A 576,716-nucleotide genomic window follows, 5' to 3' on the forward strand; every position below is an offset into this window, starting at 1 on the left:
GGAAATTTCAGCACCAGGACAGCGCCTGGCTCCGGAGTGCGCATGTTTCCCCGGCGCTCGGCGGGGCGGGGCGGGGCGGGGGCCGCCGAGAGGGGCGCGCCCGTCGTTCCCGCCGGGCGCCCGGGCGCTCCGCAGGGGCTGCGGGGGGGCGGGGGCCGCGCCCCGGGACCGCGAGGCTGCCGGCGGGTGGGCGGGACGGGAGCTCGAAGCGGAAAGAGGGGAACCAGGTGTAGGCGTGGGAAACCGAAACGGGGGGCGGGAAACGGGCCGGGGTGCTGAGATGGCCCCGGGGCGGCGGGCAGTCCACTCCGTGTCGGAGGACGCTGGACACGAAGGGGGTCCTGTGCTGGAGGCGAGGGGACAGTCCGCGGGCAGGGAAGCCCGCGTGCGGGAGAGCCGTGGGGACTGAAGAATGGGGGAGCCCCCCGGGCCCCCTCGCCCCTGGGCGTTTCGTCTGACTCCAGCCGCCTGCCCCCAAAGGGCCCCTGCCTCTGCTAGGGAGCCCCTTCCGCCGAGTTTCTCCGGGGGCTCCAAGCCCTGGGCCTCCCGCGGCCGCTTTGCAGCGGGAGGGCGCGGCGGCCGCAAGGGGGCGGCAGCGAGCTGCTCCGGCCCGGCGCGGGTCGGCGGGCCGGGGACGGCGGGCGAGCGGGCGGGCTCCCCTCCGCCGCCCGCGCTAACCCCGGGGCCCTGCACAGGGGCAGTCCCGCACCCGCCGCCAGACAGGAGACAGCACGGCGGGCAGCCTCGCTGTTTCGAGTTAAATTTATTCATATTGTTAATAATAAAAGGGGAGAGGTAAATAGTTCAGTGCAAGTAAGTAGCAGCTCCTCCTAAGGGGACATGCAAAATGCTCACTGAGCCGTGAGCAGGGTGAGTGAGCTCCTCTTTACCTGCAAAGTCTATCTTGTTAGTCACCTTCGCACTCCACGGCAGGTCTTAATTGTAAAATAAAATGTGATTAATTAAGTCCCTAAATGACGAATCTTCCTTTGATCAGTTTAAATGTCATAGCAGAGTAACAAAGAATTCTATGTTTTTAAAAAGTAGAAAAAAATTTCTGAGAAAAACAGTTGCGAGTTCTTTTCACCTTTTAATGTCAATATAAATCACTTGAGAATCTTGTTGAACTGCAGTTTCTGATCAGTGGGGTTGAGGTGGTTCTTGAGATTCTGCATTTCTAACAAGTCCCTAGCTGAGGTTGATGCTAGTGGCCCACTGATCACACTCTTAGTAACAATGACCTATACATACACCCTCTTATTGGATTTCTATCCCACCAAGCCGGTGAGACTATAGGAACTTCTCCTTAATGAAAAGCAGCAGTGCCCAGGCATTCTGCTTACATACAAAATCAATTCTTTGGATGTATTCTCTTAACTCTCAAAGCCCAGAAAAAGTGATTCCATTTAAACGGAAGACAGTGTAGTGTAGTGTGACACACACCTGGATTGTAGCTTCAAATCTGTTCACTTCTAAATTCACCCACATGGAAACTCTAGACCTGATTTTATCCCTGCAGTCCTGAACCCCAAAATAAAATCAGTTCCTACAAATATATTTCTTCAATTGGTGCTATGGGAAAATTATGCAAGATTTTTTTTTTTTTCCTCACAATTCTTTCCAAAAGAAAAAAATATATGTATGTGTACAAGTGGAAGAAAATTAGTTGTCCCAAATTTATTCGAGGTTGTAATGTTGCTCAAAGTAGTATAGTCTTTGCAAATAATTTCTTTCAACAGCAATCTTGTTATTAACCAGGAGTAGGGTGGGTAGGGAAACCTGTGACAAAGGGATACTCCGGCTACCAGCATGAAGTTTATTGTTTCGGAGCTGGAAGGACTTTAGAGAGGGTCTAGACTGGCCTCCTCATTTCACTGCTCAGCTCTCCTCCGTTTGGATTCCAGCTCTGTCAATGCACAGAAAGAGCTCTCGCTAAGTCTGCCACTGAATTCCATGTCACTAAAACTAAAGGATATTTTTTTGTTGTCATCTTACTTGACAGTTCCATGACACTGAACACCTCGGTCTTTTTTCCCTTTTTAAAAAAAGGTTTTATTTTCATTTTATTGTGGTAAGAACGCTTAACTTGAGGTCTACTTTCTCAACGGATTTTTAAATGTACAAAGTCACAATATTGTGACTATGGGCACAATATCATGCAGTGGGTCTCCAGAGCTTATTCATCTTGCACCACTGAAATTTTATACATTGATTAATAGCTCCCCATGGCACCCTCTGCTCTGTGCCTAGCAACCACCATTCTGCTCTCAAAGCACTTTCCTCCATCACCTGTGACACGGTGCACTCCCAGCTTGCCTCCGTTCTGTCTCAGTGGCCGGCATATCATCCTCTGCCCGGCTTATGAAAGTTGAGTTTCCTGAAGGCTGTATTCTAGGCCCTCTCTTCTTACACTGCACCCACTTAAACAATTTCATGCCTATCCGTAACTCCCAATATCCTTTTATGCAGATGACACACAATTATGTATTTCTCTCCAGACCTGTACATCTAACTGCTTCCTAAATAATTCCAGTTGAATGTTTCAAAGGCTCCTCAAACTCCACATTTCAAAACCAAACCTTTAATTCTTCCTCCAAATGCTGTTTCTCTTCTACTGTGCCTGTTTCATTGTCGCCAACCAAAAGCCAAGGTGTCATCTCTGAGACTCCTTTCCACTGCCCACCATATTCAGTTCTTCACCAAGCCCCATTGATTTTATCTCTCAACTATTTCCCAGATCTGTCCGCTCTCTCCATCTCCACCTCCATGACCACAGCTGAGCTATGTTTATTTCTTGCATATATTGCAGCGATAGTTACCTTACTGACCTACCTGGGCCAACAGCAGATCGTCCTGTGCCTCATTCTCTACACAGAATGACTTCAAAAATCCAAACCTGATATGTCACACCCCCTGATTACCACCATGACTCTCCAGTGATCTTTGGATAGAACAAGAAAACTTCTTAGCATGACCCAAAAGTTCCACAAGATCTTGCCTGTGCGTCCATCGTCTTTCATCTCATCCCCTACTCATCTGACTTCTTCCCCTCTGGCCATGTTGGTCTCTTTTCAGTCCCTCATTCTTGCCATGTTGCTTAATCCCATGGAATGCTCATGCCTCCCAGTTTGTCTTGTTAACTTTAGCTTATTTTTCAAACCTCTGCTCAAGTGTTATTTCTTCGAGAAGGCTTTACATCACGTGCATGACTCTATTAACTCTCCCCATGACATGCTTCCTTAGTACACAGCAACTGTGATTCCAAGAGCTTGTCATTGCATGTGTACACATGCGTGATTAATTGCTTAGTAATGAGTTTTGTAATGGACAGGGACAGCTTTCATTTTGGTCCACCGTCGTATCCTCATACATTCAATGAGAATGACAATAATCATAATGGTATTGATGCTGATTAGGATATGGTATTTAAAACGCACCCAGAAGTACTACTTAAACAAAACAATATACTTAAATATGTGTTCGGTTAAAAATTTCTTGTTATGAAATTTAAGAACTAGGATTATTTGAAAGGAAATCAAAGTCAGTGACTCAGGAGTCTGTAGCATGAGATGAAAATACAAGTAGGAGACTATGAATCTGATGTCATTGATTAAGATTCCACCTTTAACACCAATCAATTATGTGATATTAGGCAAGTCATTTAATCCTACCAAGTCTCATTTTTGCAATATGTAAAATGCAGGTGGTAATATTGTTACATAAAATGCTTCTATATGGAATACTCTTGAAAGTCATATTAAATCAAAGCTGGGGATGTGTTTTAGGTTCTTAATCTTAGTTCTTAACATCTATTGACTACTAAAATTCATGTTTTGATTTTGTCCCTTGGACGATTATACTTGCAAGTACAGTAAGCCTCAGAGCTTGGAAAGGTCTTATTTGCAATGCAATAGAATCCTGAAGTTGAATCCACTTATGCTTCTAATTCACCAAATTACAATTCACCAAATTATAACCCTTGTTTTTGTACTCTTATTAGAGAAATGAGAATATTCTGACCCATCCTATAATGTCATAAGGATCAATACACAATATTTAGTCTATACCATGCTAATACTTAAAAATTCTAAATAAATAGAAACAAATACAGACATTTTCTATGTTCAAAAGTATCATTTGAAATCAGTATTATTTACTGACAGTGATAAACCTCTAATATATACATAATGCTTTACGGTTTTCAAAATACTCACACTATGTGGTAGGCAGGACAATGATTAATTGCCAATGAGGAATTCATTATTTTCCCAATGAGGAATCTCAAATTCTTGTAAGTTGATCAATTTCCCCAAGTCCTCATGTTTATTAACTGACTGAGTCATACTTTTTATATTTATTACCCACGTGAATAAACTTATTCCTCGTCATATGTATGATCGATACTATTTTTCAAGTCACTGAAAACCTAGTATATGCTCACTATTTTTTAATAGCTATGTTTATGATTCCTTTGCAGCAAGTGGCCCTTTCTTGATGGCATTTTGGGCTCCATCCTGTTGAGTCCCACATACACACGAATGACAAGCGGAAAGCCCATTACTAAGAGGCTCAGTCAGTTTCCTCAGGGAAAGAGCTGAAAGGTGCCCAATATATCAACATACTGCATCAGGCCTCCTCGCGAGCTGCTACGGGCCTTCCTGCAGACATGGTCATCCTAACACATGGGCAGGATTTCAGCACTTGCACATATAAAGTAGAGATTAAGAAGGGACTTATTAATGTATAAGTGACACCAGCCAAGAAGCAGTGTTTTGAGGCAAATCGGAGAGGGCAAGAAACTGTTTTACCAAATATTTGGTTGCTTGAGGATGCTTCCTCACAGGGAACAGTAGAGCCAATTTCATCTTGATAAAATGCACCTTCTGAATTTTAGGACAAAGTCTCCTGTCTCAAGGAGATGCTATTCTCACTGTTGGGCCCAAGGTTAGAATAGATTTCTGGTTGATAAAACCCTCTGATATGAGGGTATGTGGTCATTATATTTGTTAAAACATGTGGCCTGTGAGATTAATAATTAGTGATTACCATTTTTAGGCTATATATAATATCTCAGGGATCAGGTAGAGAGTCTATCTCTTAAATCTGAGATCTCTAAGCTACCACTAGAGTCAACAAATGGCTTTCAACTTTCATGGCCACCCACTGATCCATATCTCCTTTACCTCCTTGCAATGGCTGTACTGGAAATGAAAGACACACTATAGAGCACACTCTGTTGCATTAAATAAGTTGCCAGGATGATAGGAATTTAAAAAGAAAGAATGAAAATGAAGCATAGTTCCTGCATGTTGATTTGTGCGGGCTGCTACAAGTGCTACTAGTAATGAATTTAAAGCTGTTTTCAATGTCCAGCATTGTCCACAGAGCAAGCATGCCTAAAGAGCTGATGTCACCCGCATTTATTGGCTTTCCTTTTCTGAAATCCAGTTTGCTCCTCTCCTCTTTAGCTTGTGGGATGAATAAAGATGCTCAGCATGCAGAGCAGCAAGCTTCAAAGCTATGAGGTCTAAATTGTGAAATCATTACTCCTCCAGGTCCATGCGGACAATTGGATGTCTGTCCAAAGCATTTCCGTATGAAATTACTGAGAAGCCAGAAAACTCATTTTAGGATTGGAACTCTTCTGCTTATTAGTGTTCAGTGTTCACAGACCACATATGTGTCCAGTACTTGAAGAAATTTCTATTTCCAGTGATGATTCATACAAGTGATTGCTTCTCTATTGACTAAGTGAGAAATGCAGCATTTCTTTTCATAAACATCAAGTGCTAAACATTAATTTGGAGGGTAAAGCAAATGTAATACCACTTGAAAGTATTAGAAAGCTTCCTCTGCTACAGTTCTAAAAATGAAAATAATGAATAACAATGTGATTGATTGTTGTGTATCACTCTTCTTAGAATCTCCTAGGTTTGGTTCTGCAACTGACATGAAAACTGCCTTCATTATCATATCTTGCTGCAAATTTCTTCTGGAGAGTTCTTAGAGATTAAAGTTGATTTATTTATTTAAATAATGTTTATTGTCCTTTCCCATAAAATGCCTCTTCTTGGTTCACAGAAGGCTGAAAAGAAGCTGATTTTGAAAAAAAAGGAGTTAGTTTAACTTGAACAATAGCAATAATTGTGAGTGCCCTTCGGGACCCTCTGTACTTCATCACCTGCCCAGCCGAGTGTCATCCTGCCCTAACCCCATCTTTAATCAAGTCTGTCTTCATCACAAAACTAATCTCAGAGCTGCCTTCAAAGAGGAGGATGGCCTGAGGTTGGCAAATAAAGATATTTGGCATTTTCCTCTGAGCCTAGTGAATCAGGTTCCATTTGCACTAATTAATAGGTTGAAGCAGTCCTTATTGGGAATTACAAGCTGGAAATTTTAGTCACAGGAAAAAAAACTATTTCATAAGCTCCTTACTTTCATGAGCAAACCAAAAAATTACATGCAAGCATACACTAGCACTTGGTACTTGAACTGGAGTTCCATTCTTTATATTTAATGACAATGTTTTTATTACTGTTCTAAAGCATAGTATAGATGCTAACAGAGTAGTGTATATGTAATCAACAGTCCTGCCAATCAACCAGTCAACAAACATTAATTGAGCATTCACTATATACTCAAATATTAATTGAGCATTTACTATGTGTGTTTCTCTGAAGATTAGGCAAAGTAATACAACATTATTTCTTACCTCTAATGACTTATGGTCTACATATTATAATAAGAAAAATAAATAAAGAAGTGTGGCTCTAAGTTAGGGTATCATCTGGGGAGATCAGCTTACCGACACCCAGGAGCTTCAAAATGTGGCATTTGCCTATATATTCTATGTATTCACAGTCTAAACTCTGGTTCTTAGCTTGGCAGGCTCACAAAATTAATCTTGTCAGTGTCCCAACTATGTTGCTAATCAGGGGTATGACATACTAACTATAATACCTAAGAGCCTGACATATAAACCAGAATGAAAATATAGCTACCCGGCTGCCAAGTAACCCATGTAGGCCAAGCATCATATAAGTGTATTGGGTACATGCTGCCTAGAAAGGTTTCATAATAAATATGGAATTAGAATAATCGATTTTTTTTAAGTTTTTATTATGATTTACAAGTCCTTGAAGATAAGACCAAATTGTATTGCAAAAAGAAATCAGTTTTTAAAGTAAATATATTAGACAAATGTAGTTGTACTGGCTTCCATCACATAATTAGAAAATAAGCTTTTAAAATTTATTGATAGGGTGGCATAAAGAAAGGATAAATCCAATTCTCAATGTCATGTATACAAAGTCACATTGATACAGATAAGAAGGAAAACGAAATATGAATAATGGATGATGAATCATTTTCTTTGGTCTCCGGAATCCACTTAAAATTAAGATGAAAGGGTGCCATGATTAATCTCTCGTTACATAAGGACCTTGAAAACACTCCTCCTGTGGCCACTAGACCCCTGGACTCCGTTCTGTGGAATAGCCCCGTTTTCCTCGGGGCCACCCTTTCGCCTGCGCGCCCTGGCCACTCTCCAGGTCGGCCTGCCGTCCGCCCCCTCCCTGCCGCCTTCTCATCCGGCCCGCGGGCCGTGGGCACTCGGCTTTCCAGTCCCCGCAGGTTCGTCCCGCTCTGTGCCCCGGGGCTGAGGGCAGGCTGACTGACACCGCTTGGGCCTGGAGATGCGGTCAGCCAGCGGGCACCAGCAGGAGAGCCGGGCTGGGAAGCGCAGAGAAGCTGGAGTATTCATTCCATCAGCTCCCTCCTGGTTAAGCAGAAATTTGGTAGAGGCTTTGTTGTTCTGTTGAAAGGCAAATTCAAAGACAGAAAATAGATTGATGGTTTCCAGCGACTTGCAGAGAGAAGGAAATAGGGAGTGATTGTTAATGGGTATGGGGTTTGGTGGGTGATAAAAGTGTCCTTGAATTAGACAGTGGTGATGGTTGCAAAGCTTTGTGAAAACACTAAGGCCATTTATTTGTACATATTAAATGGGTGAATTTTATGATGTGTGAATAATATCTCAATTAAAAATGGATGGGGTATATACGATGGAATACTATTCAACCATAAAAAAGAAATATTACCAGTTGTGACAACACGGATGGACTTTGAGGGCATTATGCTAAGTTAAATCAATCAGACAGAGAAGGAAAAATACCATATGATTTCACTTATATGTGGAATTAAAGAAAAAAAGCAAGCTCATAGATACAGAGAACAGATTGGTAGCTGCCAGAGACAAGAGGTGGGGGCGAATGAAATGGGTGAAGGGAGTCAAAAGGCACAAACTTCCAGATATAAAACAAGTCCCGGGGATATAATGTACAGCGTGGTGACTGCCGTCAGTGCATATGCACCTATGTGTGGGATCTAAGGAACAAAGTCAGCCGACGAACAAATAGAAACAGAGGCGTGGATATATGGAACAGACCCACGGCTGCCGGGGGGCTGCATGAAAGGCATGTGATCATTCAGTTAAGAGTAAGACATAATTTTACCTAAAGAAGGCACAGAAATCCATTCTTCGTACTTCTCAGAGCTTTCAGCCCACGGAGAGGCGCTGGGTAGGAGCTGGGTTTGAAGTTGTAATTCATTATTGCTTGCTTTGTTTCTCTTTCTAATCTTTTGTATTTTCTTTCCATATTAGCCCATGCCTTCATCCCTATTTTTTTCCTGGACCCAATTCTTATAACCCTATCATTCCCGAGCCCCCCTTATAAAGCCACTAAATTAGATTATTGACGACAAATCAAAGGACTCTGAGCTTGTGAATCTGAAAGTCCTTTGCTCTCTCAGTATAGCAAAGTCTGAATTTTCCAGCCTTCAGGGCACACTACAGAGCTCATCTTAAATTTTTTTGTTGGCTGATCAGAGAAAGGAGGTCAATTTCCTTGGAAAGCGCTATCATATTTACTTAAACTAAACACTGTTGTTAGTTCTTTTAGTGTATTAAAAAATCAAGTGAAGGATGCGGAAGGGTTATGTAGTGTGCTGTGGCGAGGCCGCGGGACCGGGCAGGGTAAGTAAACGTGAGGCTGGAGTGGGCTTCTAGAGCCAGCGACCACCTGGGCTTCCATCCATTACGGTCTCCTCTTGTACCCAAGGCCAGCTTGGGCTCTTCGGGACATGGCCCGAGCACATTCCATAGACGATGACGGAGAGAGGGAGGACTTCTTTGCCCCAAGTAGAAGAGTCCATTTTTATTTTCCTGATAATCTACCTAAGGTACCACTATGAACCCCTGTCCCTTTTGAGAGAGGGGAAAGATGAGTGAGGGTAACTCAGCCCCATGGAGTCTGGGGAGGTTTGGCCCAGATCAGCCATTCTGGGGCCTCCCCAGTTATGGGGGGCATGGTGTTTGCTTCTGGTGTCATCTCTGAAGCATGCTGTTGGAGAATGAGCATTGAACTCTGAAGTTGTGCGGGTCTGTGTTTGAATCCCGGTCTGTCGTTTACTGGGACCAGAGCATACTGGACTGAAGCAGTGATGGAACGTGGTTTCTAGAGGGATTCTAGCTTTGGTGACCTTGAAATCATTTATTCAGCCAACAGATCTTTTATTGGGTGCCTGCTATGTTCCAGGCCCTATTCTGAGCGTGGGGGATATTAAAAATGGAAGTAATATGAAGTCCCTAACCTCACAGAATTTAGCATGACTTATCAGACTGGCCTTCTCTCCAGCCATCACTTAATCCTAAAAGTGCTAGATGGCACATTGCCCCTTCTGTGTCCATAGGCAGTCAAGCAAATGCACTAATTAAATGTCTCCATAATGACTGTGCTTCAGGAATGGCCTGGCACCAAGGCCTTGAAAAGACTGTGCTGCAAATGCCGCTCTCATCCTGAAACAGTGGATGAAGTGACCACAGCTTATACCCACAGTTGACTGTTTCCTTTAGATTTAATCAAGCACTCCCCTCCCCCCAAATGTTAATGCTTTCTTGCCACTACAGCCACTATACCTTAGCATGAAAAGAATTAAATTTTCCCCTCTGACTTTTAATTATCCCCTGACAGCTTTGGAAAATGGCACGGGGAACACAAACCAGAAATGCCAGTTGGCTTTGGAATGCATCCTGCGTGCTTTTGAAACAGATTTTCAGAGTTATGTTTTGAATAAATGTTAACATTAATTTGTGTTTCTTAACAGACTCCAGCAGATGAACAGAACAGGGAAAGAGGCCCTTCCTGACTGCTGTGGTGTGACTGGGCGACCTTCAAGGATTGACAACACCGGGAAGGTAATTGGCCAGCAGGAAAGGGAGAGGTCGTGGAATGTTTGTTTTTCTTTTTCAATTAAATGTATTGGGGTAACATTGGTTAATAACATTATATAAATTTCAGGTGTGCAAGTTCATAATACAGCATCTGTATACTCTATTTTGTGTTCACCCCCCAAAGTCTATTGTCCTTCTGTCACCATGTATTTGACCCCCTTTTCCCTCTTCATTCGCCCTCCAGCCCCTTCCCCTCTGGTAACCATTTGGAATATTTGTTAAGAATGTCTTTCCAAGTGATATATGCTAAGCTGTACCCCACACATTTCCTCAGTTGAGGTCCCATTTATATCAGTGCTTCTCTAAGTATGTTTGGGAAAGGACTAGTTTTTTAAAGAAAATTTCCAGTCTAAATGTTTCTAGGTGCAAACTCTCAACTTCTGTACTTATTTTTTTCATCATAGACTAGTAAGGAACAACTAGCACTGGTCCATGAACTGCACTTTGAGCAGCCTTGGTTTATATCAATAAAAGTCATCACCTTTTGAGGGACAGATATTATGCCAAATATTTTATAAATATCATACTTTAGTCTTTACAACAATCCTGTGAGGCAGCTCTTCTCTTCTGTTTTATACATGAAAAATGAGATTTAGAGTTTAGATAATACGTTGAAAGTCACAAAATCAATCAGTGGTGGAAAATGTTTTTCTTCTTGACGCAAATCTATCCACCACCATCTTTTCTTATGGATCAGAAAGTAGCAAGGTGGAATAGTTTGTGATGAGCAGGGTTATTGATAGAAAATGAAATCAGGTAGAATCAGATGTGGTAGCCCAAGGTCATAAATTAATGCTAGAAGCTAAACAGCAGGAGAACCAGGTCAGACATGAGTCAGGTACTAGGTGACTGAAGATATGAGTGGTTGAAGCTGGGTTTGATGCTCGACTGTGGAGTGTTCCTTGTAAGCAACTACTCCAGTGGGAAAAAAATGGAATAAAGGATTTTGCTTTTCTTAATCAACCTTTTTCCTAAAGCAACCAAAGACCTCATTCTTCTGTCACTTCCCAGTGCACTGTCTGGGTCTCACTAGAACTCAGTTGTCTTGATCCTTTCAAGGAGATAGGATCATCAATGTCTGTCCATAAAGCTTCACTTTTACATGGCAAAGGGAGGGACATGGCCTTCGGCCCTGTTTGAGGCTCAGTTGGAGGGTCTTTATCCTCAGAGACCAAGTGGTTTATCATCCAGGGTTATCAAATTCAAGGACTTGTCTCCTCTTTATCACAACATCATCTTCACAGGGAAGCCCATCCCTTGGGGCCAACAGACGGGAGAAGATCACCCCCTAAGTCTGGGAGGTGGGTGCGGGGTGACTACAGCTATTTGCAGGGACATTAGAGGACTTCACCAGGGAATTAGCTCCGAGGCAGACCCACTGGAGACAAAGGGTGGTGTCTTAGGGCTAGATCAGTCTCTTGGGAGCATGTGACATTAAAACTAATATTAGAAACTCACGTGGAAAGCTAAAGTAGAAGGAAGAAATACAAGGTGGAAAATGAAAAATGAAAAAAAAGGGCATTGCAGGTATGCAATGGTGAAAGGGTGGAGCCGAGAAAAAAGAGCCAGAGCAGAGGAGGTGGCAGGTCAGGTGTCGCAGAGGAGGCCATGTCTAAGCCCCAGGGTTTGGCACAGGATCAAATAAATATGTCATCCACATTGTAGAAAATATAGAAAAGCACTAATAGACACACACACTACAGGAAAATCAGTCACCTATATTCCCACGACCCAGAAGTGATCATGTCAGTGTTTTCTTTACATTCTTTGGCTCTGAGAGGAAGCAAAGCCCAGCCAAGCTGACTCCCTGACTGCACTCTGAGCAGTGTGTGTGTTGGACAGAGGGCCAGATATTGAGGCCAGCGCTCTGAAAACAGGGGCAGCTAATCCATTTCTGAAAAATAGTGATAATGTTGCAGATGGCTGAAGTATTGTGGGATTTCTGACCCAGAGACAGCTTGAAGGTTATCCAGTTGGTAATTTTAAAAATCTCTTTCTCAGAGCTGTGGAGGTCTGGCACAGATACCGCAGGGGCTGCCTGGGAATGGCTGAGTGCAGCAAAGTGGTCAAGGCTATATGGGCCCCCAACCTGGCTCAGCACGGCGGCTCTACTGTATCTCATGTATATATTCCTTTCTGAGCAAGATTTCTTTCTCCCCTCTTCATTTCTTTATAGGTTCATTAATATTTCTGTGGCTTCAGGAGAAAGTTTCCAAGTGCCTTCTTTTATAACAAGTTGGTTTGTTTTTTTTATTGTTCACAATATTACCGGTGTCCCTTTTTCCCTCATTGACCCCCTCCACCCCACACCCATTCCCCTCCCCAGGCCTTCACCACACCGTTGTCTGTGGCCATGGGTTATGCATATAGATTCCAGATTTCATTTGAAGGAAGGATTCTGCTGCTTTGATTTTTATTTTATTTTTTAAATATGTTTTTATTGATTTCAGAGAGAGGAAAGGAGAGGGAGAGAGTGAGAGATCAATGATGAGAGAGTCATTGCTCGGCTGCCTCCTGCGCGCCCCCTACTGGGGATCGAGCCCGCAACCCGGGCAGGTGCCCCGACTGGGAATCGAACTGTGATCTCCTGGCTCATGCGTCGATGCTCAACCGCTGAGCCACACCGGCTGGGGGAGGATTCTGCCGCTTTTAAAAGAGGAAAATAAAAATGATTAGAAGTCATGTTCTAGTACCAGTTAAGGAAATTGAATTCCCAGGGGATGAAAGGACATTTAGAAGATCCCGTGGCTGTATATGATGGCTATAAGGAGCTTTTTCCCCCACACAAAATGGAGTAAAACTTGACTCTTCTAAATTTCACACATAAATTAGATGCTGAGAAAGCCCTTGTCACCTCTGACAGAGAAGCAGAGCAGCTGTTTCATGAATGACAGCACAATTAAAACTAAAATAATATAAAATAATTTTTAAAAATCCCTTTTACTGTACGTGCTTGAATAAAGCAGGAAAGATAAACAAGTTTCTTTTCTGCTAGCCAGAAAATGTGTTTCTATTCATTTGGGCTTTGAAGTTCAGTGTACCCCCACTGTGTGCATACACGTGTGGTTATATGCGTATCATCTCTGCGGTGTAGTAGCACCTAAACTTTTCAGCTAGTTTGTCTAATCATTAAGCTACTTAACCAATTAGAATACTATTATAAGGAGCATTCTTGGTTCCCTAGCCCATCTCTGACATCTCCCCTCAAATCAGCTGTATCCTTTCATGATCTTCTTCTCAGTCGGCCCCCCCTTCCTCAGAAAATGTTTGCTGTTGGCTGAGGATTCCACAGCAGCAGGGTAACCTACTGACCCTGCGTCCCCAGGTCTGCGAGGTCGCCCTGGGCTCAGGACTCTGAGTGCAAAGACGGAGAAAGTCCCAGGATGGCTGGTCACCCTATCAGGAAACCCCTCATTCCAAGATCATTTTGTTGTTGTTGTTATTTGTTGTTTTTTTCTTTTTTATTGAATTTATTGTGGTGACACTGCTTCACAGAACTACATAGGTTTCAGGTGTGCAATTCTATAACCCATCATCTGTGCGCTGTGTTGCGTGTTCACCGTCACACTGTTTTGCTGATGAAAGCCTGAGTGCATTTCTGCCTTACCTTAGAGCCTCACAGCCCTTCAAGCTCTCGGGCCAACCTTTAGGCTCGGCTTCCTCATTTCTGCTCCCCGACCCCACACTTTCTGATTCACAGCGGTGTGGACGCGTTCTGCCCGCTTGCTTCTCTCCGTCATGGACAACACCCTCTACCAGCCTTGATATTTTTCCCCTCTAGGACCTGACTGCATGTAGTCATTGAAGAAGATGTCACTGACTGTCACTTGCTGTCCATGTGATTTGCAGTAACCGCTGCTTTCTTAATCGGTCCTGCCAAATTTCTGGGACATTCTGGAGGCTCCTAGACACCAGTTCAGACGTCTGCACAGCTTCTTTCCATCACCTTTTTACTTCACTGCTGACAGTTTGGGAAGACATTATGTCTTGGCTGGTGGAGGCCAACTATATATTTTATTCCTCTGTGTCGTCCCTGAACTGAGTGCCTAGGCCTACCAGGTTAGCAGGGGATACTGTTTGTTATTCCATTTAGAAGGAGTCTCTTTGGACCACTGCTGATTGGTGTATCTAAATTATTCTCACCATTTAGTTTTGCTGAAGAAGACTGGCTACATATCATCCAAGGAGGGTTTTTGCGAAGTAACTCAAGTGTGGAATTTTAGTGTCTCTTGATGAGAATCCTGCCAAGTGTGACTGTTGCTTCACTCAGCATTTGGCCTGTGGGGAGAGCCTTGTGGCCTCTGCTCTGTTCATCTGCCCACTCACATCTATTCTAGGCTTATCTCATCGATTCTGATCTGAACTATTTTTCAGAGTCTGAAACATGTTCTTTTTCCAAAACAAAAAAATACTTTGGCTCAGCTCTGTATCTCTCCTGCTCCCTCCAGGTCCAGTGATGGCACTCAGGCCTAAGTGCTCAAGGGATGCCATTAGAGACATGAAATGGCATCAACATTCATGCTATAGAGCATTCAAGTTCAGCTAACATGTGAACGATCATGGTGCTTTTCTTTCCATTCATATTTTTGCTATTTTCGTGTTTTGCAGAAAAAAAATCACTTTACTTCCTTCCAAGTTATAAATAAGGAGACAGACATAAATTATGTTGTAAACATGCTGCAGGGAAGAAAATCTATTAATTAACGTATTTCCTATAGAAGCTACATCAGTGGAAGAAAGACTGGAGGGGGAAGTGCCCTGGTAGGTTTGAAACAGAATTTACGATTTTAGCTCATAGCACATTGTCTTGGGACTCATCAGGGACCAGCATCATTTTCTAGATGAGTAAAGTGAGACTGAAGGAGATCAAAAAGGGGGTTCTCCACTCTGGATGCACATGAAATCTATCTGGGAGCTTTAGCAACTACAGATGCCCGGGCCCCTTGCAGAACCAATATGGCTGGTGAGCGATGTAGCCTGGCACTGACGGTTTGTAAAAAGCCACCGTCCCAGGTGGTTCTCACACGGCCACAGCCCAGAACCCGTGCTCGAACGCTCAGTGGCGGAGCTGGGAGCAGACGATGCCATTGAGTCCCAGACCAGAGACGTGCCCACTGCCCCGTGCTGCCACCTTTCAGAATGCTGGCTGTGGCCATTGCAGAGAGCACTGAAAGATGAGCCCTGGCCACACTGGAAAGGAAAAGTGTCGCAGCCAGAGACGATTTGAGTAAGAGGAATGCAAGTCCCATGAAATTCAGGTACAAGCATTTCCCAGGAGACACGGAACACTCGCGGTCATGCTGACATACTCCGTGCCTCAGCTGGGACTTTAGTTTGGCCTTTCCCCAACCATGGTACCCTCTGAAAGAGATAGGGTTCATTCAGCATACAGAGCGATGCTGGAGTGCCCTTGGGAGGCAGATGCTTAGAATGACCTTCCTTCCTAGAAGGATTCAATTAATCAGAGCAGTCCTGCCAAGTCCACATCAGCAGGTCACTCATTAGCCCCACTTTTGCCACCCTACCACCCTGTCCCCTGGTAGACAGAAACCGCCTTTCCCACAGTGTGCTCCGGAGCCTAGTACAGTACCTGACTTCCAGTCAGTTCCTTTTATTCGCTGGATCCATATTTGTAAATTCATCGACTCACTAAAATTTATTTGTAACCCCCAAATCGTTACTTGCCAGACTTTCAAAGTCATCTGTGTGCATTTGCAGGACAACAAAAATGCAACGTTCTAAAACGCATGCACGCGCCCAGCTGGGGCTGAGCAAGGCAGAGCTCTGCCTGCTTATTTCAGCTCTCATGCTGGAAAAGTATCTTTTTCTGCTCACTTCAGTGCCATGTTTGGAAAAATTTTGTGCTTTTTGTTGGTGACTTCACTGTTGAAAATGACTCCCAAGTACAATGCTAAGGTGCTGTCTAGTGTTGTCAAACACAAGAATTCTGTGGTGGGCCTTACGGAGAAAAGACATGTGCTACACAAGCTTCGTTCAGGCCTGAGTTAGAATGATGTTGGCCGTGAGGTCAATGTTAATGAACCACCAACGTGTATTAAATACGGTACCTTAAACATAAGCATACATAAAGCAAGGTTATGTATTGATCGCTTGATGAAAATGTTGTCACCAGAGACTCTCTGGACACTAATCCTGTATTTCCCCCAGGAGCAGTGGTTCAATACTCACTAATTCAGTGTTCATGGTGACTTTATGGAACATAACTGCTGCAAATAATGAGAATCGCCTGGATATGTGCTCGATAAATACTTGTTAGGCAAATGAGAAGCTAAATAAAAATCTCATATTTGCATAATTTTATGTATATAAAGATTTTTATGTGTATTTGTATTGGATTCAGTATTGGTGCTGGAACCTCAAAGATACCAAAAATAGCTAACCTTTATTGAGTGCTGACTATGAATCAGGCAAGATAGATGATACATGGATAAATTAGATAGATGATAGATAGATAGATAGATAGATAGATAGATAGATAGATAGATAGATAGATAGATGATAGATATAATTTAATCCTTACAATAGTCTTAGGAGGCAAACACTTATCTTCTTTATTCTACAGAGAGGATTACTACTGAGGCCCAAAGAAATGAAGAAACTTGCTCAAAGTCTCTCAGCTAGAAAGAGGTTAATATATATTTTAACTTAGGTAGTTTGACCACTGTTATGAGCTGAATTGTGTCCCTTCCAAAATTCATATGTTGAAGTCCTACCCACCCCCATCCACCCCCAGTACTTCAAAATTTGACTGTTTAGACATAGGGTCTTTAAAGAGGCAATTGGGTTAAATAAGATCATTGGGGTTGGATATAGTCTAATATGACTGGTATCCTTATAAAAAGAGATTAGCATACTAACATGCACAGGGGAAAGGCCATGTGAAGACACAGGGAGAAGATGACTATTTATAAGCCAAGGAGAGAGGCCCTCAGAAAGCAATTCTGCCAACACCTTGATCTTGGACTTGTGGCTTTTAGAACTGTGAGGAAATAAATTTCTGTTGTGTGAGCTGCTTAGATTGTGGTACTTTGTTGTGGAAGCCCTAGCAAACGAATACAACTGGAGTATTAATGCCTGCCTGATAAATAAGATGTGGCCCAAGACTCCAAACCACTCAGGGTCTGGCCACTTGTCATAACCTTCTGGAGGCAGCTTTCTTCGGGGAGGGAGCAGTGTAATCGTGAGCGGGGCTATGTGTAATCTGGAATTCTGGAGCTGCCTGCAAGGATGGAGCGAGGGAGGAAATGTGCTGGCTGTTGGGCCAAAGCCAAGTGGAGCATAAAGGTGGCCAAGCCAGAACAAAGCACCAGGAGGGGTGCCAAGCAGCAGAATTACAAGCAAAACAGGGAGGAGTTGGACTGGGTGAGATATAAGCCAAATGATCCAGGCAAGAAGGCCCAGGCCGCCAAGGCCAAGGTTTAGAAAGCAAAGCCTGAAGGGAAAGTGATCGTGAAGGATGCTTTCTGAATCCATAGCCCAGCTGAGACCCAAGTGGCAGTGAGGTTCAGTTTTAAGAAGCTTAAACCCACTTTCCTTTCATACTCTTCTATCTGGATAAAAACTACAGCATTGGAATCAAATTCTGACAACCCCATGGAAATATGGTTGAGTGACAAACTGATTGATCATGACTGTGTCACATTGAGTTCCCCAGAAACAGGTGTTGAGAGGAAGGTTTTGGAATACAGTCGTGTGTGTGTTTTTTTATTTTAATAACAAACCTCTCCTTATTTTCTACCTTTTCAAAAACATTCTTCGCTATTCTGCATACTTTGTTTTCTTCTATATATTCTTAAATCATTCTTTTCAATTTAAAAAGAAAGCCTGTTGTGTTTCTAATTGAAATTACTTGAAATTTATATACTTATTTGGAAAAGATGAAAATTTTTATTATATTAAGACTTTAAATTCAGGAGCATGTTATGTCTCTACATTTATTATGGTCTTGTTTTGTGTCCCTCAAAATTTATAGCTCTGTCGCCCTGGCCACTGTGGCTCAGTTGGCTGGAGCATCATCGCTGCTCAGGACTCGCAGGAGGCAACCAATCAGCGTTTCTCTCTCTCCCTCTCCCTCTCCCTCTCCCTCTCCCTCTCCCTCTCCCTCTCCCTCTCCCTCTCCCTCTCCCTCTCCCTCTCCCTCTCCCTCTCCCTCTCCCTCTCCCTCTCCCTCTCCCTCTCCCTCTCCCTCTCCCTCTCCCTCTCCCTCTCCCTCTCCCTCTCCCTCTCCCTCTCCCTCTCCCTCTCCCTCTCCCTCTCCCTCTCCCTCTCCCTCTCCCTCTCCCTCTCCCTCTCCCTCTCCCTCTCCCTCTCCCTCTCCCTCTCCCTCTCCCTCTCCCTCTCCCTCTCCCTCTCCCTCTCCCTCTCCCTCTCCCTCTCCCTCCCTCTCTCTCTCTCTCTCCCTCCCCTTTAATTGTTGATGCTGTTACAGATTTTCCCTCCCTTCTGCCCCCCTCCACCCAACCCCTGCCCTACCCGAATGTACGTTTAATCGTGCCTGTTAAGTTTTCTAGGAAACCATCATATCATTTGCAAATCAGGATAATGTGACTGTGTTCCAATATTGACATGTGTCTTACATTTCAAGGCTTATTGCATTAGCTAGGACCCTGAAGAATGAGAATGGTACACCTTGAGAGAGTGCATGCTGTTGGCTAGTGTTTATGTTACATTTGTAGTTGGGACGGGGTACTTTACACGTGATCTCTCCTACTCTCTGACTTATTTAGGATAATATTGCTGGATCAGAGTGACTCCCTGAGCAGAACCACATGCAATCAGAGGGGTGTTTTTTTTAAAAAAAATTAATTAAATTTATTAGGGTGACAATAATTAATAAGAATATATAAGATCTTGAGAATATCATGCTAAGTGAAATAAGTCAAACAGGAAAAGTTAAAAGCCATATGATTTCACTCATATGTGGGATATAAAACTGAAAGCAACAAATGAACAAATAAAAAAAATCAGAGGGATTTTAAGAGACATGTTTTGACAGAGTTGTTCTTTCTTGCTGCGAGGTTGATGGGGGGCAGGGGAAGGGAGCACACAGGGCAGGGTGCCAAGTACTTCTGGGGTTAATTGCCCAACACAAATTTTTAGTAATTATAGTGATATTTTTAAAAACTAAGATAAATTGATTTTTTTACTTTTTAGGTCTGATCAAAATGCCCCCTCATTAAACAAAGTGAAGTGAAATGTTCCCCACAACATATCCTGTGCCCAGTGGGAAGTTGGAGGCTTTGCCGCTCCCTCCCTGTGCCCAGGGAGAGGGCTGCAGGTTTGTGGCTCTGCTGTTGTTTGCAAAGCCCGGGTCCACATCCCACAGCCTTCTCTGTCCCCAGTGACAAAACCCACTGGGCGTAACCAGCGCACGTGCAGTCACTCTGAAGGTTATAAATGACTGCATATGGCTTGCTCCCCTCTCACCCCTCGGAGGCTGCCTTTATGTGCCGTGGAGACGAGTCGCCGGGGAGTTCGCTCCCTCTGCCTCCACCGCCTTGCTTTCCTGCTTCGCAGGGACCGCCAGCTCAGCGGAGCAAAGCGCAGGTCACCCTGCGTATCACGTGGGCTCTCCCTTCTCTCTTGACCCCACGTCACCCCAGCACCCCCTTTGACTCATCCCTCCAGGTGGCGCAAGTATTTGTCCAGGGGCCTTGGGCTCTGAGCTCCGCAGAGCAAGCAGCTGTACTTTACTTTCCCTCTTCTGTACTCTGAGGCACCTGTAATAATTGTCAGCCTAAAATTAAACCGAAACAAACCCATGAGATGCACAGTGTTAGGTCACCCTTGAAAGCTTTTTTTTTTTCTTTTTCTTTTTCAATATGACTATGTATTTATTTTCAAATTGATCTTTATTGTTGAAAGCATTACAGATGTCCCCCATTTTCCCCATCGACCCCCTCTTGTTTTTCCTGGCTGGAATGGCGCTGTGCTAGACTAAATTTAACGTGCGTACAATGGGGAGATTTGCCTCATTTTTCTAGGACTTGGATGCTCTGATATTTTGAACCGGCCTGGCTGTGGCAGCTCAAGTTGCCTAGTAACCAAAGGAAGACCAGCACAGAGGGGAGCCTAGAGGAGCTACGTTCTTTACTAAACAGAGCAACAGCCAGGAGCCAGTAGGTCTAGGGTTGTGGTTGGGCTGAACCTTCACTCCTCTGAGGATGTGACCAATATGTCTTTTGTTAAGCTGCTTATATCCATCTGTAAAATGGGCCTGAAATTTGACAGTGGGTCCCGCTGGCCCATACTGTGAGGATTAATGAACCTAGAAAACAGTTTGCATCCTTTAGAACAAATGCACTTGGGAAATATGTTACATTTATAATAATTTGGTTCTAGCACGAAGATAACGTTGAAAAGTGGGATCAGTTAAATCTCCAATTTCCAAAATCCTAAGGCAAATACAGTGATATTGGACTGTCTACTTGCGTTATAGATGAGTGAGTTGTGTTTATATAATTATCTCAAGGACATAAAGTAGTGATAAATGCAGTGAAAACTAAGGAAAACCATATCGAGGTATTGAAAAACAATCTGAGTTCTATCTGAGGCCAATCCAACATTTGTGATTGACTCAGACTAATGTGGCTAATCTTTCTTAGAGAAACCTGCCACCTCAAGGAGTAGAAACTGAAGATACAACATATATAGTGCCATGAACAGAATATGAAAATGGCTTTATTTGGGTTTCTGTCACCTCTCTTGATGCCAGGGTGGAAATCTGGGTCACCTGAGCCAACAGGCCGTATCCGGGGTCCAAGCCCCTCTCCAGCCCCAGCCATCCGAGCTTCCTTTTTGCTCCCTCGCCGTCACCCTGCGCGCCCCGCATTGCCCTCAGGCTGGTTGATCTCTTCTTTCCCAAACACGCTGAACTCCTCACGCCTGCAGACATGAAGGCTCACGAACACCTGCCTTACATTTGTTTACATAGTTCTCTTGAATGATCTAAAACAAAATTATCCTGAAAACTTCCCGCTCAGGTCCTTCTTTGTAAAATGGGCTGTTTTATTTCCCAGGCCCACAGTGATCATAAAGCCTCTGAGGTATCACCAGGCATAAAGAAGGCTGACATTTTTTCTCTGCTGCTTTCTGTGTATACTTAAGCAAATTATTTCATCTCTCTTGATCTTAGATTCTCGTCTATAGAACAGATAATTTTACACTCAAAGGCTGTTGAGAGGATTAAATATATATGTGTGTGATAGATATATGTGTATATATGTATAAGGATAGATAGATACCTCTCTCCAGAAATTTCATTAAGTGCTTAGTGCTCAATAAGCTTGTTATTGGTAGTGTTGTGCTCTCTCTCCCCCCCACCCCCCTTCTAGCTCTCATCCCAATCATGACAGCTTTTTGAGAGGCTACAGTAGGACCCTATATCACCTAACAAAGTAGAGGTGTGGCTGGGTTCCTTTGGAGGACACTGAAAACCAGATTAAAAGTCAAGCACATTGTCCACTAGCCTGCATTATAATTTTCTGCAACATTTAGATAATCCAGCCACTTTGTTTCTCCACTCCTTGCTGAGATCATTTGCTAATTATAAGTGCAAACAGCATGATTATTAAATAAGGCAAAGAGTCATTCTTTTTTTTAAAAAAATTATGCTTTGGTCCTTTCTTAAGGAGAAAAGTTTTAATTGTTTTATATTGAATATTTTAAGTGATGTTCACGTATTATAAGAGAAAAAAACATGAAAGCCACAATCCTAGAGCGAGAAACCACCTTACAGCGAAAACTCAAGGGTTGCTGGGCCATGTGTGTCTTCTTTCTGGGCATTCGGGCCCTACTGGGTAGAGACCTGATTGTGCCGCCAAATCTGTCCAGCAGCAAGGACTCCGAAAGACATTCGTTTCATCACTTTCTTGAAAGTGCTGCTGAAAGTGCGTTCAGTGGAAGTGATGTAGGAAACCAAGTCCCTGCACTTAGCATGGGAGGTGAAAGACATTTCTTTTTTCACTTTAAGGCTTCTATAAACACTCATGTACAGGTTTGCGTGTGAATGTAAGTTTTCCTTTCTCTAGGATAATCACTTGAGGGTGTTGGTGCATTTGGTGTTTTGTTTACCTTTATGAGAAACTGTAAAATTGTTTTCTAGAATGTCCCATTTCAAGTTCCCATCAGCAATGTGTGACAGCTCTGGTTGCTCTGTGTCCTCACTTGGTAATGTCATATTATTTTATAAACCATTCTGATAGTTGGGTAGTGATATCTCATTGTGGTTTTAATTTACATTTCCTAATGACTAATGATGGTGAATGTACTTTCATGTGCTTATTTCCCATCCTCAGATAGCTGCTTTATGTATTCTACCCGGGGTTTTCAGTTGTAATTCATGGGAGGATAAGGTAAGTGTGCTTATTTCATCTTGGCCAAGTCCAGAAGTCTTCAATACCTTTGTAATCAAATTTTAGTATGTTCCTCAGAGACTATGGTTTAGATGGCACAGCAAACAAGTGGAACATTAACAGCATGACGACTCCAGATGAGATGAATGCATCTCAGTGACACTCAAGGACACCTCTTCTGCTTTGAATCATGTCTCCCAGTTTGTCAAGAGCCTGCTATTCTGTATGATAGGCTCCTAGAAAATTCAAGTGGGCAAAAGAACTTGCGTGAGTTCATTGAAAATGTACTCCACGCTTGTTTTCTGACTGTCAACCCATTTTGCTTTCTAAAGATACAAGTTCACCCGTTCCTCGTGGGTTACAGTGTTTTAAACTGCTGTCGTAGAAAGTCACTGGATCTGCTATGGTGCTTTTCTCCCCTTCGCACAGTCCTGCTGGAGTGATTTGACTCAGTAGCTCTAGGGTAAGGAAACAGGCTTTCCCCTAGAGTACACACACTCTCACTTAGGCTCCCTTAACAACAGGCCATGATGATCAGCTGTGACAATACACTTGTCAAACTGGAGCTGGTCTCAAAACATACTATCTCTGGTATAGCAAGAGCTTAAGTCTTAAGATGTCCAAGTACTGACATCTATCCTCACTTATTAGGAAGGATTACTTGAACCCACACGTAATCCCCAGGATGTCAAGTATTTTGAATGACTCCATTAACTTCTCCAGGCCATTAGAATAGGCTACTGAAAATGTGGCCTGAAGACCAGCAGCATCCGCATCACTGGGGAGCCTGCTAGAAATCCCAGTGCTCAGGCAACTCTGAATCAGACTCTAGTGATGGGCCCAGGAATCTGTATCTTGCCAAGCTTCACAAGGCCTTCTCATGTGTTCTGAAGCTTAAGAGCCACCCACTGTATTCCCTCTGCTGTAATTTACGTCTCTGTGACTGTACCCTAACTACCAATGTGTAGTTCTCAGTCCCTTCACCTTTTCACCCAGTCCCCGAGCCTTCTCCCCTCTGGCCACCACCAGTCTGTTCTCTGTATTTGTGAGTCTGTTTCTTTTGTTAGTTTATTTTGTTCTTTAGATCCCACATGTAAGTGAAACCATATGGTATCACTGGCTTATTTCACTCAGCATAATACTCTCCAGGTCCCTCCATGCTGTCTCAAAGGGTAAGGGATCCCTCTCCTTTACAGCTGCGTAGTATTCCATGGTGTGAATGTCCCACAGCTTTTCTATCCACTCATCTACTGATGGGCACTTGGGCTGCTTTCATATCCTGGCTATTTTAAATAATGCTGCAATGAACATGGGGGTACATATATTCTTTTGAATTAATGTTTTGGGTTTCTTCAGATATATTCCCATAAGTAAAATCAGTGGATCATAAGGCAGCTCCATTTTTTAATTTTTTGAGGAGCCTTGATACTGCTTTCCACAGTGGCTGCCCCAGTCTGCATTCCCTCAGCAGTGCACCAGGGCTCCCCTTTCCCCGCACCCTCCTCAATACTTGTCGTTTGTTGATTTGCTGATGGAGCCATTCTGACAGGTGTGAGATAGTATCTCATCGTGGCTCTAATTTGCATCCCTCTGATGATTAGCGACATTGAGCATTTTCTCATGTGTCTCTTGGCATCTGTATGTTCCCTTTGGAGAAGTGTCTATTCAGGTCTTCTGCCCATTTTTTAATTGCGTTGTTTGTTCTTGTGGTGTTGAGCTGTCCGAGTTCTTTATAAATTTCGGATTAAAAAAAGAACCACTGACTAGTAACTTATACTTATCATGAAGCTGAATTTAAAGGTTGGGAAGAGGAAATGAGATGCCTTTCTCAATATTTGAAAATTTCTACTGAGTGTTATCTCTTAATTACTCTTTTAGGAACAGACTTCCCTAAAGCTAAATCTAAACCTCAACCAGAAAGGACTAGCATGGCTTCAGTAATAGCAGTGAACAAAACTGCCAGCTTCCAGGAGAGTATGCGTCCCTCCTTTCACAATTGTAGGTGATAAAATAGTATTGTGAAGTGTAGGTAAAAGACACAACTCTATTTTGAACTATTTTGAAAGAAACACATACAATAAAGTCATTTTTAAATGAAGACAATTTCTTATTTTCCTTATAATTAATGTTTTAAAAAATAATATTCAGGAAACATGAGGAAAAGGCAAGCGCAGAATTATTTGTGGTGCATTGCCCTCAGGAAAGATACTGTTTTCCGAGCATACTACTAAGGTAAAGTAAGCTTTAATAGTTATTCTGACTATAATCTCAGTCTCAAGCTAGTTAAAGGAATTCTGAGAGCTGAAATCAAAGTAAACTGGCAAACTGGCCAAAAAGACAGAAGGCGTCTTCTAAACTGGCCTCGAATGGGTCAGACGCTGTTAATAAACATTTATTGGGCGCTGATCGTGTGCAGAGTGTGCCGCATGCTGACGCTGCCCATCGCGGCGCCCGCCTGAAGCGGGATGAGCCAGCTTTGGAAAATGTGCACGAAGCCCGTGGGCAGTAGGAGGCGATGACGTTTTCTGCTTTCCCTCCGCACTCTCCTCGCACTTCTCCACAGTCCCCCCAACACTCGTCACGGTGGGTGTTCTTCCGCAGGCAGCTAAAACTAATGATCTAGCGTCAGGGGCACGAAACCTCCACTGTTTCCGTTTGGGCCAGCTGTAAAGAGCCTCCCGCTCCCAGTCAGTACCAAGAACATGCACGTGGCAAGCTGCGGAGCTGAAATCTGAGGTGCGAAGTGTGGGCATGGAGCTGAGCCGGGAGATGACTGTACAGAGGAACGGAGTTTTTGGAAAGTCGCCTGTCCCTGCTGTTCAAACTTTAAGCGAGAGATACATATCACGTAATACTTTTAACTGTCTTTCCAATTAATTTCTCTATGAAAAATTCATCAGAAGTGAGTTAGCTGTTGAATCTTATCTTGATCCTGGGACTGGGGGGCAGGTGCACTGCCAGTTTTAGTACCCGCGCGCCCCCGCCCCCCCCCCGACTTAAATGGGGGAACAGCTAGCGCTGGCCCTGTAGCAGGGGCTGCGGCGCACTCGGCGCCCTGCCGCTTGGCCCTCAGCGTGGGCCTCGGGCGGCTTAGTCGCCTCAGGAGAGACGCATCTTGTCTGAAAGGGGGGCGCTGACTAAGGATCGCTGGGCACGGCCTCCGCCCACGAACACCCGGGGACCTCAAAAGCAAGGCCGGGGGAGGCCTGGGTGAAAGACTGGGTGGCTGCATGCCTAGGGTCCCTGACTTCTCATGCTTCCTCTGTTCATTCCCGTTTGTTTGGAAAGAAATCGTGGTGTTACAGGATTTTTCAGAAAGAGAAAGGGAAAAATCACCTGCAATAAGCAAAGGGTTTTTTTCCTCGCTTGTGGGAGAGCTTCGTTCGTTTTCCTTCGTTAGCATCCCAAGTGTCTTTCCCAGGCTCAGCTCCAGCAGTATTCGTATTCTTATGTGGTCACTGATCAGCAGTGGCTCCTGTCGCCCAAGGATTTGGAAAGTCCATTTGCTGACATTAATTCACAATGGGAGAGGACCCAACTCTGCAGGCCTTAGACCAGAATTTTCTAACCCTTATGAGTTTGAGGATCCATTTATAACATCAGAAAAATCTCCTTGGGGTGTTGAACACACAATACAACATTCAGATGATGTATTATAGAATTGTACACCTGAAACCTATAGAATTTTATTGACCAATGTCACCCCAATAAATTCAATAAAAAAAGGGAAACTCTCCAAATCACCATATAACTATATTTGATTCTAGTATTAGTTCATTGAGAAAATATTTGTACTAGAACAAAAAATGACTAGATTTTAAGAACAATTTTAAATGATTTTGCATTTGATTGATCATAACACCTGCAGACACTGGGGAAAGAGGTCCATATATAGAAAGACTTGTTTCTATTCATTGTGCAGCCATTACTAGGTGAACAGAGGGATTAAAGGGCCCTTTTGCATAGTGCTTAGAGTTCCTGAGTGTCTACAATGCACAGGTTTGAAACCAGTGACTTAGACAATGAATGCTATCAAATAAACAAATGGGCGAATAAATAAAAAATAAATAAGTGGGGGGAAAAACAACCTGGACTTATTAGTCAGAGAGAAGAAAGTAGAACTCTGCTGAGTCTGGAATTACAATAACTTTCGTTGATAAATGTGAAAATATTTTGTGATAATTCATGTTACTGCTATGAACAGCTGTGATGCATTTAGGAACACTTGTTGCTTTTGTCTCAAAAAAACTGTGTCAGTAAAGCAATCAGATGAAATAAGTCTTCTTAGAGGTAATTTTTAGCTATGATGTTTTTCTCTTAGGGATTCAGGACTGCAGACCATGCAAAGATTCATGGCTTTGAGGTATAACTTTGCCAGGACGGATAGACATGCCCATGTGCCCTGGAGAGGGTGGCGGGAACTAGATGCCCCTAACCATGCTCCTCTCGTGTTAATGGGATGGTCACAACCCACAGCAGAGGGCAACACCTGTCCAGAGAGGGCTGCGAGCTCCCAGCAGAGCCGCGCTGCTCCTCTAGCTGACCATTCCACCCTGACTCACCAATCCCCACCTAGGCGCTCTGGGGGCGATGCTGCGACTTCAAGCGCAATTACATGAAATTCTGAGCAAGGGACAAGGCATCAACTGAACCTTACCCTGATGCAGCCCTTCTCTTCTCCTGGAAGCTTCGAGTCGCTGTGCCCACAGTGGCCAATGGCAGGGAAGGGAACCGTCATTTCTCTTCAGTGGGCCTATGCCCGAAACTGCAACGTAGAGCTTTCTAGGCAACTGGACAAGAATCCGTGCCTCAGACTCATGCGAGGAGGGAGAGTTCATCCCTCCCCTCAACCCAAACCCCACCTTCAGCATTTTAACAACTTTATGGGAAATGTATTAGGAATATGAGGCCAGCCTTTAGAGCATCCAAGTGTATGTGAAATAGGGAAAAAAAGGAAGGAAGCCAGGGCCCATGGCCAGATTCTACTCCATGGAGGCATGGGAAAATAGGACTAAACCCATGTACTTGGCCCTCTGACACAGGGTCACACACCAAAATACTAGAATCCGAGCGCTCAGACTAGCAACGCCTGCTATGGAGAGGGCCTAGAAAGCAGGTGGGAAGGAGGCAGAGCTCTCCTTTCTCTGTTGAGCCTATAGATCTCTTTCTGGAAGTCCACTTCTGAATTCTACCTTGGGATATTATTAACTTTGGAAATCACACAATGAAATTTTTTGGCAGATGAAATTCTGCTCACAATCTTGTTGGCACAAGAAGCTGCATGGAAACAGTCTTCAACTCACTGAAGCAAGAGAGTAATCAGGCTCATGCTGGCATTTGATGAGTTAAGTGAACTGAAATATGAAGCCTGACAAATTTGTTAATGGAATTTCCTTTAACCATGAGGATCAACAAAATCCATAGGAAGCAAATCTTTGCTTCATCTCCCACTGCTGTTATTGACAGAATTCTGGAGGCATGTTTTTTGTTTGTTTTGTTTTGCAGAAATCCAATGAATTTCTTGATTTTATAAAAAGTGGATAAAAACAGTATCTATCTCTAAGGAGTAAGAATGTTCTAAAACAGTGCTACCCAATAGTCTGCACTGTCCAGTGTGGTAGCCAGAAGACATGTGTGATTATTGAGCATTTGTAATGTGGTAGAATAACTGAAGAATTGAATGTTTAATCTTGTACGATTTTAAGTAATTTTATTTTAAATAGCCACATGTGTCTAGGGACTACCATACTGGAAAGCAGAGTTCTAGAAGAACTGTTCCCCTCATGGGTGCTATAATTTTATTAAATATGCCATAGGCACAAAAGAGTATACAAGATATACACTTTAAATAATAAAATAATCAACATACACTTCAACCCTTCTTAAGAAAAAGAATATTACCTAAACCTCTGAAGTTCCCCAAGTGCCCCTGCCTGATCCCTTTGTATCCTACCCCACCCCAGAGGTAACTACTATCCTGAATTTTGTGCTTACCATTCTCTTATTTTGCTGTGTGTTTTTAACAAAATTTTTACTCATTACTAAACAAAATTTTATTTTACTTCACATGTTTTTGGACATTTGAAAAACAGAATTGTACTGTGTCCATTCTTTGGCAACTTGCTTTTTTACTCAGTATTATAACAGTAACCCATTATTGATGGATATAGCTGTACTTCATTTTCACTGATCTTAATACAGTGACATACCTTATTTAAACGGAAGCACAGATTAGGTATTCTCCTGTGCTGTCTTTTCTATATCCATTCTCCAGTCAATTATAACAGTGTTGTTTCTATTTTCTTGCTATTACAAATACTCAAAAAATTTTTCACATGTTTCTAGGGTCAGATAAGAAAGATTCTCTCTAGGGTACATGTCTGGGAGTGAAACTGCTAGTATTAAGAGTACACATATTTTTACTTTACGAGGTAATGCCAAGTTGTTTTCCAAAGCTGTTGCACCAATTTATATACCCACCAATAGCTCAAGAGATGTTTGCTTCTCCACATTCTGGCAATAATAATCTTTGTCAGAAATTTTAATTTTTGTTTATCTAGTAGGCATAAAGTGCCATCTCACTGTAGCCTTAATTAGCATCCCCAGGTTATTAATGGGCTCAGGGATATTTTTAATTAAATGTATTGGGGTGACAGTGGTCAATATGAACATATAGGTTTCAGGTGTGGGTTTCTATGTTACAAGATCTGTATATTGTTCTGTGTGCGCACCACCCAAAGTCATACCTTCTCCCATCGCCATATATTAAGACCCCCGGACCCCCCCAACCCCTTCCCTCTGGCAGCCACCACACTGCTGTTTGTGTCCACAAGTTTCAGTTTTATACCCCACACATGAGTGAAATCATATGGTTCTTCACTTTTTCTGGCTGGCTTATTTCACTTAGCATTACTATTACTCTCGAGGAGCGTGCGTGCTCTTGGGGGACAGCATCTCGCCCTTCCTCGTGGCCGAGTAGTGTCCGCCGCGTGCATGTCCCACATCTCCTCTGTGCAGGCCTCTGTCGCGGGACACTTGGGCTGTCTCCATGGCTTGGCCACAGTGAATAATGTTGCCATGAACATAGGGGTGCATAATCTTTGCGAATACGTGTTTTCGAGTTTTTCGGGTACATACCCAGGGGAGGGATTGCTGGGTCATATGGAAGCTCTATTCATAATTTTAGGAGGACTCGCCAGGCTGCTCTCCATAGCGGCCGCACCAGTCGACATTCCCACCCGCAGCGAATGAGGGCTCCCTTTTCTCCACAACCTCTCTAACACTTGTTGTTGCTTGACTTGTTGATATTAGCCGGTATTTTTATTTGCATATTTTCTTTTGAAATGCCTGCTTGTTTTATTTTTCATTGATTTGTGGGAGTTTAAAAAATATTCTGGATATTAATCCTTTGCCAGTCATATGTACTGCGAATATCTTCCTCCTATTTGTGGCTTGTCTTTTACTTTTTGTGCTCAATTTATTGAACACGAATTGTTAATTTTAATATATTTCAATTTGGCATGTATTTCCTTTGCTTGTGCATTTGTTATCTTTTTAAAGAAATCCTCCCCACCCAGAGGCTGTAGCACTATGCCTCTATATTTCTTTTAGTTTTAGTTTTTCATTTTCCTTTAAGTCATTTATCCATCCGTAATTAACTTTTATTTATGATATAAAATAGGGATACAAGTCCACTCTTTTCATAGAGATAACTATTTATTCCAGCTCTAATTATTGAATAGATAAGTTATTTACTCACTGAGCTCCCATGCCCACTCTCGTATGTGGGGGCCAATTCTGGGCCCTCTGCTCTCACGTACATTTCATCTCTTTTCATCTTTTCATGTATCTTTTCATCTCTCTCATGTATATGTGGGCATGATTCCAGACCTTCCCTTTTGTTCCATTCCTCTGTTTATCTACCCCTGAGATGATACCGCAGTCTCTTAATTACTATAATGTTGAAAGGAGCCAGACACAAAAGAATAACTAATCTATGCTTCCATTTACATAAAACTCAAAGCAGAATGTTCCACGTTCTCTCCAATGAGGCTTGGAGAAGAGCAAGAGATGGTGTCAGAGAGGTACTAGCTGGTACAGATCATGGAGTGAGAGGGCAGAGAACCCACATGACTGGGCTTGTGTCTTCAAAGGATCACTCTGGAGCCTAATTGAAAATAGACCTTTGTGAGGCAAGAGAGGAAGCAGGGATACCAGTTATGAGGCCAGTGCAATAATCCAGGTGAGAGAAGATGACTGACGGGGCCAGAGTGGTGGCAGAAGAGATAGTGACATGTGGTCAGATTGCAGGTATATTATGAAGTTCAAGATAATCATATTTGCTAATAATCCATTGTGAGGTATAAGAGAAGAGAGGCATCGAAAGAAAAGGAGAGGGATCAAGAATGACACATGAAGTGTTTTGCTGGGCAGCCGTAAGGATGGATTTTGTAGTGTACAGTACGTATATAATATATATAACACAGGTAGAATATATGTAAAGCACACATGCACACATAGTGCCTAGCAGTACAGGTTTGGAATACGGTATGTATATATGTTTAATAAACAGTCCTTTTTTCTCCGTCCTGGGGCATGGATATCAAGGACAACCTAGTTCAGGCTTTAATATCCTATATGGTTCCTTCAAGCTGGAGACACCCTCCCACTCAAGTGGCGACCCTTGCCTGATAATGAAGTGGAGCTGAAAGAGTCATGTCTGAAAACCTCGATTCTTAGGCAACTAACAGGCACTAACAACACTGGCTGGGAAATAATCAGAGTAAACAAGAGCAGCTGTAATGATGTCGCTTCCATGAGAACAATTCTTTTTCAGACCAAGTGCTATTTTAACAGGCGCCTAAGGGCGAATGCTTACAGTAGAGAGCTTTGGGATTTCTGTGTTGTCTGGGTATGAATAGAACACTTGAGCCCCTTGGAAGAAAGTTTAGTCATTTATCAAGATGACCATCACTTTCTGCTGCTCCTGACCGGTGAAATGCTTTCCACATGCTCTTCTAATTGCTTCAGCCCTTTATGATGGATGGATTGATATGACCTTATTGACTTTGTGGCTTTCAGAGATGACAGACCCCGTCATCGACATGACACAGTGTCTCCCTGTATATCTCAGTGTGCAAAGCCAGTACCAGGCACCTGGCTTTCAGATTAACACTACCAACACCAAATTAGTCTGCGTGGCCGCTACAGAAGCCGTGCTTTTCCTTCCTTGGGTTTATAACAGATGTCTAACCAGAAGACTTTGCCAAGAACCGCATCCCTCTGTGCCACGCTCATGGCTTCTGTCCCCAACATCACTCATAGCCCTAAGGACTCATAGTTATGCCACATCCTACCATCCATCCAGTTGGGCTTATTGCTAATACAAGGCCAGCAACGTTACATGTTCCTCACTTGGTATTCTTTTTTAAGTTAACAAAGAAAACATAGGACACTAACCAGCAGTGAACATTGACTAGGTGAAGCAAAACCCTTTCTCCAAGGTAATGCAAAGCATGTAAGAGATGCTTTAATGTGACTTGAAGGTCCTTTCCCATTTGCGTCATTAGTCAAGTACAGCAGCTATTTTTACATTGTCATGGCTTCAGCTTTCCAAATCTGTAAAACTAGGGTCAAGATAGGCCAGGGTACGAGATCAAAGGTCTTCTTTGTCACCCACACTTTTATAATGGAGTAAGATGCTATGGGGTTCTTACATGGGAAAAAGCAATTGTCCTAAGCACCAGACAGTGTAAAGAGATAACCAATGGCCCCATCACGAAGGGTTCATTGTCATGGGGAGACAGAGTCAGGAGCTAATGGTTTTATTTATTTATTTATTGTAATATCTCTTTATTGATTTCAGAGAGAGGAAAGGAGAGAGAGAGAGAGAGAAATATCAATGATGAGAGTCATTGATCGGCAGCCTCCTGCACGCCCCCTGCTGGCGATGAGCCCGCAACCCGGGCCTGTGCCCTGACCGGGAATCGAACCCCGATCGCCTGGATCTCAGGTCAACGCTCAACCGCTGAGCCACGCCGGCAGGGCTATTCTATGTTTTATGTGTATGAATATAATATATAGAATTAGAAACATTTCTTTATCAGTGAGTTTTTCTGTGGCTCATTACTGACTTTTACATGCTCCCTCTTTGCCATCTCTCTGATGCCTTGTGAGAGCATTTGAAAGAAACATTTTACCAATGGCCTTATAGCCAGAGCTCACTTGAATAAAATTTGGTGAGGACTTTTGCTTACATAAAACTTCCTCCTCCCCTGCCTCCCTACATTGCTCAAGCATTAGGATTTGCAGAACATGATTCTGAGCAATCTCGTTAACAGATTAGAGCGTTCCCGGAGATGAAAGAAATAGTGCAATAATGTTGCCTGTAAATGGAATATCTCACCTAATTCATTATACATGCTATATATACATCTGTTTCCAATGGAGTCCCCTGCAACCAGGCACACTGAATTTTAATAAATAATTCCTTGGGCCTTCTAAATTAATTTATAATTGTGTTCACTAAGCCTATGAGTTCTTTGTGATCAATGATGAGACATCAAGGAAGGCTTCTTTGGATTCTGCAATTCCTTCCATTTACTATCACCGGAAGTTTACTCTCTGATTTTAGAATACCGATTGGAAGTTAAAGTACATCTTAAAAGATCAGGAATGTATAATTAAGCCAATGGTTAGTCCTACTTGCTATTGTGTGTATATATAAGCATTTTAATTGTATTCAATTCTATAAAATAGAAGCGTTTCAGTGATTTTATCGTTTGGCTTTCTAAAGCAATATTTAGAGTGCATTCTTAGATGTGAGAGTGGGCTAAAACACAGGCTTATAAATAGGACCAAATTTCATTGGACTGGAAAAAGATTTCACCACTAAGAGCATGTGTATATGTGTATGTATGGTTTTAATACCCATACATTGTAATCGCACTTCAGACTCTGAAGTGATATGGGTATTTTTGTGAATCTCATGGAATTCATTTAATCACACAGCAAAGGAAAATCTCTCCAGATCAACATATTAGAATATTTAGTAAAGAGAAGTAACAAAGCTCTAATTTCAGTAATGAAGACTGGGTGATTTTTTATCTTCCAGTCTTTCCTTCTGCACGCACATCACTTCCCCTGCCGGTAAACATCCATTGTTAAAATGCGAAAGAGCTCAAGGGGCAGGCAACTGGGTTTTCACTGTAAACTGCTGGCTTGCCGATGTCGGGCGCTCATACCCATCTCACGACTCACCACTCACCTTAGTGAGAGAGCCCATTGGGTGCGGGCCTGATGCAGACTTATCCCTGGCTGTGGGGTGTGCGGTGAATGCCAAGGGCTTAGTGAAGGCTGGGATAGGCCACCCGGGTATTAATTAGGCCAGGAGGTGAAAAGTGGAATCCAGCAACATAGATTAGAAGTAAAGCCAGAAGGCCCATTGAAAACTAGTCTGGAAACAAAAAGAAAAAAACACCCTGGGTCAGCAATATGGAATCTGATTCAGTTACAGGAGGTTTTAATGATGACCCCTCAGTGACGGTGTAAGAACTGAGAGCAAACTTTTTCTCTGATGTTCAGCACCCAGCACACTTTCTTCTAAGCACCCAATAAGGCTCTGGAGAATAAAAGAAAGACTGTGTGAATGATGAAAGCCCAGTTTAGTGGTGCATTCTTCACTTTGCTTCTCTGCATGCCTACTTGTATCTTCTCTCACTCTTGTGTTCCCTCCCTCCCTCCCTCCCTGCCTCCCTCCCTCCCCTCCTCTCCCTCTCTCTCTCTCCCTCCCTCCCTCCCTCTCTCTCTCTCTCTCTCTCTCTCTCTCTCTCTCTCTCTCTCTCTCTCTCTCTCTCTCTCTCTCTCCTGGTATTCCTTCCTCCCTCATCCATGTGACAGAAAACATGCTCATATCATGACTCAACTCCTGAGTTAATATCATCTTCATTCCAAGGATCAACCCAAATGAAACCGAATTTCATTAGCATGAATTCCAAATAATTTGTGCCTACTTTCTCACGAAAGTATTGGAGTCAACCTAAAATAAAAATGTGTAGACATGTGAACCAAGGCTAGTCAAAATGAATTTAAATTGTGGTCAGGAATCTTATAAAGAAAGTGAGACTGTAAGTGTAACAGGAATAAAATAATGAAATGAAATAGTCACCATAGCAGGCATGTAAGTTTAGCTGGGAGCTTGCTGGCAGGCAAGACAATTAGGGAAACATTATAGATCATAAAACTGTCACCCACCTAATAGAAGAAATTCATTGTTTTAAAACCAGGTCTTATCATAATGCTTGACACATAGTAGGTTCTCAGTAAACATTTGTCAAATGGCTACAAGAAGGTAAACATTTTCATAGAGAAAATGTAACATATGCACACAGAAACACACTAACACAAATAAGATATAAATCTCTAGAAGTATTTTTTACCCAACTAACAATGCAAAAGGGGCTACTTCAACCACATCTCTATATAAAACACAGATGTTTTTTTCTGTAAGGATTCTAATACAAACTGAGAGATAACAGGAGTTAGAAGGAATAAGTCCCTATTAAAACTCCTTTAGTTGCATGTAACAGACATAGACTCAAGTAGACCCAAACTAGTGTAAGCAAAAAAGCCACCATTTATTATTAAGATGTAATAACATGGACTCTAAAGGCCTTGGCAATAGGTTAGAAGGAGGGCTTACCACAAAGTCTGCACTCTCCATTTCTCATCTCTGCATCACCCTACAAGTCTTCCTTTCTTTCTCCTTTCTATAAGTTTCTGTCTCTCCTCCTGGGCTTCTCTGATCTCCAGTCCACATGGTGAAAGACAGGATCCCACTTCCACTCATGGGCTGGTAGTGCCTCCTTTTAACTAAGCGGTCCTGATGGAAAATAGAATTTCGATCCCAATTCCAAATTTTCAGCGAAGGTCCTCTATTTTGTCTAGCCTGGGTCACACACTCAAGTCTGGACCAATCATCTGTGCACAGAAAGCCAAGGCCCTATCCCAGAGCATGATTGCTGGGAGACTGCTCTCACCTTTGGGTGCGAGAGGCGTGATGTCCTGAAGGATTCGAGTGCAACCAAGATAATACTGAATGCATCGCTTTCAGAGGACCTAGCACTTAATACAAGGCTAGAAGTAAGAGATCCTAGAATCACTGCTGTGTAACCCAGATGATCTCTTGCATATAAAGCCCTTCCCAACCATGATATTGGCCAAAACCACATGTCAGTTGAAAAACAAGCTTTCCAGTGAGAATCTGGCATGTATGTTTTGTGTTGTTGAATGAAATGAAACCCATATGCTTTTACTTTCAGATGACTGTGTGCCGAGGTTAAATAAACATCCTTATTGAAAATTTAAAAATCTGACTTATATTTTCACTTAGGTAAAAGGCAATCCTACATTTAAATGAAATAAGGCATCAGATGGACCTGGGCAGAGAATCCTAATTTTTCTCAGAAAAGAACTTAGAGTCTGCTCAAAATCCTGCATGAGAACTCAGGGATCCCACTCCACTCCCTAGATAAAGGGATCATAGGATGGAGGAGAGATCATTTTGATCTTGGAAATTTTACAGGGAGATTTTAGGGTCAACTGCCGTGAGCACCATAACACCATCCTGGCCGTTAGGATTGTTTGGGTCACAAGTGAAAGAGAGAAAACACATGTTGACATCAAATTCCAAAATAGTTTTCCTGAAGGCATTCATGACATAGGCATTAATCAGCTTATCATGACCAAGAGGAATGTGGGGCCAGGTGCAGGGCTCTCAGGACAGGACTGAGTCCCCTGTCCCCTGTAGGAAAATATTCAAAGCTGTTCTAACAATGGGTAATCCCGAATTTCTAGGGAGGTCTAGACTTACCTGTGTCCCCCTTCCTCTTTCTTCACAACCCAAAAAAACTGGATAGAATGACTGGAACAAAAGTCACATTTATGCATTAGGAGAAGAGAAGGCAATGTAATAGCTTGCTACTTTGTCCAATTCCCAGCAAACATATAAAATTTCCAAAAATGTTTCACTCTGCTTTTTGTGTTGAATTTCCAACAGCATGCAGCACAATAGTAACCACAGGCCAGTAGACTCAGGCTGAGACCCAGCAGAGCCTTGGAGGAAGAAATGATTGATGGTATCAGAATGCCATGCTTGAGGGACTGATCGGCTATCTCTGAGATGGCAGTAATCTAACTTCACAGGACAAACAGCCCCGCTAGACTGAGACTTGAGCCACCTTAGTGCATTCTGAAGAAATGGAGAAACTAAAAGAACAGCTTTGGAGTCACAGGAAACATGCCAGTGAGACAATGGTTAGAATGCACTTGGCAGGCGTTAGGAAAATGCCAGCTGAATCCAGCATGTTCATTCCACAGCGCAAAGCTAAGTGTGAGTGAGTGGAAGCCCACTTGAAGCAAATGGAGTTGGAAAGCAATAATAAAAATACAATCAGGAAATGGTACAGATGTGGTTAGAAAAGAGTAATAAAAAGCAGTCTGGAAACAGGAATTTCTTAGGGTGTGTGGACTGAATAAGAGAGACTGGAATATAGATGGCAGTGGTTCTCAAAATTGGTCAGTAGAGGAGCAGCATCAATGTGGGAATTTGTTAGAAATGCAGATTTGCAGCCTTGCCACAGTCTCACTGAATCAGAAAGTCTGTGGGTGGCTCCGAAAGTTGTGATTTAACAGGTATTGATGCAGACCAAAATGTGCGAACCACCAGCACTGGGGAATGAATATTAAGAGGCATTTATTAATTATAGGGGGAGAAGCATTATATATTTGTCATGTATATATGGGAGAAGAAAAACTATGTTTAAATAAACGTACTATGAGCATATTCCCTAGAGCTATTTTTTCCCCAAAAGCCAGGTCATGACACATTATTGGGTCATGAAATACATCTGAGTCATTGATCAGCATTTAGAAAACTAAATAGATTAGAAAATATTTATTGCTCTTAGGGTATTTGCTCCTCAAAATCTTTTATTCAGTCATTTGTCTTTGTGTGTGTGTGTGTATGTGTGTGTGTGTGTCTGATTGGGATCTAAAAATTATTTATTACCTTGGATAGAGTTCAAAATGTTGCAAAAACCACTTCTCTAAGACATTGATTCTTAAACTTTAACGTACACAAGAAGTACCCAAGTGAGTTAAAGATAGATTTTTAGACCCAAAGCAGAGTTTTTGGTACACTAGACCTGAAGAGGGACCCAGGAATCTTCATTTTAACAAGCACTCCAGGTGATTCTGCAGAACTGCTGGTCCACAGATCCACTTTTAACAACATGTTTCCAGCATAGAGATTGTAACTAATATTCATATAAAAAAATTAATTCAGATTAAATATTTTCAAGCCCAAATTAATGCTAGGCTAAAGACTGTGGGGTTTACAAAGTTGAATGAAAAATGGATCCTTCCCTCAATGACATAAAAATTTAGAGTAGCAGTTTCTATTACTGGGACTGCCTAATTTGGAATGTCTGCAAAACAGAAAGGTAACATATCCCCGGGGATATTATTGGCCACTTACAATCTAGTTAGGAAGACAAAACATATATTGGGGCAATCAGAGTCTCTGCTAGCACATATAGTGAGTAGTAAAAACAATTACGCACTCTGGGAAAATGAATTAGGAAAACACACAACTAATGGCTGGACCATCTAGAAAAGTTACCCCTTCGTCCACACTAATGTAGGCTCGGGCTAGGGCCGTGGCTTTGTGTCATAGACTACAAGGGCCACAAAGTATTCTCTCTCATCCGTGCTCTTTGGCATTGCCATCCCACACTAATTCTAGACCATCATTAAGACTTGATTTCACCCATGGAACGTTAGCAAACATGATGTACAGACTTGAAAAAGCCTTACGCATTGGGGTTTGCCCTCTTGCTGTTCTTAGTAACCTTTCTTACCATGCGAACAAGCCGAGGGTGGCCAGATGGACAATGAGAGTCTATAAGGGGAGAGATGTCAGTCATCCAAGCCATCCCAGCTGAGGCCACCCGCCAGCTGACTACAGGTAAGAAAGCAAGCCGGCCAAGATCAGCCAGGCCTAGAAGAACCACCCAGCTGAGCCCTGCCCAGATTGCCAACCTATAACACTCAGGATTAAAAAAAAAAAAAGTTAATTGTTTTAAGCCACTAAAGTTTGAGGTATTTGGGTATTTAGTGAAGGCGAGTGAGACACTTACCCAGTAAGCTCTGATTGGAGTTTAGTCTTTACTCAAGCCCCCTAAGCCCAACAGTTTGTGACAGGCACAAGCTGCACCGTTACACAAGGCAGCCTGAGGTGCGAAGCGTCTCAGGCCACACTAAGCTCTATAGGCTTCAGGGTAGCCACCGATAAGTCTCTGCCTGGTAGAGTGGTTCAGTTTTGCTTCTCTGGTCATACACGAGAGGCTGGAGTGACCTGAGAGGAGCCTGGTGAGCTGGGAAATTGGGTGGTGTAATGATAAGATCAGACTCATTCAATGCGTGGTGGATTGCACAGCACCAGAGAAATTCCAGACCGACTGCTGTAATTAAGGGAGTCATTTACACACGCAGTCTCCTAGGCCTAAGGATTGATTTCAGCCATTTTTATTAGAAAATCATACATGTCGAGAAGATATAAAGACTTCAGTATTTCATTATCAATCTGGATTGTGTGCAAAGCCGTCCTTGAAATGTGTTCCTATGTGTCAGAGCAGCGGGAAACAGCCGGATAAGCCCCAGTGAGAATTTACCCCTGTTCTTTACTAATTATCACGCCATCAAATGTGAAGGGATGAAATTGGAGCCCATCTCCCATATTTTCTTCAATCTTGGAAGTTTTTCTTTTCCTTGTAAAATCTGAAACAGTTTCTTTTCATGATATCAACAAGTACCTGCACTGATCACAGGACAGTCGCGCCGCTGCAGCCCGTGAGCAGAAACAGTCCGAGCGGGCGGGCTCACCCTGAAGTGGGAGCAGACGGCGGCCGAGTGGGAGATGATCGCGGTGCAGAGAAGGGGACGAGACAGGCGCCCACAGCCCGAGCGCAGCGCCTCGCGCACCATCGAACACGCCTTATGGGGAGCTGTTGTTCAATTGTTTCTCTTTTTAAACCAAAACCTGGTTGTCCTTTACACAGATGTACTTTGCACTGCGTATGTAATGTGAATCTTTTCTTTCCCTTGTATAATGAAATTAGGTGTGTGTATACCCAAGAAAAAAATATCTTCCAATTGTTACTTTGGAATCTCTTGGCCAAAATAGGGTAAAGCAAGGAAGGGTAATTCTCTTCCCCAATTTCCCCCATAGTTTCCCTACAGCTTTCTTTTTATTTCTTCTTTGGTCCTTTCACCTATTTGAACATTTTTTTCTTACGCCAGGACATACTGGATGCTCTTTGCCTCTTTCCATGATCCAAAGGAATTGTTCTGGATCCTGAGCATCCTTTGTGATTCCCTGGTTCACTTTTCCAGCCAGAGCTCTGCTCTCTGTCTTCTTACTCATGAGTATTTAGCAGAGCTGAGATGCACAGTATATTAGCCTTTTCCTCACATCCCCTAATACGCAAATGATGCACCAGAGTGAAGGTTCTCACTCAGAGGACTGGGCTACCTCTCTTTGCAGCTGTGCAACTTGGACTGGTGCTTACCGTCTATATGCATCAGTTTTTTCCTTATAAAATGAAGATAGTAATGATCACTAAGTGCATTGTTGAAGTTGAATAACACAATCTTTTATTATTTTAATTTCTATTGAATTTATTGGGGTGACATTAGTTAATAAATATATAGGTTTCAGGTATATAACCTATAACACATCATCTGTATATTGTCTTGTGGGTTCATCACCCCAAGCCAAGTCTCCCTCCATCCCCATTTATCCCCCCTTCACACTCTTCCACCTCCCCACCCCCCTTCCCTCTGGTGGTCACCAGCCTGTTGTCTGTGTCTAGGAGGTGTTTTTTGTGTGTGTGTTTCTCACCCAGCCCCTCTCCCCCTCCCCTCTGACAGCTGTCAGCCTCTTCTCTGCATCCGTGGGCCTATTGCTAAAGGCAATCCTTGAAAACACATAGCAGAGTATCTGGAACATAGTTAAGTATTCAATAAATACTGGCTGTTAGTATGAGAAATAGCATACCCCAGCATTGGTTTATGTTTCCCACACACTGTTTACATCTCCTGGGCCAGGAGCACAGAACCCCTGAGTCCAAGAGAACAAAGAGGACTGTAATCACACTGTGATCTGTAGTTGTCATGGCTCCTTCTTAAATGACAATGGACTTCATGCATTTCGCTCTCAGCCTTCTGTTTGTTCAAGATAGCAGGTCATTTGAAGGTGCCCCTGTGAGCCCACTCAGCACTGCTGTGGCTTTCCATCACTATAAATCAGGGCAACACATGTTAATTAAGTGCTTTACCGTTTTGGCACATGATTTATTAGGTCTCTTTTCATTAATGTGTTTGATCAAAAAAAAAAAAAAAGTAATTAAGTGGGGAACAGTGGCGGCAACACATACTTTGTGTCAAGTATTAAAAACAAAAGTTCTTCGGATGAGAGCCTGACCATTCATCCTTAAGGCATCTGGGGGTCTCAGCTGACGGCAAACCCTCTGAACTATTACTACCTCTAATTCTCAGATTCACTGTTATTTTTCTAAGAGTACTAAAGAGAAATATATTTTGATATTTACAATCAAAATGCCAGCAGCTGGCAAAGGAAGACTAGCATTGCATAATCTTCTCTTTATCCCTTAATCATAGAAAGTCAATAAAACTCCTCTCCAGTCAAAGCCTGTGATTTGTCCCTTAAATATCAGTAATATGACTTTGTAAGATAGGCTTCTTGGAAAATGACTGCACAATTTTAAGGGGGGAAAACACATTTTAACAGAAAACAATTCCCATTATTTCTTCCTTGAATAACTTATTTTTCTAATGGAGGGATTCATAACAACTTGGAAGGCAACCTCAGAGGTCATTTTTTGTATCCTTCATTTTTCTAGGCAGGGTTATAAACAAAGTCTCCTAGAATTTGTTCTAGCCTTTTCAATAAAGGCACCCAATATAAAGATTATTAGTCAGGTATTATGATGAATCCTGCTATTCTGATGAACCTATAAAATGAAGGTCATCATCTCCTACTCTTGGAGATATTTAAGAGGATATGAGCTCTCAATATCTTAAGCCACTGAGTTTTAATTCTTGGAGTCAATTCAAAGATACTTAGACAGTCATCGTAAATTTTGTTTGCAACAAGATAGGTTATAAATATGCCACCGCCAGGAAATATTCAGATATAACATGAATTGAGCCTTAGAATAGTATAATGAGAATAGTGTATCTGATAATGAAGCTAATTTTCTACTTTGCAATTTATTACTATCTTTAATTCTGAGGATATATATACATGTATATATATTAGTTTCGTTCTTTATTGAGGCTAAATACACCTTTTTAAAAAATTTATCTTTATTGTTGAAAGTATTACAGGTGTCCCATTTTTCCCCCCCATTGACCCTCTCCACTTCGCTCCCACCCCCTCCCCAGGCCTTCACCCCGTTATTGTCTGTGCCCATGGGTTATGCATATATGCACATAACCTCTTTGGTTAATCTCTTCCCACCCTCCACCCCCTTCCTTCTGAAATATGATCATCTGTTACATGCGTCAGTGTCTCTGGATCTATTTAATTCGTCAGATTCTTTTGTTCATCAGCTTCTTCTTAAAGAAGACCCTTCAACATTTCCTGTAGGGCTGGTCTGGTGGTGATGAACTCCTTCAGCTTTTCCTTGTCTGAGAAGCTCTGTATCTGACCTTCAGTTCTAAATGATAGCTTTGCTGGGTAGAGCAGTCTTGGTTGTAGTTCCATGTTTTTCAACACTTTGACTATTTCTTGCCACTCCCTTCTGGCCTGCAAGGTTTCTCTTGAGAAATCAGCTGACAGTCGCATGGGTGCTCCCTTGTATGTAGTTAACTGCTTTTCTCTTGCTGCTTTTAAGATTCCCTCTTTGTCTTTCACCTTTGGCATTTTAATGATGATGTGTCTTGCTGTGGGCCTCTTTGGGCTCCTCTTGTTTGGGACCCTCTGTGCTTCCTGGACTTCTAAGTCTTTTTCTTTCCCCAGGTAGGGGAAGTTTTCTGTCATTATTTTTTCAAATAGGTTTTCAATTTCTTGGTCTCTTTCTTCCCCTTCTGGCACCACAATAATATGCATGTTGGGCCTCTTGAAGTTGTCCCAGAGGCTCCTTATGCTATCTTCATATTTCTGGATTCTTTTTTCTTTTTGCTCTTCTGGTTGTGTGTTTTTTCTTTCCTCATGTTCCAAATTGCTGATTTCATTCTCAGTGTCCTCTACTCTACTGTTGATTCCCTGTAAATTATTCTTCATTTCAGTTTGTGTAGCCTTCATTTCAAATTGGTCTTTTATTATTTCATCGATTTTCTCAGTTATTTTCGTCATACTCTTACTAATATCCTTGAGCATCCTTATAACCATTATTCTGAACTCTGTATCTGTTAGCTTGCTTGGATCTATTTCATTTAGTTCCTTTCCTAGAGATTTCTTCTGTTCTTTCCTCTGTGACATGTTTCTTTGCCTCCCCATTTTGGCTGCTTCCTGGTGTTTGTTTCTATGTATTAGGTAGAGCTGCTGTCTCCTGGAATTTGTAGAGTGGCTTTGTGTAGTAGGTGTCCTGTAGGGTGCAGTGGCTCAGCCTCCCCAGTCCCCTGAGCTGGGCCTTCCAGGGGCTCCCCTGTGTGGGCTGTGTGCACTGTCCTGTTGTAGTTGAGCCTTGGTTGCTGTTGGCGTCACTGGGAGGAACTGACCCCCTGGCCAATAGGCTGTGAGGACCAGCTGCAGCTACAGCCAGAGAGCTGCTGTGCCGGAGACACCCCCATGGAGCAGGATTTACTTCAGTGGGGCTTTGGTGTTCACCAAGGGCGCCCCTTGAGTGTCACTCGTGGATATGGCAGGGTTGTAACCCAGCGTGGTCGAGTCTGACCCCCAGGTGCTCTGTCTCTGGGGCCTCCCGGGAGGTGCACAGTCAGCCTGTGCCAGTGCCTTGCCCAGGGCCCCCCAGCATGAGCTACTCAGCAAACCGTAGTTGGCTGCTCCTTGTGCTGGGCCTGGAGGTGCCCAGGAGAGGCCCAGCTATGAGCCAGTGCAGCTGCCGCTAGTGCCAGGCCTGGGGCCGCTTATCAAGCCGCATGGGGCAGCTGCTGCTTGTCTGAGAGATTGTAGGAAAGTCCTAAGCATGGGGCTCGAGAGGCCACGTGCACAGAAAAGCCCCTGGAAATGGCCCGGATGAGCTGCAGGCGGGGAGGGGCGGGGCCTCCGGGAATCACGGGGCGGGGCCAAGGGTGAGTCAGGTGCTGGCGATTCAAACATGGCGCCTGCCCGGGGCTGTGCGGGGAGGACTCGCCACAGGAGCCATGGCCTCCGCCAGCCCTTCTGCCTGGGAGGAAGCCGCCCTCCGCCTGTCGCCCGGATCTCAGGCAGGTCAGTCCCTCCCCGAGTGTCCCGGGTCCTTTCAGGCCGCTGCCCGGCGCTGGGCTCAGAGGGAGCGTCCGAGTGAGTCCGCGCCGGGCCCTTGAGAGGAGCTGCTGGGGCTCCCGCGGCCTCTGCGACCCTCAGGGACAGTCCCCGCTGGTTTCACGGCCTGGAGTGTGGGGGTGTCTCTTCCCGGCCTGGAGCCCTGGGCTGGGGCCTGGTGTGGGGCTGGGACCCCTCCCTCCTCCAGGAAACCCCCGCCGCCGAGATTCCCTCCCGGGTTTCCCCGCGGCCCCGGGTGTGGGCCCGGCCGCGTCTCCGGGATCCAGCCCCGCCCCGCCCGCGTCTCCCCCTCCTCCCGTCTCGGTGCTGCCTCAGCTCCCTGGTTGCGGGGCTTCTGTGCAGCCGGATCTCAGGAGGCTCTGAGTGCTGGTGGTTCTGGGTTTTAGTTGTGATTGTGATGTGGTTGCGGGAGGCGGCGGGGGCAGCTGTGACCTGCGACGCCATCTTGTTTCTTCTCCCTCCTGGGGATATTTTTAAACTTCAGTATTCCGCCTTGTTTCAGAAAAATTGTGTATATTAAGGTACTTTATTTTTAAAAAAGGGTCAGCCATGGCGGAGTTTGTCGGTGGTTACAGCATCAGTCCTCACACCACAGGGTCACGGGTGCGGTTCCTGGACAAACGCACGCACCTGGGTTGTGGGTTCGCTCCCCACCCTGGACAGAGCGAGTGCCGGAGGCAGCCTGTAGATGTGTCTCTCTCGCATCGATGTCTCTCTCTCTCTCTCTTTCTCTCTCTCTTCTTCCCTCCCTCCCTCTCTGAAAAGCAACTGAAAAATACCCTCCCATGAGGATTAAAACCAAACGGGTCAAATGGGAAAGTGGCCTGACCTGCTAATTGAGAGAGAAAATTCTTGAGTTAAGGATGAAAACAATAAAGTTAATTTAAGAAATACTTTGAATTTTGGAAGGATCTCTGTGAAAATATAAATGGTTGTGACTAAATAATTATTAATTTTTGTGCACTTCTCTATTTTTCAAATCAAATTTTACATTAAAAGTACATTGCCTTTAAAATCAGATCAAAAGATTATTTTTAAAAACACATTTTATTAAGGTAAAACAGCAACTAATTAAAAATAGTATTAACGTCATTGTTTTTTAAGTTTTTCATGTAGGTAGATTTCTGAATATTCCTGATTTAACTTTGGTAGTGGGAAGTATCCTTACAAAAAACATTTCCAACAATATCTTGTGAGATGTTCCTTGTAGAAAGGATTCCACAATCAAATCAGTTTGGGAAATACTGCTCTCCACATTCAGAGGCTCCACATAAAGAATTCAAGAAGCTTGTGCTAATGAAACCTGTTTAAGTGTATTTAACCCAATATCTGTCTGCCTCATTTGAACACAGACAGCATTTTCCACATGACTACAGTTAGCATGCTGTCCCACTTTCGGGAGTGCTAATTTAGATGAATCCTCTCAAGAAAGAAATTTATTCAGAAAGTTGTTGCTCAAGATCCAATAGGTAGTTAACAGTGGCCATGGTGCTGGAATTGGGATATTCTGACTCTCTGCCTAGAGCTCATTTTTATTATACCTAAGTGCTCAGCACCTTTACTCAAAGATGAAGAGGTGCCAATTTCTCCTTCCATATCCATCCAACAGAGGAAACAGAGCGGGGAAGATCCCTTCTGACATTTCCTCCCAAGATTCAAGTCAACCTAACACTATGATACCCCCTCATTGCCTGAGAATGTTTGGATGATTATAAACAGACTTGAATAGTTCATTAACTGACCCACTTAAGAAGGAAAATTCTGCCTCATCACTTGCTGTTCCCATTTCTGCTCATTTGAAATGCTCCTTCCCCCCACCCCGCAGTAGCCTTGAAGTAAAAGATTTTATTTTTGTGTGTCTTTGAACACTAATGCCTCTTGAAGGCCATTTATGTCACACTTCAGGAGTTTTTTCTCATTACCTGAGGAATCATGAGAGACTGAAACTCTGTGCATCTGGGGACTGAAGTGGAATACATGTTCGGAACAGTTGCTGCTTACCTCTGCTAGCTCTGTTTTCCGCTTTTGCAGAGCTTAAGTGATTAGGCATATGCAGGCCCATCACATCACACCTGCAATTTGGAGTGTTTTGCCCAGTGGTAGTAAATTACTTGTTGTTCCCTTACTGTCTGAAAATCCAGACCTTTGCATACTTTCTTTCTGACCAGGTTACTTTCTCTTCCTCATTTCTTTTCTTTCTATTTTAATATTCTAAGACATTTAAAGAATTGTTAATACCACTTTAGGACAGTATAGCTCCACTCCTCATACTGTGGTCTGTAGACTAGCAGTTTGGCCATTATTTTGGGAGTTGTTTAGAAATGCAGAATCTCAGGCCCTGCCAAGACCTACTGAGTCAGACTCTGCATTTTAACATGATCCTCATGGAAATATGTGCACTTTAAATCAGGACATATTGGTCTAGACTGTGTTACAAAGTGAGGATTTAATTTGTGAGGGAGAAGGTGGAAAGGATTATATTTACTTGCCAACTCCTTCTGAATTCAAGCATTCTTTTTTGTTCTGAAAATACAAGCCAAAGCTAAAAATTGGGTGTGTGAACTTTTAATTTTGTGAAATAGAAAGAAACAAATGTAGAATCTTTCTGAAACATTTGAAAAGGAGTATCAAGTATGGCTTATGTAACTAATTTAGTCCATTTGACTTTGATATAAAGTAAGCTAATAGGCAGCCTTCTTTCCTCTAGGAACTGACAACTGAAGCTGGGCATAACAGCTCGGCATGAACTAGAACTATAGAGGGGCGTGGATGTAATAAATGGAGCCCCCTCACTTCTCCCTGTGGAACTGTCTGGGGGAGCCATTGAAATGCACAGCAGAGATGCAATCAGCCCCTGGCTTTATTCGATCTGGGCATTTCCAGTCCAATTTCCCTACAGCTATCTTCTTGGGACTAATGGCAAAAGGGAATAGAGTCTTTAACACTTCCTTGATTTAAACAAAGCCCCCCAAAAATGTGACTTTCCTCGGGGATACTAAGATGTAGTGTGTGTGACTGTGCACTACTTTCATTTGATAAGGCTGTGATTGATTTCTTTTTTATGTGTTTTGAACTGCTGTATCTTAGCAGTAGCTTTCTCTAAGGAGCTGTACTCGAGCAGCTCATTACACTGCAAAAAAAATCCCCATGAAGTAAAGGGATCAATATTTATTATGCTCAGTCTTAGAGCAGATGGAGACAATGCATGGAGAGAGCTAAACACGGTGAGCTCAATTCCAAACTACTAGCTCTTAGCTAAGTACCCTATGTACTGGTGTCCTCAGACTCTGTTTTTTAGAGTTAAGGAAAAGTAAACTTCTTAGTTTCATTAGGTTTACTATTAGGTAGTCCTAACCATCCTCTGAGTTTATAATAAGGTGGTAAATGAATGCCAAGAAGCCATGAAGATACATCTTAGTCAATATAAATCTCAAGGGTAATGAATAAGTTTCCCAGCCATTGGTTCTATGCATGCTGATGGCCCTGTATTTGGTTAATTACTTCATTGTTAATTAACTTTTCACCAGCTCATCTGTGGTCAGCGGGCATGCATGCACCCTCAAGTATGCATCTAGTGTGTGGATTCTGAATTTTCCTGTTGAAGGATTATGACTATGACTTAGTTAACCAAAGATCACAACCCAGGGTTAAACATCCAAAAGCAAGCACGTAAGCAAATCTGAGGCAAAAATTAGATTTAGATTGCCTGGCATGGAATAAAATCTAGAATACAAAGTCTGGAACAAAGCAATAAGCATTGCTATATTTCTCAACGGCAAGCATTATCTTTCAATTTGAAAACCATCAGTGTACATGCCACCAGGATGTCCAGGGGGCCATTAAGGCTGAACAAAATCGTGATAAGGTGCCCTGGATGGTTTTCTCAGTGGTTAGAGTGCCAGTCTGCAGACGGAAGGGTCCCAGCTTGGTTCTCGCCAAGGTTAGGTACCTCTTACCTCCATTGCAGGCTCAGTCCCCAGCCCTGGTCAGGCACTTGAGCGAGGCAACCAGTTGATTCCCCCCCCCCCCCCGACTCTCTCTGAAAAGCAGTGGAAAAAATGTCCTCGGTGAGGATTAGAAACAACAACAGAAGTTGTGATAAGGTAAAATGGAGCATATTTTTACTTAACGTGGGGTCTCCAAAGTCTTAATATAGAGAAATAACTCTTTGGTGCAATTCCTCCTTATTTTGATCAAGAAATAGTAAAGAATTTGCAGCAAAAGTCTTTTGGTTCTCTTCGATACATTTCATCCAGGTGACTGCCAATTCTGACTGCGTTTAGTGCAGGGCTTACTGAAAGCACAGGACACTTAAGAAATGAGGCCTCGCCCAGCCGGCGGGGGGGCGGGGGGGGTGCTCAGCGACTGAGCAGCGGCCTGGGATCCAGGCGATCAGGGTTCAATTCCCATCACAGCACGTGCTCGGGTTGCGGGCTCCATCCCCAATGACTCTCTCATCATTGATGTTTCTCTCTCCCCCTCTCCCTTCCTCTCTCTGAAATCAATAAAGACATATTTTTAAAAAAAGAAATGAGACCTAGTGTTTCCCCACAAATAGGTCAGGATATGTCTCCCTAAATCAAGATTTTTTTATATATATAGCTGGTGGTATAAAGAAGTAAGTATTTTCAAATCATGCTTTGCCCAAATTATTCAAAAGTATGCAAGAGAATTCCATAATTTTGAAAATATACATGATTGGAACATTTTTCAAAGGAAAACAATTATTAAATCTAACCCAAGTAGAGTTAAAATGACTGAATAGACCATAAAAGATTTTTTTTTAATTGTCAAAATATTTCCTTCCCCCACAAGAACCCTGTAATCACATAGTTCTATGGAACAGGACTATCATATCTTTAAGGAAAATGTAATATGTATTCTATTTAAACTATTTTAAAGCTAAGAAAAAGATAAAAGTCCAAATGTATTTCTAAGAGACAAAGCAATTTTAACACACTAATTAGATTAGGGTACCCCGTTCCCCAAAAGAAAACTATCGTCCAATCTCAATTATGAATATCCTGAAAACATTAGCAAATTGAATATTAAAGTGGATTTTAAAAGAATAATATACCACACAGAAGAAATACAAGAATAATTTGACATCAGGAAAAAATTTATGCAATTAAAGAGGAAAAAGCAATATGATCATCTAAAAGATTTATGTGCTAAGATTAAACAGAAGTTAATGATTAAAAATTATTATTAACTGATGAATATAAAAGTATCTTTAACTTGAGCAAGCATATTTATCAAAGACCAAGGACAAACTTCTTACTAAATAGTAGAAGCATTTCCATTAAAAATGAGATAAAGACATCCCTATCATAATACAATTTTTTAGCATCTTCCTGGTCAATAAGAAACACTCATTCAGTTATCAAAATCATTGTAGAAAACAACACTTTTAGTCAAGCAAGTAAATTATAGAGCCTTAATTAGCCCAATTTTATCCTCAAAATTTTTTGCCAGATAATTTTTTAAAGTACCATATTGCTCACCTTTCACAGGCATACAATATCATTGTCCTATGTGTGATTTTCCAGATGTTCCTCTGAAATTATGCTGACATTCTGATTCTATCTTGTCGTGACGTATAGACTATGATTATCTTCTATTTGTCAAATAAATCAAACAGAGGAGTTGAAAGACCTAACCTCACTCTCTCCTATTGCTTTCTACCTTCCATAGTTTCAGAAATAGCAGTATCCCTCATTTTACAAAGCAGGTTTTATATCTTTGATCCATCACTCTGAATTCTCATTAGTACTAGAAATATGATAGTGGCTCTGAGTTAGAAGCAAAGCTACTAGCACCACTGTGACAGGGAGCTGGTTTGGTAAATCACTGTTCATCCTGAACAGAAGAAATAAAGATATATTCTTAGCAGTAAGAAATTAACAAAAGAACAAATAAATATACTAGACTCAACGTTTACATGGGCAATGTCTATGGAATTCTAATTAGAAATATATTAATTAAGAATGTTGAGTAAATAAAGCTTGGAATGAAAGAGCTATTTTGAAAACTTCATTTTTTGAAAATAATGTCACTCATATTTATAATATCTGATGAGATTATGTTTTACATTATTCTCCTTTAGTTTTATGAATCATTATATATTGGAAATAAGTTAGAGTCTGATAAAGGCTGGCCTTATTTCTAGTGCTGTACTTGTAATGATGGCAACAGGCTATGTTTTCTCAGACTAGTGAAGCATGTGTAGTTAGGAGTGACAGTAGCATTTGCAAACAAAAATGATAAGGTGGAAGAAAAGTTATATTCTACTGAAATGTTGAGCAAATCAAACCACTAATGTTTTCAAGTATGTGGATCTGAATAGTTTTTTAACTTATTTTGAGATAATTATAGATTCACTTGCGGTTGTAAGAAATAATACAGATATCCTATGTAGCTTTTATTCAGTATTACTCAATATAACATATGACAAAACCATAGTACAATATCACAACCAGGATGTTGATATTGATACAATTCACTGAACTTGTTCAGATTTCCCTAGTTTTAATGGTACTTGTGTGTGTGTTTGTGTTTAGTTCCATTCAAATTTATCACATGGGTATGTTTGTCTACCCAGCCCTACAGCCAAGATCCTGAACAGTTCCATCACCACAAGAATCCTTTATATTGCCCTTTTAAAAGCACCCCTACCTTCCATCTTCTCTCCCTCTACCCTGTCCTTAACTCATGGCAACCACTAATCTGTTCTCCATTTCTGTAGTTTTTCATGTCAAAAGTAAAAATTATATAAATGGAATCATATAGTATGCTACCTTTTGGGATTTGCTTTTTTCACTTAGCATAATTCTCAGGAGAATTGTTGTTGTATGTATCAAAAGTCTATTCTTTTTACTGCTAAGAAATATTACAGTATGGATGAAGCATAGTTTGCTTTACCATTCATCTATTGAAGGGCATCTGTGCTGTTTCTAGTTTAGGGCTATTATGATTAGAGCTGCTTTGAATATTTGTGCACAGGTCTCTGTAGGAAAATACATTTCCATTTCTCTTGATTAAATGCCCAAGAGTGCAATTGCTGGGTCCTTTGGTTGCAGGTTTAGTTTTATTAGAAATGCCAAACTGTTTTCCTGAGTGGCTATACCATTTTACATTCCCACTTGCAATGCATAAGTGAGTCTATCCTTGCCAGTGCTTGGTGTGTCACTACATTTTATCTCAACAAATCTGATAGGTGTTTCACTACTGATATTTTGGATTGCATAATTCTTTGTTGTTGAGGGAAGGGCTGTCCTATACATTGTAAGATATTTAGCCACATCCCTGACTTCTATCTACTAAATGACAGTAGCACCCCCACTCCATATTGACAACCAAAAAACATCTTAAGATATTACTTAATGTTCCCTTGTGCGGCAAAATCTTCCCCTCTTGAGAATCATGGTAATTTATCATAACATTCTAAATCTAAGAAAACAAGATCAGTAATGCTCATTTATCTCCCCTGATAATAAAAGATTTTTTTTAAAACTCTCCCCCCACCACATTTGGAAATTAAAAACTTTTCTTTACCACCGACTCACGTCCTCTTTTCCAACTGAACCCTTCAGTTTATCTCCTATATCCATAAGATTATAAACCAGCTATGATTACTTACTGGTCTAAGACCAAAGTGAAATGGCTTTCAAATAATATTAACTATTAAGGGTTGCCTAGGCTATGAACTCTCAAATTGTCTTCATTAGCTACAGATGCATCTGCTCCAACTTTTTATAAGATGCTGATCCATAAAGGAGAAAATTCAGAATATTTACAAGATGAGAAAGGAGAGAAAAATCTAGACAATATGTTTTCATAAAGGGGACTGAGGAAGATCAGAACAAATGCAGGTTAAAATAGATAATACTACAAGTTGTGAAAAGCTATAATTCTAGTGGCACTACCAGCAGAGTTTTACCTCTAAGCATACTGCTCTACACATCACTTCAAGTACATGTCAAAACGCTAATTCCCCCCACTTCTCAGTCTATTAAAATGCTTCTCATTCTCCAAAGCTCAGATCAAGTGCTATCTCTTCTATAAGACCTTCTCCAATCCTCCTAGCTGGAACACAATAATCCTTCTCCTGGATTCTGTCAGCATTTATCTCCACATTAATCATTACTAGGACTTACATCAGTCTGACCATGTTTTGATTATGTGTGCATCTGTCCTCATAGTAAGATGGCTAGCTTCTTGAATTTTATTTAGCAGTGACTTAAAGGCCAGAGCAAGAGTAGCTATACAAGGGTTCAGTAGGGTACATAGAAAACATAAGGGGAGAAGATGGAGAAGCATCAGGCAGCTGAAAGAACGGAAGGAAGGGTTATTTCCAAGTCAAATTTTAGGTGGTCTGGAGCTGAGCCCACCTAGGGACTTGGTGTCTAACTAGTGGAATCTTGATAGAGATGCATAATTAGGTAGGTAGGTAGATGGATGGATGGATGGATGGATAGATGATGATGATAGATAGATAGATGATTGATAGATGATAGATAGATAGATAGATAGATAGATAGATAGATAGATAGATAGATGATAGAGATAGATAGATGATAGATAGATGATAGATAGATAGATAGATAGATAGATAGATAGATAGATAGATAGATGATAGATAGATAGATAGATAGATAGATGATATAGATAGATGATAGATAGATGATAGATAGATAGATGATAGAGATAGATGATAGATAGATAGATAGATAGATGATAGATAGATAGATAGATAGATAGATAGATGATAGATAGATAGATAGATAGATAGATAGATAGATAGATAGATAGATAGATGACAGATAGATGATAGATGATAGATAGATATAGATGGATAGACAAATGGGTAGATATAGCGATATGACCACTCCCCCTCATGGATTCTGTGGCAGGCAAACTTCTAAGATGGCCCCAAGAATACCTACCTACTGGTATTCATGCCCATATCTAATTTACTACCTTTGAGTGTGGCCTGGATCATTTTTAGCAACTTGTTCTAAAACTTGAATACAGCAAAAGTGATGAGTTGTTACTTCCAATAGAGGAAGTTGCAAAACTTCCAAATCACTATGGCCATCTTATGTCCCTCCTCCCCTTGTGCGTGCCTTTTCATGTGCTCACTCTAATAAAGTCAGATGTGATATTGAAAGATGCTTATGGAGAGCTACATGGCAAAGAACTGGGGGAAACCTCCGACTAACACAGTGAAGAACTGAGGCCATCAGCCCAACATGGTTCCAACAAACTCTTCAGTCAGCTAGGAAGCAAATCCTTCTAAGTTAAGCCTTGAAATAACAGAAATACTTGTTAGAGACCCTGAGACAGTGGACTCAGTTAAGCCATATGTGGGTTCCTGACCCACAGAAACTGCGAGATAATAATGTATACTGTTTTAAGCCACTAAATTTTGAGGTAATTTGCTATGCAGCAATAGATAATGAATACAGATTCTTTTCTAATGCCAAATAATTCTTCACAGTGTCAAAGAAGTAGTGTGCCTGAGAAAGAGACAGAAAGGGAAGGAGGGAGGAAAAGGAAAGAAGGGAGGAAAAGAGAGAGAGGGAGGGAGAGATCAGGCAAGATTCCAAAGAGATTTTTGATCCACCCCTAATGGGCATAGTCTTATTTCCTGTATTTCCTGTTACACAAGACTTGTTGCTAATCTGATGCCCTAAAAAATTAAATACCGTAAATTTAAGGATTAATTAGTATTAACATTATTATTCAAACTTTCCAGTCCTAATCAAGCCACCTCATTTACCTTATTTACAACTAACTGTCACAACTATGGTGTTTGAAATAATAATTAGTCTTACGCACTCTAACTCACATTTCTAGCTCCACACATATCTTACTGCAGACTTAAGTGAGACTCAAGAAGAATGTGGTTATGCCTCAGCTATGCCTAGGGTCTAAAGTACTACAACCATACATAAACTCTTTTACACATCAAGAATAATAGACAACATTCATTTACTTACCCATTCAATCTTGAACCAATGTTTACTGATTACCCATTGTTAGCAATGTGCTGTGCTAGGAAGATAAATGGGAAGATGGCCATGACTGTCATATATTCACACTCCCTTTCAAATTTACAGTAACCTTTATATGCCCACCCCCACAGCAACTTCTCTTTAGCAGTATCTATGTAGAAAGTATGGTGAGAATATTACCATTTGTGAAATACACTCAGTGAAAAGCTGATTCTCAGGAATAAATAAGAAATCTGCAATTGGCATGTTCTTTGACCAGCCTTTAAAAATAAAACACCAGCAGTTGGCCCTTTTGGCTATTTCTCACATGGCACCTGATGTAAAATTTGAAACTGTGGCTGACTATTTCCCAAGGGACCACTATGATGGATTAAAGGGTGGTTTTAGGGGCTTCTCTATAAAGATGAACCCTAGCAAGGCAGACACCAGTGTGTGTCTGATGTGGATCCAGCTCTGCCAGCACAGTCAGCAGGTAGCACAAGCACAGCTCATAATATCCCATGTCCCTCAAGGTTCCCAGAGATCATAGGAAGTGAACAAAAGACAGAATAAGCTTATAACTAAAAAGCATGCTGCTTATAACTGAAAAGCAATATATAAGTATTAAAATAAATCCAGAAAAGGCAATTTAGCAATGCATGTGAAAAGACTTAATTTGTATTTTGCATATCCTTTGATCTAGCAAATCTACTGCTAGGAATTTATCCTAAGGGAGGAAAAATCATAGGGCTTTGAAAAATCTATGGCTACATGGGTATTTGCTAAAATTATGTACATGAGGGAAGAAATTGGAAACAGTCTAAATATGCACCAAGTGGGGACTGAGTAAATTAATTATATAACACAATAGAATATAATCCAGCCATTAGAGTAATATTGTGGAAAAATAATTAAGAATTGGGAAAGTGTTAATGTTCATTATATAGTATAAAGTGAAAAATAGGTTAAAAACAACATGTACAATATTTTTGTTTAAAAATGTGTGCTTACATATGTGTATTATATATACAAACATACACACATATAGATATCTATAGATAGATACATATGCACAGAGAGGGAAAGAAAGATTTTCATAGTGGTTCTGTGTAGATGTTGAGCTTATGGATACTTTAAATGTTATTATTTTTATTTTACTATATGTTCTGTATTTTCCAAAATGAGTATATATTGTTGAAATTAGGGATCATTTAAATTTTATTTTTTTATTTTGTCTATATTTCCTACAATGACCATACATTATTCAGAAACATTAAATTATTATGAGAAAAGCCCGGCTGGCATGGCTTAGAGGTTGAACATTGACCTATGATCCAGGAGATTGGGGTTCGATTCCCGGTCAGGGCACATGCCTGGGTTGCAGGCTTGATCCCCAGTCAGGCGCATGCAGGAGGCAGCTCATCATTGACTTTCTCCCATCATTGATGTTTTTCTCTCTCTCTCCCTCTCCCTTCCTCTCTCTGAGATCAATAAAAAACATCATAAAAAATTATTATGAGAAAAAGGAATCGATTAGCTGAAAATGTATATTAAAAAAATTCTTAAACCAAATCTTGAGGTTTCAGGTACATTAAAAGGGAATATATGTAACTAAGCAGCTTTAATTTTGCATTCTACCCAGCAACTTAACTATCACTCCAATACAATAGAAAGTTAAGTAGTTTCAAATGTCACTAACTGAGAGGTTACAATTATAGGTCCTGTTGTCTTCTGGAACTGGGCCTTTCCTTTTGCCAGTGAATCGATGAATCAGAAGGAACTTGTCTTTGGGCTGTGGAAGAAGAAGGAGCTGGCCTTTCAAAGAAGAAGGAGGAAAGGCAGACCCTCACAGAAGGACAAACAACTGCCAGCTGTGGAAAGGCACATCTGTGTGACTGCTAGAGAGGCAGGTCCTCAAAGGAAGTTCAAACATAAACATTTTCCGTTCAGGGGCAATGGGAGTTTTTCCATTTTTTTTTATTAGTCTCAATAGGCATATTCAAAGAAACCAAAGTTGCAGAAGATGTAAATATAATACGTGTAGAAATACTTGGTCTCTTCCTGAGATCAAGCAAAACCTGAGATTTTTATCAGGGAACTGATTTTTTTATTTAAATAAAAATAACACTTCACATTTAAGTAATTTTCCCCTCTGAAAAGTTTTCCACTTTTTATCTGAATAAAAAGGAGAGTATCCAACGAGAGTTCAGTTGCAGCATGCATAAAATATCTAAATAGACCAAAAACATGTAATTTAACATGCTCTGACTCAATTATGTTGCTTCTTTCTAGGATACACAAAACACATCCCAAGAAGACATACACTCACTGAATGTGCACAGAAGTCGTTCATTCACTTACTCATTTAACATGAATTTACATTTTGCCCACTGTTAATTACCTAGGATAAAGAGATAAAGACCAAACCTGCCCCTGTGCAAGCCACAGTAAGCGAATAGATGGGACAATTGAGAGAGAACACATGTTAAAGTAAGGCAGACAAACAAATCCCTATTTGAATGCAATGTATTAAGTGCTTTAATAGATTAATGCACAGTATGAATGCAATGGGAGACCAGGAACAGACATTTAAAAAACACACAACAGGAGGGAGGCATTAGGGAGGCTTACAGAGGAGGAAAGACCTGCTGAATCTTGAAAGGATCGGAAGTTAACCTAGTAGATGAGTAGGGCACACATGTAAGGGCACAGAGATGTGGCAATGCAAGGATCACCGACTAGGTTGGGAAGTGGTACATGATATGGCAGTAAAGATAGGCCGAAATCAATGATACTGGGATGTAGGCTTAGCTGCTTTAACAATAACACCAAAATATCAGTGCTTTAAACAAGATAGGCATTCATTTTCCCTCAGGTAATACTTCAACCATAAATCATCCAGGGCCATAAGACAGGTCTACAGTGTGGGATACCCAGGCCCTTTTCATCTTGTTGTTCTATAATTTCCAACCCTCTCAACCTTGCTCCCACCCCTCCCCAGGCCTTTTCCAAACTACTGTCCATGGGTTATGCATATATGCTTATAAATTCTTTGGTTAATCTCTTCCCACCCCTTTTCCCTCCTTGCCTCTGAGATTCCTCAGTATGTTCCATGTTTCCATGTCTCTGGATCTATTTTATCAGTTTATTTTGTTCATTAGAGTCAACATATGAGTGAGATCATGGTTGCTCACATCCTTTTGGCCAGTACCTAATAATATGATTGCAAGAGAGGCTAGAAAATGCAGTCAGTCATATGTACAGCAAAAACTCAAGGATACTATTACTAGAGGTCAAAGGGAAGAATGGATAATGGATAACAATGGCAATTAGCAGTTTCAGGCACAAGTATCCAGTTGGTAAGTGGTTGGATGGTAGGATCTAGCCAGAAAGCAAGTGAAATAGCATTATGAGATTTATATTTTTAAAAAATCACTTAGGTTAAGCCATGGAACTTGTATTAGAGGGAATCAAGTCAAGAAGCATGGAGACCAGTTAGGAAGCTGGTGCAGTAGAATAGATAAAAAATGAGGGTGGTCTGGACTACAAAAAGAAGTGGTCTGATTTGAGAGAATTTTAGGAAAAATAATACATAGCACTTAGGAGTTGGTTGACTATAAGGAGTGAGTAAAAGAAGGAAATAATCAAGAATGTTTCCCAGACTTCTGCTTCAAGATTTGGATGGACCATTCTCAGAGATTAGGAAGAACGTAGAGGGAGCCAGTTTGGACAGGATAGGATTAATAGAATGGATTTTGGAGTCATAGTTTATAAGAGATCATGTCATTGGTGAAATGTGGACTGTGGATACATATGAAAAAAAGGAATTCTTGGGACAGCATAAACATACCTATTAGTTTCTGTTATTTCATTGAAACAGAATTTGTTTATACATTGGCAGTTAACAAGCTCACATGGCTTAAGTACTTGTAAAATTTCCCAGCTATGGTATATATTAATAGTGATTCACCCCTCTCCCATTTTTGTGGGTGGAATATACTTGCCTGTCCCTTGATTCTGAGTTTGCCCATTTACTTGCATTAGACAGTTGGATGTCAGGATACCTGAATCTCAAAAACACTTAAATGGTTGGGCTTTGTCAGTTGTACCGCTGCTATCACCATGATAATAACTTGCTCTGGCTATCCACCTGTTTCTGGGAGGAAATGAAAGACACAGAGAGCGGAGCTTCACCATCCCAGCCTTCCTAGATTAGCCATTCCCCAGCCAATCTTCAAATGTGTGAGCTTATTGCTGTCTGCCTCTCAGATTCTGTGGCTGTTTGTTAGGCAGCAGTATTGTGATTAAAGTTACTACAACTCATCACAATTCTGCGTTGTGTTACTGGGTGATCCATGAGATTTGATTGCAGAGAAGTGATGTGAAGTTCGTTTGAGATGAATTCCCAGACACCCAAAATAATTCATGAAGTTCCTGGGCTTTTGGTTGTAGAAAAGGGAGAGGAGAAGACAGAAAGAATGGAGAACAAGACTGAAGCTAATATTCACTTTCCTTACATTTTTTTTTCAGAATCTGTCTGGCACTCAACTAAATGTCTGGGGGGAAGCAGAATTTATTCCAGATCTTTTTAAGCTTTAATTCTGCTTCTCCAGATATACTATAGTCATAGATCGGAAGACTCAATATTGTAAAAATACCATTTCTGTCCAAATTGATGCATAGATTTGAGGCAATTTCAATCACTGTGAAAATGCACAAACTGACTATAAAATTTATATGGGAATGCAAAGGCCAGTAACATCCATGACAATCTTGAAGAAGCACATAGCTGAAGGACATCGCCAGATATCAGGACTTATTATAAAGCTAAAGCAATTACATGTGGTATTGGTGCAGGGAGAAACAAATAGACCATTGGGACAAAATAGAGAGTCAAGAGACAGACTCACCCATATTCAGTCATATGTTTTATGACAAAGTTGACTCTGCAGTGCAATGGGCAAAAGGACCTTTTCAACATATGGTCCTGGATTATTTAAATGTCCAAATGGAAAAAATAATCTTGACCACTACCCCACACCATACAGAAAAATAAATTTCAGATATGATGTGGATATAAATAAAGAGCAATGAAGAAAACAAAGGATTCTATTTTCATGGCTTATGAGTAGGCAAAAATTCTTAAACAGGATTGTAAAGAAAATAAATGACAATTTGGACTATAATTCTAATCATCCAGTTTTGAAGTGATATTACCAGTACCATTTCAAGGGTGTAATGTGAATTTTTCCTTTTACAGAATAGATACTTAAATTTATTATTCCCATGTCAAGCCTCACTTGGTAAGATCCCCAATCTCTGAAAAATTAAAAATTTCCTCACTAGCAATATGGATGGTGGGTATAGAATGAGTGAGTTTCCTTTCTAATATCAGATATTATTCAATGGTATCAGACTCAATGTTAGGAAACAATTCTAAAGAAGTCATTTGCTTTCAATATAATTGTCTCCAATATTAGTTTGCTCACCACAGAGAGGCATCACAGAGTGAAGAAATCATGCTTCCTTGACGCACACCCTCTAACCCTTGCAGTGCTGCATAAAAAGCCCCTGTAAATAGTAAGCTTCCGTAGTGCATTGTGATGTTCTACAGATTATTGACTATTTGACTGATTGGCAGTGCCAAATCTCAACTGTTAGATCACTCTGAAATGAAAATAAAACATCTCACATGATGATCTGAGTACAGGGGATAGAAGTTTAACCCTATGTAAGCAATTCTTCTTTTTACATATTTATAATATTTTAATTCTTTTCAATTACAGTTTACATTCAATACTATTTTGTATTCATTTCAGGTGTACAGCACAGTGATTAGACAATCATATACTTTTCAAAGTGTTCCCCCTGATATTTCCAATTCTCAATAACATCTATCACATAAAATAAGGTAAACATATTCAATTTCAAGCATTTCAAGAGCTAAGAGGTTATATGGAAAGGGGGATGCAAAAAGATTAACTTCCAAAGAAGCATGGAAATGAACCGAGCAAAGGGCAGCCTGAGCCATAGTCCTGTGTTCTCTCTCTGCTCTGTGATGTTCAGAAACACGCAGGTGGCAGACCTCACCTGAAGTGGCCCAGAGGCTGCCAAAAAAGAATGTGCCTGCGTGAATGAAACTGTGAGCTATTTTTTTCCCTGCAGATGTGTGTCAGCATGGGTTTGTAGTCCCAAAGGGAGCACTCAGAGCACCAGCACTGAAGTCATTGTATAGCCAGACGTCAACACACCCCACAGAGAACCTTCCCTCCCTAAAAGGCACACTCTCTGTCACAGAGCTGACCTCGATGCTTCCACGTGGGGCCTGGCAGAATCTGACAGTTCTGATTGCAAACGATATATATGTGCGCGAATGTGCGCATGTTATTCTGCCGCTTAACGGGATGAGGAATGGCTTCCAGCCTATTGCGTGGGGGGGCTCAGACTTAATAGTATAGAGTACATAACAAAAAGCTGCCTACGAGGACTCCAGTTTTGTTTCTTGGAGAAAAGAAGGCATGATGCCTGCCAGGAGCATAAAAACAATGTTTATTATTAATATTAAAGATATATTGTCAGGAGGTAATTTTTTAAAAAATAATCCCCCCCAAAAAATTAAGCTGCTACAGTGACAGATACCAAAAAACAGTAGCTTCTGAACTGTCCATCTGGATTACTTTACCTGAAAAATTAAAATGTGAAGTATTTGTTAACTGCCTGCCTCATGGTCTCCAGAAAATAAACAATCTATGAACATTTTTAACTTGGCCAATTACTTTCTGTTCTGCCAGCTCACTGTATTATGCAATAGCATGCTAATACCCAAATGTACTTAACCTTGGTAAAGACCAATTTATCAACTTTAAAATGACTTCAACTATTACTTTAAAAGTGTACAAGTACAAAAATATTTATGGCCTTTACTGAGAGAGCTTTGATGATTTATTTCTGTGTAGCAGAACCAAAAGAATTTTCATTAAAAAAGGAACTTAATCAAAAAGGAACTTTAAAAAGTTGCTTAATCAGAAAATGATGTTTCCCTTTAACAAAAAATCAGCCATTCATAGGAGATTCATACATAACTGGTTATGTGTTAAAAACACTAAATAGGCTTAGCGGATTAATAACGTATTTAGAGATCTTAGCACATTAGAAGCACCTATCACCCCCTCTTTCCCTCCCTTTCCCTCCCTTTCCCTCCCTTTCCCTCCCTTTCCCTTTAAGCATCTCCCACAACTCAACTCCCAAATGGACTCAAAGAGGGAGGAAGACAATTTGTCAGTTCTGAAATATTTTGCAATAAAGATAATCTTGAGAAGCAAAGACTATATGACACTAACATGTCAATCGTCTGGAAGACAACGCTTTGCAATGGATTTAGCAAAACACATTAAGATTCTGGCAATCCTAGTTGTAAGAAGACATGAGCGGAAAATGGCTCTTTTGTTTTTTCCCATCAGCATAAATTGCAGTGGTCATCACGCTCCCAATCTCCCTCCCAGTTTCCCTCCCTGTTTCTTCCCTTGATTAAATGAAGTTAGCTACACTGTGATGGGCCCTGGAGATTAATTCTGGATATGTGCAGAATCCGCCTGGCAAACCTGATAAAGACAGCTTCCAAGAGTAGAAGCAGAACAAAGGCATGAATAATAAGGTAGGGGGTTTACAAAGGACAAAAATATGGGCAGCCATTTGAAAGTGACAGTAATTACTTAAGTAAATGTCAAAATGCTTGAAAGAAACCAGAGGAAGACAGGTCATGAATATTTAAAGTTGCAACATGCCATTCTATTGATGTGCTGTTTGAAAAGAGATCCTTCTCCTGTTAGCTCAGGTTTTGTGTTTTGGAAGTGGCACAGCCTATCTATCTTTAGGATGGGCAAACTGACTTGCGATTGATCAAAAATCCACACACATTGTATCCAGTACCTTAGTGCCTCGCTACTCAAAGGGCTGTGTAGCAGCCTTGGCCTCAGCTGGGAACTTGCTAGAAATGCAGAATCCCAGACCCTGTGTCAGACCTGCTGAATCAGAACCTGCATTTTAACAAGATCCCCAGGTGGTCTATGTTTGTAAAAGTCTGAAGTACCCAGTCTCAGAACATTTTTAAATGGCATCTTTTCAGTGATGCGTTGTTCCAATCTTCTGCTTTTAGAACACTTTACTGGCTAGTAAAAGAGTTGCAGTTGCCTCAGGGAGTACAACTATAAATAATTTGCTAACCTACCTGGTCTGTTCATGAATCAACATGTAGGTTCCTAGCTGTCCAATCATGGTAATTTATAAGAGAAACCCTGGAGAATATCTAATCCCATATTGGTTCATAGCTTCAACAAGAAAAGGCTCCAAATTATTAGTGTATCAAAATATGAAATTCCTGCTAGTAAGAACAGTCCTCAATCTCCTTGTTTCCTTAAAACATTTGTGTAGCATTTTCTTAAAAGAATTTTAGGTTATCAAAATATTTATGACCTCAAACAGGAGACTGAATCAAGTCGGTACCAAGAAAAGTGCAATGTGCTCAGAATTGTCAACTATTAAGACCTGGCAATAGCTTTAGAAATAAACTAGCACATCACCACCCTGCTTTTACCACACAGAAAACAAATCCCCACATGGTGAAATGACATGTTCAAGACTTCACAGATAATTGATGATGGAGCCAGAAACGCAGGCCCAGTCTTATGAATCAAATCAGTGTGGCCCTGCTCCACATGCCTGGATGTGATCTGCATGATGACTGAGGCCTGCAAACGCACGGAGCCCGCAGCTTTTCCTGTCTCCAAATGCGTCATCCAGCGCATTCCACAGCGCCTGTACCTGCTTCTTGAGAAACAGTTCTTTTCAAATGAATTTCAAAAGCAGTGTCCCAAAATAAAAAGGGGGTGTAGCACTTAAAAATAGAACTGTTTCAAAAGGAGCCAGGTGCCTGGGTGAGTGGTTAATGGATAATCTCAAGCATCTGATTGAAGTTAGTGTTTGTAACAATTATGCCTGCCAAAGGAAGTATCTTTAGAGAAAAGAAGAGGTGGTTTGAGTAAATTACTGTCTCACCTTGAGACCTGGAATGTCACAATGCGGCTTGCTGTTTTCCCGCTTGTCTGCCAGCTGGAGAAGATGCAAGGAAGTTAGAAAGGCAAGCACTCCCTCTCCCCCGAGCAGGGCAGCATAAGCACCAGGCACTGTAGGCAGTGAGACGAGAAAGCCAAGGTGCTGCTCCAAAACCTCAGGGCCCGGGGGGCCCCAGCGCCACTAAGCAGAAGGCTCATGGTGAATTTCTTCATTCAATTTTGGAAGACAAACTGGAGTTAAATTAAGCAAGATCATAGTTAAATTTGGTATTGTTTTTCCCCAATTACCAATGAGTATTTCACTAGTATGTTTTATTCCTTAAAATATTTAATGTACCTGAAGTGTATACATTAAATAATGTACTAATGTCAGCCATTTTTAACAAGAGTAAGCCCTAACCGCATCAGCAAGGAACTGTTTTTCTTTGACTGGTGGTACTTACCTAATAAATACAGTCCGGAGGAATAAGTAACTTCCTAAGGATTCAATGTTTAAATTTCTTGTAACAGGATGTTAAAATGAAACTCAGTTTTTGTTTAGAGACTGGAGAACAAAACAATCACTGGCAACAATCCCCACATTCTGGAGTGAGGAGCTGCACAACTTGTGCGGGACTTGAAAAGAATCTGAAAACCTCAATGAGTTTCCTTTTCTTCTGTCTCGTGCCCCTCAGAAACTGGTGTTCTACTTTTCATTTGATCCCCCAAAAGCTAATCCATCATTACTGGAAATGGAATTTGTAACCCAGTCGGCCTTACCCAAGTGTAAACAGTGGAATCAACTGTAGAGTGATTTGATTCAATTGCTCTGCGCAGGGAACGAGGCATCTATCTGTCCTTTGAAAAAATGCCACTGCCTTAATTCAATGAAATGGAACTGAATATTTCCCTGATAATATAACAAAGGGAATTTTTTTTAGAGAGAATGTGTTCCTAGCATTCCTCAAATCACACAGTGTTGCCCACACTTTTATCAAATGGACACAGAGCTGTTGTAGATTGTTAGGTAGGTAATGGCTCCCAGTGAATCACACCTCCCGGACGTCTTGCCCTGTGTAATTCTCTCCCGCATGGACTATGGACTTGGCTGTGTCCCATGCTTTGGCTAATAGAACACCAAAAAATGTGATTCAAGCAGAGGCTCGATACATGCTGCATTGGGGTTTCCCCTCCGGAAACCCTGAAACCATGGTGGAGAAGTTAACATGAATGATCATCTGAAGAGAGAGGCCCAGCCATCCAAGCAGAACCACCAGTTGAGTGCAATGAGCTCTACTGAGAGCAGAACTGGCCAGTCAACCCAAGGAATTGTGATGAGTAATGAATAAGACATCGTTGCTGTTCCAAGCCACTGTATTTTGGGATAGCTTGTTATGCAGCAATAGATCTTTGAAACACAATGTAGGGAACTTGTACACTATGTCCATTTTAAAAAGCAGCTAATCAGAAAATAAATGAAGATCTAAGATTTAAAGTTCATCTTAGAAAAGAAAAGTAAGCTATTCAAACTTTGAATAAATTTATATCTTTGTGTAATGGATTCCCAATGAATTAGTAGTAAACCAACATGCTCACCCCTCTCATTTGAGATTTTTCTGTTTCACCTCTTATATACAAGTCTCTGACTTCCAGTTCTTTATAAGATTATACAAAATTTTCATACTGAATATTTTTAGTATAAAAGGGCCCCAAATCTCATTTACTCTGTGTGTGTGTGTGTGTGTGTGTGTGTGTGTGTGTGTGTGCGCCCGCGCGCGTGCACTAAGGGTCCACAGCCAGAAAGGTCGAGTTATTTACTAAAGCCACTTAAAACTGTTTAGTAGCAGAACTGTTTAAATCTCAAGTCTGATAATTTTTAGTCAAACCATTCTGCTCTCTATGCTTCTTCAGCTGCTATGTGTGTCTTCTCGAAGATGTCAGACAGATGGGAAACCACAGGGAAATCCTGGTGAATTTTTTTGGCATGTTAATTTTACTTGATGGAATTTCATTTGATACTATTTTTTAAATTAAGCAAATATAAATATATGTGCAAATGTAGTATTCACAAAAGGCTTAGTTCAAAAAGATAATAAGCCTGTTAGTTCCCTAACAGAGAGTAGATTTTTTTTAATTTTTACTTTTTGCCATGATGGGCTCTTTGGGATAATCTGTGTGTAACATCATGTATAGATTATCACAAGTCACAAGTCACTGCTTATTAAATATCCAAATTCATACCAAATACCTAAGAGAGATCAGTGGTTTTCACACCCAGAGATTCTGATGTAATTGAACTTGAGTGGGACATAGGCATCAGAATTTTTTAAAGACCCCTAGGCTTTTTTCTTACCATAGGGCAATGTTTTTATGATTATACCAGATACTGAAAATAAGAGATCTTAAATGTGTTTATCATCTTAACTAGGGATAGAAGTATTTTCCAGATCTATTTCATAATTCTTCAAGTCTTGAGAATACACAGGGTGAAAGGAGAGGAGCGATGGAGTTCACAGCTATGGACATAGTCTCTTTTCTATCGAGAGTGTTTTTGTGCTAATACTGGCTGAGTCCTGAAAATCAAGAAGTTTGCTTTTTCATGACCCATCTTAAAATACTAGCCATTTCTTGAAGCTGCCCAGATGGCCTCCATCTTAATTTTGTTTCCTACATTGCCTTCAATGTTACCTTCTGAAAAAACACACACTGTACTATGATTGCCCTCTTCACAAATGAGTAATGTTTGTACATTTACTAAGAAGGTGCCATTTTTTTTTAGTCCCATATTCAAAACTCTTATTGAGGACCAAACTATTTGTCAAGCCAGATTCCAGCAGCCCAACACACCAATCTCTTCTGTTTACTCCTGGACTATTTACTACACTTCTACTGTCCATGCCTTTGCCCCAAATTTTCTTCTTTCCTCTCTATCTGTTTTCATGCTTCAAAGCCCCTAGACAAATGCTGCCACATCCATTAAAATATCTCTAACCCTAATAAGAAGGAATAGTTCTTCTACCTTCCTAGTGTTGCTTTGTACCACAATTAGCATGTGTCACACTATGATTTTTGTTATAGGTGTTTATGTTTCTGCCTTCCCCCACTAGGAGATGATAACAATAGAAAGAAAAAGACAATGAAAAGGAGTATTTATTGACCACTTACTTTTTACCAGCTTCTGAGCTAAGTGCCTTCCATATCGCATACTTTAATTCAGATAACAACTCTATCATTAACTCCACTTTACAGATGTAGAAAGTGAAGCTTAGAGAGTTTAAATAGCTCACTTCAGGGTTAAATAAGCAAGTAAAGCTGTTGCTCTCAGATTCATGTCAGATCAGGGTCTAAACTTTTAGCCACTGTGCTATCCTGCTTGTAGTCAGGAACAGTATATAATCATTTGTTTAACCTTTGCCATCTCCCAAGATCCAGGATAGTTCCTTAGTCATAGAGACTCCAAAAGGTTTATTAGAATGTACATTTTGAAAGATAAAAATTTACTCCATTGGCAATATAAACAACTACAACTTTTTCCCACAGACAAACTTATCATGTGTGTCTTGTGCTTCAAAATACAGTCTGAATTCTGTTCTCTGGCATGGGATTGGCAGATGGGTAGATTTTCAGTAAAGGCATATAGTGGACACAAAGAAATCTGGCGGGGGAGGGGGAGTGAGAGAGACTATTTGATGGTTTTATATAAACTCCTTTTCCCCGCAGGACATATTTAGATAGGAGCTTAGTTAAATAGACTAAGAGACCATGTGTATTTGTGAAGGGTAAACAGTGAGGTCATCCACTGTTTGGGAAACTCAATTACCTATGTTTAATGTTACTCCCTGGAGTGTAACAAGCTGACCCTAATTGGAATTGCTAGAATTTCCACATTGACATTCAAAACATGTTGGGTGTGTATAACACCTACCATCACTTTGAGGGACGCAAACTAGGAAGGGAAAATGTACTAGATACCAGACAGATTGTGGTACCTTCTGCATGTAGAGTTTGAATAATCCATCTGTCATTTATAGTCATGACAATGAACCATGCCACCTATCAGTGCCAAGTATGCTCATTTAGGATTTGAGGTGTAATTACTACTGAATACTGCTCTAAGGAGGAAAGGGGGACTAGAATAAGTTTTGAGAGGACAAAACTATCTCAAATTGAGCTGTTTAATCTCTTTGTGTAATATGTGTATGTGATTATAAACAATTCACTTCAAAATGGGGGCAAACATTTACTTTTATGGCTTCTTAGTACCCTTCACCTGAATTTCCCTAAAACTGCAGAAATAACCCTTTAATACAGTAGCCACTTGCCACATGCCATTGCTCAGTATTTGAAATGTGATTAGTCTGAATGGAGGTATGCTACAAGGATAAAACACCAGATTTCTATGACCTTGGATGAAAAATAATGTAAAATAACTCATGAATAATGTTTATATTGGCTACAGGCTGAAATAATATTTTGGTGATATTGGGTTAAATGAAAATATTAATTTCACCTCTTTTTAATATTTTTTTAATGTGGCTACCAAATTTAAATTTGTTTAGGTGCTTCACATTATATTTCTATTGGAAGCTATGGTCTATAAAAGGACCTGACTCCACACCATATTGCCTGAGTTTCAGTCTTGGCTTCACCACATACTAGCTGCATGTCCTTGGGTAAATTGCTGGCCTTCTCAGTGCCTCAAGTTTTCTCATCTGGAGATGGTAATAATAATAATAATAATAATAATAATAATAATAGTAACAGCAGTAATAATACCTCATAAGGTTTCTGGGAGGGTGAAATAAGATCATGCCCACAAAGGGCTTCACTCTGCTTAGCCCATGATGAAAGCTCAGTAAAGGTTGGGAGTATTTTAAGCTTTTAGGAATAGGTTAGACACTGATCATCTTCCTGCCAAGAACCCTTAGGTGGTGTCCCCTTGCCCACAGGACTCTAAAGACCTCAACATGGCTAAATGGAAGAACCTACAGAGAAGGCCCTGGCCCAGCTCTCCAGCCTCCTGCTCTACTGTGCCTCACCTTGAAATTAATCTTCTGCATTCCACTTTAGCTTTTTCAACACACTATATTCTCAGTTGCTTTTGACATTGTTATCTTTCTCACAGGTTTTTCCTCTTTTTTCTGCCTGGAAAACTCCTTCAACATCTGTGTAGGGGTCACTTCCTTTGTAAAGCTCTCCCTAATTCTACCCTCACATTGCAGTCTTGAAGAGTTACATATATACAAATTAAATGTTACTTGTATATATGTCTATTATTCTAAATGTCATACTACATTATAGGTAGGGTTTTACCTGTCAACCTCCCTAAACTCAACTGTGATGTTCTTGAGGACAACAACCACATTTTCCTCTTTTGTGTGCCCAGCATCTAGCACAATTCTTGGCTTACAATAGAATCACAGTATAGGTCTGCTGAACTCTTGATACAAACTTGAACTGGTCTTTTAGTGGAGTACATACATAAATCTCCGCTAGTATGATTTGTCCATTCCTGAAATTCCCTCTGTCCCAAGCATATCTCATTTCGCTCTCTACATTTCCTAGTTGTCATGCTTCTCTGTGACTAATCCTAACCAAGACAGCTTGTGTAAAGGTGTGTCACATCCAGTTCCAGGATATTAAGAGCAGGCTATGTCTTCCATTCTCTCTCACTCTTAGGTTCATACAGCTAGAAGCAAACTATCTAAGATGTCAGAACTGCAAAATAAAAGTCACTTGTCCCTGAGTCAACATTTGAAAGAACAGCTGGCAGGAGAAGCCCCCAACACACGTGAATCTGTGCTCTAAATGAAGTACCTGCCTTTATAGTGTCAATCCACTGAAATTTGGAGTTTTGTTACTACAGTAGAGCTTTGCCTATCCTAACTAATAAAACCGGTATGGTAAATATAATTAGAAAAAGTTCATCTCCATGATATTCTTTTAATTTTAAATGCTCATGGAAAGAGGAGTATCATATGAAACAAATCCACCCTGAAAATTACGGAATTTCCTTTTTCCCAGAAAAATTCAAGAAACAATGATGTCTTAGAATTTTAGGAGATTGAAAAAGGGGTCTCTGAGGGGACAGGGTTGGCAAGAAAGCATGGGAAGTGGTAGCTTGGGGTTTCAGGACACCAGAGACAGTCCTCATCTACTTCAATGGTTAAAAATTATACCAAAGGAAAATAAATCATAAGCCTAAAGGAATTACTATGCACATACCCAGCTCACTCAGATATATGGCACTTCTTCCTTCTAATTTATTTTATGCTAGATAAAGCTGAGCAGTTGTATAAATAGAAATAACTGGAGCCTTTATGTTTAATAGCAGAACTCATTTTTATTTATTTTTTGGCCTCGATAAAGCTAAAGGATAAAGTCTTTTACAAAGCTTTTATTTTGGATCTCTTAGGCTGTTCTACTCTAAAATGTCATCAATATTCTTTAAGGTATCAAAACTAATTTTAGCAAAAAGCCCCAGGAGTTGACTGTTGCTGGTCTGATAATGGATATCAATTTTTTAAACTGAAAACAACTAAGAGCTCCTTTAAAAAACCATAAACCAAGCAGACTTTTCTCCTCAAACAATAGGCTATATGCTTTTATCACTTCTCACAGTTGTACCTCTTCTTATAAGCCATAAGGGCTATATCTGAACCATGGCAATGATATAATCCCCTTTATCTAGGACTTCTCACATTTCCCAGTTCTTGTCTCTTCTAGGCAGAGGAGAATATAACAACAAAACCAAATCAAGTTTCAAATTTTGGTTCCAACAAGCCATATTGACATATGCATTTACCAGCTGTCTTCACTTTCTACATCTTTCTATGCTGTGAAAGCTCTTTTCCTGACATGATTGTATAGTAAAGAACTTGGCCTTGCCCAAAGAGAAGGTCTGGTCTTTGCATTCTTTCTGGAAGGTACTGTCTGGCCTCTTGTAATGGTATGCCTGCTAGGAGTATCTTTGTTTACCTGAGTGCCGTGAGTTGTACTGGACAGTCTAACAAAGCAATTTAGGGCCACACTCACATAGTCATAAAGTGGGGGGCTGGCCATGCCAGAAAGACCAACACTGTGACTCAGGCTATGGGCTTTGGGTCATGTGGTATCAGTCAGCCTGGAGACTGAGATCAACCAGGTGGTCAATCAGTTAATCAAACATGCTTACATAATGGAGCCTAATGAAAACTCTGAATATTGAGGCTTGAGCGAGCCTCCCTAGTTGTCAGTAGTCCATGTGTATTGTCACATACTGACACCTGGAAAGTAACATGTCCTGGCTTCATGGGGAAAAGACAATGGGTGTCATAAAAATGTTTGGAACCCTCCTGGACTCTGCCCTATGTACTTCTTCCCTTGACTGGTTTTAATCTGTACCCTTTCCCTATAATAAGCCATACCATGAGTATAATAGCTAAGGACATATATAAATGAGGGTACTGTTAGGAACCCCCCCAAACTCGCAGTTGGTGTCAGAAGTGAAGGCCGTCTTGGAGACTGTGCCCTCTAAATTCATATTGTGCCCTAACTCATTGCAATGATATAATTTAATTGACAAGCAATTTAGGGGCAGGAAATCCAGATTCAAGGGCAAGCGCTGTGACTAGATGTGTGAACTTCGGCAGAAGTCCTCATCTGTGAAATGAAAATAATGCCATTTATATGCAAAAGATTACTGCAAAAATTAAATAAGATAATGCATATGCAATGTTTAAAATGTAAAGTTTTACATTAATGTTAATTATAACAACGTTTCCTCATTCTTTGAAATCACTCCATGTGAAACCATGATCCTTAGATTCTTCATTTGGTACTAAATCATTTTTTTCCAAACACAAACTGATTTTAAGTTATGAGTATTATTAGAGATATCCATAATCTAAAGTCTTATTTCAAAGTTATAATGTACTTAGAATGAAATAACACTAATCATTTTCTTCAAAGTCTGAGTATTCTGGTGTCTTTTTTTACCTTTCTCTGATATGAGAGCTTATTAATCCATTTTACTTATTCCTTCCAGTAACTGCTGGTGTACTATGCCACGCCATATTTTGTCACTACAAGCAATGCTCTTGATTTCTCCTGTTGCTTCAAATTTATAAGTCTTCTTTCTTTCTTTCTTTCTTTCTTTCTTTCTTTCTTTCTTTCTTTCTTTCTTTCTTTCTTTCTTTCTTTCTTTCTTTCTTTCTTTCTTTCTCTCTCTCTCTCTCTCTCTCTCCCTCCCTCCCTCCCTCCCTCCCTCCCTCCCTCCCTCCCTCCCTCCCTCCCTCCTTTCTTTCTTTCTTTCTTTCTTTCTTTCTTTCTTTCTTTCTTTCTTTCTTTCTTTCTTTCTTTCTTTCTTTCTTTCTTTCTTTCTTTCTTTCTTTCTTTCTTTCTTCTTTCTTTCTTTCTTTTTTTCCTCTTTTGCTCAAGCATCGGGAATTTGGCACCGAAGTATGAACATCTAGATTGGGGTCAGCAAACCAAAGCCCATCACCCCAATCTGGCCCATTGCTTGATTTTTAAAGTACAATTTGGAATGCAGCCATGCCCATTTGTTTACATGCTGTCTATGGCTACTTTTGCACTGTAAGGGTAAAGCAGAGTAGTTGTCATAGAGACTGTCTAGCCCACAAAACCTGAAATGTTTACTATCTGCTATCTCTTAGTCTGAATGATTTCCCTTGTCTGTACTGTTAATAACCAATTGTGTCAAAAGCAAAAGAAATCCAACACCCTTCTAAGAGAACCCTAAAGAATACAGAGACCCAAGCTGCCCAATAGTTCAGCTAGATTCCATAAAATAAATTTACCAGCAAAAGCAAGGAATAGGTCAATATAGATAATTATAAACCTTTAAGGTTTTTCCCAAAGCTCTTTAACTTTTTATTGTTATGAGTCATAGTGTCATAATTTATTTATCATGGGGACCTTAATATTGAACTGCAACTTTTTAAAGGCCTTTCTGTTTATATGTATTTAATAGATTGATTGTATCAATAGTCCCAGTTTTTCACCCACACTCTCCCTCTTGTGTCTATACCCTTTACCATTAACTTTGAAGTTTCTCTCACTAAAGAAGCAGAATGTGTTTCCCATCTTTTTTATGAATTGGCCTTGTGACATGCTTTAGCCAGCAGAATGTGGTGAAGGTGATGGCATGTCAGTTCTGAGCCTAGTTCTCAAGAGTCCTTGTATCTTTCTGCTCTCTCACTTGCATCTGTGACCCAACTGTGAAAACATACCCAAGAAGATGAAAGATATGTGTAACATATCTGAGTTACCCCACTTACTGAAACCATAGCCCACCAAGATCAAGCAGTATAACCACAAACAATAGCCACACGTGATTGAGCCTAGCCAAGAATGGCAGAACCATCTTAACCAACCACTCCAGATGTGTAAACATAAACACTTACTGTTTTATGCTACTGAGGTCTTCTGCTTGTCATGTGGCATTATTGTGGCAATAGGTAACTGCTACAAAATATATTAAAATTACTTATCTCACTGTTATATTAGTCCATCTTTTCAAAAACCAATTAAGAGTTAGAAAATACAACCAAAATTTAATCCTAAGCGTTCAAGTAAAATAATTTCTGTGAATTATCTAAATTCTACAAGAGCTAATTCAGAAAACACTACCACATTTGGATTACGGCACATTTCATTTGCAATTCTATAACCACATTACATTTTAATATTCCCAAGCATCTCTGTACAGGAAATCCTCCCAACATTTTTGGACCTATCCCCACATAAAATAAATATGAGAATTTAGCAAGTTGTAGCTATAGAATATTTTGATGAAATTATCCAACATTTTGCAGGGATTTTAGCCCCTTTAATTCTTTGTAAAACTACTACAGACAAGGAAGAGTCAGTCACTTTCTTCTAGCGACCTTGGTGAATAGGGCATAATAAGATCTTCAAATGTGAGATATTGCTTTGCCCAAATCTAAACAGACCTATTGTATATTGGGATTTCCACTTGAATCTAGTAGAAGCCAGGAGCAGTTAATTTATTTTTTATAGTTTGGTAGTCTATGTGATTCATACTATATGATCTCCAGTAATTGAACCGATTTGGGGTGTGGTGAGGTACTCTCATCCTACATGTTTAATTAGCATCTGGATTCAGATAAGGGCAACACCAATACCTGACAGCCATGTTATTTTTACTTATAGATTGCCTGTGGTATTTTTTTTTTTTAACATGCACTTCATTTTATTTTTTATTTTTTAATTGAATTTATTGGAGTGGCATTGGTTCGCAAAACCATACACGTTTTAAGTGTGCAACTCAATAAAACATCATCTGCACACTGTATTGTGCCCCCATCGCCCCAAGCAGTTTCTTTCTTTTCATCCCCATTTCCCCCCCCTTTGGCCCACCTCCACCTAATCTCCATCCCCCTTGCCCTCTGGCTATCTTACACTTGTGTCTGTGTCTATGTGTTATGTATATATGTTTTTTTTACTAGTCCCTTCACCTTCTTTCACCCAGTGGTGACAGGGGGGATCGTCTCCATCTTTGACCGATGTTGCAGAAAGGCTTAATCTGCCTTCACTTTGGAGGATCCAGTGTTCTTAAAAATTTCTTATTTGGGCTGTATTTCCTCCCTGTTTGCTTTCCCTTCTTTCAGGATCCTTTTTAATTTGCCTAAGAAAGCTAAAAAACTTCTTTTCTTTCTGACTATTTTAAAATCAAATTTCATTTAGCCAAACATGTATTGAGAAACTTCCCCAATTTTGAATTACCTTTCATTGAAAAGGTGGGGGTGGGGTGGGAAGCCCTTACCCCCACTCCCACTCCACATCCCTACAGGAACCTTTTTACAGTTTCAAGTCAAAATTCTAAATGTTTCAGACAGGGAAAAAAAATAGTTGGTCTTTTTCCAAGAATTGAGAAGATCTAGGCTTTGTGCCAGTGTCTCCTTCTTTATCTCAGTTGGTTCTGTCCCAAGAAGGACATATTTTCTTAAACAAAATGTTGCCTTCAAGTATCAGTTATTTAACACTGGTTGCATTTCTTGAGAAAGTTTCAAATCAGTATCCTTAGGAACCATGTCTCACCCTGAACATAATTATGAATATAGTTTACAACTTCTCAGACATTCTTAATACTGTATTTTACTGGGTTATATGCACATCTCTTGAGCAGAATTTTCAAAAAGAGATTAGTTTTTATTAATTTTTATCATTGGTAGTTCATGTCTTAATTAAATGTTTTTGATTTTTCATTTGGAATGTGTCTAGTTCACATTGAAAATTATTTCATTTTTTATTGAATTTATTGGGGTGACATTGGTTAATAAAATTATATAGGTTTCTGGAGTACAGTTCTATAATACATCATATGTATATTGTTGGAAATTATTTCTGAAAACCAAATTTCTATATGCCATTAAAAAATGAGCTCCATTCCAGCTGGGCGTGGCTCAGCAGTTGAGCATCAGCCTAGGATCCAGGAGATCGTGGTTCAATTCCTGGTCAGGGCACATGTCCAGGTTGCAGGCTCGATCCCCAGTTGGGGGCATGCAAGAGGCAGCTGATCAATGACTCTCTCATCATTGATGTATCTCTCTCTCTCTCCCTTCCTCTCTCTGAAATCAATAAAGATATATTTTTTAAAAATGAGCTCCCAGTTCATAATGCCTTTTCAGAAGAGGATTTTTTTTAATTAAAAGTGAAAAATAATAATAAATAAATAATACAGATTCATTTCTACACATAATTTCATCATAGCTCATAATAACCACAAGATTTTCAATGTTACTTTTTCCTTTTGAGATCTGCCTCATTGGGTTAGTGTCAGTTCCTTTCTTCCCCTCTCACATTTAAACCCAATTTTGCCTAATAAACAGCTCATCATTTGTCTGTAGGAGGATTCGCTGGGAGGTATTTCCCCCATCCCAGATGTTAGCGTTCCTGATGGGGTTATTCTGGGTTCAGTGTCATGATTTCAGTGTCAGCTGTCCTTAACAACCAGACCCTGCAGTACTGATCCATGCTACATTTCCCCATTTCCTCCCAGCACCTCAGCACTAGGTAATCACTAATCTTTCAGTATCCATGAATTTTCCTGTTGTGGACATTTCATATAAATGGATTAATACAATATGTGATCTTTTGTGACTGGATCCTTTCCCTCACAGAATGTTTTTAAGGTTCATACAAGTTGTAGCATGTATCAATACTGCATTCCTTTTTGGCTAAGTAATATTCCATTGTATAGACATACCGCATTTGTTTACCCATTTTTAAATTGGTAATAGGCATTTGGGTTGTTTCCACTTTGGGCTATTATGAATAATGAATACTGCTATGAACATTAATATACAAGTTTTTGTGTAGATATATGTTTTCATTTCTCTTGGATATGTCCCTAGAGTAGAACTACTGAATCATGTGGTAACTCTATATTTAGCATTTTAAGGCACTTCCAAACTTTTTCAAAGCGTCCTTTTATGTTCTCACCAGCAATGTATGAGGATTCCAGTTTCTCTTCATCTTCGCCAACACTTAACTATTTTCTATCCTTTTGATTATAGCTGCACCTAGTGTGTATGAAAGTGGTATATCATTGTGGTTTTGATTCTGCAATACAATTTTAATGTTCTTATCAGTTAAAATCTAGAATGCAGGATGCTGAAATGGATGCAGAAATATAATAATTAGAACCTCTTTAACTTTGTGTGGTCATTAATGCAGATCACTTTGGGCTCTTCTGCTTTCCGCGTCCTAAATCAGATTTCATTGGGCCAAGTGACTTGCTCTGGCCAATGAGTTGTGAATGAAAGCAGTGCCTGTCACTTCCATGCCAAAGCACTTAATTGCTGATACAAGACCATCGAGCTCTTTCCCTCTATCTTTACGACCAGTAACGTTCAAGATAGTAGCAGTTTGATAGCCTGGGTCATGGGGTAAGGGGGCATTCAACAGAACTGACCTATGATGTACATGCTGTATGAGTGAGAAAGAAACATTTATTATTAAGAGATAATAACAAAAGTGTTGTTTGTTACTGCAGCATAACAGGGCATATCTGAGTGACCATCTTTATTATGATTTGTGTGATGCTTAATTGTTAAGATATTAGAGTTGAACAGATCTGGCAAATAATTTAGCATGCCTAAGCCTTAGCCTCCTCTCTATATATGGGTGTCATAAGATGACCTCACAATGTATTGGTCGATAGTGCTTAGCACAGTACATGATACACAGCAGGTTCTTAAGAAATGATTGTTATTACTAGGAGGTCAGTGAGTTGGGACTATAATATTGGCATGACTTTATGCAGACGATGGTGAGTTAGACTTTGAAGGACCGACCCATAGAAGCACGGAGGCAGAGAGGAGGGTAATAGCTTTCCTTTGGGTAGTTAGTGCGAGCCTCTCGGCAAGCCTGCCTAGCAAACATTCTTGTTAATGTGTGGGTGCATGCCATTATTGCAGGGTGGGACGAAGTATGGGGGTCTTGATTTTTCTTCCCAGAAGAAAAGAAATGGCCACAGTATTTTAACTCATTTCATGGAACAAGGAATACGTAATTTGGAATGTAATTACATTTAAAGTATTCTTGGAAGTGATTTCATGAATTCAAAATTATCAATCAGTCTTTAGAATGACAGGCAGAGGGGGAAATGCCAAAACAAATTTCCTTGAGAACATTTAATGTCAATAAGAAATATATATTTTTCCTTTATGTGTATACCTTCCTTGAGACTTAATGAGGTCGGAACCTGGTTCAGCCTGGGAAGAGACAATCAGCAAGATTTAGTTAATACAGTGCAGAGGTTTCCGTACAGGGTAAGGAGAAAGAGAGCTTAATGTACCAGGACAGTCGTTTTCATACACTGGACACCAGCCACCATGAATTTCCTCTTTCTTGGCTCCGTCTCCCCTCTCTTTGTTTCTTAGATGCTTGATTATTCCTCCTCGTTCCTTAGCTGACTTGCTGCCCCGCGCTTCCTGCACTTTAATATTGGTTTCCAGGGGTCAAGCATCAGACTTATTACCTCCTCGTCTTACATAGCCTCCCTTGAAGTTTTCATTTTCTGCCATCGCTTCACCTGCCACCATGGATTGATAACTTCATCTCAGACCTTGTTTCTGAGTGCATGTTTCTATCTGCTATTGGAAACCGATGTCCTACAATATTTAACATGTCTTGTTCCTTCTATCAGAAACATTATTTTATCTTCACCAACCTAACTTCTTCAGATCTTTTCTTAAACTTTACTTCAAGGTTTTGTTTCTTGAGACTGAGGTCTACCTGAGTGTGCTCTACAAACACTCCATTATTTTCCCTTAAACAGTTCAGAGATAATTGTTTCAAATGACACATTTGTGGGCTTATTCCATTTTCTCTCTTTCATGCTAGACTTTTTACTCTCTGGAGGCTAGCATAGTATCTGCTTTGATATCTATCAGATTCCCAGTTCCTGGAATATAGTGGACACTCAGTAAAAAAAAAAAAAAAAAAAAGAATTGAATAAATGTGATCAGTGATATAAATGAACCCATAGTGCTCTCTACATCTTCTGTTCCTATTCACCTATTCCTGGGCATAATGAATGTGCCACCAGATCATTCCATTATTTCAAGCAGAATCCAGGAGCCACCCTACATACCGCCACCTCCGTCACCTGTAACATTTTAGAGCTCCTTCTACCACTCCTCTTCAATATCTTGAGAATTCATCCCTCCTTTCTATTCCTGCTATCACTGCTTTGTTTAGGGTCTTGTCATTTTTTTCAGAACTCACTATCTTCAAATCGTTCACCATCACTGCAAGACATTTTCTTAAAATGCATATCTGACCATTTTACTCGGATGCTTAAAACCATTCATCAAACTCCCTATTGCTTTGAAGAAAAACCCAGGTTCTTAAGCCTGATTTACAAAGCCCCCACAATATGACAGCACTGCATAGGCTCGGGCTTCCTCACCTAGCCTCTCACCCTCCCAGCCCTTCTGCTCATCCAGAACTCGTGATCGCCAAACCCACCTCCCGCCTCTCACAGGATCTCCTTGCCTAGCATGTTCATTTGCACACGCTCACCACCTACCCAACCCTTCTCACTTCAAAACAAAGCTTTAGGTTCCCATCCTCTGGGAAATCTTTCCAAGCTCTCCCAGGTGAAATTGATTGTGTTCTCCTCTACACTCCCATGGCACTCTGCAAGAGTCTCAGTTGTATCCCCAAAGTCTTCACTGATTATTTTTTACTGCCCTGACCCCTTCACTGAACCGTGAGCTCCTATAATCACCTTTGAATCCACTCAAATGCTAGCTCCATATTTGGAAACCATTTTTCTGATAAAAGAGTTGTACCCAGAACATATAAAGAACTCTCGAACTCAATAAAAAGTAAACAAAAGTTCTAATATAAAATAGGCAAGAGATTGAACAGATACTTAATCAAAGAAGACATATAGATGACAAATAAGCAATAAAAATATGCTCAAATACCATTAATCATTAGGGAAATGAAAATTATAACCACAATGAGATACTTCCACACATATTCAAATGTCTAAAATAACAAAGACTAATCATATCAGGTGTTGGCAAGGATGTGGAGGAACACAAATTTTCATACCCTGCTCGTGGGAATATAAAATGGTACAGACACCTTGGAGAAAAGTTTGTGAGAATTTGTTAAAAAGTTAAACACCCACCATATGATTTAACTATTCTACTCCTAAGTACTTATCCAATTTTTAAAAAGCATATGCCCATACAAAGACTATCATAGAAGCTTTATTTGTAATATCCAAAAATTAGAATCATTCCAACTATCTTTCAACAGGTTCATAGATAAACAAACTATGATATACTCATAAAATTGAATATCATTCAGCAATAAAAAATGAACAACAACCTGGATGAATGTCAAAATAATTATGTTGAGTGAAAAAAGTCAATCATAAAAGTACATATTGTTCGACTGTATAAAATGCAAGTTAATCTATAGTGACAGAAAGCAAATCAGTTATTTCCTGGAGATGAGTGATGTGACAGGAAGGGCAGGAGGAAGGACTACAGAGGGCCACAGGGAAGCTTGGGGGTGATGGATATGTTCATTATTTTGATAGTGATAATGGTTTTACTGGTGTACACGCATGCCAAAACTTAAATTATACTCCTTAAATATATGGTATATATTATATGCCAATTTTCTCTCCATAATCTGTTTTTAAAATACCCCTTAATTTTTAAACCATGTGGTAAACTTTTTAAATTACAAAAGGCTCTTTTAAAACAGTTTTTAATTTATTTTACAGACTCACTAAAGCCTACCTTCACTTTGCACATGAGACACCCACTTGTCTATCCACTTGGGCGAAGGAACACTGAGCCAACTTTTCTTACCCCCCCCCCCCCACTTTCCCACTTTCATATTCTCTTCTTCATCCTGCTAGAGGAGAATATGGCTTGTCCTTTTGAGTGCTCTCATTGTCTTCTCCGCAATATCTTGTGCATGACTAGTGCCTGACATGGTGCTTCACCAGTGTTTATCAGCAATGTGTGCATAGACTCAGGGAGGTAATATTGCCCTGGGTGGAATGGTTATGCTTTCCCAACTGATTAAAATGAACCAACTCTAGGTCGAGAGGCTGGCATTAATTCCATGTATAGAAATGATGTTTTTCAGCTACAGGATAATTGAGCCAGTAAATGAGAGAATGTGAGTGATGTGGCTGAAATTGATAACAGAATAAGTTTCTCAAGAATGTAAATTTGACGGCCTTTAGCAGGAAGAAAATGAGGAAGACTAGAGTGAAAGGGTAAAGTGTAGGGGAGAAACAATTCTGAGAAGAGAAAGTAGCACAACTATGAAGTAAACCTTTAGAAATCTAGCTCACTCATATTTACAGAAGTGTAATAAAATGTGAGAATACTAAACTAAGAGATTCCTTTCCTTAAAATAAACATCAATCATGTTTACAACCAAATGAAAAGGGAGCAAATGAACAGCAACCAACAGCACTAGAACCAGGCAGCCTCCATCAGGAAACACAGCAGCCATTGCTTGGTGCTCGGAGGAGGAAAACTCACAGCACGATTTGATCTCTCCTGAAGCAGCCATGGCCAGGAGATTCCCCGAGAAGCTCCTTTCAAGGTGAAAAATACAGTTTTCAGCCTTTCTGCTTAAGCAGTAGCTCCCTCCCAAACCCTGATGGCAATTTTTCTTCTCTTCGTATCTCCAGCCTCAACTCAACTTATTTTTTTTGTAACTGGTAGCAAGTCAAGGGCAAGAAATGATCTCTTCCCACCAAACTGTCTGGGAAGAAAACCCACTTTATCCTTAATTACATTATCTAACAGCCTCTTGCTACTCAAAATGTGGTCCTTGGATCAGCAGCATTGACACCATCTGATAGCTCATCGGAAATGCAGAACCTCGGGCCCCATTCCAGATCTCCTGAATCAGAGCCTGTATTTTAACAAAATGCCCAAGTGGTTTGTGTGCACATTCAATGCGGGAAGTGCTTGTCTAACCTTAAAAACATCGTGTATAAGGTAAGGATTAGCATTCTCATTATGCATTTGAGAAAATGAAAACAGGGAGGTAAAATTACTCCACAAGGATCAGTAACTAAAAAGTGCCAGACTTGAGATTTTAGGTTAGTTCTAAACGCCAGACACTTCTCCCTTTCACCTTGTTTTTCTCCGTACAAAATGAGTTCAGTATTTCTGGTCATAACCACCCCACTCTCAACCTCACCTGCTGATTGACTGCTGACACCCAAACTCCTACTCTCAGACATGCATGATTTAAACACTGTCCATCCCTTGAAATATTTTAAACACCAATATATGTGGGAAGAGAGACTTAATAGGTCCCAACTTAATTAATTAATTAATACTTAATTAGCATCTAGGAGTTTGAGCAGACCACTTCCTTCGCCTTTGATGGTCAGAGCAAAGCACCTTGAGGTCCATGTGGCCGCTCAGGGCAAAGGAGGAGGGAAAGGAGTGAAGGGGGAGGAAGGAAAGCTGAAGACAGAGAGGCCCTGGTTTATCTTTCGGAATAGACCAGCCCTTCCAAGGTCCTTGTCTGTCCTGGAAGTTTGCTGGAGCTACTAGCCTGAGCTTGTTCCATTGCTTCCGTTGTGGGCTTCTGAATGTTCTGAATTAGGCCTGTGTCCTTCCCTGACGTTATTTCCAGGGAGGTGAGTAGAAACCCCTGCAGATATTTATCACTGCCGCTCAGGGTCACAGTGAAACATCTGTGCTTGCCAGTGTTCAGGGCAGCATCATGATACAAAAGTATTCCAAGATTCTATGGGTATAATAGTTATTATTTTTGAGGCTCTACTATATGCCAGACACTGTACTAGATACTTAACAAATATTCCCCATAATAGTCTCAAAAGTATGTATTATTTAGTAAATGCAGCTGATGAGAGGCATAGCCTGGCTTCTAACCCCAGCCTGCTTGAGGCAAGAGTGAGTGTCTTTGTATCATAATGCACTGCAGTAGCTTGCTTCAGTTAACCTCCTACTCAGCCTTCAGTACCTAACTTAAACGACCCCTCACTAGGCAGCTCTCTTCCAGTGGCCTTGGCGGTGTCTTCTGTCTGCAGCCCAAATTTGGCACTTTCCGTATGACTGCTTGAAGGCTTGCTTCCCCTTTATTCACATTCCTCCTATCCCGAGTTGCAGCTACGTGTATGCTGCATCCCATTCCCCCATCCAAAACCTTGAGCCTTTAAATGTTCTTTAGGTCACCAGTGCCAACATCACAGCAGGAGTCCAGTATCATCAGTTGGCCTATAAACCGAGTTAGGCACAAAGTCCACGCTCTGGGAAGCTCTGGACACCAAACATTTGCTGTTGCTTGAGCCACAGCACATAGTTTCCATGTAGCTCCCAAAAGGTGAGAGCCCCTCTCCTTGTAGCAATGGCTTAACCTCGGGAATTTCGTACCCATTGAGTTGCTCTTGCACTCATTTGGTGCTGCTTCTGTTTTCCCTCATTCTACCCCAAGAGGAGAACATGGCTTGGGTTGTCTCTACACTTCACTCCTCCTCCCTGTCTGGTATTCTTCACACTTTGGATTTAGAACAATAAAGGAAAAAACAGAACTTCTTGTGACTCTCCTCCTCTTGTGTGTACTTACCCTGGCTTATTCTCTCTTTAATATTTGAGATTTCACTATATCTCAGACATTGTGCTAAACCTTTTACATATATCATTTAACTCTCATACAAACAACCCTATGAAATATGGACTTTTATTATCCCCGTTTCGTTCAGAAGGACCCTCCATTATAGAGAGGTGAGGTAGGTTGTCCATGGGTGCTCCTTTAGTAGCTTCTAGATCTAGGGCTGCCTTAAGGTTTCTCTTCAACTTGAAATGATCTCAGGTTCTAGGTTTGTGGATTTCTTTCTGCCATCTTCTGAAGCCAATGCATTGGCTATGCCCAGAGAGAGGCAGGTGACATCTTTGAGGCCCTGCAGTCTTTAATCGTTCCCCTTCCTATCTCTTGACTATACCTTACCTGGCAACTCTAAGGCATTTATATAGCCTATTTCCAAAAGGAGATATGGCTCTCTATCCAGATATTTTTAAGCTTAGCCTCCGTTTAATTGAGCTCCCTGGTGCATTTGACAGACTATGCATTGAAACCTGGGATATTTACTATCTTATGTCTACCAATAATGATCATGTCAGTAGACATGCAGGGAAGGCTTGGTTTCATTTATTAATTTTCCTATAGTAGATACCTGAATCACACTGTGCATAATGTACATTTTTCAGGGTCTTGTTGTAGCTTAGGTTTCCTCCAAGTAGAGTCTGAAGCAAGGATTTTGGTGTGGGTAGTTGATTTTGGAAATGATACCAGGAAGCAAGAATAAGGAAAGGGGAGTGAGACAGGGAAATAAGAAAACTGATTGAAGAATGAGTTGGCCAAGATATTGCTGTAGGCAATGAAGCTTGATTTCAACATGATATTTTTTGTTTGTTTGTTTGTTTATTTTTCCATCACCATTTATTCCCTCTATGCACTCTTCCACCTCACCCCAACCTCCCACAGTCGCCACTCTGTTGTCCATGTCCATGAGTTCTCTCTGTTCTTTTTTTCTTTTTTCCTTTTTTCCTCAATCCCTCCACTGGTCCCCTTCCCCAACACCACCCTCTACCCATCCAGCAGAGCTGTCTGCCTGCTCTCTATCTATGAGTCTGTCTCTATTTTGTTTGGTAGTTCAGTTTGTTCATTAATCCATCTGGATCTTCTGAAAAACATATAAATGTCTCCAAGAATTGTTTGGAAGGTTGCCCCCTGGGGTGTTGATTCTCTTGCACTAATGGTTTACATTGGCAACCATAGGATCAGAGAAGATTCTAGAAAAAATCAGGAATATCTGTAATGTGTACTCCTGGGTGAGACACTATCAGTGCAATGTGACTGAGCTTGTAAAGAACTGTCTACCTGATTCATCAGGGACTGAAATCAGAGATGGATTAAGAGGATATGATGTCTGCTACAGAGCCCTAACCTAAAACTGTTTAAGAAACAAGGCCATCCAGAGAACCTGGCCACAAAGGCCACAAAGAGCATAGAGCTTAGCTGGGCCTGTTAGACAAGGAAAAGCATAATGGTTCTCTGAACCTTTGATTTTGGGTAAAAGTCTTTTGCCATCATTAAAAGAGGATTCAATAAGGCATTGTCTTGGATGTCCATGCTCTGAATATTTCCATTTGAGGAGGGGATACAAACAAAACCTCTACAGTGGAGAGAGACTAAAAAATATTTTTTTCTGATGAAATAGTATTCATCATGTACAGTAATGATGTCCCAAATGATGAAAGATGGAGGTAGACTAGAGTCTATGCTTTTGCTCTTCTATTACCAATAGTCATTTCTCTCTCCCCTCCACCCTCACTCCCTCCCCTCCTCCCTTTCCCCTAAATTTGTCATTAGTATTTTATTAATGATTTTTTTTTACTCTTTTCAGATGACTAGGTGAATAGGGTCTCACCCTACCCATGGTACTTGCAAGATGAAAAAAAGGTAGTGCCTGTTATTAAGAGGACAAGTAGAGTCTTCATCAGGAAGAAAAGTCAACAAATCTAATCATCATTTGAATAAAGGTAAAGAGTGTCCAGGTTTAGGTCTGTTAATAAATAGCGGGGGCAGGTAGAATTTTCTGGAGTATCAGAAAAACAGTTCCAGAGTGGAGCAGGCATTACATTTATGGAAGTCCAAAGGCTGCCCAAGCCTACCAGAGGAAGGTAATAACCAATCCATCACCAGACTTTACCATATTTGGCTCACAGAAAAGACTGTCTTCTCCAGCACTTCACTTCCTGATGAGTCACCTTCTTACCAAAAGGGACAGCTTCCGACTGAGCCTCAGACACAACAGCAGTGGACCCACTCTTCCCTCCAAAAATAACTCACTATCTAATTTGTGTGAGTGTAATTCCTGACTCTGTAAATAAAGAAATGGCCTTCCCATACAATGCAAAGATGTGCTAAAAATTTACATATATGCCTTTGTGGTTTTCTTTCTTGAGAAGTAATGGATGAAATCAACTTACATTCTATTGGCTGTTTTCATTAAAATTCTAAACAGCACTACTCTCTCATCCAACTCCTACCTTTCCCTCTGGGATTCTCCCTTTGATATCTAGCTTTTCACTAACGAAATACATTCACTAGTATGGCATTCTCAGGGCCATTTATAAAGCTCAAGGATACAAGTGAAAACTTGCAATCACCAGTTTTGTCTGTGGTATATCATAAAGTAGGTGTTAGTAGAAGGCTTTAACTAGTACTCTAACCAGTATGACTCGTTGCTCTTTATTTCAGGATAAAGATCTGCCTAGCATGCCTTTCTTGAGATAGACCCTGTCTGGATGGAGTTAACCGCCAGCTTTACTCATTATGTCAACCTAAAAGGCAAGTATTGACAATGAACAAGAAATAATTCTACCCCCCACCTGCCAACCTAAAGTGCATTTCCACTGAAAATTAGAATCAAAGCCTCCAGGAGTGAAAAGAAACAAAAACTTGACTCTAAATGAATCTAACCTAGTTGTTTATGTAAACTAAGTGGGCTGAATCTAGGAATTTATATGTGAGTAAGAAAAAATGCAACATCAGTTGTAAACAACTAGGGAATTCTACAATGGCAAATCTTAATGATCCTGAGCGAAAAGAATGAGTTATTTTAGTTCCCTAAAAAATATTTCCCTGAAAAGAAAAAAGAAAAAAAACAATGCGAAGAACTTAACTTCCTGCTATAGAAACTGCTCCTGTAGATCCATGACATGGTGAGGCCAGTGGGTTTTGTCTTTTCAGCTATTTCTCCTCCCTTGGAGGGGCAAAAGGGACATGAGATGTAATATACTGTTCAAGGAGTAGAACTGCCTCCTCGCCCTTCTTTCATCTCCTACCTAGGGTTAATCAGTCCATATGCATGAGTAAGAGGGGCATGTGATTGATGGTTTAGCTCCTGGAACTAAGTGGAGAATACAACATTTGCTTGATTGGTTAAAGTGTAGTGTTAGGGGAATAAATGGATGGATAGAAAACTGACAGATTTATTGATGGTAAAAGTAGTGACTACAATAATAACATGTTATTAGCATAAACATTGGGAGCTATATTAAATGACTCCATGCTTCTGAAGTTTTGCAGTTTGTTTCTGGATAATGTGTTACTGTTCTGTTCCTTGAAGTTGATCGTTACTTATTATAGCTGTTAAAGTGCCTACTTTCAGTATTTTTCAAAGTGTAATATACAAGCCTTTTGTGCATGAATTTTTTGATCTCAGCTACTAATGAATGTGCAAGTAAGTATGTGTGTGTCCATGCATATGTGTGTGTGTGTCCATTTGTGTCTGAATATATGCATTTTTCTACTTCCTGAAATTCAGTTTTATTTCTATTAGTTAAGGTTAGCAACTAATTGAGCTCTGGGAACTGCAACTCTGTTGTCATCTTGATGATATTCATTTGAGAGAATCTTGGCTTTGGTGTGTGGTAATCAATGTTTCATATTGTTTTATAATTTTTAAATTTATTTTGAAATATTTCAGTCATAGAAAAAGTTATTAAAATAATATTACAGATACATATGTACATCTCACCCAACTTATGACTTATTACCAAAATAAATGATATATTACCAGAAGAATTGGTAACTCCCTGTTAATGCGTCTTTGATCAAAATTCACACTCTTCCATAGATCATCACAGCCTAGGATGTGGTAGATTTCTTTGAAGTTTTATTATGTATGTATATTTACTTGAATAATATTTAATATTTTAAACTTTATATAAGAGATAGTCTTTGTATCCTTCTGAAAGTTGCTTTCCTCATTCACTATTAAACTTAGATTTTCATCCATGTGGATACATGTAGCTCTGGGCCAGTGGGCTTTTCATTGCTGTATAGAATATGAGATAGATAAGCGGTAATTGAAACATTCTCTTAATTATTGATATTTGGGTTCTTCCAGTTTTTGCTGTCATAAAATTGCTTCTAATAGTAGTTAATGTTGTATTTGTGTCTGTGTGTGCATGTATGAATTCATCCAGCATATAGACCTCGGAGTAGAATTTCAGGGTTATAGGATAGACATAACATTGATAGGTATTGCCAAGTTAATCTCTAAATTTTTGCACAAATTTATACTCCTAGTATCAGTGTATTTTACTATAAGTAATATGAGCAAGTTTTAATATGTGTATCCTTGATTACTAGTGAATTCAAGTAAACTTTATACATTTACATACATATGCTTGAAGGCTTGCAAGTTTTGCCTAAGTTTGAGGATAGAACCAACTGCATGAGCACAAGGTGGTGGTGGGCTGCTACTGTGAGATAGGCGGGAAACCTGCCCCAGTCCTGGACCCTTCCCTAATGAGAGGCTAAAGTCATCTGCCATGGGAATGGCAGGGTGGCACAGGAGGGGAGGGACAGTGGTCAGGTTATATATGTCCTCTCAGCTGCAGTCATGAGAGCACATTTCCCAAGATGATCCCCTTGATGCTATTGGAACTATAGATATATCCTTCAAATATAATGTGACCTATAATAAGAATTCAATAAATATGATATCCCTACTCAACCACTTAGTTCTATGAGACTGGTGGGAAGGAAATGGGAGACAATGCATACAGATAGTAATTCCTAACTCATCGAACTGAGTGAGATATAATTAATATATAAAGTGCTCAGCCCTAAAGGTGGAAGAGTATTCACTCAAAAAAGGTAAGCTTCAAAATATTTTTTTAAAGGAAAATAAGGATAACTTACCTTAAGAGTAACATGTCACACACACAAAATATATATATATATAAAAAATAATAAAATAAAATAAAATGTAACATGTCACAATGTTCCATAAGGTTACACAAGGACCTCTTCCCATAGCACCCCTTAATTCACTGCCTCCAGGCTATTCTGGACTTAGAGACCAGATAACCCAGCTTACTAGAAGTATTTGTAAAGTAAGAGGAAATAAGTGTTGAGGTTAGTCTGAGTAGATTTCCTATGAGTAAAGAGCAGAAGATATTGGTACTTTGGCCAGTCAGAGACATTTTTACAACTTACTTTTTAATCTTGGCTATGTTCCAGACAGGTGGCAACTTGAGAACTGATAAAATGAGGAATTTTTTCTCTTTTCCTTATAAATGTTAGTAGACTATAACAGCTTATTCTCCAAAAATAAGTACTAGTCTGGAAAAGTACTAGAGAGGTTTTGTTCTCCCCAACAAGCCAAGGAGTGGATATATTGAAATTATTTTTTTACAAACTCAAAGTAAGCATAGCTAATAATTAGGCATTTAAGTTTTTACTCTATATGGCCACAAAATTTGTGTTCTAAAGTGATGTAATATAATGCATATAACAACTTAGGAACAATCTGTAATATCAAAAGTATGATTATACATCAAGGTTTGAATCTCAGGATATCTTTCCAATTTCAGAATATCTTTTTCCACCCATAAAATATATTAAATGACAGCTAAGTCATGCAGGTAGTTCTGAAAGACTGTATGAACCATGATTTACCCAGACCCTAATATTAATAGTATGTGCCTGGCTGCTGGATTAGTTCAGGTGTTAGGGAAAAGAAGAAAATGCCCTTTAATGCTTTCCCATCTCTCTTTACGAGTTTTATATTGCCTTTTTTGCACCTCTCTCTTTTAAAATATGTTTTTATTTTAGAGAGAGAGGAAGGGAGAGGGAGAGAAAGAGAGAAACATTGATCAGCTGCCTCCTGCACACACCCTCCTGGGGATAGAGCCCACAGCCCAGGCATGTGCCCTGACTGAGAATCGAATCAGCTACCTTTTGGTTCACAGGCCCATGCTCAACCAACTAAGCCACACTGTCCATGGCTTTTGCCCCTGTCTTAAGGATTATCCTTAAGATACAGTTATTGTATCTTCATGCTATATCTCAAGTCCTCCATCCCTTGCCCATCAAAGCTCTGAATGCCTGAGTCATTCCGTGAAACTGAGATAATGTTAAAGCAGCCTGATTGACTACTTCACGCTAACATGAAAATTATTTCCTGAACCTTCCAAAGGAATTTGAATTCTTAAAAGATAACTTTGATAAGCTAATTGAATCTCCAGTATCAGAATTTCAAGCATATTAAGTAAATAGAAAATTCAATCAATATTTGGTGAAATATTTGAAGTAATGATTTAGACATCATCATTGCCTTCAGAATGTCTTTTCATAATCTATTCTCTCCCACTAATAGAGACTTTTAAAATTCTCTAACATCTACTTCCTATAATAATAATTGTATCTACAGAGAGCTTTTTAACCAAAGATTGGTATGTCAGAACTTCTTTCGGAAGATAAAAATACAGTGGTACCTCAGTTTTCGAACGTCTCCGTGGATGAACATTTCGGGTTACTAACGCTGTAAACCCGAAGGCAATGCTTCGGTTTTCGAACCCGCCTCGGAAGTCGAACATGCCCTGCGGCTCCCGCTGAGGGCAGGATCCTGAGGCCCAGCTGTCAGCTGTGGATCCCTGGGTTTTCCAACGTTTCAGAGCTCGAATGGTCTCCCGGAACGGATCCCATTCGAAAACCAAGGCACCACTGTAATCACTTTGGAAAGTTTGTATTTTGATTGTTTTTATCTTATGAAATTGGTCTTTTGAGATTTTTTATCTTCCTGATCGAATTGATGGCAAAGGATAGATAGTAAACTTCGAAAAGGAAACGACTCAATTAATGTTTCCTTTCATTCTGCCTCTGCCGATTGGAGGATTAAAGAAAGGAAACAAAGAAGTAATTATTCGTCCTGGATGTGACATAGAAGGAAAGCTTTAAAAAGAGGCTTACCTCTGTGTCCTGCAGTAAAGATGAATATTAGCATGAAAGGATGTTAGCTGCAAAAGCAGTGAAATACTAAACTTAAAGTTAAAAGAAAATAGAATCAAGCTCCATGTGGTCATAAAAATGTATTGGCTACAATTACAAATTCTGATCTTCTAGCCAATGAATACCCGGTTCTTGAAATAAATGGTTTTGGAGATAGCAGTGTAAGGAGTACCGTGACACGATGGTTATGAAATCTAAATTGTGTTATTGATTACATAGTCCCGTGATTCCGTGCTTACTCTGCACTTGATGAGAAGAAGGCCTGCTGTTTTACAACAAGGCGACATGTGTCCTAAGCCTTTCCTAAGTCCTGCGGGAGGTCGCTGATCCAGAAGAAATAGAAAATTATTCTTGCTCACCTTTTAAAGATTCCTTTGTCTCACCCAAGCGTTCTCATTGATTGAACCTTATTACTATGCCTGTGCTGAAGTCTTATAAACCATGCCTGTCTTTCTCCCTTCTGGCCTGTTCAGCTCAGAGCCTTCTTTGCACTAAACTAAATTGAAAGAGGAATTTGGGTTTCTTCTTCACTTTAGTCTTCACTTCTCAAGGATCAGAGTTCTCCCAACACACCATTTCTTTTTTTAAAGAGAGACTTCCTTACAGAGCTGTTCTGTGCTTAAAACTGATGGCAGCAATCTGGTGGTAAGCAAAGCTTCAGTAAGGGAACTCCGCTCACAAATGGAGGGCTTAATCTGTTCATTTGTTTGTTCACAAAGATTTAGTAAGCCCTAGGTTAATTGCTAGACTGAAAGCAGTGAACAGGATAGACAGCCTCACTTCTAAAGAAGCTTTACACCAAGACAGACAGATCTTGGACAATAATTACAAGATTGAAGATGTTATAAAGTGGGAAGTGCACTTGCCATCAGGGTACATAATATAGGCCTTTTGGAAGAAGTGGCATTTAAGCAGAAACAAAAAGGATCAGTAAAATTTGAAATGCTAAAGTGGGGAGGGGTTATGCAGGGAAAAAAAGCTTATGTGAATGCTCTGAGGTGGAAGAGAACATGACCCATTAGCAAAAAAACCGTTCGTTCTTTACCTCCAATACATGGGAACTGAGGTGAGGAGTGCTAAGGGTGAGATTTTATAGGTAAGTGTGATGATTCATAGCGTGGGTAACATTTTAGTTATGCCAAGGAGTTGATCTTTTTCCTCAGGGCCATGAAAGAAGTTTAAGTTGGGGAATAACATTTGCATTTCAAAAATATCTCTCTGGCTGTAATTATAAAAGTGTATCTGAGAATTGTGAGATTGGATGTATGGAATCTAGTTGTGAAGTTATTACAAATCTCTGATTCCAACAACATGGTAGCCAAAGATAGCCAAAAAAAAAATCCTAAAAATCTAGACAATCTGAAAAAAAAAAAAAAGATTTAAGTGATTTAAGCAAGTATGTGTGATCATAAGAAATACAGATGACAGAACTGAAGGAGCTAAGATGCCAGAAAAGCCAGCAAGTAAGCCTGCCTGGGGGAGTTAATGTGACTCAGCCATTTGCAGGCTTGGGGTTTAATGCCTCGTTAGAGACAAAGGTGTTATACTGAGCATGAACGAGGTGTGAAGTTGGAACTAAGATCTTCAAGCCAAAATGAAAGGGTGAAACAGATCAAAATCCATCAATCAGCAGAGGGACACAAGAAGCATCTTTGAGTCCTTGTCTTTCTTGAGAGGGAGGAAATGAGAGAATCATTGTAGTCCTTCTGTTATAATTGAGGCAATTGATGCAGAAACAACAGGGGTTTGTCCAAAGTCACATGGCCAGTTAGAAGCAAATTTGTGACTAACCTGGTATAGTGCTCCTTATATAAAATAAAGCAAGGGGTGTGGGTTTAATAAATGGGAGAGATCTGTGAATAGAAAGTATTTGGGACCAAATGCATTGTCAGTAAAATTGTGCTCGTTATGGTTTCAGACTGTACAAGTTAAGTTGTGGGAAGCAGACATCTAAAACTGATTGATGCCAAATTTAACAAATTAAGAGTGAAAATACGCTCTTGCCCATAAATACCTACCGGATGATTTACTTCCCCATATGTGAATAATGTTCTGGTTGTAATCAGCAACATATTGCATAGTGAATGCTTTCCTGTGACCTGGTCCATTAAAATTAATTGATAAACATAGCTGTCTTTTTAGAACATAATTGCAACATTTATTAATGAAAGCATGAAATGGCCTTTCACAGTTTCATGTCCTCCAATGAAGATTTTATAGGAGCATTGAATAATATTATTACAGGGTCCAGGATTGAGCCCTGACATTACATTTTAAATTATATTCTTTTCATAGTTCCTTGAATGGAGATCAGGGACGATATGTGTTGGAAAAAGTCATTGTAAATATGCACCAAGAAAAAAATATATATATGTGTGTGCATGTGTGTGTGTGTGCATACACACATATATTTTATGTATATAATATATATGTATAATATGTAATATATAAATACATATAAAATATATATGTATGCATATATTCTGCAGATTGAATTATCCTTTGCTTGAATAGTCACTAAAAATATTAACAGCAATAATAATTTGTTGTATTAAGCCTTTCAAATGCATCAACTCATAAAGTACAAGGAGTGACTGATTTGCAAATAATTAGCTTATAGAGGAATCCTCATTCCCTGTGCACAGGACCCCACACAAAGCCACTGGATTGCCACTTACTGTAGAAGGAAAGCCACTGGGGGAAAATGGTAAATTTGCTCCAAGTTCAGACTTAGAAGAATAAAAAAATGTAGGTGGGAGAGTTTAGGCCTGATTAGGAAGAGACTCATAGGCTACGGTGCCCCCTGTGATGTCTCTTGCCGTACCTACAGCTCCTGCAGTCACACACACCACCTCTCCATATAAATCTCCGCACCCTCTAAAGTTGCCAAAATTTTTCACTTAGCTGTTTATTCTCTAAAGATTTGCCATTAGGAAATTTTCTTGTAATAACAAGGGTCCTCTTTAAAAATGCTTCTTTCCCAGTCTAGGATGTTAGAGTATTAATCAAATAAAAATTACTGTGGATTCATTCAAGGGAAAGTATTCTTCCTACTTGGTGGAAGAATGTTTGTTAGAAGGGAAGAGTTCTATGACATCAAGGAGGGCAGGAAAAGGGTATAGTAAGTGAGTACTGGGTGAGGGTTATGGGGAAGTAAGACTTGCTCTTTCGAATAGGCTAGTCAAGAAAGACATGACCAAGATGATATTTTAAGTTGGTAGAGAGTAAGGCTTGTGAATACTGGGCAGAATGTTCCAGGCAGAGGGAACAAGACAGGAGCTAGCCTGGTGTGCTGGGGGAACAGCCATGATCCAGGGTCAGGATGGAGTCGTGTGGATGATGAGATCCTGGGGAAGAGAGTAAGAGAACAGGTCAGTTGGAAATGGTAGGAGTAGATCATGTGGTCTTGTAAGGTATTGTAAGGATTTTCATTCTTTCCCTGTGTGAGATGGTAACACTTTGGAGAATTTGGAGCAGTACAGTGATATGAACTTGCTTACATTTTTCAGGATCACTGTGGTGGTTCAATTGGGAAATGACTCTACAGAGGCAAGGGTAGGGATAAGTTAGACTACTGTAAGCAATTGCAAGGGTCTGGTAGGAGATGCTGGTGGTGCTACCAAAGTAGCACTTCATAGGCTGAAGTGGTTAGATTTGCCTAAGGGTCAGATGAGGGCTGTAAGAAAACAAAGAATCTACAGTAACACCAAGATTGCTGGCCTGAGAAACTGGAACCATTAACTTACTACTATCTGAGATGAGGTAGGAGAAGGTATTGTGGGAAAGATCAGGAGTCCAGTTTTGTACATGTAGAGATTAAGATGTCAGTAGATATCCAAGTGGAAATTGTGAGAAGAGAGTTGAAAATGAGAGCAACAGTAACTAAAATTATGTGCAATCTTGGAGGTTTGCAAGATTGCCAGAAACCCCCGGGCAAAGATGTTTTCCTTATATACTATCAAATCGGTAGGAAATGGAGCACTTAGGGACAGGGTATGAGAATCTTGAGTAGGTTGCTGAAGATGGGCTGAAAGTTTCACTAGGACACAAGGGCCTAGAGAGAAAGGCAAGGAAGCAACGATAGAAGAGCATCGAAGATAAGCTTCAACCATGTTAAATATTTCTCTGAAAGAAAACTTTTAAAATCCCTCTTACGCCTCCCCTCTGCATACCACAGACTCTTTCTGCCCTACCCAGCTTTCCAGAATTCACACTAATACCATTAGTTCAGCTTCTGGGGCTCCTTGGTCTCCCAAGAAATAAAGTGATTTATAATATTGTTTCTATGGATACTTCACAACAATGCCCAACTCACTTGAAAATACAGCACTACCTGGATTTTAAGCTACATTATCCCTAATTAGGCAGTTCAGTTCAAATCTCAAATTATCCGGCCCCTTCAGAATCAGTTGCTGTTTTTTCCTCATATAGCTGCCACTCATCCTTAGAGAAGAGGCATTCACTACAAACAGGACGGTCATGGGGCTTCACCATGGGGCTTTAGATGTAAGGCTTTGTCATTCCCAGCAACTCCCAGCCTTCTGGGAATAGAACAGTTTGCCATTGCTAGATTCTGTGACAACTCAAAGTCACACACACACACACACACACACACACACACAATGTCTTCAACTTTTCTGTTTTTCATTAATGAATTAATTAGGATTTTATTTGGGGAAAATGTTGTGACACCTCTTGAGATAATTGGAGACGTCCTGGGGAGTTGAGCCAGAGTCAGGAATCACTTCTCTGAGGTATTTTCATCTGAAAACTGAGAAAATTAAGAAAAATAAATGACTTATGAACTTTTAGGTGACTGAAAATTAGAAGGTTTGTATTGAGAAGCTGAATGAAAACACAGATGATTAATGATACAGAATTTCACCCCAGTTCTGATAATTAACTGAACAAATTAAGATGGAGGTTCAGGTCTCAGAGTGGTATAAGAGCTGACCTTGTTCCAGAAAGAACACATAGAGACAGGATCTAAGAGGTATTAAGCAGTTACCTTGCCCTGAATATATAAGTGCCAGAGAGACACAGTAGGGAAGGCTCCCCAATTTTCCAGCAGAAATGATGGAAGGATGATCATTATCAACCCAGTGCTGCTTCACTTCTCCTTAAATGTAAATATGGATCTCCATTATTCATGGCAGTCTATTAGGGCTTATATTTCACTCCCCATGCCTCCACTATGGCACTAGCCAGAACCCCATGCAGAATGAGTAATTGCTAAACTGGAACGTGATTTGTGAAGCTATAGACTTTTATTTTGTGACTTCTGGCAAATGTCAAAAATTTTAACAATTTAAATTGTTTTGAGGATTTCCTTTTGCTCTGACTTCAGCCTTGTTCTTGGTTCACCAGATTTTCAGTCTAGGCCAAAAGTCAAATAACATAAGTCAGGCAATAAAGCTAATTTTGATGCTAAGGGAGAAAAGAAAGGATGCCATAATTCAAACCCATGGTTAGCCCAACCCCAATAGTTATTCATTAGATATAAAATCCAGGAGAAAACATAATCAGGTGCTCAGCTCACTGCTAATGCACGGCCAGCCTTCCATTTCCTGCCCTCCCCTGCTCCTACAGGGCTTGCTATTCCTGCTTTCAGCCTTGGAGTAGATTCGATGAACAAAGAGAGTGATTTGTACTTTATAAAATTATATCTAAGGGGAGATGAGAACCCATAAAATGAAAATTTTGCAGTAGAAAAATTTCTTAATGTCAGCCAGTCCAACTCCCTCATTTCACAGATGAGAAAGTAAAGCCTGAACAGTTTCATAATAATAAAGATGTGTATGTGTGGAAAATATACAGACTGAGTATTAATACACATGGGAATTTTCTGAGGGCCAAAAAGCTTTATCAATGTGTGCATTTCCATTTCTAAGGAATTGATTGAGTAATAACATTTTTAATGCCTGAAGCAGAGAAAAAAAAGTGTTCCTCAGGTTTTGATTTCAAAGTAGTGATGCTATCTGAAATGCAAGCCATGCATTCTCAGGAAGGCTCCTTTCCTAGTGCGGGGTGAGCTCAGTAAAAAGACCAAATGCAGGCCAGAGAAAACTGGGTTTCCAAGGATGTCTAGGATATGAAATATTGAGGCACATGATCTCAAAATGTTCTGTGACATGGTTGAATGCTGCTACATCAGCAAGGCTACAGTTAAACTTCCAAGCCAGCCTCTGGTCTGAGCATACCCAAACCTGAGATTTTTCTTCAGGAAGCTTAGAAATTTTTAAACAGACAAAACAAGAACAGCAGCAGCAACAAACCCCTTCATTTTTGTGTCTTGTTGCGACTTAACAAATTTTCATTTGTCCAGTAGGTCACAGTGGCTTAGTGTTGGGCTTTGGGTAGAGATAGAAAATAATTTTGCACTCTGGCTCCTGTATTCATATTCATTCTCTCTCTTTCTTCTCCCCTCCTCTGTCTCCCCAAAGCCCCATCTAAATCATAGTTTTTTGCCCCGCCTGTGGGGCTCGGTTGGGCGTCATCCCATGCACCAAGAGGTCACCCTGTTCAGTTCAAGGTCAGGGCACATGCCCGGGTTGCAGGCTCAGTCCCCAGTAGGGGGCGTGCAGGAGGCAGCTGATGGATGTTTTTCCCTTCTCGATGTTTCTATCTCTCTTTCCCTCTCCCTTCCTCTCTCTCTAAAAATCAATAAAACATTTGAAATCATAATTTCTCGCTATTTAACATGGAGATGGCAAAGCCTAATTTGATAGCTATTGTGAAAAGGAAATGAGTTCATATATTTGTGACTCCTAGCATATATAAGATGTTCAAGAAATGGAGTTTATGATTTTTTCCCTCTGCTAGAGAAGGATTTATAAAAAGAATCTTCATTCACCCCTTAGAATCCTAGAAGATAATATAGCAATTGTCCTATGCCCTGCAGTCTTTAGTCTTCATTTTTCTTTTTTTCTCTTCAGGTCAAACATGTTTGGCTCCTTTAATTTTTCTCATCGAATTTACATCCTTGTTAATATTTTGGGGTATACTTACTCCTGATCCTGGCATAGTGGAAGTGAGTAGTTTATAGAAGATTCATCCTGGCTCTCCCACTACATACAGTGTTAACTTTAGATAAGTCTCTTTAACTCTTTAACCTTCTTATCTATTTTTTTTTTAAAGTTGATAATTGTAGAGAGAAATAAAATGTAAAATTATGTAAAAGTTATTTGTTTACAAAAAATGGCTCTATAATTACTATTTGGGATTAATATTATATTAATATCAGTTGATTTAATAGAATGTTTAATTCTAAAAATATATCTATAAAGAAGATAGAGTTCTTTTTTTAAAATCTCTCATTCTTTTTTTAAAATTTATTTTATTGTTGAGAGTATTACAGATGTCCCCCATTAACTCCCCCCCTTTGCCCCCATCCACTGATCTCCCACCCCACCCCAGGCCTTCACCTGTCTATTGTCTTGAAACACTGTTTGCAAAACTTACTTGACTTGTGGTCATCTTTCATAAAAATATATAATAATACTTTAAACCTCCTTAGAACATTTTGTAAATCACTTAGGCATTTTTGCATGGTAAGAGGTAAAGAAATAGTCTTAAAGAAAAATGTGCACGTATGCTTTATTTAAGATCATTATACTATTAAATAATTCAATATAAAGTTTAATTAAAATATAGTAATAATCATAATTCATAAAGGCAATTTTACTTTTTACTGTTTAAGTGTGATATAGCAATTTGATTATTTTAAATTAATTTCTAAAGAAAAATGTATAATGTATTAACATATTAAACTCAAAGTTACATAAATATTTGAGTTGGTGATTGAGTAGACAAACCAGATTAATATTGAACAATGTGTTATGGTATTTCAATTGGGTAAGAATCATTTTGATGGCATAATATTTAGAATTCTTGCATTTTGTATTTTAACACCCACTTGGCTTATTTGTATGTTCTGGAGTTTTGTTGCTAAGTGACAATAAGTAGAGATAGCCACTGCTCTTTGCAATTTCAAGTATGCACACAACACCTGGCAGGTGTGGATGGCCTTCATTTTCAATGGATGAAAAGTCACAGTTATATAATTTCACCACTTAATTTTTCACACTGTCTTTGGGAGTCTTAGAGTAATCTTGATGTGCAAATTGAGAATTTGGACCAAATGGATGCAACTCATGGCTCTGATGGAGGTCATCTTTAGGTTAACTCACAGAGCTATTGTCCTTTCTATGCTCCTCACTAACTAGTGTTCAAAACATCACTGTGTTTTATAAGTCTGCTTCACCCTTCAGTACATTCTTAAATTAAATTGTAATTGGCTCAGAATAGAAACAGTGTGAAACATATTGCTGATAAGCTCCTTAGGAGCTTTATAGATAAGTGATAATTTGAGTCATTATTGAGTGTGCTCTTATTATTTCCATTAATCGCCATACATAACAAATATCAAGTAAAATATCATTGTGAATTAATAATCTGAAACACTTCTCTTTCAAGAGAAAATATTCATGTAATTATTTCATCTTTCAATCATTTCAAGAAAGAAATGGAAACCAATATTCTTTCAGTAAGGCTGGGCTTGGTTATGCTGCAGTAACAAAGAGCCCCAAACTCTCAGCAGCTTAATCACGTAAAAGTTATTTCTCACTTATGATATATGAGCAACACAGGTCAGCAGGGGTTTCTGCTCATGCTGTTCACTCAGCACTTGCTTGGTAACCACTACAGCGGAGGGGTAGGTAGGAATATGGCAAATCACTGGCTTTCAAAGCTAGAAACTGGAAAGGACACATGCATTTTATTGCATGAATCAAGTTACATGGCTGCTTCAAGGAGATAGGAAAATTCAATATTGTCATGTTCCTAAACAATACTGGTAACTACCACAGATACAACAGATAGAATATTCCTAAGTCGAGGCTGGAAATTGCTGCTCTAAAGGACCACTCTTTGCAACCAGACAGCTTTGGGCATTCCTATGCTGGTATTTTGCAATTACCAACTTCTTTTCGTTTTTGCCTTTTTAGTAAGTCCCCAGATTCTCCTTTAACATTTTTAACAGCTAAATATTAGCAAGTCCTCATAACTTTTCCAAGCTTTTCAAGTTGCTTTTTAATGGGTGTGTACTCTCTAATGAGGATTCTAGCTATAAACTTAAACCATTAAGATTGAAAATAGAGCTGTCAACACAGGTATGACCCACTTTTCTCTGGTAATCACTGGGTATCTTTGGCTGTTTAATACTACCTGACCCAAGAGACATTGTTAATGAGGATTTGGCATTTGGAGCTTATTTATAATCTATTATCTTTATTTTCCTGGTATGTTAAAACTAACTGTACATCCATACTTCATAATTCCATTTATATAAAGTTCAAAAGTGAGCAGAACTAATCTACAGTATTAGAATTCAGGATAGTTATTATAATTGGGAAGAAAAGACTGAGACAGAGAATAGGACGCAGGATTCTGGGTTTTTTAAAATAATGTTCTGCTTTTCTTATGTGGATGCTGGTTACACAGGTGTGTTTATCTTATGAGATACATTAAGCTGTACTGTTATTCAGCACTTTTTGGTATGATATTATATTTCGATGCAAATTTCATTTTAAAGGAACTAACTGAACTTCAGTGGCAGTTCTATAACATCTATGACAGGATTTCATTTTGTAGGGAAAGATAGATGGAGAAGAGTCTGTGCCCTTTCCTGAGCTGCCACTGTTCAGTCCCTACATCTGCTCCACAAAGGGCACTTTTTTAGTACTTTCTTAAATCTATTTTGTGTGCACCTGGGGGTGGGGGGTGAGGAAAAACTTGTAGAGGGTTCAGACATGCCCAATTATGCAGTCCCCAAATGCGTCACACTAAACCTCTGCAAATTTGTCGATCTCTTTTTACTGGTGTTTGGTTGGGTCTATCCCAGGTAAAAAAAGTGTGTGCTCTCATCTGTCCCTAAAGGTGCCTGTCTCTCTGTGGATACTGGGTCAGTGGTTACTCTGAAAAGTCGGCTTTTCAATAGTTCAAGAAAGTGGTGCATTCAGTTTTCCCAGCTTTTTGTCATTGTAACAAAATGAGATAAAAGGTGGTAGTAGCATCACTCCAGCTCTCAACATCTTGAGCGTCTTTCTCCTTTTTAATCATGACATTGTTGCAGATACAAGCCAATGATCTTTCAGAACGTCCCTCATAGTGTTTCCTCATGACTAAATTCCAGATTATTCTTTATCAGCAGGAATACCACAGAAGTGGTATAATGGTCTTCTCAGTGTATGATAACAGGAGGCACATGAGGTTGGTTTCCCTCAGTAAAGGTGTTAACTTCTTTTTTAATGGATTTTTAAGTAGAATACTGCATTGACTTATTTTTTAATCACTTTTTGAATCATTTAATCTGTGGCATTTTGCCTGATATATTTTAGTCATGTGATTATTTATCTAGATTTCATTTTATACACACATTTATTTTTAATACTAATATATGTAAATCTATTATATACTATCCTTTTTTCACTGTAGGTACTCTTTCCTTCTTTCTGGCTCTTTGAGGGTTTGAGGTTTTTGCTCTACTCTGAACTAAAGTAAATCAATATACAAATCCTTCCCTGAATAAAGCAAAAGAATTAGCAAGCTCAGATTTACCTTTGCTCTGTCATGCCCCTAATGTGGAGATGTATTATGGAATATGTTTTTGAATTTTATAATTAATGCTTTATTTGACTTAAGAAGAAGTTTCACTAATTTCTTTGCTTAGCATTGCTTCTTGAACCCCACTATCTCCCATATTCATCTTTTCTTCTTACTTGAGTACATTTTTAATTAATTGGTTCAGAACGGATTAGTTGCTGGTAGCACATATGAGGCACAATATCATTTTTGCTATTACACGTGATTGATATTTTAACTTGATGAAAATTTCTAATGTTAAAGTGACTTTTTTGCTCTCCACTTTAAAGATACTACTAAACTATCATCAATCCATAGTTTCTGATGTTTATTCTGATATTATTATAAATTTTATTCTTTCATGTATTTTTATCCACTAAATCTTGTAGAGTTTTCTCTTCACTTCTGATGCCCTAAAAATTAATTATGACATGTCTAAGTGTGTGTGTGTGTGTGTGTGTGTGTGTGTGTGTGCGCGCGCGCTTGCAGGGGTGGAGAGTATTGTTCTATTTCTTTTGCTCAGCAATTGGTTAGGCCATTTAACCTATACACTATTCTTTATTTACCATGGGAAAATCCTCACAATTGAATCATACTTCAATTATCTCTATTGTCTCTTTCCAGAAATATGTAAGGATATTGAAATTTGTAGATCAGTTAGTAGTTGCTATGTTCAGTTTTTTATTTTATAATTACTATTTTTAATATCTAAGACTGCAATTTAGTTCTTTTCAATAGCACTCTGTTTCACTTCGTAAGTACAAATCCATTTTATTCTCTAAGGATATGAATTAAACTTATTTTAGAACCCAGTCCAAATTGCTCTTTTTTTCTGTTCCCTTGGATATAAATTCTTTCACTTGCTGGGTCTGTTGTGTCTCCTTAATAATTGGTTTTCATTAACTGTATAAAAATTTGGGTTTGTATACCCAACTTTGTAATCAACATCTCTTGATAGACAAGAGATGCTACAATGAATTATATTTTCAGTGCATTTTAAGTAATACTAGAGGGTGGACAGGTAACTGCCAGTCACTGAACCTCAGCAGCTTGTCTTCTATTATTGGTTTCCCTGTTCCTCTCTGGGGCATTACTTTATTCTTTGCTTCCAAAGCTCCCTTGCTCATTGCTCACTGAAGAGACTGAAAGACATTCCTCTTTGCTAATGTGTAGCTCACTTTATTCAGGGATATCTCTAGCTATAATGGTCTTGCTGCTGTACCTTAGTAACCAACATGCAGGGGTTAGCCCCTTTCTGCTCCTGGAATCAAGGACATCCAGGAATAAAGGAAACTAGAAATCAACTACAATTAAAAAAACCCTCAAAAACATTCAAATACATGGAGGCTAAATAGCATGTTATTAAACAATGACTGGGTTATTAATCAAATCAAGGAAGAAATAAAAAATTACCTGGAAACAAATGAAAATGAACATACAACTACCCAAAATTTATGGGATACAGTAAAAGCAGTCCTAAGAGGGAAGTTCATACCATTATAGGCCTACCTCAAAAAGCAAGAAAAAGCACAAATAAGCAATCTAACCCTACACCTAAAAGAACTAGAGAAAGAACAACAAGAAAATCCCAGAGTAAGTAGAATGAAGGAAATAATAAAGATCAGAGAGAAATAAATGACATAGTGATTAAAAAACAATATAAATGATCAATGAGATGCTTTCAAAGAGATGCTTCTTTGAAAAGATAAACAAAATTAATGAACCTTTAACCATACTGATCAAGAAACAAAGAGAGAGGACCTAAATAAATAAAATCAGAAATGAAAGAGGAGAAATAACAACTGACCCAACAGAAATACAAAGGATTGTAAGAAAAGACTGTGAACAATATATGTCAACAAGCTGGACAACCTGGATGAAATGGACAAATTCTTAGAAACATACAGTCTTCTAAAACTGAATCAGGAAGAGTCGGAAAAGCTGAAGAGAGTGATGACAACTAATGAAATTGAAGCAGTAATAAAATAAAAAAACACAAAAGCAAACACACACAAAAACTCCAGCAAACTGGACTGGATGGCTTCACAGGGGAGTTTTACCAAACATTCAGAAAACTAATACCTATCCTCCTCAAATTATTCCAGAAAATTCAAAAGAAGAAAAGACTTCTAAACTCTTTTTATAAAGCCAGCATTATCCTAATTCCATAACCAGATAAATACACCACAAAAAAGAAAATTATAGGTCAATGACCCTGATGAACATAGATGCTAAAATCCTCAGCAAAATATTAGCCAATTGAATCCAGCAATACATTTAAAAGATCATACACCATGATCAAGTGGGATTTATTCCAGGGATGCAAGGTTGGTACTATATTCTCAAATCAATAAATGTGATACATCACATGAACAAAATAAAAGATAAAAATCACATGATCATATCAATAGATGCAGAAAAAGCATTCAATAAAATCCAGCACCCATCTATGATAAAACAACAACAACAACAAAAAAAACTCTCAGCAAAATGGGAATAGAGGGATCATACCCCAACATATTAAGGACATATATGACAAACCTACAGCCAAGATCATACTCAATGGGCAAAAACTAAAAGTATTTCCCTTAAGATCAGGAACAAGACAGGGGTGTCCACTTTCACCACTGTTATTTAACATAGTACTGGAAGTCCTAGCCACAGTGATTAGACAAAAAGAAGAAATAAAATGGCATCCAAATTGGAAAGGAAGAAGTAAAACTGTCATCATTCACCGCAAAGAAAACCCTAAAGTCTCCACCAAAAAAAGTACTAGATCTAATAAATGAATTTGGCAAAGTAACGAGATACAAAATTAATATCCTGAAATTGGTGGCATTTTTATATACTATCAGAAAGAGAAATTTAAAAAGCAGTCTCATTTACTACTGCAACAAAAAAATAAGGTACCAAGGAATAAATTTACCAAGGAAGTAAAAGACCTATACTTGGAAAATTATAGGACATTGAAGAAAGAAATTGAGGAAGATACAAATAAGTGGAAGCATATACTGTGTTCATGGAGTAGAAGAATTAACATCCTTAAAATGTCCATACTTCCAAAAGCAATCTATAGATTTAATGCAATTCCCATTAAATTGTCAATGGCATATTTCACAGATCTAGAAAAAATGTTCCAAAAATTTATGTGGAACAAAAAAAGACCTCAGATAGCCTCAGCAATCTTTAGAAAGAAGAATAAAGTTGGAGTATCACAATACCAGATATCAAACTATATTACAAGGCCATAGTAATCAAAACAGCCTGGTACTGGCATAAGAACAGCCATATAGATCAATCAAACAGAACAGAGAGCCCAGAAATCAACCCACACCTTTATGGTCAATTAATATTTCACAGAGGAGGCAAGAGCATACAGTGGAGTAAAGACAGTCTCTTTAATAAATCATGTTGAGAAAATTGGACAGGTACATGCAAAAAAGTGAAATCAGACCACCAACTTACACCATACACATAAATAAACTCAAAATGGATAAAAGGCTTAAATGTAAGTAGCAAAACCATAAAAATCCTGAAAAAAAAACCATAGGCAGTAAAATCTCAGAAATTTGTCTTAGCAATATTTTTGCTGATATATCTCCTAGGACAAGGGAAACAAAGGAAAAAATAAACAAATGGGACTACATCAAACTAAAAACCTTCTGCATAGCAAAAGAAACCAACAAAATGAAAAGAGAACCCACTGTATAGAACATATTTGCCAGTGATACACCTCATAAGGGATTAATTTCCAAAATATATGAAGAACTTATAGAACTCAACACCAGGAAGACAAACAATCCAATTAAAAAATGGGGAAAGAACCTGATTAGGCACTTCTCCAAAAGGACACACACTCGGCCAATGGACATATGAAAAAATGCTCAATGTCACTACTCATCAGAAAGATGCAAATTAACACTACAGTGGGATATTGCCTCACACCTGTCAGAATGGCGATCATCTATATCACAAACAAGTATTGGTGATGGTGTAGAGAAAAGGGAACCCTAATGCACTATTGGTAGAAATGCAGACTGGTGCAGCCACTGTAGAAAACAGCATGGAGTGTCCTCAAAAAAATTAAAAATGGAACTGCCTTTTGACCCAGTGATCCCACTTCTGGGAATATATCCTAAGGATCCAGAAACACCAATCAGAAAGAATATATGCCCATCTATGTCCATAGCAGCATTATTTACAATAGCTAAGATCTGGAAATACCCCAAGTGCCCATCAGTAGATGAGTGGATAAAAAAGATGTGGTACATTTACACAATGGAATACTATGCAGCTGTAAAAAAGAAAGAAGTCTTACCTTTTGTGATAGCATGGATGGACCTGGAGATTATTATGCTAAGTGAAATAAGCCAGTCACAAAATGACAGAGCCTGGCCGGGTGTGGCTCAGCAGTTGAGCATCAACCTAGGATCCAGAAGATCTTGGTTTGATTCTCCATCAGGGCACATGCCCAGGTTGCGGGCTCAATCCCCAGTCGGGGGTGTGCAGGAGGCAGCCGATCAATGATGACTCTCTCATCATTTATGTTTCTATCTTTCTGTCTCCCTCTTCCTTCCTCTCTCTGAAATCAATAAAGACATATATATTTAAAAAAAGAAAACGACAGATACCATATGATCTCACTTTTATGTGGAATCTAATGCACAAAATAAACTGACAAACAAAATAGAACCAGAGGTTTGGATACATGGAACAGACTGACAGATATCAGAGGGGAGGGGGGGAGGGGAATGAGTGAAAGAAGGTGCAGGGGTAGCCAAAGAGCATTCATACGTAGCTCACTGACAGACAGCAGTGTGGTGATGGCCAGAGGGAGGTGGGGTGGGGACTGGGTGCAGGTGGGCAAAGTGGAGGAGGCAGAATGGGGGACATCTGTAATAGTGTCAACAATGAAAATAAAGTTTAAAAAAAGAATTCTTACTGTTGTTCTCTCCTTTTGATATAGAACTCAATTCTAGGCATTTGGGTCTACTGTTTCCTTTTTCAATACAATCTCCTTGGTTTTCCATCTTTCAGAACTCTCTGAGTTTCTAGTTTGCCAAGGTTTCTCTGCTTCTTTTGTGATTGAAAATGCATTCATTAATTTATCTTATATCTTTTCTGTCATTTGTAGAGATTTTATTAGGGACAGGAGGCTATGTGTTTAGTGTAGAATTTTGAAACAGAATTTATCATTACTTTTTTCCCTCCAGGATTAATATTAATTTTACATATAAAATTCAGTATTGTATAATATTAGCTGATATGAAAGTATGAATCGCTTAACAGTAAATGTTAACGAAAGGAGTATTTGTATCTGTCCCTTCAAAAGAGGCATATTAATTATTTTTTTCAAATGCTAATATAGCACAAGAAAGCCATTCCCCTTTCAGGTCACAAGCTAATTTTTTTTGCTAGCAAATTAATGTAATGAGTTAATGCTACCAGTAGAGTAAGAACTACTTAATTGTCATAATTAATTGAAGCTCAACATAATCATTTCATAATTGGGCAAAGTACATTTTGAGATGTTGTTTCATTGATTTTTCATGGTGGTTTCTCTCGCCCTGAATTTAATGATAAAATTGAGCCATTCACATGGTGCCTCTCAGCAATTAGCTTCAATTAGTCAGATTCATATTCTGTCATGAGTCATGCACCTTGTTCCTTTAGTTGTATTCCTCCAGTGTGGTTGCCTGGCCAGTGTTGTTCAGTGGTTGAGCATCCACCTATGAACCAGGAGGTCATGGTTTGATTCCCAGTCAGGGCACACGCCCTGGTTGTGGGCTCGATCCCCAGCAGGGGGCATGCAGGAGGCAACCGATCAATGACTCTCATCATTGACGTTTCTATCTCTCTCTCCCTCTCCCTTCCTCTCTCTGAAATAAAAAAACACATATTTTTTTAAAAAAGAAGATGCACCAGTTAATTAAGAAAATTACATTTAATTGCCAAAATGCACTTCTCAATAATTTTAATTTTGTCATTTATTATAAAATATTTGGCAAATGTAAATCAGTATGTGTACCATGTAAAATATTAATAAAATAAGCTCCTATGCACCAAGCACCAAGCTAAGAAATTTAACATTGCCAAAATTTGAAGCCTTCTATTTGCCATTTCATTACTCCTCCCATATTCCTCCAGGGCAGTCACTATCCAAATTTAGCATTTGTATTATTATATTGTTTCTCTTTAAGATTTTTGTGGCACATGTGGACGGACATTATGCATTCTTAAAATGCAAATGGTTTAAACTCATTTTTCAAATTCTTATAAATGATATTCTTCTGCAATTTGCTTCTTTTTTTTTTTTTTTTTTGCAATTTGCTTTTTTATTAAGTGGTATGTTTCTATGATTAACCCATGTTGAATTTAGTAAGGACTAGATTGTTAGTTTCTACTGCTGTGTAGTGTTTCATTCCATTATTATTCCAGAATTTTCTTAACCATTCTCCTATAACAGGCTTCCACATTGTTGTTGCTGTTCTTGGTTTTTGTTTTGTTTGTGTGTGTTTTTTCTATTACAGAAATGTGGATAAGAACATTTTTGTTTGTTTCCTGTGTGCACATAGCGGAGATTCCCTAGGGTAACAGCAAGTAGAATATCTATCTTGCTTATCGGTTGGACTTTCTTTAAAATTACTGAGTAATGCCAACATTTTACAAAGTACTGATTTATAACTAGGAATCTATAAGATTTCCCCTCACTCATATGCACACTACTGGGTATTGTCAGACTTTGAAATATTGTGCCTATCTAGTTGTCTTAATCAGTTTGGGCTTCCATAACAAAATGCCATTTAAAAAATATCATAGACTGGATGGCTTAAATGGCAAAAAATTATTTTCTCACAATTCTGGAGGCTGAAAGTCCAAGGTAAGCATAGCAGGGTGCTTGGGCTCTAGTGAGAGCTCTCTTTTTGGCTTCTCACTGTGTCCTCACATGGCAGGGAGAGAAAGAGCTCTCCTTGTCTCTTCTTAGGAGGACACTAATCCTATCAGATTAGGGCCCTGCCTTTATTATCTTATGTAACCTTAATCTCTTACTCCAGCTAAGTCATACTGGGTGATTTCAACATATACTTTGGACTGGGGGACACAATTCCGTCCATAGCTCTGGTCAAATGCAAGGACATCTCCTTATAGTTTTCCTTTAATTTCACTGATGTGTGATGAGGCCAAGCATGTTTTATAGCTGCATTGGTTTTGAGGTTTCTCCCTTTAGTGAATGCCTCTTGATCATTTCCCCTTGATTTGCTTCTCTTTATATGGGCATCCATGGATTTTTATGTCTTTATATGGACCTTTATGTGGATTTTTATAATTTCCTAATGTATTTTGGATACTAATTCTTTGTTGGTCATATAAGTTGCAAATATTTTCTCCCAGTTTTTGGCTTACATTTTTAATTCCTTTATAGACTATTTTGATTAACAAAAGTTCCTTTTTAAACAAATGTAGTCACATTTATAAATTATTTGTTTCATTAATAGTTTATACTTTTATACAGGGTGGGGCAAAAGTAGGTTTCCAGTTGTTCATATGGAAAAGAATACAATAATTAATAAATAGTAGTACAGTAATAAACTCTGCATTTCATGTACTCACGACAGTAAACCTACTTTTGCCCCACCCTGTTTGTAGTTTATAAAATTTTTCCTTCCCAAAATTTATGCAGATAGTCTCTTATTTTTCTTCTAGAAATTTTTAAGTTTTTCTTTCCTCACTTAAGTTTTTAAACTACCTAGAACTGATTGTGTGGATGATCCAATTTGTTCTTTTTACAGATTGTCAGACCACTGTTTATTGAGAACCCATCTATTCTCCACTGATTTGAAATGCTGTCTTTGTATCTGTTTCTGGGCTCTCCTGTTTCATTGATCTATTTTTGTCTACCCCTGTATGAATTCTTCACTGTCCTAATTATTATACCTTTGGCTTTATTATATAGTGATATCTCCCATAATAAATAAGTCAACACTATTTTTCTTCATGAATGTATAGGAAAGTTTGACTCTTTTCTCTTCCATATACATTTTTGAATCCTAAAAAATATCTGTTGAGATTTTCATTGAACTTGCACTGACCCTATAGACCAATTTGGAGATAAGTTGTATATTTACATTGTTTTGACTTTCTAACCACAAACATTGATTTGTGTCCTTTAGTGACTTTTAATAAGTTTCTAAAATTTTCCATATACAGGTTTTGCACAACCGTATAACATGCTTCTGATTCTAGATCTGTAATCTACCTCAGGGAGGCCAGAAATTGTACTGCTCAATAATACTATGATTTAAAAATCTGTACCTAGGTGAAATGCTTGAGCACCAATATATAAGATCTTCCCAATCATCTCTGTTGTCCCACCTACTAGAAATATAGTGAAGGAGCTCCAGTCAAAGAGAACTCCATTCCTAGTTTGTAATTAAATCACTATCTTTAGGTTAGTTACTTTACATGTTTGAGCCTCAGTTTACTCATCTGAAAAATGAGAAGCTGAAAGACAATCTCAAAGTGTTTCAGTCTAACATTATATGAATCTTATTAAGGAAAGATTCATATTAAAGAGAACAAACAAGGTCATGAAACTTTCAAGCATTATCTTTTAGCTTTCTTACAGTAACTAATAACCCTTCATTTATAGTGACTTACAGAAACATTTTTTCTCGCTTACAATATAATTTGTGCTTTGGCTTTGGTTGCTATAGCTCTGATCAGCTCTGCATCTTTGGGAACTGTACCCTGGAACTCTGAAATTTTGGCCAAAGCACTACTTCCTAACCTAACAGTTTTTGACATGAATTGTCAAAAAAAATGAATATTGTTTTAGCTACAATGTATTTGTTCTTTTTATAAAGGTAATATATACGTATAAAAGAACATTTGGAATCTACAAAAACTGTAAGAAGATAATACAAGTGACCCATAAATCTAATACCTAGACATAATTAATATTAATTTTTGATATTTTTCTTTTGGTTTTCACCTCTGTGTCAATGCATATATAAAAAATTTCATAAAATGAGGATTATATTGTGCAAGTGATTCTGTAATCTTATAACAAAACCTAACATATATTGTAATAATATATTTCTTTGTCATTTAATGAACTTTGAGAATAGGAATTTAAATAGCTGCATAATATCCCAGAATATACACAGTCCATAATTTAGTTAACCCTTTCTCCATTGTTAGAGTTTCCTTTTTTCTGCTACTATCAATAAGGCTAAAATTGTTATTATAAATAAATCAGAATATTGATCATTTATTACACCCTTAGAAGGATTTCTGGATAGTAATATGAATTCTGGTGTTGGGATGGGCTTATGTCAAACTTATCACATAAGCCTGACACCTCAATGTAATGGGGGATAAATATGCTTGCGGTTTCAGTCACATGGCCATAAGTTACCTGGTCGCTGAACACAAAGCCAAGGACTGGCCATGTGTAATTGCCTAGGGGTGAGGAGTTCGGTTGGAGAAGACAGGTAGTTAAGTAACGGAGGAAGGAGGCCTTGCGTTAGGGAGCCCCATTTTGGGCCTTGGCCTTGGCATTAATATTTATACCATGACACCAGCCAATCACACAGCCACATGCCCTCAATGGACAGACACTTATGACTTCTCTATCTTCCATACACACACACACACACACACACACACACCAATTTTAATTAATTTTACACTTCTAGATATCTGAAATATTCCTTATGACAACCACTGTGGACCATATCAGTTTACCTATAGAGAACTAGTCTATTGCTGTACTTGTTCTTATTAAGTTAGAGTCAAGAGGATATTTAGTTGGCATGCTATTTACATTTTTGAAAGCTTGACAAGAAGGACATGGCAACTTGTACTAATATATGTAGTTCTGTTACCATGGTAACTATCTAGTTAATATTAATAATAGTAAGAGACCAGACATTATAAGCATGGTCATCTGTGCAGCTTCTCTAGGAAGCTGCAGTTTCAACTCCCCAGAGAACCATCTATCCATTCCCCACAAATCACTGGGGGAAGAAATCCAACAAAGGGGGAAATGGATGCATTGCAGTGAAGTTGGGGAGACATAGGGAAGGTACTTGTCTGTCATCTAACCTGGGGAGCAAAGATCATTGGCTAGGGGAGCAGAGCCATTGCAAGCGCGTGAAATCCTGAAGGCTTAATTAGTTAAGCTCTTCGTTGTAATCCTGAGACAAAGAGTTCTCACCCTCTTGCTTGTTTGCTCTCTTGCACTCCTGTTTCTTGCTTGCTCTGTGACCTGCGCTGTCCCTTGCACTAGCCTGCCATGTGGTCTTAAGCAGCTGCATGGCCCAGGGCCATGTGAACCCCATGTGCAATGGGCTACAGCTGGAACACAGCTGTGCTAGCCAGATGCTGGACAGGACTATACTTTAATATGGAGTGGAAACTCTAGGCATTGTCTTTCATCCTGGCTCTGCTGAAGACAAGGCTGGACATTTTCCATGGCAGGTTGGTGGGAAATAGGACCTTGGAAACCCAGGGGTTTAATTCCACAGAAATAAAGCTTTCCATAATACCTCATCCTCCCATGGGGACCTCAGGAAATTCCTTTCCCTGTGGCACCCCAAGAGCTCCACTTCCACTAGTAACAGGTGGGAACACAGAGGGCACCCCACCAATAACAGTACTAGATCTTCAGGAAACAATGAAGCAGTGGCCATTAGTTGGGGCAATGGAGTTGGGAAAGTTTCCTCTCAAAGTCATATCCAAATAATGACATATACATAAATACTTTAAAATAAATAATAATAAAAGTGCTATGTTTTCTTTGCACTTGTAAGTAATAGTGTATTTAAACTTTAGCCCATATTATGGAAGTTGCATCTATGTGAACAGTTTGCACTATTCTCCAAAGCAAAATGAAATGATTTTTCTATTGCTTCATCCTACCCAGCATGTCTCACGAGCTCTCCGTGTTGCCTTTGTGTGGTATTTGACCTGCGATTATCAGCCCATAAGCACTTTGTTCCCTTTCCTCCTTCTTGCTCCTACAACACTTGTGCTTTGTTCAGTAGCCACACACGCACACACACAAGTTAGGCAATCAGGTTTTTCTATTTAAGAAGCTCCTCTCAGTAAATACTTTCCAGAGACAATAGACAGGGTAATTTTCCTCAGTAAATTTTCTCCTAACAGTCTTTCTCCAAGTAGTTTCAAGAGCAACTATGTCCCTGATGGGGGGAAAAAAGTCTAAAGAAAGTCTGCGTATTCTCTAAGGCTCCCAAACTTTCAAAGTTAGGATAATGTATTTCTCAGCTCAAGACCCTCTTATTGCAATTGTATAGGGGTAAAAAAGTGTGTAAAAAGCTGGATAGGCATTTTTGTCCTTTCTTTGAGCCCAAAGGGAGGACCTAGATGGAATCTCAAAGTATGAACCCTAATTGGAAAAATTGCCTGAAATGCGAGCTCCTTAAGAGCATCAGCCCTGCCAGAGTGTGCGAGAGAAACGGGAAAGAGGGAGAAGAGAGGCAGATACTCTTCATCTGAAACAGGCTTCCCCCTCCCACCTCTTATTCCTCTATCAGCCCCTTTTAGTATTGTACACATGCTCTTTTTATGGAGGGGAAGATACATTGAAGATTCTCTCTCTCCCTCTCTCCCCCCCCCCACACACACACGGACACACACACGGACACACACATATGCATGCACTGTTCTAACACTCTCTGTAGCACTGTCTGTCTGCCAGCTGGGGGGGGGGGGGAAGAAACTTTCCTCTACCCTTCTAGGCTCATTTGGCTAGTCTAATAACTAAATCAACCTGAGACAGCTTTGCAAGAAAAAATAATCACATTTAATACATGTGTATGTATGGGAATCCCATATACATGAGAGACTCAGAGACCCCACATACACGAGACTTTAGGGACAGAAAGTTAAAATGGTGTTTTTATGACATCTTGTGCCAGGGAATGAGCTGAGGCACCTGGGGCTCCAGAGGACAGGGGGATCATTTGCAGGACAGTAAGAAGTGCAGATGTTCAGTAATTAGTAGTTTGCCCTGCCCTATAGATAGTTCATAAAATGTTATTTCTAGTGATACGTCTTATTGTGGTCAAGGTCCCTAATTCAAATTCTTCCAGGCAGAAGTTTCTCTTGAGCCCTCAGGGTCTCTCTCAGTTGCCTTCAGCTCAAAATAATCCACATTGCCAAAGTGGCAAATTTTGGGGTGGCCTGTTCTAAACTATACATCAGTCCCTAAAATCATCTTTTTCAGCTTCAGCCACATGCTAAACGCTTACAGGTAAGCAAGAGAATGAATAGTTGTGAACACTAATACAATAAACTACATCTTCTTTATGTGTTTAAAGATTGCAAAGCCAAATCCTGTTATCAGCTACCCTACAGCTAACTATGTTATGGTGTTATCACAATTCATTTTTATTGACTAAGAGAGCTAATTCACACAGGAAAAGTTTCTCTGGGATAAGTATGTGTGCATTGCTTTATCCTTCCATTTTAATTGCAAAGATTTGTGCGTTATCAGCATGCTAATTTGAAAGAACATTAAAGGACTTAAGCATTTTTTTAAAATCCTAGTCACTTTATTGCTTCTGTATTAGCACATCTTACTCTGCACAGGCTCCAGCTAGGAGGGTTCATACCAAAGAGTTTTTAGGATGCATTCAGAGAATCATATACTTTTAAATCCTTTTTTGTTACCTTAGTTACTTTTACTTTCCATTTGCATTACAAATGCTACTTTATTGAAATCCGAATCACATTCAGATTATGTTCCCTGAATAAGAAGGAGATGCTAACCTGTTGTTATCTGAAGCTTCTGTTCTGCTACCTAAAAATGTGAGTGTTCCTTTCGATCCAGACAGAGGACAAGTTGGACGAAAATGCCTATGGCAGGAGGAGCCCAACATTCTAAAGAAGAATATGAAGTGCATAAAGCTCATTTATTTAAGCATTATATCACCAACCCTAGATCAATTTGATGTTAATTTTTAATTCAGAATGTCCATTTTGCTAGGTAAACTGGAAATCCTGCTGTTAACTTTTTGGGCAATTCAGCTTTCTACAATATATATTTCTTTCACTGGTTTCCTTAAAATACTTAACCCCAATCTATCCCACCCACACCACATTTCTTTTTAGTGCATGGATCATTTGTTCCAACGGGACATGTGACAACCTTCTAAAAAAGATTTTTATTTTATTGTTTTCCTGGCTATTTTTTCTCAACTTCAGATCCTCAGTCTCAATGTATAAAAACATTCAGGAATTTCACATGAGCAAAACTGAGTTAAAAGTGGAGTATGGCTTAGATGGTGTAAATGGAACTCTGAGGTTTTATGGTAGGTGGAAATGTCTGGCCAGATAATGGGACAGAATATGACGGGAATCAGGACATGCTACTTCAAAATATGGCATCTTGATGTATTAAATATTTTAAGCTGAAGGAGTTTGAGGAATGGTGAGTGCTGGAAGGACTCTGAGATGTACTCTCCCTATACCTATAGGAAAGGAGCATCCTTACCTCTGCAGATGGAGGATTACTGAGGGGAATTTGAAAAAACAGGCCTTGCTGCATTTCCCCCAGTTTACTACCCTTGGCTCATAACCTTTGTCCTACCACATTTTTCCATGACTTTTCACTCTTCTTCAAACCTAGCATAAAAACACTCAGGTTTAACTGTTTATTCAGGTCTTCACTTCCTTAGGAAAGCTCCCATGTCACATAAAACTTCTATTAAAGGAATTTGAATGCTTTTCTCTTGGTAATGTCTTTTGATACAGACACCCAGCTGAGAACCTAAGATGAGTAGAGGAAAAATATATTCCTCCTTTACAAAGGAAATGTGTCATCTGGTCATGTTCAATCTTTAATAAACAGGAAATTATCACATTTCAACATTGTATTTGATTTATAAGTTAACAGGGGAAATTAGGCATGTACCCTCTATCAGGAAAAATAGTAGCATCCTATGATATACTGCATAATCATTACTCAACTTTCACCAGCAAAGCAGCGGCAGCATAACCTCAGTGATTGTAAGAAATACAGAATCTCAGGACTGTTTTTTGACCTAGTGAATCAGAATCTGAATTTTTACAAGGTCCTCAGGGATTTATAGAACATTAAAGTTTGAGAAGAGCATACCAGAGGATTTGGCACATCGTTTTATCAGATACAGACTATGAATAGATCAAGGCTAGATTGTGAAGACGGAGACTTGCTCTTCGGATACAGATGGTTTCTGGTACCCTACCAAACTCCTTTTCCAGCAATGCCCCTCTCTTTGATTCTATCCCAACCCAACCCCACCTACTCTATACATCAGCATCCAAAACCACCCAGCTGCTTCACCCAGGCAAGGTCTTTCAAAAGCCCTCACCAAGTCCAGGTCTCCAACTAAGCTGTACATTGGAATCACTATTAAAGCTTGAAAAGATTGATACCAGAGTCTCACTTTCAGAGATTCTGATTTAATTTATCTGATGGGAATTCTCATATGCAGTTGAAGTTGAAAAGTACTCCACTTGTCCTATTTAACTTTCTTAGGAGACACCTAGACTGATTTTTCTCTGCTATACTAGTTAACACTAAAGGGTTTATAGATGTTAATGATTTACCTGATAAATCTAAAAAGTATTTGCATTTTAACTGGGGAATAATCTCTAGTGTTTTTGAATTTCATACTCCTTGGCAGAGGAGGGCTACTCCATTCAAACAAAGGTAGCTGGCATCGTCTGTTGAGACTGGGGGATATCTGAGGACATTCATAGGGCAACTTGATATCCTCCCAGTAGGGTAAAGAGTGGCCAGTGCTTTTAAGATGAGGAAGTAGAGTCTGCTCTCTTAGGCTCACAAGAGAGTTCTTTTTCAATTTAATTTTATTTTTTCCATTACCATTTATCCCCCTATACCCTCTTCCACCTCCACCCACTCCCCTCTCCCCTGCAGTCGCCCCACTGTTGTTCGTGTCCATGAGTTCTTTCTCTTTTTTTTTTTCTTTTTTGCTCAATCCCTCCATGCCCCCTGCGGCCCCCAACCCACATGTCAACCTGCTCTCTATCTATGAGTCTGTCTGTCTTTTGCTTGTTCAGTTTGTCCACTAAAGAGGATTTCTTGACTCTTTGGTAAGTTCTGGCTGATTGTGTAGAAAACACTGGTGTTGCTCCCCTCTTCCTAGAATGGTTAAGAAGACAAAAGAAATCCAAAACTTCAGGAATGGCCAGACTTTGGTAATGCTTATCATTTGTCTACATGGCTCATGACTTGGAAAAGAAAGTATTGAAGGGCTTTCTCTTCTTAGGAGAAATACTATTTTATTCTAATACCAAAGAATAATCTAAAGCATCTTCTGCTTTATCTCTACTCTTCAATGCATATTTGTTTATTTCCTAGCCAGCAGCTATTCTATACTTCTCCCTTTCCAACAGGGCCCAGTCATATCCTATTATGGGGCAGCCATACTTTCTGAGTGAAATTATTCTCCCTGCCAGTTCTAATGGTGAGTCTGAATTGGCCTAAACCAAATACAGGCCTCAGTAATTGGTTTAGAGATAAGTTGTAACCTAGATCTAAGCCAATCAGTACAAAAGAATCTCCTGGCCAGTTAGCTAGTGTTATGGGCTAACTGTTTGAGTCCCCCCCACCCAAATTCAGATGCTGAAGCCTTAACCCCCAATGTAATGGTATTTGGAGGTAAGGCCTATGTTAGGTAATTAGGTTAGAGTAGGTCATGAGGGTGATACTATCGTGATGGGATTAGTGGCTTCATAAAAAGAGGAAGAGATATGAGAGCTCTTTCTCTCTCCATATGCACACACTAAAGAAAAGATATGTGAGCACACAGGCAAAAGCCATCTACAACCCAAGAAATGGACTCTTGCCACACACCAAATCTGTTGGCACTCCAGAACTGTGAAACATAAATGTCTGTTGTTTAAGTCACCCAATCTGTGGTATTTTGATATAGTAGCCGAAGCTAAGACAGCTAGAACTGGTAAATATGTGGATGGGGGGCAGTGGCACACACCTAAGTTGATCCAATCAAAGCAAAGGCATGACATTGTTCAATAGTTGAGAAAAAGAAAGCTTTCTGTCTTGGGCTGAACCTGAAGAGAAAGTATATAGCCCCCGGTGCTTCCAGGATGCTCTCCTAGAACCACCAGCAATGACACCTTGCATGGCAGAATGGAGAGACAAAAAATCCTACCATTGAACTTTCCATTTGCATGACACTACAAATGGTTTTATCATGTGAAGTGGTTCTGTTATCAGAGAATTGTGTGGATTGCCTTTCTCCGTTGCTAGTGGGAGTGAGGTTCTTGGGGTACCGTTGGAATAAGCATTTCTGGAGGCCCCCACAGGAGAATGAGATGTGATAGAAAGCTTTATTTGTGTGGAGTTGTGTTCCTTGGTTTGTAAAGTCCCATTCCCCTTAAAGCAGTCCTGAAAGAGGTACAGCTAGGGATTTGGCAGAGCTAAAAAAGCAAAGCCAGTGTTCAGAGTTTCTGTTCCATGTGGAGCTGGGTCCAGCACAGCATCAGACTAGTTGCAGTCCTTTAGTCCATTTTATGTGGAGTCCACATGGCCATGAGCCCTGTGAGCAAATGCAGGAGCATAGGAGCACTACCCCTGCAACAGGAGTCCCAAGAGAGCAAGGGAGAGCTTATGTATCTCACATTTCATGCTCTCGCAGTGCCCTCGCCCATCCTTGCCAATGACGTTCCCCAGGTGTGACTGACAGATAATCATCTTCCCTATGTCACCCAGACCTCACTGGGCATGCCTATAGTATTTGGCCTTCCCTCGATTCCTTTCCAGTTAATTCATAACTGGGTTAAATACAGTGATATCAGTTTGAGTCTAGATTTCTGTTACTTTGAAACTGAAAATATCTTAATTGATATATGTGTTGATCTGGAATAATTGTTCCCAGCTGTTACAATGGTGTGATTACTTGCCTCTTTGTGACTGTGATGAGCAGAATGCTGCTTTATCAATAACAAGGCTTAAAATACTGGCCCAAACTTATCTGAACATTGGAATTGCCCTGGAGTTTTAAAAGATATTGATGCCATACTGGCTGGGTGGCTCATTTGGTTGGAGCATCATCCTGTACACCAAAAGGTAGCAGGTTCGATTCCCAGTCAGGGCACATACCCAAGTTGTAGGTTTGATCCCCAGTTGTGGCATGTTCAGCCAATCAATGTTTCTCCCTCACCTCACCACCTCTCTCTCTCTAATATATGAAAACATATCCTCAGATAAGGATTTGAAAAAAGATATTAAATCTGTGTCTTGTTCCCCAGAGACTGTGATTTAATTGTTTTGGGTATGATTGGGGCTTTTTGTATATGCCTGTCTTCTTTGCTTAATTTTGGTGGTGAGATGGTAGGCTGCAGCTGGAAGGAAGAAGTGGGAGACTTCAACATAACAAGCAAATTTCAAATGTTTAAATTTTAATGTTACCATGTACACAGGATGTTTCTCCTACCTTTGACCCCTAGGACTCTGGGATAAAAGGAAGAAGAAATAATCCCAATTTATAGGATCTTGAAGGGATTTCATTGACCTTGTGATACACAGGGAACCAAATTAGTGAACTATGTAATTTCCTGAGTTAATTTCCAAGAAGCAAATGTTCACAAAGGCTTTATATAGGTCCCAATATGATAATATCTTCTCCAATCTCTTCTCTGTTCTCCATCTTTTCTTCAGTCACCATGATAACCCACATAGGCATTAACCAAGAAACCTAGAATGGGTACTTTTGGTGTTTTACCTCATATCTTTTCTTAGACATTTCATAGAATGATTCATATTCCAGAATTTCCTCTAATAGGTGAATTAGAGATTCTCAAGCTCCAAAATTATACAGGTCAGATTGTGTGGAGGAGCATATCCCTATTAGAAAGCCATTGAAGACATAGCAGAGTTATGCTAAAACAAATATCAGCTGCACTAAAAGGAGGAAAAGGAAAATTGCTCTGCAAACATAGGACCACTTAACTTCAGGGAAGGAATGTCAAAGGCCTTATTCAGATCTCAAAAAAAGGGAGAAAGAACCAAGAGTTTTCTGCCTAAATTCACCATAATTTCCTTTCACACTAAGCTTCTACATGGTTAATATAAAATGCCTTTAGCATTAGACTTTGGCAACCTCAACTTGCTAATATTCTTTAACATTTAGTTATAAGGAAGTGTGTCTAGGCTTGCCCCTAGTAATTTTCTATCCTCAGAAGCTACATGATGCATCTATCAGCTATTGCTGTTAAACGAACAATTCCAAAGCTCATTAACATATGGCAATAAACATATTAACAAATATGCTGAGAAGTGCCTGGGAGGGCTCTGCGGCTCATTTGCAGTGGCTCTGCTCTACATTCCTTTCATTCTTGTGCTATGAGGGGTGTGTCCTTCTAGTGACAATAGTAGAAATACAAGAAGGAAAAGCAAAAACATATGATTTCGATATTGCCAAGGCTTGGAAGAAGTACACTATCACTTTCTCCCATGTTTCATTGACCAATGCAAGTCACATAGCCAAGCCCAACAATAATGAAGCAGAAAAATACACTCCACCCAGTCGTATAAAATTCAAAGTCACATGACAGTATGGATTCAAGGAGAAGTCAAGAATGGGAAGGATAATGTAGTTTGCCGCACATGATAAAGTACAGACTCTAAAGCAGAGATTGACAAACTTTTTTTTTTTTTGTAGAGACAGGTAGTGAATATTTTAGGCTTTGTAAGCCATATGGTCTCTGTCACAACTATTCATCTCCACCATGTGCCATTGTAGTGCCGAAGCAGCCATAGACAATATATAAATAAATAAATGAGAATGGCTGTATTCCAATAAAACTTAATTTATCTGCACTGAAAATTTTTTAAAATATGTTTTTATTGATTTCAGAGAGAGGAAGGGAGAGAGGGAGAGACAGAAACATCAATGATGAGAGTGAATCATTGATCACCTGCCTCCTACACCCCTCCACCGGGGATGGAGCCTGCAACCCAGGCATGTGCCCTGGCTGGGAATCGAACAGTGACCTCAACCACTGAGCTGCACTGGCCCGGCTGAAATTTGAATTTCATATAATTTTCATGTGTCACAAAATATTCTTTTGATTTTTTTCAACTATTTAAAAATGTAAAAACCGTTATTTGTTCACATTAGCAAATTCTAGTCCTCTTACCCCATTGAGTTTTTCACACTTGCAATGCCTTCCCAGAGTCTCTGGGAATAGGGCAATTTATTCTCTATACCCTCGTTGCATTATACACGTGTTAGTCTGGGTAGATTAGCTGTTGTAGCACACAGCACTAAAATTTAAATGGCTTGGCACAGTAAATGTTTATTTCTTACATATTTAATGGGGCCATGTAATCAGTTGAGCATTTGAGCTCTACTCCATTCAATCACTTAAGGATTCAGTCTCTTCTCTTATGGCTCAGTCTTCCAGAAGATCCTACAGATCTTTGTTCTGCAGTCAAATAAAGTAAGAGAGGGTTTTATGGGCCAGGCTTGGAGCACATCCCTTCTGCTCATGTTCCATTGGTGAGAACTCCATCTTTTTAATAGCAAAGGAGACTAGAAATGAAGTTGAGTAAGTGAATGAATGAATTGTAAATATAGAAAAATTTCATTCATAGAATAGTGCACATACTGCTCTTAGTAGATGACTAAAACATTAACATCAATTGAATTTGTTAAACAGCAAACAGGACTGAATTATAATCAGCTAAATTAAATTTCACTTTTCTGTTCCCCTTTGTGCATGAGAGCTGTTGTAGGTCTTTTACAAACCATGTCCTTCTCTATGTCATGTTTTTTTCACCAGTTAAAGACAGAATGATATGACTCAGGCCTGCATTAGCTTTGCCCCTCCTCTGACAGCTTGCTTACTCATATTGAGGACTACAAATGACTTATAGGTGCAGCATTTTTGCTAGGGGGCTTCCTACCCACCCTCTCCCCACCTCCCACCACCACCCGTGACTTTGCTGCCCTGAGTATGGCCTTGCATCTCCAGCCCGTTGGCACTTGTTCTTGGCTGAAATGGAAATTATGACATTTGCTGTTTGCCTGTTTATATCACACAGCTCCAAGATGTATCCCTTTATCCCTTTGTCAGCATGCTGGCTTATACAACAGCTGCTACTTTCAGCCATTCCTACTGAGAGAAAACAACAATGTTTCCTGTGGATATAGCTCCTTTCCTCTGAATCAAAGGGGACATGTTAAGGCTGTGGAGTTCTTTTTAATAATGTCTCTGGGACCATTGGAGTTCTTTTGATCGTACATACCCTTGCTAAGATTAAATCCAGCATGAGTCTTAAGCGTGTATTCTGGGAGGGGTTATAAGCACAAAGGGCAGAAAATAGGAATAACATGATGAGTTATTTTCTGTTTCTGCGATGATTCCATTTCCCAATTTCCAGGCCATCTGACTCACAGACCAGAGAACAGCCAGCAGCTGCGATTTCTGTGCCTTTCTTTACCTGTGAAATGGCATGGAAAATTCCAGAAAGTAGTGCCATCTCCCTTCCTAGCTTTTGCTCATCTCTTTGATAGAAAGGCCCCTCTTTGTCAGTTTGCTCTGGTTCCCTCTCTGCAACTATGTTCCCCTTATAATTCAGAGGTGATGCTACTAGCAGTGCCCCTTGAGGGACTGTCTGTGACCCAAGTGACTAAGCCATAACAACACTCTTCATGTCCCAACATGGAATGCTGATTTGCAGTTATAACATGAAGCTGATGCCTTTTTCAGAGCTCTGTGCCAGGCACCGTGCTAAGTACTCTGCTTGTTTTATATCATTTAGTCTCCACAGTAATTCCCACAAGTTGGCACAATTTCCTCTCATTTTATAAATGAGGATAATGAGACCTGGATGGAACACCTTGGTCAAGGCCACACAGCTGGGAAGGGCAGAGCAGGGACCTGAAGGCAATTCTGTGTGACTTCAGAATCTTTGCTCCAGAATTCTATGCTGCGATCTATCAAACTAGTACAGTGGCAAGGAACCTAAGAGAATTTCTAGAACCTTTATACTAGAGTGTAGTCCACAGGCCGGTAGCATCAGCATCACCTGGGAGCTGATATTAGAAATGCAGAATCTCAGAAAATCCGAACATGTGTTTTAGTGAGATCAGTGTGATTTGTTGGCATATTAAAGTTTGAGACTGTGATCTAGGATGCCTTCTCCTTTTATACAAGAGTGAACGTGTCAAATGATGAGCCTGGGCTCCATCAATTGGTGCAGATGCAGGGCTGAAATCCAGGTTGTCACAGAGATGGGGCAGCATGCATTTCATGGGGTGGGGAGGGGGAGATGAAGCAGGTGGGGTGGTGGCATCTTAAACTGGGTTCAGAGAAGATGGACATTTCAGTACAGGGGGCTGGTAGGGGGTGAACTAGGAAACGACATCTTTAAAGGAGGTGAAGGGAAGCAGGATTGAGCAGAGGGAGAATTTGAACTTCAATATGGCTGCAATAAAGGACTCAGCAGACAACATGGGGAAGCTAGGATTGCCCTTCAGGGTTGTCTCAAATTAAAGAAAAGGAGCCAGACCTTTGTACATCCCACCATTGACCACTCATAAAAGATAATTGCCCCTGGCCGAGAGAGAGTCCTGTAAGCCCTCAGCAGCCAACAGGGGGATGAATGCCCAGATCCTGAAGGGAGAGGCCTGGGCTCTGCACTGCGGTGCTCACTACAAAGGAGAGGCTGCATAAAGGTTTTCAGCTTTATGCCAAGAAGAACAGAAAGTCATTCAGAATGACACCACCAAATTTTCATTTGATAATCTCTCTGGCTTCTGGGTGGCATTGGTGGCATTGGGTCAGAAAGGACAAGAGTCAAAAAAAGGGGAGGACTGTTTGAGAAGGGTGGTAACTCAGACCAAAGAGTAGCCACCTTTAGAAGTGGGAAAATCCAAGAGCTGCTGTGGGTTTACAATGTACAAGATGCGATTAATTTACTGTTAAAACAGAGAGAGGAAGGTATCCAGATGGACCGCAATTTCTGAAATGGCTAACTGGGAGGGTGAAGGTGGATATCTGGAAACAGGCTCACTGAAGAGAAGATTTGCGAAAATAGATTAAAGTCTTCTTTGATAATTTAACACTCAATTTACCACAAAATTTAAACTCTTCTTTGACTCATCTTACGGTTTAGAATCATCATCCTTAGAAACTACAATTCCTCCAGCAAGTATGGCAGATATTTGGTAACTGTTCTCCAAATAAGTCTTCAACAAAATTTGAAGCTTCTGGATTTTGTTTTGTTCTGTTCATTGTTATCTTATTTAAACATAACATGTAAACACTCTTGGTGAAATAGTTCTAAATTATGATTTTGTATAGCATAAAAAATAATTCAAAAGAACAATTATAAGAAAATTAATTTGATATTAGGATGTTTCATCTAAAGGAACACACCTGTAAAGGAAAGACCAAAACCACTTATATGAATATAGGGCCCTAAGAAAAGAATAGGACAAAGCAGAATTTCTGCTTGTGTATGTGAATGAGTTCCTGGGTGTATTTTCTTTACTACACCCTCTCCATTTTTGTAATTGCCCTGGTTGACAGAGCTGGACAGCCTTACTAATCAATCAAAAAATTAATGACATTATGCATTCAACCTCACATACTTTAAATACAGTTGAGCACCTGTGTTGTGGGGTGCTGAAGAGACACAGATGAATGGTACCCATTCCTATTCTTGAGGAGTTCCCAGCATTGGAAACAATAAAAATAAATATTTTTTCTGTTGTAAATTACAATTTAACCTAATAAGTGCTAAAATAAATTAATTATCCTTAATACTAAGTTAGCTTTTTATAGATTTTAAGGTTTCTGAAATCAATATGCATTTTTTAAATTATGTCAGAAGAGAAATAAAATGCTGAGTTGTTATTGCCTCAATATTTGAATTTAGGCTTGTATTAAAGGAACCCACTAATCTGATTGCCACCTCCATTGAGATATTTGCTTTGAAAGTGTTATATGCGGTTGAATTTTAATTTATATTTACATCCTTAATTGTTGTGTTTTCTTGTTAATCCTTGTCTGAGGATATTTTTTCCCTCTTTAGAGAGAATGGAGGGGGAGTGGAGGGCAGGAGGAGAGTTAGAGAGAGAGAGAGAGAGAGAAACATCGATATGAGAGAGAGACATCAATTGGTTGCCTCTCGATTGGTTGCCTCCCGCCTGCCCCGACCAGGCCAGGGATCAAACCTGCAAACCAGGTGCATGCCCTTGACTGGGAATTGAACCTGAGACCCTTGGGCTTTTGGGCTGACACTCTAACTGCTGAGCCACACCAGCCAGGGCAATTGATTTTTTGGTTTTGTTTTTTAATTTTGGAGAGAGAGAGGAAGGGACAGAGAGAAAGAATGAGAGAGAGAGAGAAACATTGATTTGTTATTCCACTTACTTATGCATTCATTGGTCATTGGTTGCTTCTTGTATGTGCCCTGACCAGAGATCGAACCCAAAACCTTGGTGTATCTGGACGATGTTCTAACCAACTAAGCTACCCTGCCAGGACTTACTTACTTGTTTTTTTAAGTAAACGTATTATTTTAGGATAGTTTTTACATTTGCAGAAAAGTTGGAATATAATAGAAAAGTTTTTATATAGCCCAGACCTAGTTTCCCCTATTATTAACATCTTGTATTGGTATGGTACATTTTGCACAATTAATGAACCAGTATTGATACATTATTCCAACAAAAGTCCATATTCAGACTTTCTTTGTTTTTCCCCAATGCCCTTTTTCTTTTCCAGAATCCCATCTAGAATATCACATTTCATTTAGTTTTCATGTCCTCTTAGACTCTTCTTGGTGGTGGCATTTTCTCAGAATTACCTTGGTTTTGATACTCTTGACAGTTTGGAGGAGGACCAGTCAGCTATTTTGTGGAATGTCTGTCTATTGGGATTCATCTGATGTTTGTCTCATGATTAGATTAGGGTTATGAGTTTTAGGAAAGAGGACCACAGAGGTAAAATGCCATTCTCATCACATCATACATGCTACCAAAATGACTTAACATGATAGAGGTTAACTTTGATCACCTGGCTGAGGTAGCATTTGTCGAGTATCTCTTTTTTCTCTCTTTTCATATTGTACTTTTTGGAAGGAAGTCACTGCATATCCCACACTTAAGAAGTGAAGAGTAATGTTCCACTTCCCTGAGTGCAGAGTATCTACATAAATTGAAATTTTTCTGCACAGACCATTTGCTACTTTTTGTTTACTTAGTCACTCAGTCATTTATTTATATCAATATGGACTCATGGATATGTATTCTGTGCTTTGGATTATAATCCTATACTACTTCATTTGACCTGTCATATCGTTCCATCTTTGCCCATTGGGAGCTCTTTCAGTTGACTCTGTGTCCCTTGGCACATCCTCATCATTGTGGGTTTCATTTTTCTGATACTACAAGATGCTCCAGGCTTGTCCTGTATATATTCTACCCATCCTTATAGTCAACTCTTTGTCCAAAGAGCCCTAGTTCCTTTTATCGGAGAATGGCATTACAAATCAAGATTTGGGTAGTAGGGACTTTAATTGTCTTTTAAAATTTAAAGTGTTTTCTTAAAAATATTCTGCGCTTATGCTGCATTAGAAAGAAAAGATAATGTGCTAATATAAGACTTCTTGTGCAGAACAAACTCCAAATGGGTTAAAGATTTAAATGTAACACTTGAAACCATAAAACTCCCAGAAGAAAACATAGGCAATAAAATCTTGGACATTTCTCTTAGCAATATTTTTTTCTGATATATCTCCTCAGACAATGAAAACAAACACCAAAAATAAACAAATGGGACTATATCAAACTAAAAAGTTTTTTCACAGCAAAGGAAACCAGTAACAAAACAAAAAGACAAGCCACTGAGTGGGAGAACATATTTGCCAGTGATACATCTGATAAAGTGTTAATATCCAAAACTTATAAAGAACTCATGGAACTCAATGCCAAGAAAACAAACAATCTGGTTAAAAAAATGGGCAGAGGACCCGAATAGACACTTCTCCAAAGAGGACATATAGATGGCCAATAGACATATGAAAAGATGCTCATTGTCACTAATCATCAGAGAGATGCAAATTGAAGCCACAATGTGATATCACTTCACAGCTGTCAGAATGGCTATTATCAATAAACTCACAAACAAGAAGTGTCTGTAAGGATGTGGAGAAAAGGGGAACCCTCACGCACTGTTGGTGGGAGTACAGACTGGTGCAGCCACTATGGAAAACAGTATAAAGGCTCCTCCAAAAATTAAAAATAGAGCTACCTTATGACCCAGCAATTCCACTTTTGGGAATATATACAAAGAAAACTAAAACACTGATTCAAAGAATATATGTACTCCTATGTTCATTGCAGCGTTATTTACAATAGCCAAGGTATGGAAGCAACCCAAGTGCCCATCAATAGATGAGTGGATAAAAAAGTGATGGTACATATACACAATGGAATATTACTTGACCATAAAAGCAATGAAATCTTAATCTTACCTTTTGCGACAGCATGGATGGACCTAGAGGATATTATGCTAAGTGAAATTAGAAAAGAAGAAGTATCATATGATTTCACTTATATGTAGAATCTAAAGAACAAAATTAATGAACAAACAAAATTGAAAAGACTCATAGACACAGAGACTGGGCTACTGATTGCCGAGGGGAGGGGGTGGGGGGCTGGGTGAAAGTGGTGAAGGGACTGAGAAGCACAGACTGGAAGTTACAGAATAGTCACGGGATGTGAAGCGCAGCACAGGGAACATAGTAATATTGTAATAACTATGCATGGTGCTGGGTGGGTGCTGGAAATATCAGGGAATCACTTTGTAACATATATGATCGTCTAACCACTACACTGTACACCTGAAACTAATACAAAATAATACTGAAAAAAAGACTCACATACACAAGAGACATTTCTTGTGAAATAGTAGGAGATATAATCAAAGGCAGTAGAAATAAAAATTCTCAGACGATAGCACAGCATTCTAAAAGTTACGAGTGGTTGGTGTGCCTCATACACTATTACCCAGGCATCAAAGATCTATTGGTGTAAACTCTAAAGTGTCTGGCTAACTTTGAAAAGAAGCTGAATCTCTTCTAGCAGATATGTAATTTGATTAAAGAAAAGAATAAAACCAGGGTCTAACCAATAAGAATAGTCCTCCAAACATCCTGTCATCCTAAAGATGATCAGAGAGGTCAAGCCTAGCAGCTCAGATTTTGAAAAGCAGCAGCCCATTGGTGTGTGTTGTGCATCACTGCAACCGCCAAAAATGAGTCCCTGTAGTTCTTAGATTCTGCAGTGTAAGGAAGGCTTAGATGCAATCTTGTGATATTGAAAAGAAAGTGGTATATAAGTATATAAATGTGTGTATTCCTGTTTTAGGTACAATAATATAGTTTGTTTTAGCCCTAAAATATCTTTAATTAAATTGATGGTTTTGCAGTCAATAGAGATTTAGAATCAGGAAAATACTTTATTTAAATACATATATAATAGGAAAATATTATTATAAAAGAACTGCATAGATTTTCAACTTCAATTGTGCAAACTTTATGTTTGGAACATCTCTCTCTACTATCCTATTCTACTTTTTTTTTTTTTTTAGATTGAAAAAAGAATTACAGTCATTTGCCATATCTTGGAGCATAGTCTGAGAGTTAAAAACAATCATCTTAAAAGACATAATGGGCACTTCTTCAAGAGAATCAGAAAAATACTTAATTCCTCCAATGCGTTCCTCCCTGAACTGTGCAGAGCTCCAGAAGGCTCAAGGCCTTTCCCTGGCCTCACACTCCACCTAGTGAGATGGAGTTTACCTTAGATCCATTGTGTGAAGTCCTTGTGAAATCGCCTGTTTCTCCCTCTCCACCCCTCATCTTTTTCTCTCTTTAGTCTGTGAAAATCTTTTTGATTGTCAAGTATGCTTGTCAGTACTACACTAGCTTTGTAAAAAGATGAAATGTTCCCCTTTTTCTCTCTTCCCTGGAATAGTCTCAAAAGTTTAGGAATATCTCAACCTAAGACTTGAACAAATGTGCCTGTGAAAACTTTTTTTTTCAATTTCTTCTACACTTATTGATCTATTTAAGTATTTTACTCTTTTGGCTCTTTGTAGAAAAACTAGTTCTAGAAATTTTTTCATTTAACCCAAATTTTTAAAATTATTAGCCTAGAACTATGTCGAGTATTTTGTTCATTTCTATTTCCTCTGTATATATGGTACTTTTATTTTATTCCTAATTTTGTTTGCTGAATTTCATCTTTTTTTCTTAGGCTAGTTAATAGTTCATCTATTTTTTCTCATTTTACAGGGGAAAAATGTCATTTTTTTCTACATTTTCATTTATTACTATTTTTTAATATTTATTAGTGAATTTCTATGCTTTCCTTTGGCTTATACTTCTTATTTGTTTCTTGATTTGACTGATAAACATATTTATTTCATTTTTGCTTGTTTATCAAATGGTTTATAATCTGGAAACAATGTTGGTCATATCCTATATGTCAAATCAACATTATTATTATTTTTAGATGTTCAATACTTGCTGATTTTAGTATTTAGTTATTTTGGTATAGTTTGAAATCTTTAAGTTGTTGAAGTTTTTGTTTATGGTTTTGTTCTTTATTTTTTTGTTTCATTTCATACCCATTATCTTTCAAAGTGTGGAACTAGACCATTTCCCCATTCATAGGATTTCACCTACTAATGCCAAGGACATGGTGTCCATGCCACCATGGACTTTCAGCATAACAGATGTGTGTGTGTGTGGATATTTTATAGATATAAGAAACTGTATTTTAATTTATGCAAAACAAAATACATGTATTTATACAATTATATGCCAGTCAGTATCACAAAGATCATGTATAAGCTGATGCTATTAAGACCCTAGGATTTTCCCAAAGACAAATACAGCAAATAAACTACTTTTCAACCAAAATAGAGCTAACCTGGAAGGAATCTGAAAAATATACAATTCTTCTCCATACCATCAAAGATAGTTTTTTCTGCCATATTTGGGTTGGGACACTGCTTTTACTCTAGTATTTACTAACTACATCTGCAGATAAGGATCACCTAGGAATTTTTTAAACATCCCAAAGCCTAGACTATACCCCAGATCAATTAAATCATAATCTCTGGGTGGGACACAGGCATCAGTGTTTATGAACAACCCCAGGTGATTCCAGTGTGCAAACATAGTAGGACCCACCTCCCTGTTTACATAGTGTAGGACACAAACATCTGAACCTTACTTGCAATTCACCCTCAGTGTTGTAAAGCAGTAGTTCTCAAGCTTGAGCTGCATCAGAATCACTGGAAGAGCTTACTCAAATGCAGATTTCTGGGCCCTACCCCAGAGTGTCTGATTCAGAAAGTCTGGGGTGAAGCCCGGGAATTGACAGTTTCCCTGCAGATACTGACACTGCTAGTCTGCAAACCACACTTTGAGAGCCACTGTTGTATGTGTAGTTACAGAAAGAAAAAAATATTTGAAATTTAGCTGTGGCATGAAGTCTTTCAAGAAGCTGCCATTACTAAAGATTCTAAAAAGAAAGCATACTGAGTATGTTTTTCAAGACCATATAAAGTTACATTTTATAAACCTGCTGTACTCTCATTTAGCAGAAGTCTTTATGAAGTATTTATTAACAAGTACTTTGTAGGCGGCTGAGCTAATTGCCATATTAACAATTCAAGTGTGATGTAGTTGCTTCAATCTGAGAACTCCATTTAGCATTTTAGCATTAATCTCTAATTAACTGCTAATGTTTTCTTATGTTTTTATGAACTCATCTGTGTGTAGATTAATTCTTAATCTGCACTAATTTTTGTAGTAAAAGGACTTCATGTTTCTCTCCTTTCTAAGAATATATGAAACTAATCAGAATAAAAGAAAACCTCTCTGTGGTGACTGAGTGTGAGCATGAGTGTGTCAGCAGGTGTGATCACTAACACAGTGCTGTGGGTCCAGTAATTAAAGACAACAGTCCAGCTGCAAGTTGAAGGTTTTGAATTCTTATACTATACAGGTCACTAAATCTTTTTTTTCCCTTTTATTAAAAAAAGGCATTTAGAGTTTCAGCAGTATTGATTTTTCGAGTGGGTGTTGCATATAATCTTATAATTTGTTGTAATCACTTTTTAACTTTTTTTAAATTTTATTTTTGTTTAAAATATTACAGATGTTCCTTTTTCTCCCCAATGACCCCTTCCACCCTGTCCCACCCCCCTCCCTAGTCCCCCTCCCCACCATTGTCCGTGTCCTTGGGTTGTGCATATGTGCGTATAAATTCTTTGGTTACTCTCTCCCCCTCCACCCACCCACCCTCCTCCATCCCTCTGACATTCGTCAGTCTGTTCCATGCTTCCATGTCACTGAATCTATTCTGTTCATCAGTTTATTAATTTCTTTAGATTCCACGTATAAGCGAGATCATGTGATGTTTGTCTTTCTCTCCCTGGCTTATTTCACTTAGCATAATTTTCTCCAGGTCCATCCATACTGTCCCAAAGGGTACGAGATTCTTCTTCTTTACAGCTGCATAGTATTCCATGGTGTAAATGCACCACAGCTTTTTATCCACTCATCTACTGATGGGCACTTGGGCTGTTTCCAGATCTTAGCTGTTGTAAATAGTGCTGCTATGAACATAGGGGTGCATATATTCTTTCTGATTAGTGTTTCAGGATCAGGTCACTAAATCCTGCATGAGATAGTCATGCCCCCTGGTAGCTTAGACCCTAAGACAAGGGTCAGTGAACTATGGCCATGGGCCAAATCCAGCCCATGTCTGTTTTGTAAATGAAATTTTATTGGAAAACGAACACACTCATTCTTTCATGTATTATCTAGGTCTCATCTTGGGCTACAGTGGCAGACTTGAGTAGTTCATCCTACAAAACCTAAAATAAGTACTACCTGGTCCTTTATAAAAAAGATTTCAGCCCCATTAATCAACTTTCTATGTGTAGGAATGATTAGCCACCCACATAATAATGTAGCCATAGTACAGTCATGTCTATATTCTTCCTTATGGTTCTCAAGACTCCAAGGAAATTTGGCCAAATAGTTTACTGAAGTCCTGGTGTTGAAACTTGTCAAAAAGGTAAGCAGGACTACTCTGGCATGACTTCTGAATACTGAACCTTCTGGAATTGTGAGCTGGGAATAGTGGCTCTCAGTGAGCTGGGAATAGTGGCTCACATAGAGTTTGTTCCATCACTTTGAGAAGCTGAGAGTTATCTTACTGAATTAGAGCCCCAGTTGATGAACTCTAATGTTCTTTGTAGGGAGTTTCTGAGGAATACTTTTTGTATGGGTTGTCCTAATTGCTAATACTCTCTTTTGTGATAAATGGTAGTTAACCTCAGGGCAGTTTGTGAAGAGTCGTGAAAATGTGTGGCGGTGACAATGATGGGAACCATAGAAGTGGGTACATAGTGGGAGAGAATGATATTAACCTCGATTTGCTTAAAGATGCTATTAAAATGAATTATATGGGGATGGGGGATTAGCCTTTCCTGTTTGACAGATGCTTAAAATAATAATTTGCAAGGAAAAAAATATGTAGATGGGAAAGCAAAATAATGTGACTAGAAAATTGTCAGTTCCCATGTACTTGTGTGGGATGAGGTGAGGTGTGGTTGAGGAAGCAGCTACAGCAAGAGGAAAGTAAATTAAAAAGTGAGAGTAGTGATTAAGAAAAGTCAATAACAACTTGGTAATGAATGTGATAAGATGGCAAAAGGGAAGCCAGCGGAGTGAAAGAATTTGGAGTCATTTTGTACCTCACTGCTCTAGAGACTGTGCCATGAATACCAGAATTAGCTCTGTTGTGAGACATTGAGGATTTGCAGAAGATATAAGACTAGTGATGAAAATTACTGAGCCCTGAGAAAAAGTAATTTATAGATAAAGCAGTGCAATACTTCTTATCAGATGGGTGACGAGTAGAGAGCAGTGCAGTGAAAAGGGGGCTTGAAACAAATACTTCTACCCCACTAAGAAAATAAAGTAGATTCATGCCCATTATTCTTGTGTTTATATTGCATTTTTGTGATCACTGCATAAGTAGAATCACACAGTAAAGTTCAAATCCTACTCCCTTCCTTCTACTGAAGAAGAAAAAAAGAAAAGAAAGGGAGAAAGGTGAGTTGCCGGAAATATTTCCTGCTATTTTATCTTTAATCAGAGATTTAAGTAGCAGTGGAAGCACATGTTGATATTGATTGATTTTATTGTGCATTTTACATTTAAATTTACTTATTGAAACCTCTCTTGATTGATTTTTACTGTACATTTTAAATTTAAATTTACCTATAACAGCCCCTGCTGTTACCAGGCATTGTGCCAGGAGATGACCAAATAACACATAGTTTCTGTCCTCAAGGACTCATGTTCTAATTGGAGAATCAGACAAGTAGTCAGGGATTTAATATGTGTGCTATAATGATGAGATCCAGAGGAGAAACATCTAGAGGAATCTGAAAGCTTCCCAAAGGTGATATCTAAGTTGAGACCAGAGAGACAATTATGAGTTATTAAAAAGAAGGGCTGGGGTACAGGTATTCTCTGCAAAAGGAATGTGAAAGATGATGTGAGTAGGTACACTGATTACAAAAATGGCCCAGATTCTCCACCTACTTATGTACACACTCCTTTGCAATGTGGGTTTGTAGCTCCTCCCGTCAAGTGGTGAAGTCCATTTCCAACCCGTTGAATCTGAGATGACCTTGTGACTTGCTTTGGCTGGCAGAATGCAACGGAAATGATCGTATGTCAGTTTCATGCCTAGTGTCAGGAGGCTTTACATGCTTCTGCTCTTTCTTTTTAACTCTGCCACCATCATGAGAATAAACCAGGGCTTCCCTACTGGAGGATGAGAGACCATATGGAGAAGAGCCAGATGAAGCCACGCTATATCATTCTAGACCAGCCAGCCTCTGACTAGCCTAGTGGCCTACTGAGCAAAGAAAAAATGAGCTATTCCAATGGAGATCAGATGAATCTGGCCAAATCTGAAAAGTTACCCAGCTGACCTATAGGTTCATGGGAAGTAATAAATGATTGCGGTTATAAAACACTAAATTGTGAAATGATTTGTTATGCAGTAGTAAATTACTAATACAGAAAATCTGAAGGTATAATAAGAGAGAAGGGCACATTCAATAAAAGGGAAATGGTCTAGGATGGGTGAAGAATGGAATATGGAAGGAGAGGGGTGAAAGGTGAGGATAGAGAGCCAAGCAAGAACTGGGTCCTCTAGAATTTTATAAGCCTTATTGACTGAGGAGAAACTATCTAGGTCTTTGAAGCAGATGTATGATCAGATTTCTATTTTAGACAAATTACTGTTTATTAAGGTTAATACTAGGAGTAACACAAAGCTTGAAGGAATGGAGGCTAGTAAAGTGGCATTTATAGTGATCCAGGCTAGAGCTGATAATATCCTGAACTAGAATAGGGACTATGAGGTTGGGTATAATTGGACAGATTGGAAACATAATTGAGAGACAGAATCAATAGGACTCACTGCTTTATCAAAAGAGAGAGATGAGAGGAAAAAAAGTCCAGAGCCAATGTTCAGTGTCTAATTTTGGCAAGTGAAATGTTGAGGGGAATCATTCTCTTAAAACATTAGAGGAGAATGAGGTTTGGGTGTAGAGGAGGTAGTAAGCATAGTTTGGGATTTGTTAAGTCTGAGATGCCAGTGAAACACCCAATCAGTGATTCCAGTAAAGAGTTGGTTATGTAGATCTGAAGCTCAGGAGAGCAACTTGGGTTGGAGATAGTTTTGGCAATTGTCAGCCTACAGTTGGTATTTGGAACCACTTAAGCATTTACTGAACACCTGATGTGTATCATGTGCTGTACTACAGGCCAGGAGCATGGAGTTCAGCAATACAGAATATGCTATGTAATCTCACAGAGATTCAACTGGTCAAATAATCACACAAATATAAATATACTGTCTTTAGTACTGCAAAAGAAAGATACAGTAAATCATAAGAGTATATAATAAACTTGATCCAGCCTGAAGAATTAAGGAACAATTCCCTGAAAAAAAGTTGTTTAAACTGAGATCACAATTATGATAGGGGTTTCCAAAGTCATAGGGAGAGATGGAGAAGGAAAAGAGAATGTTCCAGGAAAAGGGACAGAAGCAGTGGGCCTAGTTTAAAAGCCTCTAAAGTCAGTATGGCAGGATCACAGGGAGGGGAAGAAAACTCTTGCAATATATGTATAAAGGAGTATTGGTAGGTATGGAGAGAAATGGACAGATTTGGAAGATATTTGAAAAGTAAAACAAGACAACAGGGTGAATTTGGGGGGAGTATTGGTTTGTGTATCTAAATGCGTGATGATGGTATTCATTGAAACAGGAAATGGTGGGGGACTAGATCTAGATTTAGATAAAGAAATGCAAGATATAAGTTTTTGGAAATATTGACTTGGAGAAGCCTTTAAAATATGCAAGTGGTAAGGTTGCGGGAGAATTTTAATATACAGGTTTAGAGTTCAGAAGGGAGATCTGACCAGAAATTTCATAAACTTGTGGATCATCAGGATATAAATAGTAACTGAATTCAAGGGCAAGGGGACTTTGAGGGGGCAGGGAGACTTTGAGGGGGGAATAAAAGGATTCTTAGGATCAAGCCTTGAAAGATCTAATATTTAAGAGAAATATTTTGAGATGATCCCACAGTGGCATGGATGTAGTAGTCAGAGAGGTGGGAGGGAAAGTGTGGTGTCAGAGAATTCAAGGCTATTTAAGAAGCATTCACTCCATAGGCTTTATTTTACTAAGAAGTCAGGGAAAAGATGGCTAAAAATGTCCACTGGGTTTAGCAATATGAGGATTACCAACAACCTTCTTCTCCAGAGCCATCGTGGTAGTCATGAAAGTAGAAGCCAGTGTGTTAGAATGGGCTGAGGAAAAAGTGGAAGGTAAGGAAGTAGAGGGACATTTGTAGACCATTATTAAAAATTTCAACTAAGAAGGAACAGCAAAGTAGGTGGATGGCACAGCAAGATTTGAGAGACGAATTTTGTTTGGTATGGGTGTTTTGTTTTTTTCTTTTTTTAAAAAATATATCTTTATTGATTTTAGAGAGAGGAAAGGAGAGGGAGAGAAAGAGAGAGAAACATCAATGATGAGAGAGTCATTGATCAAGCCCACAACCCGGGCATGTGCCCTGACTGGGAATCAAACCCCAATCGCCTGGATCCTAGGTCGATGCTCAACCGCTGAGCCATGCCTGGCTGGGCTGGCGTGTTTTTATTTTTATTGTTATTTATTTTATTTTTTTGCATTATCATTTTTTTATTTCTCTTTTTTATCTTTATTGTTGAAAGTATCACAGATGTCCCCCTTTTTCCCCCCATTGATCCCCTCTACCTAGCATCCACCCTCGCCCTCCCCCCCGAGGCTTTCTCCACACTGTTGTCTGTGTCCATAGGTTATGCATATTGCATATAAGTTCTTTGAATAATCTCTCTCCCACACTCCCCCACCCCTGCCTTCCCTCTAAAATTTGTCAGACTTCAATAGTTCTTCCCTCTAAAATTTGTCAGACTCTTCAATAGTTCTATGTCTCTGTTTCTGTTTCGTTCATCAGTTTATTTTGTTCATTAGATTCCACATAGATGTTGATAGTGCTGTTCATTTTGTTTGGTTGGTTGGTTGGTTTTGGTGGGAGAGATTTAGGCTTGGGGCTGACAAGGATCAATGGATGAGATCACTTAGAAATATATAAAAGAAGAGAAGATGATCTAGGAAAAATCATTTAACAATTATTGTCATTTAAAGGAGTGTAAAGAACAAATGCACTAAGATCTGGAGAAAGAGCAGAGAGAAGCCATGGAAAGAGTATTTCAAGGAGAAGATCCATGGGGTCAAATGTGCTGAGAGCTTAAAGAAGATAAGGAGTGAGAAATGTTCATTGGCTTGAGTCAGTGCTGTAATGGGCTGGGATAGAGTTGGTTCCCTGTAGCTGTGGGATGGAATCCAGGTTACAGTGTATTGAAGTATGAGCAGCAGTCATTTCACAATGAATTTTCATGAAGAGGAGAGTGAGCCTGGAGATACACAAGAAGTCATATAGAGTTTTGAGGTTTTGCTTTTGTATTTGTAAGTGAGTTGGAAGAGACCACAGGTAATTAAATGTTGATGAGAAGGAAGAAACTGATGGACAGGGAGAGGGGATAAGAAAAGAGTGAGATATCTGGTGATGGGGAAGAGAGAGAGAACAAATAGAAGGAATAGGCTAAGGAGAGGAGAGACATTGCTCTCCTGTAGCAACAAGAAATGGGAGGAAATTATGATGAAAGCAGGGGTGTTTGCATTATTGAAGGCAGAACACTGAGGGACTTAAAATACAGTGGGCTTTTATTTTCTTTGTTAAATAACAAACAAGATTACCTCCTAAAAAAGAATCAGGGATAAATATATAGAAAGCTTAAACTGTCTTTGCAATATTTTATTTCCTGAGTGGGTGGTGGATATGCAAGTGAAGTTCATTCTTTATACTTTTCCATATGTCTGACATATTTTATTTTTAAAAAGAGTAATGGGAAATATGGTAGGGTTAGAAATTGGGGGAACACTAAGATTTGAAATAACTGATATAAGAGAAAGAACTAGCTAGGGCGACATAGGATGCTGGGCAGGCAGCACCCTAATTGATTTTAAAGACCGTAAATTTACAGTGGATTGCCAGTTATTCACCAGTTCACTTCCCTTTCCTCCAGGGTAGCCAGCGAGGCTGCATTTTCCAGCCTATGATACAGTCAAATAATTGTGTCTGAACCAAAAGAATGTGAGATGAAGGGATATAAGCCCCCTTCATGACTCTCCACAATCCTCATATATGTGGCCTTTCCATTTCTTTTTCCATTAGATGGTTGAATAGAAAAGACTCCAAGGACTTAGAAAAGATGGAGCCACAACCGGGCAGGAGCCTGGTTTCCTGAGACAGCAGTTGAAAAGGAGGCTCCCAGGAGAACCATCTGAGTGAGAATACACATGATGCCCTCTTATGTAAGTGAGACATTCATTTTTACTGTATAAATCTGATAAAAATTAAGGGATAGTTTGTCATAACAGTTACTCCATTCTTGTACTAGTCTTCACAAGTGTGTGATTTTTTTTCGAATAATGCTGAACAGCCATGTGCAGATGCCAAGAACTGTTAAATTACATTCTCTGTATTAGATAATTGAGTGGGATGGCCCAAAGGGCAAAAGAATGAAAGGAGTTATGAATAAATGATTGGATTTGTGAACAATTACACTCATTGAATAATGAGTACATAACTAATTAAGACTCCCATTTGGAGGCAAAGGACTTAAGAAACTTCAAGAGCATGGTTGGTATTTCACAAACATAAAACAGATCCCTATTCTCAGGAAGGCAGAAGGGAAAGTGCTCCCTACCCTTCTAAGCTGGAGTTACAAAAGAAAATAACTAGATTCCATACAACCACAATTCGTGATGAGTTAGGACCTGCACAACCATAAAATCTCACTACAGAAAATCTGGAAGAAAAAAACACCTCCTCCAGCTGTGTCTAGGGTACTTTGTCAGGGAGAACCACCCCTCTGTTTGCAGGGGAGAACTTTTGGTCCAAGGTCATGGCATTGAGTTTGCTGGTCCTGGTAGACTCACTGCAGTAGATGGAACACTCTCAGCTATTGACCACCATAAACAGACTGAAGGTGACAGAACAAATGACCTAGAGAACCTAATTTGTAGAGGCAGAAAGCCTGTTGGATCAGTAAGTGCACAGGCCCTTCTCTATCATAATTTGCCCACTTCAGGGAAATCCTCTTTGTAGGCTGTGAGACTCCCAGCCTCTAGGTCCTAAACTCCTAGGACCTAGATAACGGCAGGCCAATGAGGCATATGAGCTTCCCCTATTTCTGTCATCAAGGCTTTCCACTGTGTGCTCACTCTCAGGGCCTGGACAGAGGCATTCAAAGTCGGTGTAAGCAATACAGTCACCTGTGCCTTACCCAGATCCCTGCCCCAGCAGCCTTCTTTTTCCATTCTCCTTATTTCTGCCAACTGGGTCTTCATTTGAGCCACAGAATTCATCTAGTACAGGATAGTTAATATGAAGAAAGAAGCTGAGGTTGGAGAAGACTGAAAACTTTTTAAATAATGGAAATAGCCCAGGCTTTGGACCTCAAAAGACTTGAGTTCTACCACTTATTGGTTGTGTGGTCTTGGGCACGTCACATGATTAATCTAAAATGAAGATAAATATGTCCACTTAGGCAGGATCATTTTAAATATTGTAAATTACTTATGTAAATCTCTGGAACATACAGCTCTTCATAAATGATTTGTTGTTGTTGGGGGCTGTTTCTTGGAATAGTTTCAGGCAGCATACTTAAACTTTCTGAAAGGGAAACAGGAAGAGAGTATGATTCAGGTTGAAGATTTCCCTAAAGGAATGCTCATCTGTGCTGGCCTAGGAGCTCCATCCATTCTCTGTGCTAACCTACTCCCAGTGCCTTTGCACATGCTTTCCTTCTGCATGTCTTCTTCCAAACTAGCTCAAGGCTCATTTTCTCACTTCCTTCAAGTCTTGGCTGTAAAGTTCCATCCTCATAGAGGCCTTCTCTCTTCATCCTGTCTCTCTACAGTAGCATTCCCCAGCTGTCACTCTCTACCCCCTTACCCTGCTTTAATTTGCTGTATGAAAATTGCCACAACTTTAAAATTATATGTTTTTTTAGTTGTTTATTACTCCCCCACTAGTATGTGAGATCCATCAGGGCAGGGACCTTTTATATCTCCACAGCATCCCCGGTGCCTGACACATTTTAGATATACAACAAATATTTTTAAATAAATGAATAAAAAATTTTAAAAACCTTATTAAATGTAGCATTTTTCACCCATTCCAAAACATCTATTAAAATCATCATAAAAGCACCTATTATTCATATAATTTTCTCAAAATAAAGAACTTATGTAAAAAATTGTATATACTTTTTTCTCATAGTAGACCATAATCTAGCCTTTCATTCACACAAAATAAATTGGTTTTCTATAACAGGGGTCCCTGGTTTGGTCAGATTTCAAAGTTTCATGGATAGCACACACACACACACACACACACACACATTTATTTGTATCAATGTATTTTCTTGGGGACTGGGAGGTGAAGTGAGGTATATTTAACCATGACCACAGCTTGAGTTCAGATCTGTATAAATAAGCTCAACACACTTGTGAGGCTCCAAAGAAGGATGGATGACAGGCAGAGCTGACCAGTCCCTTGGGAGTGAATTTATGATGATGGGATGAACTCCAGAGCAAGCATCCAGACGTGAGGGTGAGAGGAGATAGTACATTTAGCTTTTCTGGGAACTCATCACCCTTGGGGTGTGATGTACTCAGGAAGGCAGAAGAGCCATAAGTGTGAGTGGGAACTGTGGGTCTCCTAAACCTTGTGACACTTTAGTTCCCAAGCAGCCTTGAAGTGGGACAGACCCAAATGAGTCTCCTTTTCGCCTTGAAGGGGCCTGTTCGGATGCTGCCATTAAGTGATCCATAGGAATGAGGTTTTGGAAGCAGCAGCTGTATCTCTGCCTCATGGGAGCAGCTGTGACACACCCCTGCAGGGCATTCAGGGCCAGCTGGGTTGTGGAAAGTTCCACAGAGGCAGCGAATCTCCAGCTCAGCAACACTGAGGTGGCAGAGGCAGCTATAACTGGTCTGATGACTCCACTGCACAGCCCTCTAGAAGATTTAGGACCTGTACTTTCAGAGACCCTACTGAGTCTCATAAACAGATGCCTACAAGGCAACCATGAGGGCCCCCAACATTCCTGGAGAGGGGAAATTTGCAAGGCACTGACATTTCTGTATAAGCATATGGAAGCAGGGAGCTAAGGGAAATCTGGTATTGATATTAATAGAGCCATATTTGTAGTAATATTAATAAAACCATATTTGTCCTCACAGCTGGTAGAGATGGAAACACTCGGGTGTATTTACAGCCCCAGACAAGGCTAAACTCTTTTGATTGTTGCACCCTCAGAATGGAGCTCATGATTTCCATCTTCTCCTGCACCCACAGCAGTGATCCAAAAGGTTCAAGTTCATTTGGGAGAGGTTTTATAGCCTATGTACCTCTTGCTGGCTTAAGAAAAAAATTCAGCACATTCTAATAAAAGTCTCAAAGAGAAGGGCGGCTTTGACATTTGAGTCAAATTTAGACATTTAATTCTCTATTAGGTACAGTTCAGCTTTATTAAATTGAAAACAATTTGAAGGAAAACTCAATAAGATTGGAATCTTACTTCAATTAATGAATAATGCTTATTACTTATTGTCAGATATATAGCTCTCAGATGATGAGCTGTTTGTAAGACGAGACATTTAACAAGGCTGTGCAACAGCAAAATTAGAAAGAGTATAAGAGATATTATAATATCATAAATATATTGTTATAAGATTTATTTTATTAAGAAAAAGTATCTGTAGGAAAGAAACCTTGTGCATCTCTAATGCAAAAACATAAAAAAGTAACTGAAGTTCTAAGTTAGGAGTAGGCAAACTTTTCTGTAAGGGGCACATAGTAAATGCTGTAGACTTTGTCCACAGAGTCTCTGTCACAAATACTGCGTTCTACTAATGTAGCACAAAAGCAGCCATAGACAGTATGTAAACAAATTAGTGTGGTTATGTCCTAATAAAACTTTACCTACGTACACTAAAATCTGAATTTCATATAATTTTCATGTGTTACAAATATTAATCTTCCTCTGCTCTTTTAACCACTTAAAAATATAAAAACCATTCTTAGCTTGCAGACCATACAAAAACAGATGTAAAGCAAGATTTAGCCAGTGAGTTGTAGTTTGTTCACCCCTGTTCTAGGGTTTGACTTTTGAAGACCTGTTGCAGATTACCTCTAAGATTTTTCAGGTACCCTTGCAGGACCCACTGTAGGGAGTGCTCTATTTTAACTAGTCTACCTGCTTTCTCTTCATGTTCATCTCAGAGTCTGGTTGAAATGATGATCCCTGTTTCACTTAATAACCTTCCTCTCCTCTGTCTCTCACTTTCTGCCCCAAAGCTCATGGGCTTACTTGACTTACAAACTCTTAACACCTTTATAACCCAGTTACCTCCCAGATGTCTTTATTAATTGATCTACATTGTGCGGTAAGGTACAGTCATTGGTACTGGCTGAGAGAGCCATTGTAAGTGATAGGGAGTGGAATAGATTATAGTTCGCTTTGGAAGATCCAGTCAATTCACAGTGAGCAGGCTTTCTGAATAAGAAAACCATTTCTAGTTTTTTGTTGCTCATTGCTCCCCACTTTGATCATTTGGTGTGCTGGCCAACATGGATTACTAGAGCAACTGGGCATCTTACAATTGCATTATAGAGCAGAGAAAATGACTTTATGTTCATTTTGCCGGAGAAATGTAAATGTGATTTCTCCAAAATGAATTGCCACCACTAAAATATGCCAATGGCCTTGCCTCACAAGGAAAGGAATGTGTGTGTGTATGCGTGTTTCTGTAGGGGTGTGTGTGTGTGTGTGTGTGTGTGTGTGTGTGTGTGTGTGTGTGTGTGTGCATCTGTGTCTGTGTCTGAGAAAGAGAGAGAAAGAGAGAGAGAGAGAGAGATAATTCAGTGACACACACGAAAGCTCTGAACTTCACCTCAGGTGAAGCTCTCGACCTCCCAGATTTCCCAATTACTTGTTTATAATTCCTGGGAATGTATCTTCCTGATTTATTCATCAAGCCAAATTTATTGAATGTCTACTGTGTGCCAGGCACAGTTCTAGGAACTTGGGGTCCATCAGTGAACAAAATAGAGATCCCTTTCCTTGGAATGTTTATATTCTAGTGGGGAAGGATGTATATACAATAGATGATAGTAAAGTCAATTAGATAGTGTGTTAAAAGGTGATAAGTGCTAGTAGAAATAAAACACATATCACCTTTAACCGATGTTGAATTATAATCTTGTACACCTGAAAATTACCTAATGTTATTAGCCGATGTTACCCCCCAGTGCATTTAATAAAAATAAATCAATAAGCAAAGGGGGATCAGAAGTTCTGGGGCTTGGGACTTCTAGTCTTAAATGGGATAGTCAGGTTAGGCCCATTCAGAGGTTGACATTTGAGCACAGATGTCAAGGAGGTAAAGGAGTTTGTCATATTGATACCTTAGTTAAGAATATTCAGGCAGAGAGAGCAGCTAATACAAAGGCCCTGGGGTAGCTATATGTATGGTGTCACCATTTGTGAACTATTTCTGGATTAGAAAAGTTTAACCTTGAGAGCACCTATGAAATTACTAGCACCTCTAGATCCTCTTCCAAATAAAGGAACTCAAGCTGGCTCTTTGGCTTTCCTCTTTTAGCTCACTCTCTAATTGGATAACGCCATAGTAAAGGTTTCTTGTTCCAAGCTTAATTGACTCCCTAGATTCCCCTCTCTTATGCTGGGATGAGAGGTGGCATAAGAAAGAAATTAAGATCTGAAATTGGACAGGTAAAGGTTTAAATCCCAATTCTGCCTATTAAAAGGCATGAGACTGAAAAATCTGCAAGCCTCAGTTCCCTTAACTATAAAATGGAGATAATAATAATAACTAAATCATAGGGATTTTTATAAAAATTAAATAGAATAGTATACATCAAAATAATAATAATAGGAACAGGAGGAAAGTTTGGAAAGTGATGGATATGCTTATGGCCTTGATACTGATGATAGTTTTCTAAGTGTATTCTTATCCCCAAACTCAGCAAGTTGTATACATTAAATATGTATGGTTTTTGACATGTCAATCATATCTCAATTTAAATGCTTTAAAAATATTAATAAAAATTTAATAGTGCATATAAAAAACTTGGCACAGGGTCAGACATAAATATTTACTATTATTATTAGGTATTATTTTAGTGTTTTCTACCTTGAAAAGTAATTTTGATGTTTTATAAGGAACTTAATAGAAGGACTTTCATTGCCCAAGATTTTGATGTTGAATTTGTCCAAAGAAATTCATCTCAAGTAGAATAAAGTATCTGCATAGGGTAAATGCAGATCCTTTACTCCTCTCGTGAACTTACAGGGATAGTGGTACTATTATCCTTAGTTTCTCTGATGCACCTTGTATGTAAAACTATTATTTTCTTGAATGCAAAAGCTTACTATTTATATCAACATACACTCAAGGGGGAAAATGATAATGAAACCGGCTGCTTGGTTTAAAAAAAAAAACTTTATAATAATTTATTCCCTTTGCAGTTTATAGAATTTTAAAATTACATGATCCAAATCTCTTTCAGGGAAAATTGCCCAAGATGAGAATCTTGCCATCTAGAGAGTCCTGTAAATGTTGTACAAATAATTGCCACAAAATTTAATGAAAATCTGTTCCAATACAGTGAAAATCAAAGAACAAGAAATATCTACCCTCCTGGCAGCAGCAGTGAGGGTAGTTTTATAAATAAAAGTGAGGATTTGAACTAAGGGGCATAAGAAAGGGAGGAAATAATTACAGCTCCATGCCTCGGAGAATGTTATTAATTAAGCAAAATGATAACAAACCTCCACTTAGGACATAGTCTCACATTCTTAGCAATTTACACTAAGAGGGAAGGAAGGAGCCAAAGTAATAACTAGACTGAGATAAATTAATGTTTTCATTTCTGGGGGGCTTCCCCACGCACATTAGGGTCACCATCAGTAGACTTGCTTCTCTGTGTGCTCTTAAAAATGGGTAGACTGAACAGGGAAAAACATTTTATTCTCACCTCACATTCAACAGGCTAATTGCATTACAGGAGCAGAAACAAGTACCCTTCCTCCAAAGCCTTTCAGATCTTTCCAAACAAAAGCTTTGTTCCATGATGCGTACAGCAGACACATTTGAAGCGACGTCTCCCCAAATCTGGATCTTTACCACCATTCTGGGGAGGAGTGAGGAAACCAGGTCATTGGAGGCAGACAGGGCAGGCTTCCAGGGCTGGCCACTTGGCAACTGTGATCTGTGGCAGTTTACTTGAAATTCTGGGTCTGTTTTTCCTCATCTGTGAAACAGAGGAAAATTATACTGTCTTCCAAAAGCAACCTCCCAAAGATGGCTTGGGAAGTATACTCTGAGGACCTCCATAATTTCCATTAGCCTCCCATCCCCAAAGCCACCACAGGTAAAGATAAACTAAGTAAAAGTAGTATGAATGCCTTGAAAACAAAGCTTCAAAGTAAGTCCCTGAACTATTCCTTCTCATTTTCTGCATCCAACCCACATGGAACTAGGCCGCTGCTTCTAAGACCCTCCCATTTAACAAGTGTTACTTAAAATATTTTGGTTGTAAATTACATAAGTCCATTCAAACCAGCTAAGCAAAGGTTTATTAGAGAGATACAAGTTTATCTCTTAGAGCTCACAGAAGATCAACATTGGAAACTGGAAAACTATCAGCAACCTGGTGGGTCTCTGAGTTCTTTCTTCTGCCTCTCTCTAAATATGCATTTCTAAATTTGATGTTTTAAAATAGACTCCAAGACACAAACTTTAGAATATAAACATGAAAATTATTTTCCTTGGATTTGAGACTTCTGATCAATTCTAGAAACAATGGCCACAAGTTTTAAGTAAGCAATTCAAGTGTCTCTACAGAGAGTGATGCACTGTTCAGCAGGACTAATGGGATGCTCTCACAAAGCAAGTACATTTTTGTTTCCCATTGCCCTCTTTAAATTCCTCCAGCTGGGGCTAGCTTTTCTCTTGCCCAGGGAGATGCAATGACTTTTCTATTTATTCTTAGACAGTACAAAGTCCATGATCAATTTAAATCTCAGAACACAGTCTCCAATCAGAGAGGTCAGTCTCATATAATAATGAACCCTTCAATCTTCATTTGAAGGATCTTGTTCCGCTCCCCTGGGTCTGGTCTGTTGTACAATAAAATAGAAGACAGGGCCTTGCTGGCTCTATCCTGCCAGTGAAGATTTGCCCCAACACCCTTAACCTCTGGTGGAGGCTGAGAAGCTTAAGAGTTGTTTACTCTTTGCAAGTGTTGCGGGATGGTTGGCCTCACAACCTCATTTGGAATCTAATCCCATAACCTTTGGTATTGGTTGCTGCGAATGCCTCTGCTCACTTCCCTTCTGGAGGATTGCCTTTGGCAATTGGATCAGCCTTGCTAGAGGTGCTTGGGAGTTTCCCTCACCCAAGCTGCCTCAGGACTGTGGTGTGAGGGAGCTAAAGCCCTGATTCCTTGCCTCTGGGCAGGGCCACCTCTGTGGTGCTATTCATGCTCCGGTGCTCCCCAAGGGTTCAAGCCAAGGCTACACTTTACATGGAACCAATTCTTGCTTAATCTCTCCCCTTCCCTATCTTGCTTTCTCCACGCCTTTACAGGCCGTTTCTCTAAGCACTCTCTTAATAAACTATACAAAATCTGTTTCGGGCTCTACTTGTAGGGACTGAAATCTAAGATAGCTGCATGTTGTACCTCAGCTCCTCAGTCAGCACTTTCCATTAATACCTGTTACACCATAAGCTGATTATCCTGTATCACCCTGGTCCTGTTCCATCAGAGCAATATGAAGTCCCCCTGAACACTCTCTAATAGTCTGTAAGGCACTGCTTTGCCTCAGAAAAGCTTGCAATTCTACATCCTTCCTATTTTCTCTTTTGTCTCTGACTTCTTCCTGCCAAAAAGGAGAGAGAGATCAATGTGATTTTGATTTTTTTCTTCTCCCTTTTTAAGTCATACATTCAGCTGTTCAATACCTAACTCTGAATACCAGTATTTTCTAGTAAATCAGAAAGGAGGATTATCTGTCAACTCCAAAAGGAAAATCAAAGCAAGATGCACAAGCACACACACACAAAATCAATTTTCTCCAGGCCACTCACCTACATCATTCCTTCAGAGAGAAACAAAGGAAAGGAGCTGCTTTGTGCTAGCAGACAACTTGGCCCAAAAGGAAACAGAAGGGGAAAGATGAGCTCAGAGTTGTCTGTACCAAAGCAAAGCCTTTCTGCAAGTAAATAATGTGCATCGCTCATAGATACAGAGAGCAGACTGCCAGCTGTCAGAGGGGAGGGGTTTGGGGGGGAAATAGGGGAAGGGATTAAGCACCGACTACAGTGTGGTGATTATCAGACGGAAAGGGGTGGGGGTAGTAATGGGTAGAGGGGGGATAAATGGTGATGGTGGGAGACTGGACTCGGGTGGCGAACACACAATACAGTATACAGATGATATATTATAGAATTGCACACCGGAAACCTATATAGTTTTATTAACCAATGTCACCCCAATACATTCCATAAAAATTTAAAAAGAAAACAAAACAAATAGAATAAAATAAAATGTGTTTTTTAAAAAGGTCACTCTTGATTCTTTTCAGTCAGTTCTGACATAGAAAACTGTTTGCCAAAAAGAGCATTTTGTCTAAGTGTGAATTCTAACCCCTAGAAAGGCAACATTAATCCACAGAGCCTTGAGGGGTGAGAGCAGCCTTAAATGCCTCCCACCTACCACAGGAAATATTTTTGGCTTTGTGGGCCATCTCTGTCCCAACTGCTCAACTCTGCCACTGTAGCTTGAAAGCAACTTTAGGCAATGCTTAAAAGCCTGGGCATGGCTGAGTTTCATTAAAATTGTATTAATAGACAAATTTGAATTTTATATAACTTTAATATACAGTGGTACCTCGGTTTCCGAACGTCTCCATTGACGACCATTTCGGGTTACAAACGCCGTAAACCTGGAAGGCGATGCTTCAGTTTTCGAACTCGCCTCGGAAGTCGAACATGCCCCATGGCTCCCACTGCGGGCAGGATCCTGAGGCCCAGCTGTCGGCTGTGGATCCCTGGGTTTTCCAACGTTTCAGAACCCAAACGGGCTCCTGGAACGGATCACATTCGAAAACCAAGGTACCACTGTATCTCAAAATATTCTTTTTTATTTTAATATTTAATATTAGAGCATTGGCCCACAGACCAAAGGGTCTGAGATTCAATTCCCAGTCAAGGGCACATACCTGGTTGCACGTTGGATCTGCCCCAGTTGGGGCGTGTGGGGGAGGCAGCCAGTCATTGTGTCTCTCTCACATCGATGTTTCTCTCTCCCTTTGTCTGTCTGTTTCTTTCTTTCTCTCTCCCCTCCCTCCCTTCCACTCTCTCTAAAAAGCAATGGCAAATATCCTCAGGTGAGGATTAGCAACAGCAAAAAACTTTAAAAAGTGTAATATGTATTTAAAATTTTAATAAATATTTTTAAATGTAAATAAAAATTTTAATATATTTCAACCATTTAGAAATGAAAAACTATTTTTAGCTCATGGGTCATGTAAAAACTGGGTAGGCAGGATTTGGCCCATGGGCTGAGGTTCGCCAACCTCTGCTCTAAGTCAGAGGGTAGAATTCTTTTCTTGAATTCATTCAGGACTGGAAGCTGGTTGTTAAATTGAAAAGTTAAAGTAAGTAATCATAAAACTAATATTTATTTTAATAAACTACTTTAAATAACAATACAGCTGTATATAAGCACTTACCAATTTTTTCCATATAGGGCCATGAGTTTTTATTTTAGCAGAAATCTGCCAATGAGATTTCAGATGGCCTTCCTTAGTCCTCTCACTAAAGCTGCCAGCCTCAAGTGGAATGAGAATTTAAAGCTGCTTGCAAATTCGTTCAAGGTGCAGAAAGCTTCTAATTTTTACAAGCCTCCTCAGTCTTTTTTTTTTTTTTTTAAATATACTTTTATTGATATCAGAGAGAGGAAGGGAGAGGGAGAGAGAGAAAAACATCAATGATGAGAAAGTCACTGATCAGCTGCCTCCTGCACACCCCCTGCTGGGGATCAAGCCCGAAACCCGGGCATGTGCCCTGACCAGGAATTGAATCTTGGTATCCTGGATCCTAGATCGATGCTCAACAGTTGAGCCATGCCAGCCAGGTGCCTCCCCAATCTTTTATAGTTGTGTCCCCCCACTTTTTGACAGCAATGTTTGAGAAACTTGCCTTTACAAGTGTTTTTTCAAAGCACCCAACTCAGTTTCTTAGAACAGCAATTTTCTTCCTTATTAAATTGCATACTTGCTATGTCAAAGAAAAGTGGCATAAATAAGTGTAAAAACAAATGCAATGGACACTCAATAAGCACAGAATCAATGGGGAGACAGGTCTCTCTCTCTCTCTCTGCGTGTGTGTGTGTGTGTGTGTGTGTGTGTGTGTGTGTGTGTGTGTAATTGAGACCAGTTTGTCATGCACAAACATTCAGTGGGCATCAAATGCTGCCTTCCATAGAAGGAAGGTAGTGTCCCTTGATCCAGCAGTCATTTGAGTGCAGTATCCTGCTTTCTGACCATGCTCTTCCAGTGCTTGAACTGGATGTGGGAGGGAAAATAGTACAAGGATTTTGCATATTTTTATTGAAAGAATTTAGTGGAATTGTGTTTCCCAGTATTTAAAGCAAGAGCATGCCTAGCTCCTTCAAAAATAATGTGCTTGTCATTTTCGTCCTTAACAAAGATAAAAGATCAATTTGAATGCATTTGCCCACGATCTAGGTGGTACATACTGAATCTTCCCAGGAGGTCTCTGTGCTCTGCCACAGTCATGGGTACGCTCTGCTTGGAATAGCAGTGGGTGTGAGTTTTATGGTTGGAAATTAGTACAGCTGTTGAAGGACTGTCAAGCTGATTAGAGCATAATTGTCGTGAAAAGATAGTCAAAATGTAGTGGAATGAGCCAACAGGGAATTAGGAGAGAAGAGAAACAAGGGTAGCCCCAACAAAAGAATGGCCACACTTCCCAAAATAAACGTGCCATCTCTTTAGCAATTAAATTCCAATGCTTTTATCTTCTCCAATGAGCACAGTATTGGTGAAAAACTAATTTATATATGTGAATTATTTGTACAAATCTTCCAAGATCTCTAGTAGAATATGAGCTTCCTCTGTAATTAATCCTTCTTTATTCTCATGAAATAAAAGTGCAGGTGGCTATTGGCCTCCATTTCAGTATGCCAGATATTTCTGCTGAACCGTAACTGCTTTTTGATAGATGCTATGCTCACTCTTACCTGAAACGATCATCCTATTTTACTGTCCTTAGTACTAATGTAACCTGAGATTGTCGCCACGAAAAGGACCAATACTTGAACGCCCAAGCTTCTGACTGGGGCCTCAATTCCAGTTTGATCCTTTGGGAAATTCTTCTGATTTTCAGTTTGAGCTTTGGCCTACTGTTGCTCTTTATATAAATGCACATTATAACACCCATGAGCTATACTAAAACCTATGACTCCTTTAAAATTAGCTGGATGTGAGGAGAGAGAAGAGAAGGGAAGAATGCTCTGTTGATCTTATAACACTTTACTGTTATGCTCTCTGAGCTTGAAAGATGTTTAAAGCCATCTTCTGAGATATGCGAGGCACCCTTCATTGTTCCCCTGCTGGTCTACTCCCCACTGAGTTCCCTTGACTAGAGGATACATCTTATTTCTCCCTTAGGCCTTGGGCATTTCATGGTACACCTTCTCCCTCTTCCTCTCCCTCCCTCTCTCTAATGGTCCACAAGAAACACTCCAACTTGCATGTGTCACATCCACAAACGGAAAATTTAGGCCATCCAAATACAGAAGCCCTCTCTTCACTCTGGAAACAAAGTAGTTTCTCAGGTCTTCCTGAATCCTCTTTTTCATTTCTTGGGCAGGAGTCTGACTTGAAGCTTTCTCAGGCAAGAGTCAGACACCAGTCCCCCTTTCAAACTCTATCAGTGCTTTCCTGCATGATCTCCCAGCTTGGATGGGACTAGACTGGAGCCCCTTCCAGCCTCACCTGCAAAGGGAGCGAGGACCCACAGCTCTGCACCAGTCCTCTTCAGAGAAATTTCTTCAACAATCTCCTTTACAAAGTCTTCTCTCTGATGCCTTTTTATAGCTTTGATATGGTTGATGGGTCCGGGAGCCCTGGGACAAGAACTTGGACTAATTTCCTTTAAAATCACTTATGATGATTTGGCTGACTCATTTTGGATTTTCGTATTTATTGTAATTTCTTGTCTGGCCTGAACTTCAATCTTAACATAGTTACACATGCAAAATTCCATCATTCAGAGACAACCACTGAAAACTGGATATATATTGTCTATTTCTCTCAACAAAAATGAGATTATTTTGTGTCCTGAATTTTTCTCAATTAACAATAACTTCTGAGCATCTTTCCATGTCAATAAATCTCTACATCAACATTTTTAACAGTTAAAAGCTATTGCATTGTATGAAAGCTACCATTATTTAATCAATTTTTTCTTGACATAGATTGAGGCTGTTTCTTCTATTATGATAAATGATCTTGTAGAAAATATCTTAATACACTTCAATCCATTCAATTACTTAAGTAATATTTATTGAGCACATATTATAAAAGAGTACTGTGATATTCTTGAGATAAATTTCTAGAATAGCAGTCAAAATGTATGTATATTTTAAAGTATTTGATATATATTTACAAATTGTCCTGCAAGTATATGTGTATTTTAATATGTGTTTATGTGAGTATGAGAGTGTGTATTTTCTTCAGAGAAGAAAAATATTTCTTTGTGGAAACTTCTTCACTATTTGGGAGAATTAATATAATAATGCAGTCAGCACAAATCATAAATATAGTTATTTAGCTCTCACAAATTATTGGATTTGCCTTCTTTTACTGTAAACTAATTTTAGACCTGCATTAAAGTTACAAAAATGACATAGAGTCCCCTTATATCCCTTGCCCACTTTTTCTAAAGTTTACATCTTACCATAGCACAATTATCAAGAACAGGAAATTAACATTGGAGTATTGTTAGCTAAACTGAAGAACTTATTCAAGTTTCACCAGTTAGTCCCCTAATGTACTTTTTCTATTCCAGGATCTTATCCAAGACCCCCCTTTGTATGCAGTTATTATTTCCTCTTTGTCTCCCCTTGTCTATAACAGTTCCATAGTTTTTCTGTCTTTCATGACCTTGCAACTTGAAAAGTATTGATCGATTATTTTGTAAAGCATCCCTCATTTTGGGTTTGTCTGATGTTTCTAACAATTGGCGTGAAGTTGTGCATTTGGGGCCAAAGGGCATCATGTCAAGGTGCTTCGTGATGTTGATATGTCTTCTGACTGCTGCTGTTTACCTTGATCTCTTGAAAATGACATTTTAACTCTGCAGAAGGGGAGTGCATATAGTATTTATACAGCATCCACTATAGGCACACTGCCTTTATTTGTTCTGTAATCCTCCTAAAGGCTCTGTAAAGTAAGTCTCATTAGTGCCATTTTATTGAGCCTCTTAAAAATTATGTAGCTCACCTAAAGTCATAAAAGTCTGATTCCAAAGCCAGGGATTCCCAACTCAGGATAAGCATTTCTTCAACATGGGAAACCATTAGCAGCAAACGGAGCATGTGTATGTGTAAGCTGCTACTGTTCTAGAATTTGATTCTCAGTTTTGTTTTCCTCGAGGCAGAGGTCTGTAGAGTCACATTTTCTGAAATAGACTTTTGTTCTTGATTAACGAAGTCAAATATTTAGTGATCAAAATTTATGGAAAATTCCTTCGTCTTACATAAAATCAGTGCCTTTGATCTTTCCTCTGCAAGATTTGTGATGTTATTTTCTTTTGGGTTATTGTAATATAGAAGCTGAAAGACAAGTAAGTGCAACATAATTTTCTCTATTGAAAACTATGAGATGTGGTTGTTTCTCACTCAGTCATAGACAATACTTGCATCAAACTGATTGTCTGAAAGTCAGTGACTTATTTCTGTCTTCAGATAGTTTGTTTTCCAGGGAAGGAAAACACACAAAGCATAATACCTACATAGCACTTTCCATTTTCGATAATAAATGCCTGCACCCAGTGAATGTCCCCACAGTTTCATTTCAAGGGTTAATACTTCAATCTGATGTGATTTGATGGCTGAATGTGAAAGGAGAAACAAATTGAGATAATGCACGGGAAGTGTTTAGCATAGTGCCTGGTACACAGCAATCACCCCATAAATTTAGCTCTTCTTGCTGCTGCTGAAGCTGTCATAGATAGAGCTGTTGTTTAACCTGGGGAAGGGAATATGTGGTTGGCTCATCCCCTGCTCCATGAGGCAAAAGATCAGAGTGCTTTAAGTTTAGAAAGGAAGATAGCTGGTCTCTGGCCAGTTTGGCAGCTGTTTGTCCTCTGTAAGTGTTCTTGTGCTATTCCACTGCAATATCATCTAAAAGTACCATTATGAACCCATTCGGGAGCAAGACTTGGAGCTAAATCAAGGCAGTGTGGCAAAGAGTCAGTTAATTCTGTACAGCCACTTTGATAGTTACTTGTTTTGAGGCACCCCATCTGAGAAAGTAGCTTTAGCATATAAGTAATTATAGTGGCCCTGGCTATAGGACACTGTTTTTCAACCTCAGTACTAATGATGTCTGGAGCCTGATATTTTTGTTGTGGCGGTGAGGGAGGCTATACATGTAGGATATTTAGCAGCATCCCTGGCCTCTGCCCACTAGGTGCCAGTAGCAGCCCCACTCCAGTTATGACAACCAAAAATGTTTCCAGATATGTCCAAGTGACCCTGGGGGTGGAGGGGCAAACCCACTTCCCTTGAGAACTATTCCTCAAAGGCGATGAGTAATTCCATACTCAGGACAAGTGATCACAGATTCAACCTGGAAGAATTTGGGGGGTGGGAAATGAGATTTATTGAGCAGCAAGTGTTTTGACAAATATTACCTCATGTATTTCATGTAATTTTCACAACAGGCCCATGAGCTAGTTTTTATTGTCCATTCATACATGGGAAAACAGAGACAGGAATCAGGTGATTTGTCCAATTATCCATATGTGGTGAGATAAAAACTTGACAACCAAGCTGTATGAGAGAATGTTAGAGAGACAGTGAAGGACTGTCATATAGGGCTTTGTATGCCATTATAAGGACTTTGGCTTTTATTGTGAATGTGATAGGAAGTTAGTGGGAAGATTTTAGCAAGGGGATGACATGATTTGACTTATATTTTAACAAGATTACTCTAGCTTCTGTGTTGAGAATAGATTGTGATAGTGCAGTTAGAAGACACTAGTCTGAAGAGAGAATATAGTGAAAGCAGTGGGGAAATCAGTAGTTGGATTCTGTGTCCATCGACAGAGTGCAACTGATTCCACCATAGATGCTTATGAAGGCTCTACTCCATACAGTCAGTCTGGGAGCGTGTGAGATGACAGAGACGCTAAAGATGAACCCCTGAATTTTAGCCTGAGCAACTGAAACAAGAAAGACTGTAGGAAGAATGGGTTGACAGGAGAAATCATGAATTCAGTTTCCCTTGTGTGAAGTTTGGCGTGCTTGTTAGACACCCAAATGGAGATGTCAGGAAGTCAGATGTAAAAATCTGAGGGGAGAATCAAAACTGGAGATGCAAATTTGGGAGTTCCTGGTATATATATAATATTTATAGCCATGAAAATAATTTAGATGATCAAGTGAGTATTTTATGTGGAAAATGAACAGATCTAATGATTGGGGCCTGGGACAGCCAGACCTTCAGAGTTCAAGGAGATGAGAAGGAAAAAAACAGTAAAAGAGACTTAGAATGAGCAGCTGTTGAGATTGGAGGAAAATCAGAACTATGTAGTAGCCTAGAAACCAAGTGAAAAAAAGTTTCAAGGAGAAGGGTGGGATTCATGTTAATATTGTGGTAACTTCCATCTCAGGGCCTCATGACACTATGAATTTATAGAAACATACATGGAGCAGTTAGATCTCTCTTCTGTGTTAATTTGTGATTGTAAGAGTTTGTGATGTGTATGTGTGGCATGAAATAGGTCAATTATTCATTTCCTGTGGAGATATTATAAACATAATAAATTCCTATGGTAATAGGAATATTTCATAGATATGAAATAGTCCTGCTATGGTAAAAGATTTTGGTAATTTGTCTTCAACAAATGGTTCTACATCAAACTTCATATTGTTTTTTCAATTATATCTTGAAGCAAAGTATAAGGAAAACTAGAAATGAGATGTATTAATTGGATGGCTAGGCTATTATATGGTGACCAAAACATAACTGTTTTGGTTACCTTCACCTTAACCAAGATATATTTCTCCCTCATTAAAAATCCAACATAGATGGTTGGAGAGGCTCTTGTCCTCATAGTCAAGGATACATGGTGGTAGAGACTCCACCGTCCGGCCTCTGCATCATCTAGAGCACATGGCCTCCAAGGGTGCAGCAGCAGGAGGAGGGAAGACCGGCAGTCGGGTGGGTGCATTCAAGACTTGGTTTGGGAGTGGCTGAGCTGGCCTCCACCAGCGTTCCCATGGACAGAACCTCTATGTGGTCTCCACTGAAGAAGCCGGGGGAGTGAGTCTCCCTCTCGGCACAGGGAGAGGTAAAGAAAACAGTTTTATAAACAAATAGCATTGTCTCTGCTGCAGGAGTAGACAGTAAGGAAAAGAAAGATATAAATACAATTAATTTCTTTGTAAGATTCTGATGGCTTTGGTTTAGAACTGAACCTTGTATATTTCTTTCAAGTGAATTTCCTTTTTTCTAAAAAACTTGAAGAAAACTTTTACTTCCTTCTCTAACTGCGTAACTTGAAAAAAAGTCAGAAGAATTCGGACATCATTTACACATACCTGAGGTTTTGAATAAAAGTATTTTTCTCTATAAAATATATAGGCTTATATAAATTCTGTGTTGTTTTTTGTATCTTTAGACACAATTAGATTCAGCCCAGGAAACTGCAACATAATGAAACGGACTGAGAAAGGCAGGTGCCTAGAATGAATGAGATCTGTTTTCTGGGGTACCCAAAAGGTGCTGGGAAGGTAGGCAAGAGCTGGGATGCAGACTGTGATAGCCTGTGTGTGGTGATAATAGGAAAAATAATAGATGCCACCCAGCCAAGCATGCAGCACTTGGCGGTCCAGCACAGAGTGCACTTTAATAGGTAAGTCCAGCAAAGACTCCACAAAGAGCCCAAACTCAAATTATAGGCAGATAGAATAAAGGTTAACAAGCAAGTAAACAGCCTCAGCTACAAGAGCACTCAAAGATGGCTTTTTAGTCTTTAGAAAAGGTAAGGTTCTAGTCCTAGAAAGACCTTTGAAATAGGAAGTAAAGCAAAAGGGTTTGAATTAGAAAAATAGGCTACCCAGCACCGATACACAGTATAATCATCTGGGGGGACTTGCCAGAGGACCCCTCTAGACCAATTAAATCATCTGGGGTTGGAACCTAGTCAACAGTGATTTTTTAAGCTCTCCAGGTATTTCCAATCTTAAATCAAAGCTGAGAACAAATGAGTAGCTAGATGATAAGTTGTACATCTTTTGTCTTTCTAACCAAAGTCAGGACTGCCCTAGAGGCTATAGGTCTGGAATTCCCACAGGAAATTTTAAAAAATGTCTGTAAGTACCAGGAGCCCTTACTTAGTTGTGCAATGTACATGTGTGTAAAATATGTAACATTCACAGAAACTGGCATGTGATTTGGCAGCTGTTCTGCGGTCTGATGATACCTATAGAGTCATTGTAATGAGAAAGCTGCCTTAGGAAGTTACAATGATTTCTTTCCACTTTGACTTCAATTTAGAATATCTAAACTGTTCAAAATATTTCAAATCTTGTTATTCAAAAGTGGGACTAAGTAGCTGAGTGTTTTTAAGAGGAGGGGATCTTGTTGGTGATGAAGACATACAGTGGAAGGCAACAGGGAAGCCTTGCACTATAAAGCTGTGGCAGTGCTGCTCTCCCAGTAAGGACATCCAGGTATAACCCCACTGCAGTCACAGCTGCTGCTTCCCATTGTCCCCAAGCCATTGGTCTTGGTGCCTGGAGCGGTCCAATAAAACAATATTACCATCTTAAGTATTTATATCTCCCCCTTCCCCCTTCCCCCTTCTCATAACACTAGGAATACCAGAAACATGATTGCCATGGAAACTATTGCGCCATCCAAAATACTGTTGGGTTTTGAGGACTCTGCATGTGAGACTGTAAATAAAAATAGAATTTTACAAGTGTGGCCTAAGGAAATGAAATGGCCATTAAGTCTTACCCTGACTTTAGGGTGTCATATAACTTGCTTTCCCCCATATCCTGAAAGAAATTAATCTATGTATTGAAGTAAAGGCTATTATATCCATGACAAATTATCAGTGGTGGCCTTAGAGTAATAGTCAGCTAAGCCTTGGCACAATCTCAATTGAATGAAGGTTAAGATTTCTATGGTAATCCCTTCCTTTCTTTCTTTATTCACTTGTTTATTTATTCCTTCAACAGGTATTTTTTGACCATTATTGCATGCCAGACATATACTAGATGCTGAACACACAAAGATGAATAAGACACCACTGTCTTGTCATAGATCATGTTACTCCAAATCAACAAATGCACAAGGGCCTTATTTGTATGTGTACATTTGCTTCTTACTTTTAAAAAATTAATATATGAAAATCAGAACTTATGAAAGATAAATGAGGCAATGATGTTTCTAATTTCCAAAGTATTTTCATGAAATAATTCACCTCTGGGTTCTTTCAAATACTGAATCCCCTCAGGGCATTTAAGAGTTATTGATGATTGATCACTTGATTAAGGGATCACAGGGAGTCCACAATAGTGTTTCTCAACTCTGGTTACACATTTGAATCACTTAGGGAGACTGCAAAACAAACTAATGCCCAGGCCCCATTTCTAACCAATTGAATAACAATTTCTGGAAGTTAGAATTGAACATCAATCTTTTTGTTCTTTATTGTTGAAAGTATTACAGATGTGCCTCTTTTTCCCCCCATTGGACCCCTCCACTAGGCATCCACCCCCACCCCACCCCCAGGTCTTCTCCACATTATTGTCTGTGTCCATAGGTCATGTATATATGCATCTAAGTTCTTTGATTAATCAAACCTTTCCAGGATTAATCTAAATGTGCATCCAGGATTGAAAATCACTGTAATAGAGCAAGAGTGAGTCAAATCTTACTCTTCCCTTGTTTTTGTTAATAAAGTTTTATTGGAACACAGCCATTTCCATGTATATTGTCATGGCTGCTTTCACACAACAAAGGCAGAGTTGAGTAGTGTGATAAAGATCATATGGCCCACAGAGATGAAAATATTTACTATCTGGCCCCTTACAGAAAAGTTTTGCCAACCTCTTGTCTAAAGAAAGGAGGGCCATGGAAAACTTAAAATGTCTAGCAGTCAATTGTCCGTAGCCGCCCCCCCCCCCCCCAGGAATATAGATAAAGCGTATATTGTAGTTATTCCAAGAGCTGGTGAAAATTTTTATTCCATGTAATAAAATTTTATTTACATGCAGCTTTTCAGGAGCACACACTTAAAGTGTGAGCCAGCTGCTGAGCCCTGGGCTCAGCTTCAGATCCACCCTCATGTTCAGCTCTGCGGTGTCCACGCTTCAGCCACCCACTGCCCCCCACAGGCTCCGCCGGCAGGAGGCGCTGGTGGACACTCCCGCCGGGCGGAAAGGAGTTTGCTGCTTTGTTTTTCCTTCCGCCAGCAGCCTAGCGACGCTGCGTTGTCCCAGCAGCGTCCCTCTGTTCCAGTAGCAACAGTTGATTCCACTTGGGAATTTTGCTGACACTCTCAGAACCAGCCTCACTGTGTAGCCTCGGAAATATCAGTCTTCCTAGAGATGTGGGGCCCAGCCCCATGGGCACCTTCCGCAAGCTCGGGGACACCAACACCAGCCCAGCATTGCCACCTCCCCGAGGCCTGAGTCCCACTAACTTTCAATAGTGTCGCCTTCTTATCCTGCTCCTCCTTCTCTTCCTTTTTTACTTTCTCTGAACCATAGAGGTGCTAGTAGTTCCTACAGTTGCTACCTCCCTGATACATGATTCCTTTTTGCCTTTTTAGATTTCTTATGCCTAGGAATATTATTTATATTAAATTCTCTCTCTTAATATTACTGTTATAATTTCTATCTCCTGTGTGTGAGAGAGCTATTATCTACTGAAGGGCTTAGGTATTATAAATTATCATTGTACCTTATATTCCATAAAGATTGATAGAATCAAACTGTCGTGTGGGAAACGGAATGTCAAATTTGAAGATATGCTCTCTCTAATATAATCTACCTACATGTTCATTAATAATATCTTATTTATGTTCCACACAAAAGAATGGGCTTTGTCACTGAGTATAATATGGATCATGACTTCTGAGAAAATGCCTCTTTTACTCTTGTTGGGAATTAATGAACAACAATTCACTGCATGATTACAATAGCGTATGCTTCAAAATATGCAAGCATACACTAGGGAACATCCCACCCTAGGCTGGTTATCCCCAAAAGATGAGGGTCAGACAGAACATGGGGAAATCAGTAACATCTATATATTCCCTGAACCCAAAATGTAACAGCTCGTTTTATCCTTGTAAATAAGCTGAAAACTGGAATTGGATAAGATGGGGGGGAGGGGAGCAAATGAAGTAGATACAATTTCATCTGTGGCTTCTGTTTGGTCTCTAACATTTATCTTCTAAGCTGATTTATATGAGCTAGTTTATTTTCATTTCTTAGTTAAGTTTCCTTTTAGAAAGTGTCTGCTTTACTACCTTGTAATACAAAGAGAAAAGAGGGGCAATTAAACACTAGATATATAGATTAGAGAAGGGGTCAGCAAATGACAGTCCACAAATCTGGCTTGCCACCTGTTTTTGTAAATAAAGTTTTATTAGAATATAGCCATGCCCATTTATTACATATTGTCTATTGCTACTTTCACTAAAATAGCAGAGTTGAGTACTTAGTTGCAACAGAGACTGCATGGCCCACAAAGGCAGAAATATTGACGATCTGGCCTTTTACAGAAGTTTGCTGACTCCTAACAGAGAGGAGGGGCTGGTGTCTGTCATTACAGTGTGGCATAGTGCCAGTCATTAGGGCATCAGCCACAAGGCCCAGGGGAAAATCTGGTACTCAAGCTCTCCATGGCATCTATGTGCTCAAATTAGAATGGCCTGTCAACTCCTCTGCACCTATCAATCCCCTACTCAGCTTCTAATATCCTGTGTACATGTCTCTGTGTCATTCAGATTCCCCTGAGTAACTGTGGTTGGAGTCATGCCTGCCCCCTCTACTATTCACTTGTCTCCACCTGAATCTTAGGCTCCTTTAGAGATTGGGAGGAGTATTATTTGTTCATCTCTTTCAATACACTTGGAAAGGGCCCTGCACGGAGCAACTAATAAGTAATTATGGCCTCATTGATCAACACTATCCAGAGGGATCCATAAGAGCTGTCCCAGGTACCAGCACAAGTGTTTAGTTTTTAAAAAGAGCACTTGAGTTATATCACTGCTATTGTGTGCGCACTGTATGTCAGTATCTGCCTTCAAGTGACCATCACTAAAATAGATCTGGAAGTTATTAGATAAAAACACTGGGCTAAAAAAAATTGAAGAATAAGAAAGGTTATTCACTTTTGTAACCCTCGTATTACTACATAACTCCTGGCTATATTAAGTATAAAGGAATATATGCTGAAAGAAATAAACTGGATAGATAGATGATAGATAAGTAAAGATAGATAGTTTCAGATAGTATTCATGACTTCACATAGTATTTATGCTGTGTGTTAAAAGAAGCAATACAAGAAATTTATTTAGTACAACTTCATCTTCTCAAAGATTAAGATATATAATAGAGCCCTAGCTGGGTTTACTTAGTGGTTAGACCATCAGCCCGTGGACTGAAGGGTCCTGGTTCAATTCTGGCCAAGGGCACGTGCCTCAGTTGCAGACTCAATCTCCAGCCCCAGTTGGCAACCAATCAATGTGTCTGGCTCACATTGATGTTTCTCTCTCTCTTTCTCTGTCTCCCTACCACTCTCTCTGAAAAGCAATGGCAAAAATATCCAAAAGACAAAAAAGAGAAACAATAGAGCAAAGAAGGAAAAAATACAATTTATACAATTTTGTAAGTAGAGAGTCTTGAAATGCCAAGCAATAATCCTACTAAATTATAAACATGAGTGGCTCTTTAAAGTATTAATCCATGGGACTGGAGCTCCACCAGAACAATGGAGCACAACCAGCCCTTAATGTGCATGCCGCTCCACTGAGGCTTCCTTTGTTGTCTCTCATTCTTTCCCTTCTGTAGCCCACTAAGATTTGTTTTCCTCAAAAGCTTATTAACCATCACTTGAGTCAAACTGCCTGCAGTGTGCCAATTGCCAGAGGTTCAATGCCTTAAGGCTCTTGTGAAAACAAATATAGGCAAGGGCCTCTATGGTTCTATTTTTTTTTTTAATTTTTTTTTTTGGCAGGCTCAACTAAATACCAGAGTGATAGAAAAACAAGAGAATGAGAGGTGAAGGTATTGGTAGTAATTTTTAAAATGAGATGTTCTTTGTCTTTAAAGTAATTTTACTATGTCTGTTCAAATAGCACCTGGTTTGAAATAAGTTTTCTGTAAGTATTTCACCTACAAGCACAGTTGTACATGTGCATACAAACAAATATATTTCTATAAATTGCACTCAAGTTGTGTTAAAGAAAGCTATAGGGCCAAGCTTACTGTCAGCAGATTATTTGGTATCCTATGTACAATGGAATAGGGAAATCCAAGATGACTAAAAAATTTCTCCATAAATGCCTGGAATTCTAAGATTGATAATTCAGTCTTAGGTCCATCAGAATGCCACTTCCATGAAGTCAGGGACCGTACAGTACCTTGTTCACCAGTGTATTCACAGTCAATGGCACAGTGCCTGGTATAAAGGGACTCAATTATTTGTTGTATACATGAATGGAAAGCATTATCCTCTACGTGTAAATGCCCTTGGGATGTCAACCCATGATATTCTTAGCCCTTCAGGATGAGTGAGTTCTTTGGATTACCTTTATCCCTAAAAGACCTATCTGCTCATCATTAAAACCCAAAAAAGGAAAGAGGTATATAGTTGCTGAGGACACCTGCACACCTCTCCTCCTCCTTGCTACTAATGAAAGCTGTCATTATCTCCTTCTGGAGATTTTTCAGAATAAGTATAGGTAGACAAGCCCTAAAAAATAAGATGGCCCAAGTGGGGTGAGTGACATTTTTCACTGGTGAGAGTTCCAAAGATAGGAAAAGGCACCAGAGGGCTAAGATCCCCGTGAATGGCAACCAACTCTTGAAATGAGAAGTTCCAAAAGGCTAATTCTAGTGTCCTGTCTCAGTGAGCTAAAAGAAAATGAGACCAGGAAGGAAGAGGGGCATTCCAAAGTTCTGTACAAATGTTTCTCACTGTTAGAAAGCTGTCCTTTTTCACAGTGTTCTTCAAGGGATGGCTTTGTCACACAAATGGTCTTCAATCTTGGGGACTAAGAAAATACTTCTGATAAATTTAATCTAGTTAAAATACAGGCACTATTTATCACAAATAGGATATTAAAGATAAATATAGTCATTTTTACCCTTGGGGGTCTGGCTCCAGCACAGAAAAGTAGCGAGAGTTCTCAGCTTCTAGTCCTCACCATGGGCTGCACATGGGAAACAGCTTGGTGCCACACCCAGAGCTTCTGATGTAGTTGGTACAGAGTGTACGGTGAGCATTGGGATTTTTCAGAGCTCCCCAGATGGCTCCTCTGTGTGGCCAAGCAGGGGACCAACCATCCCAGTTTGTCCAGGACTGAGGGGGTTCCTAGGATGTGAGACTTTCAGTGCTAAAACCAAGAAAGTCCAAGGCAGACTAGAGCAAGTTGGTTACCCTAACCACTGCTCTAAGAGTGTGTGTTTGATGAGGGCATGCCATTTTAGCAATAGCAAGGTTGGCTACACACCCGATTACATACCACAGAATCACAGAAGGTGGCTGAAATAGATTTGTGTCAGATGGCATGTTCCCTCCCACTAACCTGTGGTCTGGGAAAGTGAGCCCTTTCCTTTCCATTGGGTCGATGGTAATTGATAGTTGCCAATATTTCCATCAGAGAGATGCCACCGTATCACTCCTTTACAAGTCTGTGTAATCCAAATTGAAGGGCAATTAACAAATGACAGAGACCCCTCACCTAGATCACTCTTTTTGGAGAAGTGACCAAATAAGGAGTGCATGGTCTCTCCCTGGGAATCTCCTAGGAGAGACTAACAGAAATGGCAGTAAAGAAAATCCAAATCTCATCACAGAAAATACTCCTTTTTAATGTTATAAATAATGATTCTTTCAAAGGACTTAAAAAAGCAAGAGTTTGATCTCAAGTCAACCCCAATATGGCAAAACTATGGGGGCTGTGGAAGGTTGAGGACAGAAGAAAGTATCAGGCCAGGCCAGGCTCTTCTGACCATTTGCCAAGAGGTGAGCTTCCTTGGCGAACAGGGCCGCCGGCAGCCGCCACGTGTGGACACACCCCGAGGAGGCCTCTCCTGCAGGCGCCGGCGCTTCGCCACCGTTCCCGCAGCGCCCCTGCACCTGCGCGGCGGGACGGCAGCCGCCCTCTCGGGCTGCGCTGCTCCCTCCCCAGCTCGGGTCCTCATTGCTAGGGCTCAGTTCGTGGCCTGCTCATCTTGGTGCTGCTCCTGTGAGCCTGCCTTTGGGCTTTTAGGCTCAAAGACTAGACCCAAAATAGCAAAATGAAATAAGACGATTGGCCCTGTCTTTCGTGAGATGAAGCACATCTTCCGGGCTGGAGAGTGCTGAGGCAGCGGCAAGGGCTGGCGGCCATGTTCTCTGAGCTAGGGCTGGTGCTGCAGCTTTCCGCGCGCGCGCACACACGGGAGGGAACAGTTTGTATGGAAATAATACAAGAATTAATACAAGAATAGAAGAATAAACTTCTGCGTACCCGCAGCAGTTAATCTACACTGTTAATCTACTTTTGTCACACCCTGTATTTATAAATATATATATATACACACTATATTTAATCCATGTATCTGAACTTATCTGTGACACATTTGACATATTTGATTTTATATAAAACTGCTATAGTGTGTCTAAAGTTATTTACTGAGCATGCTGAACTGTATTGGTTTCCTGGGCTTCTCACAACACACATCAGAGTCACATCACTTTACATAGAAAACAAAGAAACGGATGGCTTTCCACTATGTACACTGTTTCATTGCCTATAGCATGGCAACGTGACTTTTAAATTGATCTTGCTCATGTGTAAGGTAAAGAAATTTGTTATTTAATTCGAAGTTTTTATATTGCTTTATCTCAGTTCCATATCTTTGGGAAATGATTGACAAGTAATAGGGAAGGTGAGGGAGTTTGAGCTGTGGTTAGCATTTGTGCAGGCTGAATTGTGTCCTACCTCAGCACAGGGAATTTCCTGGATCAGGAATCAGGGCAGGGGGCTGGGGTAAGCTAGGCTCCAGGGAGGAGAAGCAGCATAGGCCTGGAAGCCTGGCAGTGCCACTGAGCGCCACTGCCCGTGTTAACTTGAAAGAGCCCCAGGACAATAGGAGGATGGGACAAATCAAAAGAAAGCAGCACAAATAAGAAATAAACAGGGCAGAGAATCTAATTAAAAGAGAGTAACTAAAGAGATGACTTCCATTGCATTATGGATATTTTTAGAAGCACCATGCTAGCATTTTATCCCTGAAAACGCCACCGCTCTCACCAATATATTAAAAATCTCCAGGTGTCTTCTCAGGATTGGACAATGGCCAATGCTCGCTTGCTCTTGCTTAGAATAGGAACAGGATGTGCTGCGTCTGCTATTTGAAGTCTGGATTTTTTTTCATCCTTTCTGTAGAGCCCAAGTCAAGATTTATGATGTCACAGATGCTGTCTAGGTAGGCTTCCATTTTGTTATGTTTTCCCATTTATTCTTATTTTTATTTCTAGGCCACCAAAAACACAGAATTCAGCTCACTAACATAATGAAAAAATGTATATGTGTGTTGGCTGGGAAGAATCCAAATCTGATTATACATGTTCTTCATGGAGAACACTTTATGAATAAAAGCTGAAATTAAATATTGTTCCAAATTATAGCAATTTAATTAAAAAGACTAAAGTTATTGATTTTTAAAATCTATTAAAAGGTGCTCATGCTGATGGTTCCAGACTGTTGCTGGCAGACCAGTCACTCTCACAGTATAATTTTCCATTTCCTCCAGTACAATGAAACCCTTTATTAAATGCTCTCTCACTGGGGATAGATTGGCTTCTAGTTGAATCAAGCAGGGATTTATAATCCCTTGCTGCTATTTGCTTGCCCTTCAATTCAGATTCTGCCAACACCACATAGATTTATCTCCTTCACTTTGAAAGGATTTTAGACTTGAGGTGATTTTATTTCATAGGCTGAAGTAGGCTCAACACAGGAGATTGTGTCCACCGCGGTTCGATTCCCTGTCCAGGCACATGCGGGGATTGCGAGCTCGATCCCCAGTCCGGGCGTGCGGGAGGTGGCCCGATCAATGACATCTCTCTCATCGTTGATGTTTCTGTCTCTCTCTCCCTCTCCCTTCCTCTCTCTGAAACCAATAAAGATATATTAAAAAGAGAGAGAGCGATTGTGTTCACCAAGTGGAGTTTAGAAGGGCTGAATAGCCTCAGTTTTCTCAGGGTTATACATAAGTCAAGCCAGATGAGAATGGAAGAAATGTGACCACTAGACTGCTTGAGTGTCTTTACAACATGGCGGTTGGCTTTCTCTAGAGTGATCCAAGAGAAAAGTCAAGGAGAAAGCTGCAATGCCATTTATGACCTAGTCTCAGAAAGCATTCACCATCACTTCTGCCACAGGCTCTTTGTAAGAAATAAGTCTCTGGGTCAGCTCATAATCATCAGAAAGGGAAGTAAAGTTTCACCTCTCGAAGAGAAGATATCAAAAAATTTATGGACATATTTTAAAACCACCACACACTTGCTTTTCCTTCTACATGAATTTCTCCTGCTATAAATATTCAAATATCTCATTCCTCCACTTCATTCAAGCCTTGGCTCAAATATGACCACCACTGGAAAGAGTTCTTTCTTAACCCCCTTCCCATCTAAAATAGTATCTAAGTCACTCTCTGCACTATTTTCTTGCTTTACTTTTCTTCAAAGCATTCTATCATCACCTGACATTATAGTCTATATTCATTTATCTCTTTATAGTTGGCCTCCTCCACTAGAAAGGAAGCTCAATTCATCATTTTATCTCCAGTGTCTAGAACACAGTAGTTGTTCAATAAATACTCATTATTGAATACATAAACTCATTCATTTGTCACTTAGAAAATATTTGTTGACAATCCATTATTTGCAAAATACATCAGGCCATAGGGAAAGGGGGAGATAGGATGAAAAGATTATTAAAACAAGTTCTCAAACTTGTAGATGTTCAGATAACATTTTCCAAAATTAGTTGTCTAGAGTATTAATAGGTGTTACTCAATGACAAGTTTCTACAGTTAATGAGAAACATTAGTTTAAACAAAGTTAAACATATTTTTATTACTGCAGAACTTCTCAAAGCTTTTAACATGCTAATGTGGCATGTAAATCCCCAAAAGGAGAAGTATAATATACTGGACTTCAAAAAATTATTTAGTTATGAAATTTTCTTTCATTGAACCCAGATGCAAGAGTTAGCCTTGAGGGGAAGAGATAAGTTCTTGAGACAAAGGAGGCGAGTTAAGTTGACATATCAATTTGAAGCACTGAGAGGATATAAGGACCTGGAGGAGAGGGAATTAGAAAGTTCAGCTGAGTCTTCTAAATATTCCACAGAACATAAGAGATAAGCTCCTCAACTTAGACTGAGGGATACAAGAATAATACTGAGGCCTTGAGAGGTGGAGAAAATGTCTGCAAAAGCAAAAAGGAAACATAAAATAAGAGCAGAGCCACTGCAAGGGCCAAGCAGAAGCTGCAGAGCAAGGATCTGGGGCAGTCTAAGTCAATACATTTTCATGACTTTCTCCAACCCAGTGACCACTGCATGTGAATGGAGAAAGCAAATAAAAATGGAACCCAGGGGCTTGAATTGGCCTGACAGAGTCCACATATGTTCAAGGAGAAAAGAAATTCTAAAGCTAAAGAAGGAAGTGTTGAAAGTGTGCACCCAGAATGAAAGTAAGAGGACAAGCAAGGTCCAAGTCAGTCATGAAAAATAAAAAAAAGCAAGGAGAGAACCAATGCAAGCAGGAAGCTAGGGAAAAGTGAGAGACCGTTGGAGAGATGGTTGATAAAGATAGCAGGTCTAAGGAGGCAAGGTGCAGACGTGAGGTCATGAATATGGGCCGTTCTGATCGATGGTGGCATTCACATTGGGAATGCACTCAGTAATGGCTGTAATGCAAGGACAGGAAGATGCTGAAAGAGCAACTACCGTGTTTCCTTGGTTCGTCATATACCCATCTGTTCTCTTCCAGTGTCCTTCAAGTGCAGGAACTCTTTCTCTTCATCTTTGAATCCTTTGTTCGGAGCTCTGTACCAGGAAAGTGGTGGGACCCTCAGAATATGTGATAGGTGAATGGATGAAAGGCTGTGTGGATAACTGGGTGACAATTCAAGTATTAAAGTTGTCGAGGATGCTAACAGGACAGTGGTAAGGGTGAGCACAGGGTGTGTGGCTGATGAAGCATGTCCACCTGCCTGTGCTATGAAGCCTTCCTTTAGGGAGCCTTGTTGAAAAGCTCAGTCATTTTCATAGCGAAGTATTCTGGACTCTGGTGTCTGGACTAAACTGACTGGATTCCTGATCACAGCTTCTAGTCCGTTGCTCCATAACCTTGCCTGTCTCAATTTCTGTTCTCCTTCCCTTGAAATCTCCATAACTTCTAATGGAACTAGAGCCTTAGGAGCTCCTTTGGTCTCTTTGCTGCCCCAAGACCTGACTTCAGCTAACAGTTCCTCCATCCTGGGAACACTGGACAAACTAAGGAAAGGTTAAATCAGAGAAAAGTTCATGCTTAATAGTGGTAATTTGGAAAACCATGGATTAGGGGAACACACACAGCACATGCCAAGTCTCATATCCCCAATATTTCTAGCTACAAGTGAAACTTCATGCCATTAGAAATCAAACACGCACTTCTCAGACTTTAGTGGAGATAGGAAGTATGTGAATACCCCATGTTCAGATTCCAATTCAGCAGGATTTGGAGGAGCCTGGTCATCTGCATTTTAACAAACACCCTCAGTGATTGTCATGTGGGTAGTTTCAGATTTTGTGAGGAATGTCACCCTAAGCTTTTTGCGAATGGATTTCAATATTGAAGAGAATTAGGGACAGCAGTCTGGCCCAGAAAAAGGGACTTGTCAGAAAGCTCAGTTAGTATAGCAAGAACACTGGGTTTGTTCTGGGACAGTATGGGGTTTTTTTGGAGGAAGTTTGGGGTGATGAAACTGAAGAGGAAGATTCAGAGCCCCAGCCACACTTCTGAGTGTCTCTTCCCTTACCACTGCGCTGCAGTCTGCCCCTCTGATTAGAGTTGATGACGCCTCTGAGGGGCACGTTGGGGGAGGGGCCTCGGGAATTTTCTCCATTGATGACCAAGGGCAGGTGAAGAGAAGCTTTATATTATTCAGGACACAGTCACACTCCAGAAATGCAACTCCTGGCACTTGTAAAGCATATTTAGCATCAGATAAAATGAACCATAAATGCAAAGTAATATTAATTGATAGCACCTTATTCTAAACACCAAGTGAAAATGATCCAGACTGTTATTGACATAAAAATCCAAAATCTCCAGCTCTTTCCCGAAGAATCTGCTTTGCTATTTTCTGGGTTCCAGCAGTGCAGGAGGACAGAAAGTGCCTCTGGGCACATTCACCAGCTCTTAAGAATCCACACCAGGGCCCTGTCCGGCCCTTACGATTCTTTTTTCCCAGAAGCTCATAAAGCACCTTGGCTGACCCTTTTCCATCACCTCCTAAAAAGACAAAAATGCTGTCACCAGCTTAGCCATTAGCAGGGACACAATCAATTCTTTGAGTTTCTTTGGAGCTGGTTTATATATGTCAGGGAGAGGAATTAGCATCCATGTCACGTGTGAACTTCATTCTCTTTCAATCTCTCTCACCATAAGCAAACCCCTCCAGGTCCCTGCATCCATTCACAAAGTCACAGAGTTTCCAGCATCCTTGAAGTTTGCCCCAATTCTCCTGCAACCAAAACCTCAAAGACACTAAGGGGCCTTTTTTGACAGGAGCTATATTTCTGTGTGCACACAGAGCATAAGAAAAGAGGGACGCCCTCCTCCGGGGAGAAAGCTTTAAAGTGTAATCAAATCTGTGCCTGGTCTCAGACACAAAAGCCCAGAACTAGCCACAGCAATCTGCAATGGCCTCCTCTATTGTCTAAGAGGCAGACAGTAATTGACTTGACCCGCTTTATGGGGACAATCTCCCAGGCATGACTGAGTGCTAATTGCTACTAATGAGGCAGTGTTTTAAACTGGCTGTGGTCTTGAGCTCCCTGTCTTCTTCCCTGCAAGCAGGTTCCTGCCAGTGGGCTCCATGGTGAGCGTGCAGCAAGCCCTCATCCACAGCCAGCTCTGCCTCCCCAGTTGCTGAGGGTTGTGTTAAGAAGGGCAAATTCCACTGCCTTCCAAAAGGGCGATCTGGCCGAGTGAGCAGCGGCCAAAGATGCACTGAGGCAACGCGGCTCTTGAGGAAATGAACTCTAAATGTTACAGGAACACTGGAAATTACTTTCATAATGACTTTGACTGGTTCAGCCCATTTCCCAACACACATCTCTCTCACCCAGAGGAAAACCCACCAGCCCCAATCCATAAAAGCCTATTTTATTGCTAAGAGTTACTTCAGGGGCTCTTAAGCTTTACATCAATGCCTTTCTGTCTCAAAATGAGCACGTGGTGTCACTGTTTAAATGATGATCAATTGTAAAATGAATTTTAGCTCCAGAAAAGCAAAAAATACAAGCCCCCTACATCAGCTGTGGAATAGAAGACTCTTAGATAATACAATTAGAGCAGAGTCAGCAAGCCTCTTCTGTAAAGGACCATTTTTGTTTGTGGACCATACGATCTCTGCCACTATTAAACTGCCACTGTAGGTGAAGGCAGTCATAGACAATATGTATGGACATGGCTGTGTGCCACTGAAACTTTATTTCCAAATACAAGTGTCCAGCTGGATTTGGCCCGTAGGCCACCATTTGCTAACTCCTGACCTAGGGCAAGCTTGCCCACAATACATCAAATCTGGGTGTATACGAAGTTATTATAACCACAAAATGGTGCAAAGGGTCTGAATTCCCCTATAATTATTCATTTTAATCATGCTTTATATTTATAAGCCAGATTCATCACTTGTAAAATAAGGGACTGGACTCTACTACTCCTAGATTCTCTTTCAATCTAACATGTATAACTCCCTCCAATTCTATAATCTCAAAGTTCTGACCATGTATCACATTAACCTTACAAGCTATTTCAGTTGACTACACAGATGCTTCCTATTCCTCACGTCTAATTATTTTTTATCAACCACAGAATCCAAGACCACAATGGATAAGTGCAAATGTGTGTGAGACCATGGTTTCTACTCCCATTCCAAACTAGGAATTCATTCCTACATACTCTTTGCCAAAATACACATTCTTGTCTCCTAGCTTCCCTCCTTCATGAATTCCTTCAAGACTAATTCCACATTTGTGCTACATCTTTCAACTGCCCTATCTTCCTCTCTAAGTAATGATTTAGCACATTTGTTGCCTATTTCTATACAACTAGAGTTGTTCTTGAATGTGTTGTTTTTGTATTTTGTGCTTTTGGCAAAATAATTTAAACCCTTCTAAATATCTGTGGATATGGACACACTATATGCACAACTTAGAGACAAAGGAACTGAAGTATAGTTGAAATACAAGTGTGTGATTATTTTATGTTAATGAAGAACAAGAAGAAATAATAGCTTGGAATTGAGTGCATTGGGTAATGTTCCTGTTGAATATAGTAAAAGACACCGTGTGATGTAACTATGATTGTGAGCTTTGGCTTACTTTTAATTTCTGGTTTAATTTTACTGTTTTAGCCGTCTGTAGTGATAAATTCCTGAGATTAGGGTGCAATAAGTTGGTCTGGGGTCTGTAGGCCTCTTACTGTTGTTGCTACCACAGATTACCTGCTAGCATATGCCTGTGTTAGCCAGGGATAAATCCTATTATGGAAGATTGGAAGTATTTTTTAGCACCACTGGTGGTACAGATGGGGAAAAGAGTGTGGTGGGATTTATGAAAAGAAAAGATGTTTATGAAAACATCAACGATTCAAAATCAAAGAAGAGCTCAAGAAACTAGAAAACAAACAATAGAGTAAATCACAGAAAATTAAAGGAAAAACATAACAAAGCACAGAAATTCAGAAAATAGACAATAAACAATAGAAAGATTCAACAAAACAAAAACATAATTTTATAAAAGAAATAAAACAAACAACCCTGTAGTAAAACTAATACATAGAGACTCTGCCAATAAACACTATTATAACCACACAACCGAAGGTATACTAGAGATTTATAAAAATCATAAAAATTCAATGAATAAACTTATGCCAATAAATAAAAAAATGTAGATGCAATGGAAATTTTCTAGAACAATATAAATTACTGTAACAGACTACTAGTACTAATCAATATCTGTGTTCCTTTCTAACCAAGTTCACAGATGCACATAGAATTTTTTTAAAGAATTCTAAATAAAATATTAGTAAATAAAATTCAACAGTGGTTTTTTAAATTCATACATCAAATTCAGTAGTCTGCTTACATTCAGGAATGCAAGATTGATAAAACATCAAAAAATGCATTGATATAATCTATCACATAAATAGCTTACAAGACAAGTCATTTGACGATCTCAATAGAAACAAAAAGAAACACTTGATAAAATTCAAAATCCATTCAAGATAAAACTCTTAGAAAAATTAAAATTAACATAAAATTAATATCATTTTTAAAAGCCTATATATTATACCATATTCAATGGTAAAACCTTAAGAATTATCCACTAAGATCAAGAAAAAGGCTATGTACCCTTTTCTCCCCACTATCACTGAACATTTAATGGTGGCCCTAGCCAATAAAACAGTACTACAAAAGGGGAATAAAGGAGGTATGAAGATTAGAAAGGAAGAGTTAACTGATCCTAATTTGTAGATAATATGATCATCTTCAAAAATCCAGAAATCAACAAGCCATTATTAGAACTAGTAAAGTAATTCAGCAAGATTGCTGGTACAAGATCACCATACCAAAATCAATATATCTCCTATATATCAGCAATACCCAATTAGAGAGCATATATAAATGTTTTGATCAATAACAACAAAATACTGGAAGGTTCCTAGGAATAAATTCAGCAGTGCATGTGGAAGTCCTTTTTGAATAAATTTACAAAATGTCATAGAATGGCATAAGAGAAGACTTGAGTAAATGGACAGATCAATAAATAAAATGCCTATTATATTTAAATCAGTGTGAAAAAATGAAACTAGGCAGTCTTCGAAAGAGTGTGTGGTGCACAGAAGAGAATCAACTAATATTAGCTAGTATTTCTAGGTTTAATTGCCTTTTCCCTGTTTCCTTTGCTGTGCAGAAGCTTTTAGTTTGATGTAGTGCTGTTTGTTTATTTTTGTCTTTGTTGCCTGTGCTTTTGGCATCATATTCATGAAATCATTACCAAGACTAATGTCATGAAGCTTTTCCCTATGTTTTCTTCTAGGAGTTTTGCATTTCAGGACTTTTATTTGTCTTCAATCCATTTTGAGTTGATTGTTCTTTATGATGTAAGATAAAGGTCCAATTACATTCTTTTGCATGTGAATATCCAATTTTCCCAGCACCATTTGTCAAAAAAGGTTGTTCTTTCCCCATTGTGTGTTCTTGGCACCCTTGTCAAAGATTAGTTGACTGTTGCATATCAATTCTTGACCAGCTATCATTAACAGTTAATTTTGTAGAGGACAAAAGTGATCTTTGCTCTTTCCTTTGTAACTCTCACTATACTTATCCCATGACTTGGTTGGTTTTACCAGACTCTGTCTCTTTGAGTATAAATTTGAGTATAGACTTTTTTATCTCTTATTTTCTATATATCTAGTTCATTGCCTATGTAAGTGCTGTATAAATATTTATTGAGTGAACAAAGACTGAATATTGGCCAGAATTATAAATGCTTGAAATATTATTGCAATACACATTTTATTTCCTTTATATACAAAGCTGACACTTTGAATTAAAAGCATTAAATTTGGGTGGAGTTCTGATTTTACCTTTTAAATAGCTCTTTGACTTGAAGCAAGTCACCTCTGAGTTACAGTTTCCTTAATTTTAATATAAAGCAGTTGAACTAGATGCTATGAGAGGTCTCTTTCAGCTCTAACATCTTATGAATAATACAAGGATAGATTTATGCTAATTAATGTTCAGTTTCTCAGTCATTCCTTCTTGTGATTACCAAGATATATTTTGGGTAGTAAGAGTATGGGTCAAGATATGCTCTGTCACCAAGAATGAAAGAAAGCTATTTTAAGACCTGCAAATTGACAAATGTATGTTATTCATTAAGGTTCCCCAATAGGCTGGTTTTCTCTCCTTCTGAATATATCATAGTTTTGAACTTTATTACCCACCTAAAGTTAGGTATGGCCACATGACTAGCTTTGGCCAGTGAAATGTGAGCAGCAATGACATATATCACTTTCAGGTGAAAGCTTTAAGAGCAAGTATGTCCTTTGTCATGTTTTCTATCTCTATACCATAACGATATTTAATGTTCCTGGTCAACACTAGTCCCAGTTTGAGGATAAAGTAGAGCAAAATTCCCAGCGAACTCTCAGTGAACCTGCAGCAGAAAGCAAGAGACAAACCTTAATTGTTTTATGGCTCTGAATTTGGGGGATAATTTTTGCTCCAACAAAGCAATATCCAGATCAGCACTCTTTATTAGGGTCATGCTCTGATTTAGCAGTTGTTAATTTGCTGTCATAATACACTGGTTATCGTGATTAACTGTGGATATGTTGCAAGTATGTTATCACTATGAGTGATGTAATGTTCCTTAAGAATAAGGATCTGTTTGGAACGATTTTCACCTCTGCTATAAATTAGACAGAATGCACAGTTATCTCTGCAATAGAGTTATGCTTGATTTCTTACATTCCAATATGTTTTTTGAGTGGGGAAAAATGGGATGGAAATAAGGCTATTGACCTGAAAATTGGATATAACCCTGAGTTCACTGATCTGAACAGGTGGAAAAAAGATTGAAGATAGCTGAGACACTCTGTCCAGACAGTATACAACCCAGCCGTTATGCCAGATTCAGCCCTTTGAATGCCAACATCACATCTCAAGATTTTAATGTGCCTATTGTTTTAATTACCTTTGGGTGTCCTGTTTACATTCACATAAATGATTGATTGTTTCATTATAAACATATAATGATGGAAATTGCTACCACACACATACTTACTTTTAGAAATGTGGAAGGGAAAGATAAATATTTTAGAGCCTGCTGTGAATAGGTACTTTCAAATACACTATCATTTATAAATGTTTTAATTGATGTAAAACATGCATGTAAAGCAGTGCTTAACTCATGAGAGTACAGCTCAATGAATTTTCACAACTGAACACACCTGTGTAAACAGCACCAGATCAAGAAACAGAACATGACCAGCACCCTTGAGAACCCCCTTCTACCTTGTGACCATTCCCAATCCCTTTGATCCCAAAGGTAACCATTATCCTGATTTCTAATACTAGATTGATTTTGATTGTTTTTGAAGTTTACATAAAAGGAACTAGAAAATATATGTATGCTTTGCTGTGTCTGGCTTTTTTCTTTCAGCATTATGCTTGTGGGATTCACCCATATTGTTGTAGGTAGTTGCAGTTTATTAATCTTGACTGCACATATTATTCCATGGTATGAAAATACCAAAATATATTTATCTATCCCAAATAGGCAAGCTAATGGGCATTTGGGAATTTTGCAGTTTGGAGTTATTATGAATGATGCTGCTATGGACATTACAGTACATATATTTTGAGTATATGTGAATGTATCCTTTAGCTATATATCTAGGAATGAATGCTATTATTAGGTCAGAAGAAATGCATATACTCAGTTTTTGAAAATACTGATAATTTCTCAAAGCAGTCATGTGATAGAATGCAAAAATGACCACAATTTTCACTGCATCCTGTATCCATCTCTTTATGATGTGACTTTGCAGCTCCCCCGTCAAAAGGCAAGTCTGTTTTTCCAGCCCTTGAGTCTGAGCGGGCACTGTGACTTGCTCTGGCTCGCCACGTAAGTAAGCTCACGCGAGCGTGCTCGATGGTGAGAGCATGTGGCAGGTCAGCCCTCATCCCAGCCAGCAGCTGGCCGGCCAGCTGACACGTGAGCGCGGCCACCCAGGACCAGCCTGCCCCAGGTGACCCTCCGGCTTATGGGAAATGTATGAGTGAACCAGTCAACATCGGCCAAGCCTGGCCCAGGTCAATAGAACCACTCAGCTAACCTTAGACTTGTGAATAACAATAATGATTGTTTTTTAGCCACCGAGTTACACACCCATAGGCAATGATTATGTATTTCATAATTTTGGTAACGGAGCCTTGAGGTAGGTAGTGTTAACTTCATTTTATTCATGAAAAAGTCGGGTTCAGAGAGGCTACGTGACTTGCCCCAGAACACCTGGCTGGCAGTGAGTTAGAGCCAGGAATCAAATCCTGCCTAACTTCAAAACTCCTCTCTTCTATAGTATACTATTTATAAAGTAAAAGGCACATAAATAAATAGGAAATTTGGTGTTTTACCTTCTACGTGATGACAAAACACCTCAAATAAAAGTTCAGTCATGCTGCTCTGTAGCCAACATTGGGAAGTGCTGTCATTTGAGCCCCAACTCCCTTTTCTAGCTGAGCAGCTGCTTATCCAATGGTATAATATCTAGTAAATAATCCCCTGAAGGGCACCCTTTAGTGTCACACTTTGGAACAAAACAGATTACGTGAAGTGATGGAGGTGTTAGCTAATGCTGTGGTGGTAATCATTTTGCAATATATGTGTATCGAACCAACATGTTGTACACCTTAAACTTATACAGTGTTACATGCCAATTATATCTCAATAAAGCTTGAAAAATATTAAATGAAAGAAAGAAAGGAAAGCTCTTTAGGAAGAGACATATTATGAAGGCCTTTAAATCATAGAATTGACTAGATTTAGCCACCGAAGTGAAGAAGAAAAGTCAAATTATGACTCAGAAGTTGTAAGTGTGATGACTAGGTGAACACTGGGGCCACTAACAGAAGCCAGAAAGTCAGGTGGGCTCAGCTTGTTTGGGGAGAGTGTGATGAGGTGGTTGTGGCCAAATTCAAGTTTAGTGTTGCCCTGATGGAGATGTTCTTACAGATAGTTGAGGACACAGAGCATGTATCCAGTAAGAGTTGTATGCTAGAGAGAAGAGTTGGGTGCCATCCAGAGATGAAACTCAAGTGATCTTACATCATGGAAATTAAAAATTCTGAGTCATCTAAGGAAGTGGGAAAAGTGGAAGCGAAGTTGTAATAGGCCCATAGCAATTTATAGCACTAAAACGAAAACAGCACATATATCTGTGAGTTGTCTAGGAAAAACACGTTGGTGATTGGCAATGAGAAAAATTCTTCTGGGAATCTGTCCAGGAGCACAAGGCCTTCTTGCTTGGTGCTTCATGCTCTAAAACTCCTTCCTAATTTTGGGGTAGCTCCAAGTTTCTGCCTAGTTCCTCTCTCCAGCCCTGGCTTCAAAGTCTGGCTCAGTTTTCCAGATTTTCCCCTTCATAGAGTTTCAAAAGGAAGCTCACATTCTCCTTTTTCTGTCATCTAAGTATTCTTCTTGCAGGCACAGACATAGGTAAGGAGTAACGAATGGTTGTAGACTTAACATGAAAAGTTTACAGTGCTGATAAGCGTTATCCCTGCCTTCGTGCAAATATCAGGAAATAGTGTGCTGGAGCCAGTGTGTACTGGCTCATGAGAGCTAATTGTTAAATTTTCAGAAATTTCGCAAGCCAGTGGTTAAATGTAGCTATTATTAAAGATTAAATTATACAAACTTGCAATGAAATAAATTATCAAAAACAGAGGTAATACTTGAACTCATCACTTCCTAATTATTTTACTATTTATGTGCTCTGAAGCTATCTGTGTCTGTTATTTCTGTGTGGTGGAAATACTATACAATGGTGTGCTACTGTGCATCGCTTCCCAATCCTGCACACAATGGCATCATATTGGGAGCTTGTAATAGGCCGTCATGGGAGAATTTATTACAAATAAGAGCTTTTTAATTATCCCATGGAGACCCAGTTGTTAAACATCTAGCAGTGCACCAGTGCTGTTAGGCATGTGTAATGTCATGGGAAAGCAAAATATCATGGATGAAGGCATTAGGTCGGAGTTCCAGTTCCATTCCTGGCTGGTAGTGCAACCTTGAGCAGCTCACTAAGTGTCTCCTGAGTCCCTGTGAAGGACTGTATCAGCACCCTGTCCCAGGCTCATGGATGTCGAAAGCCCAGAGTCGCCTAAGCACCCGCCTCCATCTGTTGTCTGGGGAACCGGCCTGTCCAGCCATGTCTGGGTGCGGCAGCAGACCGGGCTGTGCCTGCTGCAGCCCAGGCCCATCTGGGTTGTAGCTGCTATGCAATTTGGTGGGACATTTGATCCTTTTAGGGTCACCACTTAACCTTCCCCCCGGTAGATGAGAACGTTATCACGCTTAATTGCGGAGATGGATGACGGCCTAGATCGGATCAGCAACGTTAAGGCACAACCATTATACTCTCATTCACCTCCTCGCCCCAAGAGAGCGTCCCTAAAACCTGTCATTGAACATTACGGTATCAAAATACTTTAAAATGCGATTTCATGAATATACATGCTTTCTAATGATGGAAACAGTTTGGGGGGTGTACATGTGTGTTTTTCAGGTGCTATCATGAAATCCATAAAATAGATTTATTTTTGTAACTCTGGTTAGTAGAGTTATGAGCTAAAAGAAACCTCTAGGATCGATTTAAAAACAAAACACATGTATTGAAAAAGTACAGAAAATGATTTGCATCCCACATGATGACATTTTGTCAAACCATCTGTAAAATTTATCTTGATGGGTTCCAGAGCCCATATTTTCAGCCTGAAAAAGACATTCAAGTGATTTCTGTCAGCTTGTATGATTGGATGGTCAGCCTAGTTAATTCTACCACCTGTGTCAGTCATCAGTTCTTATTATTTCTCCTTTGATGAGGAAAACAATCTCTGGAATTCTACCTTCTTCCCAAATTCCAAAGGTTGTTTCATTTTTATTTAGATATCAGCATATCTTTCTGTTTTTTGAGGACTACTGTTATAAATTCAAATTCTCCATGGTTTGTCTCTTCACATAATCCATTACTATTTGTGTAAAAAATAACTTTTTCTTATTTAAAGAAAAACAGACATGAACATTGAATGTGTCCTACAACTTCTAAGTATTCAAGTAACATTTAAGAATACATATATTGGGGTTATTATATTGCTAATTTCAGATTCCTAAAACTTTCTATATTGAATGTCTAATTCCTGCATTACAGGATGAAAGCTAAGTTGGTAAGAGTTGAAGCAAGTGATATAAATGAGTCAATCTCAATGCCACAAAAAATTGAAAATTAAAGGTCAGTGTATTACATACTATGTTAAAGAATAATCTTAGATGACAAATGTCCCAGAATCCCAGAATGAGCTGCAACCACCCAAAGCAAAGACAATGGATCCTAAAATCAAATGTATGTACATGAAGTTTCTGGGAGAGTTTCAAAGTACATATATACAGAAATGAATGCAGAGATTGCAAACTCATTGCATGAGACAGAATATAGATAACCACAACTATGAAATATATCCTAGAGTCATGATACTTCAGACAATGGGCTACGATTAAAACTGGAATCAACATTAATTTCAGCATGTACCTTGACCACATAATCTAGGATACTGGCCACATACTTGAGATTCTTCTTTGGGAGATCAACATGCATATAAGTGAATGACTGAATATGTGGGAAGTCTTTAAAATAGCCTTTCTTTCAGTCTGTCCGAGTGTCTTCTGTTGCATTCATATTTTTTAGGTGACACACGACTGCCTTGCATATGTGAAGCATAGGAGATAATGCAATGAAAAAGAATAAGGTCTTTCCCATGAGGAGTTACATTTATTCTGGGAGGAGAGATACTTAAACTAGTAATTATTATGTAAAGTCAAAATAGAGATTGACTAAAAGTCGTGCAAGAGTATCTATCTACTCTTAAATTCTAATTGAAGAGTTGAGTGCATTTTTTACCAACATTAGAAAGATTCTTAAAAATATTGCTAAACTAAGGTTTGAAATTAAAGTTGCCTTTTCACACCATTTTTGAGACTTTCAAAACTAAAAATGCTATGAATCACAGGGGTGCAAGGAAGTAAGGAAAATGGCATCTGGGTAGACAGATGGGACCTGAGGGGGCAAAGACTAGGCTGTGGGGGTCTTTGGAGCCAACTCTTCTCCCTACCGTGCCCTCATTTCCCTCTTCAAGCAGCAGATCAACTGGTTTTGGGCTTCATTCCAGCAAAAGCAAAGTTAGTAAGTTTTTGACTGAGCTATGTGTGTTTATCAACAAAGGTCAGCACCATCCAAATCAATTTACAGCTTCCAGTTTGCTCAGAATCAGGATTAAATTGATCCACCAGTCATTAAATACAGACTTATTTCACATAGTGACTGTCAGTTAATAGTTGTCTTCCTAAGAGTTCTTAGAAAATTATTACACTTTTGAGATGATTCTTTTTGTTTTCACCCCCAAAAGCACTAAGTAAATATACTAAAGTAATAATATACCAACATAACCATTTCAGAAAAAGATATATCCCACAATTTACTTGAAAAATTGTTTCCTAGTCAGAGAAAATCATATGGAACATATTTGAATTGTGTAATTTATTGGAATGAATGCAAATGGTTTGCTTTGAGTTCATATACCCAGTACAGAAATTGTTTATAGACATTCAAGCTGTTGGGTACATGCAGTATTTCCACAAGTTTCAAACTCCTCTCATAAATTAGCCTTTATTTTGACCTATAAGTGGTTTTCTGTGCTATAATATTTTTAAGGCCAGTTTGAGTGCAAAATAACCATAATATCCCAAAAGGCTGAAAAATTAGTAGGTAAAACTGGACAGAAAGAAAAATCTACCTTATAAAGAATGATTCCCTGATACACCTTTGCAACACCCACCCATTCTCAAGACTTTTCTTCTGCCTTTTTAAGTGTAATAAGCTTTTATTATATTTCATTTCCTTTCAAGTTGTTTATTACTTTACAAAAGCCTATTTTCATTGTTCAATTGAAATATTTTATTTCCTGTCTGAAATTATTTAGGGGGTCTCAGGTTGTGATGGAGTGCAGCATAATTTTTTGCATTAATCTTAATACAAATATTATTCATTTAAATACTTCTCACTTTGTAGTCAGGTTTTCAGGTACAATTTAAAGTCAATAAGTAATGGATAAGCATATTCATTAAGGAACTCCTATGTTTCAGAAATGGTGCTAGGCCCTGAGGAAAAGTTCATGGAAAAGACTGGTATGGCCCATGTCCTCTTGGTGTTTACAATCATGCTGGGAAGATGGTGGAAGTCATTTTTTATTTTCCGGAGATACAGCTCCACCTGTCTAGAGTTAGTCAAGACCTGTACTCCCTGAAAGTATTTGAACATCAAATTAGAGAATTCATAAAGCCAGATTCAGAGTAAAGTGTCCCTCTAAGAGCCTGAATTCTTTAAAGCCATTAGAGTCTGCCCGCATAGTCTTCTGAAACAGGTATTTATCTTAGAAATCTGAGTTAATGAAGCTTCTAATATTTCCAAAGTCATAGTCACCCCTAAGAAAATCTTGTTTAATGTGTAATAGTCACAATAATTATAATTTATTCAGCACCTTTTACGGATCCATGGCCCTGACCCTCCAAAAAAGAACCCTTGCTTTGAAGCTCCTGTTTGAAGTTTAAAGCCTAGAGCCACCAGGGTTTTACAGTCCTGATACGGTCGCATAAAGGGATTTGCAAAGCAGCCCACTTTACGTCCCAGCACTCAGACTCACCGTCAGCGGTACAGCAAGAAGGGGAAAGGGCCACATGCGCACTGAGGTGGCGGAGGCGTGGGATTGAGCGCCAGTGCCTGCCCCAGCTGTGAAGCGCTGAAGGAGAGGCCTGCCCTGCCCCCAGCTGCCGGCGCCGCCGGGCTGTGCGCCGGGAATGCGGCCCGGCCCCAGCAAGGGTGGAGACACGCTGCCTCCCACTGCGCCTTTGGCCCATTATTGCTCTCACCAAGCAGCCATGTGTCATCCAAACTGCCTTCCTGGGCAGATATGGGCAGCTTCGAAATCAGCTCTTTCACAGATTGGTATCTTTGACTGGCAAAGCCACTTAATATGCTTATATTTGCCTTTTTGCTAATCCCTAGGTTTAAGAAAAGGAAGGTGTGGTCACTGAGAGTCATTAAGGATGAACTGCAGTTCATTGAAATTGCCAAAATTACCTTATGTTTCGTAGGAAAGGGATATTGGATGAAGTCAGGGGGAGACTTTTGACATTAAAAAAAAACAAACCTCCTTGGCAATCATTCATATATTTGTGGAAGGGATGGAAAATAATGAGCTTTAATGGTAGTTCCAGTAAAAGGGTAATACAGATACATCCATCCAATACTGATGAATGGCCTGACATCATCCCTCAGGAAGGTATTGAGTTAGAGTAATCTTTTCCCCATGCTCATATTTTAGTCTATACCTGGGATCTATAATCATTTTCTGTAAAGGGTCAGATAGTAAATATTTTAGGCTTTTTGAACTGTACAGTTTCTGTACCAACTATTCCATTTGCCATTGTAAGCACGAAAGCAGCCATATTCAATACATAAGTTAATGCATGTGTCTATGTTCTAGTAAAACTTTATTTACAAAATCAAATAGCTGCTATATTTGACCTGTAGGCTGTAGTTTGTTGATCTATAGTATTAGCCAATTATTAGTTCAATAATATACATGTGTTGGAAAGAAGGGAATCTTCCTAGAAGAGAGAAGGGATAATTATTGTAAAAGAATATTAACATGTAGGGGAAGGAAGAAGTCATTTTTGGAGCAGAAAAATATGAGGAAAATAATTTAATGTATCTTTCCAGTCCTAGAAGGGACTTTGGAATCCTCATTTATAACTTGCTTATTTTATGGTTGAAGAAACCGAGGTTTGGAAAAGGGGAGTGAATTGCTAGAAGTTACTGAGCAACTTAATCCATAGCTGGGTGTAAAATACAGATATCCTGGTTCAGTTATTTTTTCAATATCCAGGGTCTTTTCCTGTACAGATTTTCTTTATACAATTTCAGAGTCACTTTGTATAACCCTCGGCATCACTTCATATTGCTAAATGCTAAATTCCTAAAAGATTTTGACAGTGATAAAGTTTTTTTGATAAACCGTATATATAGCCATTTTCTGTCCAGAGGTCTTTGACAGTGACACCATCCCCAGGACCATGAGCAGGGAGGTCTGAGGACTAAACTTTATTGCCCACACCTTGAGGTGCACTGGTTGTAAAGACTTGCTCTGCTACAGGGTGAGGGAAAGTAATGAGAAAATATTTTTCTTTCTCTTCTAGATATTAGAAGTACAAAGTAAGAAATAGTCAATGTAATTCCAGATCACAGTTGTCAGTGAGGACCTGGAAACTACAGTAGGTTAAATCTAATTTAGCAGATTGAAATTTCCAGGATAAAAATGTAGTAGCATGTGAAAAAGTGATGGAAAACTTTTGCACCAAAATATAGTAGAAGAACAGAACAAATAGACATTTTTTCCTAAAGAAGACACCCAAATGGCCAACAGATTCATGAAAAGATGCTCAACATCACTATTAGAAAAATGCAAATCAAAACCACAGTGAAATATTAACTCACACCTGTTAGAACGGTCATCCAAAAGCAAGAGATAACAGTGCTGGCCGGAGATGCAGAATAGAGAGAAGCCTTGTATACTGTCGATGGAAATATGCATTAGTGCAGCAGCTATGAAGAAGCATGGAGGTTCCTCAACAAGTTCAAAATCAAACTAACCTATGATCCAGAGTACTTAGCCAAAGGAAACGAAATCGATATCTTGAGATGTCTGCACTGCTATGCTCATTGCAGCATTATGCACAATAGACAAGCTGTGGGGACAACCTAAGTGTGCTGACAGATGAATAGAGAAAGGAAATGTGGAGGAGGGTGTAATGGAATATTATTCAGCCTTTCAAAGGGGGTGGAGGTAACAGGGGTGTGCATACTTTCAGGCATAATATGAATACGGTCTGAGGATCTAACACATAACACGATGACTATAGCTGATAACACTGTTTCATATTATTGAAATTTGCTAAGCCTAGCCAGTGTGGCTCAGCGGTTGAGCGTCGACCTAGGATCCAGGAGACTGAGGTTCGATTCCCGGTCAGGGCACAGGCCCGGGTTGCGGGCTCGATCCCCAGTGGGGGGCGTGCAGGAGGCAGCCCATCAGTGACTCTCTCATCATTGATGTTTCTCTCTCTCTCTCCCCCTTTCCCTTCCTCTCTCTGAAATCAATAAAGACATAATTGTTTTAAAAAGAAATTTGCTAAGAGAATAGAATTTAAGTGTTCTCATCACCAAAAAAGATAAATATGTGAGGTGATAGACATATTAATTAACTTGATGGGGGGAATCCTTTCACAGTATATACATATATCAAATACATTATACACTTTAAATATCTTGCAATTTTATTTGTCAAATATACCTCAATAAATCTAAATAAATAACTTCTGGTTTCTATGTTGGAAGCTGCTGCCACTGGAGGGATCAGATGTAGTTCTCCAAGGTCAGGACCACTGAACCTCCTCTCTCATAAGTCATAAATACAGGAAGACCTAGGTTAGGCCCTCGAGGAAATTTGCAGCCCCACAAATATCCAGCCCACTAGAAATCCTTCCATTATCCTCCTAGACACCCAAGTTCAGACTGAACATAGATACTTAGACATGGCACAGTGTAACCAAAGGAGGAGGGACTTTGGGGCCAGAAGTTCTGGTTAAATTCTGCCTTCATCATTTACCAGCTAAGAACTTTGGACAAGTCATTGTACTTTTCTGAACCTGGCTTTCTTGGCTATAAAATGGGGACGATAATTTCTACCACATGGATTTGTGATGAAATTCAAGTGAGATATATATGAAATGATTTTATAAACTGACTTTACTAGCCCTTGCTAATTAGCCTTAGCAGTCATTCATTCATTTATTCACTCATTCGTTTATCTACCAGCCATTATTTATTGAGAACCTCTAACACTTACTCTAACTACAATGAATAATAAATAGTTTTTTATCCTTTTAGGATCAGCTAGTTACATATTTATTCCCAGAGAGTCCTACTCTAGAATCTGAAGCCATGAACTCACCTTTGTTTATGCCATTTCTTCACCAAGGCAAACATACGCCAGATCTCTACCTTCAAGGAACTTCTACTTTATAAAAAAATGTAGTTCCCCAAAGCTGAGTTTATAAAACTCTCCAAATATAGGAGAATTCAAGTTATATTTTTCTACACATGTTTTCTTCCAGGATGTTACTCATACATGCTCAACACAGCTAAATTTATCTACCTCTCCCAGCTAAGCCATCTGTTGCATGTAAACATGAACAATGTACACAGCTAGTTAATTATGGTTCTCAAAAAAAAATCTGACAACCAAGAGACATTAAGTTAGGTGTTTATGCTGACATTACAGTGGAAAATGTAAAGACCTTTGTGCCAGATGGATCTGTAATAGGTTTACCAATAAAGACAGAACATTTAGGAATAGAAGGAAAATACAGGTCTCATGCAAAGGAGACAGGCACATCAACACAGAAGGCCGAGGAATGAAACTTTTTAAAAATGTCATTCATATAATAGGAGAAAAAATTCTGAAGTGGTTCAAAGGAAAATGGGCAAACAAAATAGAATTTTTCAAAATTGAAATTCACAAATACAGCTTTGCCTTCATGAGCCCCTCAGGCCAGACGCATATCCATAATGAACATATGTGTGTGGATAGATAGTTCTATCAAATATGTTTTTATGGTACCCATTATGTTAACAAACATTCATTTAATGGAAATTATTTATTGGCCTAAAGTACTATTCCAAGAAAAATAAATGGCAAATTAAAGTAATGGTGAAATCAACATTATCTCTCAATTAAGGCTATCACCCACTTGCCTGTGAATTTTCTTTTCTCGTCCTTACAATACCAAATGAGAACTCTTCTCTATGCTACATTAGAAGGGGACTCAAAATAGGGAATATTAAATCAATTTGCATAGACTGTCACCCACACTTGAACAAGTCATGATAAAATGAATCAATGACATTGATTTATCTTTTTTTGTTTTTTTGTTTTGTTTGCTTGTTTGTTTGTTTATGTTTATAGCAGTGGTCAGAATACTGGAAATTAATAGCTGTCAATGCCAAAAGCAGAATCTGCCAATTTACATGTATTCAATATGTTTTACAGTTAAGAAAACTATGGGGACCATTTCTCAGAGCTCTTCTCTGACTCAAACCTGACTTATAGCTGCTTTGCAAGCCCTAACCTTAGACTCAGGACCACAATCAGGCAGGTATGGAAAACCCAAACTTCTTTCTTAAAAAAAAGATTCAGAGACATGGAAGCATGCAACAGGCTGATGATTCTCAGAGGGAAGGGTGAGGGAGCAAGAAGAGATTGTCCACTGATTTTGAGAGAGAGTGGGAAGGAGTGAGGGGGAGAGAGACAGAGAGAGAGAGAAACATCATTGTGAGAGACACACATGGATTGGTTGTCCCCAGCACGTGCCCCGACCAGGGTCGGGGATCAAACCTGCAACCCAGGTACGTGTCCTTGACCAGGATCGAACCCATGACCCGATGCTCTAACTACTGAGACACGCTGGCCAGGGAGAAGTTCTCTCTTTTAAATATGAAGAGATTGAGGCTTAGAAAGAAAGGTTTCACATCAATTTGTTTACTCAGAGCATACCCAGGTAAACATAGTAGGAATATTTCTGTATAAAGCAAAAGAGAAAAGAAGGGAGAAAGGGGAGCCCCTTCAGCCACAAATACTGAGTGGAAGAGACAGGATTCAAAGCCATATCCATCTCATTTCAAACCCAACTTCCTAGAAGAAAACATAGGCAGTAAAGTCACAGACATCTCACGTAGTGAAATTTTCACCGATGCATCTCCTAGGGCAAGGGAAACATAGAAAAAAACAAACAAATGGGACTACATCAAAATAAAAAGCTTCTACACAGCAAAAGAAACCAGCATCAAAATGCAAAGGGAACCCACCGGTTAGAGAAAGACAAATATCACATGGTCTCACTTATATGTGGAATCTAAGGAACAAAATAAATTGACCAACAAGATAGGTCCACAGACACGGAAGCATGAGACAGGCTGACAGATCTCAGAGGGAAGGTGAAAAGGAGGGTGGGAAGAGACTGACCAAAGAATTTATAAGCATATATGCACAGCCCATGGACAGACGATAGACGGGTGAAGCCCTGGGGAGGGGTGGGAGACGGGGGGAGAGGTATAGGGGAGAAAACAGGGGACATCTCTAATACTCTCCACAATAAAATAAATTTTTTAAAAACCCAACTTCATTTCCTTATGTAACAATGCCTCTAGTGTGTGTCTGCCTCTGTGTGTGTGTGTGCATGCATGTATAACCATATATATGTTGTGCCCTATACTGTTAATAGATGTTTACTATAAATAATCTAGCAATCATGGATTATAACTGGTTGTTATCAGGTTTTTGTTGTTTTTTTGTTATCAGTTTTTAGTTTGGGTCATAACCATATATCCATTGTATTATCAAGAAATCTTTCAAACACACAGACAAATAGAAACCCAATATAATAAAATATCAACTATGTATCAGTAGTTATAAATATCTCTTTACGTTTTCTGTTTATTTTGCATGTGACACATAGATTAAATGTGTCTTCGAGGAAGAATATTAATGGTGAATTTTACTTTTCCCATAAAAGTCTATGCAAATCATTTATTCATTAGTCATGCTCTCATTTACTTATGTGAAAACATGTATATTTCACCCTGGTCGGTGTGGCTCAGTTGGTTTAGTGTTGTCCCATGCACCTAGAGGTCGCTGATTGGATTCCCGGTCAGGGCACATGCCCAGGTTGGGGGTTCGATCCCCAGTACAGGGCGTACAGGAGGCAGCTGATCCATATTTCCCTTTCATCCAGGCTTCTCTCCCTCCCTCCCTCTGACTCCCTTCCTCTCTCTCTAAAAAATCAGTAAAAACACATTTTTTTAAAAAACATGTAAATTTCACTACATAAAGTTACTTAATAAAATTGTTGACACCTTTAGAAAAGCCAATTCCACTCTATATAGAATATTCCATGAAATGTGTGCACATGGTGGCAACAGTTATTTATCAATTGTGATTTATACATGTTATTAGATTTTCATGCTCCTGGTGCATGGATTTATAACCTGGAGTTCATGGATAGAGAACCCATGGACAGAATTCAAGGCATCCATGAACTTGATACCACCAAATTCTATGCATTTTATTTTATGCATTTAAAAACATTAACTCTGAAAAGGGGGACATAGATTTCATCACACTGCTAAAGAAGTTCATGATATAAAAAAAAATATGATAGGTAATATATAATCTATGTTGCATGAACATTTAACTGTTTTCAATTAGTTAAATTTAAAATGATTAGATCAACACAGAGTTAATGAACATAATCCTTATTCAAAGCATTGTTTTAGGTGATAAAGACAATTTTATTCTAGCTCACACAAAGTTTACTATTCACTCTCTCAATAAGTTTACATTTGATTCAATAAAATGATTGTAAAAAATTAAAAATGTATTAATACAATTGTGATATTAAATGGCTAAAAATAGGGTTTTAATAAAAATCTTAAAACGAATGATGTTATTTAGATTCCCTAACTTGGTTTAAAGCACAATATTCCTTGCTAGAATGAAAGAAATAATTGGCCGGGGGCCAGATTTATGCATTTATATTTCTACTGGAAAATTCATGAATACTAACCATTCTCTAATCGAACTGCACCTGCAGCTTTTTCCTGTGTTTAGCAGGTTGTGCAACTAGGCAATATTTGATTATGTTTGATACTTCAGGCATTAGTCTTGCTAGGAGCATCGCTTAAAATTCATAACCAACAGTGATGGTGAGATGCTACAAAAATATGATGGATGTAAGAATTTAGAAACTTAATTTTTTTAACTTTCTTCATTTATTTACTTTAAATTTATTTTTCAATTTATTTTTCAATTACAGTTGAATACAATATTATATTAGTTTCAGGTGTACAACATAGTGACTAGACATTTATACACCTCATGAAGTGATCACCCCAACAAATCTAGTACCCGTCCGATACCAAACATAGTTAATACAATGTTATTGACTATATTTTCTATGCTGTATTTTACATCCCCATAGCTATAACTCACAATTTGTACTTCTGAGTCCCTTTCACCCTTTCCACCCATTCCCCAGCACCCCCTCCCATCTGGTGACTATCAATTTGTTCTCTGTATCTATGAATTTGTTTCTGTTTTGTTTTGTTCTTTTTAATTCCACATATAACTGAAATCACATGGTATTTGTTTTTCTCTGTCTGACTTATTTCACTTAGCGTAATACCCTCAAGGTCCATCCATGTTATCACAAGTGGTAAGATTTTATTCTTTTTATAGCTGAGTAATATTCCATGATATACATGTACCATCTTTATCCAGTCATCAGTGGGCACTTAGGTTGCTTCCATATCTTGGCTACTGTAAATAATGCTGCAATGATCATAGGAGTGCATGTATCTTTTCGAATTAGTATTTTGAATTTTTTTAAATAAATAACCAGAAGTGGGATTGCTGGGTTGTATGGTAGTTTTATTTTTAATTTTTTGAGGACCCTCCGTACTGTTTTCCACAGTGGCTGCACCAGTCTGCATTCCCACCAGCAGTGCACCAGGGCTCCCTTTCGTCCACACCCTTGCCAATACTTGTTGGTTGATTTATTGATGATACTCATTCTGAGAGGTGTGAGGTGATATCTCATTGTGGCTTTAATTTGCGTTTCCCTGATGATTAGTGATGTTGAGTATCTTTTCATGTCTGTTGGCCATTGGTATGTCCTTTTTGGAGAAATGTTTCTTCAGGTCCTCTACCCATTTTTTAATCAGATTTTTTTTTTTGGTGTTAAGTTGTATGAGTTCCTTATGTATTTTGGACATTAATCCCATATTGAATGTACAATTGACGACTATTTCCTTCCATTTAGTAGGTTGTTTTTTTGTTATGGTGATGGTTTCCTTCAGTGTGCAAAAACTTTAGTTTGATGTAGTCCCATTTGTTTTTGCTATCTCTTAATTTTTATAAGTGATTAAATACTCTAATATGAGCTTTAAGATTTAGAATCATTACACTCTAATTATGGCCTTAATATAAACCATAAATTTCCAATTGATAAATTTAATAAAGGCATATGTGTATATATACATGCATATATACAATTTATTCTCTTATTTATTCAATCTGTCAGTCAAGTATGAGATATTTACTGTAATACTTGAATAAATGTACTCATTCAAGTATTTACTGGATAAGTGTATTGAATATGAACTCTCTTTTACTGCTAAGCACTATGGAGGATATATAATAATTACTAGGGAACTCTTAATTTTTCAATGAACTTAATATCCACACAGCCAAACACATAATCAAACACAGCCCAAGTGCCAAGATGATTCTTTAGAATCTCAGAGACTTAAAAATTTACTGTGATTTGTGTAGCCTGAGGAAAGGTTTGGTAGAAGAAGAAGTACTCGGCTAGGTCTTGAAGATTGTTATAGGTATCACTTTCCTTTCTCACATCTGTGATCAGAAATAAAATAGCAGTCAAGGTGACTAAGATGATGGGATAAAAGAGAGCATTTTTAAAATTCAGCCCCCAATATAAACAAGTTTCAATATGACTTCCTTTTAGATGCCAAGGACATTATTCTGAAATTCAATGGCAAAGGAATGTCAGGTTTATTGTGAATCTTCAATCTATACTCCACATTTATATAATAGGATAATGGTTTTTTGAATGCTTTTTATTTTATTTTATTTTTTTTAATCCTCACCTGAGGATATTTTTCCATTGCTTTTCAGAGAAAGTGGAAGGGAGGGAGAGAGAGAGAGATGTGAGACACATCGATCGGTTGCTTCCCAAACTCGCCCTAATTGGGGCAGGGATGGAGCCTGCAACCGAGGTCCGTGCCCTTGGCCAGAACTGAACCCGGGACTCTTCAGTCCGAGGGCTGACTCTAACCACTGGGCCAAATCTGCTAGGGCTTGAATGCTTTAAATGAGATTTAAAGAACTATGTACAATGATTAATTACTGAAGTAATATAAAGTGTTGTAAGAATATTGATTATTAAAGACAAGAATATGGCCATGCAAGTGCCCATCATTCAGAAGGATCACGCACAACCTAGTCTATAGGAAGGGGAAGACCCCAGAAACCAGCAGGATATAGGTAATGGGAATAAAGTAATGGTCCATGGCCTTTGTGGAGACATCTGGACATCTTTTTTTAATTATTTATCTTTATTGTTGAAAGTATTAGAAATATCCTCTTTCCCCCCATTGATCTCCTCCCCCCTGTACCCCTCCCCCCAGGCCTTCACCACACTATTGTCTGTGTCCATGGGTTATGCATATACATATAAGTTCTTAGGTTAATCTCTCCCCACCCACTCCCCCACCCCCACCTTCCCTCTGAGATTCGTCAGTCTGTTCTATGCTTCTGTGACTCTGGATCTATTTTGTTCATTGGTTTATTTTGTTCATTAGATTCCACATATGAGTGACATCATGTGACACTTGTCTTTCTCTGACTGCCTTATTTCGCTTAGTATAATACTCTCCAGTTCCCTCCATGCTGTCTCAGAGGGTAAGAGACCCTTCTTTTTTACAGCTGCATAGTATTCCATGGTGTAAATGTCCAAGAAGATGCCTGATATGATTTCAATCTTCTTGAACTTGTAGAGACTTATTTCGTGTCCTAATATGTGGTCTGTCTTTGAGAATGTCCCATGTGCACTTGAGGAGACTGCCTATTCTGCAGGTTTGGGATGAAATGTTCGGTAAATGTCAATTAAATCCATCTGACCTAGTGTGTCATTTAGAGTCACTGTTTCCTTGTTGATTTTTTTGTCTGGGCGATCTATCGAGTAAAGTCAGTAGGTATTAAAGTCCCTACTATGACTGTATTGCTGTCGATCTCTCCTTTAAAATTCTCCAGAAGTTTGTGGGGGGTTTTTCAGTCTGTGTGAGTCTTTCGTTCTCAGGTGGGTCTCTTGTAGACAACATATATTTGGGTCTTGTTTTCTAATCCATTCAGCTACCCTATGTCTTTTGATATCTGGACATCTGTGTTCCAGGAGCTATAACAAATGCAGGCTCCGAACAATGTGGGGTGACACATATGCAGAAATTTAGGTGTCAGAAAGTAGGCAAAGCAACCTATTAGAAGAGGACCCCAGGTAATGGGTTTGGTTTGAGTAGATGGCATAGGGAGCAGGTGTATGAATATTAAACTAGACATGATTGCATTTATTCAGTTATTTGTTCATTTAATAAATATTTATTTAGTGTCTGCTATGTGTTAGACACTGTTTTAAGTACTGGATATAGAGCAGTAATCAAGACGATGTCCTTGCCTTTGTGAAGTTTATATTCTAGTCACTCATTACTTGAGCTTTTTAAAAATTCCATTAAAATTTAATTTTAAAAATAATGATATAAGGTCTCAGACCTATGGATTCTATTCCAACTGAGTTGCAATGAAACATGGATACATCTTTTCAAAGCTCCCTTGGTGAGTCCAGTGTGCACCTGGGTCTGAGAGTCATTGTCCCCAGATCAATCAAGATAAATTGTGTTCTACTGTAGGAACAAATAACACTTGAACCTCAGTGGCTTAAAATTAAATTATCTTTTGTGTTACAAAAGATATGTATTGCAGGGATACAGGGCTGTTCTGCTCAAAATACTCATGCTAATAGAGCAACTACCAACTGAGATGTTGCTGGACACTATTCAAGAGGGAAAGAGAGCTCTGGAGGCTCCCACTCCAGGGATTAAATGTTCCTATGGTCTGAAAGTGACACACACAACTGCTAATCATAATGCCTCAGCCCAAACTAGTCATACAAGACCACCCATCTATACGGGGCCAGGAAGTGCATATCTGTCGTGACCAGAAAATGGAGGAACCATAAATAGTTGTTGACCAGCATTAAACATAATCATTAAGATAGGCATTAAGTGTTCCCACCTCTGGCTGGAGCCGAGCCTGTCCTCCTCACACCCCATCTCCCAACCACATGACCACCCAGAACCTGAGCTTTGTGGTTGTCAGGCCTGTCCCCCAGGACCTTGGGCAGAGCCGCAGCTCCCAGACCTCTGCCCAGACCTTCATGCCTGTCAGACTGAGGCACCCACCACGGAGACCCAGGACATCACTGCCCTGGCTTCCTCAACCCCTCCCCATTCCCTGACCACCCGAGGCCCCACAAAAAGAGGAAAAAAGGATAGGCATTAAGGATAACCATTGTTGACCAGAATTAATGATGACCATTATTCACTGCCGCTAAGGTAACCATTAGGGTTAGCCATTTTGGACCAGAATTTATGATAACGATAAGGATAAGCACTACTTTGACTGGCGTTAAGGGCGACTACTGTTGATCAGTATATTCAGGATAAGCATTGTGTTAACCAGCATTAGGATAACCAGTAAGGATAAGCATTACCTTAACTGCATTAGGACAGCCATTGTTGACTAGCATTTAGCATAACTAAAAATAATCATACATTATCTATCCTTTAGGCCAGGCAACTCACACAGTGGATTTGTGGTCTCCATGTTGCCCGTTTTGACCAGTCAACCTCCCCATCTTTACTACATTTTGAACTACAAATGCTCCTGGTCCACGCTCACCACCCAGGAAGCATGAGGTAACTCTCTTTTGTATTTCCATATAATCATGAGTTCAGTTCAACCACAGCATGCACTACAGTGACTTGAAATAATCTATATTCATTGCTCAGAGCAGGAACTATAATTTGCCTTAGAATCCCTAGTATGTAGCATGAGGTCTGGCATACGGTATATGATTAAGAAATGTTTGTTGAATTGATCTGAATTAATGCTATTCCTTAAGTGAGCCCTAAGATCCTGGAGCAACTCCTAGCAGCTAGCTTTCAAAGAACTCCATCTTCCCTAAACTTATTCCAACAGGTTAAGCTTCCCTGCCCTGCACACAGTGGATCTGAATGCCCAGGCTGATGAACTGTTTCTGCTTAATTCCCTCAATTCAATGATCCACAGAGGTAAACACAGCAGTGCCTCTGCCAACATGTAGGTATGAATTTACTCATTGAATGAAGCCTCTGCTGTCAATACTGGGGAGACTAACTCCAAACAGCAACAGAAGAACCAATCTTAATATAAAATACAATCCTGGAAACTCTTTCATAAATACAAATGATTCATCACCTGGCCCTGTCAGATAATATTTCCTTACAAATTATAGCACAGCAAAACCCTGGAAGTAGACACATGGCGGAGGAGCCATGGTATTTTCAGATGTTGCCTGTTTTGTGCTCTCTCCCTCTCTCTCCCCCTCCCTGCGTCTCTCTCCATCTCTCTCCCTCCCCCTCTCTGTGCATGTGTGTGTTTGTGTCTCTCCTTGCCTCTTTGTTTCTCTCTGTCCGTCCCTGTCTTCCTGTCTCTGTCTCCATTTGTGTGCCTCTCTTTGTCCCTCCTCACTCTTTCTCTCTCCCTCTCCCTGCCTCTCCCTCTCCCTCTTTGTGTGACTGTCTCTTCACAATCCCTCCCCTCAATGCCTCATTAACTGGATAACTGTGTGAATACCGCTTTAAAGCTATATTATATTCTTCATCTCTACCTAGATAATAGAGTAAAAACCAGGGAAATTGCTCTCAATGGAACAGAACTCATTTATCACCAATAAACAGCAGCTGCTGATGCTTGATAACAACTCTGTCCCTTAGCACACTGAAATATTCATGCAAAGCTGTGCTAATAGCAGAGCATGTTACCCTAAAAAGGCTTGATAAACAGAAGTGAGGATGTAGGTTGAAAGGGATGTTAAGTGAGCAAAGATGGCATCTTTTTATTTTTTTTAAATATATCTTTATTGATTTCAGAGAGAGGAAGGGAGAGGGAGAGAGAGATAGAAACATCAATGATGAGAGAGTCATTGATCGGCTGCCTCCTGCACACCCCCGACTGGGGATGGGGCCCACAACCCAGACATGTGCCCTGACCAGGAATCGAACCCCGATCGCCTGGATCCTAGGCCGACGCTCAACTGCTGAGCCACGCCCGGCCGGGCTGAGATAAAATCTTTTTAAACTGGAGAAATAAGAGCAGGTGTCTTACCCCTGAAATACTAGTCAGATTGGAGAGTTAGTAAGCAGCTATAGCCTCACGAAGGAAAATCCAGCTAAGAGATAAATTCAGATGGTCTAAATGGTCCAATTCCCCTGCAGCTTTATATTTCCTACATTTGAAATCCCTTTTGTATTTAACAGGGAAGTCCACACATAAGAATCCAACAGAATAAATTAATGAACACTGAATTCATGTTCATATAATATCTATTCTATATTATTACAAATGTTCATATCCCAATGGGATGTTCTTTTAAGATTTTTTCAAAACAATCTACAATCTCTTCTTCTATTTTTATTTTTGTGGCCAGAAACTGGCGCCTGCACCCCGTGCCATAATAAGGATGTAACCTTAAGTATCTGGCTATGTAGAGCACTGATAATTCCTGCAGGGAATGGACGCATAACTCTGGTGATGACAACCCCATTCTGCTACCAAATGTTCTTTAGTCTCCCCAACATATTTACGTTCTGCCAGTAACATCACAGCCCTTCTTCTCTTAGGAACTGCATTTCCCCTTCAAATGTAGCTTTTGTAGGGCCACCATGTTTTTATATTATCCTGATTCCAAGGCTAGAGTTGATTGGTCCAGAAATGGGCACTGGACCCAAACCACTGCAATGCAAGTTCTTCCTCGTAACTTTTGTAGTTGGCACTGAGTACAAAGCTGCCAACTGGTAATGAGAGCTACAGGATGTCCTACTTATGAACAGTTGGCAGCCATTTTCCCTGAGTGGTGGAGGAAACTGGTGTATTGGGGGAAAGGTAAAGCCAACAGGCCGACAAAAGAAAAAATAATTTCAATAGTGTTTGTAGCGGACATTGTCAGCATCCCATGCAGATCTCTCTGGGAATTCCTTTAACTATTTCTGTGCACCATCCCCAGCTTCTGTGTGTTTTTGCTTCTAATGGTCTATTCCTGTGAGTCTATGAAGTCAACTGCAGCTCCTCTGCTTTGGTTTCTAGCGGTCCTCACCTGTGGCTCTTTTCAGGCGTCATCCTTTTGCCTGCTGGGGCGCCTTTGCCTTGATGTGTGAAGTCAGAAGTGCCTGGGGTTACATTTACCCAGGGTGGCACTTGGGGGGCTAGTCAATTGCTGACTGCTTCAGGCGCATGAAAACCAAGCTCCCTGCCTCCAGCTTGGAGCACACTCTGAGCTTGGCTGTGTGGAGCTCCCCGCAGGGCCAGGCTGAGGCTGGGACTTGGCTTGGAAGAGCACTCATGCTTGGCTTCTCCCCTTCCCGCGCCTGTTCCTGCCGTGCCCTCCCTGGTTTCTGTAAAGAGCAGGAAGACCAGAAACGCCTTTGGTGAGTCACTGGTCCCAGTTATTGCTGGGACTATTCCGTATACCTCCAAAGTTTGGTTACTAAGATGCCCAGGCCCTTTCGGTCCTGTTTCCTCTTCATAAAGCAGGTTCAAATAGGGGTTCTGTCATTTGCAACCAAAAGAGACCTGATTAATTCAACAAGTGAAACAAGCAGTTCAATGGAATATGGCGTGATCCAAATAACTATTTTATAGAATATGTTAATATGAACAGAACAGTTTATGTACTTGACTAAACAAATGGTTTCGTGGGTCTTTATATTTCAGAGTTGATTAGTCAACTCCATGAAAATGATGAAGTCAGTCTGCATATTATCAAAAATCCAGAAATAACACAATTAAAACCATTAAATCAATAAATAGTATTTAGTAACAGTTTATTGTTAATATAAAAACACTTTCCAAGCTAGGAGCCTCAAAGAATAAAAACTGATATAAAGCTCAGGGGCATGAAAGTATAAGATGGCTTATTAAGTGAAAGTGAGGAAGTTGTTTAACTTTACAATGATTGGTTATTACAATGGGGGTTTCGGATGACAGGGGATCAGTTAAAAGTGATTATCTCATACCATTTTTAGGCTGATGACTCAAGTTGTTTTACGATTGTCAGAGGCATTTACAAGAAATAACCTAAGGTAATTTTCACTTATATTCATGAAATAAGCTAGATTTATTTTGCTTACATGGCTCAAATGGTTCTGTCTGCACAGGAAATTCTAAGTCTGGTTTCCATTTTGTATTTAAGTTTAACAATATCTAGATATAGTCACATTTACCATTTAACATCCTTTGAGACAGCACAGGAGAAAAGAATTGGATCTGTTGATCCATGTAGTTTTACAGAAACTGGTGTAGCAGAATACTGAGCAGGATATTAATAACATTTCCGATCTTATTATGATTATAGACAACATGTGATATGCAATGAATTTTAAAGGCCCAGGAGAAGTTTACTGAAGATAATTATAAGAAACATTTTGACAGCCACCAACTAGAGCAATGCTTAAGTGAATATAAGCTGCAAAAAATGAGTTTAATATGATAACCAATTTATTGGGCAGGTTACAGAAATATCTTTCTACAAACTACTCATCAGAGATTGAGATCATGTGTTCAAACCTTTCTAACATTTCTCTCCCAGTTTGAAAGAAGAAAGCACAACCACTACAGACCCAGACTTAAATGAGTTATAGATTTGGGACTAATTGGTGCCTGATTAAAGCTATTCAACCATGACTGTGTTGTAAAGTAGAAGTAAAAATGGGCCCTGGCAGGAAATCCCATAATTACTATGACAAAGAAACAGCAATCTCAGTGCTAAATTAAAAATGGAAGTGTTTTATCTTTTCTTGAAAAAGGAGGTTCCATAAGACCATCTTTTACTCATATACACTATCTGCTAAATAGTTATTAAATATTAACTTTAATATTGGATAAAGAGGCATGTGTGTCATTGTCACATAATCGTTGCCCATTAATTAATTAATCCAGTAACTTCAAAGTAATCAACCGACAGCATTGATACAATGCGGGTTCATAAACTCACGCTGCCCTTTAGTGACTTTCAGGCACGCGGTCTGCTGTCTGTGCAGCTTATAGCAGGCGTGGGGTAGCGGGAGGGGTTGCAGTTACCTTTCGGATATATTTTATTCAGAAATAACTCTCCTAGTAAAGCAGATTTAAGGTATGAAGCCAATGCCTTTTCTGTTTCATTTGCAAATGAAATACCTTCATGTAAAGACTTCTCTCAGTCCTTCATAATGTTTTTACAAGGAAGGAAAGCACACTCAGTGGTGCCGATGCATTTCAGCCCTTTGGACTGGGCTTTTGTTTTCGATGTAGGCTGCCATTCATTCATCAATCATCATTAGGTTCCCAGCAGTCTGCATTGGACACAGACAGCATGTAACAACCACCAATTCGATGTGATAAATGCTAAAATAGACATTATATGTATATCAGGTCTTAGAGCACCTTGGTCAGAGGGAAAGAGAAAGGATGGATGGTAGATGAAGCAGTAGGCATCTAGGAAGGGAAAACTTAAAAGACACTTGCCATTTGTATTTGGTCCTAAATGAAGAACAGGATTTTTTCAAGTACAAAGGGAGAATAAGATTTTGCAGGATGAGGGGACCTCACAAGCTATAAGTCAAAAAGGTATGGACACATAGTAGGCAAAAACTGAGAAACTCTGAGTAGATTTATCCAAAATTGACAAGTATACACACCTCCTATATCTGCATGGGGAGAGCAGAACAGGACTGCCATGTTTGCAAGCCAAATTAAGTTTGTGTTTTGTGCCTACATGATGCAGCCCAGTAGAATAGCCTGTTGATCGGGAAAGGTCTCCTGCAACAGTGGAGGACCTGGAATGCATTCGGGGCAACAGAGAGTCAGTTCCGTCCTAGTGGTTATTGGCAGCGTGGTGGGGAATAGCTTGCATACCTTTGTGGTACGTGGGCGCTTTGGCTACGCTCTGCGTTTGTGAGACTTTCGAGCTTAGAAGCAAGACCATTTCCAGATGCCACCAGCTGGTGAGGATAGGGCTCCTAATATAAAGGCATAAAAGCAGTATTCATCTGGATTAATTAAGTGGCTGGGCAGAGAAGACTTAACTGGGTAAAAATTTTCAGTCTCTGTAACTGGATGGGACAGGAAAGGTAGGCTCGTGCACACCTCAGCATATGCAAAAGAATGAAATTCTCTGGCAAAGCTGCAAAAGCAAGACAAAAATAGTAACCCTCAAAATTTAGAAATTGCTATCTACTCTTTTATATATTTATATTCTGAAATCTCTATACCTCAAAACTTCTTCAGAATTCAACTAAGAGTTGTTAGGGGCTTCCTATATATCGACACTGGTGAAACACTTCCAACTATAACCTTGGTTCTCAAGAGAGCATTCTAGAATCTACTGGAAACCATAGGATAAAGCTGGCACATCCTCCTAAAATGTCAATTTTACTCGATGAAAAAGATCTAAGATATTTCTATAATAAAACTGTAATGAATATAATACGAATTTATATATATAATCTACTCAACATTTTATGATAAAATGAAAGACTAAAATTTTTTCAATTTTTTGTGGGTGCCCTTACAATTTCTCTGCCAAGTGGAAAAATTTTAGAGACATTTCTTTCTTTAATCCTAGTAACTGTGTGATGCTACCTACTTTACACTTGTAGAGGTTAAGGCCCAAAATGTTACAGCTCCCTTAATTAGAAAATTTCCATTGTTGTTTAAAACTCAACTTGAGCAGAAATAAATGTAATACAAGCAGATAAAGGCCAACCTTAATTTCTCAGTGTATGTTATTATATATTAGCACTGACATTTCAAACTGTTATATTCTACTGTTTTTGTCTAAACAATAAAAAATTTAACTATATGTTCCATATGTACTACAAACTGAAAACTTTCAAAGCTCCTCATAATGAACCATTTTAGTATTTTAAATGTGTCCTAAATTTTGAGTTGCCTTTGGAAAAGCACCACTTAACTGCTGCCATCAGGGATGCCAATTTTTTAAGCATTAGTTTTACCTACTCAAGAAGATTGAGCAATGAGCCCAAGCATACACAACTAGCATGAGTCCATCTAATTTTTAAAAAGCATTCAGGAGTGACTGACATAAGATGGCAAACCCTCCAAGGAGCTATGGGCCACACGTGGAGCTTAAGATGTAAGAACGCCTCTAAAGGAACTTACTATCTCAAGATCTGGATCTTTTTCATCTTTATAACCCACACACAAACTACTATACTCACTGGAGATATAAAAAGCAGGAGGGGGGTAGAGGCCATTCTTTTCTGTGGTCTTTGGGAATAAAAATATGACCCAGCAGGTATGATGGTGACTGGATTTCCCTGTCACTGCAATAGTTTCCTGGTCTTTGCATTGCAGTCAAGTTGGCATATGAACTTGAAGTCAGCCTAGAGAGGGCCTCCTGATTTTGATCTGCTTAACCCTTCCAGTAGTAACTGATTCCTTGTATTGGATTTCTTTCTGCTTCAAATTCTTAAAGAGGTTTCTTCAAGGGAACATGAAGGAAGTCATATCTGTAATGCCACCATAAGTTGTTTTTGGCAAAAATGAGACTTCAAACACCAAACACAGGGAACTGAAGTTATGGAGGTAGATGGGTGTCCCCTCCTTCTTTTCTGTGGCTGTGTTTAGCTAAGGATGATGCAGGGCTTATGTAAGATGGTCATAAAATGGCTCAGACTGAATGCTGTTCTCTGCAAAAGTTTAGCTGATCTTGGCATCTTGTGAAACCTGAGGACAATTTTGTCATCCTGAGTAGGGAGTCCTGTGGCCATAAGTGACATCATATGCTAATGAAAAGCTCTTTCCAGTGTTAGGTATTTTCCATGGTGACAATATGCCAATCTGCATTCTAGACAGGAATGCTTACAATGATGATTCTATTCTATTGTATCTCAAAGTAAATTCTCAACTCTGGCTATGCATTAGTATCCCTCAGGGTTCTTCCAAATGTTATGCAACTGGAATGGCCAGTAAAAAGGATGTCCTTGGTCTTTTGTCATGACAGATGGTGCCATCTTTGGAAACCAATATTTCTGAATTGAAAATTATTTGAGCTCAATGATGAAAGCTTACCTCTGGACATAGTGAGTCTCTTACCTTGGAATGGAGAACTATGGAAAAGTAACTTGGAGTTTAAGCAGTGTCATACTTGTATATCAACTGTTACTAAACAGATATTAATGATTCTCACACAATCCTCCGGGAACAGTAAGAATATTTGGGGGAAGCTTAGTCTTTTCCTCATCATATGACCTCATGTTAGTTTACTTGACACGTGTAGTGAACACACCGCTCCACTTAGGTCCCCTCTGATCCCTCTGCCATTTGATTACATGCCCTTTTGGGGTTTCTAATACCTGCACCTGCGGGTCTCTTTGGAGGATGCCCCGTGGAGAACTGGAGCCATTATTGTCCGGAGTTGATGTTCCCTGTGCACCCTGCTTCCTCTTTTCCTGGCAGCCTTGAACCAATGACTGATATATGCGAGAGTATGGAAGCCTAGCTCCTTTCCTCCAAGTTGAGACAAAGTCTAAAACATAACTTACCTCTCAGATCTCCCCTCCAGAATCAGACTGCCTCTGGCTTTCAGGGAATTTTCTGAGATTGCAGGCTTCTATGACACCCTCTCTCCCCTGCCCTGCTCCTCCCACTCCCTTACCAGGCTTCCTGAGGGACACTTCCTTAATAGATCGTGTGTCCAGAAATCCTCGCCTCGGGTCTTTTCCAGAGAACCCAACCAGACAGGATGCTACCATGTGTAAAGTGCTCTTACACATACGTGCCAAGTTGACAGTTACTCATTGTGGACCTTTATTATCCTCTCTTCCACATCAGATTTTTCATGGATAATCTTTAAAAACAAGTACCAGGATGAAGCCGAGAATCTGATTTGGGAGTTTGTCTAACAAGTCAAAACACTCTCCATTTGTACCAAATCTGAAGTTATGAATGAGCTTGTCAAATTCAAGCCCTACCTAGATCTGATGTTACTGGATACAGAAAGGACTACTTTTATAAGAATCACAACTTAGTAAACACTTGTTCTTTCATCTCACTCAGGACTCTAGTACAAATTATTTGTCTTATTGTTTAGAACCAAATACAGTGCTGTAAAAGCTCAGAATCTTGACCATAGTTATCTATTGATAGAACTTTTTTTATAGATTCAAGTGGTCCATTACCCAGTGTTATACACTATTCTAAAAAAATCTCTCCTGTTCTTTAATCTACTCAAAAACATCGAGCGAATAATTTTCTTCTTGTTACTCTAGACAAAACTGTCTATATTTCCTTTCACAGCCATTTGCAAATGTACACACACACACACCATATTCTTCTCTAAACAGGGTTGTCTTAGTGATTAGTACTATACTTTACACTGAAGTACCTACCTTAGTGCCTGGCATGTAACAGGAAACATTTTTTTATCTTGCATAATTAATAACAGTTTTACTCCTTGGGTCCCATTTGCAATTACAAAGTCAGCAATTAGGGCAGAGAAAATACTACCTTATTTAGGAGGAGGCTGGAGTACATTGGGAACCCCCCCAGACAGGGAGTCCCCTCCTTTGCTGCAAGGGTATGTGGGGAAGAGTCCGGAGGACAAGGGGAGCGAAAGCATGAGAACATGTGCCCTGGCGTCCTTGCTCTGGGTCAAACCCTGCAGTGGAGAGATGTGTTACATGGGCTAAGACAGAAGTTGAAAGCTGGGTGGTTAGGGGGTACACTACTAATTGGGAGCTCCTGAGATGGCGGGCATGCAGGGAAGAAGGGCACTGGATAGAGCAGTTCTGATAGGACAGTCTTGTGTTATCCCCAACTTCCCATATGTGGAAGTTTCCACATGCCCCAGGGAAGGAGCAGAATCTACTGGGAACTTCCATGGAGGGTCCCTGTGGAGGTCAGAGTAGCCTAGTATCTGAGGGATACAGGCAAGGCCACCCTAAAGCTTGGTGAACAGAAGAGTAAGTCGAATCTTGAAGGATGCACAGAGCCGGAGAATCGAGGTGAGGCCCAGGAAGAGGGAGAGGTGGCCGACTGTAATGAAAAGACAGACAGACTGCTGACCGGCCAGCTGAGCTTCCGCAGGGGGTGCAAAGGGCAGCCAGCGCCGGGGCTGCAGCAGGCGCCCCTCGGAGGACACAGCAGTACTCGTTCGGGACCCAAACCGCCCCTCAGAGGAGACCGTCTGGACCTCCCGGCACCCGCTCCCAGGGCTGCAGGCCTTTCCGTCCCACCACGGCTGGGGGAGAGCAAGGAGGAAAACAGCCTCGCTGAGGAGTGGACATTTAAGTTGATTGACTAGTCCATAATATGGATTGAACCATACAGAAACAAATTACTTAAACCTGAAGAGAGAAAATCTTTTAACTTTTTTCTTATATCAGTTATCCATGGCCATGTATACTTTTCTATTACTGCTGCAATAAATTATCACCAGCTTAGTGACTTAAACAGTGCAGATTTATATTACAGTTCTGGAGGTCAGGAATCTGACATGGGTCTCACTGAGCTAAAATCAAGGTGTCAGCAGGGCTGTACTCCTTTCTAGAGGCTCTGAGAGAGAATCCATTTCCTTGCCTTTTTCTAGAGTTTAGAGGTCACCCCTGTTCCTTGGTTTATGGTCCCCTCCCTCCATCTTCAAAGTCAGCATCTCTGACCATTCTTCTATGGTCATATCTCCCACTGACTCATTCAGAAAAGTTCTTCACTTTTAAGAATTCATGTAATTAAATTGGGCCCATCCCAAAAATCCAGAATAGCCCCCCCCCCCCATCTCAAGATTCTTAACATAATCATATGTACAGAGTCTCCTATGTTGTGTAAGGTACCATAGTCACAGGTTCTAGGGACTAGGCGTCAGCATCCTTGGGTGGCCATTATTCCGCCTGGCACTGGTGTCAGAGGGCAAGCATGAACGCTTGGTGCCCCTTAGGGCGTAGGCTCAGAGTGAGTACACTGCCACCGCCACCTCGCTCCATCCGCCTGCCCCAGAGTCAGGGCAGGAGGCACCACAGCGTTTCATGGCCAAGGGCCTGCATCCAGGGAAGAGAAATGGAGCCATTTCTGCAACCTACCCCGTCTCCCACGCCCACCCCCACCCCACCCCATTCTCTGCTAGTGAGTCAAAGATGAGGGGCTCTGAGCCAACTCACACCACTCCATGCTTGCATAGCACTAACCTGAAGTTGTGTTGTAAGGGACAGAATACAGTAAATGTTAGTTAAATAGAATTGATTTCAATTCTACAATGAGCTGGATGGTTGTTATACGAGCTTATCAAAGCTGAAGAAAATATGAGGTAAATGAGAATAATATAACTGAATCAACTTTGTTTATTTGGCTACTTTCGGTAAGGTGATGGTGTTTTCTGCTTGACTGTCATCACACTTTTGTGGCTTCCAGCTGGATTTTCTCCATTTATAAATGTAGCATTTTCTACACATCTACAAATTCAAAAATAATAGAATCTGCCTAGGCAAACCCTGGACTTAGAAGAAAATGCAAAATAAAATACAGATAAATAGAAATAAGTATTTGGAAAGCAGTGAAAATCCAAACACTTTACGAAACTATATTTTTAAAATCATGTTTTGATGAATTTTTCTGTTTGTTGCATAGCAGAGCTGCTTTTTACAAGCACTTATTCATTTGTGGAAAAGGTTTATATATTATATATAAATGTTAAAGAAACTTTTTAACATTGTATTACATTTTTTCCTGAAATATACTCATTTCGAATAATGAGCCCTAATGTGTGTTTTTTTCTAAGAAGGTCAAAGCAGGACCCAAACCAAGCATCATGTGAGTCTAGATGAAAGCAAATTTTGATTCTGTAACTATCACGAGGAAGGCTATGCTAGCACAGTGCTTCTGATTAATTGGTTTTCCAGAGCAATAGATTGTTTTAGCTGTTCTTGCAACTGATCATCTGACAATGCATTTTTCTCAGCCCCTCCCTATTCTTGCATTTTCATTCCTTCCCACTGCATTCACTGCTGGGTGCCACCTACATGTCCCAGCCTCACTCCTGATCTGCTCATGACTCGAGCATCCTCCAGTCCCAGTGGTCCTGAGGAAGATGGAGTTAAATTGGGATGCCTACCTCGTGAAGAATCTTGGATGACAGGGCTGATCCCAAGTGAGCCCCCAAGGCATAGCTTCCCATCCTCCTTCCCCATGTCAAGTCATCCCATTGCATCCCCTGGTAATTGGGTAGATAACCTAAAAATAAAACCTGGTGAAATCACTCTACTGCTCAATAATCTCCAGTGAGTTTTATTGCAAATAGAATAAAAGCCAACATTTTTACATTACATACAGAATAAAAGCCAAAATGCAAAAGTTGACCCTCTACATGTCTCTCCAAAGGCATCTCCTTTGACTCTGTCTTTATTCACTCTTTTCCAGTCACACTGACCTTCTTTCTGTCTCAGGGCCTTTGTACTTGCTGTTCCCCTGCCTGAAACCCTTATTAATTCAGTTCACAAATATTTCTTATATGTGCCAGGCACCGTTCTAGTTTATTTGAACTAAACACACAAAACCCCTGCCCTACTGAAGCATATACTCTCTTCTTCAGGATTTTTTATTGCTGCTTTCTGAGCCTTCTCTGGTTTTTCTAGCTAAAGGAATTCATACCTTTAGTCACCCTTCTGTTGTCTTCATTCTTACCCTGCACTGAAATATTTGTTTATTGCCTGCCTCATCATTTTAGAGCATGATCTCCATATTTTTCTTGATTTTTACTGGTGCCAAGAACTGTACAGGCAGTTAGAGAGGGGGGTGCACAGCATGGTTCGCTAGTCTGTGTAATTGGTGCATCAGAGCTCAGCCCCTGCTTAGATCATTTTTCGCAGGAAATGCATCTATAGTTGCCCATTGAAATTATACCTAACAATAATAGAACTATATCATTTTTAAAACTCTTAAGTCAACTTTAGAGATGGTTGTTCTAAAACTGGTTTACTTTTGAACATACAGTGATTCTGGGTAAGATGGGAAAATCCAGCTCATCTCTTGCCAAGACATGCGGTATTAAAACATCCGTGCGCAGGTAGCAACATTCTGTGTATCTTCCTCGAGGAGATGAAGAGTTATCCGCTTTGCATTATCCGGACAGCCTTTGGGGGCTCTGTTGCTTTGTTTATGGAGCTCAGTTCTAGCTTCCTTAAATGTGCAAGCTCAACCACACCCCTTCTGTCCCTGTGTGGACATCAAAACCCAGTCTCCAGACCCCTGGATCTGATACTCCCATGAGCCTTCGTTGCATCTGTTTTTGCCTAGGACTCTGGTTTTCAGTTTCCCCTTCATTTCTAGTACAGGGGAATTTTCTTTATTTTCTTTCAAGTTCTGGTGTGTTGAAAAGATTGCTACATTTTGTCCAGCATCTCTGCCTATTTGCTTTTCCTTATCAGTTTTGAGGAATTTTCCATTTTATCTAATATCTATAAAGAGCAAGCGGCTACAAGTGTTCTCAATACTATGTACTTGTGAATGTAAAAATAAAATATGATGAAAAAGATAAAGAACATAAAAGGAATCTGTAGCATTGAAAATATCAGAAATGGCTTTGAAAGAAATGTAGGCTTAATTGCACATATGTTAGTTTAATAAAGAACATACATCTTGAAAACATTGATAATATGGCAAATCAGAGGAATCATGGGAATATAGTGTATCTTTTTTAAAAAATATGTTTTTATTGGCTTTTTAGAGAGAGAAGAAGGGGAGAGAGAGAGAGAAACATTGATGTGAGAGAGAAACATCAATTGGTTGCCTCCCGTATGCCCTGATCAGGAATTGAACCCACAATCTGGCTATGTGCCCTGACCAGGAATCAAACCAGCAGCCTTTTGGACCTTTCAGTGCACAGGACGATGCTCCAACCAACTGAACCATACTGTTCTGATTTCTATTGTAAAAGCTCAATTTTGCCTTAGAAACTCACATAAATATAGTTTACTCTAACTTGAAAACTTTTTGCCCGCTTTCTGTTATTCAAGATAATGCTTTTAAGATTCATCCATGATTTTGTGTGTATTCATTGCTTTGTTTTGTACATGTTGTTTTTGTTTTGTTTCATTGCTGAAAAGTAGCCAGTCCATTATGTGAATATCCCAAAATTGATCCCCATTCCCCTATCAGAAGTACAAAAAGGAAACACCAATCTGGGAGGTGAGAGCATTTCAGCATATCAATGATGTAAAGGGTTAGAATTAATGAAGCCAGAGGGAAATGATCTTTGTAGAGTATTGTTGGAGCCCTGTGGTATTTTCCCACCCACCTCCTACAGTGGGGGGAGAGGGGTGTTTCCCAGAGTTCTTCAAGCCTAGTTAGAGACTCTTTAAGAGGACTGCTCAGAAGGCTTAATATGTATTGCATAGCTGCAGGGGCCACTGTTCATGCTATAGTCTATGAAAATGGTGACTCCAGAGCCGTATCACTTGGCAGTCAAAGACACAGTAGGCTAGGGTGTGACTCACACTGATTCACACCAAGGAGAGGCTGATGGGAGCGGCCCATGCAACCAGAGGAGAGGGCAGTGCTGAGAACTATGCACCTCCACGCACTGTAGGACAAAGGTCCTCTTTCCACCCTTCCAACAAGACGTGGGCTCAGAGTGGGAGACAGATTGGATTTTATTTTAAAAGAAAAATTATCTAAGAAGTCTTTCTGTTACAAAGCAAAGTGATCTGAGCAGAAAGAGGTTGGAAGTGTATTCTTAGATGAAGAATTTGGAGAGAATTTGGGGAGATGCTACATTTACCGATATCAGATGTTCCCACTGGGAAATCTCTGAAAAACTCTGAAGTGCACCAAAACTCAGCTTTAACTGCTTGCCAAGCCTGGCAAACATAAACAGGAGTTCATGACAGTACCAATCATTTAAGACCTTTCCTGCCCCCTAGTTCCATTCCATGAGTTTTAGAGTTCTAAAACTAAGGCCAGCCATCTGAGCGGAAAGGAGAAGATGGAGCTAATCAAGAAACAATCCTGAATTTTCCCGAGCCTGTCTCTACCCACTTCCAGCCCACCCCACCCCCCAGATTTTAGATCTGAAGTAGGCCAGAGGAAACAGTAAAGTTTGGAATAGAAATATCAATAACTAAAATAAGACTATTGTTATGACTGGAGGACTTTTATTATACGAGAGTGACTGGAAACTTCATGGCACCTTCTCTGAGATTTCCTTTCAGAGAAAAATATAGTCCACTGAGCAGTTAAAAGGATAAAGTTGTTTTGTGCACATATCTGATTGAGATCTATAGAATATTCCATGGAATAGTTATAATCTGTTGTTAAAACATTTTTTTTAATTTTTTTATTATTTTTTAATATATCTTTACTGATTTCAGAGAGAGGACAGGAGAGGGAGAGAGAGAGATAGAAACATCAGTGATGAGAGAGTCATTGATCGAGCCCATAACCCGGGCATTTTGCCCTGACTGGGAACCGAACCCTGATCGCCTGGATCCTAGGTCTATGCTCAACCGCTGAGCCACACCCGGCCGGGCTGTTGTTAAAACGTTTGACAACAGGAACACTGCCTATGTTTTCCTAAAGCTTACTCTCGTGATTTGAATAAAGCATCTAAACTTATGGCTACAGCTAGTTAAAGATGAGCTCCAGGGGACCTGGTTAAAATGCCAACTCAATTGTGGAAGGAGAGGCTCACCGTCTTTCTAGATATGCACCATAGACGTTTGCTCATTTAAAGAAGTCTGAAGTTTTTACCCAGCAAGTTTTTGTTGAAATTTTGACTACCAGGACATTTTATTCTAGGCTAAAATCTTTAAATAAAAAGGGAAATAAACATTTATATTTTTTAAAAAGGCAAGGTATGAAGAGCTGTAATTCAAATTGCAAAATTTAAAATACAAACTTTAAGAGAGACTTTTTTTCATCCATTTTTAACTAGTGTCTTTATCTATATCCAGTTGGCTTGTACTAAAAATATTAAGTGTCATGATAACCAAAATCACTAGGTCAATCATTGTTCGACATCATCATTTGACCATAGCCAGAATAAGAATGGCATTTACAAAAATACCAAATCTCTGTTCATGAGATGTGACAAGTTAATAGCAGATGGTTGGGTGGTTAACTAGGGACATTTCACCACTGAGTTATCTACCATAACTGTTTAGAAATGTCTTTGTCATCAGTAAAGATGGAGAATTTTGCTTGCCACCTACTTCTTCATAAAAACATACTCCTCCAAACAGAAGAGATATAGTGTAGCTGCAAAGCACTATGGGAGGAATTGGACCTCCCTAGAAATGCCAGGGCTTCAGCAAAGCATTTTTTTCAAACTCTGCTCAAAAAAGTTCTGTAGAAGAAACAGATGTAGGGGACAGTAAATAATTTGCTTTGGGGGTAAAAGTTCGTGAGAAGAACCCTGAAATTAAGAATTTGGATATCAAATTTCATGGCTTACGTATTCTACTACAGTATTTATTATCACCTTTTTCATGATACATCCATTTAATAAGCAAATTGCTATGTGCCCAGAATCATATCCTTGGAAACTCAAAAGCAGAGTATATGTATCATTCAGGAAGTAAGACTGATATACATGAAATAAAGAACAGTATTGGGCTTTAGGAAAATCTGCCTGCAGGCAGGCAGAGCCCAGAGCCACCACCCTCTGTTCCCAGCTTCTCGAGCTATCTCACCCTGCTGAAAGAGTTCAATTTCTTTAGGACTACCATTTTTGGGGAGCCATGGCCTAACTGCCAACAACTAGGGATACCCTATGAATTTCCATCAATCAGGGACCCAAGGCACCCTCCAAGTCAAAGACTTCTCAGCCCTTTGATGAACGCAGCGTCTCGTACCAACAGCAGTAACCCCGCTGTTACAGTTCACCCACTTCAAGCATTTCTTGCTTTCCCTTTGGAAATTAGAATTCTCAAGTGGTGTCCTGGGTGGATAATGATGACTCTTTTGCTCTTTATTCATGTTCCGACTAGTGAGCTTGAAGTGCTTTTCATGCTTGTTTCTAAAAGCTCCAAGTGCATAAATTCTCTAACACTCCCATCACGACCATCTACACCAGGACAATATTGAGGATGAAATGAGGTACTGTGAATAATTATGCTGCGACAATACACATACACTGACTGTCTAAAGCAAGCCAGGATACATGGTCATGCTACCTATAAGACATATATGGAAAACAGAAAGAAAAGGCTGAAAAGGTTGCTGGGAGCAATGAAAATTTAAGTCATCCCTGTTGCAACTTGTTAAGCCAACAATAGAATTCCTGGGCATGAGTTGAAATAGCAGGGGTCTTTTAACAAAACAATGAGACCTAATGCTCAGATATTTTTAGACTGCTTGGAAACAAAATTAGGCCAAACTGGCAGATTTGGGGGGCTTAAAAATACGTAGTACCTTTCAATCCAGGGATTCCACTTCTAAGAAATTTTCCCAATGAAATAATTATGAATATGTGCAAATATTTGGGTACAAAAAAGTTCACCCAGCCCAGCTTGGCACCGCTCAGAGGTTGAGCATCGACCTAGGATCCAAGAGATTGGGGTTCGATTCCCAGGCAGGGCACATGCTGGGGTTGAGGGTTTGATCCCCAGTTGGGGGCACACCAGAGGCAACCCATCAATGACAACTCTCCCATCTTTGATGTTTCCATCATCTCTCTCTCTCCCTCTCCCTTCCTCTCTCTGAAATCAATAAAGATATATTTAAAAAAAAACAAAAAACAAAAAAAAATTCAAAAAAAAATGATGCAAAGTAATTTATTCGAGTATGGGGCAATTTTTTGAAAACTTTTGATAATGGAAAACTTCAAGCATCCACATAAATAAGTAAATATATAAATAAATAAATTTTATGCATGTATATAAAATAAACTCTCATGTGCTCATTAAATTCAACAAAGAATTAGCATTTTCCATCTTCATTTTATTTATTCACACACACACATCCTTTTTTTCTTTTTGCTGGAGCATCTTAAATCAAATGATAGGCATCATGTCATTTCATTATAAATATTTCAGTTTGCATCTCTATCTTGACTAGGGCATTATTTGTAACCTGACCACCATGCCGCTAACCCACCTAACAAAATTAACCATTCTTTAATATCATTTCACAACTAGTCTACATACAATTTTCTCCATTTGTCTAAAAATGTTATTTTTGAGTTACTTTGTTTGAATGAGGATTCATAAGGTCTACTCATTGCATTTGATTATGGCTCTTAAGTCTCTATTAATTATATTACTGATCTTCTTTATTATATTTTAGTTCCCATGATACAGATTTATTGGATAAACTTGGTTATTTGTTTTGAAGATTATAGTATGTTGGGGTTTTATAATCATTTCCTCACGATATTATTGAGTTTGTTCCTCTCTTCCCCAGTATTTTCCATAAACTGGTAGGTAGACCATGAAGCTTGATTCAGTTCAGGTTCAAATATTTTCAGTGAAAATAATTTAAAGGTAGTTCTGTGAACATCCAGCTGTATCTCATGGTGAGGTACTCAGTGTCTGGTTGGTTCTTTTTCAGTGATGTGAGAATGATCATTGGCTTCATGGGCTATATCTGTTCATTATGCAGTTATCAACCTGTCAACTAATGGTTGGTATTTACTAATGGTTGTTGGCTACATTCAATATTTTTACTGGTTGCAAAAATAATGATATTTTTAATTTGTTCTGTATTTATCATCTAGAATCCTTTTATGAAGAGAAATTTCTCTTCATGAATTATTGTTTACCCTCAATACCATTCATACAGGAAAGGCAGAATAAAAGCTTGATTCTGACACTTTATCCATTTTCAGCCTAACGTGTAACCTACAGCAACAGTAATTTTGTAGCCCTCATTCTCCTTTTGACACAGTCAGCAGTCTTCTATAGCACCCATTACCTTCTGGTGCAAAGTGAGCCCCAGATTCATCTTTCCCAAGTCCTGCTTCAGGCAGAGAATCTGTCATTTTCCAAGGGGCCTTGGCTCTTTTTATCAAGATTTTTTTTTTTTTTACAACATAAACTGGGCTGTAATAGAACTTATTGCTACTGGATTGTTGTTAATTCAAGATATTTAAAGTGAGCAGATTTGAGGAAAACATTTTATGAGAAAAAATATAAGTTCATATTGTATTTTCCTATTTACATCTGACTATAAGGTTTTTTACTTCTTTGATTTTATACTTGTATCTCTTCTTTTACACTGAAAATATGATTTCTTTATTTTGACCATATTTATTGAGAAATTTTTGACATATAAAAATTATATACAGGGTGGGGCAAAAGTAGGTTTCCAGTTGTGAGTACACGAAACATAGTTTATTCTTGTATTATTATTAATTGTTGTATTATTTTCCTTATGAACAACTCCAAAGCTACTTTTGCCCCACCCTATATATCTAAAGTGTACAACTTGATGTTTTGAAATATGTATACATTGTGTAACGATCACCACAAGCAAGCTAATTAACATACCTACTACCCCTATGTAATTACCAATTGTGTATGTGGTGAGAGGATTTAAGATTTATCTTCTTAGCAAATTTCAAGTATACAGTATAGTGCCATTAACTATTACCACAATGCTGTACATTAGGTCTCTAGAGCTTATTCATCTTGCATAAGTGGAACTCTGTACCTTTTGACCACCATCGCCCCCTTTTCCCCTTTCCCCAGACCCTGCAAAGACCATTCTACTCTCTGCTTCTATGGGTTTGACAAAAATTCTACATATAAGAGAATCATGTGGTATTTCTTTTTCTGTCTTGGTTATTTTCCTTAACATGATGTCCTCCATCATGATGTCATCCATGTTGTCACAAATGGCAGAATTTCCTTCTTTTTTAAGCCTGGTTAATAATATAATATAATAATATAATTAATATAATATAATACATATATATGATATATACATATAATACATACATATGTACCTATACACATCACATTTTCTTTATTCATTCAGCCCTCAAAGGACCCATACATGGGGTTGCTGAATCGTATGTAGTAGTTCTGTTTTAATTTTTTATCAGCCTCCATGCTGGTTTCCGTATGGCTGTACGCATTTACATTCCCACCAGCAACATACAAGGGTTCCCTTGTCTGCACACCCTCGCCAACACTGAAAATCTTGATTTCTAATGACGATAACATACTCACCTATTTGCTTTATCTAAAATACAACTAAACTAATTCTAAAACACCATTATTAATGTTACTACTAACCATAAGCTCATTAATGTAGTGTAAGATTCCTTTGTGATCTTTCCTTTTCCCAGAAAGTATCCCACTAGAGACATATAGTCAATACACTGTGTTTTAAAGTCCTTTGAAGATGCTCTTTTCTCTGTGTGGTTATGGCATCATCTTGGTATATATTAGGTTTATCCATGGCAATTCATTTTCAATTAATTTCTTTTTACTTAGTTTTATTTTTAAATTTTGTAAGACATTGCATGATTCCAAACGGAAGCGAGTAACAAGGAGCGTTCTCAGAGCCCTTCCTTTGCCTCTGTCTTTTCTGCCCTCTCTCTTCCCTCCGCCTGTAGGTCACAGCTTTTCAATATGTAGGGGCTTTAACATAAGCAAGTATCAGTATGCATAGTCACATCCCTATCTTTATCAGATCAAAGTTAGGGTGCGCAAACCCTCTTCTGTACTGTGCTCCTTTCGCTGACAAAGCGGCCTGCGATGGGCACGGTTTGGGATGTGACACCTGCCCTCGCTCCGTGTACAGCGGTGCAGTCCCCATTGGGCCGCCCACCATGGTTTATTCAGTTGGTTTTCCACTGATGGGCATTTTGGTTGTTTCTAGACTTTTGCTACAAAAACAATACTGCAAAAGTTATCCATGTGCATATATCATTTTGAATTTTTATTAGACCATTTAAATGGGATGAATTAACCAACTCTAAGCCCATCTAATATATTGTGTATATATTACTTGTTTGATAAGCTGACCCTGGACAAAAAATGAGGAACCAGTTAATGCCATAATAACAATTATGTTTGTGGTTCACAATCAAAAATCATAATCGTGTTTGCTAATTTCTCAGTTACTCAAACACACACAGACATACACCCATGGTAGTGAATGCAGACACAGCATTGTAATGATAGTGAATTAAGGAGTCACTGAATGGAACATTCTTGAAGCGAAATTTGGTGTGATGCTATGAACGGCCTTAACTGATTGAGTCCAAACATGAGCTTCCCAACAACACTCTTTGGACTGTACTGTAGAGCCAGCACGTGGATATCAGACTGTGATTTCCCACATGACAGTAGAGGTGATCCCAGTGTATAAAACTTCGTCAAAATGAGAGTAATGTCCTCAGATTGCCAGCAAACCACCAGAAGCTAGGAGTAAGCAAGGAATTCTTCCCTATAGCTTTCAGAGGAGGGATGGGTCTTGCTGACATCTCGATTCAGACTTCTAACCTCCAGAACAGTGGGAAAGTAAATTTATGTTGTTTTAAACCAAAAATATAACAGTAGTGCTTTTGACAGTTAAGGGAGAGGAAGGTCTATCATTGTAAAGTGGGAACATTATGATCCTGAGTTCATGAACCTGGGTTCAAATTTTGTTTCTACCACTTAGAAGCTCTTAAATCTCAGATAGAAGAAGATGTAAAAGCCAAAGATATTCTTAGAAAGGTGTGACCCTCAGACCTGATATTGCCGTGCCTCAGAATTACTACTGCTGGAGCGCTTTGTAAATAAAATCTTTGCATGCTGCCCAGCCTCAGTAGAATACCTGGGCTTTCTCTGGGTCTATTCAAAGAGCATGTATGATGGTGCATGGTGAGGAGGGGAGAGTTTTGTCTTTGAAAAACCAACTGAAACTCTATCTGAGTCAAGGCGGACATGGATGAAAGATCACTAAGAATCTAGTTGTCTCCTCCACCCTCATCATCTGTGAACTTCTTTCTGTATTTCTCAGGGTAGAGGAGTTAAGATTTATATTCTCCAAACAGAGACCACACTTAGCAAAGGGTTTTAAAAAGCTCAAAACATTTATTTACAAAAAGAATATCACAGATGTTATGTTAGTATTTTGCTATAAACCACGGTATAGCTATTACCTAGGGAACTAAGAATTTTGGTAGATAGATACAGAAGTTATTGGAGGGCAAAAGATCCAGAATCTAGATTCATCTATTACAGAAAAATGAGTTTATGTGATAAACAAGTTGCTTTGGCTTTTTCTTTTTCTTTTCTTTCTTTCTTTTTTTTTTTTTTTTTTGCTTGTCAGTTGGATCAAGTTGCACCAACTCAAAAGTCAGTTGCCAAGCAACAGATAAAGCTTCCTTTGGACCATGAAAGATCCAGCTTAATAAATCTTTTAACTAGAGCCTCCTTTGGAAATTATGCTCCCCAACATTCCCCAGGTATGTAACCTGTAATATAAAAGATTTTAGCTCTACATTTTATTGTCTAAGGTACAAATTCCAATTGGATACTGATAGGATGTTATGATTAACATTTCATTAGCCTTTAAAATGAACTCAAAGCAGAGACCTTGCAGGAAGGTAGGTGGACTGGGTTCCCAGATGTTTTCTATGAGTCGGGTTCTGGTGGGAGAGGCATCTCCAGAGATAACTCAGGATCACAAGTAATATGTGTTTTAGTGAAGGCAAAGATAACCAGATTTGAATCCCACTTACCACCTCTGGACCTTAAACAAGACTTTTCAATCTATTTGAGTCTCAGATTTCTCATCTGTAACATAGCAATATTAATAACAGAATGTGCCCTGCAAGTTTGTTGAAAGGATTAAATGAGAAAATTCATATAAAGTACTTAGCAGGATGCACAGAATACAAACCACACTCAACAAGCGTTCATTGATATTATTTTTACACTGCAGGCACTCTCCTCGCTTCCTTATTCTGGCCCACTGCTTCTCGCCTATGAGCCTCCCCCTCCTGAACGCCCATATTCAGGTCATCACGCATCTGTCTTTTCCCAATGCACCATCAACTGTTTAGTGTAAAGGAAAGAGCAAACCACTTTACTCTCTCAAAAATAACAGGAAAATGGTCATATCAGAGAGAAATGTAGGCTGTAGATATGTAAGCTTCAGTCATTACCATATTTAGGCTGGAGATGGTGGTGCGGTAGGGCAGCCATAGAGGTGGGAGGAGATTGGCCTTCCCTAGATCATCTTCGAAGCACTGTTGTTCTGTTCAGTACAAGAGAAAATGGAGTTTGCTTATATTAGCCAAGCTCTTGGTTATTACAAAATGTAATAACTTTTTAGCAGGCCTCAGTTCCCCCAGGAGTTCTGCCATGAGGGCTGAGGTTGGTACCAAATATAAACCTATTTCTGTTGAGGATTGGAAAGCTCTCCTCTTCATGCTTCATTATGCCCTGAAACTTAGCTTCTCATACTTTCATCCTTGTCTTGTAAAATGAAAAGAATAAATTTGGACACAATCCACCACTTCTCTTGCTTACTTTACTAGATTGAGTCTTCCCTGACAGTTTTGATAAATTCAAAATGATGCAGAAGTAAGATCTTCCTTATAGCCTAAATGCTAGTTACATTTATAATGTTATACTTCCAATCACACATAGGAAATATCACATTTCTTAAAATACAAAATCGTAACTTAAGCAGGCTGGTTAAAAAATCTTTTATTTACTCTGGGAAAGGGGTAAATCAAGAATTTGTTCACCTGTACAAAAGCAAAAGAGTTAGCTTTAAGAAGAAAGGGGCTTCTACAAAAGGGATCACAATATTCATTAATGATGCTCAAGTGTCTCCTTCCCCCCAGGAAGTTTTTCCATTCAAATCTTCCATTTCTATGTTTAAAAACATCATTTGTGGCAGTGGACAAGGTTGAGGGACTGCTATATTAATATAGAGCAGGGATTGGCAAGCTACAGCCCACTGGATTTGACCACACAGAAGTCACTGGTGACTTTGACTAAAGAGCAGAAATGAGTAGAGCCAAGCAGGGAGGACAGGGTCTTGCACAGACACTGTTGTAGGTGGAAAAGAAAGATAGTGCTGAGTCATATAGCTTTTAAAAGTCTCATTTTTCTCAACTGAAATTAAGGATAACAGTCAATTTCACCCCTCTGTTGATAATTAATGAGATAAATATAAGTGTGATTAGCAGAACCTTAGTAAGATACTTCATATATTTTCCCTTTAATTATTCCTTCTGTACTATTACTTCTGGCCTTTTGTTCTGGAATTCTATTAGATATATGTGAGAATTTTTCCTATTATCATTTATGTGTTAATTGCTTTCAAATTTTTAACTTTTTATCACTCTATATTTAGTGCTAATTTTCCCTGTCTTCCAGTTTAGTAATTCCTTCTTCAATTGAGGCAAATCTGCGGTTTAAAACTTTCAATTATTTTTGTTGTTGTTGTTAATCCTCACCGAAGGACATATTTTCCATTGATTTTTAGAGAAAGTTAAAGGGAGGAAGTGAGGGAGGGAGGGAGAGAGAGAGAGAGAGAGAGAGAGAAACATTGATGTGAGAGAGACACAGTGATTGGTTGCCTCCTGCACGGGTCCCACCCAGGGCTGGGGATCGTGCCTACAACCCAGGTACATGCCCTTGACCGGGAATCTAACCCGTGACCCATTGGGAATCTAACCTGTGACCCATTGGTGGCTGGGCTGACACTAACCACTGAGCAACACCGACCAGGGCAAAACTTTCAATAATTTTTAACTCAGAGATAACATTTTTCATTTCTTGACACTCCATTTTGTTCTTTTTTTCAAAGGGTGTGTGCTTTTTAAAAATTCTTGTTCATTCTTTTGAGTTTAGTTATTATTATTCCTTTAACCTCTGAGTAATTTTTAAATACACTTTTTAAAAATAGATTCTTCAGCTGGATTTGTTGTCTCAGGTTCCATGGTTGTAATTCTTTCTCGCTTTTGTGTCTTTTGACTCTTCCTTAAAGTGAATAATTTCTTCAAATAGTTTGCAAATTTTTACCCTGAGGTCGTCTTCAGCAGGATTCCCCCATTCTGATAAGTGTCACAGCCACCTTAAATTGTGGAAGTGTTGCAACTTAACAGTTTAAACTTGTTTCTATTAAAGTACTCAAGGAGTTTCATCCATTCTTGATCAAATTTTATGTTAATTTGCAGCTTGGAGAAATCCTGCTCAAAGTGAATAATGTAAATTTAGCCCCCACACCCAAGGCATAATGTTGGCTTAAGACTTTACTTTCATTATACGAATATTATTTAATCTAGCCCCCTAATGACGACAAGAAAGGCAAACATTCTTGTGCATATGTGGGATGGTGGGCAGGTGTTTCTAGTTCCTCTTTTAGCTACACTTCCATGTCCTGGATTTATGCAGAGGTCTTAGTTCCAGCATCACCCCTCTGCATTGTGTGGGCCTAAGGCCATACATTCTGTTATTATGTTGTCATTAAAACCTCAGGCCCTGTTTTGGTTATCTATTGCTGTGCTACAAACTACTGTGAAACTTATTGGCTTAAAACAAAAACAACCGATTATTATCCCTCCTAAGTCGAAAGGTTGACCGAGCTCAGCTGGGCAATTTTCCTGCTCCATCTATCAGCTGGGCTGCAGTCATCCGGAGCATTTACTGGAGATGAAGCATTCAATATGGCTCACTCATATGGCTGGAAGTTGATACTAGCTGTTGGCTAGGGCCTCAGCTGGGGCTTTTAGACAGGATGTGTTGGAAGTCCATATGTGCCCACTCAAAGAGGCTTGCTTGAGCTTTACACAGCAAGGCAGCTGGATTCCAGGAGGGAACACTCCAAGAGGGGAAGGTGGAAGCTATAGATCTCTTAAGTCATAATCTTGAATATTGCACAGCATTATTTCTTTCTCTGTCTCATTTTATTGGTCAAGCAAATGGAATTTGTCAAGGTACAAATGGAATTTCTGTTTCTTGATGGAAAGGGTAGCAAAGAATTTGTGGCTGTCTTTAATCCACCTCTGACTCTGTCCCTCTAGGGTCTATATCTGGTCCATTTCCCTCAAATCCCTCTGATCTTCCACTCATAGGGTTCCACAATGAATTTACATTCCTTCTTTGACTTGGGCAACTGAAGATTAATCTTGTTTTTCTTTTTGAATTCAATTGAGTACTTATTTTTTCATTTTACAGTAGCCCTCATTTCTAAGTTTTTCATTTGAAGGTAGTCTTATCAGCTATCCTGCCAGAACTCTGTGTTTCTTTCGTGTTCTCCAATGTTAAGGAAACTAAGATGTTTGTTAAAGTCAGCTTGCTGTTATTATTTTTCATAAAGCAGCAAGATTTTTCTGCTTTGCCAGTGAGGAATTTCTGGCACAGAGAAGAAAGATATAACATTTGTACATGTTCCAGTGGTACCATAGACACAAAATTTGCGTGATCTCTCTCTTTTCTATCTAGGAAACATTGCTCCTAAGTTGTACGTTGTCTGCTAAGCAATAGAAAGGCTCTGTACAACAATGGTGCAACAGTTTGTCTCTCATTATTAGAATTATTATAATTAGGTCAAAAAGAAGTTTATTTGAGCCCAGTGGTAATGCAGAATCAGGAATCACCAGAGAAAACCAACACAGTAAGTTCTGCCTTATACCTGCTGAGCGATAAATCAATAAATTGGAACAGAGAATTCATCCTATTTTTGTTCCCATTCAAACTCTCATGTTTCTTTTCACTGCTAAGACTTCCAAAAAGATGCATTTGGATACAGAGTATTGTTTTGTCCCTGCTTATACAGAAGGAATCTACCCCTCCTTTTCATTCCAGGCTTGTACCCTTGTCCATTTAGTGTGGCTCATTTCCTTTCTAAATGAAATTAAATTTGCATTTATATAGCCCTTAACATGCCACATGGGATACTAGAAATCCCTACATGGAAGAAACTCTTCACAAGATTAGAACTGAAGCTCCTGTAGCAGACAGATCCACCTTCAAAGTCTTAGACCACCTAATGCTACCTGCTCGATGGGTTAGGAATAGAAAGTCGGGGAGGTAAAGTTTTATGTATTTTTTTCAGCTTTATTAAGATATAATTGACATACAACATGTAAGTTTAAGATGTACAATACAAGTATATACTGCAAATTACCATAATAAGGTTAGTTAATATCTACATCACCTCACATAATTACTGTTTTATACGTGGTGAGAACATTTAAGAGCTACTCTCTTAGCAACTTTCAAGTATGCAAGACATTACTGTTAACTATAGTCACCACGCTGTGCACTAGCTCCCCAGGGCGTATTCATCTTATCACTGTATCGAGGCAGCAAACGAATGAGTGTTTTCCCATGGACCAGCTGGGAGACCTGGGACCATTTAAAATCCTACCTGAATCAGTGTGTAGGGGTGCTGGGACCTCTACCGAGGGAGTCCATGTGAAGCGGACCCCTGAAGGGTCAGCAGCTGAGGGGGAGCAGCCAGTGAGAGCGTTGCCCACTCTGCCACATAGGAAGTGCCATTGAATAGTCCCAGTGAGTGCCCAGAAGGACTCTGACCCAGAATTGGCACAGACAGCCTGAAACAGTGCCAGCTAAGTAAGAACTGTCCTGCTACCCTACCTCTGGACTCCCCTCCACTCTAGACCCTGTTCTTGTCAGAGCTGGGGGGGGGGGAGAAGTACCCCTTGCTTCCCTGGCTTCCTTCCTATAGAGGGTCCCCAGATTGAGGAGAAAAGGGGTTTTAACTTTAAGTAAGAACTGTTTAACATAGTGAGGCTATGACACTCTAAATTCTGAATCGGGAATGTGCTGGCAACTTAAAAAGACTATTGGGCTTTCCTTTCTCTAAGAGTGGACCCCAAAAAAAATCCCAAGACCCCTTGGGTTTTTTCCTAGGGTCAGAGGTGGCACCCCCCGCCCCCGCCCCACGCGTGCACTGAATAAGAAGGAACTTGGGAAACAAAGCTCCGCGTGCTTTCAGGGTATGTCCTACATGTGCAATTTGTTAATATGCTGTTTCCATCTAGGAAACATAACTTCTGTAGGGCCTTGCTGATTTTTTTAACTGATGGGGCCTTAGAGAGCACCCAGTTTTCATTTGACAGGTGAGAATTCTAAAACACAGAGGCTTAGACTTCAATATCAAGCCTTCCCAGGCACTGAGGCTGCCTTGGCTGAGGACCTTTGTCTCCTGAGTTTTAGTATCCACAGAAGCACGGCCAAAGTGCTTTAAAAAGAAAGAATTGATAATAAGAATATCTGCTTCCCTAGGTGTTTATCTCAAATGATACAATGTATGTAGTAGTACTTTAATATAGTAAAAAGATACCTGAGTATATATTTCGTTGTTTCTGTTGGTGACAGACCCAGGATTAGAATCAAGATCTCCTAACTTAATCTGGTACACTATACCTGAGTATATATTTCGTTGTTTCTGTTGGTGACAGACCCAGGATTAGAATCAAGATCTCCTAACTTAATCTGGTACACTTTTCATTTTACCTACCACACCGTCACTGTTTTGCATATTTATGATATATACCAATAAGGAGATGAAGCCATCCAAACAACGGCTGCCTCAATGTAGCTATTCCATTTAATTGACAGGTTGTTGGATTGATCTGGTCCATCTGGGAAAATGGTCATCCCATTAGGTTTATACACATATTTTAAAATGGTCCCATAGCTTTAAAATAGTGATTTGTCTTCAGTTACATTAAAATAAAATGAATGTTAAAGCTGACCTCAATTATCAGAATACATAGTTGATGTGACTCTAGAACATAAGTCACCACATAAAATCTGATGTTAGGGCTTTACTCATATGGATAGTTTAACATAAAAGTAGGGTGAACATGGTTTTTTTAATCCAGTTATTTGAATTTTCTAATTTTGATACTAATGTATATATATACACATATATGTTCTACATGTACATAATACATATACATACAAATAAATTCTAATACATTCTACCCCCAGCATTTTATCACCCTTCAACAAACCACTTCCTGACCCACTGATCTGCTTCCTAACTACTTCTAAAGAGATTTCTAATTAACCTAAGACGTCATTTTTAAAAACATAAATATTTGAAAATTACTCAAGAAACACTGCACAACACATCTTTAAACCTACCAGTTTCTTGGGAAGAAAAACAAAGAGACTATTCAAATAGAGCTTCAGTTCACCAGGATTCAAGGACTTGCTAAACAATACGATTATGAACTCCAATTTCTAAAAAATAGCTATATATTTGTGGAGGAGAAGTCCAGTGAATTGGTAAGAATATATAAAGGGAAGAGAAAACATTTCTCTAGCAACATTTCATCCTTTGTTAGAATCTGGTACAGGGGAACAGTCATTATGGCCAAAAATTGCGAGTGAATGTCACAAGAGCCACAGTCTATTTCTAAATTGCCCCTAGCATTAGTTCTACCAGACTGAGGAAGAAAATAGCTATTTTTCAGAAGATGATAAGAAACCTAAATTAAAATGTATGCATCTGGAAGACTCACTGTACTGACAATTAAAAAGAAATGATATGTATCCTTTTAAGTTTGTTTTTTTAAGCAAATTTCATGTTCTCGTATGGAAGAGGTTCAGAGGAATTTCCTTTTAATTATGTTTTGGAGACCAGGTTCCCCTTCTACATAGTATCAGAATGAATCAACAAGATGATTTTGCATAGGGGTAGCATATCGGACAGGAAAAATTAAACATGTTTCTAAGAGAAAATTGTCATCAAGGAAATAAGGAAAGTGAAACAAGTTCTGCCACCAAGTGTGCAGGTAGAAAAAATAATTAAGTTTTTTAAAAACAAAACTCTAGCTTCCTAACCCAGAAAACTTCTCTAAGGCTGACAAGGCATATTATTTTGGCCACAGAGTTAAATTGGTTGGTCTTTTTTTATATCCAAGTACAGAAAATATTTCTCTGACTTCTAAGGTAAAGGGGGGAAAAACTATCAACGAGTTGTGTGTGTGTGTGTGTGTAGAGATAGAAGTAGATATGGAGATGGAGATTACAATTTCTTTTTCACTATAATGCCAATTAGTTTAAACTCCATGAAGTTGGGAGTTGTGTGGGGCATCTTTATTTCTTCCAAATTACTCTCCTCAGCCAGCATCTAACACAGGTTTTCACCAATAGGCATTCAATAAATATTTGCAGGATAAATTTCATCTTGGACATTCTTGAACTACTGCCAGAGACTACTTATCTGAAAAAGACCTTGGCACTCTGCTCAAGAGAGATACTCAAAGCAGCAGAGATGAGGCATCAGTTTAAACAAGCGTCTCAGGCTGGAGTTTGAGAGCCCTCGCCACGCAGCCCCGGGGGAGTCAGCTAAGGCCGCAGGTTTCTGGAGGGCTGTGGATTGGCTTGGGAGGGCTCCTCACACAACAGGCAATGTCTCCTGTGAAATAGCTCATCCCAGGGAAACAAGTTGAGCTTGGTACACAACTTCCACCCAAGGACATTGGTTCTGCACAAAAGGAGAGCGCAGTTTTGAGTATGTGCTCTCAAGTTGGTATCTGACTGGCAGGTAGTGTATGACGATGACAATGGTTAGAATCCAAGGCTTTGGGTGCGGAGACAAACTCTGCGACAAGTGGCTCTGTAACAGTGAGCAGGTTCCTTAGCCTCCGTTTCTTTGACTGTAAAATCTGGTCATCACTACTGAATCCCATAGGTTGTGAAAATGACCTAAGCATGGTTTCTGGTTTTTGACAAGTTGACAAAACATCTCCTATAAAAAGAAGAAACCATGAACTGAAGAAGGAAAATTATGAAAACCTTAAGATGCCCTGAGGGGCTGAAGGTAATTCTGTCATAAATGAGTCGGGTAATGAGAGGACAGCTTCCTGGGCTGGAAGGCAGCAACTGCAGCAATGGAAAGACAGATTTGAAGTTCTCCTATTTTTTAAATCTTCACCCAAGGATATTTTTTCCATTGCTTTTTAGAGAGAGGGGAACGGGGAGAGAGAGAGAGAGACATCGATGTGAGAGAGACACATCAATTGGTTGCCTCCTGAACGTGCCCCAACCAGGGCTGGGGAGCGAGCCTGCAACCGGGGTATGTGCCCTTGGCCGGAGTCAAACACCGGACCCTTCATTCCTCGGGCCAGTGTTGTAACCACTGAGCAAACTGGCCAGGGCTCTCCTATTGGTTTTATTTCTCTACATTACCTTGAGGCTATCATTGCCTGTCCCACCACTAGAGAAATACAGGCTGCCAGGGGTCTGTGAGGGTGATATCAGATAGCAAAGAAGTCCTTCTGTGGTAAACAGCTAGTAAAAACAGGTATAGGTTGGAAAGGGGAAAATAGTGACTGTACAGTAGAAATACCTGTCAGCACATCCTTAACTAAGTGATCAAGGTCAGCATAATCAGAAGAAAGTCACAATTACATCATATATCCCTGATATGACAGCGTGAGAAGGGAAATTTATCTCTGTGGTATTTTTTTCCCAAAACCCATAACCCCATTCTAATTTGAGAATACATCAGACACAAATTGAGGGACATTCTACTAAATATCTGACTAGTATTCTTTAAAACTGTCAGTCATGAAAAAAGGAAAATCCAAGAAACTCTCACGGATCAGAGGATATGACCAATAACTGCAATGTGGCATCCTAGATTGGATAGTAGAACAGAAAAAACGGCAGTAGAGGGTAAACTGGTGAAATGTGAATAAAGTCTATGGTAGTTTAGTTAATAGTATCGGGCCAATTGATTTCTTAGGTTTGACAAATGTACCATGGTTATGTTAGATGATAACATTAGGGGAAGCTGGATGAAGGATATATGGGAACCCTTTGTACTATCTTTGCAGCTTTTCTAGAAATCTGAAATTATTTCAAATAAAAAATGTAAGTAAAACAGGTACAGGTTACTGTGCTGTCCTTAATAGTCACTCCTCCACCCCTGTGCCCTGCACACGCCCGGGGTGGAGGAGATTGCCTCATTCTTGTGCTGTTTCTTTCTAAGGGTTCACTATTGAATTCTCAGCAAAAGGAATTGTGTGGTAAAGTAGCAGCATGTGGGGTTCATGGAAAGAGGTTTGTCAAGTTCATTTTTAGCAATAATAGACTAGGTTGCCTGAAGCCTACCCTCCCACTGAGGACAACTAAAATATTGGACAAGTATTATAATGTCCTCTTCAAGTCACTGAGAGCTACAAAGGAAGGGACAAATGACAAGTTGAAGAGTCAAGAGAGAAGAAAAACTCAAGAGAAATTAACCTGGCCTTTGGGGCTTCATTTCTACTCAGGCCAATTTTCAATTCAAAATGTAGTGGCTGAAAGGCTTGAAACTGAGCAGAGATTTTAAAAGACTCTTGTGGATTAAGCAGACAAAAATTGGAGTTCAAGGCCTGCCAAAAGAAAGACGGAGATTCTGATGGACACTACAGGTTTTGCAGTTGTGACAACAAAGAGTTACACTCTACTAGTAAAGAAAAATCAGAAATAAATCAATCCTCCTAAAGCAGAACCCCAGGGAAATTTCTCCAAAGAAGACATACAAGTGGCCAACTGGTATATGAGAAGGTGCTCCACGTCACTAATCGTCGGGGAAATGCGAATCAAAACCACAATGAGCCATCACTTCACACCTGTCAGAATGGCTGTTATCAAAAACACAAGAAATGGCGAGTGTTGGTGAGGGTGTGGAGAGAAGGGAACCTTGTGCACTGTTGGTGGTGCAGCCGTTATGGAAAGCAACGTGGACGTTTTTCAAAAAAATTAGAAACAATACCACCATGTGACCTGACAGTCTCGCTTCTGGGTATTTATCCAAAGGAAATGGAATAACTGTGTCAAAGAGATATCCGCACTCCCGTGTTCACTGCAGCATTATTCACAATGGCCAAGCTATGGAGACAACCTAAGTGTCTGTCAAAAGATGAATGGATAAAAAAATTGTGATATATATATATATATATATATATATATATATATATATATATGAATATTGCTATGTATATATGAATATTATTTACCCCTTTTTAAAAAGGAAATCCTACCATTTGAAACAACATGGGTGAACTTGGAGGACATTATGCTAAGTGAAATAAGCCAGTCACAGAATACAAATATTGCATATCACTTATATGATTGCCTAGGGTGGGGAAGATGGGGAGATGTTGGTCAAGGGTACAAACTTTCAATTATCAGATGAGTAAGTTTTAGAGATCTAATGTACAGCATGGTAGCTATAGTTAATAAAAATGTATTATATACTTGAAATTTGCTAGGAGAGTAGATCTGAAGTGTTCTAAGCACATAAAAAGGTAACTATTAAGATGATGGATATAAAAATTAGCTTGACTGTGGTGATCATTACACAAGATATACTTATATCAAGACACAACATTGAACACATTAAATATAAACAGTTTTATTTGTCAATCATATCTGAACAAAGCTGGAAAAAATGAGGTCTCAGTAAAACCACCAATCAAAGACCAATTTAGAAAAGTCAATAATACAGCAATAACTAAATAGAAAATCTAATAAAAATAATATACCATTCATAATGGCAATAAAATGTGTAAAATGAATACACAAGACCTCAGTGTAGAAATTATTAAAGTATATTGCATGATATGAAAGATTTGAATTTACAGAGAGATATTTCTGGGCTGGGTCAACTTAATATTGTGAAGAAGTCAATTCTTCCCAAATTAATCTATATGCTCTATTTAATTTTCATTCTAAATTACAGCTGGATTTTTAAGAAACTTGATAAAATTATTTTGAAATTTATATGTAAGAATAAATATGCACAAATAGCTATTGAACTTTGAAAAAGAAGAGCAAAGAGGGGGATTTGGCCCAAGATTTAAGACACCCATAAATCCTATAGTAATAAGTACATTAAGAGGTTGGCCAAAAATCTAGCAGATAGATCAATAGAACCAAATAGAAACTCAAGAGACAGACTCATAAATGTATGAACTTTAATATCTAAAAGTGCACTACAAATTAATGTGGGAAAGAAGGACTGCTTTTTGTATGGTCTCAGGAGAAATTGGCTCATTATACAGAGAAATATAATGCTGTATTTCTACAATGTATCATATACAAATGGGAGCTCACACTTAATGAAATATCCAAGTATGAAAACTTAAAGCTATTACATAATAGAAAGATGATGTAGGAGAATATCTTTGTGTTGGAGTGAGGTGAAGAGCTTCTAAAACAAAACAACAGCACAAAGTATAATGCAAAAAAAATGATTAATTTGACTATTGCAAAATTTTAAAATTCTTTTTAACAAAGAACACCATGAAGACATTTGCGGACATGAAAGATGAGTACAAGCTTTTAAAGGATCCTCTAAGGAAAACATGAGCACAACTAAATTTTATAGTTCAAATATCTTAAACCAGAATGGATCTCTCTGTAACTATCCAAACTCCATTTGTACCTCTAAAACTTGAACATTTGTTGAATAATTCAAAACGGCATATGGGCTAAAGCCCTTAATCTGAAATTCAAGGACATTATGATTCTTTTTTTTTTAAATCCGAGGACATGTTTGTCATTGATTTCAGAGAGAGAGGAAGGAGAGAGAGAGACATCAGTTTGAGAGAGAAACATTGATCAGTTGCCTCTGTGTGCACCCCAGTGGGGGATCGAACCCACAATTTGGTTATGTGCCCTCACCAGGAATAGAACCTGCAACCTTTCAGTGCATGGGACAATGCTCCAGCCCACTGAACCACACTGGCCAGCGCTGATTGCTTCCCTTTTTTTAATATGTCTTTATTGATTTCAGAGAGGAAGGGAGAGGGAGAGAGAGAGAGAAGCATCCATGATGAGAGAGTCATTGATCAGCTGCCTCCTGCACGCCCCCGACTGGGGATCGAGCCCGCAACCCGGGCATGTGCCCTGACCGGGATTCAAACTGCAATCTCCTAGATCCTAGGTCGATGCTCAACCACTGAGCCACTCCCGGCCAGGCTGATTGCTTCTTTTTAATAGAGATAAAAAAAGTTATTGGTGATTATAAGTGGGAGAGGGAACTTGGAAAATATCTAAACGTATCTTATACCAATTGACAAAGAAAAATGAGCCCAAAGACATCAAATGACTTACCTAAAGTCACAGACAGGGTTTTACTTTTGTCTTCGGGTAGGAATTATGAATGCAAAAGCAAAATCTAAAAGTCTGCGTACTTAGGTTTTCGTGTGTTAAAAATCATTCTGCATGGAATTTTATAAATTTGCTTAGCCACTTGGCAGCCTTCAAGTCACTAAAGTCCTTTCAATACACCTCCATAATAAACAAAAAATAAAGGTATATGAGTTACCGCTTAATACCTCCCTGCACATTTTCCTCAATAAATGAATAAAATCATGTCTTATTTCAATTTTAAAAGCAAGGGAGATGAATACAATATATTAGTGTAATTACACAGACCCAAGGGCAAAAAACATAGTAACAAACTGCATAGCACACCTAGGGGAGCCTGAGGATGCAGTTTTTCTGTAAATTCAGGGCTATTTCTCCCTGCTGAGAGAGAGAATATTGCCTACGAGACAATTTTTATAACCCTGCGATCCACTCAGCTGGATGTTCAAAAACTGTGGAAATCCCCTTCCCAAGGCCTCAGCAGATTTTCATCCAAATTTTGTATATGGAATCAATTTCAATGAGAATAGTCAATACTCAGGCATTCACAGTATAGGAGCACCCTCTTAAACTACATGTCCCCCACCAACAGCCTCACAATCACTACCATTTACCCACTGAGTATAGCCCCTAAAGACTTCACTTGAAGGCATTACTTGGGTCTTACTATTAAACTATATACCCAATGGGTCTATAATTGGTATCTAGCCATCATATAGCATAAGCCCCTCTTACATAGCTTGTACTTTCCACATATGGTGTGTTGAATAATATGACAAAATTCAACTATATAATCAACTCTAGACATAAATATTGGTCTAAAAGTAAAATTGCCTTATTATCGGACACCAGAAAAATATTTGCTGGTAGTATTTTTAAATATATATAAAGCATTTTCACACTTCAAGAAAAAGTTTTTAAAATTAATCTTTGAAAGAATAGAAAAAGCTTGGAAGATGGTGACCATGACAGTGACATTTCTGAATTTTTTCAAATTCTTGTATAAAAATGGCAGAATAATTAGAGAAACAAAAAAAAGTTCATAGACAATATTTTCAAACAAAATAGCTGACAGGGTATCCCCAGGAATCCAAAAATATAAGCAAGTGGGGAAATATCACCAAAAAACCTGAGACCTACGTGGTATCAGCTTGTGGGAAAAAGCAGGAAGAAGTATTGTTGTCAGAAAACCCAAAGAATGCCAAACTAGCCAAGGTGCTCCCCTGAAAGCAGGGGAGATGGAGTGGAAACTCCAATAGGAAATGGGGACCAGGTCGGAACACCTAAGGGGTGGAGCGGCTAAACCCTATGGGCTGCAGAATGGACATCCAGGGGGCGCTTCCTGGACAAGGCCCCACAACTTAGAAAAATTGCTGGAAGTGAAAGAAACATTAAGCGGAATGGGACAACAGAGATTCAGGAAAAACACGGCCCAGATAAAAGCGGGGAAAGGAGCAAAAGAAATCACCAAAAGCAACTACCATGTTCTCAAACACTGTGGAACCAATGCACAAGGGAGTGCTGTGAAGCTAGAAATGCTGTATTGAAAGCCAGCTTCCCCTAAAAGTTCAAGACAATTTCACATAAAGATAAGCAACCACAAATTATCAAAGGCAAATGCCATAAAAAAGGAAAAAGAGAACAAGGAGCAGAATAACATCCCTAAAGGAAATGTAATCATGCCAGAAAGACATGCCTACAGAACAGATCAAAGCCTTCTAAGTCAAAAGGCAAAACAGGCATTAAAATGAAACACATGAAAAAGGTTAGAATTAGAAAAGACACAAAAGTAAGGTTATAATTCAATGAGAAATTTTAAATAAAAGAAAATTTTATTTCAAATATAAAGGCTAAGCCAGAAGAAAATCAAGAATGAATAAGTGCAACATAGAAGGTGAACAGGAAGGAAATTTTTAAAAAATGAATAAAGGATAAAATATATTTGAGAGAAAGTGTCAAATATTGAAACTATGCAAAGAAAATTTAACATATGGATAATAGTAATTCCTGAAGAAATAAAACTAAATAAAAAAAGACAACAAGGAGCAGAATAACCACTTATCTGAGAATATTGACACAAAACAACCAACACAAAAACATTTTTTAGCATTACTAGATATTAAATAATTTTAATAAAATCTTTTGGTCATGTAGGCAAAAAGAGCCTGTAAATTATTATGAAAAAATTAGCTTATTATTATATATTCAACATCAATGCTTTAAGTCAGAAGAAAGTAAAGTGACATATTTAAGATTCTCCAGGAAAGATGTAAGGCAAGGGTTTTATATCCAACAAAATTGACTTTCCATTATAAAGGACAGAAGGTGCGTTCTTCATGCAAGAACGCAGAATACTGTCCTCATGAGCCTGCCTAGCAATCTCTAAACAATAAACTTCAGATAATCAAAATAATTGGAAAGATGTTGATATAAGGACTGCTGGTGAGCCTTAGGTATATAATTACTTTACAATGAAGACTAAGTGAGGTTTATATGGGAGAGAGTATTGTGCATCACATCTGTATGCTCGGATAATAAGCATATAGTTAAACTATGAAAAATGGGGAGGGGGGACGAAGGAGAAAACATAGGCAAAAATTGTTCAACTATTTTTGGTAATTATGTTGATGGGTGAGTATTTGTATTGTTATTCTGAGAATTTTGTGTATGAAAGGTGAGTTAAGAAGAACATGGGACATTCTCTTCTATAATTTTCTGGGTCCTTGAGAACCAAGTTTCTCTGTGTAGAATGAAGGAGACAGTACATAATATGGAACAGATTAAGAAAGAAAGAAAAAGACTGTGTTCCTGAATTTGAGATGAAAGTGTCAATAAGATGAAGTATTTAATCTTTAAAAAAATACTGCATAGATGCGTGTATTTCCTAGCTCTGTCCATTGAAGAAACAATAACCAACTCAATAGCCATGGTTCATTATGGTTCATGGGAAATATCATTTCCCATTAAAAGAAACCAGGGCCATCTGGAGAAGTGGGTGATTCCAGGTCTGAGACTAACAATGTTCAGGATGATTCAGGAATATCTTATTATACCAGACAGATTCTGAGGCAGCTATCAAAGACTACAAGGGTCAAGTCAAAAGGACTCAGAAGCTAACTTGAGGAATCTGCCATGGTCAAAGATGGGACAGTTTGAGTTTCAAAAGAATAATAATTGCAACAAATTGAAACCCATCAAATATCTTTAAATCCATGACCATATAATATTTTTAATATCTAACTTTTTGCCTTTGAATGATGAGTATGATATTGAGCCAATTCATTGCCTTGAAATCGTGTAAATGAAAGGAAGGAATCAAGCATTTATCCCACCTTTTCTGGGTAACCAAATAGTAGATGATAAGTGTCTCTTTGTAAAAGTATTCAAATACATAAATAACAAATTACAAGAGCACCATTTTGCAGCCCTATTGAAATTAATGGATCTAGCCATTGAGAATCAACAGCTGTTAACATAATGAAAACACAGAAAACTGTGTGTCTTCTGAAGAAAGAACACACTGTCCCTTTTGGTTTTGTCAAAGGGTTCAATCTGAGTGTGATCAGACTTCTGGAGCCAGTTCGTGGGGAATGGAGTAAACAGAAACACCTGTACCACAATAAGCCAACCGCAAACCCCAGCATGTGTGAGATGCTGTATGTCAGAAGAGGTAAATTGCAGAAAAAGAAGGGGGTTGGGGGACTTGTATAATACAAGAGACTTCAAAACCACATCAGGACTTTTTTTATCCTCACCTGAGGATATTTTTTTTTCCATTGATTTTTTTTATATATCTTTATTGACTTCAGAGAGAGGAAAGGAGAGGGAGAGAGATAGAATCATCAATGATGAGAGAGTCATTGGAGATCGAGCCCGCAACCCGGGCCTGTGCCCTGACCGGGAATCGAACCCCAATCGCCTGGATCCCAGGTGGACGCTCAACCGCTGAGCCATGCCGGCTGGGCTCTGTTGATTTGTAGAGTGAAAGGGAGGGAGGAGGGTAGAAGGAGAGAGAGAGTGAAACGTCAGTGTGAGAGAGACACACGTCAGTTGGTTGCCTTCCACATGTGCCCTGACCTGGGCTAGGGATCGACCCCAAAACTCAGGGTATGTGTCCTTGACCAGGAATCAAACCCTCAACCCTTCAGTCCCAGCGCTGATGCTCTAACCACTGAGCACACTGGCCAGGGCCATATCAGTTTTTTTAATGGGAAAGATTAAGCTATAGTTTCTAGACATGGCCACTTGGATAATAAAACCATGAAGAAAGGCAAGGAAGTGATTACTATAAAAAGCAATGATGGTAGTTATTTTTGAAGGGAAAGAGTTGAGGGTGAATTTCAGAGGATGACTAGCAAAGTTCTAGTTCTTGATCTGGTTAGTAGTTAGAATCTTGTCTACCTTACTTATAATAACGAACTAAGATACACATTTGTTTTGTGTGGTTTTCTGTATATGTATTTCCTTTCACAATAATAATATTTTAAAAGTAGTGTTTATACTCATATTACTATCAATTTTGGCATATTTTCATTACATTTCTTCTCACCTACCTCCATTCACCCCCGTACTTACATCTATATGACTGTGGAGGTCCACCAGTAACAGGAGGCCTTGCTCAGCTTCCAGAGAGTAGAGCAGTAGAAACCTCAGGGTAGGATGTATAGTTATCCTACATGAAAGTTTGATAATGTTCAATTATTGATGGGATCTAAAAGTTTTTTTGTAAACTGTTTCCACTGCAGAAACATAGGGGCTTGGTTTAATAGAGATTTTGAAAACAATGGCACAAGGTTTCAGAACAGTGGGAATTGAAAGGCATTACTTTGTGGATTTTCCTGACAGGCTTTGGATTCATAACAGTGGTATATGTAGTATGTTCCCTGGGTTCTTTTGATACCAAATTGTAGGAACATTTTTCCTTTTGCTTCTGCCTCCGCCTAGAATGAATCCGATTTTTCTGCTTTTGGTAACAATAACAATAAAATCTGAAAAGCCTGTCTGTCTTGAAGACAAGTCTAGACAAGTGATTAGGTTAAGTGCCCCCAAACAGTTCACAATAGAAATATAAGGTGACATGCTAGAGAGGCATAAAGAATAATCCTATTATATGTACATGCAGATATTGCCCTTGGGGCTGGCCTAATTAGTCCCGTTAATCACAATGGCCCTTTCAGCGCTGAGCTAGTGAAAATCTAAACCTAATTAATACTCTCTATGGCCAAGCAGAGTTCCGGCTGTAGCAGTGCCTAGACCCACAGCTGTTGGGGAAATATTGCTGCATTATTTTTCCTTCCATAATGTCTGCTCAGCTCTCCCCTTCCCAGGTTACAAGGATATAAGTAACTTGAGGACGAAGACTGTGTCTCATTTATCTTCATAGTCTACCTAGGCTTAGCACACTGAACTGCACAAAGCAGAGACAAGATATTACCCATTTGATACCTTTCTTACAGGAAAAAAAAGCTATCTGAAGAGAAAGTATGCAATCAACTAGAAATGTGCTTAGTTTTAATTTTTTTATTTGTTAATTGAGGTATGATTTACATACAGAGAAATGCACAGATTTTTAGGACTATAGTTTGATGGGTTTTGATAAATGCATACAGCTGTGTAACCCAAACACCTATCAAGATATAGAACATTAGCATGACCCCAGAATATTCCCTTGTGCCCCTTCCAGAAGCAACCTCTGTTGTAATATTCCCATAGATTATTTAGGTCTATTTTGGAATTTTTTGATATGAATGGAATGATACACTGTGCTTTCTTTTGCATAGGGCTCTGTCATAAAACATGATGCTTTTAATATCTATCAATATTGTGTATATCAGTGATTTATTCCTCTTTATACTTGATTAATAGTCTTTTGTACAAATATAATGCAATTTTTTATCCACTAGCTTGTTGATGAACATTTGGTTGTTTCCAGTTTAAGGCTATAATAAATAAAACTGTCATGGTCATTCTTTGAACAAGTCATTTTGTGAACTCATTTTTATTTTTTTTACTAGATACCTAGGAGAGGAATTGCTGGGTCATAGGGTTGGTGTACACTTCACTTTATAAGAAACTGTGAAAAAGTTTTGTAAGATCATGTCATATTGCATTCCCACAACTAAATGCAAGTTCCACTTGCTCAGCATCATCTTCAAATGTTAATGACTGTGTAGTAGTAGCTCAACAGGGATGTAATTTGTATTTTCCTGATAACTAAAGATGTAGATCAAGATTTCATGTGCTTATTGGCCAATTGTATGTCTATCTATCTTCTTTTTGTGAATTGTCTTTTTAAATCTTTAGCCCGTTTTTATTTCGTTGTGGCTTTTTTAATTTTAATTTTTGAGTTATAAGAGCTCTTTATAGACCTTGGATGTTAGGGTTTTTTATCTGGTATGTCTTGTAAATATGTTTTCTCAGTCTTGCCTATTCTTCCTAAATACGTTTTTTGAGGAGGGGGGCTGGAGTAGTCCGAATTGGGGCCTGCAGAGTACCTCACCTCAGCCACTGAACTCACTTAGCTGGCCATGAGTCTGTTCCAAGCTCCTGTTGAGGAGGGATCCACCAGGTCCCTCCCAGGGGCGAGGTCCATGGCATCTCCTGCCCAGTCTCCCCTCACCTGGAGACCCATTCTCTGGGAACTCACCTCCCTGGGGATCAGGGAGGGCCCTGATAGAGCTGCTTATGGCTCTAGTCTCAGACCTTCCCAAGGGACATGGGGTAGAGTGACGAGGTGCACTCAGCTCGTAGCCCCACTGATGAGCTTCCCTCTGCCCCTAATAATTCATTTTTTTATAAGCAAAAGTTTTTAACTTTGATGAAGTCCAGTTCATACTTTTTATGCTTAGTATTTTCTGTGTCCTATCTACAAAATCCAAACATTGCAAAGATATTTTTCTGTTGTTTCCTTCTAGAAGTTCTACTCTTTTAACTTTTATGTTTGGGTCCATGATCTATCTGAATTAATTTTGTGAACGAGATATGAGATTGTAATCAAATTTAATTTCTTCCTATATGGATAACCAGCTGTCCCAGCACCATTTATTTAAAAGACTATTCTTGCCCAGCTGGTGTGGCTCAGTGCTTGAGCATCAACCCATGAACCAGCAGGTCATGGTTCGATTCCCGGTCAGGGCACATGCCCGGGTTGCGGGCTCGATCCCCAGGCAGGGGCGTGCAGGAGGCAGCTGATCAATGACTCTCATCATTGATGTTTCTCTCTCTCTCTCCCTCTCCCTTCCTCTCTCTGAATTCAATAAAAACATATTTTAAAATAAATAAATAAAAGACTATTCTTTCCCCCTTCAAGACACCTGGTAGCTTTGTCAACAGTCAGTTGACTATAATGTGTGGGTCTGTTAGTAAACTCTCCATTCTGATCCATTGATTCGCCTATTTTTATGCCAATACCACACACTCTTGATTGTTAATTTATAATAATACTTAAAATCAGGGAGGGTGGATACTCCAAATTTGTTCTTCTCTTTAAAGGTCATTTTGACTAATATAAATGATCTAAAAATTATTTTATATTTGCGTTCATATTTTAGAGTCAGCTTGGCAATTTTTGCCTTGGCAATTAGAAACCTGCTAGGGTTTTTATTGGAATTACATTGAATATATAGATAAATTTGGGGGAGAATTAAAATCTTAGCAACATTGATTCTTACAATCCATAAAATATTATTATTTTCACCTTAAATAATCAATTACCTTTTAAATACATTAAGAAGTTTTTAAAAGTCTTTCATATTTGCTCACATACTTATTACTTCTGGCACTCTTCATTACTTTAGGTAGAGTTGTTTTCATCTATGCTTAAGTTCCCTAGAGCTTTAAGAAGTTTTCCAGTGCATGTGTGCTCTCATGAATTCTCGCAGCTTTTGTTTATCTGAAAATGCCTTTGTTTTTTTCTCTTTTCTGAGGTAAAGCATCTCTGGATATTGAATTCTCAGTAGAAAGTTTGTTTTTTCCAATACTTTATAATGTGACTCCATTATTTCGGGCTTCAGTGGTCTCTGATAAGATATCAGTCATTACTTTTATTATTGTTCCCATGTGTGTAATGTGTCTTTTATCTCTGGCTGATTTTTAAATTTGTTCCTTATCTTTGGGTCTCAGAAATTTGATTAAAATTTTCCTGGATGTGGTTTTCATTGTTTATCCTGCTTGAGATTTTTTTTATTTTTTTTTATCTCCTTGGAGCTATGAGTTGATATTTTTCAACAAGTTTGAAATTTGAGGGGCAATTATTACTTCAAATATTTGTTCTGCCCCATTCACGCTCCTCTTTTTTTAATTAAAACTACATATTGTTACATTTCCTGGCAACAGGCATTTTATTTATTGGTCTTATTTTTTTCTTGGTACTTTAGTTTGAATAGTTTCTATTGACCTCTTTTCAGGAGCATTGATTTTCTTCTTCTGCAGTTAAACCCATCCAGTAAATTTTTCATTTCAGGTATTTTACATCTTAACTCTGCATTTCCTACTTAGATCTTTCTTATTGTTTGATCTTTTCCTGCTGAGAGTCCCCACATGTTCTCACCGTGTCCATTTTTTCCTTAATATTTATATTTGTAGTATTTCCCTCCTGGTTGTGTTTCCCATCTCGCTATTTATTCGCACACACTGTAGCTCTTTACTGTATACTTGGCATCATATATGCTGTGCTTTTAAAGTCTGGACTTGATTGTCTTCCCATAGACTGTTGGACTTTATTTTTGCTGGCAGATAATTTCTGCTCGATCAGCACAAACCCGTTCAGGCCTGATTTTAGACTTGCTTAGGGTGGGTCTATAGTTACCCTTCCTCTAGGACTAGAGCACCCTATCCCCATGGTCTTTCTAGGCTCTCAACTGAGTTACCAAGGTGGTAAGCGGCATCTCTTCCCTTTGGCTAATTGGACCTCTTGTGTCTCTTTCACCTCCCACATTCCCAGCAGCTGCTCTCTGTTAGACCTGGCAGAGTCTTGCTCTATGTCTGTAAAGCTTGCATTTGACCAAAGACTCAAGAGATCACCTCTGCAGATCTCTGAAATTCTTGTCCTGCTCAGGCCCCTCTCCCCAGTAGATACCAGCCAAGGTAGCAGTTCAGCAATCTGGTGTATGTTTCCTGAGCCCAGCAAGACTGCTCTTCCCTGTTTGGGTTACTTCCCTGTGTTACAGCTTGGAAAGTTCACTCAAGCAGAAAGCAGAGCAAATATGGAGCTTACCTCATGTATCTCCTCTCAAGGATCTAAACTCTGTTTTGTCTATTGCTTGAAACCACTTTCTTTATATATTTTGGCCAGTTTGACAGTTGTTTACAATGAAAAGATGAATCTGATAAGCATAATTCTGCCATGATCAGAACCAGAGTCTTTCATCTTTTATGCTTTAATATTTTCAAAGATTTCCTTAAGGATACATCTAAAGTCCCTTGCCTATCAATTATGGTATCTTTAATGTGGTTGCCTGCTCCCACGTATTTTGGGTCATAGACACCTTTGAGAATCTAATGCAGGCTTAGGAAGTTTTCTTCAGAAATATGTACATCATCCCATTTTACAGGCAATTCCAGAGATTTAATTGATCCCTGAAGCCCAGCTCTTAACTATTGCTATCAGCAGACTAAAATTAAGAAACCCTGCTTGATACTCTTTCTACAGCTATAAATATGTAGTTGTTTTTCTTTTTTCCAACATAGAAAGTTTAGATAAATTTTATGGAGAGTGAATAGTTTTGGACACCTGAGCAAATACATTTCTATGCACACCTCAACAGCTTTATGATTCACTTTCTGAACTTAGGAAAGGTTTCAGATCTTTCAAAATCTTTTCCTAAGTAAACCTCAACTTTATATCCACCATACTGGGCCTTCACTTCCACTTATGTTGTGTGCAAAATTTTATCCAATGATTGTTGTATGGAAATAAATTGTTTTGTGGTAAAAATGATTGGTTGTTATATAGTTAACCTAGTCAATGATTTGCTTATGATTTCTCCTGTGAATAATAAAGGGAAATGCACCTGTAAGATACAGTTAAAAACTACAACAGAATCTCAGCTTGTCTTCACATGGGTTTCTCCAGAAGCTGACTCTGAGATAAGTATAAGAAGTGTATTTCAGCGCTGACCGGCATTGCCCAGAGGTTAGAGCATCGCCCCACGCACCAAAGGGCTGTGGATTCGATTCCCAGTTAAGGGCATGTACCAGGGTTGCAGATTCAATCCCCAGCCCCTGTTGGGGTGCTGATCCATGTGTTTCCCTTACGTCGATGTTTCTCTCTTTCCCTCTCTCTCTCCCTTCCGGTCTCTCTAAAAATCAAAGGAAAAAATTATCCTTGGATAGGATTAACAACAACAAAAAGTATATTTCAGAGGAAATCTCAGGGAACATTTGGAGGAGACAGGGATGTGAGATAGGACAGAGCAGAAACTCTTGGATTATAGTGAAGCAATTTACTACTTTGAAAAACTGGAGCTCTGGGACCCAGTGTAAAACACACACCTAAGAAATGCCACATCTAAAGGACACCAATTCCCATTAGATATTGGTCTAGAGCTGCACCCGGAGGGTGCTCATTCTCTGGCATATCTGGACTACTGTATGTGGGTAAATAGAAGGGATTTGGTGGCCAGAAAGATCCCCAAAAGATCAAGTGCTGGCAGTTGAGAGCCAAGCTGTCACACACATGTATTGGTGCTGAGGGAATGTGGGTGGGCACTAACAGCAGCTGCTGTTATACAAGCCAAAATGATAACTAACTCTGGTGACACTTAAAGTAAATAGCGACATTCCCCACCCCCCCCCCCCCATTTTATAGTTTCATTTTCTACAGAATGACAGATGCCTCTCTTGGAGTCCCAAAGACTTGGTATCTGTCAAGCAACATACGCTCCCTAATATGTTGTGTTCAGGAAATGACATTCAAATTTGCTGATTTGCTTTGGTTTGTACATTACTTCCCTCTGGCTATGGCAGCTAGAGCATCATCAGAACATGTTTTAATAATAAACAAATAGAGGCCCTGCCAAACATAATTAGTTTTCTCTCATATAAATTTTTTTCTTGTGTGATGTCACCATAGGAATCTACATAATAAGGAAAATAAATGTAGTCTTGGTAGAGACTGCTTTAGTTCTTTAGTTCGTGCTCTAAATTGAAATCTAGAGGAGCTTCAGGGGAAAAGTATTTTGCTGGTATGCTTTGCTTCATTTGAAATAGCTACCTAAAAATAGCTAATGTCTTTTGAGTGCCAGGCTCTGTTCTAAGTCCTTTATGTGTATTAATTCATTTAAGTTTCATACAGCCCCAACTCATAGACACAGACCACAGTACAGTGATTATAAGAGGGAAAGGGGGTGGGGAGGTAGAAGAGGGGAAAGGGAGGATAAATGGTGATGGAGGGAGACTTGACTTTGGGTGGTGAACACACAATACAATATACAGATGATGTGTTATAGAATTGTACACCTGAAACCTATATAATTTTATTAACCAATGTCACCCCAACAAATTCAATAACAATTAAAAATAATAATAAATGTTAGAGAAAAAAAGTTTCATACAGGTCCAGAGGTATGTATTATCATCAATAATATAATTAAAGTCATATTATATGTTATAATTAAAGGAAGCAGATAAAAATTATTTTCCATACCTAAGGCCACAGAAATCATACGTAGAGCATTCTAGAACTGAACACCTTCTAACAACTGTAATACATTGTTTCCCATCTGCATCTCAACTAGCATGAAATAATTTTATCATCCAGCAATGTAAATCCAGAGATGAGTTTTTCTTTCTTCTTCTCAAATTTTTACTATATTTGGATTCCAGCTGGGTTTTGGGGAACTCCCCTCAAGAAATAGGTCATTTTACAATCTTGATGTTCTTCATGGTGGAAATTGTTCACAAATCTTGTTACAAATAGATATATAACAAACCAAAACAATATACTCTAAACAGAGGTCAACAAACTCTCTGTAAAGGACCAGATTATAAATATTTTCAGCTTTACCAGCCACCATGTAGCCCCAAAACACCAATAGACAACACATAAAAACTGGGCATGGCTGTGTACCAATAAAACTTTATTTACAAACACCAGTGGGTTGGATTTTGCCCACGGGCTGTTTGCCAACACCTGCTCTAGAATGATAGACTGCAATTACGTTCCCCATCATTAGTTGACCTTGAGTTCCACTTGAAATCTTTGAGTATGTAAACCCATTATTACACAATTTGTAGGAAAAAACTTGTATGAAGTTAAAGCTCTAAGGGACTTTAAGATGTACTAGTCCAATGAGAAAGATATTCCCACTTGATTTTATTTCAATATGTAGGCGTATTTTAGTGCTCCTGAGCTTCGTTTATAAATGTTATCTAGTGAAGGGAAGATTGTGAGAATTGGGGAGAGAATATTCAGGAGGAAATGAATGTTTTCCTTGTTAAAATTAGGTATAGCATCACAAAGTTCATTAAAGGTCTTCATTAATTAAATGGGGAAAAGTGTTAACGCATTAGGATCAAGTAAGAATGCCAATAAAACAACCTTTACTTTTTCATGCAGGGTAGAAAAGAAAAAGAATTCCACTTATCAGAATTTATTTTTTATCCATGTATTTTACATTAAAATCTGGGAAATGTATAGATACTCTTTTGTGGTAGCCAAGTGACCAAGTATGCCTAATTTAGGATATACTTTATATTCTGGGAAACAACTTAAATGTGGAGAAAAATTGACTCAATTACATGTTATAAGTTAAAACTGCAGCATCCTAAACTAAAAGAGATCCTACACATTAGCTATTGCAATTCTTTCTTTTTACAAATAGGAACTTGAGACTCAAGGGTTTGATACTGGGCCAAAGGTCATCCAATTAGAACCCACATGTATTGATGAGAGTCGTGTTTTGATTTTAGAGTCAGAAGGGTTCAATGACAATTCTGCTTATAACTTTATTAACTTTGGGGAAGTTATTTAAACTTCCCGAGCATCATTGTATTATCTGTAAACTAGAGATGAGTACAGACCAATCAGTGTTTTGTAATGATTAAATGAAATGTCATGCATAAAGTCCCAGGCACTTAGTAGTTGCTCAATAAATGACAGCTATAATATTCCATTTGATAATTATTTATTGAGAACTTACTATGTGGTAAGCACTACATCACAGAATGGGAATGCAAAGACAAAATCCTCACCCTAGAAATGCTCATAGGAAACATACATGAACAGATAATTTGTAATATAATCTAATTTGAGTGCCATAATTTAGATATGCACAAACTGCTATGAAAATATAGAAGATGGAGCATTTAGAACTGTTCTGTCTAATAAAGTATCTATTAGCTATCTATAACTATTAAGCACTTGAAATGTGACTAATTCAAATTGAGATGTGTTGTAACTATAAAATATACACAAGATTTTGAAGACGTAATACACACCAAAAAAAGGAATGTAAAATATCTCATAAATAACGTTCCATATTGAGTACCTGTTGAAATGAAATGTTTAGATAAATAAAGCAAAGTCCTGTATTTCAAGCATTCTAGGTTTGATGAAGAAGACAAACAAGTGCTATAATACAATCTAGGAAGAACAATATTAGAGGTGTACACATGGGAAAAAAGCTGTAAGCATATTTCATACATGATTGGACATTTCAGCTGTATCTGAAAGCTGAGCGGTTCCCCCAGTGAAGGAGGGAGGAAGAACACTCCAGCTGTCCAAATGGGGCAAGTGAGAATAAAAACAAGCAGTGTTCTGGAAAAAACAAACAGTTGTTTCTTTTGCCAGTTTTTCAGGATATCCTTGAACCCATGTGAAGAAGAATTTAGCTCTCTTTGCAAGTCTCTTCCACAGTTTAGTTATTCAAGCAATATTTATTCAGCATCTAATAATGCCATAGTAGTTAGAATTTACTGTTCATATAATGTGCCATACACAAAGTATTTTTCATTTAATCCTCAAAATAGCCCAATGAGATAGGAAAACTTATCCCCCATTTTATATATGAGGAAACAGGCCCACAAAGATTAAGTTGCTTCCCAAGATCATGCAATTAGAAAACAGCAGAGCCTGCTTTGGATTACCAGTCTCCCTGATATCAAATTTTGTGATCTCAACTCCATGAGGATGCTGCCTCCCTGCCTGGTCTATACTCTCACAGGAGGCCTTTAACAAGAAAAAAGCAGAAAGGTCACAGCGCAGCCAGAGGGAGCAGCTCCAATTATGGCCACCTGGATGTGACAGCCAGCTCTCATCCTAAAAACGGTTCTATGTAAAGAATGTTTTGAAAAAGCAGAGGGCTCAACAGGAAACTTTCTGTGGAAATATTTAGAGTTTCCAGAAATGGTCCTGGGGGGTAGAATGCCACACAGTGGCCAACAGAAGCCATTGGGAGCTGCCAAAGGAAAAGTTGCCCCCACCAGATGTTCCTGGAAGCTGCTATGACCAGAGATGCAGGAAACCAGCATCACTAGAGATGGCTACTGAGGCTGCTGCTAAAAGGACAGGCTGGAGAGAAGTAATCAAAGATTTCCTGACCTCTCTTGAGGCAAAACTCTCTTGACAAGAAGGCAAAGAACTGACTCCATTGAGCTTTCAGTAATCTGATTCCAAATGATATGGAATAAAATTCCCTACTTTTAAATCTCATATTAGTCCCCAAAACTTCTGAGTAGGAGTTTCTTAGGCCAACAATATGGAAAAAGAGAACAGGAGAATGCTTGTGTCAGATAAAGAGAGCCGAAATAAGATATAACTAGTAAGTTTCTGGTGGAGGTTAAACATTTGGAGGAAAATGCTATTTTGTCTCACCCTTCTAGGTTATTGGCTGAGACACCTCCCTGTATTCAAAGACGGTTTAAAAGGAGAAAAACAAATTTTGCTCGCACGTATGTACATACGGGAGCTCCAAATACATATGAGACTCGAAAGGCTATGTCCTCCCGCGCTAAGGAAAGGGGTAAGGGGATGGGGATTTTAAAGGGAGGGCGGAATTTCCCAGGAAGATGGGAAGAGGAAATGTGTGGTAAACAAAGTTTGCTCTGCCTTGCAAAAAGTCTCTTACATGCAAAAAGTTATCTCTGCTAATAGCTCTCTTCCTGGGACAGGCTCCCTTTCTAAATTACTTTCGGTAGTTAAGGGGAAGGTAAAGAGCTCTTCCTGAGTCTGTTGGGTCTTGATTGGCTTCAGCTCCATGTGCCAAAGTGGCATAATTTGGGGTGGCACAGAAACTGCTACCTTTCAATATATATGGCAGGTATAGAAATAATATATTCTGTAAAATAATAAACAAAAAAATAATGCATTTTACTCAGTGCCAGTTTTTACTTTTAAATATAACTTCTGGAATTTGGGGTTTCCATATTACCAAATGGTGATCAAAAGGATTTCAGTCACATTGGGAATTAGATTCTTTTTTAATATATCTTTATTGATTTCAGAGAGAGGAAAGGAGAAGGAAAGAGAGATACAAACATCAGTGATGAGCCCGGCCGGGCGTGGCTCAGCGGTTGAGCGTCGACCTGGGATCCAGGCAATCCGGGTTCCATTCCCAGTCAGGGCACATGCCGAGGTTGTGGGCTCGATCAATGACTCTCTCATCATTGATGTTTCTCTCTCTCTCTCTCTCCCTCTCCTTTCCTCTCTCTAAAATCAATAAAGATATATTTTTTAAAAAAAAGAAAAAGAAAGAAACATCAGTGATGAGAGTCATTGATCGACTGCTTCCTGCACACCCCCTGCTGAGGATGGAGTGGGCACGTGCCCTGACCAGGAATCGAACCCCGATCACCTGGATCGTAGGTCGACGCTCAACTGCTGAGCCACACCCAGCCAGGCGGGAATCAGATTCTTAAACAGAAGTTCAGCACATTTGATTACACTTGTCCTGGGCTGTGTAGAGTAGGGGCTGAGAGCCTGAGCTTCAGAGGGGACTGCCTGACTCAAATTCTGGCTTTTTCCATTCAATAGCCATGCAACAATTAACAGTTATTCCTCACTCCTCTGAGAGCAGAGAGTTTGTCTGTTATGTTCTCTACTGAATTCCCAATGTCAAGAATATGCCTAGCACATAGTTGTTACTCAGTGAAAATCTGTGGAACTAAATTGAATTAGAAAGCATCATAAAAATAATTTTTGTCAAATATTTATTAGGTATTCTATATAGTGTGGTACACTTGATATTGGAAAATGCAAAATTAGTGTAAAAGAATTCCACCAGACCTTTATCCAGAATCTACAAAGAACTCTTACAAGTTAATAAGGCAAACAAGTCAATTAAAACATGGGCAAAAGATTTGAATACATCGTTTACCAAAAAAGATATCCATATGCTTACTAAGCACATGAAAAGATGCTGAACTTCATTAGTCATTAGGGAAGTGCAAATTCAAACCACAATGAGATACCACTTACCCACTACAATGCTTGGAACAGCTATAATCAAGACAACAGACAGTAACAAGTGTGAAGAAACAGGAACTCTCATACACGCTGAAAGCAATGTAAAATGATACTGCCACTTTGGAAACTAGTTTGGTAGCATCTTAAAAAGCTAAACATAAATCTACCATACACCCCAAAAGTTCCACTCCTCAGTATCTACCCAAGAGAAGTGAAAATATACAGGACGGGGCAAAAGTAGGTTTGCAGTTGTGACTACACGAAACACAGAATTTATTCTTGTATTATCATTTATTAATTATTGTATTATTTTCCATGTGATGGACTGTAAACCTACTTTTGCCCCACCATGTATGTCCACACAAAGACTTACATACTGTAAGGGTTGTACTATGAGCCCCATTGATAGTTGAGTCAACTATTGCTTGGCTAAGTTCAGTAATTTTTCCAAGGTCATAGAGTTAGTCAAGAGCAGAGCTAATATTTTATGCCAGTTCTGTCTCATTCCAAAGACTGTTTTTTCACTCATTTCACTATACTGTTCTCCAGATATGTACAGATTTTTAAAGCAATTTTTGTTATTGAAAAGAAAATATATTCAAAACTGACAGTAACATGGACAAGACATAAAATGTTATATAAGTTGGTCTTTTATTCTGTAAAGTTATATAGTAAGACAGTTTTGATAACCTCTCTGTATCTCCATTTCCTTATCTGCAAAATAGAGATAGTAATAACAACTAAATCATAAAATTATTTTTTAAATTATTGAATGAAGTACTACAAGATTAAGTGCATAGCAAAATGCCCCACCCATGGAAATGCTCAGTACTTACTATCTATCATTCTAAGTGTTGTTTTAACAATTTCTATTAGTTTAAGTTATTTCTCTATGGAAGTTGAGAAAAGGAAAACAAGCATCAGCTAATATATGGGGAATCTTCTCAAAAATATGTTGCATATTTAGCTTTAGGGATTATGGAAAAGTCCTAATGGGTGTTTTAATGATCTTACATTGGATACAGGAAAACTGCAAACATGCTGAATATGCTTAGGCTGGGAATGTTTTCTTTTGAATAAATTAATTTGAGATTATGCCACGTTAGTCAGCATAATGTAGCCACAAAAATGATTTACTTCCCAGCATTGCTAAAATTTGTCTTCTTAAGCAAGATAAAGCAGTTAAGCACAAGTAATTACAGCCCTAGGATTCTTAAATAAATTTTACAAAAAGCGAACCAATGAGCAGTAGGCTCTCAATTCTGCTTGAACACCGAAGACCCTGGCCTGCTCTGGGGGACTGGATCCAGGAGCTGGGTTAGGAGAGGAGCCACGTCACCTGAGAAGTCAGCCCCTGTTGGAGGCTGGGACTGCTTTTGGTGTGACCTGTGGGATGTAACCTGTTTGTGTAAATGATGCTTTGCAAACTGAGTCCGTGTCACCCAGATGCAGACAAAAGAGTTCTCACCATCACGCCCGCTGCCAGCCATAGGGCCGCACTTTGCGGTCAGAATTGGGAGACTGGGGTGTGTAAGCTCCCTCGGGCTGTCATAGCAGAAGCCCACAGACCGGGTGGCTTAAACGACAGAAAAGCATTCCCCTCACAGCTCTGGCTGCTGGAAACCCCAGGTGAAGGTGCTGACAGAGTTGGTTTCTTCTGAGGCCTCTCTGCTTGATCTGCAGATGGCCAACCCCTTGCTGCCTTTTCACTGGCCGTCCCCCTGAGGCTGTGCGTCCTCAGGTCTCTGGGTTTCTTCATCTCCTGTTCTCAAAAGAACACCAGTCAGGTTGGGTTAGGGCCCATTCTAACAGCCTCATTTTAACTTAACCACCACTTTGGAGGCGCTACCTCCAAATACAGTCACATTTTGAGGTACCCCTAAGCCAATATATTATAAAATATCTTTGTTTTTCTGATGAATTAAATCAGTCTTGTCAATTGAACCCAGAGGAATCATGAGCTCTGTCTGGCACGTAGATAATGGCTGTATTCTACATTAGGTAGAATAGATGGTGGCCAAAGAATAATTCTCCTATAAAGTCATGTAAGAGGTCTGCAAAAGATGCCATAAAATACATTTTCTATGAATATCATTTTTAAAGGAAAAGACTTTAACAGAAATATGTGCTATGCTCATAGCATTGCCTAAGGGGGGGAAAAAATGATAGAGAAAAAAACCATTATTTTTTCTAGCAATTGTTTTTCTGCATGTATTTATATAAATCTTTAAGCCTGAAAGTGCCCCAGCGGGACTGTAAGGAAGCAATGGTATTCTGGGTCAAAGGCCCCGAGCCAATTTGCTTAAACAATGCACTTGAGGCTTCCCTTTGAAAAGCTGAGTGCCACCATTGGCCGTTCTCTAGTTGAATGGGCAAGGTGCCCCAAGGCGTCTTCCGAACACTTTCATTTATACTTTAAAGATAAAAGGCAGTAGCTCTTCCTAACACTTTAGATCAAGGATGCTGGACAAACAGAGAAGGAACAGCAGTAAGACTGCATCGATCTCTTTCTGTGCTGGGTGACTGACTTCATTACATCTGTTCCCTACTCCAACAAAGCCTCCATGTCTAATAATAATAATAACAATGATAATGGCAGCTAACGTTCACTGAGAGCTTACTCTGCACCAGACATTGTTCTAGGTGCCTTATGTATACTAACTTATTAGATCACAATAATCCTAGGAAGCTAATTGCCAGTATTAACATCAGCATCCCATTTGCCAGATAGGAAAAGTGAGGACAGAGAGGTGGAGTTACCTGGAAAAGATCACAGAGCTAGTAAGTGACAGAGCTGGGGGTTGGACCCAGTCAGTGTGTGTCTGGCATTTATTCATGTTTATGCCTCACCAAAGCACTTTGTTACCTCCCCACCTGCAAACCTCAACCCACCTCCTCCCACTTCTGTCCTCCTTAGTAGCAAACAAATAATTCTCTAGGTAGCATCCTTGTAGGTTTATTTTTTAAATAGCATATTTAGAAATCAATTATATCAATTAAAAACATGAAAGTTAGCCTAGCCAGTGTGGCTCATTGGTTGTTGAGCATCGACCTAGGTGTTTACCCAGTTTTCGCGAGATTAATTCGCACAGAGACCGAATTGAGCGTTTGGAGATTTATTAGCCGGCGGCTGCGAGGGGCTCCTGCCCTAAACAGACTCGCAGCCCCGAACAGTCTCTGCAGGGAGAATATAAAGGCAAAATCTGCATTCTCTTTGGCTGAGGGGGCAGGTGGGGGCTAGCGAAGCGGCGGACAGAAGCTAAGGGAAGCGTTCATTAACTTTCTTGGTTAACTATTCCCTGGAATTTACTCCCTGGAATTTTTACAGCGGGAACATTTTACAAAGTTTACAAAGGGCCAGGAGAAGGGGAAGAGGTCATTGTTTACCAAATTTTGTTGCTCCTGCTTATCTTCAAAGTAACGATTGTAAAAGCTGAAATGGGAGCGATATACTTCATAGGAACCAAGAGGTCACAGGTTCAATTCCTGGTCAGGGCATATGCCAAGGTTTCAGGGTCGATCCCCAGTAGGGGGCGTGCAGGAGGCAGTCAGTAGATGATGTTTCTCATCACTGATGTTTCTATCTCTCCCTTCCTCTCTCTAAAAAGCAATAAAAACATTTTTTCAAAAAAAAAACATAAAAGTTGGCTACATTTTCCCCTTTGTAATGCTTGTGTACTTGTCTTCCCCCATTGGATTTAAATCCCTTCTGAGAACATGGTTCATTCAACAAAGTGAGCAATCATGTATTGAGAGGAGCCTACTTTGACTGGCTTCACTTTCTGGGCTTACCCAAGTCCCATTGCCAGGCAGTGTACTGGGCACTTAGTAAGAAGGCCTAGTGAAAAGACAAATAAGCAGTCTGTGCAAAGCGCTGATATTCTAATCACAGCATTTCTCAACGCAGGCTGTACATTCCAATTGCCTGGGGGAGCTTTAGCATAAATCCAGTGCCCTCACTTCCCCCCAAGACCATTTAAATGAGGATCTCTGGGGATGAGGCCAGGATAGTGGTAGTTTTTCTGGAGTTGCCCCTGGTGACTCATATAATAAGCTGACGGAATTTGCTTATCACTGCAGAGAGACACACATGTAAATAGCTAATTATAAGGCCCTGTTGTTAGGGTAAGAGCAGAGTGCTATAAATAGCAGGAAGACAGAGCACTGCTTCTGACCAGGGACCCTGCAGAGGCCTTCACAGAGGAGCAGACACTTGACCTAGTCTAATTGGATAAGCAAATGTTCACAGGGTAGAAAGGGATGGGGTGGGGGGAGCTTGGATGTTCCAGGCAGATTGAAGAGCAAGCACAGACACAAGAGTTAGCAAAAAGGAAGATGCATTTTGAAAACAAATATGGTTCCCATGACTAAACAGTAGGTAAGTGCTGACAGGGCAGGATCCAGGTCATTAATGGCCTTGGGTGCCATGTTGGGTGCTGCGCTTTAATCCTGCAAGTGAGGGTCCTAGCTGTTGTGGCCTAGTTATAAACCAATACCCTTCTTCCTTTAGGTCACGTAAAAGAGGATTTGATATTTTTCTCTAGGAATTTTACTGTAGACCTGAGAGGGGAAAAATAGGACTAAAACCAAAGAAAAGCAAAGGCATAGAAACTAAATATTTTTTGCTATATACTTAATGTATGGAACACATATTTGTCATCCCTAAAAAACACTCAGGTAGGAGCCCTTATCAAGTAAGGACCAGTTCCCTTCTTTTTCATGAGTCTCTTTTTGCTCATGTTAACCTCCAGAGGAGAAAAGAAATTTTTCATCTGATTTCAGTTTTCCTGTGAAGGACTAGATTATGTCAGGAATCTCCTATTTGTGGAACATGGAATGCTTCTAAATATCATGTATGGATCAAGGACAGAAGATGGTCAAAGCCTTCCATCTGGATGTGGGAGTCCCATTTTTCCCTGTTCACCAAGTGCTTTAATAAATCTCCATGGGAGATGTGGGCCCTGTAAAAGTCTAATTCTTAGTGTTTAATAATATGATTATTTTGCACAACCAGTAGCATCAAAAAACTATATTTAGGATAATCATTCATTAGTTGTATGACTTTCACCTCTTTGAGTCTCACATTTCTCAATTGCATTATGAGAGGTTTTGTTCAGTTCCTACCAGCTCTAAGATTCCGTGACTTCTAAATTTTCTAAAAATTCTAAATTTTTTCCAGCCCTAAAGTTTAGTGATCAAAATCACTTCTGATGCTAACTCAACAGAATTCCTCTGACAGCCCATGAAAGCTATTTTATACCTTGACACCCCCTAGAGAAATCAGTTTAAAATGTTTTTCTTTGGCAAAAGTATGTCTTGGTACTTAAAAATGCTGTCAGGTTGCATGTAGTTTGATGGAGATGCTTAAGAAATCTGTCAACAGCATCCTGGGTTAAATTGTTGAGCAAGCGAACCGATCCTGTACTAATGTAGTTGAATACTTTCTGACAGCCTGCGATAGCTTCTTTAGCTCTTTATGTTCTGGGGATAGCTTCTTAAGGAGGGGTGAGTCTTTCTCCATTAAAGAATGTCAAATGTGGTTCAATCACTTACATTTCAAGGGCATTCTATGCAAGGCTGCCCTAGATCTTTGTTCAATGTACAGAAAAGTTCTGGTATATCTTGTTCCAAAGGAAACTATTCTAATGTTTCTTCCTAGAAAATTAAGGTGAATTCTTGTCTAAATATTTGAATTTCACCAAAAAGTTTTAAAGCCATGGCATTGGATACAAAAATAATAAAACAAATTACTCAGTACCTTTTTGGGGTATCCGTCTCTTACCATGTCAGAGCTTCATACCCTACCCTTCTTTTCCAAGAACCATCCCAACTATTTACATTAACAGTATCAAATTGAAGCCCCAAAGACAAACTTAGATAGTTAAAGATATGTGTTAAAACTTTACACACATTCTATAAGTGTGAAAAATACTGTTCAGCTCTGTTTGCTGCCAAAATGACATCATGACTGTTGTTAAAGTGCTTATGATCGTTCCATGTGCATGTAAGTGTGCCAGTTCCCTATTCCCCAAAGAATGGTTTGTGGACCAGCAGTGTCAGCATTACCTGGGGCCTTTGGAGAAATAGAGAATCTAAAGCCCCACTCCAGACCTGCTGAATCATAATCTGCACTTTAACAAGATATCCAGGTGATTCAGAAGCACATTAAAGTTCGAGAAGCATTGGCTTAGAGTATAGACTTTGGAGTCAGACTAGCTGGCTGACTAGGCAATGAAAATAAAACTTGACATTTACTATGGGTTTGGTCATGCCAGCACTGTGCCCAAGTCATTCAAATTCAATAACACCTCTGAGCACCTGTGAATGTTTTTTTTCCCCCATAGGACAAAAACCAAGATAAAGATACTAACCTTGTATGGCAAATGGCACCACAAAACTCCTCCTTCCTAAAACCCAGCAGTCCCCTTGATTTTCCCCTTTTTCCCCGCTTTCATCCAGTCCTCACTGCCCTACCTCCAAACTCTCTCAAGCTCATCTACTTCTCTCCATCCGTATAGACAACTACTTTTTAAATTTTTATTTTTCAATTACAGTTTGCATTCAATGTTATTTTGTTTCAGTTTCAGGTGTATACGATAGTGGTTAGACAATCATACACTTTACAAAGTGATTCCCCCGATATTTCAAGTACCCACCTGACACCATACATAGTTATTACAATATTATTGACTACATTCCCTATGCTCGAATGGCTAACAAGTTAATCTTAATCATCATTCTCCCTGCTTGGACCACTGCAGTAGCCTCTTGACTGGTCTCCATGAACCATCCATCTCAATCCAATTCATTTCTCGTTTAACATTAAAATATATATGATTAAACATGTTAAACATAAAATGCCATAGAAGCAACCTATAATAAAAGCTGATTTGTAATACGTAATAATTTCTAGGTATAAGTAAAGTAGCCTGGGTGTTACCCTGGAGAGGCATAAAATAGGAAGCTCTGACCACACCTGGACAGGGTAGATCCTATCTACCTCGCTACCTCTGTCATCTCTCTCTCTATCTCTATCATCTCTATCTCTATCATCTCTATCTCTATTATCTCTATCTCTATCATCTCTATCTCTATCATCTCTATCTCTCTCCCCTTCCCTCCCTCTTTTCCTCCTTTGTAAATGGATGCAGCAAGCAAGCACTGAGAACAAGCAGTTGTCTTGTCAGGCCAATTTTCTTGTTATCTAGGCTGCCTTTTGAGTGTAATTTGGATTCTCATGAAAATTTTCCTAAAGGAGAAAATGTACTGATAATCAACCTGTCCACCTATCAGTCTTGCTCCCTAATATATTAATAAATTTGCATTGATTTATTCATCTGTCCTTCGTGAGGTCATCCCCCCAATACCAAACAATTCTGAGTAGACTGAAATCATGTTCTTGATATCTGTATTTATTTGGCTGAATAACAAACTACCCAAACATGTAGTGGCTTAAAGCCACAACTATTTATTGAGCTAATGATTCCATGAGTCATGCGTTCAGATTGAATTAAACTGGCTAGTTCTGCTGATTTGAGCTACCCTGGTCAACCTTGGTTGGGACTCACACAAGTAGCTGTAATCAGCGGCCAGGCTGGCTGGGGGCTGGCTGGGGGCTGGCTCTCCTCCATGTGGTGTCTCATTCTCCATCCAGTAGGCTAGCCTGGGCTTGGTGGCAAGATTTAAGAGCGCCAAGAGGACAAGGCCCAGTGCACAAGCACTTTTCAAGTCTGTGCTCATGTCACATATGCTATTGTCACATTGGCTAAAGCAAGTCACAAGGCTAAGCCCCGAGTCAGTGTGCGGGGGTACTACTAAAGGGCACAGATCCTGGAAGCCACGAACAAATTTAATCATCCTTGCAATCAGTTCACCAGGCTCCCAAAGCTGATAGCTGGTTCACAGTGACGGCATCAAGGAACCACCATTGTGAAAATGGGGCGGCTTCAGACATTGAGTCATTGTGTATTTTAATACATCTAACAATTGTAATATTCTACACCATTTCCTTAACATAAGGTCAACCCATGTGCATGAAATAAATTCAAATAAAAAAGCTCTTAACACACAGGAGTCACTGCCACCTCTGTCTGCCCTACATTTGGGTGTCATTACTGTGAACACAAAGTGTTAACGGCATGGCTCGTATCCATTCTGTATTGTCAGGAATGAGAGCAGACAGCCGGGAGCCAATTCCACCCCTTGGCATATGAAGAATCACAAGTTTCAGCATCTATAGGGATGTCAGATTTTTCTGGCCTTTCATGAAATTTGACACACTGTGTTATGACACTAGAGCAAAAAGAGTAAAAAAGAAACCATGTATGTGTTTCCAAAATACAATTGGTGAAGATAGCTCTTTGAACTAACAAAACTAAATTAAAAGCTGTCTAAAGCAGTTACATCAGAACTATGGCAGATTTCAAAAGATGGACTCAATAAAACCTAGGTTATCTTCTGGAACATTCCATGAGTATCGTGTGCCTGTGGGGGTATCTTGTGAGATTTCTCCCCAAAGCCCTAAATAAGAGATAGGACATGAGCCCCCCTCTTTTCAACTACCTGGAATTTTTTTACTAATGCATATTTACCTCTTGTGATTCAGCCATTAGCATGTGAAGAAGTAAGGACACTGGTGTGTATTCTCTTAAACCTCTTTTTCTTTCCTTGGGTCTTTCTCCCAGAGCCAAAACAACTTCCTGTTCTGGTGGAACAGAAGCATCTCTCCCCATTTCTTCCTTTCTCATGTATGATCTTTGATTCCTCCCATTTCTTCTTCGGCCATAAATTTTATGACTCAAAAGAGTGGAAGGGAAGCAATGCCTACAAGGAAACAAACCAAAAAAACACACTGTATTGAGTTATTATTTGCAAAATATTATCACCATCTACTTGGCATAAAAGATAAGGCAGAAAGGGATTTTTGTTGGTTACAGCATCAGTCTTACATCTTCTCTCTTGTCATCTCTCATTCCTTTCTATTCACCTGCCGGATGTTAATGTATGAACAGCTGTACAGTGGCAAGAAGATGGTTGCCATTAAGAAACATGGTTTTGAATCCTAATACTTTCTACTTGGTAATTGTATTATAGGGAGCAAATTCGCCATATTTTCCTAAGCCTCAGTTTCTCTTTTTGTTGTATGGGGATAAAAGGGCCTTTCCTCACCACATCGTGATGAAAATGGGATAAGAAAAGGTATATAAGCAGATGCCTGGTTCAGTACCTGACCTATAGAGGATGCTCAGTGAACAGTAATATTATTATACCCTCAGCTGATAGATTTTTCTACTCAAAGCATAATATCTAATATCTCAATCCATCTCCTCTGGTAACTCTCCCTCTAGCCTGCAGGTGTTACCAGCTTATGTTATCAACTTGACTCTTAACAGCTCAGCCTTTCTCTTCAAAGGCTCCGCGGCAGATCTGCACTCAAATTCTTCCCAGGGCTGGGGCAGGTAAGAGAGGAGAGGAAATTTCTCACCACCCGCCTGCAATATGGATGCCATTCTGTTTGCATAATCTCTTTATGCAATGCCTCAGGTCCAAATAGCTCATGAAGCACTTTATAAACTTTACCGACTCTACAAAGCATCTTGCAAAGAGAAAGTACTAGGCCCACCACTGAGATGGCGCCCCTCCAGGGTATGGTGAAGAGGCTGCAAAACCTGGCACAATAGCTCTTCCCAGCAATTAGGAAGGCAAGTAAGAAGAAATGCTTCAGCTTAACCTCAGGGCAGAGGGGAGCTGGAATCTTATGAGGAAATGACCCTAGCTGGAAGTGTAATAAGAAAAGAGAGATGTCTGGCTTTTATAACCATGGGTAGCTGAGGAATCAGATTTGTGATGCACCTAGAGATTTAATTTGTTTTCTTCAGGCCAGCATAATGCTTGGAAAATAATAGATCAGGGTTTCTCACAATGTGGTTAAAGAGGGCCACATTAGTCATTTGAAGTATTTTTAAATATGCAGGTTCCTAGGCTCACCCACCTCCCTGGCTGATCCATAGGATCTAGATAAGGCCTGGTAATCTACATCTAAAGCCACCTCATGTCATCATTATGTCCCTAAAAGTTTTGTCTTTTGTGTAATTTCCATCTCTTTATACTGTTCTCTACTGGGCGAACAGCAGAGGAACCAGAAACTCTTAAAGGGCCCAAGAAGCAACACTGAGGCATTGGGCCATGGAAATAAAGAAAACCTCATCTCCCTTCCCTCATGCCCCTACCCTCAAGAGAAAGGGAACATTGAAGAGAACGGCCTTCTTCCCTGCCACAAACTAAGATATTCCCGTGGGCCCCCACCATGGGTACCTCTATTAGTGTCTTTTCAAATTTACATTTTCATATCTTGTAAAGATTTCTTAACTCAGCCGATTATACCTAAACTTTTTATAGCAATTTTTCTTGATTTTTTCAAATCATAAGCTGCCTGAGACTGAAGGACACCATGAATGCTCTCCTCTCAAAAATCTATATGCACACAATATTTAGCAGATAGCTGCAAGTCTTATGACTTAAAAAGTGGTCCCTACACCAGGAGCATTAGCCTCACCTGGGAGCTTATGAAATGTAGATGTCATTTGTGTCAACAGGGATGAAACTTAAGGGTGTTATGTTAAGTGAAATAAGTCAGAGAAAGACAAATACTGTATGATCTCACATTTATGTGGAATCTAATAAAAACCTAAACTCATAGAAACAGAGATTAGTGGTTGCCAGGGGTGGGAGATGTGGAGTAGGGAAAATGGGTGGAAGATGTCAAAGGGTACAAACTTTCAGTTATAAAATGAATAAGTTCTATAATAAGTAAAGCATGGTGGCTATAGTTAACAATACAGTATTATATACTTGAAAGTTACTAAGAGAATAGATTTCAAACGTGTTCACACAAAAATTTGTAATTATGTGAGGTGATGGGTGTGTTAACTAACCTTACTGTGGTAATCATTTTGCAATATATACATATATAAAATCACTACATTGTACATCTTAAACTTACACAATGTTACAGGTCAATTATATCTCAAGAAAGCTGAGGGAAAAAATGTGGATGCTAGTCTCAATAGATGCAGAAAAATCATTTTAAAACATTTAGTATCCCTTCATGATAAAAACTCTCAACAAATTGAGTATGGAAAGAACATACCTCAATATAATAAAGGCCATATATGACAGATCCACAGCTAACCTCATACTCAATGAGGAAAGCTTGAAAGCTTTCCTGCTAAGATCAGGAACAAGGCAAGGGTGCCTACTCTCACTACTCCTATTTAACATACTAGAAGCCCTAACCAGAGAAACTAGGTGAGACAAAGAAATAAAACATCCATATCAGAAAAAAAGAAGCAAAATTGCCTCTGCAGATGATATGACCTTTAGATATAGATATAGATGATATAGATTATATAGATATATAGCTATCCCTAAAAAGCTGTTAGAACTAATAAATGAATTCAGTAAAGTTTCAGGATACAACATCAACATACAAAAATCAGTTGTGTATCTACATACTAACAATGAATTATATGAAAAAGAAATAAAGAAAACTATCCCATCTACATAGCATCAAAGAATAAAATACTTAGGAGTAAATTTAATCAAGGAGATAAAAGATCTACACACTGAAAATTATGATATTGATGAAAACAATTGAAGAAGGCACAAATAAATGGAAAGATAGCCCATGTTCATGGACCAGAAAGTTTTACATTGTTAAAATGTTCATAATACCCAAAGTCATCCATAGATTCAATGCAATCTCTATCAAAATTCAAGTCGCTTTTTTCACAAAAATAGGAAACAATCCTAAAATGTGTATGGAATCACAAAAAGCCCTGAATAACCAAAGCAATCATGAAAAAGAACAAAACTGGAAGCATCACATTTCCTGATTTCAAACTTTATCACAAAGCTATACTAATCAAAATACTATGGTATTGACATAAAAACAGACATTGATCAGTGCAACAGGATTGAGATCCAAGAAATAAACCTACACAAATATGATCAATTAATATTCAATAATGGGGGCAAGAATACTCAATGGGGGAAGGACTTTCTCTTCAATAAATGGTGTTGGGAAAACTGGATATTCACATAAAAAAGAATGAAATTGGACCCCTATCTCACACCACTCAAAAATGTTAACTCAAAATGGTTTAAAAACTTAAACATAAGACCTGAAACCATAAACTCCTAGAGGAAAACTTAGGAAGAAAGCTCCTTGACATTGGTCTTGGCAATAATTTTTTTGATAAGATAGCAGAAACACAGCAACAAAAGCTAAAATAAACAAGTGAGTGTATGCCAAACTAAAAAGCTTCTGCACAGCAAAAGAAGCAATCAGCAAATGAAAAGGCAACCTATGGAATGGGAGAAAATATTTGCAAACCATCTATCTGATAAGAGGTCAATATCCAAAATATGTAAGGAATCCATACAAACTCAGTAGCAAAAAGACAAATAATCTAACTAAAAAATGGGCAGAGGACTTGAATATACATATTTCCAAAAAAGACATACAAATGGCCAACAGGTACATGAAAAGATGCTCAACATCACTAATCATCAAGAAAATGCAAATCAAAACCACAGTGAGATATCAGTTCACATCTGTCTGAATGGCTATTTAAAAGACAAGAGACAACAAGTGTTGGTGAGGCTGTGAAGAAAAGAGACCCTTATGCACTGTTGGTAGCAATGTAAATTGGTAGAGCACTATGGAAAAGAGCATGGAAGAAATGGAGGTTTAAACTAACTTTACTGTGCAGTATATACATGTATCAGATCATCACATCGTATACCTTAAACTTACATATATGTCAGTAATATCTCAGTAAAGCTGGAGAAAAAGAAAAAAGAAATACAGCCCAGCTGGTGTGGCTCAGCAGTTGAGCATCGACCTATGATCCAGGACATTGAGGTTCAATTCCTGGTCAGGGCACAGGCCCGGTTGCGGGCTCGATCCCCAGCAGGGGGCGTGCAGGAGGCAGCCGATCAATGACTCTCATCATTGAGTTTCTCTCTCTCTCCCTCTCCCTTCCTCTCTGTGAAATCAATAAAAATGTATGTTTTTTACAAAGAAATGCAGATGCTTGATTCCCCACCCCAGACCTACCAAGACAGTATCTGCATTTTAACAAGATTCCAGGGGATCAGGATGCTCATTACATTTTGAGAAGACTTGACTTAAGATAGAGCTATGTCTGTGGTACTCAACCTGGGCAAATGTCCTGCTGATTCTAGCACACAATCAGTGTGGATAGAGTGATAGCTTTAAATCAGTGGTACTCAAACTTTAGCAAGCCTGAGAAAACATGGATTGCAGTACCACACCCCCACTGTGACTAAGTATGGCTGGAGTGGAGCCTGGGAGTCTGCATTTCTAGCAAGTTCCCAGGGGATGCTGATGCTGCTAATAGGGGACTAGACTGTAAGAACCACTATTCTTATCCATGATCCAAACCCCTGCTTCAAAAGCAAGTTCAAGAAACAGAATGATTCTCAGGATAAAAAGAATCATCCTCCACAATTATTCCAATTCTCTCTGGGTCCCAGCTTTCGCCACCAGCTCAGGCAGAGGGTAAAGCACACTTGACTTGAAATTTGGTAAACTATACTAATTCTTATATTGAACAATTAGGACGCTGGGCGCTGCAACAGAAAACTTTGCTTTCCCTCTCTCCATTCAATACTATTACTACCCATTCTGAGGACTGAGTTCTTTCCAGCCACGTAAGTGAAATCTAGAACAGGTTCCATGATTTTCCTCATTATTCTTAGATTTTAAAATATTCCGGCAAAATTCTGTGTGGGTTACTAGCACCTCGTGTTGGCACATTGGAATATGAGAGTACTGAACCCTTTTTGTTTTTTATTAGCCTTTGAGATCTTAGCAAAAACTAAGACAGGTAGCGTCCTATTTTAAACTCTGATACACTGGAGGGCAAAACATCTTGCTTTTCTGTTACCTTGGAAACTACTTTCTAATTTCTAATCATGTGAAACTATGATCTGATAAGTAGCTAAGGTCCTCTTGCTAATTGTGTAAGTCAAACAGAAATGAAACACTGTTCTGAAAGCATCAGAACTCATATTCCCATGAGTCCCTATAAAAATCATTACATCCACTGAAATTATAACCATGTATTGTTTCCAAAGCAAAGTCTTTATTTTTTCAAATTCAAAGGATAAGTAAAAAAAGAAATTTTCTAAAATATGTACAGGTAGTTTCCAGATTTTGCATAGGTTGTGTTCCAAGTGTTTATTTGTAAGGTTGTTTAAATTTAGAACACAATTGCTAAGAAAATTATGTTACAGATTAACCCTCCAAATTTAGTGTAGCTTGACGGTGTTTATTTTGGTGTAAGAAATATATCTTGTCTCACACCTTTCTGCCAGGCACTGAGCTAAGCATTAGGGTTGTAGCTGTCACTGTTAATGCCCCATCCCTGACAGCCAGATGGTCAATAAATATTGCATACATTGATGTATTAATGAAGAAATAAATGAATTTTAGTTGAAGGGGCATGAACTTCCAGCTTGACACACCTGGATATGGACCCTGGGTTCATCTTTTACTTGTTTTATGACACTGTGAAAATCACTTACTCTCCATGAACCTCATTTTCCTAATGTGATGTAGAGGAAATAAAATGCTGTGAAGACCAAATGAGACACAGTATGTAGAGCAGCAGGTAGAAAGCCTTGCAATGGGCATTTAATAATGTTAATATCATTATAATCCTCTTGAATGAATTAATACCTGCCGAGTCAGTATGTCAATCAAACACGAAGAACAGTCTCCTCTCTGACTCAGTGTTTCTCAACTGTGAGTGACTTTCCTCCCCCCACAAGGGGACATTTTGCATTGCCATAAGTGGCGATGGGGGGCTGCTACTGGTTTCTACTGGGTAGAGGCTAGTGATGCTGCTCAACTTCCTACAAAACATAGGACAGTCCCTCAAAACAACAACAAACATCCGTTCTCATATGTCAATAGTGCTGAGGTTAAGAAGCCTTGCAAATACAGGACACACGACGTGGTGGCGCACCCCTTCTTTCTGACTCCAGCCACTCCCTTGTTCTCCGCTTCCAGCGTCTCTGGAGTCCGGGGCTCCTAGTGTTGAAAGAGACCATCTTAGTTTGGTCTCCACCAGAAGCAGCCTCCGAGACAAGGCTGGGATGTAAGCTATTTGCGAGACTGCAAAGACAATAGGGGAGTGAAGAAGTAAGTCAGGGAGCAGAAGGCGGATGAGAGAGAATGCAGAATCAGCTGCCGTGGCGGGCACCCGGAGCCAGGATCCGGGGGCAGGTCTCAGGGCCACCCTCTCCAGGGGCGGGGAAGCTGGGGCGCCACCCACCAACCCACAGCGCTCAGCAGCCCAGAGCCTCCGGGGCCGTGGATTCCCTCGCACCTTCTGTCGTCCACATGAGTGGGGAAGTAGGGTTTGGAGGCCAGAGAGGGTCCTTGAGCAACAAAATGGAGTTGGAGTTGGAAGCCGAGGCAGGGTGCCCTGAAGTAGTAAGAGCGATGGGATATGGGCAGGACAGTGACAGGTGTCCTTCACAGCTCTGTCTCCGTGGCTTTGCTTGTGCGCATGGGCTCTGGAGTCTGGGTGCATCACTTAATGCCCTGTGACCGTGAGCAAGTTACCATTCTAACTTCAGTTTCCACTGTAGACAGTAGTGCCAACCCCGGAGGGCTGCTGTGAGGGTGAACCAGGAGAATACAAGTGCGCTCCGGAGGTGCCCTGCCCAGGCAGGCTTAGCTATTGCAGCGGCGGGGCCAGCCACGGCTGAGAACTGTCTTCAGGCCCGGCACCCTTTCCAGGCTGTGGTTGGGGTGCACTGACTCATTTAACCATCCCAGTGACCCTCTGAGGTAGGAGCCATCGTTGTCTCTGTTTTGCTGGAAAATGCACAGCACCGAGAGGTCAGCCCATCAAGTTTTGTTGCCTGAGATCACATCTGAAGGTTGGGCGCCATCACTTATATAAAGAAGGAGAAAAGGGCATTCCAGGAGTAGGAAGTGTGCAGTGCTCATGTGTGCTAAATCAGGGTCCGCTTTAAAGTTTTTCTCTCCTTGTGTGGTGACAAAGTCAGACACTGAAATATGACCAAATATTTCCTGATGATCCAAGTGCCAGGTGCAATCATTCACATGAATTGCACGGTGACATTTTGCCCAAGCCCTGTGCTCACCAAAGCAAGCAGTGGGTGGCAGCTCAGTCCTAAGGAATGTGGTCTTTTTTTTTTCACCATAGCCTGTAATTACAATGAAACCTGACCTTTGCAGTTTCATTTGAAGGCTTTTGAAATGAAGATGTCGGGATTCAAAATTGGACAATGTTGTCAGTAGAGAGACGCCTGGAAGCAGAGGAATATTTATGGTAATAAAAAACTTGAGCTCTCAAAGGACCAGCTAAATTACAGTTGGCACAGGGCATATTAGAGCTTGTCCAGATTTACTGTCAGCCCTCTGAATTCATGGCCTTAAAAGGCAATAAATTGTTGGAAGAGTGTACTGCTTAAGCAGATCAGAGGTAAAATGAAAGTGGAAAGCCTATAAAATGAAAATTATTGAATTCCAGAATTTTCTTCTAAATTTTATCAACATATATAAGATTTCATAATATGATATGGGGTGTTATTAAGGAATCTGAAATTCCTGTTGCCATCTTATCCCTCAGTCTGATTTCACTCCCCCCACCTTACCCTCGTATTGGGGCGGGGGGAGGGGAAGGGTGTCTCAAGAGGTTTAAAGAAGAGAAAAGGTTGAACAGGAGCCAGCAAATGAGTTTACATCAGTTTGCTCATTTATCCTATTTTATTTTTTCCCTTCAGTGCTGTAAAAATGTGAACATTGAATCTAAAAACTGAAAACACTTTTTAAATTATTATTGACAGTATTACAGATGTCCCCTTTTTTTTCCCCACTGACCCCCTCCCCCCTGCTCCCGCCCCACCCCAGGCCTTCACCACACTATTTTGTCTGTGTCCGAGGGTTATGCATTTATGCCTGTAAGTTCTTTGGCTAAACTCTTCCCATCCTCCCGCTTCCCTCTGGGATCCCTCAGTCTGTTCCATGCTTCCATGTCTCTGGGTCTATTTTGTTCATCAGTTTATTAGATTCCACATATGAGTGAGATCATGTGATATTTGTCTTTCTCTGCCTGGCTTATTTCTCTTAGCCTAATGTTCTCCAGGTCCCTCCATGCTGTCCCAAAGGGAACGAGATCCTTCTTTTTTACAGCTGCATAGTAAAAAAATTTTCAAAATAAAAAAAAATAAAACACTTTTTTAAAAATGAAGATTCACCAGGAATGTCCTATAAGATTTTATGGTATCAAGCATAGGTTTTTTTCTTTCATGACACAGCCATCTGTGATACAAATATCCTTAATTTACAAGTAAATTTAACACATTTATCACGTTCGAAAATACTATACCAGCATTGTGTGCAGTATAATCAAGGAATGATGATTAAACATCTATTCATACCATCCTTAATAAGCAAAATATTTCTCCTAAGAAAGCTGAAAAGCAGTGGAAAAATGTGTGGCCATAGAAGAATGCAGAACAAGGTGTAATCAATGGTGAAATCTGTATCCTAACCCTGCTTAACGTGATGGCAGCCACCCGGGCACAACAATCGGCCAACTTGCCCTCTTGTATACTTTCCACACACACACCATCTAGTTTTCTAGTAACAGTGCAAGCAAAAACAAAAACTACAAGATAAATAGGAAACGTGAACATCCTTTAAGTACGTTTCACCTGGAATACCCATGCCCCCGAGAGTGAAAGGTGATGAAGTTCTATCCAACTTGAGGAGCATCCCGACAGCCAGTCCCTTCTTTCCTCACAGCAGCTTGTGGGGAGTGAGATTCTACACCCTCCTATTATGACCAGTTCAGGTTTTTTTCCTTGTGTTTTTTATTGTTCAAAATATTACAGATGTCCCCTTTCTTCCCCATTGACCCCTTCCACCCCGCCCCAGGCCTTCCCCACAGTATGGTCCGTGGCCATGGGTTGTGCATTTATGCATGTAAATCTTTGGTTACTCTCTCCCCACCCCCCCACCTTCCCCCTGACATTCGTCAGTCTGATCCATGATTCCATGTCCCTGGATCTATTTTGTTCATCAGATTATTATGTTCTTTAGAGTCCACACATGAGTGAGATCATGTGATGTTTGTCTTTCTCTGCTGACTTTTTTCACTCAGCATAATATTCTCCAGGTCCCTCCATACTGTCCCAAAGGGTACGGGATTCTTCTTCTTTACAGCTGCATAGTATTTCACGGTGTAAATATCGCATGGCTTTTTTATTCACTCAACTCCAGTCCAACTTTTTAACAAGCAAGACCATGAGAAAAGTCTTCCTGATGTCTACCTTAAATTCTTGATCTTGCACTTTAAACCACTTTTCCCTTTTATTGTCTTTACTAGAAATAGAGGGACTTTCATTTCCTAAAATCCATTTTCTTATTTCCCTCTATCATTTGTGAGTCACTCAATTTTACTGCCGTTCTTATTTTCCTACAGACTAGGTATTTTCTGGGCTGCTTGTGAACTCTCTAAAGTTCCTAAACTTTATGAATTTTGGAGTTCAGAATTGCATAGGTTATTTTTAAAAGGTCATAACCAAGAGTGTATATAAGCTTTCTTTTATTTCAGATTTATTCATTATAGACACAAATAAATTCCTTTTGTTAAAAAATCAGACAGTATGACCCTGGCCAGGTGGCTCAGTTGATTGGAGAGTTGTGCCATACATAAAAAGGTTGCGGGTTCGATTCCCAGTCAGGGCACATAGGTAGGTTGCAGGTTTGATCCCTGGTTGGGACATCTAAGAGAGGCAACCCATTGATGTTTCTCTCTCACATCAATGTTTGTCTTTCTCAATCTCTCTCCCTTCCTCTCTCTCTAAAATCAATAAACATATCCTACAGTGAGGACAAAAACATCAAACAGTATAGGAATATATGGGTTAAAAAATAAAAGTTCTATCTCAAATTACTACCCTTCCTGGAAGTAAGTACATTTAGAAATTTGATGTGTGTCCTCTTGGACTATGGTCTTTCCCTTTACAAACCCATGTAGGTCCATAAACATATAGAATGTTGAATGTTGTATAGATTATGTTCTCTTTGTTTATATCATTTATTCTTGTTTGTATATTTCTTGGCAATATTACATAAGACCTACCTACCTGTACAATACTAAAATTGATGTAACTGCGATTGGTAACAGAGGCTAGGAATGACAATGGCATGAACAAATTAGAAAATCATTCCTCCCTCACCATGGGAGAAACTAGCTGGTTCTTCTCCAAACCATATTCCTTTCCTTCCTGGGGACACAGTTCAACCAGAATTTCCAGACTTCCTTGTGGTCGGGCACATCCATGTGACAGGTGCACCAGTGAGCTATGAGCAGAAATGATGCGTGCCACTTCCAGGCCTGGGTAACGAAACCCTCCCACAGGTGACCCCCCACTTCCCAAGTGAATGGAGTGGACTCCAGGAGCCAGAGGACAGGGGAGCCACAAGGTGCAAGACCAGATCCCTAGTTGCCACTTTGAGAGGATCTTCCAGGACAGTTATTCAACCCAAACATTGAAGATGAACATTTGCATGAATGAAAAAGAACTTTCATTGTGTTAAACCACTAAATTTGGGGGTTATTAGTTATAGTGGTTAGGCTGCCTTGAAGACTATGCTCACATAATAATGCTGGCATCGTTTGACTTTCCAGGCTTCATGTTCTCCATCACCCAGAGCTTGGAAAGGAAGATGAAGGAGCGCAAAACTCACCGCGGTCCCTGGCCCATAGAAAGGCACCTCTTTCCTTGAAACACTGCCTGTTAAATGTTTCCTTTAAAAACTGCCCTAGCTCCCCTTCTTATCCACTGTAGAATCACAGGAGCTCTAACTAAGGAGTCCTCTGGAAATAAGTTATGATAGCTGCATGGCGTCCAGCTTAATCTCTTTCTTAAGAATTGCTATAGCCATTCATTCCCTACTAGCTTGGGAAAGGGATCCTTTTCTGTGGCTACAGATTGAAGTCCTGCACCACTTCTGAAAGAAATTACATTGCTCTGTTATGATGCATTTCTTTGCTGCACAATAGAATAAAATATGTAAAATCTGGTCCAATCAGCGTGCAGGAACCAAAACTGCTTATTCCTGCTGGTTCTTAATATGAAGACAAATGCCGTAAAAATGGGCGTTCATATATTTCTATTAATATTATATACACATCCAGGTGTGTACATATGCATATATATATAGAAAAGCCTAAAATACCTAACATAACAAGTGGAGCTAGAACTTTTGGGATCTTATGAATTGCACAGGACTCACTTTCAGACAAAGTCCTAATACATAATTATGAGATGAAGGGAGCTCAAGCCATGGCAGTCACAGGGGTAGCCAACGTATTTCAAATGAGCTCATTTTCACCATTGCTATGTGCCAAAATACTGAACTATGGATCTCGAAAATGTTCATTTCGAGGATAATGTTGCATATGTATTTTAGTCTCATGTCATAGAGGAAAAATTAAACATAATGCATATTTCATGAAAGCTACTTCATGAGCCTAATTAAGAAATTACAACCTCTATGGTGTGTGTTCTATGCTCCAAACCTGTGGGGTTTGATTTTTATGATGTAAATTGCTATCTAATACAAATTTCTATTAAGATGATACATGCTAACTGACTCCTGCCCCTCCCTAAATACATCAGTGACTGCAACAGTTCACACACCTTTTGATGTGTTTGTGGGAAAAGGTAGTTTCCATTTGTGACGTAAAACTTTATGTTCATATCCAGCCAAATTTTTAAAAATATGCTAGTCACTATTGATTGCATTTATCACATTATGTGTTGAATACAGTCCATTAAATTTATTTTCTTTTAAGACAGTTTTTAAATATAAGCTTCGGAGAAATTTTCAGGTAGAGTAAGCTGGTAAAAACCAATATGTTTAACGTATAGGGGCTGCAGCTCCACCCGCTTGAGTCTCCATCTGAAACATCAATAATACCATGTATCCATAAACCCGCCTGATGTCCTCTGTGTAGCCTTCTTGGATTTCATTTTCCTCCCTCCTTTCCCACAAAGCTACCACTCTCCTGGAATTAGCATTTCCTATTCCCATGCATCCCTTTATGTCTTTACCACATATATATGTATTTATAAGCAAAATGTCATTGCTTCCCGTGCTTTTATTTTTTTTAATTTATCTTTATTGTTGAAAGTATTACAGGTGTCCCATTTTTCCCCCCAATTGACCCCCTCCACCTCGTTCCCACCCCCTCCCCAGGCCTTCACCCATTATTGACTGTGTCAATGGGTTATGCATATAACTTCTTCGGTTAATCTCTTCCCACCCTCCACCCCCTTCCCTCTTCCCTCTGAAATATGATCGTCTGTTGCCTGCGTCAATGTCTCTGGATCTATTTAGTTCATCAGATTCTTTTCCTCATTAGCTTCTTCTTAAAGAAGACCCTTCAACATTTCCTGTAGTGCTGGTCTGGTGGTGATGAACTCCTTTAGCTTTTCCTTGTCTGAGAAGCTCTTTATCTGACCTTCAATTCTAAATGATAGCTTTGCTGGGTAGAGCAATCTTGGTTGTAGTTCCATGTTTTTCATCACTTTGACTATTTCTTGCCACTCCCTTCTGGCCTGCAAGGTTTCTGCTGAGAAATCAGCTGACAGTCGTATGGAGGCTCCCTTGTAGGTAACTAATTGCTTTTCTCTTGCTGCTTTTAAGATTCTCTCTTTGTCTTTAACCTTTGGCATTTTAATTATGATGTGTCTTGCTGTGGGTCTCTTTGGGTTCTCTTGTTTGGGACCCTCTGTGCTTCCTGGACTTGTAAGTCTATTTCTTTCCCCAGGTAGGGGAAGTTTTCTGTAATAACTTTTTCAAATAGGTTTTCAGTTTCTTGGTCTCTTTCGTCTCCTCTGGCACCCAATAATACCAATGTTGGGCCTCTTGAAGTTGTCCCAGAGGCTCCTTATGCTATCTTCATATTTCTGGATTCTTTTTTCTTTTTGCTCTTCTGGTTGGGTGTTTTTTGTTTCCTCATGTTCCAAATTGCTGATTTGATTGTCAGCGTCCTCTACTCTACTGTTGATTCCCTGTAAATTATTCTTCATTTCAGTTCGTGTAGCCTTCATTTCAAATTGGTCCTTTATGTGGTCATTGATTTTCTCAATTATTTTCGTCATATTCTTACTAATATCCTTGAGCATCCTTATAACCATTATTCTGAACTCTGTATGTGTTAGCTTGCTTGGATCTATTTCATTTAGTTCCTTTTCTGGAGATTTCTTCTGTTCTTCCCTTTGTGACATGTTTCTTTGCCTCCCCATTTTGGCTGCTTCCAGGTGTTTGTATGTATTAGGTAGAGCTGCTGTCTCCTAGAATTTGTAGAGTGGCTTTGTGTAGTAGGTGTCCTGTGGGGTGCAGTGGCTCAGGCTCCCCAGTCCCCTGAGCTGGGCCTTCTAGGGGCTCCCCTGTGTGGGCTGTGTGCACTGTCCTGTTGTCGTTGAGCCTTGGTTGCTGTTGGCATCACTGGGAGGAACTGACCCCCAGGCCAATCGGCTGTGAGGACCCGCTGCAGCTACAGCCAGAGAGCTGCTGTGCTGGAGACACCCCCATGGAGCAGGATTTACTTCAGTGGGGCTTTGGTGTTCACCAAGGGCGACCCTTGAGTGTCACTCGTGGATGTGGCAGGGTTGTAACCCAGCGTGGTCGAGTCTGACCACCGGGTGCACTGTCTCTGGGGCCTCCCGGGAGGGCACAGTCAGCGTGTGCCAGTGCCTTGCCCAGGGCCCCCCAGCATGAGCTACACAGCAAACCGTAGTTGGCTGCTGCTTGTGCTGGGCTTGGAGGTGCCCAGGAAAGGCCCAGCTATGAGCCAGTGCAGCTGCCGCTAGTGCCAGGCCTGGGGCCGCTTATCAAGCCGCATGGGGCAGCTGCTGCTTGTCTGAGAGATTTTAGGAAAGTCCTAAGCATGAGGCTCAAGAGGCCACTTGCACAGAAAAGCCCCTGGAAATGGCCCGGATGAGCTGCAGGTGGGGAGGGGCGGGGCCTCCGGGAATCACGGGGCAGGGCCAAAGGTGAGTCAGGTGCTGGCGACTCAAACATGGCGCCTGCCCGCCGGCTGTGCGGGGAGGACTCGCCACAGGAGCCATGGCCTCCGCCAGCCCTTCTGCCCGGGAGGAAGCCGCCCTCCGCCTGTCGCCCGGATCTCAGGCAGGTCAGTCCCTCCCCGAGTGTCCTGGGTCCTTTCAGGCCGCTGCCCGGCGCTGGGCTCAGAGGGAGCGTCCGAGTGAGTCCGCGCCGGGCCCTTGAGAGGAGCTGCTGGGGCTCCCGCGGCCTCCGCGACCCTCAGGGACAGTCCCCGCTGGTTTCACAGCCCGGAGTGTGGGGACGTCTCTTCCCGGCCTGGAGCCCTGGGCTGGGGCCTGCTGTGGGGCTGCGACCCCTGCTCCTCCGGGAAACCCCCGCCGCCGAGATTCCCTCCCGGGTTTCCCCGCGGCCCCGGGTGTGGGCCTGGCCGCGTCTCCGGGATCCAGCCCCAACCCGCCCGCGTCTCCCCCTCCTCCCGTCTCGGTGCTGCCTCAGCTCCCTGGTTGCGGGGCTTCTGTGCAGCCGGATCTCAGGAGGCTCTGAGGGAGGTGGGTCTGGGTTTAGTTGTGATTGAGACGCGGTTGCGGGAGGGGCGGGGGCAGCCGTGACCTGCGCCGCCATCTTGTTTCTCCTCGCTTCCTGTGCTTTTAGGTGATAGTGGTACTTTTCAATAGCGCTGTCATACTTTCTGCATCCCTCTCTCATACATTCTCCACCGGGATGAGAAGTGGGTCTTTAAGGGGAAGACTCTTGCCCTCTGATGTGTGAGTCAGATATACATACGGTATGTAAACACACAGTGTGCCTGAGGTGTTACAGTTTCATGAGAGGGAATTAGGAGTCACTGTCTAAAAAGGCTGTTGGGAGAAAGCAGTGAGCAGTCTGTTGAGAAACCCTTCCACACTGTGCTCCTTTCCGTCAGTTGTATGTGTTGGATGCGTCGGGGACGCTGGGTGTGTGACCTGTGCCCCCGGCGGTGTGAGGAGCATCCTGGTGCGTGTGCGTATCACGGATCATGCACCCGCTCGGCTGGGCCCGCGCGGCTCCTTGTCCCCGCAAGAGGGAGCTTCTCCCGATGCACACCCGGGGTGGCACTGCTGGGCTCTGAGTGGCAGCATCGTCAGCCTTAGTAAGTGTTGGTCAAGCTGTCGCAGAGCTGCGCACATTCAAGGGAAGAGACACAGACTCCACCTCGTGAAAGGAGTTTCAGAGAATGTGCCGCCATCTTTAATCTACCCAAGGTGGGGGCTTCGGGGGGACAGTTCACAGAAGGAAAGAAAAATCACTGTCAGCAGCGCTCTGCCTGCATCCAGTCACCTATTTTTGTGGACTCTGTGTATGTATCTGTCCTTAAGGGTGTTTTTTTGTTTTGTTTTTGTTTTGTTGTTGGGGGGCAGTTGGTGCATTAAAAAGATTATTCTGGGGGTTTGTATGCATGTTTTAAAAATCAACAGTCAGTTTATTAAAGTTACAAATTCAAAAATCTAATTCCTTAAGTTTTTTAAAGCTTAAAATATTCTTTGTATAAGGGTAGCAAAATTTAGGAAAAACCCTTGAATAACACTGATCCAATTTAAAACTTAATTAAATGCCTTAAAGCACTTTAAACTAAATTTACAAATTTAATAAATTCATTTTTAAAAAAAACACTTCACAAATAAAACTTTCAAGCTCTTAAGTAACATTTATAAAACTAATAAACTTATAAATAGGACAATACTTAAGTACTTTAAATATTCTAATTCAGCTTATAAATTTGGTAAAATTTCAACTTAACAGCATACTTCTAAATTAATTACTCAATTACATAGTTCAAAATTGGAATTAAAAGCTTGACCCAGCACTCTAAAGAGATTAAATTCTTTCAAACAGTACAAATACTTAAAATTCTAAATATATATCAGTACTTTAAAACAAAAATATAGTAATATTACTACTCTGATTATCTGAAACATGTCTACCCTGAATTCCCAGTTTCTTGAGTTAAAAGCTACTAATCCACTAAAGAAGTTTATGTCATCCCACACAATTTTGGGGTTGACTTCCCATGTAATTTGGGTGCTTGGCTGGAACATGACTGGATGTTTGACCATGGCACTAATGGAAGGTACCAAGCCATATTTATTCTTTGTAACAGCAACTAGAGAACTTTCAAACAGGGTGGCACATAGTATCCTTTTGATGTGAGTCATATTTTCAAGCCGGATTAGACTCTGTCACCTCCACCAAGGTAATTACCTCACTTGACTTAATTTTGCATTTCTTTGGCCCATTAGATATATGCATGCATTTTTCCCTCTAACTCAAAAACACCTTTGAACTTGTTTTTTTCCATTAATTCTTACCTCCTAGGCCCACGTGAATCTTGCAGAAATTAAAAGCCCCACCAGATGATCTCTAGATCTCTCTCACAGTTTTGTCTGACCATTTGATTACAAATTCTAAGGTCATCCTAAGAAACTGAACCCTAGGTAACTGGGGAACACCAGCCAGCTCTTCTGAGTTTATATCTGAGGCTTCCCACATGGGGACAGGCAGTGACCCCAGTCCTGAACAAGGAGCCACAAGGGTTTCTAGGCACAGCCTCTTGCAACATCCCCCTTTCTGCCCTCCTCAACAAAGGAATGTGCAAAGGATTATGCTACTTCCCCAAAGTATTGCAGAAGCTTAAAGCTTTCCTAAAAACATCCATGCTTTCTTGTGAGAGTCAATTTTACAGAATGATTTAACTTTCTCTCTCTGGCTAAGCAAGAGAATGAACTCTGACATCTGGGGGTGTGGAGAGTAATTTACTGAATATCATGTATCCTGCTCTATCTCAGCTTTTTATTTACAATAATAGCCTTATGAAGTACAGACTGTCTGCCTTTTCCAGATGAAGAAAACAGGCTAACAGAGGTATATCACATGAAAATTGTTCCAGTGAATAGTGGAATTGATGTCTAAAAATACAACAGATTTTTTCTAAGTAAGGCACATTTCATCAAATTGGGAAGTTTTCAGTGTTTTTAATTTTTCATGTTTCCCTTTAAAGCAGGAGTCATCAAACTTCCTGTAAAAGGCCAGTTAGTAAATATTTTAGGCTTGGCAGGCCACCAGGCCTCTGTTGAAAGTATTGAACCCAGCTTTGTTGTAGAAGGAAAGCAGCCCTTGACAATATGTGAATGAATGGGCATTGCTGTGTTCCAATCAAGTTTTATTTACAAAATCAGGCTGTAGTTTGCTGATGATGGAAATGTTCTGAAACTGGATTGTGGTGATGGTTCCTCAACTCTATCAATTTACTAAAAGTCATTGAATTGTACACTTACGATGAGTAAATTTTATGTTATATAAATTATACCTCAATGAAGCTGTTACAAACAAAGAGAAGTTGACTCCTGGTTTTACATCACATAAGCACATTCACTCACCACAAACATTCCTGTCACGTAGAGCAAACCACATCTTGTTGTTTTATTCTTTTCAAATTCCTCCTCAAATTGTATTTATGATACAGTCCTCTCAGGGGCATCAGAAAAAGTAGTCCGAAACCTACTGATGAACTAGATGACTGCTCACAAAAGATTTTGCCCTGTGGTTCTTTATTTATATTTATCTTTTTCTTAAATCTAGTTCTCAACAGAGGCAGCCAAAGATCTACTGAGAAACACAAAACAGTTCTGGAGAGTTCTTTATCGGCTCACATACAGAAGGGAAAAGTTATGCTTCTGATTTGATATCTTTAACCTCGGCACTAAATACCTATTGCCCAACCACAGATAAATTTGATTTTTGAAGCCATTAAATATGCACCATTGCCAGTTTTCATTTATAAATTCAAACACATGATAACCTACTAAAAATCACAGCATGGTGCCACTTTCCCTTTATTTTAACATCTCATTTAAAAAATATTTCAGGTACTTTTATCATTGAACTCTAAAAGATACATAAAAAGGTTTTGGTCTTCTCAGGGTGTAGCTCAATTGGTGGTAATTAATGAGAGCAGAACACTGAACTGCTTCCCTTAAGGGTGTTATCAGCTATGGAGTCATGTAAAAACTCCTTGTAGTGTGAGTTTGGCTGGATGACGGAAAATGCCAGAAGAAAAACATCAGGCAACCTCAAGAACTTTTTTTTTCCCCCAAAAGAATAGTTTGTTGATTTTTTTTATTATTATTATTTTTTTAGAGACAGAGGAAGGGAGAGGGAGAGGGAGAGAAACATCAGTCAATATGAAAGTGCAGTATTGATCAGCTCCCTCCTGCACACCCCCAACAGGGATCAAGCCAGCAACCCAGACATGTGCCCTTGACCAGGAATCAAACTAGCAACCTCCTGTACACAGGATGACACCCAACCAACTGAGCCACACTGGCCAGGGCTCAAGAACACTTTAAGTCCCAGTCCTGTCCTACAAGCTCACTCAAGATAAAGTTGCAAAAGAAAAGGAACTGAGAACCTCAGAAATCATTGCCCATGGGCAGAAAAGCCATGGTTTTCTGTCCCATCAGATGCAGGTCACTTCCCAGTGAGCCCTTATCAGGCTGTCAAAATGAAGTGAAAGGAAACAGTCTCATCTTTATAATTAATTTCCCTATTTCTTTCTTTAATCTGCACTGCCCAGGCAGTTAATCTTTGCTCAATATGCTTTTGTCTCCTTATATAATTAAAATCTCCCTCTGTGTGAGAAGGAACAGTGCCACGTGCTGCCTGAGGGAGTGAGCTTCAAGGCTGTGGGAGATGAAAGAAAAAAGGAGAGCAGGCGGGCAAGACGGGAACAGAGCAAAGGGGAAGGTGGGAGTGACGAGGTGGAGGAGGCGAGTGGGGGAAGGAGGGGAAAAGATGGGCTTTGAGAAAAGCTAAAGCATCCATGCTATCCCTGACCAACCATGTACTGGAAGCCAGCCCGGAGGAACTTTCTTAGGAAGCCTCAGCCAGCCCAGGGGTGATGCCGGGTGGGTCTGCCTACCCCTATGTTGTCTCCGAATGGATTTCCTTTCAGACAAATACTCAAGTTCCATGACAGTCAACCTTATCTTTTTCTTTGCTGATTTCACAGCGTCTGGATCTGTCTGTATTGATAACATGGGATCTCTGCACACTGACTACTTGCCAAAGAGGACAACCATTCATTTAGCAAAGCAAAACTGTAGGAATAGTATTTGTAGGTCGTTCCCAGCATGCTCTGGTGCCCACTCTCTTCAACTGCATGTACATTAAATGTCATCCTTATAGAAACCGGATAATCCGAGAACTTTGCTCTTTATCCATTTTACTTTGGCTCTTAGCAGTCTTGCTTTTATGGAAGTGAATGTGAGCTTCAGTATTAGGCCATAATAAAAAGTGGCTCAAATTGTTTTTTTGGTGTTTGTGGATTTTTTTATTTTCTGGCACATAGCACATTGTCCTCTTTAGGATAAGTCAGAGGAGAAATTTTTTTTTTTTTTAATTAAATGTATTGGGGTGAAATTGGTTAATAAAAATCTATAGGTTTCAAGTGTACAATTCTATAACACATCAGAAGCAGGGTCTGTTACATATGCTCCCTCTAAACTGAGAAGTGTCTTTACTTTGGCTCGAGTTGGTATATGGGGCCCATCTCTCTTTTTTTAATGCAATTTATTTTTTGAAACAATTTTAGTTCACAGCAAAAGTGAGCAGAAAATGCAGCTAGTTTCAATATACCCCCTGCCTCTACATATGCACAGCCTCCCTTACCAGAGTAGTACATTTGTACAGTGGATGAACCTACATTGACACATGACCATCACCCAGAGTCCAAAGTTTACATTAGGGTTCACTCTTGGTGTTGTACATTCTGTGGGCTTTGGCAAATGTATAATGACATAGTCCACTATTGTAGAATCATACAGGGTATTTTCCCTGCCCTAAAAATCCTCTGTGCTCTGCTTTTTCATCCCTCCCCACCCCACCCCACCAATCCCTAGCAACCACTGATCTTTTTAGTGACTAAATTTTTGCCTTTTCAAAAGTGTCATACTGTTGGAACCATATTGTATGGAGACTTTTCAGAAGGGTGTCCTTCACTTAGTAATATGCATTTATGTTTCCCCTGTGTCTTTTCATGGCTACATACCTCATTTCTTCTTAGCACTGAATAATATTTCATTGTCTAGATATTTCAGTTTATTTATCTACTCACCTACTGAAGAACATCTTGGTTACTTCAAAGTTTTGGCAATTATGAATAAAACTGGTATAAACATGTGCAGTTGGTTGTGTGGACATAAAATTTCAATTCATTTGGGTAAATACCAAGGATTGTGATTGCTGGATCATATAGTAAAAGTATGGTCAGTTTTGTAAAAAACTCCAAGCTTTCTTTTAAAGTGGTTATACTATTTTTCTTCACTAGCAATAAAGGATAGTTTCTGTTCCTTTACATCCTCACAGGAATTTGGTATTGTGAGTGTTTTGGGATTTTGACCATTCTAATAATGTGTAGTGGCATGTCACTGTTGATTTAATTTGGAATTCCTAATGACATATGATGTTGAGAACCTTCTCATACAGATGGCTTATTTGCCATCTGTATATCTTCTTTGGTTGGGTATCTATTCAGGTCTTTTGCCCATTTATTAATTGGGTTGTTTGATTTCTTCTTGTTGAGTCATAAGTGGTTTTGTGTATTTTGGATAACAGTCCATTATCAGAGATGTCTTTTGCAAATATATTCTCCCAGTCTGTGGCTTGTCTTCTCATTCTGTTGAGAGAAGATTGCTTCTTAAATGCAAGGCCTGTCTGTGTTAGTGTGCTGAATGTTGTGTCGTGTATTTGGTGCATTAAGTTGATCCTTGCTCCATATCATTTTCCCACCTTTAATTCTCTTTGCCACTTTTATATGATTCTTACTGCTTATTTTCTTAACATTATAACCTTTTTCTATTACTTACCTGTTAGTGTCCCTTGTCCATGTCTTTCTAATGGAATGTAACCTCTTTTCTTTAATTGGTTTGCAACAGCTTTTATATGCTAAAAGTCACAATCTCTCTCTGGCACACACATTACAAATACTTTTCCAGTTTGTCATTATTAAAATCAGGTTTTGACATATAGAACTTCTAAAAATTTTACTCAAGCCATTAATTGTTTGTTTGATTATTTTTGGCTTTCGTGTGATGCATACATAATTTGAATGTGAATAAGCACGTTAGCCAAAGTGCAAAAATTGGACTACAAAAAGAAAGATTTTCCTCTTTCCTTTTCCATCTTTCCATCTTCATTGATGTAACAGACTGGAGGGGGGCATGGGAAAGGGAGAGAAGCAGACAACCTTCTCTACCTTGTTGCCTGCTTCCCATTAGCATCGCTCTAAATACCAGGCATCTGTTATCTGGGCAATATAATACTGATGGGCTATCTCATTATTATAAAGGATTAATATCTAGTTAATTGATACATTGTGACACATTTTCTTGGGGAAGAGTAGGACCCTAAGGAAATGGACACAAGCCAGGTGTATTTTGGTGAGGAAGAGAAATCCAACAAGTCTGACAGTTTTCCGAAAGAGGGAGGTGGGGGGGAGCCCTAAAACAATGCATCCTGCCTCCCAATTCTGGCTACTGCCACCCTTGGCAAAAATGGTTCTCTACAGGATGCAAAACTCAGGTTTGACTTTATGGGATGTGAGATTGGGTACCTGGTGTTTTTTGACTGAACTGTTTATTCAGGAAATTTGCTTTAAGAGTAACCCCACAGAGCACCGGCAATTGCCTGGGTTCTCTGTGTTAAGCTGGCTGACAATGCGTAACCCACATCAGGAGGCAGAAGAGATCATTCTTCAAATAAAACAGAATTTTAACAGAAAGCGATAAACAAAAGACGATAAGAGAAATGTTCAGTCTCATTCTCCCCTTCTCCAGTATCTTTCACCCCTAAAATAGTGTAATGTGGGCACTCAGGCTCCAAGTACAAAGCAACTGTATTCTGTCCCTTTCCGGAGCATTGCCAAGGAAACCTTCTCCCTACCACAGCATTCATATTCACTAGACGTTGTCATAGTACCTTCCCCATAGGCTTGGTGGTGGGGCTAAGTGAAATAAGGCATTTTAAGTACTTGGTAAAGCACCTAGCATGTAATACATGCTCAATAAATATTACTATTATTGTATTATAAGTTCTGCTCCTGTGCCTCTCAGAATGACTTCCCACAGCACAAAGTAGAATAATCAATGACTCTCCAGTGCCTTAAAAATCATGTCAATCCTTGTTAGGAGAGCACAGTTAACCCTTCATAGTCCACTTCCATCCATGTGTTGAACCTCATCTCTTCCCACTTCTCAGCTTGAATTCTAGTTCTTTCCCGGTTAAATAACTCACATTTAATTGAATGGGCCCTACTTGTGAGCAATAATAGGCCTTTGTATATTCTACTTCCTCTGCATGCTACACCCTGTGGAACCCTTCCCTTTGCAAATTCCCATTCATTTGTCATCTCCTGACCTCCTTGCTCACATTTCTTTCTTATCATTGGCAGATGAGAGCCAGATGGTGTTCCAAAGCAACCCCACAGGACTCTGTGTTTACATACATTCTGACACTTCGCCTATTGTACTCAGCTTTTTACTTGCCTGCACTTCCTAGCCAGGTGTGACAGTGGGTTCCTGGATATCAGGAATCCTGTCTCCTTAAGTCTTTGTTTCCCTAACACCCAGCCCATCTGTATCCCCAACACTTAGCCCATTCTCGAATATGTAAAATCTTCTCCCTAAATGTTGGTTAAATTAATATGTGATTGAAAGAACGTACCAGACGCTTTGCCTCAATTACCCACTTCTATAGCAAGCTAGCATTATGTTTCCTGATCTAGAAGGTTTTTGCCTCAACTTCCTGTACTCTGCCCAGGAGTGTGTTACAAAACATTTACATAGCTCACTTCACTTCTCATTTTCCTGTTCCAACCTGTAATTCCCCTTTTACAATTGCTACCAGTGAGGAGATGACAGAGTCTGGGTAAAGTGGGATAGACAAACAGTAGAATGACAAATAGAAGAGAAGAGGGGAAAGAAGAAAAGGAGGGGTACAGATAAAAGGGAAGGAACAGAGAGCACTGGAAGAAAGATAATTGCCTAATTCCTCACCTCATATACCAGTTCACACACCTATTACCCTTACACATGGCCTTCCTCTCACATACTTTCCCCATGTACTGACCTTGACCTTCTTCATTTATTAATTTATCCATTCAACACAGCTGCCTTCCATCAGCCACTGAGCCAAGGACACATTCATGAGCAAAAACTAACATAAACTTGGAGTTTACCATCCAAAGGGTGAATAGAGAGAGTAATTAAGTAAGCAACCAATGTAAAGTTATAACAATGTTAAGAGCAGAGGCTTTTCTGGGAAATAAATATTTGAGCTGAGGGTGAGCAGAGTTTCACAGGTAGAGAGCACCACCCCCACAGGCACTGTGGCCAGGGGGTGCGTGGCACATTTTAGAAACCAAAAGGTCAGAGGTCCTGGAGCCCTGGAAAGGAGGGTTGGCCAGAGAAGAAAAAGCCTGTGTTATCAACCTCCAAGATGGCCCCCAATGATCCCCATTTCTTGGTATTCACACTCTTGTGTAGTCCCCTCCCACATCATACCAGGGCTTGTCTGTGTGACCGATAGCATGCAACAGAAGTGATGACATGGCACTTTCAAGATTAGGTTATAAAACATGGGCTTCTGTCTTGGGCACCTTGCTCTCTTCTCTCTTGGATCGCTCACTCTGAGGGAAGCAAGCTGTTATGTTTTGAGCAGTACTATGGAGAGTCACCTGTGCCCAACAGTCAGTAAGGAACTGAGGCCTGTCAAACAGCCATATGAGTGAGCACAGAAGCATATTCTATAGCCCCAGTAAAACCTTGAGATAAACGCAGCTCAGGCCAACAGCTGAACTTCAATGTCATGAGACACCCTAAGTCAGATCCACCCGACTAATCACAACTGGATTCCTACCTTCAAAACTATGTGACATAACAAATGTTTGCTGCTTAAGCTGCTAAATGGCTGGGCAGTGTGTTATGCAGCATTAGATAACTAATGCAACTGAGGTCAGAAAACACTATATCACTAGCATGGTAAGGTTTTGGGGGCCTTGTAAACTCTCCCTAGTACCCTGAGGGAAAAGATATGATATGGCAGTTAGTATCACCTCAGAAGATAGAGAGAAGTGCCTGGAAAACTGAGGAGAAGTAGCAAGCCTATTGTGAACACAGGTAACAGTTGGCCCCTTCACTTGTTCTCTGCAGCTCATTGTAATCCATCAATCTAGGTCAAGTTCGGGGTACGAAATATGTCTTATAAAAGTTTAATATCTTGTAACAACCAAATTGGTTGTTACAGAATAGTCATGGGGTCATAAAGTACAGCATAGGGAATATAGTCAATAATATTGTAATAACTATGTATGGTGTCAGATGGGTACAAGATTTATCAGGATGATCACTTAGTAAATTATATAATGTCTAGTCACTGGGGTGTACACATAAAACTAATAATATTGTATGCCAACTGTAATTGAAAAATAAAAAATGACTTAAATTAAGAAATAAAGTTTAATATCTTTTCACTGGTTTGTAAAATTTATTTTAGTAGTTAATCCTAATATTCTAAGTTAAAATATTACAATGTTAATGAACAAGAATATAGACTCTTGTAGTTGTTTCATACAACATAATGTATGGGAAAGGACTACCATCTAGAAACAATGCCTGCAGGTCCCCTGAGGCAGAGATAGTATATCTATAACAGCTGAAAGGAACATCTCCAAGGGACTCAGTAGAATTGCACCCCTCTCAGTTTACTAAGGGCTGTCGCTTGGAAAGCTGAGAGCTGAATGTCTGGCTTCTAAGGAAGACTTTAATAGTCTGACACAATAGCAGCTGTGCATCCTTGAGGAATCTTCTACCCATTGGGGAAAAACTACCTTCAAACTGAACCCTAAGACAGAAAGGCAAGCCTAAGGGCCTGTGAGAAGACATGGGCTGCTGAAGAACAGTCTAGAATCTGAGTTAATAAAATGGGGGAGATAAAAATCAGAGAGGAGGAAGCAAGTTAAAACTAAACCTGTCAGTAAATAAAGCTGAACCCAGCTGTATTGTGCAGAAAGTAAATTTTCTTACCAGTGACTCACCATAGAAATCCTTATTCACTGGTGAGCTTTAAAATGATGCACTGGAAATTTTATGATGAGTTTTTCATTTAATATTTCCTTATCAGTATCTTTGGGGGCGGGAGGATTCCATTAGGGCTATAGCCATCAAACTAAAAATCCTCTTCTTTTGGTTTAGAATTTGAAATCAAAGAAAACAAAAATAAATCTGCTTGGGAAAAAGTTATTTGAAGTTCTTTTCATCTTGGTAAAATTAGGATAACATGCAATTTGGGCCTGGGTAGAAAAAAGAGAATTCTGTGTTTTTGAAGACACTGAAATCTTGCTCTCCCAAGCATGGCAAGAAGACATGGCACCTCCATGAATTTTAGGAGTGGTCAGGCTTCTTTCACCTAGGAGCTGGGTCCTTTATGAACCTTCATGGATATTTCTCCATAGGACCATTGGTTCAAGATTCATCCACATGTATTATTCACATGTATCTCACTTGGGTGCATTAGAATGTGCATATGATAATTCCACGTTCTGCTAGAACCCCAAAATCTGCTTTCCAGATATTGCCACTTTCCCAGACATAGTGCTTGGCCTACAGGACTGTTCCTTTCACCGATGCTTACAAATTTATCGATAACAAAAATTAGTAATAATTAAGAATTAAAATGTCAGGGAATGCAGTTGGCTTCTGAATAAAGCCTATTTCTTTCTCCTATATGTGTTCACATTCCTGCTGTCTTACTCAGGACAGGATAGGCTATGCTGCAGTAACAAATAAACCATGGAATCTCAGTGATTTCATGCCAAAAGGTTTATTTCTTAATCATATTCAGTTTATCCTCTGTTTTGTGGTTCTGCCAGCTGGAACATGTGGCTTTCTAGGTCAAAGCAGCATAGAACAGAGAGATGGATACGGCACACAGACGTTAATTGCTTTAGCCAGGATGGCCATGTCATTTGCAATCAGAGTTTATTGGCCTGAGCTAATCACGTATTCAAACCTAGCTTCAGGGGAGTATGGGAAATGTAGGGTGGACATGGTGATTTAGTGAGCCTTAAAGTCTCTTCCATACCTACAAATAAAATAAACTATTTGAATAAGAATAAAATTGATGCCCAATGGGGAGAGGACCAACATAGATATGTGCATATTCAGACTCATATACTCACCACCTTCCCCAGACCCTCCTGCCTAAGGCTAGAACTCATGTGGTCAGTGAAATTACAAGTTATAGGGAAACCCCTACTGCTTCTAGAACAGCCTCTGAGCAGAACCGTAAGATTCTCAGCAAGGCAGGGCATCTTCTTGTCAGTAGTGGCTTTGAGGTGACACATAGCAGAATAGAGAAGGAAAGAGAAACAAGCCAAACTCCTGCTGAAATGCTTGCATTAAAGCTCACCTTTTCATCAGAGGCACACGATTTTCAGTGTCCAGTAATTAAGCACAATACTGTTTTTCAGAGTCAGAAAATGCCTACTTGGCGGGGAGAGCCTATACTGAACTAAATATTCTATATTTTACATGGTGGATGACTGGAAAGCAAGGAAGTAAAAGGTATTGTTCACTTATTACCAAGAAAGCGAAGGTGTAGCAGGTGACCTGCCCTGGGGCACGCAGTGATGGCTGTATGTGGTTTTCAACTGCTCCTTGTGGTATCTACTTACATTCCTAACCAGCGGGGTGAATTGAGGAGTCAACCGCATCCGACAGTGACCTCTGGCAGAAGTCTGTGGTCATTGCACTTGAATTTTTCACACATACAGTGGAGTTTGCCAAGGGAAGAAGCGTTCTGCAAAGATCAGAACTGGACTACAGCTTAGAGATGATCAAGTGTGAGCCCCTCATTTTACAGAAAAGAAAAATGAAATTTTGCAGAACAGAGTGTTTCAGAGGCTGATCTTAAACCTTAAATAACTTCAAACCCTTCAGCTCTTCAGGTGGAAACCTCCCAAATTACAATAGGTGGGCAAGTTCCAGCTTGGGCAATTTTATACACTTCCTCTAAACCCTCATAACAGCCCTGCAAGGTGGGTATTATTGTTCCCCAAAGAACTTGCTCCAGGTCTCGCAGCGAATAGTAAGCTTTCTTCTACCCTTTGCTTCTCTTTCCTTTTTTTTCTTTCTCCAGTTGTCTTTCCTCCATGCTTCTCAGGCATTCTAAAGGTATATATGGGCTATGCTGCTTGTTCCAAGTACACAAATATTGGAAGGTCATCATCACTAGGCTCTGCTTTCCTGTAAGTGGCCTTTCCTGACATGGTAACAATGGTGGCCACTGGCAGCTCCAGATCTTCCATCTACTAGTGTAATGAGACCAGTGAGAAGAAAACTTCTCTCCTAAGAGATCACCCAGAGTTCTGCACGAGGCTCTCATGGGCCAGATCTGGGCCAATGACCATACCTGGAATCTAGGTGTGGGGTCAGCCCCATTTGGACTATATACTGAGCAGGCACAAAAAAGGATCCACTAAACCCACTGTAAGTAGTAGAGAGGTGACTTCCACACTCTGCTCTCCTAGGTGTTTTGAAGTCAAGGTCCCTTCACACTGCCATTTAAAATTTCTTAGCCATGGATCTCCTCTTCCATGACAAATTTGGGGTACCACGTAAAGGATAGAAGGAACTACATCTTCCTTGCCATTAACTCAGAAGATTCATGTATTCCTTCTGTTCTGTACTATTCAGATTGGAGGTGACATAGTGATGTTTGTGGCTTTAGCTGACAAAGGAATACTTTCTAGACTTAGCGTTGTCTGGAAGAATCTATGACATTATTTGAAAGTATTTTACTCTATCAGTGTCTCCTAAATTCCACTACAAACTACATCATGTTGCAGAGACTTGAATAAAATCTTTCTTTTATCAAGAAAAGGCTGCCTTGGCCAAAACACACAGCAGGAGGAATCACAGTTGTCTAATTCTTTCATGCCCCCTACAGTTCAATTACACCACATGCCTCAGAGCTTCTAAAATCACATTTTTAAAAATTGACATTTGCGTTTTTATTGAGTGGTTTTAGGAACAGTAAACGCACTGTGAGAGATAGTTCTACATTTGGAAACTCTAAAATGGGTGCAGCAAGAACTTGTAGAACAAAAGTCTTAAAATGGTTCAGGCAATGAGGTAGAGAAAGCCAGGCAGTTATCTCAAGCCAGGCTGAGCTATTTATCAAGTATTTCACTTCATTTTAGAATAAGTGATAAATGATAGGGTCATCCAAAGGTCTTAGGAAGAGTCCACCTTTTAAAGATGATAAATTATCTGATGGTAATAGTTCTGTTCAAACCCTCACTTCGGGTCAGCAAGAAAACCACAGTCTCTATAATGGCTCCATTGAAAGAGTTTTATAGTAAATTAGCCAAAGTATGGGATATGCTGCCTTCATTCCAAACTTTATCTCTTTGGAAAAATAGGTTCTAACAGTTCACTCAGATGAGAAAGGAAATAGATGTGACAAATGTAAAATTTTTAGAAATAGGAGCTACTACAGGTAGCTTTGGAGACATTCATTGAAACCACACCTAAATTTTAGGTCACAGTTTTTTCTGTCTTGTCTTGTTTTCAAGTAAGAGTAATTGGGTTGAAGACGTAGCTTTGCAAAGTTTGCCTGAAGCAAACTTGTAGTTTGCATAGGAACTAAGGGGTCTCATTCAGCCAACATGCCTATCCCCACCAGCACCACCCCGTCATCTAAGGCATATTAGTTTTGACTTTGGGCAGGTTTATACCCTGGAGAGTTCCAAGTCCACCAAATAGCTTGTTGACATTTGATCTCTCCATGTTGTGGTTTTTATTGCTAAAGAACATCTACATTGTGATTAATTATTCAGACTAATATTCATGCCTTTTAGATCATCCTGAGTGCAGTTAAAAATATCAACAATTCATATTCCACAGCACAGAGTTTGTAAGAATATTAACTATATCTGGAGGGAAATATATCAGACCCATGGGGGGAGCAAAATGTTCTTGAATGAAAACTTATACTCCTGGTGTCTGTGAGATGTGAAAATCCAGGTGCTATGATACAATCTCTTTATTCAGTAGTAGCTAAACAGATAACGTGGAAGAACCTAAAAGACAAAATGATGCAGATGGTGTATGCAGTCCAAGAAAATCCTACACATTAAGTTTATTGGGTCACTACATTTGTCCCTAAGATAACCAGCTTATAAAACTGATTTTACAAGACCCATGGGCTATTTTACTGTTTCAATTACATTTAGTTTCATAGCTGAATTAATAATGAATGATGTTTATGGTTTGGGAAAGATTGGAAATACTCTGTCATATTTTCAAGAGGTCACCATATTTTAATTGCTATGTATAATTAGTCTCATTTTCACAGATGAAATATTGACCCACAAAACAGTAACTCCAAGTGAAAATAATGCACATAGGAAATTGCTTTTCTCTTAAAACGTGACCACCACTATACTATATTGAAGAAGTTGGCATCCCATGGGACATATCTTGGTCTCCTCCTAAAGGAATTTATTTCTAAACTGATATTGTAAAATGATATTGTAAAATAACTTCTCATTTATAAATAAATCCCACAGAGCATGTAGCATTAATATATTAGAGGGGAACTGGAGTGGATTTTTTAAATTGATGTTTAGAGAGAGAAAGGGAAAGGGAGAGAGAGAGAGAGAAACATCAGTGTGAGAAAAACATTGATCAGCTGCCTCCATACGCACCTTACTGGGGATTAAGCCCACAACCTGGGTATGTGCCCTGTCTGGGAATCGAACCCTAGACCTTTTAGTGTATGGTACAATGCTCCAACCAACTGAGCTACACACTGGCTAGGGCTTGAGTGGATTTTTTAAAAAGCATTGCTAGCAATGAGGCTTCAGGGAGGTGATGCTAAGGAAAAAGAAAAAACATCTATCATACTTTTTTATTAGCTTGGAAATTTTTCCATCCATCTGAATAACCTCCTATGCACCAAGCACTACCCGGTACTTTTGCCTTGCAAGCTATCTCCATCTTCTGTCCATTCTATAAAAGTTGTATGCTGATCATATCTCCCTGCCTTTTACCTACATTTTTCTAATCTTAATGCTCGACACACCTCTTCCTTCTCTCCCACTGTCTTCCACAAAACCACCCCTAACACTCAAAGGTCTATTTTGACAATTACCTCTCCCAAAGGTTCCCAACTTAATTCCACTTTGTGTGCTCAATCTATTACTTTGAAGTCCTCTGCGAACTTTTAATTTTCAAGATCCTACTTTACACTGGGTAAAATATTCCCTCCTCACAGAGGCCTTCACTAACACCAATCTAAAGGATGTTGTCTCCCATTGCATTTTGATCATTTCCTTTCTTGCATGTATCACAATTCATAACTGTGTATTTCTGTTTATATTCTTGCTTGTTATATGCCCCTCCCAAATATATTATAAGTTCCATGAAAGAGAAACCCTGTTTTGCCACCACTCTATATCCAACACCTCACACAAGTAAATGAGTAAATGAATGCATTGTGTCTGAGGTTCTCAAACTAGCAGCTTAGGACCCCCTTTGACATATTATTAAAGGTCTACAAAGACTGGGAAATTTTTTGAATTTTGAATTTTCATTTAAATAATAGTCTAAAAAGTTTTAGTATGCCACATTCTAGATCATCAGAGTGTCCTCTTTAAACCAGAAACTCTCTTTATTTCAAATATGTTTCTTCCTTTGTTTTCCTTACAGTCACTTTGGCCTCCAAGCGATTTCTCAGAGTGACAGTGTTTGACTAACAGTATGTTAATAAGCACATCTGCCTTCCTCTAGGTTGGCATTTCCTAATGTTCAAATGACAGCAATCAGTCCACATCTGCCTTTGAAGTCATCCTGAATTCTTGTACTAGGTATAAAGGCAAAATTTGACTTTTCAGTAATAATTTGGGCTTGAAAGACATGTTCATAGGAAAAGACTTTAGTTTTTAAATTATTTGTTTTTCAGAAATCAGGACTTAATTTAACATAATGAAATCTTCATAGCATAATGGAATAAAGTATTAGGTTGATTGTCAAGGATTAATATGAATACAGGAAAAAGTTCAGCCAGCTTTTTGTAGAAATTGAAAGCTAATTCTAAACTTTATATAGAAATGCAAAGGACCAAAATCCTGAAAAACAAAGACAAAACTAGAGGACTTACATTCCTGCTTTCAGGAATTACTATAAAGTTACAGCAATCAATACACGGTAGTATTGGCATCTGTTCCACAAATATATCGATGAAACACCATAGAGAGAAGAAAGACACAAATCATTTCTGACAAAGATTCCACAACACTCAAGTGGAAAAAGGAAAGTATTTTCAACAGATGCCCCTGAAACAAGTGGAGATCCATATTTTTTAAAAGGTGCATTTTGACTCACCTCACACCATATATAAACTTATCTCAAGGTGGATTTCAGATCTAAATGTCAAAGCTTAACAATAAAGCTACTAGAAAATAAATTGGGCAAATATTTCTTAGAATCCAAAAATCCCTACGATTAACAGAAAAAATGATAAATGACACTTCACACAAATTTAAAACTTTTACTTATCAAAAGACACCATTAAGAAAATGAAAATTCAAACCACAGATTAAGGAAAAAATTAAATCCAAACTGTGTAAAGAATGCCTACAAATCAATTACAAAAAGACAATTGAATAAAAATGTACAAAAAATTTGAACAGACATGTCTAAAAAGAAGATATATGAATGGCCAAAGTAAGCATGAAAGAATGCTCAGCATTGTTAGTCAAATGAAAACTGCATTGGGATACCACTACATAGTCACTAGAATAGCTAAAAGTTTAAATTTAAATATAAAACTTAAATTTAAGCATTAAAAAATATCAATACCAAAACAAACGTTTGCAAGAATTCACAGCAAAGGGAACTCTCATATATTGCTGGTGGGAATGTAAAATGATATGTGCATATGGGAGTTTCTTTTTTTTTTTTAATTTATCTTTATTGAAAGTATTACAGGTGTCCCATTTTCCCCCCCAATTGACCCCCTCCACCTTGCTCCCACCCACTCCCTAGGCCTTCACCCCGTTATTTACTGTGTCCATGGGTTATGCATATAACTTCTTTGGTTAATTTCTTCCCACCCTCCACCCCCTTCCCTCTTCCCTCTGAAATATGGTCGTCTGTTGCCTGCGTCAATGTCCCTGGATCTATTTAGTTCATCAGATTCTTTTCCTCATTAGCTTCTTCTTAAAGAAGACCCTTCAACATTTCCTGTAGTGCTGGTCTGGTGGTGATGAACTCCTTTAGCTTTTCCTTGTCTGAGAAGCTCTTTATCTGACCTTCAATTCTAAATGATAGCTTTGCTGGGAAGAGCAGTCTTGGTTGTAGTTCCATGTTTTTCATCACTTTGAATATTTTTTGCCACTCCCTTCTGGCCTGCAAGGTTTCTCTTGAGAAATCAGCTGACAGTCGCATGGGTGCTCCCTTGTATGTAATTAACTGCTTTTCTCTTGCTACTTTTAAGATTCTATCTCTAACCTTTGGCATTTTAATTATGCTGTGTCTTGCTGTGGGCCTCTTTGGGTTCCTCTTGTTTGGGACCCTCTGTGCTTCCTGGACTTGTAAGTCTATTTCTTTCCCCAGGTAGGGGAAGTTTTCTGTAATTATTTTTTCAAATAGGTTTTCAATTTCTTGCTCTTTCCTCTCCTTCTGGCACCCCAATAATATGAATGTTGGCCTCTTGAAGTTGTCCCCGAGGCTCCTTATGCTATCTTCATATTTCTGGATTCTTTTTTCTTTTTGCTCTTCTGGTTGGGTGTTTTTTGTTTCCTCATGTTCCAAATTGCTGATTTGATTGTCAGCGTCCTCTACTCTACTGTTGATTCCCTGTAAATTATTCTTCATTTCAGTTCGTGTAGCCTTCATTTCAAATTGGTGCTTTATTATATCATCGATTTTCTCAGTTATTTTCATCATACTCTTACTAATATCCTTGAGCATCCTTATAAACAAAATTCTGAACTCTGTATCTGTTAGCTTGCTTGGATCTATTTCATTTAGTTCCTCTTCTAGAGATTTCTTCTGTTCTTCCCTCTGTGACATGTTTCTTTGACTCCCCATTTTGGCTGCTTCCAGGTGTTTCTATGTATTAGGTAGAGCTGCTATGTCTCCTGGAATTTGTAGAGTGGCTTTGTGTAGTAGGTGTCCTGTGGGGTGCAGTGGCTCAGCCTCCCCCGTCACCTGAGCTGGGCCTTCCAGGTGCTCCCCTGTGTGGGCTGTGTGCACTGTCCTGTTGTAGTTGAGCCTTGGTTGCTGTTGGCGTCCCTGGGAGGAACTGACCCCCAGGCCAATCAGCTGTGAGGACCCGCTGCAGCTACAGCCAGAGAGCTGCTGTGCTGGAGACACCCCCATGGAGCAGGATTTACTTCAGTGGGGCTTTGGTGTTCACCAAGGGCGCCCCTTGAGTGTCACTTGTGGATGTGGCAGGGTTGTAATCCAGCGTGGTCGAGTCTGACCACCAGGTGCACTGTCTCTGGGGCCTCCCGGGAGGTGCACAGTCAGCCTGTGCCAGTGCCTTGCCCAGGGCCCCCCAGCATGAGCTACTCAGCAAACCGTAGTTGGCTGCTGCTTGTGCTGGGCCTGGAGGTGCCCAGGAGAGGCCCAGCTATGAGCCAGTGCAGCTGCCGCTAGTGCCAGGCCTGGGGCCGCTTATCAAGCCGCATGGGGCAGCTGCTGCTTGTTTGAGAGATTTTAGGAAAGTCCTAAGCATGAGGCTCAAGAGGCCACTTGCACAGAAAAGCCCCTGGAAATGGCCCGGATGAGCTGCAGGTGGGGAGGGCGGGGCCTCCGGGAATCACGGGGCGGGGCCAAAGGTGAGTCAGGTGCTGGCGATTCAAACATGGCGCCTGCCTGCGGACTGTGCGGGGAGGACTCGCCACAGGAGCCATGGCCTCCGCCAGCCCTTCTGCCCGGGAGGAAGCTGCCCTCCGCCTGTCGCCCGGATCTCAGGCAGGTCAGTCCCTCCCCGAGTGTCCCGGGTCCTTTCAGGCTGCTCCCGGCGCTGGGCTCAGAGGGAGCGTCCAAGTGAGTCGGTGCCGGGCCCTTGAGAGGCGCTGCTGGGGCTCCCGCGGCCTCCGCGACCCTCAGGGACGGTCCCCCTGGTTTCACAGCCCGGAGTGTGGGGACGTCTCTTCCCAGCCTGGAGCCCTGGGCTGGGGCCTGCTGTGGGGCTGGGACCCCTGCTCCTCTGGGAAACCCCCGCCGCTGAGATTCCCTCCCGGGTTTCCCCGCGGCCCCGGGTGTGGGCCCGGCCGCGTCTCCGGGATTCAGCCCCGCCCCGCCCGCGTCTCCCCCTCCTCCCGTCTCGGTGCTGCCTCAGCTCCCTGGTTGCGGGGCTTCTGTGCAGCCAGATCTCAGGAGGCTCTGAGGGACGGTGGTTCTGGGTTTTAGTTGTGATTTTGACGTGGTTGCGGGAGGCGGCGGGTGCGGCTGTGACCTGCACCGCCATCTTGTTTCTCTATGGCAGTGTCTTAATAAAGATAAACATAGAACTACTTCTGATCCAGTAATTCCATTCTCAGGGACAGAACAAAGAGAAAGCAAAACACATGTCCTTAAAAACACTGTATCAGTAGTGTTCATTGCAGCTTTATTCATGATAACCCAAAGCTACAAACCCCCCAGGTGACCATCAATAGGAGAATTAAAAACAAATTGTGGTCTGTCTATACTATGGAGTACAACTAACTCGGCAATAAAAAATGAACTGCTAACACATGCAACAACATGGGTGAATCCTAAAATCATTAGGCTGAGTGAAAGAAACCAGACACCAAAGAGTTTGTACACTATAATCCCATGTATATGAATTTTTAGAACAGGCAACACTAATCTATGGTGATAGAAATCAGAACAGAGGTTGCCTGGCAGAGAATTATTAGGAAGGTGAAAAAGGAACTTTCTGAAGTGATGGAAGATTTTTTATGTGGATTGGGGTGTTGCTTACATAGGTTTACATATTGTCTAAACTCATCTAATTCTACACAGAAGATAAGAGCATTTTCCTATCTGTAATTATACTCCACACACACAAAGAAAACAAGGCTAGGAGGAACAGCTAGTGTAACTTTTTTTATGACATTGTTCCAAGTGTTTTTATTTTCCTTCAACTCCGGTAGCTCTGTGAAACACTGTTTTTAGAATGTAAGTCACAGGGGTAGGAGCTACATCTGTTTAATTTGTTTAACATAATACCAATCCCTTTGCAAATTACTAGTGAGGTCGACAAAAAGAGAGGAGGGCAGAGGGTAGCTACTGATTAAATAAGAAAAACTTGCTTTTAGTGCAGAAAAAGAAATAAGCAGAAAGTGAAATGGTAAATATCTTAGAGCATTTCAATTCATGGTATATCATTTCTGAAGCATTCTGCACCATCCAAGTGTATAGAACACTAGTTAGTGTCTAACTGTGCAAGTAGCTTGCATTCCATTTCTTCTCCACTTCTGTGGTACCATCTATTGTATGAGTTTAAAACAGATATCTTCGCCACCGCGAGTGTCTTATGTTCTATATCAGAAGAGGGAAGGAAGTGTAGCAGGTATTATACTAACAAGATTTTGAGGTTGCTTGAGAAGTAATAAAACATGAAGGCCTATGACCCCTTTATCCTAAAAACAAGGCCTGCGCAGCCAGGTGTGGCTCAGCGATTGAGCATGGACCTGGGATCCAGGAGACAGCAGTTCGATTCCCGGTCAGGGAACATGCCTGGGTTGTGGGCTCCATCCCCAGTCGGGGGCGTGCAGGAGGCAGCCGATTGATGTTTCTCTCTCATCACTGATGTTTCTGTCTCTCTCTCTTCCTCTCTCTGAAATCAATAAAGATATGCTTTTTAAAAATAATAATAATAAAAAAGTGAGGCCTAATTAAACGAAAATGATCAGTTAGAGCTCTTAGTTCATGACCAACAAACTGTAAAAATGCAAAGTGTCTTGCCTGGGCTGCCTGAGATTGCTTTTAAAAAGGAGGTAAAAATATCTGTAGTATTATTAGATATCCATGGTAGGAATTCTATTTTGAGAGAAAGAAGAACGAGGTCAAAACCCATTCAGTCAGCCCCAAATGTAATAGAGAACAGTCAAGTGATGCTTGTTCATGACTCATGAGTATAGTTGAGTCATTTACAAGAGACAAAAAGATCAGGGTGACATGCCTGAATTCTCAATCCCATGAATGTCAACAGAAAACAGAGGTAAAGGGAAGAGGTGTCTCAGAGCCTACTGGTATTTGTGAAATCTCCCCCTAAATACCAAAGAGAACCTACTATAAAGGGATACATCAGAAACAGGGAGTGTGATTTATGGAAACATCTATTTTTACTAATAAGCTGTTGTAACTCAGGCAACTTAATACAGTTCCTTAAATTATGTGTACAGACATGGTAGCAAAGCAGCATAAGAAAGTATGTATCAATCCATTTTCCAAAAAAAAAAAGTGGAGTCATCCAGTTGAGTATCAGATGAATGCAAATTACTGTTATTATTTTCCAAAAGGCTGTCAAATTCTTCTTAAAAGATATTTTCTGGTATTATAGACATTTTGCTATATTTACAATTTCTTGTAATGAACAACTAGTAATGTGTATCTTTATATTGGGATATCGGTAAAATCCAGAGAAAAGCAGCACTTTGCAAACTATTTTCAGATCTGCTTTAGAAGGTTTGCCCACAGACAAAAAGGAATTACAGTGAATCTCAATGCAAATATCTGATAAAAAATTCTATAGCTAAGGCAGTGTGTAACAAGATCAATAAATATTCCTATATGGTTTCAATAGTAATCACACACTAGAAAATATATTTTTAAAAATTAACCAACAGATCAACAGAATAAAAACAATAAGCATAAAGGTGCTCATGCAGTAAGAACCATAATAGCAGAAAACTAAAAATAACATATGCCTAATATTAGGGGAATAGTTAAGAAAATCATGATACTTTGATTAAATTAAATACCATTCACCATTTGAAACTATAAACAAAATATATGTAATACTGAGGATCTTAAATATATACAAAGATGACAGAGGGATATATTTTAAAATTGATATAATCTGGTTTTGCTTTTTTAAAAAAATGTAATGCTGTTATTATTGCTTTATACCAAATAATCATTTGTAAATTTGTAATAAAAAAACAATAATAACATGTTCCATTCATTTAAAATATTTACTATAATAGATATAGTGCTAAATCCTTTATACTGTTTCCCAATGCAGTCAGTCCCATCCCCAAGACATCCAATAATAATAATTCAGGGAATATCCTGCTATATCTCTCACTATGCTGTATACAAACACATGAACATGAGCGAGAGCATCTATTTATTTTACCAAAATTATACCATACTGTATCTTTTACCCTGAAGACTGTTTTTCCCCGTTACTTAATAACATATCACTGTATTTCTGTAAGTCAACATATAGCTATAATTCATTTTTCTAGTAATCATTCAAAGTAAAAATTTGCATGATTAATCCAGTCATTTTTCTACTGAGGAACATCCAAGTTATTTCCAGTTTTACCACTACAAGAAATAACTGCCTGGATATAGCTATATCTTACATTATGGTATTTTTAATCCTGTAGCTGGTATTGCTGGGTCGAAGGAATATCCATTTTTACATTTTTAACAAATATTAAAATATAGCTTTCCATAAAGGCTCTACATTCACCTTCCCACAGCAATACGTAAATGTCTCTTTTCCCAGATTGTCAGCAGTACTGAATGTTATCAACCTTTTATTTTGTGCAGTTGGACAAGTGAAAATTGTACTTGAAATCTGCCTTCCCTTGAATGCTAATGATGTTAAAACTTTCGTTGGTTTACTAATCATTTCATTTTAGTTTCTATAAATATAAACAGACTTTTTTGTTATGTTGTTTTTCCATTCAATTTGTGGGAGCTCTTTGAAAATTGGAAGTATTAAGTTTTTGTCTGTCATATACTTCTATTTATTTGAGTCAATCAATTTCTTGTCTTTTGGTATTTTATTATACATTTTTCCATTTAGAAATATTTTTTCTTTTTTTTCTTTTTTTTTTTTATTGTTCTAAATATTAAAGATGTCCCTTTTTTCCCCCATTGACCCTGTCTTGTTTCAGGATTCTTAGGATACATTCCTAGCAGTGGGATCACAGGGTCAAAAGGCAGCTCCAGTTCTAATTATTTGAGGAACCTCCATACTGTTTTCCATAGTGGCTGCCCCAGTCTGCATTCCCACCAGCAGTGCACTAGGTTTCCCCTTTCCCCGCACCCTCGCCAGCACATGTCGTTTGTTGATTTGCTGATGGAGCCATTCTGACGGGTGTGAAGTGACACCTCATTGTGGTTTTAATTTGCATCTCTGATGATTAGCGATGTCGAGCATTTTCTCATATGTCTCTTGGCATTTGTATGTCCTCTTTGGAGAAGTGTCAATTCAGGTCCTTTGCCCATTTTTTAATTGGGTGGTTTGTGTTCCTCTTGTTGAGTTGTATGAGTTCTTTGTACACTTTGGAAATTAGCCCCTTATCAGATGCATCCTTGGCAAATATGCTCTCCCGTACCCTGGGTTCACTTTGCATTTTGAGGCTGCTTTCTTTTGCTGGGCAGAAGCTTTTTAGTTTGATGTAGTCCCATTTATTTACTTTTTTCTTTTGTTTCTCTTGCCGTAGGTGATGTTTCAGTGAAAATTCCACTATGTGAAATGTCTGTGACTTTACTGCCTATGTTTTCTTCCAGGATTTTTATGGTTTCATGACTTACGTTTAAGTCTTTTATCCATTTTGAATTTATTCTTGTGTATGGAGTAAGTTGGTAGTCTAGTTTCATTTTTTTGTGTGTGTAACTGTCCAATTTTTGCAACACCATTTATTGAAGAGACCGTGTTTACTCCATTGTATGCTCTTGCCTCCTTATACTTCTGAGCTATTTGCTCTAGGCATGTCCCTTTTGTGGGTGACCCTTTTGTGGGTTCTTTGGGCTGTCCTGTTGTGATTGGGTCTAGATTGTTGTTGACCCATTCTTGGGAGGACTCTCCTCTCAAGTTGGCTAACTATGGTGCTCAGCCACAACCACATCCTGTGAGCTATTATTGTACAGGTACTGAGAGGGCAACACAAAACATAACCACGCTGCCAGGAAACAAACAATAACTTACAAAATATCCTGATAATCACAATGAAAACATCACAAGAGAAAGTAGAATTGAGAGAGTGAAGTGAGAACACAAATGGTAAAGCAAAAAGAGGGGGGGGGGGGCATATTATTGCTAATAATAAATAAAATAATAATAAAATAGAATAAAAAGTAAAAAGTAGAGAAGCTACTGGGAGATAAAAGGGGCAGATAAAAGATTCTGAAAAGAAAGAAGGATGAGCAAAAAATTAAGGGTAGAGAGTAAGACTAGGAACATGGTTGAAAAAGAAAAAATAAAAAGAAAATAGACAAACACAAAGAAACAAAAAGACATGAAGACAGACAATAAAAGGGGAGAAAAAGAAAAGAAAGAAAAAGTTATGCCAATGGAACAGGAAGACAGAGAGAGGTAAAGCAAGGGCAAGGAAGGAGGTCAATAAGAGATATGGGGGAAACAATAGAGAGAAGCAGTAAACTCATTGGTTATAATGATAATATCCCAGCAATAAACCACAGAATATCAAGAAAATCTTGATAATAGAACAAAAAACAAAACAAAGTGGGGGCGGGAAGCAAAGCAAGACAAAACAAATTTTTAAAAATTAATTAAAATTTTCTTTTCCATAGATGGAAAAATCAGCACCCTAGCCAAAAACTGGTTTTTAAAAAACCATGAAAGAAATTTAACTTAAATGTCTAAAAATATAGCAATTGTTAAATAAGTTATGGTACATCTATATAGAGGAAACTGATATATCTATACAAAAGAATCTATTCAATGTATATAAGAGATATTTCAAAGAACATTTCATGACATTGCAAATCCTCATGCTAGCATATTAAGTTCAATAGACATCTTCCAAAACTGTATATTTCACTTAATATTATTTTTGGAGATAGTAGGAGAGACAGAATAGGTGGGAAGTACATATATAACAATATGTTTTGTGCAGATGTATCAAAGTACTTTTCATATATGTGTAAAAGGACTGTACTTCCTTTTTCCCAGATTTTCTACAATAAACATAATCAGATGGAAAAAGACAAACCTAAGATGCACTATCTTTTAGATTCATACTTATAGGATGGGTAAAGCAATTTTCCCTTTCATTGTGTCTTTTCCCCTCATTTACAATATGTATGCATTTCCTGGGCTGCCATAACAAAGTATCACAAACTTGGTGTCTTAAAACAACATAAATTTATTCTCATAATTCTAGAGGCCAGAAGTCTGAAATCCAGGTTTCAGCAGGGCCACACTACCTCTGAAGGCTCTAGGGAAGGATTATCCTTCCCTCTCCTAGCTTCCAATGGTTGCCAGCAAGCCTTGGCATTCCTTGGCTTGTAGACATATCACTCCAATCTCTGCATCTTTACATGGCTCTCTTTCCTGTGTCTGTGTCCAAATTACTCTCTTCTTATGATAACATGTCATTGGATTAGGGTCCATTCTAATCCAATATGACCTTGTCTTTACTTGAGTCCATCTGCAAACACCCTATTTTCAAATAAGGCTATGTTCACAGATTTTGAGGGTTAAGACATCAACATATCTTTAGGAGGGACACAATTCAACCCATAACAGTCCACCTTCTACCTCCCCAAATTTCATATGCTTCCCACATCCCCAAAAGTCTTTCTATCTCTCCCCCCTAAATTCTTGTGGTTAATTCTGTAAACTAAATGCAAGCATGACTATCACACAACCCTATTAGTCAACAGTGCCCATATAGCCAGACCTTTATAGAGCTAAAATTAAAGCAGAATACATCAATCCACACCTTTGCTCCCAGACAAAACCCCTATTTCTGTCAGTGATATAAAGCCAAGGGAGAAGTCCTCACTTTGCCGAAGCCCTCATCTCTCTCAAGAGTCATGGAATGATTGTATCAAGTTCTTTCTGGGCCAACACAAATCATGTGGATCGGCCGTCCAGGCCACCAAGCATTATTTTGACTATTTGACCACTAGGCAGTACTTCCTGATTTTTAAAATCATGCTGTTCACTCAAATGTTTTCATGTCTGCAGAAAAATTAATATCTTCCCTTCAGGAAGGGAGTTGCAGTTCACAGTTCAGCCCTGACAACAGCATGAGCTAATTAACCAACCTTGGAAACAAAATAGAACCATTTTTTAGATTATATTTTAAACCTGTTTAACAAATATAATATGCATAGCTGCTGAGGCAGTAGTCACCGCTAAGAAATTATGAACATAAATTAGCAGAGCAGTTGTCTTATCCACAGGTAAGCAAGTTTTCAGATTGATTTGTTTTCAAAATAGAAATCAAAGTTGTCAAGGCAAAAATTACATGCAGACATATTGAGGCATTGATACAGGGCCAGAAAAGTAAAATTTTTAGAAAATGAGGGAACAGACCACTAGGTTGGATTCAAGTCATAGGTCCCCAGGTTGATGGAAATGCTGTAGTGTAATAAAAGGAAGAGAAAACTCTAAGTCAGAAAGCACTAACAGTCACTCAACTACTCCAATTCTACGTGACCCTGAGCAAGGCTGCTCTCCAGGCAAGACCAGCTTCATAATTTGCAGGACCCAATGCAAAATAAAAATAATAATTCTTGTTTATAAATTATTAAGAATTTTAGAAAGGTTGTAACAGAGCATTAAACCAAACATAGGGCTCTTCTAAGCACAAGACCTTGTGCAGCTTTCAATCTTTTAATTAGTGAAATGGGAATCAAACAAAATTATATTTGCCTTGCCTCATTCATGGAGTGATTGGGATGATCGATTGAGATAATCTAAAAATGCTGTCCAAATTTGAAAGCACTTTATCCAGAGCAGAGGCTGTGGAAAATCTGGAAACACAGTAGGAGTCTCCTGGACACCTTCTGCCCACTTACAGGAATTTAGTAAAGGATAGCTGAATATTTCACCAATTTTAGTGCTTTATAAATCACCAAATTGAAATGGAGCTTATTCTTAACAGTTTACACTGAATTTAAAGAAACCAGTTTGCTAAGTGCAATGTGATTTCCTGAACTGGATCCTAGAACACAACAAGGAAATCAATGAAAAAAACTGGTAAAAACCCATAAAAGCCACTGTTAATTTCTCACTTTTGACAAATGTACCATGGTATGTAAGATGTTAACATTAAGGGAAACTGGGTGAAGGTTGGGCAGGAATTCTCTGTACTAGCTTTGCAACTTTTCTGTAAATCTAAATTATTCCAAAATAAAAAATTCATTTAAAAAATGAAACTACTCCAGTTTGATGGACTGTGGGGAAAATGATAATTCTTATTTACTTGGATGTAAAATAATAACATTACCTTGTATATTAAAATATGGAAACTTGACCCTGGCCAGTGTGGCTCAGTTGGTTGGAGCATCCTCCCATAAACCAAATGCTTGTGGGTTCGATCCCCTGTCAGGGCATGTGTGGGACAACCAATCGATGTTTCTCTCTCACATCCATGTTTCTCTCTCTCCCTCCCTCTCAAATCAATTTTCTAAAATTAAAAAATATGTATGGAAACCTGTCCCAAGCTACCTACACAGTTGTTTTAAATTATATATACTAAATACATATGTCCATAGATAGACAGCAAAAGGGGCAGAGGAGAAAACAGACTGAACAGGCTGGATACATGGAAATGACTTGAAATTTTGCTGCATGCAGTCAAGTATTCTACATATTTCTAATTTAGTAAAAGTTTCTACTTTAATTCCAATATCTTCTTCCTTTAGCCAGTAGTGCTCCATATTCTTTTCTTATTAACATTTTCTTTCTGATTGCAAGATTAATTCATGCTTGTTTTAGAAATACATAAAAAATGCAAACACCTCCCCCCCCCCCCCAATCATCTATAATCCTATCACTGAGAAGTAATCATGGTCAGCATTTTGTGTCATTTGTATCACTCTCTTATGTGTGCATATGCATGTGAACATAAAGTATACTTTAGAATAATGGAAATCATTGTATATAAACCAGCATTTCCCAAATTATGTTCCATGGAACACTGGGATCAGTAGACAAAAATTGGGGAATATATCATACCATATTCTCCCTCATGGAGATTCACTCTGCAGAGTAGCACAATGAAAGCCATGAGAAGTCCTGCATAACTTTTTTTATTAAATTATTAGGGTGACATTGGTTAATAAAATTATACAGATTTCAAGTATGCAATTGTATGATGCATCATCTGTATATTGCATTGTGTGTTTACCACCAAAAGTCAAATCTTCTGCCATCACCATATATTTGACACCCTTTACCCTATACTACCCCCTACCCCCTTCCCTCTGGTAACCACCATACTGTTGTCTGTGTCTATGAGGGTTTGTTTTTCTTACTTGTTCATTTGTTGCTTTCAGCTTTGTATACCACATATGAGTGAAATCATATAAGTTTTTCTGACTTATTTCACTTAGCATGGTATTCTCAAGATCCATCAATGTTGTCTCAAATAGCAGTATTTTATCTTTTCTTATGGCTGAGTAGTATTCCATGGTGTATATATACCACATCTTCTTTATCCAATCATCCATCCAGGGACACAATCAATCCCTCCCCCCACTGATTTGTGAATATTATTTTCTCTTATATAAATACTGGAGTTTAAATAAGGGTACAAATTGGATCTAATTGAGGGTAAGTATAGGGGCATTTCTAAGGCATCCCATTGATCTGTCCTTTCTTACACTAGCTCAACACTGTAGTCCCCCTTTATCTGCAGTTTTTCTTTCCAGGGTTTCAGTTACCTGCAGTCAACCATGGTCCAAAAAATATTAAATGGAAAATTCCAGAAATAAACAATTCATAAGTTTTAAATTGTGTGCTGAGTAGCATGATGAAGTCTCACACCTTCCCACTATGTCTAGCCTGGGATGTAAATCATCCCTTTGTCCAGTGTCTCCATACTGTATATACTTTTTCGCCCATTCGTCACTCAGAGCCATCTTGGTTATCAGTTCAGCTCTCTCTGCATCATAGTGTTTGTGCTCCAGTCACCCGTATTTTACTTATTAATGGCCCCAAAGTACGGGAGTAGTGACACTGGCCATTTGGACATGCCAAAGAGAAGCCATTAAGTGCTTCCTTTAAGCGAAAAGGTGAAAGTTCTGGGCTTAGTAAGAAAAGGAAAAAAAATACATGTGGAGGTTGCTAAGATCTACAGTAAGAATAAACCTTCTATCTGTGAAATTACCTAATTTATAAAGTAAAATTTATCATAGGTATGTATGTATAGGGAAAAGCATAGTCTATATAGGGTTCAGTGCTCTTGGAATATACCCCCCACAAATAAAAGGGAACTACTGTATTTTCATTTTAACATACATTTGAACATCTGTTAGTTTTAAAATGTATGATAAAAGACCACTCCACTTTACTGCTGTAAGTTCTTACTTCTCAAAAGAAATTAAATGGAATCTTAGGAGTATTTGTGTTAGGAAAGTAAAATCCAGCATATACCTGAATAATCTACACAGAGACCACACAGAGATATTGACTTTGAGTTTACTAAGAGAAAAGAACCAGATATGAGCCAAAAAAAAATTTATCTGAGAGTGAGAGTGGCAGACACACACTATCTTGGGAGAAATTCTCGCCCCATTTACTTTAGGCCTATAGAAAACACTCAGTCAATTCTTGATTCTTCCTCCCAGTTAAATCTACAATAAAAATGTCTCTAGAACTCCATGGATCATCAATCCCACATTAGCTATGAATTTAGCTTTGTCCCCAACCAAATGCATTAGCAGAGTCTTCACAGAAAACCTGCTGTGTGTAAAAGCATCTCTCTCTTCCCCTGGTCACCTTCCTTCGGTGGGTTGTAAACAAAGAAATCCTCAAAAGTGTGCCAGCAGGAGGAAGAAACCCAGCAGCCAAACCTCAGATTGATGGTGTAGACCCGGATTGCCAAACTACCACCCGCCCACAGGCCAAATGTAACCTGCAGCCTCTTTTTGTGCATAAAGTGATTGGAGCACATCCATGCTATTTCTTTCTCCAGTTGTCTATGCAATGGCAGAATTGAATAGTTGCAACAGGAGCTCTATGGCCTGCCAAGCTAAGAATATTTACTATCTGGCCTTTTATAGAGAAAGTTTGCTAAGTATGTCCAGGCATAGCCGCTTCCCCACTCCTCACTAGTGCAGGCCCCTGCAAAGACGCCTGCCTCACTGGTTGTTAAGGCAGACTCTTATTTCTCTTTAGTTTCACCTCAGTAATTTCTCTCTGCTTTTAATTAGAACTGAACCCAGACCTCAGCCATTCACACAGAAGACCAGAGGGTAATGCAGTCACAATTTTTAATTTTCCTCCACTAGGCTTCAGTCAGCTCCTAAATCAATCTGATTGTCAAGGCCTGAAAAATGCTCAAGCTGAGACTAAAAAATGAAGGTAAAACAGCTAAGAAAAAGGCACTGTGCCTCTTCCATTGTGCTATTTATGATGTATAAGAGAAGCCTAGACTAAGGTGAAAATAGCAACGTGGAAATGTCCAAGTTTCAGGATCTCCAAAATAGATGCATTATTTTTAAACACATTTCTGGTGTCAGTATGAAACCTGTTCGGGTAAGAGCCAAGACATTTACAGGCCTTTGCTAGCAGTGAAGTAATTGCTGGCTTTAGGCCAAGTGGTTCAGTTCCTGAGCCATAAATTGAGTGACACTTTGTACCAATAATCTTGTGTTTCCACCGAGGCAAATGAGAACAGAAACAGACCAAACGATAACAGTGTTCTCAGGTTTACACCGCATTTCAGACTTCAGAGTTCAAAGTATGTAAATTGTTTTTCAAATCATTTCCTAAAAACTCAGCTACAGATTTGGTGAACAAAATTATAGGAACACTTCATTTATTCTGCTTTACCAGAAAATGAGGTATTCCTTATGTATAATGTTTCCAAATAATTAAATTTGAAGTTCAGAACTCTGGTCATAATCACTTTTGAAATAATTTTTTTCCAAAATATATTGCTTTACTTTAGACTATATGCAAAACACTCGATTTTTTAGTGACCAAAGGCCATCATTTTGAGCATTTAAGGCTCTGTCAAGAACCATCACTGCCCTTAAGGAATTGATGGTCCAGGCGTCAGCAGATATTTTCTGTAAAGGGCTAGATAGTAAATATTTTTGGCTTTGGGGCCACATATGGTCTTCGTTGCATGTTCTCTGAGTGTGGAGAAATAAATTCTATCTGGGAATATTAGGCTTCTTGGAGGATCTGAGTTGAGTCCTCAAAGGATGAGAATCACTCTTTGTTTTCAAAGGTAAATAAATATACATCCAGAATATATAAAGAACTCTTATGACTCAACAACAAAAAGACAAACAACCTAACTGAAAAATGGGCATAGAACTTAAACATTTCTCCAAAGATATACAGACAGCCAACAAGCTCCTGAAAAGATGCTCAACATCATTAGTTATCAAGGAAATACAAATCAAAACCACAATCTGATACCACTTCACATCCACTAGGATGGCTACAATTTTTTTTTAATGGAAAATAACAAGGATTGGAGAGAATGTGGAGAAATCGTAACCCTTATACATTGCTGGTGGGAATGTAAATTGATGCAACTGCTGTGGAAAACAGTCTGGCAATTCCTCAAAAAGTTCAACATAGAATTAGCATATTACCCAGTAATTTCACTACTAGGTATATATCCAAAAGAATTGAAACAAGCATTCAAACAAGTGCTCGCACACACATGTTCATGGAAGCATAATTCACAGTAGCCAAAAGGTAGAAACAGCCCAAATGTGCATCAACTGATGCATAGATAAACAAATGTGTGGTCTAGCCATACAATGAAATAGTATTCAGCCTTAAAAAGTAATGAAGTTCTACCCGGCCAGTGTTGCTCAGTGGTTGAGTGTCACTGGTTCAATTCCCAGGTTGCAGGCTCGATCCCCAGTAGGGGGCATACAGGAGACAGCCAATCAATGTTTCTCTCTCATCAGTGATTCTCTTTCCCTCTCCCTTCCTCTCTCTCTAAAAATCAATAAAAAACATTTTTTTTAAAAAAAAGGAAGTGATAGCATCTTCCCCAATTCTACTCTCTAGAGGAAATCACCATTGACTAAACATTTCAGATGCCTTTTTTAAAAATTTATCTTTATTGTTGAAAGTATTACAGGTGTCCCCTTTTTCCAGATACTTTTTTAAAACAAAATGAGAATCCCACTATAGTCAATACTCTAAAACCCAGTTTTTAAATTTAATAGATCATGAGCATGTTTTCATGTCTATATAGTTCTTTTACCCTTATCAATGGCTGCACGATACGCCATTGCATAAATATACCATAATTTAGTTATCTGACCCCCAGGGCACTTGTTTCCATTTTTTCATTTGGTATAAAACCCTCAATATCTTTATTCACTTGCTTGATTATGTTGTCAAGATAAATTTCTAGAAGTGGAATTGCTTGGGCAAAAGATACCTATTAGTCACTGTGACACATGCTCCTGAATTGTCCACCCCTAACTTTGTATGAATTTAGATCTTCATCACTCGTGTGTGAGAGAGCCTCTCTCCTCATACCATCACAATCCTGCCTATTGTCAGTCTTTTTAGTCTTTACCAACCAATAAGTCAAAACTTATATCCATTTTCTACTTTGCATTTCTTCTGTTATTAACAAAGTTGAGCATCTATTCATAAAGGTATTGGCCATTTGAACTACTTTTAAGAATTGATTCTTTACGTCCATGTTTTGTCCATTTTTTTATTGAGGCATTCATTTTATTGATTAGTAAGACTTACATTATAGCTGATGACCCCTCTATATTTTTTTTCTGTTACATTTTGTTGGAGCTTCTCCTATGGGTTAATATTTTTCTTTTAACTTATGATATGTTTGGCTACATAAAGTTTTTATGTTTTTTTAATGAAGTCAAACCTCTCAATATTTTTATTTAATGTTTCTGACTCTTGTGCCATGCTTTAAGGGAGACTTCATATCAAGATTATGAAAATATTTTCCTGTTGTGATATTTTGAGCACATGAGTTTAGTCTTGTATTAATTATCATATTATTTTCCATAAGAACAACTGTAAACCTACTTTTGTCCCACTCTGTATATGTATAGTTGGTCTTCCTCCCTGTTTGGAAACGCAGCTCCTAAAACCCTTGGAATTTTCTAAGTGATAAGAGCAACCAAAGTATCTTTCCTTATGTTAATGACGTTACTTTTGGACCACACCTAAGGATAGGCTGGTTGCCTGGAGAACCAACGATGTAATTAGATGGTTGCAACTTCCAGTCCCACCTCCAGCAGGGGAGAGGATCTGGAGGTTGAATCTACCACCAATGTCCAATGATCTAATCAGTCACACCTATATAATGAAGCCTCCATAAAAACCCAAAAGGACAGAGTTCAGAGAGCCCCCAGGTTACAGAGCTCATGGAGATTGGGGGAGAGTGGCACTCCTAGAAAGGGCATAGATGCTCTACACCCTTTCCCCACACCTTGCCTTCTCACCTCTTCCATCCTACTGTTTCCGAGTTATATCCTTTTATAATAAATCTGTAATCTAGTAAGTAAAATCTTTGTCTGAGTTCTGTGATCTGCTCTAGCCAATTAATCAAACCCATTGAGGGAATTGTTGGAATCTCCGATCTCTAGCCAATCGGACTTCTGACAAGCTGGCATCTGAAAGTGGGGTGGGGAACAGTCCTGTAGAACTGATCCCTTAACCTGAGGGATTTGATTCTATCTCCAGATACATAGTGTCATAATTGAGTTGAAGTGTAGGGACATCAAGCGGGTGTCAAAGACTTGGTGTGGAAACACACCCATACACACACATGGGAATTGGGTGTCAAAACCCTTTATTTGTTTTTCTAGGAAGGTTTTACTTTTCCCAATTAAGTCTTAGTCTACCTGGGATTGATATTTGTTTATGGTGAAAATTAAGGCTCCAACTTTAGAAATGAGGACAGCAGATGAGATTATCTCTGAATTTGCTTTTTGTTTAATTGGCTGGTTGCTTGGTTGTTTGGATGATTGGTCGGGGTTTTGAAATTTGGTTGGTCTGTTGTTGTTTTTGGAGGAATGAGGTTTTTTTGTTTTTATTCAAATTTTTCAATTATCTTTGTGAATATGTTGCTGTGGAGAATGGTTTTAAGTGCAGATTCACAACAAATTGATTCAAGAGTGATGTTCAGAGACTAATATTGTGCCCCCTTTTCTTTCCATAGATGCCTCTTATGATTCCAGACTTGGTCCAATGGAGACTGGAACCAGAGTGTACAGCTGCAGATATAAATAAAATCAAGATCAAATCAAAGGAAGTGAAGATGCCTGAGTAATGACACAATGAGGACTTCAGTGTTTGACAACACATACAAAAAATCCAGGTATCCCCTTCCTCTTGCCTTTATTCATGTCCCTTGACTCTACAAACTTATCTCAAGACCCTTGCCAGAAAGCTTTTCACGGCTGCCTCTAACTGCCTCCACATAGCTTAGAGCTATACTGTCCAATTCAGTGGTGACTTGTTGCATATGGCTTTGAGCACTTCAAATATGTCAAGAGCCCTTGAGGAACTAAATTTTTAATTTAAATTTATTTAATTTAAATTTAAAAATAAATGCTTGATTCAGTAACTGGAAAAATTTTAAGTTTGCTTGGAACTTCTTTGTGAATCTACTTTTTCAACTGTAATTTTTATGTAATTTAAATGCCAACTAAGTTTGCTTCTGAAGGCTCACACCTACAAATTTCCTCAGAGTAAGGCCCCTCAGCTCTGGAGCCACTTCACTGTCCTGTACTGAGGGCAGAAGTGTCTGAGAGTTCACTTCCTCCCCAGGCAGCCCCAAGGATTGAGTGTGGGAGTATGGAAGCCTAGCCCCCTCAGCTTGTGGACAGGCATCTTCTAAGGCTTCATTCATCCTTCAGAGCTCCCAGGGATGGGAATGAGGCTATTACTTCCCTATCCCACTCCCTTCCTCCTGGCCTCTCCCAGGAGCACTTCCTTAGGAAATTACTTGCTCTCAAATTCTCCTATCGGGTCCACTTCTAGGGAACCTGAGTTCAGACAAACCTTCTTTTTACTGCATTTAGATAATAATATCATTCGTTTATTGAGGACTGCCACCTATTAGGCATGGTGCTGGGCACTTCATCTTGTTAAAGAGAAAACCACAGACCCAAAATGGAGTCACTTATGATAAACCACATCATCAAATGAGGGCTTAATACCTAATTAATTGCCATTTCAGTATTCCCCCAAGAATATAATCTTAAGGTCTGTCTAGGATTTTCTGGTCAGCACCAATGGGGTAATCTGTTGCATGGTCCCTCTCTATCCCTCAGAGGAATATAAGGTAACCCACCTAAAAAGACCTTTTTGTCCCCAAAAGGGAGGTGACCTAATCTTAATCCTTTTTTGTTGTTTATTACTTCCTTTTCTTGCCTTTAAAAGCATTTTCCATTCTGTAGCCCTTTGAGGCACCTTTCTACTTGCTAGATGCTACCCGATTCATGAAATCATTCAATGAAGCCAATTTGATTATTAAGATTTACTTGGTTGAAGTTTAGCTTTTGACAACCCCATGAAGCAGTCCCTGTGTCTTCCTTGGTGGGAAGCAGAGCAACAGATGATTCCCTTGGAAGGGAAAGCACAAATGTAAAAGAGCAGTCATCATTTGCAGAGCAGACTGCTTAAATTAAGGAAGTGGTGTGACAAATCTTCATTTAGCAAGGCTCCTGAGACAGAGACTTGCCCAGTCATCAAAGCACTGTTTGCAGTGTTATTCAGGCAGTCAGATGGCACTCCCTAGGATTTGAAGACTTCACTTGCTGCCTTGAAGCCAAAATATTCTTAAGATAAACATAAAGCCCCATTTAGACATGACCATATGCAACACCAAGGAGCAAAATCATTTATTTTGCTCTAATGAAGTAAGTGGAAAAAAAACTCCACTGGGGGAAAAATACACTAAATGCAAAGGCATGGGGCACTTTTTCTTTCTCTTAAAAGCCACATTTATTCAGATAAATAATACCAGTTATCCAAGAAGGAACAGAAGAGGAAAAAAATCCTCTCTCTTAACTAGGCAATTGGATCATCCAAGAATTTCTTTGATTCCTGAGAGTCTGCTTGAATTATAGAATTATGTCTTTTTGCTCTTCACTCCTGTCACCATAATCCTTTCATTTTTCCCTTTTAAAATGAAAGTCTGACTTTTCCCTTTCAATACCAAAAGTTAGCAGATGTACCCACATGAAGGTAAAAATGCTGAACAAAAGGTTTTTCGTGTTTTTTGTTTTGTTTTGTTTTATTTTAAATATATCTTTATTGATTTCAGAGAGAGGAAGGGAGAGGGAGAGAGAGAAGCATCAATGGTGAGAGTCGTCATTGATCGGCTGCCTTCTGCACGCCCCCAACTGGGGATCAAGCCTGCAACCCGGGCATGTGACCTGACCAGGAATCAAACCGTGATCTCCTGGATCCTAGGTCAATGCTCAACCGCTGAGTCATGGCCAGCCAGGTAAACAAAACATTTTTAAAAATTAGTCATAGGTATATATTATCTAAATGATGACAACTTACAAAAGTTTGTTGTAAGTACTCTTTTATAAGGCTATATTTTAGGAAAATTAGAAGGTATAATTCCATAGAAACAGTATGATACAAGGTCAAGACAATTGAAAATCCTACTCAGTCTATTGGGTAGCTAAATATAAATACATAGTATCATTATAACACCAACTAATTTCCATGTATTTCTAAGGGAAATATGTCCACATGCACACATGATATGCCCTAAATCTGGCTTCTTGGCAGTTGGATTCTTAAAGAGAAGGGTTATGAGGGGTGCAGTAGATAGTTCAATGCAAAAAAAAATGTATGTTACATCAGCATAGGTATTATGTAGATATTTTTAACTTAATTTCTGAATACATACTAAATTTTCAGGGTTTAAAATTCAAAGTTACAAGTCTCAAAGAACCCAAAGAGGCCAACAGCAAGACACATCATAATTAAAATGGCAAAGCTTAGCCCAGCTTGCATGGCTCAGTGGTTGAGCATTGACCTATGAACCAGGAGGTCAGGGTTCGATTCTCAGTCAGGGCACATGCCCAGGTTGTGGGCTCACTCCCCAGTAGGGGGTGAGCAGGAGGCAGCCAATCAATTACTTTCTCTCATCATTGATGTTTCTTTTCTATCTCTCACTCTCTCCCTTCCTCTCTCTGAAATTAATAAAGATATATTTTTAAAATAATAATAATAATCGCTTTAAATGTAAATGGCTTAAATGCTTGAATCAAAAGACATAGAGTAGCTGATTAGATAAGAAAACAAGACCCATATATATGCTGTCTACAAGAGACCAATGTAGAATGAAAGATACACACAGACTAAAAGTAAAGTGATGGACAAAGATATTTCATGAAAATAGAAATGAATAAAAACTGGCGTAGCAATACATATATCAGATAAAATAGACTTTAAAAGAAAGGCTATAGTGACAGACAAAGAACGACACTATATAAGGATAAAAGGAGAGAACCAAAAAGAGGATACAACCCGTGTAAACATTTATGCACCCAACATAGGAGCACCAAAATATATAAAGCAAGTATTGATGGACATAAAGGGAGATTTTGACAGTAATATAGTCATAGTAAGGGACTTTAACACCTTATTCACATCACTGGATAGATGTTCCAGACAGAAAATCAACAAGGAAATAACAGCTTTAAATGACACAGTAAATCAGATGGATTTAATTGATCTCTTCAGAGCATTTCATCCTAAAGCAGCTGAATATACATTCTTTTCAAGTGCACATGGAACCTTTTCTAGGATAGACCACATGTTAGGACATAAAACAAATCTCAATAAATTTAAGAAGATTGAAATCAGATCAAGCATCTTTCTGACCATAAGGGCATGAATCTAGAAATTAATCAAAAGAAAAAAACTAAAAACACACAAAGACATGGAGGCTAAATAACATGTTAACAATGAGATCAAGGAAGAAATCAAAAGATACCTTGAAACAAATGAAAATGAGAACACAACAACCCAAAATCTATAGGACACAGTAAAAGCAGCCCTGAGAGGGAAATTCATAGCATTACAGTCCTACCTCAAGAAACAAGAGCAATCTCAGATAAACAATCTAAACTTACACTTAAAGGTACTAGAAAAATAAAAACAAACAAAGCCTAAAGTGAGTAGAAGAAAGGAAATAATGAAGAACAGAACAGAAATGAACAAAATAGAGCACTGTATAAAAAAGACAGTATAAAAGAGCAATGAAACCAAGGACTGATTCTTTGAAAAGATAAACAAGATTTTCAAAACTTTAATCAGATTCATCAAGAAACAAAGAGAGAGGATCCAAATAAATAAAATCAGAAATGAAAGAGGAGAAGTAACCACTGACACCACAGAAATACAAAGAATTGGAATAAAATATTATGAACAACAAATTGGACAACCTTGACAAAATGGATAAATTCCTAGGAACATACAATCTTCCATCACTTAATCAGGAAGAATCAGAAAATCTGAATGGACCAATTACAGCTAATGAAATTGAAGCAGTAGTCAGAAAACTCCCAACAAACAAAAGTCTTGGACCGGATGGCTTCACAGTGGATTTTACCAAACATTCAAAGAAGAACTAACACCTGTCCTTCTTAAACTATTCCAAAAAATTCAAGAGGAGGGAAGACTCCCAAACTCTTTTTATGAGGCCAGCATTATCCTAATTCCGAAACCAGATAAAGACACTACAAAGAAAGAAAATTATAGGCCAATATCCCTGATGAACATAGATGCTAAAATCCTCAACAAAATATTAGCAAACTGGATCCAGCAATACATTAAAAAGATCATACACCATGATCATGTAAGAATTATTCCAGGGATGCAAGGTTGGTACAATATTCTCAAATCAATAAATGTGACACATCACATAAATGAAATGAAAGATAAATATCACATTATCATATCAATAGATGCAGAAAAAGCATTTGATAAAATCCAGTACCCATTTATGATAAAAACTCTCAGAAAAGTGGGAATAGAGGGAACACATTTCAACATAATAAGGACCATATATGACAAACACACCACCAACATCATACTCAATGGGCAAAATCTAAAAGTGTTTCCCTTAATTTCGAGAACAAGACTGGGATGTCTGCTTTCACCACTCTTATTCAACATAGTACTGGAAGTTGTAGCCACAGCAATCAGATAAGAAGAAGAAATAAAAGTCATGCAAATTGGAAAGGAGAAAATAAAACTGTCATTATTTGCAGAATGACATGACACTGTATACAGAGAACCCTAAAGATTCCACATAAAATTACTAGAACTGATCAACGAATTCAATAAAGTAGCAGGATACAAAGTAAATATCCAGAAATCAGTTGCATTTTTATACACCAATAATGAACTGTCAGAAAGAGAAACTAAGAAAACAATCCCATTTACAATTGCATCAAAAAATAAAATACCTAAGGATAAGTTGTAAACAATCCCATTTACAATTGCATCAAAAAATAAAATACCTAAGGATGTAAAAGACCTGTACTTGGAAAATTATAAGACACTGAACAAAGAAATTGAAGAAGATACAAATAAGTGGAAGCATATACTGTGTTCATAAATTGGAAGAATTAACATGATTAAAATGTCCATACTACCCAAAGCAATCTATAGATTTAATGCAATTCCTATCCAGGTACCAATGGTGTATTTCACAGAACTAGAACAAATATGTCAAAAATTTGTATGGAACCACAAAAGACCCCGAATAGCCACAGCAATCTTGATAAAAAAGAACAATGTTGGAGGAATCATGCTACCTGATATCAAACTATACTACAAGGCCGTTGTAATCAAAACAGCATGGTACTGGCATAAAAACAGACATATACACCAATGGAACAGAATAGAGAGCCCAGAAATAAACCATGCCTTATAGTCAATTAATATTCAACAAATGTAGCAAGAACATACAATGGGGTGAAGATAGTCTATTCAGTAAATGGTGTTGGGAAAACTAGACAGATAGTGCAAAAAATGAAATTAGACCGTCTTCTTATATCATACACAAGAATAAACTCAAAATTGATTAAAGATTTAAATGTAAGATTTTAAATCTTACAAATCCTAAAAGAAAACATAAGCAGTAAAATCTCAAACATTTCTCATAGAAATATTTTTTCTGATATATCTCCTTAGGCAAGGGAAAAAAAGAAAAATAAACAAATGGAACTACATTAAAAAGTTTTTTCACAGGAAAAGAAACCATCACCAAAATGAAAAGACAACCCACTGAATGGGGAAAAAATGAGAGCTAATAACATATGTGTATCGGATGAGAATGTTTCAATAGAAATAGAGGGTTACTATTACATGTGAGAGAGAAGTGGGGCAGGGGGAGGGGGGCAGACAATGACTGAAGGAGTAAAGTGTTCAAAAAGGTATAAGAGGATGGGATCCAGAGCTCAAGTGAAGGGGTTGGAGGGAAGAGAACCCCAGCAGCTCAGTGGTAGGTAGGTTCTATGTATTTGTAAGTGTGTGTGCCTGTATATGTAGAGTGGAGTTGGAAAAATGGAGTCATTCTATACCTATTGTTTCATATCTTGCTTTTTTAACTTTATACATTGTGAAGGAGTATAGTAAATTCTCTTAGAGCCTCTAGCCCTTACCACTTCTGTACCTGCAGCCAAACTTCCTGTACATCCTCTGCATCCCCTTGCCTGAAGGCTGTCTCTGGCATTTAGCTGCTTCGATCACGTGTTGGCAGACTACAAGTACCAGGGAATTAATGCTTCCTGATAGCACCTCTCAACAAATGACTGATGGGAGTTGGTATATAAAAATAGTTCAGTTCCCTGGCCCCTTAGCCGAGATAATTCTAAGGTATGATTTTATATTGACTCCTAGAATTTCAGTGATACATTAGTGATACATAACTTGTTGGCTGCCTTTCCATTCCTGTCTCACTTTCCCACTCTATTAGAATTTCTTTTCTCTCCCAAGTAAATTACTTGCATTTGAATTCTTTCTCAAGAGTCTTCTCCTAAGGGAATCCAAGCTGATGTTATAAAGATGACGAGTGAATCTCTACAAAGTGTTAGAAAGTTGCCAATCAAATAATAAGTACTATATGTTTGCTATCATTAGTACTATTATTGTTACTTTTATTATTACTACTACATCTCTATTTTTAATGGATGGTAACTTCACCATTAATAATTGTCCCAAAATTCTCCTACCTTTTTTCACTAAGGAATAGTTTATTCTCCAAGCAATTGAACATCACTTCCATTCCCTGTAGGCTACAGCAGTCATTTACCCTTGGCAATAGTTCTTAACATTTTAATCACATGTATCTGAATTACATTTTTCTGTTGTTGTAATCACTCTCCAAAGCCTTCACACTCTTCTCTCTCACTCAGATATGAGGCATGCATTAATTAAATGACATTATTACAGCCACTAATTGAATTACTCCATAGCTCCTGCCTGCAGTAATTAACATCCATCAAAATAAAAGAGGAGGAGTTGTGTTGCCTTTATTACAAATGATTTGGTTTCATGGGTTTTTGATCAAATTAAATAGCATCAAACTAGCAAGTGGTTAAATTAAGTGAATGTCATCACGCTTATATTGCCCTTATTTGTTCCCAGACATAACTGAACATTGAGAGTTCACTTTCTAGTCTACATATTTTTTGTTAACAAACTTTCTTCTTCTCAGTGCAGACCCAGGAATGTGACTGTGTTTTAAAACTGATGAACAGTATTCTCATCAGACTATATTTAGTAGTTGTTTTGCACACAAGAAACTACTTAAAAGTAAGTCAGGAGCAACCAATTAAATCTAAAAATGATGCTGCAGCCACTGTACCAATTATAGGCATAATCAAGCAGCAGTTTGTGTGTAAAAATACTCATAAAATCAGAATGGTGTCAGAGTTGGTCGATAGCTATCAATTTTGATTAGTGTTAAGCAAAAACAGTAATGCAGGGAAGCGCTGAGCAGGCCAAAAACTGAATCAAAGGGAAGTTTTCTCATGAATAGGCAAACAGATTGTCTCTTATAAACAGATGCGTAATTGCATGCATAAAAATCAGTAAAGAAAGGACAGACCACCCCCAAAATAAAAGAGCTTCCCACCAGGAGCTTCCCACCATGATGCTCTGTGAATATTCAGAGCATTATGAACCACTAAAAAGTAATGAAATCTATATTTGTAACAATATTCATAGCAGCTGTGGACTTCAACAAAAACATAGACTACTTTTCTTCTTTGCTTAAACTCACAAAGACAAAACCTGCCTTAACTGGAATCTCCCTCTCTAGATACAGTTCCCTCAGTCCGCTCCAGCGGACAAACACACGCAGCTGCAGCCATCACGCACAGGTAGGCTAAAAGCTTAGGTGAACTTGTTCTAGTCTAAACAGCCTGCGATAGTCCCATTTGTGGCTGTTATGCTAGCTAAATTAGTAATAGTTCTATTTTCCCTCCCCAAAATGCCCTGATTTGGAAGTTTCTTGGCAACTTCTCTCTTAATATGTAAATTACAATTTACTAGATAGAAGACATGGATGGGTACAATGCCTTTATTCTGAGGCAAGACATCATAGTAGAGCTGAGGTACTTCCACGCTTAAAATTTCTTAAATAATAAAAGGAAATTGTCCCTAAAGAAAAACAAGTTTCACACATACAAACAGCTCTTTAATTTCATCAAAGATAATAGAAAAATCAAACTCTAGAAATATCAATTATGGAGCAATAGGATCAGGTAGGTGGAAGAACATTCTAGAAGTCAATAACCTCACTTTGTCCTCAATATAATAGTATTCTACCTGGCTTTTATCTGCCTCAAAGGGATCTTCCAAGCAATCATCCATCAAGATGATAAAGTATTGAAAGAGGCTGGCTAAAGGAAGTGGTGGAGGCTCTATACCTAGAGATATACCAGAAGAAAATTAATAACCACCTCTTCTCAGTGCCATGGACATTAATGTTTTGGACCAGTTGATCTTTCAATTTACTTTCCAGCCATATAAATCTATGATCTGTTAGAACTTTGAAATCATCTGCAGGCGATGTGCTAATGCAAATGTTATAGCATTAAGTACATCCAGGGAAAAGATGGTCTTGTGTATATGTATACAGTGGAAGCTTGATTCTCGAACTTAATTCGTTCCGGAAGGCTGTTCGAGAAGACATTTGTTTGAAAACCGAATCATTTTTTCCCATTAGAAATAATGTAAATTAAAGTAATTCATTCCAGACCCCCAAAAGATTCCATGTTTTAACCTTTCCTATATACAGTACATGTCTAATGTACTGTTTAATCTATAAACAAACCCTTCTTTTCTTTTCTTTTCTTTTTTTTTAAATATATCTTTATTGACTTCAGAGTGAGGAAAGGAGAGGGAGAGAGAGAGATAGAAACATCAATGATGAGAGAGTCATTGATCGGCCGCAGCCCACAACCTGGGCATGTGCCCTGACTGGGAATCGAACCCTGATCGCCTGGATCCTAGGTCGACGCTTAACCGCTGAGCCACGCCCGGCCGGGTGACCCTTCTTTTCTTAAATTTATCTCACCAGCCCCTACGAGCCTAAGAGGAATCACTTTCAGCACTCGCTCCAGGAGTACAGCATCTTTGCTTTTTCACATATCACTGCCTCCAAAATGCTGTCACTGGCTAACTGCTTTTCATTTATCCAAATCAACAACAGTTTTCTACCTCTTCAGTTGCTTGTGATTGTTGTTTTGTGAGCACTTTCATAATGAGTCAATGGGGGGGAAAGGGGGACATCTATCTGTAATGCTTTCAATAACAAAGATAATTTTTTTAAAAGCCTGTTGAGATGGGGAGTAGAATTGTGTGGAGTCTGTGGATCAATTTGGGGCTGAAGTTAATCTTTTTCTATGTGGATATCCAGCTGTTCCAGGAACATTTGTTGAAAAGATTATCCTTTCCTATAGGATTTCCTTGACATGATCATGTCACCCGCATGATGTTGAGTAGAAGTTGTGGGAGCAGATGTCCTTGCCTTCTTTCCAGTCTTTAGAGAAAGCGTTTGGTCTTTCACCAATGAGTGTGTTAAATACCAATATTCATAAGGCCCTATATTCATAGGCCTTTTTCCATTGGTCTTTTTCTACACTAGTATCACAATGTTTTTATGGTTTTAAACTTAATTACTGTAGTTTTTATGGGTCATTTTTATATCAGGTAGAGCAAATTTTTCTTTTATTATTTTCTTGGTTATTCTCTGTTGGCTTATTCTTTAGAATACAATTTATTTTTCCCATTTTTTGTTGTCGTCGTCCCTCTGTTTCTACTTTCTGGCTTTCTATGCAGTTAATCAAATGTTGTTCTACTTTCCATTTTAATTCCTCTATTGATTTTTTCTACACCTCTTTGTATTACTTTTACTAGTTATTCTAACCGTTACAACATGCATCCTGAATGTATCAGAAACTATGCTGATTTAACATTATACCACTTCATATAAAATGGAAAAACCTTGTAACAGTATAATTCTATTAACCCTTCTTATCATTGTTATATATATTACTCCTATATATATTAATGCTAAAATAAAATATTTTTGCTTTAAAGATTTGGTTGTATTTTAAAGAAATTAAGATTAAAAACACAAAAAGAGTATTTTACATTTATGCAAATATTTACCATTTCTGGTATTCTTTATTCCTTCTTTTGTATTTAACATGCCATTTCCCTTCAGCCTAAATAAATTCCTTTTTTATTACTTGCAGTTTAGTACTGCTTGGAACAAATTCATTCAGCTCTTGTTCTCCTCAAAATAGATTCTTAATTTTTTAAATTATTTTTTAAAAACACTTTCTCTGGATATAGATTTATGTGTTGTTGTTTTTTATTTTATTTTTTATTAGATATAAAATTCTGGTTGAATTTTTAAAAGAACTTTTTAAATGTCATTCCATTGTCTGTGTGTCTCTATTATATCTGATGAGAAATAACCATAATTTATGCCATTGTTTTCTGAAATGCCTCCCTCCCCACAAGCTGTTTTTAAGATTTTTCTCACCCTGGCTGGTGTGGCTTATCTGGATGGACACTGTCCCATGCAGCGAAATTTTGCTGGTTCGATTCCCAGTTAGGGCACATGCCCTAGGTCTGGGATCGATCCCAGGTTGGGGAAATGCAGGAGGCAGCCGATTGATGTCTCACTCTCACATCAATATTTCCCTCCCTCCCTCCCTGCCTCCTCTGTCTCTCTAAAAACTCAATTAAAAATCTTTTAAAAAATGATTTTTCTCTATATTTTTGTTCACTGAGCTTCTCAGGCCTATAAACTGATGGTTTTCATCATTGAAAACTTTGTAGCCATTATTTCTTCAAACATTTTTTTCTGTCCCTTTTTTTCCAGTCCTTCTCAGACAACAATTACACATGTATAAGATCACTTGATGCTGTCCCGCCTGTCAGTTAAGATTGCTCATTTTTTAAAGTCTTTTCTCCTTATTCTTTAATTTGGATAATTTCTATTGATTTGTCTTTAAAGTTTATTGATCCTTTCTTCTGCCAATTCCAAGCTACTATGAATTTTTAATTTCCATTGTTGTATTTTAGTTTTAGAATTTTATTTGTTTCCTTTTTATAGTTTTCTATGCTTTAGTTACCCATCTGATCACTCATTTTACTAATTTTTTTAATTTGAGTTTTTGGATATGATTGTAATAGTGCCTTTGAAGTTTCTGTCTGCAAATTTTTGTCTGTTTCCATTCACTGCTTTCTTTCTTGGCCTTAGGTCATATGTTACTGCTTTTTTGCCTATCTTATAATTTTATTATACATTGAACATTGTGGATGGTATGTGTCAGAGAATCTGGACTTTGTTATCCCCTGTGAAATATTGTTATTTGTTTGTTTTTGTTTGTTTGAATATATCTTTATTGACTTCAGAGAGAGGAAGGGAGAGGGAGAGAGAGATAGAAACATCAGTGATGAGAGTCATTGATCGGCTGCCTCCTACAGGCCCCCAACTGGGGATGGAGCCTGCAACCTGGGCATGTGCCCTGACTGGGAGTCGAACTGAGATCTCCTGGATCCTAGGCCGGTGCTCAACCTGTGCCACGCCCGGCCAGGCCCCTGTGAAATACTGTTGATTTCTGTTTTAACAGGTAGTTAAATTACTGGCTAACCTTGAACTTGTGGAGTCTTGGTCTTACACTTTGTGAGGGTGGATCTGTTTTGACTTGTCCTTAGTCTTAGAATTAATCTCTTAGTCCTGTGACAATATTTTAGCACTCTAGGCATGGCCTTTCTAGAGTTTTGGTGGAAATCCCAAAGTACTTGCTAAACCTCTGTAACTTGGTGAGACTCATGCTCCAAACTCTGTCTCCCCTGTTGTAGGCAGGAGCTTCTATCTCTGCCTACATTTTTTCAGCTTTATAGCTTTTGCCTTTCACTAGTTTCTTTGGATGCTCCTTGGTGCAAGTTCAACTCAGGGATCAGCCAAGGATGTAAGGGGAGATTATACACAGAGTTGTATGTATTTACGAGATGCATTTATAGGATTTAAGGGGAGATTATATGCAGCCACCTCCGTGACTCCCTACATTCAGGGCTTTACCAGTCAAATTCCTGTCACTCTTACATCTCCTAGTTCAGTCTTCTGACACCTCTCGTCAATATGACATCAGCTTTCTGTTTTGAGTTTTAGCGTAGACTGGAAAATGCCTTCAGAGGATAAAAAGCTATACAAAGTAGGATCTTACCCAGTGCAGTTCACTTCTTTGCAGAGTCAAATCCAATTTCTGCAACCTTTTTGTTACTTTCTAGTGCCTTCAAATAATTGTTCTATTAATACTTTGTCAAACATTTACAATGTATATATGTAAGAGAGTCCAGTCCAAGCCAGTCTGCCATTACTAAAACTGGAAATCCTCTGTACAGACTTCTTGGGTAATTGCTTTGTTTGCCTAACAGTTTAGCTTGAACATTTCCTTTATAGTTAGGATTTTCTTCTACAATATAATTTTTTCATAGTCAATCATAAGTTTTTCAAATAAGCTTCACTACATTTGTGTCTGAATCATGGAAACTGCTAAAATACCTAACTTTTGTTTTCTCATAAGATTACAATGACAGTCTGGTTGGTGGCATCATGGAGATGGTGAGAAAATATTAGGTAACCTTTTGCGGAAATTCAGAGCTTTACAAACTATTCCACTGAGAGTTCAAATAACGTGTGATTTCTCTCTTCTGGCTATACCTTAACTAATATGCCAGCCTTAGGGATATTCAAAAACTGTGACTTGGCTTCTAAAAAGACCCTCCTCAAAAAAAAAAGGTAAATCCTCCACAAATGAACAAACAAAAACTCATAGACACAGACAACATTGTGGGGTTACCAGAGAGAAGGGGTTGGGGTAGTAAAGGTTATATGGGTCAAATATATGGTGACAGAAGATGATTTGACTTTGGATGGTGGACACACAATGCAATATACAGATCATGTATCACAGAAATCTATACTTGAAACCTATATGATCTTATTAACCAATGTTACTCCAATAACTTTAATTTTTAAAAAGAAGAAAAAAAGTAAATACTCTATGCACCTTTCAGATACTATCCACTCCTCAGCATTTACCTTTACCCACTAGTATTTTCATCATGGGAACTCTAGGTAAAGGTGTAGGAAGAAAAAACTGACACTAATGGCAACCCTTTATCACACATCAGAGCTCACCATTGCTTTATATTTCAAACACGCTCTATGATTTGCAAACACAGTAAAACAAGAGGGCTTGACAGGATGTGCTAAGTCTGTGGAGAACTCTTCATATATAATACTGACTGATAAACACCCTATCTATTCAAAGACAAACTGGGGTGCTTTTCTTAATACACTCTTTGGCAGCTCTCACCACTTAGAGTAGATAAAAATGTCAAGCATTAGTTAACAGGCCTGACAAGATTTATATTCGGGTTTTGTATTTAATTCCAGAGTTTTCTAGGCATTTCCATCTCCTGGAAAAGAAAATACCTCTTTACAGTTTATGCCTGTGTTTATTATTCACCATGGAGAGGAAATAGCTAAAATGAAGTGACTACAAAATGAGGTATCTCTTTAGCCATCAGAGTGTGCAACACAGCTTTTCTTGGATTATCATTCTGCTGTTAAGGTTCAGACTGTAGCTGTAGTTGTCTTTACTCAGGACACCAGAGCCCCTGCATTAAAAATCTAAGTGTACTGGAAAATACAGCATTCCCGAGGACCAGAATCTGCAAGGATCCTGCTGCAGCTCTCCGTCATATGAATACATTGCTGACTGAAAATTTAAGTAATTTTTTTATCTTTATTGTTGAGAGTATGACAGATGTCCCCTCTTTTCCCCCCTTGCCCCCCACCACCCAGTTCCCGCCCCACTCCCGGCTTTCACCACCTTATTATCTGTGTTCCTGGGCAATGCATATAAGTACTTTGGTTAATCTCTTCCCACCTCCCCACTTCCCTCTGAGATTCGTCAGTCTCTTCCATGTTTCCATGCCTCTGGTTCTACTTTATTCATCAGTTTATTGTGTTCATTACATTCCAAATATGAGTGAGATCATGTGATACTTGTCTTTCTCTGCCTGGCTTATTTCACTTAGCATAATTATCTTCTTGCTGTCTCAAAGGGTATGAGAGCCTTGTTTTTTACAGCTGCATAGTACTCCATGGTGTAAATGTGCCACAGATTTTTATCCACTCATCTACTGATGGGCACTTGGGCTGTTTCCAGATCTTAGCTATTGTAAATAGTGCTGCTATGAACATAAGGGTGCATATATTCTTTCTTATTAGTGTTTTAGGGTTCTTAGGATATATTCCTAGAAGTGGGATCACTGGATCAAACAGTAGTTCCATTTTCAATTTTTTGAGGAAACTCCACACTTTTCCGTAGTGGCTGCACTGGTCTGCATTTTCACCAGCAGTGCACTAGGGTTCCTTTTTCTCCCCATCCTCACTAGCTTTTAAATGTAAGTCATGAAATCATAAAAATCCTAGAAGAAAACAGGCAATAAAATATCAGACATCTCACATAGCAGAATTTTCACTGATACAGTGCCTGGGGCAAGAGAAACAAAGGAAAAAATAGACAAATGGGACTACATCAAACTGAAAAGCTTCTGCACAGCAAAAGAAACCAGCATCAAAATGAAAAGGGAACCCACTATATGGGAGAACATATTTGCCAAGGATGCATCTGATAAGGGACTAATTTCCAAAGTGTACAATACAACTCAACAAGAGGAAGACAATCCAATTTAAAAATGGGCAGAGGGCCTGACTAGACACTTCTCCAAAGAGGACATACAGATGCCAAGAGACATATGAAAAAATGCTCAACGTCACTAATCATCAAAGAGATGCAAATCAAAACAACACCTGCCAGAATGGCTACGATCAATAAATTAAGTGATAAATTTGATACACTATGCCGTGGTACTTACACAGAGCTGTTTTAATTAGAAGTATATTTCAAAAGACAAAAGGCAGGTTTATCTTTATTTAAATCAAACACTTTCCTATGGCCACAAATGCTGATGAGTGGCCACCACCCAGAGGTAAGGCAGCTGAATTGCAGGTGAGATGGTTATTCTGTTTTGTTTTGTTTTCTTTTGTTTTGTTTTGGGATGAATAAAACACTTATAATTTGAATCATCAAACTTAAAGTTATCACATCATCTGTGAGGAAAAGCAGACATCTGTCTGGTGACCACTAGTGTAGCCTGTACTGTCAGAATTTCTCAGGTGCTTTGACAACCCTAACATTCTCAGAATTTTCCCAGCCTGCTCTCAGGAAGAGGTTTGATTTTTTGTACTAGAATGTTCTTTAAGTACTCAACTCAGCTATAAGAAGCAGGCTGAAATAAATAAGAGAGGTGAAAATGATGGAAATTACATATTTCAGCCAAAGACAGAATGTTCTGAATAGGCAATTAGTGACATTTGAAAAGCAGGAGTAATAAAAGGATAGAAAATGAAGGCCAGGAAAGGGGAGGCAAGGACAACTTATTGGGTAAACAAGACCCTCAGCTCGGTAAAATTAGGTGAAAGTTGGGCTCATGAAAGCAGTAATCCCACATGAGTTATAAGAGAGAAAAATTTCTCAGGCAGTTGTGGATAAAGATGGAAGACAAAGCTGGACATTAGGTACCAGCTCGATATAAGTGCTGCACTGCCACAAACTAGTTTGTGTCGGTTCAGGGTTCCTAAAAGTGATAGCCATATGTAATTGAGAGAAGGGGAAGAAGGAAAGACCTCACATGTTCCAGGAACTTTCTGTGTGGACCTACAATGTAAAGTGAGATAGCTATCAAATAAGGGTCTGGAAGAGCCCCTTCCTGAAAAGGAAGGAATATAGCATTTAAGAAATGCTTGCTGTAAATCAGGAGCTTCACATTTTATTTCACTCAATTTTCTTTTTCAAACAAATACATTATATTCATAAAATGAAGCTTGACTATCATTTATTAAGCTCTTCTGTGCAATGCACTGAACTGAGCACTTTACAGGCATTACTTTATCTTCACAACAACCCTTCAAGTAGTTATTATTATCCCCAGTTTACATATAACACACATATTAGCTAGAATGACCCTTCCTTTTGAGATATACATGTATGCTGGTTGTTAACTTCCACTTCATGAAAAAACAATGCTAGTCTCATGATTCCTAAAACTTCTTAGGGGCTTACCTTCTCATGATTTCCCCTGCCTCTGAGTTTCTGCTTTCACTAAATGAGTTTAGCTTAGTAATTATGTGATCATTCCATCTTTTTCTCTTTTCCATTCAGTTCTACTCTAAATGCTGAGCCATTCCCTTACTTAATTCACACACAAATACGCTCATACACGTACACATAAACACACAAGTCCAACCAAGCCAGTTGTGCTTAGAGCAAGTTTTATCAAAGATTTAGAAAGATAGAGAAGGTCTACAACACAGTAACAAAAATAACTTGGAATTAATATTAGGTCTCCCTGTTCCTAGAGTCCTTTTGACTGCCCCAACATTCCATGCAGCCCCAGCCTCTCTTACTGGCTCCTCTTTCCCTTCTCATCAGGGCCAACAATAAATGAATAGTTTCTCCCATGTTCTTACAGAAAAAGACTGGCCCTTCCTGTATTCTGCATTTCCTTTCCAGACCCTTCTCTGAGGCCTATCTTTTCATAGCCAAATTACCCATCAAGGTATTTTCCCAAACAAAGAGAGTTCTGTCCCTAAGAGGATTCAGATAAGAAATACAGATGAGGGAACCATGGCCTAAAGAAGTTCAGGCCAGGTTAAGTGTGTAGTAAGTGGCAGAGTCAAGATTCATTCTCTAGAACTGCACTGTCCAATATGGAAGCTACTTATCTCATATTGCTACTTAAATTGCACTTAATTAAAAGTAAATAAAATTGAAATTTCAGTTCCTCACTCTCACTAGACACATCTCAAGTGCTGAAGATCTCATGTGGCTGGTGGCTATTGCACTGGGTCGAGCAGATAATAGAACAGTTCCATCATTCCAGAATGTTCTATGGGGCAGTGCTGCTGCAGATGCTGTACAGTTCCCAGACTCTGCTGTCACCAGCCAAGCTGCCACATTGGACATGATCACCGATCCATCTCATTCTTTTTATGTCGTACTGCCATCTGCTGTGCCATTTATAAAGGAAAGAAACACAATGCGCCCTTCCAAGTACAGTGTGTGAAAAATCATCCGAGTTTCTCTGCCACCTGTGTGAAGGCCGCGCCTCCCTCTGCACGGGCGCCCAGCCTTTCGGTAAAGCAATCACCGGGCCGTGCTCCTCCCGTGTTTCTGCTGCCCGTGGGGACTGTTGAGACTGCCTGTCTCCTGGAAACAGAGGCCTCGCCTCAAGGCGCTGGCGCTTTATGAACCTGCCAGAAAGGGCGGGGCTTTTACCGGGTGATCGTGCTCCCATCCCCTCCGCATCCTTTCTTCTGTTCCCTCGGTTCTCTTGAACTCTCCGGTGCATTTACTCAAACTGCCGTCATTTCTTCATTTTGAACTCTGACAGCAAGAGGGACAGTTCATCAGGATTGAATGCCTTTAAACCAGTGGTTCTCAGCTTGGCTGCTCGTTGCAGTCACCAGGAGAGCTTGGAAATCTCCCAGTGCTCAGGCTCACTGAAGACCAGGGACAGAATCTCGAGGGATGGGACCCAGGCATCAGCTTTATTAACAGTCCCCGGATGGTTCTGATGTGCAGCCGGGTCTTCGAGCGCCACTGAGTTCCATGCAATGACTATACTGTACAGGTTCCCAAACCTGGATGTGCATGAGCATTGTTCTGGAAACTTTGTAAAAATATAGATTCCCAGGCTCCTCACCCACCAACTGAGTCACAGTCTTGGAACCTGGGATCAAACTATCTGTATTTTTCTAAAGTAACACAAGAGAGTCCAAGAGAGGATAGCTTTGCAAACACCTGCCTAGGTGCAATTACCACCATATAGGGACCAGGGCAAAATTGCTCCATGGGATCAGTCAGCCTCTCTCCTGCACTTTGGGCCCTCTCATAGGCTTCCTGCTCCTCCCCAGAACCGCAGGTACCTCAGCTCCACACCTGCAGTCCTGCTGGTCAAACACCCCTAGGGCCCCTCCTGGCTCCATCACGTTTGGGTATTATCTCTGCTTCCTTAAAAAGGAAACCAATAAAAAAAAAATAGACTCTTAAAAAATAAAAATAAAAAAGGAAACTGAAATAAAGCTGGCATCTAGAAAATGCTCAGAGAATCCTTACACAATGGACCTTTCTGCATTTATAATATAACTTTTCTGCCTCAAGATTAGTCTTGTTTCTCCCTATCACCCAACCCATTTTACAATTGTGTCCATAGTCCAGCCTCTTGCCTTATGTGCAACAGGTACTCAGTAAGTATTTGAATTTAAATGATAAATGTGCAGAAGTTTTCCTGTATTCACAATTTAACATTCATAGTTTTTTTTTTAAGGTCTGGGTTTTTTACAGTCAAAAAACAAGTCCCTTTTATGACAATCAAATTAGTTCAGTGGCATATCTGCATACAGAAGTGGTAAAGCGGAACTTAGGAAAATAATTTAAATTAGCAGAAGATAGACCCTGCAAGCTGTCTAATTAATGCACTGGGAATTAATGTCACTCTAATTTTATATCAATTTTCTGAAGTAAGTGGAAGAGCCCATTGAAACTTTCCCTGCATATTAGTATTAATTTTGCTCTTAAATACATATAAATAAACCAGAAGACCAAAGAAAATAGAAACAAATGTTACTTCTCTCCAAGGAGATTTCCATGAAGAAACCCCAGCAGTTTCAGAGCTCAGGGGCTGCTGGACATTTATTAGATCTGCTTATAGCTGTTTTTTCTCAGATTCAACCACAGGAGGTAGTTCAGACCTGCTAATGATCCAAAGATGCTCATCCAGGAACCCTGTAGAAAGAGGCAGTGATTATTACCAGGGAGGGGGGTTTTTCCTTCCTTCCTTTTGCTTGTATTTTCTGTTTTATATACATAAAAATCTATTTTTAAGTAACTATAAATTTAAGTGTCTCAGCTCAATAGTGAACATTGGGTGTTTCATTTTTATTCAAGTGGAAATTAGAGAGGACCCTTCCATCTCTCTTCAAGGATGGATTAGGTGGCCAAGCTCATGTTCAGTACTTGGTTGGAATCCTCTTTATTGGGAACTTTCTGCCAGTTTAAATATTTGATGATAAATATTAATCCATGATAAAATATTTTTCTCCAGCACACAAAGTTTGCCATTTGCATATTTCTTTATACAGTCTTCACAGATAAAGACTTCAAAATGGATCTTGAAAGTGGCTTAAGAAAATAATCCAAACAAAAGAAAATCTGTATGTCGGAAAATCTATCTATAATGGTAAAAATTTGGAAATAAGTGTCCCTAGTAGAATGGTCTAGCAACGTATTATATAGCCATTTGGAAGAATATTTTGAATCCATTTGAAATGTTGATTATGAAAGATAGCAACCTGGAAATGCATATCAAATAACATTTTAAAAAACATTATATAATCAACACCACAATGATATGCCCCTTCATACTCACTAGGATGGCTAGAAACAAAAAGACAGGTAATAAGTGTTGGGAAGGATGTGGAGAAATTTGAAAACCCATCCATTACTGATGGAAATGTAAAATGGCATGGCCGCCTTGCAAAACATTCAGGCACTTCTTGCAAAGGTTAAACATTGTTACCATATGGCTCCGCGGTTCGCTCCCTAAACTGAAAACAGGTGTTCGGGCAAATGCTTGCACACCGGCGTGCACAGCAGCCCTGTTCACAGGCGCCCAAAGGTGAGACAGCCCGGTGTCTGTCGGCCACCGCCTGGGTGAACAAGACGTGCTACAGCCACACGATGGGGTAGTATTCAGCCATAAACATGAGTGAACTACTGGTGTACGTACAGTGTGGATAAGCCTTGAAAATATTATGCTACGTGAAAGAAGCCAGACACAAAAGACCATATATTGAATTAATCCATTTGTATGAAATGTCTGGAATAGGCAAATCTACAGAGATGGTATGTGAATTGTATCTCAATAAAGTTCTAAAAACACACACCTAGTTATAAGCACATTATGACTAGAGAAAAGCATATGCATAGAGAAAAAATTCAAATTTTAAGATATTTTGTAATATGATTATATAATTATAATGACAAAAATTAAAAATGAATCCAATTAATGCAGGGCCATCAGTGCAGAGATTTCCAAGCTATTTTTGTGAGCATTCCATACTGTCTTCAGTAAAGATTCATTTTATTTACTTATAGCACTTGGGGACAAGGACTGAGGAAGTAGGAGGTGTCTCCCTAAAAGAGAAAGGTAATAGAATAGATTAGAAGGTGACTGGCAAGTGCACAGTACATCTGCAATAAATATTAGCCAAGCAGGTATTTGGGGGACTATATCCTGAGGCCCCTTTTCTCTTCTCCCTACACCCTCCCTCTCACTTTTATTCTCTCCTATAACTTTGACTGCTTCTGTAATAATGATTCCCAAAGGTATTTCTAGCACAGAACTCTTTCCAGAGTTTCAGGCTCCTGTAGCTATCTGTCCCTTGTTAATGATAAATATAAAGTTTATTAATAAACTGTGTTCATTGCTGTTAAGTACTTTTCCCTTAGAATCAACACAAGAATATTTTTGACTTTTTATTTGAGCCAGTACAAGCTTGTTTATTTTAACACTCCACCTCAACACAAGTGTCAAGCTCTTGTAGTAAACTGGAGAGGGACATGAAAGGTAGGAGAAGGACATTAGCAGTGTCTGTAGGACTGTCTCCTCTGAATTTCCACTTGGAATCCAAAGCAAGTTCATTTTCAAAGATAACTCCACCCTTCAACCCTTCTCCCCCTCCTACCACCAAGTCATGAAATACTAATGCTGAGATTGTCGAGAGTAGGGTCATACATGTGATCTCAAGGACCCTGACAAGAGGCTATAAATGTTCCAGAACAGGAGACATATTTTGGTGATAAATAGCTACCTGGCACTGTGTTAAGGCTCCACATGCATAAACCCATTTAAACCTCACATCGTCTCCAAGGTGACTGCTAATAATACTTACATTTTCTGACGGATTCAGGCAGGAATAGCAAGTTGTTCAAGGTTACACAGATAGGAAGTACAAGAACAAGAATATAAATATATACTCAGACTTCAGAACCTCACACTGTTGATCAAGGTTCCTTCACCCCAGCACTAGGGTCATTTGGCGCCAGATAATTCTGTGCTGTGGAGGCTGTCCTGTTCATGGCTCAGTGGCTGAGCATCGACCTAGGATCCAGATCTTGGTTCCCGGTCAGGGCACATGCCCGGGTTGCGGGCTCAATCCCCAGCCAGGGGTGTGCAGGAGCAGCCAATCAATTAACTCTCATCACTGATGTTTCTATTTCTCTCTCTCCTCCTCTCTCTCTCTGAAATCAATAAAAATATTTTTTTTTAAATTTATCCAACATTGCGAAATGTTTCCTAGGGGCTAAAATACCGCCAGTTGAGAATCACTGCTATAGATGGGAGGCCTAGTTTAGAAGTTAAATAAATTACCAATCAATGATAGCTAGTAAATGGCACAACCTGGATTCAAACCTAGGATGACCTGATGTCCTATATTATGCTATATTGAGCAATATAGCAGAAAAAACCAAGAGTCAAAAAATAAAAGGAAGCATAAAAGAAAACAAATAAGATTATTCTTTTGAAATGCTTTGCTTTTGTTTAAAGCAAAAGAAACAGAACAGAAATGGTCTCCAAAGACTGTTAAAGACACAGATTGTTAAAGATTGTTAAAGGAAGAGTCCCTAATGTACTTAAACTTAACTAAGAGTAAGCAAGGATATTATATAAAGCAGTGTTTCCCAGACTCAGCTACATAGTACAATCACCTAGTGAGCTTTAAAAATACTGATATCTGAGTCCCAGCCCCAGGAGATTCTAATTTAATTGGTCTCGGATATGGCCTGGGTTTAGGGTTTTTAAAAGCTCTCCAAGTGTTACTAGTATGAATCCAAAGCTAAGAATCATGACTATAAACAATTAAACTAGCCTTATCAATTATGTATATTAAATTGACTGCATTTGTTTAGCTTAATAGAAAACCAAATGGTTACCTAATAAACTGATTATGTACATTATTCTCAACATTCATTGAGCTAATTAATGATCATCAAATTTGCAGATGTTCATAGCATTCTACAGCCAGAAGGGAAAGTGTTCTCTAGTTCCTAACGTTTGGTCTGTCTTGTCTCCTATCACCATTTACAATAGAAAACAAGCAAAAAAGATGGAAAATATATTATTTCATAATTTTTCACAACATTGTAAAAATAATTTTTTAAATTATTGGGTAAAATGTGGTTTGGAATGGTTTCAGGGCTCTAAACACTTTCTTTTGGATTATTCCAATATGTTTGATTAAGTGGTTTTTCTAAGTTAACGTCCCTACTACCATGAATAATCTAGAATTCAATAGATGCATCAGTTTCTGATACGTGATTTATTCAGATGGCAACAGGACATTGTAGGTTTTCATTAAGATAGCCTTGAAACTATGGAAAAGATCATCATTTTCTCAACTAGCTTTCTTTCCCAGTGGCCAGTGACTCCTGTGTAATGCGGACAAAGCAGTGCCCTTCACTCCAAGGACGGTGCCTTTCGTTGCCTGGACAGTCAGTGCGCACACCTGCACTAAGCAACAGACCAGCGTAGGCTTTCTGCTCACTTACCCAACACCAAAGACCACTTCTTTTGTTCTTTTTTTAAATATGTCTTTATTTCAGAGAGGAAGGGAGAGGGCCAGAGAGAGAAGCATGGGTGAGAGAGAATCGTGCGCGGCTCTGGGGTGGGCCCTGAGCCAGGCACGTGCCGCGCCGGTCGCGGGGCCTCCTGGGGCGCCCACGCTGGCCGCCGAGCTGCGCTGCCGGGCCCCAGGGCCGCTGCTAGTCACGCTGAACCGGGTTATGTCGGGGTGCAGAGCGGCAGGCAGGGCAGGGCGATGGGAGGAGAGGCCCAACGGGGTGGGGTGGCGGGAGGAGGAACCGGAAAGGGGGTGGCGGGGCCTCACTTCCTCCCTCAGCGCCATTTTGTGGCGGCAAGACCTGCAAATAAAGAGGAGCAGTGGACCAGCAGCGTCACGCGTGGGCCCCCGGCGACCCGGCGGCAAGGCCTCCGCCTGCGTGGCTGCCTGGCGCCCGTGCGAGCCGCCTGCAGAGGATCCAGGATGACCACCGAGGAACCTCTTCCCGAAAAGGTTCAACTGAGTGAGGCCGACTTTAAAGTTATGGCCCAAGATGAGTTGATTTTAAGGTGGAAACAGTACGAAGCCTACGTGCAAGCGTTGGAGGCCAAGTTCACCGATCTGAGCTCTCACGTCACTGGCTTACGGGAGTCGGCAGAAAGGCTGAAGCAGCAGCAGCAGACGGCCGCCCGCCGGAGGAACATCCTTGTGCTGCGGCTGGCCACCCAGGAGCAGGAGATGCGGGAGTGCGCCGCGCAGGCCCGGCTGCTGCGGCGGGCCCGGCCCCGCGCCGCCGACCCCGCCGTCGGCCTGTTCTTCGTGAGAATGAAAGGCGAGCTGGACAAGATCAAGGACAAGCTGGAGCAGACGCAGAACGAGCTGAGCGCCTGGAAGTTCACTCCTGGCAGCCAGACGGGCCAGGCGTTAATGGCCAAGTGTCGGCTGCTCCTCCAGGAGAACCAGGAGCTCGGCCGGCAGCTGTCCCAGGGCCGCATCGCGCGGCTGGAGGCCGAGTTGGCGCTGCAGAGGAAGTTCAGCGAGCAGCTGAGCAGCAGCCGCGACGAGCTGAGCGGCTTCGTCCTGCACCTTGAAGAGGAGGTGGAGGGCATGCAGAGTACCGTCCTGTCCCTCGAGCAGCAGCTGAAGGAGGCGCGCCAGCAGCTCGCGCAGTGCCGGCGGCAGCGGCTCGCGGCCCAGCCGCGAGGCCCGGCGGGGCTCCGCCTTCCGAGCCCGTAGGCCGGCCGCGGCCCAGGCCCGGCAGACTGCTGCAGGCCGGCCCACGGGCCAAGCGCCGGCAGCTCCTGCTGGCGGGGAAGCCTGGGTCCGGGAGGCACGGGAGGGGCACACCGGAGGGGGCTTGCCTTCCCCTCCCCTCCAGGGCATGCTGGCAAGGCCGCCGAGGCGGTGGCTGCGTGCACCAGCTCGGCGGGATGTGGACGTGGGGACTCCCGCGGGCAGGGAGAACCCTCGCGCACCGCGCAAATGACAGGCTGCAATCATGACCGTCAAGCGGAGAAAACGGTGAGTGGGAAAGGTCACCGAACTGTGGTTCTCCGCCATGTTCAGAATCGCTTGGACTCGAGTGTAAATGTACAAGGTTCAGTTTTGTAATATTTCTCCAGCAAATTTTTATACAATGTCATCTAATTTGGGAGATGGTACCATCCTGAAAATTGATGCATATTTTGATCATAATTTGCCTTTTACGGTGTGTGTGTGTCTGTCTTCCTTTTTTTTTTTCTTTGCTTCAATACCTCTGCCACTTTTTAAATTGTAAGTTACTTTGTTTCTAAAAGGCATTTTGTGTACAGTCAGGTTGTTTTTATATAAGTCAATGCGAAGTTGTAAATGGAAATCTTTCCTTAAAGTGTAACACAATGTCGTCTGTATAAATCCCTGTCTGTCTAGAACCCGTGCTGTGCGGGGCATTCTTACTGGTGCCGTTACTATGCTTACGCATTATTCAGATTTGGTAGAGTAGATGTGGCTTTATGACTGCCAAGTTTGCCCAGTACAGTAGTTTTATCACTAAAAGTTAGACTTGTTGATGGAGTCCTGTAGTAGTTTCAGTGTTACAGTTTTTCCCACCGTACATCTGTGCATTTTCTCTTTAGATGACTGAATGCTTAAGAAATGTACGTATAGTTACTCAGTTTTTATGAAGCGTTGTACCCTGTTAATACATACTGCTCTATGACTCCATTATATCTTACCTGTACTGACCAAAATAAAGTTTTTTCTTGTTAAAAATTGTCCAGCAGTTTGCATTGACTCTTAGTAGATGGTCAATTCCTCATACATGGATCTAAGTATAGGTCACTTCTCACACACTGATCCATGGAATCTGTAAGCTTCTTCAGAATTGAACAAAAGAAACCAAAAATTATGTCCCATTACAAGTTACCTTTCAGTCACTACTGCAAGGATTAAGGAGTAGGTTGGCTTATTTTCTTTTGTGGTTATTACCCATTTTGTTGGGCATCTTTTGGAGTAAGAAGGCTGGGAAGTATAAAAAGTTTTCACAAGCCCTGAAAGTGCATAAATACCTTCAAGAGTGGGGTGGAATTCAATAAATTATGGTAGGAACACTCTTCAAAAGAGTGCTTATACATCTATAATGGCCAACATTGAATTGGAGTCTTGTTTTAGACACCAGAACTAAAAGAAAATAGCACTGACCCTGGGTAAAAGCAATATCTGAATTTATGTAACACCAAGACTCCCAGAGAGTTATGTGTAATTTAATTTAATTACATTTATTTCAATTTTAATTGCAAAAATGGTTCACTCTACTCCTACAGTTAATTCTTTTATTAAAAAATGAGGGTAGGGAGCATAAATGTCTACTTCTTTTGAGTCTCTATTGCACCTGGCAACCTGATTTATATGTTTAAAATAGGCCCTCTGTGTTCAAAATATGTGCTATTTATTGGTTGGCTAAGGAAGACTAACCTTGCATCACATAAATTATTAGTCCCTAATTTATTTTGTGTAATTTCTGCTTTTCCTTGTTTAATTGCTCCTTTCTAAACTAGAGATAAATTTGAACCAGGATGTACTCTATGAATGGAAAGGATGAAGTGACAAAGAAAAAGAATGGAGCAGATGCAAGCGTGGGTTTTTTGATGACTTGATTGCTTGACTCTGCTTTCAGTTTCCATTGATTTGTTCGGTTGGACTGGATTTACTACTACTATGCTTTGTTTCTGAGAGCCAGTATTTTATTTTCCCTTTAGCAGCATGTCCCCTGTACATAGGTCATTTCCCTGAGACTTCAACATACCCAGGAAACAGTCAAGAGCTAAGAAATAAGTCAGAACACCTCTAACCTACCAAAATATATACGGTCGTTTCCCCACTGTCCAAAACTTACCTAAAGAGGAAAGCCCTTTGGAGCTCTCTGCATATAATTCTAGCAAAATCAATTGTGTGATTTTCTAATAAGGCTTGTTAGAAGCAGCAAATTTGTTAGGAAGTTAGAAGGAAAAAAAAGGTTGCCAAAGGCTGGGACCCTGGCAACCACGAAAATGACACCTAAGAGACTATACGAGAGAAAAATCCCAAACAACAAAAAAAAGAAAACCTGCAAAAACAGGAATCAAGTGATCATAACTCAGAGGAGATTTGATCATGCTTGTGGAGGCAAATAACCCTGTAGTTGAACTGCACATGAGGATGTCATTGTATTCTAGTGTGGGAGAGAAAGTGACAGTCATCATGGCAAGCCTGAGATAGGAAAGAGTAAGATATGCCCAGGAAATTGTTGGAGGAGGCAGGAAAGTGTGTAATATGTTTTAGAAAGAGTTGTTCAGTTGCACTGGATTTACTACTAGCCCAGATGGTTTTGCTGTTGTTGTTTTTGTGTTTAAATGAGTAAAGATCAGGGGGGAAAAATGGTCTCTTAATTTTTAATCTCTTAATCAGTTTAAAAAAATTTAACAGAAAAAAATCATATTCTTATTTAAATATGCCACTTCTTTCCTAACATGCTGGATACATTAAGCATTTTGTTTTTCAAACAGCATAAAAATCTCTTTAGAAGTGTTGTGTTCTGCAAGTATCACTGTAACAGCAATGATGTGATTTAGGAAGGAGAGACACACAGATAAAGACAGAGACTGCTAACTCCCTGATACGCCAGGGGTTACTACCATTCCATCTTTCTTGCCTTTCTTTTCCAGCCACATATGCTTTCAATCTTGACATAGTTATTAACATGACACATAATTCATTCTGCTTTTATTTGACTTACCATTCCTCAGATTTACTCTCCATGTACCTCTTTAATAATAATTTTCATTTTGATGACTGCCATGTTCCTAAATTGCTTGCAATTTCACTAATTATCCATAAACAATACTGTAGTACATAGACATCTACACATATATAGCTGTTGTGTCCTTTTGTAGTTTTGAATTGCTATCAAAGGATAAATTCCCCAAAATGAAATTAGAAATGTATCTAAAGTAAAGTAAGAAACGTGTCTGAAGAGTGACCAGCTCTAGGAGGTTGTGGTAAAAATAAGGTCTGAACAGTAATCAAGTCCCTCCTCCTCAGATCAGCAGAAACTTAACCCCTGGAGACCTTTTCCTCCTACTGCCCGGAATTGCCCAAGAACCTGGAGATTCATTCTTCACACAGGGAAATTCTTCACAGAGAGAAAACTAGAGACTGACCACCATCTGGTGGGCACTTCGTGACATCGCTTCAGTTGCTCCTGTACTGTGGCACAGATGACCCCATGTACCTGGTGGGCACGGCCCACGGCTCTTACATTGTGAGCACACAGCGCCCATCTGGGAGGGGGCCCAGTGGGCATTAGCGTTTCTCTCTTATCAGATGAAGACAGAGCGCTCTGAGAAGCAGTTATCTGACCGAGTGTAACAACCAGTAAGGGACCAAGCCAGATCTTTCGTCCCTAGAACAGGCCTTTGTCCATTCCACCACATGAGCGGGTCACGTACATCCATGACAAGCAAAATCTGAAAAGGTTGGGGGGCGGGTGCTATTAACCTGAATTTTTAAAAACTATAGGGGGATACTGTGCAGTATGTGTAGGTATGCTTCTCTGTCGAAACCTATAAAATACTTCGAGACAACAGAGAACATACCATAAGTGAAATTATGCTCTAAAAAACCCTTACACATTATTGGGCTCAAATGATTTTAGCCAATTGAAATTAACAGTATTATTTAGAGATTAACTTAATCTTGAGCTTTTGAAGATAGAACATAAAAAACAATATGAAAGAATAGAGTTGGAAGCGCAGTCTACAAACAACACATTATTGAACTTCAGCTGTATAGCTACGCTCATTTACATGTGATAACATGTCACTATAGCGCGTGGCTGTGCGATTAATGCTCTGTTTGCTTTTGAAAGTATTTCTCCAGCAATAATTATGTGCAGCTGTGCCCTCTGCTGGATGGAAATGGGTACTATTTTGAGGAGCTATATGCATAGACATAACATAGTGCGTTATCACATCTATTTAAGCAGAAATTTTCATTAATTCTGAGTAATATTTCATAAATTGGTTGACTCCATCCCACACCAATCCCCTAATCCTCTTTATAAATTACTGATAAAGAATCTCATCTACTGAAGATTCAAAACACTGGTAAAGATTAGCTCAGGACTATTTGCCAGTTGATAGTGACTTGTTACTTCCAACAAAAGTACTCATAATTTAATATAATAATATATAGATCAATTTTTTTGGAGATTCCCACATCTTAAGAAAATGCATAATGAAGCCTTTCATTATAGTATTTAAGTTTGCCAATATCTAAATAACCGCAAGTATCGTCCCACTTAATTTCACTATGTCATTTACCTAGTGTTTACTCCCATGGGGTATGCTATGTTTTAATGGCACAGAACCAAGTAAGGCATGGCCCCGATTGTCAGGGCTTTTATCATAGAGTGGAAGACGCTGAAAAGCAAGTTAACCATTGTGGAGTGGCACGTGTCATGAACTCTGGGGTGACCCACATCCCTTCAAACAAAGAACTTGTTACTCCAGCCTCAGAGAGCCACCTCACCCAATAGCACGCCCCCTCTCAGAGGCCGTGTCCAGTGACCGCTCCATATGACAGATAAAGGCCCTGACATCTCAGCCTGACTTTGGCAACTCCGAAGGGCCATTTTAGCTCCTAAGATGCCTGTGGGGTCTACAGACTATTGTTAGGCAACATCCAAATCTTCTCTCTACCCCAGTGCTTCTCAGCTGGGGCCGATTTTGCCCAACCCCAGTACTTGGCAATGTGGAAACATTTTTGGTTGTCACAGTTGGGGGGAGGAGAAGTGTGTGTATATGTGTGTGGTTGCTACTGGCATCTAGAGGGTAGAGGACAGGAATGCTGCTAAACATCCACAATGGACAGCCCCACCACAAAGCATTGCCCAGTCCAGAATCCTATCTACCCAGCCCTGCTTCCTTCATTGACCTTCCATAGATCTTAGTCCCAAGGTCATTCTTTTTTTTTTTTGCTTTTTTTTGTTGTTCAAAATATTACAGATGCTCCCTTTCTTCCCCATTGACCCCTTCCACCCCGCACCCACTCCAGGCCCCAGGCCTCCACCACACTATTGTCTGTGTCCATGGGTTATGCATTTATGCATGTGAATTCTTTGGTTAATCGCTCTCCACTCGCACACCCCCACCTTCCCTCTGAGATTCGTCAGTCTGTTCCATGTTTCTATGTCAGTGAATCTATTTTGTTCATCAGATTATTATGTTCTTTAGAGTCCACATAAAAGTGAGATCATGTGAATTTGTCTTTCTCTGCCTGGCTTATTTCACTCAGCATAATACTCTCCAGGTCCCTCCATGCTGTCCCAAAGGGTACGAGATCCCTCTCCTTTACAGCTGCGTAGTATTCCATGGTGTGAATGTGCCACAGCTTTTCTATCCACTCATCTACGGATGGGCACTTGGGCTGTTTCCAGATCTTAGCTATTGTGAACTGTGCTGCTAAGAACATAGGGGTGCATAAGTTCTTCCTGATTAGTGTTTCAGGATTCTTAGGATATATTCCTAGGAGTGGGATCACTGGGTCAGAAGGCAGCTCCATTTTTAATTTTTTGAGGAACCTCCATACTGTTTTCCATAGTGCCTGCACCAGTCTGCATTCCCATCAGCAGTGTACCAGGGTTCCCCTTTCTCCATATATTTCACAGAGCTAGAACAAATATTCCAAAAATTTATATGGAACCAAAAAAGACACCAAATAGCCACAGCAATCTTGAGAAAGAAGAGCAGAGTTGGAGGGATCACTTTACTGGATATCAAACTGTACTACAAAGCCATTGTAATCAAAATGGCCTGGTATTGGTACAACAGCAGAAATATAGATTAATGGAACAGAACAGAGACCCCAGAAATAGGCCCACGCCATTATGGTCAGTTAATATTTGCAAAGGAGGCAAGAACATCCAATGGAGTAAAGACGGTCTCTTCAATAAATGGTGCTGGGAAAATTGGACAGATACATGCAAAAAAAAAATGAAAGTAGATCACCAACTTACTCCATACACAAGAATAAATTCAAAATGGATAAAAGACTTAAATGTAAGTCATGAAACCATAAAAATCCTGGAAGAAAACATAGGCAGTAAAGTCACAGACATTTCACATAGTGGACTTTTCACTGATACATCTCCTAGGGCAAGAGAAACAAAGGAAAAAATAAACATATGGGACTACATCAAGCTAAAAAGCTTCTGCCCAGCAAAAGAAAGCAGCCTCAAAATGCAAAGTGAACCCAGGGTACGGGAGAGCATATTTGCCAAGGATGCATCTGATAAGGGGCTAATTTCCAAAGTGTGCAAAGAACTCATACAACTCAACAAGAGGAAGACAAACCACCCAATTAAAAAATGGGCAAAGGACCTGAATAGACACTTCTCCAAAGAGGACATACAGATGCCAAGAGACATATGAGAAAATGCTCAACATCGCTAATCATCAGAGATGCAAATTAAAACCACAGTGAGGTGTCACTTCACACCTGTCAGAATGGCTCCACCAAGGTCACTTCTTAAGAAACATCCTGTACCCTAAACTCCGTCATTGAATCAGTTTTCTGGGAAAGAGTTACAATAGGATCTACAACAAGAAACCATTCGGTTTTATGTGTGCGTGTGTAAGAAAGAGAGTGGTGTGTATGTGTTTAAATGTATTAGTACACAACAAACCTGGAAGGACATACACTAAATATAAAGAGTGATTATTTTAAAGTAATAGAAGTGTTTCCTGTTTTCCTTTGTGCTGAAGTGCCTGTGTTTTCCAAGATTTGTGTTTTTGTTCTTGTTTTTCTTCCTGTGTTTTGTTCTGTGCATGAAACATATGTTACTTTTGCAATTTGGGGAGGGAAAATATATTAATTGCAAAGAAAGAGAGCATGGTCAATTGTATCAAACACTTCACAGACACTGCAGAGAGGCCAAATAATACTAGATGGTACATAGGAAGAAGTCAGCAGAGAGCCTCAGTGAGTTAGCTGTGGCGCAGTGGATGTGCTAGAGGAGAAATGGCAATGGGCTGACAGGAAACAAGGGGAGAAAGTCAAAGTAGGCCTTTTTACAGAAGTAGGACCACAAGGAGAAGCTGAGAAATAGAACTGGAAGGAGTGGGAGACGAAAAATCAACCAAAACTATTGCAAAGATCGGAGAGCCTAAGCAAGGTTGATGCTGATGAAAAGAGGCTGGGAAAGGAGAGAGGTGCTGATCTAAGAGAGGCTCATAGCTGAGGGGCCGAGGGGCCTGTGAGGATGTGGGTTTGGATGCAAAGAATACAAGAATGGATTGCCCTAGGCAGAAGCCGAGACCTCTTCTTAAACAAGATGCACGGCGGGTACAGAGTTCAGATGGTGGTACATTCTGAAGTGAGAAACTCTGCACCTGGTCTTTATTTTTTCGGTAGGAGGGGAGGTCATGCTCTGAAATCGTGTCTGGGCGCTGGGACAGGAGCTTGCTCGGAAGGTGACACGGGAAATTGAAGACCCCTGAAGGGGGGCCTCCTGGGGGATGCTCCTAGGAAATTGACTTTCCTTTGCCCAGTTTCAGAGTCACATCTCAGGAGTGTGCGCACCCACTACAGGGACCGGTGACGGAGGCGAGGGGACTGGCTCCCAACCGCCTCTCCACGGCACTCAGGTAGCAGAGGGGTGCCGGAGGGATCGAAGAAGCCCCATAGGATTAGCTACGGCTTCCCACACCTGGCAGGATGGCGCACACCTGCGCATCTCTGAAGGGAATTTGGGGGCCCGCTGTCACAGTATGGGCTTGTCCTGTGCTACTTCCCGCTCTGGGTAATGGCCTCTTTAAAGAAACGCCGCACCCTCTCATCGGCCCTTTGGCAGCCCTCAGTCAGTCTGGTCACCAGCTGCTGGGACAAGCAGGAGCAGAGTTCTCCAGAGCATAAAAAGGACATGTCGCGCTGCATCTGCAGCCTCATTTTCTCCTAGCTGACTACCTGCCCCTCCCAGACAGGCCTCTCCCACCCTCAGGACACACTGTTACGAAATTACTGTGGCAGATGGTCTTAATATACCGTGGAATTTTTAGGTGCTCTGTTAAAAGGAATGATTCTCAACTGGAACCAATTTTGCCTCCCTGCCCAAGGGAGATTTGGCAATTTTTGCTAAACTTCCTACAATGCACAGGGCAGCCCTCACAACGAATTATGTAGCCCCAAATGTCATAGTGCTGATGGTGAGAAACCCTGCTTTATTTATTTTTAGTTTTTTGAGGGTGTCTTTTAAAAGTTTTATTAATTTATTATAATTCATTGTATTCAAAATAAAAATTAATGCAGAAAATACAGAAGAGCAGAGAATACAAAGTAAAAGATCTTCCTACCCACTTCCAATCATCAGAGGTAATGCTGTCAACAATATCTGCTTTTTAACACCAAGATGGTGTTCTAGAGAAACCCTGCTTTAAGGAATTGTTCATCTGTAAGGACCTTTTAAAGTCTTGCTAAAATCCTTGTAAAGGTTATTACTAATTTGAGGTTAATGCCTAAAACAAATCAAAGAAAATACCAGACAACAGGGTAACGAATGGTAGAGTTTATACATTTCCACAGGATGGCACTAAAACACATGTGAAACCCAACCTTCTCCAGCCTCCATTTCAGAATGCAGTTTCTCACTCCCCGGGTCAGCTCTTTGGAGTAACAAAATGCCCATCCTTTTCAAAAGGGATTTCACTTGTTCATGCTTAGTGTTTCCCACCACCAATATTTCCATGCAAGTGAATTAAAATGATTAATGACTAAAACTTAGCCTGGAAGATATAAAGAACAGGGCCACCTTCTCAATCAGCTACAGAACTTCCACTCCCTGTAGCAGCGAGGATGTGGAAGAATTTGCTAGCTTCTTGCCGCCTTTTTTTTTTTTTTAAATATATCTTTATTGATTTCAGAGAGAGGAAGGGAGAGGGAGAGAGAGAGAAACATCAATGATGTGCCCTGACCGGGAATCGAACAGCGATCCCCTGGATCCTAGGTCGATGCTCAACCACTGAGCCTCACCAGCCGGGCTTGCTTTCTTTTACTAACTTTTAGCTGGGAACCTGGCCAGCAAACAATTCCAAGACTCCACTACCCTCAGGATGGCTGAGTGATGAAGCTCTGGCCATTAGTGAGATTTAAGCAGAAGTGTTGTTGGAGACTTCTGGGTAGTACATTTAAAGCAGTGGTTCTTAAGTGGGGGTGACTTTGCCCCCAGGGGACATTTGGCATTGTCTGGGACATTTTTAATTGTCACAACTGGGGGAATGCTACTAGCGTCTAGTAGGTAGAGCCCAGAGATGCTGTTAAGCATCCTACAATGCACAAGAGAGCGCCCAAACACAGAATTATCCAGCTCCAAGCTGAATTGTGCCAAGGTGGGGAAACACTACCTTAGAGAAACGGGGCTTTCCAAGCTTCCCATACCTCTCTTCCCACTGGCTAAAGGTACAGTGGTGTGCCATCTCGGCCAAGGAGCAGACCAGGGAGCGTGAAGCTACAAGATAGGTGGAATCAGTGCCTGGCCTGGTGGATCGACCTTGCCACTCTGAACACCCTCCACGCAGAGAGCCAGAATACACACACACACCCATGGCACATAGTACTCCAGTAACTGCTCCACCTGAAACACATCTACTCTAGGCCTGCTTGGCTCTGCCTTTCCCAGGGGGCCCTTCAGCTCCTTCTCCCTCCTATCTTACCCCTCTTTTTCTCTCTTTCTTTCCTCCCATGATGCAGTTTCTTCCATAAGGCAGAGATTTTGCCAGGCCCCAACTGATTTATCATCCTCAACCCATACCTGACTTTTCCCAGGAGACATCACATTACTACCATTCCCTACCTCCATTCTGTCCATAGATATCTCATTTCATCCCACATCCATTTTCTAAAGAGTAGAGGAAGAATCTTGTCTAAAATAAGCTCCCTCTCCCGGCCAGGCGGGGCTCAGCAGTTGAGCATCAACCTAGGATCCAGGAGATCCGGGTTCTATTCCCAGTCAGGGCACTTGTCGGGGGTTGCGGGCTCATCCCCAGTCAGGGTGTGCAGGAGGCAGCCGCCAATGACTCTCTCATCATTGATGTTTCCATCTCTCTCTCTCTCTCACTCTCTGTTCCTCTCTCTGAAATCAATAAAGATATAATAATAATAATAATAATATCTCCCTCAATATATAAACACTTTCTGGCCCTTACTCTGCTAGATTTTCTTCATATATCTTACCATGATGTACAATTATATTATGTTTATTGTCTATGCTCTATTCAACAGTGTTAATTTTATGAGGTCAAAAACTGTCTTGTTCACCACTGTATATCCGGTAAATAGAATAACACTGTCCGATAGACATATATATGTGTATTGGAGAATACATAATGCATTGTACATACATCATTTTAAATGTTCTACTAGCCATGTTAAATGAAGTGAAAAGATAAAGCTGAAATTAATTTTAACCTTATATTTTATCTAAATAGTCCTTCCCTAACATACTCTCAATATTAAAAAATGAGATCTTCAAAACCCTCTGTGTAAGTTACCCTTACAGCACATCTCTATTCAGCTACCACAGTTCAAGCTGTGAACAGCCACGTGTGTTGAGTGGTGCAATGGACAATGCAGATATATAAAATAATACTTGAAAATAGTAGGCATCTAGTACGACTTTGTTAAAGTTAATAGTCTTCCGTACTATATGATTCTTCTATAGTACAAGAATGTCATGGTAACAATGTCCACGCTATTAATTTAGCCTAATTGACTTAGCCATTTCCTCTTACTAGGCATTTGTTTCCAGTTTTCACTTCTTAAAATAATTCTGCAGTGAGCGTTCAGTTTACATCTGTTTTTCCTTGGAATAAATTCCCAGAAGTGAAAATTCTAGGACTAAAGTATGCCCCCTTTTAGGGCTCTTGCCACATTTTGCCATGTTACTCCAGGAAAAAAAAAAAGCCGCTTACACTTCGAGTGGTTTATACTAGGTTATTAGTGAACCCCTGCGATACTAACAGGGCAAGTATTGCTGATAATGATTATGATGATAAAATAATATTAATCGGCACTGTTTGTTTGCTCTAACGCAGCAGGCACTGTGCCCTAGGTATTACCCGCATCTTAGGGCGAGAACCTGAGGCTCGGGGAAGTTAATGAACGAAGCGCTAGAATCGCGCTCAAACTCCCCCCTGGCTGACGGTTTCCAAAGCCCGGTCTTTCCTCCCTGAGCCACGACCACCTTCCCTCGAGAAAAGCAAAATGTCAAAAGCCAAGGAACTATTGCGGGGACGGGGGCCCGTGCAGAAACGACCTTTGTCCTCCCGGCCGCCACAGCGGTCGGCGCAGACACCTCCCCCGACCCTGGCGCTGCACACGTCGGCGGTGCCCACCACCCCCCGCCAGCCGTTCCCACGCTCAGCCCGAGAGGCGGAGCCTCATCCTGTGCCCGCCCCCAGCGTGGTGCAGAACGCGGCGCACGTGGGACGTCCTCCGCGGCGAAGGCGGGACTTCCTGCGCGCCGTGGCGCGTATCGGAAGTGACGTCTAGTCGCCCCGGCAACGGCTCCTCCCACTCACCACCCACAGGAAATAGGTCCCTGCTCTCCCACCACCCAGGATCAGCGAGCTACGAGCCCACGAGGTGACTCTGGGGACGGCTGGGTATTCTTTGGGGAGTGAAGTGGAGCCCGCTTCCTCTAAGGCCCCGTGAGCTGAGGGCTTGGCAGTCACGTTGTCGTACTAATTATCACCCCGCGGGAAACGGTGGGGCCAGAGGCCCAAGAGGTTCCTAAACCCTCGCTGGTTATTTGTGGTAAGGGACTGGTTCCAGAACCTCTCAGCTCAGACGTGCATCGGAATCACTTGGTGACTTCTAAGAATTCTGGTGCACGGACCCCCATCCCAGATAAGTTAAATTCGAATCCCCGGAAGTAGGGCCCAGGCATCGGTATTTTTATTAAAGCTTCCCGTGGGATTCTGATACGCCAGTAACACTGTGTTAAGCTGGGTCTGGAAGGGGAATTCGAACTGCCCATCCAGCCCAGTTTCTAGACAGAAGATTGCCCAAGGCAGCCTCATTCTTGGAGGGATGTCTAGGATATTGGTCCGTCTACTCAAAAAATTGGGTTTTCGTTCTTTCCCTCGCACTTTGACCTCTGTGGGAAGTCAGGGGTTTGGGTGGAAGTTATTCGGATAACATTTGCACCTGTGGTCTTTAATGCACCTTACCTGTGGAGGTGGAGAATGTCTTGGACCTTTTCCTTCCTCAGTAGTTGAATTGAACTAGTAACCAATGAAGTACCTTTTAGCTTTGAAATCAAGAGAGTCCCTTGGTACAGACCAGTGGGTTCCGAACAATTTTATTTTTTTTCAGGAATGATTTTTAAAGTTGTTTCACAGGCTAGGTTCTGTATTCAGCTGTCTTGCACCTGAAGTCAGAACAGCATTACTTGGAAGTCCAAACTGAAGATTAATAACACAAATAAGACTTCTGGGGTTATTTACTTTTAAAATATAATTTTTACTTACATAGATTATAAAATTAACAGTCCCTTCGGGATGGCAATGCAAACAGAAAACTGTATTTTGAAAGATTGTTAGTAACTTTGGATAGGCATAATTGAAGGCAAGTTCACTGTAAGGTATACAAATCTCCTATGTTTGCTTATTGCTTTGCTGGAAAAGTATATAAACAAAAGCTCCAGAGAGAAATTTTCATATCTTTTTTCATGCTGTTGAACATCCTTACAATCAGTATTCTGAACTCTATATCTGATAGATTGCTTAACTCCGTTTCATTTAGCTCTTTTTCTGGAGACTTCTTCAGAAAATTAGGGCTTTTTTTTTTTTTTTTGGTCTCCCCATTTTAGCTGCCTATTTGGGTTTGTTTTGTATGTATTAGGTAGGCCTGCTAGGCCTCTCAGTCTTTTTGGACAGTCTCTGGTGCAGGCCAGTGTCGGATGCTGTGTGTGACTGGCCTTGAGTACCTTGTTTGGAGCTATCAACAACCCATGGCTTGAGGTCCACTTGTTGGGGCTGGGTTCTTTTGGACAGGACTAAGATGCACACCAAAGTCTGCTTTTTCAAGGCCCAGGTCCAGAAGCAGATCAGGCAAAGACTCAAAGCACTCTGAAGTCTGTCTCTGCCTGCAGGTTGATTAATCTGATTCTCTTAATGAGCCTCAGGCTGTAAAAACTCTACCCGGTAGGGCAAGAGGTTTTCCAGCAGGGTGGGGCAATTGTTTCCCCCTCAGGCAAAAGCTGCCTGGAAGGTAAATGTCTGCCTCTGCAGTATGAGGGAATGACTCCGCACAGGAATCCAGTGGGGTGCTTCTGAGCTCTGTCTCAAGAGCCCACAACCCTAGATTCTCCTCACACAGCTCCAGTCCACTCTGCCCTTCCTCTGCTGGAGCCCAAGGTGAGTAGCTGCACATGAAACTTTCTGCATTTCCTCTTTAAGAGGGTGCCAGCATTTCCAGCCATCTCTCCCTGGAAGACAGAAACCCGGCTGTTTTTCACAGCCAGATGTTATGTGGGCACCTTTCTCAGTTCTGGTGCCCTTGGCTGGGAAGCCCAGCCTGGGGTTTAGGCCCCAGAGTCCTCAGTGGGAAGCCCCCACAGCTAAGATATCCCTCGGGACCTTCAGCCGCTGCCTGCAGGAGTCCAACCAGTCCTCTCCTCTTGTGCCTCTGCACTTCTACCCGTCTCTATGTGGTCTCCACTTTTCCTCCTTGGTTATGAGGGTGCTCTCCAGCTTATCTTCAGTTGCAGTTGATTATTCAGGGTGTTTTTTCTGTATTTTAGGTGTAATTCCAGTTTGGTCCCAGGAGAGTGTCACTTATAGCTTCCACTCAGTCCACTGCCATCTTTAATCACCCCCACCATGTGTCTATTTATAGAAGTAAAATTTGAAATAACGCTCCTGACATCTACTGATGGTCTTAACCACTCTAAACTAGCCATGGGGTTTGCTGGCAGGCTCTTACCTTGTGTTACCTGACTGTTCAACACGTATTCCTTTATGATCACACTAGGTTTTACTGTATGAAGGGTATCCTTGCAGTGAAGAGTTTTTATCTATTTCCTCTTATGAGTTGTGCTATTATTTCCTCAGTTATCCCAGTTTTCACCTATCCCATTGCCTATTGTGTTCATGAGGCAGAGGGTAACTTTGTTTTCGGGTGTCCACGTATTTCACTTACGATTCTGACGTTAGTCACATGGGGATTTGGTGAACTTTTAAATAAATCCGTTCACAAATCCATCACTCTTGCTGACAAATTAAACAATGCCTTTCTGTTGGTAGAATGCTATTTGTGTTAAAAAGAAGAATTAGCTACATCATTTCAGTCTTTCTCCTTCCCCAGGCTATGCTTCTTTGTGACATTACCTATTGAAACATCCAAAAGAGCAGTACACTGGGGCATGGGGTTGAGGGAGTAAGGAAATAAAACTCCTTTTGTGGGCCCCTCGCCGTTCAGTTTTACCACTGGCCATTAGACACGGAAAGGGGTGCGCTTACTGAGCACAGAAGCCTGCGCACTTGGGAGAGGCCTGTGTCTGAAAGATGAAGCTTGGACTCTGAGGGCAGGAGACCATTCAGACTTGAGCCATCTTTGATGTCCAAAACACTAAGCAGAGGCCATGCAAAGCCACAGGAGGGAGCCAGATGAACTTGCGAGCCTTCTTCCGAGCTGGGGGTGGAGGCAGGAAACAGTGCTCTCAGAAACCTCATTTTATTATTTCTCTTACATGAGGAAGTTCCTACCAGTGTGTGCATTATTGGAAGACATCTACTCCGATAGGGTTTTACTGCATATACAGGGATTCCTTTAGAACCGCATGACTCAATTTATGTAATTCAGATTTCTCACCGCACCTTCATTTATTTTGAACAATCTCCAGCAGACACCACCCCCCCTTCCTTCTACCTTGAAGCAGTGTACTGAAGGCCTAATTAGATTGCTGAAATTATCTCATTAGCTCAGAGAACCAAACTGGTGGGAGCCTTATAAGAACGGTTCGACTTTTAGGTTTTTAACCAGCATAACTTAATTTAATGATTGACTTTGCATGTGTTTCTATGCAAAATCAAAGCAGATCAGTTTTCATGTATTTAATTTTCAGAATTCTAGTGGAAACCGAAGATAGAGAGGAAAATCCAGTTACAGATTTTTCATTTTGAGGGGAATTTTTGGTTTTATTTTATTTATCTGATTGCTATGATACAACCTAGATCCTATATTTATAAGAGTATAAATATGCAATGAAAAGAAGATGTACAATGCCACTACCTTTCAACAAAGCCGCATTACTTATTTGTGGAATATTTCAAATAACTTGATGGAAGTAGTCACAGTGTATCCATTGAAAACTACAAAGCTCTTGTCTGTTGTTATTCATGTATATTTATGCATTTAAAAATATATCTTCCAGGATAAGCAGATTCAATGAAGAATGAGTGCATTTTGTGAGAAAGGCTTTATAGGAAAATATATTGTTGAAGACTCAGAGGCGCTGTCTTGCCTGTGGGCCTCGGCAGTGTTCAGTGAATGACCTCAATGCTGTTTTTATTCCTTCCTTCTCTAATGGTTGAGGACAGACAATGAATTCGGCCTCTGTGCTTGCCGGGGCTCAGCTGGGTGGTGACTATTATGCCATTGTACTCACTAGGGAGGGCTGCCCGGTTGGTAGTGCTATGGATCCCGGCCTGCCCTGACATTGCCAATCTCTTTTCTTTCAGCTGCACCATTCCATTAGAAAAAAGTTACTGTTCAGTCCACGAAATGTGCTATAATAGAGTAGGAGATGTTCCCAGGGAAGTAGGGAATGAAAGATAAAGACCACTGAAAAGGCATCTAAGTCTGCTGCGACCATAAGCTGCCTTTTCTTTGAGATGGTAGTGGTGTCTGATGGTGGTGCTGCTATAATGTCTAGAATTATTTTAATATTGGCCTTTCAGAAACCCAAGTGCTTTTATTAAGTTCTTAAGCATTGTGTGTGGAAAGAGTAACCAGCCTTAAAAAGTTAACAAGACTCTTCCCTTGGGAGCTAACTCATGCAGTCAGCAGAGAATGGTACGCATTCCGTCTTCCAGTGAGTGGGCACTGGGCACTCTCCTGCTTCCTGCCGTTGTTGGGTCCCTGTCTTGCACACAGCAGCTCTGAGAATCCATCGGAAATCATGGCACAGCATGCGCATTTTAAGCTGTCAATCGATACTGTTTTGCAGGAGTTTAAGGTCTTTTTTCCTTAATTAAATCTTTAAATGTCTATGTAGATCTTTAAGAAATGGTTCAATTTGCTTACTTAGTCATGGAGATGATTATTTTGTCCCAAATATTAGGAACTGGTCACCAAGATTGTTGGTCATAATCCCAGTTCTCTTGTTTGGGTGAGAATCCGAAGTTTCTCCAGCGATTTCCAAGTAGAAAGTGAGGAACAGTTAGGATGCTCGGCATGTTGAGGCAGAGTCTGTACAGCTTAGTGATGTATGCACGTAAATCAGGTGGGCAAATGATGGCCATCATCATCTTGTTTGGTGTACTACACAGGAGCTAAGGTCGGTGTTTATATTTTTAAAGGGTTGTTTTTTTCAGTTGAAAAAAGAAGAATATAAAGAGTATGTGACAGAGGCTGTAGGTAGCCCATAAGCCAAAAATATTTACTATTTGGCCCTTGACAGAAAAAAATTGCTGATATAAAATACCAAGAGTAATACTGGAAATAGCGAGCTAATAATAATTATAATAAAGTTCTATGCAAGCTGGTATTCCTTTAGATATGTTTTTCTATACTTGATCTTATTTGATTTTTGAGAGATTAATTTGTCATTCAGTCTCAAGAACTATTTTTAATTGACTATATAAGGTCTTAGGAATCTTAAAAATAAAATGTAAAAGGATATGGTACATTGGTTTTGGAATTTGAGGAGGGAAAATAAAGCCGAGAGTGAAATGAGCATATTCGACATACAACCCCAGGCCTCTGAACTTGCTGGAGGATGGCAGCAGATCTGATTGTAAATGTCCTAGTGTCCCGACCAGTGCAGAAAGTGTAATCAGACTGAAATTGAGGACGGAGTTGCCTGTGTTCCATCATTAATGCAAATTCACCTTTCCTTAATGAACTGGGTCTTAAAAGAGTTTAGCACTTCAGCTGATTAGTTGATATACTTTATAAACAATTGGCACACTGGGCTGAGTCAGAGCTACTTCTGTTTTAAATGCTGAAAGTGGCTTTTTTTGGCCATCTCAGTTCGTTGTCCTGGCATCTTTCTTGCAAAAGTGGTCAATGTGCCTTGCGTGATCTCTAAGGCAGTGTAACGTGGCAGCTCTTTTATCAAATTATTTGTTGAATTAAAGGCATAAATAAGTAATCTCTCTTCAAATCAGCACTCCCTCCCCTTCTTTTTAATCACAGCCATTGACATTTGAGCCGCCTGGTGAGCATGATGGATTGCACTCGAACTTTTTAAACAGTTGCCTGCTTTATCACATCTGCCTACACTTCTCACTCTGCGAAGTGGAGCCTCTCATACACCATCTTGTACACTTTTCAGAATATTGGTTCTGCTACTTTTAAAGTCAGGCTGCATTGTCCCAATTCTAAATAAAAACAGGCTTCTCTGAGGTCTGCAGTAGTGTTCAGTGGCAATAATGTTATTACTTATTTGGGGCTGTCAGACTTCCCAGTTTGGGATAAATAATATTCACATTAATCTGGTTCTAAGTACGTTTTATAAGGCATAGAAGTCTGGATTCAAAACTTTTACTCTCCAGAAGAAATGCAGATGTCTCCTCAACTTTTCTATTTTAATTCCTATGCTACTTGTTAATCTAGAAAACAAATTTGATTAAGACACACATGGAGTTCACTTTAATGTCATTATGCGCTGCAGGCTCTCAGAAAGCAATTCTGATATCGGTGACAGAAAGACGAAAACTGGCTGGAGGGAATTAGCACTTAAATGCTGCACCTTACAGTTAGCACTCAAGTGTGCACTGGTTTCTGCTGTTACTTCATTTTGGGTTCCTTTTACTTCTCTGGGTGGTTAGCCCCTGAATTGTATTGACTGTTTCCTGTTTCTTCAGTGGCCTGTAAAGCGCATAGCAATTAGCCAGGTTTTCAGATAACGGCTCATGTTTTAAACCTTTCAATTAAAGTTTAAAAGTAATGTGAATTGAATTTGCACTTACATTTTCACTGCATCTGTTAACTTTTTTCCAGTTTCCATTCACTGCATATGTGTGTGTATTTCTGAATTTAGAATAGTGAATAGGAAGTGCAGGTTATGTTTAAGATAAATTTACAGAAGGTCATGTCAGCCCTCTGGGAAATACCCTATTTGAAAGCTTATTATATTTAAAAAGAAAACAAATGGTTCTCTTTGGGGTTAAATCCTAAAAGAGGTGGCCATTTTAACATCTCAGCTTTCAACCTTACTCAGAGCAAAACATATGTTCGAGATTAAAAAATAAGTCAAGTTTATTTATTAAGGCTTGGAGATTTTTAAATTCTACTCTGTTATTAAGTGAAGTTAGGAAAATTAGGACTCCTTCAGTATCTGAGTTCTCAAGCTTCACATCCTAAGTAACTGCTCAGCGACACATTGTGTTAGTGGTTTTGTCTCACAGATGCTTAAATTCTCATGCATTTTAGAGTATTGTTTTTGTTTAACTTTTTAAAATACATTCTGGTGTAGACTGTCATTTTAGTAGCTCTGAACTCCTGAGCAGGAGGGAAAAATACTAAAAGTGTTTTAAATAGGTTGTAAAAGGTGCAGATTGAACTTTACCTTAGGTATTTCCTGTCATATCAGTAAATCACAAGCGCTTAGGTAGTGGGGAAAGGAGCACATCTGGGCAGAGCAAGTCCTTTGGGAAAAACATTCTGCATGGTGGCTTGGTGGAGAGTCTGCATGGAACAGTGTCTCCCCCTGCGAAGAGGCAGAGTGGTTAGACGGGGAGAGCGTGGTGTGCCACACGCCAGCTGAGAGGTGCTTATCGCAATCCAAACCAAAATAAGGCCCATTGAGGAGACCTAAAGTGCAGGGCACAACCCAGACTGCAAGATGTCTTATTTAGAGAGGCTGCTCCAAGATCCAACAAAGGTCTCTGGTGAGTTGGCAAGATGTAGTCTATTCAAGCCTCAGGGACATGCAAGTTTAATTTAAGTAGACATTGACATGACTTAAGGATTGGTAAATAATATAATAGTTGTCATTTTTTAGTTTATTCTCTGTATATTATTTTTATATACATACCGACTACTATTTATAAGGTAATTTTCATGAACTTTACTTTCAACAGGGAAACAAGTTCTGTTGTTAAATTTCTAGATGTCATTACATTTTAAAGTGGTGACCAGCTACTAGGGGCATCCTGTGTCTTTTAATAGTGCTGATGTAAAGTACAGCATAGGGAGTATTGTCAGTAATGTTGTGATAAGTATGTACGGTGTGCCAGGTGGGTGCTGGAAATATCAGGGGATCACTTTGTAAAGTATATGATTGTCTAACCACTATGCTCCACACCTGAAACCAATATAAAATAATATTGAAAGTAAACTGTAATTGAAAAATAAAAATAAAGGATTAAAAAAATAGGGAAACCAGTAGTTGAAAAATGGAGTGTCCTTTGAGCCAGTTAATCATAAGTAAGAGGATCCCTCCTTTTCAGACCACAAGGTCATGTCCAGGTGCCAGGGTCCTGTAATGGTAAGTTGTATGAAGACCAGGCACAGTATTTGGAAGAGGCGCCCTCTAGACAGCTGCTTGGCAAACTACAAAATAGCCACGAATATTACATACCTGTGCTGACCAGATGTTGCACTGTGGTTGTTCTTTCCTAGTTTCGGTGCCCATTTGGACTTTCACAATCAGAGATGGCAGCAAAGGTAAGATCTTTTTAATTTGCAAGAGAAAAAGGTGAATTTTTGTCTTTAAAGTCTTGGCGTTTTCATTCCATGATGAAGAAGACCAAAGAAATACATCAGAAATGAAAAGTGTTTTCTGGGGGGTTTTTTAAAATTTTTTTTATTGTTCAAAATATTACAGACGTCCCTTTTTCTCCCCAGTGACCCCTTCCACCCCGTCCCACCCCCCTCTCCAGTCCCCCTCCCCACCACTGTCCGTGTCCTTGGGTTGTGCATAGATGCATATAAATTCTTTGGTTACTCTCTCCCCCTCCACCCACCTGCCCTCCTCCCTCCCTCTGACATTCATCAGTCTCATCTATGCGTCCATGTCATTGAATCTATTCTGTTCATCAGTTTATTAAGTTCTTTAGATTCCACGTATAAGCGAGATCATGTGATGTTTGTCTTTCGCCGCCTGACTTATTTCACTTAGCATAATATCCTCCAGGTCCGTCCATACTGTCCCAAAGGGTACGAGATTCTTCTTCTTTACAGCTGCGTAGTATTCCATGGTGTAAATGCATCACAGCTAAATGTCCACTCATCTACTGAAAAAAAAGAAAGAAAGAAAGAAATGAAAAGTAAAAGCACCACTGGGTGCGTTGCTCGACATCTTTTGTCCCCGGCACTGAGGAGTAAGGTGGGCCAGCAGGTTTTTAGGGGGCAGAGAGGGAGGGACCAGAAAGCATCCCATTCATTAGTCCATGTGGTTCTTGGCAGGCTGTTTCTAACATGGAACTAGTTGCCAAGGTGATGTCCAGTCCTCTTATCTCCCTGAATCTTATCTAAAAATGGTCATTATTAGCCTCTGTCCCACCTTTATGGCCGTAACATTAAGCTAATTGTCCTTTGTGCACCTCATGTACACATGCTTCAGAGCAAGTACATACAGTGAGCGTCCATAGTGGGCACGGACCTGTGGTGTCCTCTTTGGCCCAGTAGCACCCTAATGTAGAGTAGGTTTTCAGCGGATACTCAGTAACTATATGTTGATAAGTTGGTCAGACATTTGGGGTTTCTCTTGAGGATGAATTGTGATGTCCAGCCGACACCTCCCTTTATCTTGTAGGAGGCGTCATCGGAAACTACCACACCTTGGTCTTACCACCCGGTATATGCAAGATACTGGCAACATTATTACCAAGCAATGGCTTGGATGCGAAGCCACCAGAATGCCTATCGGAAGGCCGTGGAGTCTTATTTCGGTTCCCCTTGGTACTTCACTCCCGGAGGTGTTCCCCAGAGCTCTCACGCTAAGAAGGGCGCGTCCCCTCAGTCCTGCGGTGATCACTTGGCCCCCCAGGACTCCCACTGTGGTTATTCACTTTCTCCACGGTCTGGGCAGCATCCCCAGGGCAGGACAAGAGAAGACCAAGCTTGGGCCGCAGAGGAGGAGGTAGAGACCGACTCAGATGAGGAGGTGGAATATGACCTGAGCAACATGGAGATCACGGAGGAGCTCCGCCAGTACTTTGCGGAGACCGAGAGGCACAGGGAAGAGCGACGTAAGTGCAGAGCTGCCTTCACATGCTTCCTTTCCTTGCCCTGCATTCTGCAGTTTTATCTTCCCTAATCCATAGAGTTATTTTCTAACTCCTTGAATGGATACGGATACTATTCCAGATCCAGTCCCAGGCCTGGAAAAGCCATGGTGATATTGCACCTCAATTACTGTATATTAGTTTCCAGAGCTGTTTTAATATAGGACTTTTCTTTTAGTTCTAGAACAAAGCTTAACCTAATAGTATCTCTAACATTTGCTGAATGTTAGATACCACCAGATGGAGAGTGGGTGTGCATGCGTATGTGTGTGCATACGTGTGTGCATGCATGTGTTCCCTAATCTACACAACGTATCAAACCCATTTTACAGATGAGGAAAGAGTCTTCAGAATGGTATTTGACTTGTTTCATGGTATAGGATTCAAACCAAGTTCTGCCTGACTCCAATTCCTGTGCTTCTTCCTCATGCATAAACTTAGGGATTAGGTGTTGTCTCTGAGACAGCTAGGTTCCTAAAATACTGTTGCCAACTCACTGGTACACAGCTCTGAGCCTTCCCTGGTGCTGCAGAGCTGCCAAATCTTAAATATTAAGCTTCCTCTCCTCGAAGATCAGTATGAACCTAAATAGAATAACAAAATGCCTAGTATTTAAACTTTCCAATTTGATCCTGCATTGAGACTATCTGCCCTGGGGTTAGAGAATTATGGTAATGGTCTTATATCTTTAGTCAAAGTAGGAATTTTCTTTTTTTAATTTCTTACTGCAAAGAACTAGAACTGCTTTTGGTGCTTTCCTTACTATTATCAGATCATTTACAGTTTAAGTGCCTCTCATAGATATACAAGTATATGTTATTTTCTCTCTATTATAACCAATAGGCAGTCTCAATATTGTTTGACTTCAGTTCTAATTATATGACATTTTACCTGTAATTTTTAGTAAACAGAAACATAGAAGCCTTGGAAGAGTTTCATTTCCATTTTGAATGACCCAAATTTTCATAATGATGGGCTAGCATTTATTGATCCCACTGGGTACCAGGAACTGAGCAATGGGCTTTGTATAAAGTGTCACAGGCCCTTAGTGTCTTTGCCCGTCATTCTTCCTTCACTAAACTGCTCATTCAGGCTTTTTTACTTCCCTTCTTTTTTAAAAATATGTATTTATTAATTTTAGAGAGGAAGGGAGAAGGACAGAGAGAAACATTGGTGTGAGAGCAGAATATCGATGGGCTGCCTCCTGTATGCCCCCCACTGGGCATCAAGCCCACAACTGGGGCATGCGCCCTGACCAGGAATCCAACCAATGACCCTCGGTCCATGGGACAACACTCTACCAACTGAGCCACACCAGCCAGGGCAGGGCCCCTCCTTTTGCTTAAACTGTTGATTTCTTTGATGTGCATTAGAAAGTATATCCAAACAAGTATTTATTTTTATTTTTTTATATATATCTTCATTGATTTAAGAGAGAGGAAAGGAGAGGGAGAGAGAGATAGAAACACTCATGATGAGAGAGACATTGGGGATCGAGCCCTCAACCCAGGCACGTGGCCTGACTGGGAATCGAACCTTGATTTCCTGGATCCTAGATCAACGCTCAACCGCTGAGCCATGCCCAGCTGGGCCAAACAAGTATTTTTTAAAAAGTATTTTATATTACACATAGAATAATTTCATTTATTGATCTCCAGAAATGAAGTCTAGCTTTTTTCAAAATACATATAAAAGAACCATTAGTCTGACACATGAGGGAGAGTAGGCATTGGTTCGTGTGCTGTTTGTTACTTTCGAAAAAAATATGACCATAGGGCTTATTTCTTTTGTCCTTACCAGATCTTTTTCCCCCAAAGAGATTGATAATTTTATGATAAAAGTTGTAATTAAGGATGGGAGCAAACCGTAGTCATTGAAAAGTCCATTTTGAATTATCTGCTAATTTAAAATAAACCTGATAGTTATTCAATAAAATATAGATATGAATGAAATGAACATAAAAGGATAAAATGTGTTCTTCCAGGATGAGCATTTCAGTTACAGATATGGTTAAGAACTACCCGTGTTCCTCCCTCTTGCCTTTGTCAGATAGAATCCTAGGTAGGTTAAAAGAAAAAGTCATGAAAATTATCTGCTACATTGTGCCTGGCACTTAATATTATTTTGAATGAATGAATGAAGTATTTTGTTATTAATTATGAGCCTTAAACAGAGGTTTTGAAATCTTAACCCCACGAAGTGCTAAGCTCACTATTGTTCTGTGAGACATGTTACAAAGTGAGTTAGGCTCAGATGCTTGATAAACTTGATGAACTTCATATTTTGTTTGATAGTGTTCGTCAATCTTCTTCATTTACTTCAAGGTTCCAAACTGAACTGTTATCATTGCTGTTGTAGGTTGAGTTGTGGCCCTTAAAAAAGATATATTGAACCCTACCCACACCCACCCCCTGGACCTCAGGATGTGGCCTTATTTGGAGATAGGGTCTTTATTAGAGGTAATCAAGTTAAAATGAGGGCATTAGGATGGGCCCTGATCCAATGTAACTGGCGTCCTTATAAAAGGGGACATTTGGACACAGACACACACCCAGGGAGAATGTCTTGTGAAGACTGGAGTTCTGCTGCCAAAAGGCAAGGAACTAGCAGAAACTAGGACAGGACTGGAACAGACCCTTCCTAAGCGCCTTCCAAGGGGGCACAGCCCTGCCCTCCTTGATCTTGAACTTCTGACCTCCATAACTGAGACAACACTTTTTCGTTGTTCTAAGCCACCCAGGTTTTGTACTCTGTAACGGCAGCCCTAGAAAACTAATACAGTCACCCTGCGAGAATTGTCTGTTCCCAAATGTAGTCTGTGAGTGGGACATAGAGGGAACTGGAAAGGTCTTGCCATCTCTGTGAAGAAACTGACTGTGGTGTGGATTTGTTTTACCGTGCTCTAGATAGCAAACCAACAAAAAAGGAAATTTTATGAAAACCCTTATGACCTCCCTCCTTAACGTTACTCCACAGCATTTACATTATTGGTAGTAACATTATACAAAGGCAGCCGGGGTGGAACCACTCGATCATGGGGCTCCACCACTTTCTAGCCAGAGGTGCCTATCCTCTTGTGGGCCACCTGCCCCACCCTTCCTGTGCCTCAGCCTCCTCACCTGTGCAATAAGGGTCCTAAAATGGGGTGGTAACTACAGAGATTAAATGAGATAAAAGTGCTTGGTACAGAGTCAGTGCCCAAGAAATGTTAGTTGTTACGGTTAGTTGCTAATAACTCTTCCTTGATCATGGATTATTAACCATAAACTGGTTTTACTTTGATAGCTGTTTGTCCTGATTAGTGCTTGATTCAGATTCTGTACATTTTTTATAAAGATGTTCTATGACTTCCCAAAAAGTCATATATTTCTGCTCTAAGCAACACTAATCGAACTCTTAAAATGATCTCAATATTTAATATTTAAATATTTAAAACATAAAAGAATTAAATTTTGGTGTCTGTCAAATTTAGACATTAACACAATTTAGTCCAAGTAGTCATTAACACAACTTTTAGTTCTGTTTCAAGGATATTCTTGCTTGACATAATATAGTAAAATATTACTTGGGCTGGAAAAATGAACCCACACCCACATTACTCATCACAGCACTGAACACATTGAGCTTCCACTTCTTTGTGCTTTTCAAAATGTGCAGTTGTAGCAACTACAAATGTGTGCTTGTCCTAGAGTCTCTCCCATACTTTTGTGTCCGGCAGTCTGCCCTGAAAGCATTGTGAGGTCCCTGGGAGGCTTGAGAATTGTCTGGCGAGGGTGAGAATCTTACTACTAAAGACTTGGTCTCTATTAGAAGTAGCTGCCAGGCTTTGGCCCTGCACCCCCAATAACAAAATGATAGATAGCAGGTTCACTGGCATTATTTTTTTCACCAGCACTTTTGGTGGTGTATAGGACGAATACGTGTTCCTTCGGGGAGTAATGAACAATGGGACGCACGTGTAAGCGACTTGAATGCCCATCGTGCTTTCCCGTCCATTGCCTTTACTAGAAATATTCGTGGAGATTTAGTTCCATCCCCAGTCTGGAAATGCTTAATAAAGAGATCAGGGACCGGAGTAGTGTGACTGCTTGGTTAAAGTTGTTTTGTTCTGCTCTTTGAACAACTAGAAGCTACTTCTTCGGTAAGGGGAAATTCAACTCTGAGTATGAATCATTTAGAGAACTCAGAACTTTATAAACTATTACTAGCAATGGAAAATTAGCTAACCTTGATTTAGCTTTTCTTCATCTGAGTTGTATTTAATATTTTCTTAGGATAAAATCCTTCAGATTAGACAGCATGTTCTTGCTTGTGATTACTGCTCTTCCAGATAATCTCTAACATATTTCAATGATAAGAACAAAAAAATTAAGTAGGATAAAGAACTTTTGTGCAGTGGGAACAAGCATGCCTTTGATTATGTTATGTCATCATTTCCTAATGAGATGTTTCCATTATTTAAAACTTCAGTGGTAACATTACTTACGGGAAAATAGACAGTTGTGAAGTTTTAAAGGTCAGCTGTGTTTTCACCTACTTCTTAGGGAAAAATCTTTATTGTTAGATTATGAAAAGTATACTTTTTTAGGCATAAATAACCATCTCTTGAGACTGCAAGGTCATAGTCGTAATTCTTAGAGAGAAAATGCGTGCAAGTCCTTCCCAGTAGAGAAGAAAGCCCTCGGGAACAAACGGCCTCACTGTCGGCCGGCTGCAGCCAGTGAGAATTGATCACGAGCTTTGGGGCTGGATGTTGGGTCAAAACAGGAACATCTCTGCCGAGAACAAAGCCAGGTGGGAAGAGGGGACATCGCTAACAGTGATGCCTGGGAGGCCCGCCTCTGCCAATGCGGGTGGGGCCCATGAGCTTGGCGCCCAGAGGGCCGGCGGGCCGGCTGTGGGGAAAGGAGCGTGCGGGTCTCCAGGCGCTGTGCCGCGCCCCCCTGAACCAAGGGGCGGAGACCCCATCGGGCTGGTTCTCCGCGGACACCTAGAGGCCATAGGAAGGTGGCGCCGCCGGCTCAGTGAGCCGCTGGGGTGTCGTCGGTGAGACCCAGGGTGGCCCTGCTGATCCCGCCAGGCCGACCGGCGGGAAGCGGCGTGCGGAGGCTGTGGAAGGCGGCGGGCGCCCGCAAAGGCGCTTGTACCCTAAGAACGGAGGTGCGGTGGGCACCACTCACGGCTGCCGGCGAGGGAGGAAGGCCGTCGGAGACGGCCCAGGTCTGCGCCCGTCTTCTGGGCGCCTTGCTGACAGGTCAGAAATGAGGCGTTCATGATAGAAACCAAGTCTGCTTTCGCTCGGTTGTGCTAAAATCATTAATTCTAGCAGCTTAGCGGAGAATATAATCAGAAAGACGTGCTAATGCTGGGAAAGTGAGGAAGAACAACATTCTTTCACACTCACTTGTCTTAGTGCTTTGCCCTGCAAGGTGTTCCGCCCGTGGGCCAGCTATCCATGGAATACTGAACACGTTTCCCGCTCTGCGCGCTTCTCTAGACGCCAAGTCACTTTCCATGCTTTTTCTCCTTTGTGGACCATAAGTCTCTGTTGGCAACATCATGTAAATGTATGAACTGAGGCAAAAAATGTCAAGGTTCTATATCGAACCCAGACGAATCCAGTAGAATTTCTTCTTAATAGTATAATACTGAGTGTTTTTCTTGTTTTAACCCTATCTACATATTAACTGTACCAGCTTCCTAGGACTGCTGTGACATTACTACCAACTGGTTGGCTTAGAACAACAGAAATCTATTCTCACAGTTCTGGAGCCCAGAAGTGCAAAATCAGGGTGTTGGCAGGACCACACTCCGTCCACAGGCTCCAGGGCTTTGTTTCTTCCAGCTTCTTCTGGCTCCTGGTATTTGGTGGCTTGTGGCAGCATCGTTCCAATCCCTGCCTCCAGGTTCACATTGTTTTACCCCTGTGTTTCTGTGTGTCCTTCGCTGTCTCATATTTATTGGTTAGGGTCCATCCTAATCCAGTATGATCTCATCTTGACCCTTTCCTTAATCACATCTACAAAGATCTTATTTCCAAATAAGATCATATTCAGAGGTTCCACATAGATGTAAATTTTGGGAGGACACTAGTCAACCCGTTAGAACCTGTTTTAAAGCTGGAATCTAAAAAGACCATGATTTGTATTAAAACAGATTCCCACCCAGCCAGCTTGGCTTCAGCGATTGAGCATCGACCTAGGATCCAGGAGATCGTGGTTCGATTCCTGGTCAGGGCACCAGTGCTTGGGTTGTGGGCTCGATCCCCAGTAGTGGCTGTGCAGGAGGCAGCAGATCAATGACTCTCTCATCATTGATGTTTCTCTCTCTCCCTCTCCCTTCCTCTCTCTAAAATCAGTAAAAACATATTTAAAAATAAAAATTCCCATGACCAAAAGAAAAAAGCTCTTGGTAACATCGAGCCCCACAGCTGTTTTCAGTAAAAATGACCCACCTCTCCATGACAAGGCACCTGTTTAGTTATGTCTCAGGTGGGATGTTCCCTTTCTCTGCTTCAGTCATCTGATTCTCTGACTGCTTGGATGAGCCCTCACCTTGTTTTGACAGGAAGATAAACTGTCAGTGACTGAGAACCCTTCCTTTCAGTGGGAGAAAAGAAGCAATAAATAGAAAACAGAATAAGTGGGTTCCTTCAAAAGGGTCTATTCCTTCCTGAAGCTTGCTTGTTCCCCTAGGTCGGTATACACTAAAGCGCTTTCAGCCAGTCTGAGGGTATTCGGTTTTTGGTTTTAAGTCTGAGGATTGGTTTACATGTCTGTAGTCTAGCCTTAGAACACTTTTTTAATTGTGTAAGTGGAGGTGAAGTGACTCAGATGTAAGGAAACAAGAACAGACCCCATCTCATTGGTGCCCTCCCCTGGCTCCTCCCCCAGCTTCTCCCATGGAGGCTCTGAGGAACCTAGTGGAGGGGAGCTCTGCCCAGCATCTTTTGTGATTTGAGCATCTGTTTCTCTATCCCAGGGTTGTCATCATTTTTCTTTAACAGCATCTGGAAGAAACAGAGTTGTTTACAAAAAAATAATGTATGGCCTTTGTCCAAACTTCCTCTCAACAATCATTTCCTGAGCACCTGCTTTGTGTCAGGCATTGGGTCCTCCTGGGGCTAGGGCTGGGGGTGAATAAAGGGACCCTCCCCCATAGGGGACTCCTGCAGGCAGTTCCCATAGCCTGTCTTTCAGTACAGGGGACAGGATTCCTGCCCCTTAAATCTATGTTTTAGGACAACTATCTACCATGCAGGAAATCAGGAAACCTCCAGACCTCTTGTGGGCAGGGAGGGGAGAGGGTTGGGCCTTAAATTCTGATAAGGAAGGCTGAGTGGGGAGGAAATAGAAGTAAAGAACAGAGCAGAGGGCTGTCTTTTACTTTTACACTGTATGAACTTTGTTAAGAACTGAAACCCACTGATGGCAACCTATGAGCACGTGTCGAGTGCAAACTGGGACTGCCAGCTGGGGTTGCTTTGTATTGACAGTGTTTCATCCACAGATGTCAACAGTAAGAAAATGCCTCTCAACATAGAATTATGACACCAATTCAATATTGGTAAGATAATTTTGTCAGAAGAGTGGCAGAAAGAAGCATAATTATAACCATGTTAAATTATAAGGAAAAGAAAATTGAAGATGCAAAAGTAAAAAGGTTAAATTCACATATCCCAATGGCAGAGAGCAACACTTAGTAAGATAGCAAAGATTCCAGTGTTTATTCAAACTTCTAAACTCAAGAGACTCAGGAAGTTGAACATCTGTTGTGTCACTAAATCTGTCAGGAAGGCTGATGATAGTCTTGGGACAAACTTGAGAGGGAAAGGACTGTGGTCTGGGAAACTTTGCCCTCTAGATGCAGAGGCTCGGAGGCCCCAGCAGCCCCACACATGAGGTCATGTCCTCCGGGCCAACAACAAAAGGAGAGCCCAAAGATTGGTGGTGGGGCCAAGGCTCTCATAGGTGGGACTCCATTTCCCTGGCTAATGTGGAAATGCCAGGCCTTCGGAAGAGTAGTCCTTGAGGGGCGGGGTGGGGAATAGAATTTAAACACCATGAGGACTGAACAACGGACATCCTGATGTTTCAAACTTGTTGGAAAGACCAAAAATGAGAAACAAATGCTTGTTGACTCCCACATTCATTTACATATTAGGTCAATATTTTGGTTTAGGTCTGCATTTCACAGTAAGTCAGTTCTATCTTTCCCATGAATAAAGTAACAGTGATACGGTATTTCTTTTGACAGTCATTTGGCATATCCTGTATTGCTTCCTTATGTGAAAATCAACTGCAGATGTGCTAAGACAGCAACGGCCACATACATTTTTAATAATGTTTCCAAGTTTATAAAACTCCTTCCCTCCAATTCCAAGGTGTCATTTATAGAGAACGGGATTTATGAGAGTGACTGTGCACAGCCACATAAATATATTTCTGTGCACAGTTGATTCGCTCACTTTTGTGGTTCCTTCCATACTAAGCTTTCTTTCTGCTACTTTCTATTTAGCAAAGAAAGAATGATTTATAGTGTTGTTTTATCCCCTGCAACCATCTTCACTCCTTACTTAGTAGCATTTCTCTTGGTAGCAATAGTAGCTACAGATGGATGCATTCTACTGTCAATTTCTGTTCTTGACAGTCGCTTACAAAAATCTTTGTAAGCAGGCTAAATTTTACCTTCCACAGCATTGTTTTGCTGATATTTTTATGTTATTTAGGTAAAAATAAAAGTTATATCAATACTTGTTATAATAAAAAATAGAGAATAAATTGAAGAAATCTTGCTTTATAAGAATCCATGTATTTATTTTAAATCCTCACCCAAGGATATGTTTATTGATTTTAGAGAGAGAGGAAGAGAGAGAGAGAGAAACATCAGTGTGAGGGGAAAACATGGAATGGTTGCCTCCGTACATGCCCCGACCGCGGGTCGAACCTGCAACCTTTTTGGTGGACAGGACAGTGCTCCGATGAGCTGAGCCACCTGGCCGGGGCAAGAGTCCATTTCAATTAGTAGGATCGCCCGCATGTAACGATGGCGTTTGAACTGGGGCCTAAGCTAGCCCGTGAAGTGGAAAGTCAGGTCCCGGCAGCGGCTTTCGGGCAGCGGGAGGACGAGACGCCAGCGGTCTCCGGCACCTGCCGAGCGGCGCTGCTCAGCCCCTTGCCGGCGGCGGTGCTGAATCCCTCGCCCTGCCGCTGCGTGGCTGGCGCGTTGGGCGCGTGGAGGGATCGGCGTCATGGTCGTCCTCTGGTCGCCCGCGCTGGCTCTGCCTGGATTACCTACAATCAGCTCCCCCCCAGCTGCGGGGGGGGGGGGCTGCTGGCAGCACCGGCCTTTCCCTGCGGGCGGTGGGGAGAGGGGCCCGGCTCTGTCCGTTTCTCCCGTGGTGAGGGCCCCTTCCAGAAGTTTCGCAGTCCGGGTGGCGTCCCCTCGCGGCCGGCCCCCTTCCGTGCCCAGCCCCGGTCAGCGGTGCCCCCAGGCCCGGCGGGTAGGAGCGCGCGGGCGGGGCGGGGCGGGCCGGCGGCGGGACTGACCGTGGCTCGTCCGCAGGGCGGCAGCAGCAGCTGGACGCGCGGCGCCTGGAGGACTACGTGAACGCCGACCACGACCTGTACTACCGCGCGCGCCGCTGCGACGCGCCGGCCGAGAGCCCGAGCGCGCGGCGCCAGGCCGAGATGCGGCGCCTGTACGGCGCGGGCGCCGCCAAGATCCAGGCCATGGAGGCCGCCGTGCAGCTGAGCTTCAACAAGCACTTCGACCGCAAGCGGCCCAAGTACTGGCCCGTCATCCCGCTGAAGTTCTGAGCGCCCGCGCCCGGCCTCGGCTCCCTCGGCGGCCTCGGGGCGCCCCCGCGGCGGGGGCCATGCGGCGCGCCGGCCGTGCGCCAGCGCCAGGGCCTGCACTGGTGCTGCTGTGATATTGCTTTGACATAAAGTGATCATTCCACACGTACACTGTTCCGTTCATTGCCGCTCTCACTGAGAGACACTGCTTAGGGTTTTGTCTTTTTCTGCTTTCTTCTACCTTGAACCCAGCCGAACTACGCAGATGCCTTAAACACGTGCACTGTGGCCTCCTGGAAGCCCTCCAGCCCCCACTGCGAATGGTCCGGCGCGCAGCCAGACGCCGCACTGCCCTCCCCGCGAGGCCGGCGTGCGTGGGCTGCGAAGGGCCAGCCACTTCATAGCTTTGCCCTTCAGGCTGCAGCTCTGTGTCCCGATTACTCAGTTCTACCCTTGCAGCCTGAAAGCAGCCACAGGCAATAAGTAAACAAGTGGGTGAGCCTGTGGTCCAATAAAACTTTATTTATAAAAACGGGCCGTGGGCCAGATTCGGCCTATGGGCAGTAGTTTGTGGACCCCTGCTCTAACAGATGGAACTACCTCTCTGATATTCTCTCTTTACCTCTGCAGAGTTTGAATGTCATACAGAACTGAGAGCAAAGAACAGTAACTCCCAAACCTGCTCCCCTCTGCTGTCTCCTCTGTTGTCAAAAAGGTATAATTGAACTCTTACTTTGTATCGCAAATACCGTTTTGATAAGAGAATACATTTCTGAGAATGAAAATCTAAAAATTGATGAAACCGTCCATTTTAAAAAGCCAGCTGCTTCTTAAATAAGTTATTACAGCACGTTGCCAGGGTGAGCCTTGTTGACCTGAGAAGATTAGAACATCCATCAAAGGTTGGTGAAAAGATTTAGTATTGACATGTTTTTCCCTAAGAACACTTAGCTCCACATTTCAGCCCCTGCCCTGTGACAAATGCATTACTTTCATCAGCCCCAGGTGCTTGTTTTTCCAAGCTCTCGTTTTATTACTGGAGTTGCAATTTGAGCTTGGGTATTGCAGACAAAAATCAGAATTAATTTCCCCTGAGGTGACACATGACTAAAATTTCAAGTCTTCAGTAGTTCTCTTTTTTTAAACTCATATGCCTTGATATAAAATAGATATAACTCAGGCACAGATACAAACTAATTGTATTTGCAGCAGGTCCTTAGCTGTTTGAGAGTGAAAGGTTTTTCTTTACAAAGGACTCTCCTTCCTTTCCCCAAAGAAACCACCAGGCTGGAGCCACCCCTGCTGGCTTTGTGACTGCAGACTGCGAGTTACTTTTACCTCTTAGTGCTTCGTGTTCCTTGCGCTTCAAGTGGGTGTTAATTCTTCCACATGGGATCCTTGTGAGGACTGCATTGAGTTAGTGCCTGTAAAACAGTGCTGGCCGCACAGTAAATACTCAATACATGTTGACATTTATCCCTGTCTTTAAAAATTGTCAGAGCCCTGGCCAGTGTTGCTCAGTGGTTAAAGCTTCGGCCTGTGTACCAGAAGGGTCGCTGGCTTGATTCCTGGTCTGGGACGTGTACCTGGGTTGCAGGTTCTACCCCCAGCCCAGTGGGGGCGTGGGGGGCCATGGCACGGGCAGGAAGCAACCAATGTGTCTCACATCAATGTTTCTCTCTCACTCTCTCCCTCCCCCCCTTCCTCCCTCCCTTCTGTTCTCAAAAAATCAATGGAAAAAACATCCTCGAGTGAGGGTTAACAACAAAAAAAAATTGCCAAACAGAGCCAGTGGGAATCCTGGGTATGAAACCTCCCTCCTGTGGAGAAATGCTTCTTACATCTCATTCCCACCTGTCTGTCTTCCCGTGTGCCTCATGGATAAATTGTGATGGGAGGGACCTATGACTTGTTCATTCATTTATTCAGCAGATATTTGAGTAGTTTCCAGTCCAGGTAGCTAACCTATGGCTAAACCATAGTCTCTCCCCTCGGGGAGCTCGCATTCTCAGAGGAGAGGCAGATGGGTGCAGTGATAACATGCATATGTGCATGTGCAGGACCTGCAAGAGCATAGGAGAGGGATGAGGGCAGGGCTCAGCCTCAGCACTACTGACATTTGGGACCGATCGTTCTTTGTTGTTCTTAAAAAATACATACTATGGACACATATGTATACTGAAATCGGAATACTTGCATGAAAATGATTCATATATACCAGCTTCAGAATAGTGGGTAGTTCTGAGCAGGGACGGTCCTGGAGTGCCATTCAAAAGGGGTTTTTCTGTCTCTGATGTTTAATTTCTTTATAACAGAAAAGCTATGGTAGGAACTCAGCTTTGACAGAGGCCCCCAAATTCGTCAAACTATTCTGTCACAAAATTCTATATTTCACTTCATTTCTAGGTTTAACTCTTAAATGTTTGTTTATCAAACACTTATGTAGGGATTACTTTGAGCCACATACTCTTCTAATTGCTTTTCAAATATTAATTTCTTTAGCAATCAACCTGTGACAACCCATGAATTATCTATTACAGGTACACTCCAAAACCATTGGGTCAGGCGTGTTTCAGAATTCAGATATTGTACTTTCAGTTTCATTCAGGTCAAGTTTTGTCATCAAATCCTTACAGTTAAGTCAGGTTTGGCTGCCAAATAAATTATTAAAAACAACAACAAAACAACTTATAGTTTACAGAGTTTTGGGAATTTCAGAAAAGAAGTGAAGGAATATTATTCCCATTTTGTAGATATGGAACCTGAAGCAGAGAAATTAACCAGCTGAACCAGTTTTACTTTTCAGTGGTGCAAGTGGCTGTCAAACCCAGATATTATGACTCCTGAACTCCACACTTTAGCTGCTTTGCCGTGCAGAACTCAGCCTCTACAAGTCAGTATCCGTAAGGCATACTGTATCCAAAGCATCCCAAAGAATCTGGAGCCACCTACCGCCCTCAGCAGGATTCCAGTGCATTTCGTGCTGGAGCATGGGGTTAGGTTCTAGTCCTAGCTCTGCTTGAGGATGTGTGGCTCTGGACAATGCATTTGAACTTTTTGTCTGAATTTTAGAACTGAGGCTATATCAGTGAAAAGAAGAGGGAATATACTTGAGATATTGAGGAAATAGATGTGCCATGGGCAGGTGATTTGGGGCAGGTGAAGAAAAGTCTAGGATGGCTCAGGTTTCTGTCTTGGATGGTGGTTATAGTCATTGACGTAAAGAAAACAATGAAACCAGTTTGGGAAGAAGGATAATTGATTGTATTTGGGACACAGTGAGTTCAAAGGGCTCCCAGAACATCTAGTGACATCCTGTCAGTCACTGGATATTTGGGTTTGGAACTCAGTGGAGAGGGTCTGCATTAAAAAGACTTTAGAGTCATCAGCCTTAGGAATATGGGAAAGGGGACCATATATTGACTAGGAGGAATAGACCAGTGACAGTAGGCCCTGAAGAATACTGACTTCAGAACAAGTAAAGAGTCTATGAAGGGAACTGAGAAGAGATGACAAACATAAAGAAGAGGAAAACCAGGAGCTAGAGGTGTCTCAAAAGGGAAAATCCTAAGTGGGACAGCCAGACAATACGGCTTCTGCTAGGATGCATTAGGAAGTTGACATCACTACCAATGAAGTATTTTTGCAAATATGTATGTGTATATACATATATATGTGTATGTAGATATGTAATATATTGCGAATATTTTTGCAAAAATATATGTGTGTATATAACAGAATCTAATTAAGATTCTACATCTAAGTACCAATTTATAGGAAGTGCAGGGAGTAGACTAACATTTTAAACACACTGAAGATACAATCAGTCAAATCTAGAATGAGGGAAATTTGATAGGACAGAAAACCTAGTTTATTCAACAAATGGACTTGTTAAAAGTGTGTGCAGGGGGAGGAACTGTTCTAAGATGTAATGTGTAGACTTTGTATGGATCCTAATTTGAACAAATTAATTATTAAAAATTTGGGAGGAATTTGAATATGGACTGTTAGAGGATATTAAAGAATTATTAAATTTGTTAGGTGTAATAACTTGTGATTATGTTTTGTTTTGTTTTAAGTTCCCATCTGAACTCTTTACAGTTGAATTCATATGCTGTCTTGAATTTTCTTTAAAGTATTCCAGCTGGCAGAGCATGGGAGAGGTGACAGTTGAAACGATCAGCAAAATGTTGAGAATTGTTGAAACTGGGAGATGGATGCTTAGAGACTCATTATGCTCTTTTCTCTAGCTTTGTGTATGTTTGAAAATCGCATAGTAAATTTTTAGAAAATGAAGTGGAATTTGAAGGAGATTAATAGTATTGTCACAGAAAGGTCTGGTAGACTAAGAACAGAAAAGTAGACTTTTGCCTGACAACCTAGAAACCATCGTAAAGTAAAGAACCTTAAAGCTATCTCAGTGGATAGGTGGAGAAGAAAACCAAATTTTACATGAAAAGCTAAGATACCGGGGGCGGGGGGGGAGGCCTCTCATGTCAGAGGGACACAGGAGCCAATCTGAAAGAATGACCAAACAGGAACAATTTGAGCAACAAATTATATAACATAGTATCAGATTGTAACCCAAACTATAAAAGAAATACATACGAGTCCACACTGACAAATGATTGAGTAATAAATGGGGAGAAGAGACAAATTTTCCTTGTTGAAGAATTCCAAATAATATCTATAGATGGTGGGCCTTCTTCTCCCTCCCCTGCTGAGTGGGGGCTCAATGAGGGACTCACTTCGGAAGAACAGAGTACAGAAGGGGGAAAATAACTTTCAGCGGAAAAACCTGGCAGACACCACATCATTTTAGTGCTCAAGGTTAACATCACCAGTGATAAATTCTGTGGGTACAATGTGCTACCTGATGTGATGTGATGTGATGAGAAGGGCACTTCACCTCTTGTAATCTCAGAACCCATCACCACAGTCTAATCATGAGAAAAACATCGGATAAACCCGAATGGAGGGACATTCTAGAAAATGCCTAACCAGTACTCTTTAAAACCGTCCAGGCCACTAAAAGCTAGGAAGACAGAAACTGTCACAGAAGAGACTAAGGAGACATGATGACTAATTGCAATGTGGGATCCTGGATTGGATCCTGGAACGGAAAAAGGATATTAGTGGAAAAACTGGTGAAATCCAGATAAAGTCCATAGTTTCATGTAATAGGTATGTGCCAATGTTAATTTCTTAGTTTTGACAAATGTACCGTAGTTACATCAAATGTTAATATGGGAAACTGGGTGAAGGTATATAGGAACTCTATACAATGTTTACAATGTTTCTATAAATCTAAAATAATTACAAAATAAAGAGTTTTAAAATAAAAATAGAAATTTAACGTTGATTTTTGCTCATTGTATTTATGTGTAATTTGTTCCACCTTTAAAGGGGGGAGATATATTTTTATTTTTCTAGAGAAAGAATTTACCAAGCTGTTTTTATTCTTTTGAGTGCTATAGAATCTGACACCTCAGACACCGAATGACAAGACTGAAGGGTAAGTAAAGTAAGGACCCAACCTTTGTTAGGTATCTAATGTGTATAGTGTTGGACAATTTGCACATGTTATCTGCTTTGTTTCTACTAACAACCCAATGAAGCATGATCCCCCATTTTCTGATGAGCAGATTGTATCAATGTAAGAAAAAATAGCATGCCTAATGGCTGGGAGGGTGGGGGGTGGAAAGGGGAGTGACAAGTGACTGCTAATGGGTTCAGGATGTTCTTTCAAGGTGATGAAAATATTTTGGAACATAGAGGTGGTGGTTATACAACAACTGGCTGCAGATGTATTAAATACCACTGGATTGTTCTCTTTAAAATGGTTACTTTTCTGTTATGTAAATTTCAGCTCCATGAAAGAAAATGTATTAATAATAATAAAAGATTGAGAAGCTTTGGTCTAGAGATGGGAGAAAAGTCTGGAGAGTGATGGGCAGAAATCATGTGATGTGTAATATTTCTCAATTTCTATTTTTTGGCCAAAAACCATTTTTGTTCCGCACAATAATATTAGTACATGACAAGACACTAATACTCCAAAGGGCCCAGTTTGAGAAACACTTTTTCATTGAATGAGGCCTCACTTTAACAAAGAGAACAGTGTAGGAGTCTTACTTGGCTACAGTTGTCATAGAAGCCACCCATGTGGCTTCAGGAAATTGAGAGAAGAATTAGAGACAAGTTGAGGAGAAGCTGCGTTTGGCTCGGTCTGTTCCTAGAGAGGATGGAGCTGGCAGTGTGCAGCCGCAGGGACGCACACGCCAGGTAGAGTGCCCACCGAGAGGCAGAATATACGGCTGTGCATGAGAAACAGTGTACATCCATCTGCCAGACGCCCAGGCGTCTCAGACCTGGCTGTGCATTAGAATCTCTTGGATCCTTCTTTAGCCAATGAAACCAAGATCACTGGCAGTGGGGGCCCAGAAACTGCTGGGTTTTTAAAAGCTCCCCAGGTAATCCAATGTGCAGCCAGCGTTGAGCTGTTCCCAGATATGGTGTAGGGATGTCCTGATGTTCAGTTTGGAGTGTGGTGTTATCTACTGCATCTCAAACTTTAGCAAGTGTAACAGTCACCTGGGGAGCTGGCCGAAACAAAGACTCCTGGGCCCCCCTGTAAGATTCCGATTCAGTGGGGTGGGGTGGGGTGGGGCCCAGGAGCCGGCCTTTCTATTAAGCTCCCAGGTGATGCTGATGCTGCTGCTGCTGGTTCAAGGATTTTGCATTGAGTATCACTGATGTCAGCAATGTGATAACAATAAAGGAACAGTAAGCAAGGTTTGCAAATGGTTTGCTTTCTTTTTAAAAAAAAAGTATTGATTTCAGAGAGAGAAAGGGAGAGGGAGAGAGAGAAACATCAGTGATGAGTCGTCATTGGTCAGCTGCCTCCTGCAGGCCCCATACTGGGGATCAGGCCTACAACCCCGGCATGTGCCCTGACCGAGAATCGAACCACTATCTCCTGGATCATAGGCCGATGCTCAGCTGCCAAGCCACGCCAGCTGGGCTGGTAAAGTATGATCCACAAAAGTGAATTCATCCTCCATAGCATGTATATTGTGATGTAGAGAAGGTCGTGAAGATCTGGGCTAGAAAAATGGGTTCGTGAAGGAGAGGGATGACCCAGAAGTATGGGAAAGGGCCAGTTTATCAAGGGTCTTCTCTGCTAGACTGAACTCTAAGCAACTGCAAGGTCTGTACAAAGGCCTGGACTGAACAAAGCCATTTTTCAAGGAGACATTTGCAGTATCTGTTCAAAGGCGACTACAGTAATGAGGATTAATGGGGCTTGACTAGCGAAGTGGCAGTGGAACTGGAGAGAGAAGATAGATGTGAGAGATGGGGCAGAAATAGCAACTCCATCTTCCCAGGTGCTCAAGTAACTCTTCTCTTTCATTCTTCCAACCAATCCATTAGAAATCTGGTGGGGGCTACCTACTTTTCACATTCTCGCTGCTGCCCCCATGTCCAAAGCACCACCCTCTCTCACCGGGATTCATTCAGTGGCTTTCGAACTGCCTTTGCCCTCCTATAATCTATTCTCAGCACAGTGCCCACAGAGATGCTTCTAAAACATAAACCAGATCACATCACACCTCTGCTCCCATCTCACTTACAATAACAGCTCAAGTCCTTACAGTGGCCTTAAGGCATGGCAAGACCTAGTTCCCTGTTGTCTTTCTAACTTCGGTTCAGTTTACTTGCCCACTCTCTCATTTTTCTCCAGCCTTGTTGATCTAACTCTTTTTAAAGACTTTGCTACCCAAAGTCACAAAGTGGTCCCTAGACCAGCATCAATATCACCTGGGAGCTCATTAGAAACAGTGTCTCGAATTCCACCCCAGGCCTACTGAGTCAGGATCTGCACTTAACAAGAGCCTCAGGGGATTCCTCTACACTAATGGAGTGGAAATCAGTGATCCAGAAAAGCCTGCACACTGCTACTCCCAGGATTTTGCATTTGTAACTTCTTTACCATGGATAGCTTGCGCTCTAAGTAGCCACATAAATCACTCCTTCCCTCCTTTCTTCACACTCCACCTTCTCAATGTTCTATTTAAAATTATAATCCCCTCCACCAGGAAGGCACTCATTAACCCGTCTATTGCCTTTATTTCCCCGATAGCACTTATCACCACCTGAAAATGGTGGTCTCTGGGAAGTGGAATCAGGTGTGGAATGATAGGGTATGGATATGGCTTTTTTGAGCCCAAGTCTTGCAGGATTATTTGACTTCTAAGTATGTGCATGTATACCTTCCATTTGTTTGTTGAGATTAAAAACTGCCAGAGTCTAGTTCCACATGTAAGGAGTTTAGGAGTCACCACTCCATCCTAACAACAAGTAAAAAGATGAACAGCTTGAAAAATCAACACCTCTTCTAGGCTCTGTAAGTGGGGAGGACACACAGCGAACCGCTGCCCCCAAGACTGGACAGCAGCGAACGCAAGGAGCGGTGGCTTCCCACAGTGGACACTCAGAGCTGAAAGCACCATGGGAACCAGTGCCGGGGCAGGAAACAGGAATGGTAAATGATAAATTGCTGGACCCTCAGTGTGGACAACTCTTGAGACTCAAAAACTCAGGTGGTCCCAGCCATGGAGGGGGGCACAATGTTGTGAAATTTCTCTCCAGGAGCTTGACCACATTCCCACGGTAAGTACTGGAGAAAAATCCCCTCCAGTTTCCACAAGGGGAGGGGAAATGCTTCGGAGCACTCTATTTTTCTTAACAATTCCTGCCCTCAGGGGAAACAAGTTAACCAGAGCTAAAGTTCTGGGGTATAATCAGGGCCTAACTGACCTGGGGATGGAAAATTCGCAACTCCAGCCCACTCCAGCCATCCTAAGGAGTGGGAAGGTGAGACTGAGAAGCACTTGTGAAGTTTCCAGTTCAGAAGCACAGGCTCACTAAAAGATGGACCTAACAGGACTATAGAACTCGTGCCCTTCCCACACCCAACCACCACATTACCGAAGGCCTACTTACAGCAGTTCCTTTCACCCGGCTATCAAGAGAAAAGGCCTACCAAGAGGCAAAAAAACACACCAAAAAAAACAGTTTGAAGAGACAGAGCAGCCATCAGAACCAGACATTCCAGGAATGTTGAAAACACTGATGGTTAATATGCTTAAAGGCTCTAATGGATAAAATAGACAACATGCAAGAATAACCAATGTAAGCAGAGGTGGAAATCTGAAGAAAGAACCAAAAAGTTTGCTAGAGAACAAAAGCACTGTAACAGAAATGAAGAATGCCTTTGACGGGCTGATTAGTAGACTGAAGGTTTGCTGAGGGAAAACCTCTGTGAGCTGGAGGATATATCAGTGGAATCCTGAAACACCAAAAATCAGAGAACAAAGACTGAAAAACCCCCAGAACATAATATCCAAGGAATGTGGGACAAATGCAAAAGGTATAACACACATAATGGAAATACCAGAAGGGGAGAAAAAAGGAGAAAGAAACAGAATAGTTGAAACAATGACTCAGATTTTCCCCAAATTAACATCAGATATCAAACAGATCCAGGAAGCTCAGAGAAACCAAGCAGGATAAATGCCAAAAGGAAAAAAAAAGAAAAAGAAAAAACCCCCCACACTTACACCTGGGCATATCATTTTGAAATTACAGAAAATCAAAGATAAAGAAAAAATCCTGAAAGAAGCCAGAGGAAAAACCACCTTACCTACATGGGAACAAAGATAATGAATATCCAAATTCTCAGAATTACATGAGCAAGAAGACAGTGGGTGAATATTTAAAGTGTTGAGAGAAAAAACCCCCACCAACCAAGAATTCTGTTCCTGGCAAAATTATCCTTCAAAAGTTAAGGAGGAATAAAGACTTTCTCAGATAAGGAAAAATTGAGAGCTGTTGTTGCCAATAGACCTGCCTTGTAAGAAATGTTAACAGAAGTTCTTTAGAGAGAAGGAAAATAATAGAAGTCAGAAACTTGGATCTACATTAAAAAAGTAAGAGCAGCAAAGAAGGAATAAATAAAGTTAAAATAAAAACTTTTATTTTATTATTTATTTTTCATTTCAAAGTTTGGTAATATTGATGCAATTTCATTGTTCAAGGAAGTATGGACATGTTAAGTGGTTTATTTACATCCTGAAGAAAACATTAACAGCTTTTATCTTACATAATTTTATCAAATTCTAACATAACTTTTTGGCAGTTTTTTTTTAAATTTATCTTTTATTGTTGAAACTATTACAGGTGTCCCATTTTTCCCCCCAGTTGACCCCCTGCACCTCGCTCCCACCCCCTCCCCAAGCCTTCACCCTGTTATTGTCTGTGTCCATGGGTTATGCATATATGCATATAACTTCTTTGGTTAATCTCTTCCCACCCTCCACCCCCTTCCCTGTTTCCTCTGAAATATCATCATCTGTTGCCTGCGTCAGTGTCTCTGGATCTATTTAGTTCGTCAGATTCTTTTGTTCATTAGCTTCTTCTTAAAGAAGACCCTTCAACATTTCCTGTAGTGCTGGTCTGGTGGTGATGAACTCCTTTAGCTTTTTCTTATCTGTGAAGCTCTTTATCTGACCTTCAGTTCTAAATGATAGCTTTGCTGGGTAAAGCAATCTTGGTTGTAGTTCCATGTTTTTTATCACCTTGAATATTTCTTGCCACTCCCTTCTGGCCTGCAAAGTTTCTGCTGAGAAATCAGCTGACAGTCATATGGAGGCTCCCTTGTAGGTAACTAACTGCTTTTCTCTTGCTGTTTTTAAGATTCTCTCTTTGTCTTTAACCTTTGGCATTTTAATTATGCTGCGTCTTGCTGTGGGCCTCTTTGGGTTCTTCTTGTTTGGGACCCTCTGTGCTTCCTGGACTTGTAAGTCTATTTCTTTCCCCAGGTAGGGGAAGTTTTCTGTCATTATTTTTTCAATTAATTATTTTTTCAATTTCTTGCTCTTTCCTGTCCTTCTGGCACCCCAATAATACGAATGTTGGGCCTCTTGAAGTTGTCCCAGAGGCTCCTTATGCTATCTCCATATTTCTGGATTCTTTTTTCTTTTTGCTCTTCTGGTTGGGTGTCTTTTGTTTCCTCATGTTCCAAATTGCTGATTTGATTCTCAGCGTCCTCTACTCTACTGTTGATTCCCTGTAAATTATTCTTCATTTCAGTTCGTGTAGCCTTCATTTCAAATTGGTACTTTATGTCATCGATTTTGTCAATTATTTTCATCATACTCTAATATCCTTGAGCATCCTTATAACCATTATTCTGAACTCTGTATCTGTTAGCTTGCTTGGATCTATTTCATTTAGTTCCTCTTCTAGAGATTTCTTCTGTTCTTTCCTTTGTGACATGTTTCTTTGCCTCCACATTTTGGCTGCTTACAGGTGTTTGTTTCTATGCATTAGGTAGAGCTGCTAAGTCTCCTGGAATTTGTAGAGTGGCTTTGTGTAGTAGGTGTCCTGTAGGGTCCAGTGGCTCAGCCTCCCCAGTCCCCTGAGCTGGGCCTTCTAGGGGCTCCCCTGTGTGGGCTGTGTGCACTGTCCTGTTGTAGCTGAGCCTTGGTTGCTGTTGGCGTCCCTGGGAGGAACTGACCCCAGGCCAATCGGCTGTGAGGACCAGCTGCAAGTACAGCCAAAGAGCTGCTGTGCTGGAGACACCCCCATGGAGCAGGATTTACTTCAGTGGGGCTTTGGTGTTCACCAAGGGCGACCCTTGAGTGTCACTCGTGGATGTGGCAGGGTTGTAATCCAGGGTGGTCGAGTCTGACCATCAGGTGCACTGTCTCTGGGGCCTCCCGGGAGGGCACAGTCAGCCTGTGCCAGTGCCTTGCCCAGGGCCCCCCAGCATGAGCTACTCAGCAAACCGTAGTTGGCTGCTGCTTGTGCTGGGCCTGGAGGAGCCCAGGAGAGGCCCAGCTATGAGCCAGTGCAGCTGCCGCTAGTGCCAGGCCTGGGGCCGCTTATCAAGCCGCATGGGGCAGCTGCTGCTTGTCTGAGAGATTTTAGGAAAGTCCTAAGCATGGGGCTCTAGGGGCCACTTGCACAGAAAAGCCCCTGGAAATGGCCGGGATGAGCTGCAGGCGGGGAGGGCGGGGCCTCCGGGAATCACGGGGCGGGGCCAACGGTGAGTCAGGTGCTGGCGACTCAAACATGGCGCCTGCCTGCGGGCTGTGCAGGGAGGACTCGCCACAGGAGCCATGGCCTCCGCCAGCCCTTCTGCCCGGGAGGAAGCCGCCCTCCGCCTGTCGCCCGGATCTCAGGCAGGTCAGTCCCTCCCCGAGTGTCCCGGGTCCTTTCAGGCCGCTGCCCGGCGCTGGACTCAGAGGGAGCGTCCGAGTGAGTCCGCGCCGGGCCCTTGAGAGGAGCTGCTGGGGCTCCCGCGGCCTCCGCGACCCTCAGGGACAGTCCCCGCTGGTTTCACAGCCCGGAGTGTGGGGGCGTCTCTTCCCGGCCTGGAGCCCTGGGCTGGGGCCTGCTGTGGGGCTGGGACCCCTGCTCCTCCGGGAAACCCCCGCCGCCGAGATTCCCTCCCGGGTTTCCCCGCGGCCCCGGGGGTGGGCCCGGCCGCGTCTCCCCCTCCTTCCGTCTCGGTGCTGCCTCAGCTCCCTGGTTGCGGGGCTTCTGTGCAGCCGGATCTCGGGAGGCTCTGAGGGACGGTGGGTCTGTGTTTAGTTGTGATTTTGATGTGGTTGCGGGAGGCGGTGGGGGCAGCTGTGACCTGCGCCGCCATCTCTTTTCCTCTCCCCTAGCAATTTCTTAAAAGTCGTTTTCTCTACATGTTAATATTTTCTTTCTGGAATATTTTTTAAACCTTCAAGTAGTTTGGAAACATTTGCCCATATACTCGTTCCTCTGGGTACAGCCTTTCAGAGCATTTGTCCCACCTGAACTGAAACCCTGTGTTCACCCAGGCTGCCGCCCGGCGCGGGGCTCAGAGGGAGCGTCCGAGGTGGTAGGAGGTAGAGGTGATCACAGAGAAATGGGGAACAAGCACGCTTTGTGAAGTACTTCTAATTCTCTTCATTAGCATGCTACCATTCCCTCCGCTTCTGCAAGGTCAGACATGCAAGACAAATACTTGGCCAAAGAAGCAGGATTCTAACCAGTGTAAAAATAGATTTTAAACAAAATAGAATCTCTGTAGGAAAGAGAATTAAGTTTGGCTTTACATTTACATTCTTGCTTTAAGGTGTCTGTGTATATAAGTGCAAGGGGGACTTACATTTGGTCTGCCCTAAGTAAAAATTGAGAATGTCTGAGTACATTCATTTTGCAGGTACAGGTGTGGTTGTTTGGGAACTGCTGCAGCACATCCTACAATAATGAATGGTGATTAGCAATACAGTTGACGAGCTAACAAGTAAAATGGAAGACAATTAGGTCAAAGGGGGTGAGGCCTAACCATAGGCTAAAAACAACTCTGAAATGTGATCGTTTATAAACTTTAGCTGGATAACCACTGATCTTTTTTTCTAATTCTCACTTGAGGATATGTTTTATTTATTTTAGAGAGAAAGAGAGAGAGAGAGAGAGAGAAACATCAATGTGAAAGAGAAACATCAATCAGTTGCCTCCCATATGTGCCCCACCCAGGGATTGAACCTGCAACCTTTTGGTGTACAGGACGGTGCTCCCACCAACTGATCCACCCATCCAGGGTGGTAACCCCTTTACCTTTTACTACCCCAGTTGTAATAATACACAAATAGACAAATGTGAGGCTAAATACACAATGTGCTCACTTTTCTGCCCCCCCAGAAAGTGTTTGGAAGAGGGGAAAGGGCACAAAAGGCAGTTGGCACGTTATTCAGTGTAGGTGAGCTAGGAGAGCTCGATCTGGGCCTGCCAGTTACAGGTGCAGGCCCTTGGGAATAAGTGCACTGTGTAGTGTTTGAGGAGATGACATACAGATAAATGAAAAATGAATCCAGTAAGAGTAATCAGGAGTGTGAGGTCAATATCGAAGATGAGAGTGGGATATACAGACCTGAACTGGATGGTTAGAAAGGCTCACTAAGAAGGCACAATTTGGGGAAAGATGCAAAGATGGGGAGAGAGCAGCCAGGCAGGTGTCTGAGAGAAGAGCCTTCAGGCAAATGAAACAGCCTGTACAAAGGCCCTGAGGCTGTTTCACTGGCCGATTGAAAGGACAGCAGAGGCCAGTGTGGCTGGAGTAGATGTGTAGGGGAACATAGATGGTGGAGAGGAGGCAGCTTGTGCTGTTGGGCTTTGTCAGTTCTGCTAAAGACACTGCCTTAATGAGATGGGAAAACACTGGTGAATAGAGTGAAATTTGCTCTTCCTTTTTTCTTTTTTTTCCCTTTTTCTTGTTTTGCATTGCATGTATTTTAAACTTTATTTACTGTACTTTTGAAATGACCATTAAATAGTGCTGGCTTCTTTATGTCCAGAGTGGTGTGAGGTTATACATTAAGCAATTACATATTTATGAGCATAAGTAAACCAGGGACTAAAAACTCAATTGCCAATTGTTGGAAAAACCTGTTCAGGATTAACTGAGGTCCTTGGTTGCTATCAGCGATCACTCCTTGACTACAGCCTTTATTAATAAGGAGAAATAGCAGCAACAGGATAGACTAAGTCTTTGGCTCTTGCCAATCCGGACAGTGGATCACAGGGCTGACTAGAGGCTGGAAACCTGGCTGGTGGCTGCAAGTCAAGTTCATAATCTAGGGTAGAACAGCAGTCTGGAAAAGTCTAGAAGCAGAATGGTTATTTCACTCCATAAACCCTTTTTCCAAACCGCCTCCTAGATGCTTTCCTCAAACAGGGTGCTCTTAACATTTTAAGAGCATCCCTCTGGCTGCTGTGCAGAGAACAGGCTGTGGGGAATCAAGGGTAGAAGCAGGGAGGCCAGTGCCAGAATGATTCTCTTACTCCTCACTTCACTCCCTGAAGCATATTCTTAGAGCTATTCAAAGTAGATGTATTCAAAAAATCTACATTCAACACTTAAGAAAAGTCTTTAAAAGCTAATTTGTTTATGATTATAGAATAACATGTGTTCACTGCAGAAAACTTGAGAAAAAAGGAAAAATATGCATGAGGAAAAAATTTGCCAATATGATACCTGCCAGACGCAACTACTGTTGATATTTTGGTGTGTTTTCCTCTCGTCCATGGGGTTTTACATAGGTTCATAACACTCATGTACATTGGTATTTTGCTTGATCTCTTTGCCTAATAGAATAAGCATTTTACCACTAAAAGAATTATTTATTCTACTGGAAGCATAATATTCTATTTTATGACCATGTAAAATTTAACCCAACTAGTCCACTAAGTTATGCATCAGTGAAGATTTTTATGCATAAATTTTAGTCTGCATATTAGATTTGCTTTCCACAGGACAGATTTTAAAAGTGAAATTCGCAATTCTAACAGAGAATGTATTTTAGGTTTTTGATACTCACTGTCAAACTGTTCTCCAAAAAGGTCGTGCCTATATAAATTCCCGTAAGTATATCAAAGTCATAAACAACCTTTAAGGGGGAAAAATTCTTCATTAACATCATCCTCTTAAAGAAAATTTCTTTTTAAAATGAGAAAGTGTCAGAATTTCACACATCATATGCATAGCAGAGAGGGTGAAAAATAAGATTCTGAGTATGAAAGAATCATGAAAGTTTTTAGACCAAAGCTGCAGTTAAATTATGATCTAGCTCAAGAAGTACATATGAAACCAAGTACACACTGGGTATGCTTTATATGGGCTTAGAAGTAGTCATCACTAAATATATGTGGTTGCTAAGTAACTAAAATGGGGACTTAAAAATTTCATTTAACACATTCTCCTCAAACTGAGTTATTCCCGGAGTAGCCTTCTCTCCTTTCTAAAGGGTATACCATGGAGTCAATTGTGACAAATTGGTGTTCAGCCAGAAGGAAAGAAATATGTAGAAAGGTGAGATAAAGGGTAGGAAGATGTGGGTTCTAGAGCAATTCCTTACTTCCTTACCCCAGGTCAATCACTTGATCCTCTGAGTTAAGTGAGACTACTAATATTGACTGTCTTGTCTGTCTACCTCACAAAGCTTTTACGCAGATCAAATATGCTAATAAATGGCAAAGTGATATACAACCATAGGGTCTTATTACCATATTGAAGTCTCAGGCGAGCTGCTTTGAGTACTTATATATAATGAGGTGCTTTAACTCCTCTCGCTGGGTTGTCTTGTATTTAATTATAGCAGATTCAACAATTTGCTTTTGGGGAAATCCATTCAAAAGGAAAGTATGTAATGCAGAACATCATTCTGAGCCCCCTGTGAGACCAAAATTTAATAAAGGGCAAGGATTATATCATTCACCCATGTGGATAACTGTCCAAAACCCTCTGAATTAGGAGGAAACAGGATTGTACTCCCGTTTTGTCTTCTTTCTTTAAAAAAATATGTTCTTTTTTTATTTGATTTCAGAGAGAGGAAGAGAGAGGGGCAGAGAGACAGAAACATTAATTATGAGAGTCACTGATCAGCTGCCTCCTGCACGCCCCCTGCTGGGGATCAATCCCACAACCCGAGCCTGTGCCCTGACTGGGAATCCAACCGTGACGCCTTGGTTCCTAGGTCGACACTCACCCACTGAGCCACACTGACCAGGATTGTCTTCTTTCTTAATGGTGTATTGCACATGAGGACAAGATGGAGGCTCATGTAGGAATTTCCTTCCTGCTTCTGAGCCTACCCTACCCCCATTTTGCTATTCTATCCACACCCGGAGCTGTCAGGCAAGGGATTCCCTCAAGTCTCAGGAAACCCATCCCTTCTAGCTGTTTCCCTAATGCCGTCATCTAGTCCCAAACCTCTGTTAGCGCCCAGTACACCTCATTACAACACTGTCTCAGTGGATGCCACCATGCTCTTCTCCCCCACAGACTAGGCAGTTCCGTGGGCCTGCCCTGCTGTCTTATCTCCTTTGTACCTGCTTTGGCCCCTGGCACAGGCGCAACACACATTCTTTGACTAAAGGAATGGATGAGTTTTCAAGGGCCTATGTCAAAGGAGGCAAATGCCTCCCTGATAAAAATGAAGCCTATTACCCTGGCTGGTGTGGCTCAGTTGGTTGGGCATTGGCCCATGCACTGAAAGGCCACTGCTTAGATTCCAGGTCGGAGCACATGCCCAGGTTGCAGGCTTGATCCCTGGTAGGAAGCATGCAGGAGGCAGCCCATTGATGTTTCACTCTCACATCAATGTTTCTGTTTCCCTCTCCCTTCTTCTCTCTCTCTTAAAAAACAAACAAAAACAAACAAAAAACCACACACAAAAAAACTATTCTTTTAAAAAAATGAAGCCTATGTACTTTGGCTCCAGATACAGTGATAAATCAATCTCTCTGCATAGATACACTACTCTATACTTAAACATGCTTGTGCATACATATAACCAGTATTTTCTTGTTAACACAAATTTTGAGAATACTAACAAGTTGAGGTTACTGAGGCCTGATACTAACATTGAAGGTCTTATATTTAAATAAAATTGAAGTATACTCAGAGCAGGGGATTTTTAAATCTGTCCCCCCATATCCTCTACCAGAAATCTAACTCAGCAGCTGTCAGTCATCTGATGATTCTATAGTAGTAGAAATTCTAATAAATGCTGATGTCTGTGAACTACCCCCAGATATTCACATCTAATTCATCTGTGGCAGGACTTGGGCATCTGTACATTTTAAAAGCTGTCCAGGGGATTCTAATGTGCAGCCAGGCTGAGAACCACTGCTCTGAAGTGTCAGATTGAGATGACTGATCTAATTAAACCTCAAGGCTGAACACTTTGGACTTCCTGAACATCTGCATAAAGTCTCTTGCTCTCTTGCGCACACCCACTCTCTCGTTTCCTTACTCTCACTCTTCTTTGGAATGACTCTGCCGTTTTTCAACCAATCAGGCAAGAACTCAGATCCTGATGGTTCAAATTGAAGTGACCTGGGACCTTTAAAGCCCAGGATATAGTGGTGCAAATCAGGGACTACAAAAAAATGAGACAAAGCCATTGGATTTCCTTTACTATTTCAGCTTGTGTTATGTGGGTGCACTTGTTGATGGGAGGGGACAGAAGAAGGCTAGAGAAAATACTGATATACTGTAATTTGCCAGCCCTTCGTTAAGTTTCACTTGGAATCAGGCGTAGACCAGGTGGGATAGCATCTGACTCCTATGTGGTGGATGCCACCTAGCAAGTAATTATCCTAAGATTCTCTGAACTGGGTATTTCCTGCCATTTTATGAGTCCAGGTTCCTAAGGAGCCATGACTCAGGTTGGGGTAGAGTGTGGAATGAGGTGTCTCAGTATTAGTGACACAAACGCACTCTATAAAAATGATCATGCTTGCAAGAGGTGAGTCAATCGCAGTCCTTGAAAAGCCAACCTCTGACTGTAAGTTCCTTGAGGGCTGGGTTCTTGTGTCCCAGCTTTCACTGCGTCTCACAGAGAGATGGTTCTCAAGCAGATGCTCAGTGAGTGTTTATAGAACAAATACCCTCTGGCTCCTCAGTATTTCAGTAAACCACTGAAGCCCCATGATTTGCTTATTCACAGCATCAGAAATGTTTAATCTAGACACACACAAGCCCTGAGGTTTCTTCCATTCACCTTCTTAGAGCTGTAAGATATGAACCTCAAGAGCCCAAGAGACAGGACTGAAATAACATGGGTGCCTCCCTGGTGCCATGTTGCTCTGGACTGAGCTCTCCTGGGTCATACTGATGAGCCAGGAGGTCACAGAGGACTTTGGGTTGCAGGCTCCCAGAATTCCTACACTGATCATCTCTCTGACAACCAGCTGGATTGTGATGCATTACACCTAAAGCTCTGAGCTCAACAATTCTCCCAGAGTTGCATTATCCTGGAAGTGGATTCAACTGGTACTCCCCTTGACTTTGATTGCCACAATCAGAGCCTCAACCGTCATGAGGATGAAAGAAGTGAAAATCCAATCAGATCTTACTTTTCAGAAAACATCAAACAAAAATTATGCTATGCCTTTCATCTGTGTCTTATTTCCGTATTTTCCCTATTTCTTTTATCATTTGTTACATCATATAACCAAGATTTTTATGCTAAAAGAAAGGGTTACAAGAGAATGCTGTTTCTACTGACAAAGTGGAAGAAGCTAATCCTAAGGCTTCTGCTGGAAGGAAGCCCTGTTTCTATTTTCACTGGAAGTTTCTCAAACCAAGATAATGAGGATTTCTCAGGGTCACGATGTTCGCCTGCTTGCCCTCCATAAAATCAGCTGATTCTCACATGGATATATTTCATGTAATTTCGTGAAACAGATACATTTTATGAAACCTTTTCCTACAGCAACATTTCTTGCTAATTCTGGAACATACCATTCCCCTGACTGATAACATGACTTTTAATTACACTGGTGGACAGCCTGACTCAAAGCCACGTGTGCCAGGGCCAAGCCATGAGTGTGCCTGCAGACGCCTCTTGGCATCCACACTCATTTCTGAATTTGATATTGCACCAGCTTTTCAGCTCCCAATTTCTGTTTTTGCGTTGGATTTAATTTTAATCATCTGCCAGAGAAGAAGAAAAAGCCAGCATTTTTGCAGGGTAGGAGGTTGTAGAGTTTTAGGAAACTCTACCATGGCTGAGTTTTAGGAAAACTGTCAGAGCAATGCCTTGTTTTTTCTGTCTGATTCTGAATTTAATTCCTAGATTTTAGACAACTGAATCAGCTTAAATTAAACAGAGACCTATATAGGTTTGCAGACATTGCTAATTGTGATAACAGGACATTTATCAAACATCCTTTTCTTATGAATCAGGCATTTATATGCATGAAAATCCCACCCCATGGGCAGGGGCAAGAGCTCTGGACAGGAAGTCAAGATACCCAGGCTCTAGCCTTGACCCTACCACTCATTGCTGGTCTATTTGGGGCACTTTTCTGAACCTCCTTTTTTCTTTTTCTTTTTTTTAAAAATATGTTTTAATTGTTTTTAGAGAAAGGGGAAGGGGGAGGGAGAAACACCAATTGACTGCCTCTTGCACACCCCCTAATGGGGATTGAGCCTGCAACTGGGGCTTGTGCCCCCACCGGGAATCAAACCAGAGACCTCTGTGCATAGCACTATGCTCAACCAACTGAGCCGCATGATCCAGGGCCTTTGCCCCTCCCCTTTTTTTAACATTCTCTGGACCCCCCTTTCTTTATTGCAAAGTTATGGGATACACCATCTAAAGTCCCTTCCACCATCTGCAATTCTAAGTAGATAAAAATCTCCAGAAAAGATGAAAGATTCTGGGTATCTACTTGAAAAATTTGAAAACATTTCTTTGCAAATATTTTGCACCCCTATGTTCATTGCAGCCTTATTCATGGTGGCCAAAGCATGAAAACAATCAAAATGTGCCTTCGCTACAGGACTGGATAAAGATGTGGTACATATATACCATGAAATACTACTATGCCATAAGAAAAGATGAAATACTGCCATTTGCAACAACACAGATGGACCTTGAGAATATTATGCTAAGTAAACTAAGTCAGAAAAAGCTAAGAACCATATGATTTTATTCATATGTGGGATATAAAACTGAAAGTAACAAATTCATAGTCACAGATAACACTGTGCTGGTTACCAGAGGGAAGGGGGTGGGGTAGTAAGGGTAAAGGAGGTCAAATATATGGTGACAGAAGATTTGACTTCGGGTGGTGGGCACAGAATGCAATATACAGATGATGTATCATAGAAGTGTACACTTGAAACCTATATAATCTTATTTACCAATGTCACCCCAATAAATTTAAAAAGTAAAATAAGGAACAGAAAAGATGAAAGAAAAAAAAGTAAAGATGTAAAAGAACCAAACAAATAATTCCAGGCTCCCTTCCGTTTGCTGTTCTTTTTGTTTCTTTCTCGTTATTTTCTTTCTCGTTATTTAGTGGGAAGGATAGAAGATTCAAAAAAAAAAAGACACAAATGGAAAGCAGAAACACAGGAAGGGAAGAGGCAGAGAGGAAGAGCCAAACAGTGTGGTGACAGAAGCATCGCCCCCAGGCCTGCTGTTCCCCTCTTCTGCCAGTAGCCCTTGGAATTGTGGCAGAGCACAACCATATGAGAGGCTGTGAGCTGACCCAGCAGCATTTCCCACTTGTAGAGGCCATAACATCACTCACTTCGCAAACAGAGTCCCTCCTTTTATGTGAGGAACAACAGCCTCAGCCTAGGAACTTGCAAGGAAATCAGGTAGACAAGATGTTAACCGAGAAAACAATCTCAGGAAGCAGAAAATTAAGTCCAAAGTTGTGTGGGAGGGGCAGCATGCCCTAGGGGCAGTCAGAGAGCCAACAATAAAACCAACAATAAAAACCCATTTTTATTGTGGGTGATGAGAGTCTGGAGGATGCAGAGGAGAGGTGGGACTTGATTGAACTTGAGGCTTGGGTGGTCCCGATGTGTGCAGACAGTAAAGAAGGGGAAGGGCCTTCTAGATCCATCCATTCTTTTTCCTGACGCTGCTCCATTATGTGGCAGGGGCCTCTGGGGGATAATGTCCCTAGTTTTCTTAAGATGCTCAGCTATTTTAAATCAACCTTTATCCATGTGTCATTAGTGTAAGAATTAGCAATTTTCTTCAGAAAGGACCATTTGTCCAACACATTGAACATTCCTGTCTCCTGTCGATGTGGAGCTAATTTTCTGAAAATTTTTATTATTCTTTTCCATTAAAACTTTATTCTAGCCTGGCTGGGCGTAGCTCAGAGGTTGAGCATCGACCTAGGATCCAGGGGATCGCGGTTTGATTCCCAGTCAGGGCAAAGGCCCGGGTTGCGGGCTCCATCCCCGGTTGGGGGCGTGCAGGAGGCAGCCGATCAGTGGCTCTCTCATCATTGATGTTTCTCTCTCTCCCTCTCCCTTCCTCTCTCTGAAATCAATAAAGAGTGAATTTCACCAGAGTCAATATATGACACATTTGGAGTATTACATTGTTATTTGCAAGATGATCCTACTAAAATGTGGGTGATTTATTACCTCTCTTTTCCATTCCTCCATCTCTGAAAAATCTATGTTTATGTAGGAAGTGTAGGAGGCACTGAAGAGAGAAAACAAACTCATTTTTATTGTTGGTTCAGTTTCACTCACTGTAAGAATCAGACAGCAGGTAAATGATCTGCCTCCCGCTCTGGGAACCTGTTTTTAAAAGCTGCTTAATGTCTAGATTTAATGCACACACATGCACATACTTGCACACACACAGCAGAAAACTGTGGTTGGAGAAAGACCAAAACCAAATTTCTAAATGCAATAGCTTCTTTTATGTGTAGACTAAAAAAGGCTACCAGTGAAGACAACCCACAGAATAGGAAGAAATATTTGCAAATCATTTATCTGATAAGAAACTTGGATCCAGAATATATAAAGAACTCTTACAACTCAATAATAAGAAGACAAATAGCCCAACTAAAAAAAAATGGACAGAAGATTTGAATAATCATTTTCTCGAAGAAGATACACATGGCCAGTAAACAATGAAAGATGTTCAGCACCATTAGCTGCGAAAGAAATACAAATCACAACCACAATTAAATACTACTTCACTCCCACTAGGATGGCTATAATAAAAAAGATAGACAATAACAAGTGTTAAAGATGTGGAGAAAATAGAACATGGGAATGTAAAATTGTGCAGCACTTTGGAAAACAGTCTGGCAGTAGTTAAACACAGAGTTACCATACCACCCAGCAGTTCTACGTAAATACCCAAGAGAAATGCAAACATATGTCCACACATAAACTTGTACATGAATGTTCATAGAAGCATTATTCATAATAGCCAAAAATTGGAAATAACCCAGATGTCCATCAACTGATGAATAGATAAACAAAATGTGATCTCTCCATGCAACAGAATATCATTCAACCATAAAAAGAATGAAATACTGACATATGCTACAACATGGTTGTACCTTGAAAATATGCTAGGTAAGAGAAACTGGTCACAAAGGGTCACATATTGTATAATTCAATGTACATTTGACCCTTGACAACATGGGTTTGAACTGTGCAAGTCCACTTATATGTGGATTTTTTTCAATAAATATATTGGAAAAAATTTTGGAGATTTCATTAATACAGTGAAGCAATTGTATAGATTAAACTAGGCTACCATAAAACAATCATATCATATTGCTGCTTCTTAGTTATCAATGCATGAATTGTTACACATGTAAATAAATACAATTTTTTTTCACTTTATCTTTTCATTTTTTATGTCTAGTGTTAGTAATACGTATAACATCTACAGTGTTTTGTATCATGTAAGACAATGTGGATGTAGGTCCTGACAGACTTACAAATGATTCATCTTGTAAATAGATGGCGTACACTTATGGTATTGATGCAGTACATACTGTAAATGTAATTTCTCTTCCTTATAATTTTCTTAATATTTTCTTTTCTCTAGCTTACTTTATTGTAAGAATACAATATATAATACATATAACATAAAAAATGTGTGTTAATCAACTATTATGTTATCAGTAAAAATTCTAGTCAACAGTAAGCTATTAGTACTTAAGTTTTTAGGGAGTGAAAAGTTATATGTGGATTTTTACATGGATGGAGGGGGTTGGCTCCCTAAACCCATGTTGTTCAAGGGTCAGCTATATATGAAATATTCAGAATAGATGGCTCTATGGAGACAGAAAGTAGATTAGTGATTGCCTTGAGTGGGGGAGTCTTGAGGGACAATTGGAAGTGACTGTTATTTGGTGTAGGGTTTTTTTAGAGGTGATGAAAATGTTATAAAATTGATTGTTGTGATGGTTGCTATTTAAAACCACTGATACTGAACACACAAAAAAGGTACACCAGACAAAAAAAAAATCCCAAAGCTTTGTCCCACTTTTGCTGACAGATGTGAGAAATGAAGGGGCAGAAATAAAATGACAATGACTCAACTGCTGCTGCTAATGTGATCCATCAAAACAATTAAAACTGGCACTCACCTATTTCCATGAACCATAAATGATCATAGGGGCGAGGAAGCCCAATAACCCACTTTGTTCTGGGGTAATGCCGATGACTGAGGATAGTGTCTTAGAAGACAAGAATCCCAAGTTGGGAGCAGGTCTTTCCTCACAGCAGTGTCACCAGTATCTCATAGAGCCAGAGTCATTTTCATAGGCTGAACCTAGGCTGAATTGTTCAAGAGATAGGGGTGAAACATTACTGTTCTGTACGAGAATATAGATGAAAAAGATTAGATTTCTACATTCCCAAAACGCGTGTGCATGTGTGCGTGCACTCACATACACACGTACGCACAAACACTGTTCTACCAATTTCTTAAAATGAGCTTTTTTGAGTGTTTATTACCAAGGACCCAGTCAGTAATTTCACTTTTGGAAAGCCATTCTAAAGAAATAATCTTCAATTTAGAAAAAAGCGATGTGCACAAGGACATGTATTACAGAATTGCTTAGATTGGTGAATTGCCTAAAACTTGGGGAATGGTGAAATAAGCCATTCCACTATCATGAAGCCACTGAAGTAATGACTTGTGATGCACAATGTAAATATGTGGAACTGTACACATATAAAAATAGTGGCTACGTTAGGGTGTTGGAAGGGCAGGTGGTACTTTGCACCATTTTTCTATGTGAGCTTTTATTACTTTTAGGATAAAATAATTTAAATGTTTAAAAAATCATTATGAGAATTAAAATGATAGTTTCCTTATGGAAAAGAATATGACTGTGAACTCCTATCTGTATTTTCTGGTTGTGTGGAACAGTAGTTTTCAAACTGAAATGTGCATGCAAATCACTCAAGGATCTTGTTAAGTTGTGGGTTCTGATTCAGTAGGTCTGGGGGCCTGAGACTGCATTTCTAATGAGCTACCACACTTTGAGTAGCAAAGGGTCTAAAAGTTTCTTGAGATAAACTGTCTATAAATCAAAACCCAAAACAAACAAACAATGACACCACTTGAGGGTTGTTAAAGTCAGGAAAAGGTTCCTATAAATTGCTACCATGGAGAGCCAGGTAGTCAAACTTCTGCCCCAGATTGGTTTAATTTTTTTCCCCCAAAGATGCTTTTATTCATGTACATAAGCTTGAGAAAATGTTAGTTTTCCACATAATTACAGATTTCACTACATTTAATTTTTTTAAATTGTGGTAAGAATACTTACCATGAACAGAAAGGACATTTTTGTTCCCTGTTAAGTGACTTGACTTCAGTTCAGATGTCCCTGGAACCAATCCATGATTCCTTCCCTTTCTGCTGTTGGCCTCCACAGAATAAAGCACTCAAGAGCCAGGAGCCCTTTTCCGTGAGATGTACAATGTTGGTTCCCTCTCTCCCCAGGGCTTTCACTGGGTGATAACTCACCTGAACCTTCTCCAGTCTGACTCCTAAACTAAAACATGGAGAAGCTTTTCTGCTCTGCCCCCTCAGCTGGCTTGTGGACTTTATTTGCTGCTGCTCATGGAAGCGCCACACTGTTCAGTGAAGGGTTGTATTCACTTCCTCTTGCTGCCCTAGCACATTAACGCAGATGCAGTGGCTTGAAACAACACAAGCTTCTCTTACGGCTCTGGAGGTCAGAAGTCTAAATCACGGTGTTGGCCAGGCAGCGTTCCTTCTGGAGGCTGCAGGGGCACATTACTCCAACCTCTGCTTCTGTCCTCAAACCTCCTTTGTCTGGCTCTGACCCCCACTGCTACCCTCCTATAAGAACCCTGGCGATTACGTTGGACCCACCCAGATAATTCAGCAGCATCTTCCATCTCAAGAGCCTTAACTTAATCACACCTGCAAAGTCCCTTTTACCATATAAGGTAACATACTTACAGGTTCTGGAATTTATGATGTGGACATCTTTGAGGGGTCAGGGACATTATTCTGTTTGCACAGTGGTCTATTCATAGCCCATAGCTTCTTGCCCCTTGTTGAGTTTATTTTTGTCTTTCTATTAATAGCTTGATTGACACCCAGGGTTAGCCATAGTCTCAAGTTCTCAGCCATAGAGTGGTGGTATGTTAGCCCACTGTTGTTAGTTTTCTATTGCTCTGCTTTTAAGGGCTCATGTTAAACTAGACTACCCATATAATGTCCCTTTTCAAAGGCAGCAATGAGAGAGAAGGCAATGTGATATGGGAAGCAGAGACTGGAGTGAAACACTTTGAAGATGGAGGAAGGGACCACAAACCAAGAAACACAGGTGGCCATGAGAAGCTGAGAAGGGCAAGGAAACAGGTTCTCTTCTGGAGCCTCTAGAAGGAATACAGCCCTGCTGACTCCTTGACTTTATCTCAGTGAAACTAATTTCAGATGTCTAAGCTCTACAAGGGAAGGGAATAAATCGGTGGTGTTTTAAGGCCCCGAGCTTGTGATAATTTGTTAAGCAGTAAGAGGAAACCCGTTGCCTTCCCCCACTCCAGCGTTAGCAGGCAGCCCCATCACCCGGAGCCCTGGGCCCCACCTCCAGAGGTCTGGTTCCAGAGGTCAGGAGCCCCCCATTTCACAAGCATCCCCAGTGGATTTCATCAAGTGGCTGGCGGTCACATTCAGAAACACAAACTTAGCCTGAGTGGCACCGAGAGTGGGAACTCCTTGCTGTCTGGCAGGCCAGGGGCGGAGAGGGGCTTTGAGGCCCCCTCGAACCAATTCATTCATCAGCTCACCACACACAGGGGTCACTCACTGTGCCTCTGCAGCAGCTGAGCCGAGTGAAATCGGTCCCTGGGGCCACCGGGGCTTTGCCGACTGGCTCCACAAAGGAGATGCTCACAGCACAGGCCACTGCTCCTGGGAACCGGCAGGCGCGCATCACGCGGAGCGGGAAGGGCCTGGCGCCTGGGCAGCGCCGAGAGGGACACGAAAGAGAGAGACTTGCCAAGCCCAGCGAGAGGGCCTCGGGGGAGGAAATGGGAGCCAGAAACGAGGAGGTGGAGGGATAAGAAGGAATCAGAAAGACAGATTGAGAACAGGCCGTGACTGAGTAAGATGTGGGTGCCGCGACGCAGACAACTGCTGCGCGGTCAGAGCCAAGGACGGGGCGGGGGTGGGACAACTGTGCCGCCGGCAGCTCCTGTCAAAGCCACCAGGCTGTACCCCGGCCCCCGGCCCCACCCTGGAGTCCCCTTCCTGTGCAGAGTGTGTGCCTGCTCACATCACCCATGGCAGGGAGCCATGAGCGATGGCTCCTGTCAGCTGTGTATTGAACAGGCTGCTAGGTGGCTTGGGGGAGACAAAGCCCCCCAAAAGAAAAGTTAATGCTGGGCTTAGATCTCCCCTTCAGGAGTAAAACCCTTTCTCTTGTGATAAAACCTTAATGCAATGAGACAACCAGAAAAACACCATTGAATGCTACCAAAAGATGAGAGGTGTCAGAGAGAGAGAGAGAGAGAGAGAGAAAGAGAGTGTGTGTGTGTGTGTGTGTGTGTGTGTGTGTGTGTGTGTGGTATAAATTTATATCTCCACCCATCTACATATATACATAGTGGAAGCTTGGAGATCACTGTCCAGTTGGAAGGTGTTCTTGGGCCACCGAAACACATGCCCACATACACAAACTAAAATGAATCCATTAGCAAAGCCTCCTGAAGAAGCCAAGCATAAGGAGGAAGATGAGGCCATATTCACCCACACTCTCCCTCCCAGGGCCGCTCTGGATGCTCCATAACTGTACTTGCTGTTTGCGGAGCACTTACTGAAAGCAAGGCTTTGCACCACACTTTACGTGCATCAATTCATTGCCTCTTCATAACAATCCTTTCAAGACAGGCATCATTCTGCTCCCATTCTGCACGGAAAGAAGCTCCTCAGAGAGGTTCGAGTCCCTTGTCTGGAGTCCCTGCAGCTTCTGGTAGGATCTGAATCCAGTCCACTTGATTTCAAAGCCCATGCTCTTAGTTGAATTGCCAGGTCATACCTGTCAGCTGTGTGTATTTAACAGGCAGCTACAGTGCCACTCACTCGAACCCTCTGCCTTTCTTATTAGCATGTGATAATGAACTTCTCCAAGGAGGGAGTCTGGCTCAAGGGGACCTGTAGAGAGGTAAGATGCAGTACAACAGGCATCAGGAAGAGATGGGGAGACACATGGCATCCCCAAAGGACCTGGCCCTAAAGACACACAAAATACAGCCATATATAGGAGAGGCAAAGAAACCCTGTGCATAGCTGCTGTGAAAGGGCCTCTGTTCCACAGAGGAAAAGGAGCCTGGCTTTTTCAGATGGCCAGCCTGCTCCCACCACCCACACAAAACTCCTTAACAAGGCAGAAAACAAACGCAGAGAGAGAATTAATCTTACCTCCACAGCCACATGCCTACATATTTTTTCCTGGCCCTTTACTGTAGTACAAAGGCACACAGGCAAAGGGAAATTATCAAATCAGCTTCCCAAATGACATTTTGCTTGATAAGTTTAAATCACAAAACCACTGTTTTCAAATGCCTGTGTGGCAGGGAAACACAAGGAACTGTGAAGGGTAAGGGGCGTGCTATTCAGTGGCGAAAAATAATGCTGGGCCTTATAATTGCTTCAGAATCAGTCATTTGACAGTACAAAGAAAAAATAAACTGAGATAAATTTTCCTTTTGGGGATGTAATCATGATTATTCTAAAGCAATCATTCATTTTACAGGTTGGGAAATTGCTCCCAAAATATGACCTGTTTGGTGATAGAAAGTGACTTGAATGTAATTCTCTTAAAGGATTTTGATTCTTTACCTCAAATTCAATTGCATCTTAAGTAATCAAAAGAAATGCAACAGTTTTTAGAATTAGAATTATATTTTTTGATTGCCTTGTAAAAAAAGGACATTATGTAGGTGGACTGATTTGCTAATATTTTATCCTTGTGTGTGTTGTGCATTTATTTGTGACCCACAAAACACAAAGGATATTTTTAAACTCATGACTAGACAAAGGAGGGACAAAGACTAGTTTAGGGCAGATCAGATGACAGAGAGAAGGTAGAACAATCTACCTTCTCATTTCCTTCTGCCTTTGACAAGGAGCAAAAATCGAAAAGAAACAACAAAATCTAAAGCAGATACCATTTTAAAAGGGGGAACTAAGGGTAAATTGAATGTGGGAAAGAGAAAAATACCGAGTAGCTACCATTTAAATCCTACCAACCCTGTAAAGGGCCTATTGTCATCTATATAATTTTATTAACCAATGTCACCCCAATAAGTTCAATAAAAATTTAAAAATTTAGGTCAAATAAAATTTAAAAAGAGTCTACCATTTTCAGTTTGCTGATTGGAAAACTGAAATTTAGCTAATCAGGGCCCAAGGTAAGGTTTGAGCCCAAGTCTGTCTGCTCTTTGTCGTCATTCATTCATTCAATAAACATCACTGAGGGACTGAGGACACAGAACAAGGAGCAGAGTCCAGCTGGTCCTTAGGATGTTTCCAGGGGAGCTGGGAATGAACACCTCCTGTTCCTTTAACATGAGTCCAGGATTTCAAGCATGTCAGTGTATATCCCTGGACCCTACAGGTCTTTGCAGATATAATCACAGACCCTTTGGGCCATGTGAAGAGGCACCAGGAAAGTTGATTGGAGCGGGAGCCTCCATCTTGGATAAAGGGAGTAAGAGAAAGAAAAACACTGATTTGACAGATCCTGGCAATAACAAAAATATAAGCCTGGAGGTAGGACTTTACCTTAAACCACATGTTTTCGAATACTCTTTCGAGCCTCCTTAACATTCTATAAGGTAGCATGTGCCATGAGTATTCTTATGACTCTCAAGCATGAGTAAACCAGTTCAAAGGAGTTAGGTCACTTGCCGAAAAGAAAACAGCAGGTTCAACAGTCACTCTGTCACACTTTTAACTAGATGTTGATGTTGGTAGGTGGGAAGGGAAATTGACAAGGAGTCATTGTGGCTCCAGTCAACGAGTTCTAATTATCCACAAGTCTTATAACCATGGCTAAGGTATTACACCACTCTCAGTCTCAATGATCTCTTCTGCAAAACTTTGATAATGCTGACCCTGCCTACCTCTCATGAATCCTTTGGGAGAAATATTCAGTGATGTGTAGTGCATCAACAAATGTATGGTATAGGATGTCTGAGCATTTTTAAAACAAAGAGTTGATTGTAGGGAACCCCCATATATTAAGACACAGAAGTTCCCACCCCCACCTCCTTTTCCCCTGCCACCTCCAACTTCATTGCTTTCCTGGATAAAGTTTCTAGATGGGAGAACAGGGAAAAGCTCAACATCCTCTCTGGACTTCAGGAAGAGTTGAAGAAGAGGGATAGCCATTCAGAGGAGAGGAGAAGCAGTTCTGGGCATTAAAATATGCAGGGGTTGCATAGTTGTCACATCTGTCCCTCTTTCTTGGGTTTAAATGGTCATTGCTCACAGTGCATTTTGGAAATCATCCTGTTAAGTGTCTGCCCCAGCTGAACAGCTGAGTCAACCTAGAACTTTGTGTGTGCTAAACAGATGATGGCCTTTTTCCACAACAGAAGTTATTTCCTTGTGGACAACATACAGAAATGTGTGCTGGGTGTCAACACAATCAAGGATTATCCAGCTGGCTGAAAACAAACATACTCAAAGAATGCCGATCAATGAATTGAGGTCAGTGTGAAGGAAGAAAGGCTGTCAGAATCAATATTTTTATCTATGAGATGGATGAAAATTTAGAGAGTGTTCACCAAAAGTAAGAGGGTGTCCACCTTTAAAACAAAAAGGTAAGCAGTTTAGCCAGGAATATCAAATTTATTCTGAAATAGCAGAGGAATTACAAACTATGGTGAACCATAGGCAAGTCCAGAGAACAAAGGAGAGGATCGTGCTTTTATAGGGGAAGGGAAGAAATTGGGAGAGGCGATTCTGAATAAAAGTTTATTGGGAGTGAGAATTCTAGTTGTGGCTTTTCATTGGATGAGTTGTGGTGACTTCTCCTTGGCTGAGTTGTTGCTAGGCAACTAGAAAATCTTCCTTCTTCCTGCTGGAGTATGTAAAGTAAGCTTCTGCCAGCTGAGGTATATAAAGTAAGCATGCAAGTGGAATATGCATGAAAGCCCTTCCTTTATGGATTCCTGACTCTATTTTGAATGTGGTTTTCCTTTATTCATTTTCACAAGAGGTAGCTAATATATTAGGTAGAAGAACCAAACTCAGAATGATACTTATAAGATGTCATGATATTTTTTATACAAACAAAAATTTTAAGGATCCTTAGGTTCAAAATTATATGTTAAAATGGAGGAAATAGTCATTTAATAAAAACTCGAGTATCTGATATGTTCTGTGCATTGAGGTTACAACAGTGACCAATATAAACAAGCTTTCCGCCCACCTGGAGCATCCAATCCATGGGGGTAAAACTGACAATAAAAAATAAACATAGTCGTGACAAAATAAATTTATTTATTTTTAAAATATATCTTTATTGATTTCAGACAGAGGAAGGGAGAGAGCGAGAGAGATAGAAACATTGATGGTGAGAGAGTCATTGATTGGCTGCCTCCACACGCCCCTGACTGGGGGTTGGCCCACAACCCGGGCATATGCCCTGACTGGGAATCAAACCACAATCTCTTGGATCCTAGGTCGATGCTCAACCGCTGAGCCACGCCCGGCCAGGCAAAAAAAATTTAGATAGTAGCAAAGAAGACTGAGAAATTTCTTCTAATGAGGTAGAAGGAAACCCAGAAATGTGTGGATTCATGAAAGCTTAGGTAAGAACATGTTTCTAGGAAAATGCAGGTCTCTACTGCAAAAGTCCCATCTTGCCACATGCGATCATTTGTGTTCTTGACAAAAGCAGTTTCAACAGAATGATGGGGACCCAAGGCTTATTGGAGTGGGCTTCAGAGAGTGAGAGGTGAGGACATGCGGGCAAGTATGAATTATTCTTAGAGGTTTTGCTAAGAAACGGAGCGAGAAAATAAGGCAGGGGCTGGAACATGTGTGTGAACCAGTAGGAATGATAAAGTCAAAAAGGAGATACTGATGAGGCAGGAAAGACAGAATGCTATTACTATAGAAACAGAGTCCTGGGAAGGAGAATATAAGACATGAAGTCTCCCAAGGTTCATCAAAATAATTTTAATCTGGATATTTTAATTTACTCCCACTATAGTCATGGCCCAACACAGGAGAAAAAACATACATTATATATTTACATAATCCAAGTAAAATTGCAACTCTGGCAGGACCTAGGAAGGGGAGGTGGACGGTGTAATGAGACTGTCAATTGGGACATTCAACCTTAATGGCTCAGAGAGGGCTTCCTCGAGGAAGTGATGCTCAGGTTGCAAGCCAAATGAGGAGTGGGCTCTAGCCAGGCAAAGAAGCATCAGGATGGGCGTGTGCAAAGGCCCTGCATTGGGAGGGAGGGCCTGTGAGAGCAGTGAGGCTGGAGCATGGAGAATGGGAGGTTAGGGTCAGCCTAGGCAGGGCCTCAGAGGCCATGTCAAGGAGGTCTGAAAAAACAGATTACATGGAATACCACTTTGCACTAAGATGGTTACATTTAAAAAAAAAAAAAGTGAAATAACAAGTATTGGCAAGGATGTATTGAAATTGGAATCCTCAGACACTGATGGTGGGGATGTGAAATGGTGCAGTCACTGTGAAAGACAGTATGGTGGATCCTCAAAAAGTTAAACATAAAATTACCACATGACCTGCCAATTCTACTAGGTATATATACCCAAAAGAACTTAGAAAAGGACTTGAACAGATACTTGTGCATCAGTGTTCACAGCAGAATGATTCACAATAGTCAAAACTTGTAAATAACTCAAATGTCCAATAGATGAATGGATAAACAAACGTGGTCTATCTATACAATGAAATATTATTCAGCTATATAAAAAGGAATGAGCCCTGGCCTGGTGGCTTATTTGGTTGGAGCATTGTCCTGTGCACCAAAAAGGTTGCGGGTTCAATTCCTGGTCAGGGCACATACCTAGGTTGTGGGTTCGATCCCTGGTCAGGGCGCTTACAGGAGGAAACCAATTGATATTTCTCTCGCATCGATGCTTCTCTCTCTCCCCCTCTCCCTTCCTCTCTCTAAAATCAATAAACATGTTTTCGGGTGACAATTAAAAAAAAAGGAATGAAGTACTTGTACATGTTACAACATTATGCTGAGTGAAAGAAGCCAAGATGCAAAGGCCCCCTATTATATGATTCCATTTATATGAGATGTCCAGAATAGGCAAATCCATAGAGATAGAAAGTAGATGAGTGGTTGCTGGGGACTGGGAGGGGAATGTGGAGTGATGGCTTGATGGCTATAGTTTCCCTTTGGGCTGGTGAAATGTTTTGGAACTAGAAAGTGATGTTGTTTGCACAACATTGTGAGTGTACTAAATGCCACTGAATTCTACACTTTAAAGTAGTTAATTTTATGTTTTATGTATTTTGCCTGAATAAAAACAAACAAATGAAAATACATATTACTTAGAGTGTTTCCAACTCAAGAGTACAAAGAGTTCCAACCTAACCAGCTGGAGAGCTGCATCTCATTCAGACCTCCTACTTAAAGAGGAACTTTGAAAAATTAGAGAAAGTCCACCATAGGACAACCAGGGTGCTGAGAATTTTTTTAAAACTTTCATAATGAAGAACAATCAAAGAAGCTTTACCTAGCTTGAAATAAAAGCCTCCCTTGGGGTTAGGTGATGAAGTTTGGGAGGCCCACAGTAATTTGGGATGGAAAATGGTTTAACAATACATTTATTGAGATATAATAGTAGTGAGCTCCCCATCCTGAGAAGTATTCAAATATACCATAATGGCGAACGCCATGGACAGGACACAAGGGATTACTGAATGTGGAGGATTGGACTGGATGAGTTATAAGGTTCCTTTAACTCAGAGATTCTATGACACATTTTCAAGAATCATGAGAGAAATGATAGCCCAAAGCAGCAGCATTTTTTCTAAGAGGCTACCAAATTCATTATTCCTAGACAAATAGGAATTGTGGGAGGGGTAAGAGAGATCATTGTCAGCTAATAAAAATGATGAGCTAATAATTTTGAGCTCTGCACATGGTTTCACTTAAAAATTTCATCTGCAAAAACAAGGCCACGCTGTCACATTAGCTATTTTCTTTGGTGTTTGTTGTGAGTTCCTGATGCCCCTCTCTGAACTCTGATCTAGATTCATGTATATGGGTAACTCGGCCACAGTCCAAAAGTACAGTCCCGTGAAAGACACAAGCATTAGAGGTGGACAATAACCCAGACTTGTGGAGTGAAAGGCTCAGTACAAACCAAAGAAAAATCACTTGCCAATTGCCCTGCTTCACAAAGGACAGCATGAAATGACCTGTGTTTAAAGGCAGGATCTGCTTTCAGCCAGCTTTGAATCCTGGGCCCCCTGGGGTGCAGCTGTGTTCTATTTTGCCTGCATCCTGCTCACTTCTAGCCTGTGACTCTATAAGCCCCACGGCGGGAGGTAGCCCTGTTCCCCATCCTCTAATCCACAGCTGAACTGGAGACTGATTCTGAAAGGGGGCCCCAAAACAGACCCCTGGCTGAGGTTTTGAACTTGTTCCTTATAGTCCAGATCAGGAATCTTACTATCTGGAAATCTTTTCTACAGATGGTAATGCGGCAAAGTGTACAGAGCTGGAATTCACATAGAGCACGGCTCAAATCTAAATCTAGATTTGCCAGGGACTCAGCGTGTGACCTGGGGACATGACCTAATATCTCCAAGACCCAGTGTTCTCACCAAAGGAAACACAAGGAAAGGTCAGGATGCCATAAGATAACCAGGAAAGTGTGAGAGGGAACCTAGGGCCCTCATTGTAGATGCTCAGGAAGGTCCTCAGGAGAGGAGCAGGGGTGCAGAGAGCAGGGACACCTCCATCTGTCTCCTGCAGGTGACTGGAAAAGACACTTGAAGTGTCATGAAGAACCCAGGGGCTGATTAGTTCCTTAAACATCTGGCAGGCAAAAATAGGATCTTCTCTTCCATCCCCAAGTTGAACATAGAAAAATGTAGAAGGCAAAGTTGATCATCTTGGGGGTGCTTTCATCTTTATCTCAGCTTCCTCTCCAAGATCCGGGCAACTCTTCCTTGTAGGTCTTCTTGGCTCCCACCCCAACCTCCCTGCTGTCCCCTGGCTGGACACTGACTGCCCCTGTTTTGTAGAACTCTAAGTATATTGTTCTTTTTGTCTACACTTCTTTCACTCAACTTGCCAACTCTCAGGATGGTTAATATTTCTAACATCAGTGTAAATTTAGACATTTAGAAAACCATCTGATTTACACCCAAGGTGTGAGGGACCTTTAGTCTTAGTGGGTATTTGCAGTCTTACAATGTGTGCATTTAAGCTCAGGGTTTTTTTTTTGTAATTAAATGATGTTCTGTCCATTTTCATAGGGAAGTTATTTTGTTAATTTCCTGTTGCTTCTTGCTACATCGGGCTACTTTCTGTTTGCTTACTATTCAAGGACACCTGACTCCCATCCCTCAGTAAGTAAAACAAATAAAACAGTATAGTAGAAGAATGGAAATCAACTATTTCCTTCCACCCTCTCCTCTAGAATGGATGCAGAGTCAAGTGAGGGCTCCTCTGCCTGCCTAAAAGAAAGTAAGGCAAAATTTTAGACCAGAGAGTTCCATCCCTTTTTGCACTGCAAAAATCTCAGAATGCCCTCATCCTAACGATGCTTTCTGGCCATTCCAGTGACTGCTCAGACTCCCAAGGGTGAAAAGCAGAGACAGCAATGATAACATCACCAGCAGCAACATCTACATCAATAGCTACCATTTATTGCGCCCTGGATGGTCAGCACCTTACTAATATTATCTCCTTTAATTCCTACAACTATATGAGGTAGGGACTATGATTATACCCATTTCACATATAGGGTATGTCTGGAAATAAGGTCTCAGGAGCCCAGAAAGCATAGAATTAAATACCCAATGGACACAAGTGCTTTAATTAAATATATCAATGTCTATATCTATAAATAACACATACATGCGATAACAAAGAGAATAGTAGGTCTTGATGAAAAAGCCTCGAAGCTCTCTTCTTTAAACTGGTGGCCTCACTCCCAGAGGCACTTATCCCACCCAATTGCTGAGAAATCTGGGAAATGTAGTACAGCTGTGTGGCCAGTTAGAAGACATATGTTTGGCGAATAAGTAATACTCTGTATGGGTTAAGAACAGGCCTCCCCATGTGAAATATTTTGAACTGAAGGCAATCAAGACACTGCAGGCTTAAGAGAAATTCTTACCTCTCCTTTAAAGAATTTAAATTAGGGGCCTTGCCCTGATAAGAGTTATCACCACTAGTAACTTTATGATACATCTGTACGGCAGAACAAACTTCTATTTACTAAACATCTGCTCTTCTTATTTTGCAATGACCCTTTTAAGCTCTCAAGGCACTTTATCTCATCCCTAGTTCAGAATGTCTTATATACCTCAGTCATCCTGTCTCTGAACCTCTCCTGCATGTGAGGTCTCTGGTGTCTGACTCTGTCACGTATGTGGGGGTCCTGTATTTCCATACATAATTAAGTGTAGCTATTTCTCTTGTTAATATATCTCATGTCAATTTATTTATTAGACCAGCTGACAGAACCTAGGAGGGCAGAGGAAAGTTTCTTCCTCCCCACAGTCCTTACCATAGGGTATTTTCTTTGTCTTTTTCAGTACATATATATGTGCACACAAATATGACTAGGATTATATTGTACATTCATCTTATTACCTCTGAGCATTTTCCCACATAATTCTTTGGAAACAGGGCTATGTGATATACAATTAAATAGATCAGAGATGCTCAATCTCAGCACTATTGACATTTGGGTTGGGCTAGATCATAAATCTTTGCTTCAGTGGGGCTGTCCTGTGCATAGTAGGATATTTAACAGCATCTCTGGCATCCACCACTCAGGTGCCAGTAGCACCCCGTTCCCAGATGTGGCATTAAAATTGTCTCCAGACATTGCCAAATATCTCCTGGGGGGCAAAATCACCACAGCTGAGAACCAATGAGCTAAGTCAATAATAATTTATATAACTACTTCCCTTTTATTGAATAGTTGTTGCCTTCTTTTTTGCTTTTGTTTTATTGTTTTGTTTGCTATTACATCTTGCTCTGTGATAACCATCTTTTTACATTAATTTGTACTGAAACAGTCATCATTTAAGAGAGAGTCCCAGAAGCGAGATTATTAGGGTCATAGGCTATGAATATTTTTAAGTCTCTTGATTCATTCTGCCAAGTTGCTTTCCAGAAAGGCTCTGCCAATTTATTTACCCACCTGCAAGGTAGACTTGCTTGGTTTTTAAATGATTTTAGTTACTTACTATGAGAAAAGTGGTTTGTTACTTTCAAATAACATTTCTTTGACTAATAGTCAAGTATATATATTACGTGTCTTCTGCATCCTGTCTGTAGTAGCCTTGTTAATTTCCCAGCTGCTGTTTTGTTTTTCTTAAGGATTTTCGGGACAGTTGCTTGTTGAAATCAGTCCATGACATTTCCAAAGTGAGTAAAAATTTCTATTAAAATGTGGCTTTCCTCTGACACTGTGTACACACTTGCTTTAACTTGCTTTTTAATCACAGCATCCCATGTGACTAGCTCCAATATTTGGACAGCTGTTATTTCTCTTCTTTGGTTAAAAAAAAAAATCTGAGACTTCTAGGGAATGACAGAAAGTGGACGAAAGGGTTTACTTTTATCCCAGTGCACAAAACGTTAGAGTTCTTGCTTCCATAGTGAGGTCATCTTGTGCCCAAATACTATTTCAGACTCCCATTCTGTTGTTCTGTCTGCTAGGAGCCTCCCATGATGCAGGAACCAACCGAACCAGGACTTAAAATGAATTCCTCCTCACCTCCACCCACTTCCCCGTTGTCTCTGCTCTTTGCAGGCCATCGTGGCCACTGTCACCTGCAGTTGGAACCTGCATGCATGTGCGTTCCAGCCTCATTCAAATGGGTCGCTCTCCTGCAACAGGAGGACAGAGTTAAACCAGCGGGCTCCCTGCTGTTTTAGCACCACGACTGGTTGGCAATGATCCGCCTACCGCAAATCTCCGTCCTTTCACGCAAAACATTATTAGGCCTTCTAGAGTTCTGCCTTGATAAAATCTTCTCTAATACAATAAACTTCAATACATGAAATGTTTGCCTGCTCCACCGCTCTCAGTCCTGAAGCCTCTTCTGGCTTAAATGTCCCTCAAGTGTACAATCTACTGTTACCGTTTATGTAACCCTCGGTTCAAGTAACACAACGTGTTTTCAAAACAATGAAGAAGCACAACATGCACTATCAAGGGCTCGGAAATGTCTGGGAATGCAGTAGCCATAGGAAAACTGCCAGGGTCTTAGCGCTTTTCTAATACCTTCGGAGAAGGGGAAATTCCTCTCTTAGGAGACAGAAGGAATTTAAACCCCGGACACTGTTAAACCATTAATTAACTTACAGGCTCAAGCGGGAGGCCTGAGCCAGAAAAGCGGTGACTGGGACGAGTCCGCTATGTCCCCCAGAGCATGACAGGGGTGCGCTTCCAAGGAGCAAGTGGGCTGATTACTGACACCACCAAATCCGTCACCACTTCAGATTGGAAAGTGCCACCTGTGCCCTTCGAAGTCATTCGTTACCCACAAGTAACTCCGGTCAGTGTTGGCAACCTTGGCTGCACGTTGGAATCACCTGGAGAGCTTTTGACTTGGTCCCACCCGCTGAGGACTTGATGAAATCGGGGTTCTAAGGCTCCCTGGCTGACTCTAACGTGCAGCCCTGGTTACAGCTGCTGAATTAAGTAAACCAGCTGCAGCGCACATGTGAACAAAAGGATCCAGGACTGTGGACTGGGGCGATGCTGCCGAACACTGGGTGTCCTTGGTGTAGTGACCCGGGCCTCAGTTTCTTTACCTGCACAATGGGTCATGACTAAGACCGCAGAGCCCCTCCAGCTGTAGATCTCTTTCGGAGAGCCTAAAAGCCTACTCCCCTCTCTCTCCACGCCCCCCACCCGGCTGGCTTTTCCGGTTTCCACGCCCGTGGGCCTTGCTCGGGGGTCCCAGAGGAAGCCCCCAGTTTGGCTGGTGCCTGGGCGCGCCTGCTGCGGGTACCAGCCCTGCTGCGGGCTCACAAAGCCCCCGGTGCTGACGTCAGGGCCCCTCTCGGCTCGGCCGGCCCCCAGTGCAGGCGGAGCCCAGTGGCTCTCCCACCCCAGCCGGAGCCAGGAGCCAGCTGCCAGCCCAGCAGCCCAGCGCAGCCCGACCCGACCCGACCGGAGCCCAGCGCAGCCCGCACACGTGCCCGCCCGAGCCGCCAACTCGCACGGCCGCTCGGCCTGTCCTCGGGGAGCCAGCGCCCCTCCCGCCCATCTCCCACCATGGGTAAGCCAGCGCGCTGGCCCCGCGCCACCGCCACGGCCCGCCCGCGCCCGCCCGGTGCAGGTGCGGCCTCCCGGGGCACCCTTCCCGAGCTGGCCGGGCGGAGGCCGGAGGTGGGAGGGGCGCGGTGCAGGTGTCCGGCGCCCAGGTGCCGTCCCTGCCCCAACCTGGGGGCGTCCCCCTCCCGGGGCTTGCCGCTCGCGGGAGGAAGGAGCGGGGCTCCCAGAAGGGTGGGGAGAGCAGACGGGGTGTCCCAGGCGGCTGTCTCCTGCTTTCTTTTAAGGGGTGGGAGAGTAGCTAGCTTCTTGCCCATTTGCCGGGACGCTCGCCCTCCCTGTCACCCGAGCTCCGGGCTCAGAGTTCGCTCCTGTCCCAGCCTGCCGTAGTTCGGTTGGCCCTAAACCCACGTGAAACAAACGCCCAGTTCCCCACGCCTCTTGGAAGACCCCATTTGAGAACCAAGACCCTTGAAACAAGGAAGGTGGGAGGGGAGAGGGACTGGACGGGACAGAGGGTTTCTTTTCTTTGTCCCAGTTCCAACTATCAAAATGCAGACCTGGGCTCAGGTGCAGACAGTGTGCCAGGCGGGTGCCAGTGCGATTGGGGCTCGACTAATAACAGTGAAAGCCCAGCTCTGGAGATGAAAAATCTCCAGCCTGGGCCGGGGAGGGTGTTAGGTGGCTGTAAGATTCTTTCTGTCACCTCCTGACACCCTGAAATGCTGCCTCAGCAACATGTCGTTGAAGGGGTTCTCTATGGGAAGGGAAACTCGTAGAGGGGGGTGGAAATAAACTGATTCTGCTGCAGCCTTGGAAGTGTCTGAGCACCGTGCCGGGAAAGGGTGTTCTGTCCCTGCTCTGTTATCTTTCTCTAGTGGCTGACAGACTCCAGCCACCAGTGCCACAAAAGCCACAGACTGAAGACCCATCCGAAGCATTCCTAATGAGGCAGCCAGTGGCTTTAACCATTGCTGGTTAATAGTGAGGGCTAAGGAATTAATTCCCTGCCGGTCCCCCACCCACTATCCCTAGCCCCGTACTCCCATCTACAAACCCCTCTGCGACTGAGTATGGGTTGGCCTGTGCATGTGGGGGGAGGTAATTTTGTGCTGATAAATATTTTGGAGAGGGATGGTAAGGAGGGCACGGTATTTTTCATTTAAAAGGAAGTGCAAAGAATTTTATAGTTAATTTTTTAAAAATTTACTACATGATCAAAATACAAGAGGAAATAAGACCCCTGCATCCAACAGGACATTTTCTTGCCAAAGAGTTAGGGGAGAGCTAGGATAAACTCCTTTTAGAAAGGGCAGAATTGCAGAACTGTAACTCTGGTTCCTACTTCTCCAAATGCCCCCATGTGAGTAGTCACATCACTCAACTCAATGCTCCCTTTCAAATGAGGCTCATATGCAAAACTCAGGGCTGCTGCTCAGCCCGTAACTGCCTTGGCAATGCTGGGGGCATTAACTAATTTTCTTGGAATAAAGTTATTTCTGGTTTTTGAAAGCCAAACATTGGGATTTGTACAGGTTAGAAATTGAGCCTCTAATGATCATGCAGGCACCTTCTTGAGAATGGCTTTCACAAAACCCTGGGCTTAAGTGAGGGTTTTATTTTTCAGTGGGTGTGGAAGTTCTCATGAACAAATGCCCAAAGCAGAGGCCTGTTCTCAAGGAAGTACTTTGTGTCTTGGACAATTGTTGGTTCTACACTTCAGTTGCCAACTTATGTTAATTTGTGCATACTTTACTGATTCTGCCTGTATCCTTGGTTTTAGTTTTTAGTTTTTACATAAAAAAAGAAAGTTCCCTTCATGCTGAAAAGAAAACGTACTGATTTTCTTTGGTAGGTTCTTAGTAAATACACCACAGGGCCATGAACTGGTTTTATTTTTCCAGTTGTATTCAATTACCCAACATACCCGATGAATGTTTTCATTGAAATGATGTAATGCTGGGAAAATTCTGACCATTGGCCCATTGAGTTGGGTCTTTGGTTCTCATGCACGTCACTTCCTTAAACTGGTATCAGTTAATTTCCTGGTAAAATGGGGGAGGTTCATGGAAATAAAAGCCGCTTCAGACTCTAATTTTAAGGTATTCAAAATCTTTAAGTGGAAAAAATAATGAGCAGTGGTGGTGTGTATTTCAATGCATCTTAAAAGAAAACACTTTTATTGTTGAGCCAATTGATATTTTTATGACTTTGTAAAGATATAATTCACATACCATTGCAATTGGCATGTTTAAGTGTACAGAATTGTGCAGCCACCACCACTAACATTGTCATCACCTTAAAAAGACACCCTGGACCCATTAAAAGTCACTCCCCATTCTCCCCTCCCCCCAGCCTGCGCCAGAGCAACCACTAATCTACTTTCTATGGATTTGCTGGTTCTGGACGGTTCGTGTAAATGCAATGAGACAAATGATGTTTGCAGTGTGTTTGACTATTCAGTAACTTTGGTTGTTTTGCACAATGGGAAGATGTTGATGTATTGTTTGTATGCAGTACACCAACTAAATGAATATGATGAAACTGATTATTTCACTGGCTGAAGAGTCCCACATTTAGCCATTGCTTGTGCACAAACACACATTCTCAGTGTTACTCTGGTTTTATCTGATGGGAGCTCATGTTGCCCAACAGAATTTTGATTCTGTTACCTTATTCATAGGCCTGAAGGCAGAGCAACTGACTGGATTCAATGCAGTAACCTCTTATAAGGCATGTGTGGGGATATCCATCCTGCTTTAATACGGATCATGTATCCAGAGAGAGAGGCTAATTTTGTTTCATTAGTTGCCTATAACTTTAAATGAAAATTGTGTATGACATGATCTTTGTTTTGACCCACTTCATTGTAAGGAAATTTATGGGAAGATTATGAACTTAATCACTTCACAAAATAACATTTTAAAAAATCTGGTTTAAAGCAGTTCTTTATCTGTAATGTGCATATAGGCCATCTGTGACCTTGTTAAAAAAGCAGCTTCTGATTCAGTGGGCCTGGATGGGCCTGAGTTTCTGTTTCTAGTAAGCTCCCAGGTGCTGCTGGTGCTGTTGTTGCCGGGACCAAGAAACAGGAAAAGCAGGGCAAGCCAGAGGCCCAGGTGCCCACCCCAGTAATTCTGCTAACTTGCTGTGTGACCTTGAGCAAATCATTGCCTCTTCTTAATCTCAGTTTACTACAAAGTAAAAGATTTGATGAAAGTATTTTGGGGGGCTCTTACAGAGCAAAATGGATGTAACTTAGAAAAAGAAATGAGGGTAATGTTATGCTTGAAAAGCATGAGAAAGCAGCTCCCTAATTGAACACTATTTGTTTCCACGAGGCCAGCATCATAGGCATCATTTGTAGTTGCACTGAATGCTGACATCTTGATGTGCCTGCCAACAGGACAACTGGCCTTTCTCCAAGGAGACCGGTGGAGGAGTGCTTCCAGCTTTGGCTTCTGCCCTCTTCTCCTTAGAGCTGGCTCTTCCACAGAGCTTTTCCTCACCCACCCCCCAGAGGGCCAAGGCCACCTTTAGAGGTGAGACTACGAGGAAGCACACTGAGGCCCCACGCAGACGGTGTCTGGTTCTGGGAGTTTGCTCAGGAATTCAGATGCAATCAGAAACAAAGGAATGGTATCCTGAGGAGCAGATGGGCAGGAAGTGTCCCAGAATGTGCTCGCCTCCCTCCCTCTGAGTGTAAAGATCTAGCAACAGCCCACCCTCCTCGGTCTTGGAGAGCACTCCCTTCAAATGTTCCGTGCAGGCTGAAATGTTGAAAAAACCTTGTAGCCCAATAGCACCCTGTACTGTTTGTGACAAACAGTAGTTATTTAGTGTATCTTTGCTCCAGAAAAAGCTGTTGCCCAAATCACTTGACCCGTCCGAGGGTTTCCTAGAGAACATCCTTATCTGCTGTATCAGGGGTCAAGCAGTTAGGTGGCTTTAACTTTGTCTTGCCTGCACTTTTTTTTGCAACTATTTTTCCAAGTGACTCCTCTTTGTTAAGACTTTCCAAAGCAATCGACCTGGTTTTCAAAGAAATAAAAACTCTTTTTTTTGGCACTCATATTTTATTAGTTTGTGTAATATTGAATTGAATTTCATAATTAAAGTAACAAGTACAACTGGCATAAACAGTTTTGGGCACAAACAAGTGACACTTCTTAGGTATACAATTCAGCTGGTGGGAAAAGTAGTCCAGTGATGTCTTGAGAATAGCTTTGAGGTCAAATTCTGTGGACAATAGTCAGTGTAGTTTACAAAAAGAATAGAAAATATGGGCTCACTTGGTGAGTGTTGGTAAAAGTGCTTCTACTGTATTTTTAAGCCAATAACATCCATTTAATAATTTTAACATGATTTTTTGGGTTACTATTAGCTGGCTTGTTAGTGTTTTTCTTATGTCTTCTTTTCTGTTCAAATACCAAATTGGTCAACAACAAAGATTGTTTTATTCATTGTTGTATCCCAGTGTTCATTCACATGATTGGCGTATTGTAGGTGCTCCACAAGTATTTGTTGAAAGGATAAAGGCTTTATCATATAAAATGTACTTTATTAAGGCCTATCAACATTATAAATGTATAGATTTCAAGATATATAAGATATTTATTTATTATAAACTATGATAGACTACACTAAATTAAATAGGGCAGATGATATTAATTATTGTTCTTTAATAATATTAATACTTTTAGTAAAGATATTCACAGAATAACAGAACTCAGAGCTTGAAGTCACTTTAAAAGTAATTTGATTGCTGCAGGCGAACACAGACACAAAAACAATTTAAAGAGCAGGTTGAGTGTTATTTCATTTCTTATTTTGCCTTTAGCTTTTTTCTTTTGAGGTTATAAAATATTTTTCCTCTCTCTGGTAAAAAACACTTCCTTCTTGTCAGATTTTTGAAGTTCAGGGAAGCTTGGAGTAAAACACTGTTTCAGTGAAATCATTATTGCCCCGAGGATTAAAAGGTAACAACAGTCTTGTGTTTCCATTCTCACCTTGTACAAGTGGGTTGAATGAGTACCCACTGCAGTGCCGTGCAACTAGCAAGTGCCAGTCTCTAAACCTTTGAGTTGCTGTTACATGCCCATCGCTTTGAAGGCTCTCAAATATAAGACAGGTGCTCACACTGTGAGCATTCAAAGTCCTGCTCAGATGAGCTAGGTATTGTGCTAAGTCTTGAAGCAAAACATAAACAAATAAATAAACAAGACCCAGCCATGTCCTCAGATCCCCACAGTCACTTCAGAGCGGCAGATAAACAGTTATAAGAAGAAGTAAGTACAAGAGCCTATAGAATAATTTCCTCTGTCTGAGGGGCAAAAAGGGGGTGGGTGGTATTTCAGAGAGGGGTTCCTGGGGGAGGCAGTTACCTTTGATCTGAGTTGGAAAGATCAGGAGAATGACAGGGGTCAGAGTGTGTCCAGGAGAGGACATCCCAGGCCCTGGGTACAAATGTGCAAAAGCAGGAGGCATGGCAGAGGCTGCAGCTTGGGCGCGTGGAGGAACTGGGCAAGGCCTGAATGTGGGGGAAGCGGGAGAGCGGAGGTAGAAGAAGGTCACCCTTTTGGTCATAGAGATCATGAAGGGGTCTTAAGCAGGGAAGCAACAGCTGGAAGGAAGTGACATTCTAACCGAGGAGATAAAAGAAACCCAGTGTGAGAGAATCATTAGTGTCTAATTGTAAAATTCCAAATAAAAGTCTAGAAGAAGTTCTGAGAAAGGTAAAACCTTCTAGCTTACATGAAGCTTCTGGTGGAGACTTGGCTTTTAGGTGTGTTGAGAAGGGTGGAGAGGATTAGGGTACACATGAAAGACAGGTAGGAGTGAGCAGGGTTTACTGTGTGACCCTGAAGAACCTGGCGGGGCCATAGCAGAGGGTAGGTGTCGGGGGTGGGGGAAAGTAGAACATAAGATGGGGGTGGCACAGGAAGCCAAATGGGGAGTAACGCAATGTAACTGATTACAAATGGACACACATAAATGAATCTTGCAAAAATGTTTTTAATCTTGTCTACTGCTTCCTTCCTTTCAAAAGATAAGTTGGAGAAGAAAGGAAGCATGAACCTTTCTGGGATAGACAAGGTGACTCTGGTGTGGTTCGAGAAGGGCTGGTGAAATGGAACCCGGTTGTTGTTTGTGTATGTATTTGATTATTATTTTTAAAAGTGGTATTATTTCTTCCTTAAATTTTTGAAAGAATTTACCAGTGAAGATATGTGGGTCTGGAGTTTTCTTTGTGCAAATGTTCTGAATTATATTTCTTTAACAAAGATAGTACTCTTCAGATTTCCTCTTTCTCCTGGTTTCAGTTTTGATAAGTTGTGTTTTTCCAGGACTTTTTCCATTTTACATAAACTAACGTTATTGGCATAAAGTTGTGCATAACATTCTCGTGTTATGTGTTTAATCCTCTTGTCTGTAGGATCAGTAGTGATACTCATTGTTAGTGATGTAGGTAATTTGATAGATGAGATGATCACTTAACTAAAGGAGTGCATTTTCTAGTAATTGGAAATTAGGATTTTAATGTCTAGAAGTAAAATTTGCTTACTTGGTTAGAACAAAAATCTGCCAAGGGAAAAAGTGTTTAAACCTGACCTTTTTATTTTTGCTTTTAATTGCTGTATATAAATCAGTACATTTGAACTTGGTGTGGCAAAGTCTATTGTAAATAATCTTGAGTTAGAGTTATTGCATAGTATTTACTTGTATATTTATTTGTTTTCTGTCGACTGTTCAATTATACTTTGTTCTTTGGAGCAGCTGGAGACAGATACTAAAATAAAAGAAGTCTCTTTTCCTTCCCTTTCAAATGTTCTGTTGGGTGAGGGGCAAAATTGCCCCATTTTGAGAATCACTGCTTTAGAGTAAAGAAACTGAAAATGTTTTGTGCTTCACAATATCATAAAATCTGAGTAGTGGCATTGAGGACTTGATTGAACACATCTGCAGAATGGGAAGATCTCTGGTTTAAAAGGTGTTATCCTTCAGAAAGGGATGCTTTATTTTTCTATAGGAAGGAAGTTTTGTTTGTTGTTTCTTACGTTTTTTCAATATTACCAGAGAATCTGGAGCTATAAAGGGGAGCCCTTTGGACCACCTAATTCACTCTTTCTTTGCAGTAAAATGGCACCTAAACCTTCTCAATAATGAGACCAAACACCCCCTCGAATAGAGTGCCTGGCTTTCCTTGGCAACTTTTTCTGATGTTCAGGGCACTTTATCTTTGAAAGGACTAAATCAATATGACGTTCATTTTGCTTATTAAAATCGTTTTCATCTTTTGTTCTCTTCATTAAGTAGAAAGACATCAAGGATCTAGTCCCATTTCTTAACATCCTTAATAACTTTGGTGGCCTTTCCAAATTTAGAGTTCATCTTAGCTATAATAAAATCTACCCAGATTAAGCCTTTAAGGCAACCTTCCTGCATGCTCTGCTCCATCTTAGGGTCCATAGTTGTGACTTCATTATGTTTTCCATGTGCTTGAGAGATGCAGGAGTTGTTAAGAGAAAGGACTGTTTTTTCCCTTGTTGATCACAGAGCCCCTTTACTGACAGTCTGTAATCTCCTTGCTCCTCCCCTTCCTCAACTCCTACCCACCAGTGGAGACCGTAAGTTGCTGTTTTCTAAGAGATCTGAGCACGGTTGCAAAATAGTTCTCGTGTAAAAAGAGCAGGAGTGTCGGAAGCAAAGGTTAGAAGGAGCCTAGAAATTCTGCTATTTTCTATGTGCATCAGGCCACTTTTTTAGGTTTAGGAATGTGGTATTTCACATTGACTCTTTGAAAAGAATGCTTAAATGGTGATTTTAAAATGGCAGCTTAGCCTGGCTGGGCGTGGCTCAGCAGTTGAGCATCAACCTAGGACCCAGGAGATCACAGTTCAGTTCCCGGTCAGGGCACATGCCCGGGTTGTGGGCTCGATCCCCAGTCAGGGGTGTGCAGGAGGCAGCCGATCAGTGACTCTCTCATCATTGATGTTTCTCTCTCTCTCTCTCTGAAATCAATAAAGATATATATATTTTTTAAATTTTAAATGGCAGCTTAAATTCAGGCATCTGTTCCTTCAGACAAGGAGCAATATAATTAGCAGAGAAATTCAAACCGTTAAGATAACTTTTATTTTTTGCAGCAATTTAAAAAATATTTTTCTTTTAATTTTCTCACATGGCATATTCTGACAATTTTCATGGTAAGTACAACAGAATTAAGAACATTAAAGAGATGAATTTCCACTCCATGAATTATTACCATTTTGCAAAGCCACTGCCCTGGATTACCAAAAACTTGACTGAGCTCTATCATATAATGATATCTTGTCACAAATATTTGTAGGTGTTTGGTAAGGGACATGGATATTATAAAATCATTTTAAAATGTTATTAAAATATATACACAGAAAGTGGGCAAATCGTAAGCATACAGCTTGAAAAATTTTTACTAACTTAAGTAGCCAGTACATAGATTAAGAAGCAGAACATTATTAGCCCCACAGAAATCCCCAGAAAGGTCTTTTTCGGGAACCTCTGACCAGGGATACTCACTCCTAATTTCTGCCAACATAGTTTTGCCTATTTGTGTACTTTTATATAAATGGAATCACACAGTATGAACTCTCATGTCTGGCACCTTTTGATCAACATTAATAACATTATTTTAAAACTCCAAGATGTTTCCTGTCCAGGAAATAGACCTGCTTCTAAATCATTATAAGCTTTTATTAAGTGCCTGCGTGCATAGAGCTATGTTAGGGAGTGCATAAACCACTGATTCTTACCCTCCATTTTAAGGGGAAAACATTGACACAGCAGGTGTGAGGACTTTGAAAATAATTGATGAGAGATGAGAACGGTACATGAACAACGTGCATATAGCAGAAGAGATTACAAAGATAAGGCACCCCCATTATCTACCTGGGAATGGAAAGTACATCAAGAGGGGTTGTGAATAAAGAGGAAGTTGGAGATGTTGCGCATTTGTTCAGGATACGATCAGTATGAATACTTTATGTCTTCAGAATATAAGGACATAACATGTTGAGACTTCCCTTCAATTAGTTTCCTGAAAAAGGAGTTTTAGAAAATGTCTGAATTTACAGTAGTTAGTGAACTGTTGGCTAGTGGGTAGTCCAGGTGGAGTGCAGGTTTGGAAAACGGGTTGAAGGCACGATTCTAGTTTTCATCCTGAAAATTTTTAGAAATAGATATAAAACTGTTTTTGCCAAAATAACTTTTCTTCTTGTGTTGTTTGGATGTAGACAATAATAATGTGTCTATTTCTTCAATGAAAAATTTTGTTGTTGATTGAAGTGATGTAGTCAGCAAAATGAATGCTTTGTCATTACATAAAGCTGACTTTAAGTTTTATAGTGTCATCACCGCTTCCCATGTAGTGGTATCACTTTATACTCCCACCAGTAGTGGGTGAGCATTCTAGTTTCCCCATATCTTCACAAGCATTTGGTTGTCACAGTGTTTAATTTTTCAAAACTTCTATAGGTATGAGGTGGTATTTCATTGTTTTTTATGTTGAATTTCCCTAGAGGCTGAAATTTTTTTGTAAGTTATTGGCCATTTGTGTTTTGTCTTTAATTTATAGCTTCCTTTGTTTTTTTCTTATTGATTTGTAGCAATTCTTTATGCATTCTGAATACTATCCCTCTGTTAAATGTGTTGTCAATATCATCTTTTCCGTGGCTTATCTTTTAACTTTATGGAATACATCTTTTGTTGTATAAAATATTTTTTATTGCACAGAATTTTTTTATTGTAATAAAGCCCTAATTATCAATCTTTTTCGTTAGTCTTTTATAATTTGTGCCTCTTATTTTTGTCTTGTGTTAAAATTGTCCCTATCTCCAAGGTGATGAAGATGTTCTTCTATTCCAAAGCATTTCTCTTTTTTAAAAAATCTTTATTGTTGAAAGTATTACCGGTGTCCCATTTTTCCCCCCAATTGACCCCTTCTACTTTGCTCCCACCCCCTCCCCAGGCCTTCACCCCATTATTGACTGTGTCCATGGGTTATGCATATATGTATATAACTTCTTTGGTTAATCTCTTCCCACCCTTCACCCCCCTTCCCTCTTCCCTCTGAAATATGATCATCTGTTATATGCATCAATGTCTCTGGATCTATTTAGTTCATTATATTCTTTTGTTCATTAGCTTCTTCTTAAAGAAGACCCTTCAACATTTCCTGTAGTGCTGGTCTGGTGGTGATGAACTCCTTTAGCTTTTCCTTGTCTGAGAAGCTCTTTATCTGACCTTCAATTCTAAATGATAGCTTTGCTGGGTAGAGCAATCTTGGTTGTAGTTCCATGTTTTTCATCACTTTGACTATTTCTTGCCACTCCCTTCTGGCCTGCAAGGTTTCTGTTGAGAAATCAGCTGACAGTCATATGGGTGCTCCCTTGTAGGTAACTAACTGCTTTTCTCTTGCTGCTTTTAAGACTCTCTCTTTGTCTTTAACCTTTGGCATTTTAATGACGATGTGTCTTGCTGTGGGCCTCTTTGGGTTCCTCCTCTATGCTTCCTGGACTTGTAAGTCTATTTCTTTCCCCAGGTAGGGGAAGTTTTCTGTCATTATTTTTTCAAATAGGTTTTCAATTTCTTGGTCTCTTTCCTCTCCTTCTGGCACCCCAATAATACAAATGTTGGGCCTCTTGAAGTTGTCCCCGAGGCTCCTTATGCTATCTCCATATTTCTGGATTCTTTTTTCTTTTTGCTCTTCTGGTTGGGTGTCTTTTGTTTCCTCATGTTCCAAATTGCTGATTTGATTCTCAGCGTCCTCTACTCTACTGTTGACTCCTTCTAAATTATTCTTCATTTCAGTTCATGTAGCCTTCATTTCAAATTGGTACTTTATTACATCATTGATTTCCTCAGTTATTTTCGTCATACTCTTACTAATATCCTTGAGCATCCTTATAACCATTATTCTGAACTCTGTATCTGTTAGCTTGCTTGGATCTATTTCATTTAGTTCCTCTTCTAGAGATTTCTTCTGTTCCTTCCTTTGTGACATCTTTCTTTGCCTCCACATTTTGGCTGCTTCCAGGTGTTTGTTTCTATGCATTAGGTAGAGCTGCTCTGTCTCCTGGAATTTGTAGAGTGGCTTTGTGTAGTAGGTGTCCCGTAGGGTCCAGTGGCTCAGCCTCCCCAGTCCCCTGAGCTGGGCCTTCCAGGTGCTCCCCTGTGTGGGCTGTGTGCACTGTCCTGTTGTTGTTGAGCCTTGGTTGCTGTTGGCGTCCCTGGGAGGAACTGACCCCAGGCCAATCAGCTGTGAGGACCCACTGCAGCTACAGCCAGAGAGCTGCTGTGCTGGAGACACCCCCATGTAGCAGGATTTACTTCAGTGGGGCTTTGGTGTTCACCAAGTGTGTCCCTTGAGTGTCACTCGTGGATGTGGCAGGGTTGTAATCCAGCGTGGTCGAGTCTGACCACCAGGTGCACTGTCTCTGGGGCCTCCCGGGAGGTGCACAGTCAGCCTGTGCCAGTGCCTTGCCCAGGGCCACCCAGCGTGTGCTACTCAGCAAACCGTAGTTGGCTGCTCCTTGTGCTGGGCCTGGAGGTGCCCAGGAGAGGCCCAGCTATGAGCCAGTGCAGCTGCCGCTAGTGCCAGGCCTGGGGCCGCTTATCAAGCCGCATGGGGCAGCTGCTGCTTGTCTGAGAGATTTTAGGAAAGTCCTAAGCATGGGGCTCGAGAGGCCACTTGCACAGAAAAGCCCCTGGAAATGGCCCGGATGAGCTGCAGGTGGGGAGGGGCGGGGCCTCCGGGAATCACGGGGCGGGGCCAAAGGTGAGTCAGGTGGCGGCGATTCAAACATGGCGCCTGCCTGCGGGCTGTGCGGGGAGGACTCGCCACAGGAGCCATGGCCTCCGCCAGCCCTTCTGCCCGGGAGGAAGCCGCCCTCCCCCTGTCGCCCGGATCTCAGGCAGGTCAGTCCCTCCCCGAGTGTCCCGGGTCCTTTCAGGCCGCTGCCCGGCGCTGGGCTCAGAGGGAGCGTCCGAGTGAGTCCGCGCCGGGCCCTTGAGAGGAGCTGCTGGGGCTCCCGCGGCCTCCGCGACCCTCAGGGACAGTCCCCGCTGGTTTCACAGCCCGGAGTTGTGGGGACGTCTCTTCCCGGCCCTGGAGCCCTGGGCTGGGGCCTGCTGTGGGGCTGGGACCCCTGCTCCTCCGGGAAACCCCCGCCGCCGAGATTCCCTCCCGGGTTTCCCCGCGGCCCCGGGTGTGGGCCCGGCCGCGTCTCCGGGATTCAGCCCCGACCCGCCCGAGTCTCCCCCTCCTCCCGTCTCGGTGCTGCCTCAGCTCCTTGGTTGCGGGGCTTCTGTTCCTCCGCATCTCAGGAGGCTCTGAGGGACGTGGTTCTGTATTTGAGTTGTGATTTTGATGCGGTTGCGGGAGGCGGCGGGTGCAGCTGTTACACGCGCCGCCATCTTCTTTCCTCTCTCCCCTGCATTTTCTCTTAAAGCATTTTTTAAAGTATGCTTTTCATTTTTCAGTCTTTATTCCATTGGGATTTTAGTTCTTTGGAATAGTATGAGTTAGAAATCTATTTGTACTTTATATTTCCTATACATAAACCACCAGGAACTTAATAGTTCATCCTTTCCCCACTGATCTTTATATAATACCATCTCTCATGTATTAAATTTCCTTACTGTGTATGTGTGTACATCTATGGACTCCATTCTGTTCTTTGATCTATTTTGCCCTTCGTGTGCTAATACTACACTGTTGTAATTCCTGTAGATTTATAATATTCCTGGCTATCTCCTAGGAGAACGTTTCTCTTCTTGCTCTTCTTTAAAAGTGTCTGAGGTAGTCTTCATTTTTCGCTTTTGGAATTGGGTTTTCATTTCTACTAGGATTTTGTGTGAGATTATAAGGATTTTACGGAATAATTTTCGTGATAGTCACAGCGTTTACTGTATCGAACCTTGCAATGGTATATGTGGTATATCTCTTCATAAAATTATTTCTTCTTTTACATCCCCCAGTAATGTTTTTTGCACACTGTTTAAAAATCTTTTAAAGGTCCCTCATAGTTTCTGTGGCTTTTTTAAAAAGAAAAAGTGAATCAGGGTTAAATCTAATGTCATGGGATGTCAGGTGTCCCTCCACAGCCCTGTGACCTCTGAAAGTGCAGCTGAGTGGACAAAATTGTTCAGATTCAAGTAGAAGCTGTGGAGGAAGCCGATTCTGAGTTATCATGTACCACCCTGATCATAAGAACTGAAGCAAAGTGAGGTATTTTTACTTAAACCAACCCTCGACATATTATAATAAGATAAGAAAGTAAAACCCTCAGTATGTTAAAATGTGGCTTTCTTCTAGAAGAAAAATATTACCCAATTTTTTCCATTACAAAGACCATATTTACATTCAAGATGCAAATTCTTAGTTGAAAGAAGATGATGTTTTTCCACTAATACCTTAGAGCGATGTAGCTAAGGTAACCCTAGAATGACTAAACATGGCTCTTCTGTTGGAGTGTTATTTCCATGTTTGGCAATGTTACTCATGAAAATGAACTTTTCTTGATTGTTTCAGGATTACCTAGTCTCCCTGAGTAGTGAAATGGAAAATTTTTCCTGGAATATTTTTGCATAGCTGATCACCCTGCAAAGAGGAGGCCAGCATTGGGCTGGACAGCCGGCTTGATTTATTCCAGAAAGTGGTTTATTCAGCTGTCAAAAAAGATTATGTGCTCAACTGTTACCCATCAGTTCACAGAAATATTCTTATTCCTGCCCAAGGCCTCAAACTTTTATTTATTTGGAGGCAACATAAATCACAAATATAAATTGTCCTGAAACATCTGTCTCCCCACCAGACACACACACACACACACACACACACACACACACGCACACACGCACACCACCCCCAGCCCCCGTACATTTAGATTTGAGTAACCCTGAAAGGCACCAGTCATAGGAATCCATTCTTGACATTCACTTTTTTGGTCATATGTTTTTGTCTTGGAAGGGTCTCTCTCTGTAGAAACTCTAGAATTTAAAACTGAAGTCTAAATTCAGACATTAAAGTTAAGTTCTTTTGACTTTTTATCATCTTATTTTAGCATTTAGGGATTTGAGCAAAAATGGCACTATTTCTACTTTGTGATTGACTTGCAGTTTCCTCAGCCTAACAGGACAAGTGAGCTATCACTAAAAAGAAAAAAAAAACTTCTGACCAAAGTAACTGTGACAGAGTGGGTTGTTGATTAGAAACCTCTACTAGGTTGGTGGCTTGAAGACGGTTGACTTGCTGCCTGGGTAGGCTCTTTCCTTAGTGTGTGGAGGCAGTATTTGGAGTCATTCAGCGGCATTCTTTCAGCTGCTGGTGAGAAATGAAGGCCTCTTATTCTTTAAAAAGCAACAATGACTTATTTTTTGTTTGAAGGTGAATTTTTCATACCTATGGTTCTTCACTGCAGTCGATTTTGCCCCCCAGGGGACAGTTAGCAATATCTAGAGACATTTTTACTTGTTACAACTGAAATAGAGCGGAGTGTGCTACTGGCATCTAGTGGGTAGAGGGCAGAGATGCTTCTAAACATCCTACAATGCATAGGACAACCCCCACCCCAAACAATCTGGCCCCAACTTGCAAGAGTTCCAAAGTTGGGATACACTGATTTAAACTAAACTTTTGAACTTGTAAAAGATGATCTTTGCAAACCTTAAAAACATATAGCCCATAGAAAGTTTTAGGATTTGGGCTGAAATAGAGCAAGAGATTCTAGACACCAAATAAAGGGACCCAGGTATAGAAGGAATTGCCCTGTTCAGTAGATGCCACTACGTCAAGCATCTCTCCATGCGGACAAAACCCAGTCCTGGATGTTGCTAATTACTGCTGCTGATATGGACCTACTTGTTTAACTCAATTGATGTCCATTAAACTCTTACCACAAACAAGCATTACTTATGATAAGAATAATGAAACAAATGATAATACAATGTATGATATAAAACTGAATCATAAATTTCTTTTTACCTGAGGGTTTTATTTATTTATTATTTCAGCCTCTTTCCTGCAAACTAAAAGAAGATAGCATAGAACATTGAAGTGGGCCAGTTATTTTTTTCATTCACCATTTAATTTCAAGCAATAGGTTTAATCTTTTTATTTTATTCTAAGAGCTGCTGATGAATAGTACAATGACTGATTTAAATATCATATTTCCCTGAATTTCCCAATCCTTGGTAAAATTCTTAAGTTGAGACTCATGAAATAGACCGCATTAGACCATTTTTGGTGTATAATACAGCATTTTCATATGGTTCACTCTAATACAGCCTGGCTGTCCAACAAGCTAAAAAGAAGGTAGCAGCCTAAATATTCTCTCCCAAGTACCATTTCCAGCCTGGTATTGCAGTGAAGCAAAAGAAGCGCCCATTTGCTTCCTGAAACTTTGCAGATGAGGCTATAGCCTCATTCTAATTAGTCTTCAAAGGCTTTATGCTTCATTGTCCCCAAACCTGGGGTTCCCCTCACAAATACTTAAGAACCAAAGGCTGCTGTTCTTCAGCAACTCCTTTGGTAAAGCAAAGAATCATCCCCCAATTTATCTCCTCTGTAAATGTGGGTTTGTGTGTGCTATGTTCTCTTTTCAGGTGTGTTGTACACCTGTCTGAGTAATTGCTAAATGCGAGATAGAGGAAATTCTCTAGTTATGTTCAGTCTGTCATTTCACTTATATTTAATGAATGCTTTTTGGTGTCTTAATATTGGCATAGAAAATTAACTATGGTTTATATTTGTAGGAAAGTTTTTCCTCCATATTTTTAGTTGCAGTTGGTAAAAATGTGGTCATTTCCAGGTAAGTGTCAAGTTTTTATATCCATACAGTTTAATGATTCCTAAACATATATGAATATGTTACTATCTTACTATGAATTTTCAATGGGTACATCTTACTTTAACAACTTTGTGAGAAAAATATCCAATATAATTTCACCTACTGAGATTTCTACATAGGTTGTTTGAATGTTTTATTCTTTAGTATTATATCCATAAAACTGCTAAACATTCATGGGCCTTACTTGAAATAAATATAAAATTGCTCTTTGAGGGTGACATTAAGAATGGGGAAACCCATACCTTAGTTTTCTAGAATTAAGAGTTCATCCTAATATGAAACATCAAGTAATGGGAACGCTGTACTTATCCTTATATTTGAAAACAGGTGTTTATTCATGAAAATATTATTTAAAAAATTATACAGCCACGTATTGGCCAGTCAGGAAACTCTCTTCTTCCCACTTCTTACCCGCACCTCCAGTCCTTTTGCCCAGTCCTTCTTTGTGATGTCCGCCATACTGGTATACTATTACTTGAAATCTGTGGGTTAAAAGGTTTGGCCTCTGTTGACCATTCCCTGAAGCTGAACAAAGTTTAGATGGCTTCTCCAAATAAGTAAATAAAGGAAGTTGAGAAGTTAAGAAACTAAGTGACCATGAACAAAAGAAAGATTCACCCCACTGTAGATCATCTGCCCAGGTAATTGGGAGTTGTGTTTGCTTTCATTCCCATGAGGAAATGTCTTCATAATGTTACAGAGAAGGTTTAACGTTTTGTCATTGTCACAGTCAGCTATAGAGATGCCTGAGGAGAAAGAAGACTGTTAGCTGAAGTCCAAGCTCTGAATGTCCATGATAGTTACTTGCTTTTATTGACGTTATCAAAGGCATTATTAGAGACAGCTTGTTTTACCAGCCACCTTCCAAACTTTCATTGTGCACATTCATTGTCCAAGTGCAGTTGGAAGTACAAGAACTCTGGTGATGAATAAGAGAGTTCTTGGCCTTGACGAAGAGCCAAGAAGATATACCTCTGAGCAGAGAAACCATAAGGATTAAAAGCAAAACAAAACAAATGTGTTCAAAAGAGCATTGTCTTCAGTAATAGAATGGCACCAATACTGGTTTACATTCCTGTGCTACATGTATTACCATAGAGGAGACATTTCTCTTTTCTTTTATATAGTAGTAATTGTTTTAATCAGAGTATATTAACAGGTTTCAGACTTAGTTTCATCTGAATCTTTCAACAAGTGAACATCCTGCTGAAAGGTATTCACTTGGGGAGAATCAGAACTTTGTAAAAGGGCATTTTTTGAATGTAGCAAATTATCATTAATACTTTAATGCAATTAGGAAAATAGAGAGGGTTGGTAATAAAACTGATCAAAACCACAAGTTGTGTCACAGACTAAACCATAAATGATGTCAGTAACTATAATAACATAATGAAACATCATTGTTATGTGATGCTTCCTTCTTTAGAAGCCTGGAGACACCATTGCAGGAACCTGAAAACCAATTAAGGTGTTGCTTGGATGCCTGACAAATTCTAGTCTCTTATGTAGTTTAGTCTTAAATGGAATGCTTTATTTAATTATTTCTACAATTTTATTACCTATGAAAACTTATCTTTAGGGTAGAAGAGATAAGGTATGTTAGTGTTGCCATGGTAACCTTGTACTTAAAATGGCAGGCTGTGCTTACTTGTTTTAAAAATATCGATAGTTTCATTGCTATAAAAATCTCCACACACAATTTCTCATGTCCAGTGAGTCACTCATTTAACTGGCATTTTAGCGAATGACTTGATCACATAAATTGTTTTGAGAAATGCCAGAGGTTATTAGTATAAAGTACTAAAGAGATTTAAATTTTCTACCATTTAAAAACTTGAATATTTAAAAAATAGCTTACATGTTTCCTTGCCATGGTTAACGGAGTGAAACAGCCTTCACAGCTTGGTTGTTGATAACTGAGGGACTCAGGATGAATTGTGCTTGGGCTCCATATGGGTATCTTCAGTTAGCAGCAGGTGTTGAGGTAGAAATGCCTACTTTTCATTTGAGTCCCTACTGTAACACTGGACTTGAATATTTCTAGCTCCCCTGTGCTGTCGCGGAGTTCCCGTTGTAGCCAATCTGCTGCCTTGTTTTATTTATTTTTTTGAAGATGAGCCTCCTTAAAACACACACATGAATTAATAAGCAAATACATGTTCTTTGTAAACTAACTTAAGCAGTACCGAGTGCTGTATAATTTTCCCTTCAGTAGCCTGGAGTAGGTGCCCAGGAGCTTTGGTTCCTCTGTGGAGTGGGCTTTGCGGCAGCTGTTAACCATCCTGAGGCTTTTTATACTTAACTATTTTGCAAATGACAGAGGCTTCCAAAATATTTCAGATTCTGGATAAGTGGGGAAGAGCAGCTGATGGAGATGTATCTGTGCATAAACTGCATTTTGTATCCACATCAGTGATATAAATCAGTCCTGCTTTGGAGACCTAGGCAATGACAGTGCTGCTTTTTTTTTTTTTTTTTTTAATATCCATTCCAAAAACCTGGGACAGTGTAGGGAAGAGTACTGCTTCTATTGTGAGCTTCTCTTTGATGCATTTCTACCTTTATGGAAATCTTTCATTGGCAGTGTGTTTGTGTTTCTATGTTAGCATCCACTTTTGATGGCTCAAACAAGCTCCCTTGGTCACTGAGAAAATAAAATTATAGTTCAAAGCCTTGTGAGGCAGGTCCAGAGACTGCTGCATTAAGTATCCCTCCAGCTCTGTACTCACATGCCACCTCCCCATCCTGGGGTTGGGCCAGAGCAGCTGAAAGTCCTGCTGGGTCTTTCAGAGCACCTTGGGGGAATGTTTAAGTGGCAGATCTACTTATTCCAAATGCAGGAGAATAAACGTTAATAGCTTTTGAACTTGAGACAGAGGAGCACTTTGCTTTTATGAATCAACCTGGTTTTCACAGAAATCAGAATATTTATGCAAATCAGTCAAGAAATGGAGATACATACACAAACATATATACATATACCTAGTATATATAAAATGAACTTATACATTATATATCACATACATGTATGTATAGACATGTATATGATACACACATGCATACACATATAAAACATTTACCGAGTCATTACTTACTATGTGTAGGCACTGTTCTAAATGCTTTGCCTGTGTCAACCAATGTAATCCTCACCATTTCATAGATATGACCACTGACGTCACAAAGCCAGGAAGTGGCAAGGCTGGTATGTGAACCCCAGTACTCTCTGTGTTCCTCACCTCCTCTTGATGGAGGTGGTACAGTCAATACCACTTAATGGTATGGTTGATTTGTTTGATGTTGGTGCTTTTAACCACAGGGACCATCAACATAACAGAGCAAGAGATGGGGAATGGACAATGCCATTTCTCCTACCTGTTTTCTTCTGCCAGTGTAGGAAAGGGAAAAGGGAAACTTGTGGCTCATTTGTTTTAAGGGTCTCAATGGTGGCGCATTTTTGATGGAGGGGTTAGGTTTTTGGGAAGTGGTTACAGTCAGTCAGGCCAGATCCAGTGAGTAAGGTGAGTGACCTGAATGAGGATTGCCATTTTGGGACCCAGTGAAATAATGTAAACTGTTTATTCTCTCTGGAGGTATTTCAGCAGCACCATTGGATGCCAGGTGGCTTGCAGGAACAGTTTGTTGTATGTATACTTTTGTAATTACTTTTACTAGAACAAAACAGATACTTTTATTACTTGTTACCATAGTAACTAGCTGGGTTATAGGTTTATCTACTATGATGGAACCCCCACAGTGTTAATAATAACTTAAGTATGCCAGAAGTGTTATCCCCCTGATATAAAAGTGCCAGCTGGTATGGTGGCTCTCCTACATAAAAGAGTCAGAGACTTAAGCTATGTCCATCTTGTTTCTCTGTCATACTCAAGGCTTGGCTTCCATTTCCTGATCGATTATGGTTGCCCCGGCTCTTCCTATCATGTTCACGTTCTTGCTAACATGAAAAAGAAAGGATTGGGCAAATCCTTCTCTTGAGGTGGCTTGTTCTGAACCCCTACAGAAGCCAATATTTGGGTTTTTATTCTTGGATTTACTATTTGTTAAGCTTATGACTATTTGGTAAGATTTTTCACCTTCATCTTGGCACCCAAACTCAGCTAGGAAAAGAAAATGGTGAAATGACAAAGGAAATAATGAGCACCCTATGTGGCTGCCAACCGGGAAAGGACTTGGGGTGGTGATGTCTTAAATTTCAGTTTCCAGTAGTATTTCAGGCAGGCCAGGTGATTGGCTGCTGGTCAGTGGAGTTCACATTTGCCTTATCTTCAGACCATTTTCAGCTCTTTGAAAACAAACTACATCCTCAACATGCAAGGACACGTGTGATGGCTTTTCTTCAGGAAATATTTTCCTTGACTACATTTTGTGAGTCACATATTCCAATTTATAGCTGAGCCTGCTGTGGTAGATTTGCGAAGCAAATACCCAGTGAGATCACAGAGCTCATGCTTCTATAAACCTCTTGGTGGTCATTTATTTTCAGTAGAGCTTGAGATGGACTGATGAGCTGTTAAATGAGCATGGAAACAGGCTGGAAGTGAATTTAGTTTGAAAAGTAATTGTAAAAGGTGAAAATGATAGATCTTTCATGGCCTCTATAGCTGTGTTTCCAATATGATAGTCACTAGCTATTTCAAATTGAATTAATTTAACTTAAATTAAATTCAGTACTTTAGACACATCAGCCACATTTAAAATGCTCAGCAGTCACATGTGCCTAGAGGCTACTATATGGGACAACACAAATCTAGTGTGTTTCTACCATCACAGAGGATCCTATTGGACATTGCTATCTATAGATAGGCATCTAAGAAAAGAACTGTTTATGGTATAGCAATAAGGAAGCTTGGACTGGAAGTGAACTCATTTGAGCCCTTAAAAGCTCTGTCATCCTATCTATCTGAGCCACTCCAGACCTCAGTGGACATGTCAGTACTGCAACCACTACTTCTGTGTGCTAGTGTAGATTATAAAGCCAACATGAGGATCAGATGTAACAGTGTCATTTTATGGTTAAGAGAGCAGACTTTGGAGCCAGACTGCTGGATTTAAATACCAGTTACTACCTACAAGTGCTTTTCTCTGGGGCATGATTTTCTAATCTGAAAAATGGACAGCAAAGTACCTACTTTGTATGATTGAGTAGTAAATGGTTTCATGTATGTAAAATGCACAGATCAATGCCCAGGCCATGGAAAATACTCAGTGTTTAAACTATTATTGCTATCGTTATCGTCATCATCATCATTAATGTCATCCACTGAAGAGTATAAGTTGCTATCAGAATTTTTGTTACAGCCCTGGATGGTGTGGCTCAGTTGGTTGGGCATCATCCTGTGCACTGAAAGGTTGCCACTTCAATGCCTGGTCAGGGCACATGCCCGGGATATGGGCTCTATCCCTGGTAGGGGGCATGCAGGAGGCAGCTGATCAATGTTTCGCTCTCACACATGGATGTTTTTCTCTCTCCATCTCCCTTCCTCCCTCTCTAAAAAAAAAAAAAAAAAAAAAAAAAAAAAAATCAGTACAGTTCTTTAAAACATTTTTTTGTTACAAATGGTGACTTCAGTTTGTTGATATTTTCTGTGTTTTTCCTAACCTCTTTGCAACGTGTTGCTCTACATGAATATAAACATGCCACATTGTAGCTTCTTAATGCTTATGGTGTCCTACATAAATTAAGTCCCTTTGTAGAATAAATTATTTACAATGGCACGCTCAAGGTTTGTTCTTTGATATTTCAGCTGTGTAATTAATTCTTCCCAAAAGAAATTAATGAGCTTGTTATCAGTGCTGAGAAAGTCTAAGAGAAGCCTCTCCTTCTGTGACATTTATTTTCCTATTTCTCCAATTCCTTAGGTCGTGGAGTGAATAAATCACAAGGGCCAGTGTTCTGTTCATAAAGGTTTTGTCACACCCCACAGGTGCCTAGCATCTTTTGTCAGAGGGCACCTTGACTGAAAGAGTAGGATACTGCTCAGATCCAGAACTGGGAGTCCTATCCCTGGTCTCTGTGGATAAAGGGAAATATGTGCTGGCCTAGGGGTTTGCACCCAGGCTGCAGGCTGGAATCACCTGGGCAGCTTTAAAATGCTGATGCCTGGGTCCACCCTCGGAGATTGTGATGTAATTTTCTGGGGTGTTTCCTGGACATAGGGACTTTTTAAAGCTCCACAGGTGATTCTAATGGGCAGCCTGGGTTAAGCACTGGGCCAGCCTCTACCTGGTGAGATAGAGTTGACACTTTTGAAGTGTGGCCCAAACCTTGCTGGTTAATGGAGCCACAGCACCCTGGATGGAGGTAGCTGGTGAATTTTTACATGGTCCTGTCTGGTTCCCCTTTTTTTTCAGTGATATGAATCAAAACAAAGCATCCTAGTTAAGCTGGTAGGAGTACAACACATTTTACTTCCTTTATATAAAATGAGGTGAACATGTATAGGATTCAGGAAACATAGATAAACAGCTGTAGAGAGGTTTTGGTTGATTGACAGCTGCTGTGGTTTGGAGTGTGTAGTTAGAAACCAGTCCTAAGTGTGAATCCTGGCTCCACTGTTTCCTCCTTGGTGATCTGGAGCATGTCCCTTAACTTCACTGGGCTTCAGTTTCCTCCTCCATTTAGTGGGAATAATAAAAAGCACCTACCTAATTTTGTTATTGTGAAAATTAAATCTCATGATTTATGCAGACTGTGAGTACAGTGCCTGGCCCATAGTAAGTGCTCAGCAAATACGTGACTACTATGGATTTGATCTTCATCATCCATGTCATGAGCTGTCCACAGGGCCAGTGGATCAGCCTCTGTATGAATAGAAGTGTCCAGGGTGGGGCTTATTATTATGACAAATACTACATACTAATCTAAGATATTAACAATAGAGGAAACTGGGAGTAGGGTCTAAGGGAACTCTGTGTTCTATCTTTGCAATAATGCTATAAATCTAAAACTGTTCTAAAAATAAATTTATTTTTAAAAGTTACTATCAGGTACTACTGCCTTCAATGGGAATGAGATATTTATTTTTCAATAAATATATATATGCCAACTCTGTGCTCAATAAATGGGAATTTTAGCCCTTTCATAAAGAACTAAAATATTTTTGTTTTAAAGATTTCTAAAATATATATTTTTATATGTATATGGAACCAAATTAGATCTATATAAATTTTTTGCTTAGTTTGAAATAATTTTTAGGTAGAGAAAAGTTGTAAAAATAGTATCAAGTTCTTACATTCCCTTCACCAAGCTTTCCCCAGTGTTAACTTACAAAACCAGAATACAATAATCAAAATTAGGATAGTAACATTGTTTTTTGTTTGTTTGTTTTTAAATATATCTTTATTGATTTCAGAGAGAGGAAAGGAGAAGGAGAGAGGGAGAGAGATAGAAACATCAATGATGAGAGAGTCATTGATCGAGCCCGCAACCCGGGCATGTGCCCTGACCGGGAATCGAACCCCGATCGCCTGGATCCTAGGTCGATGCTCAACCGCTGAGCCACACCTGGCCGGGCAGGATGGTAACATTGTTAACGAAACTAGAGCATTCACTTGAATTTCACCCATTTCTCCTCTAATGTCATTTTTCTGTTTCAGGATCCAGTTCAGGATCCTACATGGCATTTAGTTGTCACATCTCCTTAGTTTCCTCCAACCTGTGACGGTTCCTCGTTTTTTTCTTGTCTTTCATGCCCTCTACTCTTGAAAAGAGTACTGGTCAGGTATTTTAAGTATGTCCCTGAATTTGGGCTTGTCTGATGTTTTGTAATGGTTAGACTGAAGTTATGCATTCGGGGCAAGAATGCCACAGAATGTCTAATGTTGTGTCCTTCACAATATATTATATAAGGGGACACATGATGTCAGTAGGTCTCATTACTGTGACATTAACCCTGATCATTTGGTTGAGAGGTATATGTAGAGTTTGATTAATTTTTATAAGTATCTTCAATAATGGACACCATTCATGTGCCATGTTACAATATAAGGATGAGATGGGAGGAATTATGCCCAAACACTAAATGGTTTCAAAATAGCTGTGCTTTTGATGTTTTATGTGTCATTTTCATAATTTTCTCTCTTTAATCTCATTTGTACTCTCAATGATACCTTCTCACCATTTTCAGAGTTTGGCCACAGATAATGGATGATAAAGAGATAATCAAGCTGTTAGAATTGTGTGTAAAGTAAAAATTAATAGGCTATACATTAAGATTTCAGAAAGTCCTCTGGAAATGTAGTACATGAACTTGAATAGATGTTCTTTGAAGCAGTTTTTTCTGCTAACTTTAAAAACGAAGTGCAATATTTAAGTCGATTTTAAAGTTAAACTTGGATTTGAATCTAACTTTAAAGTTAAATATTTAAGTATAATTTTGAAAGACAAATCTGGATTTAAATTTTGGTATTGCCCCTTACTAGCAAGTTATTTAGCTTCTCCAAGACACACCCTCTACACTCAGAACCTCTGGGTTGTCATGAAGAGTAAATAGGAAAATATAAGGGATATGCCAGGCACTGTGTCTGTACGACAAGTGCCCAATAAACGTCAGCTGCTACCTGTGACATTATCCCTCGTAGGACTCTTATGGATTCTTAGGATTTGACAGAACATGGAAGGATAAACAGGTTTATGTCCTAATTAATCTGCAACTGGCTTGTAGAACTAATAGGAGACATAGAAACAGAAAAAAGCATACAGACTCGTTTGTACATTTATTCCCTCAATTTTACGTGCAGTTAGATCATTGTCAAGTTAGTGGTCTTGCTTTTGTGATCATCATTCCATAATCTTACTGGGGATGACTATAAAACAGTAAAGAGCATTGTTTCCCATAACTACCACATAGCTTACTAATAAAAGAATGATATATTGAGATTATCATATTAAAATTGTTTTTTGGAATCAATTTTGGGAATAATCTGATCATTGAAAAGAGCTTATGAACTTGGTTGGTGAATTTCTTTTTCCAATAGCTATTCTATTCTTTGAAGCACTAGATGTTTCTAATGGATTTAATCCTAAAACCCTAAAATGTGAAGGTCATTAGGTTGGACGTTTTGTAAAAAACAAACACACACATAAAAATGCTAAATTTGCTCTGTTTCTAGGAAGGTAAGGTGTAATAAGGTTTGGAAAATATAGTACTAAATGATCAATGTGCAGTACAGCCACTAAGTTTAAAATTTCATCTAATCATAAATTATTTCAAACTAAAAATCTCCTTTTAGCTTAGCTGTATGAGAAATGATTTATTTTTAATATGTATCAAATCTTCAAAACATGGTGGCCAATAGAATCAAATTAATATCTTGCCCCCTCTTTGCCCTCCCCCGTAATAGGGACATGGTGTCCTAGAAACAGCCAGACCTATGCTAGGTTCCATTTTAGTCCTGAGCCTCCAAAAAGGGTCTTTAGAATTAAATTTGGCTATTAGCCCAGATTTACTCAAATTTTTCACAAGCACTGCTTTGTCTTTCAGCACCCCAGCCCCCAACTTTGTAACTGGTTAGGGGAGGGGAAGTGGGAGGAGGCACATGAACAAAAAACAAAAGCAGCTGCTAAAGAGAGAACCCAGTGAAAGGGAGTGAAGAAAAACAATTCTGCCGCAACAGCTGCTCAAATTATCAAAAGAGGAAGCCCTCACATGCATTTGATTGCTCTAAAGTGTTTGAAGATTTATAGATGTTCTTTATTTGGGGAGAAAAGAAATGAAGTATGTGTATGAAGCTGGTAGATTAATGCATAAGTGAAATGGATATGAGACCAGTGACTCTTGAATCAACATACCACTTGATTCATTTTAAAATTCTGAACTTTTGGTTAATATTCAGCATCAAGATGAATTCAGAGGTTTGTTTAGTTTAGTTGTATCCCATTGTTTCATGAATGGAGGACATAGCTGTCTCAGGCCAAATCTCATATCCAAGATCAAATAAAGGTTTTTATCTTTATAACCACAAAACAAAAAATACATGTGATATAAAGCTGGGCCAACTTGAAAGGCAGGAAGTGTGGTAGAACCTTGACCCTTCCATGGGATATTCTTGTTATAGCAAATTGCATATATGCCTGTTCTGAAAACTTGGAATTACCCAGGGCAACATGAAAGAGGTGGAATGGCAAGCTGGACTGGAAAACTTTCTTGGAGATGCTCATTTCCATATTTTACAGATGGCTTATGCATATGCAATATTTATATTACTGCATTTCTCTTTTTTTGCCTTTATTATTTATTTTTTATTGAATTTATTGGGGTGGCATTGGTTAACAAAACTGTATAGGTTTCAAGTGTACAGGGAAACCACACACTTGGACTCCTGTTGCACAGTTAACTCATTTTCTGCATCCATCATAATCATGTAGGAATTCTGAACTCAGACCAGCAAATCATGAGTCTTGATTCTAGAAGTGTGCCCTTCTAGTGTAACTTTGTGTTGTCACTCTTTGCTTTTACATGACACTTATTCTTTTTAAAAAATAAATCTTAAAATTGGAGGTCATTTAATTATTTTGTAATGAGAAATAAAATCAGCAGACAGACTTTGGTCTTCATAGCATCTCTTCTTTGGTTGGGAAAGCTCCCTGTGATCTAAATGTCAGTACTAAGTTGAGCAGAGAGTAATAGTGAGGAGAATTAGCCAAGTTCACAGCCCAGTTCTTGTAATCTGTGTCCATCTTCAGGTACCAAGTGTGTTTTCTGCTTCAGAAGTGGATTTGAACTTATCGAGTCCCCAAAACAAGCAAGTAAAAGTTATTCGATTTGCAGCGTGACCTTGTCTGTCCAGCTAGACATTGGCAACAAGAGGTACTCACTCCTGGCAGGATTAGGGGAACAATGAAACCAAGTTAGATGACGAGTTCCTTCAGATGCCACTACAGGAGGGATGGATTGAGCAAGAATAATTTTTGCAGACTCAGGAGATTGAATCTTTGTTTTTAGACAAGGAAGTAGGACATTCCAGACCGTAACTCAAGAAACCAAGGAGACAAAAGCTAATAAAACCTTGAGGGAGGAAATGAAATTCTCTCTGGGCTGATGGAAGTGGCTGCTTTCCCTGTGTCTTCCTGTGTCTGTAAACTACTTTAGTGTTTGGGATGTGCATTTTCTATTTTCTCTGCATTTTTATAGCCACCTCAATGATCATTTTATGCCAAGGCAGTAAAATAAAGGATATTTTTGATACATTACCTCTTAGAAGGATAAGGATTATGCTTTCTTTATGGTTATAAGTCAATCTGTGTCCAGATTTACATTAAACTGATATTTTTAAGCACTGGCCCAGGTAACTGCAAGATATGTTCTCTCATCTGATCCTCTATATAGATTTAGTTTAGAGATGTGATAATGGAGCTCAGCAAGGTGAAGGGACAATGTAAGTCATACAGGGGTTTGGATAATGACTCTTCTCTGTAACTCTAGAGCCCTCTCCACAGCTGCCTCCCATGTTCAGCACCTTGTGTAACTTTTGGGAATTCTTGAGCTCTATGAAAACTCAGGAATAGTGTGAGTTGCTATTGGAAGCATTGTCATAGGGGGAAATGAGCTAGATGTCTCTGGAGGCTTCAGACTATAATTGATGGATCTGATTCTGAATTAAAATGTCCTTCAGAAAAAGGATCCCTTCTTTTTACAAAACATCCAAGACTGAGAAATTAAGCAGTGTTGGAAATGCAGTAGTCAGTTCCTCTATGAGTCTTGTTTTGAAATCACAAATGTGTTCCAATATAATCGATATATCAGGGAATAATATGAGCATAATTGGAACTTCACATCTGCTTAGATGCCATTTTTCTCCTGGTGAAACATTAGGTGAAAGCAGAAAAGCGTTCCCAACTGATCCGCACAGAGTTGGAATACACAACACACATACATGCACACACTTCACACGTCTCCAAGCCTTCTCAGTTCACCCTGTGTTAGGACCCACACCCATCCGCACCTGGTGTTGCAGTCTGCCCTCCAATTTCAGAACACCCTCTTTCTACCCCTTCCTAGTAACTCATAAGCTGCAACCCCTCTGATGTCCTCTCCACAAGCAAATTTCAGTCTTTATGCAAGGTGAAGTGAAATATTAATAGTTGTATTTATATATTTCTTAACTATGTAATGTGTAAAAAACATTTTATTAGGTTTCTTTTTTTATTAGTATATGTCACTAATGAAGTTTTTGAGTATTGTGCCCTAACCCCATTTTTTCCCATAAGCCCTGTGTTTTTTATTGTGTGTTTTTGCAGAGAATGATGGTTTTTCAGGGCCACCTATGTGGCATTATAGCATAAGTGACTTACAAGCTTGTGCACTAAATCTTCCACCTGAAATCACCCTATCGAATAAGTTATTTTGGGGATGAACAAGAGACTCATTTATATACAGGTATTTTATAGTAAAGTCCTGTTTATGATTCATTCAGAATGCAAACAAGAAGGAATAGATTCATTTGCCAAAAACCCCCAAATTAATGATATTTTAAAATCTTACAACTGGAGAGGATGATTAACAGGAAAAGCTAGCATTTCATGCGAACTTACTTTATGCCAGGTCATGTTAGATGCCTTCTAATAATCACTGCTTTTTGCTCTCGTGTCACCCTGCTTAGGTGGTAGGAAATTGAGGCTTGGAGGGAGAGAGAAAATTGGCCCAGATCCCTACAGCTGGGAATTTAGGGACCAGAATTCACAGCTGAGAAGCAGCGTCTCTCTCCATGGCGGCATGGTCCCCAAGCTGTTCTCTGTCCCTGTTCGTCATCATCTTTCCCATTCCAACTTCTGTGTTTTTGTCTTCTGAAGCAAAGACTGTATTAGTGAGTGACTGTGGGTTGTTACCCAAGACTACATTGAGGTTTTAGAAGATTTTGTCTTTTAAGAGATCACTTTTTAAATCCGTGTTTTTCAACCTTTTTATTTATTATTAATCCCCCCCAAAGAGAATTTTTAGACATTTTTCCTAACTGCCTCCCTGTGAAATCTTAATGCAACAGATATGTATGTTTATGTACTGCGTATATATTTGTGTTTTATATATAAAAAGAGTAAGGTTTTATTTTCTCCCTCAAGAACCCATTTTCATCCAACTGGTGGTGATTTGCCCCTGTTGAAAATGCATATTCTATATCTTTAATTATTTTAAATAAACACATCTGCTTTTTAAATTAATATTGGACTACCTTAGAATGATAGACTTGAGTTTGGGGGCATAAGTACTGTTGGGTGGTTTCCTATCATCTTCTGGGTGACCCTGACAGGGAAGTACAACTAGGTGACTGTCATTGATCCAGTCCCTATGAGAAAGTGGGCATAAGCGGGTGTGTGATTCCTGCTCCCCCCCCACTCCAGTTTCCCTCTATAAGAAAGAAAAGGAAGGAAGGAAAGGAGGGAGGGAGGACAAGCACACATCTAGCTGGAAGGAAGGAAGGGAGGGAGGGAGGGAGGGGAGGGAGAGGAAAGGGGAAGGAAGGGAGGGAGGGAGGGAGAGAGGGAGGGAGGGAAAGAAAAGAAGGAAGGGAGGGAGGGGGAGAGAGAGGAAAGAAAGAAAAAGAAAGAAAGAAGAAAAGAAATAGAAAAAGAGGAGCACATATCTAGGCCAAAACAAATGGAAAGAAACCAGCTGTTGAATAATAAATGATTCTGGCTTGTCAGCCTATATTTAACATCTTTTGTTATGAATCATCGTCTTTATAAGATACTAAATGATAGATTCCAACCTCTAGGGTATTATAAATTAGTGCTTCTCAAACTTTAATGTGCAGCAGAATCACCCGTGGATCTTGTTAAAATGCAGATCCTGATGCAGCCAGTGTGGGGTGGGGCCTGAGAGTGTACATTTCTGACAAGCTCCCAGATGCTGCAGATGCTGCTGGTCCAGGGACCCCACTTTGAGCAGCAATATCCTGAGAGAACATGAAGACAGTTGTAAGAGGTCCTCCGATTAATTTCAGAGGTTCAGAAAGTCTAAAGAAGTAGTTCTGAACCAGAGACAATTTGTTCCCCAGGGGCCATTTGACAGTGTGTGCAGACATTTTTGGTTGTTACATCTGGAGGTGCTGCTGGCATCTAGTGGATAGAGACCAGGCATGCTACTAAATATCCTACAGTGAACAGGACAGCCCCTCCACAAAGAATGATCTGGTCCAAAATGTCAATAGCGCTGAAATTGGAAACCTTGCCTAAAGGAAATGACACATTTGCCCCTAGTAAGACAGCACAGACTAATACAAATACCCCCTCTCCTCCTTGACAGTGATATTAATCCACTATGGTAGCACCAAGCAGTTTTCAGTGGTCAAGTTCTGCAATTGACATCAATAGATATCTCTAATCAATTTAAATGGGGAAGTGAGGTAATGGTAATATAAAGAACTGCACTTAAGTAGATTAAAAGGAAAACACTCCTGTAATCACGAGGTCTACAGGGAGACGTGCTTATGCCTGTAGCAGGAAACCATGCTGGCGGAAGGATGGGAATGCCTGCCCTTCATGGAGTGTGAATGTGGTGGGCTGACCAGGCTGCGCATGCTTGGCCAACCCTGTTTATTGGAGTGGTATGCAAGTGAGCCCATCTGGACATTTTTGGAACTAACTTGGAACATTCCTTTGGATTCTTGAATATGACTTGCAGCTGGGTAGGAAAGCGGTGCAATGTTATGACCCACAGATCGAGAATTCTTTTTAACCATAGGAATAATTCATTGTGGAAGAGTTTACCGTCACAAAAGTAACAAATACAGATTGATAACCCAGGTCCAGGTATGGTTATTAACAAACCAGCCTTATTTCATGGGTTGGACATATGGCAGCATCTGAATTTTTCAGTCTAGTCATATAATCAGTGTGTATTTGAATCATTTGAAGCAACAGTAGCAAGAGATGAAAGTAGCTCCTCTGAGGATGGATTATTTCAAAGGTCTTTTTTTGTCAAGTGTAATTTTCATTTGGGTTAGAAGAAAACTTTAATATGCAATTTGCTCCTGAGAGGTATTTGTAAGTTTATACCAACTATACAGTCTTTCTTGTGGGAAAGCATGATAGTCAACTAATGTCAACTGAATAATGTCCATCCATTCACCAAAGGGGAAAAAAGATTTGTTGTGTCATTTAAGATGATTTTAAAACTTGTTGACCCTGAGGGAGAGAAGCATCTAAAATACTCAATTCTAATATCCTATGGCCAGTTGAATTTTACCAACTGAGCTCAGCTGTTGGGCAAGAATTGTTGAGCCTGTAGGTTACATATACTTAAGATAAGAACATCCAGACTTTACCTACAAATAAAAATGTCTGCTGAACAGTGACTCTGTCATCTGGAATAAATGTTCCTTATTTTTTGTTCCCACTAGTTAAGTCAAGTTAATACATGAACCATCACAGTTTCTCTTTTTAATTTTTTTTTAATTCTAGACTCCCCTTTCTTCTACCTAGCTCCATGTAATTCCTCTGCTAGAGTGAATTATATGAAATTGCCAATATATGATATTTTTTACCTACAAAATCGGCAATTTCATATGGTTCAATCTAATATTGTTCAATAATGCATTTTAATTCTTCTGTTAAAAAGTAGCTTTTATAAGCACTGAGGAGGAATAGCTAGGTACAATATGTGTTTTTCTGAGTGATTGGCCCTGTCTGTTGGGTTTTTCATCTCTGTGGAGGATATGGTTTCACACCAGTGACACCTTTCACTTGGGGTTGGCACCTGAAACTTCACAATGTGTGCGTCACAGTGGTTCGTTCCATTATTTCCCAGCCATACAGAGGCCTCATTTCTGTTATGATGATGAACTACCTGTCTTCTAGCTATCTATGTTGTTTAATTCTTGTTAATCACCATATTTAAGATTTTTTTTAAAAAAACTCTAATTGTATCCCAGCATTTCTGTCCTATCAACTGGACACTAATATCTCAAGATACTGACAGATACTCCTTGGGGGAGAATAGGGATTTTGAGGTCATAGAAGTGTCTGGAACCCTGAGATTTTAAAAAAATAGTTGCTTCCTTGCTAATCTCCTAAAGTCCATTACTAATTTCCATGATGGAGTTATCAATTGTATCATTTTCCAAAGATATTTAACTGGAACACCTACAATCTCATAGAACTAGCAATCCTCTGTATACAGTCTGAAAAACTCTGTTCCATGCTAGTCCCTTTCCAGAAGGGTTTGTTACAAACTGGCTACAATCCCGCCTCCCCCCCCCCCCCCAGATGATATCTGTTTGTTTTTTTTTTCCAGCTTTTTGGTCCATTCCAAAATACACATGGGCTTGACCTAAGAATTTTGCTAAAGGAATATTATTCCTCTCTAGGGGAATGAAAGCAGCATGTTTCAACACAAGTTTAGAAATCTTAAAACAACTAAAAATGAAAAAAATAGTAGATTATTATTATGCTCTGCAGAAATGAGATTTGCAGGTTTAATTGTGGCCATTGTCAGTGCCTTACTGTGGGCAGGATCTTAGCAAGGAAATGCTAAGGAGCTTATTGACCCCTCTGGGCTGTGGTGATTATGTGGGTATATTTAGAAGCTGTAATGAGCATCAGCCAAGATGCCCCAATAGGCACTCTCAAATTAAGATCTCTCCCATTACGAGAAAAATCCCCCAAATACAATATTTGCATGACAAGGAACGAAGAGCTCTTTTCTCACCAAAACGATGTTGTAACATTTCAGGGAAAACACTGACTGCAACTCATTTATTATTGTCATTTATATCTTGTAGGGCTGAGTAGTCCTCAGAGAGGAGAGGAGGGGGGAAGTATATGGGAAGCCTGCTTTGGTTCTCTGCTTATATGAACCTCCACATTTTAGCAAATTTATATGCTACTTCCTTGAAGTAGGGTAAAATCAGCAGGCCCTTTTGTAACAGATGCAACATATAGATTATAAAGTGATTCTATGGCAAATCACTGTTCAGAAAAGAACCCAACATTGTGTTTCTAACCCACTTTGATATGCTATAGGATTTCTTCTCATAGGGTTTACAAATTTTCATTCAACATAAATAATTGGTGACAAATGTCTGAGGCTATGATTTACTTTGAAACAAAAAGTTACAATAAAATAACCTCAGCATATGATTCAGCTATCTAGGGATGACTATGCTAAATAAGAATATTCATTTCTAACCATAAGATAAATGAAATATACTCAAAGATCCATGGATGCAAAGAACTGCCCTATACATATGCACATAGGGAGATCAAATTTGGGTGGCAATCGCGAGATTAACTGTCTAGCTTGTCTGAGTAGCTAGATTTCACAGTATTATGTCTAGATTTATTGCAATATCACAGCATAGTTTTTTCCAAGTCTTTTGATGTAGGAATAGAGGTTTAGTTCAGAGAGGAAGAGTTCTCCGTCATTCGTACGGTGGCTGTGATGCACATTCGATCTGTGGGCTTAACGGCTTAGTGGGCTGAGATGTTTTTGGGTCACCTGGAAGGGATCAGAGTGGCCAGGCTTTGCTCCTTTGTCTCCCCAGTGCTCTATGGAAACAGTGAGTGTTTCCTGAGATGTCCTGGAGAGAGAACCCTTTCCCAAGTGACAGGGAGTTTCGGTCTTGGAGCCAGCTTTGCTTAACCTTGGGGAGGATCCAGGCCCAGTGCCAGCAAGTTCTCCCCATGAAGTCTCTGAGGATGTGGAGAGACGGAACACCCTGCAGAGTTACAGCCTGTTACACTAAATCTCCAGGCATGTTTAAGACCCTCTGGGAGAAGAAGCAAGAGACCTCCATCAGCGGCACAACGTCCCTGCACAGAAGGCAGATTCTTCTCCTTGCACAGCACCCTAATGACAAAAGCATATGTGCACTGTGCTTAGTTACCTTCAGCGAATGAAACAAACCAGCCCTGTGGAAGGCTTCTCTTCACTGACTTGGGGAGCTCCAGTTCACAAGTGAAAGTAAAGATACGAGCTAGTAGGTGACTTCTCGGGTATGAGCCCTTACTTGTGGAGTATTAAAAACCTTTGGCTCTCCAGGGACTAGTAACCCAGGCACAGCCTTTGTGGTCCTGATTTCCTTCTCCCTCTGCCTGCCTATCTGGCCATTCAGTAAAATATGACCATTGCTTCATTAGCATTGGCTCTCAGACACAGAGCAGGGAATAGAAGTGAAATTTAGAGTAGTACATTGTACAGATTGTCTTCAAGTCCAGTAATGTGTTGATCAGAGAGAAGGTAGAGGCCAATATTTGACAGAAAGAATGATGTTCTGTTGTAGATTCAGCATGGCTACCATGCTGTCTCATGCTAGCAGGTAGCTCAGTTTAAGTTAGGAGGAAAATCTTGTCATTTGAGAAACTAAGGTAATGATACACCTTTAAGATGAAATTCTGATGTGAGGTCTTGAGGTTTCCTGAGACCATGTTTAAGAACTACTACATTTATGGTGAAAATATTTAACTCTCTAGAAGTTAGGATGAACATAGCTGCCAACTCAGGCGTGTACTTTGGGGTTCAAACCTAGTTATAAAATGACCATCTAGATCAGCAGTTATAAACTTTGGCCTGCTGTTTTTGAATGGCTCACAGGTTGAGTGGTTTTTATATATTTAAATGGTTGAAAGAAAAATCAAAAGAAGAATATTTTATGATATGAGCAAATTAAATGAAATTCAAAGTTCAGTTTCCATAAATAAAATTTTATTACAACGCAGCCATGCCCATTTTTTTTCATATTATCTATGGCTGTTTTTACACTACAGTGAGAAAGTAAAGTCATTGCAACAGACCGCATGTGGCCCACAAAACCTAAAATATTTACTGTCTGGCTCTTTCCCAAAAGAGTTTGCTGACCTCTGGTTTAAATGATCCTTATTTTGCTTGTCTGAAGTTTTGTTAGATGACCTTCCAAATGAAATCCCAAGAGTTAAATTGCTTGTGGAGAACTGGTAGACCCCTGAGAATCTACTAACATCCCTACTCAGAAAAAGGCTACATCAAGACATGTTCATTCCTTGAGTTGTTCAAAGCCTCTGTCCTATAAGCGAAACCCTCACAGCCTAATTTTAAAAACATGGGTAAAAGATTTGAACAGACATTTCACAGAAGATATACATTTGGCAAATAAACACATGAAAAGATGCTCAACATCACTAGTTATTATGGAAGAACAAAACCATAATGAGAACACTACATGCCTGTTAGAATGACTAAAATTTTTTTAAATGTTGGAGAGGATGTGAAGAAATTGAGACTCTCATACACTGCTGGTAGGAATGTAAAATGGTACTGTCACTTTGGAAAACAATTTGGCAGTTTCTTTAAAAGTTAAATATGTACCTACAGTGTGACGCATCCAGCCAGCGATTCTGTTCCTAGGAATTTACCCAAGAAAAACAAAAGCATATGTCCATAGACTTTGTGTGTAAATATTTATAACAGTTTTATTTATAATAACTAGAAAACCAAAAACTAGGAAACATTCAAGTACCCATCAACAGGTGAACAGATAAACTGTGGTATATCCATACAATGGAATCCTACTCAGTAATAAAAAGGAACCAGATATCAGTTCATACAACAATGATGAATCTCAAAATAATTGTGCTGAGTGAAAAAAGCTAAGACAAAAAAATTATATACTGTAGCATTTCATTTATGTAAAATTCTAGAAAATGCAAACTAATCTATAGTGACAAAAAGCAGATTAGTGCTTGCCTGGGGAAGGGGCTCAGAGTGACAAGATGGAAAGATTACAAAGGAGGAAGAGGCAACTTTAGGAGTGACCTGCATGTTCATTACCTTGAGTATGATAATGGATTTATGGGTATATACATATGTCAAAACTTTTCAAATTGCACACTTTAAATATCTACAATTTATTGTATACCAATTACCCTCAATAAAGCTCTATTTTTAAAAAATAAAAATAAATTTAATATGCATACTTCTAGTACTCTAAGGATATAATATATACCTACATTTACATGGATTGGGAATATATGAGCTTTTATTCTTAGAGGTATATCAACAAAAAAATTTTGGAGACTATTAGGGAAAAAAGTCAAGGTGTATAATTCCTAACCCTTGTGTGCTACATAGAAGACCACTTGTTTTAGAGAGAAGCCCTCAGGAAAGAGGCCTCAGGTTCTTTGTGAAAGCAATTGGAAGATGCAGGAATCTCCAGGGTGTCTAAGAACTGTGGAGGGAGGGAAGAAGAGGGGGAGGGAGGGAGGGATGACTGTTGACTTCAAGAAAATTTAATGGACTAAAGTGCTTCTTTGTTTGAGCTGGGAAAGAAAGGGTACTGGAAGGTATAGAAAGGTTACCTTTGTGTGTTTTCATGAGGAGTTTTCTCATTATAGTTGCAGCATCACAGGTATTTTTGAGCTTGTTGTCTCCCCAGAAATCACGTAGTATAGTCACCATCCAACAATCCAGTATGTAGATGACGAAACTGAATTATGGAGAGGAAAGGCAGTGTGCCCAATCTTTGGCTCAGGCATGTGTGAACCTGTGATTGATGAAGTACCGATTTTGTTGTTTGGAAGGAGTTTTGCAGAGGAAAAACTAAAATGAAAATCCATCCTATGTTTACCAGGTCAACATGAATCAACACCCAGTTTTTGTCTGAAGAAGTGAGTATTCCTGTAGTTCTCAAAATGCCAGTTTGTGGACAGTTTGGGTAGGCCACCTGGGACATAATCATACACATAAATTGATGGGGTGGGTTGTATTATCATGGCCTACTTTAGTACATGTCAACACTTATTTATCGGTCAAGGTCGTTGACAAATAATGACTGAATACTCAAAAGCAGCATGATTATTCCCATGCTGTGCCTGTGAGATGGTCTAGTTGGCAAGGAGCTTCTAGAAACCCATTTGGTATGCCAATACCACTGCTCTTTTGAACACTTGCTTTTACTAATAAAATGGTTTCCAGAAAAGGAAACCCTGTCATACCCAGGGTGATGGAAGACAGGAGGTTCAAATGTTCATTTTCCTAGCCCTGAAATAAAATGGTTCTTAGGTACACAATTTGCTGCCCAGGTCTGGAGCTCCGCCCAGAAAGAAGAATGCCCAGTGCATGGTAGGCAAAATTTTCTGCCTGTGGACATTCACAAGGCTGCATTGTGGAAACAGAAGCCGCTCACATTGTTCATTGTTCTGTGGCTCCTACTTTGGCAGCCAGAAGCAAATTCATTATGAGGTGATTGGCATACTTTGCTTCTGTTTATTTCATGCCTTGAGTACAGTAATGCATTCTGTGCTCTCTGCAGCCTCTTGCTTTGCCTCTGACTGTTCTAGTCTTCCCTCGACTTCCGTTCCTCCAGCCCCACTGCTTTCCAAAACCAAGAGACAAGCAGACTTGTGACTTCTCGCCTTAAATCATATGAAATGGTTAGGTGGATAAATTTCCCCCAACTTGGAGAGAAACACACATTGTTCTCACATCTGGGCTGGTCAGTCAGCCAACAAATATTTATTAAGCACCCGTGGAACACATAGCAGTGTGTCCGGTCCCCTTTGGGGGACTGCAAGCTCAGACAAATGTCCACAATGGCAAACGGGCCACATTTCTCCCTTGGTGTTTCCACCCCTGAAAGTGCAGCCTCTTGGGCTTAGAGGAGGGAAATTGAGAAGCAGCTCTTTCAAAATTACCATTTTCAAGTTTACTTTGGATTTTCTCTGAATTGCTTCATGCAGCTGGGAAAAAAAGATTAGCATGACTACTCATAAGGTAGTAATTTTTATGAATTCCAGAGCAGAGTTTCTTAAATTTTAATGTGAATTTGAATCACCTGGGGATCTGATTCAGTAGGTCTTGGGTGGAGCCTGATACTCTGCATTTCTGATGACCTTGAGGTGATGGCGACACCGCTGATTGGTGGACCACCACACTTGAGTAGCAAGTGCTAGATCAGTGGATCTCAACCTTGGCTGTGTGTTGGGCTCATGTGGAGAGCTTTCAAAACTACTGATGCCCAAACCCCACCCCCAGAGATTCTGGTTTAACTGGTCAGGGTGTGGCCTACCATAGAGATTTTTTCAGTCTCCCCAAGTGGTTTTAGTATGAACTATTGTGGAGATATCACAGCTTTGCATCAGTAAGAAGTGGATTTTTCTGCAGGGAATGGAGGATATTTCTTCCTTTTGGGTCCTCAGTCAGACTGAGCAAAGTTCTTCAGCCCTTGAAGAGGTAGCACTTTAAGAACGTATCCTTCTAACTCACTGGTTTTCACCTGGAGTATTTTATTAATGCCTCAGTCCCTCCCCATGGATTCTGTTGATCTGCAGTAGGATGGGCATCAGTAGTATTTAAAGCTCTCTATGGAAAACAGGATTGAGAACCATAATCTCGGTCCTTGCTTCTGAATGTGCAGTCCCAAGACTAGCAGCATTAGCATCCTCCAAAGCTTGTTGGAGATTGAGAATCTCAGCCCCTGCCTCAAGCCTGTGGAATCAATCTGCATTTTTAACAAAGCCCCCAGGTAATTTGTTTGCATACCCAAGTCTGAGAAACCTGTGGGTTCCTTTCTAGTTAATGTCCCATTATTCCAGTTGGCCTAGAGAGCTGTTGACTCCACCGGGAAAGAAAGTGCTGTATATTTCTGGAGGTTGGAGAGAGGTCTACAATGCAAAAATATTTTGCAGAGAAAGAGGTATTGTTACCATCAGAATCAGTTGTAATTCTATTTTAGATAATTAGCTTGGGAGACAAAAGGCAAAAACCACTTTTTCTACTTCATTTCTAATCTCCGTCTTTAAAACCATCACCAAGCAAAACAAGAAAAAAAGGGCAGGGAGGGGGGAGATGCAGGAACCAAATCGATGGAATAAAATAATCTTCCCCCATGTAGAAAAAAAATGAAAGGCAAAAGGCTACATCTTTCTTTTCCCGAGAAAAGAATGTTTCCTGTTTGCCCTCGCTGGGAGCCAGAGCAGAATGCTTCAGTGTGTGTGAGGCTGCTGAACAAAGAATATAGAAATGGCTGAAAGGACAGGGTTTGAACTGCCAAATGTTGGCTCAGTTAGAAGCCATGTGACAAATGCCACTGCTGATTTCATTTACCAGGGCAGAAGAGAAAGAAATGTGTATGTTTTTCTTTCTCCTTTGAGGCTTTGCATGAGACAATTGAAGGTAATTAATTTTACCTTCCAGGGTTTAGTATGTGCATTGGAAGATCCGTTATGATGGAAAGCTTAGCTTTTTTTCAGTGCCAAGCTTGTAACTAAATGGCTTTCTGCAAGAAAGTGAACTTTACAATAATCCATGGCTGCATGCAGAAATGTTTCAAAACGCTGACATTTTCCATTAGTGTTCATCATGTTCCATGCCTGATGGGAGACCCTATTAGGATCACAGGAAAGTAGATGTTGGGTACTGAAAGGGGCCTTAGGCACTATCCAATTGGGTGTTTCTCAGTCTGTTTTCCTGTCCTCACCCGTAGAATATAAAACCCAGCAATTAGGAGCATGGGCTCTGTGATGCATGAATTTTGAGGGTAGAGAGGTCATTTTGGAACCAAAAAGTACTCAGCAATTCTGATATGCTCCATCTACCACCAGTTCTTAAACTTTGCTGTATGTTGGAATCAGCTGGGCAGTTTTACAAGCTACTGCTCTCTGGCTCCCCCCTCCCCAGATTAGAATAATTGTTCTGGGGTGCAGCCTGGTGGGCGACTGTGGAAACCTCCCCAGGTGGTTCTGATGTGCAGCCGAGGTAGAGACTCACTGCCTTAGCCCACAATCCTTCTCTCCCAACATTGGGAATCATTGTTTTCACCCTAGGCTTCAACAAGGAGGGAAGTAAGGCTGGGGGATCATGTAGATGGCGGGTCTGTGACTGAAACCCATCAGTGGGCTTCTGAGGCATTCCTGTGGAGAGAGGTGGTGTCCTGTTGCTACTGGTGTTTCTGGTGTAATCAGGCTGGTGAGGATCTTCATGCCATTCATTTCAGCACCCTTATCAGTGTCTTCCCACAAGCTGGCCCAACACCCTCCTGAAGGAGAAACCCAAGGTGATGAACTTGATTAACTCTTTCCACTTTGGTGGTCATCATTTGATTTTGATTTACTTGTTTGTTATCAGAAGTGGAAACACAAAGCATTTGTCAGTAGACAAAGTAGGTATGGACAGGACTGCAGTAAATGTCATTAGAAGATAAGGGTCCCTATGAGAAGGGGCATCTGTAACTTAGTACCCAAGTTCACACATCAGCTGTTGAGAATAGGGTTTCTGTATTTTGTATTGTTATCTTTGATTCAGCAGTGACTTAACGTAGAGAGAGGTGAGGCCCAGAAAAAGTCATTCCCTTTGGTTTGATGTTGATGATCAGTCATGTTGAGAGCTGGGGAAGTGATGATGTCAGCAAGACAATGACTGCTTAGGGTTTCATGGTCTCTCTTCACGTAGGCTAAGAGAGGGAATGTGTCTTGAAATTTGAGTACAGAGGGCTAGACTCTAACCCTTCCATGCCCTGTAATGTCAACAGTGCCTGGAGCTTATAAATACTGTGTATGTGTGGGAGCATTTTTCACATGACCAAGTGAAACAGCTATATCCTGAAACATACAGGACTATAAACATAAAAATGAAGAAATGTGATATTTAAGGGGAACGTTTTAAGATATCACTGGAGAAAAATGTGGTAGCCTACAAGATATCAATTGAGTTCCTAAAGACATTGGGTTAAATTAATCACTGATTAAAAGTGAAACTTCAGGATGAGATTTTGCTTTCTAATTCATTGCTTAAAATTTGAATAAATTTGCATCAATGCATATGTAGAATGCTAATTTAGTGAAATCTTTTTGCAGCAAATAACGAAAAAAAAATAAGCGTTGTATGCTTATGAGTTGTAGAATCAGGAGAAGGAGGTAGATAACAAGGTCAGAATTGCATTTCTATTGCTTATTTAACAAATTACAAGTGTATCACAAAAGCATATAGTGTTTTTGTGCTTGTCAGGTATTTGATCTTTCTGTTCTGCATGTTTTAGCTTTCAAAAAGATATGTCAGTTTTTCACTTGGAGCCATTATGATAACAGTTGGAAGCAATGAGGGTAAAAAACTAAAACAAACTTCTCAAAATCCAAACATAAAATAGTATATGGCTTTTCTGTATAAGGGCAAGCCTTTCTCTGCCATGTGCACTTTCCTTGTCTGTTCCTTCTCTGTTCCTTCATTGCTGTCCAATGTTCTACCTCAACTGCACGTTGTTGTCACTCACTCCATCCATCACTCTCGTCTGCGGTGGTGGCTGAAGGTGGGGGAAGTAGGACCTCAAGAGGTAGTCCTGACACTGGGGTCTTTTTACACAGATGTAGGGTCCTAAGCACTTTTGTGTCCTTCTGAGGGGGGTGACTAAGTCCTTGCTTCTGAAGACTGTGTTTAGGAGCGGTAGGAATAGCGAAGGACAGTATGGAGGGCAAGTCCACCTCTCCAGGCCCTTGCCTGCTAACTTCCCAGCCAAACCTTCATAGTGCCTGCACTATTGTGAAACTATAGGGGATATTTTTGGAAATTGCCTCTATTTGCTGGTGAGTGGGGAGGACTTCATGCAGGGAAGGCATTTAGCTTGCATTGCTTGGACATTCCTAGCTATCTGAATAGCTTGGAATTCCTCTTTCTACGGTGGCAAGCAAGATAATTAATGGAATGTTGGGAAAAATAAAGTGACAGAGAAATTTCTTTTTTTCATACAATGTCTGTATACTTTATAACAAACCAGTCTTCCATGTTTAATTACAGTTTATTTATGCAGTTTTTAGACTTTGTAAGAAAAGTGGTACAGAATGGTTAAAAAACAACAACTCTGCTCTGGGAATTCAGAGTTGGGAATAAGATTCCTGCACTAACAAGTTACTGGATTTCTCTTTAACTAAGATGACATATGCAAAATATATGTAGATGATCAACAAATGTTCTGCTATTCTTTCCTCCCGGTTTCAGTTTCCCCTCATATAAATTTCTGGGCAGGCCAAATGCTCTGTGAGGTCACCTCCTCTGGGCCCATCCACTACGGGGTCCTCCTCTCAGTGTTTCTGAATACTTATGCAGGCTGGAGGTTGTCTATTTCCTTCTGTCGCATTTGTTTATGTCTTTGTCTCTTTGATCTGGAGTCCTTGGTCAGGACCCCAGGCTCAATTTTCTAAAGTCGGTGGGAAAACTCAGCCCACTTAATGACATGAGACATTATTTTGTAGCTCTCAGGGGAAAAAATGTGCCAAGAAAATGGAAACTGCTTGTTATTTCTTCTTACAGCATGGTTCCAGAACCTTTTAATGGGAGTAAATTAAGATGAGGTGAGATATGCAGAATCTTTAGAGAGTTTGCATTATTGGTTGATGGGTCCTTAAAACATTTTCCCTCTATTTCAGAACAATGCAAAATTGCCTTATGGCTACTAAATGCACAACTCTTGAAGTAGATAAAGTATAGAACATCAGATTAGTTAGTCTTGTACATTTGAAGAAGCCTGATGAATTCATTTGACATTCAGAAGTTAGAGGGATCTGATATTTGTCTCTAGATAAAAACCTGATTAAGAAAATATGCATTTCCAACATGAAAAACTATTGTAAATATTATCCAGTATAAACTATTGTAGAATACTCTAGACCAGCACTGTCCAATACAGATATAGTGTAAGCAACTTGTGTAATTATTAAATCATTATTACAAATTATTTAAAAGGTTAAAAACCAGGTGAAATTAATTTAGTAATATTTTCTTTAGCTCAATATATCCAAAATGTTATTTCAACATGTAAGCAATATTAAAAGATGGAGACATTTACATTGTTTTTCATAGTAGGCCTTTTTGAAGTTCAGGGTAAACTTTATAATTCCAACACTTCTCAACAGGACTAGCCTCAATCAAGTGCTCAATGGTGACATGTGGCCAGTGGCTACTGTGTTGGACAACACAACTCAAGATCTTCATTCCTAAATCCATATAGGGAGAGATTGATAGCTAATCAAGATTCTTGCCCTATTTTAAAAAGGTGTCTTGAACATTGAGAAAAGGGGGTGTTGGAAAATAAGTGTGATAGAAATCTGTAACAGTTAGTATTAGGAACTAAGCCACTTTGCGTATAAAATCTTGGTTTTCATTTGAGGACCATTCTCTACAGTATTTCCCTGTGAATTGGAAGGGCAGATCCTGATGACATTGGAGGTGGATGTACTGTCCTCCAGTGGTTCCATGCGGATATCTGTAGCTATGGCACCTGCGTTTGAGTCTCGTCTTGACTACTCACTGGCTTTGTGATCTTGGGCAAATTCCTCTTCATGCCTAAGTTTCTTTAGCTTAAGACTCAGGCTAGTAATAGTAAGTATCTCATAGGGTTATGAGGACAAAGTGGCCTAATAGACAAGAAGCAGTGAGCTACTCTACAGGGTGGGGCAAAAGTAGGTTTCCAGTTGTGAGTACACCAAGCAGAGATTATTCTTGTATTACTATTTATTAATTATTGTATTCTTTTCCATACAAACAACTGTCAACCCACTTTTGCCCCACCTTGCATAGTAGCATTAGCTCTTAAATGAGCATCATCCTCATTCAGAAGTTGTTCCATTGCCTCATGTCTCACTTTCGACTGGCTTATTTATTCATTCAGTAACTACTTACCCAGTATCTTTTGCATTCCAGTTAGTGTTTTGATTGCTGCGGCCATAGGGGTAGATGAGGTGAACAAGAGTGCTGCTCTCACATCTTACCTGTTAGTGAAGGGACACGGGCAATAAACAAGTGAGCAGGTAAATGAACAAGAGCATCTCAGAGTGTGAGCAGTGCTTCGTTATCTCTACAACAGGTTAGCATGACTGGGGAAAGCTGAGGTGGGGTTAGATAAGCAATCAAGGAGAACCTCGAAGAGGAGGTGAGGTGATGATAGAACTAAGACCTGCATGAGCAGACGCTTCCAGCTGGTGTGGATCTGGGGCATAGCGTAAGGCCCAGGAAACTGCAGGTTGTAAAGGCCCCACGGAGAAACCGATGTATTGTATTTGAAGTACTAAAAACTGACTTGTGTGTTTGAAGTGTAGACAGCAGGAAGATAAAGTCAAGAAGCAGGCAGGGGCTAGACCCTTGATGACCTTGCAGAGCTTGGAATGTTATTCTAAGATCAATAAAAGGTGCAGGGCAGAGAAGTGACAGGATCTGAATTGCGTTTGAAAATGGCATTCTGGCTTTGGGGGATTTTATAGGAGTGGCGGAGAGGGCCATGTGTTCCATGAGAACGTGAGATTGGGCGCACTCTCCATTCCTTGCTTTGAGCATCACTGACCCCCTGCAACCAGCTCATCTGCCAGCCCTGGTGTCCGAAAAGCATCATTTTCTGCTTGTACAGATGTTTAGTGGGGCCCTTACCCTAATGTGGTCTGCTGCTTCAGACTGACATTACCATGTATGTACTCACACATTTCTAGGAGGATCCATGGGTGTGTAAGCAAAGGGTCTTTTGTGTTCTTTGCAAAGCAAGGGAAAAGAAACCCTCACAGAAGCTGGAAATTGCCACTAGCTATTCATGTTTTATTTAGGTTCTTCCTGTTGGATACAACTGTAGGGTGGAATATTTATAAGGTTTCTGGGCTGTCTTATCTGAATTCTCAGAGTTGTAGAACTGATGTAATTATGTCCTCCCTGAGTCACATTTAACAGTGTGCACTGGAAGAAGCTTCTGGCAGTCCTGATAAAAGTTTCCACTGAGAACTGGCAGCATTGTGTTTGAATTTAAAAACCATATTCTCAGCTGCCCACAGGTGGACTGTGTACACTGCAGCTTCCCTCAGTGACTTTTTAATCCCTGGGTGGCTCATGTCACCAGCCAACCTGTTTGTATGTGGATCTTCTCTTTGGTTATAAATTATCTGTTTTTCTTTGTCTGGCTGCTATAACAAAATACTACACGCCGGGGGGGGGGGGGGGGGGCTTATGGATAACAGAAGTTTATGTCTCACAGTTCTGGAGGCTGGGAGTCCAAAGCCAAGGTGCCAGCAGATTTGGTGTGTAATGAGGGCCAGCTGCCTGGCTTATAGACTGCTTTCCTTTCTGTGTGTCCTCATGTGGTGGCAGGGGTGCAGGATCTTTCTGCAGCTTCTTTTATAAAGGCACTAATCCCATTCACAAGGACTCCACCCTCATGACTTAAGCGCCTTCCAAAGGCCCCACCTAATACTATCATATTGGGGGTTAGATTTCACTATATGAATTTGAGTGGGACACAAACATTCAGATCATAGCACTGCTTAAGGAAAGCAGACTGGTTTTTAGCTTAAGTACATACTAAAAAGTACACCAACCTACTGGGGGCAGTAAGGAAAGGAACATTCCAAATACTATTGTAAAAGCAAAGGCTGACCCTAGCTGGTTTGGCTCAGTGGTTAGAGCGTCAGCCTGAGAAATGAAGGGGCCCTGGTTCAATTCCAGCCAAGGGCACTTACCTCCATTGCAGGTTCGATCCCTGGGCCCGGTCGGGTCACATGCAGGAGGCAGCTGATTGATGTGTCTCTCACATCGATGTTTCTCTCTCTCTCCCTCTCTCCCTTCCACTCTCTGAAAAGCAATGGAAAAAATATCCTCGGGTGAGGATTTAACTAACTAACTAACTAACTAAATAAATAAATAAATAAAAGCAAAGGCTGTACTTATTCCTGCTGTGTTAGTTTCCCAGGGCTATTGTAACAAATTACCACAAATTTAGTAGCTTACCACAACATGGATGTGTTACATGATTCTGCCTACACAGCAGGCCACTGAACTTCCTTACAACCTCATTTTCTTTATCTGTATAATGGGGATAGTAAAAAAGTTCTTGAAGGTTCTCCTTGAGGATTAAATGAGATAGATGTGAAAATATCTGGCACAGAGGTGGCCTTTTGTGAGAGTCTGAAATCGTCCAACACTTTTATGTGTCCCCAAAGTCTCTACATTGGTTCTTTTTAAAGTTACTTAAATGCATCCTTCTCTCTCACAGACCCCCTCTGCTCTGTTCTTTGACACCCCCACTGGTGATTCCCCTGCCCCATGCTGATAGGAAGGTTCAAGGGTAATCGGAGCATTTGTAAATGGAAGGGGGGACCCTTCTTGCCCCAAATTACTTGTTCCTATTCCCCCCTACTTTAAACCCTGACTAGGAAAAAAAATACAAAAGTATGGGTGCTTTTACTTCATTTTAAAAAACCAGCTTAGTTAAGGCATAGTTTTTATTTTGATTTTTCTGCTTTCTAGATTTGCTTCTGATTGTCTCATATCCAGGGCCTTGTCAAATCCTGGTCAATCAAATCAACTGTCAATGACATTTGGGGGGTTAATTAGCAACATTTGAATGTAGAAAGATCTTGGATGATCTTAAAAAGTTGTTATATATTTTAGGGGTCATAATAGTATTTTAGTTATGTAGGAAAATATGCTTATTTATTTATTTTAAATATGTTTTCATTGATTTCAGAGAGAGAAAGGGAGAGGGAGAGAGATACAAACATCAATGGTGAGAGAGTCATTGATCTGCCTCCTGCACACCCCCTACTGGGGATCAAGCGCTCAACCACTGAGCCATGCTGACCAGGTGGAAAATATGCTTTTTAAAATACATACTGAAATACTTAGTGTGAAATATCTTTAGAAAAAAGACATGAAACAAATATAGTGGAATTATTTTTAAAATATTATATACAATCAAGTGACTCAAAGGACCTACATGGCCAGAAATAATTTCTGAAACCATTATTTTTGTTTCAGTATGGATTGTAGTCTACTGGTTTCTAACTCTTAACTCTTCTCTGTTTATATAACTCACGCTTTATCAGGCCCCCTAAGGAAACTCTACCTCAGCATCCCTGTCAAGTTCACATGCTCTTGGTGCTCTTTGGTGGAACATAATTTACATTTTAGAGAATGTTGACATCTTTGTACATTTGTTTTGTCCCATATCACAATCCATTCTTCAGCTTTTTTTTATCCTCACAGGAGGCATGAGGATATTTTTTCCATTGAGTTTTAAAGAGAGTGGAAGGGAGGTGGGAGGAGGAGAGAGAGAGAGAGGGAGAGAGAGATCATTGGTTGCCTCCCACATGCACCCCGACCAGGGCTGGGAATTGAACCTGCAGCACAGGTAAGTGCCCTTGACCGGGAATCGAACCCGTGACCCTCTGGTGCTCAGTCCGACACTCTAACCACTGAGCAGACCGACCAGGGCTCTACTCTTCAACTTTTAAAGGACACATCCTGCTTTCTAGATGGAGGGCATTACTTATTAAGACCAAAAGCTCATGTAATTATTGACCGATTTAGCTGGTATGCATTTGCCTCTTGATCTGCAGCTGTGTGCGGCAAGAGACTGCTTTCTGGGAGGCTATGGTCAAAATCCTCTTCTGCCCCATGACCCCGAGCTTGCAGTGACACCAAGACACAGCTGGAAATTGTGTGTCCCAAAAAATGGCCTTGCTTGTGTTCTCATATGAACCCCAGATTACCCTGCCCCACCACCCAGCATGGGAGTTGAGATGGTGCTCCCAAATTACCCCAGTTGCTTGTGCATTATTCCCGGAACTGGACAGGGGGTGACAAAGCATCATGGTATGTGCATGATGTCACCTCAGACATTGCCAGACAACAGGCCCACTCAAGTCGGACATATGGCAGTCTATAATGGATACTACGTTCTGCTGGGAAACAACCATTTTCTTGTCCACTGTACCCACTGTTTATAGGTGGATGTGCTGTCTCTGAGCTTGCACGGCCTTGCAAAAGCTTCCTCTTGCCTTCAGAGTCAACAGCAGGCCATCTTCACAAGCAGTAGATTGTTCCAGACCACCCTTGACCATCTGGCTGGATTCATCCCACCATCTGCCTTGTATGCTGGTGTCTCATTCCCTAATGTTTCTGATGAACAGCTTAAAGTTCCCTGTGCCATTATCTACTTAGGCAGGGCTTTTGGTACCACTCCTGGGTGACCAGTTATGCTGGGAATCATCAGAGAACATTCGCATAGAAATTTTTAACAAGTGAGACTCCTAAAAATTTTAAGACAAAGATGTAGACATTTTGTATGTTAAACTGTGTGTCTCCCTTGATGAATAACCGATCAACAGCAGTTTATCAGTGACTTCCGAAGAGATTTTAATATACTTGTGAGTGATCTGGAAGACACGTAAGACCTGGTCTGCAGTGTCAGGCCCTGTAGAGCCCTGAGGATGGCCATCATTTGTTGCTTCTGGCTTTTCCTTTGATCTTTGAATAAATGGATTGCCTTGGGTGCTATACCAAGTTAATCTCATCTCTGTGACAAATGTATTACTATTAGTTCTCCTCTTTCCACATATCACATTGTCCTATCTCACTCACCATGGCTTTTTGCTATTGCTCTCGTGGAATTCTTCCTAACTTTTATTCCTTTCATTTAATTTATTTTATGGTGAAATACATATAACAACGTTTACCATCTAACCTTTTTAAACTATATAATTCTGTGGCATTTAATACACTCACAATGTTGTACAAACATCACCACTATCACACCAATCCTCTTCAGCCATGTATGTTCATTCTCTTTCAAACCCATGTCAGGACTTGCCTCCATCATAATTTTTTTTTCCCTGATGGTTCCCTGCAGCTTCCAATAACTCCTGCACCCTTGGCAGTCCCATGGATGCCTCTCTTTCAACTACACCTAGAGACACTTTACCTGTTGTTGTTTTTTAAACTTTTCATGTCTTTTGTGTCTACCCTACTTCTTTCAGCTTCAAGGATGTTTGTTTCTCTACCTGCACCAACTGCAGCCTCTCAAGGACAGAGATGGATACATGTTCTTCATGCTCAAAGGCACTTGGGTATTATTTTTGCCTTTCTGTTGTTGGGCTATTCTAACAACAACTAGAGATTACAAAACTAGGTTTGATTCTATTGCCATGAAGCTCAGGGTTTTCATTGAAATATAGGTAAGGTCTTATAGAGTCTACCATGTTTAAAACACTAGAGTGTCAGAGAATTAAAAAGTAGACCAAAGAGGAAAAGGGAGTTTGAAGGGAGGGTTTGTTATGCACATAGGGTAAAAATTAAAATTTTCAATATAACAATAATAGCATTAATGCAGACTTCCTTACTTTGATCTCATTTAATCTTCATGACAACTCTGTGAGATAGATTCTATCATTATTGCCACTTAAAAACAAGGAAACTGGAGCACAGAGAGACTTAGTACCTGGCTCATGGCCACATGGCTCGTATATGGCAAGGTTGAAATGTCTGATTACAGAGCCCGGACCTTTGACCCATCTTCTATTCAACCTCTCATGGGCCTTGAAAAGAGTATGCCAAGGTGGCACATATATTCATTTCCTAGGGCTACTGTAACAAAGTACCACAAATAGGGTGGCTTGAACAACAGAAATTTAGTTTCTTACAGTTCCAGAGGCTAGAGTCCAAAACCAAGGTACCAGAGGGTTGGTTCCTTCTGAAGGCTCCCAAGGAGAATCCATTTCATGCCTCTTTTCCAGCTTCTGATGTTGCCTGCAATTCTTGGCATTCCTTGGCATGTAGAAGCATCACTCTAATTTCTGCCTCTATCTTCATATTTTCCCTGTGTGTCTCCTCTGTGTCCAAATTTCCCTCTCCTTATAAAGACATCAATCATTGGGTTAGGGCCTACCCACCCACTCTAATCTAGCATGACCTCATCTTGACTTGATTTCATCTGCAAAGACCTTATTTCCAAATAAGGTCACATTCATAGGTACTGGAGATTAGGAGCTGAACATACATTTTTTGTTGGGACACAATTCAGCCCTCAACAATATATGTTAGATTTCAACAGTGCACAAGCTCTTGGCTGCTGCCACACCTCTGTTATTTCGAGGGTGGACCACTGTCATCACTTCTCTGTACCAGCATTGTAGGTATTACTGATGAGCCTCCAGCTTTATAAGTGGCTCACCAGTTCTGTATTCCCCAGCACCTTACAGATATTTCGGTATGCTCACTGCTCAATGAATATTTGTTGAATCTACTTACCAAGGAATATGCCATTGATTGTGTTAATTTTCCCCAACATCCATTCTTTTTTGTTCATTTTTCTCCTTAAATGCCAGGAAAGTGAAGGCTTTTCTTTATGAAATTATTCTGACTTATTCCTAGGCGGGGCACTTCAATCTTTATTTGCATCTGTTTACAAACTGTTGAAACAAAGCTTTTGACTGCCTCCTAATGTCTTTCTTAATCCCATTCTTTTGGATAAAATGGTATTGATATATCCATTGTAAATCGCTGGCAGCTCAATTTGAAATGTGTCTTTTTGCACAATATGTACTATTAAGTATTCCCTTGTGTTGTTGCTCAGGGTAAGAAAAGATGACAGTGTTTTTTGTCATTTAAAAAATCCCACTCTTTTTTTAATGCTGTATTTAATTTTTAGACAACAAAGTACAGCTTAATAAAAATGGGAACTTGCTATTTTGATGATGGAAAATGTGGAGGATGGGATACTTCAGATACATTCTAAAAGGAAATGCATTTTAAAATATAAATGTTTGGTTTTTAATTATTCATTGTGCAAAAATTGAGACACTTGTATGGCCTGGATCCCTTGAGCACATTTTAATGGCATTTACATGGAATGAAGCAGCTGGACTATGATATAATCATAATCATAATATCATTAGAAGGCTTACTGTGTGTCAGACTTTGTTCTAATTGTTTAATGTGGATTGACCCATTTAATCCCAAGACCATTTTATGAAGTAGATGCAGTCCATCCCTCTTTTTTTATTGAGACAAAATTCACATAACAAAATTAACCATTTTGTGAACAATTCAGTGACATTTACATTTAGTGCATTCACAATGTACAACCACCAATTCTATCTAGTTCCAAAACATTTTCATCACCCCAGAAGGAAACCCTGTTATCTCCTTTTTAAGAGCCAAAAAAGACATGGAGACCATAAGCCCCTTTCCTAAGGACATGCAACGGATAAGTGATGCAGCCCATGTTTGAACCTGAGCGCTGGCACTCAAGGCTACTCTGTATCATTGTTGAAAGATCTGTGCTTGAGTCCAGGCTCCACCTTCCTCCCTGGGCACTGTGGGGCAAAGCACTTAGTCTCTTTAACTTCATGGAAAGCAGGTGAGATGCCTGCTGGTTGCTGAGACCTCAGAGCTACTCAGAATTTCCTGCACTGGTCCCCTTACGAATCAGGCCAAACCTTTCTTTCTCTCTCAAACTTCCAAACCCTAGTTCTGCAGAGCAAGCAACACACAGGGTGGGAATTCCTTCTGTTTTGATACTCTACCTATGTGCCTACTCATTTGCAGCATAAAATCCTTGTTGGGGCCTCCTGCCTGCCTTCTCCCCCAAACCTCCGGACACTGCCAGAGGTCAGAACAGCTTAACTTCTTTAATAGATTTGGAAACTGCCAGACAGACTTGGCCTCACAGTTGTAAAGGATTTCTCTTTTCACAAAGGACTGTTCTAGACCATGTCACTTTCCTGACAAAATACATGCAGACCCTGTGAATTACTTTATACTTTTCTTTGCACACATACATTCATTGTACAAAGAAGTACTTACTTAAAGAAGTAAATACAGAGACCAGAGCTGCTTAATAGTCAGGGGCTCTGTTTTTGTGCTCACATAGCCCTCAGTTCTTACCTCATTAGAATGGTTATTGTCGCTTTATGACTTATCTGTCTCTGTGTTCTTGCTTCTAGACTGAGAGCTCCTCCAAAGTAGGGTCACTGTCCTATTCCTCTCTGCCTCACCATGCAGGCCACTGTCAGGATCTGCAGGGAAACCTCTCTCAGACCTACTGGTTCAGAATCTTGGGAGACTAAGCCCAAGAATGTGTGCTTAAAAGTCTTCACAGACCATCTTGATTTGTAGACAGGAATGAGCATCACCGTCCTAGAGTTTAATGTATTCTCTGACACATGGCAAACATTGAATAAATGAGTGTATGGAAATAAGTTTTAAATTTTAAATGTCAGTGGAGAATCTTGGCAGGCCCCACACTAGCAAAGGGATCAAGGTTAACAGCACAAGTAATATATATTAACACCGTTTGTCTCTGATATGATGCATTGCAAAGGACACAGCATCATTTCTCTGGTTTCCTTCCCAGTAATGCATAATCTCAACCAAATCCTGAAAAAGCATCAGATGAATCCAAAATGAGGGATATGTCATCTTTTAGGTCTGACTTCTTACACTTAGCATAATGTTTTTGAGGTTCAGCCATGTTGTATCATGTATCAATACTCCATTCCTTTTTATGGTCCAATAATATTCCGTTGCATGGATCTGTACCACCATATAGTTTATCCATTCTTCAGTTGATGGACACTTAATATCTATCTGTTGGACATTACTCTGATGGCTTTTGGTCAAATTCTAGGGTAGAATACTCCCCCAGCCTCCCATGTTCTATGCATCTGTTGCTCTAGAAGATAGATTCTGAGATAAAGCATCTACACTATCTCTAAGCATCCCGTGCAGTATTGTTTACTTATGTACATGAGTAACTGCTTTGGAATGTTGTTAGAATTAAGGCAAGAAATGACCCCAGGGTCCCAGAAAGGGGAAAAATGTGGGTTATATTTTGTCCAAATCAATAATCACCACTTCAGGGAGCCATGCAATGAATCACTTTATTGAATAAGTGTGAGAAAGAAAAGATATTAGTTGTCCAAGAATGCTATTGCCAAACTTTGTGGAAACAATCTTTTCTGTGGAAACAGTGGACATTTTATTCTGTGCCATGGAATTTCCCCTCATTTGACCCAAGGGGTAAAGGAAAAGTCTTATGCAACCATCACATTTTAAAAGTTATTCTTTTATATGTAGGCTGGTTAATAACCAACAATAGATAATTTTATCTCAGAAAAGATGACTCAGATCCTGTATTTCACTTTTAGTGAGAAATGATTTACATATCTAATTCATATTCTATTAGCAAAAGTTGTGGGAGATAGGAAATACAAGAAAAACCCAAGACTGGTTTTGGATCTGATTTAAAAATCCTATAGTTATATTCAGTTGTGAAACTACCTTCAAAATTCAGAAACTGAGTAAACTGTCAACCTACTCTTTGCTGAAGTATTGACCTTTTATTTTTGAAATCTACCTGTTGTCAGTTACTGCATTCTAAAAATACAAAGCACTGCCTGGCCGGCATGGCTCAGCGGTTGAGTGTCGGCCTAGGATCCAGGAGATGGAGGTTTGATTCCCGGTCAGGGCGCATGCCCGGGCTGCAGGCTTCTCGATCCCCAGCAGGGGGCATGCAGGAGGCAGCCAATCAATGACTCTCTCATCATTGATGTTTCTATCTCTCTCTCTCTCTCTCCTTCCCTCTCCCTGAAATCAATAAAGATATATTAAAATTAAAAATTTTAAAAATAAAAATACAAAGCACTTCCTCCCACCATTTAAATAACTGTTTTCCAGAAGTACCTTCACATACACTCACACACACACACAGTATTTTAATGTCTCTGAAGAACGCTTCACTTTCTGGAAAATTCTTCTTCCAACTTCAGTCTTCCTCAGTATTCTCATGTCATACCTGGAGGCAAAATGGAGACATCTCACGGAATCTAAGTTCAGAATGAGGCCCTATGCTAGGTATTTGCATGTATAATTTCTCATCTTCCCACCAGCCTTTCCAGCCAGTTCCTTGACAACTTGTAGTTATTCTGTAAGTGTGGCATCCAGAACTGAACGCCAGACACATCATCCTAGTTCCATGTGTTTGATCATTCAGTGTAGGCTGTAACTGGCCTTTCTGGGTGAGCGTACCACTGGGCTCAAGCTGATGTTGATCAGCTAAGCCCTTTAGCCCATTTCTGTATGCTGCCCCCATCTCGAAGTCATGCATTTGGTTCCAAAGACCTACATTTAGGGTATGACATTTGTCCCCATGACATTTATCCTTTTCAGATTCTCCTCGTTTTGTCAAGTTTCTTTTGGCATCTGATGAGTTGGTCATGGAGTGGGTTGGCCTCCCTTCCTAGTTTCATATCACCTGCAGATCTAATCAAGAAGGTGTCAGTAACTTTGTCTGAGCCACTGATAAGCATGAAAGGGAAAGGGCTAGCCCAGACCACTGCAATGACTGGAGAGTGCCCAGCAACTTCTCACTACTGCTGGCCACAGCCTTGAGATCTATTGAGCCTCAGCGTCACTAAAAGTTGTCTCTTCCACATTCCCTTGTGACATGGCAGTTTGAAAGACCTTTACAAGAGTTTTGCCATATCCAGATACTTCACATCTAGAAAATTCCCTCAGCTTAACAATTTAATTACCTTCTCGGGAAAAAAAGCAAGAGAAGCTAACCTTGCATCTAATAACCACTGCATCCCCTTCTAAGCACCCACAAGACATTCTTTAACAACCTATTCTAGGCTCTTCCCAGTGATGTGTGTCAAATCCAGCAATCCATAGTTTTTGAGGAATATAATGCTTAAATTCCTTTAGAATACCTTGTGATCAATTTGGGGCCTCAGGTCTCTTCTCCTAGTATTTTTTTCCTACTCTTTCTTGGCTGGAGGTCATTGCTCTTATCCAAGAACTCAGAAGCAAAATGAAGTTGAGGATATAATCAGGTTTTCTTTCACCTATTGGAAGTGAAACAGGATTGAGCCATGACCTCTCTGCTCTTTTTGATGGTGGTGTCATGAACTGCCTTACAGTTTACAAAGTGCTCTCATGTGCATTTGACTTTTACAACTGCCCTGTAAGTCAGTGACTTTACTACCTACATTTAAAAATGAGGTATCAGAATTGAACTTACGTTTTGTGACATGTAGGGTTGAGGGACTTTTCCAAGACTTCATGAAGCCTGTTCCTAGAAAACCTGGGGAGCTCCTCACTTTTCCACTGTACAGCTTTTGCTGCATTTACCACACACACTTGAATACTCTGGAAGCTCACCTTTCTGACTTTATTCTCTGAAATTCTTGTTTGTCCTTTAGTACATACCTTTTCTCTCTCTTTCATCTATGCTGCATGGGAAGGGCAGTTCTTATAAACCATTCAACTTCACTGTTTCTTTTTCACTACTTTTAAGGGCTTGTTAATGAGTCTATTACCAGAATATCATTTCTGAGATCATCTCAATCCTCTAAAGCCATCTTCCTTTAAAAAATCTGACCTTGGACTCAAAATTGCCATTTTGTGAACCTTTTGAAAGCCCTAAATCCCAAACTATTCCCTTTGTATGCTATGTGCCCTGGCGTAAGAAACTTGCTCCACCACCCAATGTGAGAAGACATAGCCGCTTCCTCCCATGATCCCCTTCACTTCACCAGCTTCTTCCCCAAGGGGGCCGGTGTCAGCATTTGGTGGAGGGTAGCAGCCCCCTGTCTGCTTTCCATAAGAGGGAACTGGCAGCAGTACCAGGCAAGGCGGTCCAGAATTTATCAGCTGCTCTGCGTTTTTGCTGAATAAGATGCTCCGTGGACCTGCTTCAGTGATTTAGCTACATTACCATGCATGTCCTTGGAGAGAGGGGCAGAAGGTTAAGGGTCAGCATCGATTTCCTTCAGATTTGTCAAGTCTCTTGCTGATTTTCCGTGTTCCCTTTGTACTACAACGGGGGGGGGGGGGGTCAAACAGATGACCTTTTTAATATAACTTTTATTGATACAATTTATGGGAACTTTTTTTCTTGCCTTCATTAACCTTTCACTGCTTTCCAGAAATAAATGGGCCACATCCTGCAGTCGTTGGTTATCAATTCTAGATACAATAACACAAGCTACCATAAAGAATGGCTTTAGGAAAAATACTGATTTTGTTATCAAATATGATACAAAATATGAAATTGCAACATTAGTATTTCTTTCTGGTTTCTTTCACCATTTCACTGAAAACTTAAGAAAAGGGACAAGGAAGGACCAAAGGGAAATTATTTCTCTGTTGTTATGCCAAAGACTTCATCTCTTTCCTCTCAAAACACCACACATCCTGGAGTTTTTAAAACCACTATAATTGTCACAAGGCAGCTCTTTCTCTAGAAAGAAAGTGAGTTTCCCATTAGGAGATCATGGTTAAAGTAATCCATCGGCGCTGGGACCAAATGTAACTAGAAAAGTGTGTTCAAAAGCTGCATTCATTCGGGAGAGAGAAAGAACAGCCTTTCTCATAATGAGCCCTGGGACGCGGCCAGCGTGGAAAGGTCACACAATTGACAGTTTGGCGTCTGAATAACTACTACTAGCTTATTTTTGCTTGCAGTGTTATAGCTTTTGTGGTTTTTTCTGGGGCTGAATCCCTGATGTCTTCAAAGAAAGTTTCCACTGAGTCTGACTGTCTTCTTTTAAACCACTCAGCATTGTGGAATTATAATCTACCATTTTCATAGGAGATGGAAACAGTTACTATGGCACAAGTGAACAAAGTGGAGTAAATTTTTATTTCAAATGGATGTTGCATGTGGATATGACATTTGTTCTTATCCAGAAATGAGATGTTCTAAGACTGTGTGAAATTATATCTTCTGCTGTTAATTTATCAAAGATTTCCCAAAGGATGGTTTGGTGAAATTACATAATACATAAAAATGCAAAAGATCCTTATCATACAAGCAGAGCTGGGAAATTCTGCTTGCTGCTGATCCAAGATGCAAAACATTGGTGAGGTTGAGGGTGGGGGAGAGAGGAGATTACTTTCAGGCTCTATGGCTTTCTATGGTTATGTGATACCAATTTTTAAACTATAGTTCCACAAAGTCAGACATGAAAGAGACAGCTCTTTGAGGATGGGGGAGTAATACACTTTTTTTATTGGGTATTTTCCAAAAGCTCTAAAATGTGCTTTTATTTATTACTGCTGCTTCATATTATTTGTATTGTACCTACCTGCCATGTTACACTTATCATTTATATTATAAAAATGGTGTTTAGGATTCAAAACAGAAATGATGGGATGATTTTATAGAAGTCACAGAAGCCAAGATTGCTAAAGCCTCTGTCTTCAGAAGAAACACTCGCTGACTCCACTGGGTCCTGTGATGTATTCAGTTAACTGTCACAAGCTTAGGCTTGTGACCTCAGCAAAAGAGAGAACTGCTAGTGTTCCCCCATTGTCTTTCCCCTTTTTCCACCTGGATCTTGACAACTCTGTCCCCAGGAAGGTGAGGCCACTGCTGAGGGCAAACAAAAGTTTATTTTTGGCTTTTGAGTTTCTAAGGTCCAAGATCCACTTTATGGATTTGTGGTTTAAACTTTGTGGCATTTTGCCTAGTCTACTGAAATATTTTTAACAAAGAATAAGAAAAAAGTCCTTATTTAAAAGCAGATATAAGTATATTCAGGGTTTGACTATGCTAATGATCTCATGCTTATGGGGAAAATCTTAGTTGCCAAAATGGCTACTCAATAGCATCAAAAGGGTAAGAATAGATAACAAGCACATCAGGAACAGAGATACTGGGACACCTCCCTACATTGTTCTCACCAGAGCATATCGTATGTGACTGTCTTTTACATTTAAAAATAATCTTCTGGAATTGTAGTGAGTGCTTTGCCTTGTTTGGGCTCCACAAAGAACCCATCTTTTATACTAAATCTTATTTTTGATTCCTGTATATTTTAAATGAGTCATATTTTACTTTCCAGTAGGGTTTATGTGACATTTTTGTGCTCTATTCTTAAAGTCCATAAAACTGAAGTGGCTAAAGGGAGGAAAAAGAGATGGATGATGAAGAAAGCTCTAGTGAGGATTCTCTTGTCTTCTAAAACTCCTTCCTGTATAAAAACCACCAGGCCAACTAATGAAGTTTTCCTTTCAACTCACTGGGAAGTGTTTGTCCTGGGGCATGTGTTAGTGATGCTTCAGCTGTTGCTATGATGTGTATCAGTTGCTGAGCTGATAAGACATGGATTTCTTTTCTGATCAGAGATGAGAATGGAGGATGAGCCAAGAAACGGGACGGGCGTGTACTGGTGAGGCACATTGGTCATCTATTTCAGCATCTGTTGTACAGCCTCACTTTCTAACGCTATTGGGCACTCTGTGGGTGGTAGGAGCGTGTGTGGGAGAGAGCATAGTTAAAATAGCTAACATTTATTGAACGCGTACTATTCTAAGCACTTTATATCTATTAACTGATTTAATCCCTATGACAATCATGTGGGATAGCAGGTTCAAATTCTGACTCTTCAACTTCCTAGCTGTGAAAATGTGTGCAACTTACTTCATTTTTGCAGATGAACTAAAAGCACCCATCCCTTGGTATTGATGTTAGCATTAAATGAAATAATAGGTATATTTATAATTGTGCCTGATATATTAAAAAAACTCAAAGATGTAAAAAAAATTAGCACTAAAATAAAAATCTGTTTACACAAAGACTTAAAGCAAGGATTCACAACAGCATTGTTCACGATAACCCCAAACTAGAAACAACTCAAATGCCCTTAAACTGGTAAATGGATTAAAAACAACAATCCTGTGATATATCCATACTATGAAATACTACTCAGCAATGAACAGGAAAAACATATGCATACACACAGCAATATGGAAGACTGTGAAACATTATGCTAAGTGAAAAAAGACAAATGCTAACATACTGTATATTTCATTTATATGACATTCTCAAAAGGCCAAACTATAGTAACAAAAAGTAGATGAGTGGTTGCCAGGAGTTGGAGAAGGAGATCAGCTACAGAAAGTGGGGGAACTGTTCTGTGTCTTGATTGTGGTGATTGAACAACTGTATATAATTACTAAATTTCATCAGACGGTACACTTAAAAATGGATAAAGTTTAATGCATGTAAATTATACCTCAAAACTGAAGAGAATACACTTGTTGCAAATTATAAGGCTGTATAATGTTTGATTTTCTTGTATTTTAGAACAGAGGTGGATTTTTTTACACAGATTCTGTTCTTGGAACTATTTAAATTATTTCAGAGGAGAATTAATGCAGAGGCTACTGAGCTCTCGCCATACTATCTGTGGCAATAGATAGGAAGAATGATGCCAGAGGGACCTATGCTAGTCTTTATTTTTACAGAAATTATAGGGAGGTTATTAACAGTTGATATACACTAAACCACCAAGAAATCACATGGCAAATAGAATTCAAGGTGTGTGGTGCAGATAAGTATTGGGACAGAGCTGCGAGAAGAGAGATAATTTAGTGGGGATACGTGTGGCTAGGGAAGGCCCCTGGCAAAGATAAGACTTGAAAGGGGTGTGTGGACTGTCCTGGAAATAACTTGAGCAGTGATGTGGAGGTCACAATTTATACTCGAAACTGGCTAGAGAGTGTTGGGAAGACGCAAATTGTGCAGTACTCTGAGGTCTGTCACCTTCATAGATACAGTTGCAGAGGGTACCTGATTGTACAGTGCTGTGCTGGGGCTGGTACATACTGGTTCTTGCCCTGATTATATGTGTCTTCTTTCAGCTCCAAGCTCAGTGACAAAAAATTGGCAGCTTAAGATTGTCCATGATGCTAGTATTTACATCATGGAAAAGAACAAATGTTACAGATCTGGGTTCCCCCACCCCATTAGAGAAGCAGCTGTTAACCACTTACCGATGTACCATTAATTGTAATCCTAAATAATTATGAGCATGAGAGAGGGTAGCAAACATGATCTAAAGATGGCTAAGGAGATATTGAGAGAGAAAAAATACTATTAAGGGGAACAAAAGGGCACAAATAGCCCAGCCCGGTGTGGCTCAGCAGTTGAGCATTGACCTAGGATCCAGGAGATTGCGGTTCGATTCCCGGTCAGGGCACATGCCCGGGTTGCGGGCTCAATGGCCAGTTGGGGCGTGCAGGAGGCAGCCGATCAATGACTCTCATCATTGATGTTTCTCTCTCTCCCTCTCTCTCCCTTCCTCTCTCTGAAATCAATAAAGATACGTTTTTTCTTTAAAAAGGCACAAATATTTAATGCTGAAAGATAAGTAGGATGCTTTCTGTGTAATTTCTGAGAGAACTGAAACAGCATGCTTTATCTCAAGCACACATGTAATAAGCATCTCTTATGCAAAATGGAGTGTTTTCAGACCCTGAATAAATGGGGCTCCCTCTTGCCTCAACTTCTTTGAGATATATGCAGCACTTGAATTCTCAGTGCATGCAGTGCGAAATCAGGTCTACCCTTCTTTGTGCTTCCTGGCATTCTTTAGGTTTCTGTCATATGGAACGCAGTCATAGCAGTGGAATGAATGAAATCATGAACTAATCCTTATGGCAGAATTGCTCATACTGTATGCTTACAACACAAAATCTTGTTTGCTGTTTTTCTACCTAATAGAGTGAACTCTAGAAGGGCCAGTAATTTTGTATTTCTGTGTATCCTAGCACCTACCATCACACAGTAGGTGCTCAACTAATGCTTATTGAAATTCTGAATGAATTTAGGTGATTACAGTTTAGATAACATGTAGCTATCAAAAGATTTATTATTAGCATTCTGTTCAATAAAACCCAAGCCTTTCTTAAAACATTAAAAAGTGCTAAAATATGGGTTCAAATCCTGGTCTGTATTGTTGAGGGCCACTACTAGTCTGTCAACATCTCAGGTTCTTTGTACAATATGGGAATTGAAGCAATTTACTATCAAGGTTTCTTCCAAGTCTAAGATGCTATGATTCAACAAGGGAGGAAAGCTCAGACCTTGTAAGCTTAAAGCCATGGGTCCTTTAATTATTGTGCATGTTAAGACTCAAAGTCATATGCTGCATAGAAATGTTTTATAGTTCTGTTTGACTTCTTTGATTCCACTCCCTATATAAGTGATAACTGATAAGTGATGTTGACTAATAATCGTTGCCCCATCTGTCCTCTTCCTCTGCATCTGTGCTAAGCTGCATAATGTTCACCTCCGCCACTACTAGGTCCAGGTCATAATCCCTGGAACCTGTGAATATGAAACCTTATATGCAAAAGATACTTTTTATACATAATTAAGGATCTTGAGATGGGAAGATTATCGAGGTGGGCCCAATGTAATCTCAATGGTCCTTATAAGAGGGAAGCAGGGGAGTCAAAAGATGTGAGGATGGGAGCCAAGATAAGAACAGAGACTTGAAGATGTTATGTTATTGGTCTTGAAGGTGGAAGAAGGGGCTACAACCCACAAAATGCAGGCGGCAACTAGAGACTGAAAAAGGCCAAGAAATTCTCTGTTAGAGCCTCCAGAAGGAAGCAGCTCCTCCTATACCTTGACTTTAGCCCAGTAAAACTGATTCTGAACTTGAGGCCTCCAGAACAGTAAGAGAATGACTTTGTATTGTTTTAAGGAGTGATTTTCAACTAGTGTGCCACAAGAATTTTTAAAACATGTTATACCAGACTATTAGGTCAGGGGCACTGACCTCTTTTCCCTTAGATTGTCAAATTAAAAATGACAACAGCCAACACAACAATAGCCATCTGGTGCAAATGCCCTGTCTCAAACCATAAATATATAGGTCATATAATAAAGTTGTATCTGATTGGTTCATTCTTGGTACCAGAAATCCATATATACAAGTATAAACACCTTATTTATTTAAAATTCGGAGCAAAAAGTGTAGGTAATTACTATTATTATTGTAAATCAATCAAAATTATAGCTATTTTTGTCAGATCAGCAAAAATATGTTTAGTGTGCTGCAGAATTTTAGTAATTAGTTTATGTGTGCCGTGCAATGAAAAGGTTTAAACTTGCTGTTTTAAGGCATTAAATCTGTGGTCATCTGTTATAGCTCCAATGGAAACTAGTAAGCCATCCCTTCTCAAGATTTACTTTGAACATAACATCCTTTGCCTACCAAACTTCAGTGAATATAGGATCACCTGGTGTCTTGTGCAAATGCACATTCTGGTTTGGGGGGGTCTGGGGTCGAGCAGGAACATTTGACTTGTACTGAGATCCCTGGTGATGCTGTGGGCTGATTTCAGCCCGCACTCAAAATAGGAAGGCTCTGGAAGCGGTATTCATTGACTGGGTTTCTCTCTCCTTAATCTCCTTTGGTCAGTGTTGCTAAAATATTATATCCCGTTGGGGCTTCTTAGTTTCTAGAGGCATGTAGAGAATTAGAATTAGAAAATATTCTGAGGTGAGCCACAAAGACTTGGAGTAGAGCCAACCTGGGAAGAAGAGCTGCAATTATTCAGCCTGAGGAAGAGAAGGCTGAGGGATGACTTAATAATGATATGTAAGAAACAGGAAAGTTAATAAGTGGGAAATGGTGATTAAGTGCGCCTCCTCCTTACTGAGCTGGCTCCAGGATAAAATAGCAGCAGAAAGAATTTGGGTTTAGGCATGAGGGACTGGCAGGGGAAGTTGTGATTCTTGTTGACTGTAGACTTTTGCTGCTGTGAGGGGCCCCTAGGCTCCATCTAGCTCCACCCCTTTATTTGCAGATGATGAAATAGGAGCTGAGTGACCTTTGTAAGGTCACAAGCAAATGACAGAGCCTGTGGCTTGACCACGTTCACTTGATGACCTCAGTGGAGGATGCACAGTGGGTTTAAAGATTGGCAGTTGCTCATCTTTTTGAAGTGATTGAAAATTGAGTCTCAGGGAGTCTTCTGGGGTGACAAGTATTCTGTATCTTGCTCTTGAGTTTGGTTACATAGGGGGTGTGTGTGTGTGTGTGTGTGTGTGTGTGTGTGTGTGTAAAATTCATCGAGTTGTATACTTAGGGTTTATGTACATGACTATATGCCTTTTCATCAATGAAAAAATTTTTTGCTAGCATTTTGAAAATGAACATGCTGAATTCTTCATAACAACCCAAAACTGGAAACAATCCAAATGTCCTTCAAGTAGACTGGACAAATAAACTGTAGCATGTTCATACAGTGGATTTCTCTACGGCAGCAAGAGTAACTAAACCACTGTAACGTATAGCAGTGTAGATGAATCTCACCCGCAAGTTGTTGAATGAAAGAAACCAGATAAGAAAGAGAACATTCCATATGATTCCATTTATATAAAAGTCAAAACTGAGCAAATGTATAAGTGGTGTTAAAAGTCAGGCTAGTAACTAACTTTGAGGAGGCTGGTAGGGGCACAAAAAGATGGGGGTTCTTGGGTCCTATGATCTTTTTTAAAATCTGGGTTCTGCTTACATGGGCATATTCATTTTGTGAAAATGAAGTAAGGTGTATGTTTCCACTCTGTGCATTTTATTTATATATATTTCAATTAAAAATTAAAATGTGACTATTAGAAGGTTTAGAGAAGAACCTCCCACAGGGCTTTTTACTATTCAGCTCTGAAGAATTTAGCTTTGATTTGTTTAAAGGTGTAGAGGTAGATTGTATTAGAAAATATATGTGCTTTTGTTGAATCATTCGAAAATACATGCTACAGAGAGAAATCTCCTTTTAAGGAAAGTTCTGTATTTAAATTTCAGTTGTAAACCAAAAGATACTTATTCTATAGTTTGCTTTCTCACTGAACTAGTACAGTCTTCCTTTCATGAAAATCTATGAAGGCAGCACCAGCCCTCAGTTCCTCTTTGGCTCTTGGTAGTTCTATAGAATGAAAGAATGGGGTCAGTTTATAAAAGAAGAAGCCTGAAATAAATACTAATTTTGTTATGAGACAATTTTGTCATGCCAAGCACATTTTCCTGCGGCAAGGCCTGGATGCTACAATTGGATTCAAATGATGTGAAGTGAAGCAGCCGACCAACCATAATTCATCCCTCTGAGCCAGAGTTCATCAAAAGCCACATCCACTTCCTGTCACTGACCATCTAGTTTCAAACTAGCTGGTTAGCTTACCTAAAATAATTTTATCCTATGAGATTGTGCAGAAAAGTTGATGTAGCAGGCCTGTTCTCCTTTACAAGGTCTGCTTGCAAGGTTGGCCTTACCAAACTTTCCCTACCCAATAAGGCTAGTTCAAGGTGCCTAAACTATACAAACCATATGCTTTATGCTGAACACCTGCTTTCCTTCCTGAAGTCTGGAATTTTTATATGTCTGTTGCAGAGGGTGCCTCCATCACCAGCATAAGTCTTTCTAATGGCTTCCCTGAGCAGAAACATCTCATATGTGTTGTTGTGTTTTCACTGTGGAGGACTGAGTGGGTCCGGTGTGACTCTTTGTAGGAGGGAGAGAGCGTAGCCTATGTGTGAGTTCCTGGATACTCCATGTGTGTCATTTCCCCTTGGATTCTGTGTTGCTCTAATAAATCTTAGCCATGAGTACAAGTGTATGCTGAGTCCCATGACTCTTTCTAGTGAATCTCTGAACATGGGGATGGTCTCGGAGACACAGATACCTAAGTGACTATTTAAAGTAGTTTTCTGCTTTTTTCTCAATGAAAACGGGTTTAGAAGACACTTCCATGTGCTGCTGGTGGAAGTGTAAACACGGAGCGATACTTGTTGGGGCCATGTTGTCAGTCTCTATTAAAATCCTAAATTCATCAATCCTTTGATCCAGGAACCCCTCTCCTGAAAATGTATCCTATAGCTGTACTATACCTGTAGAAAATTAAACATATGAAAGTTGTTCATTGTACTCTCCCCTGAGCACTTACTTGTAATAGCAAAAGACCAGAAACCAGTGTCTGCCTTTAGGGGGCCGGCTGAATCTCCCAGGGTACAGTCACACTAAGAATTACTATGCAGCTGGAACAAAAGGATGCAGAAGGTATACATTGATATATAGAAGAATTTCTTGTGTGCATTAAATAAAAAACAAGCTGCAGAATAGTAAATATACTATGCTATTTTTATATAGTAAGGGTGGAAAGCGTTTGTTTATGCTTTAACTATTAAAAGTGGTGACTTGTGAGGGGGCAAATAAGACAGTGACTAGAGGCCAGAGAAGTGGAAATTCTCAGTGTATGGTTTCTTATGTTTGGCTTTTTTGATCATTTTACTGTATTACATATTAAAATTTTAAAATAAAAGATAAAAAGGGCTGAGAAGATGCAATATAGATGAGGTGTATTGAAATCATACTATTATAAATGAAAGTAAGAAAAAAATTACATTCTTTGAATTTACTTTTCTCTTCAGTTGTAGCCCATGAGTCAACCACCTGATTTTGGAAATAAAAAATTATAGAGCATAGCCAAACCACTTCTCCTACATATTGTCTATGGCTGCTACAACTGCAGAGTTGAGTAGCTGGGATGGGGACCACATGGTGAACAAAGCTTAAAAGATTTACTATCTCGTCCTTTACAGAAAAAGTTTGATGACCTTGTATTGAAGTAAGTTAATTATGATGCAAACCATAACTTGCATTGATTAGTTATGGCTTATATATATCAAAATTAACTTACTTGCTTTTTTTCAAGTAAATACTGGATTTCTATGAAAAGCATTTGATGACAAGATTTTTTAAAATCTCTTCACTGCTCTGTGCATTCAAATCAGATTCATTTTCCAGTAGTATGGCTCACTTCTGAGCAGGAATTAGCAATTTTGAAGGTCCTAGCCCTCATCTTGATGCATGTTTTTATGGGGCTTCCTTTTAATAGTCTAAGTAATGTATCTGTAGTGGATGGTGTGGGGCCCTGCCCATATCCCCTCCCTGTACTACGTACTAAGTCAGAGAACCCTGGTCTGAATTCCAAGTGCCAGCACTTGCATTTCGTCACCTGAGGGCTTTGGCCACCAGAGACTGCATTGCTTATCTGTTGGTAGGCAAGAAGTTCCAGAGAATTAACACCCTCCAGGAGAAGCCCCGAACCAATGGTTGATGGGAATTGGTGTATAAATACCCCTGCTCCTCTGCCTCTTGGTGGGATGACTGCAGCCCATGCTCTGTACCATCTCAGAATTCTCCAGTGGGACTAAGACCCAGTCACCCATAGCAATAACTTGCTTGTTAACCTGTCTTTGTTGGCTACCTTCTCTTCCCTTCTCTAACTTCCCATTTCCCTACCCATATTTCCTGGGATCAACTTCCAAATGAACTACTTGCAAACAAGCCCTGTTTCAGGCTCAGCTCCTGGAAGGATTCAAACTAAGATAGGATCCTTATGAAACAACTTTCTTGTTATCTTCAGGCTCATATATTAAATATTTAGAATGTTCCTATTTTTTCTGTATTTCGTAAATGAACACACCAGAGGATTTTCTATGTGTTTCTATCTTTCTGTAAAACTAATTATTCTATAAATCAAAATGCGTCAGTCTGTATAAAAGGAATTCTTTTCACATTCTTATTGAACATATCATGTTCAATGAGAATTGTCCATAATAACTTAAAGGTGGCTTTCATTTCTTAATCACAGTTGATGTCCTACCTAAGGATGTTGGAATGCATTTTAATTTGACTTGGTCATTCATTTGTAATAGGCAAGGCAAGTGACAATCATTTCAAAGAGGACATTTTTTAATAAACTTTGAAGAAATCTCCATGGAACTTGGTATGTGCTATGTGGGCTGTGTGATTGCTTAGGGTCAATGGGAGGGGGTAGTTCTTTTTTACAAAGATGCATTATTAGTTCCTTGGTAAAATATTAAGAAGCAAAGTAATGAGTGATCTCTTTTCTAAAAATATGTATGCCTCTGAGAAAGGAAGAGTCTCCCTTCCTGGCAATGATACACCGGCTAGATGTTGTCTTTAAAGGTTCATGTTGGTAAAAATTGTGGAAACTAGACTTCTCTAGGGGAAACAGAGGCCTGCAGTGGTTAGGATGGGGTCATTTCCCCTCCATTTCAACTATTTATTTCATTGCATGTGAGATGACTTCATCCATCCTTCCAGAACAAAATGTGTTATTCTTGAGACGGCTATTGATTAGCAAAGACTGTGTAGAACTGTAAGCAAGTCATGTTTTAAATAATCATGATTTTATATGAATAATAATGATAGTACCTACTCTTTATCAAGGACCTATTGTGTCCCCGGCAGTATATAAGGTGCTTCATGTGTATTGGATCTATTTAACCCTCCCATCAGTCTTAAGAGGTTTTCATCCTTGATTTACAAGTATGAAAACCAAGGCATAGAGAGTTTTAAATTATGCCCAAGGTCATCCAACTAGTAAGTGGCAGAGCTGAAATTACAACCCAGCTCTGGCTCAAAATCTCTGTTCTGTTCCCTGTATTTTCATGACTTGGAACAGAAATTAGTTTAGGTAGAACTCTTTTCAAGTGAACTTCAAAGTTTTTTTTCCAAGAAGTGAGTTTAATATAGCTTTAATTCATTTTTAAAATAGATCCTTACAAGTGTTTTAAATAATTGCAATAGAAGCAATACTACTTTGATTCATTGTATATCTTAAAGGCTACACATAATTTCATTGGTGTCTTCCATGGAGTTTGTGAAAGATGTTTAGTGTTCTCTTCTTTTTTTTCAAAGAAGCTGCCCAAACTCACATGAGTGGTTCAGCCAAGCTCCAGACTCCTATATCCTGGACCCAGTTCCACCCACTGCACTACATGGGCTTAAGACTTGAATTAGTAAATGGACAGACTCTTAATTAAGAAGACAAACATGTTCTTCAATGTATTCCTATATTTTTATTTTCCCCCCAAAATATATATATACTGCAAATGTTGCTTTTGACTGACTTTCTGATTCTGTCTTCTGGTACCGTTTTCTATCAATTATGGTGGTTATTTTCTAACGAATTGATTTTTTACTCTCCTATTGTGTTGATGACTTTATAGCAACTCCTATGTGAAGGTAATTGCTAGTTTTATTGTCTGAACATTATGATGACTGTTAATATAATCCAGTATAATCAATGATTTTCAGCATGGGGCTGATTATGTCCAATTGTCTCACCATTCATTTGTTCATGAGTATTTATGGTGCACCCATGTACAATCCAATCCAGCCTCCAAGTAACGACAGTATGCACAACACAATCAACTGATAATGTAAGGCAGTGTATGATTATGTCAAAATGAATGGGACAGAGCATTTGTGCTGTAAGGGTTCACAGAATATTAAAGTGAATAAGGAACAGCATTATGGAAATCCTGACAGTTCTGTCTTAGCTTCTTTTTAATCAGTCAACCTTTTTCAATTTTTATTCCTACCTGGTCCAGGGCATCATTTCTGACTGGAATGATTGTACCTGCTTCTTGGCTATTTCTCCCATATCTGTTTTTGAAAACTATTGTATTGAAGTATAATTTACATACCATACCATTCACCAGTTTTAAAGACAACTAAATTATTTTTAGTAAATTTACTGACTTATACAGCCATCACCACAATCCAATTTCAGAACGTTGCCATCACCCAGTAAGATCCCTTGAGCTTATTTACAGTTAATCCCTGTTCCCATCCTCAGCCCTAGGTTCCCTAGGGATCCACTAATTGATTTTGTCTCTGTTTGCCTTTTCTGAGCATTTTATATAAATGGACTAATGTAATATGTATTCTTCCATGTCTGGCTTTTTGCATTCAGCACAATGTTTTTGAGGTTCATACGTGTTGTAGCATGTATCAGTACTTTGTTTATATTGCCAAATAGTATTCCATATATGAACGGACCACATTTTGTTTATTCTTTAACCAGACACTTGAGTTATTTGCACTTTTTGGCCATTATCACTAATGCTGCTATGACCTTTCATGTATACAAGCTTTTATGTGGACATATGTTTTCATTTCTCTTGGGTATGTAGTTAGGAGTGGAATTGTCATATGATAACCCTGTGTTTAACTTTTTGAGGAACTTATGTGTTGTTTCCCAAAGTGGCTGCACCGGTTTACATTCCTGCCAGCAGGCAATGAGTGTTCCAGTTTTTCCATGTCCCTATCAACACTTGTTATTATCTATTGGATTATGGCCATTCTGGTTTGTGTGAAGTGGCATCTTATTCTCACATGCAGTTTTGCCAGTGAAGAGCATTTGTGATGTGGGGCAGTTGTCTGAGTAAACCAGAAAAGTGTTTGAAATCCTTAGTTCATGTTTTTGGTAGCTCCCTTAATATCTTTATAATGACCACTGAATATTCATGTAGTTCCAGGCTTAGACTATGGAAATAAAATGTAGGTGTTTGTTCTGTACTTCACCTTCTATATCTTGAAACAAATATAATTTAAGAAATAACAGAGAATTTAGAAATCAATTAATTTTTAAATCACAGTATTTGTAAAGTTGCTTGAAAAAGAACCCTGCTATTTAGCTAGTGTAAAAGCTGTAATTTGGAGGGCCTTTTTGGCTTTATTATAAAGTCCAATATTGGAATTACTCATTTGATGTAATATGTAGGAGCCATTTTCTAGTGCACCAGCATTAATCCACTTAAAGCTGAGTGGCTAACGGTTTAGCAAACACTTCCATTTTCTATAAAGAAATAGATGTTGTGAGGGTCTGAATGATGGTGAGGAGGCTGAATGGAATCATAACTCATGTATTCAAACTATGCGAAAATATAGGTGGGTTAATATTGCATTAGAGTTTAGATGTGGTATTTAGAAATAAATACTGAAATCCATGAAGAGCAAGAATTCTTATTTAAGTAGACTTTGAGAGAGAAACTCATTGGTAAATTTTGAATGTTAGTCTCTGAATATTTAATTACATTAAAAATAGTTTGGATTTTTAAAATTGCTGTATTGTCCTCTTAACTGATTGTCTGACAAATTCTTGTGTTCAACACTGAGAACTGTGGCAGCAACTCATGTGTAAGGATACTTGTAGATGTATAAGATGGTATTTTTCTTCATCTCAGTTTCATAAGGTCTCATCTTTATATCATTACTGATTTGGGGATTTGGGATTTTTAGTACCATGTGTATATATTTAACATGGAAACATGACAAATACTGGGAGGAAAGCTCAATACAAATAGATATACTGACAGAACAACCAAGCCATCTGCTTGTCTCTGTTCATTAGTAGCAGTCTCATTGGTGTAGTTCATAGAAAGCACTGACCCTTATCGTGCATGCATCTGATGAGGACAAGAAGTGAGCGATTATTGTGTGTGGTGAGGGTCCACCACAGTACTGACATTTGCCTGAAAAGTGTAAATCAGCACTAGGAAACATGATTAGTCAAAGAAGAAAAAGAGAAAAGAGAAAAAGGATTGGTGGGAGAGAGAAATCTATATTGCTCTGGGTGATTAGAGTAGGTTTCTTTACACTCTATTATGTGGAACAAGAACACAGAAATATGAGCCTACAATAAGTGTAAGGCAGCTTTTAGTGGATTTTGTAAGAGTCTGGTTTTTTTTTGGTTCAAGGAGGGCCTGGGAACATGGATAGTAGTGCCCAGGGAAACAGAATTAAACAAATGAGTCTAGGTATTCTGGAGGTAACTGGGAGATGTGATCAATAGATGTGTGGAAACTCAGAATTCCATAGAGAAAATGCAAGTATGGAAACGGAACAGTGCTCAGGTGTAAAAACAGAGGTTTAAATGTTATAGGGAAGCAGCCAAATGGCAGAGGAAGGGAAGGATGGAAAATGAGAATGGGAGAAAGGAGTGGAGGGTGGAGATCAGGGTTTTTGGCACTCTTTTCTGAAAATAGGACTCCCCACCCATTCTCTCTGAGACAAAGAACCCACCACTTTGGGCACAGTGCCCCTTCATGGCTTGGGAAGAATCCTCAGAAGGACACAACTTCCTTCATGGAGAACGGGAAATTTCAGAGAAAATGCATAATGAGATTCATTGATTTGGAGGTTGCACCAGGTTCTGTGTGGGTGTATACCCCTTAGAGAATATGTAGCTGAAAATTCAAAACATGCTAATAAAAAGTTTCCTTGCAAAGTTGCTGGCTGTCTTTAGTCTTGAGAAGCTAAAGTATCCCACAGAAGTGGGAGAATGCTAAAGATTTAAACAAAACCCTAAAAATTAATATATAAATATATAACTAGTGTCAGACTGAAAGCTAAACAACTTTTAATCAGATATAAATACAAATACACACACACACACACACACACACATATCAGAGGACAGAGACTTTTTACTCTTACTCTTGCATGGAAAAATAAAATCTAAACAAGAAGCCTTTTGGTTTTGGAATAGGCTGTTGGAATAGATTTAATGGAAGGTCATTTCATACAAATGAACAAAAATTCTGTGAGATAGAAAATGGCAGTCCATCCTAAATAAATACTGAAAGAGCTAGAAGGTTTTCAGGTGCTTAAATTTCCACTGTATATCCCAGCTTCCTTGGTCTTGCTTCATATTTAAGACAGTGAGTTGCCTCTTTTGTTTTCTTATTTTTTGTTAAAAATGGTTCAAGAACTCCAAATAGGTCAGATACTAGGAATGTGTTGATAGGTTCTAAGGGGGAACTACCTATAGCTATAGACAACTGAAAAATGCTGTAGACCACACCGTGAAATGTTTTGTCTTACCTCAGTTTGGAAATCTTTCTAGATCCCAGCATTGACCTGGAGAATGACATTCTCCAGTTCCTTGGACTCCAAGTCTCTCTGTGTCCAAGGCTTGGCAGTCATCTTCTTGTATCCAACTGGAACAATAATTTTGATGCTATTTGTTCAAATAATTCTGAATATACTAAGTTGATGAACTTGCTAAATGGGATATTTGACCTTCACAGGCTGTGTATGTAATTTAAGCACCTTTTAACTATCATAAGATTAATGCACTAAAAGTTTTTGCCATCTAATGGTGATGGAGGGATTGAGCAAAAGAGGAAAAAAAGAGAGAGAAAGAACTCATGGACATGGACAACAGTGTAGTGATTGCTGGGGGGAGGTGAGAGAGGGTATAGTGGGGATAAACTGTGATGGGGAGAAAAATAAAATAAAGAAAAAAAATTTTAAAGAAAATTCTGACACATACTACAACATGGATGACCCCTGAAAACATGCTAAATTAAAGAAGCCAGTTAGAAAGGACCACATATCATATGTCGATAACAGGCAAGTTTATAGAGAAAGTAGATGAGTGGCTACTTAAAATCAGAGCTGGGGTGTTGGGTAGGGTGGGGAGGAGTGGGGATTGACTGCTAATAGAATCAGAATTCCTTTTAGAGGTAACCAAAATGTTCCAAATTAGATTGTGGTGACAGTTGCAGCCATAGAATTTGAACAAGTGGAAACATAGAAATAATCTAAAAACTATTGAATTCTACACATTAAGTGGGTGAATTATAGGATATTTTTTTAAAAAGGAGGGGTTGGCTTAATTGTACATCATAACCAGTGGAAGAAATATGTTTAATAAATGTTAATAATACATTATTTTATGTTCTGCCTATTGACTTATATTTTAATGAGGGAAATATGCATCTCTAATTACTGCAATTGTGTGCCTAAGGCTGATGGGTTTGGATAGGTCTTTTTGACCGTGGAAATAGTTGTTCTTTAATCAGGTCAATAAAACAATTACTGCTGGCAGATGGATGTGCCTCCTGTTCAACATTGAGGTCATTTTGAGCTCCTGGGCTTCACAAACTGTAGGTGGAAAATTAAAACCACTTGGTGTTTCTACATATTGAGCCCTACCAATGTAATATGTTAAATATGTGAATTTATACTTTATAATATCTTTGCCAAATTTTCCCTCTCTGGTAATGAAGTGCTATTTACTTACCAATTTCTTAAAATAGATGGTACCGTGTAGGCCATTTTTATTGCTTTCAGATAGAAAAATTATACTCTTACCTTAAAAGCCACAGGACATAAACATTGCAAATAATTGATAATTATTATTTGAGAAAATCAGTGAGTTCTCATTAAAGGTGACAACATTTTTCTAAACCTAGGCTAGGTGTATTGGCATGGCACCAGAGAAGTAACATATATGGTCCCTGTCCCATCAGAGGTCAAAGTCTTTTTGGAATGTAAGACTTAAATAAATACATGAGTGCTTTGGAAAAACAGAAAGAATGTCATAATGTGGTAAATCGGGGGGCACAGAACTGAGAACCAAATCATTGGGAGGGGTTCCCACAAGCTGTAGCCCTTGAATTATGCCTTGAAAATGAATAGAATTAGAACAAGTGGAAGGGGAGAGGGAAGAGTGAGAAGGAAAAATGGTCCAAGAGGTAGAGGCAAGAAGGCGCAGTAGTTGTGAGTAACCAAGAGGAGCAAGGTAGGTGAACATGGATGACTCAGTTTGGAGGAAGGTGATCCATGTGAGTCTGAGAGCCAACCTGAGCTAGTAGGCAAGGGTTCCATTGTAGATTGTGGGAACAACTCAATGAAAGTGTTAATTTTGGACAGATACACTTTGATCTGGGATTTGAGATGGGAGATTGTAGAGGTTGATAACCAGTTAGACAGCTATTGCTACCGTCAAGCCTGAGATCAAGAGAGATTGGATAAAGAGCCAAAGAGTCAAAGAGTGATTTGAACCTCTCTCCCTCCCTATCTTTCTCTCTCTCTCTCCCCCTCTCCCCCTCTCCCTCCCTATCTCTCTCTCTCTCTCCCCCTCCCTCCCTACACACACACACACACACACACACACACACCACCACCACCACCACCACCCCCACCCCACCCCGGTAAGTAATCCAATGTGGAGAAGTCATAGCCAACTAATATGTTTTTTAGAGAGAGAGAGAATGAGTATGGTATGTAGAGGGATTTTATAGAATTTGAATGACTGTTCCAAACAATATGGTGATATGGGAATATGACCATTATACAGATGTAGACATGGATGTCCAGAGAGGTAGAAGTTAAATCACAGACATGAAGATGAACGTTGGTCCCTGTCAGGGGGACCTGGGCCTGGGGGAGGGGGCTGTGTCTAGGTATTTAATAAAGGCAGGAGGCTAGTTCTGCAGGGGCACGGTTGGGAGGCAGACAGATGGCCCAACATCATTTTCAGCTGCCTTCTTCCTTTGGGAAGGGAGAAAGCAAGAGTACATGGGCCGCCTTCTAGAGCCAAGCTTAGCTTAGCTGACCCCTGGCCCCATCGTGGCCCTTGGGAGAGCTCCAACACTTTGAATCTCCTGGACTTGTCTTTCCTGAGGGTCTTGAAAACCAATGTGCTGGGCCATGATTAAGGCACTGGAGCTTGAGTGAAGAAGGGTGTCATTTTAAGTACCAATGATGGTCTTGAGTTATTGCTAAAGGGCAGAGCCCTTTCGAAGAATTCATTCTGAGCCACAGAAATCTTAATTTCTCCTCCTCGAATTGAGACTCAATCTTTTGGAGAATTAATATTTAGTAGAATGGAACACAAATAATTTCTTTTGCTGACCCCTTACAGATTTAGTAGGTGGATGGCTTTTTTTGACCTTTCGAATGTTCCAGTTGGGTTTGTCAGCCTGCTCCTGTTGCAGCTTTAGGACTCTCCTTGAGCAAAGACAACTGTGACAGGGACAGCCTCTAAAGGAAAGGTGACGTCAAGTCATGGCTTGCACCCCATAGTCAGTCTCAGGGTATTCGAAGCATCCATGTTGCCTTTCAGCCTTTTTTTTCTTGTTTTTATTACTGGATTGGAAATGCATAAGTAAACATGGCAAAGGTGTCCCCTCTAAGGACTTCCCTCAATGAGTAGTGACAATAACTGGATTTCTCCATTTTGTTAATTTCTCCAGGAGCAAGGGAGCTGTCACGCTCCATGGGCTCCATTGCAGGATTGGAGGAAGAGTTTAGGGTTTGTAATTATTTTTTTAATCAAAGAGTTTAATTGCAATTTAATGACAAGAGGGAGGATGTTTATTACACAGTGGCCCAATAAATATTTTCTAATAAGTGTGGAGGCCATCTGAGAGGAGGCTTGCTTTAAAAAAATTGAAAAACACAAGCCGCTTTGAGGGAGGCAAATCATTACATTCAGACACTGTTGCTAAGAGCAGCCTTGCTTTCCCCTCCTCCTCTTTCTCCCCTGCTTTTAAAAAGCTGAAGCTCAAAAGCCTTCATTGTGTGGAGGGGAGAAATATGCTAATTTGAGGCACATTTCCCCTCTGAGTCTTTTTTTCGTCCTGTCATAGCTGAGATATGAATGATGATAAAGAGAGTAGGCAGCTTTTTTCGGGCTCTGGGCTCCCTATTGTGCAGGGAGAAAGGAGATGAATAGGGTGACAACTGCAGTCACCCGTGAAGCCCCTCGAGTCTGTGGGCTGCCCAGAGCTGAGTGGGTTCTCATGGGTTTGCTCTGCCCTCCCCCCAGGCACCTTGTCTTGTCATCTGTGCTAGATAGCCACGTTCTATAGGGGACTCTGGCCACACACCCCCTCGCAGAAAGGCTGTGTGCTTAAAATTATTAAATGTGTCAGGGTAGGGAAATTATGCAAGGACTCAGGGTGGAGGTGGGGGCCTTCCTCCTAGAAGAGGCATAGCCAAGAAAAAAGAAATCGGTGTTTTGAAATAGCAGCAAAAACTTGATTATGCCAAGGCCATGATTGAATGGTTATCTACACAATTGTGCTTTCAAAGCCCTGTCTTATCACAGTTTAATAAAATTTGGGTTGTGTTTATTTTTCTCAAATCTTTGGCTTATTCAGTTGGTTCTCTCCTTGGATAATTAGATGTGTAGCTAAATTTTTATGCGTTAAGCTTGAATTTTTATGTGGCAAATTTAGCCAGGATTCCTATACAATGAGAGGACAGTATTGGATGTGGAATCTTACAGTCAGCTATAGGAGAAACATATTTCCCTTCCTGCTCTGACTGGCTGACTTTCATGCAGGGAAGTGCATTGATTTCATTCCTTATGGGTACATTTTAGCTTAGTTAGTCTTTTAAATGTGTGAATTTTATAACTGAAGAATAATGTATGCATTACCAAACAGCCATTAAGACCTGCAAAAGTACTTCCAAATTGAAATTTCACATGACTCATTGGAGGCAATTTGTATATTTGTCATGTATGCTTGTAGTGTATTCTATATAGTTCATGAAAGTGAATTTTATACCACCATGGGAAGCTATAAAATGAATGATAATTGAATTCTAGGTTTGTGTTGAGTATTTAGTAAATAATGATGGTACAGTAGTCCCTCGATGTTCTTGGGGGATTGGTTCCAGGACCTCTTCGTGGATGCCAAAATCTGAGGATGCTCAAGTATTTGCATAGAACCTATACAGTTGGCCCTCCATATTCATGGGTTCTGCATTTTGGGATTCAACCAACCATAGATCAAAAATATTCAGAGGAAAAAATTCCAGAAAGTTGATCCCTAAACAATACAGTATAACAACTATTCATACAGCATTTACATTGTATTAGGTATTATAAGTCACCTAGAGATGATTTAAAGCATGCAGGAGGGTGTGCGACAGGTTATGTACAAATACTATGCCCATTTATATAACGTACTTAAGCATTTGGGGGTTTTGGTTGGGGGGAGGGTCCTGGAACCAGTGCCCTGAGGATAGACTGTATTTGGGTATAGACTACAGCAGGATATGCCTACAAATCCCTTCATTCCCATGGATTCAGTGTAATGCTCAGCACGTGGCAAATTCAACTTTTGCTTTTTGGAACGTTCTGAGATTTTTTTCCAAATATATTTGATCTGAAGTTGGTTGAATCTGCAAATGCAAAACCCAGGGATGCAAAACTCACAGATACAGAGGGTGGACTATAGTGTGCTTTAGGTGTGAAACAAAAAATATAGGATGTCGTTATTGCAATGGTCTCTAATGTGCTTAAAACTTTTTTTGAACATTGCATCTTTGTTTCTCTTTTAGAAAAGTTAAAACATGATAAGTCTTTGCACTGTAGAAATGGAAGTTATTTACACCCACGGAACTTCATTGGATAGAAACTAGGGTTAGAGCTGGTTCATTCACCTCCACAAAGAAGTAGCTCACGTGCCTGGATACACACAGGTACTGACTGAGACTTTGTGGATTTGTTTCTACCTTAAATAAAGGTCTGGGCTCTGTTTGCTAACATGGTCAGCACGCTTTAGCATTAAGAATCACAGGTTGTATGCTTCAGTGTCTGGCTCTATTTTGTTCATCAATTTATTTTTTTCATTAGCTTCTTCTTAAAGAAGACTCTTCAACATTTCATGTAATACTGGTTTGGTGGCCATGTGATGAACTCCTTTAGCTTTTTCTTGTCTGTGAAGCTTTTTATCTGACCTTCAATTCTAAATGATAGCTTTGCTGGGTACAGTAATCTTGGTTTTGTAGGTCCTTGATTTTCATCACTTTGAATATTTCTTGCCACTCCCTTCACAGCTGGGTGGTGATGGGCAGAGATTAACCAAAGAACTTATATGCATACATGCAAAACCCATGGACACAGACAATAGTGTGGTGAAAGCCTGGGGAGGGGGTGGGAGTGGGGTAGAGGGAGTCAATGGGAGGAAAAACGGGACATCTGTTATACTTTCTGCAATAAAGATAATTTAAAAAAAAAAAAAACCCACAGGTTCCAAATAGCTACTATTAATTTATTTTTCTGATTAAAATCATAGCAGGTCAAGGATCTAATAGTGAATAAGCGATCAGCCACCTATTTTAGTGACTAAAGTGCCAACTGCTACTGGTTGCAAGCCCAAGACTTGTCTCATGAAAACTTGCAGAGATCACAGAGCAATGGTTTAACACGTTTTGTTTGTTCATTTGTTTAACCTTAACCGATGGCAGAAACCCAGCATTTAAGAGCGACATCATTCTGGGTGAGGTCTCCCATGTGCTTCTGAGTCATCTTTGTCATACCTGTGAACTGCTGCACTGTTCTTGTGTCCAGGAGCTGAAAGCTAGTGCATAACCTTGGTGAGCATTTTTCACATGTAGCGGTAATCATGCACTTAAACATTTCACTCTAAAAATGTAAAAGTTGAATGAAACTGGTAGTTAAGCAAACCCCGAAAGCAAGACTTCTTGCCCCTGATTTGAAACTTAGTGATGCACAAAACCCTCTTAGAGTTCTTGGTGGTTCACGTTCAGGCTGACTGCTGATAATGGTGCTACAACTTGGAAAAAGTCTTGTATAAAAATGGCTGGCTTTTATCTACCTTACCATATATTTAACACTTAATATAGTAGCCTGGAACTGTTCTCACCACTTTGCTACCATCTCATTTAATCTTCCCTGTCACTTTCAAATGGATAGACTACATATTATCCAGCTGTACAAGGGAGGATTGGAGACACAGAGGAGTTCAGTGACTTGCTTTCCTGATAAAGTTGGGTCAAATCTTAAACTCCTAGTTTTTGCAGTGTGGTCTAAGACTCTCAAAGAAACTGAAATTCCTTAAAGGATCACAGGAAGTGAACTTTGCTTTTTATCCTTCAGGTCCCCATTCAGAGAGGAGCCTTCCTTGCCTCCTGAGGCCCTAGCCCTTCTCTGCCATTCGCCCCCCGCCTTGAACTTTGCTCCATCCCTGCCCCATGGCTCCCCCATCCTCCCTGGGTTATATGAGCTCAGGGAGGCTGAGCACCAGATTTTTCTTGGTGGTCAGTCAATAGCACCCATAACAGTTGCCCTATGCCAGGTGCTAGGCCTGCATCGAGGAATGAATCAGATGTGTACATTCTGGTGAGAGAAATACTCTGTGACTCCAGCCACCATGACAGTGACCCCCACACCGGTGGACAGGTAAAGATTTGCTGAACCAGAAGTGCAAGTTGGTGTCCCTCTGCTCCCAAGAGCACCTTAGTTCCTCAAATGAAAAACCTTCTCCACTCCATAGTGCCATAGTGCCCAGCACCTATCCCTGCCACATGGCTGGCACTTGATAAACGTGTGTCAGGTAAACAACTAAGTTATTAAGATTTGAAATATTTATAATTTGTCTTAGGTGTTGCTAGCAGTAAATTAGAGATATTTTAAAAGGGAAGAATTGGCCTTCGTCACCTTCTGTGTATTTCCTATTGTGAGCCTCAATTTGTTTTTAATATATAAATAACGAGATCCAGATTTTTGATGGGTGAGGAAGAGGAAGGCACAGAGAAGGGAATAGAAATGTTCTGGCTGAAAGTTCAACAGTTACAACTTTAGGCAGAGCTTTTAGAGAACATTTAGGGCAGCCTAACTGGGATGCATTACAGCAAATACACTAATTGCTTTTTATTCACAATGATTAAAGTAATCATGAGCAGGTTAAACTGTGTAAAAAAATTTCCTTTCCCCCCTTGAATATATTAAAACAAGTATGGGGTCAACATGTTTAAAATTCATATCTCATTTATTTAGAATCTTCTACTAAGGTTGGCAGTAATTAGTGAAAATAATCAAATTACTTTCTAAAAATGAGTAAATATACTGGATAATTAACACATTGACTGATCAACTATTTGGTGTGAACATGACAAATTACCTGCCACTTTCACCCATGAAACTGACAGAGCAGCAGAAAAGGTTACACAGCAAATCCCTCAAAACAAGATTTTTGACATTTTAAACAAACTAATTATTAGGATGGCTAATTAGAAATAAACATGTTCAAATTTTCTGAATATATTTGAGTTTCATTTTATATCCTAGTGCCGTGTTCAATTTATCCTTTATATTCCAACCCCTAGGATCATGCAGGCACTGTTTAAAAGAAGCTACAAACTCATATTTACCTTCGGGACTTGAGGAATTAGCTCAAATCAAGAATTTCCTTCTTTTTCTCTGTTATTGCATTTCCTCTTTGGCAGTATAACAACAGCTTGAATTCTTTTAATGCTTTATCGTTTTAAGTGCTTAGAGGCATTTCATATTCCTGCACAGCACCCATTCTCAGCTGTGGAATGTATCACACTCATGTGGTACAATTGGTAAGAAATTCCTATCTGTTACTAAGGATGAAGCAGGGAGATGTGCACTGATTTCCTTTTTGTTTTGATAAATGTGCACGTCTGTTCACATCATACACCACTGTCTCTCCCTCGCAGTTTGCTCCGCTTTCCTGAGTAGGCGACAATGAGTGGGAACTCAACTCTGGAGCTGATTGCTAGTAATCCTAGGTTGCTCTGAGAGCGGGTGGAGCAGGTGACCATTATCCATCCATTATGTTCCGGCCAGAGCTGGTTGACAAAGCTCCATCCTGGAGCTTTACTGCCTTTGTGAAAAAGCCTTTCCAACCCCACTCCAGTCTCACCTATTAATCATAACAGCTACTTTTTATTGAGTGTTCCCAGCTCCTGTGCAAAGCCCATGGCATGCATTAGCTCACTTAATCCAATGACCTGGCCTATCAGTGGCTTTTCATTAAAAAGATAAGTTGACATTAACAAACATTGATTTCCAAAGATTTATGTTGTCTTCTCTATTACACTCTGTCTTGGCTCAATACGGTTGAGCTTTTAAAAGGTATTTTGTACAATACATGAATGTGTTTTTGCAAAGATATGATGCATAGTTTAAGGAGAATAACCTGTGTCTAGTGTGTGCATTGCAGATCTGGCATTTGGGCCTCATTCTAATGGAATATTTACTTTAATAAACTATGCAGCAGGTGAAAACAAGAGCACATTTGGCTGTCAGTCAGGAAATCTGAATCTTTAGTCCTGTCTTTCCTGATTACAGACTGGAAAAGGAGAGTAGAGCTAGAGGGTTTAAAATTTTTCCTCCTGCTTTTAGAATTCTGTGTGCACGTAAAGTTTACTTTAAGCAGGGCCAGAAAAATCAGGGAAGAACTGAACAAAATTCTTCTCATTGTAGTTTCTGTGAAGAAATTGTAGGCGACTTGACTTCACCTTAAATGCCTAGGTGGTAAAATGAACATAAGTGGCCTGCCCTCTCAGGGCCCTAGGTGACATTGCCATCTCCATGGCATAGCGCTACAAACCTTCCTCTCTGCATTGACATCCACCATTTAGTAACCACTTGGAAAACATATTAGACCATTCTGATTCCACTTGAGTGTATAAGAGACCTTAAGTTAATTGTTGGTTGGTTGAAAACACAGAATGAACACAATGTTTTAAAGTGTACTGGCCTGTTGCTGACATTACATTATCTTAGTCCCAAAAATATGGGAAAGGTTTTGTGAAGTGGCTTGCAAGGTCAGCTTAGAAGATGACATTCACCTGGTTTAGTGATCCTATCTTTAAAAATGTATATTCACTTTAGCAATGCAGTATGCCATTGATATAAAAATTATGAATATTATATAATTTAGGAGAAACTGAAACTAAAGCTATGAGTCCTGTGAGTGGGTACCTGTCTGCTGGGCAGATCTCAGCGTCTTCCACAGACTTTTCAGAAGTGATGGTTGTCAGACAGCTCAGAAGGAAGCGAAGATAGCAGGCTCTGGGAAACTGTTAGGTGACTCCACGTGGAGCTCTAGTGACGACAAAGATTCTGATTGGTTGAATGAACAATGTTGAAGATGCAAGGGACGAATTTGAATAAAATTGATTCAAAAAATGTTTATGGGGAAAAGCATTTTTTTTCTAATTTACTCTTATTTAAGTATGATAAGTTCACAAATTAAATATTTAAATAGAAAAAGAAATCAAGTTAGTTTGGTGTTACTTGTTCCTCAAGAACCTAGACTGGTTTCTAGAAATCAGTTTCCTGTTAGAAGTATTCATGAACAATCTGTTGGAAAATCTCTTCTCGAGTGTTTTCAGCAATGAGAGAGAATGCTGTCCTCTCTGCCTTAGAAATTTAGGACAGTTTTTGTCTCAGTTCCCAGCATCTCTCCACCCTTACAGTGATTATCTGTAGCAGGTGTGCAGTCACACCCAAAAGTTCTCTCAGGATTCTGCTATCCATTGTTTGCGCCTGGAGACAAACTTACATTCCAGTAAAAGTGTCAACTTTTCCATTTAGTCACGACAAACACAACTTAAGTCACAGATGTGGCTATGTATACCAACAGGTGGTTGGCCTCATTCCCAAGTCCATTGCTGAGGTCAGAGACCATACAGAGGTTGTTCTTCAGATTTTACCTTTTCTTTTGAGATGCTCTGAATCTGTAGATTTCCCAATATGAAGACATCATGTGTGAATTAGGGATGCAAAATATTATCGGTAGATTTCAGTGAGATGGTCAAGGTTTACTCTTCATTGGTTTGCCTTTTCTACATACTAAGATATTTTGTGTCTGACCTGGCCGGGAGGGTTATTTCAAGTTGTCCTAATGGTTTGAATTTTCAAAGCCCACTGACTATTTTAGTGGAGTAAAGGACCTAAATTACTTCATCCCACTTCTAATTTCCATCCCAGTAAATAAACAGAAGAGGCAATTTAATAAAATACTCCATTTGAATAAATATGAATGTATTTAAAAGTATGTGGGATTTTTGTTCTTTTTAGTGTAAATTCTCATCAGTAGATTAAATGAAATAGCTCACATTTTTTGTGCAATTCATATTTATACCAACCTTGGCCCACCCAGCAGCTGACCCAACAAGGCACTGGTTCTCTGTAGACTTTCATTTGAGGGTTTTTGAATTATTTACCTACAAATCCTGAGGGTTTTCCTGAACTAGCAAGAGCAGGTGTTGTAACATCAGAAAGTAAATTTCAACTACTCTGTCAAGCTGTGTATTGGTGAATCTCAAATATTCTGTCAAGCTAAATGTTGGATAATCATACTCCTATAAATTGATGGTTTCCAGACTTTGGTGTGTTTATCAGGATCACTTGGTGCACGACTGCTTGTCCAGGATATTCAGTGTCCTTCATCTGAGTAGGCAGTTTCAGGAAGGTCACATCTAGAGTAAAGGGAGAAGAAGGTGACAGCCATGTGCTCACTCAAATTACCTCAATCTACCCTGGCAGTTCGTGGGCTGACAAATATCATAGTCTTTCTATCCTAGCCTAATAATAGCCGATTTTTTTAATTGTAAAGGTACACAAATATATTGTTTCAGTTGTACTAAAACTTATACTCCTCAACCCATGAAGAGATCTTAACCAATCTTAAAACTCTCTTTCTACCAGATTTCTGTTTGAAAAAACAAACAGAATGTGAAACTCAGTTTTTGTATATTCTATTCAGTAGCACTATTTTATCCATTTTGTTTCTAAAAATATATTTCTAAGTGGATAACAAGGTCTAAATTTTATTATAAGGTATCTTTTTAATGGTTTTACCGGTTTTCATTTTCTTTATGCTCTTGACAATATGAAGGTAAGTTTAGTGTAACCGCTTTAAGAGCTTAAAGAACACAGATTAGTAAGATCAAAGCTGAGAAAAAGTTAATTGTGCCACATACTTCCAAAGAAAGAGGTGCTGGCATGTTGCTCCAAAGAATGCCAGGAGCCTAGTGGCATCCATTCCAGGGTGTTCAGAAGTCAGTCAGAGCAGATAAAAAATCATTTGACCTGCACAGTTAGAGGATGACTTAGGTCAGTAGGAATGGTGATAGAGATGGGGGTTGCAGGGCTCCATACCTGATGTTTTTTATTCATTATAACCATGAAACAGATCACCTAAGACCCAGTGGGCCTTAGATCCAAGACAGTCTTCACAAAACATCTTGTCCAGGCTTTTTATAGATAGGGAAATGGAAGCTCAGGCATGAGTTGCTCAAGTCCTCATGATTGGCAAGTGACAGAGCCAGTGCTTCCTCAGTAGTAGACATAACATGCTTACCTTGTATTAACTTTGAATCTCTCTGAACTTCCCATGTCTCATGGGTTCACCCAGACATTGTGAATACAATATGCAAATAAGGTGGCAAGGAGCTCACAGCTCCTCTGTTCATATGCTCCATTGTCCTGTTGGACTTCATTTGCAAAACACAAGTTCAAAGATCAAATTATTAAGAATTTTAAGACAATGACATCAGAGTATTAAACCAAGCTTGAGGACCTTCAAAGGGTGGGGTTCCATGTGCTTTTTAAAAAAAATAAAATAAAAATCAGAGGCAAATCTAATTTGGTCTTGAGTAGCCATGTGTTAGCAACATCCTCCAGATTCCAGGAACCCAATTTTGACAATTGGTTAGAGTGCCCTTGGAGGCACATCTTATTTAATCCCATTGCCTTCTTCATATCAGTTCCATTTATTTATTTGCAGCTTCATCACATCCAAGCCTTACCTCCTCATGGAGGTCTGGGGGAGGTGAGGGGGTAGAGAATGCCCTTAGAAATTCAATCAGGCCAAACAGGGGTTCAGAAGTGAACCCCTCAGAGACAGGGAAAGATCTGGAAAGATATAAAATGACCAGCTCTTCCTTCCTCTCTCTACCTCCCCCTTGGACCTGTATGATGATGGGAGCATGAGCACTTACAAGGTAGAGATAATAGCACTTTGTAAGTCCTTGTAGGAGGCATTGTGCTGAGGCTGTATGTGCAGTATGTCTGCTGGGCAACAGGCTGATAAAGGAAGTTGGGAGCCCTTTTACTGGTTGGTGAAGCTGAGGCCCAGGAAGGCCACATGGCATTATAAGGTTGATAAACTGTGGAGCGGGGCTGGAAGGGATGGTGGGCAAGAATACAGATGTAAGAAACTTACCCGGTTGGGGCGGTGTGTGGCCTGTATTTTAACAGAGGTTTGGGAGGGTGAGTGCAGGGAGCTCCAGGTTGGCATGTTGGGGAGAATGGAGCAAGCTGTGGAGGAGCTGTTCTGAGCTTTCTTCAGCAAAGCAGGACAAAGATACTGAGGCTTGCCGCCTTTAGGGGAACGACATTGGAGGTTCGGGCTGGTCCAGGTTGGCACAAGTCTGTCTCCCACTTGTGTGGGAAGCTGGTAAAGGCACATGTCTTTCCGGTGTAGATAGCTGTCATTTGGAGATTCTTGCATTTATAACTGACAGACTGAGGAGTGGTTAGAATGTGAAGAATAAGAAAATGGGTGCAGTTACCCAAGTAGGCCTTCTAAAGGAGGCAGGCTTTGGGCTGTGCCTTTCAGGAAGGGAATGGGAACTGGGGAGGCATGTGAGTTGGAGTTTTGGCAGATGAGGTAAGGGAAATCCCCCTCAGAGCACCCCAGTTTTGCCCAGCTGTGAGGTCGAGTCTCTTTCTAAGAGACTACTCTAGCTGCCGCGGCTTCTGGCTGCTCCAAAGACATGACTGAGATCCCAGTAGCTGCCTTTTCAACAACTAACAGGTTTGGAAGGTCTGCCTTTGTTAATATTGGCTGATGTGCACTTGGCGGATGAGATCACTGGGAGCCCTCACACGAGGAACTCACTGATGGTGTGCCACTCTTAACGAGGGATCCTAGCTCCCCACTGGGATGTGATAATGAATCAGGAAGCACGTTGTCCATGGATCAGCGGCCTAGCTCCTGATGTATGTCTTGTGTACACAGGAAGTACAAACTTTCCTTCTTAATCAAAACCAGTTTAAAAACCCACCATCTGGTCCTTGTTTCTGTTTTGGTTTTAAGTGTGGTTCCATCCTGTTGGGGTCCACTTCCCCTCAACATGGTAAGACATAAAGTGAGGAGGGTATTGTTTGTCTTCCTCACTCTGCCTCTAGTCTCTAATCCCCTGGGTTTTCGATGGGCTCTCTGATCCTCTGAAAACTCAGGCCCCCAAGCAAGCTCTCCCTTTAGAGCTGTAATGTGGACTAAGTGAGGTAACATAAGCAAGCTGCCTCCCTTACTAAGACCGAGAGCATCATGTCTTCTGTTATGTTGCCCATAAAATGGGGCTGATAATACCTCCCTTTAGGGCTGTAATGTGGACTAAGTGAGGTAACACATGCACCCCTGTCAAGGCCAGGCAGGTTGCTCTTTTAACCTCCCTATCACCACCACTTCTTCTAAGATGAACTTCCTTAAATCTTGAATCAGCTTCTCCTTTTCCCTCCATTTCACATTCCATCCTCCTACCCACAGCTGGCCCTCCACGTCTCCTGTGATCTCCATTCGTCATTTAGTCACCTTCACTTGCATCTTCTTCAATTTCTCTTTCAACCGCTGCCTTCTTTCCAGCATAGAACATTTTGAAATTCTCTCCCTTACTGTGTTCCCTCTTTTCCTCAATCTGCCTGAATCTTTTCCTTGTTTTCCCCTCACTGTAAAATTTCTTTAGAAAGTTGGCTGCCCCTTCTTCCTCTTCTTCACTTCCCAGTCCTTCAGAGGCACCTCTATGAACTGAGTTCCATTCTAATCTTTCTTCTGATACTGGTAAGGAAATTGGAATTTTCCATTCCAGTGGCCTTTGCCAAGTCCTTGCCTTCTGGCTGCCTTGACTGTGAACCACCTCCTCCATCTCAAAATTCCTTCCTCCTGTCTGACAGGGCCTTGTCCTAGATATTCCCCAATGTCCTCTGCATTCTTTGAGAATAGTTCTTTCACTAGAGACCCCCAAATTGGGTGACACTAGCAAGGCTTCCTCCTCTATATCAGCTCCCTTGGCATCTCACCCACTCCCATGATGATAATCGGCTCCTCTCTGCTGGTAACACTGAAGTCTTCATTTCTAAACTCTGCCCAGACTGAGTAGCTGCATAGACATGGTCCACATGGCCTCCAAACTTGATAGTCTTTTGCACTAACTCTCCTCACCCATTGTGGGTTAAATTGTGTCCCCCAGGAAAATATGTTGAAGCCCTAACATTTGGTACCTGTGAATGTGCCCTTACTTGGAAATAGAGCGTTTGTAGATATAAACAAGTTAAGATAAAGTCATACTCAATTATGATGGGCCCTAGTCCAGTATAACTGGTGTCCTTAGAAGAAGAGACATGGACACACAAGGGGAATGACATGTATCTACAAACCAAGGATTGCTGGTAACCACTAGAAGCTGATAGAGGCAAGGAAAGATGCTCCCCTAGAGCTTTCAGAGGCAGCAAGGCCCTGCTGAAACTTTTATTTTGGACTTCTAGCTTCCAGAACTGTGAGAGAATAATTGCTGTTGTTTAAAGCCACCCAGTTTTGTAGTACTTTATGGTAGCCCTCGGAAACTAACACATTGCCTGATCTTTCCAAGTATTTCCTATAGGATTCACCATCCTTTTAAGGATCCAAGCTGACATCTTGGAATAAACTATCTCAGAGTAAACTCTGAAGCTCCTCTCTCTCAACTAGATGCTCGGTTTGTCATTTCTGCCTCAACTGGGTGTGATGTCTCCACCTCTTCCCCAGTTGGGTGTGGTCACCTTGACTCTGGCATCTCTGGTCTCCTATCCATCCATCAAACTACCCTCTATAATTCTTATAAAATAGTTCTGATTATGGCTGCATATTGGGATTATCTGGGGAGGTTTTAAAGCTCTTGTGCCCACCACACATCTCTGGGGATAGGGCCCAAGCATCAGTATTTTCAAAGTTTCACAAATGATTCCAGTGTGCAGCTAGGCTTGAGAGCCATTGGCTGACAAAGTATCACAATAGCCAGAGGAAACTTAGGAAGAAAAGATAGATTTAAGACAGTAGTTCTCAACTGGGAGTGATATTGCCCTCCAGGAGGCATTTGGCAATGTCTGGAAACATTTTTGGTTGTCAGAACTAGGTTGGAGCTACTGGCATCCAGTGAGTAGAGACCAGGGATGTGGCTAAACATCCTACAATGCACAAGACAGCCCCCATACCTACAAATTATCCAGCCCAGGTGTCACTAGTTCTGAGGTTGAACATCACTGGTTTAAGAGATGGGAAAAAAGCATCAATTCTGGCCTTGACTTTGGGACAGATAGATGAGGTCCACACCAGTGAGGAAAATTCACAGTCTGCCTCATGCCACAGTGCTGCCTGGGCTGTGTGCCCATTTCCCTGCGTGGTATGTTGAAACTTTTCATGCCATACCTGTTTCCATCATATGAAGCCTCAGCCTGCTCCTGCCAAATGTATCCTCTTGTTCTCCTTTTGAAAATGAGGTTTAGTGGTATTTTTGCCAGAAGCAAAAGGCTCATCACCTCTCAAGTTGCTTTTGCCAAATTCAACAATTGCTATTTTGGTGGCTCATGTAGCTTCTAATGAGAACACGGCCTGTTGTTAAATGAGCAGCTGATTAGATTGGGAAGATATTGGCAAACATAGGTTTCTGTGTGCTCATCATTACAGATATTAGCCAGTTTCATGACAGTGGCGTGCCTGGGAACCACCTCTGTCATGAAAGAGAAACACTAACGATGATGGCTTATACTTACAGAGCTATGCAATTTATAAGTTTTCATATGCATTATCCAATTTGGTTTGTCATTTCAGCTCTTAGTTTTATGCAGTGTCATTTCCTGGAAAGGAAAGTATAACAAATATAGAGGAGGTATTGAAATATATCAAGAAAGGGAATAAGTGTAAGGCATCAAAAGGCATTAAAAACCCACACTAGACCCGGCCAGTGTGACTCAGTGAACCAGGAGGTCACGGTTCAATTCCCAGTCAGGGCACATGCTCAGGTTGTGGGCTCGATCCCCAGTAGAGGGCGTGCGGAAGGCAGCTGATCTATGATTCTCTCTCATCATTGAAGTTTCTATCACTATCTCCCTCTCTCTTTCTCTCTCTGAAATCAATTTAAGAAAACATACTAAAACCCACACTGGATATAAAACTAGAAACTTCAGCCCTGGCCGGGTAGCTCAGTTGGTGAAAGCATTGTCCCAATATGCCAAGATTGGGGGTTCAGTCCCCCTTCAGGGCACATACAAGAAATAATGAATGCATAAATTAGTGGAACAAAAAATCAGTGTCTCCCCCCCCCTTCTCCCCTCTCCCCCTTTCTCTCTCTCTCTAAAATCAAGTTTAAGAAGAAATTTTATTCTGGTAGTGGGAGACAGAGCTTTGCCAAATTGATAAAACTTCTAATTATGGAAAGGACCCAATTCTAGACAATCACATTCTGAATTTCTGGCTCTATGCTATATTTCTAGTTTCTGTATTTTTAAATTTATGCCACATTTTTAATACAGCATGAGTCTTAATATTTTGAATGTTATTGTTACTTTATATAACAAATATCTTTTCTGCTTTAAATGTAAGGTTTCAGAATTCTTGCAGTATTTGTAATTCTATTCTCTCCAAAGGCTCAGATAATTGCTGCCAGAGCACATCTTTGATTTTAAGTAATGTGAGAATAGTAGTCACTTAACAATTTCTTTTAAAATACAATTTATTTAAAATTTATCCATTCGAGCAGGTGAAGGATTTTCACACTAGAATGTGAAGTGGGGTTGTCTTTAGTTTAGGGGTTGCTGCTCTGGGTATTGATTTCCTTTGAAGGGCAAAGAGGAAGGGTTATGCTGGGTATGTGAATTATGTGGAGACATGTGAATGCCTTTATGCCCCAGAAACATTGTGGAAGGGATAGGTCTCTGGAAACCCACTGGCTCTGAGTTGCCTGTCTTTGTTGGAGGTGGTCACCATGATGTGTTCCATGAATGCAGTGTTAGCTCCTTACTCAGGAGAGAGATAAAGGAGCTTAAGGAATCTGGAGGACATGCTGGCTCATTGGAAAGGGGGGAACATCCATCACAGGAGGAAAGAAATAATCCAGACAGAAAGCAGTCAATGCCAAAAATGGTAAATGACGTGAATGGAAAGATGAATGAGGCCCTGTCCCCTGGAACCACTAGGAGGCTCTGTCCTTGGGTAGCGAGTGGGAGGCTGGACTTTGGGGAAAAAATGTTCTATGAAATGTGAAAATTTCAGAGGAATTAGTTTGAAGGAATATGGAAACATCCCTTGTTGGTGATTAATGACTCCCCACTGAGGCGTCATTTGACGGCCAAAAGAAACCTAAAATATAATTCCAGAAATTTGGAAGGAGTAGACATTTGACAAACTTTATTGACAGATATGTGACTATGATAAGGAAATGTAGGTAAATGATTGTGCAACTCAATGAATTCCCAGTTGACTGAACAACCATAATCATATAATGTGGAATAGTGATTCAATTTTCAGCATGCAATCGGTGCTTAATGATTCGTGGTTGAAAAAATGAATGAATGAATGAATGAACGAACGAAGTAGTCAATCAACCAGGATGATGTCCATAGTGCATACACAGGATTCTCTCACCTTGGTCTTGTGTTCAACAGTTCCATCAATTATTTAGATCACATATTGCTTTATGTATCTTATATGTCTAAATATATGTCTAAATATAAGATACATAAAGCAAATTTACTATACTTAGACATTGTGGTGTTGTGATTTATATTAAGAATCTTCATCTCCTTTTCTGTCACGGAGCTCTTAAAACCCCTGTAATCTCCTGTGATGGAGGGCACAAGGTGTCTTTTGTTTTGCTAATGAAGTGGCTTTTGGAACTTAACTATGGGGGCTGGGTACCAATGACGCCCAAAATGTGCTCCCATCTCCAACTCCACCTCCAGGGAGGGGAGAGGGGCTGGAGATTGAGTTCAATCACCAATTCACCAATGGCCAGTGATTTAATTAGTCGTGCCCCTGTACTGAAACCTCCATAAAACCCCAAAGAATGGGGGTTCAGAGAGCTTCCAGGTTGGTTAACATGTGGGGTCTCCTTAGTCTATGTGTTACACCAAGACAAGCACCATCTGTGTGTGTCTGTGCTTATTGTAGATATTAGTACTTGGAAGGTTATTCTGTGCACATTTACTTAATTGGCTGGAATTCTACAGAAGACATGCAGATATTTAAGTTGAACTGTATGAAACTGTTCTTAGTATTAGCAACATTGTATGGTTCAATCTAATACATCTATTTTGTGTCAATATTTGTTATTCCTATTTTGGCTTTTATTAGTATTCTTACCTTCAGTTAGATTGCCTTAATGCATGGGGCTCAATAAATTATTTTCAGTTCTGTGAGACATTTCCCATCCTACACATTCTAAGTATCCCATTTTTTCTGGCCAAAAGTGGATGCATACCTAAGAAGTGTTATAAATATCTACTCTTTCTTGCTAGTAAAATCTCTCTATTATTATATTTTCTGATTCAGATGGTTTATCATAAACATCCAGGATGCTATTGAGACTGTTTATAAAGTTACAGTGGTAACTCTTAGAATTGTCATATGTCATTGTCCTAATGAAAAGAAAATGATGAAGTTGTGAATAAGGCAAAAATGATACATTTAATGGTACATGGTACATTAAATGATACAAAAATGGTACATGGAGTTTTTCAGGGTGAAAGTAGGTAAAGGTATCAATTGGAGAATTTGTGAACATTTTGTCCCGTGGTTTTGATTTCCAAGATTGTGCTACAGAACTAGAGTTGTCCTTAAATTTGGAATGTATTCCATATTCTGCCTTCCCACTTTTACCAACATTTTAAAATAATATCCTTAAGTCATAGCCAAAAAATTATTCTATTCTGCAGTCCTGTAATTGATCTTGCTAGATACTTTTAAAATAAAAACCAATAATAGAGCTAATCACAATTGTCCCCTTTTGTGCTGAATTGAATTTTGTTTGGGTTTTAATTCTCACTTGAACTGCTGAGGGAGAACAGACCTGTCACAGAGTAACAATTACCATCTTTCTGACTGAATGCACCTAAGTAGTCTTTGCAGAAATGTTTAAGACCATCCTGTTTGGACACATCATCAGGTTTTCCTGTGGAGGTAGTTCATCACAAATGAATATGTTTTTGTTTGTTTGTCTCTTCTCTTTTTTTCATCTTTAAAAAAAATTTAGTGAATTTATTGGGGTGATATTGGTTAATAAAATTATATAAGTTTCAGGTATACAATTCTATAATACATCACCTGTATAGTGTATTGTGTGTTCACCCTTGTGTTCATTGCAGCATTGTTTACAATAGCCAAGATTTGGAAGCAGCCCAAGTGCCCATCAGTAGATTATTAAAAAAATAAATAAATAAAGCTATGGTACATTTACACCATTAATCTCCGTTTGAAAGTCTGAAATTTTAGACTGCCATGCTTGCCAATCTCATGGCCATAAGACATAAAATTGTCTGGGGCCATAATTTAAGGAAATAGTTGATTGTGGGTGTGGTCTTCTATAACAATGGTTGAAGTGAAAAATGAGATGTAAAATTAAAAGAAAATGTTGATACAGGCTAAACTGGTTTTCAAAATCTTTTTTTGGTGTAACAGGGCCTTAGGTATTGAATGTAGAAAGCTTTGGGGCTTATCTAGACCTAATTTGTTAAGAGATCAGGTTGTTAAAGGATTTTGCTTCCGTCTCTTATACATTTTTTTAGAGTGTTGATCAAGAAACCCTCAAAACTTAGGAGAGATTTGTTTTTGGAGAGAGTGGTCTCTAACTTGTGTTTATGTTTGCTTTTAAGATGGGTGCTCACCCCAACCCCCAGACTCTGTTCTTGGTCAGGGAACCTTTTGCCCTGTGGTTATCAGTATTCATCCTGTATTTTACTTCAGTTTCTATAAACTTTTTTGATAGGGAAAATGAAGTTAAATGGGTGCACCAAATGCTTAAAACGTAGTGCGGAAATTAGTGATGCTTGGAAACATGTGGCTCAACCATGATAAGGCTTATATGCTTGGATGGGAAGATTGAAAACAGTGGTCCACTGCTATCAGGGTATGCAAGAAGGCTCGAGAAACCAGCAATCAAAATCATTATTGGTGCAATAGCTTTTATGCTGAACAATTAGAATGCTCCTGAAACTACCCTTTTCACTTTGAACCAGGGGTTGTAATGAAGAAAGCTCCATATAGAAATAACTACATGCAATAAGAAATAACATTCTATTCTGATTTTCGTTCCAAGAAGCTACCAAAATGTCAGCTAGATATACTTGTAGCATATCACGATGATTTAAAAATAAGGACAGGTGTCTCTTTATTAATTGGGCTTGAGCTAAAGTTTTTCTATCACATATGCTGGCCAGAGACCAGGAAACAGGTTCTAATACTAAATGGCTACACTGCTGTTATACAACCATGATGTTTGGGTTGTATTTTTCTCATATACTTAGAGATTATGTGCAAGAGAAATTTGAAAGAAAGCAAATAAAATAGAGACTCTGGGCAAGTCCTTTGACTACAGTCTGCCAGGGTCAGGGGTAAATGAAATAAAACCAGGTGTGATGCCCCACGGAAAAGAAAGGGTTCACTTCTGGAAGACACGCTTTCTCCTGAGAGAACACTCTTCGTGGCCAGCCCGCTGAGTCACGTGGAAGGAGGGGGCTCTTCTCTTCCCCACATGCCCTCCTCTGATGTCACGAGTCTCCCCCCCGGGAGGCTTAGTTAGCAGTCGCTGGGCATCGCTGGCAAGGAGAAAGAGGGGCGCGCGCAGGGGAGCGGGAGGAAGGGGCCCGGTGGGGCGCGGCCGGCGCACAGCGGGGCGCACAGGGCTGCTTTATAGCTGGGACCCTCCGGGACGGATGGCCGCCCGCTCCTTGGCAGCTGTCTTCATGGACCAGTAGGCAGAAGGAAATCGACGCTGACGAGACACTTGCATCTTGGAAGGGACTGTGATCTGCTGTAGGGAAGAACAGAGCCTCTCAATCCCGAGTGTAAATAAGACGGAGGGGAGGCCAGAGGCAGGGGACAGGAGGGGAGAGTGTGCTGGGGGAGCAGGAAAAGCATTTTTGGTGGATGGTATGAAGCCAGCCATGGAAACTGCAGCGGAGGAAAATACTGAACAAAGCCAAGAGAGAAAAGGTACCCAGCGCTGACAATAGCCTGTTTAAAGCTTTTCACTGGGGGTGCTTAGAGGGGGAGCCCAGTTTTGTGTGTCTTGTAAAATAGCTCAGAAGGAATCCCTACGGCACGGTCTTGTGTTCGGGTGGTTTTTTCCTGATGTTAAATTAACAGCAGCCTTTCTGCAATCCATTCCTGTTCCAAATCTTCCTCCCGAAAGCGGTGTTTCATAGAAGGGTGTCAGCAGCTTGTCACCTTTCGGAGCTCGATCGGGGGAGGCTGTCTCTTTTTTAATTAATGGAATGTCATAACTTCGGTTGTGTTACAGTCCAGGGACATGGGGTGCATTGTTTGCTGCTCATGCTGAGGAGGAACTGGAGGAGCGTGCATACTAAATTCGCTTCACATTCTCTCATTTTCTTATTGAAGACGGCTGCTATTTCTGTGTATCGGGCCCTGGCTGTGACATGTAATAGCCATTTAAGTTGGAGCTTGAGAGAGGGATTCAGCTCTGTTGCCTAGTGCTGATGGAAGGGGTAGGGGTCTTCTGCTATTTATGACTTGGAGATCTGGGAGAGGAAATTAATAATAGTCCTGTTCCTGAAAGGGAATCTTAGAACATATCATGATTTTGACATATGGAATGGTGGGGGTTTTTTGGGGGGGGGGCAGAAAGAAGGGGTTTGGGGTAAGAAAGTGGCAAAAAATAGAAGCTAAAATTAATCTTTTCCTAGATAATGACTGATTGCAAGTTTGATACCCCTAGAATCAGCTCAGCTGCTGTTAGGTTAAGGGCATCTCACTGCATGGTAATTGACCTCCCTCCCCCAAAGTTATGGACTGTCAGGCGCGGGACCGATTCTGTAGCCGCACTGGCTCCAATATCAAAAGCCATCGTGTGAATGAAGGTTATTTCTCATGGGCCTGCCGTCTACTGACAGTTACTGAACAGTAGTAATTCTTCATGATGGAGGTTTTACTTATGAATATGCAGGTTGAACTGTGAAATTGCTGATAGTCAACCATTTTACATGACAAAACCTGCAATTCCATGTTTTCAGCTTAACAGCATGCCGGGGTTGAGGCTGCTGGTTTTTACATGAGATTTCTTCTGTATGCAATACTGTAATAACATTACATCCTAAACAGAGCAATTTCATGTTTTCAATTAATTATTTTCAAAGTATGATAAAATATACATAAATGAAAATTGACTTTTAAACATTTTAAATGTATAATTCAGTGGCATTAAGTGCATAGCACTTCAATTTTGAAACTGGTAGTTAGTTCGATCCTTGCATCAAACCTACTACCCCCTCAAAAAACAAACAATAGCCAAAAGCCCCCAACAACCTTGCCTTTTCTTGTTTGTATATATTTTAAACGTGCACGAATGAGCAAACAGCAATAAGAGAATTTATGAAGCAGAGGAGCTGAGATGACAGTTTAAAGATTCATTTCCATGATAATCAAAGATGAAATTAGGGGATATAATAAGTAATGTAGCATTGTTGTGAGGAAGCCTATCCCAGTTGATAACAGGTTTTTCCTGAGACAGATGACACACACTTTTTATTAACAAGGTGCCTGCCAGTGGCAGATAAAACCATTTTGGTCTCTGCAGAAACATAGCTTTCGTTTTTCTGTCCAAAAGTAAGCAAGGAGCATGGAATGGATATGAAAGCCTCACTCCACAATTGTGTGCCTCATCATCCATCAGTTAGTCCTGTGGACCGCTGTTATTTTATGTCCATTAAATATTATTTAATACCAAGTCCACAGGCTGCCACTGCACCCATTGACCATCTGGGTGTGAAATCTCCTTAGCTATGCTTTTGGAGATAAAATTAGATACCAAAGATCATTTCTGGAGGAACTTTACAAATCACCAAAATTGATGAACACCACCTATTTGTTAAGGAATTCAAAATGCCATGTTAGCTTGAGCTTTGGTCGCATATGTAGTATGTGCTGCAGTAAGAATATGGGACAGGGAGTGTATTTTCACTGCAGTCATGGGGCTTGTGATTGCTATGTGACCCACCTACCATAAATATTGGTCTGGAGGGTAACTTCTCTCCTAATTTTCGTTTAGACAAGCAAGTTCATAACTGCACAAGTCAAAACTCACACAGGTATCATCCTTGTAGTGTCCCCAGTTTGCTTGCCATTGTCCTTCAAGGCACAAAACGATAATTGTACATTTGTGCGTGTTTCTCACGCCAGTATTCAGATTTCATTTTCAATTTATAAAATAAATGTTTACTTCATTGAAATCAACATTGAAAAATCTGACATAATTAGAGACTATATTACATAATTCATGAGCTGGTGTGATTTTTTTTTTCTTTCAAAACTTTCAAGGAAGGGTTTAATTTACCAAATTTAATCCTATATTTTTTGTCGCTTCCCACAGATTTTTATGCACATAATTTCCCCCCCTCTGTTCCTTTCTTTGTTTTTAATAGTACTAGAGGTGATGTCTGTCCCTTAATTTGAGGTATTATTGCCCAGTGGCTGTTACCCAGTAGCTTCTAAATTAATGGCTTTGGGTAATTATTACAGCGGTTATTAAGAATATAAATTAAATTGAGTTTTATAAATTGACCTCAACTTTTCTAGTTGGTGCCACTTCCCGAGAGTTTTGGCAGGACAAAGAAAGCTCTTTCTTTAAACTAAATCATAATGACTTTGTTCCTATTTTAAACAAAAATAATCCAAGCCCTTTTAAAAAAAGAAAGCAAATGTGTTTTCAAAACAGCCTCATAGCTTTTGTCACAGAACACTACCGGATGATCAAAATCCACAAGAAGTATTTAGTAGTTACTCAGGAATTTCATAAGGAAAGCAAGCAGGTTTTCTCAGGCAGATGTAAGAAATGCCAAATTATTACAAATGGCAGTTTTAAAATTGGAAGCATTAAGTTAAATCAAAATGTGAGGAGTGAGTAAGCAGGTTCACTGAAATGGAATAAGTGGAGGAAATGAATTAGAATCAAAGCAAGAAGATTATGAGACAATAATAAAGAATAGAGAGTTAGGTTTCTATTTATTTCTGTGCAGTATTACTTGATGGCAATTAATTTGTGGAAACCAGTGCATCTGGAATTGCTGGGAGTACGGAATCACGGGGTAGAAAAACAATTGAATCAATTGCTCTATTGCGTGGAAACAAATTTAAGTATCTGTAATGAAAATTAATTTTATTACATGTAGGAAATTGGAAGCTCCTAAAGCAATCATAGTCAGGCTAGTTAAGCTCCTATGAATCATTGCTGAAATAAATTCCAGAATTCCAGGCATCAAATTAAGTTCCTAACCACATAGGAAGAAAAATGTAGTAAATTGGAAATAATGTGTAATTTAAAATAAATTACAGAACATAGTCAAAGTAAGAAATGAATTGAAATTGTTGACTTGATTAAAAACTTAACACATCCATTTAAACCTTTTAATCAAATAGATATAATTTCTTAGGTGGTTAGGTTCTTATTTGTTTTTTGTTTTTTTTGCAATATGTGTGCGCTTTTGGACCCTCTTTTTTTTTTTTTAGGAAGAATATCACTCCTCTAGAATATGTGACCTGTATGTTTAAAATCCAGGGCAACACATTGAACACATTACACTATTTCTGGTGATCTATGAATTATTTGATTTCAAGATTTTTACTGATGTTCTCTAACTTAATTATATGAATGTGGTACAGAGAATGTTTTAGATGCAGTTTTCCCCTGTAAGAATCTGCCAAGGAGGACATTTGAAGAGAGGGTGTCTGGGGGATAGGCTATAGAGAAAAGTGTGGCTGGCCAGATGGTGCTGCACATATGTGGTAGGTATGATACAGCTTGCTTTTATTTTATTTTTTTAGAAAACTTAAGTGTGGAGAAGATCTCAGTGAGCCATTTGGTGCATCTACTTTTATATCATTATCGCCATTAGCGTACTTTTCAAGACTTGGTCTTGCTATTTCATTAGACAAAGAATTCTGACCCAGTTCTGGAGATTTAGATTTGCTTACCTTGAAGTTGAGTGGAAATCTTGAATTCAAATTGTAACGCTAAAAATTATATTTCTCTGTTATTTGGAAGTAGAGGTCGATTTTGAGTAAATAATCTTAATAACATGACTTACTACCCTTGATGTATCCAAAAGCATGTGAAATAGCCAGTTACCCTCATGACATAAATTTCCCATGACTGGGACTAGTGATGAATTGCATTATTCCAAAGACACTCTCTTGCTTTTTTCTCCTTGAAACCAAATGTATATCCATGTGAAATGGTTAGCCAGGAATATGATGGCTGTGGGACAGAGGAAGAAGATGATGGCTTTGGAGAGAGGGAGGCTGCAGTCCCAGCTCACAAATGTACCTAGTTGTTCTTACCTTCATTTATTTATTCATTCATTTAATAATGTTCTGCTTTGAACCATTACCCTTCCTCTATCCTCTCAGCTCATATCATAGGAGCAGAAGGATGCTGACTCATTGTAGGGACCATTATGTGTAGTTTAATCTTAGTTTTGACCATAATTTTGCTAATTGGTGGCACAGTCAATAGCAAATGACAATGCCAGAGAGAATTTTGATCCTTAGCCAGCCCAGTGATATTTCTCTTCAAATAACATATAATAAGAGAAAATAATTTCCTGTTTTATAGGCTGATTTAATTAATTGCATTAACTTCTTTATGTATTTCTTACTAGCTATATTCAAATCGAGGTTCAGTACACCTCATCTGTAAAGGGCTAGAGAGTCAATATTTTGGGTGTTGTGAGCCACACAGCCTCTGTTGTGACTACTCAAGTCTACCATTGCAGCCCTAGATAGTATCTGAACAAATGGGTGTGGCTGTGTTCCAATACTTCATTTACAGAAGCAGGCGGCCATCGTTCAGGACCTCTGCTATGTTCTGTGGTGTAGTTATGGCTTGCTTTCATATTTTAAACAGTAGCTGAAAATGAAGGATGATGATGTAGCTTTCAGAGACCTTGCCCAGTGAATATAGTCTTTCCAGGCAGCTCAGTCTTTGGCACTCAGTTGCTTCCAGTGATAATTTCCTAGATGCTAGAAAGTTTAGCAGTCTGCAGTTCAGTTATTCAGCCTTACCACTAAATCACATTATCTAAGTAAATGGGGAAAAAAAAAAGTGTACAAGGCATTGTTTTGTTTTTCTTCCCTTAATTCCCCATTGTTTGTTTCATACCCACCTTTGGTGATGACCAACTACAGTTGTGTCTATGGCCATCAGTCACCACTGCTGACCTCAAGCCCCAACCATAAATAGTATCTCAGATGTCACAGTCTTTTTTGCTTCTTCAAGAACATGGACTGGTCTCCTGCCATCTCTCTCTTCTGCTCTCTCGGGAACATTCGCAGTCTCACTCTCTAAGGCAAGGTCCTAGGTTTGCACGTCTTCCCACTTCTTGCCAGTTGCCCAGAAGTAACATATTCATACGCCACTCAAGTTGGGGCTTCTTGCAATCATGTGACTCCCTTCTAAGTGTTGGGACCCTGTCCTTTTAAACACAATGTATAGTGTTCTTTGAAATTTTATAAATAGTTTTATATTTAACGCCTTTATTTAAGTTTGGCTCAAACACACGAAATAGACATGGTTTTCTTTTCTTTCATATCTTGAGATTCACTATTGTGCAAAGGCCCTCCCAGAGGCATTGGAAAGCGTCCATCCACTTGCCGCCCCCCCCATCTGCGGGGGCAGCCGTATGTTTATGCTGCACCCCGGAAAGCACATTAGCGGGGGCAGCCGTGCCATTCACGGCCGTAGCCTAGCAGGCTGCGCCTGACCTCCCAAAAGTCTGGAGACTGCCCCCCCGGGGGCGATGGACCCCCATGCAGGCAGTCCCTGAATTCCCCGGCCTGGCTGGTGTGAGGTCACGGCACACTCCTTGGTCCACGGGGTCTCCTTCCCATTCAACCAAATATTTACTCAGCACACATTTTGGGGCACCTGCTGTGTGTTGGGCATAGAGAGGGAAATTTTTTTAAAGGAGAGGGAAATCTTTCAGATCAAAAGTGATAGAGCTACGTGGAATCCTCTTGCTTGAGGTCAGCAGGGAAGGCACACAGCCACTTGACTGGAGGAAATCCGGTCATGGCATAAGACGACAGGGCCTTCTGGTCCTTCCACCAGCCCCACTGAGCCACTTTGCTGTCAGAATATGTAGCACAACCCATGGCTGAGAGAGAATCGCCTGAACAGCAAAGCAAAAATCTAAATCCAGGGAAGAGAGTTAAGAAGATGTAAGAACACTGACAGCTTGGGACCGGAAATATTTCTTTAGGAGGCACAGAAGCATAGTTCACCTCTAGAGGGACTTCAGAAAAACTCTTGTTGAGCCTTCAGAAAAAGAATAGAAAATGGAGTCAAAATGCCGAGGTACATATCCTGGCTCCTCCACCCCTGCTGCATGATCGTGGGCAAGTGACTTGCCATCTCATTGCCCTTGGTTTCTTCACTTGTAACGATGGAAGAAGAATGGCACAGTACCCGTCTCACTGGGTGGCTGTGGCAGATGAGGTACCGGCTGCGCTCTGTGACTTACAGCTGGCAGCACCGCGGACGACAGAAATAGCCGAACACTTTCAGTGTGCGGTTCTGCTTGTCCTAGCATCTTTTTCTTCTTTTTAATGTCTTTAAAAGACACTTTACTTTAACTTGAAACCAAAAAAGGGTTTCTCCAAAACATCACCTAGAAAAGTATGTGTCCACTTCCCAATCAGAAATCACTCGAGAGTTTGCGACTTTGCAAAGACCACAGGGAGTGGAGTTGGGATTCATAAGCCTTTGTGAGGTTTGGAGTAGACCAAGCCAGGGCATTTGCTGGAATAATCATCTATGTCAATGCTAGAATCATATTTTTTTATCCTGAAATATTTGCAGCACCCCAGAGGATATAACCCCTTATTAGTTTTATGGGGTTCCCAAACAAACTAGCATACTGACCCTTATGTTTTCTTAGGGATTTCAAAATTGTAATTTAACTAATAGTTACCAGCAGCCTACTCTGTGTCAGGCAAATTAGTAGATTTTTTTCTGTCCAATCCTAAGAAGTAGGAAATATATTACCAAATAGGGACTCGAGTCCCCAGGAGACCAGTTGTCACCTTGTGTGTGAGTGAACAGTGGTCCAAGCCCAGCAGCCCTTGGTCTATAAAAGACTGAGAGATCATTGAGTCAGGGTTTAATCCAGAACATTCTAGGCTCTGCAGTACAGAGTTTAAGATGAGGTGACAGAATATTGCAGATGTCAATAGGAGGATGAGAGTTTCACCCAAGATTTAGCAGACTGGGGTAGTGTTTTTTTGCCAGATTTTCAAGGCTGGGTCTGGGTACCATTATGGAGAATGAGCCTGTAGTCACCTCTGCTTGTGCAGCTGCAATAATTACGGTACTTTGTGGGTCTGAAAGAGAAATAAAGAGAAATATTATTGTGAGAAGCCAGATTTTTACTATAAATAGTGTCTGCCCAAAATGAGCTTTCTAAGGGGTAGGGTGGGGGAGATGGATAACATAAGGAAAGAAAGACAATTTTGGTGATTTTTGTAAACTTAAATTGAAAAACGGAGGAACAGAGTCCAACATTCTCAATTTATCATGCTGAGTTGATAAGATGGTACTGAAAGATTGCTTTCCAATCGCATATTTTTTTAAAGCCCCCTTTCCTTGAACTATATGGTAAAAAAAAATAATTAAAATGCTGATATAGAATCTTTGCTGGAGATAGAGACACTGACTCTTTGCCACCTGAAATTGGCAGTGAACAGCAGAGCTGAAATGGAAATTGGCAGGTACCACTGGATGTACCCAGGCTCAAAGAACCACCAGTACCGTCCCGTGCCAACCCTGGGGGACAGGGCTAACCCCTTGAGCAGTCCAGGTAAATACAGCCTTGGGGTGAATTCTAATAGCAAGTCAACTGTTATCGTTAATATTATTTGTAATGGTTCTTTCAAATTGGTGGTATTTTATGTTTTGCTTGATGCATTAATTTGTTCACAGGGGCATGGATGAAATTGGCCCTTTAAAATTTTTTTAATCATCTTTCTTTTTCTCTCCTCTCCATTCCACCCCATCTTTCGCCTCTTTCTTCTCCCTCTTCCCTCTTTCCTCACCCTCACCTCTTCTTCTCAAAGGAAGTAGTATACAATGAGCTACACTTTTGTTAACCACTTTTGTTTAGCCAATTTTGTTAAAATTTCCAGCGTCTAGACTGATAAGGGGGAGGGAGGTGTCACCCATGTCCACCTTGGGACCAAGAACCAGGACACTCGAGGAGCCTTGGTTCAGAGAGTACTGTGAGTGTCCCCAGATTTCTTCCTGGCCCCACTGCTGTGCACCACTCTGATTTAATGTCAGTCATTGCCTTTGAGACAGGAAAGTCAAAGCTTATGAAATGGGGGTTAGATAACTGTACCCAATCCCATCAGGTAGGTCTGTTGGGTTGGGTTTCCAGTTTCCTTGCTCATGAGGAACACTGGTCTCTCAGAACCGCTAGGTGCTAGGCCTGGGTGAAATGACTGCTAAGGGGTACAAGGGATATTTTTTGGAGTGTTGGAAATGTTTTAAAATTAGATTGTGGTGATGGTTATACAACTCTGTAAATTTACTCAAAACCATTGAATTGTATACTTAAAACAGGTGAATTTTATATGTAAGCTATATCACATTAAAGTTGTTTTTAACTCCTGCCCCAGAGGTACCATTAGGTGTGCACAGTTCAGTAGCACAGAATGAGAGAAGGGTATTTGTTAACATAACAAGAAGGTCCCTAAGTTACTTAGAAACTACTTTTTGAAAGAACGATCTTTATTTTAAGAATGTGTTGGAAGACACCAGGCTAGTTGGAGATCGAGCAAAAAAACTAAAAAAATCTTCCTTAGATTGTGTGGTGAAGAGTAAACATCAATATCTAACTAGAGGAAAGCCCTCTAGCAACTGCTCTTGATGAGTTTTCTCCACTGGTTGAGCAGTTTCCTGTAAAATCATGGGAAAAATACATGCTTTTAATCCTACAACCGAACACTGGAACACGGGTGTTCTAAGCAGCAGTGGCAGCTGAGGAGAGAAACAGAAGGCTCCAGTTTCTTGTCTGAAACCTTTGGGGCCAAATTTGTTCAGAATTCATAAGAGTTTGGGTTTTTGAAAAGTAGCATGGCACATACACCACGCGCTACAGGACATCACCAGTGAGGCCTGGGTGCTCCCACAAATCAGACACATTAATCTTTGTGAAGAGCCTACGTCGGGAAAAGGAAGCCTATAAACAGCCTCTGGTCCATTCACATAGGGTTTTGGCATCAAATAAGTTTGGATCAGAACAGGTTTTGTTGCCAGCTGAACTATACCAATAAGTAAATAAATAACCCTTAGGTTGTAGAGTTTTTAGACTTCTGGAATGGTAGGGTAAGAAACTAGAACTCTAATAGTATCAGGTTGCTGGTGATACTTCATGTGTGAATTCCATGAGCAAGCAGGTTCTTGTCTGGGGGGGAGAAACAAAATCACTGAACTCGTTTTGTAGAATCATCTTCTGAGATCCTAAGATGATCTCTACCCACACGTAGTTTTAACTTTTTCTGTGCATTGACTGAAATCGTGACCATTTGTGCCAGGAGCCAGCCGCAGAGACCTTGCATGTAGAGTATAAAAATAGAAAAAAGAATGCGGTGCAGGCTCCGGAGTGAGTGGACTGAACCCAGCCATGTGGTCACCTTCCCAGTTGCTTGGAGATATCGTTGGCTTCCAAATCAATGCAGTTGCCGTTCTGTACTTAGATTCCAAACCAGATGGTGGGAGCAAAAAAATAGCGAATTCCATATGGCTCTTGTGTCTTTTTTTTTTTTTTTTTTGCCGAGTTCTCAGCTTCTTTCTAGTGGGGGAGGGGAAGAGGAGGTTTCGATGCAAGCTGACTGGGAGATCTTGGCCAGAGGAACCCCCCCCCCCCCCCCCCCCCCCGTCCGGCAGTCACCTCTCCCCAACCCCCAACTTCCCTATTCCCCATTGGGAAGTCCAGTAGCTCCAGTTTCCTTTGCCTGGATCTTTTCAGTTTTCCTTTTTTGGTGTAACTTCTCAGTAGAATTACATTTTTAGGACTTGGGTAGTTAATCCTTCACTATGTGTTGCTTTTTTCTTATTTTTTCATTTTTTAACTTCTTTACCCAGGTAATACCCACATCTTGTCTAGGCCTACAGGAAATCAAAGGGTGGATGGCCACATAGGCAGCCCTGTGGGACGCTGCCTCAGGGGCCTGGGCCTGAGATGGCCATCTGAGATGGTGGCCTTAGTGCAAGAAGGAATAGTTAATGGACACCTGCGTTCAATGGACCATTGTGCTTACTGTGTAGGGAATACTTCAAGCTATAGCAGATTGTGTTACACAGGCTTCCGAGTATAACATGAGAGAGTTTAGATCCTCTGTTCCAAGTGTGGTCTGTGGACCAGCAAAATTGGCATCACCTGGAATCTTATTACAAAGGCAGAGGCTCAGGCCCGGCCCCAGACCTGCAGAAACAGAATCTGCATTTTAACAATATTTCCAGATGGTTCTTATGCACATTAAAGTTTGAGAAGCACTAATTTAGAATACAGCAGTGGCGACCATTTTCCCTGCAAAGCCAAAAATATTTACTATCTGGCCCTTGACAGAAAATTGCCAGCCTGACTTAGCGCAAATGCATTCTTGGTACACAGTGCAAATACAGTCTACTTAGGGTAGGCAACACCTAAGGATTTCGCTAGTAACGCAGTTTCCTGAAATCTTCTCCATTCAAGAGCCCTCACCTTCTTCTCTCCAGGCTCCAGAATTCTTGTTCCCCGGGAGGCAAGGGGGGACTCATTTCTCACAGGCTTTAGACTAAAGCTCAGCTCTTCTACAGAAGGTCCCTTGGCTCTTTCTGGAAGCTCAGCCCCTCTGGCCGCTTTCAGGGCCTTCTCTGAGTGTTCCCATATTAAACCAAGTCCTGTTAAATGGATGTCGTGGAGCTGTTTTCATCTATTGCCCCATTCAGTGTATTTTAACTACTTTTATTTTCTGTGATATGTAAAAGATTATTTATATTTTATTAAATGTAATATTGGGGGTCATTTCTTTAAGTGATTTTTCAAAGTGTTGGCCTCTAATGCCCTGAATCGGAATCACCAAGGATGCTGGTTAAACATTAGGATGCCCAGGCCCCACCCATCATCTTTGGGGTGGGCCCCAGGAATTGGTATGTTTTAATAGGCTCCCCAGGTGATTCAGATGCACACTAAAGTCTGACCACCACTAGCATATACATAGAGGATCATAATCTTGGTTAAGGAAATAGCTCCTCATTACAACATCTTTGCTAACATGTTATTTTAGTTCAAAATACCTTTCTGAAGAACAACATAAACTTGAAATTCACAGGCAACTTGTATACATGGTTACTATCAAGATGTCCAAAGCCAAATCACCACATCCTTAGCAGACAGTGCTATTGAATTTGAAGGAAACCCCTCTTGATGTTTTTATATGGTCATTGCCTCTTTGTGTATCTAAAAAAAATGCAAAAATATTCTATTGTAGTGCTATAGGCAAACAGCAGTGTATTAGTTATCTATTGTTGCATAACAGATTAATCTTAAACTTGGAGACTAGAAACAATATATATTATCTCAGTTTCTGCAGGTTGGAAGTCTGGGCTCAGCTTATCTGTCTCTGGGTCTCATCTGAAGGCCCAACCAGGGAATCATCCACTTTCCAGCTCACTCCTGCAGCTGTTGGCAGGACTCAGTTCCTCACAGCCTGTTGTCCTGAGGTCTCAGTTCCTTACTAGCTGCTGGCCCAAGACCTGCCTTGATTCTTTGCCATGTGGGCTTTCCCACAGCTCCTTCATGACATGACAGCTGACTTCATCAGAGAGAGCAAGTGAGTGGGTAAGAGAGAGTGCCAGCAAGAAAGAGAATGCTACTTAGCAGGACAGAAGTCACAGTCTTTTGAAATAGTCAGGGAAGCAAGTCAGTAGGTCCAGGCCACAGTCAGGAGAGACATTGCACAAGGGTGTGAATCTCAGGGGGTGGGATCATTGGGGGTATCTTAGAAGGGTGCCTGTCACAAGCTGTATAAACGTATCAAAGTGGAAATGCATCCTGTGTGCCATCGAGCACTATCTTCTTTCTTCAGCGACAATAGCCCCTTCCCTTCCCTGTCACCAAGTGGGGGGATGTGGATTCTGCAGCCACAGGATATGTTACCCAACCCCACCTAGGTTGGTGTGGCTCCTGCCAATCTTTTGCTGCCAATCTTTAGTTCCCAAAAGGGATTCACAACCTTTTAAAATTACTGGTGTCTTTCATAAAAATCGAACTTAAAAAGCAGGTCTTTTTTTTTCTAACTTTTTTGAGGTATGATTGACACGCATAAGCTGCATATATTTAAAGTGGCCTAGTCGATAAGTTTTGACATATGTGTCTGCCCAAACAAGATGGTGACATGTTCATCAATCCCGAACTGTCCCTGGGTCCCTCTGTAAGCCCTCTTTTTAACTCCCCTCTCCAAGCACCCACTGATTTGCTTTCTGTCTCTCTAGATGGGTTTATATTTTCCAGAATGACCCTTATGAAGATTTGCTCACATAAATTCTCTCACTGTTTCTTGCCAAGAGATTCCCATAAAACGTTGTGTGACACTGACTGCTTAATAGCTCCGAGCTTTGTCTGATTTTCATCCTTCCTTCCTCCGTTGAACACGCCCTGTGCACTTTGAAAGAAAACTCAGGAAGACTCATTCTGCTACCACCCACAGTGGAAGAGTTCAGTTTGCACCCACTTCAGGCCAGCCCACACCCCAGTGCCAGATTAACCTCTCAAAAGCATACCTTGCCTGCTCACAGACCTTCTCTCTCCCCTCACTGCCAGCAAAATGAAGCCCACAGGGTGCAAGCTGGCTTGGAGGCCCCCCACAGGAGGGCCCCACCTGCCTTTCTGGCTCCTGCCCCGACTCTGCCCTTGATAAACTCGGCCATACCCTGAACTGCCCCCATGCAACGCTCACCAGGTTGGTCCTGCTCTCCTTCCCCCATATTTTTCCATCTGTCCTAACTGTGGGATCCTACTGTTCTTCAAGGCCTGTCCACACTGGTGCCACCATACACCCTTCCCTTAGCTCCTCATACTAGACCAAGGAAGTATGTCCCTGAGTCATCTCTATTCTGCTTTAATGATTTTTTCTGTGTTTCTGTCCCTCACCTCACTCCAAAGTGTCAGTGCTGGGAGGGGAAAACACCCCCCTGTAGCCCCCACTACAGTGTCTGGCATACAGCGCCACTTCAACAGACACTGAATTCAGAGCAATCCAGGGAAGCATAGACTCTGTCGCCCAGATGGTCAAGAAGGTTGAGTGCTGCCAAAGTTCATAATGCAGAAAGTTGTCAAGCTTCTTCACCACCTACAGATCTTTCTTAAAATCTGTGCCATCTGAACTCAGAGCTAGCTTCTCCTACTCACCACTGGTTTCCCCGATTCTTTGGTCCCCCACTCTACTACGCTAAGACACACACATGGTCTTGAGGAAAACCAAAGCCAGTACCTACAAAGCCAGGAAGAGGCTAAGAAGTGTCTACTTCTTTACTTGAATTTATTTATTCTCACCGTGTGAATGTACCTTTACTTCAGTGTAATTGCTTATCAGATACTGCTCAGGTCATACTACAAATATTAAAAGTAAATGAAATTTAAGATTTTTATCTATTTAATAGATTTTAAGACAAGCTTCTTAAAAGGATCTGCTGAAAAGCAATTCCCTTTATATTATTAGAAAACAGGTCCCTTTATACTCTTAAAAGTAATTGAAAAACTCTGAAAACTTTTCCTCATGGGGGATTTATGCATAAATATTTTCTGAATTAGAAACTATAAATGAAAAATTTATTATGAAATAATGAAATTATTATTTAAAATAATAACAAACCTATAATAAATCCATTACATGTTAACATAAATAATACTTAGGAAAGGTAAATATTTTCCAAAACAAAACTTCAGTGAGAAGAGTAGTACTGTTTACATTTTTGCAGATCTCCTTAATATCTAGCTTAATATTAGACAGCTGCAGATATCTGCCTCTACAGTCACTCAAAGGCATCTTGGGGTATCTAGTTTTAATGAAGTATATGAAGAAAATTCAGGGTCTCACAGGCATGTAGTTGGAGAAGGGAGGATTGTTTTAATGGCCTTTTCATATATTTGTGGAACTCTTCCTGGTAATACACCGAACTTCAACAAGTGGTAGTTTCTAAAAGATTATTTGTTATGTGGAATCTGAAACCGTATCAATGAACTTTTTATTCTGTGTTCCATCAAAATCTGTTGCTCTACCTTAGCTCTGTATTCAAGAATGATTTTGTATCACACATTGGTCATTTGAAAAATATTGGTTCTCTGAGTTGTGCAGATCTTTCACTATATCATATCAAAAAAGTCTCATTTGTTAATATTACCACCGATTTTATCAAGAAGCCTTGTAAGTATTGGGAAGCTGGCACTTTCCCTATGGCAGGTGCAAGGTTTCCAAAATTGATTGGCAACAGATGCTATCAGTTGTTTTCTTTGAAGTGACAAGCTCTCTTGGATCAGTTTTGAGAAAATTTCTGCCGGATACCTCAGTGTTAGTAACTATAGCTTGTCAGCCATGTTTTCAAGAAAAAGTGGTGTTCTACCTTTTTTTGATCATGCAAGAACTTTGCTTCAAGACATCATAGTTTGGTGCCCAGCAGAAGTGCTTTCTGCATCATTCCCACCTGATTGCACAGTTTTCAAAGGTGTATATTGGGGTTCGGATTTAATAAAATTCGTCGTTTCCCGCACCCAGGAGATGCCCGAGCGAAACTGTTTCGTGTTTCCCTTGGTACTGCGAGCGCGCTGCCCGCCTCCTGCCAGGCCGTCGGCGCTTCACTGTGGAGACGTGAGCACAGCGGTTCAGTGACGGCTTCATGCCGCTGTCAGAAGTGTGGGGCTCGCTGACCCCCGAAAGTCTCAGCATCCCCCAGGCCTCACAGACCCGTCCCTCCTTTGAGAACTCTGTTATCTGCCCTCCTGACTCAGTGTGGGGCCGGTGAGCTGGCAGAATGGAGTCGCGGCCAGGCAGCAGGGAAGAAGCGCACAGTGCTCTCCCCAGACCTGCCTAATTAATAATCTGCATTTTTACAAGCTCACCAGGGAATTTATCTGCACACTTTTCCTGTAAAGGATCAGATAGTAAATATCTGTGGCAACCAGTCAACTCTGCCTTTGTAGCATGAAAATATCCACACACAATCAATGAATGAGTGTGGCTATGTTCCAACAGAACTTCTTTTATGGACACAGAAATTTGAATTTTATATACTTTTCACGTTGTGAAATATTATTATTCTTTGAGGTTTATTTTTTTCCCCATCATTTAGAAATGTAGAAAAGCATTCTTGGTTCGCAGCCCATGTGAAGAGCTGTGTATGGCCTGTGGGCCACAGTTTGCTGACCCTGCTCTGTAACACTTGTTCTCCAACCTGGGTGCTCAATGAAATTACATGGGGAGCTTTGTTTTTAAAATAGCGAAACCTCTCATTCCTGAGTCCTACCCCCTACAATTCTGATTTAATTGGTCTGGGGTGAAGTGTGGGCATCGGGGCTTTCACACGGCCTTCAGATAATTCTACTGCCCAGCAAACTTGAGAGCTTCTGCTCTATAATATTTTTTAATCAAAGTAAAGTTTATTTTAAGCTCTTTAAAATTTATTATTATTATTATTGTTTATCTCAACCGGGGACATATTCATTGATTTTTAGGGAGGAAGAGAGAGAGAACCATCCACGTATGAGAGAAACATTGATCGGTTGCCTCCTGTACGTGCCCTGACTGGGGACGGAACCAGAAAGGTGGGCATCTGCCCCGATCAGGAATTGAACCTGTGACCTTTTGGTGCACAAGACGACACTCCAACCAGCTGAGCCACACTGGCCAGGGCTTAAGCTTTTTTTTTTTTTTTTTAATTGTAGATGCCTCAGACCAGGATTGTACATTGTAACAGAGTGGTGTTTCTTGCCTGTGGCACTACTGACATTTTCCATCCCATCATGTTTGTTTGGGGAGAAGGGGCTGCCCTGTGCACTGGAGGATGCTGAGCAGCATCCCTGGCCCCGCCTACTCCATGCCGACAGTGCCCTCACAGTTGTGATGACTGAAAATGTCTCCCTACACACTGCCCAATGTCCCTGGGGGGCAAAATCGTCCCCAGATGAAAACCACTGATCTAAACCCTGTATAGTTTCTTTATTCACGCTATCTCAGGGATTCTCCAACTCAGCATTAGTGACATTTGGGGTCAGATACTTGGGGGGCTGTCCTGTGTACTGTAGGTTTGGCAGCATCCCTGGCCTTTAGTCACTGGAGCCAACAGCACCCTTCTCCCCCAGTTGTGGTGACCAGAATATCTCCAGACATGACAGAATGTCCCCTGGGGGCACAGTCACCCATTGAGAACTGCTGCTGACATTCACTTTTGCTGTTGTTAAGTATGATTCTTGCCACTTCTCTTATTTCTATTTTCCTGGTGCTGGTTGTGTGAAAGTTGCAAACCTTGGCTACTTCTCATCTTTTTAATGTTGTGACTCGGTAGGAATCGGTGAAGCAGTAAGGAAGGCCGTGCATAGAGCGTGGTGTGTAGAGCGTGGTGTGTGTGTGTGAGTGTGACATTCATTCCCTGGGGAAGAATGTGAGCCCTGTTCCCGCTGGCCCTCCTTCTGCACCAGCATTAAATCTACAGCCAGGATCACAGACAACTCGGGGCAAATCACTGGGCCACTCTGAACTCACAGCCATGGCAACGGCCATCCGCAAGTCCGAGGACAAAACGTGTTTTATTTTGTTGTTCTGCACAAAAGGTTCTAGAGATACTGGAGACAAACTGGCCATTGAGAGTGAGAGGCATTGATGTAGATTCCTTTCTCCCTACTATGTGGTTTATATTTAAACTGTCTTAGGCTAATGCACACTGGAGATTTTGTGTGAATCAAAACCTAAAATTCAAAATTCTCTTTAGCCACCAAGACCAGCTAAGTGAAGGCTTACAACATTATTAACCTAAGAGGTTCTGGGGGTTTAATGGGAGGTATTGAGAATTACTAGCAAAATGTGCTAGAAGGCCTGGTGTTGACTTTTTTTTTACTTGAGTAGATCATAGTCATAAAAAAATGCTTTCCTTTCCTTTTCTGGTTCATGTTAACCAATGTTGTCCTTGCTGGTTTGAAGCTTGGGAAAACTTGAGTGTGGATTTATGGGGTATCCAAGAAAAGCATTGGCCTTCCTTAGCTAGCGTGAACTTGAACAGTGTGATGCTCTGCCGATGCTTGGCACCACCTCCACACTTCAAAACACCAGCCTTGCCTGTGACTTCTCACTCTGGGGACAGCCTGAATCACAGACCTAGTTTTTTTGTCTTTTTGGGCACACTTAGCCCCATGGCAGGGAGGGATGGGGGGGAATAAATCTGTTTTCTCAGACCCCATCTATGGTGTCGCTCTGAAGCATCTTTGTCAAAAATTCTGAGGTTAAGAGGACTTGCTTGGCTCAGAAAAAGCACTCTGGTTGCACTCTTTTCAAGACAGCTGAACAACTTGGAACATTTTGTTTTCTTCTTTGCAGCCCCTGGAACATGTCATTTGATTTGCTAGAGTTATGGCCAAGCTCAGCAGGCCACCTCTTAAGGGAAAACACCAAACACGGTCAAACACAAAACAGGCACTTCACACGGGCTCAGGACGCCACTCCTGTGACTGGGAAGATGGGACTGTTGACTAGAAATGGGCTCCTCAAACTCTTGTACACACAAGTCACCTGGGGCACAGGCTTGTTAAAATGCACATTCTGATTCATCTGGTGTGGGGTGGGGCCTGAGATTCTGCATTTCACGGGCAAGTTCCCTGTTGAAGCCGATGCTGCTGGTCTAAGGTCCACTCTTTGCAAACAAAGGGTCTAAAGTACTTTTAACTGATAAATGGTCCACTCGTATGTTTTCTTGACATTTGAAAGTTTTCATTGATGATGTCCAGTAGAAGCTGACAGCATCCATCTTTAGCTCTTTGTGAGCTACAGACCCACGTATCCAATGGCCTACCAGAAATCCTCCCTTAAGATGACATCCAATCAACTCAAACTCAACATGTCTAAAAGGAAACTCAACATCTTTATCCTCAAAGCCTAGCCCTGTTCTGGCCAACCTAGCTCAGAGAACAACACAGCGTCCATCCAGTTATATGTGCCATTTAGGAGTCATCTTTGGTACTCACCAATCCATCTCCAATTCCATGATCAAATACACACCAAGTTGTCCCCATTTGACATCTTAATCATCTCTTGGACCCATCAGTTTCCCCCACTTCTACCACCTTTGCCCTGGTCCAAGCTCCTGTCTTTTGTGTGAACCATTACACTGGGTTCCTACTCATCTCCACTTCCATTTTTCCCATCGCATCAGCCCCAGTGGTGAAATTTTGCAACCCAAGTTTGTTTCCTGTGGTTAAAAATGCTCAATGGCTTCTTATGATTCTAAAGTCCAGAATCCTTACGGCAGCCTAAGACCCTACGTGGTCTACCTCTGATAGACCCCTCCTGCCTTCTTTGTCCCACGCTCTGTTTGCTGTGTTCTGGCTTCTTTCATGCCCGGGAAAGCACCCTCTTTTCAGCCATAGAGCTTTTGTTCCTTCTGTTCCTGAAACACCCTCCCTAACCCCTTCTTCTCTCCCTTTGCCTAATTAATTCAAATTCATCCTTTATATTTAAACTCTGGAAGCCGTGCCTGCTCCCTCCCCAGAAGCCTAAGTCAGTCCCCATAGTTTACTCTCCTAGCACCTCTGAGCTTAGAACCATATGGTTACTGTTTCCCCATAGACTACACACGCCATTAGAGTGTAGACCACGGCTGTCTGAGCTCACCATTGAGTTCCCAGTGCCCAGCGAAATGCTTGTGACATCGAAGATACTCGGTGCGCATTGATCGGTCACTAACGGAATGAAATGGAATGAGTGACTAGACAGCTGCTCCCTTCTTCCTAATGCTGTCATCCTTACCCGTATCTGTTACTCTGCCTGACTGACAGCTTCCACTAAACACCACCTTTGAGATAGCGCAGCACCCAAAGTGATGGAAACAGCAGGGCTCTGGGAAGAGTGTCTCTTGTTTGAGTAAGGGCTGAGCTGTGCCTTCAGATGGGCCTGTTGTGCATCCAGCTGTATTACTGCCCGTAAGTTTTCCCTATGTTGTATTTATTACACAAGCTTCTCACATTGGCTGGCAAGGTCCATGGGAGTTTTATTTGTGTGTGTGGAGTGATGACCAATGTGGCGACTTCTGTTCTATAGGAGCCAGAGTTCCTATAGCTGCAAATACAACCATCTGCAGATAGACTCTGATTCTTTGATGTGATTCCCCCAAATTCCTGAGTCCCTGGTTTTCCCTGCTGTTACAAAACCAGACCCACAGCATGGGGTATACGGAGTCCTTGAGAGAGAAAAATTGGAGGGAAACTAGCCTTGATGTAGTGCTGAATTTGGGACTGAACAGCAGCATTCTTCTAACCCCACTTGTCTTTCTGAGTCAGGAAGCAGCTGTGATATTTCCTTTGAAAGCAGCAGAATGCTATAACCCTTTGGATGAAAGACTTTTGAAGTGGTAACTGGATTTGGAAGGATGAGTTATATTGTTAAAGGGCAAGTGTGGTATGCCATGGCCCCTAACATAACTCCAAATGATGAGAAAGGATATAGATACAGATATATCCTTTCTCGTGTATACGTATGTAAAACAAAAGTATTCAGATTAGATGTCAATTGCACCGTGTCAGCTGTATTCTGCACATGAGCTCTTTCTGTCGAAAGTCTTTCCTAATCCCTCTCCAGTATGAATTATGTTCCTTCTCTCTCCGCTTCCCCACCCGCCATCCACTGACTCCCCGGCAGTCTATATCTTGTGTACTATAATGATTAGGTTATGTGTCTGCCTGCAGGGTTAGACTGATCTCCTTGAAAGCAAAGATTTCATAGTTGTATCCCCCAGTGCCAAGTACAATGCTTAGCACCCAGTAGGTCTTCAAAAAATACTGAATTAATGAAACCCAGAGTAAAACTCAGTTAAAACCCAGGTCATGTTACAGAAAATCAAATATGTGGCAGGTGAAACTGTATCTTCCAAAGCAGTGTTCTGTGATGATAGAATGTTCTCTATCTGTTCTGTCCAGTAGGGTAGCCACTGGCACATATGGCTGCTGAGAATGTGAAATGTGGCTTGTGGAACTGAATTTATTCTTTTATTTTATTTTAAACAATTTAAAGAGCCACATGAGGTAGTGGCTACCTTACTGGACAGCACAGTTGCAAGGCCACGTATCTCTATCCAATAGGGACCTGATATAACTTTATTAGCTAAGGAAGGAGGCATTCATCTTGTTCCTTACCTCATAGAGACTGAGAGTGGGCGAGGTTGTGAATGGTACAATGCACGAAGGCCTATTTTGTTTTATGTAATGGGACACATCAAGGCTGGGGATTTCTCTTGGTTTGGGGGCCTGGAAAGAATTTGGACTTCTAGTTGCATTCTTCCACCTTACCTCAGCCCCCAGAAAGCCAACTGACAAAATAAGATTGAACTCCCATCATCTTTGTTCACAAATGTCAAGTGTCTGTGAACTCTTTAAGCTACTGACTTGCTAATGAACTTGAACTGTATTGTGCATTGGTTCCCATTTTAAGTAGTTTCATAAATCCATTTCAGGGAGGTGGGTCTTCATAAAAACAGCTCATCATCTTCTAAAAGAAAAGGAAATATGCTTCTTTATGAAGTCCTCACATTTTTTTTTACTTTCCAGTGAACTGAAGTCTGGTAATGTGCTGGGTAATGTGGTGGCTTTGAGCAAATGCTAGTTTAAAATGGGATGCTCATCAAAATGGAAAAGGCTCTCTCTAGAGGTGTTTTATGCTGGGCAGTCATTCCCCGTGTACTGTAAAGACCATTTGGGGAAGAGAAATGTAGCTGGCTTAATGTGCTTGCCTTGAGTAATGAACTGCTCTTGATTGCTGCTCGCCCTCATAATGCATTCAGGGTTCGATTTCCCTGACACGCCATTTACTTGAGGGTCTGGATAATATAAACAGGGACGGGAGGTCAGGGAGGTGGTGACATTATCCTGGGGCTAGCACTGTTCTACTGAAGCATAAATGTCTCTGAACTGAAAGTGGCACCTGGCTTTGCCCCTCAGGGAGGTCTCCATGGCCATCTCAAGTAAAGGTTTATTTTAAAAATGAATAAAAGTCTTAGTCTTCTCAAGATGAAGAGTGGATTGTGGCTCTCTCCCCTCCATTTCACTTCATGGATGCTCATTTTGTCGTGTGTTTTTTTTTTTTCCTGTTCCTTTTCTTTCTCCAAGTACTTAAATGTCATCCACCAGTTCTGGGTTCTTATTTGGAACATATGTGTCAGGGAAGGGGACAGATGGAAGCCGGGGAGGAGGAGGGTTATGAATAAACTGCTTGCGCTGCTGGGCTGGGGGACGTTTTTATTACAAAGTTAAGGTAATTTCTGATATTGACATGAATTAAACTTGAGGGGATCTACTCGAGTGGATCTGGGTGACTGTACTTCTAGGGACCAAAATACCCATCACCTTTCCAAAGTGGTCCCATTCATGTTTTCCTGAATGCAGCAACAGTACAATTACTGTACTTGACTCTTCTGGCTGCCCAGAAGGTAAGGGTTCCAGCAAAGCCATTGGCTGCTACAGAAAGAGACACTTGGAACCCCAGCAGGCTGAGGTCGGGGGGACTCGATGGTGGCTTATCTTCTTAGACCTGCAGCTTCACTGCTGTCCTTTCTTTTGACTGTTAGTGGAATGACTGCTCCGCATCGTCACTCGAGCAGGTCCCTCCACCAACCCTGGGTCAGTCGGGAAGCTCTAGAGTTGTGACTTGCCGCATAATTATCAGTGGCTGCTCTGCCACTCACCCGGAGCGAATTAAGCTACGTTCCCTCTTGGAGCCCCAGGGTCCTCACCCACAGAATATTAGATGATGACAAGGACCCCACCAGCCCTCTGGATGCTGCTCTGTTACCCATAGAGTCTGAGAGGGAAGATGGAAGAGTAGAACCTTCTCTGCTAATGTGTGTTCATGAAGACCAGAGGTATCTTGCCCATAACAGCTGCCTTGTCTCTCCCTTGGGTCCAGGTTGCTTCGAATGCTGCATCAAGTGTCTGGGAGGCGTCCCCTACGCCTCTCTGGTGGCCACCATCCTCTGCTTCTCCGGGGTCGCCTTGTTCTGCGGCTGTGGACATGTGGCTCTTGCAGGCACTGTGGCGATTCTTGAGCAACACTTCTCCACCAACACCAGTGACCATGCCGTGCTGAGTGAGGTGTAAGTACCTGCTTTCCTTTAAAAATGGATTTCAAATGCAACTACCCCACGTTTTCAGAAAGACTGCAGCGTGCTCCCCCGCAAAAAGCTGATGCTTTTCATGACGGCTCACTGTATGCAGATAGAAAAAGGTCCACGAGAGAAGGGAAAAGAAAGGGCCAAGAGTGCAGCGGGTGTTTGGGACCTCACCTGGGCATGGCACGGCACGGCGCACTCCTAGGACACTGCACAGTGCAGCAGTGGGCGTGGGGGGCTGTAGCAGGGCGGGAGGTTGAGGCTGCGTCAGATCTTCACACCAGGGTCATCATGGTCCCCAAGGGAGAGGCGCCCTCCAGTGTTCTCACAGGAAATGACCACCCCTGGAGCATAGGCTCCGTTTAGGGCTGCCCTCTAATTCTGCGGGAACAGGACTCTTGGCGTGAGTCCTTCAGGCAGAACAAATCCCCGAACATCTTCCCGTGCAGAAAAGGGGGACTTTGGGGGTTGAGCCCAAAATCTCTGCTTCCCCATTCTGGAATCATTCTGAGTGGAGTCTCAGCAGCTCCCGTGCAGACTGTCCTAGCCGCGCAAGCCCAGCAGCAGCGTTTCTGTTTCCTTCATACACTCTGCCCCTTCTCCATTGCCTTCATGTGGTCTTTTTCTTTCCTTGACTTGCGAAGTCTCACAGTATTTAGGGGTCTTGTGATTATAAGGAACTTTTCCACCAGGCTGAAAAGGGCACGAGTGAATGTTTATGGAACAACGTTGAAATCTTGTTGGAAGAGTCCTCGGGGCATGTTCTTTTTCGGCTACTCGTGAATGACGCCCAAGGAAATGAGCAGGGGCAGTGGGGGCTGTGAGGAGGATCCTTAGTGCGCACAACTGCGTGGAGTGACCGGGAGTCCTCACCGCAGCAAACCGGGGAAGGGGTTGCTGTAACTAGCTAGTGAGCTTGATAATTAGCTAGTGGCTCTCAAACTTCCAGGAATCTTTAAAAATTCCCCATGCCCGTGCTTTGCCCCAGACCAATTAAGTCATAATCTCTGGGGATAGTACCCAGGTACCAGTATTTCCTAAAGCTCCCCAGGTAGTTCCAGTGGGTGGGCAAAGGGTGAGGAACAGTCACCTGGATCCCTGTCAGCTTTCATAGGACAAAATGAGTTGTGAAAGAACTTTCCTTAAGAAAGCCCTGAGTGCGCGCTTACAGCGTTAACCATTAGGCCTGGTTGGGAAGCATTTGATATGGCGGGAGGAACATGTTGTCCATTGGACCAGAGTTCCAATGCTGACTCTGCCACCAGCTCTGTATCCTCCCTCAATGCCTGTGCTTACTAATTTACAAAATGAGCGTTCTAACCCTCAAGGCACAGGCCTTGGGTAAGTATTGTAAGATTACAGCTGGGCCTCTGTCGCTGACCCAAGGGACAACTCCCTTGTCTAGAAAGGCTGTGCACCCAACAGTGGGCCCACCTTGGAAGAAAGGCCCTGGGTGCAGTGGGGTGGGGTGGGATGCCTGTCTGGAGTGCCCCAGGAGCACTGCAGCCATCAGAGGAGCAGGGGACACCACAGGAACACCACTCTCATGTCCTCCCTCCAGAGGCTGGAAACACTGTCTTTTCACCGGGCACTGGATTTAACTTTTTTAATCCTTACCCAAGGAGTGGGGGTATTTTTTCCATTGATTTTAGAGAGTGGAAAGGGGGGGGGGGGGGGGAGACAGAAACATTGAAGTGACAGAAACACATGGATTGGTTGCCTCCCATACGAGCACCAACCAGGGGCAGGGAGCGAACCTGCGACGCAGGTACGTGCCCTTGACTGGGAATGGAACCTGCAACCCTGTGGTGCATGGGCCCATGCTCTAGCTGTGAGCCACGGCAGCCAGGGCTGGATTTAACTTTTCAAGCTCTCTTCTTCCTTTTCATAGAATCCAACTGATGCAGTATGTCATCTACGGGATTGCTTCCTTTTTCTTCTTGTATGGGATCATTCTGTTGGCAGAAGGCTTTTACACCACAAGTGCAGTGAAAGAGCTGCATGGGGAGTTTAAAACCACTGCCTGTGGCCGATGCATCAGTGGCATGGTGAGTTCGCATCTCAGGTTGTCTAATACACGGCCAGAGCCACACGTCTCTGTACTCTGTAGCTGGGGAAAGCTACGAGGTCACAGAGTGGAGGGAGAGTCCATGAGCCACATACAGGCACAACTCGGAGATACTGCAGGTCTGGTTGTAGACCACCGCAAGGAAGCAAGTATGGCAGTAAAGGGAGTTGTGATCTTTTTGCTGGTGGAAGGTCTTGCCTAAAACGGACACCTGCGAAGCGCAGTAAAACTAGGGTATGCCTGGAGTGTTCTTAATGTAGAGTTAGGAATTTGAAAATACCTTCAATATATAATAAAAGCTGTGGCTGGTAGTATTGAATGAAACATTTCCCTTATCAAGGTATAGGTAATGAGGGTATTGAAGGTTTTTCACATAGAAAGTTCCTGAAACCGGACACAATGGGTCCGGGCTGCCTGTCACTACTTGAGCCAATTAAGCGGAGACAAGGATGAATCAATCATATGAGCGTTTATTCCAATAATGCCAGCAGTATGGGAGAGCAGCAGGTCACCCACATAAAATCTGCTCTAACCTGCCCCCCATAAGCAAGCTGCTTATATGGGGTAGAGGGACAAAGATTACATGGTTACAGGCAATGCGGGCGCCTCCAGGACTCCATGGTTTTGGGAACAAGGTTGTTGATCTTTCCATGATGATAAGCAGTTCTTGGAATAGGAGAATGGGCCAAGGTACCAGGTTAACGCCGACGTCTTCCCGTATCCCAGGGCGCACAACGCTCAGCCTGGTTACAGTGTGCTTTCTCTGATCAGAACAGAAGCAGCATGGTTACCAGACCATGATTAATCTTTCTGGCCCTCACATTCCCACGAAGAAAGGACATAACTTGCATATTGTCTCCGTGCTCCTCTTCAGGTCTTGAATGTGGGTTATGGCCAGGAAGACTTACCTGTGCTGGCTGCTCCATGCCCTCTGAGTTTCCCTCCGTGGTGTGGCTCTCTTTATAACCCTGTCTTTTAATGAACTCTTCTTAAACTTTGTCCTCTAGACCAGAGGTCCGCAAACCTTGTCTGCATGGGGCCAGATGGCAATCGGTTTAGGCTCTGCAGGCCACTCACAGTCTGTCACTAAGGACAGAACTCTGAATGCTGGAGGCCACCAGTATAGGAATGTCCCCACGGCCCTCTCCCCTGGGCACTGGTTGCCCTTGGGGCTCTGAGCACTGCTCACCAAGCAAAAAGCCCCCAGCCCTTTTAAAGTCGTTGTGGTATTATCAGAAAGTAAAGTTTTTTCTGGAGGGCCACAAAAAGAAAGCCTAGTCTGGAGCAGCCCACCCACAAGCACTGGGGAGGAAGCCTGTGAAACTACTGAAATCTGCTTTGAATACTTTTAGAAATGCTTCCGAAGTGTAAATGTCCTTGAGATCAAATGCAGTTCCTGCAGTTTCCTGGGATGACCAACAGGTGTCCTGTCCAAGCCCACCCCAGGCCTACCTGGCAGATGGAGGTATTTCCTGCAGTGTGGAAAGTTAGATGGAACCTTCACATCTTCAGCATCATCTTAAAAACTAAAAAGCTAAACTAGGATTCTAAACCTTCACCCACACACTCTGTGGGTGCGCATTCTGAAAATATAAATACCACACTGTGTTTGAAACAGCCTTTCAAAGTTCTCTGAAAATTGGTAGTCAAGGCAGGTTAGGAAGAAACTAAAGCAATGTGGTTGCATTCTTCCTGAAATTGCCCATGGCAACATGTGGGTGAACACCACACTTTTGTCCTAAGCCAGGGCTTTGCTTGCAGAGTTGCTGTGGATCTTAGATGAACACTACGGGGGGGGAGGGGGGGAATGAGCATCTGATCAGATTCACTGCATTAAGCTGTGTTCAAGGCTATTTTAAACTTTTCATATAGGTTCAAGATCTAATGCTTTTAGTTATTTCACAGGATCACAAAACTAGTGAAGTTCCTTTTGAGAAAGGGCTTCCTGTATTGCTATTACAGCACCCATTATGTAAAATAAAGGTGATTTGGGGGAAATTAATATGAAGTTATAATTCAGGTTGCCAGTGAAACCACCCAGACACTGTCCCACGGTAAGTACAGATATTTAAAAAGAATGCCACGTGGGAGGTCCTGTCACTAATTAGCTCTGTGACCTTGGACAAGGGAGATGATCTCTTGGGGTCTCGGGTTCTTGTTAGTTAAAAGGCCTTTTAACTTGGCTTCAGGTAGTAACAGTCTCCATTCTTAGCCCTGGAGAGTGTGACCACCCCGCCCCAGCTGCCAGCCCTTGGTTCTCCTCTCCCTGGTCACTTTGCCTGTTGCTTCTGTGGCCCGGGTGGTGCCCTGAACCACATACATCCCACAGGTTCAGTATTAGGTGGGAGCTGCAGAGTCATTCCTCCCCGGGGGTGCACCTTTCCAGGATCACTGAGTGTTTGCTCTTTCCTTTTCGGCTTAGTTTGTCTTCCTCACCTATGTGCTGGGAGTGGCCTGGCTCGGCGTGTTCGGTTTCTCTGCAGTGCCCGTGTTTATGTTCTACAACATATGGTCAACTTGTGAAGTCATCAAGTCACCCCAAACCAACGGGACAGCTGGTGTGGAGCAGATCTGCGTGGATATCCGACAATACGGTACTTGCTTTAACCCCCCGTTGATGTTTATGCCCTTGTGCGTGTGCCTGCACCTCAGTTCTTACAGGGGCATCTCTAAACCATCGTGATCTTTGTCAGACCTTCTTCTGTTGGAACAGTATGTACTCCTTCCCTCAATACGCTCCATTTTCTGAATGGAAAGACGGTTTAGGGTCTTAGTTGTTCAAAGGTGCCATTCAAAATTTTCTCAAGTCTGTAGCCAAAAAAATTTTATGAGAAGCTGCTTCATAATGCACTTCAAAAAAAAAGGCTTCTGGGTGCCCACTATTAAAGGGTTATGCATTTCTCCTTCTAGTTTTTCTGTTTTGTACCATCTTCCTGCCCATCCAAAATAGTGCACACACTGTATAATCCAACTAACTTGTACATCCAACTCTGCAAAACAGGTCTTTTTTAAATAACCAACTGCTTAAATTTCATCTATACTGAAAAATACAAAGTCATGAGTACACATTCTATAAAAGCTGGCTATTGGAAATAGGTTCAAGCATATTTTCAAAGGTACGGGCCCGTCCCAATAGGCACTTAAGGTTGGTTCATTCTGACAAGCCACAGAAGGGGCCATGGCTGTGCCTGTCAATTAATTTGAGGCTTGATTTCCCTGCTGAGTGAGAGAAGGCAACGTCCCCTATGTACAGAGTTTAATTAGTGCTTCTAGCCAGGATGGCAAGAAATCCTGTTCTTGGCAGAACCAACCAGGGGAAAACAGCTTTTCATTAGAACTGGAGAGGAAGTAACTGTTCTTTCAGAGCTTTGAGAGAGAGAGATGACTATTTCATTTCTGTTGCTTGTTTTTCCCCATGTGGCTTTCCTCAGCCTCTTACCTTAGGACATAATAGGGAACTTGCCTTAAATTGCCCATCAGCCTAATAATCTCTTCTCATGCAGACCAAGGCTCAACCACACTGTCCTTTTTTTTAAAATCCTCACTGGAGGATATTTTTCCATTGCTTTTCAGAGAGTGGAAGGGAGAGAGAGACGAAGACATCCATGTGAGAGACACACATCAATTTGTTGCCTCTTGCACACACCCTGACCAGGGCCAGGGATCAAGCCTGCAACCCCAGGACCCTCCAGTCCGCAGGCTGATGCTCTAACCACCGAGCCAAAGCGGTCAGGGGCCACACTGTCCTTTTTGATAGCCTAAAGTATTTGTAAATTAATGTCTAAATGTATAGCATTTCCTTATTCTTAAATATTTGCACTACAAATTTTCGGTCATTGTAAACCATCTTTTTAAATCTGTATTTGAAATCCCTGGTTTCGCTGACAGTTTAAAGACTCCTCATCTCCGATTTTTCTGAAGCATAAAGAGTCACACTTGGCCCACAGCAAGGATGGGGGAAATAAGGAATTTTTCAAATCCGCCTTCCTCCCCCCCTGGGAGAAGTGTAAGTTGAGCCGTGTTTAATATTTAAGCACTCACCTGCTCATTAATGGCAAAAAGAGCAGCCGCGCCTAATGGGCAATGTCACTGCAGGGGTGGGGGGGCGGTTACAGTGAGAAAGACCACAGACCACGCTGGCCCGACTCTTGATGAAGGTCAGTGTTTTCAATCCCAGAGTATTTTTAAAACATCTGTAAAACACAATAAAAATGAATATAAAAGCAAAGATATAAAATACAAGTCCAAATTACATAACATCAACATACTCTGTCATCTGCCATGTAACGGTGTAAGCACAGACTCAATTTTGGAACTTATCTCACAGAAAACCACTAAACAAAGAGCTTGAGCAACAAGGCCGCAGACCAGGGATTCACGGGGAAATGGACTTGACCTCAGCATGGAGAAGTGCTTTATGAGGGGTTGTCCTTCAGCTGTTATTCATGGGAGGGAAAACCTCACTTTGAAAATCCATTCCTATCAGGTTAAGTCTCTTAAGACTAGTTGACTCTGCTCATGCCCGATAGTCCGAATGGAACCTGTTAATTATTCCAAAAAGCCTGCTCTGCAGAGGGCAGATGTGTTCACTGTTGGTGAAGAGCATGGCCTACAACTGCACCGTGATTGGCGTCCAAAGTGGTGAGCACAAAGCACTGCAGTTTGCACGAATACCTAACTCTCCACTGGGATTCCCTTCACAGGTATCATTCCTTGGAATGCGTTCCCAGGGAAAATTTGCGGCTCCGCCCTAGAGAACATCTGCAACACAAATGAGGTAAAACCCTTCTCGGTAGGAGGCGCACACACATGTGGCACAAATAGGAGTCAGTCAGTCCTGAGGAGCAAGCGCCGGAGCAATGGCTCTGCACTTTTAGAGTGAACTGTATGCCATCACCAGTCCCTAGAACGGGGCCCTTTCACTTGGCCCTCCCTCTCGGTGACGTTTTCAGCAATCGGAAAACTTTCTTTGGGAAACAGTTTGGGATTGCTCCCAGCCCTGCAAATCTGAAAATATAGAGAGACTTCTGTTTCACCTTCAGATAGTTTCTCAAACTAGGACATTTGTCACAGAACAAATGTAAATTAATTTTCAGAGAAAAGAGTCCCCTGTATTTGCACATAAGCCAAATTTTTAGAAATCAAGTCACAGTTAATCATTTATAGTTCCAGAGTGACTGCTGTTATTTCTTAGTCAAGCTTAATTGGCAGTAAATCCTAACACAAACACACTTCGCTTTAAAATCTCCAGGCCCTAGAATATTCTTCAGGCGCTGGTTTATAACTGTTCATAAAATCCTTAAATGCACTAACTCGCAGAAACTTGCATGTGGAAGAGAATCCTCCTGTTGCTTTTAGAGAGCAACCAGTTACCAAAATAATGAGCCCCTGCCGCCCTGGCTGCTTGGTTTGTGTATCCACAGTGTGGACCGGCTCACAGCGGGCTCCCGACCGTATGATACACTGATGGCGGAGGCCCAGCCCCCACTCCCGTGTCACTTGTCTAGGGTATCAAAGTTCTAAAAGCCACCAGGTGCTCCCAGCGGGGCTTGGAGTGCACACCCACACCCAGCCTCGCAAGAGCAGCTGCAGGGAAGGGGCGGCGGCACCCTGCGCTGCGCGGGGTGGAGCCAGTTCGTTCCGGGGAAGGCTTACCTGCTGCGCTCTTCTCTCCTAGTTCTACATGTCCTACCACCTGTTCATTGTGGCCTGTGCCGGAGCTGGTGCCACCGTCATTGCCCTGGTGAGTACTGGCCTGAGCACTGGCCTGGTTAGCTCCCCCTCCCCGCAGTCTCCGTAATGACAGATTTCCCTTCCAGCGAGCAGCCCTGCGACTCAAGGTGAGTTCACTCTCACCCGTGTAACCTACCACCTGTCTAGACGGCAGGGCGTACGAGCTGGCTGTCCTGGCCCCGACTGCAGGGAATGTAAACTGGATCCTGTGGAAAGAGGGCACCTATACCTGGCACACCTGTTTACTAGGACTGGGACACTGCACTGTGGCTTATTCAGCCCTTCCTTTCATGACGTCAATCACGGACAAGTGGTCACACGAGGCCTTACCCTTTCACTTTCCCAAAGGAAACGTGCTTATATACACACATACTTGTACCGTTGATCTTGGTGTGCACAGTAGTTATGCTCAATAATGAACACAGAGCCACTGCTCCTCGGGAGAATGCAGGATTAGGTTTCTGCTAGCCTCTGGTCACATTTTTTGTGAAACCGATCAAATAGCCCTGTGTTTGTGATTCCGTTCAAAGGCATCTCGTGTAGTATACGTTGTTGATTTGCTACCACTGAAGACCTGGCTGACCGCACTACGCCTCATACCGGCATGAAAGTCACTCGCACATGTCTGAGGCAGCTCACCACCTTTTGGCACTTAAAAACACTGCAGCACTTCGAGTAGGAACATTAAAGTGATCACAAGAATGCAAAACACATGGCACTAAACAGACTGCAGAAAGGACACCTGTGTACAGGCTGAACCAGAACAAGAAGGCAGTGTCACCTTGGTCGAGCTCCGCTGGGAGCCGAGACCTTTTCACCACTCTGCACATGTCCATGGGTGACAGTGAAGGTGCTGTGAGTGCTGCTGTGGGGGTTACAGAGGAATTTTAGTACGTAAGCAAATTCACAAATATGGAATCTGCAAATAATGATCAGCTGTACAAACACAAATAGGGGGGTGTGTGTGTGCGCGCGCGCATCGATACATAATTTGGGAGGGCTCGGTTTGAGAGTTCCAGAATTCAGATTGGTAGGGCAAGGGGGACATCCATCACAAGTCGGGAACGAGTCATTCCCAGCTTCCCCACCCTGAAGCCCTTCTGGCCCAGGCAGCCCGTGCAGCGAGAGCGCCTGTCCGGCTGAACAGCAGGCAGGAGGGGACTAACTGCCGCCGAGTAGTTTGGGAAGGATGCGGGGAATACGGCGCCCTTAGTTGCATCGTGCGCTGCTGACCCACAACCATGTCTTGTCATTCTTGAAGCATGTCCCAGTCTTTTGAATGAACGTACGGAGGCCTGGTGTGTATGTGACATGAGAGGTGTGTGTGCTGGACATGAGAATCGTCCGTGGTGCCGCTAAAGGGGAAAAGACCTACCTTAGGCTGGCCGGCCCCCCCGCCTCTGTCTCACTGTCCTGTTCTGTTCTCTTCCACCAGCTGATCTACATGATGGCTACCACATATAACTATGCGGTTTTGAAGTTTAAGAGTCGGGAAGATTGCTGCACTAAGTTCTAATTGCATAAGGCCCGTAAGGAGCTGTAGGGCGCTGCACGATGTAGCACGAATATCACTGGCACCCAGACTAAAGCAGAGTCTAGGTTTCTGCAGTTTTGTACCAGTAATGTGTAAATAGCTTTAGTCAACTCATTCCACATGGGAGATTAATAAGATGACTTACCGCACGCAAATTACAAAATTAAGAGATCTGGCTACTTCCACATTTTGAAAAGGATTCAGTTATTTACTGACAGTGCTGAGCAGCCATTAAAAATTAATTTTCTTGAACCTAAACTCTGAGCAGTATTGCTAAATGAAGTATTAAAACTCTGACATACCTGCAGTTTCTGTTATTTTCACTGGCTTGATAACCAAGTTCAATGGTGAAAATGAAAACAAGTGCCGAAGATGAAATGGAAGAGAAGCATCTTAGTCTGGATTTGTCAGACTCCTTCTGGAAAATATTTTACAAATATATTTTAAATTTAATTAAGATTTTTTTTGCAATTACATAGTTCACTACCAAATAAATGCCCCTCAAATTTTGAAGAAAAGTAAAGACCACCCATTTGTTTCCTGTGATAAAAGGCCTTCTATGTATGGGTTCTTTTTATTTTACATAACACAGTCCTTCCTAGCAGAGCCCACAAAATCGAAACCTTAAGTCGTTTTGGTGAGTACCAAGCGATTCCTCCAAGCCAGTTCTCACACTGCACGTAAGATTTTAATGGGAAGAGAAATCGTTGCTGCATCTGAAAGTCTCAAGTATGTTGAGAAGGAAATATGAAATAGAAGGAACTTGAAATGTAGATTTTGCAGGAAAGATGGGGGAAAAGTGTTGACCACATCAACTGGAAAGAATGCCAATAAGGATTTTTATACTTTTGAAATGAAATAATGGCAGTTACAAAATGGGAAATGTAGTTTTACTACTAAAAAATGTGTTAACATAGAGACTGACTGACTGCTTTGCTTATAGTTTTTAAGTGTGGTTTTCACATTCACTTAATTTTTCCATGTTAAATATGTAGTTTTTCATTATTTACTCAAAATAAACATTGTTCACACTTTTAGGCCTTTTGGGTTATTGATTTTTATCTGCAGATAAGAGCGAGCTTTGCACCGCACTTATTTGAAAATAACCACCAGCGTGTTTCTGAACTTCTGTATCAGTTTTTATAATTCCTCTCTAAATGGTAAACACCCTATTGTGTTTTATTTTTGCTTTCCCTTAACAATAACTGTGGCCATTTTCCAAGTGCATTGTGCCTGTGTACTAACTTCTCTCCAGCTTTTACTACTGAGCCCCCTAGTAGAGCATGCTCTCCGTGCCTGGGTGCCTGGGGCCGCCCGCACAGTGAGCATTAACCCGGAGTACCCCGCCCCCGGAAAGGCCAGCTAATCCGCCTCGCCTGGCAGCTTGCTTTCCCCTGACCTGCTCACTAGCCATCATGCTCACCCTTCTTTTCCAGATCCACTTCCTCATGATACTGTCTTCTAACTGGGCTTACTTAAAGGATGCCAGCAAAATGCAGGCTTACCAGGAAATCAAAGCAAAGGAAGAGCAGGAACTGCAAGATATCCAGTCCCGGTCCAAAGAGCAACTCAATTCTTACACATAAATGCTTGCCCGAGTGCTTCGCCGACGCATTGACAGCTCTAACCAACCATCAGACAGCTGCTCTGCAGTCCCGATGTTTCCCACCAAACAAACTCATGTAAAAACTCATGTAAAACTACAAACACTTCACTGTCTCAAGCTGCTGGGATGTATTTCTAGGAAAACCTTCCAGTAGGTAAACCTTTTTCTTTAGAACAGATATTGGAGGTTTCATGTTAGCCATTTTAAAAGGCAACACTTTGACAAAATGATTGTTCCTCTTTTTCAAATTTGTGGCATGTTCACAGTTATTGCTAGAGCAGTCCTACCGAGATCGGCATTGAGAATATGGCATACTCCTCCACAGGGGCCAGCGATATGCCAGCATCAAGGGCTGCGGCCATCAATTCATGTGTGCCATCTGTCCTTAAATAGATGAATCTAATAGGGAATAAAATGGAATTGGTGTGAAGTTCCATTTCTGACAGCCGGCATTTACTAAACTGTGGCTCATCAAAGATAACGTGATTCTTACAATTAATTAGGACACCTTAATTTTATGATCCAATCGGAAATCATTTTTTCAATAATGCTAAAATATGCTACTATAATTCTGCTATACCTACCATTAAAGAAGCTGAATTCTGACTCCTTGAGAAGCTTTCCGGAAGCAGTTTTATAAAAGACCTCATTTTAATAGAATGACTCACTTGTCATCATTCTTCTTGGGAAATAAATGTCAGCTCTGCCTTAATGAGTATTTGCTATAAATTTCTAAGAACTCCTATCACAACGGGAGATCCCAAATCCTTCACAGAATTTTTTTCGACAATTTTCTTAATTAAGAAGTGTTACCTTATTAAAATGACCACCATTCTAAACCATTTTTATGTGGTCTGAAAAGTGAGTTTACAGTTTCATACCAACTATCTAAAACCTAATTACAAACAGACCACAGGCCTCCTACTTTTATAGACTTGAAGACTTAAGTAATTTAAATTAGGGTATTTATTTCGCTTTTTCTTGAGTTTCCTGGAATAATAAAAGTTCGATGTTCAGCAAAAAACAACCAACTGCTTGAGTTTAAGCCATTTTCAAAAGCAACTTGCCTTCTAAATCGTTGTGTTGCAGAACATTAAGTGACTATAGGTATTGGGTATTAGTGATGGTAAACTTTGTGTTTTCTTTATGAAACAATACATGTAACTGTTGGGTGCATCAGTGCTTTTTAAAAGGGGCTGCATAATATAGGGTTAACTATGTATATTCATGTTAAGAAGTAACTTGTGGTTTGGCTGTTTCCTGGATTTTAAAACATATACATGTGCAGAAATGTTTGGCAATGAAAGGAAGCGTACCTTTATCAATATGCTATTAAAATTGAACATCAAGTACATTTCCTTTGGATTCTTTCTGTTGTTGTTAATGCCTAAACATGCCTATTTGGACCTTGACTATTTTTTCAGTTGGGAGCTCTCTGTGTAGAACGGTTGTTCCAGAATAGCTTGGTGATGTGCTCTCTGTTGCATGACAGACTTCCATGTTTTCTCCAGCAGTGCAGGTGCTGTTTGAGTCCAGTGTTCTAGAAGCAGTGTCTAAAGCCTAATTTTACTTTTCTAATTCTGGTAGCTACTACCAAGAATGAAAGTTTTGTTCAAGTAGTCTAATATTTTTTATGTAAAGAGCATTAAATTTTGCTATGTACAAATTTTTGTAACCTAACAGTGAATCAATATTTTCTATCCGTGCCAAGGGCTTCCTGTAGTTCTATTCAAGTGTTACAATAAATATTTGTAGATAATAGTCGATACCTGTGTATGCTTATTTTAAAGATCTATTTAGGTGGAAATAGTTGTGGATGTACTAACAGAAATGAAATAAAATTATAGCTTCATTCAGCTGCCTTTTGACATACATAAATACTATCTTTCTCCGTCCTCAGTATGGTGTCATTTTAAAATAATATGCATAATCAAGATTTCACATTCCTATGAAATCCAGTTTCTATGAGGGTGCTACACGTTTCATTTCTGACAAATCTCTTCTAAGCCACAGCAATTTGAGAAAGTGATGTCATCCACTGGGCTGTATTTTACATAAAGTACACTTTATAGTTCTCTGTGAAAAGGATAGAAATTTTCTGACTAGCTTCCATCAATGAAAGCAACATACCTATGGGATGAACACAAACCTTAAGTTTGGGGGAAGTCCAAGGAACCACCTTCATGAGTGTCCATGTGTCATTAAACCCGAGGTATAAAATCTACTGGAAGGGGATGTATTCGGGAGTCATTATCAAGATCTAGAGCTAACAGTATTTCCTAAAGCAGCAGAGCTCTATCAGCTCCCTAAGAGTTCACTTTATAACCTGCTTCAACGCCTTCCGTCAGCATGATCACACGTTTGCCTTTTCTCCCTCTCACCTTTCTCAGTGCAGGACCAGCTTCTGTCACTGTTGCCACAATGGCATTTCTAAGTGAGGCGCTGCCCCGGATCACCACCCTTCCTTCAGTCAGCAGAACCAACCAGGAGCCCAATTAGTCTGTTATTTGTCACACTCCACTTCATACCTTCTGCTTACGGAGCATTTGTGCAATGATTTCCTAAGTTACATGAATCACCTGGATAAGTTCTGTGAAAATTGTGGCTAGATAATAAAAAGAGACTGCAAGGGATCTTAACAGCAACCCTGCCACAAATGGGAAAACTTTAGAGTGGGGAGCAGACGTTTTCCCATTCCTCTAGTTATACCATGTGTAACAACTTTTAAAAGATAAAAAAAGGTCTCAATTTTAGGGGAGGCATCTTCTCATTTAAAAACCAACAAGCAAAACTCTTTAAGTCCATTAAAAAATAAGGACCTGAAGATTTAGAATGAATAAAACTACAGAAAGCTTTAAGGAAATAATGAAAATAGAAGTCAGGTTTGCCAGAGAACATTCTTTTTCTAAACTGCCCCAGTAATCTTCCTTGCTGTTTTGATATTTAAATATTGTTTCCTGACTGCTGTGGCTCAGTTGGTTGAGTGTTGTCCCGTACACTGAAAGGTCACGGGTTCAATCCCTGGTCAGGATGCATATGGGAGGCAACTGATGGATGTTTCTCTCTCACATCAATGTTAAATATATGTAAAAAATATAAACATTATTGTACCCACTTGGGCAAGATTTAAAGAGACTCACCTAGGGGGTCTTCGTGAGGCAAACGAGACAGGCTGCAGGGGGTCTTGCATTTTGAAATCTGCAGTCATAGGCATTCTAGCTGACGTGCCACCTGAAATGCTACGTAAGAAATGACTTACTGCTCCCGGCCGGCGTGGCTCAGCGGTGGAGCATCGACCTAGGATCCAGGCGATCGGGGTTCAATTCCTGGTCAGGGCACAGGCCCGCGTTGCAGGCTTGATCTCCAGTCGGGGCGTGCAGGAGGCGGCCGGTCAACGACTCATTATTGATGTTTCTATCTCTCTTCCTCTCCCTGAAATCAATAAAGACATATTTTAAAAAAATGAATTATTCTTTAAATGGACTCTGCCCCGACATAGAGTATTAAGAACACTTAGAATTTAGGTTGAATAAAAAAAAAAAAAAATGAACCTATCAAACCCCAAGCTAGAAAACACAGTATACAATCAGTTATTTAGACAAGGGCTTTGAAATACAAGGTGGGGGGAAAAACTAAGTAATAATCTAAAGTATTAAGAAGGCCTGGGGAGGGGGTGGGAGTGGGGACAAGGGGTCAATGGGGGAAAAGGGCAGGACATCTGTAATACTTACAACAATAAAGATAAGTTTTTAGAAATCTGGAAAATAAAAAAACAAAGGAAGTTATCTGAGGGTTCTCGTCCGAGGTGGCGACAATAGGAGACTCCTGAACTCCTCTCCCATGGACACACTGAATGTACCACCACACATGGAACAAGGTTTTCTGAAAAATCCCAAACTAGCTGAGCGGCTCTTACACGAGGTGAACGAAAACACATCAGGACAGGCGGAGACATGCTCTCCCCAGGGCCCAGGGCCCAGGGCCCAACCCCCGCACACCCCACACACTCGGGAGACACCGCCTGCCCACCAGGGTCTCCCTGAAGAGCAAAGGGTTCGCACCCCACACCCAGTGCCCCAGCTGTCAAGACTCCCACCTCAGATGGGCCCCGAACACCCAGCTCTTCGGCCTTGTGCCCCAGGCCCACAAGGCTATAGCAAACCAATAGCGCTGCCGGCTCCCGCGGGCTCACGGGCCCCGCCCCCCGTCGGTCCGCCGGCAGGGACTGGGAGCTGCTGCCTCGGCCCGGCTGCTTTCCAATTCGGCACCTGAGGGCCGACAGCCGCCCTCTAGCGGCCGCAGAGCCAAGGCCGCCTGCCCACCCGCTCCGATCGCCAGCAGCCTCACGTTCCAAGGCCCGCAGGGCTAGCGCACACAGCCCTTCTCACCAGGAACGAGCACGCGGCCGCCGCCCCGGCCAGGGCAGAGGGGGCAGCGACGCGCCCCCCAGCTTGGCCCGGGCCACTGCACAAGTCCACTGGCACGCGGGCGGGCGCTCCGAGGCCCTCGGGACGCCCGGAGCCACAGCGCCAAACCTTCCATGCTTTTCCTGCGTATACGTACCGAGGAGACAGCTTCATTTACAAATTAGGAGCAACAAGACATTAACAGTGGCTAATGAAGTAGAACAATTATAACACACTGTAATAAAAGTTACGTGAAGGGCTGCAAGGTCATTAGTAAGTAAAATAAGGGCGACGTGAACACAAGCACTGCTACACCATGACAGGGAGCCGATAGCCGAGATGGCTGCTACGTGACTAACGGGCCGCTGTGCACACAGCACAGACACGCTGCACAAAGGACGGACTCGCATCCCAGGCGAGGTGGCGTGAGATTTCGTCACATTACTCAGAATGGGCAACTTAAAACTTATGAATTGTTTATTTCTGGAATTTCCCATTTAATATTTTCAGACCATGGGTAACAATCTGCAGAAAGCCAAACAATGGATACAGTGGACTATTGCAGGCACTTGCCCAGTTGCTGTCCGAGTCTGGCTTCCAATCAAATTGCACCTAGGTGCTCACTGTGATCGTCCCCATTGCGACACTGACCAGTCTAGACACACCCTCAACTACTGAGCAGTACCCAGAACAAAGCAGGAGGCTTGGACCGTCACAAAGGTTTGAAAGACACCCCGTTATCAAACGCAAGGGCCAGGCAAGTATCACTGGCCGAAACAACTCAGCTCAGCTTGTATTTGTAATGGAAAATGATCGGTTCTAGGGTTTTCTTGGATAGACGGACAAGACAAACCCTTCCTGTTAGGAGCTGGGTGGCCATCAGTTAGCACCGAAAGTCTCAGATCCTGGGAAACCTCCCAGTCCAGGCCAACCGGGATGGTGGCTTACCCTCAGAGCAGTCCTGGGTGCACTTTCGGCGACCGCAGTGGCAGTGTCATTAAAGAACTTTCCCGAGATGCTCCCACAGCAAGATGCTCGACTGAGAGCTGCAGGTGTGCAAAGATGAAGGGGGTGAGCCAACGGGCCTCCTCTTACCTGCATGGAAGTTGTGCTGGTGCTGCATTTGAATGTGGTCACCTTGACTTGGCTGATGTGTAGTTTCTAAAGGTCATTCTGGAGAGGAGCATCCATGGGTGAGCCATTCTAAGTCTTGGGGTGTCTTCCACCGGAGCAGCTCCAGCACAGCCCAGGCTAGAGGCAGTGCTGGTCTCAACACCTGGGTCTCCTGGCTGCACAATGGGACAGTCACAAGATCCTGGTCAAGTCTCTAAGCTCTCTGTGCCCCGAGTTTCCCAATCCGTAAAAGGTGGGTAGTCACAGCACCTACACTTCATATGGCTGATATGGGCATTGAGTAAATACAGGTACAAGTTTAAAAGTACACCTGGCACACAGTAAGTGCCCAGTAAATGTTACCTTCTCTTCTTACCATGTAAGGATTTGGGTTGAGTCTCAAGATAAAGATGTCAGAAGTAAAGACCAGTGGTGATACTGTATTATTTCTAGAGCCTAGAATAGAAAAACCTGTGTCTTTATTTTGAGGGACAAATCAGAAAGACAGAGTTGGGGAAGGTGGCCTCTTGTCTGACAGGTGGTAGCCCAACTCTGGAGAGCAAAGAACACAGAATAAACTTCCAAAATGCAGGACTAGAATTTGACAAATAAGTTTTCAAAGAAATATAATCTAACATAAAAATAGGGGGGAAACCCCATAGCAGCTCATTCTAATGTAATGGAAGGCCTAAGAATGAGAAATTCTGAAAAGGTGTCACTTGACTAGATTACTTTTGGCTTACACACTAGAGTACCATATAAAATGATGAAAAAAAGCACGCTGGATTAAACAAACAACCTTTATTGAAAATTCTGTCTTATTACAGAGAACGCAGAGGCCTTTCATTGTGTTACATGAGAAAGAAGCTGGCAGCATACGTGGTTACCAAAAATCATCTGGTTCTTCATGAGAAAGGCCTGGGAAACTAAATTAAGGAAAGACAAAAATTTTAAAAATGTGTTAAATTCTTGTCCAGTTTATTCGGGGACCTTTCTAATGTCATTCCTTCCCTCTGGGGTTTCTGCCCTCGCTTACAGTTTGTATCAGGAGCAGTATCAACTTCAAAATGCAACAGATTTGTTTTGAAGTCGGTAATTTTGATTAATTCGATAATTTCTTACAGGCAGACTCCAACACATTGCCCACAAAGCCAGCAATATGATAATGGTTTCCGTAAGAACACAGCATACCTTTCATCTTTGTCACTAGAGGGCAGCGTGTCCACTTGTGAACCTTCTCTGACACTCTTCACTGAGCTCTGATACAGAGGGGGAAGAATGATTTTGAAATTAGATATTAATATTATTGATTTCTCTGAGAACTTTTCGAAATATACATATATAACTTAAGAGTCCAAAAAGGAGGTGACTCTTAAACATGAAATTTAGCAAGTACATCAAAGGATCCCCTGTGCATTCTCAGCAGCAGTAGTATTCCAGACCTAGGTAACATACTAATGTCTCAGACAGTGCCAATACATATCTGTTATTCATTTATAGGACTTTCATTACATTTCATTCTTGTTCTGAAAATGAGACATCGGAACCTTTACAAACTTTGACAAATCAAGATCTGTTCAATCTTTTACCCAAGCAAAAGCAATAAAATTTTGTCAAGGATGTAATATACTTAAAAGACTCAAGGATCCATTTGAATTTCGGATTTCCTCTGCTTTTACTTTTTTGATTCCAATGGAGAAGGCGGGCTCCTGTCCAGAGGTTTTCTAACAAACCAGAGGAGCCCGTGTGCCCCCCACCCACAGACAGCTGGTCCACAGCATCAGCACCTTATCTGCCATCTTCAGGTCTCGGTCCTCCTGGATGATTTTCATGTACTTCTCCAAAGGATTTTCTCCACAAACAGATTTGTCTTCCATTTCTTGAACACTCACTTCTTTCTCCATCTCAGTCTTCAAAGACTCTTTAATCAATCGCTGTCAAGTAGATGGCCACCAAAATAGGGAATACACAAATATTTTTAAAACACATAGTACTATAACTCTGATCCTTCAAGTAAAACATGCATGCCAGAAAATCATTTTTTTTCTTTGAAGTCATTGCTACCATCAAAGAGGGACAAACATGTCATGCAATTAAGGAAGGGATTCCTTTGTCTAAAGTGTCTTGTGCTCTAGACCAAATGAACCAGGTGTTCCAGGAACATGGATACGGAAGATTAATTTTTCTAAGGTCCAGCTGGCATGTGAAGTGGAGGAGTAACCCATCTGTCTGGGACCAGAATCAGGACATAGAAGGCCAAAGAGAATAAGGAAGGAGGAGGGCAGGGCAACCTGAGGAAGCCACCGTGGACTGGCAGCCACCTCCCCGGGGTTCCTAGCGTCCCAGCCAGTGGACCTGGAAACCCCTTACACAGGGGACATCTACAGCAAAGCAGAGTCCACCCCCTTCCCGGGTGTGTCCTCAGGGCCAGATGAGAGCGCATGCCCACGGGCTTGCAAAGCTCCCCTTCCCGGGGACTCCTCCGGTGTGCATACGGAGCCCTTCTCAGCGCGCCGAGCACAGGAGCGGACACGGGTGCGAACGGCAGGGCTTCCAAGTTACCTGCCGCTCCGCCTCTGGGACACACTAAGGACTCGCTCCCCGGAGAGCAAGGTGCTCGCTGAAGGCGGGCCATGCGGCAACCACGAGCTACACTTGGAGCTCTTACCCTTTCTTGATCCAGCTTTTCTAGTTCTCTCCATTCCCTTTCTGAAGCTTCTTGCTCACTCTTCCTTCTTTCTTCTCTGTGCTTTTGTTCCTTCAGCAGGTTCCAAATCCTTTCTTCCTCACTCTCTTCTCCAATTTCTTTCTCATCTGCACCTGAAGGGGCAGAAAATAGTGAGTAGCTTCCAGCACGTTTTCCAGCAACCGCGACTGGCTCCAGCGCCCTGCCGAGAGGGGGCCTGCTGACTGCCAGGTTCCCGCCCCGCCCTCCCCTTGCTGAGATGGGCGGACTGGCCCTGCCTCGAACCACCTCAACCATCCTGGCCGCCCCATCACCTTTTCCATCCTTGTCACCCTCCTCCCTCCAGCCCCAGCCCCGCATTTCTGCCCCTACACTTGGTTAGTCCCTCCACTCTTTAGGATTCTGACTCGACCATTATTCCCTATTTATTGCCACAGTGGCTTTATAACCCGTCCCCCGACTCCCACAAAGGCACTCGAGTCTCTTCTGCCCAGAACAGTACAAAACCAGCCCCCAGCCCTGCACCCCCCCAGTCACCTCGCTGTCCTTCCCCACTTCCTCCGGGCTGATCTCTTCCTGGGCCTTTAGCTATGGCCTCTGTCGGGCTCATTCCCACATCTTTTCCTCTAGTCCTGCTCTCTCCCCCAGCCTCACACCCGCGTTTCTGATGGGCTCCCTGCCATCGACACAGGGAAATGCCACAGCATCAGCTCCGTATCTGATCAGCATTCCTGTCCCCAGTCATGCCCTTTCTATGCTACGTTCCCTCGCCACCAGGGCTTACAGGTTCTAGCTCCTCCTGCGGCGGCAATTAGAGCCCCCATCACCATTTGCCTGGACGGCTGCGGCTGAACTAACCTTGTCCACGCTCTCCCTGACCTCAGTGAGCCTCCAAGCAGCCCCTTCAGCAGCACCCATCGCTCCTGAAGAGACCTGCACGTGCCGTGCGGCTCCGCTCGGGCAGAGCCCACCCCGCCGCGCTCTGGCCCCGCCAGCACCCCTTCCGCCCGGGACCCTGCCCCGCCAGCAGCGCTGCAGGCGCCCGCGGGGGGCCTCCGCCTTGACTCCCCAGCCTCAGCTCCCTTCCTCCCGCCTCTCCCACAAAACCCCACCTCGAGGAAGGCCCACTGAAGTGCCTCCTCCTCGGCGAGGTCCTCCCCATTCCTAAGGTGAGTTACCTCTCCACCACGGTCACAGTATTTTGTACCTGCCCTGTCAAACCACGTGTGTGTGTGTGTGTGTGTGTGTGTGTGCGTGTGTGCGCGCGCGTGTGTGTGTGTGCGCGTGTGCGCGCGCGTGTCTGTCCTGCGTCTGTCGTTCGGGCTTTGTCTATTCCCTATGGCTAGCAGCACAAGCCCCGTGCGTCTCAGGTTTCACTCGCTCTCAGGCCCACAGACGGTTACGCTGACCTTTTCACTGTGGCTCTGGAGAAGCCTGAACTTCCTGCAGGCTACACTCCCCCTCCTCCAAGCAATGCTAAGAGACAAACTCGGGTTCACCAGAGGACTCTGAACATTTGTGCTCTGCCCTGCTCTAAGTCCCTGGCAGGAACCGAGTTAGTTCCACTAACAGGACAGAAGCAACACAGCCTTCTCTGTCTCTCGGCCCTGGTCATGAAATTCAAATACCAGAGGAGCAGCTGATCATGTCCGTAAGCAGAAATGCAATCTCCTCCTTGCTGGTGGAAGAACGGTTATTCCTAAATGGCATCGCTTTCGCACATGGAATAGCAATCTCAAAACAGGAATGCTGTTTGGCTGCTGACTGAGACAGAAAGAAGAAAACAGGGCTATTTCTTTGCTGTGCGGTATACAGCCACGCACCGGGTAACAAAGTTTCAGCCAACGGACCGCATCTATGACAGCGGCCCCGCCAGGCCGTCAGGGAGCCGGGGAACGCCTGCTGCCAGCGCCGCAGCCGTCACCGCGCGGCACAGCGGCCACTGCTCGCGTGCGGGTGCCGCAGCCCAGCCCGCCGCGCCGCCTACGGCTCCGTCCAGTACCCTAGCGCTTGGTGACGACCGTGAGCGACCGCGTCACTGGTTCACGGGTTCACCACGCTACACTCTGTATCGCTATTGCAGAGGGCCCTTTCTGCTGAGGAGGAGAAGTCTGCTGTAAAATGGCATGCCGTGCCTGGCAGGCAGCGCCCCCACGCACTTCGTGTTTACTGCCACGTCTCTCAATGGCATCACTTCCTCCTGTGCGTGATTTGTGTGCTTTTGAACCCTCACTCGAGGATCTTCCTCCCATTGCTTTTCAGAGAGTGGAAGGGGCGGGGCAGAGAAACATCGATGTGAGACACACACATCGACTGGTTGCCTCCCGCACGTGCCCTGCCTGGGGCCGGGGATCAAGCCTGCAACTGAGGTGTGTGCCCTTGACTGGAATCGAATCTGGGACCCTTCAGTTCGTGGGCCGACACTCTAACCACTGAGCCAAACTGGCCAGGGCTCTTGGGCTTGATTGAATCTCATGTTCTGCACAGTCACACGCTGTACGGGCCTGTAGCCTGGGAGCAACAGGCCAGGTGTGTAGGAGGCCGTACCATCCAGGTCTGTGTTAGTGTACTCTGAGGTTCGCGCAACGATGAACCCCAGAAGGACACGTTCCTCAGAATATATCCCCGCTGAAGCGGCTCACAGCTGCACTTTGTAGCTGCAGAGTAACATACAGAAACCTCTTTGGGTGTAAGAGCAAAGAAAAGCAGCGTTTCCACTGGGCACCTCAAAGACACCAAGTTTTGGCCTTTTTCACTTCCCTTTGTACCCAGATAAAAAGGGGAAATGATGACTTTAATAAAGTTTTTCAATGATCAAAACGTAAACACACTAAGAAAGATTTTAAAAGCCATTATTATAATGTATACTACATCTCAGAGGCAGAACACCTATGGGCTCGGTTGGTTTCCCTTGTTCTATGACATTATTTTTATTCCCTACTCACCCAGGTCTCTGCCAAATGGCTGCCTATCACATCTGCTCTTGGGTGGCCACGGCCCCTACTCAGTACCTATCCCATCGGAGGTCCTCCGTGGTGGGCTGCTGACTGTCCGACGTCCCCACTAGCAGCTCTGTGAAGCAAGGGCTTGGGCTGGCCCACGGCTTGTATGCCCAGCTCCCAGGAAGCACCCAGCATGGAGAAGGTTCTTGACCAAGTCTCACTAAATGAGTGCTTTCCAGACTGACTCTGGAAACAGCAACAGCGGCCCTTTCAAAGACTCTTGCTTCTTTCAGTAACTCCTCCTATCCCTGAGTATACTCACTTAAACCAAGGAACTACTTATAAGAGGCTTTGCATACATAGGTTTGGGGCCTGACAGTCCCACCCAAACACTGGGGAGACAGGTGATTTTACTTGAGGCTTAAACACTTTGGTTCAAGGACAAGAAGACCTGGCTGGAACGAAGCTCTAGCTCCCCCTCTGCTGTCCTCCCTGTGTGTCCACGCTGATGAGGGAAGTGGGTACTGGAGAAAGTAAGAGGAAAGAGAAAGTGGGCCAGACAAATCTAATGACCGGTTTCCTCCAGCGTCATCAGCTCTTCCAAAAACTGAAACATAAAGGTTTTTCTGTCCTAATGTTTAAAGACATGAAGGAAGGAAACACAAAGAAATATTAACATACTACAATCACACTGAAGATGTATATGGGTATTAACCACCATTATGATTTCCCAAGATGGAATGGTTTTTACAGAAGTGTCTTAAGCAAAAAGGTAAGTGCTTTGTCAGACTCTGGACAAGAAAGGAAAAAATATTAAAAGCCACTGGCCCGGGAAGACTACATGAGAAGTCTTTCCTTAACAGTTTTCTCCTTTCCATGTTCAGGTTGGGAGTCACTTCAGAAATGTCATTAACGATGGTAACACCCGAACCCTAAGACTTGAATAAGTTACGCTTACAAGAAGTCCTCCCACGATACATGAAATAATTTACAGGGCACAGACTGGTGTTTAGTACGTGGTCATACTACCTGTAGTTACAGCCAAGTTAAACTTACTTGCGTAGTGAGAAGAGACAGGAAGAGTGGCCGCAGCAGCGTCCAAGTGAGGCATGTCGCCAGCAGGACGGAAACCACTCACTTCAAACTGCATTGACATGTCCCCTGCATCTATATGAGGTACAAATGAGTATCCCATGAGTCCTTAACAACAGCAGCAAGAGAAGGGAGTGCAGCGTGGAGGTAACTCATCATGGAGCGCTCAAGTCTCAGCCAAAGCAAACGGGCCAGCCCTTTCCCTACAGAATTAGTTCTAAGACGTTTTCAGCGTAACGGCTTGCTGATGTATTCGCCCCACAAACTGTTCTTACACTTCAAAAGTTAGATTTGTTTCCAAACCTAGACTCATAACCCAACAGGAAAGTGATAGAAGAATTCACCTGGCTTGCTGACAATAATCTGAGCTCCATTTAAAGAGCAAGGCGTTAATAAAGTTATTAAAGTGAGTTGCAAAGAATCTGCAAATTTTACTAAGCTCTCTCATTTAACTGTTCAAAATATACTTTCGGACTTGGTAGTGAAGCTCACAAGGTGAAATGAGCCCGGCCGGGCGTGGCTCAGGGGTTGAGCATGGACCTAGGATCCAGGAGATCACAGTTCGATTCCCAGTCAGGGCACATGCCCAGGTTGTGGGCTCCATACCCAGTCGGGGCCGTGCAGGAGGCAGCTGATCAAAGACACTCTCATCACTGATGTTTCTCTCTCTCTCCCCCTCTCCCTTCCTCTCTCTGAAATCAGTAAAGACATATAAAAAAAAAAAAAAGGTGAACTAAGTTATATACAAATATAAAGATGTCTGAGGCTGGAGAGAACCTCAGAGCTGACTGACTGTACATCTCAATTTTATACTTAAGCAGTAGGCTCCCAAAGAACAATCTAAGGCAGGGCCAGAGCCAGGACTCTAGTTTCCAGACAACAAAGCTAATATACTTTCACTCCATCCTTTCACTAAGAATGAGTTTTCTAAGTCTGAGGCAGGACAGTATCTGTACGGCTTAAAGAAAGTAACAGCATTCTCATATTCCATAAAAGGGAAAAAAAATTAAAAATCACGTTTTAAATCTGAGTCCAATTTGGTAAATTAAATTAAGGGTTCACTTGTGGGCTCCAACTTTGAAATTATTGGTTATCCTGAGATTTTTAAAAAATGAAACTCCCAACGTACCCCTCAAAATCTTTGTGATATAAAAACGAGGCAATATATCTGTATTTATGGTTTTATCACAAATACAAATGTCGTAATTTGTTACTGCTTTGATTTTTATAACAATGGATATGCTTCACTGAAACTAAGCTTTCTACATATTCAACTTATAAAAGCCAGTCCTATTTGAACTTACATTCAGAAGATGATTCCAATTCCTCATTACCCTTCAAGGATAGGCTGTCCACATTTGAAACTCCATCTCTGTCTTGAAGTTCAGTTTGTCTCCCATAAAGACTGGGTAGGAAGAATAAAATTCATGAGCCTGAAGCTGTAACAACGTAAAACCCAGGAGCGCAGGACAATGAAAAGCCTCTTGTGACTGGGGAAGCGCGTCAGAATGAGCGGTGCTCGCGAGGGTGAGCCCGCGCCGCCCTGGGCGCTCTCCCGCGCCAGGCACCCCGGGCCATCCAGACGCCAGCTCGCGCCCTCAGAGCCCCTGCACTGCGAGGCAGGCGCTGCCATGGTTAACGAGGAAGAGCACCGCCTTCTCAGTGCTGTTCCTAGGACTTCATTTCTTCAAGAACCACAAAACATTTTTGAAAAAACCAAATTCTACACACAATCAGCTTGAGTCAGCTAAAGATGCAGAACAAGCCCCATGTGCATCCAAGTGCCCTAGCTCACCAAGTGGGTGTCCTGTCTCTCCTCTTGGTTTTACCACAAGAGAGCGATATAAAACACATATACATTACACACATTAGGACCACGATGGGCACATGTGGCAGTTGTCACCTCTGTACAGTGGGACTGAATCAATATGCAGACAGAAGTCCAGCCTGGAGCCCAGAACTAAGGAGTCAGAGTCTCCCACCATAAGGATCAGGCACAGGCAGGACTCCCACAGGTGACTCAGTCCCAGCCTGGGTGATGCGCCACCAAGCTTTACATAGGTCTACTCCACCCTGCTTCAGCGATCGGACCCTACAACCCACTACCACTTCACAACTTACCTCAATAGACAAATTTGAATTTTGTGTGCTTGGACTTAAATGCCAAAGTGTGAAACTACTTCAAGTTTAAAAATAAACTGAATTCATTTGCTTTTGCAGATTCTGTATGTTGCTTTTTGATCTTTATAAGCCTAGTCTATTCATGGAACTATGAAGATGCTTACTGCTACCGCAGTGCATAGTGTACACATCAGGTTTAGCAAACAAGGAGAAATTACGTAATTTGCTAAAGGAATTTTCCCCAGGTAATTCAGATGATTCTCGAAGATTACACATCATGTTACAATCTGACAGCAAATTCTACACTCCACATGGTCTTGAGAATCACCTTAAAACCCCACACAAGTCAAGGCTGAGACCCCATGCAGCTAACGAGGCCTGGCTGGGGCTGACCAGAACATGGAACTTACCTGGCCTTCTGCTCCAGAGGGCTGGAGAATGAATGGGTGGAAAGGCGGTGCCGAGACTCAGTTGGTGAAGCCTGGAGCATTCTTTCAGGATAAGGACTGTGGGCAGCAATGTGGGATTGGCCTAGACCTAAGGGTCAGAAGGTATCAGGGCAAGAATATTACAAATTACACGGAGAAAAAAGCAACGTGGTTTTTAAGGAGTTCTATTAGTTTGAAAAGAAATTCTATTATTCTTGCAAACAGTTGAGTATGATGTATACATGACCCGTAGCATTAATGATTCAAGCACCTAAATGAAACTGCAGTGCTTACAATAAAATGTGTAAAATTAATCAGCAATAAGGGAAGAGCCATTGATCGTCACTGTCTGAACATGTCTGCCTGCCAAGCAAAGTGCTGGGACTTGCCACTCGATCCCACTGCCTTCCACACCAATGCCGTGCCACAGGGCAGACGCCGCCGGTAAGCAGGCAGCCACAGCCGCAGCGAGGAAGCACCTGCTCAGGCCAGGGCTTTCCCAGGCCAGGGCTTTCCCCAGGCCAGCTGAGCCTGCACTTTCTGCTCCTTCCCGCTGTCTAGGGCTGCTCTAACTCAGATAAAGGTCCGCCGAGGACCACCCAAGCCCAGGGCACGCTGCAACCCTTTCTGCAGCAGCTTACCTTCCAGCTGTATTTCACCGTCAAGGCTTCGCTTAGCAAGGGGAGTGGAGGAGAGGCGTCTGGCAGGGTCTCTGCCGAGCCACGAGGCTGCGCTCCCCAGCACTTCTGCCACGTTGTCCGCCAGAGGCTGCCTGGGCACAGCTTCTTCCTCTGCAAAAATGCGTCTTTCGGAGGAACCTGAAATGATGTTCCTGAGAGGTCCTTGCAAGTGCAGGGGTGGCAGACTTTTGGATGCCAGTGGGCTTCTAGCGGTGGGGTACTGACTCACTCTCTGACGGTAATCTAGGAAAGCTTTCTCTAAGCATTCGGCCTCGTGCTCCAGCTCTTTCATTCTTGCCTTGGTGTTGGCTACAAACTCAAGGTCAGAATCGGGGGAGCTACCATCCGTGCTTGCATATGGATAATTTCTAATCCTTGGTACCGCTGTGTCTGCCATCAGCTTTTCCTTTTCAAGATTTTTCAAGAAATCCCCACTTATTTCACCACTAGGAAACACCTGGAACCCATTGGCAGAGCAACGTAACAGAGACGTCTTTGGGTTGCGGTACACTTCATTCTCTAGGGCTGTGGGTTACAAAGAGAGAATGTGACCAATGAGCGGAAATAAAATTCAAACATGCTTGAGAAGTTTTGAAAAATGGAAAGAGGTAGTCATAAGAACAAGTATGCACATTAAACAATTTCTGAAGCCATGGTAATACTACTAATTATTTATTGGCATTTACTGAGAGCTTTTATGTACCAGCTACAGCTTCACAGGTCTTTTAAGGCCTTCTTTCTTAATGCATAGTATTATTTCACGATCCACAATACACAATCTTGAAATCCAAAAAGTTCTTAGAACTGAAAATTTATAATTTATTTGGTCACAAAGCCTAAGCAGACCTGAACTCACTTAGTTAATAAACTTGACCTAAACTGATACAAACCCACGCATAGTCTTTCTTTACTCCACCCAGCACGGACAGTCATACACGTGACTGCAAACGTGGTTCACTGAAGGGTGCAGCCCCAGCACCCCCAGGGCCCAAGTTTCAGATACGGGAATGAGGACCTGCAGTCACAACAAGGCTAAGAGCTCTCCCTCCTCCCGCGTTCCAGCTGGAGGGCCGAGGCTGGGTCACACAGGCAGCCAGCTACACAGACACTGGGGCTCCCTAACGCAAAGCCAGGCCACGCACAGCCAGTCCAGGGGGCCGCTACTCTCCGGCAACGCATGTGTTTGAAAAGGTCCCATCCTCAAACTATTTTTCATCATTCGAGATCACCAATTTCAGTTGTGGGCAGTTTGGAAAACAGACTTGAGAGAAAATAATGAACAGGAAGGAGTAGAAATGAGTCAAGAGATAAAAACAAAAGTAGTGCAGGAGAAGGGAACAAGAACTGAGGAAAGAGAGGAAAGAGTGCAAATGGGAACTGAGGAAGGCTCAGGGCCAGGAAGCGGGAAAAATCAGTTCAACTGCTAACACAGAAACTTCCTTTGAGCTGAAAAGCAGCGAAAGAAGGTGTCTAAGCTTCAGCACACTTATGAAGTCGGAAGGGGCAGATGCGCTTCCCCAGTGAAGAGGTGCAACAACACGATAGCAGTAACCTTTCCAAGTGTCCGATGGGTCCCAGGCACTCGGCTGGGACCCACCTCATTTCACCTTCTTCACCACAGCACTGCAGGTATTCGTCTCCCCATTACAAATGAGCAAACTGAGATCCAAGGTAGTTAAATGTGCCCAAGGTCAATCAACTGACTTCAAAATTGGGGTGCAAAAACAGAAACATTATGTATAATCAACGTGATTTACGCTGTGACATAAGCCACCCTGCGTCTCCCATATGTTTACTCATCTATCAAGAGAGTCAGACTGATATTATTGGGGTAACAAATATAAAAGAAAAGCCTAGGCCCATGATGAATTTGGGGTATGAGGCTCTCCCAAACCATGGGGCACCTATAAAAAGCAAGTCACGGTAACTGACGACTTGGTTGGTATTCGTGAAATGGAGTACCAAGAGCTTACCCTTCTAAGATGACATATTTCTATGGCTTTTCCCCTACTATGAGAATTACTAAAATTTCAGTGAATAACCATTGTATTTCCACATACGTCCTAAGTTTTACACATACACATACACATTTATAGGTTAAAAATGTCTCTAACCTGTCTGAGTTTGTTTCAGTTGCAATTTTAAATCAGCCACCTGCATACTTAACCTCTTTACAGAGGCATCATAATCTAATATCTGGGCCTTCAGCTTTGCAGAATGCTCAATCTGAAAAGATTTAGAGAAGGAAAAGAAATCAACGTAAAAGAAATCCCAATTCACCGCAAAAGGAACAAGTCTCTTATTGAGCTTTTTTTCTCTTTCTGTTTTGCCCGTTCTGAGCAGCTTTATGCCCGTAATCCACAGGTCCCGAGAAAACAACAAAGCACACAAAGTTTCCCACCTCCCTTTTCACTCATCTCAAAGAACAGCTACTGCAGGGCATAATGCAGACATCAGAGAGAGTGTCAATATTTCTAAGTCACAGGGCAAGAATCAAGGGACACTAATAGAGCCCAGCTGGTGTTGCTCAGTGGTTGAGTGTCCGCCCATGAACCAGGAAGTCACTGGTTCAATTCCGAGTCAGGGCACATGCCCGAGTTGTGTGCTCGATCCCCAGTAGGGGGCATACAGGAGGCAGACAATCCATGTTTCTCTCTCATCATTGCTGTTTCTATCTCTATCCCTCTCCCTCCTTCTCTCTGAAGTCAATAAAAAAAAATGTTTTTAAAAAAGAGACACTAACAGTGGGCACCATCAGAACTTGGACTATTTTGTGTTTACGAGGGTTTGCTTTCCTCTGGATTTTATTACTGTTATGAATATAATGTCATATCATCACTCAAAAATTTTCTCAGATGAGGATACCCTTAGCATATTGGGGAGTAATTTTTGATGTTAAAATCAATCTGATTTACGCTGGTGTGACGTATGCCAAGTTTACAAGCATACAAAGTGGACTGGCCTGCCACCTGGCTGAGCAAAGAGCGGTACTCACTTCGTTCTGCAGCTGTTGGTGCAGAGCTTCCTTGTGGGTTTCAAACTCCTGATGCCCTAACACAATAGCAGTTTCTGCTTTCTTTAACTGTTTCTGAAAATTTATCAGTTCAGGAGATGGCTGAGCTATGCCTAAGAAGGAAAAAAAGCCTGGTGATTATCAACAGTAAGTTTTTTCATTTCACTTAGCAAAAGCAGCTAAGAGATGTAAAAGTTTTCTTTCTTTTCTTTGTACACATGCAGTTATATCAATTCTATGAAATGGACTAAGAGCAATCCTGACACACAAATTTCAGAAGGCTGTAACACAAGCAAACACAAACTTCACTCCTCTCCCTAGTCCCACTCCAAGGAAGAAATTCTTTCAAATCCTCAAATGAACTTGAAACCCCGCCGCTTTCCTCCACCACACACAGAAGGCATAGGAGGCCTGCATCAAAACCTGCTGATGACCACCCAGGGTCCAATCCAGTCTGTGCATATCAGCAACACTCGGGGGCCAGGCAGAGCAGATGGGGTTCCCCCATTTCAGTCACTTGAGGACCCTTTAATAAAGGGCGACTCATGTAGGGTAGACACAAAGGATGGCGTAATCCCTGGACTAGGGTCATGCTCTTTGAGCCTAGAGGGTCAGAGAGGGAAGAAGTCCCAGAACCGGAGAATGAGCTGGCGCAGGTACAGAGCACTGGTGCGAGGCCATCCCACAAGCACTGGGATCTCACCCGGCTGAGAGGCGCAGGGCCAGCCTAGAGCACAGGGGGTCAGGAGGTGGTGGGAAGGGGATAACCGCCACCTCAGCCTCACTCTCATCCTCCTTCCCAGCACTGAGGGTGTCCCTACTGGCCAAACCTGAGCAGCAGAGGGTGGGGAGACCGGTATAATCCAGAGAGGCAGGTTTGTACTGTTTAAAAATATTTCTTCTTAGTGACACTACTAATCATACAATAGCAAGTGAATGGAAGTAACTTCAAGAATCTTAATTTTATAAAATTTTCCCAAATGAAGCCTCCCTTACAGGTACGAAGCCCAGTTTCGCCATACTAAGCTAATATCAATAACAAAGACATGCCATCAGGAAAAAAAGACATACGGTTTAAGAGACGCAAGTTTTCATTTCTGCTTTCTTCCAGTTGTTGTTTAAGTAATTTATTTTGTGCCTGAAGCTCCAGTTTCTCTTGCTTTAGAAGTAAATAGTCACTCATCTCTCTTATCTTTTCATTCAGCAGGTGGTTCTGCCTTGTTATTGCCAAGGACTGGGCCTTGAGAGACTCGAGCTCCAGCTGGAATTGAGAAAGTAAAACCTGTATCTGAGCAGTGACTCCAAAGTACTGCTTACATATAAGGCTGGCAGGCTACTTTAAGCTGGGCCTCATGATGTAATTAAGGTCACTCGACAGAAGTCTCATTCTCTGAGTAAGAAGAGCCTGACTGCAATAATGAAAGGCATCTTTTGCTCTGGAGTGGGGCAGGGGGAAGTTCGTCCAACTTTATACTTATGTAGAACCCTGTCCAACAAGCAAGTGTTCTCGATTAAGATTATCACCCCATTTTCCAGATGCAATGAAGCTCCCAATAGCAATCAGACTGTAGCAGTATGTTTTTAAATATGAAAAGGTGAGTGATCACAAACACGCTGGGGTGTTTTCCTTTTCTTTGTACATCTCATATTTGCATACAAAAGCGTATAAAGTTCTCAAATAAGTTTGCAAAAATACATTTTATACACAGGACATACTCAGGTACTGAAAGTTAGCACACATGAATGAACAGAAATAAAGCGAAAGTGGCATGTGAAAAACATATCTCATTTTGTTTTAACCTGCAAGATCCCTATGTAATGATAGAAATTTTTACCTACTGCTGATGGGAAGAGGCTGAAGTATAAACTACAACATACTGGCCACCTGCTATGGGCTAGGCACATAAGTCAGCTGAGGAACCTCAACAACCATGGGATGCGGGCAACACCCCAATGTTTAAGCAGAACTCCAGGCCCCAAAGGACGCACTCTTTCTATGCTTCCCTAGGAAACTAAGACTGAAAGGAAGTACTACTGAATTAATAATAACAACCCAAACACATCAAGAGGATAACAAGCTAAATTATGTATGCCTGAAGCTGAAAGTTCATATATTGCCTAACATCAATTTCAAAAAACAATAGGCTTAGCAATTACCTCAAGTTCTTTCACACGATTTGCAGAATGATAGAGTTCTTCCCTTTTTGAATTAACAGCTATGAGCTGCTCTTGCAAAAGTATAGCTTTTTCTGTAAGAGAGAGCAAACCAATTAAACATGTTTTTCTAGTGAATACAAAACTCATTTAAGAAATTACGGCCGATATGTCAGACCTAATGACCATTATTTCATGATCTAAAATAGCAGGTATCAGAGTCAAAAATCAGTAGAAATAAACCCTGTTACCCAACAGGTGATGGGAACTTAGTCCTAACGGTCACATATGTGGTGAACTTCCTTCTGCTGCACATACCAACCAGTCACACCACGGCTCAGAGCTCTCATGCCAACAGGTCTGAATTTCCTCAAAGACAACAATTCGCCTTATGATTTTATAGTCGCTATTTTGTCATTTTCACTTCATCTAATATAAGTCTATGCAGGTATGTCATCAAAAAATAATGTGCTGACTTCATGATGGTACTAACTGCTGAAGAAGTATTAGTCTCCACAAGACAGTCACAGAGAGGCAGCCACACACTGGATGACCTTACAGGTCTCTATCAGGTACCCAGCCCTGGTTTACTCCCAAGAATCCCTTGGAAACTGCCACTAAAGTTCAACTTCTTGTCACAGGCAAGTTCCTAGAAATATAATGAAATGTAAAATCTGGAGATTGAACAATCATTCAACTTTCCTAATCCTCAGCTAATTATACTACAGGTAAGGGGGTTATATAGTAAATAAAAATGTCGTGAGGCACAAAAACATATTAGAAGTAAAAGAAATAAGAAACCAGGTCACAGGGAACAGAGAAGCTAAAATAAAATTTTCCGTAAGTAAAAAATGAAGTCTCTCATGGTAAAAACAAATAAATCAACAAATAACAAGTGCTGCCAAGGGTGTGGAGAAAAGGGAACCTCATGCACTGTTGGTGGGAGTGCAGACTGGTACAGCCACTGTGGAAAGCAGTGTGGAAGGGCCTCAAAAAACTAAAAATAGAGCTGCCATGTGCTCTAGCAATTCTACTTCTTAGTAGATATCCAAAAAAAGCAAAAACACTAATTTGAAAAGATATACATATGTATCCCTATGTCCACTGCAGCAAAGAAATGGAATCAACCTAGATGTCCATCAGCAGATAAACGGATAAAGAAGGTGTGTATATGTACACAATGGAGTATTACTCAGCCATAGAAAAGAATGAAATCTTGCCATCTGCAACAACACGGATGGACCTAGAGGGCATTATGGTAAGAGAAGTCAGTCCAGAGAAAGACAAATACTGCCTGATTTAACCTATACGTGGAATCTAAAAAAACAAAATACAAACCACAAATGAACAAACAAAACAAAAACAAACCCATAAATATAGATAACAAGCTGATGGTTGCCAAAGGGAGGGAGGCAGATGGGTAGAAAAAATTCCTGAATACCCTATTTCCTCTCAGTTAAGGGTCATTTTTTACATATAACTTTTCTTACTTAAAAAATACATATAGCCCTGGTTGGTGTAGCTCAGTTGGCTGAGCATTGTGTCATCCCGTGCACCAAGAGGTCACAGTTCGATTCCCGGTCAGGTCACATGCCCAGGTTGTGGGCTCAATCTTAGCAGGGGGTGTCCAGAAGGCAGCCGACTAATGTTTCTTTCCCTCACTCTCTCTCTCTCTCTAAAGTTAATAAAAACATATTTTTTAAAATATAAAGTAAAAAGTATATATAAAGTTGGATAAAATCCTACCAATTAGTGACCTTTGTGAATGTACAAAAGGTTAAACATGAAGGTTTGCAAAAATGTAGTGAAAGACAATGATTATTTCTTAAATTTTGTGAAATTAAAAGGACAAAACAATGTGTAATTTTGTATTAACAATGAATCACCTTTATTCTTCCTTTCTTCTTCAACCAGCCTGTTAGTTCTGGCAATGTAGTCGTCCTTTAGCTCAAGTTGAAACCTGAGGATCAGAATGACTAAAATGAGTTTCTTTTCACCTTCCTGGACAGATCGCTATCAATATGTGGGCGTATCTGTGGCACTCGGGCACCTAAGGGCACTGAACAGGGCCATGCATAACTTCAAGGTCTCTCAGTACTAAGGCCAGAGATCCAAATTCTGAATATACAAGGTCCAGTAAAAGCCTGCTGCACTCCAGTAAACTGGGTCCCCAAATCTCAAGTTACTGTGAGGTTACAGAGAACCATTATTCCACAGTGGTCTGGACTGACACAAAAAGTAAATTAAGTTAAATTTATACTGTATGCAACTGACTCTGAATCCCAAAAGATAAGTCAGTCACATCCAATCTACCTGCCTTGCCGCCCCGCCTCCCCCCACTCCCTATCAGGGGCTGAGCACAGTATTAAGAGCCAACTGCCAACACCTTCATACCTGGGTTAGCAATACCAAAAGGCACACTTTCAAGCAGTTTTACTTATCTCCACCAACTGCTACTAGCAGACGTTTCGGTTCAGAGATGGGAGAAAGGAAAGAGAAGCACTCCTGTGGTGAATATCCTGCGAACTCCAACACTTCCCAAAGTCAGAGAGGATACCCAAGGCAGACAAATAACACCAGACAGTTCACGATCTCCGTGGTGATGGAAAGTTAACATACACACTTATTCACTTATTCCTAAAAGTTTAACAACTATAGATGCATGTGTCTGCTACTATACTCAAGGAGCTGGCATAAAATATGTAGGGATAACACCCATCATTTCAAAATCGATACATGGAAAGGTACTGTATCTCTTTTTTATTAGAATTCTTTTAAATAAGCTCAAGAAACTTTTCCAAGTACTATGCAATGGAATATCAATGACAAATTATGGGCAAGGCAGTAAAAAGAGGCCAATGATTAAGAAATACCAGAGCAGCTCAGTTGAGTCATCTCTTCATCAAGAATTCATTTACTCAATGAATACTAACTGAACATTTATTATGTGCCAGACACTACACTGAGCACTAGAGAGAAAAATTACCATACTGGTTAACTGTCTTTGCACTAAGATACTAGTCAATGTAACACAATAAAAGTCAACTATAGTAAAGCCATGGTAACCACAGTTATCCATACTTTCCTTTCCCTGTATCATTTTTTCTTCATCAATAGTTAATTTCAGTTTTTTTTCTTTTCATTCTGGCTTTGCAGAATCTTGAAGGAATACAAGACACATGTCCACTGACAAATACTATAACCGCTATGTAGAATAATTTATAAATTGTTAGCCACCCCCATCTTAGGGGCAGTATGAGTGGGGTAGAAGAAAAGAGATACTAAGTGATTATAATTCCGCTTTTATAGCTTATCAGCAGTGCAAACTGAGCAAGTCACAAGGTGCCCTAAAAATTAAAGCAAATCGCAGGTCCCTCAGTACCTGTTAGAGAAGCTACGGGTAAGAACAAGCAGAGGATGCTATTCTCTGTACTGTATCCTTTTAAAATCATCTTAACTCAAATACTCATGGGAAAGGCTTGACTGTCAGTGAAAACATGTATTTTTTAAACACTAACTTTCACCGTAAAATGTTAGCCTAATCTACTTCACTAGTGTTGCCATGTTTCTAACAACTTAATTCAAACATACTACTTCTTTTAAGAATGCCAAACAATTACTTTAGAATTTCACTCTTGAGCTTCTGGTCATAGGTCTCCTCCATGCTCTTTATATTCAGCTCCCGTCTCCTAAGTGCATCAGCCATGCTTTTATTTTTCTCTTGCTGTAGCCTCTGAGCCCTGAAATTAGCAAAAATATAAAAAGCAAATAAAAAAACTAATATCTCAAGTAAAGATTTTAAGACAGAAAAATAACGTGCTGTTAGCTCCACAGACTAAAACTGCGATGTGACTGTCACCACTGGGAAATAAACAAAAAGAGCCAGAAGTCCTCCTTCTATTTTATGAACTGACCGAGTTATGAGGGATCTGAAGTAGCCAATAGAGCTATAAGGTGGCACCAGGCTGGAGGGAGTGCGAAAGTGTTGAGCCAAGGTGCTTTTTCACAGCAGATGATTCAGTTACAAAACGGTTACAGGTGATAAATGGCCATAATCAATTCAGAGGTGAAAGAATAATGTTATTAAGTAAGAGCTACAAACCAAATTTGTTAGTGTACTTCAGTGCTTGTTTCTTCTGTAAGATTTTTTCTGTGAGATTTAACTGATTAGCCCACAGGTATTAAAGAGAGAACATTTATTTTTGGCATTTAATAATCTAGTGATTGAAAACTGAAAAGGGTGCCAAACGAGAGAGCAAAAGATAGAGGGATCAATCAGAATTTCCAAATACTGAAGAACGGAATGGTGTTCAAGTGGGACCTTCAGTCAACCCTAAATCCATCCCAGAGCCAGGGAATCGGGTCCTCAGATCAGGCCGTGAGCAGCCCAGGGAACCGAGGGCTCCGCGCGAAGGCGAAAGCCTATGTGCTCGCCCCCCGCGGGCTAACCCGGGAAGCGAAGGGGCGTGAACTGCATGTGAAGCGAGGAGGGGCTGGGGGGGGGAATGTAAAGTGAGCACATGACCACGAGCTATCTCCCAAATTTGGTCCCTTTCCTTTCCTCTCGGATTAACTTACCACTTCTCTACTGCCAAAAGGAGAGTAAGGTAGGGAGAGAGAAGAAATCAAATGAGCTGAGCCTATACAAATGAGAGAAGCTCCTTAATGAAGGGACAAATCCTTTAATGAATAAGAGTACCTGTGAGTTTCAACTCACAGCAGACCCTAACTGGGAAGAAAGCTTACTGCATACGCTAGACTGGTGAGCTTGCTATTAATCGCAGGTAAGATGTGAAGAATGAAACATTGGTGAGCACTCAGGAGAAGCACACACACATCACAGGCCGCCTCACCCAGTACAAGTCCCGTCAGAGCCACCGCAGGTCCTCCCACAGCAGAGCAGGGAGACGTGTCTGCAATTCGGTTACTACATGCACACGCCACCGTTACATCCGAATGACTGAACGTGAGCGCGCAACATCATCTGTTAAAGCAGCGTCAGCTTCTTCAAAGCACTGGCCGGGTTTTACTGCAGCCCGGTGATGGTATCTCACTCGGCTGTTCACCCCAATGTCTACTATTTCAAAAGCAAAATCCTAGTCTCCGTTTCTCTTTACTTGTGCCTTTTAAAACTCGGTGATGGCACCTTTACAACCAAGAACCCTACTTGGGGATTAGCATTAGAATACTTAGACATGTTTAGTTTTTAATCTCACAGGCTCTGAATATCCAAAATGAAAACTTACTACTTACATATCAAAAGCTTCAATTCTTTGCTTCAGCTCTTCTTCTCTGCCTCTTACCAAATCGATATCCTTCAGTAGAAGCTGCCTTTGAGCATAAATTTCTTTTGTTTCCATCTGTACAGGAAAGCATTAATTTTTAGCAAGTTAAAGAAAATAAAACAGATTTGAACTAATGGACTGCTTCCTAAATTCCAGAGAATAATCCAAGTACAGACATTTAGAGTAACAATTTCACTCTCAAAAGGTTCCACCTTGAGGTATGCATTTTGCCTGTTCTAGTTACACAAAAATTTACTCCCTCCCCCAATGACTGTTAAAGCTACATTACCCTATATTCCTAACATCCCTTGTGTAATTATTCTACTTAATTAACATCTCTCAGACACTTAAATTTTTGGTAAGTTCTTCAGCAAAAAACCACAAAAACAAAATGTACATTCAGCAGTAAGACTTAACAAAATAGAATTCCCATGGGTCAGTGGTTGTTTGAGTCATAGGTCATTCTGACTCAGCTTTAGAAAGCTCGTATGAAGCCCTGGATGAACAGGCCACACTTCCATTTGTGTGTTCACTGAGCAAGGATTTACTGAGTATCCTGTCAGAAAGCACACTGGGGGCTGGATATGAAAAGATGAAGATACAGTACCCGTCTTTTAAAAAATTCAATTTACTAAGGGAGAAACAATCATGCTACAGTGTGATGATTTCACAACCAGAGTCCAGTCTCCCCGGCAAGAATGAATCGAGTCTATCAGTGGCAGTCAGGGAAGATGTCACCTCGAGGAGACATTCAAGTTGGAGTTTGAAGGACAGGACAGTTTTATCAGGGAGAGAAGGAGGAGGACATTCTGGGTGGTGGTGTAAAGGCATGGTGCCTTTTATGAGAATGGCAACCTTCTCTGAAGGTTTCCCAGAACCTGTTGACTAAATGGGGACTTGCGCTGTTAACTGGTGGATCTGATATAGTCACCTATCTTAAAGATAAAAGTGTTAGTCTGAACACAATTCAACCATCTCAAAAACCAGTGCTTTCAACATTTATTTTTATAGCTAAAATAAGCCCAATTCCCAGAAACACTACACAAAATCGTAGAGGGGGTGCAATTACCATTAATAACTGGGTCTCACTGAGAAGCTCTAAGCAAGGGTTGATGCCGAGAGGAAGCCTCTTACTTCCACCATCTCCTGGCATCAGTAGCTCTGGCTGGACATAGAAACCCATGCCCCAAATCCAGTCTGGTCTGACATCCCCTGGGGAAAGGAACCCGTTTTTCCTAAAGGAGTAGATCCAAATCCTCCTGCTGACACGCACTCCCTGCCACTCCTCAACCTGTCCCACCTCCTGACCAGTCACTTTCCTGGGTGACAAGGTCAAATGGCCACATGGATGGTGCTTGCAGCCCTGGACTCCTCTACTCCAGGGAGCTTCGCCTTTGCTCTGATGGAAGCACACTGCCTTTGGTTTCCTGCTTCACCCGCAACTCCGCCCTCTTGGTCCACCCTTACCCTTCCACCTGTCAGCATCCCCGCCCCTATCCCTTGAGGTCTCTGACACTGTCATGTAACTCTCTCCTACCCTAGGGTAGTGGCATCCACCCTCCGCTCTGGTTCCCTTTACCATCGTGCTGAACCCCAATGTCTTCAACTAACCAGGCTGCCTTTCTCAAGTCAAATTAATTCAGCTCTCAACCACCATCTTTCTGCCCTCACTGACCTGCCAAAACCTCCCAAGAGCTGCAACAGAACGACCGCCTGCAAGCACTTGCTTTGGTCTGCTTCAGTTCCAGGTTGCCCACCTCAGCAGGGCCGCCGCGCAGCTCGAGCAGTCCCGCCCGCCTCGGAGGGCTGCTCTGCTCCTCCTCACCTCCAGCAGCCACTCCACACCTCTGGCTGTCTCCTCCACATCGCTACCTAGCCCTCACCTCAGCCGCTCCGCAGTGCGAGTGCTTACGCCCCCGACGCGAACCTTCACACCCACTTTCCTTCCAGCAGTCTCGGAAAAAGAAGTCTGGGCATCCTTTTGAAGGCCAATTCCTCCACTTGCGTTCTTGAACGCAGTCCCTACTGCTCCTCTAGGGCCTGAACCATTGATTGTTCCAGCAAATGCCCCACCTTGCTCCTGGGCTTTGAGCCAATCGACTAACAGGTGCAGGAAAGAGCTACCCAGTAAATGATTTTAAAATATTACCTCCTGGTGCTTTTGAATTCTCTCAAGGGACATCTTTTCCCGAGAAAGGAGGGCTTCAGATTTTGCTTGACAAGTTCTCTCAACATCATTCCAGAACTTCGCCAATTCCTTCTCAGACTTTCTTTTTTCTTCCATTTTAATTTTTACTATTTCAGTATTTTTAAAATGCTTCAACTGCCAATTGAGCACAAATAATTGTAAATACCAATAATGATACTAAAAAAAACAGTAACAAATTCTCCATGGTTAGGTTTAACATTCATGCTCTAAATATATTTAGTTTAATTCATCTTTAGTTTCATCTCATTCATTGTACCTGTCAGGATTCATTCAAAAAGGAAAAAGAAATGACATCAAGGGGAAAGAAAAATAATATGCACAACAGTATAGCATCACATTCATTAATAAAGATCCTAGATATTTTCCTATATACCTAAGATTAAGAATGAAAATATAAGCAAAAATGTCACTTTTGTTAACAGCAACAAGATAAACTTACCCTTTCATGCATTTCTGCTTGAAGCTGCTGTTCTATTTCCCTCTTATATTCATTTAACTTCATTTCTAAAGAGTCTAACTTTGGATGCTGAGGGTAAGCACCCGCAAACTGATCGTCAATATGTTGAAATTTCTCAGCTATTAAAACAAACACAGGAAATTAGGGTAAAGGAATGTGGTCAGGTGAGCAAGAGGCCAGAAGTCTGTTCAAAAGCAAAGAGTACAAGTAGGGGAGTGTGCAGGAATGTCTGCAGTCTACTCTGAAATAATTCAAAAAATTTAGATTACTGGATGGACGGAAAGTGATCAAGCAAGTATAATACAAATTTAATGGTGAACTGTAAAACTTTCAACTTTTTTGTATGTTTGAAAATTTTCATAAGATGTCAGGGAAAAAGAAAGCAGTTTAAGCCAGAAAACACTGGTATCTCCTTCTAGTCTCTAAGTGCCAAAGCAGAGAGTTCTTTGATCAGTCTTTGGTGAAAATCGAGACACGTGTTCAAAACACTGACCTTAAAATGAATTAAAGATCATGAGTTTCAAGTCTTCCATTTTACAGAGGACACAGATGCCCACACAGTGTCAGAGGGCTAAGCAACTACATACTGGTGTAACTAGGATGAAAGGCAGGTCTACTGATGGTCTCTCATTCCAGCGCTCTCTCCAGCAGACCCATGGCCCTCACACCAAATGGGGAACAGAACCAACCACATGGCAGAGTGCAGACCCACAGCGAGAGCACTGTCTCGATCATGTAAACACCAGTGCCCACAAACAAGTATGCGTAGGGAAAAAAGGCTGGCACAAGTAGACTAAGATTCTTGGACTTACTGTCTAACAAGTTACAGGCACTGTTGCTCCTTAAGAGTAAGGAGGGGACAGGATTAATCACAGCATTTTAGCCAGCCGTTTCCCTTCTCTCCTGAGCATACAACTAAAGGGCAGGACGGTACTGTAGAAAGGTTGTACCGCGGCGGGTAAGGCTCTGGATCATGGACCAGAAAACTTGGACTCTAGTATCAGTTCTGACCCAGACTGGGTGTCTCCAAGTTGCTTTTCCTTCCTCTGGAGACCTCGGTTTCCTCAACTATAAAATGAAGTGATGGGCCACTGACTTCTCTAGTTCTCTGCAATACAAATAGTCTAGGATCTTCTCATTGTTAGTGGCCACAAAATAAAGTTAGATGAGACACAGGGAAGAGCCTCCCAGTTGAGAGGTTCAACCCAGCAAACAAGAACGTGGGCCTCTGCATCCCCTCGAGTTTTAGAAAGGGTCACCCTGGTGGTCACAGAGGGAAGGGCAGTACTGACGACAGAGTCTGGTCCCTTCCAGGAATGAGCACCCCGCCTGCAGCTTACATCCCTCCCAGTCTAGGAACACACACAACATGGGAAGTCGGGTCATTTCCTTCATTCAAAGAGAAAACAGAAAACTTGAAGTTATGAAAAAAGCCTGCAATTACCAAGAGAGTCTTTGCTAGGAAACATCGGACTTGTCTGAGTGTCCATGTCACAAGTCTCTTTTGCCTGATGATATTGTGCCATTTCTTTTAAAAACTCCACGAGAAAACCTAAAAAACACAATGTACATAGTTTCGTCTCACAACACCTTTCATTCAACCATTGCTCAGTCACTGTTTATCGATTTGGAGTCTGGAGTTTATAACATTATCCTTTTTTATATTACGTATTTTTTAAATATCTTTATTGATTTCAGAAAGAGGAAGGGAGAGGGAGAGAGAGACTGAAACATCAACGATGAGTCACTGATCGGCTGCCTCCTGCACACCCTGACTGGGGATGGAGCCCGCAACCCGGGCATGTGCCCTGACCGGGAATCGAACGCATCTCCTGGATCCTAGGTCGACGCTCAACTGCTGAGCCACACCGGCCAGGCTATTATGTATCTTTTAAGAATAATTTCTGAGGGAAGTCCTTCCTGAGTATGGCACAAAAATCCAGAATAAAGAGAAATATTTAACAAGATAAAAAATTAAGAACTTATATATGGCATGAAATAAAGTCAAAAGACAAACCATACGCTGGAAAAAAATAGTTGCTATAATATGGAGACAGAGCACTAATTTTTATAATACCAAAGAACTCTTATGAATCAGCAAGAAAATTCTAAAAGAGCATGGACAAAGAGTTTATAGAAAAAATTTTAATGTCTAATAAACATGAACAAAATCATAAATAAATGTAAATTAATACAACAAGAGAGAGATCCTATTTTCCCTAGAACATTGCTAAGATTAAAACTCTGACCATACTTGAAGTTTTTTTAATCCTTGCCCAAGGATATTTTTTCCCGTTGCTCTTTAGAGAGTAGAAGAGAAAGAGAAACATTGATGCGAGAGACACATCGATTGGTTGCCTCCTGCACGTGCCCCAACCCAAGTACGTGCCCTCGACCGGAATCGAACCCGAGACCCTTCAGTCCTCAGGCCGACACACTAACCACTGAGCCAAACCGGCCAGGGCCACACTTGAAGTTTTGACTTCAAGTGGGGAAACCAGCAGGTTCGATCACTTGGGAGGGAAATCTGTCAGTGTTTGTGTGTATTCGAAATGCACATGCCCTTCAGTCAGTCCACCTCCGGGAATTCACGCAGCTACACTTCCCCAGGGACACCAAGGGTGGACACCGGCAAAGCCAGACGAGACGAAACCGCCATCAATAGGTAGGTAATTAACTGAGGGGGGATATCAGGATATAGATACTTGGCCTAAACGTTAGTTTGTTCTCTTTTGTGTGTGGAAATGTTCCAAACATTGGGTAGCTTTACAAAGAGACTCTTTCAATCCAGTTGTAGGGCTACTGATCCTATCTACAATTTTCTTATTTGAGTATCTAAGAGCTATTAAAAAGACTGAAGTTTGGAGAAAATTATCTACATTTGTCAAAACAACAAATGATTTGTTGTTTATTTAAAAGGTCAGGTATTGTCAGCAAAAAAATCATAATTAAATTCAAATTAGATTCCTTATTCTTCCCCCTAAAAATTACTAGTTTCATACTTTTATAGGAAAAAGGTATGACAAAAATGTTACTATTTCTCTATAAAGATGAAAGCTCCTACCTTTTTTGTTTTCTTTATCAAATCCTGAAACCTGTTAAAAGAAAATATTTGACTTTTATTCAACTATTCAGGTATAATTAACAAACCAAAGGAAGTTATAAAATCTAAATAATCCTACCAGTGATTTGTAGAGACTGGATTCCGGCTTAATTTTAATGAGTTGTAATAGATCTTGCATAGTAAATACCTTCAGAAAAAAAGATTAAGTAGACATTTTTACATCAATGTTTAAATGATAAATTAGGATGTTTCTGAATATAAGACTAAGAACCATCTTCAGATTAAATAAAAAGATTTTAACTGTGCTAATAATATAAAATTGAAGCTGTTCCTTATACTATTAAATTACAATAAACATACTGAGATCAAGTGGATAAAATCTTTTTTTGATCATGTAATTAACCTCCAAATACTTCACAATGAAGATGATATGCCTAACAGAAACCACAGAAATGGTTAGTGCTTTGCAGATGACAAACTCAAATATCTGATGAACCAATGAATACATGAGTCACGAGTGAATTCCAGGGTCTTTCAACTGCAACAATTTTTTCTTTTTTTTAAGTATTCTTGCTTCGAAATGTAAATAAACGCAATTTTTACTGTCTTTACAACTATGAATGACTAAAGTATACTGAAAATAGGTTTAAACAACCATTTTGGGTAGCTATTCTTAATATATATTCCCAGTACAGTATGTAGTATCATTTACTATATCTACCCTGAGAACAGTGATATGATTTATTTTCTATTGGTTTTCCTTTAAAGAAAATATTCTGCACGGCATTTTATAGTAGTAAAAACCTTTAATTATATGAAATAGATTAATTACTGCTCTAATCACTATGTAATTGAGTATTGCTCATGCAATAAACAAAATTGTGAAATGTAATTACAAACTTAGAGACTGATGGACCAAAAAAGAATTCCTAATGTTGATAAATAAAATCTGGTTGTTAATGAATAAATACAGCACATTTAAATTTTAAGGTTTTCAAATACTAACACTATTCATGATTTCTTAAAACTTCTGAATATGAAACTTTTAGACAATGACATATAAGACAGTAAGATAAACGTAAGGACAACACAAAGGGCATCCTAAGGTCAGCTACGGATTTCTGGTAATAATGGTGCCCCAAGGCAGGCTCACCGATTATATAATGTTGGTAATGGGGGAGGCTGTGCACATGTGGGGGAGGGAGAAGATAAGAAGGCTCCCCTTCTGCTCAATTTTGCTGTGAACCTGAACTGCTCTAAAAAAATTAAGTCTATTTTAAAAATATAGGGAAAATTCGATATATCTGCCTTTAAAATAATGAAGTGTGTGACTCATATATTCAATGGTAACAGTGGAGGAATATAGTTAAAACAATTAGAAAAGTGATAAACCATGTATTAATATTTGAGACCACCACAGACTTTTAAAAAATTAATCTATTCCTCACTTCTCTTATATAATCACAAAGAGAAATATCTAGAGACAGAGGTAAAAATAAAGAGAGCACATTTTAGAGATTTAGATTTACTGCCCCGTGTTGCCACCCCAGAATCCCGTGATCCTGAGCAAATCACCCACCTCTCCAGACTCTGGTTCCTCACCTGGGACACATAGACACCTGCAGTGCGACTAGCCCAGTGTTGAGCTCACAACAGCAGTCAACAAAAACAGCAGTTAGGAGTCTTACTTAGACAACTACATGGAATATAAGAACAACTCTAGCTCCAGAGTGTTTTGTGATTCTGCACCTCACAATTTAACAAACCCCGAACGCGGGAGCCGACATATGAAACTAAGTACTCCTTAGTTGCATTATGTAACAACTCTACGGCGTGGCTTGCAGCTGACTGAGAACGGGCCAAGCCAGCCAAGGAGCACTCCGCTACTACGCAGCACTTAACCATTATCTGAGAAGAGGCCGCGAACAGAAAATTCAGGAACGGGGAGGGAAACTTTACCTTTTCTTCTGCCAAGCCACTCTCTGGAAAGAACACCGAAAGTGAATACTCATAGCCACATCTTTGCAAGTGATCCGCCACCAGGGAGTTGGAAGCGCCTATCAAGAGGGCGCTCCCTTCCACCGGGATGGACGCGGGCTGCATGTCTCCGCTCAGTACCGGGTGCATCAACTCGTGGATGAGATTCTTTCTCAGCTGTGTCTGCTCAAAGACAAAGAGGGAAGAAACACGAGGGAGCCGACTTTCAGCAGGATTACTGCACGGCACATACACAGATGTGCCACGTGAATTAGAACCCTTCCTTTGATTTCCACAGTGGTTCTAGGTCCATGGCCAGAAGTCAGACCATCTCTGTTGCACACTGTCTTAACCTGTGAGACGAGCAGGCCATGGGTACCGGCCAAAGCAGCCGGCTTCAACCAGCTGCCAAGTGAAGTGGTAGTTAGCTACAACACATGTAGACTACGAGCCCATGTCAGCAGCTTTTGATTGGGATAGCAAATATAAGAGAAAATTCTGCTGCTTTCTCAACTCTCTGTGGATTGTGGGAGGATATGAAACAATATTGGGTGAAACCAGTTTATTGAGTATACTGATCAAAATAAAATTGGGTTCCCCAAAAGGAAATAACATATGCAAGAGAGCAATCTCCAAGAAGGCTTATTAAGATGCACTTTCATATATAGTATTTACATCTCAAGACATTTTATAAATAAGGAAATTCAGGTTCAAGGTGGGTAATTTTTTCAAGGTTATAACTAGTATTATTCCTTTGGATTTTAAGAAAATCTCTAAATTAACTGAACTACTAGATATTTGTTCTAATCTATTTTGCATATAATCTGGAAACATATAATTGGGCTGAGCTTAAGAGTACGTTGCGTATATCCATGGGGTTCAACACTAAATAATATCTAATATATTCATATCAATAGAATACAAGCAAGAAACAAATGGAGTTGCTATACCTCTATCTTCTATCCTTCAGCTAGAGAGAACAGTTTATAACTACCAGTATAGAACAGGACTTACACATAGAAAGTCCTATAGTACCAAAGACATTTACACTGAGCAGAATATACATGCTCTGCCTCCTCTAATAGAGTTCAGTAACAGCAATAATAAAGCAAGAAAAAAGAAACTACAGCATTCTCCACCAATAAAATTCAGAGGTGGTTTAATAAGACTTGTAACATACTAGAGAAGTAATATATTTAGGTCCAGCTTAATTGACAAAAGTGACTCAGAGTATCTTGCAAACAAGTACTGAAATAAGATAAAATTTAAATGAGTGATATGAGCAGGGTAAAAGGAAAATGAGTATAAAAAAATTAAATGACATTATAGATGAATTTCCATCTTGGCAAATACAAAAAGCATGCCATCTAGCACTTGCCAGAAGAAATGGCAAGACTGGCTGGGGCCTTTCCAGCAGCCAATGCAAAGAGGAAAATACACTCGGAATTAAACCTTGCAATGTCCCTAAGGTAAAAATAAGTACAATTATTGTGGGGAGAGGGGAAGTGGGAGAGAAGAGACTTAGGGACCCTCAGCACATCTCTTAGAAATTGACAGATTAAGTGGACTCAAAATATGAAAAAGATTTAGTAAACTTCATTTAACAGGTATCTATGACTTTGTACTTAACCATAAATACAAATTCTTTTCGAACATCCAAATAGAATATGAGTTAGGCCATTCAAAAATTCGAGAAATTTTAAAAATTAGAACGCACCCAGACCAGTCATTGAACTGAGAAAATAAAAATTAGCTCAGACTGAAAGAGTGAAACTCTGTCCTGCCATTGATCAAGCTGGAATTCCAGAAACAACAGCTGCAAACAGGAAACATTTCTCCCAAGGATATATTGCACCTATACAGCCAACAAGGCCAGCATAATCCCCACACCAAAGCCAAGAGAGAGCTCAAAAAGGATTAGTCAATGTCAATTGTGACTACAGATAGGATGAGAAACACTATCAAATCTAATCCAGAAACACAGAAAAAGAAAATATGCCATACCCAGAAATACAATGGCCACCCCACATTAGAAGCTGTATTAATGCATTATACCCTACAATTAACTCCAGGTGGGTTACAGCGTTAACTATAAAAAGGGAAATCTTTTGAAAAACTTAAAAAGTGACTATTCATGCTACTGGTGGAGAAAAATTCACTGAGAATAATCAGCAAAAAAAAAAAAAAAATCAATAGATTTGACTATATAAAAATATATCATTAACATTTTTAGAGCCAAATTAAAATTGAACACCAAGATAAAAGCATTGCCACAAAAATGGAAAAAAGATTAATAGTTTCTATTAAATGATTTCTTATATGTTAGTAAGAAAACACTAACACTCCAAAAAATTGAGCAAGAGACATGAACTGCCAATCCATGAAAAACATACAAATAGCCAGACAATACGTGCAACTTCATTAATAATCAAAGGAATAAGTACTAAAATAAGAGTTTTTCAATCTTAGATTGGTTTTTAAAATGCGATAATACTGGAGTGAAACAAGCATTCTCAAACTGCTGGTGGAATATACACTATTACAATCTTTCTAGAACGAGACACCAAGAGCCTTAAAAAGAAGTGCTCACGCCCTGCGATTTTCCAGGACAGAGTCATAGAAGACCATAAGTAATACCACTTTAGGCAAAAAAATGAGAAATGCAACTGAAGAATGTGTAGACCTGGGTATAACCTAGTCAACATTTTAAGTGTAAGATATACCTCTGAAATACATATAGTTATGAAAACGGGTCTGAACTAATCCTACTCCTCGCTGTTAATTTATATATATAAAACGTATTAATAAATGTTTGCTGCCAAAATTAAATATTCAACAGGGAAATGCTACATAAATTACACATACATCCAAACATGAGCCTGCTGCCAGTGAAAATGAGAATTTGAAGAAACTTTTAAGGACAAAGGAAAATGCTCACCATATAATATTGAACTAAGAAGAACACACACATACGCACACATATATTATGCCAATGAGTGGTTCTATCAGAGATGACTTTCCTCCTTCATGTTTTCCTGTACTTTTCCGATGAGTTTGAAGTGGGTTTTTTTGTTTGTTTGTTTTGTGTGTTTTTTAATTACAAAAACAATGGGGGCGGGAGAAGGAAAAAAAAGCAATCTCACTTTTCCTTAATTTCCCATTTTTAAGTGTAAAATATATTTCTGCAATGTATACAGTAATGAAAACATGTTTGAGTAATTCTACTCATTGCTGTTAATCCGACTCCCTGCAGTTAATTCATACTAATAAGTATTTGCACTAATGTGCAAATGAAACCTTCATACTTTCAAAGATATTTTAAAGAATGTTCTCATTCCTGAAACTATTCTACAGTAAGCAGTACACTTAACGTTTTCCATATCATGTCAATTTCCTTCACTCAAGCATGACTATTACGATACCATTTAAATTCAGGAACCTATAAACCAGCTTCATCAAACAAGCCTAACCTTACTAAAATGTGTTCATTTTATAAAGTTATTCGCTCCTATCTGAATGTCAGTTCAAAAAACCTATGAGAATATAAAGACCGCGCGAACTCGAAAGCATTTGAGACTTGTTCGAGGACAACGAGTTATACAAAACATCAAAAGGTCACACACCAAGACTATATATACACGTATACACGCACATAATTTTCAACACCAAGGCCTGGGTCAATTCCCACGTGGACTGCCGGCTACGGCGTCCACTTGTAAAAGGTATCTAACGGATAAGCCTAAAGCCGATACCTTGAGCGTGTCCAGTATACCCCGGTCCTTAAACGTCTGGTACAGCCTTTTGCGTAGCTCGTCTTGACTCAACGAGTCATATTTGGGGGGCATAGTGGACTGCAAGAGAAGATGCTCACGGTTACGGGGCAGGCAGAGCGGGGGCTTTCTGGAAACGCACGGACCGGCGCTAACCCGCGGGACAGCTCGGAAAGGGCCGGCGGGGAACGGCGCCGAAACGCACACACACAAGGGGCTCGCGCTCCTCCGGCGCCCGAGCGGCGGCCGCGGCATGTACCTGGTCCCGCGCTCGGGCGGCCGCGTCCCACCACGCCAGCCCCGCCCACGCCGCGCCGCAGTCCCCGCCGGGGCAGTCCCCGCGCCCCGCACGGGAGCCGCCGAATCGGGATGCTCGACGCTCTGCCGCCCCCTGCGAAGTAGGAACCCCGGCCGAGACACGCACTTCCTCTCCTCGGGGTCCCGTGGGGGGGGGGAGGGTCGGGCACTGGGCGCGAGCGCGACTCTCACCGGGGCCGCCGCGGGGCAGCGACGTCGAGCGACAAAGCCGGGGAAACCCTGGGACCTAGGAGGCGAGGCGCCACGTGAGGACGCGCTGCTCGCAACCGGTCCGCCCTCTACCGCCGAGCGCAGCCGAGCTTTCCCAGTCCGGAGCCCTCCAGCGCCTGCGCGAGCCCGCGCCACTCAACCGCCGGAAGCCCCGCCCACATATCGCGAGAGCGGAACCTCCGGGTATCGCGAGGGACGCTCCGGGCGTCCTAACTGAAGCCGCGGAGCGCGGGTCGGCACCGCGGGAACCTACCGGATATTTACGTGGTCTACGTCTCGGCGCAGGTAGGGCTAGAGCGAGGGCTGGGGGCGGGGGAGGGCGGCGGCTCCAGGGGGACTCAGCCCCGCGAGACCTGGGTGTTGACTCTTCCTCTATGTCCCGATGCGGGCCCGCCCATCGCAGCCCGCGCAGTGCACCCGGCCAACGCCGGCAGCTGCGGGGCTTCGCTGCTTTGTCCTTTCACCAGGTCGCTCAGTAACCCAGAGCTGCTTAAGCGCGGCCTGTGCCGTTTGGGGCCCGCAAAATCTCTGCTGTGGGCGTTGTCTTGTGCACCGCGGGGTGGTTAGCAGCCTCCCTGGCCTCTACCCACTAGATGCCAGCAGCACCTCCCCACCCGTTCTGACCGCCGAGAGCGGCTCCAGACACTGCCAGATCCCCTCGGGGAGGCAAAAATCACCGGTGGAAAGTCAGTGAGCTAGACTTTAGCACCCACCGTCTTGCAGGCTGGGAAAATAAAGGTGAACCAAGATGCACTGTACAGTTTAGAAAAAGAGGTAGTTGAAGATGGAAGCCCGCCCGCAGAGACATCTCTGTGGGGAAAATGTGATTTATCTAGGCTTTAATGGGTATTATTTGGATGGTGACAAAAAGCAAATACTTGGCACTCACGTAGGCAACTGCCCTCCCCTAACCCGTGACAGTGCAAATGGACCTTTCCCGTTGACCACACTTAGTCTCAATCTTTCGCAGCACCAGTTCCTGGCAGGCACTACCAGTTGATTAGACGTGGTTCAGGAAAGGAAACCCATTTGCCACCCCTAGTCAAATCCCTTTTCCATTAGACAGCATATCATCTTTACAGATTAGGTTGTGCTGTACACCGACACCCCACCCACCCCCCAAAAAAAGTCTTTTCCCCTGGTCAATTTAAACATCCTCAGTTCCTTCAGTAGCGTTTGTCCAGAACATTCCCTACCCTAGATCCCTCCCTCCTCCCAGCACACAGCTGTTATTGATTTTAAAATACGATTCCCAGAACCGAGTATGTTCCCCAGAGATGATGGTATTAGTGAAGAGGACATTGTCTTCTCTTAATGCAGCTTAGAATTGCATTCGCTTTTTGTGACCACTGTATCAGAGTGCTGCCTTTTATTGAGCTTGCAATCAATGAAAACTTTGGGTTCTTGTAGATGAACTCTTAAACTAGGTTTTCTCATCCTGTTGTGCAGTGTTTTTAAGCCCAAGTACAGGACTTTATTTTGTGTCCTATTAAATTCTACTTCAGTTTCACACCTGATTATCCTAGCTGTGGAGATAGTTTTGAATCTTGACTTTTGCCTTTAATAAATTTGCTGCCCTTGCGGGTTATCTTTGAATGTGGTAAGTTGTTATTGATTCAAATGTGGAGCTGGACTAGGTTAAGGTCAACTTCAAAGGCTACCCAGGGACCCCATGCTGTCCGACTTGGAGCACTTTAATGTTCTAGTAAGCTATGAGTTGTGTCCCTTATTCAACATATGAGTGTTTCCTGGGCCTCCGGCACTGTTGTAGCTCTGGGGATACCACAGACTTGCCATCCAAGCTAAAGATCTCTAGTTGTTTTTAGGTAGATACCAAATTACTTCCCAAAGGGACTTACTGTCTCCTGGATTTCCCTTCCAAAACAGAAAATTTAGGTTTGCCATGACTTGTTCTCAGTGTAACCAGGAGCATATAAATGAATAATAACCTACTCTGTATTTGTCTAGGGATTCATGTTAAATGACTTAAGTGTATAATAAAACCTCCTAGTGGTGTCTGACTAAAGACAACCATTTTATACGTATTTTTGTTGGCGTTTTAATCTCTTTGAATGTACCCAACTATAGCCTAGGAGGTAAGCCTTTTTGTTTCTGAAAATAGGAATAACACCTATATCTGATGCTATGGCTCTTTTCTGTTCCAGCAACTTCTCAAATGTGACTGATCACTAGATATAGAATCGTATTTGTTAATCCAAGACATGTAGTTTGCTGCAACCTGAAGACTTGTATTTATTGAAATGTCTAGATTTTTTTTTATATTGCCATCTTGTGGTTCATAGCCTGCCTAACCTTCTTGCACATTTGCTGTTTGAAAATCATTCTCTTCGAGAAAATTGAAGTTCAGCAGACCTGTGTCCTCTGTTATTTGTATACACCAGGTGCTTGAAGCAGTTGCTCTTTCTCCCGTTTTCCTGCTTGTATTCTAGTAAAAAAGGCTTGTTTGTCTTAACATATTCCACACATTTCAGCTCATTTTGGGCTTTGCCTTTCTGAGCTAGCCTCACAGGTTTCTGGTCCCCGGTCCCATTTCCGTGTTCATTGCTAGTTAGTACCCTGCCCATCCTGAGTTCAAGGTAGTACAGAGTTCCATGTAGCACCACCTTGGTTTGTTTAGTTGCCTCTCCCGAAAGCAGCTCAGGGGCACTCTAGCTACCAGAGAGAGCTGCCGTTTTCACACCAGGTGAGTCCTGCCTCCCCTACCTTCAGGCAACAAGCCCTGTCCCTTGTAGTGCCTCAAGCAGCTTCTCACAAAGATGCTGTTGATCACTTGAACACAGACTTCAGCTATCAAGCCTGAGACGCCCCCACCCGGGGCCTCAGCTGGGCTAGTTAATCCCACCATGCGTTTCATTCCTCCATTTCCTCTCCCATATTCCAGGGTCATCTCAAAAATACTGTCTAAACTACAGCCCCCTCCTCGCAGCGCCATTCTGCAAACTTAGTATATGCTGGGCTCGGTATTAGGGATTTAGGCTGGAAAAAAACATGCTCTCATCCCCTAATTGCTCTAATAGCGTCATCTGGATGCCCTTCGCCCCCCCAACCTTTCCCACATGCTTTGAAACCCATGTGCCATGGTAAATGAACTCCCTTTGTCCCCACTCTCTTTACAGAGTGCACCTTCTACCTTTTTGCTGACACTTCCTTGAATATTTCCTTTTTTCTCATACCTGTAAAGGTGTGTGTGTTTTTCAGCTTTGACGTGTGTGAGTTTTCTGCTGCTGCCATAACAAATTACAAGTTTAGTGGCTTAAAGCAACACAAATGCATTACATTACAGTTCTTAGAAGTCCGACATGGGTCTTACTGCGCTGAAATCCAGGCATCAGGAGGCTGCGTTCCCTTCTGGGGGCTCTCGGGGAGACTGTTCCTTTGTCCATTCCAGCTGCTGAAGGCCACTCATATTCCGTAACCGGTGGCCCCTTCGTCCATCTTTAAAGCCAGCAACACTGCACCTCGTAACCATCCTGTAGTCACGTTCCCCCCTGACTTCCTCTCCTGCCGCCCTCCTTGGCTTTTAAAGCCCCTTATAATTACATTGGGCCCACCTGGGTTGGCCAGGATCCTCTCCTATCTTAAGGTCAGCTGATGAACCACCTTAGTTCCATCTGTAGCCTTAATTCCCCTTTACCTTTACCTTGTAAATTAACTCACAGGTTCCCGAGATTAGGATGAGGAGCTATTGAGGGCAGGGCGGGAGCCGGGTGGGAGGGCTGTTCTGGCTACCACCCCATGTTCAAAACTGACATGTTCATTTCCTCCCTCTTCCCTCTTTTCTTGGTGAATAGCAGCACATCCTTATATTCTGCTTGATGACCTCAGTCAGACATTTGGAAACGTCCTCGGTTCACCTGTTTAATCCATTGCCAAGTTCTGTGTAGCTCCCTCCTCCACACCTCGAGACCTAGTCTCCTTTGGAGATACTTGAAGGCCCCTATTTCAGGTGATGGGAAAGCCGAGCAGACACTTACACAACTCACACAGCTGTTGCTTTATTTGTATTTGTGTTTAAGTAATACTTCATGGGTGGAGGGAAGGTGGAGGAGATTCCAGAACTTTCAAAAAAAAAAAAGTTTGGAATCACTGATCTAGAGCTGCACTGTCTAATACAGTAGCCACGAATCACATGTGGCTATTTAAATTTTAATCAAATAAAATTTCAAATTCAGTTCTGCAGGCACACTAGCCACATTTCAAGTGCTCATTAGCCTCCAGTGGCTGCCACATCGGACAGCACAGGTATAGAACTTTTCCATTCTCACAGAAAGTTCCATGTATAGGACAGACAGAGTCCTAGAGTGTCTCCCCTTTGCCCACTACCTAGGCATAGTAAGCCCTCAAACAGTAAGTGATTGTGGGTATTTCCTTCCTGAGACAATGTGGTCGTATGGTTTCCTTTCCTCTCACTTCACCTTTCAGTTTTTCCTTGTCAGAATTGAATAGAGTTGGCCAGCCAGGCATGGCTCAGTGGTTGAGCATCAGCCTATGATCCAGGAGACCGTGGTTCGATCCTGGTGGGGCACAAGCCTGGGTTGCGGGCTCCATCCCCAGTGGGGAACATGCAGGAGGCAGCCAATCAATGACTCTCATTGATGTTTCCATCTCTCCCTCTCCCTTCCTGTCTCTAAAATCAATAAAGATATATTTTTTAAAAGAATTGAATAGTTACTTCCCTTCGGCTATTCATAAAGTCAGATTCTTGGCGGCTCAGGTTCTGCCCAGCTGTGTAGTTTGAGATAGTCTTTATTCGGCGTTCCCTTCAGTTCCCTTTGTTGATCCCCACTCTGTCCTTAGCACCATGCTTCTCCCTCAGTCATGGATCTCCACACGGGACAGTGTGTGGGGGTGGTAATCTTCCTTAAACATATATTGTCTTCTGCTTCTTAAACGTGTGTGTGGGGGGGGTCTGCCTTAATTTTTATCTCTGCTGCTTAAACGTTTGTGCTTAAGAAAGTAAGCCCTTCCCTTGGCACGCTCCAGCTATGAAACTATATTGCAGCAAAAATGGATGATATCACTGTTGACTTGGTTGCAGTTTCAAGCTCCCACCCTCTTCCCCTCACTTTCTCTTGGCAGTCATGGCCAATTCTCCTAGTTTTGCATAGCTTTTGTATCATTTCTGCTTGTCTTTGTTATCCAGTTTTACTATTTGGGCCTTTTGCTCATTTTCCCCTAAAACAGGGACCAGTTTTTTCTGTAAAGGGCCAGGTGGTCTCTGTCACAACTGCTCAACTCTGCCACTGTAGGGCAAAAGCAGCCTTCGACGATTGTAAGTCAGATGAGGCCACATTTGGCCTACAAGCTGCAGTGTGACGACCCCTGTCCCAAATAATATTTTAAATCCTACTTACTTCATCATACCAACAGTCTCCTGTCTGCCTTTTTTCCCAGCTATGGCCTTCCAATTCCAGAGGTAAACGTGCCAGCTGTGCCCAGATTTCCTTGACAAAATGTTGTATTTGTTAGGAAATACATTTCCTATTTCTTTGGCTTTTGCTGCACGTTCTGTGTGAATCAGCAGGAGTCCCAGTGAGGCTTCATGCACCCTGGGCTCTGGCACAACTCAGTTGTACTTTCTCTGGGACTGGACACTCCCAGTTAACCATTTTTGGTTTTCAGTATTGAGTACTAAAAATATGTCTTCTTTTCATTTAATTAGGAGCCATATATTGAAGACAATGTCTGGAAGCTTCTACTTTGTAATTGTTGGCCACCATGATAATCCTGTTTTTGAAATGGAGTTTTTGCCACCTGGAAAAGCAGAGTCGAAGGTGCGTATGGAACCTTAAAAAATCCTATAAGAATTGTCATGCTATTGTAATGATAATGGTATAATATGATTTTAGAACTGGAGACTTGGACAGATGAAGTAACAATTAAACAAGGCTTGCTCTGCATTCCCACGGGTTGACAGAAGCCAGCCACGGAATGTCCTCTGAATTGTTTATTTCTCCTTTATCAGCACACACTTAGCATGTACAAGCAGGATACTCTGGTCTTCTATTCCCTGTGCCACCCGACTAGGAAAAGCTACTACTTAAGCACATGATCCACCTGTAGTCAGTCTGGAAAAATAGTTGTTGCTGCCTTGAAATGCCATAAAAGCCCATTCTTTCCCTGCAAGTCACATTTTTCATCAGGACATACATAGGAGATCCATTTACACCTGGGAGGGTTAAAAGGAACCCTTACTTACATGTCTTCCTGCTGTCCCTGAGGCAATGGCTGTTTCCAGGGACCTTCTACATTATCTGCTGGCTGGTGCCCACATGCTCTCCTCCCCAGTGACACACCTGGCTTCCTTGTTGTCAAGATTGGTTCTAGAAAAACAGGCTCTGTTGGAGAACATGTCTCCATTCAGAGTAAACAGAGCCATAGTCTTAAAGTGAGAACACCTGGGTCCCTTCCATCTTTCTGTACTAGTCCATGTTCCTAATTGCCAGCAAACTGTGCTGTGTTTCTCCCAACCTCCCAAAATAAGCTTTCACATTCTTTAAGACAGGAATTGATTTTTGAAATTAATTGTAATGCATAATGTCCAGTCCAGTATAGGATGCTTTTCAACTCTTCAGACCTTGCCACTAAAATACGATAGAAGTTTAAGTGATTATCCTACCAGGTGTTGTTGCTACATCATTTTCTGCATTCCTGTGAGCACGTTGCTCATTAAAACTTTGGTCTGCGGCATCTCTATAGTAGTTGTTGCTTTGTGTCACACAGCTACTTAAATATAGTTCCTGTGCACTCCGGTGGCCTGGTGATACGTAAAGCAGTACATGTAAAAACACGTCATTGCAAGATGGTACCACTTACCTTCTGAAAGCATTTCTACAGTTTTCTCCTAATCTCTCCAGATTGATCATCACTGTAAAGTAATGGAAAATGCTGCTGTAAGCCAGACACAAAATGCATCCATTTCTCTAAGGATTAAATTAGCTGCATCATGGCAGCAGGAGTGAAGTAAACATGCTTTAGCTGTGCGAGGGATTCCAGGGCAACTGGCAGCCTTCCTGCAGCCCAGTCACGACAACAGCCTCCTCAGCAAAGAGGCTGTATTTGTTCCCGAGGGCTGCCATTACAGAATACAAAAACTGGGTGGCTTAGCACAACGGAAACGTCTTGTCTCACAGTTCTGGAGCTCAGAAGTCCCAGATCAAGGGTGGGCAGGACCCCTCGGTAGTTTCTGGTAGTTCCTTGGCTCGTGGCAGCAGAACCCCAGTCTTCATATGGCGTTCTCCTTGGATGTGTCTGTGTCCAAGTGTCCCCCTTTATAAATACATCAGTCATATTGGATTGGAGCCCACTCTACTCTAGCATGAGCTCATGTTAACTAATTACATCTACGACGACCCTCTTTCCAAATAAGGTGGCATTCTGAGGTACTGGGTTAGGACTACAGCATAGGAAGGGGGGTGGGTGCAACTCAACCCGTAACAGAGGTGTTCTTTGAAAAATGCATTTTGAAAATAAGAACTCCACAGGAGTAAGACTGCTTTTCAGATTGTGAATTCCCTCTACATTATGGCGGGACATTCCCACCTTCTCCAGTTAAGCTGTTTCAGCCCATGAAAAAGACACTCCCAGCTCTCTCAGGACTGTGTCCTGCCATTTCTCACACAGGGGCCTGACTGCTCACGGGTTAAGCAGGGCCTCCTGCCACGCCCAGGTTCCCCTGCCAGGCAAACTCCTTACACCTGAAAGAGGCCTGTGCCAGCCCTTCGGGACTGCTGCCGCCTCGCCAGGTGTCGCTGTGCAGGAAGCTCCCCTCACCGCAGCCTGAGGCCCGTGCCAGCAGCGTCTCTCTGTAGCTCTCCTTCGCCGCCTCCTTAGCCCCAGCTCACCTAAGTTCTGTCCTTTACCACAACGTCTTAGGTATTTTTTCCTGTCTTCCTCTAAAAAGATACAAGCTTCTAGAAAGAAGGATCTATTTTAATTACTATAGTTGGCTGTTTATACTTGTTGACTTTTAGATACCAAATTTAAAAGTAGAATATGATGTGAAAACACAAAAGATCTTTTATAAGTCTCATGCCATTAATAAGCAAAGTAAAAGAAAGTGTCCCCCGCACAAGAGCTATGTACAGGATTTACAGAATGCAGTGTTGGCTTTCTTGGTGCGGTACGGAAACGTTAACCTGGCGCCGCTCACGCTCATCTAGGACGACCATCGTCATCTGAACCAGTTCATCGCTCATGCCGCCCTCGACCTGGTGGATGAGAACATGTGGCTGACGAACAACATGTACTTGAAAACTGTGGACAAGTTCAACGAGTGGTTTGTGTCAGCGTTTGTTACCGCAGGTCATATCCTTACCTTCCGAATAAAGATACCTAAGTAAAGGTTGGGTGGCAAACTAGAGCATGGGACACACGTTCCAGGCTGCGTCTGCGCGCTTCGAAGTGTCAGGTGAAAAATTGCTGCTTATGGGTTTCACTATTTTTAGGGGGGAAAATTCATTGTAATTTAACATCATTTTAAAACCAAGTCTCATATATAAAACTAAGGTTTATCTGAACATTATCAAGGGTGGTTTTATTTTTTAACTTTAAAAGATTATGTTCTCTTTAAGGTAAAACTAACCTAACTTTGAACTGGTTGCTTTTCGTTTTTCATTTCTAAAAATTATACCTTAATTATTTCACATATGAGATTTATTATGCTTCATGACATGAGGCAAGAAGATGGAATAAAGAACTTCTTTACTGATGTCTATGACCTATACATAAAGGTATGTGTATTCTGTAACTTTTTAAGTCTGATAATCACAAGAGATTCAAACTTTGGCAGGGAACTGGCCTGTTGAAGTGACTCCTTTATACTACAGTTTTCATCTCAGATTAGCTCTCCCTCCGTCAAAACCATCCCTGGCAGCTCCCTCAATGGGCAAGTCTTCACCACCAGGTTATCATGTATTTAGGAAAAGAACTCATGGTTATTTTTAAATCGATTTTATTCTCCCCATTTTGGTGCATATAGTTTTTACTAGGGAACCCTAAAGAGAGAGAAGGAAGTATTCTCCATATGAGAAATTCCTTTATAATTTTAATCTAAAATGTTTTCCACCTACTTTACAAATAAGTTACAGTGCAATGAATACAGATCATAAACCAGCGGGAAGTGATTCATATATTGTCAAATAGTCACCCAAGGAGAATTGTGCCACCCACATTTCTTGATACTTGATTGGAAAAAAATAAAATAATAATAGGATATCGGTGGTTAAACTGCAGTGCTGACAACAGTATTTCTTAATCATTTAAATGCTCTGTATTTGAACAAGGTTTTTTGTGTATCAGCACAGCTAACAATATTCCTAGTCAGCAGTAGCAAATAAGAATATTTAGCCCTCTTATAAAGATAGACACAGTGATTAAGGTATAAAAATTGGTAACTCCTTTCCTCATTAGTGATTGCATTAGTAACTTTCTTTGACATTATGGTATACTCATTGTTATCTGAGAAACTGATCACTTAGCCTTGTGTTAAAGAGAGTGTTAAAAACCTGATTATTAAAAAATTATCACACTAGTAACTTTTAGTCAGTGTGGTATAACTTTATCTCTGAGCATATGGCAGGTTTTTAGTTTGTATTTTATGTAGCCAAAGGGTTTTACAGATTAATCCACATGTCTACAGTGAATGTGAGGAGATTAGTAATTCACACACAGGGTGAATCCTGAAAGTTAATTTTGCTTACACAGGCAACACTTATGCATACTACCATCAGTTTTACCACAGGTGCTGCTCAAAACTAAAACACCAAGAAAGAAAGTTCTTTAAGGGGAAGTTACTATTTAACAATGGAACATTTTCGTGGAAACTTAAAAATATGGTCTTCAGACTTTTGTTTTGAATGTCTTTGATGATTTCATTTAAAACTCAAAACTATTTAGAGGCCTATTACTTGTCAGCCTTTTTACTCTGACAAACTCACTAATTCTTTCTTCTTTCCTAGTTTGCAATGAATCCATTTTATGAACCCAATTCTCCTATTCGATCCAGTGCATTTGACAGGAAAGTTCAGTTTCTTGGGAAGAAATACCTTTTAAGCTAAATGCAGAAAAATCTGGAAATAAACAATGTTGCTACAATGGGGTATACTCAGGAATGTGTACATTGTAAGTTACTTGATTAAATAGCCTGGAAAAGTTTTACTTGTAGTCTCAATTTATCTAAACCTAATGAAATTCCTTTTATAGTTAAAAATAGTACATTCAGTTTCTTAGAATTATCAATAGATTAATATTTGCTTCTGAACAGTTATTTATAAGTTCTTTTTCAACAACCTTGAAATACCTTTAAAATTTTGAGAATAAGCTTTTGACTTTCCTCATTCATATAGCTTAATCTTGGTGTAACAATCCACCACCATACGTCACTGTCAAGAGTTGGTAGCCAGGTTTAAAACTAAAGCGTCCGCAGTGAGGAATGACGGTAACGCACACATGGGCTTATCCATACACCTGGAGTTGACATAAAAACGTACAGGCACTGTTCACAGCCCTGCCCCGCAAGCCCAGGCAAACAGCATTTGCAGCGCCTAATGCCACATGCCGGCCCCTGTCCGGATCGGGACGGTGATCCCGCTGTCATTCTGGAGTCCGGGATCCTTTCCCTTAGACAGTATACTGAGGATGAAATGAACCTGTTGATATCTGTTAGTGAAAAGTTGCAAGGCAATTTTAGAGTTGTAAACAAAGCACAGCTTGAATTACATTAACATTTGCATTCCCAGCCTTTTAGGCTGTACACCGGAGGCGGCAGGAGTGGTCTCTTGTAATGACTGTGGGATCTTACTGTAAACGAGTAATTGTCTGTTGAAAAGCAAGTAATATAACCACGTATTTTCTGTGCTAATTGTAAGCACTTGAAGAATTTTGTTCCTTTCTGAATAACTTGAGCAAGTAATTCTAACTTTGGTCTTGTATCTTTGTGTGAAGTTGCTACCAGTTTTTTTTACCCTATTTATTTGATTTCTTAAATAAAGATGTTTGTCCAGGATTGTGGAAGTTTAATATCGAATTTTTTTAAAGTGCTGCTCACCCGACCACCACTACCATTTTAGTTTTATTTCCCCTATCAAAAGTCTGCAAACTTATATCTTAACACATTTTACAGAACTCAGATCACCTCAAATTAGGTGCCAGAGCTTTGGGAGCAGCAGAGAAAGATACTAAGCTAGAAACCTAGGAGTAATTTCAGCCATGCTCACTGGAGAGACCCGCCACGTTATTTATTTTACGTAGTTTGCTCTATCCTCAATGACCATATAGCAGGGCCAGCCAGGAGCAGCAGCAGGAAGTTCTAGGCTGGACACCCGCAGGGCCTGGCTCAGTCGCACAAGGGTGCCCTGCGAACAGATCCTTCTCTGTGGGCTTGAGAGGCTGTGAAGGGAACAAGGAACAGGAGCCCTGCGGGTACATTACCGCAGCTAAGTGCCAGGTTTCACGGGTGCCTGCATCTCTGAAGGCGCTCTAGGCGGGCCTCCTGGGGAGAACATGCCGCGAGAAGGTGTGGGAAAAGCCCCACTGGGCATGGGGAGAGGACAGCTGATGGGACAGAACTAGGACTGCTGTGAGGGCAGAACGAGAGAGCTGGCAAAGCATAGATCTGGTAGGTGGTCCCGGAGCACAAGAGCAATGGAGGGACATCAGGCTCCACGGAGCGCAGACCTGTGAGCGTTCCGTTTGTGATCGCTAGCACTCCCAAAGTGACCCAGATAAAATGCAGCGATCTGGTTCTGTCCCCTTTCCTAGAAGGCTGCACTGTTGCCCCCTCCGCTCTACCCGGTACAGCCGTGTTCTCTCTCCAGCCGCAACAGCACTTCCCGGGCGCAGTCCACCGTGGTGACGCCTCACAACCCGCAGGGCCGTTTTTCCTACTTAACACCTCACTGCCCCGCAAGTCACTGGTATTTTAAGAGAACTGGCATCCGTGTCATATTACGGTGAAAGCTTAAGTTTTTATAAAAATGTAAAGCAAAGTTTTCTTTAAAGACAAGGAACATTTAGGATGTTTTAACTTCAACTAGGGAGCTTTTCACAAGGGTGAAGGCGGCCCTTTACCCTTCCCTTCAGAAGTCTGAAGTAACCCATTGCTGGAGTACCCTTCCACCTTCCACAGCCTACTCTGCCATCTCGGCGGGCAAATGCCCATTTGCCCTTTCTCCAAGGCCAGTGGCCGGCCTTTACCGCTGACTCCAAGGCTCTGCATCCGCAGCGACACGGAAACGCCCTGCCACAGGCGGCCCCAGGCCAAGCGGCAGCAGTACCGTCACAGGCCCCCGCCTCCCGAACCCCAGATCTCCCACGCCCTTCGGGGGCTCTGCGGCTATTGTCACACTCCCGCAGCACCTGCTTTGCTCCCCACTCTTGTTTTTCCCATACTTCTCATCTTTGTATAGGTAACACCAGCCAATTAAAAGCACCTTTGATTTTCTTCAAAAGAATTTCACCTACCTTTCGCTGCTGCTGCTGCCGGTTGAAGAGCTTTTCCATCAGTTGGCTGTAGCAGCTTTGAAGGACAGAGCTAGTCAGGTTTTGTTCTTAGTTATCACATTTCAGCACCATGTTTGGTAGATCAGCCCTTGTTCCCCGGGTCCCCTTAAAGACCTGGTGTGAAGCTGGATTACTTTCCCCTCTGTCAGCCTGTCCACACACATGTAGACCTGGTCCTTAGATCATTTTTGCTGCTCAACTCTAGACCTCTTGAATGCCAACTAATCTAATCCTTAAGGATTTATCTGAAAATAGATTAGTTGAGATGCTTAAAAGTTTAAAAAAATGCTATTAGTGAAATCTACGTAACTACCCAAGTTACACATTTTGTAAATACCTACAGTTATGGGCCAAATTGTTCCCGTACCCCCCAAATTCATATGTTGAAGTCCTAGCCACCACCCAGACCCTTAATATGTGGCTGTATTTGGAGATGGGGCCTTTAAAGAGGTGATTAAGTTAAAATGAGCCCATTTGGGCTGGCCTAATCCAATCTGGCGTAAGAGGAAATTCGGACATAGATGGGGAGGACCACCACAGAGGAAAGATGATCTGCAAGCCACAGGAAAGACCTCAGGAGAAACTAAACCTACCAACACCTTGATCTGGGCCTTCTATCCCCCAGCATTGTGAGAAAAGAAATTCCCACTGTTGAGGCCACACAGTCTGCATTGTTATGGCAGCCGAACAAGCTCATAGAGTATGCTTTCCTTATGCACTGAATATCTAGATGGACACCCAAGAAACTGATGCGACCGCCTCCGGGGACAGGGACTGGTGGCTAAGGCAGAGATACGTCTGCCTTAGGATTTCGAACCATGTGACTCCCAGAATGCTTCACTGTTACCCTCCCTTTCCACGCATGCAGACATTGTTGACCAAGGTGTGGGAAACCGGCATTTTCATGTACTTCTGCTACATGTCTATCAAGAGAGAAGGGTTGGAATAGTTGTTAGGTATCCATACAGCTAATAAATGAGGGGCGGCCTACTATAATGTAAATACTTCCAGACATATTTAGAGAGAAGGGCAAGTCGCAGAATAATGGGCACACTTTTGATTTTAAAAAACAAAGCAAGTCCCTTTAAGGAAAAAAAAACAAAAAATATATAATATACAGCAATCTGTAAACGGTGGATTCCTATTTTATTTTTTGGATGGAGGATTTGTTTTTTGGGGGGAGGAGTAATTTTAAATAATAAAAACTTGAGCTCTCGAACCTGAGAATATGAAGAGATTTAATTTTCCCAAATCAAAAATGTTAAAATGTTTTCCTTAGAGCCAAATTGTTATGTTAGGAAATAAGACTTTCAAAAGCTTAGCTTACTGTAATGACACTCTTTTTAAAAAACAAAACGTGTCTTAATAGGAGGGGAGAGGGAGAGAAATAGAAACATCAATGAGTCACTGATGGGCTGCCTCCTGCACGACCCCCACTGGGGATCGAGCCCTCAACCTGCGCATTTCCCCTGACCTGGAATCAAACCGAGACCTCCTGGATCCTAGGCCGACGCTCAATGGCTGATCTATTTGGTTTCTCAAAATGCACCCCGCCCCAAACATGTCCTTTGATAACCCACCGCTCCACAGCCGGGCCCACCTTCACCGGCGCACAGTCGGGGCACTGGTTCGCCTCCGGAGGATGGAATCGGCACGAATGTGCAGCATCCGGACACACCCACAAAGACCGCAATTTGCTTTATCAGTAAGTGGTCACTGCGGCAAGATGAAAAATCTCAAGAGCAAATCACTAAACAGTGTTCAGTAAGAGAGAAGACAATAAATACACGACCAAATAAAGATGTCTTCTCTTACCCTCACACAAAGTGCAATCCTTCTTTGCATTTCCTCTAAAAATGGTAAAGTTGGCTTCTGGGGTTGGGGGGCAGCCAACGTGTGGCACACAAATGGTGAGCGATTACTGGGTGAGATCAATTCGGCTGTGTAAAATGAAAATGTGGACACAAATAATTTGAAAGAGAACAAAGAAGCAAATCACTGCAGCACAAATGCATTCGATTTTAATCTTTAATATCTAACATTATTGCTTTAGGAAACTTTCCCCTTGAACCAGGAATAGATGCTAATTACATAAAAATATACATATATAAAAAGCAGTTCTCCATTTTCCCAGGAAAAGAACAATAATTTCTAGAATATTCAAGTGTTTTGTTTTAATCATAAGTAAAGTCAAAGTCTTGGTCAACTCATTTATTAGCTCTGTAACTTACATGTTTAAATTAAACATTAGACAACCGTTACAATTTATAAATGTAAGGTGCCATTATTGAGTAAATAGATTCTTCTGTGAGTGAATGTGTCCCTTCTCCCACCCACTTATGAAGCAGCAATATGGTTAATTTTATGAGTACAAGATCCACTGCTGCAAATGCTAATTCTCCTCTCCCCTGTTTGTGTGTGTGAGAGTTGGTTAAGACGCACGGCAACCTCTCTGGCCATCAACAGCAAGAGGAGCTAGGCTTGGGCTTCCGGTGCAGGCTGACGGTGTCTGTCTGAATCAAGTGATCCGACCTATCCTCGGTGGCAAGCACTCTTCGAACTGCTTCCTCAAAGGCCGCTGCGACGTTTGTGGCATCTTTTGCACTTGTTTCAAAGTAAGGGTAGTCGCCGTTCTCCCTGCACCAGGCTTGGGCTTCTTCTGCAGACACCTGCCGTTCACTTATGTCAACCTTGTTACCCAAAATCACAAAAGGAAAGCTTTCGGGCTCTTTTACATCTGCATAATATATGAATTCTTTCTTCCAGTTACTCAGGTTCTGGAAGCTTTGAGAATCATCAACACTGAAAGTGAGCAGGCAACAGTCAGAACCTCTGTAAAAGGGCGTCCTCAGGCTTCTGAATCTCTCTTGGCCAGCCGTGTCCCAAATCTGCATGGTAACAAAATGTCCATCTACCTCTAACTCTTTATTTAAAAATTCCACACCTATTGTATGGAAGAGCTGGGTATCAAACTTATTAGTCACATATCTGTTCATTAGAGAACTCTTCCCAACTCCACCATCTCCAAGGAGAATTACTTTGAAAAGTGATGATTTTCCTGCCATTATTAATCTCAAGATCTTTGACTTCAGAACCCTGTAAAATAAAAAGGTGCCATTACATTCCTTTAGGCCTGTACACTGCTCTACATGATTCTATGAATATCAGCATTTAAGGGAAATAAACACAGAGCTCCAATTCCTTTCTTCACAGACAATACCTAACAGCAGAGCTGTCATTTATGAAGCACTCAACGATGCGCCAGGCACTACCCTACCGTTACTCCCTGCAACAGCTGGTGGGGGTTCAGTCTCGCCCTTCCTTGGGCCTCAGCTGACTGAAGCTGGCACTCAAGGCCAAGTCTGACCCCAAACACCTTGCTTTCAACCGTTTCTCTCTACTCTCAATAGCCCTGCCACCATTTGTTAGGCATGCAGTAGGAGACTGAAGTAGGCAAATATGCATGACAACTTCAAACGGCCCTTTGGTGACACAGTGACAGTGTTCACCGAAGGCTTTTCCTCTCCTGCCAGGGTTTTCTCCACGATCCCTGCTTCTTCTCTTCCAATGCTATCACCATAGGAGCTGGTAACTGGGAAACCAGAGACAGAAGCTGACTGATTTGGCAGTGAACAAAAATAAGCCAACCACTGAGTAAATGAATTCTATTCTCTTCATCGGAAACACTACCTTGAGTCTGCCAAAATTAATGTCAGCAGCAATGGAATTTTAAATATAGTATTGTAATCTAGCACATTCTACCCACAAGACTTAT

General features: G+C 40.7%; 5 protein-coding genes, 2 long non-coding RNA genes, 1 other non-coding gene and 1 pseudogene across 18 annotated transcripts in view; 5 read left to right on the forward strand and 4 right to left on the reverse strand.

Moving 5' to 3' along the window:
• Positions 1 to 10,170: 10,170 nt before the first annotated feature.
• LOC148090648 (uncharacterized) lies at positions 10,171 to 319,089 on the forward strand. Of its 2 annotated transcripts, XR_015713701.1 has the most exons (7): positions 10,171 to 10,255; positions 55,908 to 56,095; positions 84,199 to 84,334; positions 85,056 to 85,145; positions 136,203 to 136,342; positions 300,858 to 301,016; positions 318,119 to 319,089. It is a non-coding gene; the product is annotated as an uncharacterized LOC148090648 (long non-coding RNA). The 2 variants fall into 2 exon arrangements; XR_015713700.1 differs by lacking the exon at positions 318,119 to 319,089 and having other exon boundaries at positions 300,858 to 301,238.
• LOC148090649 (Nuclear RNase P) lies at positions 232,329 to 232,646 on the reverse strand. Its single transcript, XR_015713761.1, has one exon.
• A 5,348-nt stretch (positions 319,090 to 324,437) lies between the features above and the next one.
• LOC148090650 (pre-mRNA-splicing regulator WTAP pseudogene) lies at positions 324,438 to 325,196 on the forward strand (annotated as a pseudogene).
• Positions 325,197 to 337,071: 11,875 nt separating this feature from the next.
• Positions 337,072 to 356,764, forward strand: GEMIN8 (gem nuclear organelle associated protein 8). Its single transcript, XM_087813645.1, has 4 exons — positions 337,072 to 337,112; positions 345,321 to 345,365; positions 346,456 to 346,891; positions 356,492 to 356,764. Exons 2-4 carry the CDS (start codon positions 345,354 to 345,356, stop codon positions 356,743 to 356,745), a joined length of 702 nt encoding a protein of 233 aa, XP_087669771.1. The 5' UTR covers positions 337,072 to 337,112; positions 345,321 to 345,353; the 3' UTR covers positions 356,746 to 356,764.
• A 39,224-nt stretch (positions 356,765 to 395,988) lies between these two features.
• On the forward strand, positions 395,989 to 522,570 carry GPM6B (glycoprotein M6B). Of its 3 annotated transcripts, none has more exons than XM_087813341.1 (7): positions 395,989 to 396,086; positions 511,352 to 511,538; positions 513,445 to 513,601; positions 516,044 to 516,215; positions 518,325 to 518,398; positions 519,299 to 519,364; positions 522,325 to 522,570. In XM_087813341.1, exons 1-7 carry the CDS (start codon positions 396,083 to 396,085, stop codon positions 522,472 to 522,474), a joined length of 810 nt encoding a protein of 269 aa, XP_087669467.1. In that variant the 5' UTR covers positions 395,989 to 396,082; the 3' UTR covers positions 522,475 to 522,570. The 3 variants fall into 3 exon arrangements, with proteins under 3 accessions (XP_087669467.1, XP_016058430.1, XP_016058432.1); XM_016202944.2 differs by lacking the exon at positions 395,989 to 396,086 and adding an exon at positions 488,868 to 489,136; XM_016202946.2 differs by lacking the exons at positions 395,989 to 396,086; positions 522,325 to 522,570 and adding exons at positions 488,868 to 489,136; positions 520,790 to 522,266.
• LOC148090651 (uncharacterized) lies at positions 517,722 to 524,974 on the reverse strand. The gene is made up of 3 exons (XR_015713680.1): positions 522,782 to 524,974; positions 521,191 to 521,306; positions 517,722 to 517,814 (listed from the first exon to the last, which is right to left on the reverse strand). It is a non-coding gene; the product is annotated as an uncharacterized LOC148090651 (long non-coding RNA).
• Positions 524,975 to 528,795: 3,821 nt separating this feature from the next.
• Positions 528,796 to 560,530, reverse strand: OFD1 (OFD1 centriole and centriolar satellite protein). Of its 3 annotated transcripts, none has more exons than XM_087813324.1 (23): positions 560,381 to 560,530; positions 559,874 to 559,972; positions 556,104 to 556,304; positions 554,263 to 554,331; positions 554,145 to 554,175; positions 552,525 to 552,632; positions 551,063 to 551,199; positions 550,564 to 550,737; positions 548,383 to 548,489; positions 546,750 to 546,869; positions 545,016 to 545,089; positions 543,133 to 543,224; positions 542,047 to 542,236; positions 540,958 to 541,088; positions 540,077 to 540,188; positions 537,924 to 538,487; positions 537,265 to 537,391; positions 536,038 to 536,138; positions 534,698 to 534,808; positions 530,682 to 530,833; positions 529,801 to 529,947; positions 529,205 to 529,272; positions 528,796 to 528,939 (listed from the first exon to the last, which is right to left on the reverse strand). In XM_087813324.1, exons 2-23 carry the CDS (start codon positions 559,964 to 559,966, stop codon positions 528,897 to 528,899), a joined length of 2,952 nt encoding a protein of 983 aa, XP_087669450.1. In that variant the 5' UTR covers positions 559,967 to 559,972; positions 560,381 to 560,530; the 3' UTR covers positions 528,796 to 528,896. The 3 variants fall into 3 exon arrangements, with proteins under 3 accessions (XP_087669450.1, XP_087669451.1, XP_016058428.2); XM_087813325.1 differs by having other exon boundaries at positions 537,924 to 538,100; positions 560,381 to 560,529; XM_016202942.2 differs by lacking the exon at positions 560,381 to 560,530 and adding an exon at positions 560,151 to 560,184.
• Positions 560,531 to 560,606: 76 nt separating this feature from the next.
• On the forward strand, positions 560,607 to 571,459 carry TRAPPC2 (trafficking protein particle complex subunit 2). Of its 2 annotated transcripts, none has more exons than XM_087829310.1 (5): positions 560,607 to 560,704; positions 566,103 to 566,214; positions 568,603 to 568,746; positions 569,086 to 569,172; positions 570,400 to 571,459. In XM_087829310.1, exons 2-5 carry the CDS (start codon positions 566,122 to 566,124, stop codon positions 570,496 to 570,498), a joined length of 423 nt encoding a protein of 140 aa, XP_087685436.1. In that variant the 5' UTR covers positions 560,607 to 560,704; positions 566,103 to 566,121; the 3' UTR covers positions 570,499 to 571,459. The 2 variants fall into 2 exon arrangements, with proteins under 2 accessions (XP_087685436.1, XP_087685437.1); XM_087829311.1 differs by having other exon boundaries at positions 571,180 to 571,459.
• A 3,492-nt stretch (positions 571,460 to 574,951) lies between these two features.
• RAB9A (RAB9A, member RAS oncogene family) overlaps positions 574,952 to 576,716 on the reverse strand; it is a 27,501-nt gene continuing 25,736 nt past the window's right edge. For all 5 annotated transcript variants that reach the window (XM_087813618.1, XM_087813619.1, XM_087813617.1 and 2 more), the window contains one exon: positions 574,952 to 576,037. In XM_087813618.1, the coding sequence (XP_087669744.1) occupies positions 575,401 to 576,006 (606 nt within the window). In that variant the 5' untranslated portion in view covers positions 576,007 to 576,037 and the 3' untranslated portion in view covers positions 574,952 to 575,400. The remainder of the gene's footprint in view (positions 576,038 to 576,716) is intronic.

Source organism: Miniopterus natalensis, chromosome X, assembly GCF_054644295.1.
Source record: "Miniopterus natalensis isolate mMinNat1 chromosome X, mMinNat1.hap1, whole genome shotgun sequence".
Taxonomy (NCBI): domain Eukaryota; kingdom Metazoa; phylum Chordata; class Mammalia; order Chiroptera; family Miniopteridae; genus Miniopterus; species Miniopterus natalensis.

What these genes read in the sequence shown, in the direction of transcription:
- GPM6B (XM_016202944.2), top strand. Translation starts at nt 489,076, where the DNA reads ATGAAGCCAGCCATGGAAACTGCAGCGGAGGAAAATACTGAACAAAGC. An exon ending in CGTGGATATCCGACAATACG is followed by an intron (nt 516,216 to 518,324) that starts GTACTTGCTTTA and finishes TTCCCTTCACAG; the next exon opens with GTATCATTCCTTGGAATGCG. An exon ending in ACATCTGCAACACAAATGAG is followed by an intron (nt 518,399 to 519,298) that starts GTAAAACCCTTC and finishes CTTCTCTCCTAG; the next exon opens with TTCTACATGTCCTACCACCT.
- TRAPPC2 (XM_087829310.1), top strand. Translation starts at nt 566,122, where the DNA reads ATGTCTGGAAGCTTCTACTTTGTAATTGTTGGCCACCATGATAATCCT. An exon ending in CTGGAAAAGCAGAGTCGAAG is followed by an intron (nt 566,215 to 568,602) that starts GTGCGTATGGAA and finishes ACGCTCATCTAG; the next exon opens with GACGACCATCGTCATCTGAA. An exon ending in CAGCGTTTGTTACCGCAGGT is followed by an intron (nt 568,747 to 569,085) that starts CATATCCTTACC and finishes TTAATTATTTCA; the next exon opens with CATATGAGATTTATTATGCT.
- OFD1 (XM_087813324.1), bottom strand. Translation starts at nt 559,966, where the DNA reads ATGCCCCCCAAATATGACTCGTTGAGTCAAGACGAGCTACGCAAAAGG. An exon ending in ATCGTGTGAAAGAACTTGAG is followed by an intron (nt 542,237 to 543,132) that starts GTAATTGCTAAG and finishes TCTCAATTCCAG; the next exon opens with CTGGAGCTCGAGTCTCTCAA. An exon ending in ATTGGAATCATCTTCTGAAT is followed by an intron (nt 534,809 to 536,037) that starts GTAAGTTCAAAT and finishes TACCTCATATAG; the next exon opens with ATGCAGGGGACATGTCAATG.
- GEMIN8 (XM_087813645.1), top strand. An exon ending in GAGGCACAGGGAAGAGCGAC is followed by an intron (nt 346,892 to 356,491) that starts GTAAGTGCAGAG and finishes GCTCGTCCGCAG; the next exon opens with GGCGGCAGCAGCAGCTGGAC.